Source organism: Bos grunniens, chromosome 13, assembly GCF_055505025.1.
Source record: "Bos grunniens cultivar Pamir isolate PY7600 chromosome 13, Bosgru_T2T1.0, whole genome shotgun sequence".
NCBI lineage: Eukaryota > Metazoa > Chordata > Mammalia > Artiodactyla > Bovidae > Bos > Bos grunniens.
In genome coordinates, this window is record NC_141177.1 from 57,118,282 (window position 1) to 57,693,314 (window position 575,033).

Here is a 575,033-nt window from a genome sequence, read left to right on the forward strand (position 1 = left end):
ACATTGCCAGATGTCCCCTGGGGGAGTGGTGGTGGTAGTATAAAATCCCCCTGGTTGGAACTCACAGTCTTAAACTCACACTGCATTTGACTTAACCTGATGCAGGTCATTAAAGAATTGAAAACACAGTTTCCTGTAGGAATAAAGGTAAAATGAAGAATGAGGCTTGGAATGATCCATTCTTATTGATTTTGCACTCAGGACATTCTTTTAGTCAAGATATTTTCCTAAAAGGGAGACAAATCCACCCACCATTTCCACAGAAGCACTTACAGCGCCTTTCTGCTTGACAGGTCAAGCCAGGCTTCACAGAGAGCTCCTGACTACTACAATTTATTTCAGAATCCAATACACTGATTTCCTCCTCGAATCTTGACCTATTGCTCTCATCTTACTATCTCATAGCAGCATCCACCTCCCACCTCTTCACAGAGATGGTCTTCTTCCAGACACTATAAAGTTAAGGGCTCAAGATTAAACAATTAAATGGTCCATTTTAAAAATTTTGCAAAGTTCTGCAGATTCATTTAAATAGTGACTCATCACATTATCCTTTTCGAAAGCAAAACCCACTCTCCATTCCCCCGTTTATTGCTTTCCTACATAGTGTGCTTGAGGTTTCAAATCTTTGGGGCCTGATTGAAAAAAAAATCAACATACTTTTCAAGTAGGTTAGCCTGAAGTTCAAGGGGTCATGAAGACACCAGGACTTATACCAGATCTTTGATCTTTGATTGTGAACATATTGACTTGGGCTTCCCTGGTGTCTCAGTCAGTAAAGAATCTGCCTGCAATGCAGGAGACTGGGGTTCAATCCCTGGGTTGGGAAGATCCCCTGAAGAAGGAAATGGCAACCCACTGCAATATTCTTGCCTGGAGAATCCCATGGACAGAGGAGCCTGGTGGACTACATAGCACATGGGGTCGCAAGAGTCAGACACGACCGAGTAACTAAACCACCACATGTTGACTTACTTTGCTTTCCAAATAAAGTTTGCATTTCCTCTTTTTATTATCCTGATAAAAAAAAGAACCTTTGGGTTCTTTACTACTAGCATGATATGGGAAGCCCAATAACCCTTAGCACTATGCAACAAATTGTCACCTCTACTGGGAGAAAGTCCCTGTTAAAATAGTGAGTGACTAAAACACAATTTTTCGTATTATAAGGACACAGACTTGACCCCATAAGATGCTTATTGGGATATTGGGATGAATTGGTCTGTTTTTCTTGTCTCTTCTCGTCCCAGCCTTTGATGTCTTCTCTCAAACTAGGACCAAGATTTGGATTAGGTGAGATTTGGGGTTTATTTGTTGTGAAGTGATAAGATGCTGACAACAGCTGTTCTCAGATCAAGAGTTTGATGACTGTTTCTGACTCTGCTGGGGAACAGGGAAAAGTCAGGCAAGCAGGAGTTTTGAGTTTCATTCTCCCTGCCTGTCCCACAGGATAAAGATGAGGCCAGTCTCTCCAACAACCTGACTGCGTCTGAAAGGGCCACAGTGCAGCATGTAAGCTACGCAGTCCCACCTTTCCAGGTCTTGCTCAAACATCCCCTCTTCAGGCAACTTCCCATGTTCCACCACTTAAAGTAACCAAACACGGTCCTAGGCCCCTTCTATGGGTGTCTCTCTTAGGGTTCTTACCCTTTTACAACTGTTTTGTGGTTACTTAGACCTCATATTAGACTGAGATCCTTGAGAACAGGCTCTATGTGATTGACTTCAGGAACTCGTGCTCAGAACTTCAGCCTCTGTTCTCCCTGAACAAAGAGTCGGGGAGACCTATGTCTGACCATTCAGCACAGCTTTCACTTCAGGGCATCCATCAAGTCTAAGTCCTCCCAACCCCAGCCCTATGCAGACACACCGTGGCCCACGCTGGCTTTCCTTTGTAAACATTATTCAACCTACAGTAGAAATTATACTTCCTAACCCAGAAAAAGTAGATCTACCAAGAGATTTCTCCCTCTTTTCTTCCCTTCCACCCTCCCTCCCTTCTTCCCTTCTGTCCTTCTTCTTTCCTTTTATCATTAAACATTTTAATGTCTACTCTGCACCAGCTACTTTTCCAGGCACTAGGATTCAGTGGTGAGAGTTGTATTTCTCATTAATCTTGCAGCTTAGCATAAATCTCAGAACTATCTTGAATCTCAAAAGTGACTTGACCACCTTCTTCCTGCCAAGTGGGAGCAGAGCCAGTCATCACAATCCCTTGGCATGTCCAGTGGGCTGGAGCGCCTCCAGTGCTGCCCTCAAACCTTCTACTGGGCCAGCATCCTTTGTTCCTCTTGAGTCTCGGGCTGGGGACAAGGGAACAGCATCTTACAGAAAGTTGGAGCCACCTGGGAGAGCTTGCTTTGCTTTACAAAGCAGTTTCTTGCATTTCTTTTCATCAGCTTGGTAACCCCTAGCACTACGTATCGAATGGCCACCCCTATTGGGATGAAGTCCCGATTGATCTGATGAGTGACTAAAACAGAATCTTTCAGATCATAAGGACACAACAGACTTGATCCCACAAGATACTGGCTAATTTGTCATCTGATACACCCCTTTACTCTTGTTATTAAAAACATTCCCTTTAAGAAAAGATGTCTAAGGATATTAGGTATATCCAGCATACGAATGAGGGCCCATGGATCCTTGCACGATGAGTGACATTGTTTTGAAAAAAACAAAACAAAACAAAATTTATATTTCCCAATATAAATTTATAGTCTATCTATAGAAATGTAAATTGTTGCACATGAACAATTGTCTCATATTGGGACTTTGCACCAGGAGTGAAATTATTTCTATTTTTGTGAGTTGCAGAAATAATAAACATTTAAATCCTGGCCTCTTGGAAACCTGCGGAAGAGAAACTTGGCAAAATAAAGGCACAATGATTATATGTCATTAAAAGGAACGAAAATGTGTTCTGTAAATTCTCCTAAGTAAGAGGATATTTTTTGAGATATTTGGAAGTGTGTTTGAATGGGACACATTTTTCCTTCCTAGTGATGGCATGTGCTTTATAATGATGTTATATGATAAGGTTCTGGTGAAGGAATTGGTTTTCTGTGTCCCATTTGAACTTATTTGATCAGGCATTTATAAGGAACCAGGATTATAAAGCAAGGCAATAAACACAATCATGTCACATCATGTTTTCTTAATGTTTTTTCATTCTATTGTCCCTGCTTCCTTAATGGAGAAATTATTTACTCTATGTTGGTATATATTTCTTTTTGTTTTGTGTTCCAGAAGAACATTTCTAAGGTCACAAATAGGGAGAAACTTACTCCCATGAACTAAATGAAGTTGCTTTTCAAATCTGCTGTTTTTGTTGTACTATTAAATCAGAGCATTTAACCTTCCAGTTTCCATCAACTCTGTCTATTGCCTGGTGGAGGCGACCAGATTCCAGGCATCCCTTTCCTTGGCATCAGTCTGATTCCAGACAAGAAGAGACATCAGGTCACATTCTCAAAGGGGGAGACTACATTAGATCATTTACAAAATTGGAGCCAACAAGACAAGAATTTACACTTAATTTACCACACTGGAGCACTGCCTATGGCCGTCAGCATTGTGTTTCTCAAACCACCTAAAGAATCATTAAAAGAACAAAATTCTAATCCATCAAAAGATAATACTTTTATAGAATAGAGGTAATCATGAAGTATTATAAAAGTAATTTTAAAAATAAAAAACATATACAACAACATCAAAACTCAAAACAACTTTTTGTTATTAGATTCAATAGAGATAAAATTGCATTATAGCTTTTAAATGCTTACATTCAGTTTCTGATCTTACCTCATGGGGGTGCTGTACCCAAAATGACATTGTGTCAGCAAGCACCCGACTATAGGTAAGGTTAGAGCAAGGTTGCTGCTGCTGCTAAGTCACTTCAGTCGTGTCCGACTCTGTGTGACCCCATAGAAGGCAGCCCACCAGGCTTCCCCGTCCCTGGGATTCTCCAGGCAAGAACACTGGAGTGGGTTGCCATTTCCTTCTCCAATGCATGAAAGTGAAAAGTCAAAGTGAAGTCGCTCAGTCGTGCCCGACTCTTAGTGACCCCATGGACTGCAGCCCACCAGGCTCCTCCATCCATGGGATTTTCCAGGCAAGAGTACTGTAGTGGGGTGCTATTGCCTTCTCCGTAGAGCAAGGTTAGACCAGCACAAATCAATGAGAAGAGGTGTAGGGGACTTCCCTGGTGGTCCAGTGGTTAGGAATCTTCCTTCCAATGCAGGGGATGTGGGTTTGATCTCTGGTCAGGGAACTAAGATCCCACATGCCGTGGAGCAACTAAGCCTGAGGGCCACAACTACTGAGCCCACACACTGCAACTAGAGAGCCTGTGCACCGAATCAAAAGGTCCTGAATGATTCAACAAAGACCCCACATGACACATCTAAGACCTGACACAGCCAAATAAATAAATAAAGGAAATGTAGCAAGCCTTGAGTGCTCTGCCCTACTCAACTGAAAGAAATACTATCAATAGAACAGCCTTCGTGGGATCTGCCCTAGGTAGCTGATAAGGAAGAAAGTTGTTTATTGTGGGACAGTTCAAGAACCCAACATTTGATCATTTAGCTATTGCTGTGTGTATTTATATTCATATTTTAATTTATCTACTTATTTATACTTTCCTTTAGCACAGTGGGATGGATCTGAAATCAAACCCTGAAGTTGGTCTGTTGGAGAGATGCCCAGGTTTCTGGATAGGAGCCAGAAATGCAAAGTGACATCACTCATGAAATATCACTCAAGTTATCAGGCCATGAGCACCTCTGATAGAAAGTGTTCCAAAGGAAAAAATATATCCATCCAATATGCCTTAGTTGTATGCTACATATAGCAGTGATTCTCTGACGGAAGAGAAACTTTTTGATCATACATTATAACAGAGACTGACTGCACTCACAGAAAGATGAGATGAGCGCCAGTTGCTAAGCTGAGATTTGGCCAATAAAACCGTAAGCCAGGATGGGGGTGAAATAGGGTGAAGAATATTTGTTAGAAAGAGAAAAGCAAGTGAATTTAGGGATAAACAAAAATGCAACTGGGAAGATGAAGATTTACATACAGCCAGGAGATGAATGGCCAATAACTCTTCCTTGAATAAGCCAGTGTTACTCAAGGTTTTGTACATTATGAAATATGAGGAATGCACATACTATTTTCTTATAAGAAAAGCCAAAGGCAAGCTCAGGTGGATGATTCATCACTGATAGAGAAAAAAAGACAAGGCTTGTTTGAAGGCTCCAAGTAATGAATCTGAGGATTTTTATCACAAAAGCCTCAATAGATTGTAAATATGAGGCTGAATAAGAACTTGTGAGTCACTGGGGTCTGCCTGAGAAAATCTGAACACTGTGCCTCAGTGCTGCTTCTAGGGCACATGGATTCAGGACTCAGGAAAAGAATATCAAGAGAAACAGAGTTTGTTCCTTTGCCAAGTTCAGAATGACCTGAATTAATTCAGAAGGTCAGAGTTCCGAGGTTTCAACAAACCATTAAGATGGATGATTGGACTTTTCCAGTGACTTTTTCCTACAGTGGGACTGTAGCCTTAAAAACCATATAACCTGAAGTAAAAAAAAAAAAAAAAAAACAATTTGATGCGGGGAAAGGGTACTGGCCTTGGTTCTAGGAGACCCAGTTGTAGACTCACGTCCTGTCCACCTGACCTCAAGCAAGTCATCAAATCTCTTTTTAATCTCAATCTTGATATCTAAACTATGGGATAGGAACCCAAATAATCCTGCAGGGTGACTCATCATACCATTGTAAGGATGAAATCAGAACACATATGAGGGGTGAGAAAGGACAAAATGATTGAGGCATGTAAAATCTGAGAAATGCCATGATGTCCTTAACTATAGCTTAACTTGACCTTGATTCATAAGAGATGAAGGAGCAAGTAAATTTAAAGCATTTATTTATATCTTACATGATTCCAGAGCATTTCTAAGGTAACTGTGAGCGCTCTATTTATTCAGATCTGTTAATTACTTAGGGGATAGAATTTTCCTTCTCACAGGGTAAAACTGAAGAACTGAAAATGAAAATATGGCAGATTTTCATTTTTATGGTTGTTTTTACTGTTGATGCTCTTAGTACCTTATATTCTTCATCATCATCAAATATTTCTTAATGGAAGTGGATTACAATCAAGCAACCAATGGACTTGAATTCTTTTTCACATGATGTGTGTGGTGTTCTCAAATTGGTCCCCCGTAGTTCAGGCACTAAGCCAGTCCCAGTCTCTCTCCTGCTTTGTGTGTACCTGGAGATTTTGATGGGGGAGAGACAGAGGGTTGGCATCAGACCATGGGGGGTGGAACTCTAGTTATCCTTGCAGAACTCTGCCAACTCAGGGACACTCCAGGGAGCTGTAAGTCCAGACACTTGGGGTCCTGCCTCTGGCTCCAGTCTGCTGGCTAGTAGCCAATCTCATTTCTCCAAGGCCTGACTTATATGTAAATACACAGGAGCAGCTGCTAACCTCAAAGTGCCCTAATTATTGGCTCCCTATTCCCATTGATACGCTTTCCTTTGTCCCTATCACTTCATTAATGGCATACAAATTAGCACCATTTATTACATGGCAAATCCTATTATGGTGCCCAGTGCATTTTAGCACTGAGGATCTCCCATGATACCATTGTCCACTTTCTAGAAAGAGGAATTATAGCCTCTAGGGAGGGTTTCTCATTTCCCTAAAAAACATTTGATCTGACTTAAAATGGATTGATATTGCTTTTCAATATTTAAAAGGAGGTGGAGGGGTACAATTTAAGTATCTGAATTCTAAGCAGTTTCTGGTGAAAAGGCTAAATTCTAAACTTTGATGTTAATCTCTACATTTTTATTATAGGTGATCAGCTTCATTGATACTTAAAAGTATCAGTTGAGCTCAATCTCTGGTCTTGGACGATACGTTGCCAAGGAGGGCTGAACCCCATTGACATTCTTTCTTGAAGCCCCTGAACTTGATGTGTGGGAGGAGAGGTGTGAGGGTCCTTAACATAGAAAGGAAATGGAAACTAGGTACATTGCACACATAGGTTTTTTAATTCAAAGACCCTAATGTTGAAAGATTGAAGGCAGGAGGAGAAGGGGGCAACAGAGGACATAGGATGAGATGGTTAGATGGCATCACTGACTCAATGGACATGAGTTTGAGTAAACTCTGGGAGTTGGTGATGGACAGGGAGGCCTGGCATGCTGCCGTTCATGGGGTCACAAAGAGTCAGACACGACTGAACTGATTACCTAGAGACCATTGTTTTTGTTTTAAGGTCAGCATTTCCATCATTCCATTGCTTTTACTGTTAGGTATGAGACTCAATACAAGTAAATGCTTAGCTTGAAAGTATAAGTTAACAGAAATTTCAGAAATGCGACAGTTGAAAGAGATTCACATATAGCACATGAACATTAAAGTATAGTAATTCAATGAAAAGTACCAAAGGGATGCAGGATATTATAATTAAAGATAAATTGAGTTGGATCACTAATAGGAAAGAGAATATAGAAAACTTCAGAAAAATATTAAGTACAATAGGTTGGTAATGTTGAGAGTCAGCATGCTGCTCTGCTGCTTCCAAACTGTGGGGCTCTGCGTCGTAGACAGAACTTAAGCTCTTCGGGCCTCAGTAAAATGGTGGTAACAACAATACACACTTTGCAGGGTTGCTAAGGATCCAATGGGGGTGATACATTAAGGGTTTTCAACAGTGTCTGCCCAGTGGAAGTTTAATATTACTATTGCTGCTACTGTTACTACCTCTCTTACTACTGTTATTATAAAATTTGTACAATTTTATAACTATACAAACTATAACTTGTATAATTTCCCCTCCAAATTATACATATATTCCTAGGTCTTCACTCTGAAAATTACTATTGCAAATCTCTGAAGATAAAATTTCTGGTGATAGGTGCATGGATTTGATGGTGACTGTTCACAAAAGTGAAATTTGGAGAAAGTTGGTGGCACTTCTGATATTCTTCATTCCTCCTGTGTGGTAGTTTTGAAGAGGCATTTAAAATTAAGGGGTAATGGGGGTTAACATATTGATACAGTGTATAGACTACATAACTAGTGAGAACCTACTGTGTAGCCCAGGGAACTTTATCTACTCAGTACTCTAAGGTGACCTAAATGGGAAGGAAATCCAAAAAAGAGGGGACCTATGCATACCTATCGCTGATTCATTTCATTCTACAGTAGAAACTAACACAACATTTGTAAAACAACTATACTCCAATAAAAATTAATTAAAAATTGTAAAACTTTGAATAATAATTTTTTTAAAAACAAAATTAAAGGGTAACAAAATTCAACCCCCAGTTGGAGTGGGAGTAAGGGAAATACATAATGAACATAAAATGCTGGGTAATACCCAAATGGTTGTTCATGAACTGCAAAGTTTGCCCCAGCCTATCCTAGAAGAAAGAAATTTTCTAACCAAAATTTTTACTCAGTTTTTGTTAGTGTTGTTTGAAAAATCAGTTTCTTCAATTTCCCCCATATTCTTGTTTCCTCATACACTGGATATAAGCGCCTTAACTAAAAAATGTAATTAGCTCAAAAGTTACTATCTATGGCCAACATCACAGCATCTTTCCTAAGCTAAGTCTACAAGTGGGGCTGATGGTTTTCATTTGGATCGCTTATCAGCTTTACTTAGAGTGAATGAAAAGTGACTGTTGCCCATTATTAAAACATTTCTTTCTTTGACTACTTTTATATTTTCTACTGAGAAGCAGGCCCATGAGGAATATCCACAGACAATTTAAAGAATTCTAGTATACACTTCATGGACACAATTAATAAGATGAAAATGGCATAATCATAGATACACTTATAATTGAATAAATTGACTTCTCATTCCAGATCACAATCTGCACAGATTAAGCTCTTTGACTTCAGTCCATGTATGTATATCTGTGTGAAAGTTGCTCACTTATGTCCGACTCTGTGACCCCATGGTCTACACAGTCCATGGAATTCTCCAGGCCAGAATACTGGAGTGGGTAGCCTTTCCTTCTGCAGGAGACCTTCCCAACCCAGGGATTGAACCCACGTCTCCTGCATTGCAGGCAGATTCTTTACCAGTGAGCCAGAAGGGAAGCCCAAGAATACTGTAGTAGGTAGCCTTATCCCTTCTCCACAGGGTCTTAACAACCCAGGAATCGAACCAGGTTCTCCTCCATTGTAGGTGGATTCTTTACCAACGGAGCTATGAGTTCAGTTTAGTTCATTTGCTCAGTCGGATCCAACTCTTTGCAACCCTATGGACTGCAGCATGCCAGGCATCCCTGTCCATCAACAACTCCTGGATCTTGCTCAAACTCATGTCCATAGAGTCGGTGATGCCATCCAACCATTTCATCCTTTGTCATTCCCTTCTCCTCGCACCTTCAATCTTTCCCAGCATCAAGGTCTTTTCCAATGAGTCAGTTCTTCCCATCAGGATGCCAAAGTATTGGAGTTTCAGCATCAGTCCTTCCAGTGAATATTCAGGACTGATTTCCTTCAGGATTGACTGGTTGGATCTCTTTGCAGTCCAAGGGACTCTCAAGAGTCTTCTCCAACACCATAGTTCAAAATTTTTCAGCCCTCAGCTTTCCTTATGGTCCAACTCTCACATCTGTATATGACTACTGGAAAAACCACAGCTCTGACTAGATGGACCTTTGTTGGCCAAGTAATATCTCTGCTTTTTAATATGCTGTCTAGGGTGGTCATAACTTTCCTCCCAAGGAGAAAGCATCTTTTAATTTCATGACAGCAGTCACCATCTGCAGAGATTTTGGAGCTCCCAAAAATAAAGTCAGCCACAGTTTCCACTGTTTCCCCATCTATTTGCCATGGATGATCTTAGTATTCTGAATGTTGAGCTTTAAGCCAACTTTTTCACTCTCCTCTTTCACTTTCACCAAGAGGCTGTTTAGTTCCTCTTCACTTTCTGCCATAAGGGTGGTGTCATCTGTGTATCTAAGGTTATTGATGTTTCTCCCAGCAATCTTAATTCTAGCTTGTGCTTCATCTAGCCCAGCATTTAGCATGATGTACACTACATGTAAGTTAATTAAGCAGGGTTAATTATACAGTCTTGATGTACTCTTTTTCCAATTTGGAACCAGTCTGTTGTTCCATGTCCAGTTTTAACTATTGCTTCTTGACCTGCATACAGATTTCTCAGGAGGCACGTCAGGTGGTCTGGTATTCCCATCTCTTTTAGAATTTTTCACAGTTTGTTGTGATCCACACAGTCAAAGGCTTTGGCATAGTCAATAAAACAGAAATAGATGTTTTTCTGGAACTCTCTTGCTTTCTCAATGATCCAGCCCATGTTGGCAATTTGATCTCTCCTTTTCAAAGTCCAGTTCAAACATCTGGAACTTCATGGTTCACATACTGTTGAAGTCTGGCTTGGAGAACTTTGAGCATTACTTTGCTAGTGTATGAGATAAGTGCAATTGTGCGGTAGTTTGAACATTCTTTGGCATTTCCTTTCTTTGGGATTAGAATGAAAACTGACCTTTTCCAACCCTATGGCCACTGCTGAGTTTTCCAAATTTGCTGACACATAGAGTGCAGCACTTTCACAGCATCATCTTTTAGGATTTGAAATAGCTCAATTGGAATTCTATCACCTCCACTAGCTTTGTTCGTAGTGATGCTTCCTAAGGCCCACTTGACTTCACATTCGAGGATGTCTGGCTCTAGGTGAGTGATCACACCATCCTGATTATCTGGATCATGAAGATATTTTTTGTACAGTTCTTCTGTGTATTGTTAATATCCTCTTCTTAATATCTTATGCTTCTGTCAGGTCCATACCATTTCTGTCCTTTATCGAGCTCATCTTTGTGTGAACTGTTCCCTTGGTATCTCTGATTTTCTTGAAGAGGTCTCTAGTCTTTCTCATTCTAATGTTTTCCTCTCTTTCTTTGCACTGATCACTGAGGAAGTTCTCTCCTTGCTATTGTTTGGAACTCTGAGTTCAAATGGGTATATCTTTCCTTTCCTGCTTTGCCTTTTGCTTCTCTTTTTTCTCAGCTATTTGTAAGGACTCCTCAGACAACTATTTTGCCTTTTTGCATTTCTTTTTCTTGGGGATGCCTCCTGTACAATGTCATGAACCTCCATCCATAGTTCTTCAGGCACTCTGAAGAACTAATCTACTCTCAGATACAATCCTTTGAATCTATTTGCCACTTCCACCGTACAATTGTAAGGGATTTGATTTAGATCATACCTGAATGGTCTAGTGGTTTTCCCTACTTTCTTCAAGTCTGAATTTTGCAATAAGGAGTTCATGATCTGAGCCACAGTCAGCTCCCAGTCTTATTTTTGCTGACTTTATAGAGCTTCTCCATCATTGATTGCAAAGAATATAATCAATCTGATTTTGGTATTGACCATCTGGTGATATCCATGTGTAGAGTCTTTACTTGTGTTGAGTCTTCTTTTTTTAGAGTTTCCAGAAAGAGTGAAGAGATGGAGCCAAAGCAAAAACACCACCCAGTTGTACATGTGACTGATGATGGAAGTAAAGTCCAATGCTATAAAGAACAATATTGCATAGGAATCTGGAATGTTACGTCCATGAATCAAGGTAAATTGAAAGTGGTCAGACTGGAGATGGCAAGAGTGAACATCGACATTTTAGGAATCAGCGAACTAAAATGGATTGGAATGGGTGAGTTTAACTCAGATGACCATTATATCTACTACCGTGGGCAACAAGCCCTTAGAAGAAATGGTAGTATATCTACTACCATAGGAAAGAACCCCTTAGAAGAAACCAAGCCATCATAGTAACAAAAGATTCTGAAATGCAGTACTTGGATGCAATCTCAAAAATGACAGAATGATCTCTGTTCGTTTCCAAGGCAAACCATTCAATATCACAGTAATCCAAATCTATGCCCCAACCAGTAATGCTGAAGAAGCTGAAGTTGAACTGTTCTATGAAGACCTACAAGAACTTCTAGAACAACACCCAAAAAAGATGTCCTTTTCTTTATAAGGGACTGGAATGCAAAAGTAGGAAGTCAAGAGATATCTGGAGTAACATGCAAATTTGACCTTGGAGTACAAAATGAAGCAGGGCAAAGGCTAACAGAGTTTTGCCAAGAGCTACCAGGGAAGCCCACGTATATACAAAAATGTTCTCAAAATTAATTGCTAACTTAGCACTCTCAGTGATGATAGAAACATACTGGACCATTTTAAAAATGCCTGTTACACCTCCCAGTGGGGAAGCACCCGATCAAACTCACTCCTGTACCTGTGGGGGGGCAGGTAATGGTCAACAGAGCAACTTGGCTGTAGCCTCAAGCTTGAGAAGCTTCACACTTTGGCCATTCTTCTGATGCCTAGTTGTGACAAGGGAGCAAAAGAAACTTCATCATTACTTTTCATTTATTAAAAAAAAATACTTGCTTTTATTTATTTCTTTATTTGACTGTGCCAGGTCTTAGTTGTGGCACACGGGATCTTCCGTCTCTGTTGCAACATGCAGGATCTTTAGGTGTGGCTTGTGGGATCTAGTTCCCTGACCAGGGTCCCCTGCATTAGGAATGTGGAATCTTAGTCACAGGACCACCAAGGAAGTCCCTGGACTCTTGACTGAAATTGAAATATGTGAATCCCTGGCACTAGCTCAATCTAAGAATGAGAGGTGAACATGAGGTTTTGGACTACCTGCTCTCCCTCTGTGCTCTTCAAAATTCAGGACAATTATAAAAGGATGAAATATGTGAGTCTAGAAACAAAAATCATGAATGTGAATAGTGATTTAGGAGCCAAGACCTTTGCTCCCAATTTACACTGTTATCTCTTATTTTATCAGTGATTACATATAAGTGAACAGAAGTTGTGAATTAGAATAGCTAAATGGAAACTATTGTCCCAATAATTTACTGCATTTGCACAAATCTTAACTTGAAAGATTTGATATTGTCATCAAATATCATGTCCTCATGTCCTTGATTCTAGACTGAGCTCTGTGGAGATAGATAAATTGTCAGATATGATCCTTGGGCTTTAGTAACTGGTAGTTGGTAACTGACACAACCATCTATAACAAATCAAAACATAGTTTTTCATGCAAAGACAATAGTCTGCCTTTATGATTATGTGATTCCAGGCAAATCAGTAGGATGATCATTTGAACTGTTTCCTTCTTCACTCATCTAAAATCTCACCTTCAACCATTCCCATTATTTGCTATCTATTCAGTTAAAATATTGCCTGGAAAATCCCACAGACGGAGGAGCCTGGTAGGCTGAAGTCCACTGGGTCGCAAAGAGTTGGACATGACTGAGCGACTTCCCTTTCACTTTTCACTTTCATGCATTGGAGAAGGAAATGGCAACCCACTCCAGTGTTCTTGCCTGGAGAATCCCAGGGACGGGGGAGCCTGGTGGGCTGCCGTCTATGGGGTCACACAGAGTCGGACACGAATGAAGTGACTTAGCAGCAGCAGCAGTTAAAATAACTGTTTTCCAGGACAAAGCTCAGAAAAAGATGAAGCTAAGTAGAGACTTTCAACCTTAAATTTGTTGGTCAAATACTTAGTGTGATGTATACCCACATAATCAGAGGCTGTATAAATTAATGTTCAAAACTCAGTCCAAATGGCTCTCTTCTTGGAACTATATTAACGAGTGCCTCCCCTACCCCAGCACTTTCTGCTCTGAGTGGAGAGGGCTGACATTCTGGGTGAAGCAGTGTCTTTCTTTTTTTTCATCTGTTGTGTAATCAAATCATTAAACTATCATCTTTCTTCCAATCTATGCTATAATCAGCCATTGTTTAGAAGTCTTCCTTTCAGATATTTTACTTGTGGACTGCTACTGCTGCTAAGTTGCTCCAGTTGTGTCAGACTCTGTGCGACCCCATAGACGGCATCCCACCAGGCTCCCTTGTCCCTGGGATTCTCCAGGCAAGAACACTGGAGTGGGTTGCCATTTCCTTCTCCAATGCATGAAAGTGAAAAGTGAAAGGGAAGTCGCTCAATCATGTCCCACTCCTAGCAACCCCATGGACTGCAGTCTACCAGGCTCCTACATCCATGGGATTTTCTAGGCAAGAGTACTGGAGTGGGGTGCCATTGCCTTCTCTGTTACTTGGAGAGGAAGGAATTAAACTATTTGAAGGTCAAACACAAACCTCATACTTTCTGCCAAACTTTGTCCTAATTGGTCCTTGTCTCATTGATGTTCCTGGTCACTCATTACATCATCTGTTTTTTACACTTCCTTCTTCCACCCTCAGTGAATTTCCAGATTCTTCAGACTCAGTCTGTGGGGTGTTTCTTGTCCATTATCATATTTTCATTATTGCTGGTTTAACCAAACATTCTATGCGTGGTGGTGGTGGTTTAGTTGCTAAGTCATGTCCTACTCTTGCAATCCCATGTACTGTAGCCTGCCAGGCTCCCCTGTTTGTGGGATTCTCCAGGCAAGAATACTGGAGTGTGTTGCCATTTCCTTCTCCATGCATAGATAATTGCATAAATATCTCTGCATAGATAATTTGTATCTATGCAAACATTCATTGCATAGATAATTTCCTTTTCCGGATTGTGACGTCTTTGGACGCATGGAGTTTTCAAGGCAAGAATACTGAAGTGGTTTGCCATTCCCTTCTCCAGCAGACCACATTTTGTCAGAACTCTCCACCATGGACCACCTTTACCTGCCTCCTGAGAAATCTGTATGGTGGTCAAGAAGCAACAGTTAGGACTGGACATGGAACAATAGACTGGTTCCAAATTGGGAAAGGAGTATATCAAGGCTGTATATTGTCAACCTGCTTATTTAACCTATATGCAGAGTACATCATGTGAAATGCCAGACTGGATGAAGTACAAGCTGGAATCAAGATTGCTTGGAGAAATATCAATAACCTCAGATATGCAGATGACACCACCCTTATGGCAGAAAGCAAAGAGGAACTAAAGAGCCTCTTGATGAAAGTGAAAGAGAAGAGTGAAAAAGCTGGCTGAAAACTCAACATTCAAAACTAAGATCATGGCATCCAGTCCCATCACTTCATGACAAATAGATGGGGAAACAATGGAAACAGTGGGAGACTTTATTTTTTGGGGCTCCAAAATCACTGCAGATGGTGACTGAAGCCATGAAATTTAAAAATGTTTGCTCCTTGGAAGAAAAGCTATGACCAACCTAGGTAGCATATTAAAAAGCAGAGACATTACTTTGTCAACAAAGGTCTGTCTAGTCAAAGCTATGGTTTTTCCAGTAGTCATGTACAGATGTGAGAGTTGGACTACGAAGAAAGCTGAATGCCGAAAAATGGATGCCTTTGAACTGTAATGTTGGAGAAGACTCTTGCGAGTCCCTTGGACTGCAAGGAGATACAACCAGTCCAACTAAAGGAAATCAGTCCTGAGTATTCATTGGAAGGACTGATGCTAAAGCTGAAACTCCAATACTTTGGCCAATTGATGTGAAGAATTGACTCGTTGGAAAAAACCCTAATGCTGGGAAAGATTAATGACGATGGAGAAGGGGATGACAGAGGATGAGATGATTTGATGTCATTACCGACTCTATGGACATGAGTTTCAGCAAGCTCCAGGAGTTGGTCATGGACAGGGGAGCCTGGAGTGCTGCAGTCCATGGGGTCACAAAAAGTCAGACAGGACTGAGTGACTGAACTGGACTGGAAGCATAGCATAGATAATGTTTTGTGTCTTTTGATATCTCCTAGTATGTAGAGTGGTGTCCACTCATAGAGGATCTGTAAAATGTTCATTAGAGGGTTTTGATTTTGCATCATCAAACAGCTGCACAAGAATGGCTTGACTCTCCCTCAAATGCAAATGTCCTTCTATGTCTTTTAAACTATTCATTTACAAATTCCTGAATTTTGTTTTTCAATTTGCTAGAGGTTAGATATGTACAGATCAAAAAAAAAAAGTTTATGATTCAGTTCAGTTCAGTTACTCAATCATATCCAACTCCTGATTGGTAACTAATATTATAATGTACATCCTCAAATACTAAGACACATTTTAGAAAACCAGGAGCTGTCATTTTTAAGCCAGCGAAACCGAGTGGCCCATTTTGGTCTTGGTTAATAATGTCCCCAAATTTATTCCTCAGCTGTTCATATGCCACAAGCTAGCACCAGTCAAGCATAACAGTGCCAGATGTATGTACCTTTCAATCCGAAACGAGGGCATAAATGACTCACATAAGCCCTTTGGCTGGCTGACGTGGCATATCTGTGGGGAAGCCAGCGTCCCAGATTCATGCGTGAGCAAGCTCCTTTTGTGTATTTCTGGAGAAGTCACGGCTGACCAGCTACCAGGAAGGACCACTTTTTCTTTCAGGGTATTCCCTTTATTTCGTATCCTCTTCAAACATGTCAAAAGCATCAGATTAAATATTTTACACACTTACACTGCTCCCATAAATCAAATCATAGTCTGCACTAGTATGGACATTTTGGATGGTTGTCAGCCAGGAATGCTTTGCCAGAAACAAGGAAACAGATTGCACACAATAGAAATCCCTAACCTTAAAACTTACAGAAATAAGAGAAGACAAATTGACCTTCAATCTCTCTTCTTCTATCTGTCTTGACATTAGTTTTCAGAGGCTAATGTGATTCTTTTTCATATACGTGTAAAATTTTCATTTAAGATAGACATCATACACACACACACACACACACACACACAGATGTTCCACAAGCCTTCAGGCTTAGCTTTTAATGAGATAATCAGAATCTATTGAAAGATGTCCAAAGGTAAATAACCGTATAATGATTTCTGCTGCATGGTGAATGATATTCTACAGGGGACAGGAGAAGGAGTGTTGGACAATGATCACAAACATGGTAACACCTAAATGTTTTCTAAAGCTTTGGCTGATTTTAAGTACTCAATGTGAAGTAAATCGGGAGAATAAAATCCCTCTCCTATTTCATTACATTTCTAGAAGTAAGACTTGTTAAGTTTACCAAATCTCTTAGGAAATACTTTTGAATAAAATTAAATTTGTTTTATTCATATCATTCTTGAAATTTGATTTAGAATTCTATTTAGACATGCGTGGAGTCTTAATCACTAACCAATGGGCCACCAGGAAGTCCCTCTAGTACCTTTATCTTTAAAGCTGGTGATTCTTGCTTTTGTGGGTGGGTGTGGCTATGATCTGATAACCAGCAGTTCATTAACCCGTTTTTGGAATGTTTATTCTTTATTCTTCTTACTTTGTACACTATCACTTCTCTTTAAAAAAAATTTTTTTAAAATATGGACAATTTGAAAAATCTTTGTTGAATTTGTTACAATATTGTTTCTATTTATTTTTCGGTATTTTGGCTGTGAGGTGTATGAAATCTTAGTCCCCAGTCAGGGATCAAACCCACACCCCTGGCATTGGAAGCAAAGTCTTAACCACTGGACCAACAGGGGAGTCACAGTTGTCACTTTCCTTGAACTTACATGCACATGGAAATCCCTAGGACATCTGTGAAAGTTAAGTGCACTTGTTAGGAGAATTACATCCAACAAATGGATTTAATACCATTAGGATCTACCACACTGTGTGAGATGGTCCTGATCAGATCGAAGGTAACGGTTCTAAGAACACTGTTTAAGCAGTGAGATGTAATATTTCTGATTCTTCAAGGCTGGAGAATATCAGTCTGCTTATGAGACTGAGAATATCAGCTTAACGCCAGGAGGGTACAAAACAATCCAGCTAACTTGCTTGGTGTGATTTAATATTCTGTTGTTAAACCAATTACTTTTGTGATGAAAATTTGGTAAGCTATAGTGACATGGATCTTGCTGAATTTCTCAGAGTAGCCGTAACTGGCATAGTACCTGCTGAAGGACTTAATTCCATTGATGTCATGGAATACATTTCCCTTAATTTAAAAATTGAAAATATGATATATTTTATAAACATAAAAGATACATGGATCTTTTAAGTCAAAAAGATTAAAAATAAATGAGCAACATATGACCTCCACCTGGCTAAACAAATAGACCGTAACTAAGACCTTGGAAATCCTCCATCTCTTTTCCTCTTCCTCCTCCAGAATCTTTATGAATTTTGTCTTCATGACGCTCCTCTGTCCATGGGATTTTCCAGGCAATAGTGCTGGAGTGGGGTGTCATTGCCTTCTCCATCAATTCACTATAGTTTTACCATTATGTATAAATGCTGAAGTATGTTTTATTTGAATATTTTAAGTTTAAAATACTGAATATATTCTTCTGTCACATCTTGGCTCAAAATATTTGTATTTCTGAGGTTCACACATGTTGATGTATATAATTTTACATCATTCGTGTCCATGCTGTAGTTATTACTTCCATTTTCCTATCAATGGGCATTTTCATTGTTTCCACTTGTATGCTGGTTATTGCACACAATAATCTCATAGATAGCACATGTATAAGAGTTTCTCTTTGGTATATACTAAATAATGCCAGGTGGCTTTGCAAAATACATTTACTGATTTACTCTCCCCCTAGGAGTATATTAACAGTCTTTGTTCTACCTCCTCTCTGATATTTTTATTGTCTAATTTTTTCCTCTTAATGGATTTCTCATTGTGGTATTACTTTGCATTGTTCTGAGTTGATAATTTGGGAATATTTTTAACATGTTGATTGGCCCACCTTATTTTATATTTGGGAATTGTGTTTTATCCATTTTTTTCTATTTGTCATCATTTTTATTGAGCCATAGGAGGTTTTTAAATATTCTGAATATGAATGAGTCCTTTATGTGATATATATGTTTAAACTTCTCCCAGTTTGTGGTTTATCTTTTCACATTCTTGAAGTTTCATTTGATGAGCAGACGTTTTTAATTTTAATGTACTCTTATTTATCATTTTTTCTTTTATGGTATGTGCTTTTCTGTTTCATATAGGAACAGTCTATGGGATTGCAAAAAGTCAGACATGACTCAGTGACTAACACTATCTTACCTACACTATCTCCCTATCCAAATTTTATACATGATCCCTCAGATTCCCGCAGTGATTTCCACAAGGCTCTTCCTTACACAAGCATCCTTTAAGAGGTCAACTTTCCATTGCTTTTCTGCCTAACCATATGGACAAGCCACTGACCACTGCCTGCAAGTTGGTAAAATCCCAAACACAGGAGAAAACATCATGAATTCAGTCCTCTGAGCTGACTTATATTTACTTCCATCGATCAGAGTGGCAGCCTACCAAACAGGATGCTGTCTGATCACCTTGGAACAGCCATCCATAAACCAAGCAGCTCTTTGTTTGATCAATCAAGGACCATTTATGGGTCACTGTCCCAGTGGTAATAAAATCCAGCATCATCAGTCTTAGGGTCCTAGGGGGAAAGATTCTACCTGCTTATAATGTCAAATAAGAATACAACTGTGTGCTTCTGCACAAATCATTTCTGTTCTATTATAGCACTGTTCTCGGCTCTGCCCTCACCCCTGGGGCATTGCCTGACATCACTCAAGACATGAGTATTTAATGTTTTAAGATTATTCTATGTCTTCCAGTCAGATGGTTGGTGCCAACTATTGTCTGATAGCAACCTAGTAATCACCAGCCTCCTCCACACACAAGCCTCCACCCCTTCTCTTTGATTTTTCACTTCCCACCTCGCATTACTGTCTGACATAATAAATCTTTCACTCACTTGTCCTGTATTTGTTAATCTCTTCCCAATCTGTGCCAAAATGTAAGCTCCACAGGGAAGGGATTTGTGTGTGTGTGTTATTACTGCTTTATTTCCGTTGCCTAAAAAGGAATGTCTGGCACCTAGCAGACCTTCAGAAATATCTGTTAAATGAATGAATTTACAAGGGGACAGATTAACATAATACTTAGCCCAGAAAGAAGTCTCAGAATATAAATAATAGTATGTGATTCAGGTGTTTTCATGAATCAATGAAGAAAGAGTCAAATATGCAGTTGAAACAATTAATAAGTCATTTAGTCAATAAATTAGATTAGATACTCTCTTTTCATCTTATAGTAAAAAAAGTCCAGATGCATTCAGGGAAAAAATATAAATGAAATAATAAGACTCAAACTCCGTTAAAAATTAATGTGTGAAAGTACTTTCTAAGCATAAAAGCGATTAGAGGAGCCAGAAAGGGCAAAATTTTTAAGACCACTGATCCAAAATAGATGATCATTTACATCAATATTCTTAAAAATTAAAAGCTTAATGTCAAATAAGAACAAAATAGTTGCAATAGTTATGACAAACTAAAGATTATCCTTATCAGTCAGTCAGTCAATTCAGTCACTCAGTCATGTCTGACTCTTTGGGACCCCATGGACGGCAGCACGCCAGGCCTCCCTGTCCATCACCAACTCCTGGAGTTTACTCAACTCACGTCCACTGAGTCGGTGATGCCATCCAACCGTCTCATCCTTTGTTGTCCCATTCTTCTTGCACCTTCAATCTTTCCCAGCATCAGGGTCTTTTCAAATGAGTCAGTTCTTCCCATTAGGATGCCAAAGTATTGGAGTTTCAGCTTCAGCATCAGTCCTTCCAGTGAATATTCAGGACTGATTTCCTTCAGGATTGACTGGTTGGATCTCCTTGCAGTCCAAGGGACTCTCAAGAGTCTTTTCCAACACCTTAGTTCAAAAGCATCCATTTTTCGGCGCTCAGCCTTCTTTACAGTCTAACTTTCACATCCATACGTGACCACTGAAAAAACCAGAAGTCTAGCTTTGCCTAGATGGACCTTTGTTGGCAAAGTAATGTCTCTGCTTTTTACTATGCTATCTAGTTTGGTCATAGCTTTTCTTCCAAGGAGCAAGTGTCTTTTAATTTCATGGCTGCAGTCACCATCTGCAGTGATTTTGGAGCCCAAGAAAATAAAGTCTCCCACTGTTTCTATTGTTTCTCCATCTATTTGCCATGGAGTGATGGGACCAGATGTCATGATCTTAGTTTTCTGAACGTTGAGCTTTAAGCCAACTTTTTCACTCTCCTCTTTCACTTTCACCAAGAGGCTCTTTAGTTCCTCTTCACTTTCTGCCATAAGGGTGGTGTCATCTGCATATTTGAGGTTATTGATATTTCTCCCAGCAATCTTGATTCCAGCTTGTGCTTCATCTAGTCCGGTATTTCACATGACATACTCTGCATATAAATTAAATAAGGAGGGTGACAATATACAGCCTTGGCATACTCCTTTCCCAATTTGGAACCAGTCTGTTGTTTCATATCCAGTTCAAACTGTTGCTTCCTGGCCTGCATACAGATTTCTCAAGAGGCAGGTTAGGCAATCTGGTATTCTCATCTCTTTAAGAATTTTCCAGTTTGTTGTGATCCACACAGTCAAAGGCTTTGGCATAGTCAATAAAGCAGAAGTAGATGTTTTTCTGAAACTCTCTTGCTTTTTTGATGATCCAGTAGATTTTGGCAATTTGATCTCTGGTTCCTCTGCCTTTTCTAAATCTAGCTTGAACATCTGGAAGTTTACGGTTCACGTACTGTTGAAGCCTGGCTTGGAGAATTATCCTTATAGCTCATTGTATTACTATATACACAATCATATATATAGTTCAATGTATTTTTGTGTTTACTTGGCTATACACATGCGTGTGAGCACATAAAATTTTAAAACAATATTCCGTATGTTAATAGTAGTAATTACTGAATAGCGGCTGTATGTAACTTTCAATGTTCATTTGAAAACTTTTCTGTATTTTCTAAATATTCCGTAAAAACTAGGTATTCTTTTTATAAGCAGACAAACAAGTACAATGAGAACTGCCTCACAGATGTTGCAAAAATATTCTGAGCAGAAGTGTGAACAACATTTGAGAAAAAGCTACTTGAGTGTGTAGCGTTTTCGAGGGGTATGCATTGGGAGAGAATGTATGTCATCTGACTACTGTCACAGAAAGAACTCTTCAATTTGTAGCTCACAAGTGAACTTGAGCTTATGGTGGTACGTGCCGTGTGTTCTCATCAAAAGTGCTAACAAGGGTGCAAACCACAGCATGAGTAGACTGCATGTTCTACAAAAGACCTCTACACCCTCGGGGGAAATCTCAGTGGGAAGAGGTGTGGGACTTTAGTGCTCAGAGGAAGCCAGCCACTGTGAATGGAAACTCAATTCTGCAAAACCTGATGGATTCTTAGCCTACCTGATGAGCCAAGAGGGGGGACATCCCATTTTCCCATATAAATCAGGGATACACACCATAGTGCCAAACCCCAAAAAAGCAGTGATGTTGGCTTAGGAATGTGATGGTAACAACTAAAGCCAAAGGCAACTTCTAATATGAACAGATGAACATAATTCCCTAAGTAATAAAATTTTCCATTATCTGTATTTTGCTTTTATTTTCAAATAAAAGAAGTTAAGGGAATTCACAGTAAGTCCACATTGTCTTTTGAAACTATTAAGTCCACTTTTTTTTGTACATCTGATGACACATGTTAAGTCTCCAAGTTTCTTTTCACATAGTCAAGGAACACAGCCCCTTTGTAGAGAGCTGGATCTATCTGAAAATGGGCCTGTTTTCAAACGTGAACTAATATCATATAAACATACCCTTTCAAAGCAGAACAGTGGGGAGTGATAGGACTTGCTTATATGGGACCAAAGAACTCTGGCCTTGACTGCCTTGACTGTTCCTTCAAACAGGAAATTGACTGAACTTTACATTTACAATGAGGCAACTTTTCCATCTCACTCAAGGATGCTTGTCTTCTACACGCAAAAGCAAAGTTCCTCAAAACAGAAGCCTTACCTTACTCTTTGTAAATTCCTCCCCCCATCCTCTCTGACGATGCAACCCATGAGTCTTGAATTACTTCCGAGGAGACCGCTGTCCCTGTGGCTTTCACATGCTGTTCCCACCGTCTGTATGAAAATGGCCAACCAGCAATTGAATGAGTGTGACATACTTCAGTTCAGTTCCGTTCAGTCACTCAGTCATGTCCGACTCTGAAACCCCATGAATTGCAGCACGCCACACCTCCCCGTCCATCACCAACTCCCGGAGTTCACCCAAACTCACGTCCGTCGAGTTGGTGATGCCATCCACCCATCTCATCCTCTGTCGTCCCCTTCTCCTGCCCCCAATCCCTCCCAGCATCAGAGTCTTTTCCAGTGAGTCAACTCTTCGCATGAGGTAGCCAAAGTACTTATATTATACCAAATCAACCCTTGGGACTAGAATGGAAAGTAGGAGTCACTTCTTGAATATTTAGTATTCTGAATGATTTCTTGAGCCTGTTTAATGGTTTTACTTGTGATGGTTTTATTTCTTTGTTACTTTCACAGGATTCTTTCCCACATTGTGTGTGTGTGTGTGTGTGTGTGTGTGTGTGTGTGGTCAACTATATGAAGTAGTGGTTTTTCTTTTAGTAATATCCAATAAACAAACTGTAAAAAGTGGAGGAGTGACTAACTTTAGGGGGAGTAATAATAAGCCCAAACTATGGCTTCTCAATGTCCAGACACTCTGTTGAGGTAGTAAGAAAAACCCCAATATTCTTTGTGGGTGGGGGTAGTTTTTACCTCATATCCTTCTGGATGAACATCCTAATTAATAAATAAATAAAGTTCTAGGAAGATCATTTGGGGAAATAGATTTTCTGGTACTTCTTAAAAGGCTAGCCTAAATTGGAAAATTATTTCAATTTTCCCCCAAATTTCCTTTTCTGCTTTTCATTTAGAATAAGAACATGTCTTTCTTTTATAGTCAAAGAAAATAGCTGTCAGCAGTGACATTGTACAAGAAATGCCAAGCTTTTTCTTCTTCCTTGTGTTCTCTGAAGAGAAAATAATTACACTGTAGCTTGCCATTGATTAACTAAAATCATCCAACTATAGAGAATGTAGCACAGAAACCATAGCAACCTCTATGAAAATGATTCCCATAATGACACACTCTCAGAGTGTCCAGGCTCCCAGGTGGTAATTGCCCAACCTTTTTGCGTATGTTGCTGGGTCAAGCACAGTGGAGTTGGTTGGGACTCACTTTCGAGGGCTGTTCTGATGATAAAGAGGGAACTTATACTGGTTACTGAGATGTGGCAACAGAAAAATTGGCTTTTGATGTACTGAATTTGATGTATTGATCAAGATGCAAATATCTAGACTCCCATTACTGCATTAGGAAACTACATGCATCTTGTCTTAGTCTGATTAGGCTGCGGTAACAAAATATCTTAGAATGGATGACCTAAATAACAGACATTCATTCCTCACAGTTCTGGAGGCTGGAAAGTCAAAGATCAAGGCACTGAAAGATTTGGTGTCTGGTGAGGACCTCCTTCTTGCTATGTCCTTTCATGGAAGAAGGAGCAAGGGAGCTTGTCAGGGTCTCTTTTATGAAAACACCAATCCTATCCATGAGGGCTCCACCCTCATGACCTAGTCACCTCCAAAAGTCATCACCTCCAGATACCATCGTGTCGGGGATTAGATTTCAACATTTGAATTTGAGAGTAAACAAACACTCAATGTACTACATATCTGCAAGCATTAATTGATTTTTAAAACAATTTGTATTTATTAAGTTATGGCTATGCTGGGTCTTTGTTGCTATGCAGGCTTTCTCTAGTTGCAGTGAGCAGGGCTACCCTTTAGCTGTCGTGCCCAGGCTTCTCACTGTGGTCGCTTCTCTTGGTGCAGAGCACAGGCTCTAGGGCACACGGGTGTCCATAGCTGTGGCCTGTGGGCTCAGCAGCTGCAGCTCCCTGGGCTCTAGAGCACAGGCTCAGTAGTTGCGGCACACAGGGTTAGCTGCTCTACAGCATGTGAGAGCTTCCCAGACCAGGGATCAAACCCATGTCTCTTGCATGGCAGGTGGATTCTTTACCACTGAACCACCAGGGAAGCCCCATTAACTGATTTTTTTAATTTCACTTAGTCAACTAGAATTTGCTTTCCTTTCTGAAGAGTTATTCCCATTTTGTGGATCACAGATAGCTCACTCATCAGGGACTGCTCTTCAAGCATAGTTAAGAGTAAGAGTATTGAAATTTGCCAATGTTGTTTCAACCACTTATTTTATAAAGACATCTGTTTCACTGCCAACCATAAACTTGAAAGATGAGAGACTAAAACTCTAGAAATAGTATCACCTGGAGACCAGGAGGAAAGACTAGAAATAATAAATCTTCTTTCCTTAAATCTGAGGATATTTTCCCCACCATTTGGAATAATCATTCTTACTAGATTTTCAAAAGAAATGAATCCCCATACTTATACATACAAAGCCAAAAGAATACAGAGTCTTTCAACATCCTTGCTCTAATATTTAAGAATTTGTTGATGTATGGTGCAGTCATTGGAAATATAGATCATTTTAAATGCAAGTTCTTGCATTTAGAAGAATCAAAAGACATCTTATTCAAACTTTTATTATGTATTTAATCTTACATTTTAACATTGTTCTAAAGGAGACACTTATTTATTCACTCATTTTTTAAAATCAAGCAAGCAGATAATATTGTATGTCTCAGTTCAGTTCAGTTCAGTTCAGTTGCTCAGTCGTGTCCGACTCTTTGTGACCCCATGAATCGCAGCATGCCAAGCCTCCCTGTCCATCACCAACTCCCGAAGTTCACTCAGACTCACATCCATCGAGTCAGTGATGCCATCCAGCTATCTCATCCTCTGTCGTCCCCTTCTTCTCCTGCCCCCAATCCCTCCCAGCATCAGTCTTTTCCAATGAGTCTAGCATGTGCTAAAGACTTTGCTGAGCAGGGGGACAGCCAAGGTAAAAATTACCTTTCTTAAAGAAGCCTATAGTCTAAAAATCCTCAAATTGCTACTGATTAAGAAATCAATGGATGGGACTTCCTTGTGGTCCAGTGGTTAAGACTCTGCCTTCTAATGCAGGGGATGCAGGTTTGAACCCTGGCTGGGGAGCTGAGATGCCACATGCCTCACAGCCAAAAAACCAAAACATAAAACAGAAGCAATATTGTAACAAATTCAACAAAGACTTTTTAAGAAAGAAATCAATGAATATCTAAAGAGTATAAGATATTTGCAGAATGAAGTTGGCTACCAGTTAAAATGGTCCCAGACCCATCAATAAATCTGAAGCTCTTCTTTTCTATACGCTGCTTAAGGCTTGTGTGCTAATCTTTAATTAAAACTACTCTCAAAACAAAGGATTATCATCTCCCTTGTTTTGAGAGTAGTTGTAATCTCCCATTTGATAAAGTTATAATCTCCCATTTGATAAAGAAAAACATGCCTCTGTCTAAGGTTTCTGTAGGCTGTGGTTAAACTGGAAAGAGCTAGCTTGGGCCACAATTAAATGAGAAGACAGAGTCAAGAAGTAACAGAAAGATTGTAGAAGCACATCATACCGTTTAGAAGTCATGAATTTTGAGTCATTTCTAAACAATTTTTTTATTCATCTGTAACTGTTTCCATATGTCTAAGTCTTCTTCCTCAGTAAGACTTTACTTTCTGGGTAGACAAAGTGTCATACACTCCTATTTTCAATTCACAGTAGATAAGGAAGGTTAATAGATATTTATTGACTTGACTTCCATAATTTAAATTTTGATTTAAATGAATGGAACAATAGGAAACATAATGAGTGCAACCTATGAGTTCAGAAATTTACAACACATTCTTTTGAGGTTTCATATCAGCTTCAAACTTGAAGCTGGGTTTTGGTTCAGTCAAATCCACTTTGGAGTTATGTAAGACTGTTTCTTGAAGCTAAATATGATGAACACATAAGTTTGCTTTTCACATTCTCCTTTTAAAGAACTAATTTAGCTTATCTCTCAGAAACAGGTTTGATTAATTTAAAATATGCCCTTGGATATTGACTTTTCAGAATGAAAGTCTGCTGTAGCTCATAAGCTGTGTACTGATCAGGGAAAATCAGAAACAAACCATGGAGTCAGCAGAATTCCTGCCACTTTCCAAGGGCTTGACCTCCAGCATCCTATAGTTAATGCCCAATTCTTTATCATCATTAATTATTGTTTTTAAAATGATCAGTTAATATGCAGGATGGTCAAATGGATATATAAATTGTTACATGAAAGATTTTTATGCAAAACAAATATATTTTGAGGCAAGAATTCATGTAGGGAGTCTCTTAGCTAATCTTTTCCTTTGAGGTAAGCAGTATTTGTGGGGGACGGAGGGATAAACTGTTTATTTAATACTCACTAGCTGGCAGATTATTACAGTTGAAGTCATCTTAGAGATGATTTTGCTTACATAAGTAAAAATTGTATTTATCTGTACTACTAGAGGCAAAGAGGCATGGAAAATGAAAAAATTACTGTCCACTGATATTGAAATGCAACTTGATAGATAGGATTCTGAAAGAGATGACGAGTCAGAAATTTTTTAAAAGGCCTTTTGCCTTTCATGATGATGAAAAAACATCTTTTTCTGGGGACTTCCCTGGTGGCCCAGTGGTTAGGATTTCACCTTCCAATGCAGGGGATTCAGGTTCAATCCCTGCTTGGGGAACTAGGATTTCAGGTGCCTCACAGCCAAAAAATAAAATGAAAATAAAACAAGGCAGAAGCAATATTGTAACAAACCCAATAGAGTTTAAAAATGGTCCTTGTCATTAAAAAAAAAAAAAATTTCTGTATCTACCCTGTCTATAATGTGCAAAGAACAGATTTGTTAGTTGGTTTTTCTTGGACTTTGTGGGCATTACAGAGTCTGACTAGTAATTGCAAATTATTTAGTTCATGTACCTACCATTTATGTTTATTGGACTAGACATTTCATCAACTGGGCATTCGTTGTTCTGCAGGGAGCAAGCATGGGAGTCAGATGGATGGATGAGAGGCCACTCAATCTGGTTTTTAATCCTGGTTCTACCAGCTACTTGCTTCATGTCATTATACAAGTTACTTAATCTCTACAAAGTCAAGAATAAGCACTTAGAAAATGGTAATCATTGCACGATTTTATTAACATGATGGAATGTTGAAGTTTTAGTGTGGTCTGGAGTCACTGAGAGATGGAGTGGTGGTGAGGGGAAGAAGAGAGTGTTTGATCCCTGGTTTTGCTCTAGGTAAGTGGAATTGTGTTTTAGTGTAAGGGTCCTTCAATAGCAGTACCTGTTTCCATTACACCAGAGACACTCAGAGATTATTTTTGACGTAGATTTCCTGTGCCTTCACTCTGTCTGCAGAACTGCTTTCTCTTCTCCCCAGCTTACAAATGAGCAAAACAGTAGTCTAGCTCCAACCCTATGTCAGTTTTCAGCAGTAGTTTTCATGACTATTTAATCACTTGGGATAAAACAAAATGAAATGCTTGCCTACATAATTCCAGGGTCAAAACAAATCTCAGCGTAATTGTGGGATATTAAGAAAGTGACAAACATATTGCAAATTAAGCCCATACCATGAAGCTAAAGCTGTACTCAGAGACAGGCTTAACGCTAAGTCATTTGCATTATCAATAAGAAATAACTTTTTACATGAGGCATTTAAATAAAAAAGCTAGAGATATTATACCACAGAAATATAAAAAAACCTGAACAAATGAGATAAAGTGAGTTATTAAACAGAAAAACAAGCAAAAAATAAATTAAAGAATTTTTTGTTTTAGTTGGGATGGAGGTGACAGATGTGTGTGCCATTAAGGGAAGGCAGGATACAAGTACAGTGAATGTGGAACCAAAGTAATGAAACATCAGCTGTTGCTGCTGCTAAGTCGCTTCGGTCGTGTCCGACTCTGTGCACATCAGACGGAATGGTAATTACGATTATAACAAAATATTATATAGAAAGTCATTCTGTATAATCAATTGAAAATATCAGGATTGAAAATTTCCTTTAAAAAATAAAAAGTGCAAGCATTACCAACCAACGGTAAAGGAGGAAATTCAAAATACTGTCCAAAAAAAAAATGATCTGCTGTATAGTAAAAACTAACACAGCACTGTAAAGCAACTATACTCCAACAAGGATTAATTTTTTAAAAAAACCTTGAAAGCTTCCCATTATTCCTAAAATGTTCTAGAGCATTTTACATGTCAGAAGAGCATCTTTTTGTTGAATAAACATAAGGTTTCCCAGAGTCACTCCTCATGTTAATATCCTTAGAGGTGTTTCCATGAACATGATTCATGTTCTGAAGGGGAAGAATGGGTGCCCTGGTACGATCACGCATCACCCCCTTTCCGGGAACCATGCTGGTAGAAGGTGAAATTGATCAGACCATCTGACAGGAGGGCAGAGGACTCAGAATCATGTGTTCCCTATGTGGTCTCCTGACTCTGTGGGCTGCCTATGATCAACCACACTGCCCACTGGTGACCATCTCCTGCTAAAGTCACTTCTCTGGAGATCAGGGGAGGGGTTCTATCAGAGGAGGGGTTCTGTCAGGGTGCAGGCACGATCAGACCCAATTTAGAAGGAGGTTGTAGCTAACTCAACCGCTGTTCATGACTCCAGGTGCTGCTAATCAGAGGCCTAATTGTGAGATGCCGTCTCTCCAGCAACTCTGCTTTACATGCAAAATGATGTCCATTCCAGGAAGGTTCCTCCTGAGAAATGATCCACAGATCATGCAGAAAAGGTTCTCCAAGGGGCCAAAGTGTTGCCCCCCAAAACTGGTTCCTTGGACACATTTCTCACTGAATGATGGCAAGAGGCATAGAAGGGTACAACCAGTCATATTGTTTTAATCCCAGAGAACTTACTACTCACCTATTTTACAGACGAGGAAACTGAGGTCCACAAAGTTGAAATCACTTTCTTAAGGTTTCTCTGTTATCAGTGACTCAGTGAAGTTTCGAAACCAGGTTTTTTGGTTTTCTCCCTTCTCCCTTCACAACTCTCTTGGTCCACCAGTAAGTAGAATTGAATGTTCTAGACAAGGACCCTTGCATTTGGCTGTACAGTTCCAGGGATGGCCTTCATACAGACTAATATACAAAGAAAGCATGGTGCTGCTTCCTATCTATGGCCCTTGATTTGCACGATGCCAGGGACTCTCTCGGTGAAGGTGGGCATATACCTCTTCCCTGATTTTTGCTCTGATGTGAATTATTTTGTGAACACAGTTCCCTCTGCATAGTTACTCAAGAGAGACTGAGTTGAAAGATGTTCATGGACTGAAAGAAAAGTCACCCATTTTTTATGAAAGGACTGATGCTGAAGCTGAAACTCCAATACTTTGGCCACCTGATGCGAAGAACTGACTCATTAGAAAAGACTCTGATATTGGGAAAGATTGAAGGCAAGAGGAGAAGGGGACGACAGAAGATGAGATGGTTGGATGGCATCACTGACTCCATGGACATGAGTTTGAGTAAGTTCCGGGAGTTGGTGATGGACAGAGAAGTCTGGTGTGCTACAGTCCCTGGGGTCACAAAGAGTTGGACATGAATGAGTGACTGAACTGACTGACTGACATTCTTTTTAAAATTATTATTGGAGTATATCTGATTTGCAATATTGTGTGAGTTTCAGGTGTACAGAATAGTCTTTCAGTCAGTTTTTTCTGATTGTATTCCATTAGAGGTTATTACAAGATACTGAAGATCATTCCCTGTACTATATAGTAAATAGACATAACATGTTCTTCCTAGTCCCATTACAGGAACTAACTCATGCCTCCTTAGGGTGAGTTATTTTGAAAAATTTTTTGTTCTTTGTGCAAAAAAATCTTTGGCTGGTTCATGCTTTTAGCCCATCAGTCAGGTATGTCTGCAAGTCAGCAGTGAATATAACTCAAGCTCAAGCTGAGAGTAGCCTCAGCATGATTATAAAGTAGATTTTCTAAAAGAATAGAACCTGCCAGACGAGACTTCTTATGAGTCAGTGGGTAAAAAAAATTGAACAAAGGGTTCAGGAACTCTGGGTTCTTATCTGACTCCAGCATGCACAGCCTGGGTGGTTGGGAAAGTTATTTCACCTCTCCAGACCTCATTTTCCCAACTCTGGATCAATACGATCTGGTTCATCGTTCCTTTCCTACAGTAAATATGTGATTCCCATGTCATTTTTTTCTGTGGTGTCTCATTCTCCAGCAACATTCCCATCAACCAGAGGTGAGAGCCCCCGCCAGACACCTAACTTTCCTATCACTCTGAATCAACAACCTTTGCAGCGGGCATGTCAGCTGCTGGTCCTCAAGCTTGTGGACTGTCGTTGCCCAGGGTCAATGTGAGCAGATCAGATAGGTAACTGGTGCAGCTTAGAAGGATGGTGGGAACTCACCTGAAAGTCTGTTTGTGGCTCCAGCTGTGGGACATGGGGCTGACAGGCCCCTGCAGTGACTGGAGAGGGACAATAAAACCTCTTCACCTGTCACTTCCCCTCTCCCATCCTGTCATGATCCAGGAGAGACTGGGCCTTGAAAAGGGATTCAGTCAGCAGGAATGCCCTGAGGACGGGTGGGGTGAGGCCCCATGTGACACCTCTGATAGCGACAGTGTTAGTCGCTCAGTCATGTCTGACTTTTTGGACCCCATGAGTTGTAGCCTGCCAGGCTCCTCTGTCCATGGAATTCTCCAGACAAGAATACTGGAGTGGGCTGCCATTCCCTTCTCCAGGGGATCTTCCCAATCCAGGATGGAACCCAGGTCTCCCACATTGCAGGCAGAGTCTTTACCATCTGAGCCACCTGGGAAGCCCATGACACCTTTAAGACCTGTATTTAACATTGAGTCCAGTTCCAATGCCATCAGGGCTCCACTCGGGCATAAGCTGAGCCGCCACTGAAGGGACTGGGGCTCCCGAAATGAGAAAGCTCCAAACCCCAGCCTCACCCACACTTTCCAATCCACCCCCCAGAACTGTAAAGTTTTTCAGATGTCACTGATGGAACAGGCAGTGAAGTGAAAGTGAAAGCGTTAGTGGCTCAGTTGTGTCTGACTCTTGGTGACCCTGTGGAATGTAGTCCACCAGTCTCCTCCATCCATGGGATTCTCCAGGCCAGAATACTGGAGTGGGTAGCCATTCCTTTCTCCAGGGCATCTTCTCCACGCAGGGATGTAACCTGGGTCTCCTGCCTTGCTGGCAGATTCTTTACCATCTGAGCCAGCTCCAAACTGCAGCCTCACCCACACTTTCCAATCCCCTGATAACTGGGAAGGCTCTCAGATGCCACTGACTAAACAGGCAGAGTTGGCCTCAATTACCTCCTCTCATAGAAAAAAGCTCCCCTACCATCTGCACATATTAATTACAAATTTCAGGTTCGCTTGGCAATCTGAATAGTCGGGTCCCTCCTCCCATCACACGCCAGGCAGCAGCTGAAGGCACTTACTGCTCCATTCTATGCCAGAGTCTGAGCAACGCAGGCGGTGTGACTTCTGTTTCTATATGATTTCTGCCCGCTCTGCTGCCCTGAGCTTATCAGGAATCAGAACATTCCAGAGGTTATTGTACAGATAATGCCAGCTCATCCTCATTTTCAGTTTCAGTGTTCATTGCTGTAATATCAAGAGTCTTTTCTTCCTTTTTCTCTTCCTCATCATGCCTTAAATGGCCACTTCCAACAAATTAGGTGAAGGATGAAAGATAAGATAGGTACGGGCAAATATATCCATGTGAAAGAAAAAAAAAAATCCATGGACTAAAAAGTCAGTGCTTTGTGGCTACACATAATTTTCTTCTCTCACCAGCCATCCACAAAGAAGTAAGAGAAGGCAACATGAAAGCTTTATAATTTCACTATAATGTGTCAAACCTGGAGAGCAAAAGGAATATGTGTTCTTCAGAGTTATTTCCTCCTCTATTACTCATAATGCTAAAGATGAGTTTATCTGACAGCTTCTTCCTCCTAAAAACCACACCCTGAAATTGGAAAAGCCCAGTAAGATCCAATTAGAGTTTCTGACATCGTTGTCTTCCCTGAAGATAAGCCCTCATGAGGATGATAGGAAAAGGATAAAATAAACACAAGAAACTGTTCAGCTCAGAGTCTGCTTTTGCATTCCCGAGGGGACAGATTGTGCTGCCTTGAGCCAGAGGTTTCTGTGGAGTAGATTCTTGAGAGGAATGTGAGTCAGAGGCTGGAGGTAAGACAAGAGCTATGAATTCAAAAGGATAGGAAATGAGGGTTGGTGCTTACATTTAGCTGTTTCCACAACATTTTTCCCTAGTGTTAAAATCAGGCTCACTAATGAACCTTACTTTGCCAACAAAGGTCCGTCTAGTCAAGGCTATGGTTTTTCCAGTGGTCATGTATGGATGTGAGAGTTGGACTGTGAAGAAAGCTCAGTGCTGAAGAATTGATGCTTTTGAACTGTGGTGTTGGAGAAGACTCTTGAGAATCCCTTGGACTGCAAGGAGATCCAACCAGTCCATTCTAAAGGAGATCAGTCCTGGGTGTTCTTTGGAAGGGCTGATGCTGAAGCTGAAACTCCAGTACTTCGGCCACCTCATGTGAAGAGTTGACTCATTGGAAAAGACTCTGATGCTGGGAGGGATAGGAAGCAGAAGGAGAAGGGGACAACAGAAGATGAGATGGCTGGATGGCATCACCAACTCAATGGATGTGAGTTTGAGTGAACTCTGGGAGTTGGTGATGGATAGGGAGGCCTGGCATGCTGCAATTCATGGGGTAGCAAAAAGTCGGACACAACTGAGCAACTGAACTGAACTGAATGAACATTTCGATGGAAATTTTATCCATTGAATAATGTCAGATTAAGAGCTGTCAAGGATAAGCACAGGCATTCTTCACTCACTAGCTCTACTCTTCATACTAAGACTTAAAAATTTTTTGTTTGATAGAAGTTTCCTTGTCCTTCAAAGAGTTGAAAGTGAAAGTCGCTCAGTCATGTCTGACTCTTTGTGACCCCACGGACTGTAGCCCGCCAGGTTCTTCTGTCCATGGAATTCTCTAGGCCAGAATACTGGAGTGGGTAGCCATTCCCTTCCCCTAGGGATCTTCACAACCCAGGGATCAAACTCAGGTCTCCTTCAGTGAAGGGGAATTCTTTACCATCTGAGTCACCAGGGAAGCTCAAAGAGCTAGACTGAGACGTTGAACAGTCATAACTGAGCCACCAGGATATTATGGAGTAGCTTAAAAAATGTGGAATGAATATTTTCCTTCTTCTGGGATAGTTGGATTTAGTTTTATCTACCCATTGACAGTGGAATACTGGAAACAGGATTAGAATGACTATGGGCTTGGGTCTGTCCTCCATCCTCCCCTACGAGGTCTAGGTAGTAGGTGCTTGACTAGAAGTCATGAGTCTAGAGCCCTGACATTTTACAGGGCTGCCCATGGGTCCTATCTCTGGAAACCAGTAGGCATCTCATTCATTCATTTAAAAACCGATGTACCAGGACTTCTCTGGTGATCCAGTGGTTAAGATTCTGCACTCCCAGTGCAGAGAACCCAGATTCAATTCCTGGCTAGGAAACTAGAGCCTGCATGTCACAACCAAGATCACACATGCTGAAACAAAGATCCAATGTGCTGCAACTAAGCCCCGGTATAGCCAAATAAAAACAAACAAGCAAACCTAGTGTTCTGAATGGCTGCTCTGTACCAGGTACTTTCCAGACAAAACGCATCGGTGGAGTAAAGACGCTTGTCTTCGTGGAGCATATGTTGTAGTGAGGAGACAAGCAACATACAACAAACGGTAACTAGTGTGTGGGAAACTGAGAAATGCTTTGAGAAAATGAATGAGCAAAAGGGGTGGGAAATGCATGGACACACGTGAGCGTGGGTTTCATGTTCTTAGTAGGGTAATTGGGGAGCTCTCATTAGAAAGGTATCAGTTGAATAAAAGACTGGACAGATGTGAGGACCTCAGCCATGTGGATATCTGGGGCAGAGCCTTCCAGGAGGAGAGAATCACTGATGTAAGGCTACAACAGAGAATAAGGAGGTAAGTTGGCTGAAGCAGAGACAGCCAGGCAGAGAGCAGGAGAGATGACATCAGACACAGACATAAAGCAAAGAGGGTGTAACTCTCCTAAGCCACTGTGGGAAGCTGGGCTTTTATTCTGAGTGAGTTGGAGATACTGTGGGTTGTGGACCCCATTATATATTAAATAGAGACTTTCATACATCAGCTGGGAGAGGAGCATTTTAGGTGATCATTGTGCAGGCCAACAGTTTGGTTTCAGCAATGTTGCTATTTGTGCAGAACGCTGGTGTAGTTATGCATTAATTTTATTACATTTTTATTTCAAAATTAAATTCTGGCCCTAAAACAATTGAAATAAAATAGGAAATCGTATCTGTTGTTTTCAATTCTTACAGTGAATTAAAATGCCCTGAAGGGTTTTTACAGCTAATAAAGCCAGCACCCACCCCCAGAGATGCTGATTTAAGTGACCTGGGAAAGAGTCCAGGAATCAGCACTTAACACGCATGCACACAAACCAAAACAAGGAAACAGACTCTCCAGGTGATTCTAATGTGCTACCGGCATTGAACAATTTTACCTTATCTGTTTTGAAGGCAAAGATCTTTAGCTCATCGGCTCTAAACCAGCAGACTATGTGTTTATTAAGATTTTTAAAAAACCGAGTCTCAAGAATATGTTTAAAATCCTCAAAGGTATCATCAGATATTCTGTTAAAAGGAATGATGCAATTAGAATCTTTATAATACTTTCCTCCTATGTAAAGGAAAACTCTACTTATGACATGGAGGGCTGTGGGAATTCCCTGCATTTTATTCTACTTAACAGTTTCTCACTAGTTTTTAAGAGTGAGGATTTGGGATCTCTGAAAATGTGCTTCTCTTTGATGATGACAGCTAGGGACTTAATTGTGTCCCCCTCATGAAATTTTGCTCTAGAAGCCCTGAACCCTAGTGTGATGGTTTATGGAGATATATGAAACGTTTTGGAAGTAATTGAGATTAAGGAGGTTGCAAGGATTGGCCCCAATCCAATAGACTAATGGCCCCATGGAAAGAGGAGCAGAGTATCTGTGTACCAGGAAGGGCCATGTGAGGACCCAGTGAGAACGTGGGCATCGACAAGCCCCACAGAGAGCTCTCAGCAGAAACCAAATGAGCTAGAACCTTGGGCTCCTAGTCTCCAAGAACTGTGAGAATACAAGTTTCTGTTGTTTAGCCCTCTCGCCCTGTGGTATTTTGCTGTGGCTGCCCTAGCACACTAATGCAGTGACGGAGCCTGCAGAGGATGTGGGCAGGCCAGGCCTAAGTACACAGTGGACCCCTCGCTGGCCCCTCTCCTCAACAGCAGGCCCACTGCCCAGGCTTCAGCAGCAAGGCAGCCACTCTTCTTAGCAAGCATTTCAATTAATTAATTAGCATGTTAAAATAAAAACAAAACATCCATGTGTAAGGACAAAGCAAAATAGTTGATAAAGAGCGTGAAGGGTAATTATTAGAATTTCCATGCAGCTCTTTGCCTCCCTGTATCTTAGGACAAGCAAGTAGGAGGAGTCTGTCTAGTATCCTCAGACACGGCATCATAGTAAAAGCACCTTTGCTTACTTCAAAGTGGATATGGCATTTTAAAAATCATCATCAGGGCTTCCTGGGGGTCCAGGGGTCAGGACTTTGCCTTCTAACACAGGAGATGGCATTCAATCCCTGGTTGGGGAGCTAAATTCCACATGCCTCGGGACCAAAAACCCAAAACATAAAACAGAAGCAATATTGTAACAAATTTAAAAAAGACTTTAAAAACGGTCCACATTAAAAACATATTTTAAAAAACCATCATCATCATAGCTATATATTCATTATCTTATGTCATTCTCATGACAGTCTTAAAAACAAGTTATTCTACCTCCTTCTTATATATGAGGAAACCACATTTTAGAAAATTTTTCATTGGAGCAGCTAGTACAGAGAAGTAACTGACTCTGAGCCCCATACTCAGCCTCTCTCTCCTGTCCTACATCACCTCACTACAAATAAAAGCTGGGTTCTACACCCAACACAGTTCCTGTAAATTCCTAATAAATAGAAAATAGGCTGTGGTTGGTTTTGCTCAGTATTTTCTAAAGCTAAAATAGTCTCGGAATTCACATGTCAACTACTCACTGTAAAAATGGACAGAGTCCCTCCTGTTTTCCTCTTAGCACTAAATGACATGGGTGGCACCAGACACAGGTCTCTGACATCACAGGTAAAATGAACTATTTTGTGACTAACACTAGGTAAATTTCATCTTGTCCCTTCTGTCTGCTCATTTTGCCTTGATATGATCACTGCCCTCAAAATACAGCAGCCAAACTCCTATAGCATTCGGGTGGGGGAAAGTCTATTCTGGAGACAGGAGATCACCCAGATGGAACAGAGAAATCTGTTCCCGACCTCCAAATATCAACAGCGCATAATTAGCAGCTGCTAAAATAATAGAAGTCAATTGAACAAAAATATGGTAGGCTTAGCATTGATTTATTAAATACCTTATGTTTCCAAACACTGCTTTCCACAGTAGCTGAAAAGCCTTTGCAGAGCATGACGGCATGTCAACCTGGGCACCAAACACAGAACAGACAGAGTTTTTGGAGGGGTTTTTGTATTTTTTTTTTAATAAATTTTTAAAATGAGCTATTACTACATCCCACAGACAAGCACAGACATGGCTGTTTTACATCTGCCTGATGAAAAAATACATTTGTTAAAAGCAGCCTTTAAGAGGGCTGCTGTTCTCAAAGATATCAGCCGCTGGTCTCCCTGGGAGACAGCAAAACCCCGCATTTATCTAAATTATCTTAGTAATATGACAGAGTGATTGCTCACTAATGGTCAGTAACAGTTTTCTTTGTCATTTTCCTAGTCATTACCTCCTCAGAATGAACTCCAGAATAAACTGCTTGCCATCGTGACTTGAATGCTAATTTCCCCCTTGTATCCGTGGATGGTTTTCTAAAAACATCTGTACTTGGCTATGACATTTTGACATTCCCATTTTGTGGAAAAAAAGAATACCTGCCTTAGAAAGCCTGATGAACACACAGATACTTTACATGCAAACAAGCAAAAAATACATACACTGTTTTTGTATTCCTGGGTTGTGAATTCTGTCTTTCATCTGCTAAAGCCTGTAGGGGCCGCCTATTCAGAGAGGGCTGCTGGAGGAATTTGCAGGGGTGGGCTTCACTCCTGTGGTTTTACCCAGCTATGCCTCAGATTTCCTTATTTCAAGCCATCCTCTGTTGAAGATATGGATGATACAGTAAAACCAAAGGCCCTTGAGAGCAGATTGCATGAATATTTTGCTGTAGCCACGTGAGTACATGAATCCCTGGTCCTTTTGGAGGTGGGGGGCGGGCAGGGTGGTGACCAGCTGTTTGTTGTTATGTGTTTTTCTATCCAATAAAAGCTAGATCAGACTTTAGAAAATTCAAAGGTCAAGCCACAGGGAGAATGGTCAGAAAGCAGAACTTTTTTTCTTCCAATAAATAGAACTGAAGACTTTTTTGGAATTTTTATTTTGTATTGGGGTAATTAACAATGTTGTGATTGTTTAAGGCGAGCAGTGAAGGGACTCAGCCACGCATGCACATGTATCCGTGCCTACATGCATGCTAAGTCACTTAAGTCATGTCCAACTCGACCCTAAGGGCTCTAGCCCTCCAGGTTCCTCTGTCCATGGGATTTCCCAGGCAACAATACTGGAGTGGGTTGCCATGCCCTCCTCCAGAGGATCTTCCTGACCCAGAGATCGAATCAACGTCTCTTACATCTCCTGCATTGGCAAGCAGGTTCTTTACCACTAGCGCTACATGGGAAGCCCGCATACATGTATCCATTCTCCCCTAAACTCCTCTCCCACGCAGGCTGCCACATAGCATTGAGCAGAGTTCCCTGTGCTCTACAGGAATTCCTTGTTGCTTATCCACTCTAAATAAAGCAGTGTGTACATGTCCATCCCAAACTCCCTAACTATTCCTCCCCGTCCTCCCCCTACCCACAACCCCTCAACTTCCCACCACTGGCAGCCACAAGTTTGCTCTCTAAGTCCTTGAGTCTCTTTCAGTTTTGTAAATAAGTTACAAATGATACATTTCTTTTTAGATTCCACATACAAGGGATGTCCTATGATATTTCTCCTTCTCCGTCTGACTTCACTCAGTATGACAATCTCTAGGTCCATCCATGTTGCTGCAAATGGCATCATTTCATTCTTTTTAAAGCTGAGTAATAGTCCATTCAGAGAAGGCAATGGCACCCCACTCCAGTACTCTTGCCTGGAAAATCCCATGGACGGAGGAGCCTGGTAGGCTGTAGTCCATGGGGTCGAGAAGAGTTGAAGAGTCGTACACGACTGCAAGACTTCACTTTCACTTTTCACTTTCATGCATTGGAGAAGGAAATGGCAACCCACTCCAGTGTTCTTGCCTGGAGAATCCCAGGGACGGGGGAGCCTGGTGGGCTGCCGTCTATGGGGTCGCACAGAGTCGGACACGACTGAGCGACTTAGCAGCTGCAGCAGCAGTAGTCCATTGTATATATGCACCACATCTTCTGTATTCCTGAGGGTTTTTTTTAAGTGAAGATTTTTAAATGTCAAAGAACTGGGCAAAGTAGGTCATTGTAGTTCCAGTGGCCCCTTCACTGGGCAATTCAGTGATAAGAGCCAAAACAATTAGCCAGGACTCAGAAAGGGGGCAGCTGTAGCCTCTACAGGCAGGACAGGCTGTCTCTGCTGTCCCCCTTCCTAGGCAGAACTGCTAGCTCATGAAAGATGAAGTGAAGTGAAGTAAGACTTTGTAGAAATAAATATCTGGAAATATTACAACCAGTGTATTTATGTGCAAAGGATGTGGTGAGCAATTCAACAGACTGCTTGGCAACCCAGCTTCACTGCCTCTTTCATTGTTTTGACCACTTGTTTACTCACTTAGAAAGCAACTGTATGACCAATATTTTCTGCGACAGTCTTGACTTGAAAAAAATCCCTAATACTTGGATATACTTGGACATATTATTGTTGTTGTTTAGTTGTTAAGTTGTGTCTGACTGTTTTGCAACCCCATGGTTGCAAAACCCTATAGCTCACCAGGTTCCTCTGTCCGTGGGATTCTCCAGGCAAGAATACTGAAGAAAGTTGCCATTTCCTTCTCTAGGGGATCTTCCTGACCCAGAGATTGAACCCGTGTCTCCTGCATTGGCAGGTGGATTCTCTACCACTAAGCCCTCTGGGAAGCCCACTTGGACATACTCTTGTCAGAAAAAGTATCCCACTTTGGGCTGGGGAAACTACGGTTACTAAACCTGCACTGTTTTCAAACCTGTGTTCAAACTCAGACACATGCCCTGTCCCCTCGCCTTTACCTCCTTCTGTCCCATCTGGTCATGTGACCAGTCACTCAGCCTCACTCCCTAGAGCACACATATTCCCAACCACCAGTTATAACTGGCAGCCGCATGCCCCATGGGCATCCCGAAGATAGTTTATCCAGAACAATAAACTCAGTGTGTGTTATAGTCTATTAAGTCTCACAAGTCAGCGAACCAGTAGTCTTTCTAGAATCCATCTCCTCTTTCCCTTCCAATCAAACCCCAGGCAATTCGGCCTCACTCTCTGGAATAACTTCTCATCTCTCTGCATGGCTAATGACACTGTACATTAGTCCTCTCCAGCCCTTGTGTAAACTATTCCAGAAACTCTTAACTGGTCTCTCTATTACCAATTTATCAAATTCTTGACTGCTTTCAACACTGCGTTCTTTCTCTCTCTTTTTTTTTTTTTTAGTTAAAAAAACTAAAAATTACCTTGGCATTCTCCTAATTTAAGATACATAATACCCTCTCCCCAGTTTTCCAAATGACCTTTCATGGCATTTGATTTGAGCCCAGTTCAGTCTCTGCCATTCAGTCGCTAAGTGTGTTAGTGGTTCAGTCGTGTCCGACTTTTTGTGACCCCACGGACTGTAGCCCTCCAGACTCCTCTGTCCATGGGATTCTCCAGGCCAGAATACTGGAGTGGGTTGCCATTCCCTTCTCCAGAGGATCTTTCAATCTCTAAACTCCACTCTAAAGATCTTAGGCTCTCATTACACTTGTGTAGATTTCACTTTTCCTTCTGCTAATCACTTTTGTCAAAATTATCTTTCCCTATTCCCTCCATTTTAGTGCATCTTTTAAAAACAACTTTTGGGACTTCCCTGGCAGTCTAGTGGTTAGGACTTTACTTTGCCATGGAGGGAGGGTAGTCTTGATTCCTGATCGGGGAGTTAAGACCCCACATGACTCATGACCAAAAAACCAAAACATACAACAAATGCAAGATTTTAACAAATTCAATAAAGACATTTAAAAAATGGTCCTTAAAAAATTAAAAACAACCTTAAATCCTATCTTCTTTGTTTAAACTCCATTCCATCCCTTAAGTTAACCATACTTAACACTTTTTCCATTTGATTTTTTCTCTCCTTGCTTTCCTAGCTCAATCTCCATGCCTGTTACAGCACTCAGCACACTAGATTGTAGCTGTTGGCTTATGTCTTTGCTTCCTTCTAGTCTGTCAGCCCCTCAAGGGCAAAACTACTGTAACTCATCTGTGTATCTCAATACCTGGCATATCACAGAGCCACAATGCATGTTAAATTGAATGAGTACAGATGGTTATATTCGATATTTTGACTTGAGCTTATATTTTTCACTTAAAACAAGGCATTAATCCATTTTTTAAAAAAAGATACTACTTTTCTCATATGTTAGTTTTTCAACTCCGATGGTATTTTCTAACTTAATGATAATAACCTATCTTTTGTTTAGTGGTCAGGTCCCTCAGCAAGAATCCCGAATAAGAGTCTCTGAAGAGCAGAATCATGAATAAGGAAATGGACTAGACACACGGTTTGTGGAGCTGTGCAGAAAGCCAGTGGCCCCTGACCAGTGTGAGCTCAGACCTTATGCTGCCCTTTCAAAACTTTTTTCCCTAATCTGATATTTTTGCTTGAACCGGGAGTCCCTTGTTAGTGGAAAGTGATGTAAAATTGGGGGAAATTTGCTAAGGGCTCTTCATATTATTCCTCTCCTGATTAGAAGGGCTCTTGGCCATGCCAAAACCCGTGAACTTTGCTCTGAGAAGAGGCACATGGTGACCTCATTTCAGAGGAATGGGCTGAGAACATCATATATTAAATTAAGCTGAATCATACACTAGAGATCCCAATAGAAAGCCAACAAAAGCTGAACTCTTGAAGAGAATAAGCCCTGATTATAACAGAAACAGCCTTACCAACTCAGTGGGCCCAGAGAGCATGGCTGTATTATCACCAGTACCAGGACTGATGTCCACAATGTTAACAGTGAGCCGTCGATGAAAGGTTAAATTATGTTCTGTCCATCTATTAAAGAAACCAGATGAGGAATTACTCTCAACATGGTATCATTCTGAGAATTTTATGGGTAAAGGAGGGAACTGCTGTTGCTTAGTAATTTACTTTGGGTCTGTTAGCTCTTTCTCTATTCATTCAAAATAAACTGAGGTCTTTATCATATCAATATACTAGCTGCAAGCTGGAAACAATCTTGAGATTCATTTTTAGGTGTAAATGGTTCTGAAGATTATTTATCCTTGTGAGAAATCCATCTATGGACCACCATCTATGTGGAAAAATGAACTCTGAAAAAATGCAAAGCATTTAAGCTAATTCCACAAGTCAGCTTTCAGTTTTGCCTTATTATAAATTATGGACTCTGTTTATGTCTTTGCCTTCCTGTCAAACTAGAAGAAAAGCTATTTGAAGCTGGACTCTGTGTAACTCTTCGTGTCTTGAGCAGCACTTGAAGGACATGGCTGACACTATTAACATTCTCAACATTCCTAGCAATAAGGGACCACTAACAGGGAACTCTACCCTCTTCATCACACCAGCTCCTAAATTTAAGAACAAGGTTTATCTCTTATCTGGAGCACCCAGTGCCATAAGATGCATCCTTAATGCTTCATGAAATAGAGGAGGAGGAAGTGAATTATGGTTAAAACATGACCAAATACTTGCAGAGTCTAAGCTTATGTTAAAATAGAATGTAAGTGATAGCCACTTTTGGTACCACAATTAACTGTAATCTAAACCTCTGAATATCTTGAAATAACATCAACTAGAGAAGTTTTCTGGAGAAGGCAATGGCAACCCACTCCAGTACTCTTGCCTGGAAAATCCCATGGACGGAGGGGCCTGGTAGGCTGCAGTCCATGGGGTCGCTAGGAGTCGGACACGACTGAGCGACTTCACTTTCACTTTTCACTTTCATGCATTGGAGAAGGAAATGACAACCCACTCCAGTGTTCTTGCCTGGAGAATCCCAGGGACGGAGAGCCTGGTGGGCTGCCATCTATGGGGTCACACAGAGTCGGATATGACTGAAGCGACTTAGCAGCTGCAGCAGAGAAGTTTTCCTTCTCTCACTAGTGCATATAAAGAGGATTGACTGAGATGATGAGGGCGTGAAACCAAGCCCTAGGGGAAAGTTTATTTAGCAAAAAGAAAGTAAATCCAGATGCCACTATATTTGAAGAACCATCACGCAAAAGAAAGAGAGAAAAATTGCTTCTCTTTTTTATTGAAGCTGGTGAAAGTAGAATCAATAAGCGAGTGACATTACAGACTAGCAGAGAAATGCATGTGTGAGTGTGTGTGTGTGTGTGTGTGTGAGAGAGAAACAGAGATGGGGAAAAGAGAGACAAAGAAAGCAGCTGAGGAGACAGGAAGATAGAAAGAGATGAGAGAGAGAAAGATAGTCCTATTTTCAGGTTTTCTGGGAGGGAATTTATAAAAGCGATTCTTCCCATTAGTAAAAGATCACACTAGCCGACATTTAATGTCCTTTCCAACTCCCAGTTCCATGATTCCTTGTCTGGATGCTAATTTGGCTCAGAAGGGAATGAATGATTGGCAGAAATAAAGACTCAGCTCCAAATGGAATCTTAACAGCTATTTTTTGTTGTCACAGCTATTCAACCCCCAACTTCTTAAAAAAAAAAAAAAATCCAGTAGCAGCACCCAGACAATAGGTCTCCTTGGATGTCCTTCCATCAAACAGCAGCAGGCTTCTGGGCTATACCACAGACACAAGTCTGCTGTTTGTTTACAGCAGTCACTGCAGAAGATCCTGGCAGGCTGCTCTACACACTCACACAAACTCATTTAAACCCAGGGGACACAATCGGTCCTCAAACTGATGGATTCACATCCCCCTCTGTGCTGCCCGCCTGTGCTTCCGGATTCCGCTGCACTGCTGTCTGCATCTGTTATGAGACAAGCAGCTTGGTTTAAAAATCTGTTTACTGTGCAGAGAAACATTCTCAAGGAGTTGAACTCAAGAGTGATTTCACCAGCTTGGAGAATGGGGGTGCAGCACATGTGATGGGTTGCTCCTGGACCATAAACCATGGTTTGGGAATTAGTGACGCAATCAGTTTGGTATGGGCTAGGAGTCTCCCTTAAGAGATGGTCCTGAAGTTCCAGGGGCATCGAACCTCTGGAGAAAATGACGACCCATTTCCATGCAGAGGCACTGGGTCTATCGTGGGAATATAGCTATATATCTTGTGATATAACCATCATCTGTCCCCAGACTGCCTGTCCCCAGACTGCTTGTTCCCAGCCCATAGGCTTCTATGAAACAAGGACATTCTTTTCCTGTTCGTTTAAAGATTCGGAGGTCAGAAGCCATTAGCTGGTAAATAAACCTCATGAATCTAGACATTCAGAAATTATCTATTTACTGTTCTTCAGAGCGGAAGAACAGGCAGTTTGTAGGAAGACTGCCACTCCGTTATCATGGAATGGTCTACAGTTGACATGGAATGTGGAAATCAACAACACATTAGCACTCCCAGATCTGTCAGAGCCAGCAGGCCTGCCTGCCGTTCTCCCATGAACCAAGTTTTTGTCTTTCTAGAATAGGCCAGAGACACCACTTTAATCGTCCGTCATCCACTGTGCCTGTCTCCCCAGGTTCATTTTTCTCTAGGGGTGTGTGTTTTAATGGATAAGGCAAGACTCCCTAACCGTAACCCTTTGAGCAGGGTGACAGAGCACATTTACTTGCTCAAATGCCCTCGATACCAACTGTCAGCTCACAATGGCCCTGGAGGCCCTGGCACAGACTCCTCATTAAAATAATCCCCCCAAAACAAAATTGATAAATATATTACTTTCCTTTTCAGCTTTATTAAAAACCTTTACTTTTTGGCTTTGGAATATGATATTCTAATGAAAGCTCTTTGCTTCCAAAAACAAACACAAAACAGAAAAGGGTAGAACGAAATACAATAAGTATGTCTCAAGGAAATGAAGTCGGGCTTCATGGAAACAGTACTTAAAATCTGGGAAGTTAGGATCCAAGTTCTGTCTGTCTGTCTCTCCCCAACTCCCTCCCTCTTCTGTATGCGTGGGTCTCTCTGGCCACATGGCCTCACCCCTCCCCACAGTTTGATCTCTGCATGTTAACTTGACCCGTTTCCTCTTAAATGACTCCCTTTTCCTGGGGTAGTTGTAGCTTGTTCGGTGACCTTTCATTTCTAATGACCACTTCTGGCCTCTGAGTTCAAATAGTTAGAGATAGTAAGACAGTCACTGGCTGTTCAAATGACTTGGCATTTTTTGAGCTCAGTCACCCATCCCTGGCTTAACTGGTTAAAACATAAGATAAACTATGGGCCCTTTTGCCTGGGCTGGGGCTGGAGTGTGGGGGCAGAGAACGTGGCATGGCTGATCCCTTCCAGCTCTGCTGACCACATACAACAATGACCACAAGTCTTAGAAGTCATGTGCCTCAGAAAAGAAAACTGTGTACTGAGTTCAGCCTTCCTCCTAACTTTTGTCCTGTCATATTTATTGATCTTCATTATATTTACAGAAGATCTGCTCTGAGGTGGACACTGTACTGTGGGGTAAAATTTTTATCTTCCTCATCCCTCAATCAGATAGTATTTTGATTCTGACATATGAAGTCATCTTTTAATGCCAAATGAAAGAAACCAAAGAAAATAATTACGTTTTTGAAATGCACTTTTTCAACCTAAGTATGCTTCTTTGTCATTAGGCATGATCTAAACTGTATTAGAAGACACTTGGAATTTAAGGAATTCAGACCTTGACCCCAGCTAAACCCTTCATGAATTAAACATGTAGATGCAGGCAAGTCGATTAAATACACTTCGGTTTGCTCATCTCAAATGGGGACAAACAATATCTATTGTGCACACCTCACAGAGGGTCCATGTAAGAGGGTAAAAATGTAGATATTCCATATATGCAATGGTATGAGACTTTATCATTGCCCACAAAGTTTCTGAGTGAAACAGTTTTGGATTTGAGGGGGATTCCAACTGTGCCCCACCTCATTCCACTCCCATCACAGTGCTGTTAAAACACAGTTGGAGATCACTGTTTCACTTTTTTTAGTCGCCTCATTTTAAAGCTCCTAATGTCCAACACAGTGAAATCATAAATATATGCACTAGTTGATTCTTTTAATCCCTGAAGAAGAAAAAAGTGCAAGGATTACCTCAAGATAAAATTAGCCCAACTTTCCAGTTATTCCCCAAAGCGTGTAGGTTAATATAAACTTCCAGTAATCTCAAGTGTCTGTCCGGCACTTCTGCATGGCTACACTGAGCCCTTCCCCAAATCACAGAAGCACACAGCTCATTCTCAGAGAAAACTCCATTATTTTCAAGGCCAGACCAAAGGAAATAAATTTCAATTGAGGCCAAGACATTTTAAGTGAGACCTCAGAGAGACTCTCTAGTGGTGCTTGTATCTGTCTAATGCTGAAGGTCCTTAAAAACTTCTTGCTGAGGTCGATGGATTAGTCTAACTCTAATTTAGAAAGACGTATCAGGATGTTCTATCTCCCTGCTCTCGTTCTGTCTGTCTGGAATGTTCTCTGCTCAGCCTCTCTGCCCCTCTGGCTCTCAGACTTCTGATGCCCCATCTGTCAGCATCAGCCCCCACCTTTTAAAGCAGCCCAGACATCATTTCCTTCAGCAACCCAGTTAATCCTTTAATTCAAAATCTCGGGCAGACCTGGGGAATTCGTCTTTTCTGAAAGCCTGCCAGGTGCTTTTAGAGAATGTCACCAGGGTTACACAGGAGCCACAAGGAAGAAACAGGGAGAGGCATTCTCAGAACTCAGGCACTGTTGAGTACAAGCCTCCCCTCCTAGTAGACGAGTGAGGTTTGTTTTGCTGGGTTGTTTGGGTCAACTTTGCAAGTAGCCACTTCTTCGCCAGAGTGAGAGAACTGGTTGGTGTCAGAGGAGTAGTGAGAAGGCCAGCCAAGTCCATCGTCTCCAGTCTCCCAGGTATAATGTGCTTAGTTGCTCAGTCGTGTCCAACTCTTTGCGACCCTGTGGACTGTAGCCTGCCAGGCTCCTCTGTCCATGGGGATTCTCCAAGCAAGAGAACTGGAGTGGTTTGCCATGCCCTCCTCCAGGGGATCTTCCTAACCCAGGGATGGAACCCAGGCCTCCCATGTTGCAGGTGAATTCTTTACTGTCTGAGCTACCAGGGAAGCCCAAGAATACTGGAGTAGGTAGAAGGTGGTCATTAATTAGGAGGAAAGATGTGGGCTGGAAAAAATGGTTTTGTGAAGCAACGGAAGTGAAGCAAGTAAATCTCTTTCTCCCTTATTTCTGTTGTCTTGAGTCTGAGGCCTCTGTTGTTGCTGTTTAGCCGCTCAGTCATGTTCGACTCTTTGTGACCCCACGGATGGTAGCCTACCAGGCTCCTCTGTCCGTGGGATTTCCTAGGTGAGAATATTGGAGCATATTGCTATTCCCTTCTCCAGGAGATCTCCCTGACCTAGTGATGGAACCTGAGTCTCCTGCATTGGCAGGCAGATTCTTTACCAATGAGCCATCAGGGAAGTCCCAGTGAAGCCTCTGCCTTAGTATAACTGAATTATACAAGGAGGAATTTTTCTTTTCTTAAAATGTAGGCTATAGGACTTCCCTGGTGGTCGAGTGATTAAGAACCTGCCAGCCAATGCAGAAGACACATGGATTTGATCCCTGGTCGGGGAAGATTCCATGTGCCTCGGGGCAGCTACTTCTGTGTGCCACAGTCTGTGCGCCACAGCTACCGAAGCCTGTGCACCCTAGAGCCTGTGCCCTGCAACAAGAGAAGCCACCACAATGAGAAGCCTGCTCACCCCAACTAAAAAGTAGCCCCCGCTTGCTGCAACTAGAGAAAGCCCTTGAGCAGCAATGAAGACCCAGCACAGCCAAAAATAAATAAGGTAGTAAAATAAATTTTTAAAAAATTTATGTAAAGTATGTTTCTAGGATACCACACAGAAGTTTCAGCTTTATTGGTGTTTCTCAGAGGAAGTGTGGGGACTGCTCGCATCCAGGCCACCAGCTACTGCATGAAATGCAGCTGCCAGAGCTCCAGCCCAGGTCAATGAACTAGAATCACCAGGATCGTGTTGGAGAATCTACATTTTCATTAGATTTTACTTATTCGTGTGTTCTTAGTGTGTTTTTGAAAGACATCTCCCCTCTCAATAAATTGGGTTTGCTTTTTTTTTTTTTAATAAGCAATACAGGAGGCATGAGAAGATAGTCTTTTTTTTTTTTTTTTTTAGGCCACACCTTATGGCATGTGGGATCTTAGCTTGTGGACCAGGGATGGATCCTGAACCTCCTGCACTGGGAGCATGGACCACCAGGGAAGTCCCAGTCTGTCTTCTTTAAAGAAGAATGCATGTAAATGACATAGCTCCTGGCTCCTTGAGGACTGTGGTGGCCCAGACGGCTGACTCATGGCAAGAGATACCAGGAAAGAGGCTCCTCCTGCTCCCATCATTTGCTGTTTTAATAGCCAACAATCTCCTGTTCCAGAGAGTGCCACTGTTTCACAGAGGAGTGAGAGTCTGCTTTTCATGGCTTAGTATCATCTTGGACCAAAGGATTTTGTTTGGTTGAGGGTGCCTTGAGGGCGTTCTCCAGGAAAGCTTAAGAAATTAGTTCAGTCAAAAGATAGGTTGAGGTAATATTGCTTTAAGAAGGCCAACTTGGGACTTCCCTGGTCCCTAGTCCTTGGCTAGGACTCCGAGCTCCCATTGCAGGGTGGCCTGGGTTCAGTCCCTGGTGGGAGAACTAGATCCCACATGCTGCAACTGCAACCCAGTGTAGCCAACTAAATACATAAATATTAAAAGAAAAATAAATAAAAGAGGAAGGCCAACTTGATAGAGAAGCGGTAGACCATGGCCCAGGGAAGTAATTCAAGACCACAAAGTTAGTCCCCTTAGTCAGGCAGAAAGGCTTCCCAGGTGGTAAAAAATCTGCCTGTCACTGCAGGAGACATTAAGAGATGCAGATTTGATTCCTGGGTTGGGAAGATGCCCTGGAGGAGGGCATGGAACCCCACTCCAATATTTTTGTCTGGAGAATCCCATGGACAGAAGAGCCTGGTGGACCACAGTCCACAGGCTCACAAAAAATTGGAAACAACAGAAGTGACTTCACACACACAGCCAGACAGAGATCACACTCTGAACTGCAGACTCCCCCTCTCACTAAGGAAAACCCCCAATGTCTCAGGAGCTGGCCCTTAGCTTAAGAAACACCTAGAAGAAGCAGAAGCAAAGAGAAGGGTCAGAATCCACTGCCAGCCACTCCCTAGTAGAGCTCCAAGGAGGAAAGGAACCATGCTTGTCTTTCTTTAAAAAAAAAAAATGCAAAGAGGTATTTTTGATCCTACAAACCACACGTGAATTCATATGGTTCAGGTTTATAGGATTTTAGAGTTTAATTCACAGATTGAGAAATAAAGCTCATTCACAGAGCTCCTTAACAGGGAGCAAAAGGACTGGGAACAAGAACATTTCATGTTCGGCCACTGGTCACCGGAGGCCACCTCCCGAGGCTGGAATGACCGGCAACTTGGCAACCCCACTGGCCATGAAAACGACACAGAATCCTAAGCCAATTTATTATTTTTTTTATTAGAGTATAATTGCTTTACCATGTTGTGTTATTTTCTGCTCTACAACAAAGTGAATCAGCTATATAAATACAGATGTCCCCTCCCTCTTGAGCCTCCTTCCCACACCACCGGCCCACCACTCTAGGTAAGGATCACATTTTAAATGCCCCAATTTCAAGCTGTCAGTAGACACTTAGTGAATACTTGTGGATGTGATGTGTATAGCAATTGGCGGTGAGACAGAGCTCCTTTCCCAGCCAAGGCAGCTGCTGTCTATTTTTCATGGACTGTTTGTCTGGATTTGCTCCGTAATAGACACAGCCTCACAATATCTGGCACCAAGACTTGATCTGAAACCAAATGGAAAAGAACCGAACAGGTGGGAAATATCCAGGTGTTTCTGGAGTTACACTGATATCGCCCTTGTCATCATCAGAGAGAAGGAGACTTGAGATTAAACAGTAAGTAGCTCACAAAAAGTCAGAGGCTGAAACAGAAAGCAGGAGGAGCAGTTTGTTAAAATTAAGCCAATCCGAGTAGCTTAAATAGACTTTAAAAACCACGCACAGGAGCTCTGCAGAGCTTATAGGGATATACTAGTGTAACTTTTATGGATAGTTTAAACTGTTTCATTAGTATAAATCTTCCTTTAAGATGAAATGCATCAAAGGATAAACAGATGGCTGTCGAGTAAGCGCGTTCTATAAACAGGCTTACTACTCTTTAATGTGAGCCATGCAAATAGAATGCCTGCTTGATTCATTAATCCAATTGTTTTTATCCATTGTATCATAAATGACAGTGGTGCTGAAAACATCCCATTCACACCCAGCTGCTGGCCTTTCATGCCATTGATGTTGATTGTTAATCCATATTCTCTCACAGGCAAATGTAATCATCCCTTATTATGCAGATATTAAGTGCACAGCCCCACAGAATCAGAAATGGTTTCCTTCAAACTACAACATTAGGAGTGCATACACATAACCACGAATAGAACATTACAAAACAACAAATCTGTCATAAGACAAAGCATTCTATATGAGCAGTTGACTAAAATGAAACTGTGAAAACAGCATAAGCGCTGAGGTTTGCGACTCCTCTTGCATCAGGCCAGTCACCCAATCTCCAGTTCACGCCTCCCTTTCTTGCCTAGGAATTGTCAGTTAAAGCAGCAGGCTTCAGGAACATTAGAAGGAAGGAAGTACATTTAGGGAGTGAAGGGAGCAGGTGACCTGAACAGAGAATGGGAATAACCAAAATAGGAAAGGAAGAGATGTCTAATCATAATAATAATTAAGATGGATCATGGAACTTGGAATGATGACATATAGCAGAGCAAAAATACACAGGTTAATGAGTAAGGGGAGATTTTCTTATGACACGAATCTTCCAGATATTCAGAATATGAATTACTCTTTAACCAAACGATTAACTCCAACAAGTACTGCTCCCAATTAGACCAACTGAAAGCAGCTCTTGATGAAAAGCGGCCCGAATCATCGAACATAAATGCATAATCTTTCACCAAGATAATGCAAGAGCACATGTTTCTTAGATGACCAAGCAAAAACGGTCACAGCTTGACTGGGAAGTTCTGAGTCATCTATCATATTCACCAGACATTGCACCTTTGATGTCCATTTATTTGAGTCTTTTCAAAATTCTCTTAATGGAAAAAAATTTCAACCCCCTGGAAGACTGTAAAAGACACTTGGAAGAGTGCTTTGTTCATTCAGAAAGATAAAAAGTTTGGGGAAGACAGAATTATGAAGTAGATTGAAAAATGGCAGAAGATAGTGGAACAAAATGGTGAATACATAGTTCAGCAAAGTTTTTGGTGAAAACAAGAAAACAAAATAAAAATAAAAGTGGAAAGACTACATGAGACTCAGACTCACAGGGTATTGTCATCTTATAAGGAGGAGTGACTAGTGGACAATGATGTCTTCCTTGCTTTTGAGTGTGAAGTGAAGTGAAGTCGCTCAGTCGTGTCTGACTCTTTGCGACCCCATGGACAGTAGCCCACCAGGCTCCGCCATCCATGGGATTTTCCAGGCAAGAATACTGGAGTGGGCTGCCATTTCCTTCTCCAGGGGATCTTCCCAACCCAGGGATCAAACCTGGGTCTCCTGCATTGCAGACAGACGCTTTTACCGTCTGAGCCACCAGGGAAGCCAAAGAAAGTGAAATTTGCTCAGTCATGTCCAACTCTTTGCGACACCATGGACTAATTCTCCAGGCCAGAATACTGGAGTGGGTAGCCTTTCCCTTCTCCAGGGGATCTTCCCAACCCAGGGATCAAACCCAGATCTCCCGCATTGCAGGTGGATTCTTTACCAGCTGAGCCACAAGGGAGGCCCTGTAACTTAGCCTAAATAAGTAACAATAAGATAAGGCAATAAAAATAGAGTGAAATAAAGTGTCTTGATAAGCATAGTAAATAAGTAAAAAGAAAAAAGTGGAAGACAATTCAGGAGAAATGGCAATATTAATTTCATATAAGTGGGTATTATGTTTAAAGGCAACCCACTCCCATATTCTTGCCTGAAAAATTCCATGCACAGAGGAGCTTGGTGAGCACTATAGTACATAGGGTCGCATAGAGTCAGACACACTGGCTGGCAACATGTTTAAGGGAATTAAAATAGTGTCTAGGTAGAGGATCCTCTTCAGGGGCAGCAGAGAAATGTCCTAAGAGCTCCTCCCCATGGAGCTCACAGAAGGAAATTCTCTACATCAGACAGGAGCAGAGTGCAGGCAAGAACAGCCAGTACTTTGGCAACTTGTGTGGAGCTGGTTGGGAAGTTTGCTTCTTGGATCCTTGAAACTTTATCAGAAGTTGATGTTATTTAGAGATGTAAATAAAGAAATAAGGAGTGAATGTGTATCACAGAATGATAATGCTTCATTATATCTGAAAAATTGAAATCTGTGGCACCAGAAAACTAGAGTCCTCTCTTTTGTATGATCTACATGTTGCAGAACCAGGAGGTGGTTCAAAAAATCAATTTGAATTATGCAAAAACAAAATATTCATTCATCTTCTACTTGCTTATCCTAATTCATCAGGTCTTGATTTCATGACGCTGTCCAAGAAGGCACCACAGAGTGTTTTTGCTTACACAAGGTAAGTCAACTAGAGAAAGAAAGTGAGAGATGAAAATAAACCCCAAGTACATCATCAGATCATCAAAGATCAGTTTGTCTTCCCTTCCTGGTTTCATTAAATCTAGGTATCTCAAAAGCTGATGATGCTAAATAGGTATAAACTATAGACTCTAGGACTTCATAGACTGTCTTACCCAATCACCATCTTTCACAAATGAAGAAATAGGTCCCTGGAAAGGTGAAGAGATTTGTACAAGATCACACAACAATTTAACAGCAATCAACACAAGAACTCTGGTCTTCTGGCTCCTGGACACCCTCATTCCACTACCACACACTGTTTTTCAGTGAGAAATGTCTCATTTCATTGGTTTCATTTATGTATCTACTCATGGAATGTCCCCACTGACCATAGCAAATGAGATTGGGTGCCAATTGCAATAAATAACATGTTCTCTAAACATGTCATCTTTCTGTACAAGGCATCTTTATCCACTCTGACAGGTCACTTTCACTTTATGCATTATAAAACATCTCTTAGAATTAATTCTAAAAAAAGAAAAAAAAAATCTTTACAAGTTACCGTTTTCCAGCAAGACCTGTGTCCCCAAAATCCTGATCCATATATTTAAAGTAATATCTTATAGAAGGGTAATGATTTTTCCAGCTGAAAGTCTTTTCACAGGTATGAAATCCCAAAAATGGGATTTTTACAGCCTGGCATGAGAGGTCAGACACATCTAGGTTGTAAAAGCTAAGACACAGCCAGGTAGTAAATCAACCATATCTCAAAAAAATCTACGAATATTTTTAAGGCAGATATAAGCATAAACTATATAGAAGAATTATTATATATAAGAATGTTTATTGAGCTTACACCCTAATGTTTATTGAGTTTATACCAAAATAGATCACAGACCTAAATGTAAAATTCAAAATATACAATTCAAAAAAGATACCATAGGAGAAAATGTAGATGACCTTGGGTATGACAATGACCTTTTAGATACAATACCAAAAGTACAATCCATGAAAGAAATAATTGATAAGCTAGATTTCATTAACATTCAAAACTTCTGCTCTTGTAAAGGTAACATCAAGAGGATGAGAAGACAAGTCACACACTGACTTGCAAAAGATACATCTGATAAAGTACTGTTATCCAAAATATACAAAGAACTCTCAAGACAACAACAAGAAAACAACCTAATTAAAAAATGGACTAAAAGTCTTAACAGATGTCTCATGAAAGAAGATACACAGATGGCAAATGAGCATATGAAAAGATGCCTCAAATCATATGTCATTGAGGAAATGCAAATTAAAACAATGAGATACCAAAACACACATTTAGGGTGGCCAAAATCCAAAACACTGACAATACCAAAAGCTGGCGAAGATATGGAGCAACAGGAACGCTCATTCATTGATGCTGGCAATGCAAAACGGTGCAGTCACTTTGGAAGACAGTTTTGTGTTTTCTTACAGAACTGAACATTCTCTTATAGAATCCAACCATCGTGGGTTTTAGTATTTCCCCACAGGATTTGAAGACTTACATCCACACAAAATCCTGCAAACAAATGTTTATAGCAATCTTGTTCACAACTGCTAAAATTCGGAAGCAGTGAAGATGCTCTTCATTAGGTGAAAGGATAAACAAACTGTAATACATCCAGACAACGGAATATTGCTGTTATTCAGTTGCCCAGTTGCATCTAAATCTTTGTGATCCCAGGGACTGAAGCACACCAGGCTTCCCTGTCCCTCACCATCTCCCGGAGCTTGCCCAAATTCTTGTCCATTGCATCAGTGATGCTGTTCAGCCATCTCATCCTCTGAGACCATCTTTTCCTTCTGCCCTTGATCTTTCCCAGCATCAGGGACTTTTTCAATGAGTTGTCTGTTTGCATCAGATGGCCAAAATATTGGAGCTTCAGCTTCAGCATCAGTCCTTCCAGTGAATATTCAGGGTTGATCTCCCTTAAGATTGACTGGTTTGACCTCCTTGCTGTCCAAGAATGGAATATTATTCAGTGCTAAAAAGAAATAGCCACCAAACTATGAAAAGACATGGAGGAAACTTAAGCTCATTTTACTAAGTGAAATAAGCCAATCTGAAAAGGTTACATACTGCATGATTCATACATACTGTATGACATCCTGGAAAAGGCAAAACAATGGAAACAATAAAAGATTAGCTGTTTCAGGGGTGATATGTGGGTGACGAATGAATAGGCAGAGAACAGAGGGTTTTTAGGGATGTAAAAATACTACGTATGATACCATAATGATGGATGCATGTCATTATACATTTGTCCAAAGACAAATACACCAAGAGTGAACCCAAGAGATTTCCGGAGCTGTCCAATGGTTAAGGCTTTGCCTTCCAATGTAGGGAGTGAGGGTTCCATTCTTGGTCAGCAAACTAAAATCCCTTATGTCTTTGGTTCAGAAAAACCAAAACATAAAACAGAAGCAATATTGTAACAAAGTCAATAAAGGCTTTTTTAAAAAGAGTAAACCCTAACATAAACTGTTTTTTGGTTGGTAAAGAATCCACCGGCAATGCAGGAGACCCTAGTTCAATTCCTGGGTCGGGAAGACCCCCTGAAGAAGGGATAGGCTACCCACTCCAGTATTCTTTGGCTTCCCTTGTGGCTTAGCTGGTAAAGAATCCACCTGCAATGCAGAAGACCTGGGGGGTTTGATTCTGGGTTGGGAAGATCCCCTGGAGAAGGGAAAGGCTACCCACTCCAGTATTCTGGCCTGGAGAATTCCATGGACTAAGGCAATGGCAGCCCACTCCAGTACTCTTGCCTGGAAAATCCCATGGACGGAGGAGCCTGGTGGGCTGCAGTCCATGGGGTCGCTAGGAGTCGGACACAACTGAGCGACTTCACTTTCACTTTTCACTTTCATGCATTGGAGAAGGAAATGGCAACCCACTCCAGTGTTCTGGCCTGGAGAATCCCAGGGACGGAGGAGCCTGGTGGGCTGCCATCTATGGGGTCGCATAGAGTTGGACACGACTGAAGCGACTAAGCAGCAGCAGCAGCATACAGTCCATAGCGTTGTAAAGAGTTGGACACGACTGAGCAACTTGCATTTTCACTTTAACATAAACTGTAACCTTTGAGTTATTATGACGTGTCAATGTAGGCTCATCAACTGTAGCATTTGTTGATAATGGGGATTATGCATGTGTGGGAGCAGGTGAAACGTGGAAAATCACTGTAACTTCTCTTAATTTTGCTGTGAATCTAAAACTGCTCTTAAAAATTGTCTTTTAAAGAACAGGTTAAGCACAATACTTTGCAGTCTTTGATGTCTTGATGATTAGATATGTGGGCTGTAGGTCAAGTGACAAAGTATATTCAATAAGTAAGTGCTCAATGAAGTGAAGTGATTGTCACTCGGTCACATCCCATTGTTTGCGACCCCATGGTCTATAGCCCACCAGGTTTCTCTGTCCCTGGAATTCTCCAGGCAAGAATACTGAAGTAGGTTGCCATGTCCTTCTCCAAGGGATCTTCTAGACCCAGGGATTGAACTGGGGTCTCCTGCATTATAGGCAGATTCTTTACCATCTGAGCCACTAGGGGAGCCTGAGTGCTCAATAAATGGTGGCGATTATTTTATCATTATTTTTATTTATGCAACTATTTATATTCCAGCTGCTAGATTTTAAGTTCCTTGAGGAAAGGCACTATATTTTATTTCCAACGTGTGCTGGAAGTTGACATGTGATAAATGATAAAAAGTTTGCTGCAATAATTCAGTTTTTAAAAATACATTTATTTATTTGGCTGTGTTGGGCCTTAGTTGCACCCCGAGGGATTCTCTCTAGTTGTGCCCATGGTTCCAGAGCACCCAGGCTTAGTAGTTGTCCCTAGGAATGGGATCTTAGTTCCCTGACCAGGGATCAAACTCAAGTCCCCTGCTTTTCAGAGTGGACTCTTAACCACTGGACCACCAGGGATGTCCCAGAACAATTCATTCTTAATCAGATTTGTTCTTATTGTTTAGTCACTCAGTTGGGTGTGACTCTTTTGCGACCCCAGGCTCCTCTGTCCATGGAGTTTTCCAGGCAAGAAATGGGCTGCCATTTCCTACTCCAGGGAATCTTCCCAACCCAGGATCAAACCCTTGTCTCCTGCACTGGTAGGCGGATTCTTTCCCCCTGAGCCACCAGGGAAGACCAAATTGCCCCTAAATGTCTATTTGCAGAAAATTAAAAAAAAGAAAACTGGTTGTTTCAATTCAGATACAGAATATACACTGCTTTCTGTGCCAGAATAAAAGATGCTTTGGTTTAAAACTAAAATGAAGCATGACATTGACAAATAAGAACTGTGCTTAAATCTGCAATTAAGTAAAGGTAGCCCTCACTCCTACATCCTAATTACTGAAACTATTGATGCTTCCTCTTGATGACCCTGGTAATAATGACCTCTTCTTTCACTGGAGAAGTTTTCAAAGAAGAGGCTGTGTTAGGTAATGTAGCAAATAATTCTCTTAGGGATTCCTTTTCTTCCATGTCTCTTTATTTCCTTATTCCAGATATTTTGTCTAAAAGCCGTTTCTAAATACTGCAGGAAATTGATTTATCGAGTCATACAATTTAAGAGCTGCATGGGATCTTAGCAGTCATGCTTCATTTTGCAGGTCACTGAGATCAAAAAAGATGAAGGACTAAAGGTCACACCGTGAGAGATGATTTTTGCAATGGAATCAAAACTAATTTTTCTGTTGTTAAGACAACAGGCACCAAAGGAAGCCACTGGTGCTAAGCCCCAAGCCAACACACTGAAACTTACTACCTTACTTGGTTTCAGCCTCTCCCAGGAATAGAATCTTAAACCTGGAAAGGACCCAGTAAGCACTAATGAGCTAGTATGTGTGATGAACCCTTACTGTCCTAAAGGAAGTTGACCTTGACGCAAACAGGTTTCTGCTGGTATAACTTCCTGGCGCTCTTTGATCCTCCACTCCTTCTGCTTTTAAAAGTCTTCCATTTGCACGGCACCTTAAATTGCCTTTTTAGCTGCTGGCGGGGATGCTGCTGGATTTGTGAATCAAAGCCAATAAGATCTTTAAAATGTATTCAGTTGAATGTTTTTTAACGTTATTTGAGAAAGAAAAAAAAGACTATTTCGGGAAACAAGAAAATGTGCGTTATAAAAACAGTCCCATGCAACCATTACAGAAAATAAAACAAAGCCAAAAATGTCTCTGCTGATTTGGAAATCGTAGAAGCAGCAAAACAAGAAGAAAAAAAAAAAAATGAAAAACGGGGACAATGAATAAGTTTAAACGTATATTTCCATAGCAAAGCATAAACATACAAAAGGAAATTTTATGTGTGGATTCCACCCCACGCCCCGCTTCGGAACGCCTGTGAACGACCCAATGTAAATCAATGGGCATTTCGCTCCAAGTCGCCTTCCCCTCCCTCCCCCCACCCCTCCCCCTTCAGTTCTAATCCTGCGTCTTTCTTGTATTTGAAAACCAAATCAGGCGCTGAACAAATCACTCGAATCTGCTGACGTGGATCAGGAGCCCCCGCAGAACACGGCTTCCTCTTTCCCTGGCTTAACCTTCTCTTTCTTAATCCTTTCCGATGACCTGAGTCCACCGATTTTTTTTTTTTTTTTCAATTTCTAAGCAATTAATTTTTTGGCCTGGGCGCGCGATCCACAGGTGTGGAGGCTGGCAGCGCGCTGATGGGTTCCATCTGTCGGCGCTGATAACGGCTTCCTGGGGGCTCCTGGGTGGGGTCTCCACCCTGAGAGAATCAGGCAGCTTCCCCATCTATCTGCAGGCGGGCGGCAAAAGCCTGGCAGCTCACGCATCTATTCAACAGGAACAACTGGTCACAGACTGCACGTTTAGGGGGACAGTGGGGAGCCGCGCGGGTCAGGGAGGGGGCAGTGGTCCCACACAGAGCCACAGAGCGAGTGATGCTTCCTCCAAAGTCCATGGTGTTTTTTCCTCTTTGGGGGTGGGGGGAGTGGGGGGAAGACTGGATGGAGAAACAGGAATTTTGTGACAGTTCTAGGTGGAGAACTTGAATTCCTGACTCTCCTTGGCTTCACACTTTAAAAGAGAAAGATGAGGGAAGTGGGTAGTTATAATAATTACAATTATAATAATTGTAATATAACAACAATTATTCGTTGTGATGGGCTTCCCAGGTGACACAGCGGTAAAGAATCTGCCTGCCAAGCAGGAGACCTGGGTTTGATCCCTGGATCGGGAAGATGCCTTGGAGAAGAAAATGGCAACCACTCCAGTATTCTTGCCTGGAGAATTCCATGGACAGAAGAGCCTGGCAGGCTACAGTCCATGGGTTTCAAATGAGAGTTAGCAACTAAAATTAGTCGCTAACTTAGTTAGCAACTAAGTCTAATTTGCTAATTAGACTTAGCAACTAAACAACAAAATACACAAACACAGATTGGTAAGGCTGGCATCAGAGCCTCTGGAGAGATTTGCCTGGACTGGTGAGTTTTTCTTGCAACATAAATAGCCACATTAGATGTTCTTTGAGGGGTACCCAAATGCGGGTGACACCCCACTTCTGCAGGAAGGTGAGTTAGGCATGCATTTAGGGTGGGGGGCTGGAGGAAAAAATGAAAACCTTTAATTTACTTTAACTATGAAACAGATATTTCATAGGCTATGGAGGATTGAGAGCAAAGATTTTCAAATAAGAAACATTTTAAACTTTTTCTTAAATTATTTATAATTAGCAAATATCTCAGATTTAGGCAAACGATATTTGCCTTAAGTAGTATTTGAAGACTTAAGAAGCAAAAGTTTTGTGCCTTTCTTATCTTGGTTTGTTCCCTACGGTTTCCCTGATAGCTCAATTGGTAAAGAATCCACCTGCGATGCAAGAGACCCTGGTTACATTCCTGGGTCAGGAAGATCCGCTGGAGAAGGGATAGGCTACCCACCCCAGTAGTCTTGGGCTTCCCTCGTGGCTCAGCTGGTAAAGAGTCGGACACAACTGAGTGACTTTGACTTTCAATTTTGTTTCCTGGACAATTTAGCCTCATCTGAATGTACCATCCCACCCTTGCCAAAAGAAGCAATGATGTAAAGCTCATCTACTTTGATGTATGAAGTTGATGTTTTAAAGAGAAGCAGTGTTAAATGTGTTGAGTAGGATTTTCCCCCCTTTATGTATTTTCTTCCTGCTCCACCTCCCTTCTAAAATGTTCTTCTAAGATTCAAGTACATCTGGGACCTTTTTGAATACAAGATTCTGAATGTCAGTCTGTCCTCATGGTCACACACCTCAGACCCTCTATTGGACCCACTGACATGCATCCTAATTCCTCCCTTGGTGCTTTGTCTACTTCAGAAGACAATCTATATGGAGATTTGAGAATCCCTAATGGGTAGGGAATTTGAGTTAGCATATTTGCTAATAATCATATAAAATTACTCCATAACCCCTTTCACAGCTGATGATTAGAAGCTGAATATATTTCAATAAGCCTTTCTTTTCTACTCCTTGACTTAGAAAGAACTCGCATCATCTCCTGGAAAGAATCTCAGGTGAAGCAAATGTAATGGACCATTTGTCTAAACAGTGCTACGCTTGTGGACTTCAAGTGTGAAAACAGATCCAAGACGCAATCATCCACCTCCAACAGATTCAGGACGCAATCAGCTACCTCCATACTAGGGAGCAGGATGGTGAGGGGACAGGTATTTTGGGTGATATGACAACTAATTGTAATTAATGTAATTAATTACATGTAATTGTAAATGTAAATTTACATTTACAATGGATTGTTTGCAGGGTAGGTATACATTTTCATGGTCCTGATAATTGACAAGACTCAGGTGTCTGTAAATACTGCTTATTAAAAAATCTCTATGATTCACATTGATTTTTGCTTCTGTGTCCAGTTCTGTTCTTGGCAAAAAAATATAATCTGGTCACTTCTTTCTGGGTTGTTTTTCTATTCAGCTTCTCTGTCAACACATCTCTACACCTTATTTTGTTTTCTATCCTACATTCCAATCCCAAGTTTGACGTCCACAATTCTCAAACACAGTCAAATGAAAGTTCTGCCCTTTCCCTACCTTTTCCTGGAGGGTAGATCAAGGGAGGCATCAGGGTTCAGGGGAAATGAATGTATCCGTGCATAGGGGTGGTCCATAGTCACAAGTCTTTCACGATAGATGGTTATTTCTCTGGCTGAGACTCTGCCCCAACCTCAGCTCTAAGGCCAGGGGAAACTCAGGGTTACAAGGGGCACAGCACCATCCCCTAACTCCCTCATCACCTTCTCTGTGAGAGGCCACCCACTGGAGAGGCAACTGAACAGACGCTAAGGTTCTCACTAGCTTTCTCAATGTGTACAGTAAGTTTCCCTCCCATCTCTTGTCCCCACAAGAATTTGAAGGGGTTGACTGGAAGAGAAATGTTCTTCTACCATAAAATCTCCCCCTCTTGCTTCAGGCTTTATTGTCTCATTCCCAAAGTGTCACCTTACAAAGCTAAAGAGTATGGAACAGCCTCTACAATATCATGGGTGTTCTTTAGTTTAGCTGCCAGTTGGGGTTGGGGTAGGTGTGCACCTAATCCAGACAAGCAGGAAGAAGAACACTTTCCCATGTTATATCACAATATGAAGCTGTTTGTATGAAGTTGTTAATATATGCTGTTAAGGATTAAAAGTCTGAGGTCTCACATGAGAATAAAATATTGGGTTGGCCAAAAAGTTCAGGAAAACCCAAGCTTTTTGGCCAATCCAAGATATTAGTATTTGAAACAATTTGTGCAGTTTATAATCTAAATTCCAAAAATCAAATTAAAACTACAGACAGTAAAGAAACCAGGCTGACCTGGGATATATATAGTTTAAAGGTAGATTTTTATAAACGTATAATAAAAAGAAAACATATGAGTCATTACATAGCTCTGAAGGCAGTGCACTTATAATTTGCTCATATTTGGGAAAGCAGCCTGTTTAGGATTACTACCATACATGATACTGGGAACACACAAAAACCCCGTGAAGCAGGGAGCCTAGCCTGGCACTCTGTGTTGACCTAGAGGGGTGGAATTCCAGGGAGGAAGGAGGCTCAAGAGGAAGGGGGTGTATATATATGTGTGTGTGTGTGTGTGTGTGTATAGTTATGACTAATTTGCATTGATATATGGCAGAAATCACCACAACACTGTAAAGCAATTATCCTCTAATTAAAAAAAAAAACAAAAAAACTGTTAAATAGGAAAGGTCCTGAAAGTTCAGGCATGATGCAATCCCCAGGTAGATGACTCTGTAACACTGTAAAAAAAAACAAAAAAACTTACCCCAAGCAGGTGGGAACCTGGGAGGAGTCAGGAAAGGAAACAAATGAAGGTTTTTGTTTTTGTTTTCTGGTTCAGGAGAGGATGCTACTGTATGTGCTGGAAACACACCAGTTGGGAGCACGCTGGTTCTTTCTGTGGCTTTGCACTCGCTGGCTGTGACCTTGGTCATATCTTTTAACATCTCTGGGCTTCACTTTTCTCATCTGTTAAGTGAGATCCATGCTCCCTGAAGGGCTCTCCAGGTGGCTCGGTGGTAAAGAATCCACGTGCCAAGCAGGAGAGGCAAGGGATTGCAAGTTTGATCCCTGGGTCAGGAAGATTTCCCTGGAGTAAGAAATGGCCACCCACTCCAGTATTCTTGCTTGGAAAATCCCTTGAACAGAGGAGCCTGGTGGGCTACAGTCCATGGGGTCACGAAGAATCATACATGATTGAACATGCATGCATGCTCTCTGAAATTACACGCTGAGGAATAATTTCAAATCGCTACAAAAAGAATCATAGATTCCAAGCCTAAAAATATGCTGAATGATTATAATTATTTATAGGTGTGTGTGTGCGTGTGCATGCGTGTGTGTGTATGTTTATTTCTCCCCAAACTGTAAACTTTTTTAAAAATACAGATAATGTGTCTTTCATCTATATAGTCCCCATTTAGTCCCAGTACTGGACACGTATTGGGTGTTCAGTGAACGTTGAATGAATAAATGAAGAAGAAATACCTCTATGATAAGTCAGGGAACAGGTATAACATAAATGAGGCTGTGGATCTATGGAGAAACTGGACAGTCCTCTTGTACTTTTCCATTTAGTTTTCATGGAGACTTTATTGGTATAAAAAAATGTAAACTGTTTCCTCAGATTCTGCAGAAAGGTGCTGAGCAAAGATATTTTTCTAAGAGCTTTATTTATGCCTTTTGTCAAATCTTTAAAAACAGTTCTGAAGTGTCTGAGTTTACTTTTTTTTTTTTTCAAACAATTAGCATGTTGGTTTTGACCTTGTAATACCTAGAGATGGACACTCTGAACATAAATAAGCAAAACCGTGATGTGGGAGAATCAGTTAGAATCTGCACTGGGTGTAGAGCATTTTAGGAAGTTCCTTGGCCAGTGAAACGACTGCTATTCACTTTTTTACAACCCTTACCTTTGTTCTCTTTCATGTGGCAGGACCAAGATCTGGCTAATGGAGCATTTTATTTCAGTGTTTCACTGAACGGATTTAATTGATTCCAATTACATAAGTCATATTTAACCCGAGCCATAGATGTGCCTTTTCACATCATCAACTCCTGCTGAATTTGTCTTCCTTTGTGATGAGGCTCATACATTTGCTCCATTCTGCTGGGTGAGCAAACAGTTAAGCATCTTGCAGTTTGCTTTGCCACCCAGGGTTAGAAAGAAAACAAGTCATTTATCCTCAAAAGCCCCCATGAGGCCTGAAAGAGGGTGTGCTACTTTTAAATAGATTTCTGTAGCAAAGTGCGCAGTCATTTTCAAGCTCGTGATGTATTTTGAGAGTTATTCATTTCCTATCTGTCAGCCCTACCTTTCAGTTTAATCTTTCCTTCTGGTGCCCAACAGTTAAGGCCAAGTTGACTCACTGCTGCCCCCAAGTGGCATTTCAGAACATGGGCCCAGAAAGGAAAAAGCAAACAAAGAACATAAAAATGAAACACATTATCAGAATTCATGGTGTATCTTGAATTAGTTGTCCTGTTCCTATTTAAAGAGAATATCTTATGCAATGAAATAAACTGCAAACATCTTTGCAGAAGCTTCTCTCTGCAAAGCCCTGGGCTCTGTGTAGTGGATACAAAGAAACAGAAGACAATTCAAGCTTTTAAAAGCTTTTAAACAAATTAAAGAGACAAGAATGGATAAAAAGATCAATGAAAATGACTAATAGATGTCACCAGATCTATTACACAAACTTAAAAACAATGCAGAACGATCTAACCAGTGTAGCTGATTTTTAAAAATATACAATGCCATTTTCCTACGCACTGTGCTAAGTATTTTGCATTCATTATCTCTTTGAATCCACACAGTAACCCTGTGATGATGGTAATAGTGTACCTTTTAATTTTTTTTTTCCTGAATTAAACAGAGGCTTATAGCAAGGTCACCCAGTGATGACATGGCAGAGCTGAGACAATAATAGGTTTGGCTGGACCAAAAGCCTTTGCTCTTTCCTGAGATGCTGTGAGGGTCTCAGATGCTAGAGGAGGGTGGCGTCACTCAAGCAGAGGTGGCCCCATGGTGTTTCCCATGGGCATGGAATTTCCTCGGCTCTTTAAGCTCCCATAAAACTTGGAAAGCTTTGAAAAAATGAAGTGAATCAGGGAGGCACCAGCTTTTAAAATGAAGCAGCAGCACTGTGTGGTTGTTCAAAGGAACAAGACGTTTTTAATCAAGCAGACCTATGAGCCTCGGTTTGAATCCCAGCTCAGACTCTTAATTTGTGACTTGGGCAAACTTCATCAGCCCAGCTTCCTTTCCTGTCCCATAAGGATACAGTAATCCCTATCCCTGGGATTTCCAAGTTGTCCAGTGGTTAAGACTATGTTTCCAATGCAGGGGGCATGGGTTCGATCCCTGGTCAGGGAAATAAGTTGGTGAGGCAAAGAAAATAAATTTTAAAAGAATAAAATAATCCTTATGTTTCAAACATGTGTGATGTGAGTTTGATTCATTGGCAGCACCTCCTAATTTAAGTTCCCTTCTTCTTGCTCAGAGAAAACAAGTCTTGGAACCAATGGCTCAAGGCCACCAGGGCCAAAGATGTGAATTCGGAATATGTTCTCTTTCTAGGGATTTTTTTTTTTTTTTTTGGCCCGATCCTCGCAGCATGCAGGATCCTACTTCTCCAACCAGGGATTGAATCCATGCCTCTTACAGTGAAAGCGCAGAGTCTTAACCACTGGATCACCAGGGAAGTCCCTCTAGGGGAATTTTTATAACACATTCAGGCTACTGGAGATATCACAGTTTTATAGATTATGCTTTTACAAGTTTATACTTTCAAACCACAGCCTAGAATGTATTGATTTCTTTCCATAAATGTCTCTGGTCTAATTCCTACAAACTCCTGGGGATGTAGCTGAGAAAAACACACACGATAACTATAAAAGATGGAAAGAAAAATCATGAAGGTCTTTCTAAATCAGATTCACACCTTTTATTTATGAGTCTCTCTAAGCCATTCATTACCATATGTAAAATTAGATCATATCCAGGGAAATTCAGATTATTATATCACTTTGCAGAGCTCAAATATTTTGCTAAGATGTTACAGACATAACACAGTGTGGCGGGCCCCTGGGTGTTGTTCTGCAACGCAGTGAAGTCCTTCTCTTGGAAAGTATATTGTCAGTGCTCGACAACTTTAGCACTTTCAAAATTGCTTTTGCTAGCTGTGTGATCTCCCTGCTGACTTGAAATAGTTAATGTGCTTTTTTAAGTACCTAATTTGGGCTTGAGCTCTGACTCAGGCTGTGCCTGCGTGCGGAGCTGAAAATGATCTTAGCTGTTTGGTCATTTGCTCTTGACTTCATGGGGCTCTTTCTGCCTGAGTGAAACTTCCCTTTTGCTGAAAACTACAGTAAACGAATAGGCCCCACATCATTTCAGTGAGATTTGCTTGAATTTAGAGTTCCTCTTTTAAAATAATTTTTTAATTTGAAAATAATCCAATCAACAGTTTTACACAACCTAGCAGAGAGAGTCAGTGTTTATGTCTGTTTACTAGGGGTGTTCAGTTCATAGGATTCCTGCTTTTTTATTGGTGAATAATTTGTTTAGCTTATATGAACTTTCTAGACGAGAAGGAGGAGGGGGGTGGAGGAATTCTCTGACTTTGTACTTTGATTCCAAAGGAAGGTGGAATTTTGGTCCCTATTGCATTTGAATTCCTTGCATAATCTGGGAAATTCCCATAGGAGATTCCTAATCCACTCACTTTATTCTTCCAGTTTTTAATCTCCCTTCCGGGCTCATTTCTCTTCCTCACCATGATTCCATGGCCCATTATTAGAACTCTCTTGCATACATTACCAAATCCTCCTGCTTCCTTTTCCCTTCAACCTACTTACCTGGCCAAATCCATCCACCACTATATGGATTCAACCCACTTCTCTGCGTATTTCACTCTTGTATCCAAGGAGCTGAATACAGATGGAGAAAAACACAACCAAGCTGGCTGTGTGGCTGTGAATTTATGAACCCAAACTTCCAGGAGCTCTCAGCATTGTCCACTATTTCCTGGATTCCCTCAGCTACTCTCCCAGAGGGCTATTCACACCTCTTATCTAGCAAATCTTTTCCTTGTCACTCTCAGCTGATTATTTCCTGTTGAAATGATCAGGAAAGAACTTTCCATCTTTGCTGGTGGTCCAGCTGTTAATAGTCCGCCTGCCAATGCAGGACACAAAGATTTGATCCCTGGTTCAGGAAGAGCCCATGTGCCACAACTGTTCTATTGAGCCTGAGCTCTAGAGTCTGTGCTCTACAACCAGAGAAAGCCCTCATGCATCAACAAAGACCAAATGCAGCCAAAAATAAATAAAAATTTTTTAAAAATGAAAAAAAATCTTTCACTTCTTCCTGTCTTCAACTTTACTCACTATGTACATCTCTGCCCATAATCCTCTCTTCCCTCTCATGAGATGGATAAACTGCCAGTAGCTTTGTCTGAGGTCAGCCCCTCCACTCTGCATTGACTCCCAGCTCCTTTCTCCTCCTCAAGGATGATGCCCTACAATGAAATTAAAGTTTCCTTTTTCATCTCTTTGTCAAGCTACTGTTGCGTTTCTTTGTTTCTTTTATAGTGAAATTCCCTAGAAGGTTTGTCTCTGCTTGCTCTTAATATTTTTCTTCCCAGCTGCTGCTGCTAAGTCGTTTCAGTTGTGTCTGATTCTGTGTGATCCCATAGACGGTAGCCCACCAGGTTCCCCTGTCCCTGGGATTCTCCAGGCAAGAACACTGGAGTGGGTTGCCATTTCCTTCTCCGATGAATGAAAGTGAAAAGTCAAAGTGAAGTCACTCAGTCATGTCCAACTCTTAGTGACCCCATGGACTGTAGCCCACCAGGCTCCTCCGTCCATGGGATTTTCCAGGCAAGAGTACTGGAGTGGGGTGCCATTGCCTTCTCCGATTTTTCTTCCCATGTTCCCTTAAATACACTCTGACCATCTTCAACCCCATCTCACAAACAAATAATTCTCATCTGGGTCTCAAGGACTCCTGAGGCATGGAGCCAATACTGAGTTCTTGGCCCTGACCTTCCTTGGCTTTGGCACAATGCATAAACAAGGAGACTCCCCAGATCTCATGCATGAATGACTTGGCAAGCACTGGGAATGCATCCTTTCGCTCTATCAATACAAAGCTCCTCTACTGAGATGTTCTGTAGCATTCCATCTATAGTCATTATTTTGATCTATAGCCTCCTTCGATGGCTTTGAAGATGGTCTTTGTCTATCAACCATGTATCAAACTCTCATTTAGAGATCTTAAGCTTACCAGTTCAAGATTTGGGTTTAAGAGTATTCTAATGAGGGACTTCCCTGGTGACCCAGTGGTTTAGACTCCACGCTGCCATTGCAAGAGGCAGGTGTTTGATCCCTGGTCGGGAAGCTAAGATCTCACATGCTGTGGAGTAGTGCCAAAAAAAAGAGTATTTTACTCACTGAGTATTACTTACTAACCTTAGTAGTGTCAAAAGTTCAGAAATAGCCAAAGCAAAACCAGTGAATCAGGACAGTAGTAGCTAGTTGGAAGGTTATTGTGCAGACACCAAAACCCAGTTTGCAAACCAGGAGCATTTAAACCCAAACATGAAACATTATAAAGTAGCTTATATAAAGGAAAGGCAGTGACACAGTGATTGGTTATAGTATTAGTTTCCTTTAAAGATAAGGAACTGATCAGTGCTTATCTCCTATAGATTTGAGGAAACAATTTAAGCTTTGCTTATGATTTCCAGAGGCAAAAGCAAGAAGCAACCAGGTCAAATTAGTCTTGCAAAAGAAACAGCATCAAGGTTTGCTTGTATGATGAAGCTGGTTTTGTCTGCTCAGGGGATTTTCAAGGCTAATCTTTTTTTTTTAACATTAGTAATCAAATTTCATGTAATTGCCCATTTTGTTGTAGGAAACACCTAAAGTTTTGCTCACTCTAGAGAACCTGACTATTCTGTTATACACATTTTTCTCTCTTTTTTTTTGAATTTTAAGAAACGTTAATTTTATATCACAATGTTGTTAATCAACTGTACTCCAATATAAAATTTTTAAAAGAAATGTTAGTTTTAAGAAACTGTTTTGTGTATTGCCATCTTCATTGCTATTAATTGTGATTTTCTTTATTAATTAAAAATGATAATTTTAAAGAAGGAAATTGAAGTATCAAGATCCCTAGCATCTCTAGACTGATGACTATTCAGTAAATAGTCATCAGTAAAATGGAAATTCAGTAAAAATAAATCATTTGTGAACAGCTCCCAAATACAGAAGCATCCAATTCGGGCGGCAAGAAGCACCTGCCCCTTGGTTTGCCAATATCTCCCTCAGCATTTCCCTCAGAAACCTGAGAAGAGCATCTCACTGCCCAGGCCTCCTTTTTTTTCCCTTCTCCAGATTCAGGTTCAGGAAGGAGGTGGGTTCTCATGATTTGAGTCACTCCATCATTTCTAATCACAGAATGCCAGCTCACAACATGGCCAGAATGCAGAAGAGCTGACCTGTTTTGACTCTGTGAGTCACTAAGAGAAAAATCCAAGTAAAAACAAGGGAAACAATTATCTCTGAAGGAGTTCCCTGTGGAAAGCTATATGTAGGTAATGCAACCCTCACCTTACTCTAGAAATGTGTGCCTAGGGTCACATATAAATGGATTTCCTGGAATTCAAAGACTTTTCCCCCAAAATGTCCTGTTATTTATGGTCCTAGGTGAGGGAATAGCCATTTATTTCACCCATAATAACATCGGTTGAGTTGATTGGTTGCACTGACCTCAGAGCACAAAGGCTGAAGTTGAAAAGAGAAGAGAGAGAAAGGAAGAGGAGAGAGTGGTGAGGAGAAGAAGGAATTTCATATTTTCCTGGGTCCAAGACCAGCCTAAATTAAAAAAAAAAAACAAAAAACACAAAACACGTGGCACTTGGCGATGGTTTTCCCCACCTCCTTTTCTGAACCCTTCTCCGTGCTGTCCTGAGCACTTCATTGTTGCTCTCTTTCTTCCAAAGGGATTCTGTTGCTGCTCAGTCACTCAGTCATGTCTGACTCTTTGCAACCCCATAGATTGTAGCCAGACAGGCTCCTCTGTCCATGGGATTTCCCATTCAAGAATATTTGGAGTGGGTTGCCATTTCCTTCTCTAGGGGATGTTCCTAATCCAGAGATCAAACCTGTGTCTCCTGCATTGTAGGCAGGATTCTTTACCACTGAGCCACCAGGGAAGCCCCCCAAAAGGGACTCAGGCTCCAAAATTATTTCTTACACCCTCCCCTCCCATACTTATCCAAATGATCATTCCCTGAGCACATTTGGTCTCCATTAAGGCATCAGGAGCCTTGCAAATTGATTCAACTAATTAACTTTACAGTAATAGCTCTTTCAACATCCCAGAAATAGCCCCATTTTTTCTAAATGCATTTCTAAATGTGTGGAACATCAGATTTTCTCCAAGCAAAATGAGAAAAGAAGTCTTGGAGGTCTGTATTGCGTGTGCTATTTCTGTCTGTTTTAGTCCCATTCTCTCCTTTCCTTCTGAAATATGTAAACATTTGGTCATCATCACAACTCAGCAGCAGTCAAGTGGGGATAAGAGGTGGGAAGGGCCCATAGCAGCATCTTCTCTGAGGGAATGAGTTCCAAGTTAGGTTCTGCTTTGATCAACCCCTCCAACTCTGAATGTCTCCCTGTATTGACATAACTTTCTAACCTAAGATGCTAAATGTTTAGGTTTCTCCTCAAATCCTTTCTACATCTTCGTTAGATAACGACAGTCAGAGGGAGTGAAGGGAACACAGGGAAAAACGAGCTCCCTTAATGATTAATTGGAACAGTCCATATTTAATCGAAGCCCTCAACTCAGACTTTATAATTTAAGCTCCACTAATAGTCTCCTTGATTTGTCAGCCACTTCTCCAGGCTGTCTGTGAACTAAGAGCCTAGATTATCTTTGGAATTAAGCAGGCAGCCTTAGCCTCCAGTCTTCAATTTGGTGTGAGTCACTCAGTGGCTAAATCAAACAATGTGTCAGGAAGCAAATTGGCTTCCCTGGACCTCAGTCACTGATAATAAACCAGACAATTCTTCTTTAACACCTTTGGGCTAATTCCCCAGTTCCTTGACATGCTGATTTCCATAAATACATTTGAGGTCTCAAGTACACAAGTCATTTTTGGTATTACTATAGAAGAAGGTGCTTGACATCCAATACACTTTTGGGAAATAAACACGGAACCAAAAAGTAATAATTTAGATGACCTTCCTCACATTACATGTTTTTGGCGACTATGCTACCACCTGTTGGCTAGGAGAACACATCTTCCTTATCTGTGATCTTCAGCGGAGTGGGAATGTGAAATTTATGTTAAGAAGACAGTTTATCTTAAAGATCTGCCTTAAACTCTTTGTGAATAAGGTTACTCAGCTTTAAGAAGTTGTATTTGCTTAAATATTATGGAAAGGCAAGTCATCAAATTCTGATAGACTCCTTAGAGAAATGTAAATAGCATTTACTTATTGAGACAGTTCAAATCAAATTCAGATGGAAAGAATGTACTTATAGTTCTGAAACAGGATTTTAGTACAGAATCCTAATGCTCATAAAATATAAATCCTATACGATCTGAAGTAGCAGGAATGATTTGAAATTAAGTCACTTTTCATAATTCAATATCATGCTCATCCATATAAATAAGGATGTTTGAATTTTCATGACTTCATCAATTTGACTTTAACATCGTCATCTCAATTCTATGTGGGGATTAACTGAAAAACAGAAAAACTCTAGGCTGAATGCTATAAAATAACTAAAATATCAATTTATGGTACCTGAGGGGTGGGGAGGAAGAAAATTAAACATTTGTTTCTAATATGGTGGCTTGCATAATGGAAACACTTTGAATGATTTCCATGGTGATAAAAATAATTAAATCAGCTATCACACCATTTTCAACTATGCAAAAGTTATTAACATTTAAATAGAAGAATTTAAGTTGTTCCTAAGGAGAAACATCAATGGCACCCCACTCCAGTACTCTTGCCTGGAAAATCCCATGGACGGAGGAGGCTGGTAGGCTGCAGTCCATGGGGTCGCTAAGAGTCGGACACAACTGAGCGACTTCACTTTGACTTCTCACTTTCATGCATTGGAGAAGGAAATGGCAACCCACTCCAGTGTTCTTGCCTGGAGAATCCCAGGGACAAGGGAGCCTGGTGGGCTGCCGTCTCTGGGGTTGCACAGAGTCGGACACGACTGAAGTGACTTCGCATAGCATAGCGTAAGGAGAAACTTCAGGAAGAAAGTAGCGTCTGGGATTTGGCTTGGAAATTAAACACTGGGCAGTACCTCGTGAAATGAGTGGAGGTCACAGAACACACAAACTAAACAAACCAGAGGCTTCATATGGACACGTTTATTCAAAATGTCTCACCTTGGAAGATTTTTCTCCTGCCTTTGATGTTCTCCTTCCTGGCAGAACAATGAAAATCCTACTGTGAGAACGTACACACTCACCGAACAGCAAAGTTTTCACTCTAGAAATGTATGGAAATCACTGTGGGGGAGAGCTGAAGGAATGTTGCCTATGACCTTCTTTTTACAGATTTGTTCTTCCTGAAAACAAGGTTCGTGATAAATCACCAGTTGTTCAAGAGTTTTGAGATGATTCTCTTTTATCATTCTCCAACCTGAAACTTTTATTAATTTTCACCTCATGATACCAATTGCATCTCAATGGCTATGAAGAGTTAGCTGCATATTATAAATCTGCCTTTTATGAACTCCAAAAAGCCATGAAATCATCAGCTTCCCCACAATTTCACATTTCAATCAAATCAATTGTGTGGAAAATCAACCAGTCTGGCAACATTGCTAAAGGGTATGGTCCAAGTTCCATGTGCTTTTTCTTTTTTAATAAACTTTCTATTTCAGAATAGTTTTAGATTTATAGAAAAACTGTGAAGATGGTACAGAGTTCCCTTATACCTACCGCACTCAGCTTTGCCTATTATTAACGTCTTACATCACTACAGTATATTTACCAGAGTTAAGGAACCAATACTGGTGCATTTGTGCTGTATTGTTCGGTCACTAAGTCGTGTCTGACTTTTTGTGATCCCATGGACTGCAGCATGCCAGGCTGCCCTGTCCTGCACTCTCTCCCAGAGTTTGCTCAAACTCATGCCCATTGAGTTGGTGGCGCTGTCTAACCATCTCATCCTCTGTCATCCCCTTCTCCTGCCTTCAATCTCTCCCAGAATCAGGGTCTTTTCCAATGAGTCAGTTCTTCGCATCAGGTGGCCAAAGTATTGGAGCTTCAGCTTCAGCTTCAGCATCAATCCTTCCAATGAATATTCAGAGTTGATTTCCTTTAGGATTGACTGGTTTGATCTCTTTGTGGTCCAAGGGATTCCTGAGAGTCTTCTCCAGCACCACAGTTCAAAAGGATCCTCTCACATCCACATATGACTACTGGAAAAACCACAGCTTTGACTATGCGGACTTTTGTTGGCAAAGTGATGTCTCTGTTCTTTAATATGCTGTCTAGTTTGCCACGGGTTTCTTTCCAAGGAGCAAGCGTCTTTTAATTTCATCGCTGTAGTCACCGTCCTCAGTAATTTTGGAGCCCAAGGAAATAAAATCTGTCCTTGTTTCCACTTTATCCTTTTCTATTTGCCCTGAAATGATGTGACTGGATGCCATTACTGTCTACCTAACGTCCTTCTCTGTTCTAGGATTCCATCCAGGACAAAACATTACATTTAGTTCTCTGTCTCCTTAGACTCCTCTGGACTGTGATGGGTTTTTTAGACTTCCCTGGTATCTCAGTTGGTAAAGAATTTGACTGCAATGTGGGAGACCCTGGTTCAATTCCTGGGTGAGGAAAATCTGCTGGAGAAGGGATAGGCTACCCACTCCAGGATTCTGGCCTGGAGAATTCCATGGACTATATAGTCCATGGGGGTCACAAAGAATCAGACACAGCTGAGCGACTTTCATTTTCTTTCACTTTAATTTTTAATGACATTAGCAATTTTGAGGAATGTGTTATGGCTGGGTGTTTGTAGACTGTCCTTCAATCTGAGTTTGTCTGATGTTATTTTTGTGGTTAAATGAGTTATGTATGGGTTTTCTGGGGGAAGATTTTGGAGATAAAGTGCCCTTCTGTCAACGTGACTTATGCTTGATGTTTACCTTGACCACGTGCCTGAATTTGTCAGGTTTCTCCACTATAAAGATGCCCTTTCCCCCTCTTACCATTAATAAGGAAGTCACTGTATGCCGTTCACATATATGGGATAGAGAGTCATCTCCCACTTCCTTCAGAATTAAACTTTCTCACATTAAAAAAGTTCTATTTAAGAGAGCATCCAAAAAAATAAAATGCCTGAAATTATAAAACTCTGAGAATAAAGATAAGAGAAAATCCTCATGACATTAAATATGGCAGTGATTCTTTAATGTAATAACATCAAAAGCTTAGGCAACAACAGAAAAAGTGATAAATTGGACATCATCAAAATTTAAAAATTTGTGAATCAAAGGATACTATTGAGAGAGTGAAAGACAACCAATAGAATGTGAGAAGATATTTGCAAATCGTATATTTGATGACGGATTAATATTCACTGTATATGAAGAAGTCCAACAACTCAACAACGACAAAAACCAAACAGCCCAATTCAAAGCTGTGCAAAGGACCTGAACAGACATTCTTCCAAAAAAGATGTCCAGTACGTACATAAAACGATGCTCAACATCACTCATCACTAGGAAAATGCAAGTGCAAATTAAAACCACAATGACATACCACTTCACTATTAGTGTAATATATATATATATATCGATATAGAATACTAGGAGAAATTGGAACCCTTGTGTATTGCTGGTGAAAGTGTAAAAGTGGTACAGCCCCTGTGGAAAACAATCCAACAGTTTGGAAAAGAGTCAAATGTAGGGACTTCCCTTGGTGGTCCAGTGATTAAGAATCTGCCTTGCAATGCAGGGGATGCAGGTTCAATCCCTGGTCGGGGAACCAAGATTCCACATGCCACCAAGCAATTAATCCTGTGTGCCTCAATGACAGAAACCCCCGTGCTCCAGAGCCCATGCAACACAACTGTGGAGTCTCTGAGCCACAGGAAAGATCCCACATGATACACCTAAGATCCAATGCGCCAAATAAGTAAATGAAATATTTTTTTAAGTTTAAAAAAAAAGTAAAATGTATAATTAACATATGATCCCACAATCTTACTCCTAGTTATATATACAACAGAATTGAAAGCAGGACTCAAGTGGATATCATACACCAATATTCATAGCAGCATCCTTTATAATAGCCAAAGTTAGAAAAGCCTCAAATAACCATCAACTGATGAACAGATAAACAAAATGTGGTATACACACACAATGGAATATTATTTTAAGGGAAAAAAAGTCTGGTACATGCCACAACTGAGATGAACCTTGGAAATATTGTGCTAAGTGAAACAAAGGTCATATATTGTATGAGTCCACTTGCATGAGGTACCTAGAATTGACAAATTCATAGAGACAGAAAGCAGAATAGAGGTTACCAGGGGCTGGGAGAGAGGAATTATTGTTTAATGGGTATAGACTTACTAGCAGGATAATGAAAAAATTCTGGAAATGAATAGTGATGACGGTTGTAACAACATTGTGAATGTACTTAACACCACTGAGCTGTACACTTCAGTTCAATTCAGCTGCTCAGTTGTCTCTGACTCTTTGCAGCCCCGTGGACTGCAGCACACCAGGCTTCTCTGTCCATCTCTTTTCCAGTGAGTCAGTTCTTCCTATCAGGTGGCCAAAGTATTGGAGCTTCAGCTTCAGCATCAGTCCTTTAAAATGAATATTCAGGGCTGATTTACTTTAGGATTGACTTGCTTGATCTCCTTGCAGTCCAAGGGACTCTCAAGAGTCTTCTCCAACACCACACTTCAGAAGCATCAGTTCTTCAACGCTCAGCTTTCTTTATGGCCTAACTCTCACATGCATACATGACTACTGGAAAAACCATAGCTTCAACAAGGCGGAACTTTGTCAGCAAAGTAACGTCTCTGCTTTTTAATATGCTGTCTAGGTTGGTCATAGCTTTTCTTCCAAGGAGTAATCATCTTTTAATTTCATGGCTTCAGTCACCATCTGCAGTGATTTTGGAGTCCAAGAAAATAAAGTCTGTCACTGTTTCCATTGTTTCCCCATCTATTTGCCATGGAGTGATGGGACCAGATGCCATGATCTTAGTTTTTTGGATGTTGAGATTTAAGCCAGATTTTTCACTCTCCTCTTTCACTTTCGTCAAGAGGCTCTTTAGTTCTTCTTCACTTTCTGCCGTAAGTGTGGTGTCATGTTCGTATCTGAGGTTATTGATATTTCTCCCAGAAATCTTGACTCCAGCTTGTGCTTCATCCAGCTCAGCATTTTGCATGATGTACTCTGCATGTAAGTTAAATAAGCAGGGTGACAATACACAGCCTTGATGTACCCCTTTCCCAGCTTGGAACTGTACACTCAAACACAGTTAAAATGGTAAACTGGTCACTACATGTGTTTTGTCACAATAAAAAAAAATCCATTGACAGTATTTATGTAGGTTTATTTTTGGAATCTCTTTTCTGTTCACTGATCTATGTGCTTGTTTTTTCATAAATATCACACTGTCCTGGTGACAGTAGCTTTAAAGTATGTCTTGAAACCAGAAAGAATGAGTCCGGCCATTCTGTTCTTCTTCAATCTTGTACCCCAAGTTCTTCTCAGTCATTAATTTCCTTTTGCTTTGATAAGATGATAGGAACAGAGCGTTCTGCTCCCTGCAGGCTACCCAACCAGCCTGCAAAAGAAACATGCATGCTTTATGATTCTGTTTGTATGAAGTTCAGCAATAGGCAAAACCAACCTATGAGAGAACAAGATGAGAACGGTGGTTGCCTCCAATGGTATAAGGTGCAGATTGACTGGAGGTTGAATGGTAGAAGGGAAGTCTGTGACAGAATCTTTCCTTTCCCCAATTCTACATCCTAAACTGAGAGAGAGAAGTCATATATCAATGGAAAATGGAAGCAGTAACAGGAATGTGGCAAGAAACCTAAAGGAATGTGGCTTCATAAAGTCAAGACAAGAAATTGCTTTGAAAGTGGGTGGCCCATGGACAATCCTGAGGGATGGGGTGGGCAGGGAGGTGGGAGGGGAGGTTCAGGATGGAGGGACGCACGTGCACCCTGGCTGATTCATGTTGATGTATGGCAAAAGACCACCACAATATTGTAAAGTAATTATCCTCCAATTAAAATAAATGAATTAAAAAAAAAGAAAGTGGGTAGTTCATGGTGTCCAGACCTGTTTTGTGAGTTCAGAACTGAGCAACTCTCCACTCTCCTCAGGTTTAGCAATAAGGTCATTGTAAACCTTGTGTAAACAGTTTAAATGCCCTCGGGGTTCAGGAACAAAGCAGCATGTCTTATGCAAATGTAAACCTGTGATTTCTGAAAATCTGACAAGAAAGCCTGAAGCAATGAAAGTAATTATCAGAAATAATACAGTGTGACTGCTGAGAATAGTAGTTTCGATTTCTGAACATAGTTCCTTCTGTTGAAAACAACCCAATCCTGTTTCCTGTTCTATTCAGATATTTCCACAACATACCAGAAATCTCTTATAAGAATACAGAGTGTTTAAGAAGCCTAATGTATAATCACAGTTCATGACAAAGTATGGTGTCACGTCCTTGAAACATATTAAGTTTACCTGTCTTCTTATTCTGGAAATGGAAACATAAGGCCAGTTTCAGGACCAGACTAGGTTTCATTTTCAGTAACTCCCCCTGCAGGAAAGAACAGCCATTTTTCTCTACATGTGAAAGATGTTATTCTAGGACAAAAAAAGAGAAACTCTTCAAATTTTAAGACAGTGACGTGCCATCTGGAAGCAGGGTGGTTGCTGTACTTCAGACACTAAGTCTAAGTCACGTCTGACTCTTTGCGACCCCGTGGACTCCATTGTCCTCTGTCCTCCATTGTCTCCCTGAGCCTGTTTGACCACGTCCCATTTGCCTTGATTCACGGGCCTCACATTCCAGGTTCCTATGCAATATTGTTCTTTACAGCATCGGACTCTATGTTCACCACCAGACACAACCACAGCTGAGCACTGTTTCTGCTTTAGCCCAATCCCTTCACGGGTCACAGCCTTGTCATGGCAAAGGGTTTTGCATAACTCAGTGAGGCTATGAGCCATCCTGTGCAGGGCCACCCAAGATGGACAGGTCACAGTGAAGAGTTCTGGCAAAACGTGGTCCACTGGAGAGGAAATGGCAACCCACTCCAATATTCTCGCCTGGAGAACCCTTAGAGTAATATGAAAAAGCCAAAAGATATGACACTGGAAAAGGAGCCCCTCAGGTTACAGGATGTCCAATATGCTACTGGGAAAGAGCAGAGGGCAATTACTGACAGCTCTAGAAGAAATGAAATGGCCGGAAGCAGGATAGCAGTGTCCTTATCATTGTCACTCTATGCTTTGCCCTGGTAAGCAGGCCTTTTGAACCATGGGCTCTGGGGCCTTCCCTGGTGGTCTAATGGTAAGACTCCACCTTCCAATTCAGGGGGTTTGGATTGGATTCCTAGTCGGGGAGCTAAGATTCGGCATGCCTCACGGCCAAAAAAACCAAAACACAAAACAGAAGCAATATTGTATCTTCCCAACCCAGGGATCGAACCCAGGTCTCCTTCATCACAGGCGGATTCTTTACAGTTTGAGCCACCAGAAAAGCCCAATAAAGACTTTGAAAGTGAAAGTGAAAGTCACTCAGTCATGTCCGACTCTTTGCAACCCCATACAGTCCATGGAATTCTCCAGGCCAGAATACTGGAGTGGACAGCCTTTCCCTTCTCCAGGGGATCTTCCCACCCAGGGATCCAACCCAGGTCTCCCACATTGCAGGCAGATTCTTTACCAGTGGAGCCACAAGGGAAGCCCAGGAATACTGGGGTGGGTAGCTTATCCCTTCTCTAGCGGATCTTCCCAACCCAGGAATCGAACCAGGGTCTCCTGCATTGCAGGCAGATTCTTTACCAACTGAGCTATGAGGGAAGCCAATAAAGATTTTAGTCCACATTAAAAAAAAAAAAGCATATTAAAAAGCAGAGACATTACTTTGCCAACAAAGCTCCGTCTAGTCAAGGCTATGGTTTCTCCAGTGGTCATGTATGGATGTGCGAGTTGGACTATAAAGAAAGCTGAGTGCCGAAGAATTGATGCTTTTGAACTGTGGTGTTGGAGAAGACTCTTGAGAGCCCCTTGGACTGCAAGGAGATCCAACCAGTCCATCCTCAAGGAGATCAGTCCTGGTTGTTCATTGGAGGGACTGATGTTGAAGCTGAAACTCCAATACTTTGACCACCTGATGAGAAGAGCTGACTCATTTGAAAGGACTCTGATGCTGGGAAAGATTTAGGGCAGGAGGAGAAGGGGATGACAGAGGATGAGATGGCTGGATGGCATCACCAACTCAATGGGCATGGTTTTGGGTGGATTCCAGGAGTTGGTGATGGACAGGGAGGCCTGGTGTGCTGCGGTTCATGGGGTCGGAAAGAGGGACACGACTGAGTGACTGAACTGAACTGAAAAAAAAAAAAAAATCTTACAGAAAGACTCTGGTCCTCAGTCCAAAGAGATCTTAAGACAAAGCCTGAAGATAAAGAGCTTTAAGTCATTCCATCTGCTATTTGCTAGTCTCAGCTTTCTTTTAACAGTTATACCAGGCTGTGTTAATAATCGTAGTCATTAGGATTAGCAATGCTAACATTTATTGACCACATACTATGTCTCAGGTGTAGTTCTAAGTGCTTTAATCAATTACTACTCACAAAAATCAGATGAAGTGGGTAAAAGGATTATCTTTCCTTTAAGGATAAAGAGACTGGGTCTCAGAGAGGTTAGGTAACCTGCTTATGAGCCTGGAGCCAGTGGGTGATGCTGAAAAAGATGGGACTGGAGCACTCAATCTAGATTTCCGTCTGCCTGAACCACACCCGGCCCCTGACCTCCTTGTGTGTAAGTGACTCAGGATTACTGTTTCAGCTGCTGGACAACATCAAGGACCACGTGGTCCAGGTACAAGAGGAGCCTTCCGGTTCTGCAGGCGCTGTCAGGCTCAGCCCGAGAGGACCGCTAGAGTGGCCGGAACCGAAGCGGCACTCAGTGCGGTTTCCCCCCGGGTGCAGGCCTCGAGTTTCTCTCACTCGCCACACTCTGGAAACAGAATCCCACAGCACCAAGGAAATGAAGAAACAAGGTACGAAGTGCTGAGTAAAGGAGAGGATAAAAAGGAAGAAAGAGAGAGATGGAGAGGGAGAGGCGAGAGACAGAAAGGGAGCGAGATAGAAACAAAGAGGAAGGAAGGGAGGACCTTTCACTGAACTCATGGCTGGCAGAACCCTTTTCCTGTCCGACCCTGTAAAATATTTCTGCTGTAACAAATGTTCCCTTTGTTTAAAATAATAAATGTTTCGTCCAAGTATTTAGGCACTCAGGGTTACTAACTTTTGTTCTTCACAAACCCGAAAAGAGGAAATCTCAACACACATAGGTTGGAAGGCAGAGAAGAGGTCAAATACTCATGTAATTACTTAGCATTGTGGAAGGAAAAAAAAATGCAAAGCCAGTGTTTTTCCATAGACTGCCACCTAGTGGCCAGGAGTGGATGAGCTTGTATATTAAAATCAATCACCTTGGAATTAAGAGTAAAAACTGGCCAGACAAAAAGTACTGAACAGAGAGGCCTTGGCAGTTTCCATCTCAGTTTCCTCTTGATCCGTTTTGAGGGACATCTACAACTGTAGTTGTACAACTTATCATTCAAAATGAAAATTATTTTTTTCCAAAGGGCCAAATTTAGAAATTATTGTTGCTGTTGTTCAGTTGCTAAGTCATGTCCAACTCTTTGCTACCCCATGGACTACAGCACACCAGGTTTCCCTGTCCTTCACTATCTTCCAGAGTTTGCTCAGATTCACGTCCATTGAGTCACTGATAGAGGTAAATTTAATGACATTATCTGCTGTCTCAGATCACACGTATAATGGTAAAGGCAGTAACAAATAATTTTTAAAAATAGATATAGTAGTAAAACTATTTTAATACACCCAACTTATACTTGCTTTATTTCAAATACAATTAGATAATGATAAATTTTAACTGTTAATAAAATCCTAATTCTAAAGAGGTAATCTAACAATTTTTCAGGAAAGCATGAAAATAGCAGCATGATTGAAGCTAAAAAACTTGCAAAAAGACTAAATGTTCAAAGTGTCCAATAGATTTTATAAATTATGATACCATTATTGCATACAAAACTGAGCAACTCTTAAGAATAACGTGGTGCAACATTTATTCACGTGGAATTTTTCACAATGTACTCAGTTCGTTAAAGCTAAGTTTTAGAACCGTATCTCAATATATTTTATTATATATTTGTGTATATGTTAATTTGTGCACAGGCTAACGTACTTGTGTGTCTCTGCATTTATTTCACATTTTTTCCCGTCACATTTGTTCTAAGATCAATCCTTTTGACTGAACACTCTGTGGTAGTATAACTGGGTCCAGGTACTCCAATCCCATGATCAGACCTCAGACTCTCTTCGTGTCTTGCCTTGGTTTCCTCTGGGCTCCTGCACTCCCAGCTGTACCCGCCCCACATCGTGGCTGTCGGTTACCAGAAGCTCCAGGCTGACGAGCCACCAGCAGAAAGAGACGGGATCCTTCTCCTTGATCAAACAAAAGTGTAGAAGTGAACTCCCTTGATTTTTTACCTTGTTTGGATCCTGTGCTCCTAATAGAATATTTGGAACGGAGGGCCCTGGAGCTAGAGGGATTGACATGCCGTCCTAGCCCAACACATGGACAATGAGTGAGGTTGGGGTGATCCCAAATCAACACTGAGCTAAGAGACTGACAGATGCCGGATAAATGGAGGCCAGGCAAAAAACCACAGACATCTATTACAGTCATACTTAAAATGTTTTTCAAGATGACCTGGACTTCTTGTATGTAAATAAGTAATATCGAAATCTTCAATCTCTTTCTATTCTGGTAGATTTTTCAAAACACAATTTATGTTTCATTCATCCTTTGACTCCCAGCATAGAGCACAATTACTGACACTGTAACAGTTCACTGTATTAGAATCAAAGTATCTTATCAAAAATAAAACATCTCCCCCCAAAATAAAAAAATAAAATAAAAAATCCTTAATAAAATCGGCCACAAGATGTCCCTACTGCTCTAGAAGATCTATTCTATGCGTCTCTAGGCAGGCTTTTTCATTTCAATTGATTTACCTGGAGAATGTTAGCCAGGTGCTATTTAATGAGTTTTGTTCTAAATCTCATTTTAAAATGTTATACCCCTAAGAAATCAGGCATTAAATGTTTTGACTGGTAGACATTTCAAACCAGAGTTAAAAGAATATTCCCAAATGGCAGTCATACATTTATCTCTAAAAGGTCCATGTTAAACTGTAGTTTTTCTTAAATTGTGATAGCCCTTTGTGGCCATTTTGAATTCTTAAATTATCAGAAAATGTTATTACTGTAATATGGAATTTACAGCAATATTACTGTCTGTAAAAATAATAAAAAGTAAAGAATTAAGATATGTCCTATTAATGTTTTCTTGTAAGATACAAAAGAAATACAAATGTTGCATTTGTTTTATTTATAAATATGAGCTCTGAGGAATACTGAGCCTGCACAGAAAATAGGGAGACTTGGCTTAGTTTTACCAACCAAGTCTAAATCGTGGTTATTCCAGCCTATAAGCTAGGATCTATTCTCTTCCTTACAGGCCACTTACAAACCCCTGGATCAAAACAGGTGGTTAATGAATATTTTGTTGCTTCCAGAATTCCTGAAGTGGAGTGTTCTGAAAAATAACTTCTAAACCTAATGCATACATGAATTGGAGGAGAAAAATATATTTACTAAAAGGATTGGGAAAATTGAGGCAAATTTTGTCTAGAGGCAAATAGACTTTATGCACCCCTGAAGTAGGATCCCTTTTAAAATCTAGATTATCTTTTTAGTCGACTTATGAGTTTTTTCTTAATTGTGTTTGAGTAGATTATGGATTAAAAGTATCATTACAGAAATCTAGGCACATGTTGATTAAGCCTGAGTTTCTCTTTTGAAATGGAAGAAGTGGAAGGTTTCAATACTTTTTAACCCACTCATGAGCAGGGTCATGGGTTGAATTATGTCTCCCCGAAAACGCATATGTTAAAGCCCTAACTCCCAGTATCCCAGAAGTTGATCTTATTTGGAAATAGGCTGGTGACAAATGTAATTAGTTAAGATGAAGTTATATTGGAGTTGTTATAGTTGTTCAGTCTCTAAGTTGTGTCTGACTCTTTGTGATCACATGGACTGCAACTTGCCAGGCTTCCCTGTCCTTCAGTATCTCCCGGAGTCTCCTCAAACTCATGTCCATTCAGTTGGTGATGTTATATATTGGAGTAAGGTGGGTTATAATGGAGTAGGGTGGGTTATATTGGAGTAGGGTGGGCCCCTACTCCAATATGACTGGTGTTCTTATAAAAGGGGGAAATTTGGACAGACAGGCATGTAGGGAGAATGCCAGGTGAAAACTGGAGGGATGCTGCCACAAGTCAAGGAGCTATCAGAAACTGGAGAGAGACCTGGAACAGAATCTGTCCTCGGAAAGAGTCAGTCCTGATGACACTCGATCTCAGACTTCCAGGCTCCAGAACTGTAAGGCAACAAATTTCTCTTCTTTAAATGGCCCAGTTGGCATCCCTTTGTTATGGCCCTCCTGGCAAGCTAATACAGGTAGTAACTGCCACAAGGAAGTGATCAGTGTTAATAAAACTATACACAAAATACCAACCAATTATTCTGCTAATTGTTTTTCTATTTATTGGTATTAATCCTCATTCAATATTTAGCCATTATGTAGTCATGATTTGAATTTAAATATTTCCTTGGGAAATATACATTATATAATTTTCTCTAGAGTCATAAGTAGATTTGAGTCCAACGCCACTAAATAATACAATTTTAGAATCATCGTATCTTTCCTTATTACACATGAGGAAATTAAGGTAGAAAGGTTGCTGACAAAGCTAAACTATGGAAGTACTTTCTGTCCCCAAAGAGGTAAAGTGGGAGAACCTGCAGATCTCTTCCGTTTTAACTGACTGCCTCATAGCACAAAGGCAGACTTTTCCAGGCATGAAGGCTCACAAGTGTATTCTGGATACTCTTGAAATGCGGGTGTACTGTTAGTGCTATGGCAAGCAGAACGTAGATCAAAGAGGACCTGAAAACCTTGAAACTGAGCTTTTTTTAGTGAACCCTCCAGAGGCATCTGGGAGCTCCTTACTACCTTGGCTCCCTGTAGCTGGTGTTTCTCCCTCTAATTAAAGGCAAGTTAAACTCTCTTTCACCCAAGTTACACCTCATCTCTTGAGCCTTTCCCTACACTGATATATGCATTCTCTCCTCCACCTCCATTGATTCCTTCTCTTTGCTTGGCTAAGTCCTACATTTCTGTTATGGGCTAAATTTGTCCCTCCAAAATTCTCGTGTTGAAGTCTTAACCCCTAGGATGTCAGAATATGACTATCTGGAGACAGGGTGTTTAAAGAAGTTACTTAAATGAAGTCATTAGGGTGGGCCCCAACCTGATAAGGCTGTGTCCTTGTAACAGGAGGTGGTCAGGACACAGATATCACTCAGGAGAACAGCAGGTGTGGACACAGGGAGAAGGGGGTCACCCTCGAGCCAAGGAGGGTGGCCTCAGAAAACATCTTGATTTTAGACATCCAGCCTCCCTTTCCAAACCACGAAGAAACACATTTATGTTATTTAAGACCCCATCTGTGATCCTTTGTATGGCAGCCCCGGCAAACTAATACAACTTCCTTGAAGACTCAGACAGCTTTTAACTACCACATCATTTCTACTCACTTAGGGCAGGGCATATATTAAATTGTTTTTCTCCTTAGCCTTATAGAGTTTCTCCCCAGTTCCAAACATAGAACCTACTAAGTGCCATGTTGTCAGAAGAAGTAAATCATGAAAGAAATATTCAATACGAGATTATGCACAAGTATACCTCTAAGGATCTCAGCATAGCTGAGTCTGTTATTGCACTCTTTCCATAACATATTTTAAGCAGAAGTAACTTTTAAAAAATTTTCTTTCTTTTTGGCTGCTCTGGGTACTCACCACTGTACCTGGGCCCTCCCTGGTGGCGGCAGGCAGGGTCATTCCCTGGCTGCGGTGCACAGCTTCTCATTGTGGTGGCCTCTGTCATTGCAGAGCATGGACCCCAGAGCCAGGGCTCAGTCGTTGTGGCCCACATGTCCAGTTGTTGCCCCATGACGTGTGGAATCTTCCTGGACCAGGGATTGAACCTGTGTTTACTGAATTAGCTGGCAGACTCCCAGTCGCTGGGCCACCAGGGAATTCCTATGCAGAAGTAATTGATGTAAATTTAATTCTTTTTTTTGTCTTTTCCAGAGTCTGGGCCTGGGCTTAGAGTCCCAAGTTCTGAATATTATTAGCTGAATTCCTTCCAACGTGTATTAATTATCGTGTGTGTGTGTGTGTGTGTGTGCACAGTCATGTCTGACTCTATGTGATCTCATGGACTATAGACCCCCAGGCTCCTCTGTCCATGGGATTTTCCAGGCAAGAATACTGGAAATGGTGGCCATTTCCTATTCCAGGGGATCTTCCTGACCCAGAGACAGAACTGCATTGGCAGGTGGATTTTTTATCACTGGGCCACCTAATTATAGCACTTCTTAATCATAGGGAGTTTGATAAACCAACCCATCATCTTTGATGATGGGTGATGGATGTTACAGAAACATGCTATTCATCCTCCCACATTATATTTTTCTAGGGAGCAGGAGTTTTCCGGAAACCAAGCCTTAATGCAGAAGAATTACTTTAATCTCAAGAACTTCGGGTGCTATGGCAGAATCAGGGGTGTATAGTTTTATCCCATAAGGCTCTTCAGTATCTCTAATCATGGAGTTGTCTGTAAGGGACCAATGTGTCATCCTGACTTCCCAAAATCTGGTAGTAGCCTTAGTTGTTGTGGGAAGCATAGTAACGACCCCTCAAAGATGCTAATCCTAGAACTTATGACGTGGCAAAAGGGACATGGCAGACAGGATTAAGTTAAGAATCTTGAGATGGAGAGCTTATCCTGGATTATCTATGTTCACCCAGAGTAGTCTCAAGGGTTCTTATACATGAAAGAGAGAGGCAGGAGGGTCATGTGACTGATGACATCAGAATGATGAGGTCATGAGTCAAAGAGAGCAGGTGGTTCGTGGGAGCTGGAAAAGGCGAGGAGAGATTCTTCCTCGATCTTTCAGAAAAAGCACCATCCTGCCAACTCTTTGATTTTATTCCCAAGAGACCCATTTCAGACTCTGACCTCCAGAATCGCAAGGTCATGAATTTGTGTTGTTTTAGGCTACTTAAGGTTGTGGCCATTTGTTCCAGCAGCAACAGGAAGCTCGCAGCCATCTGGTAACCTGGTCACGCAGCCTGGTGTCTGAAATTGCAGTGCTCCTAAAAAAGCTGAGTTCAGACAGCCCTGGGGACCTCACAAGTCCTTTGCACCAACCCCAACCCCAGACACACTCTGCAGGCAGGACCTGGGGCCCTGGGAAGACCTCTCATTTCCTGACTGTGACAGCTTCAAAATAGCAACTTGAGTGATCTGATCTAATCAGATGACATTTCTAGTCACCTAATTTAATCAGGTCTGATCCAACTGGCTTATTATCTGCTTGATCTGATTTTTCAGCTAAATTGATTGATTAATTTACCAAATTAATTCATAAAGACATATTCATGTCTGTTAATGCCTAAATAAATTACTGCATTTAGATTTTGTTTCAGGTTTGTTGGTTTTTTTTTTTTTTTTTTTCCTTAAAGGATAAAGTGTCAGGCACCAGACTGGCAGAGGACTTTGTGGTTGTTTTCTCTGAGAGGATGAGGGTTGGGGGAGAGCCATACGTCACAGCAGGCTCTGCTGGAAACAGGCTCAGTGTTGGGGAGGGGTGAAAGGAAGACCAGGTCCCCAACTCATCATAAGGACCAGTCCATGGGGGAGGGACATTCTGAGACCCAGAGCGATAAGCCCGAAGAGCCTGGATTTCCTCTGTTGCCATAAAGTTTTAAAACCCCAATCTGGAGATTTCCCTGGTGGTCCAGTAGCTAGGACTCCTCACTCTCAATGCAGAGGACCTGGGTTCGATCCCTAAGCAGAGAACTAGATCCCACATGCTGCAACTAAGACCCAGGGCAGCCAAAGAAATAAATAAATATTCAAAAAATAAAAGAAAGCCTCACTCTGGGTAGAGATGCATTTGAGCTAGGTGTGTATGGTGGACATACTGCAGATATCAAGTTAGCCTTCTATTCAGCCTACCCCAATACAGGAGCAAAATGTGTGTGTGTGTGTGTATTTGTGTGTGTGTGTGTGTGTGTGTGAAGTGATGAAGAGGAGAGGAGGGCTGGCTTTAATACAAGAGGTACCTCACAACAGCAGAACAGATAGTATCTTTCAATGCCTGTACATCCTGCCAGGTGCCCAAACCTTGAGCTAGGAGGGGAAGCCTCCTGTGGAAGGGTATACAGCCCCTCGCCTCCAGTCTGTGATCTCTGAGCATGTGTTTAGAGATAACATGTGCAAGTCTCATTATGCAGAGCCGGTCACACAGAAGAGACAGTCAGTTAATGACCGAGATGCAGATGATGGTGAGGGTTGTTAACGGCAACAGTGCTGGCGAGGTAAAGTGCTTACCCTCCCATTACTATTTCCTTCTTTCTCTCTTATTTATCCATCTTTTCATAACTTTCTTATTTTTCTTCAAGCAACCCAATGTCTTTCAAAGAATTTCAGGTTTAAAAATCTCCAGAGCACCCACAGACTTCTGGAGAAAAAAATCAAAACTGAAAAGTCTTTCAACTCCTACTCCTTTTCACTTCTAATCCACCCAAGGTATTAATTAGCCTCGTTTCAAAAATTATGGACTATTCATGAAATCTCAGCCTGATATTCACAGGTCTTCCTGGCCATCTAGCTCTTGCCCCTTCTCCAGCCAGAGGCAGTGACGCTTAGATCTTCTGAATGAGGCTGTAGAACAGAATTCAGAGTTTCAGGGCTGCTGGCTCATGATGCCTTTGCATGCCATGTATTGGGTTAGCCAAAAAGTTCATTCTGTTTGTTCTGCACCAGGGTATAGAAAAACCCAAACAAACTTTTTGGCCAACCCAATAGTTACAGCTGCAGTTTCATAAGAGACCCTCAATGCTCTAAAATTGCTAATTTAAAAAATTATATTTTGGAGGAAATCAGCACTGAAGACAAAGTTGGGAAAAAAATAGTTATATTAGAAATGTCAGTAACGATAATAGTTTATTAAGCATTTCTGTGAGCTGGGTACATTCTAAGTCCTTTATAGATATTAAGCCATTTTGCAGATAATAAAACTGAAGCCTAGTGAGGTCAAGGAAACTTCCCAAGATTATCCAGCTGTAAGTGGTGACACCTGGGATAAAACTCTAAGGGCATATCCAGTTGACCCTTGAACAACAAGGGTTTGAACTGAGTAGGTCCACTTATAGGTGGATTTTCTTCACTAAAGATAATCTACAGTATTACACGATCCACAGCTGCGTGGGTTCAGGGATGCAGAACTGTGGATTCGGAGGATCGACTACAAAGTTATACACTGGTTTTTGACTGCTCAGAGGGTCAGCACCCCTAACCCCTGCGTTGTTCAAGAGTCAACTGTATCATAATCACAGTTCCAACCATGGAAGCAAGAGAGCAAACGAATGGCTGTATTTGTTATCAATAGCTGTGTAATAAAATCCCTCCCTAACGTCACTGCTGGGAACAAGAGACATTCATTGTCTCACAGTTTCTGTGGGGCAGGGCTCTGGGGGGCTTATCTGGGTCCTCTTCTCGATGCCTCTCATGAGGTTGCAGTGAAGCTGGGCTGCTATACCTCCAGTCTCCACTGTGTCTAGCATATCCACTGTTATGGCCTCTGGCAGACCGCAGTTCCTTGCCATGCGGCATCTCCGTACACTGCCCATGTGTCCTGATGATGGGCAGTTAGCGACCCCAGCCACAGAGCACCTAAGCAGAACCCACAGCTTCTTATCCTCATCTCAGAAGTGCAGACCATCATTTACCACATTCCAATCATGAGAGGCAAATCAACAAGGCTGGCCACACAGATGGCAGGGGGTGGCCGGAGTACCAGAAGGCAAGGCTGACCAGGAACACCTGCCACAAAAGCCTCTGGAAGTCGGGCAGGTCAATACGAGCAGAGCAGGTAAACGTGAAGCTCAATGGCCAGAGATGTTTCCCCCATATTTTTCATTACAGTTTCCAATACAGGGGAATACCGTTTTGTTTTGTTTTCCTCTTTCAGGAAGGAAGATTTAGTTCTTATTTTTCTTCTATACTTCTGCCTTTTCTGAAATGTCTCCACTCTTTGCGAGACTTGTGCCTGGAATGATTGAGTTCATCACTGTCTCTTTGGAAGATGAGGCAATAAATAAAGCAGGATGACATTTTTGCCTCCATCTGGTACCAGATGAATACTTTATGCATCCCTCTGGTACCAACTATCTCTTCCTTTCAGTAACACCTCACGTCCCTGCCATTTCATTGTGAGGCATTAAAACTAGGTCAACCTGCTCTTTCATTAAATTTCCCTCAAATATAGCACTGTCAATTTCAGAATGGTTTTCTGGGCCTGGTCAGTCAATGAGAAAGCCTGAGGAGCCTTGGGGGTTGCCATGGCAACCGCCAGAGAAGAAGGGAGATGACACACAGGTTAAATTAGCTGTCTCCTGTCACCCGGAGCGGCTCGGGGCTGGGGCGGGAAGGCGGAGGGCTGTTCCTGCAGCCGGGAGCCAGACTGAGATGCTGGATGCATACAGAGCAGCAGGGAAGGATCAGAAAGGCAGGCCGCAGAGGCAGGTTGGCCAGAGGGGATACTCAGCCGGCGGAGCCCAGCCCTTCCTGGCACGGAGAATCGGGGGCACTCTTCCTTACCACCCCAGCCTCCATCTCCCTTTCTCAGAAACCCCCAGTCTGCATGTGCTGTGAATCTAACATCTCCGGTAAACAACTTCTCCTGAACAATGAATAAGAAGCATGGGCTAGAAAGAGGGGCAGGGGCTCAGGAATCAAGGTGGGTGGGACTGGAACCCCGCCCAGGTCCTGCGATGAGTGTGCTTCCCTGTCCTGCAAGACAGGCGCAACTTTGTGCTGTCTGCTTCCGCGCATGTCCTGTTTTTTTCTCTCCCTTCTCTTTATTTTTAACACAACCTAAATAATGTCTTTTCCTTGCAAGATGTTCGTTGCCATCTGCTGACCAGACTCAGTCACTGCAAATAAAACTGCAAACCTGATACCCAGACAAGAGGTGACTGCAGGTCCCTGTGTCCCTGTGTCCCAGCGCTTCGGAATTAATGAAACGAAGGCTGATGTCCCTGTTTAGACAGGGTCATGGTGGTTTGAGGACCAAGAAGCAACGGTATTCCAGGTTGGCTTGATAGGAGATTGAAGAGAGAGGAACGAAGAACTTAGATGCCAAATCAGCGAGTTCATGACAAAATGACATCACCATTTAGCTCTTCAGATATGTAAACAAAGGGCAAGCATCCTGATATTTCTTTATGAAAGTTAGTTGATAATATCACCATGTCATGTTTTCAGGAGGAAATGATAAATGCAGACATGATATAAAATAAAGGGGAAGTGAATAAACATGAGTTGTTAGGATTGATCCTCTCAGGGGCCAGGCTGGGGGGTCAGTGACTAAGGACAGAGGCAGGGACAAGACCAGGCTGCCCCCACTTGTACAGACGCAGATCTGCATGTGTCCAATATTTAAAATGATAAACCCAGCTATAATCTGTTATAGAAAATATATCCTATTCTCCTCCCTTGAAGAGGGCTTCCCTCATAGCTCAGTTGGTAAAGAATTCCCCTGCAGTGCAGGAGACCTTGGTTTGATCCCTGGCTTGGGAAGATCCCCTGGAGAAAGGAAAGGCTGCCCACTCCAGTATTCAGGCCTGGAGAATTCCATGGACTGCATAGGCCAAGGGGTCACAAAGAGTCAGACTCGACTGAGCGACTTTCACTTTTCCCTTGAGGAATATGGCTTCATAATGACATGGAGAGTTGAATTAGAATTCAGCCCTCAGAATTCTTCGATCTGAAGTGCCAGAATGACAACCTGAAAAGACATCCAGCCTCCATGCCCCTGGGTTTGGACTCAGAGGCCTTCTGTCCTCACCCCTGGGTCCCTCCCGCGGGATACGGCGGCTGTGATGTGTGGTAATCCCAGCATCACATCCAATGTCACGCGGCCTCAGGTACACACGCTGGAATCCCGTTGGTCCTCCAGAGGACTTTCTGGGGGAAGAGAAAGATGGAGATGCTGAGTTGATGTAGGGTAGATAATTCTAGCGTCCCGGGTCCCTGTGTGCATGATCCCAAAGGCGAACATGGCCCCTTGGCCCCTTGGGCTCTTGCCAGGTGGGGAGGAGCCTGGCTGGGGAGAGGAAGAGCAGTCCTTCTAAAGTTCGGCGCTGGGGCTGGGAGTCTTCTTGGCCCCATTTCCAGGCACTGCTGATGTGACAGGAGGTAAGACGTAGGAAGGCCTGGCCAGGAGCAGAGACTGGGAAAGTCCACTGCCGCTCGTTCCCCCACATCACCTGCACGGATCCCTTTCCTGACTCTCCTCAAATTACACCCATTATTGAAAGTTATTTGTGTCAAAACCTCTTTGCAATCTCCTGGCATGATAGCATCAAACTTCTCTGCTGGTTGCACCCTTCTTTAAGGTGCTCGATCTCCTGGGCTCCCGTCCATCCTTTCTCTCCCTGCCTCGTGTACTTTTGGAGAAAGCCTGGAGACTTTCCCATCACCTGCCCCACAAACCCTTTGTCTGATCACCTCTAGCTCCCCCCTCCCTTTTTTTTTTACTGCGTCCCAGTGGCATGTGGGATGTTAGTTCCCAGACCAGGGATCAAACCTGGACTCCCAGCACTGGAAGCACAGAGTCTTAACCACAGGACTGCCAGACAAGTCCCCATCCACCCAGCTCCTGAGAACCACCATTCAGCTGTCTCTATGGAAGGATGCTGACTTCCTCTGGCCGGTTTGGGTTGGGGAGGGTCTTGGGGTAAGGTGGGTGCCGTGACACAAATCTTCGCAGCCCCAGGGCTGTGGGTGAGGGGGCAGTTACCCTTGAGGGAGGAGCAAGTGTGTGAGCATTCCAAGCCTTGATCTGTGAACATGCCTATTTCCCTCCACACTCAGCGGAAGACTCTCTTCTCCCAGGAACCTCCCTGTCCGATTTAGATGACCTCTTTCCTTTTGTGACCTCAACACATTCTTCTATGATAACATTAATGACCTTGATCTATTATTTCCAATAGATGTTTAGTCACCTGGGTAGAGGAACCACATCCCATTTTGCTTTGTCTAATGCCTAGCACAGCACGAGTAGGTAATTCATAAATGCATGAAGTTGAGTGCACCAAAATGCCCAGGAGACTGGGAAAGTCAGTGAATGCTTAATGCATGAATTACAGCTTGAGCTGGGCTCATGCATGAATTACAGCTTGAGCTGAGCTCATGCATGAATTACAGCTTGAGCAGGGAGTACGTTTTCTCTAATTGCCTTGGACTTTTTCAAGATTAGAAGTGATTCTTCCCCATTAATTGTGGTCAAGTGGATCCTGACCTCATGGCAAGGTGAACACACTCTTCCTGACCCTTTCTTGAAGCTCTTTGCTGCATCAGCACCATCTCCAACCACCCCTCCCCCCAACCTCAACCCTAACCCCACATTTACACTCCAAAACCTCCCCAGGGCTTGGGACCTATCCAAATTCTATCCAGCAGTCTAGGGCCTTTAAAGCCAAGGGCAAAATAAAATATCAAGACAGGATCAAAGAATTCTTGATGGCAGGATGGTAAACTGAGTCAGAAAGGAGATGGAGGTGGTCAGAGCATTTGCCACTGTGATGGTGGAGGGTGGTTCAGTGCAGGGCATGATGGAGAGAGAGGAGGTTCCCACGATGTGACCCAGTGCTCAGGTCATGCAGAGAGCACCGGCCCTGCCTGCAGTCTGGGGGGCTGCTGGTGGGAGGGGCTGCTGAGGAGACCCGGGGCCTTCTGGGCAGCACAGACAGGCCTTGTTCTTCCCTGACCGCTTGTCATTTGTGTGACAGGCTGCTATTTTAAAAGATTCTTTTCGGCTTCCTCCATGCTCTCCTTGTTGGTCATCCTCGCTGCTCTGTTACAGAGGTGTTGGGGCAACATTTTTTTTTTTTTTAAACTTTCTCTCCCTCTGTCTTTTATTCTTTAAAAGGAGCATGTCCAATTTTTTTCAAAACAATAAAGGAGTTTATGAGAAGAAGAAAAAAGAAAAGTGAGGCCAAAAAAAAGGAAAAGCAAATAGGGATTCTGAGACCCATTTCTGTTCAGATTTCATAGCCCACTGAGCACCGATCGGCCCAACAGAGCCAGCCTCAGTTAGAAGAGCCTACTAGAGGCTGTGTCTCTGTCTGCTCCTGGTGCTTGTCTGTAGCTGCCATATGGTGAACTCAGAATCTGCCCCACTCAGCAGGAAGCCTGGAGACTTTCCTGGTGATCCAGTGGTTAAGACTTCACTTTCCAAAGCAGGGGATGCAGGTTTGGTACTTGGTCAGGGAGATAAGATCCCACATGCCTTGTGATCAAAAAACAAACAAACAAACAAACAAACAAAACCTACGAAAACAGAAGCAATACTATAACAAATTTAATAAAGACTTCCAAAAATGGTCCACATAAAAAAAAAAAAAACTCAACCAAAAAGAAAAAAAAAGAGGAAGCCAGGCATGGAGTTGAAGGGGTTTCAATGTTATTTTTTGGCTTAAAAAAAAAATCCACCGTGATCTTTTAAATTGCTTTCGATGTTATGAATCCTCACTCAGTGACCTTTGCTGTGTGTTTTCCAGACTCTTGGTTTCCCTTATATTACATTTTCCTTCCTTGACTTATTTCTGAGAAGGAGACCGGAATGTTCTGTGGCTTTTCTGAGCAGCAGGAACTTACCATCAGCTCCTTGGCGTGAATCCGCACTTTCCTCCCAGCAGACTTAGTGATCCTTTTTAACAAACACCTCCGGCACATCAATCTTCTGCTCAAAGCTTCCCATGGCTTCCCAGCTTCCTCAGAAGAAACCTGAGGAAGTCCTCCCTGTTGTCTATGAGGTCCATCAGGATCTGTCCCGGACACCCCTCCGCGTCTATGGGCATTGCCTTCCTGTCTGTTTTATGGGGCTCCAGCCCCATTAGCCCCACCTCGAGGTCCGTCATCCCTTGAAGGACACATCCACTTCTGGCCACGACACTTATTCTTACCACTGCCTGGGTCACGCTCCCTTCACAAAGCTCTGGGGCTTTACACCCTCGTCCCTTCAGATCTCTCCTCAGATGCCCACTTCCTGAAAGATCTTCCAACTGCCCTGCATAAACCTTCCAACTGTCATGCTCTATCATCTTTATTTTTCTTTGAAGAACTCATCTCCAACTGTCATAATATCTTTTTCCATTTATCATCAATTATCTATCTACCTATCCGTCTTTCTGTTTTGTGTCAAGCCACTAGAATATAAGCTTCAGGAGATCAGAGACTTTCTTTTTTTTAACCACTGTATCTTTACTATACGGTATCAGTCCATGGGGTCACAAAGAGTGGGACAGGACTGAGCGACTGAACTGAATAAATGCTCAATAAATCTTTCAGTTCAGTTCAGTCATTCAGTCGTGTCCGACTCTTTGCGACCCCATGAATCGCAGCACGCCAGGCCTCCCTGTCCATCACCAACTCCCGGTGTTCACTCAGACTCACGTCCAGAGAGTCAGTGATGCCATCCAGCCATCTCATCCTCTGTCATCCCCTTCTCCTCCTGCATCAGCGTCTTTTCCAATGAGTCAACTCTTCGCATGAGGTGGCCAAAGTACTGGAGTTTCAGCTTTAGCATCATTCCCTCCAAAGAAATCCCAGGGCTGATCTCCTTCAGAATGGACTGGTTGGATCTCCTTGCAGTCCAAGGGACTCTCAAGAGTCTTCTCCAACACCACAGTTCAAAAGCATCAATTCTTCGGCGATCAGCCTTCTTCACAGTCCAACTCTCATATCCATACATGACCACAGGAAAAACCATAGCCTTGACTAGACGAACCTTTGTTGGCAAAGTAATGTCTCTGCTTTTGAATATGCTATCTAGGTTGGTCATAACTTTCCTTCCAAGGAGTAAGCGTCTTTTACTTTCACGGCTGCAGTCACCTTAGTGAATTAATTAATACATGGATGACAGTCAGACTTAATGATATTCCAGTTATTAATAAAAGTGTCCTCTCTATTCCTATGTGTCTATAGAGAACAGGGTTTCTAAACATGAGGACCAGAGGATGGCTGTTTTAGAGGGACTGTTTAAAATGCACATTTCTGGGCAGAGCGGCTGAGTCTGAAAGCTTGGGTAGGGGCAGGGTGAGCTCTAACATCTGTGTTCATAGCAAAGTCCTCAAGTGATTCTCTCACCAAAGCTTGAAATCCTTGGGGCTATCCCACTGTATGAAAGAACAAACAAGAGAGAGAATGGGGACAATGCAGACAACCGAGTTCCTTCTCAATGAAAGGCAGCCAATTGCCTTTTTTTGAAGGAGTTGTTCAGTCGCTAAGTTGTGTCTGACTGTGCAACTGTCATAATATTTTTTCCATCTATCAATTATCTATCTATCTACCTATCCATCCTTTCTTTCTTGTGTCTATCCACAAGTGTCTAAGCTCCAGCAGATCAGAGACTTTCTTTTCTTTAATGACTGTATCTTTCTACACAGTATAATGTGTAGACCCCATGGACTGCAGCACTCCAGCCTTCCCTGTCCTTCACTATCTCCCTGAGTTTGCTCAAACTGCTGACCAATGAGTCTGTGATGCCACCCAGACATCTCATCCTCTGTCATCCCCTTCTCCTCCTGCCCTCAATCAATCTTTCCTTATCCTCAATCGGCTCTTCACATCAGGTGGCCAAAGTATTGGAACTTCAGCTTCAGCATCAGTCCTCCCAAAGAATATTGAAAGAATAATGTTTAAAAAAAAGGTAGAAGCAAACAATATCAAGCAAACTAAATGCATCAGAGATGACTGGATACAATGATTACAGTTGGCTCTTATTTAAAAAGAATTTTAAGAGATTCTAATTCTCCTGGGTCTATACAGCCCATATTATAATTCAGTAATAAGGTTCCTTGTCATTTCCCAGATTCCCAAATTTAGATAATTTAAGGAATATCCATGACATCAGAGACCACCATAATTCTGAGCCACCAGTAGTAATATGACTAATGGCAACTTCTTTTCCTTCTGAGAAGAACGTAGTATCTTTCAGTTCAGTTCAGTTCAGTCGCTCAGTCGTGTCCGACTCTTTGCGACCCCATGAATCGAAGCACGCCAGGCCTCCCTGTCCATCACCATCTCCCGGAGTTCACTCAGACTCGCATCCAGCGAGTCAGTGATGCCATCCAGCCATCTCATCCTCTGTCATCCCCTTCTCCTCTTGCCCCCAATCCCTCCCAGCATCAGAGTCTTTTCCAATGAGTCAACTCTTCGCATGAGGTGGCCAAAGGACTGGAGTTTCAGCTTTAGCATCATTCCTTCCAAAGAAATCCCAGGGCTGATCTCCTTCAGAATGGACTGGTTGGATCTCCTTGCAGTCCAAGGGACTCTCAAGAGTCTTCTCCAACACCACAGTTCAAAAGCATCAATTCTTCGGCCCTCAGCCTTCATCATAGTCCAACTCTCACATCCATACATGACCATAGGAAAAACCATAGCCTTGACTAGACAGACCTTTGTTGGCAAAGTAATGTCTCTGTTTTCCAATATGCTATCTAGGTTGGTCATAACTTTCCTTCCAAGGAGTAAGTGTCTTTTAATTTCATGGCTGCAGTCACCATCTGCAGTGATCTTGGAGCCCAGAAAAATAAAGTCTGGCACTGTTTCCACTGTTTCCCCATCTATTTCCCATGAAGTGATGGGACTGGATGCCATGATCTTCGTTTTCTGAGTGTTGAGCTTTAAGCCAACTTTTTCACTCTCCACTTTCACTTTCATCAAGAGGCTTTTGAGTTCCTCTTCACTTTCTGCCATAAGGGTGGTGTCATCTGCATATCTGAGGTTATTGATATTTCTCCCGGCAATCTTGATTCCAGCTTGTGTTTCTTCCAGTCCAGCATTTCTGATGATGTACTCTGCATAGAAGTTAAATAATCAGGGTGACAATATACAGCCTTGACGTACTCCTTTTCCTCTTTGGAACCAGTCTGTTGTTCCATGTCCAGTTCTAACTGTTGCTTCCTGACCTGCATACAGATTTCTCAAGAGGCAGGTCAGGTGATCTGGTATTCCCATCTCTTTCAGAATTTTCCACAGTTTGTTGTGATCCACACAGTCAAAGGCTTTGGCATAGTCAAGAAAGCAGAAATAGATGTTTTTCTGGAACTCTCTTGCTTTTTCCATGACCCAGCAGATGTTGGCAATTTGATCTCTGGTTCCTCTGCCTTTTCTAAAACCAGCTTGAGTATCAGGAAGTTCACGGTTCACGTATTGCTGAAGCCTGGCTTGGAGAATTTTGAGCATTACTTTACTAACATGTGAGATGAATGCAATTGTGTGGTAGTTTGAGCATTCTTTGGCATTGCCTTTCTTTGGGATTGGAATGAAAACTGACCTTTTTCAGCCCTGTGGCCACTGCTGAGTTTTCCAAATTTGCTGGCATATTGAGTGCAGCACTTTCACAGCATCATCTTCCAGGATTTGAAATAGCTCAACTGGAATTCCATCACCTCCACTAGCTTTGTTCATAGTGATGCTTTCTAAGACCCACTTGACTTCACATTCCAGGATGTCTGGCTCTAGGTCAGTGATTACATCATTGTGATTATCTGGGTCATGAAGATCTTTTTTGTACAGTTCTTCTGTGTATTCTTGCCACCTCTTCTTAATATCTTCTGCTTCTGTTAGGTCCATACAATTTCTGTCCTTTATCGAGCCCATCTTTGCATGAAATATTCCCTTGGTATCTCTAATTTTCTTGAAGAGATCTCTAGTCTTTCCCATTCTGTTGTTTTCCTCTATTTCTTTGCACTGATCACTGAGGAAGGCTTTCTTATCTCTTCTTGCTATTCTTTGGAACTCCGCATTCAGATGCTTATATCTTTCCTTTTCTCCTTTGCTTTTCACTTCTCTTCTTTTCACAGCTATTTGTAAGGCCTCCCCAGACAGCCATTTTGCTTTTTTGCATTTCTTTTCCATGGGGATGGTCTTGATCCCTGTCTCCTGTACAATGTCACAAACCTCATTCCATAGTTCATCAGGCACTCTATCTATCAGATCTAGGCCCTTAAATCTATTTCTCACTTCCACTGTATAATCATAAGGGATTTGATTTAGGTCATACCTGAATGGTCTAGTGGTTTTCCCTACTTTCTTCAATTTAAGTCTGAATTTGGCAATAAGGAGTTCATGGTCTGAGCCACAGTATCTTTAGGCCTCTCCTATTCAACTTTATCTATGGTTTTATCTAACGGCATGGAACACTTTGGAGGTCATTACACAGACCAAACAAGACACAGTCCAGATTCTGCAGATGAGCCTGGTGATGGCAGAACAATTCTTAGAGGAGTCTGCGATGTAGGACTAACTGCACTTTCAAGTCACCCATGATTCTGGGTAATAATAATAATTTGTGCTACTTACTCATTCCAAAATATTTATGAGACTATATAAAGATATTAGGATAGCAATGAACATTATCATCATAATTGCTAATTCTGTGAACATTTAGTATGTATCTGGTTCTAGGACCTCATATAGGTGAGCTCATTTAATCATCATGGTGACCCATGAGCTAGATACTGATATGTTTTCTCCAGTAGATGAAGAAAATAAAGCACAGAATGGTAGGTGTTGAGGTAATACATAAAATTATGTCAAGGCACTTACATAACAGAAAATAACAAATTTTATAGAAGATCATTTCAACCTATTACAGATCTAAGGGTTTTTTTTTTTTTTTTAATGTCTGTGCAAAGGAATCATGGTGGTATGAACATTTGTATTGGATAGTACATTTCTTAAAGGAATTATAGACTCAGGGATGGGGTGTGAAGAAGAATGGGAAGAGGGGCAGGACGCGAAGTCATCCCAGGCAGAAGAATCCTCAATGTTTAAGTCATGCCTAGCTTGGCATCTGGGCGCCTATGTTGGAAGGGCCCATGCCCAGCCAGGTTGAGGATTTCTAGGGATGTCGCATATTGCTGGACTTGAGGCCTCACCTTGACCTCTGACTCCGTCTCTTCAAGTCAGCTCACCTGGCTCACTGCAAATTGCCAGGAGGAAGACCACAAAGTATGGGAGTGAGATCTTTGTCAAAGAGTATTTTTTTTTTTTTCTTTTGGCATGCAACAGATTATGAAAATCAAGACCTAGAATGAGCCCCACGGTGACTTATAAATCTTGAATATGGAGCACTTTCACTGTCTGCTCCTGGACAGCACCAGGGGGCGCTCTCACATATTCGGTGATTTCCTTAGCCCCAAGGCCATCACAGTGAGGCAGGAGAGTAGGGAGACTCACCCTGCTTTTGTGTAAAGCTTGCTCACAGGCCTCTGCCTTTCTTGTGGTGAACCTAGCAGTGGGGTCTGTGTCTCAGCTCCTGGCTCCGAGCACAGAGCTTGTAGCTGCATGTCGTGGGCCAGGCCTCCGGTCCCTCTGAAGCCTCGCTGCTGCTCAGCAGGGCTGCAGCCTGAAAGGCCGTCCTCTTCTGGCATTATTTCCATCATCCGTCTTAAGACTAAGAACTTCCTGTTGCTCACCACGCTGGTTCCTGTCTTCACCTCATCTTCCATCTGAAGCAAAACACGGTAGGTTTTTTGTTTTTTGTTTTTGTTTTTTTAATGTGGACCATTTTTAGAGTCTGTATTGAATTTACTACAATATTGTTTCTATTTTAGTTTTTTTTTTTTTAATCTGGGTCACAAGGTATGTGAGATCTTAGCTCCCTGACTAGGGATTGAACCCAGACCCCTTGCACTGGAAGGCCAAGCTTTAACCACTGGAATGCCACATAGGCCTGCGGTGGATTTTATGACAAGCAGCTCAAGTTGCTGCTCTGTCCTCTGTGTCCAGAAAGCTGGATACAAATTCACTGATGGCTGATTTCAATATCTTCCACATTAGGCCCGCTTGGAAGAGTATTAGAAATATCTGGGTTGAGAAAGATTTCTGTCCTTTTATCAGAAACATCAGCTTGTTCACTTTAAATTTGTTAGGGAAAAAAAATCTCTCTGCAACTAAATCAACCTGTAATTTCGATTCCCTGTAATCGAAATCAACCTCAAGTAAGGAGCTGAAGCAGAGATGGAATAGGGGTTGGTTTACCAGGTAGAAAAATCTGTGCATTAGGAAAAGGGGGGGTGGGGGGTTGGCTGTAGTTGTGGTGCAATCTACTCTTCTATGATTACATATTTATTTGTATATACGAAGCTCTTTTCTAAAAAAGGAAGCTTGAATAATGAGTTTAAGATCTTTAGAGTGTTAACAATAATGATGATTGTGTTTGTATGTTGAGTCATGTAACGTGAGCACAAAATAATCACATTAATATATTTTCCTAAATAACCTTCACTTCGTAAGACTCTTATTTGAGTGGAGAGTAATACAATCAATTGAGTTTTTCTTTTTCTCCACAGAAGTTCCAAATTCATATTTAATTCCCTCCGCTTTCTCCTGTGCATCTGGTACAAACCTGAAGCCCGGGTGGGGCCGCACTGGATTATAAACTGTAAACAGGGGGTGGATAGAGAAGCACAGAAGGAAGAAGCTACTCTGAGCTTCCCTAATGAGAGAAGACATTTTTTGCTGCAGGTTTGAAATGTGGCCTCAGGGACCACTATTTGCTCGCTCATCTCAAGAATCATCAGCGGCAGGCAGCTCCCTTTCTCCTGCAGTTCTGAGATTCACCACTAAGAGGCGCTGCTGTCTCGAGTTCCACCGCAGAGATACCAAACTGAAAGTTGGGGGGAAAAAAATCAATGAGGGTGAGATCATTTCCTCCGTGCGTCTTTCCACTTCGGGGAATGTTTTTCAATTAAAACGCCAGACACATACAATCATCATTCATGGCCTGCCTCTTTCAGAGCTCGGTTGGAGGAAAGGGCCGGCAGGACCAAGCCTCTTTATTTTAAGGAGCTGCCTGCGCCATGGAAAGAGATGCCACAAATAGACCTGAGAAAAATAAGAGAATGGGGACTTAGCAGATGCTCAGAGCCGTTTTTCTTTATAAATATCTCCGGCCACTTCCCACTCCCTTCCATGTCACTGCAGGCCATTAGCACTCTATTTTTGTTGCCAACAAGGTCTGGGCTGGGGGCCTACCGTGCTTCTCCTCCCAGCAGATAATCTCACGGGGGCAGCACTCCTGGGCCCAGGGTTTGACATCTTGTTATTTTTATGCCAGTAGACTGCAGTATCATAACAGCATATACCTTGTGCCAAAGAATGGCTTCCAAGCTGACAAAGTTTGGGAGGGATTATCTTGAAGGTAAACTCCGGGATCTCAAAATGCTCTCTGGGCACTTTATTTAAACCCACTGCAAAACAGGTGACAAAAATATATACATCTCGAGGGTGACCTAGAACATAGTATCATATCTTCTCCAGGTGCATAATCACCCGAAGAAGGCCTGCCTGAGTCTAGAGAACATAGATGGCCCGCTGGTTGTGATTACAATTGGGGTCCAAGAAAGGGGTCCACGTCACCCTTGCTGCTGTTGTTCAGTCGCTCAGTCGTGTCCTTTTCTTTGTGACCCCATGGACTGCAGCACGCCAGGCTTCCCTGTCCTTCACTATCTCCCAGAGTTTGCTCAAACTCATGTCCATTGAGTCGATGATGCCATCCAATCATCTCATTCTCTGTCGTCCCCTTCTCTTCCTGCCTTCAATCTTTCCCAGCATCAGGGTCTTTTCCAATGAGTCGACTCTTCACATCAAGTGGCCAAAGTATTGAAGCTTCAACATCAGTCCTTCCGGTGAATATTCAGGGTTAGTTTCCTTTAGGATGGACAGTATACAGATTATAGATTTAAGGTTTGATCTCCTTGCTGTCCAAGAGACCCTCAAGAGTCTTCTCCAGCCCTGCAGTTCGAAAGCATCAATATTTTGGCGCTCAGCCTTCTTTATGGTCCACCTCTCACCCTAGATGTATCCAAAGGCATCCTCTGTTTCCCTACTCGAATTGCAATTCTACTGTGAATCCCTTTGCGATAAATTGCGATCTGAGGGTAGAAGGTGGATACTGCCTGAAGCTGCAGTCAGACCGAAGTGTGATTTCTACGTGGAGAATGATGGATTTGGATTCAGAGAAGGAAACAGAGTCCAAGGGCCATGCTAAATAGAGGATACAGAAAGAGGTCCTCCAGCCACCAGGCACATGGAGGCTGTGGGTATAAGAGGAGGATGCCTGGAGCCCCAAGAGGCACTGAAAACAGGACCTGAGGCAGCAAAACTCAGCCTGATGTTGGACCATGTGAAATGGCTCTTTTTTTTGTTGTTGGGGGGCAGAATCAGATGGCTCTGGAGCCAAGCGATCCTGAATACACACGGGGTCTGGCAATGCTGGTGGGCAGCCCTGCTCCAATCTGGGGCTGCTGGCTCCTGAACTCTTAGAATATGGAGCCTACATTGATCACACCTCCCAGGACCCCTTGCATCACTGCACTTTCCCTAAACTCGTTGGATTTTGATGTCGACTGTCCTGAACCTTTCTTCTCTAACACATCCAACGAGTGGCATCTCCATGGAAGACACTCCGTCAGTTAGCTTGGAACAGTGCCGCTCGCTATACAATTAAACCAGAGGATGGTTTAGGCCCATTTCATGTCCTACTAATTCTTGTTCTGCCTTTCTTGTTTCCATTCATCAGATGACCCTGTGGCCTGGAAGGAGGCATTTGAGGGCCTGCTGGTCTATAAGATGGGGAACAAAGGAGAATCTACAGGAACAAGGTTTTCACAGGTGTATTTGTTTATCAGCATCTCTACTGCAGATCAGCAAAAACTGCCGTAAAAAGTCTGACATGCTTGGGCTTCATTAGGGGGTCTCTGGAAAATTCCATCATGATAAAAAAAAAAAAAAAGGAGCTCCTGTCCAGGACTCTGTACTCCCTAGACCAAATGCCGGCTTCATGGGAAGCATCTGGGGGCCGTGACAACCAGAGCTACAGTGGATGGGAGGCTGCGGGCTGAACTGGGTGCTGCAACTTCCAGAAAGGAAAGAAAAAAAGAAGGGTCCACCTTCTAGTTCTCAGCTCTGGCTCCTGTTTGTCAGAAAGCTGGGTGAAGTATGCAGATAGTGAGGAGGGGTACCTCTGGGGCTAGGAAAACATCCCAGAAACCCAAAAAGTTCCTGTAAGTGATCTGACAGATTCAAAGGCACTTTCATCCTTCCAGGTTTACATTTTGGAGAATTTCCCTATAGAGGAAATTTAAAGAATCTCTTAGAAAATAGTACAGAACAGACAGCATATACCAAAATCCAATCACATTCATGTTGAGTTTTTTCATGCTTATCTTCTTTCCATTCACGAGCAAATAACAGTCACAGTTGTCCTGCTCAACTCATCTGTACACACTCCACGATCCAGTCCCGAGTTGTTCAGCTCCAGAACAAACCCCAGCTCCAGCTTCAGCTCCTTTAAACTATGATAGGTGGTCATACCTCTCAGCGGATTCATCACTATTAAAATATTCTGAGCCTGTGCTGTCTGTTGTACTGGTCTATCATTCAAGAGCCTCAAGGTAAACAGATTTTCGAGACATGACTGTCAGATGAGGGGGACGTTTTTTATAAACACCTTCTCAGGGTAACACCAACAGTAGTGCCGGCTATATTTTAAAGAATAACCTCATTTGGGAATGAGTGCATAGGCTCCTACAAAGACTATCTTGAAGGGAAAAACAAGCATTGGTCAAGCTGTGCACTTTATGCATTCATATGTCAATTTCATTCCTCAAAATTGACTCATATCTGGACCTTGATAGGCATAGATCACTTTTGGAAAGTGAATGTATTCCATTTGAAAGACTTCAGATAGTCAGCAGTCGACTTTTCTTTGCAGAGGTTTCCCAAGTAACTACCTTCAGCCCAGCAGATTCCTAGCCCAGGGTTTTAGAGAGATGACATTGACAAGGGTGTTAAATGCAGGTAAAACACTCAAGAGTTAAGAGGCTGACTCTGGGGCCAGGCAGCCCTGGGTGAGAGCCAAGTCACATACCAATGCTGGCAGGCCCCCCTGAATTCAGAATTCCTTGGCTCCAGAGCTGATTTTTTACCCTTTCTAGTTTCCAAAAATGGCCATTTCATTTGATTCCATTCAGTTGTAAGCTCTGCTGCCTTAGACTTGGACCTGTAATCAGAAACACAAACCAGATTTAATTTCCATGGGTGGGTAACTGTAGTTATGGTAGTACTATAGAACAAAAGTTAGGTAACAGTTTATATGGAGAAGGAAATGACAACCCACTCCAGTACTGTTGCCTGGAAAATCCCATGGACAGAGGAGTCTGGCAGGCTAGAGTTCACGGGGTCGCAAAGAGTCAGACATGACTGAGTGACTGAGCACAGCCATTTATGAGTGCAGACGTATAGCCATGCTTTTGGGTTTTAAATAAGTATCATAAAATACAAACACCAAAGTTTGGATCTAAAGTAGCCTACCTGCTCCCACAGGGTCCAAGCATCTTGGGTACCCAATACTTTTTCGACCGCACAAAGCCTAAAAAGAGTTATTCGCTCTGACTATTCTGCAACGCAGTTGTAGACTGAGAGCTGATGATGAATTGACAGTGAGCTTCTATTAGGTACAAAGCAGAAGGGTGACTCTTTGATATAATTACAGAGTTACACACAGAATGGTAAATGCCTTTCAAAACCATTTGGTCTGCAAAAATTCAATTCAGCCTGCACTGAGCCACCAGTCACACCGGTGTTTACCCGTTATTTATTTTATCTTCTGTACCCCACACAATTTCTTTTGTCAGGTCATCTCCTAAGGCTAAACGGAAGCTAACTTCTACCCACAGAAAATATTGCAGTTGACCAAAAAATTTCGTTTGTGTTTTTTCCGTAAGATGTTATGGGAAAACCTGAACGAACTTTTTCAGACAACCCGATATATTCAGATCGCTCGTTAAGCAGCTTTATTTAAAAAGCGTTACAAGGACAAACGAGAGGGAGAAGCCAGTTGTCACTGGACTCAGACTGAGTAGTTGAATTTTTCATCTTATTTTATGCTCCAAGGAAACAGCTGAATCTAAAAAACAGAGACTCTTTTAGAATGCATGCTGCACTTCTACACTGGTCTTCTAGTGCCATGATCAGTTTTTCCACAACTTAAAAAGACAGCTTTGTACTTTTGCTGTTGAACTCCATACATGTGAAATTACCCACAGACAAAAAGACTCTCTTATCTTAAAATGTATTCTCATGATCTCCAAACTTTTAAAATACAATGGTAACATTCTCTAATAAATCAAGGCCTACTATATACTTGGGGGTGAAATCATCAGTAATGAGAAGAGAAGTAAGTTATATTTCAAGTAGTCATTTTGATAAATGCACCTTCAGGAGCCTCTTTTTTTGTGAAATGGATGGTATGGAGATTACTTTTATTGGAGATTTGGTTGGCAGAGGGATTTGGGTAAAAACTAAGGTGAATAAAGACTGCCATTTTCTTGCTGTTCATCTTTGCTAAAATGGTTAGCATTATCATTGATGTATAACTTCTCAGAAAAATTCTTTTAAAGTCAGTTGTTTCTTTTATAAGGATACATCTATTTTATTTTATTTTTATTATTATTTTTTTGGATGTGCAGCCTGGCATGTGGGAACTTAGCCCCCCAACTAGGGATCAACCCAGCTCCCCCTGCAGTGGAAGCTCAAGCCTTGACCACTGGACTTCCAAGGAAGTCCCAGGATATATCTATTTTAAAATTAAGAAACATCATCTAAAAAAAAAAAAAGAAACATCATCTAGGAAGTTACTCCATCCAATGTGAACCTAAATTGCAATGCATCACAAGACACTGAAATCAAACCGTCACTGAGGACACACCATTCCTCATGATAAGAGGCTCCTCCTGCCCCCCGTGTGGCATCTAAACCGTATAAGACCAATGCGGGCCTTGGTCTTAACTGGTATTTTAAATAGTATTCAAAAGAATTTATTTTTACAGAAGGCCAGTGGAAACAGAATACAAAGATTTCCTCCTAAACCCCAACGAACCACCTTATGTACTTGCTCACTCACCCATCTTAAGACCATTGGTTTAAGATTGCTATCTCTTTACATGTACCCCAGTGTTCATCGCAGCACTGTTTATAATAGCCAGGACATGGAAGCAATCTAGATGTCCATCAGCAGACGAATGGTACATATACACAATGGAATATTACTCAGCCATTAAAAATAATACATTTGAATCAGTTCTAATGAGGTGGATGAAACTGGAGCCTATTATACAGAGTGAAGTAAGCCAGAAAGAAAAATATCAATACAGTATACTAATGCATATATATGGAATTTGGAAAGGTGGTAACGATAACCCTGTATGTGAGACAGCAAAAGGGACACAGATGTATAGAACAGTCTTTGGGACTCTGTGGGAGAGGATGAGGGTGGGATGATTTGGGAGAATGGCATTGAAACATGTATATTATCATATGTGAAATGAATCCTCAGTCCAGGTTTGATGCATGATACAAGGTGCTCGGGGCTGATGCACTGGGATGACCCAGAGGGATGGGATGGGGAGGGAGGTGGGAGAGGGGTTCAGGATGGGGAACACGTGTATACCTGTGATAGATTCATGTCAATGTATGGCAAAACCAATACAATATTGCAAAGTAAAAAAATAAATAATTTTAAAATAAATTTTTTTTAAAAAGATTGCTATCTCTTAAACTGTGAGTCACTGGCACCAGAATTGTGAGAAATAATTATTTAAAATGGAGATTTCCAAAGTCTATTTTGGATGAAATGTTTCATGCTTTTGAAAGTACAGTCTGGTAGTCTTTATTTGAGTAATAATAAATATTGTATACATGTTGTTAGATACTTCTCCAAAACTTTATATGTGTATTAAACAATTTAATCCTTAGACCAACACTATGGAGTATATATTCTTCTTATGCCCATTTTACAAGTGGAGAAGTTGAGGCACAGATAGGTTAAACAACTTTCCCAAGGATCCATGCTAGTAATTGGCAGAATCTGGATTCAAAACCAGAATTGGAATTAAAAATACTCTTAAGCACTGTGATGTTACTTCTCTAGATGATTCTAGTACACATGTGGTTTAGAATTTCTGATTTACATGATTTTCTGAACACTTGAAATTGGATGTATATGAAGATCATACTTAGCTGTTTCTGTGTCAAGTTATTTGTAAGATCAACAGGAGTTAATTTTAGGAGTTAATTTTTATTGATAAACATTAACCTCGTTAGATTAGTAAATAATACGTCCCAAGAAAATGGAAAGTTAAATATGCCAAAAAGTACACAGTATTTGATAACTTCCTTAATTAATTTACAAATAATGACTAAAATTGCAAGTTTTTTTTTTTCTCTCATTTAGTGTTTTAACAAGACGAAAGAGGTCACACTGCTGTCTGAACCCACGTGTCACTTCTTAGCAGGAGTAACTGAGAACAAATGTTTTTAGAGCAGTGTCCCTGGCATCAGAATAAAAGAAGCAGCTCCATTTGGATGTTCTGTGCAGGTGGGGTCTATTTTTAGTCTCTCCAGCTATATCTGTGAAGTGGAGGATAGCAGATGATCCAGTCTCTTGACCAGTGCTCAAAGACAAAGACCCCATTAAAACAGCGGCCGCACCGAAGGCACAGAGCTGTTGCTCTTGGGGTCTCAACACAGCCAGGATCTCTGACTAGGTTTCACTTTAAGGTGTTGGGTGTACGAGTGATCTACGTCACTCATGTAACTGCTAAGGTCAGAAGCCACGGTAAAGTGCTGCAACATCACCAAGGGAACGTGTTAAAAATACAAACCCGGGACTTCTCTGGCAATCCAGTGGTTAAGACTTCACCTTCCAATGCAGCCGGTGTGGGTTAGATCCCTGGTCAGGGAGCTAAGTTTCCACACGACCCCTTGACCATAAAACCAAAACATAAACTACAGAAACAAAGTGTAACCAATTCAATAAAGACTTAAAAAATGGCCCACAGCAAAAATAATAATAATAATACTTACAATATATCTTAAAAAAAAATACAAACCCTTGGGACTCACTTTTAGAGGTTCTGTCCAGTGAGGTCTCCAGGACTCACATTTTATGAGAGATCCCAGGTGAGTTCAGTGAAGGTGGTTTGATTACCACACTGAGAAAAAATAATGAAGAAAAGAGTCGCCACTAGAATGGATATAAGTGGGACAGAAGATAACACTTTGAATAATGAAAACTATCAATCACACAGAGCAGCACAGAGACGGACCTCAAAATTTTGTTTTTTCCTCTTTGCACCTCAAAAGACCATGGAAAATGATGAATGCAGGAGGCAAGGAAAGAAATGACGCTAATTCTCAGAGGTCCTTCCTCGGCTGCCCCTTTCTTTGGCTGAGAACAAGGACAAAAGAGCCGTTGTATATCACCCCTGGTCTGCACGACGTCTGATGGCCAAAGAAGGTGGCCATTTGGGGGCCATCTTTTGATCACCACACAGAGGTTGCGCTGGGAATCAACAGGATCAACCAGGAGCCAAGGGTGGTCTATTCTGGTGTCATCTGGTTCCTACAGGAGGACGTGATTGGATTGTTTGACTAATGGGTTGGCAGGAAACTAGCACCCGCTGCTCATGGACTGTCCTGGTCCTCTTGATAAGCAGAACTGTTTGGCGAGTGGGTCTTATCCACTAGAGCAACGCAGAGAAAGAAACTGTCACTAGGCCATTTGAGTCTCTCCCAGCTTCAAAGGTCAAGGTGGCACATAATATTTGTAATATTGTGATTAGGGCTTCTTTGACAGCTCAGTTGGTAAAGAAATGTGGGCCTGGTCTTCATTCTGTTCCTGGCACAGAGCTTCTGAAATCCTTGGAACTTCCTAAGCACTGAGAACAATAAAGGTGTCTTTTGTTATGTTAATGAAGTGACTTTTGGAAAGCCTCTCCAGTGACTGAGAATGGAGCCTTCGGTTGCCAGGGGAACCAGCCAGGCGATTAGAGGTGGGGCCTTCCAGTCCCAACCCTAGACCTCCAGGGAGGAAAGAGGGGCTGGAGATTGAGTTCAGTCGATGGCCAATGATTTAATCAATCGTGCCTATGTGTGAAGCCTCTATAAAAATTCTGAAGGACTGGGTTTGGAGCACTTCCAGGTTGGTGAACATGTGGAGATTCAGAGAGACTGGTGAGCCCAGAGGGCATGGAAGCTTCACATCCCCCCCCACCACCACACACATCACTTGGTCTGTGCATCCCTTCCATCTGGATGTCCCTGAGCCTTTTATGATATCCTTTTATGATAAATCAATAATCTAGTAAGCCAAATGTTTCTCTAAGTTTGTGAGCTGCTCTAGCAAATTAATCCAACCCAAACAAAGCGGTTTGTGGGAACGTCTAATCTATAGCCAAGTGGTCACCTGGGCTTCTGATTGATGTCTTAAGGGGAGGAGGGCAGCCTTGTGGGACTAAGCCTTTATCAGTGGACTTTGATGCTGTCTCCAGGTAGATAGTGTCAGAGTTGGGTTGGATACTAGGACCCCTAGCTGTGTCAGAGCTGCTGGGTGGTATGAAAAGAGAAACCACATGCACACATTGAAACTGGCATCAGGGAGGTTTCCTTCTCTTATCATTTGCTCCCTACCTGAAAACGTCAGGCTGTGAAGGAAAATCTAGGCTCTGCCAGTATATTAAAGTTACCTGTGGTGCAACACTGCTCATGTTTGCTGTGTTTCCCTACCTGTTGACTTCTTTCATTCACACACAGTTTTCACCACTCAGTGTTTAAATGGCTGCTCCATTATTTTAATCTTTGGCTCAGAGGTGACCATGAGTAAGAGCCCCCGTCCTTAGGTACTAGAAGTAAATATATTTCACAGACAAGAAGACACTGTGCATATTTCTTCACCATGGAAATGTGCAGCATTGTTCAACAGAAGGGCTTAAGGGTAAATGTCAAGCTCTAGTGTTACAGCAGAAAAGCAGAGTTGTCCCCTTGTTAATATGTGGTGTTCCACACCCACCGCATGCACCCTCCTGAGACTCAACTTTGAGTTGAAGGTTCTTGATCAGGAGGCTCTCCGGATGATGGCTTACTGAATGTACATGGGGCAAGAGCACCCTTTCTCCTTGGGGGGTTTATTCAGTGGTAACATCAAACACACACAGACACAGTTTGGGAGGTGTGAAGGGAGAGCCATGTGAATTTTGAGATGTTGAAGATCTTACACACTGATTCCTGCATCAGTTCAGTTCAGTTCAGTCGCTCAGTCATGTCCGACTCTTTGTGACCCCATGAATCACAGCACGCCAGGCCTCCCTGTCGATCACCAACTCCCAGAGTTCACTCAGACTCACGTCCATCGAGTCAGTGATGCCATCCAGCTATCTCATCCTCTGTCCTCCCCTTCTCCTCCTGCCCCCAATCCCTCCCAGCATCAGAGTCTTTTCCAATGAGTCAACTCTTCGCATGAGGTGGCCAAAGTACTGGAGTTTCAGCTTTACCATCATTCCCTCCAAAGAAATCCCAGGGCTGATCTCCTTCAGAATAGACTGGTTGGATCTCCTTGCAGTCCAAGGGACTCTCAAAAGTCTTCTCCAACACCACAGTTCAAAAGCATCAATTCTTGGGCGCTCAGCTTTCTTCACAGTTCAACTCTCACATCCATACATGACCACTGGAAAAACCATAGCCTTGACTAGAAAACCTTTGTTGACAAAGTAATGTCTCTGCTTTTGAATATGCTATCTAGGTTGGTCATAACTTTCCTTCCAAGGAGTAAGCGTCTTTTAATTTCATGACTGCAATCACCATCTGCAGTGATCTTGGAGCCCAAAAAAATAAAGTCTGACACTGTTTCCACTGTTTCCCCATCTATTTCCCATGAAGTGATGGGACCGGATGGTGGCTCTCAAAGAACACATTCACTTGGGTGTTCATGCCAACACATGTTCATCCATCATCATGACTCTGGGGATGGATCAGAAATATTGAAATTAAGGGACTTCCCTGGTGGTCCCAGGGATGAAGAATTGCCTCCCAAAGCAGGAGACTTAGGTTCGATTCCTAAATGGGAAACTAAGGCCCCAAATGCTGTAGAATAACTAAGCCTTCACGCCACAACTAGAGAAGCCTACATGCCTCAACAAAAGACCCAGCCCAGCCCCGCTCCTTCCAAAAAAAGAAATACTGAACAATTAAGTAAATGAGTTACTTTAGAGCCAGAGCCCCATGTTAGCTCTGTCTCTATTTTATGCTTTGGATTCTGACTGAATGACAACTCCAGCTTGTTGCCTGTTTTCTGTTGTTTTCCTTATTGCTGCTGCTCTGGGGTTTAAACCAATCTGGGTTTGCACGAGCTGGGTTTACAATAATGAAAACCAAAACCTTGTAGCTTAGAAATAAGAATTTAAAGATAGTAAGTAGATTCATAATGGAGATAAAGAAGGCAAACTCAAAGATCAGATAACTAGATAACACGGAGAAGGCAATGGCAACCCACTCCAGTACTCTTGCCAGGAAAATCCCATGGATGGAGGAGCCTGGTGGGCTGCAGTCCATGGGGTCGCTAAGAGTTGGATGCGACTGAGTGACTTCACTTTCACTTTTCACTTTCCTGCATTGGAGAAGGAAATGGCAACCCACTCCAGTGTTCTTGCCTGGAGAATCCCGGGGACGGGGGAGCCTGGTGGGCTACCGTCTATGGGGTCGCACAGAGTCAGACATGATTGAAGCGACTTAGCAGCAGCTGACGAGGATGAAACAAGGGAAGGAGGTGAAGCCCGTTCTGGTACATGGAAATATGGGCGTGAAATAAATGAAAGCACAGCAGGCTGTCTCTGCCGAGCATGAACTGAGCTTCAGTTTGCCCTTTGTAAAACAAGTGGGCTTCCTGATGGCTCAAATGGTAATCTGCCTGCAATGCAGGAGACTCGGGTTTGATCCCTGGGTTGGGAAGATCCCCTAGAGAAGGAAATGGCTACCCACTCCAGTATTCTTGCCTGGAGAGTTCCATAGACTAAAGGAGCCTGGCGAGCTACAGTCCATGAGGTCGCAAAGAGTTGGACACGACTAAGCAACTAAGCACACACACAAAACGAGTGAATTCGGAGCAAAGTTAGCACTGTGGAGGACCTGCTGCAAGCTTCTATGGTGAAATGTTCACTAAATTGCACCTGAAAATAAAACCGAGGGCTATAACTCAGAAATGAGTGACAATGCCAAGAAAGTCAGTGGACAGCAAGGATTTCCAAAATGGACCACAGCATTGGAAAATGCTTGAAAACACCAACTCACAGGGGGAAACAGCAAACCTGGGCTTGGGGAAGATGTTTTAAAACATGAGCCTTGGGATTTCCCCTGGTGGTCCAGTGCTTAAGAATCTGCCTTGCAATGCAAGGAACTTGGGTTTGATTCCTGGTCAGGGAGTTAAGCTCACACATGGCGTGGGGATACTAAGCCTGCAGACCATGACTACTGAGCCCATGTGCTAGAACTAGAGAGTCCGTGTGCCGGGACTCAGACCTGATGCAGTCATTAAAGAAATAGATTTTTTTTTTTAATAAAAAAAGAAATCTTGGACCCTTCCCAGGGGGAAAGGAGTCTAATAAAGGAGACAGATGATGGGCAAGTAAACAATGAGATGCAGTAAAGAACAGATGTAAGGGGTTCCACCCTAGGAGGCTGGGGAGATGACACATGGATGCATTCTGTTAGGGGAAATTCCCCAATCATGGACTGATCTTCCACGAAATTTTTTCTTGCCTTCAAGTGTCCTGACTCATGAGTGTAAGAGAAACAGATCTTTTCGAATATGTCATTTTAGACTTTGTATGTCTTCAAAAGCGCTAAAAGGCATGGTGGAGCTGCCCGTGTATTGTCTTATTCAAAAAAAGCGCTTTCATTGTGGTGTTTTCCAGGCAACCATCTTCTGTTTTCATCTTTCCTTGACTCAGATTCATGAAGTCATTGCATTTTAGAGCTTTATGTAACCTGAAAGAGAATCTTGTCTGACCTATCCATTTGATGAAGAGTGAAAAATTTTTTTGAGTAAAGCAGATTTGGGTTAAAACCACCGCTCCATTACTGAGGAACCTTAGACAATTTACTTAAATTCTTTTAGCCTTGATGGCATAACTGAAATGAATTAATATCAAAATGAATGTACAGTGCTTGGTGCAGTAATCTCTCATAAGTAATTCATGATTATTATTTTTTTTCAGTCCCAGGTAGACTAAATGACTTGTTCAAGGCCATTCAGCAAGGTGAGGAAGAATTTAGATTCATAAGGAGTTTTCTAGGCAAGTGCTCTTACTACTGTATGACATTAATTTGTGGGTCCCTCCCAAACAATATTTACTTTTCAAGTTTGATATTGAAACTCAAACTAAAAATCATAATTTATCTACTTAAAAAGTAATTGTAATATTTAGTGGGACCATATGTAACCTTGTTCTGTATTTTCCAAGTCTCCTGTAAATCTGTTATCATACTTTCATAATTAAAAAAAATTTTTTTAATTTACTCCTCAAAAACAAAGAAACTTATCAAAAGTGCAACTTAGGGCTTCCCTGGTGGTCCAGTAGTTAAGAATTCTCCTTGCAATGCAAGGGACACCAGTTCGATCCCTTGCCCAGGGAAGATCCCATATGCAGGGGGCACTGAGCCAGTGAGCTGAAAGTACTGAGCCCACTCACATGGAGCCTGTGCTCCTCAACAAGAGAAGCCACCACAGTGAGAGGCCTGCACACCACAGTAGAGACCCTCCTCTCTGCAACTACAGAGAGCCCATGTGCAGCAATGCAGACCCAACATGGCCAAAAAATAAACAAATAAGGAAAGAAAGAAAGAAATATATATATATATATATATATTTAAGTGTATTTATTGCAGTCCAACTCTATGCTCAAGTACTCTGTTAAGTATTTACAAATGATATCTCATTTCATTGTCCATAATCTGAAACACAGGTATTGTTCTACTCTAAAAAACTGACGCTAAGAGAAATAATTCACCCAAAGTCAGGTCCGTCTGTCCCCCAAACCTATCTATGCATGAATAGCATTGCATGCCTGTATTGTCCAAATGGAAACTGGGCTGGAGGAAATCTCCTCAGTAGACAAAGAACATGCAATTTCGCATAAAGGAGTGATGAAAACCACCAAACAAGAGTCAGAATTACTAACCTTTATTTGACTAAAAACCTTGTTAAATAGACCCTCCTACTTTGAACGTCTGCTCTGACTCATCTGATTCACAGTGATGCTGCTCTGATAGGTCTGAAATGAAGAATGAAATGAGATGACTGCTAAATGTCTACCAAATGACACCCTCCCCTTCTTATATGTTAATATACTTCTGCCTCAGCTCTCCAGCTAGACTGTGCATTTTAACCCATGTGTTTTAGGTGTGGCCATGAGACTAAGTTCTCATCAATGATGTGTGAGTTTTGGATGTAAGCCATATGGATGTGCTCTCTTCCACCATCTGCTGTCCCCTACAACTCACTGTTCTGGGACAGAAAGTGGCAGAAATCCAGCTCTGACCATAGAGAGTAGGCCTCTATGTGGGTGACTGATAGCATCGTAACTGGAGAGGTACCCTGGAAGGATCTGCTTTGCTTACCTTGAAACTGGCAGGTGAGAGAGAAACCTCCATATCCTTCAAGGCACTGTGTCCCAAGGTCTCTTTTCTGGCAGCTGTTTAGTTTTATCATAACTTAAATAGGGATGAAATAACTGGGGAAAGACTCCCTGGAGAAACGGACTTGAGAGGTACCTCAAAATATTTATTAAAGATTAATCAAATGCAAAGAGAAAAGGCAAAAACAGAGAAGAAAGACTGACATTTATCATTGTATGTTAGTGATCAGACACTCCTTTGTCCATTATAAAAGAAAGCAATCAAATCTATTCTTAGTGAGAATTTCACATTTTGACAGAATAGAATTGCTTAATAATGTAAAAAGCATACTCTAAATGCAAATTTCCAATAGATGAAATACCTTTAATTTTCATTAAAGTATCTGGACCTAGCTTCTCTCTCCACAGTTCAGGGAATTTTTAATGGAAAAAGAGGATTTATTGTGGTTCTATTTGTGGTTACAGAAAATTGTAGGATAAAACCAACTCTAATTCTATGGCATAACTGGAAAAGGCACAAGCAGTTACAATTTGACTGTATTTGCTGTATCCTTAGTTAAGCAACCCTAAAACTTATCTTTTTATTTAAAAAAAAATTTTTATTGGAGTATAGTTGCTTTACAATGTTGTGTTAGTTTCTACTGTACAGCAAGGTGAGTCAGTTATACGTGTACATATGTCTCCTCTCTTTTGGATTTCCTTCCCATTTCGGTCACCACCGAGCATTGTATCTTTTTAAAAGGGACGTTTCACTCGAGACGTGCTAGAAATAACCAGCACCAGGCTTGCTGTCATAAACTAGAAAACCACTCTGAGTCCTTGGATGAAAATCAATATAGGAATAATAAGCTAGTGAAAAGAAAAACAAAGCAGTGAGCTCTACAAGTCACTCTGGTTTTCTGCCTGGAGGCATTTTGGGGGGCAGCATTCAGGCAGGAGAAACTTGAGAAGATCATAGGCTCACTGAATTGAAGAAGCAGAGATCAGAGTCTGTCGGGATTGAGTTGAGTGGTATTTATAGCACAAAGTTCCAAAAGGCAGAAAGGTACTTACACAGAAAAAGAGTCCCAGAGACACGAATGAGATTACCTTAGTATTGTGGAGTACTAAATGGGTCATGCAAGAGGGTAAAAGTCTCCAAGGCTGAGAAAAAGAAAGATTGAAGGCAGGAGAAGAAGGGGACAACAGAGGACGAGATGGTTGGATGGCATCACTGACTTGATGGACATGAGTTTGAGCAAGCTCCGGGAGATGGTGAAGGACAGGGAAGCCTGCAGGCTGCAGTCCATGGGGTCGCAAAGAGTCGGACATGACTGAGCGACTGAACAACAACACCAACAATGGACTTTGTGTGCTAAAAACGCCCACCGTTCAGCCAGGGCGTACAGTGAACACGCTGCAATGAACACAGAAGTGCACGTCTCTTTTCGAATTATGAGTTTCTCCAGACACGCGCCCAGGAGTGGGATATATGCCCCCACCTGGTCACCTCCTTTCTTTTTTTTAGAGCATTTTACTCCAACAACGAGAGATGAGGGGCCAGCTCATCATAGCCCACCTTAAATATACAAAGAGACTAATTCACCTGCAGAGTCTATGTTTTCTGTCCAACAGGAAATCCCGTTCACGATAACTATAAAAATAACAGAATTATCAATCCCAGCTTAAAAGGTTAATAACTACCCATTGTGTCACAATGAACATGATGCTAAAAACTGAATTATTTGCTATAGAGTGGGAATAGACAGATAAAAAAACAAGGGGTAATGAAAGATAGAGTATGAAAAAGATGAGCAAAACTTTTAAGGGTGAGAAAAAGGCTCATTAACTTGACTGTAGTGATGGTTTCCTGGGAGTTTATTATATCAAAATTCATCAGATAATAGACTTTAAATAGGGACAATTTATTTACATCAATTATACCTCAATAAAGTCATAAAGCAAAACAAACCAACAGTTTTATATATATATATATTTATATATGTCTTAGGAATAACCAGCCAGGCTATCCTTACACGTAGACCACATGGCCATAGCCTACACGTAGTTTACATGGAATCGCAACCCTGTCATTAACCAGTTGCAGTTTTCTTACATTAAAATTCCATTATACCTTAAGAAATTAAGGTGTGAGTACACACTGAATGAACATTATATGGTTCTTGGATCAGCATAAAAGTTGCATAATATCTTCTGCTTATGCTCAGTTCTGCAATTATGATTGTTTTAAGTCCACTGTTCCCAGTATTTTGAATGGCACTGAGATTCTATCCATCCCAAGCCCCAGAAGTCTCTGGGTATGATATGATAACATATTCCTATGTTATCACAGATCATCCACATTCTATATGCTAGACTCAATACTCCTTTAATAGTCCGTGATCATGATTTGTTCTGTTTATGGCACATTATGGACTTCTGTTCAGCAAACCAATTGTTTGAAAATAGTAGAAAATGTCTAAAATGTGGATATGTTTGTTTTTTTTATACAGCCTTGTTGAAGTATAATCTTTAGGAAAAAAACTGCTTGCATTTAGTGTGTGCAGTTTGATAAGTTTGGACACAGGTAAGAACCTGTAATACCATCATCACAATCAAGATAATAGACATATCTACACCTCTCACAGTTTCCTTGTGTTCCTTTGTGTTTTTTGGTTTGTTTGCTTTCTCATAGCTATTTTTAGAACACTTAACATGAGATCTTAAAACATCTTCTGAGCAACTATAAAAAAATAAATGTTAGTGATAATAGCCACTTCTCTATGTTTGCCCTGGAAGCCAGGCAAGGGTGTGGGGGGTGACTGTGAGTCAAAGATAGAGCTCAGTTTCTTGGGCTGCTAGAAATGCATTGTGGTTTCTATGCTCACCCTTTGCAGTAACTTACTTTCTTCTTTTCCAAATTACTTTTTTTAAAATTCTGATGCATTCATATCTTTCCTTCTTTATTCAGCTGTGTTATAACAAGCTTCCACCACTCCTTTTCCAACAAGGTTGGGTGTGAAAAAAGGAATAACACACTCCCTTTAGATGTGAGAAATGTGAAACTTTTTAAGTGTTATTTTCAAGGACCTTGAGGCAACTCCCAGATAACAAGATAGAGATATATTGTGAGTCTAGCCAAAATCAGATTGATTATATTCTTTGCAGCCAAAGATGGAGAAGCTCTATACAGTTAACAAAAACAAGACCAGGAGCTGACTGTGGCTCAGATCATGAACTCCTTATTACCAAATTCAGACTTAAATTGAAGAAAGTAGGGAAAACCACTATGACCTAAATCAAATCCCTTATGATTATACAGTGGAAGTGAGAAATAGATTTAAGGGCCTAGATCTGATAGATAGAGTGCCTGATGAACTATGGAATGAGGTTCGTGACATTGTACAGGAGACAGGGATCAAGACCATCCCCATGGAAAAGAAATGCAAAAAAGCAAAATGGCTGTCTGGGGAGGCCTTACAAATAGCTGTGAAAAGAAGAGAAGTGAAAAGCAAAGGAGAAAAGGAAAGATATAAGCATCTGCCGGGAGCCAGCACGGGAGTCCCCACCCATAACAAGGCCATGTGGGAGAGTTCTGGTGGGCAAGGCGAGCCAGAACTCGAGGGGTGCCCCTCTGGGCCTGCCTGAGTGTCTACCCCAAAACCAGAATGTGTTTTACTATTTTACGACTATCACCAACTCTTCTGATATTCAGTTCAGTTCAGTTCAGTCGCTCAGTCGTGTCTGACTCCTTATGACCCCATGAATTGCAGCATGCCAGGCCTCCTGGTCCATCACCAACTCCCGGAGTTCACCCAGACTCACGTCCGTCGAGTCAGTGATGCCATCCAGCCATCTCATCCTCTGTCGTCCCCTTCTCCTCCTGCCCCCAATCCCTCCCAACATCAGAGTCTTCTCCAATGAGTCAGCTCTTCGCATGAGGTGGCCAAAGTACTGGAGTTTCAGCTTTAGCATCATTCCTTCCAAAGAAATCCCAGGGCTGATCTCCTTCAGAATGGACTGGTTGGATCTCCTTGCAGTCCAAGGGACTCTCAAGAGTCTTCTCCAACACTACAGTTCAAAAGCATCAATTCTTTGGCGCTCAGCCTTCTTCACAGTCCAACTCTCACATCCATACAGGAACACAGGAAAAACCATAGCCTTGACTAGGTGGACCTTTGTTGGCAATGTAATGTCTCTGTTTTTGAATATGCTGTCTAGGTTGGACATAACTTTCCTTCCAAGGAGTAAGCGTCTTTTAATTTCATGGCTGCAGTCACCATCTGTAGTGATTTTGGAGCCCAGAATAAGAAAGTCTGACACTGTTTCCACTGTTTCCCCATCTATTTCCCATGAAGTGGTGGGACCAGATGCCATGATCTTCGTTTTCTGAATGTTGAGCTTTAAGCCAACTTTTTCACTCTCCACTTTCACTTTCATCAAGAGGCTTTTGAGTTCCTCTTCGCTTTCTGCCATAAGGGTGGTGTCATCTGCATATCTGAGGTTATTGATATTTCTCCTGGCAATCTTGATTCCAGCTTGTGTTTCTTCCAGTCCAGTGTTTCTCATGATGTACTCTGCATAGAAGTTAAATAAGCAGGGTGACAATATACAGCTTTGATGTACTCCTTTTCCTATTTGGAACCAGTCTGTTGTTCCATGTCCAGTTCTAACTGTTGCTTCCTGACCTGCATACAGATTTCTCAAGAGGCAGGTCAGGTGGTCTGGTATTCCCATCTCTTTCAGAATTTTCCGCAGTTTCTCGTGATCCACACAGTCAAAGGCTTTGGCATAGTCAAGAATGCAGAAATAGATGTTTTTCTGGAACCCTCTTGCTTTTTCGATGGTCCAGCAGGGGTTGGCAATTTGATCTCTGGTCCCTCTGCCCTTTCTAAAACCAGCTTGAACATCAGGAATTTCATGGTTCACGTATTGGTGAAGCCTGGCTTGGAGAATTTTGAGCATTACTTTACTAGCATGTGAGATGAGTGCAATTGTGTGGTAGTTTGAGCATTCTTTGGCATTTCCTTTCTTTGGGATTGGAATGAAAACTGACCTTTTTCAGCCCTGTGGCCACTGCCGAGTTTTCCAAATTTGCTGGCATATTGAGTGCGGCACTTTCACAGCATCATCTTTCAGGATTTGAAATAGCTCAATTGGAATTCCATCACCTCCACTAACTTTGTTCATAGTGATGCTTTCTAAGACCCACTTGACTTCACATTCCAGGATGTCTGGCTCTAGGTCAGTGATCACACCATCGTGATTATCTGGGTCATGAAAATCTTCTTTGTACAGTTTTTCTGTGTATTCTTGCCACCTCTTCTTAATATCTTCTGCTTCTGTTAGGTCCATACCATTTCTTTCCTTATCGAGCGCATCTTTGCATGAAATATTCCCTTGGTATCTCTAATTTTCTTGAAGAGATCTCTAGTCTTTCCCATTCTGTTGTTTCCCTCTATTTCTTTGCACTGATCACTGAGGAAGGCTTTCTTATCTCTTCTTGCTATTCTTTGGAACTCTGCATTCAGATGCTTACTGGGGTCCAGCCCCGGTTGGATCCAGGGATTCCCTCGGGAGGACGGCGTTGGCAAAAAGGATAGAAATAGAGAAAGAGATAAGGAAAGAATTTTGTAGTTAAGAATATAGAGGAGAGAAAAGAGGCTGATATTCCTTGGTTTATACAGAAAGCCAATAAAGCCCCAGCACAGGACTTGCTCTGTTCATGTAGGCCACAGGCGTCCTCTAGAATCACGGAAGGTGCCCCACCCTGGGCACCTTCTCCAGTGGGTCTTAGAAGCCCAGGCAGGAAAGTGAATGCAGAGAGCCCCTGTGCTCCATGGAATCAGCCTGAATAGGAAAAGGAAAGAGAAAGAACGACATGGGGAGACCAAGCTTCGGTTAGCAAGGCCTGCACTTTATTTTCCAAAGTAGTTTTTATGCCTTAAGTTGTGCATAGAGGATAATGGGGGAAGGGGTAGAGTCATGCAAGGTCAGCAGTCGATCCTTATCGAAACCAGGCTTTCTTTCTGCAAACTTACCATATGCAAAAGCTTTAGGTGATTTACATCATCTTCTGGCCAGGAGGCCTGTTAACATTTTATGACCCTTTCTTCAGAAAACTTATTTTTCTCGAAAGGTGATTATTTTAAAGTCAGGCGCCACCCTCCAAAAGCATTAGATAAAGTTGCATTCCTATAGGGCGAAAGTGTGGTGGGCTATAATAAGAAAAGAATTAACTCAAGGGTCCAAGGTTACAAACATTAAAGCTACTACTTACATTTCTATACACCAACTATATTAATCAATACACTCCCAGGGACACAGTAGGTAAGGGATATGGAAACTTGGCAGCAAGCATTAGCTCAGCAAAGAAATCCTCTACTAGTTCTGTTCTAACAATTTTAACTGAGAAGCTCTACATTGTTAGAATATCTTAAGCTTCTTGTGCCTTTCGTGGTTGGGAGGCTGTGAATCTTGAACAAACCTGTCAGGCAAGCTAGAAAGTCATCAGAGGGGTTTGAATTGAAACACTCCTATTATGTCCAGGAGACTTATTAACTAGAGTTTTAAGTTGATTTTCTTACAGAGAAAGGTGGTCAGGGATAGCCCCCTGTGGCATCTGGTCCCATCACTTCATGGGAAATAGATGGGGAAACAGTGGAAACACTGTCAGACTTTATATTTTGGGGCTCCAAGATCACTGCAGATGGTAACTGTGGCCATGAAATTAAAAGACGCTTACTCCTTGGAAGGAAAGTTATGACCAACCTAGATAGCATATTCAAAAGCAGAGACATTACTTTGCCAACAAAGGTCCGCCTAGTCAAGGCTATGGTTTTTCCTGTGGTCATGTATGGATGTGAGAGTTGGACTGTGAAGAAGGCTGAGCGCCGAAGAATTGATGCTTTTGAACTGTGATGTTGGAGAAGACTCTTGAGAGACCCTTGGACTGCAAGGAGATCCAACCAGTCCACTCTGAAGGAGATCAGCCCTGGGATTTCTTTGGAAGGAATGATGCTAAAGCTGAAACTCCAGCACTTGGGCCACCTCATGTGAAGAGTTGACTCATTGGAAAAGACGCTGATGCTGGGAGGGATTGGAGGCAGGAGGAGAAGGGGACGACAGAGGATGAGATGGCTGGATGGCATCACTGACTTGCTGGACGTGAGTCTGGGTGAACTCTGGGAGTTGGTGATGGACAGGGAGGCCTGGCGTGTTGCGATTCATGGGGTCACGAAGAGTCGGACACGACTGAGGGACTGAATTGAACTGAACTGAACTGAAGGTGAGCCCCAGGTTGACTTTTACTTATAAATCATGTTTACTTGTCAGAAGGCTTGAGAAACACAAGCCCAGGAGTCAAGAGGTTTAGGACTAAATCTTGCCTCTCCAGACAATGGCTTATTTGCAGCAGAATATTCTATTTGCTTCCCAAGTGGTTCAGTGCTAAAGAATCTACCTGTTTACACAGCAGACACAGGTTAGATCTCTGGGTGGGGAAGATCCCCTGGAAGGAAATGGCAACCCATTCCAGTATTCTTGCCTGGGAAACTCCATGGACAGAGGAGCCTGGCAAACTACAGTCCACGGGGTCACAAAAGAGCTGGGCATGACTCAGTGACTGAGCATGCACACACATCCTATTAAGAGTCTTGGGGGACATAGATACACTGGGGAGGGTAGTGGAAGGGGAGGAATTCCATTTTAGAGGGAAATGGTTACAGGATTACCTTCACTACCTAATAGAGCAAGAGGTCATTATTATTAACTGGTGAACTTGGCAGAGAAAAAAATTAGTCATATGGAATCATATATTAGCCCACAAAGGACTGCTTATTAACATGTTCAAGTGGACATGAAGGCATTATAGACACTTGATCTTGGCTTTTTTGGTTTCTATTTCTAGGTATTTGCACACAGTTGTAAATTAGAGGCATGGGTACAGTAGTAGGTACCCCTTGATGGTCAACACTTAGCCTTGGCTGACTTCACAATGTGTCACCCCAGCTTTCTGAATATTGCAAAACAGGAAATAGATACCCACATACCCTCAGTCCATAATTTAATCATTTCTCTATTGTTAGAAATATAGGTTTCTTCCTAGTTTTTACTATTATGAATGATCTGAAATACTTCTTTAAGCATGTGACTCCCCTCCCACCCCCACATTTTGGAATATTTTATTAGGCTATAATTTCACTAGTTGAGGAGAAAAGTGTGTAAAAGGTATACATTTTTTATTGTTTTTGATTCATATTGCTTAACTGCTTTCAAAAAGGACTAGAATTGTTTCTAATGCTGTCAGCAATTGATAATATTCTTACTAACTTAGAGTAATATCATTTAAAATAGTCTCTTTTTATTTAACAGAAAAAAATGTACCAGTGCAATTTCAAAGGGACTCCTCATGGCCCATTTATATTGGTATCTATTTCCTGTTTTGCAATATCTAGAAAGCATATACTGATCTCAAGTGGATCGGAAATATTCTAGAGACACTTTCCCAGAAACACAGCTGTTGATTTCTGATTTCTGAGTTCAGCCTGTGCAAAATGTAAGGATCCAACCATATACTTTCTCCTCAAACTGAGATTCTTGTTTGGATCACTTTGTGACTGGAGCAATTAAGAGACTCATCAGTGGAGATTGTGTGGAGGCAATGGAATCACGGTGCAATTAATGTTCTTATCTTTTTAATTTTAGGTAATAGCACTTCTCTTATTCAGAAATAACATCTTCAGGGAAAGCATATTGAATTCAATCTGTTGTGTGAATATTTTCAGCTAGAGAAGGTACAGTATGTATGTATAAATGAACGTACAGGGCGCTGATGGTTTATTTTTGTTCTATAGCAGTATTGGAAATAGAACCGAGTTTTATATAGCATCTTCCAGAATCAGGGTAGCCCTAAGCTCTCTATGGAACAGTGATTTTAGTTATGTCTAAATAAAGCTCATCCTTAGAGTCAAAGGCAAAAAAAAAAAAAATCCAGCTGATAAATTACTTCATCTTTCTATATAATATCATGTAGATGGTTTGATTTGGGGCTGCCATAATTGCCTGGTATTTTGGCTTTATGGATGTATCTTTTGCAACCACTCCCAGGGCCTTGCAGAAGGAAGAAGACTGTCAAGGATGTCCTAGATGACTCCCTGAGTAGGAATGGGAAGGTTGCTCTTGGAAACCAGTCATGGAACGAGTCATGGGAGCAGCATGGCACTGGGAATTTCAAGATGCTCCCAGATCTACAAGGACAGATCTGTTTCAAAAGGAGCCATTCTGGCCTGTCCATGGCAGACAGGGTTGGGGGATTTACAGTGGGTAGTAACTGAAACAGTAATTATTGTCCATGATATTCTGGCCTGTCTACTGAAGCGTCTGGTGGGTAAATGTATATATAGGACTCTTTCCTTGTTATGTTCAGGAAAAAATTTAGCAAGCATGTTTATCAAGAGTAGCATTTTATAGGCTGAACCACACATTTTGGCCTGTGATGTTGTAGGGATAGCCCTGTCTTGCATTTGTACACAAATATTCAGACTTTTTAAAAACCCACTTTGGCGTCCTTGGATTACCCACACAATAACGTGCTGCGGGTCTTGTCAGTTCTCCTACCTAACTACATCTCAGTTTTTCACTTTCCCCCTTCTGCCCTTCTAGCTGAAATTGTATCTTGCTCTCACAACTTGAGTTGCCACCAAGTTGGTCTTCCTACCCTCCTGAGGCTATTGGCAACCTACACTCCATAGAACAGCTTGAGGAAGCTTTAGACATCATAACTCATGACATGTCTCTATGCTGCTTAAACACCTTTATTGTTTTCAGAGTGTTGATAAAGATCCGAAGTACCTGACTATGGCACAGAGGCCCTGTGTGATCCAGTTCCTTCCAGCCTCCACAGCTCTCCTGCCCTCTGTCTCTTCCAGCCCCTCCAGCTCCTCTAAGTTCCTCAAGTACAAGCCCAAACTGCCTCCTCCAACCCCCCGAACACTGACACCAGCTGATACATCTGCCTGAAAACCTCTTCCTATGGCTGAATTCTTCTCATCTTTGGGGGTTTTAGCTCAAATACCCCCTTCTCTAAGAATCCTTCTCCCCAAAGTGGGGACTCATAGAGAATGTGAGACTCAGATGAAGACCCAAAGTGATGGAAGAAGCATGAAAACTGGAAGGAATCTCATTCTCCTGGTTCCTCATACAGCACTCTTGCCGTAACTGACGCCAACCTGTGACTTAGGGGCATTTCTCTGCCACTCACTGGGGAGACCCTAGATTATAGCTATGCTGTCTTCGAGTTTTGTTTTCTTAAATAAATTTTTACTGGAGGATAGTTGTTTTACGATATTATGTTAGTTCCTGCTGTACAGCAAAATGAATCAGCTATATGATTACACATATCCCCTCCTTTTTGGATTTCTTTCCCGTTTAAGTTACCACAGAGCATTGAGTAGAGTTCCCTCTGCTATATAGTACATGCTTGTTAGTTATCTACTTTATATATAGTATCAATAATTGTCTTTCTGGTTTTGTTTTGTTCTCATTCTTGTGACTACTGTGTTTAGGAAAATGGGGAAGATGTTGCTGATGTGAAGTAATTCCCTAACAGTTGAGACTGATTCTGGCAGGAAGGACTTTGTTTGAGAACTAACAAAGATGCATGCTCATCAGCCCCCATGGACCTAGGCACCCTTGGGCTCTCTTTAAAAAGGGAGAGAGTTCCCTTTTATAGGGAGAGAGCTCCTCTTGCTACATAGCTGTTTGAAAGCACCCTGATGACTTCCATTTGAAAAATGATGAGAAAACATCTCATTATGAGTTCTCTGATTTAAAATGGAACTGTATTTTAGGAACAGTTTCTACTCTGAAGTAATATTTCCTCTAAACTAGGGTGTCATAGAATACACCAATCTCTTCCTCTGGGATATTTTTCTCATCCAAATGTTGTCTTGCAAATATAATTTTTTACATCCATTTGTGACTCACTCTCACCTTTTTAACCTAGAGACTCCCTGGTGTTGGCTGGCCTCCTCTGAGTTATTCATCCAGGTCTGGAGCATATTGAACACATTTGGCCCGTGTCACCTTGAACAGGTGAAACAAAGAGTGGGTCATAAAAAAGAAACAAACATCACTTTTCCTAACCAATAATAAGTGGAATGCATTTGCATCTCAGATAGTTTAATGTAACTTTAGTTTAGAATAATTCAATCACAAAATAGAAGTCTAAAAGACTATTTGGCTGCATAGCCTCATAGATGCATAGAAGCTCCTGGGATGTGTCTCCACTAGACTTCATCCAACCTCTATTTACCACCTTCAGCAGTGGCTATTGACTATCTCCTGGGGCTGCACCATGTTTTCATGGATTTAATTGATAGGAAGTTAAGTTGAGCCTAAATTTTTCGCTACTGATTTGGTCAACAAGGAATAAATGCTTTCATCCAGAACATCAGTTAAACAATACAGAGCCAAGAACAGAACAGTGGTCAGCTTCTAGGGAACTCTAGAACATTCATCAACACCAACTCTGCCCTAAGATTTGGTCACAATACTTAATGAGGAGACCATCACGATGGTATGATCACTGACCTAGAACCAGACTTCCTGGAATGTGAAGTCAAGTGGGCCTTAGAAAGCATCACTACGAACAAAGCTAGTGGAGGTGAGAGAATTCCAGTTGAGTTATTCCAAATCCTGAAAGATGATGCTGTGAAAGTGCTGCACTCAATATGCCAGCACATTTGGAAAACTCAGCAGTGCCCACAGGACTGGAAAAGGTCAGTTTTCATTCCAATCCCAAAGAAAGGCAATGCCAAAGAATGCTCAAACTACCACACAATTGCACTCATCTCACATGCTAGTAAAGTAATGCTCAAAATTCTCCAAGCCAGGCTTCACCAATACGTGAACCATGAACTTCCTGATGTTCAAGCTGGTTTTAGAAAAGGCAGAGGAACCAGAGATCAAATTGCCAACATCCGCTGGATCATGGAAAAAACAAGAGAGTTCCAGAAAAACATCTATTTCTGCTTTCTTGACTATGCCAAAGCCTTTGACTGTGTGGATCACGAGAAACTGTGGAAAATTCTGAAAGAGATGGGAATACCAGACCACCTGACCTGCCTCTTGAGAATTTGTATGCAGGTCAGGAAGCAACAGTTAGAACTGGACATGGAACAATAGACTGGTTCCAAATAGGAAAAGGAGTACGTCAAGGCTGTATATTGTCACCCTGCTTATTTAACTTCTGTGCAGAGTACATCAAGAGAAACGCTGGACTGGAAGAAACACAAGCTGGAATCAAGATTGCCGGGGTAAATATCAATAACCTCAGATATGCAGATGACACCACCCTTATGGCAGAAAGTGAAGAGGAACTCAAAAGCCTCTTGATGAAAGTGAAAGTGGAGAGTGAAAAAGTTGGCTTGAAGCTCAACATTCAGAAAACGAAGATCATGGCATCCGGTCCCACCAATTCATGGGAAATAGATGGGGAAGCAGTGGAAACAGTGTCAGACTCTCTTATTCTGGGCTCCGAAATCACTGTAGATGGTGACTGCAGCCATGAAATTAAAAGACGCTTACTCCTTGGAAGGAAAGTTATGACCAACCTAGATAGCATATTCAAAAGCAGAGACATTATATTGCCAACAAAGGTTTGTCTAGTCAAGGTTATAGTTTTTCCTGTGGTCATGTATGGATGTGAGAGTTGAACTGTGAAGAAGGCTGAGGGCCGAAGAATTGATGCTTTTGAACTGTGGTGTTGGAGAAGACTCTTGAGAGTCCCTTGGACTGCAAGGAGATCCAACCAGTCCATTCTGAAGGAGATCAGCCCTGGGATTTCTTTGGAAGGAATGATGCTAAAGCTGAAACTCCAGTACTTTGGCCACCTCATGCGAAGAGTTGACTCATTGGAAAAGACTCTGATGTTGGGAGGGATTGGGGGCAGGAGGAGAAGGGGACGACAGAGGATGAGATGGCTGGATGGCATCACTGACTCGATGGATGTGAGTCTGGGTGAACTCCTGGAGTTGGTGATGGACAGGGAGGCCTGGTGTACTGCGATTCATGGGGTCGCAAAGAGTCTGACACGACTGAGCAACTGATCTGATCTGATCTGATCTGATGGAAGTCTTGGGCAATCAAGGTTCTATATATTCTACTAACATTTCTGGGTTATCTTCCTTAATCTAGAAAATTTTGGTGACCTCAGGTTTCCCTCTGACATCCAGGTGATGGGCAATGTTATTAAGTAAGTTAAGTCCAGGGCAAAAATTTGACAAAGATTTATATAGTTTAAAACCCCTTCTCCCTTCACAAATTTTTAAAAATCCTCTCAAAGTTCATCTATAACTCCTCTATATTAATACACACTATGATCATCCATGGGAAAGTCTGATACTTTGATTTCATTACAAACTAAGAGTGTTCATCTCTGCATGTATCACTTGGTAATGATATCTTCCCTCCTTTCCTGGGGCTCTTGGCATTTAAGAATGCATGGTATTTACTCAATAGCACTAGGAAAATCGAGTGAATCCAAAATTCCCTATGTTTTCCTTGACTCAGGATATGATATTTATGAGCCTTCTCCTCAATACTTAGTATTCACAAGCAAAACAAATTCTGCAAATATGTAAGTCCTATATTTTTGATTTGGAGAAGGTTAAAGAATCCAAGCCACAAAAAGTTGCTAAGAGAAAGAATATTTGGGGGAGAATGGATACATGAATATGTATGACCCAATCCCTTTGCTGTCCAACTGAAACTATGACAACATTGTTAATCACCTGACCTCCAATATAAAAAGTTAAAAATTAAAATAAAAAATTAAAAAGAAAAGAATATAGATTCTCACTGGCTCCAGTCTTAGGTAGGGAAATGGAGAATTATGGAGTTTTGAAAACAGCATGGGCCAGGGAAACAAGGAGAGGGAAAATATAGACCAAGATAGGTTAGCTACGATCATCTTGTTCAGTCGCTCAGTTGTGTCTGACTCTTTGCAACCCCATGGACTGTAGCATGTCCGGCTTCCATGTTCTTCACTATCTCCCAGAGTTTTCTCAAACTCATGTCCATTGAGTCGATGAAGGCATCCAACCATCCCATTCTCTGTCATCTGCTTCTCCTCCTGCCCTCAGTACTTCCCAGCATCAGTGAAAAGTGAAAGTTGCTGAGTTGTGTCCGACTCTTTGCGACCCCATGGACTATACAGTCCATGGAATTCTCCAGGCCAGAATACTGGAGTGGGTAGCCTTTCCTTTCTCCAGGGGATCTTCCCAACTCATTGATAGAACCCAGGTCTCCCACATTGCAGGCAGATTCTTTACCAGCTAAGCCACAAGGGAAGCCCAAGAATACTGGAGTGGGCAGGGTTTCCTCAATTCTGTTAGAGTATCTCCCCCACCAAATACCACCCCCGTGCCTCTCCCCACCCCCATTTTGCCTACTTCAAAAATGTGTACATTTGTATCAAGAAGGAAATGAGGTTAGCCTGGGATGACTGACTTGTTCTAACTGAACTCATGCTGGCTGCTAATGATTGCTTTCTTTTTTAAATGCTCCCCAGCCATCTGTTTAATAATCTATTCTAGAATTTTGCCTGAGAAGAATCTCAATGCTAATGAAGTGGAAAGATCCCCAGGCAAAGATCAGAAGATGCAGGTTCTAGCCCAAGCTCTGTTGTCAGCTGGCTGAACGTCGCTGGGACAGCATCTTTACTGTCTAGTTCCTTTTCATCTCTAAAAATGACAGGGTCAGGATAGATGATTTCAGCGACTGCTTCCAGCTATAAATCTAGGATTCTTCCATTATCTTCTTGGAACCTGTTCTTTCTCTTGTTGAAAATCAAGACTTTAACCATTATAGTCTTTGAGTATTTGTGCTCTGTTACTGACTTATTACTTGACTGAGGAAAGTTATTGTAATTCCTTGGGTCTCAATTACTGCGGAGTGGAGGGAGTCAGGTGAATTGGGAGATAGTGATTGATGTATATACCCTACCATGTGTAAACCAGATAGCCAGTGGGAAGATGCTGTATAACACAGGGAGCTCAGCTTGGTGCTCCATTTTGACCTAGAGAGGTGGGAGTGGGGTGGGGTGGGGTGGGAGGGAGCTCTAGAGGGAGGGGATATATGCATACATATAGCTGATTCACACTGTTTACTGTACACCAGAAACTAACAAAACATTGTAAAGCCAGTATGCCAATTTTAAAAAAAGAAAATTGAGAAAAAATGAAGGGCATTAAATCAGATGACATCTACATTTCTGAGTGCTAGTCATACCTAGATGATACTGAATATTGTTTTTGTGTTCACATTCTGTGCATTCTCAGAGTAACCCTACCATGTGTTTGGCCCTGGGAAATGAAATGGATGAAATGAAAACAGACTTGTCAATTCAGGTTGAGCAGAGAACTTAGACATTATCGTTCACACAACTGATTGAATAACATTTAGAGTGGTTGGCTCTTTAGCCCTTGCTTTGGATTTAAATAATCTTTCATTTCTAATTTGGCTGATTTTTTTAAAGCCCCCTTCCCCCTCTTTTGCCATCGAAGAGCCAGCTCAGCTGCTGGGTTCGTTGGCACTGAATGACTAAGGGCAAATGCTTATTTTGGTAAATGCCCTCAAAGTCTAAGCTTAAGGAGAGTAGACTCTCAAAAACTACTTCTGTTTCTTGATTTCAGGTAGTGAATGCTTTGGCTTATAGAGCTATTTTATTCCAGTCTCATGGTGTTGGCATGACTCAGTGCAGATGATTCCCACAGGAAGGTCTGGTTTTTTTATTCTTTGACTAAAAACTAAAAATAGAGCCTTCAACTTGTCCTGGACTCTCAGCTGTCATCTGCTGTCGAAACCTGGGCTCTTGGCTTGCTTGCTTGCTTCTTTGGAAGTATTACTGCCTTCTTTGGGTTAAAATAAGAAACAAACAAATATACATACATGTATGAGCCTGGAATGTTGTTTTGCTTCCTATTGTCTTTATTCGGGGTGAATTATACAGCGGAAGGTGGTTTTTCTTTCCAATTTATTTAAGTGCAATTCTTTTCAAAGGTGACTATAGGAGGTATGGCCAAGAAAAAAGTATTCTGACTCATCACATCTTGTTAACTATACCTTCTGAATAATAATAAATGCTGATGGGATTGACTGTTTACAGTCTCCTTTTGTGTGGACAAAGCATGTTATCATGCTCACTTCGAGAATAGGACAGGTTAAGGTTTAATGAGTCCTTTGCCTCACATCACAGAAATAATGAGTCAAAGAAGTAGAATTGGACCCCAGGATTTAAATAATCAGCCACTTCAAGTCTTTCTTCTGCTGGAACCCACTTTACCACCAAAGGAAATACATCAAAACATTATAGGCAGGGACTTCCCTGGTGGTCCAGTGGTTAAGACTCTCAGTGCAGGGGGCCCGGGTTTGATCCCTGGTCGGGGAACTAGATTCCACATTGCCACAGCTAAAGATCCCACATGCCACAACTAAGACGTGGCACAGCCAAAAAACCAGGCAAAGCCTATGTGGCTTCTTCGTGAGTCCTGCCCACGGGCAGTCACACACACGGGTTGTCTTGTGTCTGAATATCTCTTGTCTTTATTGTTGGTAACACAAAGCTGAGCCCCCTTCTCTAGTTCTTTGTGGCTTTCTCATAGTTCTATATCCTGGCTGGGTGGTTTCTTCTATAAACACCCTTCTCAACTCTGGGCACAGAGCTGGGTTCACAGCAGGCTAATTAGTTTAGTTCAGGAAAAAAAGCTTAAAGGCCAGAAAAGGAGACTCTCCCAGACCTGGAGCTAACAGATGGCACGCCTCCAGGGTGTTAGCCCACTGCAAGCTTTGTTCTGGTCCTGCGGGTGGACCGCCGTGTGCATCTCCAATTATTCACAGGCTCCATGTTTCAGCAGCAGAAAGAGAAAGAGGAGTCATTTATACCTAAATTAAGTCCTTTGAGACTGTGGTTGATAAAATTCCCTTAAACATTTCACTGGGAAAGATTTTCTGTGTCTCTCAACAAATCTGTTACATGGTTGTATGCTTAAGACATCCAATCAAATGGCTGTAAGAACTGGTTTGACTCTGAGTTGGTGAATTCCGTCATATAATTCATAGTAAGGGTTAATTAAATTTTAAAATATTCAAACTGAGTGTATTAAAATATGCTCCTGTAGCGAATGTCGACTCCAAATCTCCCTTTGTTTCGTTCCAGCTTATGCTCTGGGAAGTTACTAGTTATGACAGAAAGCCCTAACACAGAGTATGCTGTAGACATCTCATTAGGACTCAGGCCAGCCTGCCAAGAGGAATAGGGAGCTGGTGTATTTCAGTTCTTTTCAACACTGACTGGGGGAGGAGAGCCTTAGAGAATGTGCAGTTACATATTTAGGAGCAGATCAATTCAAGAGCCATGATATCCACAGTCCCCTGCTAGTTAGTCTCCATACTCCCTCATCAGAGGTCATGAGTGTGACATCAAAAATGACCCTGATGGACTCAGGACATTTCTCCAAACCTGTGTCTTCATTTTCCCTATGCTGCGTGCATGCCTGCATGCTAAGTTCTTTCAGGCATGTCTCACTCTTTGCAACGCTGTGGACTGTAGCCCACCAGGCTCCTCTGTTCATGGGGATTCTCCAGGCAAGAATACTGGAGTGGGTTGCCATGCCCTCCTCCAGGGGATCTTCCCAAATCAGGGGTCAAACCCACATCTCTTATGTCTTCGGTATCAGCAGCCAGGTTCTTTACCACTAGTGCCACCTGGGAAGTCTGATTCCCAGTGTCTCTACTGGAGAAGAGTGGAGAAATAACTCCAGACAGAATGAAGAATGGAGCCAAAGAGACAACAATGCCCAGTTGTGGATGTGACTGATGATGGAAGTGAAGTCTGATGCTGTAAAGAACAATATTGCATAGGAACCTGGAATGTAAGGTCCATGAATCAAGGTAAATTAGACGTGGTCGAACAGGAGATGGCAAGAGTGAACATCGACATTTTAGGAATCAGGGAACTAAAATGGATTGGAATGAGTGAATTTAATTCAGATGACCATTATATCTACTATTGTGGGCAAGAATCCCTTAGAAGAAATGGAGTAGCCCTCATAGTCAACAAAAGAGTCTGAAATGCAGTATTTGGATGCAATCTCAAAAATGACAGAAAAACCTCTGTTCGTTTCCAAGCCAAACCATTCAATCACAGTAATCCATGTCTATGCCCCAACCAGTAATGCAGAAGAAGTTGAAGTTGAATGGTTCTATGAAGACCTACAAGACCTTCTAGAACTAACACCCCCAAAAGATGTCCTTTTCATTATAGGGGACTGGAACGCAAAAGTAGGATGACAAGAGATACCTGGAATAACATGCAAATTTGGCTTTGGAGTACAAAATGAAGCAGGGCAAAGGCTAACAGAGTTTTGCCAAGAGAACACACTGGTCATAGCAAACTCCCTCTTCCAACAACAAAAGAGAAGACTCTACACATGGACATCACCAGATGGTCAATACCAAAATCTGACTGATTATATTCTTTGCAGCCAAAGATGGAGAAGCTCTATACAGTCAGCTCTATACAGTCTATGCTGCTGCTACTGCTAAGTCGCTTCAGTCGTGTCCGACTCTGTGCGACCCCATAGACGGCAGCCCACTAAGCTCCTCTGTCCCTGGGATTCTCCAGGCAAGAACACTGTAGTGGGTTGCCATTTCCTTCTCCAATGCATGAAAGTGAAAAGTGAAAGGGAAGTCGCACAGTTGTGCCCGACTCTTAGCAACTCCATGGGCTGCAGCCTACCAGGCTCCTCCATCCATGGTATTTTCCAGGCAAGAGTACTGGAGTGGGCTGCCATTGCCTTCTCCATACAGTCTATACAGTCAGCAAAAACAAGACTGGGTGCTGACTGTGGCTCAGATCATGAACTCCTTATTGCCAAATTCAGACTTAAATTGAAGAAAGTAGGGAAAACCACTAGACCATTCAGGTATGACCTAAATCAAATCCCTAACGATTATACAGTGGAAGTGACAAATAGATTCAAGGGATTATATCTGATAGACAGTGCCTGAAGAACTATGGATGGAGGCTCATGACATTGTACAGGAGGCAGGGATCAAGACCATCCCCAAGAAAAAGAAATGCAAAAAGGCAAAATGTTTGTCTGAGAGGCCTTACAAATAGCTGAGAAAAGAAGAGAAGTGAAAGACAAAGGAGAAAGGAAAGGTATACCCATTTGAATTTAGAGTTTCAAAGAATAGCAAGGAGAGATAAGAAAGCCTTCCTCAGTGATCATTGCAAAGAAATAGAGGCAAATAATAGAATGGAAAAGACTAGAGATCTCTTCAAGAAAATTAGAGATACCAAGGGAACATTTCGTGTAAAGATGGGCACAATAAAGGACAGAAATCGTATGGACCTAACAGAAGCAGAAGATATTAAGAGAAGGTGGCAAGAATACACAGAAAAACTATACAAAAAAGATCTTCATGACCCAGATAACCATGATGGTGTGATCACTCACCTAGAGCCTGACATCCTGGAATGTGAAGTCAAATGTGCCTTAGGAAGCATCTCTATGAACAAAGCTAGTGGAGGTGATGGAATTCCAGTTGAGCTATGTCAAATCCTAAAAGATGATGCTGTGAAAGTGCTGCACTCAATATGCAGCAAATTTGGAAAACTCAGCAGTGGCCACAGGACTGGAAAAGGTCAATTTTCATTTCAATCCCAAAGAAGGGCAAGGCCAAAGAATGTTCAAACTACCACACAATTGCACTCATCTCACATAGTAGCAAAGTAATGCTCAAAATTCTCCAAGCCAGGCTTCTGTGAACTTCCAGATGTTCAAGCTGGATTTAGAAAGGCACAGGAACCAGAGATCAAATTACCAAGATCCGTAGGATCATCAAAAAAGCAAGAGAATTCCAGAAAAACATCTACTTCTGCTTTATTGATTACACCAAAGCCTTTTACTGTATAGATCACAACAGACTGTGGAAAATTCTTCAAGAGATGGGAATACCAGACCACCTTACTTGCCTCTTGAGAAGCATATCAAAAAGCAACAGTTTAACCAGACATGGAACAACAAACTGGTTCCAAATTGGGAAGGAAATACATGAAGGCTGTATATTGTCACCCTCCTTATTTAACTTATATGCAGAGTACATCATGCGAAATGCCGGAGTGGATGAAGCACAAGCTGGAATCAAGATTGCTGGGAGAAATATCAATAAGCTCAGATACGCAGATGACACCACTCTTATTGCAGAAAGTGAAGAGGAACTAAAGAGCCTCTTGACGAAAGTGAAAGAGGAGAGTGAAATGTTGACTTAAATTTCAACATTCAAAAAACTAGGAACTAAGATCATGGCATCCAGTCTCATCACTCCATGGCAAATAGATGGAGAAACAATGGAAACAGTGACAGACTTTATTTTCTTGGGCTCCAAAATCACTGCAGATGGTGACTGTAGCCATGAAATTAGAAGACGCTTGCTCCTTGGAAAAAAAGCTATGACCAACCTAGACGGCATATTAAAAAGCAGTGACATTACGTTGCCAACAAAGGTCTGTCTAGTCAAAGCTATAGTTTTTCAAGTAGTCATGTATAGACGTGAGAGTTGGATTATAAAGAGAGCTGAGCACTGAAGAATTGATGCTTTTGAACTGTGGTGTTGGAGAAGCCTCTTGAGAATCCCTTGGACTGCAAGGAGATCCAACCTGTCAATCCTAAAGGAAATCAGTCCTGAACATTCATTGGTAGAACTGATGCTGAGGCTGAAACTCCAATAGTTTGGCCACCTGATGCGAAGAACTGACTCATTTGAAAAGACCCTGATGCTGGGAAAGATTGAAGGCGGGAGGAAAAGGGGACGACAGAGGATGAGATGGTGAGATGGCATGATCAACTCGATGGACATGAGTTTGAACATACTCCAGGAGTTGGTGATGGACAGGGAAGCCTGGCATGCTGCAGTCCATGGGATCTCAAAGAGTCGCACATGACTGAGTGACTGAACCGAATTGAAGTTGTCAGTTCCCCCTTCTTTGCCCTGCTTTGTGCTCTTGGAGGTGGACCCTGGAATACGTCTCCTTTGTTAGTTGGTACAATGTTAGTTTGATATTCGAGCATGCAGGGTAGACAATGCGAGAGGAAGAGGCTTCCCTTGTTCTTTCTGGTCCTGTATTTTTCTTGCTGTCATGGCATGGCAGGTGGCTTTTCTGCAAGGTGGTATAGGAGAGCTGAAGGTGCACTTTCCATTGCTTCCCAGGGAATTCCATGAGCAGATTCCTGGCAGCCAGCCTTGCCCTGTGTCATCTTGGGAAATTCTCCATCCAGTGGGTTACATATGCACAGGCACATCCTCTCTAAGGGGGGGAGGGGTCTCAGCCATGGCAGGGGGGAATTTCCACATTTGTTCCTTCTATGGGCCCCCTCCTCTCTCAGCCCTAAAGGTGTGGGCTGCACTCTGGATTGGCTATGTTTGCATTATGAAGAATTCTCCTTCTCCCTCTTGGAAGTCAACTCCTTGTTACTGGTTAATAATTTTATGTTAAAATTTCCCAAATAACCAGTTTGGTTTCTGTTTTCTGACTGGACCCTATTACCGAATAGACTCCTTCCAGAATAGATCATCCTAAAGAAAAAAAAAGAACAGATCATCCTTTAGCTTCGAATCCATGTGGCTTCAACTGTCGATCCCTTCCGTGGTCTCATCCTGTATAAGACCGGCTTTGAAACTTGCTTCTTGGTACTGACAGCAAGACTTCATTCATGTTACATTGTGCCTACAACTTCTGCCGGGTGCCATGAACCAAGTTGAGTGGTTCTCCCCGACCCTCCTCATCCCTCACCTCTGCTTGTCCAGGAAGAATGATGAATCATGTTCCAAAAGCCCAAATAATGTGATCTGCCTGCAAGATGGTGTGACCTGCAGAAGCAGAAAGTATCAATTGATTCTTCACTGCTGTTTGAAGAGAAGAAATTGAAATTGGAACCACCCTGTTGCTGCTTTGGCAAATACCAGCTAAATGAGCTAAAGAACTCCTAGAGGTATGTATGAGGTAATATAACAGTAATCGCCACCACTGCTATCAACATTGATTGGCTGAAGGCTTACTGTGTGCCAGCAACATATTAAGTTACTAAAACATATTAATTCTTAAAAAAATTTTTTTTGATGTGGACCATTTTTAAAGTCTTTATTGAATTTGTTACAATATTACCTCTGTTTTATGGTTTAGTTTTTTGGCCCTGAGGTATGTGGGGTCTTAGGTCCCTGACCCAGGATGGAACCCACACCCCCCTGCATTGGAAGCAAGGAGTCTTAATCACTGGATCACCAGAGAAGTCCCTATTTTATTTAATCATTATAGTAAGTCAATAATGTAAGAGCTATTAGTTCCTCATTTATATGAGTCAGGGCTCTCTAGAAAATCAGAACTAAATATATATATATATATATATATACATATATAAAATGCATGCATATATATACATAGACACACACACACAAACAGAAAGAAGGAGAGAGGGGATGGGGAAAGAGAATAACTTATTTTAAGGAATTGGCTCACATCATTGTGGAGGCTGGCAAGTGTGAAATGTAGGACAGGCCAGCACACTGGAAACTCAGGCAAGATCTATGCTACAGTCTTGAGAATGGAAACCTTAGTTTTTGCTCTAAAGTCCTTTAACCCACTAGATAAGTCCAAGCCATATTAATGAGAATAATCTTTACTGAAAGTCAACTGACTGTTAAAGTTAACTAACTTTGCTGTTAACTAATCTAACAGCAAAACCTAGATTAGTGTTTGACCAAGCAGTTGGTGACCATGGTCAGTGTAATCAACCTGTCACCAGGTTGATGCCTCTGGGGAACAATGGAATATTGAGGATTTAAGTGTTGGTCTCAAAGAGGGCACACAGCAGTGGCTTTAGCCACCTAGGCCTTGGTGGATAGAAGTCTACATTGTTGAGCCCAGGCCTCACCCCCATACCTGAAACAATAGCCACTTTGTTCATAAGCCCACTGGGCAATAACAGGGGTGCATGGGATACCAAGAGACTGGATACCAAGAGACTGACTGGTACCCGGAACAGATCATCTTACCTGCTTGAGTATTAAAATCCTTCTCTGCTGAGGTTACCCTTTGTAAGCACTGGGATCCAAACTCATTTTCCTTTGTCCATTCAGGGCATTCTCTCCATAGACCTCTTCCCCAGACCCTTTTGTCACCAATATTCCAATCATGTTACTTCCAAGCCCTTGTTGTTGTTTTTTAGTCACTAAGTGTCTGACTCTTTGCAACTCCTTGGACTATAGCCCACCAGGCTCCTCTGTTCGTGGAATTTTTACTGGAGTGGGTTGCCATTTCCTTCTCCAGGGAATCCTTCCAACCCAGGGATCAAACCCGGGTTTCCTGCATTGTAGGCAGATTCTTTACCACTGAGTCCCTGAGGAAGCCCTCCAAGTCCTGACCATCCAGCTAAACAACACCCATTTCTTAATAGATTGCTTAGGTCATACCATAGCTTAGTGGACCTTGGTTGAGTGTTCAGTCTCTAGTAAGGCCCAGTAGCAAGTCAAAAGCTGTTTCTCAAAGGACAGTAGCTATCTGCAGAGGATAGTAGATTTTGCTCCAAAACCCCAAGAGTTGCAGCTGTGATTCACCAATCAGGCCTGTCTGCCCCAAACAGTATCTCTATCAGCCACTGACAATGGAAGCACCACTGGGTCTGCTGGACCTATTGGTCCAAGGGCAGCTGGCAAGCAGTATGGACCTGCCAGAGAGCCTTCTCTTGTTCTGGGTTCCACTCAATATTAGCAGCTTTTCTAGTCACTCAGTACATGGAACGTAAGGGAGTAATACTGGGTTGGCCAAAAAGTTCATAAGCTCTTACGGGAAAACCCAAAAGAGCTTTTTGGCCAACCCAAATATGTTCCTTCCCAATTCCTGAAACCCACTAAATTGCTGTGCTTGTTTTTCGCTTACAGTTGGGGCCAGATATAACAGCTTGTCCTTCATCTTTTAGAAGGGATATCTCAACATGCCCTACATTACTGGACCCCCAGACATCTCTTGAGGTGGAAGATCCCTGAATTATAGTTCAGATTCATTTCTCACCCTGTGACATGTCATCATCCGTTCCCAATGGTCTAGAGTAGTTGCTGCTTCTTGCTCAGATGTTCCAATTAGCCTATCATCAAGGTGAAGGACCCATGTGATGTCTTGTGGAAAAGAGGTCTTGTGCAGTCAAGGTCCTTGCAGACTAAATTATGACATTGGGCTGGAGAATTTATGGGTCCCTGAAGTAGGGTGGTGAGAGTATATTTCTAATCTTGCCAGCTAAAAGCAAACTGCTTCCATTGGTCTTTACAAACAGGTAGGGGCTTCCTAGGTGGCACTAGTGGTAAAGAAACCTTCTGCCAATGCAGGAGACACAAGGGCTGCAGGTTTGATCCTTGTGTCAGGAAGATCCTCTGGAGTAGGAAATGGCAACCCACTGCAGTATTCTTGCCTGGAAAATTCCATGGACAGAGGAACCTGATAGGCTACAGTCCAAGGGGTTGCAAAGAGTTGGACATGACTGAGCGATTGAGCGCACACACACACACAAACACACGGAGCAAAAAGCTTTTTCTGAATCAATAGCTCAGCTACACAGCAGGTACCAGGGGATGTGTTGATTTACTCAAGCAAGAAAACACATTTGGAACAGCAGATGTGAATGGAGTCACCACCTGGTTACATTTATGATAATCCACTGTCGTTCTCTAAGAACTACCTGTTTTCTCTGCAAGTCAAACAAGTCAGTTGTATCGGGTTGTGGTGGAAACCAGCCCTGTCCCCCCACATCCTTCAAGTCCTTCATGATGCCACTAATCTCTGTCATACTTCCAGGAATTCACACTGATTTCATTAATAGTTTACTTTACTATTACTTAGGCAGCTCTAGTGGCTTCCACTTGGCCTTTTCTGCCATGCTCCATAGATCAGGGAAACCACATGGAAATTCTGCTGGTTGCTTAGTATTTCTAATTATGCATTTGAAACTGAGGAGAAAACCACAGGATGGGTATGAGATAAACTTGAGCTAAGACTCCACTGATCACCTGACCTCCATGAGCCTCAACTGTGTTGACCTGAAATGTCAGGTCAAAACTAAAGTCCAGTCATCCCTGAAAAGTCTGATTTTTACCTTTCCCTCAATGCAGAGTCACCCTTGTAAAAGACAGTAGGCATCTCTGGAGAAGGCTGGGAGGAGGATTAATAGCATAAGTCTGGGCAGTGTGATGAGGTCCTTCTTCAGGGGACTCAGTTTCCTCTTCATTCAAGGGGTTCTGGGTCTGTAAATTGGCTCTAGAGTGGGAACTGACTCAAGGGCCATGACTTTCAGTTTTGGTGCTTCAAGTCAGACTTCTGTCATTTGACCTAGAACTCTGCCACATATGCAAATCAAGCCAGAAATTAGGAGACTGTCCAGCTATTAACATTTCTCTTTTAGGGAAACAGTTCAATTGACCAATGACATAGGTCTCTGTGAGTCAGACTATTCTGATAGCTGCCTTAAAGCTGCTATCCATTACAGTAACCATTCCTGCCTTGTTCTTGGTAATTAAGTGCCACAAATGGGCTTTGCCACCTTGGGATCCAATTATCCCCATGACATTGAAGGATCACAGTTCAGTAGCAGTTGTTCTCACTATGATTTCTGACCCACAGAGAAGAGTGACCACAGAGTTCTTCAAGGATACTGAGGCATTTCAGCTTCATTTAGTGTAGGCCATCTTGATCTGTTTCAAGTGACCAAAACCAAAACCAAACAAAAACACCAAAAAAGAAACAAAACAAACAAACAAACAAAAAAAACCCACACAGAACTTTTCTAACTCTTCAAGTTACAACAGTGAAGCCAGAATCTTTGTTTGGTAGGCCCAATAAATACAGCCTGATCCAACTTTACATTCATTCCACCGTCATCATGCACCACTTAATTCCCATAAATATCACCCATATTTCTGTCTGGATATACTGGAAAAATTATTTGGTCTTTAAGGGTGTGACACATCTCCTTGAATGTCACTCTTTGTACCTCATCTTCTGGGGCTCCCTGGAACTAGTTATGGGTCTAGAACCAAAGAGGAGTGATGGGGATATGTCTTGAGGAGAATCAGCTATGTTTTTCAAGGCATGTAAATTTCTTCAGCGGAGGCCATTACAGTGGAGGCCATTACAACTTTATCCAGCAAAGCAGGGTTACTCTCCCCAGGTGGAGCTGTAAGGGCTGGTTGTACTGGTGAAGAAGACCCAATGTTCCCAGCTTCACCAGGATCCAGCCACACACCCCATTTGAATTTTCAGGACTCCATTCCTTCCCAATTAATACCTTGACTTCAACACGCTGTAAAGTTGGAAATTTAATTTGCATTGCAACTCAGCAGCTAACTGCAGAGATTCTGTATCTGGTTTACTCTGTGTCTGCAGGAGGTAAGGATCTCTTTTAAGATAGACATAGAAACTTTTGGGTGATTTATGTGGTGCTACAGGTGGGAATTTGAATCCCTGAACTCATCCTTTTCTTTCCCCATATTGCCCAGAGCAGTTAGGAGCAAGAAGTCAACCTCTTAATACTCGTTAGTTTGATAAAAAACATTCTAAGGTAACAAATAAAAGGTCACCCAGCACTCTGCTGTACTACAAAACAAAAATAAAAACAAGATGATTAAACCAAAATATCCACCAGAGGAAGCTTAAAAGAAGAATTAAAAAAAAATTTTTGTAGCTGCTAAATGATAATAGATATGGAATAACTTATTTCTATTGAATTTATGTTTGGGATACAAATGAAGCAACTTGATTACTAGGATTGTGTTATGTTAAGTGTATCTGGAAATAAGCATATAAGTACTCTCATAATAAACTAAAAAAAAAGGGAGGGGGCAATACATAAGATTAGGTGTTAGAAAGGGATGTGCCTTTAGGAGGAATGAGTAAGATGCTACTGAGAATTCCCAGAACAATGAGCTCTTTGAGCTGCAGAGAGAGGTTCTGTAAATGTAAATGTCAGGTTATTTTTATATCTTTGATACTTAAGATGCTCCAAAAAGGTCAAGCATTGGCCAAAGGGAACAATGTTTTCAGCTTTTAATGGACCAGACCCATTCATTTGGAGGAAGCTTACCAGGAGGTTCACAGAAAAGGTGGATAAACAAGGTCACAAATTTTTACCAAAGTATTAATACCTTAACCAGGTTTTTTTTTAACACTTAAACACTCATCTTGAGAGGATCTGAGTCAATCCACAATTTTTCTGTTCACATATGGAAACTTTAGAGTTATACGCATGCAAATCATGACTACATCTATGTAACTTAAAATACATGGATAAGAAATTCTTAAGTCAGTAAAACATCCAGTTTGTTCAAACAATCTCATGTCTTAGAAACATCTGAAAGCCTAGCAGCAGTATTTATTTTTATGCGGATATTTTATATAGACCTCACCAAGTTTTATTTTCCAGAAAGAGTTCAAATAACTAAAAGCAAAGTTCTTATAGCCAAATTAAATATTTCTGACTTTTTATGCCATATGGAAGTGTTTTTATAGCTCTAACAAACTGGGCCATGTCCCAAACCTTAGGTTTTTCCCTCCTTATGGTGACAAATCAATTCCAAGAGCCCCTTGGACTGTAAGGTGATCAAACTAGTCAATCCCAAAGGAAATCAACACTGAGTATTCATTGGAAGGACTGATGCTAAAGCCAAAGCTCCAATACTTTAGCCACATGATGCAAAGAGGTGACTCATTGGAAAAGACCCCGATACTGGGAAAGATTGAGGGCAAGAGGGGAAGGGCTGACAGAGGATGAGATGGTTGGATGGCATCAGCAATTCAAGGGGCATGAGTTTTAGCAAACTCCAGCAGATACTGAAGGACGGGGAAGCCTGGTGTGCTGAAGTCCAAGGGGGCACAAAGAGTCGGACATGACTTAGTGACTGAACAATAATGCTAGAGAGTTAATGGGGTTCAGCCATAATGTGAACCTTTTAAACACTGCCAGGAGGTGGAAAACTGGATAGTATTCAACACTTTAGAAATTCTGCAGCAAGACTTCAGTCAACTCCTGAGTTTCTGTTTCTCTTCAAGTGTATTTTAGAAGATGATTAGGAATCAAACATTTCAATGTGGCCAATATTTATTGAACTCAGAGCAAAGCACACTGTTAGAAACTGGGGACAGAGAGGGAAACAAAAAAATTCCTTGCCCTCATGGGGCTCTTATTTCAGTAGATGATTCAGAGCAGTATGCAACTAAATAAACCATGAGTCAGTGCAGTCACAGACTTAAGTAAATTCCTAAAGCCAGAGTTAAGAGAAAGTCATTCTGATTCCTGGCATCAGGAAATGCTTCATGGAGTGAGAATGGAAGAGTACTGTTCCTCCCTGGTAGCTCCGATGGTAAAGAATCTGCCTACAATGCAGGAGACCCAGGTTCAATTCCTGGGTCAGGGAGAACCTCTAGAGAAGGGAGTGGCTACTCACTCCAGTATTCTTGCCTGGAGAACCCCATGAACAGAGGAGCATGGTGTCCAAAGCATGGAGGAGCATGGATCCATGGGGTGCCGAAGAGTCAGATGGGACCAACACTTTTTTGAACAGGCTAAACAAACCAACATCCTAGGTTGCTTGGGATTTACAAAACTTGTAAACAGTTTACAGTGTTTTCCAAACGTAATTATTATTTTTTTAATTAAACTTTTTATTTTATATTGGAATATAGCTGAATGGCAGTCCACTCCAGTATTCTTGCCTGGAGAATTTCATGGACAGAGGAACCTGGTAGGCTGCAGTTGACAAGAGTCAGACACAACTAAGTAACTAACACTACTACTACTACAGCTGATTAACAATGTTATGACAGTCTCAGGTGGGCAGCAAAGGGACTCGTACATATACATGTATGAATTCTCCCCCAAACTCCCCCATGAAACTAAGCCATGCCCGTGGGGCCACCCAAGATGGGTGGGTCATGGTGGAGAGGTCTGACAGAATGTGGTCCACTGGAGAAGAGAATGGCAAACCACTTCAGTATTCTTGCCTTGAGAACCCCATGAACAGTATGAAATGACAAAATGATAGGATACTGACAGAAGAACTCCCCAGGTCAGTAGGTGCAAGCTGGTTTTAGAAAAGGCAGAGGAACCAGAGACCAAATTGCCAACATTCGCTGGATCATAGAAAAAGCAAGAGAGTTCCAGAAAAACATCTATTTCTGCTTTACTGACTATGCCAAAGCCTTTGACCGTGTGGATCACAATAAACTGTGGAAAATTCTGAAAGAGATGAGAATACCAGAACACCTGACCTACCTCTTGAGAAATTTGTATGCAGGTCAGGAAGCAACAGAACAGGACATGGAACAGCAGACTGGTTCCAAATAGGAAAAGGAGTACATCAAGGCTGTATATTGTCACCCTGCTTATTTAACTTATATGCAGAGTACATCATCAGAAATGCTGGACTGGAAGAAGCACAGGCTGTAATCAAGATTGCTGGGAGAAATATCAATAACCTCAGATATGCAGATGACACCACCCTTATGGCAGAAAGTGAAGAGGAACTAAAAAGCCTCTTGATGAAGGTGAAAGAGAAGAGTGAAAAAGTTGGCTTAAAGATCAACATTCAGAAAATGAAGATCATGGCATCTGGTCCTATCACATCATGGGAAATAGATGGGGAAACAGTGGAAACAGTGTCAGACTTTATTTTGGGGGGCTCCAAAATACTACATATAGTGACTGCAGCCATGAAATTAAAAGACGCTTACTCCTTAGAAGAAAAGTTATGACCAACCTAGATAGCATATTCAAAAGCAGAGACATTACTTCGCCAACAAAGGTCCGTCTAGTCAAGGCTATGGTTTTTCCTGTGGTCACGTATGGATGTGAGAGTTGGACTGTGAAGAAGGCTGAGCGCTGAAGAATTGATGCTTTTGAACTGTGGTGTTGGAGAAGACTCTTGAGAGTCCCTTGGACTGCAAGGAGGTCCAACCAGTCCATTCTGAAGGAGATCAGCCCTGGGATTTCTTTGGAAGGAATGATGCTAAAGCTGAAACTCCAGTCCTTTGGCCACCTCATGCGAAGAGTTGACTCATTGGAAAAGACTCTGATGCTGGGAGAGATTGGGGGCAGGAGGAGAAGGGGACGGCAGAGGATGAGATGGCTGGATGGCATCACTGACTCGCTGGACGTGAGTCTGAGTGAACTCTGGGAGTTTGTGATGGACAGGGAGGCCTGGTGTGCTGCGATTCATGGGGTCGCAAAGAGTCGAACACGACTGACTGAACTGAACTGAACTGAACTGAGCATGGCTGTGTCCATCAGAACAGGACCCAGTTTCCCCCTCAGTCACTCTCTCCCCATCAGGAAACTTCCATAAGCTTATCCATCAGAGTGCAGACAGAATGAAAACCACAATCACAGAAAAGTAATCAAACTGATCACATGGACCACAGCCTGTCTAACTCAATGAAACCATGAGCCCAATATGCTACTGGACAAGAGTGGAGAAATAACTCCAGAAAGAATGAAGAGACAGAACCAAAGCAAAAACAACAACCAGTCATGGACGCAACTGGTGGCGGAAGTAAAGTCTGATGCTGTGAAGAACAATATTGCATAGGAACCTGGAATGTTAGGTTCATGGATCAAAGTAAATTGGAAGTAGTTAAACAGGAAATGACAAGAGTGAATATCAACATTTTAGGTATCAGGGAACTAAAATGGACCAGAATGGGTGAATTTAACTAAGATGACTATGATATCTATTACTGTGGACAAGAATGCCTTAGAAGAAATGGAGTAGCCCTCATAGTCAACAAAAGAGTCTGAAATGCAGTACTTGGATGCAATCTCAAAAACGACAGAAAAATCTCTTTTGTGTCCAAGCCAAACCATTCAATATCACAGTAATCCAAGTCTACATCCCAATCAGTAATGCAGAAGCTGAAGTTGAATGGTTCTATGAAGACATACAAGACCTTCTAGAACTAACACCCCCAAAAGATGTCCTTTTCATTATAGAGGATGGAAATGCAAAAGTAGGATGACAAGAGATACCTGGCGTAACAGGCAAATTTGGCTTGGAGTACAAAGTGAATCAGAGCAAAGGCTAACAGAGTTTTGCCAAGAGAACACACTGGTCATAGCAAACTCCCTCTTCCAACAACACAAGAGAAGACTCTACACATGGACATCACCAGATGGTCAATACCAAAATCAGATTTATTATATTCTTTGCAGCCAAAGATGGAGAAGCTCTATACAGTCAGCAAAAACAATACTGAGTGCCGACTGTGGCTCAGATCATGAACTCCTTATTGCCAAATTCAGACTTAGAATGAAGAAAGTAGGGAAAATCACTAGACCATTCAGGTATGACCTAAATCAAGTCCCTAACAATTATACAGTAGAAGTGACAAATAGATTCAAGGGATTAGATCTGATAGACAGAGTGCCTGAAGAACTATGGATGGAGGGTCATGACTTTGTACAGGTGGCAGTGATCAAGACCATTCCCAGGAAAAAGAAATGCAAAAAGGCAAAATGGTTGTCTGAGGAGGCCTTACAAATAGCTGAGAAAAGAAGAGAAGTGAAAAGCAAAGGAGAAAAGGAAAGGTATACCCATTTGAATGCAGAGTTCCAAAGAATAGCAAGAAGAGATAAGAAAGCCTTCCTCAGTGATCATTGCAAAGAAATAGAGGCAAATAATAGAATGGGAAAGACTAGAGATCTCTTCAAGAAAATTAGAGCTACCAAGGGAACATTTCATGCAAAGATGGGCACAATAAAGGACAGAAATGGTATGGACCTAACAGAAGCAGAAGATATTAAGAAGAGGTGGCAAGAATACGCAGAAGAGCTATACAAAAAAGATCTTCATGACCCAGATAACCACAATGGTGTGATTACTCACCTAGAGCCTGACTTCCTGGAATACAAAGTCAAGTGTGCCTTAGAAAGCATCACTACGAACAAAGCTAGTTGAGATGATGGAATTCCAGTTGAGCTATGCCAAATCCTAAAAGATGATGCTGTGAAAGTGCTGCACTCAATATGCCAGCAAATTTGGAAAACCAAACAGTGGCCACAGGACTGGAAAAGGTCAGTTTTCATTCAAATCCCAAAGAAGGGCAAGGCCAAAGAATGTTCAAACTACCGCACAATTGCACTCATCTCACATGCTAGCAAAGTAATGCTCAAAATTCTTGAAGACAGGCTTCACCAATACATCAACCATGAACTTTCAGATGTTCAAGCTGGATTTAGAAAAGCAGAGGAACCAGAGATCAAATTGCCAACATCCGTTGGATCACTGAAAAAGCAAGAGAGTTTCAGAAAAACATCTATTTCTGCTTTATTGATTACTTTGACTCTGTGGATCACAACAAAATCATGTCCAAAATTCTTAAAGAGATAAGAATACCAGACCACCTTACCTGTCTCCTGAGAAATCTGTGTGCAGGTCAAGAAGCAACAGTTAGAACCAGACATGGAACAATAGACTGGTTCCAAATTGGGAAAGGAATACATCAAAGCTGTATATTGCCACCCTGCTTATTTAACATATATACAGAGTACATCATGTGAAATGCCGGAGTGGATGAAGCACAAGCTGGAATCAAGATTGCCGGGAGAAATATCAATAACCTCAGATATGCAGATGACACCACCCTTATGGCAGAACGTAGAAGAACTAAAGAGCCTCTTACTGAAAGTCAATGAGGAAAGTGAAAATTTTGGCTTCAAACTAAATATTCAGAAAACTAAGACCATGGAATCCAGTCCCATCACTTCATGGAAAATAGATAGGGAAACAATGGAAACAGTGAGGCAGTTTATTTTTGGGGTTTCCAAAAATCACTGCAGATGGTGACTGAAGCCATGAAATTAAAATATGCTTGCTTCTTGGAAGAAAAGCTATGACCAACCTAGACAGCATATTAAAAAGCAGAGACATTACTTTGCCAACAAAATCCATCTAGTCAAAGCTATGGTTTTTTTTCTGGTAGTAATATATGGATGTAAGAGTTGAACCATAAAGAAAGCTGAGAGCTGAAGATTGATGCTTTTGAACTGTGGTGTTGGAGAAGACTCTTGAGAATCCCTTGGACTGCAAGGAGATCCAACCAGTCAATCCTAAAGGAAATCAGTCCTGAATATGCATTGGAAGGACTGATGCTGAAGTTGAAACTCCAATCCTTTGGCCACCTGATGTGAAGAACTGACTCATTGGAAAAGACCCTGATGCTGGGAAAAATTGAGGGAGGGAGGAGAAGGGGATGCCAGAGGATGAGCTGGATGCCATCACCAACTCAATGGACATGAGTTTGAGCAAGCTCCAGGGGTTGGTGATGGACAGGGAAGCCTGTAGTGTTGTAGTCCATGGGGTCGCAAAGAATAGGACACAACTGGGCAACTGAACTGAACTGAACTGAATTGGAACAGAAAGACTAAAAAGGCATGAAGGAATAAAATGCCATGGTATACTAGGGGCAAAACTGGGCTTACAATCCTGCTCTTAAAGAGGATATTTTCCCCCTTTTCTATTGTTGTTTGGGTGGAAATGTAAGTATGTTCTATAAAATCTGTCATGAACTTGCTATTTTCATATTTAACTTATTTTTCTTTCTAGGAATACTATGGTTGTGTAACACAGACTATTCCTATATTTACCCCTCCTTTTCCATTTTCATTCAATCACAGAGTTTTATTTCTGGCAAAGTATTATATTTACATTGCAGAGAAAGAAAGAGAAACTGAAAACCAATTCAGATTCTCCATTATCTGCCTTTTGACCAGTTAATACTGGATTAAAACATACAATGCATTCCAACTGTTCCCTTGTATTTTCCAAGAAACAAATGTTTAAAGAGAAAATAAACAAAATTAGAAAGACATTATTTCTGTCCTGATAACTATTCAAGGGGGAAAGGATGGATTATGCTATAATAATAAAGAAAATCTTAACTAATTTGCATTGCTTTAGAACAAGAGTTTGACATGATTCCCCTTTGGTGACAAAGTTAGTCTGTGTTAGGAATAGTCCTCTTGGATAAGTTTTTTAAACAAAAAGTTTCTAAATTTAGAACACAAGAAAGTCAAGACTATCATGGTGTATAAGAAAAATAATACAGCCATCAACTAAGCCCTCCCAATAAACACTGCAAAGGCTCTTCCTTATCACATAATTAGACTTGATATCCATGACTTGTTAATCACTGATGGCTTTTGTCTTAAGCTCTTTAGAATCATCCAAAGGCCTGAAACCTGGACTTCCCTGGTGGGCCAGTGGTTAAGAACCCACCTACTAAAGCAGAGGACATGGATTTGATTCCTGGTCTGGGAAGATTTCACTTGCTGTGGGGCAACTAAGCCCAAGAACAACTACTGAGGCTATGCTCTAGAGCCTGCGAGCCACAGCTATTGAAACCTGAGCACCCTAGAGCCCGTGTTCTCAACAAGAGAAACCACCTCAATGAGAAGCCCACACACCGCAACTAGAGAGTAGCCCATGATTGCTGCAAGTAGAGAAAGCCCACATACAGCAACGAAAACCCAGCACAGCCAACATATGTATATAGTATATAATATATAATATATACTGTACAATATATAACATATGAAGACCTGAAACCACTGATTCTACATTTAACTACCCAGAATAGACAGAATACACACAATGGTGTATGGAGATAGAAAAGGCCACACAGGAGCCATTTAAAGGAAAGGTGATCCAGGCAAAGTGTGGATCCAGCTCCCTTTCCTGACTGCCTGCCACATCTGCTTCTTTCTGGAGCTGCTTCAGAGCCTGAAATGTCCAGGCAGGAATTTGTCTCCATCTAGGCAAGCCCTGACAGAATGTGGTCCACTGGAGAATGGAATGGCAAACCACTTCAGTATTCTTGCCTTGAGAACCCCATGAACAGTATGAAAAGGCAAAATGATAGGATACTGAAAGAGGAACTCCCCAGGTCAGTAGGTGCCCAATATGCTACTGGAGATCAGTGGAGAAATAACTACAGAAAGAATGAAGGGATGGACCAAAGCAAAAGAATACCCAGCTGTGGATGTGACTGGTTATAGAAGCAAGGTCCAATGCTGTAAAGAGCAATATTGCATAGGAACCTGGAATGTCAGGTCCATGAATCAAGGCAAATTGGAAGTGGTCAAACAAGAGATGGTAGATTCTAGGAATCAGTGAACTAAAATGGACTGGAATGGGTGAATTTAACTCAGATGATGATTGATCTACTACTGCGGGCAGGAATCCCTCAGAAGAAATGGAGTAGCCATCATGGTCAACAAAAGAGTCCGAAATGCAGTACTTGCATGCAATCTCAAAAATGACAGAATGATCTCTGTTCGTTTCCAAAGCAAACCATTCAATATCACAGTAATCCAAGTCTATGCCCCAACCAGTAACACTGAAGAAGCTGAAGTTGAACGGTTCTATGAAGACCTACAAGACCTTTTAGAACTAACACCCAAAAAAGATGTCCTTTTCATTATAGGGGACTGGAATGCAAAAGTAGGAAGTCAAGAAACACCTGGACTAACAGGAAAATTTGGCCTTGGAATACAGAATGAAGCAGGGCAAAGACTAATAGAGTTTTGCCAAGAAAATGCACTGGTCATAGCAAACACCCTCTTCCAACAACACAAGAGAAGACTCTACACATGGACATCACCAGATGGTCAACACCAAAATCAGATTGATTATGTTCTTTGCAGCCAAAGATGGAGAAGCTCTATACAGTCAACAAAAACAAGACCGGGAACTGACTGCGGCTCAGATCATGAACTCCTTATTACCAAATTCAGACTGAAATTGAAGAAGTGGGGAAAATCACTAGACCATTCAGGTATGACCTAAATCAAATTCCTTATGATTATACAGTGGAAGTGAGAAATCGATGTAAGGGCCTAAATCTGATAGATAGAGTGCCTGATGAACTATGGAATGAGGTTCATGACATTGTACAGGAGACAGGGATCAAGACCATCCAAATGGAAAAGAAATGCAGAAAAGCAAAATGGCTGTCTGAGGCGGCCTTACAAATAGCTGTGAAAAGAAGAGAAGCAAAAAGCAAAGGAGAAAAGGAAAAATATAAGCATGTGAATGCAGAGTTCCAAAGAATAGCAAGAAGAGATAAGAAAGCCTTCCTTAGTGATCAATGCAAAGAAATAGAGGAAAACAACAGAATGGGAAAGACTAGAGATCTCTTCAAGAAAATTAGAGATACCGAGGGAATATTTCATGCAAAGATGGGCTTGATAAAGGACAGAAATGGTATGGACCTAACAGAAGCAGAAGATATTAAGAAGAGGTGGCAAGAATACGCAGAAGAACTGTACAAAAAAGATCTTCATGACCCAGATAATCACAGTGGTGTGATCACTCACCTAGAGTCAGACATTCTGGAATGTGAAGTCAAGTGGGCCTTAGAAAGCATCACTATGAACAAAGCTAGTGGAGGTGATGGAATTCTAGTTGAGCTATTCCAAATCCTGAAAGATGATGCTGTGAAAGTGCTGCACTTAATATGCCAGCAAATTTGGAAAACTCAGCAGTGGCCACAGGACTGGAAAAGGTCAGTTTTCATTCCAATCCCAAAGAAAGGAAATGCCAAAGAATGCTCAAACTACCACACAATTGCACTCATCTCACATGCTAGTAAAGTAATGCTCAAAATTCTCCAAGCCAGGCTTCAGCAATATATGAACCATGAACTTCCTGATGTTCAAGCTGGTTTTAGAAAAGGCAGATGAACCAGAGATCAAATTGCCAACATCCACTGGATCATGGAAAAAGCAAGAGAGTTCCAGAAAAACATCTATTTCTGCTTTCTTGACTATGCCAAAGCCTTTGACTGTGTGGATCACGAGAAACTGTGGAAAATTCTGAAAGAGATGGGAATACCAGACCACCTGACCGGCCTCTTGAGAAATCTGTATGCGGGTCAAGAAGCAACAGTTAGAACTGGACATGGAACAACAGAATGGTTCCAAATAGGAAAAGGAGTACGTCAAGGCTGCATATTGTCACCCTGCTTATTTAACTTCTATGCAGAGTACATCATGAGAAACACTGGACTGGAAGAAACACAAGCTGGAATCAAGATTGCCAGGAGAAATATCAATAACCTCAGATATGCAGATGACACCACGCTTATGGCAGAAAGTGAAGAGGAACTCAAAAGCCTCTTGATGAAAGTGAAAGGGGAGAGTGAAAAAGTTGGCTTAAAGCTCAACATTCAGAAAACTAAGATCATGGCATCCGGTCCCATCACTTCATGGCAAATAGATGGGGAAACAGTGGAAACAGTGTCAGACTTTATTTTTCTGGGCTCCAAAATCACTGTAGATGGTGACTGCAATCATGAAATTAAAAGACGTTTACTCCTTGGAAGGAAAGTTATGACCAACCTAGACAGCATATTGAAAAGCAGAGACATTACTTTGCCAACAAAGGTCCGTCTAGTCAAGGCTATGGTTTTTCCTGTGGTCATGTATGGATGTGAGAGTTGGACTGTGAAGAAGGCTGAGCGCCCAAGAATTGATGCTTTTGAACTGTGGTGTTGGAGAAGACTCTTGAGAGTCCCTTGGACTGCAAGGAGATCCAACCAGTCCGTTCTGAAGGAGATCAGCCCTGGGATTTCTTTGGAGGGAATGATGCTGAAGCTGAAACTCCAGTCCTTTGGCCACCTCATGCGAAGAGTTGACTCATTGGAAAAGACTCTGATGCTGGGAGGGATTGGGGGCAGGAGGAGAAGGGGATGGCAGAGGATGAGATGGCTGGATGGCATCACTGACTCGATGGACTCAGTTTGAGTGAACTCCGAGAGTTGGTGATGGACAGGGAGGCCTGTCGTGCTGCGATTCATGGGGTCGCAAAGAGTCGGACACGACTGAGCGACTGAACTGAACTGAACTGAGGCATGCCCTTTACTCCTTTCCCAGCCCAGTTCAGTATCAAGGTTTCCTGTAGCATTGAGAGGGTAACAGGCAGGAAGGCCAGGGGTCTCCAAACGGAGGAAATAGCCTGCAAGTGTCAGACATTTTTATCTTTTAAGCGGATGGAGGAAACAAACTAGGGATATTTTTTTCCTTCTCTATACAAATTTAAAAGGAAGTTTCTCTTAAAATACTGTGCTGCCTTAATGACACCTGGTTTTACCTGAAGTTAACCAGTGCCTTTTTCTTATGGAAATGTTTGTCTTAAGCTGTGTAATGTACTATGCATTTACCCCAAACTCTGTCTTCAAGTCGGTTCCGCCTCTTGGCTCAGAACCTATTTGACAAACCAGTATGTTATACTCAGATATTGTTCCTCTAATCTATGTAAACAAAACTATTTGTATGGTGGTCTGCCCTTCTTCAAGATTCAAGTTAATCATTTTATGGCCCAGGATGAACCATTTGGTGCCAAGATTATCCCAAAATGCATCTTATGGGTGAGGGGCCTGGTGCCATTCTGAGTTTTAAGATACTCCTTTCTTTCATTAACAGACTGCTAGTGACTATATAACATCCAGCTGAAGACTAGCAAGAGGGTACTCTTTCTGCCTCCTTCTGATGCCTATGTCAGAAGCTTTCTCTATCTCCTTTATACTTTAATAAAACTTTATTACACAAAAGCTCTGAGCCATCAAGCTTTGTCTCTGGCCCCGGATTGAATTCTCCTCCTCCAGGGGCCAAGAGTCCCAGGGTCTTTGCATGATTCAACAACAACCTTTCAGCATGAACCTGGCATCTAGATTTTCTCATGAGCAGAGGATACTGAGGTTCACTGATCTTCAGAAAGGGCTTTGAAGACATTTGAAATTATCCAAAATGTCAACAAACTTAGAAGGAACATTTATATTTGACATATTTAATTACTCTAATATTTTGAGCTTCATATAACATAACCGTAAACCCATTGGAATGGCTTCCCTGGTAGCTCAGTTGGTAAAGAATCTACCTGCAATGCAGGAAATTCAGGTTTGATTCCGGATGAGGAAGATCCCCTGGAGAACGAAATGGCAACCCACTCCAGTGTTCTTGCCTGGAAAATCCCATGGACAGAGAAGCCTGACAGACTACAGTCCATGAGGTCACAGTCAGACACAACTTAATGACTAAACCACCACCACCACACCCACTGGAAGATGCTATTTTAATGAAATAACCAATTTTTTTTTCCTCTCCTCCTTAGGCCCTCAACTTTCATAACAGTCTAACTGATCCATCTGCCTCTAGTCTCGTCCCACTTTAGGACATTACTGGGCTGCTCCATCATTTCTTTCTTTTAAATTTTTTATATTTTTTAAATATAAATTTATTTATTTTAATTGGAGGCTAATTACTTTACAATATTGTATTGGTTTTGCCATACATCAACATGAATCCACCATGGGTTCACACGTGTTCCCCATCCTGAATCCTCCTCCCACCTCCCTCCCCATATCATCCCTCTGGGTCATCCCAGTGCATCAGCCCCGAGCATCCTGTATCATGCATTGAACCTGGACTGGCAATTCATTTCACATATGATATTATACATGTTTCAATGCCATTCTCCCAAATCATCCAACCCTCTCCCTCTCCCACAGAGTCCAAAAGACTGTTCTATACATCTGTGTCTCTTTTGCTGTCTTGCATACAGGGTTATCGTTACCATCTTTCTAAATTCCATATATATGCATTGCTGCTGCTGCTAAGTTGCTTCAGTCATGTCCAACTCTGTGCAACCCATAGATGGCAGCCCACCAGGCTCCACCATCCCTGGGATTCTGCAGGCAAGAATACTGGAGTGGGCTGCCATTTCCTTCTCCAATGCATGAAAGTGAAAAGTGTGAGGAGGAGCCAAGATGGCAGAGGAGTAGGACGGGGAGAACACTTTCTCCCCCACAAATTCATCAAAAGAGCATTTAAACGTTGAGTAAATTCCACAAAACAACTTCTGAATGCCGGCAGAGGACATCAGGCACCCAGAAAAGCAATCCAACTCTTCGAAAGGAGGTAGGAAAAAATATAAAAGACAAAAAAAGAGACAAAAGAGGGAGGGACGGAGTTCCGTCCCTGGAAGGGAATCTTAAAAAGAGAGAAGTTTCCAAACACCAGGAAACCTTCTCACTACCGAATCTGTGCCGAGCTTTGGAAGCACAGAGGGCAACATAACAGGAAGAAAAAATAAATAAACAATTAAAACTCGAAGATTGCGAGTCCTACGGTAACTCCCCCAGCAGAGAAGCAGCACAGATGCCTGCATGCGCCATTAGCAAGCGGGGGCTGGGCAGGGAGGCGCAGCGCGGGCTGCATCGCTGAGAGTAAGAATCTGGCCTGAATACCCTGAGCGCTATCTGAGCGAAATAATCTGGGCTAGCAAACCAGACTGTGGGATATCTACCACGCGAAAAGCCAGCCCCAACCTAAGACACTGCCAGGCCCGCGCACGGAACAAAGGACTGAACAGAGATAGCCGGCTGCAGACATTCCCCCTCCGGTGACACGCAGCCAGAGCCGGAAGGGGGCAATCGCAGCCCCAGAGAGACATTATCTATAAAACTGTAAGCAGGCTTCTTTGCTAACTAAAACTTTTTGGGGGTCTGGACGGTTAACATCTGCCTGAGAAGGTGCGCCGGTTTTACACCCAGATAACCGAGTGGCGGGGAGGCGATAAGTCGCAGCATTGGCGCTCGCCAAACACCTCATCACTTGAGCTGCTCAGACCTGGGAAGAGCACAAAACTCAGGCCCAACTGAGTCTGCGCCTCTGAGGACTACCCGAGTGCCTGAACCTGAGCGGCTTGGACCTGGGAGGTACATGCAACCCAGGGCCAGCCTCGGATTGTTCCTGGCGGAACAACCTAGAACCCGAGCAGTGTGGGCAGGGAGGCTACACGCGCCGTGAGCGGGGGCAGACCCAGTGTGGCTGAGGCACTGCGAGCGCACGCCAGTGTTATTTGTTTGCAGCATCCCTCCCTCCCTCCCCACAGCGCGACTGAACAAAGAGAAGAAATACAGCTCCACCCATCAGAACACCGACACAAGCTTCCCTAACCAGGAAACCTTGACAAGCCACCTGTACAAACCCACACACAGCGAGGAAAAGCCACAATAAAGAGAACTCCACAAACTGCCAGAATACAGAAAGGACACCCCAAACTCAGCAATTTAAACAAGATGAAGAGACAGAGGAATACCCAGCAGATAAAGGAACAGGATAAATGCCCACCAAACCAAACAAAAGAGGAAGAGATAGGGAATCTACCTGATAAAGAATTCCAAATAATGATAGTGAAATTGATCCAAAATCTTGAAATTAAAATGGAATCACAGATAAATAACTTGGGGACAAGGATTGAGAAGATGCAAGAAAGGTTTAACAAGGACCTAGAAGAAATAAAAAAGAGTCAATATATAATGAATAATGCAATAAATGAAATTAAAAACACTCTGGAGGCAACAAATAGTAGAATAACAGAGGCAGAAGATAGGATTAGTGAATTAGAAGATAGAATAGTAGAGATAAATGAATCAGAGAGAATAAAAGAAAAACGAATTAAAAGAAATGAAGACAATCTCAGAGGCCTCCAGGACAATATTAAACGCTACAACATTCGAATCATAGGGGTTCCAGAAGAAGAAGACAAAAAGAAAGACCATGAGAAAATACTTGAGGAGATAATAGTTGAAAACTTCCCTAAACTGGGGAAGGAAATAATCACCCAAGTCCAAGAAACCCAGAGAATCCCAAACAAGATAAACCCAAGGCGAAACACCCCAAGACACATATTAATCAAATTAACAAAGATCAAACACAAAGAACAAATATTAAAAGCAGCAAGGGAAAAACAACAAATAACACACAAGGGAATACCCATAAGGATAACAGCTGATCTTTCAATAGAAACTCTTCAAGCCAGGAGGGAATGGCAAGACATACTTAAAATGATGAAAGAAAATAACCTACAGCCCAGATTATTGTACCCAGCAAGGATTTCATTCAAGTATGAAGGAGAAATCAAAAGCTTCTCAGACAAGCAAAAGCTGAGAGAATTCTGCACCACCAAACCAGCTCTACAACAAATACTAAAGGATATTCTCTAGACAGGAAACACAAAAATGGTGTATAAATTCGAACCCCAAACAATAAAGTAAATGGCAACGGGATCATACTTATCAGTAATTACCTTAAACGTAAATGGGTTGAATGCCCCAACCAAAAGACAAAGACTGGCTGAATGGATACAAAAACAAGACCCCTACATATGTTGTCTACAGGAGACCCACCTCAAAACAGGGGACACATACAGACTGAAAGTGAAGGGCTGGAAAAAGATTTCCCATGTAAATAGGGACCAAAAGAAAGCAGGAGTAGCAATACTCATATCAGATAAAATAGACTTTAAAACAAAGGCTGTGAAAAGAGACAAAGAAGGTCACTACATAATGATCAAAGGATCAATCCAAGAAGAAGATATAACAATTATAAATATATATGCACCCAACACGGGAGCACCGCAGTATGTAAGACAAATGCTAACAAGTATGAAAGGAGAAATTAACAATAACACAATAATAGTGGGAGACTTTAATACCCCACTCACACCTATGGATAGATCAACTAAACAGAAAATTAACAAGGAAACACAAACTTTAAACAATACAATAGACCAGTTAGACCTAATTGATATCTATAGGACATTTCATCCCAAAACAATGAACTTCACCCTTTTCTCAAGCGCACATGGAACCTTCTCCAGGATAGATCACATCCTGGGCCATAAAGCTAGCCTTGGTAAATTCAAAAAAATAGAAATCATTCCAAGCATCTTTTCTGACCACAATGCAGTAAGATTAGATCTCAATTACAGGAGAAAAACTATTAAAAATTCCAACATATGGAGGATGAACAACACCCTGCTGAATAACCAACAAATCACAGAAGAAATCAAAAAAGAAATCAAAATTTGCATAGAAACGAATGAAAATGAAAACACAACAACCCAAAATCTGTGGGACACAGTAAAAGCAGTCCTAAGGGGAAAGTTCATAGCAACACAGGCACATCTCAAGAAACAAGAAAAAAGTCAAATAAATAACCTAACGCTACACCTAAAGCAACTTGAAAAGGAAGAAATGAAGAACCCCAGGGTTAGTAGAAGGAAAGAAATCTTAAAAATTAGAGCAGAAATAAATGCAAAAGAAACAAAAGAGACCATAGCAAAAATCAACAAAGCCAAAAGCTGGTTCTTTGAAAGGATAAATAAAATTGACAAACCATTAGCCAGACTCATTAAGAAACAAAGGGAGAAAAATCAAATCAATAAAATTAGAAACGAAAATGGAGAGATCACAACAGACAACACAGAAATACAAAGGATCATAAGAGACTATTATCAACAATTATATGCCAATAAAATGGACAACGAGGAAGAAATGGACAAATTCTTAGAAAAGTACAACTTTCCAAAACTGGACCAGGAAGAAATAGAAAACCTTAACAGACCCATCACAAGCACGGAAATTGAAACTGTAATCGGAAATCTTCCAGCAAACAAAAGCCCAGGTCCAGACGGCTTCACAGCTGAATTCTACCAAAAATTTAGAGAAGAGCTAACACCTATCCTGCTCAAACTCTTCCAGAAAATTGCAGAGGAAGGTAAACTTCCAAACTCATTCTATGAGGCCACCATCACCCTAATACCAAAACCTGACACAGATGCCACAAAAAAAGAAAACTACAGGCCAATATCACTGATGAATATAGATGCAAAAATCCTAAACAAAATTCTAGCAATCAGAATCCAACAACACATTAAAAAGATCATACACCATGACCAAGTGGGCTTTATCCCAGGGATGCAAGGATTCTTCAATATCCGCAAATCAATCAATGTAATACACCACATTAACAAATTGAAAAACAAAAACCATATGATTATCTCAATAGATGTAGAGAAAGCCTTTGACAAAATTCAACACCCATTTATGATAAAAACTCTCCAGAAAGCAGGAATAGAAGGAACATACCTCAACATAATAAAAGCTATATATGACAAACCGACAGCAAACATTATCCTCAATGGTGAAAAATTGAAAGCATTTCCTCTAAAGTCAGGAACAAGACAAGGGTGCCCACTTTCACCATTACTATTCAACATAGTTTTGGAAGTTTTGGCCACAGCAATCAGAGCAGAAAAAGAAATAAAAGGAATCCAAATTGGAAAAGAAGAAGTAAAACTCTCACTATTTGCAGATGACATGATCCTCTACATAGAAAACCCTAAAGACTCCACCAGAAAATTACTAGAACTAATCAATGATTATAGTAAAGTTGCAGGATATAAAATCAACACACAGAAATCCCTTGCATTCCTATACACTAATAATGAGAAAACAGAAAGAGAAATTAAGGAAACAATTCCAGTCACCATTGCAATGAAAAGAATAAAATACTTAGGAATATATCTACCTAAAGAAACTAAAGACCTATATATAGAAAACTATAAAACACTGGTGAAAGAAATCAAAGAGGACACTAATAGATGGAGAAATATACCATGTTCATGGATTGGAAGAATCAATATAGTGAAAATGAGTATACTACCCAAAGCAATTTATAGATTCAATGCAATCCCTATCAAGCTACCAACAGTATTCTTCACAGAGCTAGAACAAATAATTTCACAATTTGTATGGAAATACAAAAAACCTCGAATAGCCAAAGCGATCTTGAGAAAGAAAAATGGAACTGGAGGAATCAACCTACCTGACTTCAGGCTCTACTACAAAGCCACAGTTATCAAGACAGTATGGTACTGGCACAAAGACAGAAATATAGATCAATGGAACAAAATAGAAAGCCCAGAGATAAATCCATGCACATATGGACACCTTATCTTTGACAAAGGAGGCAAGAATATACAATGGATTAAAGACAATCTCTTTAACAAGTGGTGCTGGGAAATCTGGTCAACCACTTGTAAAAGAATGAAACTAGAACACTTTCTAACACCATATACAAAAATAAACTCGAAATGAATTAAAGATCTCAATGTAAGACCAGAAACTATAAAACTCCTAGAGGAGAACATAGGCAAAACACTCTCTGACATACATCACAGCAGGATCCTCTATGACCCACCTCCCAGAATATTGGAAATAAAAGCAAAAATAAACAAATGGGACCTAATTAAACTTAAAAGCTTCTGCACATCAAAGGAAACTATTAGCAAGGTGAAAAGACAGCCTTCAGAATGGGAGAAAATAATAGCAAATGAAGCAACCGACAAACAACTAATCTCAAAAATATACAAGCAACTCCTACAGCTCAACTCTAGAAAAATAGATGACCCAATCAAAAAATGGGCCAAAGATCTAAATAGACATTTCTCCAAAGAAGACATACAGATGGCTAACAAACACATGAAAAGATGCTCAACATCACTCATTATCAGAGAAACACAAATCAAAACCACTATGAGATACCATTTCACACCAGTCAGAATGGCTGCGATCCAAAAGTCTACAAATAATAAATGCTGGAGAGGGTGTGGAGAAAAGGGAACCCTCTTACACTATTGGTGGGAATGCAAACTAGTACAGCCACTATGGAGAACAGTGTGGAGATTCCTTAAAAAACTGGAAATAGAACTGCCTTATGATCCAGCAATCCCACTGCTGGGCATACACACTGAGGAAACCAGAAGGGAAAGAGACACGTGTACTCCAATGTTCATCGCAGCACTGTTTATAATAGCCAGGACATGGAAACAACCTAGATGTCCATCAGCAGATGAATGGATAAGAAAGCTGTGGTACATATACACAATGGAGTATTACTCAGCCATTAAAAAGAATACATTTGAATCAGTTCTAATGAGGTGGATGAAACTGGAGCCTATTATACAGAGTGAAGTAAGCCAGAAGGACAAACACCAATACAGTATACTAACGCATATATATGGAATTTAGAAAGATGGTAACGATAACCCTGTATACGAGACACCAAAAGAGACACTGATGTATAGAACAGGCTTATGGACTCTGTGGGAGAGGGAGAGGGTGGGAAGATTTGGGAGAATGGCATTGAAACATGTGAAATGTCATGTATGAAACGAGATGCCAGTCCTGGTTCAGTGCACGATGCTGGATGCTTGGGGCTGGTGCACTGGGACGACCCAGAGGGATGGTGTGGGGAGGGAGGAGGGAGAAGGGTTCAGGATGGGGAACACATGTATAATTTTTTTTAATTAAAATTGAATAAAAAAAAAAAAAGAAAGTGAAAAGTGAAAGTGAAGTCGTTCAGTTGTGTCCGACTCTTAGTGACCCCATGGACTGCAGCCTACCAGGCTCCTCCATCCATGGGATTTTCCAGGCAAGAGTACTGGAATGGGGTGCCATTTCCTTCTCTGATATATGGGTTAGTATACTGTATTGGTGTTTTTCTTTTTGGCTTACTTCACTCTGTATAATAGGCTCCAGTTTCAGCCACCTCATTAGAACTGATTCAAATGTATTCTTTTTAATGGCTGAGTAATATTCCATTGTGTATATGTACCACAGCTTTCTTATCCATTCGTCTGCTGATGGACACCTAGGTTGCTTCCATGTCCTGGCTATTATAAACAGTGCTGCGATGAACATTGGGGTACACGAGTCTCTTTCAATTCTGGTTTTCATGGTGTGTATGCCCAGCAGTGGGATTGCTGGATCATAAGGCAGTTCTATTTCCAGTTTTTTAAGGAATCTCCACACTGTTCTCCATAGTGGCTGTACTAGTTTGCATTCCCACCCACAATGTAAGAGGGTTCCCTTTTCTCCACACCTTCTCCAGCATTTATTGCTTGTAGACTTTTGGATAGCAGCCATTCTGACTGGCATGAAATGGTACCTCATTGTGGTTTTGATTTGCATTTCTCTGATAATGAGTGATGTTGAGCATATTTTCATGTGTTTATTAGCCATCTGTATGTCTTCTTTGGAGAAATGTCTGTTTACTTCTTTGGCCCATGTTTTGAGAGGATAGTTTATTTTTCTGGAATTGAGCTGCAGGTGTTGCTTGTATGTTTTTGAGATTAGTTGTTTGTCAGTTGCTTCATTTGCTGTTATTTTCTCCCATTCTGAAGGCTGTCTTTTCACCTTGCTTATAGTTTCCTTTGCTGTGCAGAAGCTTTTAAGTTTAATTAGGTCCCGTTTGTTTATTTTTGTTTTTCCAATATTCTGGGAGGTGGGTCATAGAGGATCCTGCTGTGATTTATGTCAGAGAGTGTTTTGCCTATGTTCTCCTCTAGGAGTTTTATAGTTTCTGGTCTTATGTTTAGATCTTTAATCCATTTTGAGTTGATTTTTGTGTATGGTGTTAGAAAGTGTTCTAGTTTCATTCTTTTACAAGTGGTTGACCAGTTTTCCCAGCACCACTTGCAAAAGAGATTGTCTTTTCTCCATTGTATATTCTTGCCTCCTTTGTCAAAGATAAGGTGTCCATATGTGTGTGGATTTATCTCTGGGCTTTCTATTTTGTTCCATTGATCTATATTTCTGTCTTTGTGCCAGTACCATACTGTCTTGATGACTGTGGCTTTGTAGTAGAGCCTGAAGTCAGGCAGGTTGATTCCTCCTGCCTGAATCTTTCTCAAGCATATCTTTCTCAAGATTGCTTTGGCTATTCGAGGTTTTTTTTGTATTTCCATACAAATTGTGAAATTATTTGTTCTAGCTCTGTGAGAAATACCGTTGGTAGCTTGATATGGATTGCAATGAATCTATAAATTGCTTTGGGTAGTATACTCATTTTCACTATATTGATTCTTTCAGTCCATGATCATGGTATATTTCTCTATCTATTAATATCTTCTTTGATTTCTTTCACCAATGTTTTATAGTTTTCTATGTGTAGGTCTTTTGTTTCTTTAGGTATATATATTCCTAAGTATTTTATTCTTTTCATTGCAATGGTGACTGGAATTGTTTCCTTAATTTCTCTTTCTATTTTCTCATTATTAGTGTATAGGAATGCAAGGGATTTCTGTGTGTTGATTTTATATCCTGCAACTTTACTATAGTCATTGATTCAGATCAGATCAGATCAGTTGCTCAGTCGTGTCCGACTCTTTGCGACCCCATGAATCGCAGCACACCAGGCCTCCCTGTCCATCACCAACTCCCAGAGTTCACTCAGACTCATGTCCAGCGAGTCAGTGATGCCATCCAGCCATCTCATCCTCTGTCGTCCCCTTCTCCTCCTGTCCCCAATCCCTCCCAGCATCAGAGTCTTTTCCAATGAGTCAACTCTTTGCATGAGGTGGCCAAAGTACTGGAGTTTCAGCTTTACCATCATTCCTTCCAAAGAAATCCCAGGGCTGATCTCCTTCAGAATAGACTGGTTGGATCTCCTTGCAGTCCAAGGGACTCTCAAGAGTCTTCTCCAACACCACAGTTCAAAAGCATCAATTGATTAGCTCTAGTAATTTTCTGGTGGAGTCTTTAGGGTTTTCTATGTAGAGGATCATGTCATCTGCAAACAGTGAGAGTTTTACTTCTTTTCCAATTTGGATTCCTTTTTATTTCTTTTTCTGCTCTGATTGCTGTGGCCAAAACTTCCAAAACTATGTTGAATAGTAGTGGTGAAAGTGGGCACCCTTATCTTGCTCCTGACTTTAGGGGAAATGCTTTCAATTTTTCACCATTGAGGGTAATATTTGCTGTGGGTTTGTCATATATAGCTTTTATTATGTTGAGGTATGTTCCTTCTATTCCTACTTTCTGGAGAGTTTTTTTTTTTTTTTTAAATCATAAATGGATGTTGAATTTTGTCAAAGGTTTTCTCTGCATCTATTGAGATAATCATATGGCTTTTATTTTTCAATTTGTTAATGTGGTGTATTGATTGATTTGCAGATATTGAAGAATTCTTGGATCCCTGGGATAAAGCCCACTTGGACATGGTGTATGATCTTTTTAATGTGTTGTTGGATTCTGATTGCTAGAATTTTGTTAAGGGTTTTTGCATCTATGTTCATCAGTGATATTGGCCTGTAGTTTTCTTTTTTTGTGGCATCTGTGTCAGGTTTTGGTATTAGGGTGATGGTGGCCTCATAGAATGAGTTTGGAAGTTTACCTTCCTCTGCAATTTTCTGGAAGAGTTTGAGCAGGATAGGTGTTAGCTCTTCTCTAAATTTTTGGTAGAATTCAGCTGTGAAGCCGTCTGGACCTGGGCTTTTGTTTGCTGGAAGATTTCCGATTACAGTTTCAATTTCTGTGCTTGTGATGGGTCTGTTAAGATTTTCTATTTCTTCCTGGTTCAGTTTTGGAAAGTTGTACTTTTCTAAGAATTTGTTCATTTCTTCCACATTGTCCATTTTATTGGCATATAATTGCTGATAGTAGTCTCCTATGATCCTTTGTATTTCTGTGTTGTCAGTTGTGAACTCTCCATTTTCATTTCTAATTTTGTTGATTTGATCCTTTTCCCTTTGTTTCTTGATGAGTCTGGCTAATGGTTTGTCAATTTTATTTATCTTCTCAAAGAACCAGCTTTTGGCTTTGTTGATTTTTGCTATGGTCTCTTTTGTTTCTTTTGGATTTATTTCTTTCCTAATTTTTAAGATTTCTTTCCTTCTACCAACCCTGGGGTTCATAATTTTTTCCTTTTCAAGTTGCTTTAGGTGTAGAGTTAGGTTATTTATTTGACTCTTTTCTTGTTTCTTGAGGTATGCCTATATTGCTATGAGCCTTCCCCTTAGCACTGCTTTTACAATGTCTCACAGGTTTTTTGGTTGTTGTTTTTCATTTTCACTCGTTTCTATGCATATTTTGATTTCTTTTTTGATTTCATCTGTGATTTGTTGGTTATTCAGGAGCGTGTTGTTCATCCTCCATATGTTGGAATTTTTAATAGTTTTTCTCCTGTAATTGAGATCTAATCTTACTACATTGTGGTCAGAAAAGATGCTTGGAATGATTTCAATTTTTTTGAATTTACCAATGCTAGATTTATGGCCCAGGATGTGATTTATCCTGGAGAAGGTTCCATGTGCACTTGAGAAAAAGGTGAAATTCATTGTTTTAGGGTGACATGTCCTATAGTTATCAATTAGGTCTAACTGGTCTATTGTATCATTTAAAGTTTGTGTTTCCTTGTTAAATTTCTGTTTAGTTGATCTATCCATAGGTGTGAGTGGGGTATAAAATTCTCCCACTATTATTGTGTTATTGTTAATTCCCCCTTTCATACTTGTTATCATTTGTCTTACATATTGTGGTGCTCCTATGTTGGGTGCATATATATTTATAATTGCTATATCTTCTTCTTGGATTGACCCTTTGATCATTGTGAGTGTCCTTCTTTGTCTCTTTTCACAGCCTTTGTTTTAAAGTCTATTTTATCTGATATAAGTATTGCTACTCCTGCTTTCTTTTGGTCTGTATTTGCATGGAATATCTTTTTCCAGCTCTTCACTTTCAGTCTGTATGTGTCCCCTGTTTTGAGGTGGGTCTCTTGTAGCCAACATATATAGGGGTCTTGTTTTTGTATCCATTCAGCCAATCTTTGTCTTTTGGTTGGGGCATTCAACCCATTTACATTTAAGGTAATTATTGATTAGTATGATCCCCTTGCCATTTACTTTATTGTTTTGGGTTTGAGTTTATACACCCTCTTTGTGTTTCCTGCCTAGAGAAGATCCTTTAGCATTTGTTGGAGAGCTAGTTTGGTGGTGCTGAATTCTCTCAACTTTTGCTTGTCTGTAAAGCTTTTGATTTCTCATTCATATTTGAATGAGATCCTTGCTGGGTACAGTAATCTGGCTGTAGGTTATTTTCTTTCATCACTTTAAGTATGTCCTGCCATTCCCTCCTGGCCTAAAGAGTTTCTATTGAAAGATCAGCTGTTATCCTTATGGGAATCCCCTTGTGTGTTATTTGTTGTTTTTCCCTTGCTGCTTTTAATATTTGTTCTTTGTGTTTGATCTTTGTTAATTGGATTAATATGTGTCTTGGGGTGTTTTGCCTTGGGTTTATCCTGTTTGGGACTCTCTGGGTTTCTTGGACTTGGGTGATTATTTCTTTCCCCATTTTAGGGAAGTTTTCAACTATTATCTCCTCAAGTATTTTCTCATGGTCTTTCTTTTTGTCTTCTTCTTCTGGGACTTCTATGATTCGAATATTGGGGGGTTTAACATTGTCCCAGAGAAGGCAATGGCACCGCACTCCAGTACTCTTGCCTGGAAAATCCCATGGGCGGAGGAGCCTGGTGGGCTGCAGTCCATGGGCTCGCGAAGAGTCAGACATGACTGAGCGACTTCACTTTCACTTTTCACTTTCATGCATTGGAGAAAGAAATGGCAACCCACTCCAACGTTCTTGCCTGGAGTATCCCAGGGATGGGGGAGCCTGTTGGGCTGCCGTCTCTGGGGTCGCATAGAGTCGGACACGACTGAAGCGACTTAGCAGCACTAGAGGTCTCTGAGATTGTCCTCATTTCTTTTAATTTGTTTTTCTTTTTTCCTCTCTGATTCATTTATTTCTACCATTCTATCTCTTACCTCACTAATCCTATCTTCTGCTTCCATTATTCTACTATTTGTTCCCTCCAGAGTGTTTTTTATCTCATTTATTGCATTATTCATTATATATTGACTCTTTTTTATTTCTTCTAGGTCCTTGTTAAACCTTTCTTGCATCTTCTCAATCCTTGTCTCCAGGCTATTTATCTGTGATTCCATTTTGTTTTCAAGATTTTGGATCATTTTCACTATCATTATTTGGAATTCTTTTTTTTTTTAATTTAATATAATTTTATTTTATTTTTTAACTTTACAATATTGTATTTGTTTTGCCATATATCAAAATGAATCCGCCACAGGTATACATGTGTTCCCCATCCTGAGCCCTCCTCCCTCCTCCCTCCCCATACCATCCCTCTGGGTCGTCCCAGTGCACCAGCCCCAAGCATCCTGTATCCTGCATCGAACCTGGACTGGTGACTCGTTTCATATATGATATTATACATGTTTCAATGCCATTCTCCCAAATCATCCCACCCTCTCCCTCTCCCACAGAGTCCAAAAGACTGTTCTATACATCAGTGTCTCTTTTGCTGTCTCGTATACAGGGTTATTGTTACCATCTTTCTAAATTCCATATATATGCATTAGTATACTGTATTGGTATTTTTCTTTCTGGCTTACTTCACTCTGTATAATAGGTTCCAGTTTCATCCACCTCATTAGAACTGATTCAAATGTATTCTTTTTAATGGCTGAGTAATACTCCATTGTGTATATGTACCATAGCTTTCTTATCCATTCATCTGCTGATGGACATCTAGGTTGCTTCCTTGTCCTGGCTATTATAAACAGTGCTGCAATGAACATTGGGGTACACGTGTCTCTTTCAATTCTGGTTCCCTCAATGTGTATGCCCAGCAGTGGGATTGCTGGATCATAAGGCAGTTCTATTTCCAGTTTTTTAAGGAATCTCCACACTGTTCTCCATAGTGGCTGTACTAGTTTGCATTCCCACCAACAGTGTAAGAGGGTTCCCTTTTCTCCACACCTCTCCAGCATTTATTGCTTATAGACTTTTGGACCGCAGCCATTCTGACTGGCGTGAAATGATACCTCATTGTGGTTTTGATTTGCATTTCTCTGATAATGAGTGATTTTGAGCATCTTTTCATGTGTTTGTTAGCCATCTGTATGTATTCTTAATGAGAAAATAGAAAGAGAAATTAAGGAAACAATTCCATTCACCATTGCAACGAAAAGAATAAAGTATTTAGGAATATATCTACCCAAAGAAACTAAAGACCTATATATAGAAAACTGTAAAACACTGGTGAAAGAAATCAAAGAGGACACTAATAGATGGAGAACTATACCATGCTCATGGATTGGAAGAATCAATATAGTGAAAATGAGTATACTACCCAAAGCAATTTATAGATTCATTGCAATCCCTATCAAGCTACCAACGGTATTCTTCACAGAGCTAGAACAAATAATTTCACAGTTCATATGGAAATACAAAAAACCTCGAATAGCCAAAGCCATCTTGAGAAAGAAAAATGGAACAGGAGGAATCAACCTGCCTGACTTTAGGCTCTACTACAAAGCCACAGTCATCAAGACAGTATGGTACTGGCACAAAGACAGAAATATAGATCAATGGAACAAAATAGAAAGCCCAGAGATAAATCCACACACATATGGACACCTTATCTTTGACAAAGGTGGCAAGAATATACAATGGATTAAAGACAATCTCTTTAACAAGTGGTGCTGGGGAAACTGGTCAACCACTTGTAAAAGAATGAAACTAGAACACTTTCTAACATCATACACAAAAATCAACTCAAAATGGATTAAAGATCTAAATGTAAGACCAAAAACTATGAAACTCCTAGAGGAGAACATAGGCAAAACACTCTCCGACATACATCACAGCAGGATCCTCTATGACCCACCTCCCAGAATATTGGAAATAAAAGCAAAAATAAACAAATGGGACCTAATTAAACTTAAAAGCTTCTGCACATCAAAGGAAACTATAAGCAAGGTGAAAAGACAGCCTTCAGAATGGGAGAAAATAATAGCAAATGAAGCAACTGACAAAGAACTAATCTCAAAAATATACAAGCAACTCCTACAGCTCAATTCCAGAAAAATAAATGATCCAATCAAAAAATGGGCCAAAGAACTAAATAAACATTATTTGAAATTCTTTATCAGGTAGATTCCCTATCTCTTCCTCTTTTGTTTGGTTTGGTGGGCATTTATCCTGTTCCTTTCCCTGCTGGGTATTCCTCTGTATCTTCATCTTGTTTATATTGCTGTGTTTGGGTCTTTCCGTATTCTGGTAGTTTGTGGAGTTCTCTTTATTGTGGAGTTTCCTCACTGTGGGTGGGGTTGTATGGGTGGCTTGTCAAGGTTTCCTGGTTAGGGAAGCTTGTGTTGGTGTTCTGGTGGGTGGGGCTGGATTTCTTCTCTCTAGAGTGCAGTGAAGTGTCCAATAATGAGTTATGAGATGTCAGTGGGTTTGGAGTGACTTTGGGCAGGCTGTATATTGAAGCTCAGGTCTGTGTTCCTGTGTTGCTGAAGAATTCGAGTGATATGTCTTGCTCTGGAACTTGTTGGCCATTGGGTGGTGCTTGGTTTCAGTGTAGGTATGGAGGAGTTTTCCAAATTTGCTGGCATATGGAGTGCAGCACTTTCACAGCATCATCTTTCAGGATTTGAAATAGCTCAACTGAATTCCATCACCTCCACTAGCTTTGTTCATAGTGATGCTTTCTAAGGTGTACTTGACTTCACATTCCAGGATGTCTGGCTCTAGGTCAGTGATCACACCATCGTGATTATCTGGGTCATGAAGATCTTTTTTGTACAGTTCTTCTGTGTATTCTTGCCACCTCTTCTTAATATCTTCTGCTTCTGTTAGGTCCATACCATTTCTGTCCTTTATCGAGCCCATCTTTGCATGAAATATTCCCTCGGTATCTCTAATTTTCTTGAAGAGATCTCTAGTCTTTCCCATTCTGTTGTTTTCCTCTATTTCTTTGCATTGATCACTAAGGAAGGCTTTCTTATCTCTTCTTGCTATTCTTTGGAACTCTGCATTCAGATATTTATATCTTTACTTTTCCCCTTTGCTTTTGCTTCTCTTCTTTTCACAGCTATTTGTAAGGCCTCCCCAGACAGCCATTTTGCTTTTTTGCATTTCTTTTCCATGGGAATGGTCTTGATCCCTGTCTCCTGTACAATGTCACGAATCTCATTCCATAGTTCATCAGGCACTCTATCTATCAGATCTAGGCCCTTACATCGATTTCTCACTTCCACTGTATAATCATAAGGAATTTGATTTAGGTCATACCTGAATGGTCTAGTGGTCTTCCCTACTTTCTTCAATTTCAGTCTGAATTTGGCAATAAGGAGTTCATGATCTGAGCCACAGTCAGCTCCTGGTCTTGTTTTTGTTGACTGTATAGAGCTTCTCCATCTTTGGCTGCAAAGAACATAATCAATCTGATTTTGGTGTTGACCATCTGGTGATGTCCATGTGTAGAGTCTTCTCTTGTGTTGTTGGAAGAGGGTGTTTGCTATGACCAGTGCATTTTCTTGGCAAAACTCTATTAGTCTTTGCCCTGCTTCATTCTGTATTCCAAGGCCAAATTTTCCTGTTAGTCCAGGTGTTTCTTGACTTCCTACTTTTGCATTCCAGTCCCCTATAATGAAAAGGACATCTTTTTTGGGTGTTAGTTCTAAAAGGTCTTGTAGGTCTTCATAGAACCGTTCAACTTCAGCTTCTTCAGTGTTACTGGTTGGGGCATAGACTTGGATTACTGTGATATTGAATGGTTTGCCTTGGAAACGAACAGAGATCGTTCTGTCGTTTTTGAGATTGCATCCAAGTACTGCATTTCAGACACTTTTGTTGACCATGATGGCTACTCCATTTCTTCCGAGGGATTCCTGCCCACAGTAGTAGATATAATGGTCATCTGAGTTAAATTCACCCATTCCAGTCCAATTTAGTTCGCTGATTCCTAGAATATTGACAATCACTCTTGCCATCTCTTGGTTGACCACTTCCAACTTGCCTTGATTCATGGACCTGACATTCCAGGTTCCTATGTAATATTGCTCTTTACAGCATTGGACCTTGCTTCTATAACCAGTCACATCCACAGCTGGGTATTCTTTTTGCTTTGGCTCAATCCCTTCATTCTTTCTGGAGTTATTTCTCCATTGATCTCCAGTAGCATATTGGGTACCTACTGACCTGGGGAGTTCCTCTTTCAGTATCCTATCATTTTGCCTTTTCATACTGTTCATGGGGTTCTCAAGGCAAGAATACTGAATTGTTTTGCCATTCCCTTCTCCAATGGACCACATTCTGTCAGATCTCTCCACCATAACCCGCTCATCTTGGGTTGCCCCACAGGCATGGCTTAGTTCCACTGAGTTAAACAAGGCTGTGGTCCTAGTGTGATTAGATTGACTAGTTTTCTGTGAGTATGGTTTCAGTGTGTCTGCCCTCTGATGCCCTCTTGCAACACCTACAATCTTACTTGGGTTTCTCTTTTCAAATCCTGAAAGATGATGCTGTGAAAGTGCTGCACTCAATATGCCAGCACATTTGGAAAACTCAGCAGTGCCCACAGGACTGGAAAAGGTCAGTTTTCATTCCAATCCCAAAGAAAGGAAATGCCAAAGAATGCTCAAACTACCACACAATTGCACTCATCTCACATGCTAGTAAAGAAATGCTCAAAATTCTCCAAGCCAGGCTTCAGCAATATGTGAACCGTGAACTTCCTGATGTTCAAGCTGGTTTTAGAAAAGGCAGAGGAACCAGAGATCAAATTGCCAACATCTGCTGGATCATGGAAAAAGCAAGAGAGTTCCAGAAAAACATCTATTTCTGCTTTCTTGACTATGCCAAAGCCTTTGACTGTGTGGATCACAATAAACTGTGGAAAATTCTGAAAGAGATTGGAATACCAGACCACCTGACCGGCCTCTTGAGAAATCTGTATGCAGGTCAGGAAGCAACAGTTAGAACTGGACATGGAACAACAGACTGGTTCCAAAGAGGAAAAGGAGTACGTCAAGGCTGTATATTGTCACCCTGAGTATTTAACTTCTATGCAGAGTACATCATGAAAAACGCTGGACTGGAAGAAACACAAGCTGGAATCAAGATTGCAGGGAGAAGTATCAATAACCTCAGATATGCAGATGACACCACCCTTATGGCAGAAAGTGAAGAGGAACTAAAAAGCCTCTTGATGAAAGTGAAAGTGGAGAGTGAAAAAGTTGGCTTAAAGATCGACATTCAGAGAACAAAGATCATGGCATCCGGTCCCATCACTTCATGGCAAATAGATGGGGAAACAGTGGAAACAGTGTCAGACTTTATTTTTCTGGGCTCCAGAATCACTGCAGATGGTGACTGCAGCCATGAAATTAAAAGACACTTACTCCTTGGAAGGAAAGTTATGTCCAACCTAGATAGCATATTCAAGAGCTGAGACATTACTTTGCCAACAAAGGTCCGTCTAGTCAAGGCTATGGTTTTTCCTGTGGTCATGTATGGATATGAGAGTTGGACTGTGAAGAAGGCTGAGGGCCGAAGAATTGATGCTTTTGAACTGTGGTGTTGGAGAAGACTCTTGAGAGTCCCTTGGACTGCAAGGAGGTCCAACCAGTCCATTCTGAAGGAGATCAGCCCTGGGATTTCTTTGGAAGGAATGATGCTAAAGCTGAAACTCCAGTCCTTTGGCCACCTCATGCGAAGAGTTGACTCATTGGAAAAGACTCTGATGCTGGGAGGGATTGGGGGCAGGAGGAGAAGGGGACGACAGAGGATGAGATGGCTGGATGGCATCACTGACTCGCTGGACGTGAGTCTGAGTGAACTTCGGGAGTTGGTGATGGACAGGGAGGCCTGGTGTCTTGTGATTCATGGGTCGCAAAGAGTTGGACATGACTGAGCGACTGAACTAACGAACTAACTATGGAGGATTTGATTAAGTCCTTTTGATTAATGTTCCCTGGAGTCAGTTCTCTGGTGTTCTCAGGATTTGGACTTAAGCCTCCTGCTTCTGGTTTTCAGTCTTCTTTTTACAGTAACCTCAAGACTTCTCCATCTATACAGCACTATTGATTAAACATCTAGGTTAAAGATGAAAGGTTTCTTCACAGTGAGGGATACCCAGAGAGGTTCACAGAATTACGTGGAGAAGAGAAGAGGGAGTAGGGAGATAGAGGTGACCTGAATGAGATGAAGTGGAATCAAAAGAGGAGAGAGCAAGCTAGCCAGTAATCAATTCCTTATGTGCACTCCACAGTCTGGATCACTCAGAGATGTTCACAGAGTTATACAGAGAAGAGAAGAGGGAGGAAGGAGACAGATGTGGCCAGGAGGATAAAGGGGGGAATCAAAAGGAGAGAGACAGATCCGGCCAGTAATCAGTTCCCTAAGTGTTCTCCACAGTCCGGAACACACAAAGAGATTTACAGATTCAGGTAGATAAGAGAAGGGGGAGGGAGGAGATATAGGCAACCTGGTGGAGAAAAAGGAGAGTCCAAAGGGAGAGAGAGCAGTCAAGCCAGTAATCTCACTCCCAAGTAAAAATGGGTACTGAAGATTGGGTTCTTAAAGGTACAAAACTGATAACAAATAACAAAAAGCAAAGACTAAAAATCTAGAGTAGAGGTTGGATTTTCAAAAATACAATATTAAAATAAAAAAATCATAAAATTATAATATATATATATATGAAGTTTCCTTTAAGAAATAGGGTCTCTCTCTCTCTCTCTTTTTTTTTTTTGCAAAGTAATAGTAGGTTATAATTAAAGGAGTTATAAAGGACTTAATTTTTTTTTTAAAAATTAAAAAATAAATAAAGAACAATAGTAAAAATATTAAAAATATATCTAGGACTTTCTCTGGTGTTGTTGTCGGCAGTGTGGGGTCAGTTCTTTTTCTGATAGTTCCTTGATCCGGCTTATATTTCTCAAGATCTGTAGGCCCCTTCCTATGTTGCTGTTGCTGCTGCCAAGTCGCTTCAGTCGTGTCCGACTCTGTGCGACCCCATAGATGGCAGCCCACCAGGCTCCCCTGTCCCTGGGATTCTCCAGGCAAGAACATTGGAGTGGGTTGCCATTTCCTTCTCCAATGCATGAAAGTGAAAAGTGAAAGTGAAGTCGCTCAGTCGTGTCCAACTCAGCGACCCCATGGACTGCAGCCCACCAGGCTCCTCCATCCATGGCATTTTCCAGGCAAGAGTACTGGAGTGGGGTGCTGTTGCCTTCTCCAGACCTTCCTATGTAGTCGGTACTAACTACAGGGTTTTAATCTATTGCACCTGTCACTTCCAAGGAGGTTCCCTCTGTTTTAGCTTCTTCTGTTTGCTGGTCTCTTCAGTGTCTAATTTTTGCCCTGACACTACGGGGTGGTGGTGGACACTTTTTTGGGCTTACTTGTTCAGTCGCACTGTGGGGAGGGAGGGATGCTGCAAACAACACTGGCATGTGTTCGCAGTGTCTCGGCCACACTGGGTTTGCCCCTGCTCATGGCACGTGTGCTTTCCTTGTCAACACTGCTTAGGCTCTAGGTTGTTCTGCCGGGAACAGTCTGAGGCTGGCCCTGGGCTGCATGCACCTCCCAGGTCTAAGCCACTCAGGTTCAGGCACTCGGGTAGTCTTCAGAGGTGCAACTCCATTGGGCCTGCGTTTTGTGCCTTTCCCAGGTCCGAGCAGCTCAGGTGACCAGGTGTTTGGCGAGCACAGTTGCTGCGACTTATCACCTCCCCCGTCCCTGCAGCTCGGTTTTCTGGGTGTACAAACCGGTGCACCTTCTCAAGTGGATGTTGACCGTCCAGAATCCCAAGAAGTCTTAGCAACGAAGCCTGCTTGCAGTTTGGTAGATAATGACTCTCTGGGGCTGCAATTGCCCCCTTCCAGCTCTGGCTGCCCTCACCTGCCTGTCCCCAGCAGGGGCGGCAGGGTGGGTGGGCGGATTGGCCGGCCTGCAGCCGGTTAGCTTTGCTCAGTCCTTTGTTCTGTGAGTGGGCCTGATGGTGTCTTAGGTTAGGGCTTTTCGAGTAGCTCTAGTCAGTCCTTTGTTCTGTGAGCGGGCCTGGCGGTGTCTGAGGGCTTTTTGCATAGTAGTTATCGCACAGTCTGGTTTGCTAGCCCAAGTTAGTTCCCTCAGATTGCCCTCGGGGCATTCAGGCCCGGTCCTTTCTCTAAGCAATGCAGCCGGCGCCTCCCTGCCCAGCCCCCGCTTGCTAGTGGCTGATGCAGGCGTCTGCTCTGCTTCTCCGCTGGGGGAGTTACCGTTGGGCACGTAATCTGTGGGTTTTAATTATTTATTTATTTTTCCTCCTAGTTATATTGCTCTCTGTGGTTCCAAGGCTCACCACAGACTCGACAGTGAGAGTGTTTCCTGGTGTTTGGAAACTTCTTTTTTAAGACTCCCTTCCCGGGACGGAGCTCCATCCCTACCTCTTTTGTCTCTCTTTTTGTCTTTTATATTTTTTCCTACCTCCTTTCAAAGACAATGGGCTACTTTTCTGGGTGCCTGATGTCCTCTGCCGGCATTCAGAAGTTGTTTTGTGGAATTCACTCAGCGTTCAAATGTTCTTTTGATGAATTTGTGGGGAAGAAAGTGGTCTTTCTGCCCTATTCCTCTGCCATCTTAGGACCGCCTCCTCTTTTAAATTTTTAAAAAACATTTTGTATTCGAATATAGCCAATTAACAATGTTGTGACAGTTTCAGGTGAACAGGGAAGGGACTCAAACATACATATACACGCATTCTCCCCTAAATTCCCCTCCCATCCAGGCTGCCACATAACATTGAGCAGAGTTCCCTGTACTATACAGTAGGTCCTTGTCGATTATCCACTTTAAATATAGCAGTGTGTCCATGTCAATCCCAGACTCCCTAACTATCCCTTCTAATATGTGACTTGATTACACCCCATTTAAAGCTTTTTGAGAGTTCCCAGTACTAAAGGATACAATGGTAGTTAATCTGAAGCAAGGTGAGCAAGGTTGTGCACCATTACTTTTCTAGCCTTAATTCTTTCCTTTTATACCTGATGACTTTGAAGAATTTCAGCCTGGTGAATATTGCCTCCCTATTAAACCAGTCTTGGCTCCAAGACTTAGACACACTCTCCTGTGTATTACCATAGCAGGGACTGGGATATTATTATGGATCTGAGTGTTATTAGAGCTCTTGTTCATTTGAAGATCATCATCATTACTTAGCAGATGGCCTGGTACGTTTGTTGAATAAATTTAAAAAGGTAGCTGAACAGGGAAATATATTCAGTATCCTGCAATAAACCACAGTGGAAAAGAATATGAAAAATAATATTATAATATGCATATTATCTATCTATTTCTGTACCACACAATTGCACTCATCTCACATGCTAGCAAAGTAATGCTCAAAATTCCCTAAGCCAGGCTTCAGCAGTACATAAACTGTGAACTTCCAGATGTTCAAGCTGGATTTAGAAAAGGCAGAGGAACCAGAGATCAAATTGCCAACATACACTGGATCATCTAAAAAGTGAGAGAGTTCCAGAAAAACATCTACTTTTGCTTTATTGACTATGCCGAAGCCTTTGACTGTGTGGATCACAACAAACTGTGGAAAATTCTTAAAGAGATAGGAATACCAGACCACCTGAACTGCCTCCTGAGAAATCTGTATTCAGGTCAAGAAGCAACAGTTAGAATAGGACAGGGAACAACAGGGAACAACTCCTTTCCAAATCGGGAAAAGAGTACGTCAGGGCTATATATTATCACACTGATTATTTAACACATATGCAGAGTACATCATGTGAAATGCTGGAGTGGATGAACCACAAGTTGGAATCAAGATTGCTGGAAGAAATATCAATAAGCTCAGATACACAGATGACACCACCCTTATGGCAGAAAGAGAAGAACTAAAGAGCTTCGTGATGAAAGTGAAAGAGGAGAGTGAAAAAGTTGGCTTAAACCTCAACATTCAGAAAACTAAGATCATGGCATCCAGTCTCATCACTTCATGGCAAATAGATGGGGAAACAATGGAAACAGTGAGAGTATTTTGGGAGGCTCCAAAATCACTGCAGATGGTGACTGAAACCATGAAATTAAAAGATACTTGCTCCTTGGAAGAAAAGTTATGACCAACCTAGACAGCATGTTAAAAAGCAGAGACATTACTTTGCCAACAAAGGTCCGTCTAGTCAAAGTTATGGTTTTTTCCAGTAGTAATATGTGGATGTGGGAGTTGGACCATAAAGAAAGCTGAGGGCTGAAGATTGATGCTTTTGCACTGTGGTGTTGGAGAAGACTCTTGAGAGTCCCTTGGACTGTAAGGAGATCCAACCAGTCAATCCTAAAGGAGATCAGTCCTGAATATTCATTGGAAGGACTGATGCTGAAGCTGAAACTCCAATCCTTTGGTCACTTGATGTGAAGAACTGACTCACTGGAAAAGACACTGAGGCTGGGAAAGATTGAGGGGGGCGGCGGGGAGGGGGACAACAGAGGATGAGATGGTTGGATGGCATCACTGACATGATGGATGTGAGTTTGAGTAGGCTCTGGCAATTGGTGATGGAAAGGGAAGCCTGGTGTGCTGCAGTCCATGGGATTGCAAAGAGTCGGACACGACTGAGTGACTGAACTGAACTGATCTATTTCTGGCTCTGTGCACGTGCTCAGTCATGTCTGACTCTTGCGACCCCATGGACTGTAGCTCGCCAGGCTCCTCTCTCCATGGGATTCTCCAGGAAAGAATACTGGAGTGGGTTACCATTCCCTTCTGCAGGGGATCTTCCTGACCCAGGGATTGAACCCAGGACTCCTGTGTCTCCTGCATTATAGGCAGATTCTTTATCACTGAGCCACCAGGGAAGCCCATATATAGCTATATGTAGATATATATATATATATATAGATATATCACTTTGCCGTATACCAGAAACTAACACAACATTATGAATCAACTATACCTCAATTTTAAAAAAGGCAGCTGAGGGACTTTTGGTGGTCCTGTGGTTAAAACTCTGTACTTCCACTGCAGGGGGTGCAGGTTCGATCCCTGGCTGGGGAGCCAAGATGCTACATGTGAGGCGTTAAGATCCCACCTGCCTTGTGGCCAAAAAATCAAAACATAAAAATGGAAGCAATATTAAATATAACAAATTCAATAAAAACTTTAAAAGTGGGCCACATCAAAAAAAATCTTTAAAAACATTTTTAAAAGTTATCTGAATTAGTTTCCATTTGGCAAGAGTGTTCTTAAATCAAAACCATTAGTCCTAACAGGTATAATTGGCTCCAGATGATTACCCACAGGTCTGAGGCCACATTTGGCTAATCACATATTCCTACAGGTAGGTAAGGTGGGGATATGTGTGCATAAGTGTACCAAAGCCCAAGATATACAAAATTCCTCCTAAAGTCAGTGAGGTGAAATACATTCGACTTTTGATAGATGAACACACAAATCATCCCAAATTGCTTTCATATAAATATGTTTTATTGCAGAGAAGTTATAAGTATTTACATGCTGTAACACATCACAACATAAATTTACCAAATATTTTATGATGAGATGCTGCAGGTTTCAGATAATAGTTTCAGAAGAACCACAGATTAAGTGAAGAGACTGACAGCTTTATTGACTCTACAACTCTGGGTTGCTAAATGCTAGAAGTCAAAAGGCAGTGTTTTTTCAGTCCTACCTGTCATCACTTGCATGCAGAAACCTAGGAAGCAAATACAAGAGAACTGTCAAGTGTCAAATCCATATGGCCACCAAAGTTTACAATGGGCTGGGTTATAATTCAAGTCGTAAAGCGTTGAACTCTTGCATAAAATATACAGTTCTATTAAGATTGTTATAAATCTACTTATTTATAAACCCTGGCTTAAAAACAAGGACAGGATGCAGCCTGAACATGCACTGAGAAGGACAACCTAGCAAATGTTTGTGAACTTCATAGAGTTTCTTCACTTGCTTACTGTTATCAGTCTGGGAAAATAACCTTAAGGGTTGCAGGTTTAAGCTTCTCTTGGTCATAAGTGATAGCAATGAAAGGCTAGGGGAATGCCCCAGGTGCTCTCGTTGATTGATGCTGGTGGAGGAGAATCTATGGGCTGTACTAAGGTAGAACCTGGCAAGTCTTCTTTAGGCCACATCTCTAGCAGGGTCATCCTGAAGTGCAATGAAAAGTCACTGATGCCTGACTGCTTATTTCTGAAAAAGTCAATAAAGTGCTAACAGATCTTGGACATAAATGAAAAAAGTAGGTGGGTCTGGATGCTCCGAACCAAATTCACAACTTGGTACCTTGAAGTCATATTCCAAGGTCACCCAGTAGATAGGCTTTGATTGAAAAGGGAGGGGAGAAGGAAATGCATGAAGAAAGCACGAACAAATAGAATTTCTATATCTCTTCAAACCTACCCCACCATCCTGAGTAATGCACGAAGCAAGCAAATGGGTGAGGAAGATCTATGCACAGCTTTGCAAAATGGGGAAATGCCTGTTAACCCTGAAGACAAATCAACTGAGAAAATTCTGATGGTGAATAAGAATTTCTGGTTTTCTTCTTCCACTGAGTGTAGTACTCCTAAGAACAGCCCTGTATCCACTTTTGGATTCCCTTTTCTCATCTTCTATCCCCCTAGCATGTTTCTCCTTGCTGCTCAGAAAAATGAAAAAAACAGTTACTTAGGCTGTGAATGTCCTAGCCGAACAAGCCATGGTACTTTGGTGTTTAGTGTGAGAGAAAGGAAGTCAGGATTCTATTTTCAAGTGATTCATCTTAAAAGAAAATGAGACTGAGCTTTGTGATAGAACCTCTTTGCATGATCACACCAGTAGGGCTAAATCAGCAGCTTTGGATTTCCATGCCACGTGATCAGTGTGGAATGCAATGCATTTTATAAAGTACGCTTTAGGGGGTGGGGGCTGTTTCACCTTGCAAATAAACCTGACATATGAAATGTTGAGCCTGGTAGCTCACCTAGGACATTTGCAGGACTTGGAAGTTTTCCAGGGCTTGGAAGAATGAAGAACCTACACTGCCTCATAGGCTTTGAGTAGCTCTGGTTATAAACTTCTTTGGGATTCAAGCCAGCAAGTTCTACCCCTGCCTGAAGTAATGAATAAGAGTTTTATGAGAATAAGTAGTTTAAGGTAATTTAAAATATTATATATTTAGTATGCATAATAAAAATATATCCATATTATGATCTTGATGCTATAATAATTTTCTCTCTTTAAAAATATAATCCCTTGAAAGTGCTAACGGGAGCTCCCTTTCTTTCTTTGTTTTCAAGGCAAATTCCCTGGCTCTGCAGTCCAGGAATTCTCTTGTCATTCCTAGAGGCTTCCCTTTCCATTGGTAATAATAATGCACAGTATATTTTTCTCTCTCTTAGCTTTTTCCTTCCTTACAAAATGCTGCTAAGTATGAAATACTGTTAAGAGGGACAATTAATTGGAATGAAGGCATTATCTATCTCTGACTTTGAACAAACAATAGATAAGTTGTCCTTAACTTATTGAGACGTGTGACTAAGAAGGACCACTTGATCTCCAATATTAATAAAGCTTCTGCGTCCTCACAGGAAAAGTGCAAAACAACTCACTCAACTTGTATTTAAAAAAAGACCCTGATGAAGACAGTATAACAAACCATGATGTGAAATCATAGAGTCAAATCCAAATTCACAATATATAAATCACAGCCCAAACTAAAAGGTTTTTTATCATGACAATTATGGCTTCCCAAGCCAAAGAAAGCTTACTGTACTTCAAGAATCAACTAAAGTTGATAGATAGCGGGTATTTCTGTAAGTTGCAATAACAATTGAGTAGCGGCTGATTGCATAAATGTGTTGTGTCACATAATATCAAAGTTATTTGCAAAAATTATACAATCTGGAATGCTTGAATATGAGACACAACAAGGTACTGAAACAGACATTGATAAGAAAATGAGAGCCATCATTAATATAAAAGGGATTTTTGGATGCATTAAGTTAGCAGTGCTATCAAGGTTAAATAGGTAAAGTAAGTTCTTTTTAGTCAGCTACTTAGAATTTGGGGCATAGACATTGATACCTTCTTCTTTGAAAATCTTGTACCTCTTCTGTGTCTTCTGGTTTGCCTTGCTTGGGATCTTCCAAGTCCCAAGGATACGTATTGATCAGGGGCAGACACTGAGGTCTACTTCCCCCGAACACGCTAAAGTATAAGGATTTTCCCAGCGTGCCCTGGGGAAAGACCTTCCTGGCCAGTCTAACTTCTTCACTGAAGCCAGTCTCCCTACACCCTCTTCCATCCCTGTCTTTCCCATTTCCCCCGACTGACCAATACTCCATGGGTAGTTCTGATCCTTGTATCTTCTATCTTATATCAAATTCAGCATTTCTTCCTTCTCCTTTTCTTTCTGGGGATGCTACACTTTAAAAGGACCCCAGATCTCTTACTTTCGAGGCCCTGCTATCTTATTTGCACTTAAAGCAGAAGAGGCAGGGAAAGCTACACTTCTTTCAGCATTTGGTTTATCTGGGGTCTCAAACTCCCAGGGACACACCTCAGCTCGTGACATTAAAGGTGGCTGAAAGTTATTACTTGAGTTATGGGAGTCAGGCACGTTTCGCTCAGAGGAAGATGTCTTTTTCTCCTGCTCTCCTAGTTGGTTGAGGTTTTCATTCTCCACTTTTGATGCTACAGCTTTGGGAGGCAGTTCTTCACACTGCCCAGCACACACACCGGTTGCACAATGCTGGCCACTGTTCTCCCCTTGAGCTCTTCCCAGGGGAACCTGAGTCTTGGACATCAAATACTTCTCCTCTTCAAAGAGGGACTGACCTTGGCTCTCCCAGGGACACACCTCGGCCTTGTCTACGCTCTTCGGATTGGACTGCTGACACAGGTCAGCCGCCTTAGGCTTGGGATGAGATTTCTCCTTTAAGGAAAAAGTTGGGTTTCTCTCCATTTCAGAAGCTGCAATCGATACATGCTTTTGAACTTTTGATTCCAAAGGCCCAGGCCCAGGGGCTAGGTCATAGATCTCCCAGGGGCACACTTCCCCAATGTCAAAGTTGTCCTTCATGTGGGTGGCGCCTGGGCTCAGGTCTGAATTGGCAGTGGTGGGGTTGGCCCTTTGTTGCTTCATAATCCCCAATTTCTGGGGTTTTCTTGGCTCCTCAGAATGACTGGAGTTTGGGGGGGCAGAGTCTTGAGTCTCTGCGTTATCTGAATTGGAGTATTTTCTATTTGTCTCTCTCTCTCTGGGCAGAGATTTCTGGGCTTTGGCCCGCTCCTCCACGCAGGCTGCCTGGGTTTTCCCGGCCAGTCCAAGCGTTTTCTCCTTGGCACTGGCAATGACGCTGAGCGACTTCTGTAATACTGACGTGCGGGTGGGCCCGGGCTTCTTCTCCGAGCTGAGGTTGTGGGCGCTGGCCGACTTACACACTAGAGGCACGGACTCAGTGGACACGGCCTGGCTGTCCTCTTGCAGGGGTCGGGGTCGGTCCGCTCCCACCGGAGACCCCAGCACAGAGTTGTCTGTAGCCTCCTCCTCCTCCCGGCTCTGGGCGGGCGGGCTGCCGGGGCCGCCTGGTTGCTCCCGCACATGCTCATAGGTGCTGTGCGATTTCTTGAGCGAGAAGACCCGGTTCCGCAGGGACTCCTCCTTGGGCTTCCCAGAGCCACCCGCAGTCTCCTGGGGGTTCTTCCTGCCCGCGCTGGACCCCTTAGCCGAGCCGTGCTCCCCACCATCCTTGTCCTCCTTGGAGCACTGCCGGCTGACCGTCTCTGGGATCTCGGTGATTCGCCTCATGATGGAACGGCCTAAGCCCTTCTTGGAGCACCGCTTTTTCTGAAGGTGGGGATTATTTGTGATCATCTTCTTCCTCTTATAGATTTCCAACTGGGCGTAGAGTTTCTTCAGCTCATCCTGCCAGAATAAGAGCAGATTCAAAGTGATGGGGGATGTAGCATTTCAGCCAGCTAATAACCCCTAGTGTAATGTGAAGTCCGTACAAGGAGCTCTTCCTAACATTTCTGCTCCTCAACTTTCTCCTGACTCTTCTGTATCTTGTTTCACAGAGTGTCTGAACTTTAGGACCTGAACTCATGCATTCTGCACTTGCTTCATGGAATGGGCATTTTGAACTTGTGAACTGCATGGACCATGCTGAGCCTGGACCATGACAAAACACAGCCTATTATCTACTGATAAAACTGGAAGCATCAAAAATTTTATTTTTGATAAAATTACATCTAATGTTAGATTAGGTTTTTACTGTACAACTGACCATCAGATACTAAAAGCATCTTCTTCCTCAAAATGCTGACATATTGTCACAGATTATTTTAAATAATCCACAGTCTCTGCTCACAGGTCTATTTACCTTCCCATCAGCAAGATCTCATAAACCATTATCATGGGACATAAAACCAGTTTATCATCATGGCGGCTTAAGTCAGTTAAGATGATCAAGACTGGCCTGTGTGGTCTAACTTATACTGTGATTCTATGTTTCAGAATTGGATAAACTCTGCATGTGATGCCTTCAGTCCTTACATAATCACACAAGTTCTATAACACAAAGAACACATGAACACCTGCCCACACACGTATGATGTACAAATGGGCCTAATCTAAAATAGAAAAGTAGAAATGCTGGTGTTACCCGAATGTCTTCTGGATCCAAGCTGTGCTCACTCCAGGCTGAATTGATACTGCTGTTCAGGTAGGATCCAGATCGGCCCATGTCTAGCTCATCTTCATATGCTTCCGTTGCAATGTCATCTCGTGGGTTATTGCTTGAATGTGAAAACTGCAACAGAGATTCAATATGAGCTGTAGACATTAATCCACTGGAGGACATGGCATAATAATTTTTCTAAAAGTTCTAATGTTACCTCATTTCCTCAGCTAAGATGAATTCATTCACTGAACTCTTTACGAAAGATTTGCTGCCATATTTTGTTCTGTTGTCCTTGTCACACAATAGAGTTCTTAGAATGAGGTATTAATAATACTTGGTTCACTCTTTGACTTCTATTTTTGTTCTTGTATTTTTTTCAGGTTCCCAGGGTTAACTCACATTATTTCTCTTCAATGGTATTTGCATTTTAAAAATGAAAATAAGCAGAAGAACCCAAAGAAAGGTTCTCTGAGGGTACTCTGAGTTCACTGTACTCTCAAAGCAGTGATCTGGACCTACTGGTGACTGAGCAGAAATATTTTTTTTCCAGCAGTGGGGTCTATCTGGTGTCATCTCACTTCACACAGAGGGGGCTGTATTTCATCTATGGGCGGAGACTGGAATGATCACAGGACAGTGACTTTCAGTCCATCACACAGAGTTTCAAACAAACTACTTTCAAAACGAGGGGACAGGGGCTCTGGATTCCAGCCCTGACTGTGTTGTCAGTGAGGTCTTAAGTGGGCCATGGAACCTCTGGTGAGCATGGTGATCCTTTTAGCTTACCCGGCTTGGGCTGGATGGTATCTAAGTTTAAAAGTGCAAAGAATCACTGAAATAACAGATTTTTTTTTCCCCTCTAGCTCATCAGTATTCTCAAGTTCCTCCTTCATCACCTTTTGGTATATTTTAACTATCTTCATGGAGTCTTTGGACATTTTTCAGTTTCATGTAGTCTTGCTGTCTCTATTCTTCTTCAAGTGCAGAAGTAAGAAAGAGGGAATCGGGTAAATGATGGAAACAGAGAGAATCTAAAGCATCCAGCCACACTTTACACAATGAATAAACCAAGTGACTGTCCTGTGAAAATTGGACATGGGTTCTTTTTTCTCAGCTGGCCATCAGGTGAAATATTCCTTTAAAAAAATGGATAGACCACCCTTTGACACAGAAACACAGAGATGTTTTAATGTCAGCTGTTGTTCAAATATTCAGCTAGGCAGGTGAACATAAATTGGAGATAATAGGTAAAATGGCAATTCTTTAAGTAATAATGACTATTTTGTATGTGGGACTGGCTGAGAAACCACAGAAACTGATGAACTTTTCCACTCATTCTTCTATGTATGTTTGTGGGAACCACATGTGCCATAAACTTGAGGCCACAAAGATGAAGAAAATAGACCCCAGACCTCCAAAATCTCACACGCTATTAGTTAAACCAGCTGGAGATTACTTATAAGAGTGGAATTACTTTTCTCAAGCAAAGTCTTAGTAGAGATTATCATGAGCTTAAAAAACAGTAATTTGTCAGGTACTGTCCATTTCCTGCTTTCTGATTTTTCCTTAACGTGTATCTCTATCTAAAATACTATTTTAAACATTTATTTTGTATGTCTTTTCCATTTCCTTCTCTCCTCCTCCAGAATACAAGTACCATGAGAGCACAGACTTAGGTCTGTTCATTACTCTTATTCTAGGATATTGAACAAAGCTCCTCAATACTGTTTTAAATTACTTATTTATTGAGATATAACGCATATATCATAACATTCTCAATTTTAAACTATACAAACCTGTATTTTTTAGTATATTCTTGAGGTTGTACAATCATCACCACCATCTAATTCCAGAATGTTTTCATCACCCCCAAAAGAAATCTTTTTAAACCAATTAAGCAGTCACTCCAAGCCCCTCTTTTCTCCAGCCCATGGCACTACTCCTCTACTTTCTGTCTCTTTAGAGCTGTATATTTCATTTCACATAAATGGAATCATATAACATGTGGCCTCTTTTATCTGGCTTCCTTCACTTGGCATAATGTTTTAAAGGTTTGTACAAATTATAGCATGTATCAGCGCTTTATTTCTTTTAACTGATAAATAATATTTCATTGTGTGAGTATTTGACATTTTGTTTGCACATTATCAGTTGATGGACATTTGGGTTCTTTCCACTTTTGGGCTACTGTGGATAATGCTGCTATGAACATTCATGTAAAAATTAAAGAAAAAAATTTAAACCAGCTTTATTGAGATATAATTCATATGCAGAGAACTGCACATATTAAATGTCTACAATTTGATGAGTCTGGACATATGCAAACACCCATGATGCCTCACTACAATCAAGGTAAGAGACAGCATAAACAAATTTCTATATGAACATGTTCTTTCAATTCTTTCTGGAGCTCAACAAAAATTTATTGAATCAATCAATAAATAGTCTGAGTATACATTCATCTAATAAAAATATAATCATATTATACAAAGTATAAAAATGATTAGGATAAGCTGAAGTTAACAGACTAATCCACAAAAATTATGACTATTTGGTGTCATTCAAGTAAGGAAGAAATTAGGCATGCCTCTCTGTTTAAAATTGTTTGGCCTTTTCAATCAGGTTGCATTTCAGTGTTTTGGTTAATTGTGAGAGCTGAGGTAGAGAAAGAAATCACAATTCTGATTTTGGCTAATGTCAAAAACAAGACCGGGAGCTGACTGTGGCTCAGATCATGAACTCCTAATAGAAGAAAGTAGGGAAAACCACTAGACCATTCAGGTATGACCTAAATCAAATCCCTTATGATTATACAGTGGAAGTGAGAAATAGATTTAAGGGACTAGATCTGATAAGACAGAGTGCCTGATGAACTGTGGATGAAAGTTCATGACATTGTACAGGAGACAGGGATCAAGACCATACCCATGGAAAAGAAATGCAAAAAAGCAAAATGGCTGTCTGAAGAGGCCTTACCAATAGCTGTGAAAAGAGGAGAAGCGAAAAGCAAAGGAGAAAAGGAAAGACATAAGCATCTGAATGCAGAGTTCCAAAGAATAGCAAGGAGACATAAGAAAGCCTTCCTCAGCGATCAATGCAAAGAAATAGAGGGAAACAATAGAATGGGAAAGACTAGAGATCTCTTCAAGAAAATTAGAGATACCAAGGGAATATTTCATGCAAAGATGGGCTCGATAAAGGACAGAAATGGTATGGACCTAACAGAAGCAGAAGATATTAAGAAGAGGTGGCAAGAATACACAGAAGAACTGTACAAAAAAGATCTTCATGACCCAGATAACCACGATGGTGTGATCACTCACCTAGAGCCAGACATCCTGGAATGTGAAGTCAAGTGGGCCTTAGAAAGCATCACTATGAACAAAGCTAGTGGAGGTGATGGAATTCCAGTTGAGCTATTTCAAATCCTGGAAGATGATGCTGTGAAAGTGCTGCACTTAATATGCCAGCAAATTTGGAAAACTCAGCAGTGGCCACAGGACTGGAAAAGGTCAGTTTTCATTCCAATCCCAAAGAAAGGCAATGCCAAAGAATGCTCAAAGTACCACACAATTGCACTCATCTCACATGCTAGTAAAGTAATGCTCAAAATTCTCCAAGCCAGGCTTCAGCAATATGTGAACCGTGAACTTCCTGATGTTCAAGCTGGTTTTAGAAAAGACAGAGGAACCAGAGACCAAATTGCCAACATGTGCTGGACCATCGAAAAAGCAAGAGAGTTCCAGAAAAACATCTATTTCTGCTTTCTTGACTATGCCAAAGCCTTTGACTGTGTGAATCACAAGAAACTGTGGAAAATTCTGAAAGAGATGGGAATACCAGACCTCCTGACTGGCCTCTTGAGAAACCTGTATGCAGGTCAGGAAGCAACAGTCAGAACTGGACATAGAACAACAGACTGGTTCCAAAGAGGAAAAGGAGTACGTCAAGGCTGTATATTGTCACCCTGCTTATTAACTTCTATGCAGAGTACATCATGAGAAACGCTGGACTGGAAGAAACACAAGCTGGAATCAAGATTGCCGGGAGAAATACCAATAATCTCAGATATGCAAATGATACCATCCTTATGGCAGAAAGTGAAGAGGAACTCAAAAGCCTCTTGATGAAAGTGAACGTGGAGAGTGAAAAAGTTGGCTTAAAGCTCAACACTCAGAAAACGAAGATCATGGCATCCGGTCCCATCACTTCATGGGAAATAGATGAGGAAACAGTGGAAACAGTGTCAGACTTTATTTTTCTGGGCTCCAAAATCACTGCAGATGGTGACTGCAGCCATGAAATTAAAAGACGCTTACTCCTTGGAAGGAAAGTTATGACCAACCTAGGTAGCATATTCAAAAGCAGAGACATTACTTTGCCAACAAAGGTCCATCTAGTCAAGGCTATGGTTTTTCCTGTGGTCATGTATGGATGTGAGAGTTGGACTGTGAAGAAAGCTGAGTGCCGAAGAATTGATGCTTTTGAACTGTGGTGTTGGAGAAGACTCTTGAGAGTCCCTTGGACTACAAGGAGATCCAACCAGTCCATTCTAAAGGAGATCAGCCCTGGGTGTTCTTTGGAAGGAATGATGTTAAAGCTAAAACCTCAATACTTTGGCCACCTCAGGTGAAGAGTTGACTCATTGGAAAAGACCCTGATGCTGGGAGGGATTGGGGGCAGGAGGAGAAGGGGATGACAGAGGATGAGATGGCTGGAAGGCACCACCGATTCAAGAGACAGGAGTTTGCATAAACTCCGGGAGTTGGTGATGGACAGGGAGGCCTGGCGTGCTGCGATTCATGGGGTCGCAAAGAGTCGGACACGACTGAGCTACTGAACTGAAATGAACTGATATTATAGGACACTGATAAAGCTATATAATATTGTAATATTTTGTTTTTCTACATGTAAAGAAGGAAAATGATGATAATATGTATGTTTTACTCCAAGGTCTGATATCATTTTTATTCCAAGCAGACTTATTGCTATCATGTCATAGATGAGGAAACTGAAACTCAGAGAGATGAAAAGTCTTGGTTGACGCTATGTTACAGAGTCAGCTTGGGGTCGGCATGAGTTCAGAATCCCTGTATTCTGAGTCCTGGCCCACTTTCCTCCACTTCAGAATGCTGCCTAGAAAGTCTTTGTCAGAATCTCTCAGTGTTAAGGAAGATCCTTTTTATACAACGTTATAATTATTTCTATTTACATAAAAATTCTCTGAATGATTAAAACACAACTTTCTTGAATATGAATCCAAATAAGAGTTTCGTAGAAAAAGATAATTCTGTTTAAAAATGATATTGAGGTTACAGGTACAATGAAAGGCCACCTTGCACCCCTAATAATTAAAACATAAATCGATAGCAGAATGTTTGGAAAAGGACTGAATTGGATGATGATGGTTTTGTACAGACTAAGGTAGTTAAATATTATGTGCGATGTTTAATGAATCTCCAAAGAAAAGAGATGCCTATTAATAGTTTCCTGAGTTTTAAAAATACGGTAGCGTGTTACACAAATCTTTACACCACCCTTTGCCTATATTGCCAGATATTTTTCAAAGAAGAACCAATTTCATTATCATTTAAAATAACTGTCTTGCAAGAGAAAAGGAATGTTGGAGAAATACCTTTGGAATCAAAAGCAACCCAATGGTGACTGTCACAGTCAAATGAGTATGTGCAAAATACAGCATCAACATCCAATCAGACTGAAGTCTTGAGGCAAGAACAAATCTGAAATGAGAATTCACCATATTAGCAACCCAACAAGATTTCTACTTAAAACACTAGGATACTTGCTTTTCCTCAATGTATCAGTAAATGCAAGGAAGTCAGAAATCATACTGCTATTTCTACAACATATATTGCATTGGTCAAAAAGTTCCTTCAGGTTTTTCTGTAAGATCTTATGGAAAAACTAAAATGCAAATGAACTTTTTGGTCAACCCAGTATTTTCATCACAGAAGAATAAGGGTCTAAGGAACCCTAACTAGATGCATAAGACACAAACTCTTTATTTCCTTAAATTATCAACAGTAAGAAAGATAGCATATACTTATATAATGTGCTAAACATTTTCTTGATTATTTTGTAGGTAAGTTGAACGTGCAAAGCATAAGCAGTGAACACATGTGAATTCTTCAAAAGAAGAGTAGGGTAAAAATTTATTGTTTCAGGGAAATTTAGATTATAAGGCACAGTCAAATAACTCTTGATCATAACAGTTTTCATTTAAAAACATTAGTCAGAACTAAGGAAAAAATGGGTAAATATGTGTCTTGGTGAATGACCGCAGAGACTGATACGGTAAACAATGTAATGGGAAAAATGAATGTACTAATGGGTATTAAAGTACATCGTTTTTAAACTATTTTTAAACACTGAAATACAGTGGATGTATAAAGCACATCTTTTAAAATACAAATTTTAGTTTTTATAGAGCATCAAATTATTTTAAAATATTTTAAAATGTCATATTTAAAATCTTATAGAGGAATTTATAATGCTCTTTTCCAGGACAGCCCTGCAAGTAAGGTGTAGGAAAAATTCATTATTGATATCTGTCTTTGCAATTTTGGAATATTTTGACAAATCAGTAGGTACATGTACAAACTAAAACTCATGTTTTAAGGATTCATCTTTAAGCAAAAACCAGGTATTGCTTTTATTAAGGTCATTTTGCACTCATATTCTTTTAATGTTTCCCATCTATTGTTTATTCATGAAAGCTAACTATGAGATTTTGGAATTAGAGAATTAGCATTTTGTTTCAATGATATACATCATCAAATTTGAAAAGCTAAATCCTAAGAGAATGCTTAATCGTGAAATAAACATGTGTGCATGTGTGCTAAGTCACTTCAGCCATGTCTGACTCTTTGCAGTGTTATGGACTGTAGCCTGCCAGGCTCCTCTGTCCTCTGTCCATGAGATTCTCCAGACAAGAATACAAGAGTGGGTTGCCACTTCCTATTCCAGGGGATCTTCCTGACCCAGGGACTGAACTCGGGTCTCCTGCATTGCAGGCGGGTTCTTTACCCTGGGATCGGAAGACCCCCTGGAGAAGAAAATGCCAATCCACCCGTATTCTTGCCTGGGAAATCCTATGCAGAGAGGAGCCTGGCGGGCTACAGTGCATGCGGTCACAGAGAGTTGGACAGGACTGAAGGACTAACACACTACTTTCTTTACCACTAGCACAACCTGGGAAGCCTGAAATAAACATATATGAATCTAAAAATAGAGGAGACTAATTTTATTTCTGCATTATACCATATTCAAGACAAATTTCCTAAATACATATTATTAACATCTAAGATAAAATTTCCATCAAGGCTATTTCTTCCTCATTTTTACCCCCATCACCCTACTCCTCCAAAGTCAAGGTCAAACGGAAGCTCAGGGGTTATCAAAATGCAGACAGAGTCTTTTCCCTGTGTCTGGAGACATAAGCAACACAGACTTAGACAGAAGTGCAAAACAACTGTGGTCCTTCACAGACAACTAAAACAGAGTCTCTGGATTAACATCTTTCTGAATTCCTTTGTGAGAAGGGTAGCTTCATACCTGCTTTGAACATGACTGAATATTCACTGTGTTCAGGAATGGAATACTTTGGAATCCCATCTGTGCCAGGTCAGGTAAGATTTCTTTTTAAGAGCTAATATAGGATTATCTTACTCAATAAAAAGTTACAGTCTTTGAGACAAGAGTATTGAAGCACTGAAGCAATATAAAATGTACCCCTGAAAATAATGCCAATCTTCTGGGGCCATAGCCAGTCCTGGAGTAGACAGGTACATCAGAGGAGATGGATTTACAGTCTAAAAGCATCCTATGTACAGGGAATTCCTATCTCAAATGCCAACAGAAGTTGAAACTAGCCTGACAATACCTAGAGAAAAGAATGGGTACGTATGTTTTGAATTAAACCAGTGACTCTTCCAAAAAATAATTTTGAAATATACTAACATCAGTTGTCTTTAATCCGCTTTTAATTACTGACAGACTTTTTTTTAGGTTGTACTTCTGATTAGAAATATCTTAAGAACAACTGGATTTTGCAGTAGTATTAAAGATTCATTTTAAAAAATAGTATTTCAACTAAACAGGTCTAAAAGTCAGGTGCATAGAAATATTTGAAAATTGAGGTTAAGAATAAAGGCAGACTTTTTAAAAGTTTTGCACTTTCCCAAAAGTTAGATTTATGCTCAGTACTAAAAATAAGTAAAGAATTAGAACTGACTGAGCAAAATGCTTTCTCATTATTCATCCTTCTAGACTTAACCCTTTTAGGTTATTTTAGGTTCTTTTTGTTCAGTCTGATAGTTTGGTAAGAAAGATAGCAAATCTGTACATAATCTATAGTAATAGTTTTTAATTTATATATATGCATGTACAAATACATACATATATGTATACATAATTTCATATTTTAAGCAGATAAGAGGAACATATATATCCTACTGATATAAAATATTTTTGCTGATGTTGGATGCCTTATTTAATATTATTTCACTCCAGGAAAAATTTGCCAAGACAGATCCAGCTGATTTCAATTGTTATTGCTTCTTATCCTTGAATAGAGCTTGTGTCTACATATAAGCTCATGGTTTTTATGATTCTTCTGGTCGAACTGGTGGGCTGTTTGCAACTCTGTAGGAAAGGTCTAAGCAAAATAGGAAAGTTATTTTTAACAAGTATTTAACATGTTTCTTGTCACTTTAGCTCTGTTAAAACAGTGTTTTCTGAAGTGTGGCTGTGCATTCAGATATCAACTGAATGCAAGACATCATTTTATGATTACTGACTACAGTGAGAGATGATAAACAACCTGTAAAACTTCCACAGATCATCACTTTTTCATCCTTTCATTAATCTCTATCTTTCCACTGAGGGCCAAGACTAATACTCAAAATTTCTAATTACTTAAAGTGTGTCTTAACTTTTAATGTATATCAAGTAATTGAATGGCATCTCTTTGTTGTTTTTCAAACTAATGGATTCCTTTTATTTTCTTGCTGAGATTTATTTTCAATTATGAATCAGGTGAAAATTCTCAAAAGATAAGTCATGCATCTTTCATTTTTCTTCATTTTTCATAAGCCATTTTCTTTCTTCTTTGTACTCTTTGGCTATGGAACCATATGGAATAACAAGAAACGGAGGGCTAGGCCACATATTCTTACCATAGAAAGAGTGTGAGGATGAAAAAAATCCAACTGCACACAAAAATCCAACCATCAACTTGGAATGGATTTTGCTTTTGAATTCAACCTATTTCACATATGTAAGTTATCTGAGTGTTAGGATTTTGAAAGTATAAACTAACATAATAAACACGAGTGAAATCATAGATGATTTATCTGTATCTATTTTATAATGTATGTATGCATTGCTTCATGGCTCCAGAACAAAAAGTATGACATACAATAAACAATACCCAATGACAACCCCAGAAGTGGTTTAACATAATACAATAACAGTGAATTCCCTTTCAAATAAATGAAGGCAATAAACAGCTCATCAGAAGGAACTAAGAGCAGCAGAGTTAAAAAAAAAAACTATTCATTTGTCATTTCTGTGACAAAGAAATTAGTCAATGAACAAAACACTATCCTTCCTAAATCTTTCCATTATGTATCTTACCCAGTTTTGCTGTTTAAATTAAACTGCAACACATCAGAAAAATAAAACAGTTATTTTGCAACTCTACAGATCACTTGCCTAATTGTATGGAATATAGCAGAGATAATGAGCTCATTATGAACTGCAACGGCCATATAGCGCGGCTCATGAAATGCTGAAGGGACCGTCCGCACTGCATAGCAGAGATAAACACCCCACAGGAGGAATAAAAATTCAGCTGTGAGAAGAACAGAAAACACACAATTCGCTGTTAGTTTTATAGGTGAAGGAAGAAGTAAAATTTAAGCACTTTGGCAGGCATTTTGTGTCTATGATAGAAACACACAGAAATAGATGCATACAAAAATGTCATTCACATATGAATACATAGGCCATGTTTATTTTTAATTTTTATTCAGTGTATAGAGGATTTTTCATAGGTATATTTTATTTTTTTAATTAAACATTTTTTAAACAGTGTTTGATATCTCAGATTTTTTTTTTTTTTTTGAGAATCAATAGCTATTTCCTAAAATGTGCAAAATAATTTTCTACATCCCGAACGTAAGTTTAAGCTGTTCACAGAGCCTCTGAATCACAATAAAGTCATCAAGGTAGCAAAAGGCTTATAATGTATTTACATGCAGCTTCGAGATATTTAAGTTCTTAATGCACTGAGTCTGGTTCAAAGACCTCCATTGCCCGAACTGTGAGAAAATTGGTTGCTAAACATGCAGTGGCATATTTTATCAGTGAACCTTCATGGTTTTCACACCTGACAGACATCTAATCTTTGGTGAGTACATGCCAAAGTTTTAGTGAAATTCCCCATCACCTTGTTTGCTTGCTCAAGCCAGAAGAGACAATATAGTGTGGCAGTTAAGGATAGGGCTTCAGAATCATGCTAGACCTGATGGGGAATTCTGGCTGGATCCCCAATTAACTTTGCATTATCTGACTCGAGTTAACCTTCTGGTCACAGTTTCCTTCCCTGGAAAATGAGGATAATAAAAGTACATATTTCATGGGGCTATTCGCTGCTGCTGCTGCTGCTAAGTCGCTTCAGTTGTGACCGACTCTGTGCGACCCAATGGACGGCAGCCCACCAGGCTTCCCCGTCCCTGGGATTCTCCAGGCAAGAACACTGGAGTGGGTTGCCATTTCCTTCTCCAATGCATGAAAGTGAAAAGTGAAAGTTAAGTCGCTCAGTTCTGTCCGACTCTTCGGGACCCCATGGACTGTAGCCTACCAGGCTCCTCTGTCCATGGATTTTCCAGGCAAGAGTACTGGAGTGGGGTGCCATTGCCTTCTCCAGGCTATTTGCTAATGAAATCAAGTAATGGACAGAAAGCACTTAACAGTTTCTGATAGGGATGATGTCAGATAAATAAATAAAAGCAAATGTTAAATAATTAGTTCTTTTTGTTAAACATCTCCTTTGACTTTCTGAAATTAAAAACATTTTTTTTGGCTGTGCTGGGTCTTTGTTGCTATGCTCAGACTGTCTCTAATTGTGGTGAGCAGGGGCTATTCTTCATTGTGATGCATGGACTTCTCATTTGGTAGCTTCTCTAGTTGTGGAGCACGGGCTCCAGGGTGTGTGGGCTTCAGTAGTTGTGATGCGTGGGATCTAGAGCACAGGTTCAGTAGCTGTGGCTCAGGAGCTTAGCTGCTCCACGGCATGTGGGATCTTCCCAGACCAGGGATTGAACCCATGTCTCTAGCACTGCCAGGCAAGGGCAAGACTCTTCACCACTGATCCATCAGGGAAGTCCCTCTTTTGACTATTTTTTTAAAACTGAACATTGTTACTTTACCCTATTCTGACCAAGTAACTGTTATCATGCATTTTCTCTGTCTTAGTGACGTGACCTCATGGGACAATAATACCCAATTAACAAAAAGAAAGTTCTGGTTAGCAAAATCATTTCACAAAATGCGTTACCTAGAGGTAATCTACTTGCATACTGAAATACTGATTTCCAGTTCCATATGCCCAGGTGTTTTACCTGCTAAAGTTTCAGCATATTTCTACCAGTATTTAAACAATAAGCCCTAAGTAAACACACCTTTCAAGAGTTACTCAAAAACTCTGATATGGTCAAAAGCCAAAGAGAAAATAAACCTCACTCAAAGATCTCCATGATATGAGAGTGGAGGTCTTGATTATTCTGTATGTTGGCCACTGGCCATGTCTGTGAATGTTCTTCCTAGCCAAGCTTACTGGATTCGGAAAAGGTCTTCATGGAAAGCTTTCTTCCCTAAGGCTTGTACTTCTGTCCATGGTATTACTATTGCCTCTTCACTCAGGTTTGAAATCTCAGAGCCACCTTTCACTGATACATTTTCTACCTAGACTTATTTTTCATATGTATCACTTCTCTCAATGTCCACAATTACAATTGTTGCTTAAGTTCCTATAAGTTTACTCCTTATTTATCAACTGTCCATCTAAACCTGGATTCACCCTATATTAATCATTCTCTATAACAGCGACAAGTTCATTTTTCTAAAACTCCACTTTGATCCAGATCTCCATTTGGGTTCACTGATTCATATTAATATTTCCCTTAGAAGATCCATTCATACCTACTTAGGACCCTGGAATTAATTTCTGTTCCCAAAGGAAGACTACAGGGGTTCCTGCCAGGGCAGACATGTTTCAAGACTTTGATAACTTTCTTGTCAGAAAGTTTCAAGACTTTCTTACCCCCTAAGGGCTTCCTGTTGGCTGCCCCATTGCTTGGCCTTATTCATTTGTGCTCATGTAGTTCTTAGACCTTGATTTCCTGTCTATTCTCTGACCCTCATGTGAGCTCTTATGAGGAACTGCTTGTATCTTCATTTAGAAATCTTCAGCAGTTCACTATTATTTTATAAGATTGGCCCTCTATGACCTCATGTCATACAACCAACATGAACTCCCAGAGTTCACCAACATGAACTCTGAGCTGGCCCAGGAAGACTCACTGTCCTCTGAACACTCCAAAGATTCTTGCTTCTGCGTCTTTGTTTATGCTATTACTAACACACAAAATCTCCTCTCATCCACACTTCCAAATATTAACCAATCTTTCGATGTTCAATTCAGGTCCCACCTCCATCCCTAGGTCCCCAGCCATGATTCTAACTTACACTGAAGTTTCCTTCCTCTAATCTCTTATAGTTTTTAACTATCTATACCACACAATGTAGAGAATAATTTGCCACACAATATATAACTGGGAGAAAACTGTTCATGGAGTCTTGAGCCCTGACTGTGATGATATTTATCAGGATAAGAACTAAGTCTTTCAATTATTTTTTCTACCTTTGCCCACAAAGATGATAGCAAGGATACTGATCACACATGAATAAGATTTAATAAATATTTGTTGAAATGAATGAATATAAATGATACCAGTTTCATGTATTTAAGAGATACAGGCTTTCTGTTACCTTGCCACTCCACTTAACACTGATGGATGTCTAGACCCATCAAACATCTATATACACAATTTAAAGATAATACTGGCATTATGATTAATAATGGCAATAAATATAGGCAATATGATTATGATTATGAATATGAATAGGCAATATGAATAAAGGCAAATGATACTTATTGATGGGCCACTAAGTGTGTGGTAATTGACACTCAAGAATGATGAATACAAAATATTATTAAATAACACTAGCACAAAAATGTGCTGTAGTTGAAGGATCCACATAAAGCTGAATTATGAAAACATTATCTCCTGGCCACTTATAGCAGTGCTTTTATATAATTTTATACTGAACACTTTTTTTTTTAAAGGAAAGTAGTTATCAAGTTAATTAGTATGCTACAATAGAGAATTACATTTAAAAATATAAGACAAAATAAGAGTCCTCCAAACAGCTAAGCTGAACATTAAAATCATTTCATTAGCAATATCAAACAATATGCCCCAGCAGAAAAACAATTTATTATTCAAAGTACCAATTAAACTAAATGTGATTTATAAAAGTTGTGCTGAGGAAAAAAAAGTCAGTTTCATATAATTAACTTCAGACTAACACTGCAATCAGTAAAGAAAATATGCAGATGTTACCAAATTTTGCAATGCTGTTTCATGGGGGTTGAAATATATGTTGTGCTTCTGCTTTAGAAAATAATTTTTGGTGGCAAACGATTGATGGGAGGCATGGATATACTTAAAAAGGGAACTGTATTTATATTTAAAGATTCAAATAGGGCTTTCAGAAAACTGAGGTATTCCATTTTTAATCTATAAGGAATAACATTTCATTTAAAAGTTAACTACCATAGCCTTTAAAAAATTAATACACCATAATGAAAGTAATTTCAAGTTATCTTTCCAAAGGCCTGGGTCAAGCAAAGGAGTGAGAAATAATATTAGTTTTTTGACACTGAAGATGTCCCAGGTTGGTGATCTTAGAACACCCACAAGGGCTGGAGAAAAGCAATCTCAAAGTACAAACGACTCTCAAGCTGTGATCCTCTGCTTTGCCATGCTGCAAAGGCGTTTTGTATTAATAATGTTTTATGCTTCTTGTGTGCTTCTTCACTCAGTTGTGTCTGACTCTTTGTGACCCCAGGATTGTAGCCCACCAGGTTCCTCTGTCCATGGGGATTCTCCAGGCAAGAATATTGAAATGGGTTGCCATGCTCTTCTCTAGCAGATATCCCCAACCTTGAACCCAGGATTGAACCTGGATTGAACCCAGGTCTTCCACACTGCAGATGGATTCTTTACCCTCTGAGCCACCAGGGGAGCCCTTATGCTTCTTAGCACATTTAAAAATTATTTTTACAGATCAGATCAGATCAGATCAGTCGCTCAGTCGTGTCTGACTCTTTGCGACTCCATGAACTGCAGCACGCCAGGCCTCCCTGTCCATCACCAACTCCCGGAGTTCACCCAGACTCCTGTCCATCGAGTCAGTGATGCCATCCAGCCATCTCATCATCTGTCGTCCCCTTGTCCTCCTGCCCCCAATCCCTCCCAGCATCAGAGTCTTTTCCAATGAGTCACAACTAAATATATAAATGAAACATTTAGCTTTCCTTTTCCAAGTGTTTCTTTTAATGTCGTCTTCTGTTTTTCTCTAAATCCTATCCACTTAGAAAATTTACAAATTTTCTTACAAAATTACTTACTCCATTTTATTCTAATAATATGGTGGACTGCACAGAAGTTATCATTAGGTCAAACAACTAAATAATGCTTGAGAACAGCTCAAATTCCAGCATTCCAGGGTTTGGCTGCAGACAGAAACTTTATATTCTGGAGGCTTATTTGTCTTTTCTTTGATTTAAATAAAGATAGGTGTGAGATTTACAGTGGTGAAAACAATGAAAAGGATACTTCTCGTAGAATTTTAAAGGGAGGATTGACTTTGTGATATCACGTGGCCTTGGGGGTACATTTTTGAGAGTGTGGATGTGGCTGTGAAGTGGGTGATTGGTGAGTTCCAGGAGTTCTGTTTGTCATAAAATCAGTGTATTCATCTAAGAAGCATGGAGAAGATGGATGTTGCTGGGAGTTCACAACTAGGACTCTGCCGGCCAGGAATGCCCCTTCTCAGCTCCTGGGAGCAGTAAGGAAGAGATGGGCAGAGCTGAGCCGTAGGACACACCCATGGACACGCCCACTGAGAACCTGGCTCCACCCCTGCTGACTCACCATGAACAGAGTCTGCATCCCAGGTCTCCTGGTTCTCTTGACCAGTGTTCTCTAAATTATATCCTTCGATGGAGACTTTCTTTTGCTTTATTACTAGAGGCATAGACATTGGTTTTGACTACTGTGGGGAATGGGTCTCAGTGAGCTCAAACAGGAAAACTCACAAGCCTTCCTATTCCTCCATACTTAAACCTCAGAAGAAGGCTCTGTTCGCTACAGTTACTGCAGACATCGGAGTGGAATGGGGGTAAAACAGGCTGGAATTTGCAGTCCATATGGGTTAGCAGCTTGTTTTTAAACTATGATAGTCATCTTAGTACGAGTAAAAGAGCTGCCAAAATCTTTTGACAACAGAGTTAATCTATAGGCTATCTACTGAAGCAACAAAACCTTTTTTCCCCATCTTAATTATTCACCCTTTAGAATCCAACGGTTCCACGGGGGAGCTGAAGCTCCTTAGAAGCTATGATCGCTACAGATATCTTAATTACTCCTGCTCCATGTCTTTTAGGCACTGCCCCAAGACCCCATCCCAAAATTTCTTCACTTCTAAAAAGAAAAATGGCGTTGTAAGGATAAAATGATGGAGAGGGCAATGGCACCCCACTTCAGTACTCTTGCCTGGAAGGAGCCTGGTAGGCTGCAGTCCATGGGGTCGCTAAGAGTCGGACACAACTGAGCGACTTCACTTTGACTTCTCACTTTCATGCATTGGAGAAGGAAATGGCAACCCACTCCAGTGTTCTTGCCTGGAGAATCCCAGGGACGGGGGAGCCTGGTGGGCTGCCGTCTCTGGGGTCACACAGAGTCGGACATGACTGAAGCGACTTAGCAGTAGCAGCAGCAAAGATAAAATGAAGGAATAAAATTAATTTATCCTTTCTCTCAGCCCTTCAGCATCACAACTACTCTTCAAAGAAATAAAACATTGTTCAGAAGAGGTAATATGTAGATAAACAAGGAAAATAATATCTACGTCACTCATTCAAGAAACTATGAAAAAGACCTTCAAAAAGTATGTCTGTATCATATATAGAATCTAAACACAACGCAACAAAACAAAACCACATCGAACACATAGAAACAGTACAATGATGACTGACAGGGGCTAAAGTTGTGGGGATAAGGAGAGATTGGTCAAAGGCTACAGATGTTGTTAAAAGATGGATACATTTTGAGGATCTAATGTAAGTAACTATACTTGAAATTTGCTAAGAGAATGGATTTTAAGCATTCTTACACATACACACACACCTCCCCCAGGAAACTATGTGAGTTGATGAATATGTTAATTAACTTGACTGGGGGAATCATTTCACAATGTATCATATATCAAGTCATTATGTTTAAATATATTACAAGTTCACAGATTATGATTCAATAAAATGCAGTATAAAATTAAAAAACTTAAAATAAATAAATAAAACAACATAAAAAACAAACAACCCTCCCCCCACCCCCAAAAAAAGTATGTGTGAAGTTTCTCATGACATAGCCTGTCAATGCAGTCAAGCTTTCATTTCTTTGATTGAAAATTAAAAATACATTTAAAAAATTGTAACAAACGATGCAGCAGGATTAAGGCATATGGTACATTAGAATAAAAAAAGATGCATGTAAATGAACCTAAATCATGAACATTAATCTAAGTCAGATGGAAAGGAAGTCTAATCTATTTTCCTCAGTACTCATTAAAGGGTGCTTGTACCATATTTCACCTGTCACAATATAGCCTAATCTTCTAGGAGAATTAAGTATTTAAATCCTGAGAAACAATAGCTATTCTAGAATTTCCCTATATAACTCAGTAGGTGTTACTGTATTCTTCTCAGTCTCTTCTAAACACTGGCGTACAACTAATTGAATTACTGAACACATTGTCTGCTTTGTGTTTAAAATATACAAGCCAAGAGAAGAATCAGGTTTCTTCCCAGTAGTTTTCTATACCTGATTCCTCCTCTGAAACACCTGTGGTAGGAAAATCACCTACATGGGCAGTTCTGGAGTGAGCAAGAAGTAGGAAGGACCCATTCCTTAAATTTATGACTCATATTTCTAACTAGAGTTCTACTTCAGTGGAAAAACTAGAATCACACTCAAATGATTCTTTAATTTGTATTAAAAAAAAAAAAAACGGATAGTTTCAGACAGGTAAAACTGATCCATGTTTATCAATATATTAACACCACTTTTTTTTTTTTTAAATTGACTCCTGACACTAATATAAATATACACAGCTTCTTGACACAGATTTCTCACAACAGCTTCAAGGCAAAGCCTATCTCCATCCTTTCCCTGCACAGAATTATTTCTGCTTAGGAAATGGGGAATAATTTAGCTTTCAGTACATGCTTCTTTCTGGCAGAATGAAGATACATTAATTTATTCTTGAATAACAGCTTGGATATAAAAAATCTAATGGTAAACATGCTATTTATAGAAATATATAAAGAGAACTGCAAAGAGGCACACATTAGCAAACATTAAGAGGGGTTAAATACAGAATATCTAATGCTACATGCCAAAAGAGAAATAAATGCAACCACTGTAGGGTAGTGTGGAAAAAGAATTTTACAGCAACCACATGTCTCTTGAGTTTTCAAGATAGTCTTAGTTTAAAATATTTGTTCCTGTTGTTAAATCACGTGTCTTTTCTTCAGAGAACTGTGTCACTGCAAGAAAAGTGTAATTTTGAAACTAAGGTGTTTCAGTAGTTTATGAGTAGTTCAGTAAATTATTCAGTAGGACAAAAATAATCACTAAAAGGTAAAAATATTATCACCAAACATTTAACTTCCTCTTACTTCTTGATCTCTATACCTTATCATTAGTCTTTTACTTTAAAGTATTTTGCACCCTAAAGAAGGTCACATTTGTGATCTCTATGTAGAAATAAATATGAATACAGAACTGACAGTAACCTGTAGTTCATTTTACATAAACTTTCTTTATATATAAGAATTTTCTATAATAAACAAGATCCACTAAATACCTATAATGTCTCTAGTACTGAAGACCTTATGGTACATACAAAATATATAAGAGACTTATTCCTCTCATCAGGTAGTTTACTATTGGGTTATAAAGATAAGTGAGAATCGAAAGCAAAATTAGGTGGTAAAGTCTCTTGGTGCAGTGGTAGTTCAATGAAGGAAGACAACCATTTGGACTAGAACCTAGGAGAATCTTTATAAAAGAGAAGTTCTTTGAGGCATGGGTAATATTTAGAATATTACAAAGAGGTAGAAAGAACATTTCCTTTGATAGGGAGAGTGGTGGAGGTGGGTAGGAACTGTGTGAAACAGGAAGGAAATGCCTAACTGGAAAAGAGGGTAATGTTAAAATACATTGTAAATAATGCTGGATTAACAATGCTGCTTAAGTTTACTGTGAGTCTTGAAAATCTGTTAAAGGAATTTGGAGAATCAGAAAGTGATGTGATGAATCAGTAAATTCAATCTAGGTTGCTTTTAGAAGACACACACCCACACCCGCCCCACACAGACAACCCAAATTCAGGGATTTTGGAGTTGGCATCATTAGAATCGAGAAGGACATACAGCAGTACTTCTCAAAGTGTGGTCTCACACCCAAAAGCAGAAGCATCACCTGGGAACCTGATACAGAGCAAATTCTTGGGCTTCATTCTGCTTCTTCATTGCCAACCTAATGACGCCTCATTATGTATTTTGAATATCGTATTCTTTGTAAAACATAAAAGAAATGTAATGTGCTTTTCTTCATAGTAATATTGGGAAATGATTTTTCTTAGTTTGGTCAACTTGAAGAATGTAAATTAATGTTACAGGTTTCTATTAAGTAGAAATTTTATATCTACACAATTTGTTTAATTTTCACATTCAGATGAAAGTCAGAATCAGAACTGCTTCCTACCCATGCTTTATCTTCTAATACTGATATTGATATCTACTGATATGGAACTACAGATATTTTCATTGCTATTGATCAAAATAATGATGACTAACTTTATATATTATTATAGTGCTATAACCATTCCCTTTATGTACCCACATTGCTTTATTACTACAGATACCAGGCTTATATGAGTCCTAAAATACCCTCTCAGAAAAATATTATTCCATTCAAATTGTAAACAATGTACACATTTTATGAGCTTCCAGCAAAATACTAAATGTGAACATTCCACAAACAACTGCCAATATGCGGGAGATAGATAATGGGAATTAAATTCATGTTTTTATTTTTGACATCTGCCAAAGAAAGTTAAGATTTGTCCCTGGTTGACTGAGGGGAATGACAACAAAATAATAAAATGTTTTTGTATCTTTGCAGGCTTAGTTTAAAAATAGCCCAATATTAACAACAGAAAAATTCCGATGGAATTTTCTCTTTCTCATTTTCCAAAAAACTGAGGTACCAGAAAAATAATCTGTGCTTTTGGCCCAACTCATCATGGGCTTCTTCTAAGTTCTCCAGTTTCTCAGTCACATAACTTACTCCCCACAAGTAGCAAGGTTCTGTGTTTGTATAATACCAGAACTCCAGAGAATTCCCAATAAATTATCTTTAGAGGAAAGATAAATTAGAAATTTTGTTCAGAGCACTCTATAGAGACCAACTCTGATATATCACAGGACTCAAACAATATTAAAAATACCAGCACATTTCCTTTTTTCTCCCAAAATAAATAAGTCAAAACAATCGATACTGTTAGCCAAATGGGGACACACTGATAGGATGGAAAACAGAAAGTCTGTGTATAAAGAAGCTGCCTTTACTTACTGTGTTTCTCCTTCTTGCACAAAGAAGGGCATTTTCTGAACAAAGCTGCACACCTCTGAAAAATAACGGGAACTCCCAGAAAAAGTTTGCGTTCCACATATCATTATTGTCCGTTTCATAATATTGTTTTACCAAAACCAAATGGGTAAAATTCCTCTAGAGTTTGTGAAAGGGTTTGGCAAGGCTTCTGAGGAAGTCCGTTGTCATGCTAGTGGGCAAACAGAAGACAACCGCACAAACCGAGTGACCACGTACCGGCTGCTGTCATGTAATCCCAGCGCTCGACGAGGCACATACTGAAGATGAGGTGATCTGACGTTCGCCCTTGGCCAATGAGTGAAATGTGCCTCTCCAAATTCTGGCAAACAGATGATGTCCAGCCAACGAGAAACCAGAACACTACCAGGAGTATTACCGCCAGCATCCTCATGACCCGTCCACCAGTCATGTATGGAATCCTCTGGGCTGTTCGTGAAAGAAACACCTTCAAAACCCTGGGAGAGCAAGACATCAAAATGTGAAGGCAAACCTAACATCCAGGAAGTAAAACTCTAAAATATCTGGTCTTTCTTGGTGAAATCTAAATCTACCCAAACTTACTTGGGCAGAATTTTAACACTAAAAAAAAAAAAAAAAAAAAAGTGTCACTTGTTATCATTACTGAATTTCTTTCTATTTTATCTTCCAATAGCAGAACAAATATCCTGTGTTAGAGGTCAGTGAGTCAATAGATTTGTGTAGGATGGAATTCTTTTGAGGATGTCTTAATATTTCAAGGAAAATTCTCAGGACCTTAGAAACATCCATAGGGAAACACTGCTCAAACTGGGTTTCTAAGGGATCAAAAGATAGTCCTGAAAGTTGGTAGTTGGATTTTACATTATACTAAGTCAAAAATTTCCTTAAATGAGTTATTCTTTATAGTAGAATGTTATAAAAGGTATTTTTTGAAAATAATTTTTTGTAGCCTCCCTTTGTCATCATTGTATCACATAATGAAAAATAATTATGAGTACAAAAACAAAAGCAATAAGAGGACTATTTAAATACCCATCAATAAGACTATTGCATTAAAGAAGAAGATTGGGATATGACCTACAAGAACTACATTCATTTTTTTGGTGTATATATGACTCAAATGCATAGCCAGCGTTGAGAACTACTGGATTACATGGTATCTAAGAACTGTTTCATCTCTGAAAATGATGTGAAGACAAAATTCAACCTTACTATAGGGATCTTTCCAGCTATCCTTTCTTTAATATCATCTCCAGAATATTCCTAGCTGATTTTAACTCCCTACTCTCATTCTGATATTTTAGGTCACAAAGTTGTGACTTGACATAAACTACCATAATGGTTTATGGTACTATAAGGGTATCCATAATCAATTTCTAAATAAATTCATCTTTTCAGCTTTTCTGCTTCCTCTTCCATCTCATTCTTTCAACATATTAAATGTTCCTATGAATTATTCATAAAAATCATTATAAATCCAGAAATGAAACTTACACACCTGAAATAATCTAGATGTTTTTTACTATCTTTTCTCTCAATGCAGGGCTTTGATAGCTCTTCCCCCTTATATCCAGTAAAGAAAGTTATTTTCTAGCATGTTCATATTTATCCTCCCCCTATCCATATTTCTGGGTTTTCTGGTGGCTCAGACAGTAAAGAGTCTGTCTGCAATGCAGAAGACCTGGGTTTGATCCCTGGGTCATTGGGAAGATCCCCTGGAGAAGGAAATGGCAACCCACTCCAGTATTCTTGCCTGGGGAATTCATGGACAGAGGAGCCTGGTGGGCTATAGCACAGGGGGTCACAAAGAATCGGACATGACTGAGCAACTTTCACTTTAACCCATATCTTTAACTCCATTGTCCTTCAGCTAACACACAGTGTGAATTAATTCTGAATAAAATACTTATCCTCAATTTTAATGTGGAACAACATCAGAAAGGTTTTAGTATAAAATAAGAATACAAAAGATCACTTTACTCATTGTTTAACTACAGACAGTCCCCAATTTTAAACACTTCGACTTAGTGATATTTTGATTTTATGATGGCACAAATTGATAAGCATTCAGTAGAAACTGTACTTTGAACCTGAATTTCGATCTTTAACTGGGCTAATGGTACGTGGTACAATACTCTCTCCTGATGCCTCTGCTCCCAGACAGCCACGGGATCACAAGGTTAAACAACTGATCCACTTACAACCATTCTGTACTCATTCAATCATTATGCTTTTCACTTTCAGTACAGTATTCAATAAATGATATGAGATATTCAACATTTTATTATAAAACAGACCTTGCGTTAGATGATGTTGCCGAAGTGGAGGCTACTGTAAGTGTTCTGAGCACAGTTAAGGTAGACTGGGTTAAACCATGATGTTAGGTATGTTAGATGCGCTCACAACTTAACGATACTCTCAATCTACAATGGATTTATCTGGATATAATTCTACTGTAAATCAAGGAAGAGCTGTAGTTCACCAGATTAGCAGGTATTCTCCATTCCCTGGGTGAAACACACGAGCACTGGTAGCGAACGCATTGCCTCCCTCTACAGGCCTCAAACACTTCTGCTCCAGGGAGTTGAAGTGCTGCCTGTTAAGAATCACTTGTACTTGTTCCCAAATTAAACCCACTGTTAATCCTTTTTTTTGAAGTATAGTTGATTTGTGATATTAGTCTCAGGTATAAAACTAACAATTTCACAGTGATTCAGTATTTTATAGATTCTACTACATTTAAAGTTAGATAAAGAGGGGAGGTGGTAGTTGGTCTGGGCCTTGACGGATATCAATTGACAGAAATGGAGGAAAGTAGAAAAGATATAAGAGGATATTCTAACTGAAGGGAAAAACATAACAAAGTCTTTGAGGAATGTTGTCTTTGAGGGACAGTGGGTGGAAAGGTTTGGCAAGAGTAGAAGTTTTCCTTAACCCAGAGGAACTCCTAGGGATTTTTCAAGTTACTTTGAGGGGTTTTCACTGGGTTGAGAACCACTGCTTCAGAGAAAAAGAGTTATGATTTATACTTTCTTTCTATGGCCGAGATGTGGAAAGTCATTAATTTTTCTGTTACTTGAAGATTTTCACATATTTGCTCAAAGAGAGCAAAGAGCGAATTTTTAAAATAACTATCTTTAAAATATACTACTTCTTAACCAGATGAGCTTGTTTTTTGCAGAGGAAGTCTATATGATCCCAGTAGAGTAATCTTTTAGTCAAGAAACCAGCTTCCAAATTATCAGACATTTTCATGTTTTCCATGGGTATTTATCATAGAGTCTGAGAATTCAAGATTGTCAGGTCCCCAAATCTCATTTCCAGAGAGGGAAAAACCAAAGCCCAGCCCTCATGAGCCTCCTGTTATCGATTTTACTGACTTTCAAACACTAGAAAATACAGTAACATAACTCTGCACTGCAGTCTAAGCATTTCAGGATATTGGTTTTTGTAAAATGGAATAAGACGCATTTTTCTAGGATTGCCTTAAAATAAAATGAGAAAATTCTGCTACATCTTTAAAAAAAATTAGCTCTTGTTAGTCTACATGGGTTCACTGCCTAGAAACCAAGTTCTAAAAGTGAAATCCTTAGACATGCACTTATATGAAATACAGCTGTAGAAAAAGTGCAACCATTAAACTTACACAGATTACTTTTCCGACTATTTTTTCATAGATTAATCTTTAAGCTATCATCTGTTGAGAAGGTTTCACTATTCTCAATGAACACAGTAATATATATAAGGACTACAAAAAAATCTCCAAAATTTAATACAAAATGGCATATTTAAAGTATATATTCAGTTCTCATTAATAGTAAATAAATTCATAAATAAGAATTTATGTACATCATAAATAAAGAAATCATGTTGAAATGATAAAAAACTATGGAAATCCAGGAATTGGCTGTCACTATATGTCTACCTCTTGGAGAAGGCAATGGCACCCCACTCCTGTACTCTTGCCTGGAAAATCCCATGGACGGAGGAGCCTGGAAGGCTGCAGTCCATGGGGTCGCTGAGGGTCGGACACGACTGAGCGACTTCACTTTGACTTTTCACTTTCATGCACTGGAGAAGGAAATGGCAACCCACTCCAGTGTTCTTGCCTGGAGAATCCCAGGGACGGGGGAGCCTGGTGGGCTGCCATCTATGGGGTTGCACAGAGTTGACACGACTGAAATGACTTAGCAGCAGCAGCAGCAGCAGCATATATCTACCTCTACTTTTTCACTTTCCACACACTTCTTGTCTGAGCTTATAAAATTACTATAAGGGCTTATATTTAGGTTATATGCTTATCTTCTTCAAACGCTGGACTGGAAGAAACATAAACTGGAATCAAGATTGCCAGGAGAAATATCAATAACCTCAGATATGCAGATGACACCACCCTTATGGCAGAAAGTGAAGAGGAACTCAAAAGCCTCTTGATGAAAGTGAAAGTGGAGAGTGAAAAAGTTGGCTTAAAGCTCAACATTCAGAGAAGAAAGATCATGGCATCCGGTCCCACCACTTCATGGGAAATAGATGGGGAAACAGTGGAAACAGTGTCAGACTTTATTTTTCTGGGCTCCAGAATCACTGCAGATGGTGACTGCAGCCATGAAATTTAAAAGACGCTTACTCCTTGGAAGGAAAGTTATGACCAACCTAGATAGCATATTCAAAAGCAGAGACATTACTTTGCCAACAAAGGTTCGTCTAGTCAAGGCTATGGTTTTTCCTGTGGTCATGTATGGATGTGAGAGTTGGACTGTGAAGAAGGCTGAGCGCCAAAGAATTGATGCTTTTGAACTGTGGTGTTGGAGAAGACTCTTGAGAGTCCCTTGGACTGCAAGGAGATCCAACCAGTCCATTCTGAAGGAGATCAGCCCTGGGATTTCTTTGGAAGGAATGATGGTAAAGCTGAAACTCCAGTACTTTGGCCACCTCATGCGAAGAGTTGACTCATTGGAAAAGACTCTGATGCTGGGAGGGATTGGGGGCAGGAGGAGAAGGGGACGACAGAGGATGAGATGGCTGGATGGCATCACTGACTTGATGGACGTGAGTCTGAGTGAACTCTGGGAGTTGGTGATGGACAGGGAGGCCTGGTGTGCTGCGTTTCATGGGGTCGCAAAGAGCCGGACACACTGAGCGACTGATCTGATCTGATCTAATTGCTAGTTTGTTCTTTTCTTTAGTTTTTTTTTAGGTGGATACTTTTTGGAGTCTTTATTGAATTTGTTACAATATTGCCTCTATGTTTTTGTTTTTGTTTTTTGGCAGCAAGGTACAGGGAATCTTAGCTCCCCCACCAGGGATTGAACCCTTACTCCCTGCATTGGAAGGTGGAGTCTTAACCACTGGACCATGAAGGAAGCCCCTCTAATTGATTGCTTCCATTATGTCATATTCTCTTGGTTTTCATCCTACTCCTCTGTCTGCAATATTTTAGTTTCCAGGACAGAGTCCTCTGCCTCAGTCTTCCTTTTAAATAAGACTTCTCCTCAAGGATCTCCTAAATGTTGTCATCTTGTTTTTGTTCTACATGTTATACCTGGGAAATTCCAACCATGACTCTGCTTCAGTTATGTACCTGTTGGTGAGTCTCAAATCTGTAACTTTGGTTTATTGAGATCACTCTCCTGAGCTCAAGATCTGTAGACTCAGTTACCCATTGGATATCAACAGGTCCCAAAATAAAATCATCACTCTCTCAATTCCTGTCTCCTCTAACCCACTGTTCATGTGTTACCTGTCTGAATGACCAGTACCAGTTAAGTATTCAAAGCAGAAACCTAGGGAGGAACTTTGATACTTCTCCCTCATCTATGTTCCAAATAGCAAATGCATAATTAAGAATATCTGGGTACTTCCCTAGAGGTCCAGTGATTAAGAATCCACCAGGCAATGCAAGAGACTTGGGTTCGACCTCTGGCCAGGCAACTAAACCCGCATGCCTCAACTACTGAACCAGGGCACCACAACTACAGAGAAGCCTAGTTGTGCACAACTAGTGCCCATCGAGTCAGTGATGCCATCCAGCCATCTCATCCTCTGTTGTCCCCTTCTCCTCCTGCCCCCAATCCCTCCCAGCATCAGAGTCTATGGCAGAAAGTGAAGAAGAACTAAAAAGCCTCTTGATGAAAGTGAAAGAGGAGAGTGAAAAGTTGGTTTAAAGCTCAACATTCAGAAAACTAAGATCATGGCATCTGGTCCCATCACTTCACGGCAAATAGATGGGGAAACAGTGTCAGACTTCATTTTTTGGGGTTCCAAGATCACTGCAGATGGTGATTGCAGCCATGAAATTAAAAGACGCTTACTCCTTGGAAGGAAAGTTATGACCAACCTAGATAACATATTAAAAAGCAGAGACATTACTTTGCCAACAAAGGTCCATCTAGTCAAGGCTATGGTTTTTCCAGTGGTCATGTATGGATGTGAGAGTTGGATTGTGAAGAAAGCTGAGCGCCGCAGAATTGATGCTTTTGAACTGTGGTGTTGGAGAAGACTCTTGAGAGTCCCTTGGATTGCAAGGAGATCCAACCAGTCCATTCTGAAGGAGATCAGTCCTGGGTGTTCATTGGAAGGACTGATGCTAAAGCTGAAACTCCAATACTTTGGCCACCTCATGCAAAGAGTTGACTCACTGGAAAAGCCTCTGATGCTGGGAGGGATTGGGGGTAGGAGGAGAAGGGGACGACAGAGGATGAGATGGCTGGATCGCATCACCGACTCGATGGACATGAGTTTGAGTGAACTCCAGGTGTTGGTGATGGACAGGCAGGCCTGGTGTGCTGCTATTCATGGGGTCACAGAGTTGGACACGACTGAGCGACTGAACTGAACTGAACTGAGTGCACAGCAATGAAGAGTCCACGTGCCACAACTAAGAACTGCCACAGCCATAAAAAAATATTTTTTAAAATAATTTAATTTTTACCTCTTAAACACTTAGAATATCTTTCAAATCTTTCTATTTTTCTCCATTTTCACTGCCACTGTACAGCTCCTGGTCATCAACCTATTTCCTCTAGTAGCTTCCTAACCAGTATCCTTACTGTTCTCTTCCACCATCAGGCCACACTGTACGTTAAAGCCACAACGACGTTCCTAACTGCACTTCTGATCCTGTTTCTCTCCTGTTTACAGTCCTGTGCTTCTCCACCCAAATCCAGCTACCTTAGGATGCTAAAAGGCCTTTAAAAATTGGTCCCTCCTTGCTTCAGCAGGCTCATCGCTCACCATTCTTGCCTTCCTCCAGGTCTCTGAACAACATATGGTGTCCTCTATCTGAACCTTTGCCCTCCTTTTCCTGTACTTCCCCTCCCTCTGCCCTCATCAATACAAACCCCTAATTTAGCCAATTTGTACATATTCCTTCAAGGTTCAATTGAGATGCCACTTGCTCTAGGCCAGTGGTTCCCAAACCAGTAGCATTAACATCATCCCAAAACTTGTTAAAAATGCAAATTCTTGGGTCCCCTCCAGATCTACTATGTCAGAAACACTGGGGGTTATGGCCCAGAAACCTGTATTTTAACAAGCCCTTTAAATAAATTCTGATGAAGGCTATAGTTTGAGAGCTACTGCTCTAAATAATATTTTCCCCAGAGGCTTAAGTCTGGTGCACCTGTCTTTCCAATGGGCTGACTGCTCTAACCTGTCAGATACAATTTTGAGTTTTTGTTACACTAACAACAAAATTTTAAACCTCTAGTATCAGAAAGTTTTCCATTTTCAGAATATTTGCATCTCTGATTCAACCACAACTTTTTTGTTTACTACAAGGAAATGAATATGTACATAATCAAGCCATACAAGCTTCTACTAACTTAATTGGAATAATCCTAAAGTCTTAAAGTTCTCCATTAGATTTGAATTTCTATTAATTTTACTGCTTTATTAGAAATTCTGGAAAATAAATGCTTCTGATGAAAGATAGGAGGTGATTATTTTCTTTTATAAATATAAAGCCACTCAATTCTTGGCAAAAGAGCCTTGATACTAAATAACACAAAAAAGGCTGAAGTCCTACTTCTCAGTTTGCTTTAAGTGGTCATAAGCCCTCATGCTTATCAAGCTTTTCATCTATTTCTCAAAATTTCATTTTCAGAAGTAACATACGCTACTTTTTAATCACTGGATATATTTAAAAGGATCAGTATCACCTAGGCAAAAATAGACTTTAACATTTATGAGACATGAAGTTCAGTAAGACTGTGGTGACTATTTTAAGTTACTGCTATTATAAGAAGGAAACCCACAACTCAGCTTCCCCAATATAGGTAATTTTATCAATTCCAATTACTTGCTTTAGCTCTCGTATCTCATAGTAACCTTCCTTTCTTTTGACCTGATTGTAAGTAGATAGGATAAGGGAGAAGAAAGAGTTATAAGACTATTACAAGTCAAATATTTGATAGAGCTAGAAGGAATCTGCAGATTATTTCTTCTGCTGTCAGGAAAAAGGCAAAAATGTCTGTTTTCACCACTTCTATTCATCATTGTACCAGAAGTTCTAGTATGAGTAATTTGTCAAGAAAAAAAGAAATAAAATGAATCCATATTGGGATGGGAGAAGTAAAGCTGTATCTATTAGTAGATGACACAATCTCATATATAGAAAACTCTAAAGAACACACACACACACATAATCTGAACTAAACACCAAATTCAGCAAAGTTGTAAGATGTAAGTTCAACATTTAAAAATCAGTTTTATTTTTATATATAAGCAATGAGCAACTTGAAAATAAAACTGACTAAAGAGTTTCACTTACTATAGCATCAAAAAACACCTAGGAGTAAATTTAACCAAGAAGGTAAAAGATGTAATCTATACAACATCATTGAAAGAAATTTTAAAAGATCTAAAGAGATGGAAAGTGTGTTCATGGGCTGGAAGATCTAATACTGCTAAGATGGCAATATTCCCTAAATTGATCTACAGGTTTAAGTCAATTTAACAAAACAGTGTGATACAAGCATAATGACAGATATACAGAACAACAGAATAAAACTGATCATCCAGAAATAAATCTCTACATCTTCAGTCAACTGGTTTTTTGACAACAGTGCCAATATTATTCAATAAAGAAAAAAATAATCTTTAAAAACAAAAATATAAAAAAGGGAGCTCCCTGGCTGTCCAGGGGTTAGGACTTGGTGTTTTTACTGCCATGATCCTGGGTTCAATCCCTGGATTGAACTAGACCCCACAAGCTGCTCAGCGCTACCAAAAAAAAAAAAAAGAAATTTTTTTAACAAATGGTCCTAAGGACAATTATATATCCAAGTGCAAAAGAATTAATTTAGACCTCTATCTCACATAATATACAAAAATTAATTCCAAATGAATCAAAGACTCAAATGTAAGAACTAAAACTATAAAATGCTTAGAAGGAACCAGAGGTATAGATCTTTCTGACCTGAGATTAGGCAATGGTTTCTTAAATATCATACCAAGGCATATGTACAAAAGAAAAAACAGATAAACTGAGCTTCATAGAAAAAAAAAAAAAAAATACGTGCACCAAAGCACACTATCAAGAAAGTAAAAAAAGAAAATCCATAGATTTGGAGAAAATATTTTCAAATAATTTATCTGATTAAGAGCCTCAGATCTAGAATTTATAAAAACTCATACAACACCAAAATGCAAAAGCCCAATTAAAAAATGGACGTATTTCCAAAGAGATAAATAAATGACCAATAAACACCCAAAAATAAACTCAACATCATCAGTCACTGGGGAAATGTATAAAAAGATTTTCTTCCTTTTGCGCTTTAAAAAATTTAAAGTTTCCTTGTAAGAATACCTGAAATGAATAAACATAAATATCTTCCAGCCACTTTTCAAAATTTACTAGGGGAAGGGACGGAGTGGGAGGTTGGGGTTGGCAGACATAAGCTATATATATGGAATGGATAAAACAACAAGGTCCCACTGTATAGCACAGAGAACTATATTCAACATCCTGTGATAAACCATAATGGAGAAGAATATAAAAAAGAATGCATAGATGTATAACTGAATCACTTTCTTGTACAGCAGAAATGAAAACAACACTCTAAATTAACTACACTTTAGTAAAAATGTTTAATAGGAAACAAAAGTCGCTATCTATCTATCCTTTCCCACAAAGCGTACATATTTGGTGCTAATGAGCATAGTAGAGAAAACTGCTATGAATTGCACTGATCCAGAATGGGTAGTCCTGAATAATGCATGAAATGAAAATCTCCATGTCAGAGCCAGAAGAAGGTTTTCTTGCAGCTTGCTTAAATGTTCGTTTTATATATACTACAAACAAAAAAAGTTTTGTTTTTTTCTTGATTAGCCTTAGAAAAAGGAAAAGGCAATTTGTTTTCAGAAACCATATTGTAGGGAATAGGAAAATGTTCTTCTGGCATTGAGTTTCTTAATCTCTCTCCATTCCCTTTCATTTAAAATAGTTCCTCATTGTTCCTCTTGAAAATATACTTGGCTTTCCTGAGCCTAGAGATATTGCCTTTCTAGGTTTCTTAAAACTAACCAACCAGCAAACCTAGCTTAGCAGGTATTCTGTGAGAGGTTTCTTTTAGATCTGTCCTACATCATTAATGTCCTAAGTCAAACAAATCTATGGATACTGAAGGAAACTCCTTTTCATAAACGAACCTTCTCATTTTTCTCTACTTCAGCTCTGTGTTTCCTTATGATCCCTACTGAGCCAAATAAAATCTGTCCCTTTCTCCTTTCTTTTTCTGAAGAGAAACAGTTTCAGGTTCAAATAAAGTGCATTGCATGAACAGCCTGACAGTGAGGTGGGGTTGTGGGAATGTCTGTCCTGGGCGCAGGTAACAATTTCTTTATAGACTTTTAGGCAATAATAATAAGTCAAAGTTGTTCTGCTTTTTATCACCACCTTATGGTGGTGATTCTAAACAATGTCAGTGATAAAACACCTCCTCCCTTCTAAACAATGTCAGTGATAAAACACCTCCTTCCTTCTAAACAATGTCAGTGATAAAACAACTCCTCCCTGAGGAGTGGACCACTTTCACCTCTCTCCTCTAACTTGTTCCACTTCTATACTGCACTGTTAAGAAATACAAGACTTGTGACTTTCCTTTGCATTGGCATGGTAGTCTTTGTCTGTATGGCTCTCAAATGTGGGGAGAGACCCCTAAAGCAAAAGGTGGGAAATTTAAGTGATAAGATCCTTAAGTTCCAGGATAATAGTGTCATTTCTAGTGACAGATGAGATCCTATTCCTTTTTCATATTTTCTTCAAGTTTTCAGAGCTACTGGAATTCTATTAACACTACCATTGATCAGTGAGAGATCAGGATAAAGAAAAAGAAATGTTCAACAATTTTACTAAGCCCTGAGGGAAATGGCTGAAATAAAACAAGAACTCGGGTATTTCCTGTTTATCCTATTCTCAAGAGACTACAATAATCATTTTATTTATCAGTACTGATAATTGCCTTGGAATTTTAAGCCTTAGAGAGGTGAGATTTACTTTTCAAAAATTTGAAATAAAAAATGAAGTTCTTATGAAAATGAGAATATGGCGTTCAAGGGATGTTATCCCTTAGCTCAGGCTACCTTGATCCCTCAAGCCACCTTGGGTCAGGTCTGCCCAAACCTGGATCCTCAGCTTTCTCTTCAGTCTGTGGCCTTCCCCATATCATTACAATGAATTCCTTTTTTGCCTAATTTAGCTATCGTCAGTGTCTGTGGTTTGCAACCAAAACCCCCTACATGACATATTTACATATATTTCTATCATGTTTAAGATGTACAACAACTCTACAGGCGGGGTGAGAAGTAATTCTCAGACGTTAAAGTCATTTACTCTTGGCTGTATAAATAATTAATGGAAGAACTGAAATTCAAATTTGGATTTGTAAAGATTTATGTCTTTGCTCTCGATCATGTTACTATTAATATAAAATCTTTGAAGCCCTTTCTTGAGGACCATGTGTTGCTTGCCTATAAGAGATATGTAGCAGAGACATCCCTGCAGCTCCATTCATTATAACCATCCGCCCATTCATTCACTTAACAAATGTGTGAATGCATATAACATGGGCAAGATGCAGCGCTAAGGATGGGGGACAGAAAGCTGGCTCGGTCAGTCACTTCCCTCGGGTTGCTCTCATTCCTCTGGGATGCTGATTCTTCAGTTTACAGCCTTAAATGATATTGGAATCAGTTCCATTTAAACAATATGGAAAAAAGAATATAATATAAACCCATATGGTTCAGACAGGATAAGAATAATTCAGTTCATTAAATTAGAAATAGTTTCCACTCGATTTAAGCCTTCAGTAGGTAATCCTTCACTGCAATGCCTTCTAGAGACACAGAGAGAAAACAGTTTGAATTATAGTCTTTAAAATAAACAAAAGGATGAAGTGATCTAGTTTACCAAATCCCAATCATTTGCATACCACTCTCAAGATTCCTGCCTGTATCTGTGTACCAGCTAATATTTTCTTTAAATTTCTTCTATTTAAAATATTTTAAAGAAAATTTTACATTGCCACTTTAAAGGAAGAACTGATAGATAATTCACACATAGAATGTAATGATGAAAATGAATACAGTGAAATAAAGAGAATAGATTTCATCTAGGTCGTATTGCAATGGGAGGCTCTAAGCCTGAAGTTTGATCTGCTCTTTGTTGTAAAGGAAAATTAGCAACTGCTGGGCAGGTGTTAAAGACCTATTATTTCCAAACTAATTTTTCTCCTGGAAATAATCAGAAGGATAGAAAGAGAACCTGAATGGAAGGAATTTTCTTGCTTTATGGTTCTGTGTTATTTATTGGATTGGCAAAAAGTTCCGTAATGTCATATGGAAAAACTAGAATGAACTTTTTGGCCAACCCAATAATGTTGTGTTTTTGTCCCACGATCAGCCTCTTCCAGACCATGGTGTCATATGTTTCAGACACTTGAGGACATGCAACAAGTCAGGGGAATAGGAATGTGTTAGGTGTGGAGGGAACTGTGGGAAGCTGCTTCTAATTCTGCAGCTGACATTTTCATTCATTCATTTATCAATTACTAAGCATTAAGCACCCACCATGTGTCAGTCATTGTGCTAAGAGCTGGGGATTCAATGTAAGACCCTCACTTCAAGGAGAAGATAATTAGTTAAAAATCAAAAACATAATTACATAAGCAAACTGTAGCATATAAAAGAGGACCCTAAGACTCACAGGGAGAGAGGCCATTCTCAAGTCTCAAGAGGCCATCTATTCTTTTGGGAATTCCAGAAGTCTTACTGTCCACGATAGGCTATCAATGTCAATAGACTGTCAATTTCCTTTAGTGAGCACTGGTTGAAAAACAGTTATCATATAAGGAGTAGAGATTGAAACGGATATGAGAGCAAAGTGAGCTGTGATATGGAAATAATAAAGTCAGCATCAGAGACATCTTGGTAGTGGTTTAGTCGCTAAGTCATGTCTGACTCTTGCACCCCCGTGGACTGTAGCCTGCCAGGCTCCTCAGTCCATGGGATTCTCCAGGCGAGAATACTGGAGTGGGTTGCCACTTCCTTCTCCAAGAGACTCATCTAATCCTTTCTTTTGTAGGAAATACAGGACTATAATTTCCTAGATGCTAAACTGAGATTTAAACTGGACCTCCTGAAGTTACTATACGACATACATAAGAAAGGAATCTTGAGAGAGTTAAGGATATCTACATTTGTTCCAAAAAGATAATCGGGAGTATTCCTAGTTATTAAAGTAAGTACAAAAAATAATAAGAGAAATGGAGCGGAATGAATTGGCAGAGTGGCACTGACATGAATTCACTACTAGTGAGAAGCTACAGTATAGCACAGGGAACTCAGCTCAGTGCTCTGTGATGACCTTAGAGGGGTGGGATGGTGGAGGGGAGGTGGGAGGGAGGCTCAAGAGTGAGGGGAGGATATATGTATACCTATAGCTGATTCACGCTGATGTACAGTAGAAACTAACACAACATTGTAAAGCAATTATACTCCAATTTTAAGTGGGATTCTTGCATAATAGAGAGTATGCAATGATCACATTTTAATAAATGTTGAAGGGGTGGCATTTAAAGACAAATATTTAAAGACGTATTTATGTCATCTAAGATAAACTTACATGCATGGGCCATATCAAGATACATTTATTGAGAAATACTTACGGTCAAATTAGCATGAACATATGAATGGCCTACTGTGATTATTAAAGCAGCTTTAAACCTGATCAACATAAAGGATTTTTTCTACTGAACTACAGTATTATCCTGCAGGAGAAATTTCTATTTTACCTCCTATGTTCTTTGGCACCACTACCATTTGGGAAGTGGAGGCAAGGGAAAGCCCTGGATAATCATTTCCAGCTACCCCCACTCTTTGTGGACTGGTAATTTATTTTATCGCCTCTTTCTTCCTAATATTTATCATATACACCGAAAAGATTTTTTTTGATTTTTTTTACATGGACCATTCTTAACATCTTTATTGAATTTGTTACAATATTGCTTCTGTTTTATGTCTTGGTTTTTTGGCCATAATGAACGTGGGATCTTAGCTCCTCAATCAGGGATCAAACCTGTATCCCCTCTGCATTGGAAGGCCAAGTTTTAACCACCAGATGGCCAGGGAAGTCCCTACATTTTTAAAAGTAGGTGATTTTGAAACTAAAATATAAGGGAATTTACTGTGTTCTCCAATTTATAAGGCTGATAAGCACTGGAGAACATTGGGTAAGGAAGGAAACCAAGAACACAATTTTTTGGAAATTCACCCAAGGAATAAAAGCAGGATTCCCCTGGGGCGTGGAACTTGGGAATGGACGACAGCAGCTTTTTGTTTGGTAAGCATATTGCTGAATTCTACTATATAGGATTCTTTGGTAGCTCTGGGCTTGATAATTTCAGCTGTATTGTCTTTCTTCCTGTTCTTAGTGAGTAAATACTATTTCACATTCATTGTAAACTTATTTTTTTGTTCAGAATTAACCTTTCCACAACCAATGGCACATTCTACTAGAGCATGTTGCTCAAATTCAATTGTATTAAAGGTTTTCCTAGAGAATCTTAAAGATATTGCCTTGAAAATGAAAAACATATATTATTTTACTACCTAAATTCCTGAAATTTAACCATTAAAGTGGCTGACTGAGCTTGCAATTATATGCTAAGCGAAACACTTTGATCCTCCCATGGGAATGAGAACTAATAAAATATACCTGTGAAGCTTGAGAGTGACAGTTCCATAAACAGTAGCAAAACCGAGAAGGCGGACCCATCTTAGGAGAATACAGCGAAATGTGCTTGGCTCAAAGTACAAAATAACAACCTGTGGGATGAGAAGAGAGAGAAAGAGATCTTCAGGATCAGCTGACGACGCACAGACTAAAATCAGTATTTCATAACCTGATGTTTAATACATGTGTATTTTGACATGAGCACATATTCATATGAGTAAAACACTAAAATATGATTTTGATCATTCACTGTCCAAATCAAAAAGTCTCCTTATGGCTTTCAAATCAGATTTAAAGTATTTAATTCTAACTTTCAGGCGTTTCTAGCAATTGTCTCTAAATTTCTATTATGTCCAAGCTTCAGTTCAGTTCAATTCAGTCGCTCAGTCATGTCCGATCCCATGAATTGCAGCACACCAGGCCTCCCTGTCCATCACCAACTCCTGGAGTTCACTCAAACTCACGTCCATCGAGTCGCTGATGCCATCCAGCCATCTCATCCTCTGTCGTCCCCTTCTCCTCCTGCTCCCAATCCCTCCCAGCATCAGTGTCTTTTCCAATGAGTCAACTCTTCACATGAGGTGGCCAAAGTATTGGAGTTTCAGCTTTAGCATCATTCCTTCCAAAGAACACCGAGGACTGATCTCATTTAGAATGGACTGGTTGGATCTCCTTGCAGTCCAAGGGACTCTCAAGAGTCTTCTCCAACACCACAGTTCAAAAGCATCAATTCTTTGGCACTCAGCTTTCTTCACAGTCCAACTCTCACATCCATACATGACTACTGGAAAAATCATAGCCTTGACTAGATGGACCTTTGTTGGCAAAGTAATGTCTCTGCTTTTCAATATGCTATCTAGGTTGGTCATAACTTTCCTTCCAAGGAGTAAGCGTCTTTTAATTTCATGGCTGCGGTCACCATCTGCAGTGATTTTGGAGCCCCAAAAAATAAAGTCTGGCACTGTTTCCACTGTTTCCCCATCTATTTCCCATGAAGTGATGGGACCGGATGCCATGATCTTCGTTTTCTGAATGTTGAGCTTTAAGCCAACTTTTTCACTCTCCTCTTTCACTTTCATCAAGAGGCTTTTGAGTTCCTCTTCACTTTCTTCCATAAAGGTGGTGTCATCTGCATATCTGAGGTGATTGATATTTCTCCCGGCAATCTTGATTCTAGCTTGTGCTTCTTCCAGCCCAGCATCTCTCATGATGTACTCTGCATATAAGTTAAATAAGCAGGGTGACAATATACAGCCTTGACGTACTCCTTTTCCTATTTGGAACCAGTCTGTTGTCCAAGCTTAAATGTCTTTATTTCCCCAGATGGGACAGCCAGATATGCTTTCACTGCCTGCCTTTCTCACCTGGAGCCTTGCCTTTTCCTGTATCCACACTTTTGGTAGTATCTTCCGCCCCCATGTGAAATACCCCTGAGAGGATTATCTGTACTGCATCCCAACCCCCCATAAATCTACCAAAAATAGGAAACCCATAAAAAATCTAGCTACTAGAAGAACTACCTAAGGCATATTTTCAAGAACTCTTCCCATTTTTCTTTCCAATACTAGCAGCTACCACTAGATATAAAGATATTTTATTTGAAGTGTGTGAAGCAGGATAGAAGTGAGCCGCTTTTGGCACTAAGTAACCTAAGACCAAAGAACACGTACAACTGCTGAGTGCATGAGCACAAGATATAAACTGCTCGCAGAGGTGTAGGAGGGCGGGGTGAGAGAGAGAGAGACACATTTAGGGCCAGCAAGAGAGAAAGTGTGTCACCCCCGAACCACCAATTTCCTTTTACCTTTAATATTGCCTCTCGGGAACTCACTATGCTTTGCCTAGAGGTTTGTTTCCCCCAATTTTGTTGAGAGGAAGCCTTCTGTGTTAAGGTCTAAGCCGGGGTGTACCCCATGGGCATTTTAAGGAACTGGTTCTTCAACACTGCAAGTTTCTTCCTTTAAAAAAAAAATCTATTCATTTATTTGGCTGCACTGGGTCTTAGTTGTGGCATGAGAACTCTTTTAGTTGTGGTATGTGGGATCTAGTTCCCTGACCAAGGATCCAACCTGGACCCCCTGCACTGGGAGTGTGGAATCTAAGCCACCAGACCACCAGTGAAGTCCCTGGAGGTTTCTTCAGAGGCTTACAAAAATCAATCAACTGATTAAAGTGGCGGGATGTGCTAGGTATTATAATAAACTTCAGAGCAGTCCCCCCATTTTCAAACAAATTTGCACAGATTATCCACCCATTTGATCAAACATGATTTTTTTTTTTAGCTAGCTTTAAAGTCAGCTTGATTGCTTATACTATTTGGATACAGAACACAACAAATTCAGGAAGAAAAGAGAAGCACAGAGAAAGGAATATACATTTTAAAAATATGTACAAAGTAGAAGAATCCTTTAAAATTATTTTATTTTGCAAATATAGAGACAACACCAAAGATAGAAAATTGACCTCTGCTGTGTTTGTTCAGTGGGTACAAGGCTGGGTGCTTCTCTGGAAGAATAATGCTTAAAAGATAGACCAGTCAGTGGCCAGCACAGTCCAGAGCTCTGTCCAAAGCTCTGACACTGAAAGGCATGCCGCTCCTGTTTCACACCTGATATTTTAAGGATTTGAGCAAGTTTCCTAGTAGTGTCAGACACAGCAATTCTACTTTCCTAATTGACTCGTCAAGCATTACTTGTTCCAGATCGGTGAAATTGGCTGTGAATTAAACCACTTTTATAGGTGAAGAAGGTGTTACATTGGGGTTTCTGTTAGTAGGTGTGTGTAAGCAGTTTCATTTATTAAAAAAGAAGAATGACAGATGCTGGTGGTGAGACCTGTATTGATGAAGCTGCCATTTAATAAGGACCTGAAGGACTTCTGAGGCTTTAAGGACTTTCTCTAAACATCTATTGTGGTGTGCCTGTGTGCTCAGTCCTGTCCCACTCTATGCGGTCCCATGGACTGTAGCCTGCCAGGCTCTCTCTCTGGGATTTCCCAGGCAAGAATACTGGAGTGAGTTGCCGTTTTCTTCTCCAGAGAATCTTCCCAACCCAGGGACTGAACCTGAATCTCTTGTGTCTCCTGCATTGGCAGGCAGATTCTTCACCACTGTGCCATCTGTCTGGCCAAAAAGTTCATTTGGGTTTTCCATAACATTTTATGGAAAAACCTGAAGAAACCTTTTGGCCAACCCAATACAATTTACCTCTGCTTCATACAAGGGAAAGTCTTGCTAGTCAAATATTTTTCCAGGCCCACTCATCCCTCTCAAGTTTACTGTGCTCCCAACAATCATTATTGAACAAGCAAAAAATGACACATATCTTATCCTAATGGAGACCAGTCCACGAAAGTCACACTTGGAAACATCTAGTGCTAAAACCTAGTACTTACTCTATCCAGGTTTGCTATATTTTGAACTAGGAGGATGGAAATGTATCATTTAGGCATGACTATATATATAAAAACACTTTTATACATGATTTGCTTTAAAAATAAGTAGATTCAAAGTCCTTGAATGTGTTGTAAATTATTTTTTCTATATTTGGCAAGACATATGGTTCCATACACAGGAAATATTTAGGGTGAAGATGCATGTTCTGTAAATATTTAATTATCTAAAGTTGGATTTAAACTACAAAAAATAAAAAATACTTAATAAAATTACTACATACATGAAGGGATCTATGGGTGTGATTATGTCCTTATATAACCATGGTCTAAAACTTATCACCTTGGCTCCTACTATTCCAAAACAAAAAAAGGGATAATAGATGAAAAACATAAAATATATAACTTAAAAATTTTATAATATATACAAGTAACATTTCGGGGTTATTATAACAGTAGATGGGATATGCCACAACCCCTCTAAAATTTCCAATGTAATACTCCCAAAGAAATAACAAGAAATGAAAGGGTGACAGCTCTAAAAACTAAAGACAAAGATGACAAGATTCCACAATCTCAGCTATGATTCTACTCACTGCGTAGTAGAACTAACAAGCATCTTTTAAATAAAATACCACTTGCCTCATTCTCTAAACAACAGTAAGATCTGAAGACCCAAAGATAACAGAGAAAGCTTTTCATTCACACTCCTTGTCAAGGTCTAACACTGAGACCCATAGGCTTCTACTAAACAAAACAAACAGATTCTAAAATTTTTGGTCATGCCCTAACTGTGCAGGAACTCTTTCTACATCAGTTGGTCCTGGAGCCTTCCAGCCCATCAACACCCCTCGTCCATCAGCTCCTCTTATCTCCATCCATTCACAGGTTAGACCTCCCAGGATGCAGCATTCAGAAAAATGATGCTTAGCTCCCCAGGAAATGCATGGCAAGGTGGAGAGAAGAGCACAGAGAGGTTGTGCCTAGAAAGCACAAGGGAGCATCCCTAGTGTGTCTTCCCTACATGCCACAAGAAAAGGCACTTTCCATAAATATCCCATCTTAACAAATGTAATAAAAACAAATGACTATTTTTGTTTTAAACTTTTATACCCTCAGTTTAACAGAAACATCTACTTCTGCTTTATTGCCTACACCAAAGCCTTTGGCTGTGTGGATCACAACAAACTGTGGAAAATTCTTAAAGAGAAGGGAATACCAGACCACTTTACCTGCCTTCTGAGAAATCTGTATGCAGGTCAAGAAGCAACAGTCAGAACTAGACATGAAACAACAGACTGGTTCCAAATCGGGAAAGGAGTACATCAAGGGTGCATATTGTCACCCTGCTTATTTATCTTATATGCAGAGGACATCATGTGATGTACCAGGCTGGATGAAGAATAAGCTGGAATCAAGATTGCTGGGAGAAATATCAATAACCTCAGATATGCAGATGACACCACCCTTATGGCAGAAAGTGAAGAACTAAAGAGCCTCTTGATGAAAGTGAAAGAGGAGAGTGAAAAAGTTGGCTTAAACCTCAACATTCAGAAAACTAAGATCATGGCATCTGTTCCTATCACTTCATGGTAAATAGATGGGGAAACAATGGAAACAGTGACAGACTTTATTTTTTTTGGACTCCAAAATCACTGCAGATGGTGACTGCAGCCATGAAATTAAGACGCTTGCTCCTTGGAAGAAAAGTTATGACCAACCTAGACAGCATTTTAAAAAGCAGAGACATTACTTTGCCAACAAACATTCATCTATTCAATGCTATGGTTTTTCCAGTAGTCATGTATGGATGTGAGAGTTCGACTATAAAGAAAGCTGAGTGCCAAAGAATTGATGCTTTTGAACTGTGGTGTTGGAGAAGACTCTTGAGAGTCCCTTAACTGGAAGGAGATCCAACCCAATCCATCCTAAAGGAAATCAGTCCAGAATATTCAATTGGAAGGACTGATGTTGAAGCTGAAGGCCCGATGTTGAAGCCAGCACTTTGGCCACCTGATGCAAAGAACTGACTCATTTGAAATGACCCTGATGCTGGGGAAGACTGAAGGCAGGAGGAAAAGGGGACAACAGAGGATGAGATGGTTGGATGGCATTGCCAACTCAACGGGCATGAGTTTGAGTAAACTCCGGGAGTTGGTGATGGACAGGGAGGCCTGGCATTGCAAAGAGTCGGACACGACTAAGGGACTAAACTGAACTGAACTGAACCGCCCTAAGTGGCAGTCTGGGCTCCACCACTAATTGGACATTTGACCTGGGACATGTGACACAGAGCTTAAGGACACAAATTCCTTAAGTTCTGTGGACGTGTTTCCTCAGAAGCTTAATGAAAATAATGAAAACTCCTATAGTATTAATAGAAGCACTGAATAAACCACAGATAAATGAAGAAACATCAGTTTTATCCTTATCCTTCCAGGGAGGGTGAAGAAAGTTTCTAAGACCTAATAAAATGCACTAAGAATTCTACTTTTAGAAAAATGTTCCACATATACGTGCATACAAAATAAGCAAAGATGCATATCCAGGAATAATCACTAAAGCATCCTGTGCAATAGAAAAACAATGAAAATATTCTCCCACTCAGAGGGGATGCCTTAAACCTATAATTCATGTTATAGCCATACAAAATGCAAAGCCATGAATTTCAAAATAATAAATGGATCTGACTCTGTTGCTGTAGAAACATCTTTAAGAGAAATTGTAAATGAAAATAAAGTTGCATAAGAGCATTAAGATATGATTCTGTTTCTACATATGTAAAAAAGAAATGTCTGGCTGCTCACTCAATGGACAATTAAGACTATTTACCTCTGGGGTGGATGGCTTGGGGATTGAGGGGGTGGGGAAGGGAGAAGGATTTTTACTTTTTAACTTGTACCTTTTGGTACTAGCTGGTTTTTTAATAATGAGAATGTATTACTTTGTAATAAACAAAAAAAATTATGTAATAATTATAAATACCTAACTCTTAATGGGGTCTGGAGAGTTGTTTCTTTTTTTAACTTTTTTTTTTTTTTTTGGAAGTGGACCCTTTTTAAAGCTTTTATTATATTTTATTACAATATTGCTTCTGTTGTTTATGTTCTGTTTTTGACTGAGGGGCATGTGGGTTCTTAATTCCCTAACCAGGGACCAAAGTCCCACTCCTTGCTTTGGAAGGCAAAGTCTTAACTACTGGATCACCAGAGAAGTTGCTGGAGAGTTGTTTCTAAGTACTAGGGATCTGAGAGTGAAATGGAAAAGGTACCATATATGATATCTATGAACTGACATATGGAGGCAGCAAGATACAGAAAAATGACCTCAGAGAAACTGGAGGATATTCAGAACCTCAGACCTCAGTAAAGAAATAAAAGGTGCCACAGAAATCACAGAAAGAGAGTAGAAGTATAGCATTTTGAGAAGAAAGGATAAAAAATGACAAAGATTCACATTACCTAAAAGATGATTAAAAGCAAAAGCTTTTTTTCTTTTTTTTTACTGCCCAGAAGAGAATACACAAGATGCTCGTTCACCGAGCCATTTCCTGGTCTCAGGCGGCCCCTGGCCCTCGGCCATCTGTTTACCTGAGCTTTGTGGGTCATCCTTTCCCACTGAGACTCTTGCATCCACCATTCACTCAGAAAAATCATCTCTCTGTTCAGAGTCTGAAGACTTGCCAATTTGTTGAAGAAAGTGTGCAGAACCCAGAAAACAACAGGTTCTATAAACAACGCTAAAAGTCTAAAAAAGGAATGATTCACGCTACAGTCACAAGTCCTTCCACCCTCCGTGGGGAAGCAGGCAGTGCCAAGACCCACCCTCAATGCCCTGAGCAGAAAGAAGCCTGGATTCCTTGAGAAGCCGAGGAATACAGGGAAAGACTTCAGTATTTGGAGACATAAGGGACTTCTCTGCCACTTACTAACTGCATGACCTTGAGCAGCTCATTCTATCTCCTCCTTCATTTGGGAAGCTGAGTTAATAACCTCTCCCCTCCCTGGCCCCCAGGATGGGGAAGAAATGTATGTGAAAGCACTGATCAGCTAGAGTGGTGTAATTATTTCTCCTACACTTATTCCTTCAGGACTGATGCAAAACCCTTTTTTCTTTTGTTTAAAATAAGCATTAGGTGATTCTACCTGATCTTTATAAATGCTCTCTAGATGGCAAATTAACATAAACATCAAATTGCCGTGATGAGGGAACTGTTCTGGCAGCCTGGTTCAGTCTGAGTCATTCACTGCCTCTCTCCTTCGGGAGAGGACACATTCTTATTACTCAGTTCCAAATAAAAGGCTGAAAATAAAGATCTAAGTTTAACTGTGGGTTACCATAAAAGCTCTTGAAGAATGTGTCAGTAAGCATTAACAAATGGATTTCTCAATATATTTTTAATCCTCCTCCTATTCACTTTCCTGTTCTGTAGTGCTCTGCTTAACATGTAATCACTGCTGATAATAAAAATCAGTCTCTACATGGAACTGTTACTGTTTATTGCATACCCGATTATCTAGTTCCTTGAACGGAGATACTCAGAAGGTTCAGTGACTTGCCCAAGATGATGTAGTTGAAACATGCTGAAGGTGGAATTATTCTAAACTGTCAACATTTTCATGTTTCTTTTTAATGAAAAGCTGTTTGGTATCCAAAGGTCACATTTTCTTATTGGTAAAAAAGCAAGTTATTAATTGCTCTCCAATGGAAGTAGTTCGAAGTCAATGTTCTTCAGATAATTATTTTTCCTCATGTAGACAGGACCCTACTCCTTTTGAAATTCTTGCGATTTCCTGTGCCCCTCCACCCTCATCTCTACAAGAACTGAACTCAAAGGTCTTTCCCATGCACAGAACCTTCTTTTGTCACATCCTGCTATTCAATATGTTCTGCACATCCACACACTCTAACTTCACAATTCCTTGGCCTCCTCTACTCCTCTGTCTTTCTCAGATGAGGGGAAATCTACATGGCCCACGAGGAAGGTGGGTATCACCTGGAAAAGCTGTCTTGGACCATACACCACAGGCTCAAGGCCATGGGAATAAAGCTGTTTCGAGGAATACTACTTGCTTGCTACCTTAAGGACATCTTTATCTTGGTGAACAGAAGTTATATGATGTATTTTGCCACAGGTTTTCCAGCCAAAATACAAATTTGATAAAATCTTACCCTTGCCTAGAAACCACTCTTGGCTTCCTGTTTTACATTTAAGTAAAGTTTACATTGCTCAAAATGGTTTACAAAGTCCCTTCTTCTGTGTCCCCATCATCCTTTATTGGTTCTCTCTTGCAATACCACCTCTTCTCTGTGCTCAGAGTCCTTTTTTCCTTTATTGTGGAACATATTACACGGCATTGCAATACCATTTGTACACTAGATCTCTGCTCCACTGGGCAATATGTTCAATTTATGCCAATGGAATGAATAAATGGAAGCGGTTTTCATCTAGGAATCATCAGCTCCAAATTCAGAAGGTTTAACAAACTAAATGCACTAAGATAAATTGAGAAGCATGATAACATGTCCAAGTCACAGAGAAAGGAGGAGCTCTTGGAATAGCCTTTGGTAAGGGTCATGGAATAAGATGTGCCACTATATCCTCATAAGACAAGTACAACTAGGAAGCGTCATAAATAGTTCAATTTTTTCTTTAAACTTTTGGCTGCACCAAGTGGAATGTGGGATCTTAGTTCCGTGACCAGGAATCAAACCTGTGCCCCCTGCAGTGGAAGTGCAGAGTCCTAACCACTGGACTATCAGAAGTCACCATAGTTCAATTTTAAAGGCACTTAATAAAAGGGTAATTTTAAAATATTTTTCTTCCTGGTTGTCACAGTGCCTATTAGAATCATCTTTTTTATCTATAAACAATTCCTAATGAAATTTATCTGAAAGGATTAGAGTGATGACAACTAACTGAAAGCACTTAAGATAGAATAAGTTCTAGAAAGCAGAGGTATAGGATAAGGAAGTTTTGATGGGCAGTAGACCCCAGTTCGATTCCTGGGTCGGGAAGATCTGCTGGAGAAGGGATAGGCTACCCACTCCAGTATTCTAGGGCTTCCCTTGTGGCTCAGCTGATAAAGAATCTGCCTGCAATGCAGGAGACCTGGGTTCGATCCTAGGGTTGGGAAGATCTCCTGGAGAAAGGAAAGGCTAGCCACTCCAGTATACTGGCCTGGAGAATTCCATGGACTATATATCCATGGGGTCGCAAAGAGTTGGACATGACTGAGCAACTTTCACTTTCAGAAGGAAAGAGGGCTTTCCTGGTGGCTCAGTGTTAGGGAATCCACCTGTCAATGCAGGAGACACAGGTTTTATCCCTGGGTTGGGAAGATTCCCTGGAGAAGGAAATGGCAACCCACTCCAGTATTCTTGCCTGGGAAATCCCATGGACAGAGGAAGCCTGGTCCATGGAGTTGAGTAAGAGTTGGGCATAACTAAGTGACTAAACAGCAACAAGAAGAAGGAAAGAAACTCTTCAGGACACGGCCTACAGAGTGGGGGAGCCCAGTGAGGCAGGCTCAAGATGTTAGAAGACAGCCGGTACCCAGTTTGGACAGTGTTTGGTACTGATGCAAGAAGAGGTGCTGAGGGACTGACTTCCTTGCAGTCCAGTGGTTAAGACCCCACACTTCCAATGCAGGGGTTGTGGGTTTGATCCCTGCTCAGGGATCTAAGATCCCACATGCCATGTGGCAAGGCCAAAAAGTTCTTTAGAAGAAGAAGAGATGCTGAAAGGAGAGGAGCAGACCCCAGGTCTGTTTCCTGCTGCTTCCTATAAAGATGTTTTCTCGCTCAAAGAGTTTTGTCACATCAGAATCCCTTAATTTATGCAAGACCTCAAACAGACCTTTCGTCTGCGTCTATTTTCTCGCGTATGTGCTTATTTGTCTGGGTAGCTGAGGAGCACTGTTCACTGGATATATTTTTAACCTTTCCTGCCTGATGCTGACTCACTGGCAGTAGCTGCTCTGGCTGCACCCTCTTGCCTGTGGTGGTGGGGTGGGAGTGGGGCAAGGGCACACAGCTGCAAAGGCTTCAGAGGCTGTCAGGTGGGCCTCCTGCCCATCAGTGGTGTCTGCTGCTGCTGCTAAGTCACTTTAGTCGTGTCCAACTCTGTGTGACCCCATAGACTCCAGCCCACCAGGCTCCCCCATCCCTGGGATTCTCCAGGCAAGAACACTGGAGTGGGTTGCCATTGCCTTCCCCAGCAGCGGTGTCTAGACAGGTCCTAAGTTCTGTGGATTCTCATCTGCAAGAACATTTCATGATCACAAGTCAGTTTGGGCTGTTCTTAAACTTCACAGAAATGGAATCACTGAGTGTGTATTCTGCTGTGAGACTGAATGACTATCACATGCTTGATGCAGAAGCCAGCTTTGAGTTGGCATGAGAGGGTTTTTAGCCTTTGACAAAATTTGTGAGAAAAAAAAAATAAAGGAAAGGCCCTTTCTCATGTATGGTATGCCTGTTGCTTATGACTGTTAAAATTTGTCTTAGGCACATGTCTTCCCTGTTTTGAGCCTACCTTTTGTCTTTTTTGGAGGACACAGTTCAATTTCTTACACCATGGACATACCATCGCCAACCCCGCACCGGTCCCACGGTGGGGGCCTGTGCACCAGAATGAACTGGTATTTTTTTCTTAACTTAATAAGCACCCCTCCGATTCTGTTTTTGCTTTTTTGCTGTGCCAGGTGGCATGCAGGGTCTTAATTCCCTGACCAGGGATAGAATCTGTGCCCCTACATTGCAAGTGCAGAGTCTTAACTACTGGACCACCAGGCAAGTCTGGCAGTGTTAGTGGAGGTGTTAGCACCTCCACTTTGATTTATAGGAACTCAAAATCAAGGGACAAGGTTAACTGTTTGCTCTTTGAAATAAAATATGGATTAAATTAGAACTCTAAAATATATTTTATATAAAATAGAGAAATTGCCCAAGTACTGGGAAAGCCTTTTGAATTTTCAAAAAATTTTCACATTCTGTCATTTCAGAAGCTACATGGCTACAGTTCCACTTTGGCTCAGGAGAGGGAGACCCCGCCTCAGAAGCACAAGCGGGATGTGCACACAGACCTCTCGTTGTCATCCACCCTCCTGACTCTCCCCCCAGTGACCTAAATATATGAAGCGTTGAGGAGAAAAAGATACTATTCTGTGGGAATGGAATGAAACTATAATTTGTTTGTGGTGTCATACTAAAGCAGTTAGGTCAGAAGGGCCAGTGGGGTTTTTGTTTGTTTAACTCAAACTGATGAGAAAGTAAGACTATATGCAAACTACTGCTGCTGGCTTGCCAAGGAAGAGCAAAAAAAAAAAAAAAAGCCAATCGGTGGAACAGGGCAGATATGGATGTAGGATCAAGGTCTCTAACACAGTAGATCAGGTCTCCCTGTACCTCCACTGGCAGGCATGAAGGATTTTTCTTTTTAATTCTTTTTTTTTTTGTAATATATTTTTAATTGGAGTATAACTGCTTTACAGTGTTTTGTTAGTTTCTGCTGTGCAATGTGAATCAGCTACAGGTAAACGTGCATCCCCTCCCTCTTGAGCCTCTCCCCTCAGCCCCATCCCACCCCTCTAGGTCATCACAGAGCAACAATCTCAGCTCCCTGTGCCGTACGGCAGCTTCCCACTAGCTACTGACTTGACGCATGCTGGTGTATACATGCCGATCCTACTCTCTCAACTCGTCCCACCCTCTCCTTCCCTCACTGTGTCCTCAAGTCCACTCGGTACGTCTGTGTCTCTACTCCTGCCCTGCAAATAGGTTCATCCATACCATATTTCTGAAGAATGTTTTAACAGTGGCTCTTCATTGGTGCAGTCACCAGGCCAACTGATAAGATTCTTATATTTCCTTTAACCCCATCTCGACCTTCACAACACAGCTATTGAGGTGTTAATGTGTTTCATGACAATTTCTTGGCATCATCTTGTGTTAGTAACCTTCCTTTATACTTTTCCTTTATTCTTTTCCTTTCTACTAATGGGAGCTAGTATAATAACATATTATAAGTGAAGGCAATGCTTGAGTAACCATGGCAACCTCCTCCAGTGCAGCCAGCTACGTTCCCCTCCCTGAAACCCAAGGCTTCTCAAAGATGTCTTTTGATGAGCAAAACTTTTTAACTCTAATGAATTCCAAAGCACCCACTTTTTCTTTCATTTTCAGTGATTTGTGTGGCTTTTCCTGGTCCTTCTCCCCATTGCCCTCGACATATTTATCCAGTTGTTTTGCAACATTTGTTGAAAAGACTTAACTTTCCATGTTAATTACCTTGATGCCTTTGTAAAAAAATCAATTGACCTTCTATGAGTGGATAGAACTCTGGCTACTTCATTTTGTCTGATGGATCTATTCACCTGTCCTCGGTCCAATTAACACTGTGTTGTGTCACTGTATTGTGTTCAGAGCCTTACAGTAACTCTTGAAATCTGACAGTGTTAGATTTCAGCTTTGCTCTTCCTACATATTGGTTTGGTTAGTCTAGATCCTTTGCTTATCTATATAAAATTTAGAGTCACCTTGGTAATTTTGACAACAAAAGCCTGTTGGAGTTTTGCTTATAATTGCAATGTTTCTACAGACCAAATGGAAGAAAGTCAACATTATTTAATTCCTGAACATTATATGTCCCTCCATTTATTAAGTTTTATTTTTACTAACATTTTGTGGCTTTTCAGTGTAGATATGTATCTTTCTAGATGGTTAGTGCTTTTAGATACTACAGTAAGTATAATTAAAAATTTTTTCATTTTTAAGTTGTTTCCTACTATTGATAAGAAAATTGATTTTTGTATGTTGACTTCGGATCCTACAACTTTGTCAAATTCACTTATTCATTATACTTCTGTACATTTCTTCAGATTGTCTATTGTAAATAAGTATGTTGTTGATGAATTAAAACATATTGCTGCTTCCTTTTCAGTTTGTACCCTTTTCCTTTCTTTTTCTTGCCTCACCACACTAGCCAGGACTTGCAGTATGAGGTTGAATGGTATTAGCTTGAACAAATATCTATGTGCTGTTTCTGATCTTAAGGAAAAAGCATGTATTTCACTACTAAGTACAGTTTTAGACAGATGTATTTTATTATACTGAGAAAGGGCTCTTCTGTTTTCCTTCTGAGACTTTTTATTATACCTAGGTATTGAATATTGTCAGATATTTTTCTACATCATTTGGGAAGATATATCAATTTTCTCCTTTATCCTATTAGTGTGGTGAATTATAGTATTTTATATTTTTAAAACACATTAACCCAACCTTGAATTTTTGAGATAAACACCATTTGGCCACAAAGTATTATTACTTTTACCTATCTGATTTGTTAATATTTTGTTAGGGAATTTTTGGATATACATTCATGAAAGTTGTTTTTATACATACTTATTATTATAAACCTAGTCAGGTTTTGGCATCAAAGTGTTCCTTGTTCTTTTATTATCTTGGGAAGTGTTCCCTCTTCTTTTATCATCTGAAACAGTTTCTCCATGGGAGAAAATGCCACTGAGCAGAAGCCAGCATTTCCTCTGGGTTAGCCCCTTGCTAATCCAACCAGTCCATTCTGAAGGAGATCAGCCCTGGGATTTCTTTGGAAGGAATGATGCTAAAGCTGAAACTCCAGTACTTTGGCCACCTCATGCGAAGAGTTGACTCATTGGAAAAGACTCTGATGCTGGGAGGGATTGGGGGCAGGAGGGAAAAGGGACAACAGAGGATGAGATGGCTGGATGGCATCACCGACTCGATGGATGTGAGTTTGAGTGAACTCCAGGAGATGGTGATGGACAGGGAGGCCTGGCGTGCAGCGATTCATGGGGTCACAAGAGTCAGACACGACTGAGCGACTGAACTGAACTGAACTGAACACTACTGCAGTTAAGTGACTAAAGGCTTGACTGTTACTTTCATTTTTGGCTTCTTACCTTAATCAGTTATTCTGACACCTGGTAGCTCAGCTCTCTCCAGCTCAGCTCAGCTCTTGACAGCATTATTTAATACAATTTTATCTTTTAATCATGTGAATAGTTTTTAAAAATACAGAAAGTGACAATAATAAAATACCTTGGCATTTGCACACTACACAAATTAATAATAACCATGTATAGTTTTGCTACTAATTGCCTTGGGACTTTAAATAACTTAAGACTTTACCCATATCAAGTGGAAGCTTCTTAATTCCACTCCACAATCCCACTGTCTCCTACCTTCTCCAGAGGCAAGCACTAAAGTGAAGTTGATGTATATACACCCAGGACATGTTTTTCTACTTCTGTTCCATTTATGTGCATCCATCATAATATATAACTTTATTTTGTAAGTTTTCAAATTTGTATATAAATGGTAAATTGTGTATTAGCCTTTTGAAATTTATAGGCCTGTCTTTGTAGAATTAAACTGATTCGATTTCCATCAAGACAAAGCTAAAGCCAGATCTCTTTTCTAATCATTCATTTCCCTCCAACTCCTATATCTCATTACTAAAGCCAAGGAGAATTAGATGAGAGTTAACCTTATCTTCATAGGGTTTCAGAAATTAGGATGTTGGGCTGCTGTCTATGGGGTCGCACAGAGTCGAACACAACTAAAGCGACTTAGCAGCAGCAGCAGCAGCATCTCTGTTGGGACATCTCTCTTTATGAAAAAGTAAGCATATAACTTCCTGAAAACAGAACCCTGCTAGGTTTTCAGAGGTTCTCTGGTGGCTCAGACAGTAAAGAATCTACCTGCAGTGCAGGAGACATGGGTTTGAGCCCTGTGTCAGGAAGATCCTCTGGAGAAGGAAATGGCAACCCACTCCAGTATTCTTTTCCCTGGAGAATCCCCATGGACAGAGGAGCCTGGTGGGCTACCATCCATGGGGTCACAAAGAGTTGGACACGACTGAATGACTTTCACTTAAAAGCAGGGTATCTGTTAACATGTCATAGTCATGCCAAGCTCTGGCCTCCCAGTTGGGGAGTAACAATATTAACAGAATCTAGTTGAAAATGCTCAGTTGGGTGTTTTTCAGATATTTCCCTAAAGCTGACGATGAATTACAGGAGTGAGAAGGGCTTCTGAGATCACTTATGCTGCCTTACTTTATGAAATTGCCTTAAAGTATGAAACTCTTAAGTATCTGAAATAAGGCTCTGATCAGAGCCCTAAACACTCAGTTTTGTGCATTTTGTACATTGGCTGGGGCCTTACAGATCTTGCTGAATTGCATTTTAGCTGTCATGCTCTTAGCCTTAATTGATGACTGTTTCAGAAATACCTCTAAGAAATTTGTTATTGCATTTGTCAGTGGAATATAAAAGAACGATAGCAGTCTTCAAGAGAATCTTTGGGACTCACTATATGATCAGTTTGCCTTCTTATCTCAGAGAAACTCCTAATTGTATAACTGTGTTTCCTACTTTGTGTTAGCTGTTAGCAAGCTCCAAGTCAAATTTTAGATCCATTTCTAGTCAGTTCATGAAACTACAAAACCAAATGGGATATATCTACAGAACTAATGAGTTACCCTTTTTTTCCCTACCAAATTTTCTTTTTCTCTTGATTCCTATAATAAATTGCTACATTTTAATTTCTGAACAATTTTCATTATTTTGTTATTCTGTACATAGCTCTATAAAATTTTATTGTTTTTAAATTTTATTTATTAATTCTTGGCTGTGATGGGTCTTTGTTGCTGCGTGCAGGCTTTTCTCTGGTTGTGGCAAGCAGGGGTTTCTCTCTGGTTGTGGTGCACAGGCTTCTCATTGCTGTGGCTTCTCTTGTTGCAGGGCATGGGGTCTAGGGCACGTAGGCTCCAGTAGTTGCTCTGTGGCACGTGGCGTCTTCCCAGACCAGGGATTGAACCCACGTCCCCTGCACTGGCAGGTGAGTTCTTAACCACTGGACCATCAGGGAAGTCCTGCATGTTGTACTAAATTTTGCACGTTAGTCCTCCAACATTGGAAGACTGCCAACAGAAAGGGAGATCATTGCCTCCTGGGGGCAGGGAAACAAGCCAGCTTATGTTCAGTGTTTGGAGAACTACCAGGCTGCCAAGTGGTCCCATCCTAACCCTCAGTCACAAGACTAGTACCAGGGCAACTTTATAAATGTGGTTCTAAATGAGAGAGTTGAACCCACACTTACCCTGGTTCAACGTATATGGGACAATCTATTAAGACATAGCTTGTCTGACCCATGGTAGGTGCTTGATACATGGTAGCGTTCTCCCCTGCCTAGAGTCCTGGGTAGGGTAGTTTACTGTGGAAACACATTGGCTATATAAACTTGAATCTGTTCTGAAATTAGTTTTGAAAATCATGACTGTTCTGAGGTTATATAAGCCTACCTCTGTCTTAGGGGGAGCTGAAAATACTCTTAGACTCAGGCATTCCCTCTCTGGGACTCTCCCTGGGTTATACTGTCTCACTGCAAGAAGCAGTAATCAGAGCTGGAAACCTTCCAGGGCAAAGGGTGTGTGATACAGCAGCTCCCGGTGGGGTGCAATGTCAGCAAATTAGTTACAGTGGCTGAAGCTTTCCAGAACTTAGGGACGGGTTCCTGGTACTTAGTGCAGGGAAGACAATAGCTTGCAGCTGTTGGGAGAGCCCAGTACATGGAGGGCAGGGTCAGAAGATAAGATGGAAGGAAACACAGCACCTGGTCTTACCATTTAGACCCTGGATCTGCTCCATATGTGCCAGGCAGGTTGGACAGCTCCTTTTACAGTGGGTCCTGTTCTCTCAACACTGAAATGAAAACTGAGATTTCCTCAGTCTCAGTCACAGAATATTAGGATGATCTATGTCAGGCATCCTCTCCAACCTGACCTCCCACAGGTTTAAGCCCACTTGAGTGTGGAATGTTCATCTCTCTATAAGACAGGAGCTACATCCGAGTCCACAGCCATTTCTGGATGGTTTTCCTCCAGGCTCTATAGATTCATTCAACAAACGTCTTCCCACCTACTGTCTGCCAGGCAGACTTAAGTGCTGAGTGCACTGCTGGGGATATACTGACAAAAGAGGATTCGGCCCTCCTGCAAATTGTGGTTAATTTAGAGAGGGAGAGAGACCATATACACAGCACAGATAAATAGACAAATGATTTTAAATGATTGTGAAGGAAAACAAACTAGGGTCAGTGATAGAAAATAATGGAAGGAGAGGGTTTTGGTAAGATGGTCAGGAAAGGTAGCTTGAAGAGAGACATCTGAGCAGAGATTCAGAGGATGAGCAGGAATGATGCTGTGCGCCCCCTTGTGGAATCAGGTGGCTGCGCAGGCTCACTGCTAGGAACCCCAGTACTGCCTGGTTTTAACCTCTCCTCAAACCTGTCAATCCTACAGGAAATCAACCCTGAATATTCACTGGAAGGACCGATGCTGAAGCTCCAATACTCTGGTGACCTGATACAAAGAACTGACTCCTTAGAAAAGGCCCTGATGCTGGGAAACATTGAGGGCAGGAGGAAAAGGGGGTGACAGAGGATGCGGCAGTTGGATAGCATCACTGACTTAATGTATATGAATTTGAGCAAATTCCGGGTGATGGTGGAGGACAGAGGAGCCTGGCGTGCTGCAGTCCTCGGCGTCGCTAAGAATCAGATATGACTCTGTGACAACAATAACCTTCTCTCTCCTCGGTTATCCTCTCCCCAAAGCAACCCCGACTTTCTCTGTCCTGAGCTGTGACAAGGGGAATTTTTGCTGCCCAGTTTGCCTAGGGCAAGTCTGGGTTCCCGCTCTTCCCTCTGCCCCTTTCAGCCTTGCTGCTTGTTACCAGAAGTGATTTCCGTAAAGCATCCATCTATCTCTGTGCATGACAGACTGAAACCCCTGTGTGCTGGATAACGTCAAGTCTTAAAGCACGTTTTCCTTCAATGTGAATGTGAACTCATGCCAGACACAGCTGGAGATCTCCAAGCAAACTGTTTTCAGAGGAATAAAATGTCCAAATGATTCCAGAATTAATTTGATCTCACACAGCAACCTCGTTTTTTCTTCCATTCTCCTACCTTGCAGCAGTTTAATTTATATGCCAATAAGCTGCCATGTGCAATAACTTTGCAGTTGTAAGGTCTGTTCATTTATCAGTCACTTCACACAGTTTATACTGCTTCAAGATTTAAAGGCATGCATCTGCTTCAATGTGAGCCTAACCAGTTCTGTGTGTTGACAAAGGAAACATCCAGAAAAAAAATCCACCAGCATTTATGCTTTAAAACCGAATAAATAAGTATCTGATCACTTAGTTAAGACTGATCATCTCATATAAATAATTGTGTAAAGGTTATTATGTGTGCATTCTACAGTAACTTTATAATGGTCCTATCTGATTTTCAGTAAAAGAGATAGGAATCTAATCTATGCTTTCACTTCCTCGTTTTTTTTTTTTTTTTGCCAAAAGGCATGGTGTTTTGAAACCCAGGTGTTTTGAAAAAGTCAAAGCAGATCATCAAATTAAGAGCAAATAGCATCGAAAACCTGAAGAAGGTCCCACACCAGTATTTCCTTCCATATTTATTTGCAGTACATAGGGAACACAATTTTATCAAATACAGGTTTTCAAAGAAATATCCAGTAAATCAGATGCAATTAAAGTAATGATTCCTGCAGACCACAAGCTCAATCATTCCCCCAGGTAAAGGGCAAGAATCCAGCCACATGTCTCTCGCACATCTTCCTTTGAGAAAATAGTACTAATCCTTCTGAGATTAATATGGAGCTAAAAGAAAATTCAGATGTCTAATCTCAGAAAAAATGGATTCATTCTGCTTTAAAAAAATTTTGGGTAATTGGAGGCTCAAATCAAATCAAGTGCAGGCAACCAGCCTACTGGATTTGAAGGCTTCCCACTGAACTAGGAAATAGCTCAGTCTCCTGCCAGCAAGGCCCTGCATAACTCAGCCCCTGCTGCCTCCTGAGCTCATCTCCTGAGCTCTGCCCCTACTTCCTGTGTCCAGGCCACTCTGGGCTTCTTTTTGATCCTCAAACATGTCAAAGCCTGTTCCTGCTCCAGGTCCTCTTATTCCCTGGGGTGCTGTGGCTGTTCACTAAAAGGATCTCTTCTCTTCATCTGAGTCTCACCTCACATGCCACCTCCCAGAGTGATCGTCTCATGTTCTCTATTTCATACTCTCCACAGCACCCATCATTCCCCCAAATCCTCATTTATTTATTAGTCAATCTTATTTCCTGCCTCCTGAACTAGATAATAAGCTCCTTGAGAACAGGGTCCAGTCTCTTGTTAATTGCCACATCTTCAAACGCAGAGAAAGAACTAATTCACACCAAAGGAAATACACAAGAGGAAGAAACAAACAACATGTGACCTTCAGAGAACAGGTGGCAACTTCCCAGGCTCTTGAATGGCTGAGGTTTGACATTCAACCTTTTTTTTAAAAGGTGGACAATTTTACAAAAATCTTTATTGAATTTGTTTCAGTATTGCTTCTGTTTTATATCTTGCTTTGGCCATGAGGCATGTGAGATCTTAGCTCCCGGAGCAGGGATCAAACCCATACCTCTGTATGGGAAGGCGAAGTCTCAACCACTGGACCACCAGGGAAGTCCTGATAGATCACCCTCTAAAGGGTGGGGCAAGCATTCATTAAAGGAGACTGTGCAAGATGGACTGGAGTTTCTGGGTGCAGAAGGGCAGATCCCACTGCATTTCATGGCAGGTTATGACCAACCTAGATAGCATACTGAAAAGCAGAGACATTACTTTGTCAACGAAGGTCTGTCTAGTCAAGGCTATGGTTTTTCCTGTGGTCATGTATGGATGTGAGAGTTGGACTGTGAAGAAAGCTGAGCACCAAAGAATTGATGCTTTTGAAGTGTGGTGTTGGAGAAGACTCTTGAGAGTCCCTTGGACTGCAAGGAGATCCAACCAGTCCATTCTGAAGGAGATCAGCCCTGGGATTTCTTTGGAAGGAATGATGTTAAAGCTGAAACTCCAGTACTTTGGCCACCTCATGCAAAGAGTTGACTCATTGGAAAAGACTCTGATGCTGGGAGGGATTGGGGGCAGGAGGAGAAGGGGACGGCAGAGGGTGAGATGGCTGGATGGCATCACTGACTCGATGGACGTGAGTCTGAGTGAACTCCAGGAGTTGGTGATGGACAGGGAGGCCTGGCGTGCTGTGATTCATGGGGTTGCAAAGGCAATGGCACTCCACTCCAGTACTCTTGCCTGGAGACTGCAATGGACAGAGGAGCCTGGTAGGCTGCAGTCCATGGGGTCGCGAAGAGTCGGACACAACTGAGTGATTTCACTTTCACTTTTCACTTTCATGCATTGGAGAAGGAAACGGCAACCCACTCCAGTGTTCCTGCCTGGAGAATCCCAGGGACAGGGGAGCCTGGTGGGCTGCCGTCTATGGGGTCGCACAGAGTCGGACACGACTGAAGTGACTTAGCAACAAAGAGTCAGACACGACTGAGCAAATGAACTGAAGTGAAACAGTCCTTTCACTGAATCATAAATGAACCTCTTTCAGACTCTTGAATTGCAAGTTCTCATTTGTAAAATAAAAGTCTTCCACAATTTTAATAACATCAAAAAACTTTCAGGAAAAGATGAAGGAAAAGAAATGAAACCTAGTCAGTTTTATCAGCTTGCTGCTGAGTCCATTTTCAGGCTACAATGAAAATAATTCCATAGAATTCAGATGCTTCTGCACTTCCCACTTACCCAAATTCCTGAGAGTTCAATTCTGTGTTCCTCCAAATCTGAAATATCTCAGCCACCCCTGAGGGCTTCCTTAGGCCCCAAAAGGAAGGTCATCCCCAGACCCTGAAGGCTTCCGGGGTCCCTAAAGCTCTGGAGCAAATGTTTGGCTGCTCTCCAGTCTGCATGCCAGGAGGTAATGCCTTTTGACACAAATCTGACAGTTCTGCAATCCGGTGCCTGGTGACATTCCAACATCTTATAACTACTGACTGTACTAAAGCAAGGCGACCCTATTTACCTCCCACGCAACCCTAAATTCAAAAATGGTTCGCTGCCCAGGTGACAGATCGTGGGAGGGTTATTAGTCACATGTAATAAAATACTTCTTCTGCTAAACTGCAACCTAAAATCTCGACACAGAGAGTCCAGGTTTACAAATACTAGTCAGATCGCTGGGCTTCAAGCTGGTGCCAATATTGCGTAAACATCTGTAGTTTTACTGTCAATACATGACACGTAAATTCTCATTTCGCAGATTCTCAACCTCTGGTGCACCATAGAATCATCTGGAGAGTTTTTAAAATGCTGCTGCTCAGGCCCAACCTTATGCCACAACTAAAGATCCTGCAGGCTGCAACTAAGAGGGCAGTCAAATAAATGTTATTTTTTTTAATTACTCACATCTAGATTCCACCTAAAGAGATACTTAATGGAACTGGCAATACTGGCACTAGGTTGAATCCCAACAGTTTGACTAATATTTCTAATCTGTCTACAAACTAATACTGAAATACTTCTCTGATAATATCACCTCGTATTTCAGAAACATGGTCCTACTGACTGTTAATAGTTTTTGCTATGTTTATGTTAATAAAAACTTTTGTTTTTATTCTTCATACCTTACTCTGTGATCAAATGCATCTGTAAATGCGGACTTAAGCCTTTAAATACCAATATGCATTTAAAGTCACTAGGAAGGCAGTGACATTCAGCACGCAACACTTTCCAATTTTATTTCACCATGCAACACTTATTCAAAGGGCATTCCTTTGAATATAAAATAAACAAGTAACTACAAAATCATTCCATATACTTTTTTGTAAATGAAGAAAGCAGTCAAAAGTCATCTATATCATTAACTCTGACTAAACAATCTCAAGCTGCCCAAACTGTCACAAAAATATGTTTTCACAGCCTTGAGATTCAAATTATTGGTTAGATTACAGACGATTACTTCACTAGCCTAAATGGTTATCGCTGCTTAAATAATTTCCCAATTCAGATGCTGAAAAGTCTGTGACAGAAAGGTTTCTTAAAGCCAGCTGCCTGCATTAGACAGCGCAGGAGCCTCTGTCAGTGGAGGAGCAGTTCTTCGGCTCCAGGTTTATCCATCCAACAAGTCTAGTCAGTTTCCTGAGACCTGCTCTGTCTTCAAATGGCCTCCTGAGAGGTTAAAAAACAATAGCCCCCTACCCAAACTACCCTTCGGAGTGCATTCAGTCAGTAAACTCTTTAAAAAAAACAAAAGAACAATTCTTTCAGAAAACACCTTAAGACAATCTTCTTGTAGGAGTGACATTTACAAACAGCAGCAAGGGGCTTATCTGAGCAAGAAGAAAAACTTGAATAGAAAGGCACTGGCTTATAGAAAAGGAAGAGGAATTGAGTGAGTAATGCTGAAGTCAGACCCCAGGGGACATAGGCAGAGACCTGCCATTGTATTCAAGTAGGCCCCACACTAGGGGACCTCTCAAAGTCCAGCTCTTCAGTGAGGCCTCAACAAAGGCACCTCTGATTCAACAATGAACACACCCCAAACTTCTCTCTTTGTAAAAGGGTTGTAAATCAGTAAGTTTTTTCAAAAATATACTAGGAATATGGTTTTCTCTTCAGTTACAATTCTGTATGTGATGATTTTTGTAGTTATTGTAATTTCACTCTTGGTAAATGCTAATTTTTACTCAAATCTAAAAAATCACTTTCAAATATTTTTTAAAAAACAAAGAGAAATTAAGAAACACAAATCTTCTAAAGACAAATTTACTATATTAGGTAATGAATATTTAGTATCAAAACAGAAAAAGCTAATATTTTAATTGATTGGATAGGTCATTTATCATGTTATAAGGTCATTAAGAGAAGTACATTATGATGAATTTCATTTTCATCCTTTCATGTGAAATGTCTCAGTCTGTTGCCTTTATCTCTTCTTTGTACTAAAAGTTCAAAGACCCTCGGCCATATGCAGATAAAGTGAAAATGAAAGTCGCTCAGTCATGTCTGACTCTTTGCGACCCCATGGACTATATACATATACAGTCCATGAAGTTCTCTAGACCAGAATATTGGAGTGAGTAGCCTTTCCCTTCTCCAGGGGATCTTCCCATCCCAGGGATCAAATCCAGGTCTCCCACATTGCAGGCAGCTTCTTTACCAGCTGAGCCATGAAGGAAGCTCAAGAATACTGGAGTGGGTAGCCTATCCCTTCTCCAGTGGATCTTCCTGACCCAGGAATTGAACTGGGGTCTCCTGCACTGCAGGCAGATTCTTTACCAACTGAGCTATCAGATAAAGCCCAGTCCAAAAGTCTGTAGTGTTCTGGGTTAGGGCAGCAGTCCCCAGTCTTTTTGGCACCAGGGACCAGTACTGCGGAAGACAATTTCTCCGTGAACCAGGGGGTGGAGGATGGCTTTCCAGATTATTCAAGCACACTACACTTACTGTGAACTTTATTTCTATTATTATTATTATATCAGCTCCACTTCAGATCATCAGGTATTAATTAGATCCTGGAGATTCTGGATCCCTGGATTTGAGCACTGAGAAAGAACTTAAAGAGTCCCCCAGTGTTCATCGCAGCACTGTTTATAATAGCCAGGACATGGAAGCAACCTAGAGGTCCATCAGCAGATGAATGGATAAGAAAGCTGTGGTACATATACACAATGGAGTATTACTCAGCCATTAAAAAGAATACATTTGAATCAGTTCTAATGAGGTGGATGAAACTGGAGCCTATTATACAGAGTGAAGTAAGCCAGAAAGAAAAACACCAATTCAGTATATTAACGCATATATATGGAATTTAGAAAGATGGTAACAATAACCCTGTATAAGAGACAGCAAAAGAGACACTGATATATAGAACAGTCTTTTGGACTCTGTGGGAGAGGGAGAGGGAGGGATGATTTGGGAGAATGGCCTTGAAATATGTATAATATCATATATGAAACGAGTCACCAGTCCAGGTTTGATGCACGATACTGGATGCTTGGGGCTGGTGCACTGGGATGACCCAGAGGGATGGTATGGGGAGGGAGGAGGGAGGAGGGTTCAGGATGGGGAACACATGTATACCTGTGGCGGATTCATTTTGATATATGGCAAAACCAATAAAATATTGTAAAGTTAAAAAATAAAATTAAAAATAAAACAAACTCAAAAAAAAAAAAGAGTCCAAATATGAAACCATTTTTCTTTTCAAGGTAGTATTTAATCTGAGACCAAAGGATGAAAAAGGAGTGGGCTAGAAAGAGTAACTCTTTTGTTACTTATAATACACTCTTGGGAGACAATAAGCAATGCGTTTTAATAGTTATATGTCCTAAACCACTTGTGACAGAATAAACAGGGCCACTGAAGAAGCTAGAGGTGGTGGAGGGAAGTCTGTAAGCAAGGGACAGTATTTTATGCAAGAAATTCACCACCCTCTCTTCTTTTTTTTTTGAATTTAAATTTATTTATTTTAATTGGAGGCTAATTACTTTACAATATTGTATTGGTTTTTCCATACATCAAATGTTTTGATTCAACGATGCTTTTCATAGCACTAATTGTGAGGATAAATATAGGAAACCACACACATGTCTAAAGTATAGGGATCTGTCAAATGCATTTTGGTCCCTTCACATAACGGAAATCTAGTTGTCAAATAGAAATTTTTTAAGTCATAGAAAGAACAAAGATACATTCAGGAAGACATGATAATAATGAAACTATCAACATCCTATTCTTATTGTAGAATTATGGGTAACTTTTATTATCTTTATACTTTGATTCCTAAGTTTTTGAAAAAAAAAAAAAACCCACTTTTATAATAAAAGCATTCGAATTACATTTAAAATTTACAGAATAAACCTGAGTACTTTTAAGAATGTAGGGAGAATCTAGGTGGGTTATGTGAGCTGTGTTTAGTTGCTTCAGTTGTGTCTAACTCTTTGTGACCCCATGGACTGCCAGGCTCTTCTGTCCATAGAGTTTCCCAGACAAGAATACTGGACTGGGTTGCCATTTCCTCCTCCAGGGGATCTTCCTGACCCAGGGATCAAACCCAGGTCTACTTCATTGCAGGCGGATTCTTTACCATCTGAGCCACTAGGGAAGGTGGGTTATAGTGAGTGATAAATGACAATTTATCTCAATTTTTGAAACATTTTTTCCTTTAAAAAAGTTTTATGATTATTATTTTTAATTGGAGGATAATTGCTTTAAAATGTTGTGCTGGTTTCCGCCATACAACATCACACATCTGTCATCACTATATATATGTGTATGTTCCCTCCCTCTTGGGCCTCCATCCCATCCCACCACCCATCCTGCTCTTTTAGGTCATCACCAAGTGCCAGGCGGGGCTGTGAAATGTATATTTATTCAGAGAGAGATATTAGTCAATGTTCAACAAGGCTAAGCTGCAGAAAGAAATGAATTCAGAAACTCCAGTTACTTAAAAGAATCTATTCTCACTCTTACAAAATCCAGTTTGTCTCAGGCAGTCCTCCTCTGTCCTGCAGCCACTCCATGGGGAAAACATGTCCTCAAAGTATCACAGCAGAGAAAGAGAAAGACAAAGGAGACACACTGGCTCAATCAATTTTACAAATCACTGTGACTTTTTACAACTTCATTGTCCAGTCTACTCATGTGACTCTCACACTTACTGCAAAGGAGAATGGGAAGTGTGAAGAAACACATGGATATTTGGTGAATGATCAAGTCTCTGTTACACGAGTATATGAGGTCTTCCCTGTGGCTCAGTCAGTCAAGAGTCTGCCTGTAATGCAGGAGACCCTGGGTTCAATCCCTGGGTCGGGAAGATCCCCTGGAGAAGGAAACGGCAACCCACTCCAGTATTCTTATCATGGAAAATAAGTCCAGGGGTTCACAAAGAATCAGACACGACTGAGTGGACTAAGGCACACACAAGGGTATATAGAGAAATAAAATACAAATGGTTGTCATGATCATTTTCACACACACACAACACACGGCATATATCATACATCCATGTGTGAGTGCTAAGTCACTTCAGTTGTGCCAAACTCTTTGCAACCCCATAGACTGTAGCCCACCAGGCTCCTCTGTCCATGGAATGCTCCAGGCAAGAATACTGGAGTGGGTTGCCATGCCCTCCTCCAGGGATCTTCCCGACCCAGGGATTGAACCTGCATCTCTTACATCTCCCAAATTGGCAGGCAGGCTGTTTACCACTAATGCCACTTGGGAAGCCCCAACATACATATCCACATTGAAAACATACCACGAAGCTCAATTCTCCTTGCTTTTCTTTGGTTTCCAAAGTTTCTAAAACGAACATGTATCTATTTTATTTTCCAAATTGGTGACCATTATAGTGTACCCCCTGACCGATTTTTCACTAGACACATCCTTAAGCAAGTCTACTTATAAGCAAGTATCTTTCTCTAAAGTATATATTTAGAAAGGGTATTTGGGGCTTGTACCTCATATACGGGCTTCCCAGGTGGCCCTAGTGGTAAAGAACCTGCCAATACAGGAGACATACGAGACTCAGGTTTGATCCCTAATCGGGAAGATCCCCTGGTGCAGGGCACGGCAACCCACTCCAGTATTCTTGCCCGGCTACAGTCCATGCGGTTGCAAAGAATTGGACACGACTGAAGCAACTTAGCATGCACGCGTGCACATCATATATAATTTACATGTACATATGCAAAAATGTGTATATTTTAAAAATTTGTATAAATGCATTCTAAAGTGGCTGTGTATACAAATACAGCAAGTGAGAAGTTCGGTGTGGTTTCCACATATCCCCACAGCGGATGGATGTGACATGGTATCTCCACCTGTATTTGCATTTCCTGAATTGTCCTTGAGGTTAGACATCGCTTTACATGTATATTGCCCAACTGGGTTTCCTCATCTATAAATTTTCTTTGGATTTACTTTATCTTGTCTCAATGTATTTCTTCACACAGAAGTTCTGAATTTTGATGATAAAAAGGTCTGCTTTAATGGTTTTCCTTTTTGTGTATTAGTCAAGAAATCTTTTCAAGGTCACAAAGATAGTCTTCTATATTTTCTCTTACCAGCCTAATTTTAAAATTTTTCATATTTTTATCTCTAATTTACCTGGATATTGTATATGTGTGTGTGCGTGTGTGTGTGTGTCTGTGATGTGAGGTAAGGATCTGATCTCATTTTCTCCACATAGAAGTCCTTGTCTCAACAGCATGTACTGAAGACGCCTCTCTCCACTATATTTAAATGCTGCTTGATTGCATACAGAATTCAGGTCGGGGGAGGTGAAGAAAGAGAAGGTGACTGAAGAAAGCAGTTCAAAGAAGTCTCCCCCTGGGAACTGAAGTCTAAGTTGAGGACAGGCGGAAGGATAATGAAAACTTAAACAGGTGAAGAGAAGAGGGGGCAGGTAGAGGTGAGAAGTAGGGAGTTACCAGGGATGGGTCATTATTCGAAGTAGCATTGCAGCCTATAACTGTTAAAAATGCAAGACCTCATCAGTGTTCCACAGTATCTATGAATTGTCTGCAAATAGCTTCTCAAAATATGTCCTCTTCATATTTTTGAAATTCCTACCATCACCCTACACAGTATGGAACCTTATCACTGCCAACTACTTAGTGACTGAAGAAAAATTAGAAGTGTGGAATGTGAACAGAAATACAGGCTAAGGCTCAATGTATACTATGATAACCACCAGTTGCTAAAAGTCAGTCCTACCCCTAATCCAGATAAAATTTCCAGTTTAAAATGAGAAGCTTCCTTAAACAAACTTCTTGAGCAACTCTCCCAGTTTGAGATAACTCTAATCCCAAGACAGGCACAAATTTCAGTAGGTATTCATACCATTTTGAAAAAAATCACTTGGAAGAAAAAATTTTCTTTGTTTCATCATAGCTAGGATATCAGGCCAATAAAAGTTCCTGTCTTCTTTTCTCCTCTGACTTCAAAGAAATTTTAAGCACTTTGTTATACATAGAAATTAGCGATTTGTGGCAACATTATCTACCCCCCCCCAAAAAAAACAACTCATAGCAAAGGGAACAAAGCTTAGAGTAAAACTACAGTTTTTTCCCTCCCAGATTTAGCACACTATACTTACTGTGCCTACACTATAGCTTAAAATAACTTCCAAAGGTTTCTGAGCCATTGAAATGAGTGCACCCTAAAAGGAATTGAGCTATCAACAGAAAAGTCTTATTAGAAAATCCATCTTAGGTGAGTCCCTGTTTGTTGTTTAGTTCACTAAGTTGTATCCAACTCTTTTGTGATCCCATGGACAGTAGAGCCAGGCTCCTTTGTCCATGGGACTTCCCAGGCAAGAACACTGGAGTGGGTTACCATTTCCTTCTCTAGGGGATCTTCCCAACTTCGGGATTGAATCTCCTGCCTTGGCATGTGGATTCTTTACCCCTGAGCCACCAGGGAAGCCCAAATCCCTCTTTTAGTTATCTAATAGCCTCATGGATTAAATAAGGACTTTTTTCCCTATCTGAATCACATCTCTTACATAATTACTTTCTTTCCAGGCAAGTGAAAGAAACAAGAAGAAGAGCTATATAAAGATTACAATTAATAGTGACAGGCAGTTTTTCACCAGGTGAAGTCCGCATCGTGAGTTACATAATCGGTACCTCAGCAACCTTAGTTCTCTCTCCAAAAGTCATGGTTAGGCAGAGTCAGAGATAAAAGTGCTTTCACTTATTTTTATAAAGATAATATATATATATGCATTAAAATGCAGAAAATATGAATCAGCAACTAAAAGAAGATAAAAAACACATGCATGGCAGAGATAAGATCTCACAATGGGCAGATTTCCTTCTCCTAGTTCTTCAGTTGAGCACATGACTGCTTAGATGGAAGACTATTTCCCAGACTTCTTTGAAGCTAAGGGTGACCGCTGTCAGCTACAAATTGGCACTTGCCATCTACCTCCACAAGGAATCAGTCATGTGCTTCTGTACATGAATAGAACCTAAAAGAAGTTCAGGGTGGAGAGCAGAAGTGAGGCACTCTGTGCTCAGGCAAAAACTGGCAGAACAGGTCTTTAGATAGTTAGACATTTTCAGGAGCCGATTTTATGAGCCCAATTCTTGTATCGCCTCATATCTAGAAAAGCACTAAAACCCTTCATAGTGACAACTGTTCTTGTGACCAGCAGAAACCTTCTGCAAAAATATGTGCTTGATTGCATGTACTCCCCTTCATGGAAATCACACATATACTGACCTTCCCCCTCTATTCTTTGCAACAGTTTCTCAGAGCTATCTGAGGTGCTATCTCCTGGGCTATCAACCTCATTTTGCCCCAAATAAAATCTGACCCACAACTCTCACGGACATTTTTTTTTAAAGTCAACACCATGTCATTAAATTCTGATGAACTACATTAAATGGAAGAGAGGTATAGTATTCCCTTCTCTGTCTGTTCCCATTCTTCTTGCCTGCTTCCTTGGAAAAGATGTAATGGTTGGAAGGAATAGAGGGAATAAATCAACCAGGATCCCTGTAATTGTGAAATGCTATTTAGCTTTGAATGACTCACTTCCATACTTCTCCTTATGGGAGAAAGGAATTAGAGCTTTCTAAAGGCTCTACTCTTACATATGTTCCTTGGGTACTTGCAGCTAGACCTGACTCTGGCACCTGTCTAATCCTAATAGCACCATGTTTTCTTATACCTACCTTGTGAGTTTTCACATATTCACAGTTATGTACTACCTCTTTAAATTTTTATTTTTAGTTTAGTTTATTTTACATTGAGAATTCATGTGGCATATGGGAAGCTTCCTTATTTTAATTAATTTAAATACAGTTTTATTCTTTTGAACTGGAGTTTTAAGTAGGTGTCAGAAGAAGTCTGTTTTTCCTTTTTGTCAAAACTTTCAGCAAAATCAAACACTGTACTGAAAGCCAAGCAGTAACTTATCCTGTATGAGTAAAATGGATCGGGTGAGACTGTGCAAAATGAGAAAACAGGCACTTTCCTAGTTGGGATCCACTGTACAAGTCCAACAGATGGTGGGTGTTGAGGGAGTAAGAGCCCAGTGTTTACAATCAAGGAGGTAAACGGTCTTTTAATAAGAATTTTGCTAATTTTCAAATGATGTTGGAAAGAAATTATGGAAAAATAAATTAACCCCTATGCAGAAAGCAAACATATGTGTCACTCAGTCATGTCAGACTCTTTGTGACCCCATGGACTGTAGCCCTACAGGCTCCTCTATCCGTGGAATTTTCAAGGGAAGAATACTGGAGTGGGTTGCCATTCCCTTCTCCAAGGGATCTTCCCGACCCAGGAATTGAACCTGGGTTTCCCGCATTGCAGGCGGATTCTTTACCATCTAAGCTACCAGGGAAGCCCCAGTCTCCATTTAAAATAGGGTAAAAGAAAGGACTGCTAAAATACCAGAAGGCACTAGCCTAACATGAAACATTAATGTACACATATTCACTTCACTTACTATGAAATTTCTCCCTTTTTGAAAGTAGGTATGAACAAAAAGTTCACATTTATCTGAAAACAAAATCAACTGGGAAACTGAAATATCTTTTTTTTTTTAATTTCACTTTCCTAGAAATTCATATTTATTGTATTTTACCAAGAATTTGTTTACCACAGATTAGAATAAACAAAAGGAACAAGTACAAGCGAATCTATTCCTTCACCATATACAGTTTGAAAAACCCTCCTCTAAGCCAAATGGTTTCAAAATGTGGCTCAAGGACCAGGAATCAGCAGCATCAGCTCCCTTCGTAACTTATCTGCAATGCAAATTCCCCTATCCAACCCCAGATTTAGGGAATCAGAAACTCAAAATGGGGGATTTAAGGCCTCTGAGGTGATTCTGATGTTTGTGAGGTTGGAGAACCACTGTTTTAGGATATGTTACACTGTTAACTGGAGCTTCCCAAGTGGCTGAATAGTAAAGAATCTGCCTGCCAATGTAGGAGACACAGGAGACACGGGTTCGATCCTTAGGTTGGGAAGATTCCCTGTCAGAGGAAAAGGCAACCCACTCCAGTATTCTTGCCTGGAAAAATCCCATGAATGTAGAAGCTTGGCAGGCTACAGTCCATACGGTTGAACAGGACTGAGCACGCACGGACTGTGTCAACTAACACATATCTTATAATATGTGTCAGGCACTATTCTAAGTATTCTGCATGGATAAAAGCATCCGAATATACTTTCATTATCCTTGTTTTACAGATGAGGCAATGGAGGTCCAGAGAGTTTACATTGATCACCTAAGGTCACACAATGAATAACAAGGAGAGATAAGAAAGCCTTCCTCAGTGATCAATGCAAATAAATAGAGGCAAATAATAGAATGGGAAAGACTAGAGATCTCTTTAAGAAAATGAGAGATACCAAGGGAACATTTCATGCAAAGATGGGCTCAATAAAGGACAGAAATGGTATGGACCTAACAGAAGCAGAAGATATTAAGAAGAGGTGGCAAGAATACACAGAAGAACAAAAAAGATCTTCATGACCTAGATAATCATGATGGTGTGATCCCTCACCTAGAGCCAGACATCCTGGAATGTGAAGTCAAGTGGGCCTTAGAAAGCATCACTACGAACAAAGCTAGTGGAGGTGATGGAATTCCAGTTGAGCTATTTCAAATCCTAAAAGATGATGCTGTGAAAGTGCTGCACTCAATATGCCAGCAAATTTGGAAAACTCAGCAGTGGCCACAGGACTGGAAAAGGTCAGTTTTCATTCCAATCCCAAAGAAGGGCAAGGCCAAAGAATGTTCAAACTACCACACAATTGCACTTATCTCACACACTAGCAAAGTAATGCTCAAAATTTTCCAAGCAAGGCTTCAACAGTTTATGAACCGTGAACTTCCAGATGGTCAAGTTGGTTTTAGAAAAGGCAGAGGAACCAGAGATCAAATTGCCAACACCTGCTGGGTCATCAAAAAAGCAAGAGGGTTCCAAAAAACATCTACTTTTGCTTTATTGACTATGCCAAAGCCTTTGACTGTGTAGATCACAACAAACTGTGGAAACTTCTTCAAGAGATAGGAATACCAGACCACCTGAACTGCCGCCTGAGAAATCTATATGTGGGTCAAGAAGCAACAGTTAGAACTGGACATGGAACAACAGACTGTTTCCAAATCGGGAAAGGAGTACTTGAAGGCTGTATATAGTCACCCTGCTTATTTAACTTACATGCAGAGTACACCATGAGAAATGCTGGACTGGATGAAGTACAAGCTGGAATCAAGATTGCCAGGAGAAATATCAATAATCTCAGATACGCAGATGATACCACCCTTATAGCAGAAAGCGAAGAACAAAAGAGCCTCTTGATGAAAGTGAAAAAGGAGAGTGAAAGAGTTGGCTTAAAACTCAACATTCAGAAATCTAAGATCATGGCATCTGTTCCCATCACTTCATGGCAAATAGATGTGGAAACAATCTAAACAGTGACAGACTTTATTTTTTGGGGCTCAGAATCACTGAAGACAGTGACTGCAGCCATGAAATTAAAAGATGATCGCTCCTTGGAACAAAAGTTATGACCAACCTAGACAGCATATTAAAAAGCAGAGACATTACTTTGCCAACAAAAAGTCCATCTAGTTTTTGTTTTTCCAGGAGTCATATATGGATGTGAGAGTTGGACTATAAAGAAAGTTGAGCACCAAAGAATTGATGCTTTTGAACTGTGGTCTTGGAGAAGACTCTTGAGAGTCCCTTGGACAGCAAGGACACCAAACCAGTCCATCCCAAAGGAAATCAGTCCTGAATATTCATTGGAAGGACTGATGTTGAAGCTGTAACTTCAATACTTTGGCCACCTGATGCAAAGAACTGACACATTTGAAAAGACCTTGATGCTGGGAAAGATTGAAGGCAGGAGGAGAAAGGGACGACAGAGGATTAGATGGTTGAATGGCATCACTGACTCATTGGACATGAGTTTGAGTAAGCTCCAGGAGTTGGTGATGGACAGGGAAGCCTGGCGTGCTGCAGTCCATGGGGTCACAAAGAGTCAGATATGACTGAGCAACTGAACTGAACTGAAGGTCATAGGGCCAATGTGTCAGTTTCAATAGCTACACAGTGCGTGGCAGATAATAAGAATCCAATAAATATTTTCCCAGTTGCCTGTAAACAAGGAATTAAATGAGCCAACAGTGCAGAGCCATTTTACAATAAAGCCTAAAACTGATCACATTTCACAATAAAGCCTAAAACTGATCACATAAGTAAATTCTAAGAATTAAGATGTTCACTAGCTGGTGTATTAAACTTTGCAGGAAACAACGGCTTTAACACAATCCGATCATGTGTCTCCAGAAAGTTAAGGAACAATTCTAATTTTATGAGCATGTCACCCACAGACACATATTTGGTAAGATGGTCTGTCAGAGCCTTTCATATCATATTGTAGGGTAGGAATCTTTTTGTCATGCCAAAGCTCTGCACTGTTGGCTCATTTAATTCCTTGTTTACAGGCAACTGGAAAAATATTTATTGGATTCTTATTATCTGCCAGGCACTATGTTACACTTTGGAGTGTGTGAAGACATACACACATAAAAAGATTTAGGATATATGATATGGGAGAGTAGATCACACAATAAATGTTAGCTCTCATTATCATTAAACTGATGCTTCCACTGTTGCTTATAATAGTGAAACACAGGAACTCAGCTATAAACTCAAACAGAACACAGCAATACTTAAGGAGAAATGAGAGTCATAATACTTAGTTATTCTGTGATACTAATTGTTGCTATCATTGTTTAGTTGCTCAGTTGTGTCTGACTCTTTAGCGACCCCATGGACTGTAGGCTGCCAAGCTCCTCTTTGTCCATGAGATTTCCCGGTCAAACACACTGGAGTGGGTTGCCATTTCCTTCTCCAGGAGATCTTCCCAACCCAGGTATTGAACCCATGTCTCCTGCATTGGCAAGGGGATTCCTTACTGCTGAGCCACCAGGGAAGCCCAGATACTAATACACTAATACTTTTATGCTAAATGCATTAATAGTATTAAAGTATAAGAGAGATAATCTCCTTCCTCCCTCCTTTTTCCCTTTTCTCTTCCCTGACATTCAGTGCTCTGAATGCAGGACTCCATTTCTTAACCTTTGTAGCATGTCATCATCATGAGGCTTTTTCTAGAACTGAATCATGAATTCAATTTTCTCAAATACAAAGGGGCAGAAATAATTATATTTTCCTAAGGAAAACTGAGAAGACACCTAATGGTAAATAAATATGCCATTTCATAAAAGCTAGGATTTCCAAGGTAAAAATAATGCCATTTAAACATTACCTAAAACTTGCATAATTTGCCCATGTTCCACATTCAACTTTAATCTTCAATATTCTATTAAAGCAAGACAGAAAAAGGTGGAATAAAATGGCAAGAGGTTGACCAAGTGAAGGGGAAAAAATTTCAGCACTACTCAATGTTTTTAAGAGCTGGCCAAAATCCTGGGTTATTAAGTGTTTAATCCATTTTTGCAGCTTAAAATCTTTAATTAAAATTCTATCTGAGTTCATGTGACAGATAATTCAGTTTTAGTCCTGAAGATCTGTACTACCTGTCCACAAACATTAGAATAACTAGACAATGGTCAAATTCTCAATTCGCTTTGTGATAGCAGAAATAGCCTAAGTAACTGAATAGCTGATATGGCAACCCCAAAGAGTACATGGATCCAAACACAACTGAACTGAATAGGACTTGACAGGCAGTACCTTCATCTGGAGTCACTGTTCTATCAAAGACAGTCATTTTGCTATGGTATGTACAACTGGGGCTTCCCAGGTGGTGAGTGGTAAAGAACCCACCTCCCAGTGTAGGAGATATAAGAGACAGGGGTTCGATCCCTGGATTGGGAAGATCCACGCCAGTATTCTTCAGCTTCCCAGGTGGCTCAGATGGTAAAGAATCTGCCTGCAATGCAGGAGACCCAGGTTTGATCCCTGTGTCAGGAAGAAGCCTGGGAGGAGGGCATGGCTACCCATTCCAGTATTCTTGCCTGAAGAATCCTGTGGACAGAGGAGCCTGGCGGGCTACAGTCCACAGGGTTGCAAAGTCAGACATGACTGACATGACAGCATGCATGCACACACAACTGTCTGGAGGGCAGACATGATGCCAGACCACTGTAACCATGGAATAGTTATCACAAAGTCTTGGAAGTCACTACCAATTATTTAGAATGTTGTAGTTTAGGGACTTCTCTAGCAGTCCAGCAGTTAACACTGGCACCGCAGGGGACACAGGTTCAATCCCTGGTCACGGAACTAAGATCCCATATGCCACTTGGTGAGGCTAAAAGGTAAAATAAATACATAGAATATTACATATCACGGCTCCAGACTTCAACTGCCTTGAAATATTCCCTGAGTCTAGTGTGAAGTCCTGAATGATAGGAAAATGAGAGAAGTAGCTAAAAATTGCACATTATCAGAAATGTCCCAAGTTCTTATTTTTGCCCTGACCCCTGACTTCCATCTGATATTTATGGAAGAGAAGGCTTGGTACCTCCTTCCTTCCTATCACAATGAACGAAATGGATGTGTTTTGACCTAAGTTCAACCCCTCCACTTACTGAAGCCCATATGCTTTTGTCTACTTAAGGGCTTCCTTAATGACAATATTCACTTTACTTCTGCAACATCATTTTCCATCTCTACGGGGCCATCCATAGCCATGAAAACATGTACTATTTCTCATTCTGATATATACATCAGTTCAGTTCAGTCTCTCAGTCATGTCCGACTCCTTGCAACCCCATGAATCACAGCATGCCAGGCCTCCCTGTATCACCAACTCCCGGAGTTCGCTGAGACTCACGTCCATCGAGTCAGTGATGCCATCCAACCATCTCATCCTCTGTCGTCCCCTTCTCCTCCTTCCCCCAATCCCTCCCAGCATCAGAGTCTTTTCCAATGAATCAACTCTTCGCATGAGGTGGCCAAAGTACTGGAGTTTCAGCTTTAGCATCATTCCTTCCAAAGAAATGGACTTCAGAATGGACTGGTTGGATCTCCTTGCAGTCCAAGGGACTCTCAAGAGTCTTCTCCAACACCACAGTTCAAAAGCATCAATTCTTCAGTGCTCAGCTTTCTTCACAGTCCAACTCTCACATCCATACATGACCACAGGAAAAACCATAGCTTTGACTAGATGGACCTTTCTTGGCAAAGTAATGTCTCTGCTTTTGAATGTGCTATCTAGGCTGGTCATAACTTTTCTTCCAAGAAGTAAGCGTCTTTTAATTTCATGGCTGCGGTCACCATCTGCAGTGATTTTGGAGCCCAGAAAAATAAAGTCTGACACTGTTTCCACTATTTCCCCATCTATTTCCCATGAAGTGATGGGAGCAGATGCCATGATCTTCGTTTTCTGAATGTTGAGTTTTAAGCCAACTTTTTCACTCTCCTCTTTCACCTTCATCAAGAGGCTTTTTAGTTCCTCTTCACTTTCTGCCATAAGGGTGGTGTCATCTGCATATCTGAGGTTATTGATATTTCTCCCGGCAATCTTGATTCCAGCTTGTGCTTCTTCCAGCCCAGCATTTCTCATGATGTACTCTACATACATATATATATATATAATTTCATATATATATAAATACAATAAATACCCATACATCCACCCACTCAGTTTAAGAAAAAGAAGATTACTATTACCTTAAAATTCCCTTTATTCTCCTCTTCCTCTGTGATCATGGCCTCTTTACTTTGCTATCCAAGGTCACCAGCATCCTTGTTTGTCATTCTGCTTTCTTACAGTTTATCTCATATGCTCATGTCTCACAGACACACACACAAACACACAATTTCACTCCATATAAATGGAATAATACTTTTGCAATGTTATAGGATTTTTATTATGTATGCCTTATGGCAAATATTATGGAACTTGCATTATTAATTACAAATATTTTAATAGGTGTTATACAGAAAAGAGTATAGTAAAATCAAGCAAGTTGGGAAACACTCAGTTTTAAATGCATTCTTTTACTGTAGACCTCAAAGCCTTTAATAAGTAATCTTCACTGTGACTTCCCAGGTAGAAGTACTTCCCAGAAGTACTGGCTGTGTATACTTAACCTCTTCTTTTATAGAGCGTCTTTTATTTCAGAACATCTGATGAGATGCTATGCTTTACATCAGAAGGTGAAATGTGCAATTGTTTTGAGAAAATCCGTACCAGGAGCAAGGCCTCTTATCCCTCCTCACAGAGAACAAGAGCACTTGTATGGGGGCTGTGGTGAAGTCACATCCAGACCCCAACCGCACGACTGACTATGTGAAGTGGACAAGACCACAGAGCAGAACAAGTAATTTTTTTCTCACATTTCTGTAAGGATGATGAAAAGTAGATGCTGGTTACAGAAATGAAAGTTGAAGAACGAAAAAAGTCAAAGTGGAACGGAAAGTAATGTTTGGATTAGGATGTCATCTGAACATGTCTTTATTTGAATTAATCATATTATCTCCAAAGCCTAGAGAAGACATTCAAAATAAATCTCAATGTGGAAAACTTAAGGATAAACAAATCGTGGCGACCACAGACCTCTAATCATCAATGACATCTCCCGTAGATAATGTACATTCAGTATTTATGAAGATACACCTATAGTGATTAAATTCTCAGAACATATGGTCTATTTTCCTCATATTATAGAAATTATAACATGAAGAGATAGTCATTTACCATAATCACAGCTTTTAGATAATGTATAACTAAAATAAATATGTAAGTTGACATACTTCTCTGATAGATTCTAGGAAAGTAATTTTTCTCCTAAAAGTTCATATTGATCTCTCTAAACAACAGGTCCAAATTCTTCTTTCAATCACACTTATACTAGGATCTGGATATTTTGATATTGAGTTTTTATTACTATAATTCCATGGTAGCATTATTTCTTTATATTTTTCCTCTTTTGCTGGTTTAAGTAATATATCTATTAACACTTCATTGAATTGTGACTCTTTAGTGACATTGTGTAGTCCCTGGCATTCAAGGTGTGTTTTGCTTTGTCAAAATGTCATCTTCTTGTCATTTTTAAAAGAATACTTTGCTAGCATTTTATAGTGTTTTTAAGTCTTCTACACTTTGAAGAACAACTTTGAAGAGGAAACTATTTTTCAGGACATGTTGCTAATTCTAACATTAACAAGTTTTATTATGTTTGTAGCTTTTTTCTTAATTATCTCTCAAACCTGTCTAAGTGTCTTCATTGTTTCTTATGTCAACTGCTCAAGAATAAGATCTCAGAGTAGTGGTAATCTGCTGATATATGTGTCTGACAAATCTGAGAATGTTTCTCACAGACTTAAATTCTCTAAAACCACATGTTCACATACATTACTTAAAACCTCAAGTGTAAATCTGTTAGCCTTTTTACTAACTGAAACTTACCAAACTTCAGAAATAGCTAATTACTTACATGTCTTGAGCCTGCAAAGGAAAATTCAAGTGCATTTCTGTATGGAAAAGAAAGTGAAAGTGAAGTCGCTCAGTCGTGTCCAACTCTTTGCGACCCCATGGACTGTAGCCTACCAGGCTCCTCTGTCCATGGGATTTTCCAGGCAATTGTACTGGAGTGGATTGCCATTTCCTTCTCCAGGGGATCTTCCCGACCCAGGGATCGAACCCGGGTCTCCCGCATTGTAGACAGACGCTTTACCGTCTGAGCCACCAGGGTAGTTCTCTGTATGGAAAAACTGTAACAATTGAAAAAGAGAGGGACTATCCTTGGTGGTCTAGTGGTTAAAAGTCTGCCTTGCAACGTAGGGGATGTGGGTTCGATCCCTGGTTGGGGAACAAAGATCCCATATGCCGCAGAGCAACTAATTCCATGTACCGTGTATTGCAACTTAAGATTCTGCATGATACAACAAAGATTCTGCATGCCACAACTAAGACCCAGCACAGCCAAATAAATAAATATTTAAAGAAAGGGGAAAAAAAAGAGTTTCTGCCATGTTTTTCCCATAGGGTGGAGACATCAATCCACAAATTCCAGCAAGGGAATTAGAAATGAACAGATATGTCATTGTTTCCATACATTTTTTCACTAGAAAGCTAAAACATGCTTTAGTTATGACATTGCTGCCGAGGTACAATTTCTTCTCTTTTGACTCAAACCCCATCTGACTGACAAATTCTCTATCACTGCTGGACCCGGCATCTCCTCATTTGTTGCTATGAAGGCATTCTCAGGATCATTCATTATGTCCCTAGTCTACGATTAAATTGTGACATTTCTGCCTCTACATCATTGTTGAGTTGGTCTTCTTTTGGTCCCATTAGAAATTCTCTGCCACTGGGGTGGTTTATTCTCACTGTAATGTCATAATTTTTTATTTAATCTCTTCCTGTTTATTCCAAAATAATGAGTTATTTAAGTCCTTTTCATGGAAGAATTGACATTTGAGCAAAGATTTAGAGATGATGAGGGAGTTCACCAGAGAGGTAATGGGGGTTAAGAGTGCTCCAGGAAGAAGAAACAACCAATGCCAAGGCTGTAGCGTGGGTGAGTGACAGGCTCACTCAAGGAAGAGCAAGGACGCCAGGATTGCTGTGGCAGGGAGAGAGGCAGAGAGGAGTGCAGTATGAGGTTAAAGAGGTAAAGAAGAGCTGGGTCATGTAAGACTTTGTGGGCATGAAGTAAAGATTCTTTGTTATTGGTCCACATTCCTTTCCACATCCCCATAGTGAAATCAGAGATAAAGACAGTGGTCTAGAAACAAAGAGACACAAAGACAAAGGCAGAAGTATACAGCTATACATTCATATATGTATATATGCATATGTGTAGCAGTTTTAGTTGGAATTATATTGAAATTCCATGAATTCTTCATGTGCTGTGTTGGAAATCAACATAACAGACATGGTCCTGATTTTGAGATTTATAATTAAAATTATGATTATAAATAAAAATGTAAAACATAACTTTTAAAAGGTATGCAAATCCATCATTAATAATACAAGGCAAGGGCTGCACTGTATATGTTAATCAATGAAGAATGTCTGAAAAATATTCATTCAAAATATATTTGTTGAGCCAGGCACTATTCCAGGTGCTGAAATACAGGGGCGGACTTAAATCCCAGTGGAGGGAGATAGAAAATTTAAATATACATATATATGTATAAGAAATAATATTAATAAAATTCATATATAAACTGATAAATTCCATGCAAAAGAAATTACCAGGGTGAGAGTGATCAAAAGTACCATGAAGAGTAGCATTGCCTGCAATTTAAAGTAGGGGCAACAGGGTGAACTTCACCTTAAAGATACTTCAGCAAAGTTGTGAAGGAAGTGAGGAAGCTGTCACATAGATAATAGAAAGAAGTGAGTTCCAGGCAAAGAGAGTTTCAGTTCTTTGGGTATAGGAGCACTTTTGATTATTTAATTGCAAGACTAAACAGAATGACTTATTGGCACTGAGGCAAAAATACCAAGTCACCCATGGGAAAAATCAGGTTATCTTAAGATCTGGAAATAGAAAACAGACACAAATTCTGAGCAATAGAAAGTGGGTCTTGATTTTTTTATACCCAGGGAAGTTACTCTTCATGTATAAGGACAATGGGCAGAGATTCTCAAACATGTACGAACCCAAGAACTATAGAACTCACAACTTCTACATGAAAAACTGTTTATGAAAACCAAGCAACAATAAAAATAAATGAGTATTGAAGAAATTGGGTCACAAAGATTAGTGGAAGATGTTAAATACAGACCTAAGGCTGAATGACTATGTGAATTGTAGCTTCAAAATTGCATATTATAAACATTAACAACCCAAAAATTATTAACTAAGAAAATTCAGAGAGTGGGAGGAAGGGGCAAAAGAAATGTATTTGAGTTCAATTTTTTAGCTGTCAGCTGAATTCTAGTGATACTACCTAAAGATGAAACATAGCTAAGAAAAAAATAATTAACCCAACTTTAAAATATTTTATATTTTTTAACTTTAGATCTTTTAGAACTAATAATGTTTATTATGAAGATTCATTTATCTAAAAATTGGTAATAGTTTGTTCCACTTCAGTGTTTTGATTAAAATAATAATGATTACAATTAACTTCTGTTTAAAAAGTTATCTGTATCTCAATTTCCACCATTCATCCATTTTCTATTTCAATTTATATATGTGCATATACAGATGTCTCAAATGATCAAATGTATACAATGATTATCTCTGGATAATACCAACTTTTGTTGATCTTTTCCTTGTATTTTTCCATTTTACCTAGTCTGTAAATAACAAATTATTATATTTCATAAAAGCAACAAAGTATTTTTGAGACATATAGTCTAATTGGTATTTATTTGCTTAAAGATGAAAACTGCTCCAAACTAGGAGTCCAGTTCTTAACTGTTTAAAAGTGAAAATGAAAGTGAAATCGCTTAGTCATGTCCAACTCTTTGCAACCCCATGGACTTTAGCCTACCAGGCTCCTCTGTCCATGGGATTTTCCAGGCGATAGTACTGGAGTGGATTGCCATAACTCTTTAAGGCTTGGTTTATTAAAACTCTTTCAGCTGAAGGAAGATTATTAATAAATTCCTGACACATTGCTGACCCAAGGCTCTTTACCAAATACCCTGGAATAGACACAGTGGATAACCTCCATGCCTTTGCTTAGAAACTATTGTTCCCCCTACTCATCAGATCAGACTTCTGTCTGAAGGCTGCTAGGGAAGAGGAGCTCAGGAAGGAGGGGACAAATGGAACTGCACAGAACCCCAGGGTATTCATAAACATTTCTTTTTTAAAAAATGTTTTTGGCTGCACTGAGTCTTACTTGTGGTATGTGGGATCTAGTTCCCTGACCAGGCATTGAATCTGGGCACCCTGCATTGGGAGCACGGAGTCTTAGCCACTGGACCACAAGGAAGTCCCACAACCATTTCTTCTATTCCTCTAACCTACCCTAGAGAAGAGAACAAAGTGACCTGGCATCCCACAAGTCAAACTCCCTTGAAGAGGTGGTCTAGTTCTCTGATGTCTTTTGATTTTAATATTTAAGCCACTATTCTTGAAATCCTCTAGATGTTTGGGGGTTGTTGCTACTGAGTTGTGTTTGGTCACTCAGTCATGTCTGACTCTCTTGTGACCCTATGGACTGTAGCTTGCCAGACTCCTCTATCCATGGGATTCTCCCGGCAAGAATACTGGAGTGGATTGCCATTTCCTTCTCCAGGGGATCGTCCTGACCCAGGAATCAAAACTGTGTCTCCTGCATTGGCAAGCAGATTCTTTAGCACGGAGCCCCTGGGGAAGCTCTGTAATTCCGGTACCCTCAGAGCTATGTCAGCATGAAACTGCATCCCCACATTATTTTTTTCTCCATAGTGCTGCTGTGCTCCTGGGTAGTAACTTTCCTTTCTATTTCCTTTCTCTCTTTTGCTTTGGTATCAAGCCAAATGGATCTAAATGACACCAAGTAAGATGTAGTCTTAGATCAGTTTAAGAACTATCTTAAGGATAGAATCTTAGGGTTGAGGAGAAATCTCCTTACATAAATGTCCTAGATAACTGAGGTTTGAGAAACAGTGGCCAAGTTGTAAAACTGGGAACTTTCTGCCCTGCTTTTGTCACAACGGAAGTGACTCTGTCCCAGAATCGAATTACTACCATTTCCCCCTAAAAAGCACCAGAGCTCCTTGGAGAAGAAAGAGGTTGAGTCTAAGGCTGGGGCATGGAAAGAACTTTCTGTTGCCCTAGAAGGTAGGGAGGTGTTCAAAGAATGGTGAAGTCACATATCAAAAGAAGGCAAGAGGGAACTTGAAGGGTCTCCCACTGGCAATTCTGCATTAATTTGAGCATCAAAATAAATAATAATAATAATAATAGATTAAAACCTTAGCTGCTTCAACTGTATTCTCATGGTCTCATTCTCACCCTTTCTCCCCACTTTCACCTCTCTCTCCTTTATATCCTGCCCTTTGAACTCTATACAAGGAAGCAACATGCTCCTGGTTTTTCTCCTCTTCTGGAGATACATGTGCTCTAACAGGAGTAGAAGTCTAAGTTTTAGTTTTAGGCTTTGGGGTGGTCACAGAGAAAGCAGTCTGTTAACTGATTTAGTTTCTCTGCCACTGAAACCAACCTGGCATGGTCTAATCAGTTCAGTTCAGTCGCTCAGTCGTGTCTGACTCTCTGCGACCCCATAGATGGCAGCCCACTAGGCTCCTCTGTCTCTGGGATTCTCCAGGCAAGAATACTGGAGTGGGTTGCCATTTCCTTCTCCAGGCATGGTCTAATAGGATGACTGATTAGGCTTGAAAGATGACATTTCTGCTTTTGTAGGTATAACAGTTGAATATCAGAAACTCCATGTGGTTCAATAATACAGTCCATCCAAGCTCATGGGAGTTTTACATCAAACTCCTTAGTGCCAAACCTCAAGCTATTTTAAATTGGTTCCCCGTTTTATTCTCTGAGCCTTTTATTGCCTTGGAGGCCTGAAGAGGAAAGGTGACTGATCCACAGGCAGAACACGGGTCTCCCTGATGACACTGCGTAACACCACCTGTATCTCACATCCATCCCCTCGATCACAAACAGTGTCACAGACTGAAGGCAGCGCTGGGCCAGGGGACCAGAGACTAGTCTTTTCCTGGCTTTCTCATCACCTAACGGAGGAAAGCTGGAGGAGCTGCAACTTCTCTCAGCCTCTCTTCTTTCACTGCAAAACAGAGGCTGAATCAAGACTAAGTTGTGTCTGATATCCCTTCCGGTTCTAATATTTTACAGCTCTTTTCTTAATAGGACTTGGGGGGTGTGAGTCTAGGGGAACAACCTGTGAGTACCATATTTATACATGTATTGGTGTCCTTTATAGAAAGGCACATCCACCAATCAAATAGATCACCAAGGTTAGAGGGAAAAAATGCACTTTATTAGCTGAAACTGGTGGTTGAGCTAAGCCAAAAACAAACCTCTAGACTCCATATTATTTAATATGCTTTACTAATCCATAATATGTCATTTTACATGATTTAGCAAGAAAAACATACTTTAGCTGATTTTTAAAGTTTTTTTCTTTCTTTTATAAATTGCAAGTTTTATTTGGGTGATTATGAAGACTAATCATTTGTTCATAAATCTATGGGCTTCAAATCATGAGTCTCTTTTGAGAGTCTGTAAGAAAATGTTTTAAATGCTTCAGCTCTCTGCTACCCAATTATAACAATGCTAAATTTAGTCAGATTTTGGTTTGTCCTTATCTACAGAATGATGACAATCTCTAATTTGGACTTTCCAATATAAGCATTGTTATGAAATCGTCTGTAGTCTAAGATTGCTTAGAAAAGGCAAAAATAACCTTAATTCTTGCAAATCTGTACAACAATATGCAGCATAAAAAGAAGAAAAGGCTCATTGCATAACAACTCACTAGAACAGTGAATATCCTCAAAGCGTCCTTCCAAGGAGTTACCTAGCTCGAAAAACAATTCTAATTTACTCAAGAACACTTAAAAAAAAAAAAAAAACAACTGTAACCCCCAGTAAAAATTTTATGAGTAATTCTGGTACAGGCCACACAAGGAACAGAGAAAGTAGTAAGCTATTTAACAGATACGTAGAGGTCACATTTACACCGTCAAATAATTATTAGATCCTTTGGCTCTATTTACTCAATCACCTTTTTCACTTATTACAGAGGTCCTCCTTATAGGAAAAACTCAAGCTCAAAGTCATAAACTTCATTTCTGCAAAACCTAAGAAAGCCAATGAGCTTTGAGCTAATGACCAACTTACTCTTGTCAAAAATCTCTATGCATGTACACCCACGTACGTAAACATTCCCTAGGTAGCCAGAGGTTTTAATCAACTTATCAAAAATCTCAGAAATTTATCAATTTCTGAGACATCATCCCCATTCTCTCACCTAAAACAAAATTACTTTCTTTTCCATATTCAATCGGTAGTATATTTATGTCTTTTCTCCTTCTGTATTTTATGCTATATCCAAGTCTTCATTAAATAATTTGGCCCTTTCTGCCACCAGAGCATGAATACTATTTACTAACTTATTTAAAACCAAGGTACACAGCATGAACTGGAGAGCTACCCATTAATATTTCAAGAAGTTGAAGAAAGAATTTATGTTATGAAAAATGAAACAGACAGTTAGTTAAAGATGAAGTCAACACAGTGAGGTATCCTAAGGTTCCTGCTGGACAGGATTGATTTGGTAAGTCTTCTCTTCCCTTTTTCCTCCTAGGCATAACAGAACTGTCAAGTAGAATCAGTGTTATCTTTTGTGCTCCTTAAGTTTCCATTTCTTTCCCCTCTTTTTCTCTGTAGTTGATGTCACAGGTATAGGTCCATTAGATGGTTTTCAAAACTGGATTCCAGTCAATGAAAGGGTCTCTAATGACTGCTTTGAATATTTAGCAGCCTAATATTTACTATTCTTTCCAACATCCTTCTTTTCTAGACTACTTCTTCTGTTTAAAAGGCTTTAAAATTCTTCTGTAGATTTTAGACCCATATCCTTTATTATGGCCACTGGATTTGAATAAGTATGAATCTTATAAGTAAAAAATGAACCCAAATTTACTAACACCTAAAAATAATGTTAAGAAGCGTTTTAATGCCTAGCTAAAAACTAGTAGGCACTAACTAAAGAATAAGGACTATCATTCTTGGTCTTCTACAATCAAGCAGATTCTTTGCAGGCTATTTCAACAGGACAACAGTCACTACTTTAGAGTATATTTCTTAAACGCATGCACGTGTAACCTCGTCCATTCACTCACTGCATATTTACTGTGCTTCCACTACGGAGACAGGCACTAGGTCTGTGCTGCACACACAACAGTGAGCCACAGGGAGACAGGCCATCACTCTCACAGAACTCAGGTTTGTGCAGGAGAAATGACACTAACCAAAGAACTGCTGGACAGAAGTTGGTTGAATAGAATCAGTAGCATCAATACTGTTTTCTGGTTACAGATAAATAACTAGTGTGATAGGAAGGTCTAGATTATGATTATCTACACCACTAGTACCCCACACATTTACTCTGTTTATTTTTCTACATAACCACTTGGAAATTATCAGCATTAACTACTTGGTGTGTCTCCTGGTTCTGATTCAAGTAGGGAGGAAGAAGAAGGAAACCAGTATTTATATGTATATACCAAGCATGCCTTTCATGTGAGTTCACTTAAGCACTTCACTGCTTCTTACAAATTTGGGAAGAAAAGTATTATTAGCACCATTGTGCAGGAGGAACCAAGGTTAGTTTAGAAATGCTAACCAACTTGTCTAAGGTCACCCAATAGGTAAGAGCCAGGATTCGAATATCTGTAAAGCCATTTACATCTACATTTATACAGTAAACAAGATAATTACAGATATACAAATTTGTACACAGATATAAACAATATAGTATATACAAGCAAATATACATATACAGCAAAATAAAATGGTTATTTTAAAAATGCAATTAAAAATACGTTACTCACTGGAAAGTATAGAAGCAGAGACCCAAAAAGGATTGTTTCCAACAGGATAAGGCCCGATGCCCTGATGCTCTGAAAAAAATAACAAAAATAAAACTGTCAATATTAACTGACATTTCTAGGCATGGAACAATATATGCTCTTGTGACAATGCCTCAAGCAGAACAGCATTCTTGACAACGTCTCAAGCAGGGGTGGATAATTAGAAATTGGCTTGTATTTCAGACAGTCAAACTTAACTGAAACATGCAGTAAGATTGACTGTAAAGGTGGGGGTAGACTTAATGATATTGCCAGGGGCTTCATGGAATTTTGTCCTCTAAAATTTGAATCACTATTTAGAAGATCCTGCCAAAATAAGAAATGCCCAGACACAGAAAATCTTGCCTGTGTTTCTGAAACATTGGCGACAAATGCATTTCTGAATGCTATTACTAAACCATTTCACAAATCCTCAGCAGTGGTTCCAGTGGATAAAGCAAACATAGGCACAACTTTTGGTGTCTCAATGGTACATCTCCCACCATGTCACAACACAGTCCCCAAAACTCAGTAACAACTTCACTATTTAAATAACATAAATCACATTGAAAACCAGAGGTATCTCACCTTGTGAAATAGTTAAATTATTCACTCAAAATTCAAAAGAATAAGTTGATTTTTCAAATATACTTCCTGATTATTTAAAGTTTGCTAAGCATGGTAGTGGTGGTTTGGTGGTTTAGCCGCTGTGTCCAACTCTTGTGATCCCACGTACTGTAGCCCACCAGGCCCCTCTGTCCATGGGATTTTCCAGGCAAGAATACTGGAGTAGGTTGTCATTTCGTTCTCCATTGCTAAGCATAAATATACTCAATAATCTTGAGATATTTTGTTAGACTCAAAACAGCATTATCTTTGCAAAGCAAAATGCTTAGAATTGTGACAAGAAATACAAGACCAAAAAAAACAATCCCATTTAGAATAATACATTTTGTTTTGATGAGTTCAAATACCAATGCAGAGTAAAGATACCAGTTAAGAATACAAAAACAGGTCATTCTAGAGCACTTGTGTTTTCACTGTGCTGCTGCTGCTGCTAAGTCACTTCAGTCGTGTCCGACTCTGTGCAACCCCATAGATGGCAGCCCACCAGGCTCCGCCGTCCCTGGGATTCTCCAGGCAGCAACACTGGAGTGGGTTGCCATTTCCTTCTCCAATGCATGAAAGTGAAAAGTCAAAATGAAGTCGCTCAGTCGTGCCCGACTCTTCGTGACCCCATGGACCACAGCCTACCAGGCTCCTCCGTCCATGGGATTTTCCAGGCAAGAGTATTGGAGTGGGGTGCCATTGCCTTCTCCGGTGTTTTCGCTCAGTGCAACGTAAAATATATAGACACATTGCTGCTGCTGCTAAGTCGCTTCAGTCGTGTCCGACTGTGCGACCCCATAGACGGCAGCCTACCAGGCTCCCCGGTCCCTGGGATTCTCCAGGCAAGAACACTGGAGTGGGTTGCCATTTCCACTAGGTGTAAATATGATATTTTAACAGGGAAATACTTTTAAGTAGTTAAATTAATTTTGCAACAACAAAAACAAGGTGAAATGCTAAACTACAAGTCCATTACATTAAAAAAAAAAAGTGTCAGGAGAGAGCAGCATGGAAACACATACACTACCATAGGTAAAATGGACAGCCGCTGGGAATTTGCTGTATGGCTCAGGGAACTTAAACCAGGGCTCTGTGACAACCTAGAGGAGTGGGATCGGGTAGGAGAGAGGTTTGAGAGGGAGGAGACATATATGTACCTGCGCCTGATTCATGCTGATGTATGGCAGAAGCCAGCACAATACTGTAAAGCAATTATTCTTTAATCAAAAATAAATAAGTTTTAAAAAAGTGTCAGATAACTGGACAGGGCAGAGAAATAAAATTCTAATTCCTCTTCAAAACACTGGGAAGACATTACTAGGCATAGAAGAATTCTTTATGTAATCCCTCAAAACAACTCAGGGTCTTCATTAATCTAAGAATTTGGGAACAGAGAAATCAGTTTAGTCAGTGAACAGACTTGATTATTTGAGTGGCTTCTCTCTCTTGGTCATTATTTTAGCTAGCAGATGCTCTTAGTGAAAAGAAAACTTCTATCAGCAAGACTTTAAATGGGTTTTGGCTGACAGAATTTTCAACACAACAAATTACATTCATACCTAATTATGAATACTCCATAGTTTAGTTTTTAAACTTGCTCCAAAATGACACTAATTTAGAGTGAGAGTCCAAAACACAATGCAAGACTGCTTATAAAAAAAAATCTACACAATATTGTTTGAAAATGAAGGATATAAAAAGAAGCTGTAAAGCTTAGTGGAAAAAACAGACACTGCAGTTAACATTAACTCAGTTTGAATTATGAAACAACCACTTAAGTTAAGTGATCTTGAACTTCAAAGGCCTCCCGTGTAAAATGGGTATCCTAATCTTTGCCATATTAAATCTGACATCTTTAATAAAATATGAAGTACACAAAAATGGCTAGCATCATGACTGACATATAATAAGTAGGTATGCATTCCTCAAGGTAGAAAACATCAGCAGGATTGTGAATTTGAAAACCAGAGTTATATGTAAGTAGCCATAAAAACTGTTCTAAGGCTTGGGATCCAAAATGACCCCAAAAGAGCCAAAAGCCTGATGGTAGAAAACATAAAAGTTCTTTTTTTTGGGCCAGTGGGTTGTTAGCTCTATCGCAACCATCATTATCTCATAACAGTTGTAGTGGTGCACACTTTTACATATTCTAAGAGCAAATAATCTGTCTCCTTTATATGTGGATGTATTAAACAATCTTAATACTTCATTACCTTCCTTCTGGTTGGGTAGAGGAGCCTGTGATTTCAAATTATAAACTGGAACTCAACAAACAAATGGGACCTAATTAAACTTAAAAGCTTCTGCACAACAAAGGAAACTATAAGCAAGGTGAAAAGACAGCCTTCAGAATGGGAGAAAATAATAGCAAATGAAGCAACTGACAAACAACTAATCTCAAAAATATACAAGCAACTCCTATAGCTCAATTCCAGAAAAATAAATGACCTAATCAAAAAATGGGCCAAAGAACTAAATAGACATTTCTCCAAAGAAGACATACAGATGGCTAACAAACACATGAAAAGATGCTCAACATCACTCATTATCAGAGAAATGCAAATCAAAACCACTATGAGGTACCATTTCACGCCAGTCAGAATGGCTGCGATCCAAAAGTCTACAAGCAATAAATGCTGGAGAGGGTGTGGAGAAAAGGGAACCCTCTTACACTGTTGGTGGGAATGCAAACTAGTACAGCCACTATGGAGAACAGTGTGGAGATTCCTTTAAAAACTGGCAATAGAACTGCCTTATGATCCAGCAATCCCACTGCTGGGCATACACACTGAGAAAACCAGAATTGAAAGAGACACGTGTACCTCAATGTTCATCACAGCACTGTTTATAATAGCCAGGGCATGGAAGCAACCTAGAGGTCCATCAGCAGATGAATGGATAAGAAAGCTGTGGTACATATACACAGTGGAGTATTACTCAGCCATTAAAAAGAATACATTTGAATCAGTTCTAATGAGGTGGATGAAACTGGAGCCTATTACACAGACTGAAGTAAGCCAGAAAGAAAAACACCAATTCAGTATATTAACACATATATATGAAATTTAGAAAGATGGTAACAATAACCCTGTATACAAGACAGCAAAAGAGACACTGATGTATAGAACAGTCTTTTGGACTCTGTGGGAGAGGGAGAGGGTGGGATGATTTGGGAGAATGGCATTGAAATATCTATAATATCATATATGAAACGAGTCACCAGTCCAGGTTTGATGCAGGATACAGGATGCTTGGGGCTGGTGCACTGGGACGACCCAGAGGGATGGTATGGGGAGGGAGGAGGGAGGAGGGTTCAGGATGGGGAACACGTGTATACCTGTGGCGGATTCATTTTGATACATGGCAAAACCAATACCATATTGTAAAGTTTAAAAATAAAATAAAATTAAAAACAAACAAATGGTTCCATAATCAGATGTAAGGCCTGTACAAAATCTGTGCTTTGGTTTTTTTTTCCCCTAACACTTGGGCAAAGTTGGTTTTATGGCCTCACTGAAAGAGTGGGTACACAATAGGTGGAACTTCAGGGACAAAGAAGCAATCTCATGCTCCCTGAAACCTTTCCACATTGACTTACTGGTAACTGGAAGCTCTTTTAACTGGAACAAAGTACTTTATTTTGTATTTGGTGCTAAAGATTAATACACATGTTGTAAGTAATACAGTGACTTAAGTTCAAAGTCAAGGGCAGGAATCTTTTCCTTAGTGTCTCAGTGATAGGATAAGGAAGGAGAGAGGATGGATTGAAAAACAAGAATGGATAAAAAAGATAATGAACAAAATAACAGAGGCCAAGAAAAAATTTCATCTCTTTCACAGTTTTGCCTGAGATAGAAATGGTGGTACGGGGGACTCCCCTGGTGGCGCAGTGGTTAAGACTTCACCTTCCAATGCAGGGGGTGTGGGTTTAATCCCTGGTGGGGAACTTAGATCCTGCACACCTTACTGCCAAAAAATCAAAACATGAAACAGAAGCAATATTGTAACAAATTCAATGAAGACTTTTTGATAAAATGGTTCATGTTAAAAAATTTTAAAGAAAAAAGAAATGGTGGTATGGAGCTCTTTTTAACCAGAGTTGCTAAGTGGAAAACTCTGAAAAATTTTCTTGAAAAATGATAAACAATATACAGTATGTTGAATAGTATAATACAGTACTGATTTATATAAATATTATTACAAATATATGTATATTTATACAGTATAATATTTGTATTAAACATTTATATAAAACTGTATGTTTTCTATATGTATATACATATATATAATATATAAATATATCAAATTCAGGTCTGAAGGGATACATGCCAAACTGACAAGAATGTACTTTCTTCCCCTGGAGAAGTATATTTGAGGACAGATCAATTTATCTGGAAATATTTTACTTTCTTTGGAGACACAGTCATGTATTGCTATATGTATTTTAATAATTAGATAAATAAAATGAAAAAAAACATGTAAAATGTGTCAACACAACTAGTAGAAAATTCTACCACTGGGCATTGCAATATGCAAAGAATTCTAAACAAAGCCCTTCCTAATAATATCTACTTAATACATTTTATTCAGTACTGACAACATGCATAAAATGACCAAGCAATATGATACTTATAGGTAAATATAAACCTAGGGAGCTAAGTGAGCCTAACTCTGGCTTAGACTTCAGACAGCTTAATAAATATCATTCCAGGATTTACAACAGATGAGGGCAGATTCTACCTCACTCCACTCCATTCCACTTTCCCCATTTCTTAAACGTTTAGAAATGACCTATGAAGGTTTACAGCAGTCAGATATCAGATCTGTAGACAAAAGAGAAAGGCTAATCTTACCACACTAATTTTATAAAATTATGTCAAAGTCAATTTCTCAATTCCATAATCTCCAGATACAAAAGTACAGAGGCATAAGATGAAGCATAGCTTGTCACAGGATTTGCTGAGGATGTAAGCACCGAAAGGAAGCTGAGTTACTGGAAGTAATAAGATGATAAGAATGCTCAAGTCAGAACTTTTAAAAATAACTAAAATAGCTCGAAATTATTTTCTTGATCCTATAGGGGCTAACTCCTTCATTTATAATTGTTCAACCACTGGGACAATTAATGTATATCTTGCTAAAACAGTGCAGCTATTTTTGATCACAGCTGATACCTTCAGCCTTGCAGCAATTAAAGTCTCTTTCCATTACAAAAGGAACCTCTGAGCATGAAGACATTTTTTATACAGCTGGACTTCAGGATGTAGGATGAAAATACAAGAAAGCAAGAGAATTCAATTCTGCAAAGAACAAACTAGCACAGCTCTGGGTGATAAACCAAAACTCTATAATTGTATATCATTTACAGAAAGAAATTAGCCATTCTGACAGCAGAATAGTCTCACAAGCTGCACTTTTTCTTTTGATTTGTCTATTTCTATAGAGAAAAGCATAGACAGAGAGATCACAAACGAAACCCAACAACTACCTGATGAAATAAGTAGACCACAATAAATTGGAGACAAGATGTGAAAGGTGAACCTAAAAAGAATCCTCACTCTGAGAGGTATGAGAATGCTATTTTCAATAATTTTATTTACAGTTATATCAATGGATGAGAACAGACACATCCAGTTTGACAGACTATGTACAATTAGTTTGTCTTAAGAAGATCTGTGATGAAACACTGAAAAACCAATCAGATTTAGAAAACTGTGTCAAGGAAGAACTGCTCAAAATGTGGTTAGTTAAAAATCAATAGTAGTTTTTCAGAAGAATTCACAACAGTAGAAAAAAAAAAAGGTTTAGAAAAGGAGAAAAAAATGGTCAGGATAGTGATTTCCAAAACTGAAATATAAGTAACTCAGATGATTATAAATCTGTGAAATAAAACACATGGGCTTATATCCAGATGGTTTGAAATCTCAGCATCTGCTGCTCATTTGCTATGTGACCATGGGCAAGTTGCTTGAGCCTCATCTTCTTCATTTATGAAAGGATATGGTGATGCCCACCTTGAAGGACTGCTGTGAAGATTTGTAATCATGCTGCCCAACACAGAGCAGGTTCTCAGTCAATGGAAGCTCATCAGTCTTTCATGGACAGATGTAAGAGGTGGGGTCAACACACCTAAGCCCACTCTAGCTGATGAGTGACAGACAGCACATGGTCCCATCATCCAGAGCTGCTGGTCCCACGTCAGGGTGATTTCCTCTGTGTATCCAATCTGATCCTCTCACCCAAAGGAACAGGACTGTATGTTATAGTATACTAACAAAAATATGCAGCACTATTAGAATATTTAAACATGAGCTACAATTAAGGAATTTGGTTGATATTATTTTTATTGTTTTTTTTTTTGGCCCCACCCCTGATATTATTTTTAAAGGAGGCTAGTTGATGTAAAATTTCTGACAGTTTTATGAAAACATTAAAACAAACTATGACATGGCTTTAGTTAAGAATTATTTTAATTTCTAAGATTCACAAGAAAGTCCATTTTTGTATGTTATGGTAATATGCAGTGGTGCTGTTTAAGACCTTTTAGAAAAATAAGTTTACCCAAAATAAAATTCAGAGTAATGAATATATAGTTTCATACTGTTTAAAATAGTATAGCACACTAAATAAAGAAAAAGTCAATGATATTTTATAAATGTGAAAAAAGAAATAACCAGTAGTTCCTTATTAGTTATGGTTCACCATTTATTGAGGGGCACAAACATCTCTGGTTGCTCTTGCAGGATTTGAAACAGTTACCGATTCTCTTTGCTTTGATTCACATAATGCAGACAGTTAGAAGTGTCCCCCGAGTGTCTCATCTTTAGGGAGTTCAGTGCCGGATTTTCACTTAAAGTTGTTGACACTCAACTGCTATTGCAGAGATGCAGAATAAGTTAGACACATAAGAAGGAAAATTCTGGATCACTTCTACTCAGTCAAGCTCATCCTTCTGTGCTTATGTCCAAAGCACTTCCTACCAGACTTCATCATCCCCCAAGTCAGCCCCTCCCCCGACAAGAGGCCACTGGAACGCAATCCCAAACTGTGGACCATCATGTCCTGATTTGTCCTCATTTTTCCCATAGCTTCTTTGCAAAAATAGCAGCTACTTCTCTGTAATTGATTTGCAACCTCCAATTTCCTTTCTTCAATACTAATAAATAGAATAACTCATATACCACAAGATGGAGATGAATTCTCTAAGTGTCAAAAAAGCACACGGAAGTGAGTGGTGCAGACTGAAATATTACAAAGACTCTTGCCTTGAAAAAGATTGCTTCAGTGGCAATAAATTAATAAAGCAAAATATGTCATCTGCTCAGCTTTCCATTATTGATTAAAAGCTATTGAGATTAATGGATATATTTTCAAATAAAAAGTAGATCGTTGAAAGAAATTCCTCCTCATGAAAGTGGAATGGAATGATAATTAAAACATAAAATAATAAGTGCTTTAAAATTTCACAGAAACGAGACAAAATACTTTTTCAAATATCAATCTTTGTTACACTGAGGTTAACTCAAGTATCATCTAGTGTGACATAAGTCATTTTTTTAAACTTAAGAATATTTTATACTCAGAGAAATTCAAGAGACTTGACAAATTATTGCTCGGTTTCACTTGATTGCTAAGTATCAACAGACCTAAGCAATCTTTCTTTATCATTTAAAACTTCTAATCTCAGATTTCTATTTTAATTTTGTATTTTGAACACTGTGATCTGTAAGGTGACTACTTTAAAATACTACTGCTCACACATAGGCAATAGAGTTCATCAGATATTAGCTGGACAACATCAGCTCTTCCCGGGCTTTTTAAACAGGAAAGAAGTTGTGAGAATGGGAACAGAATTGCTTAGAACTGTTAAGCTTGTCTTTAACACACTATCTTCCAAAGCATGTTTGGAAATGCACAGAATAACTAGACAGAGTGTAAAACAAAGAAATATTTCATACTGTATCTAATATTTGGAAATAGTCTAAACATTCTAAAACTTGTTTATGTTCCTTATTTTATACTCTACACTGACCCAAAAAGTTTCCATCTGACAAGACATTTACAAATATACAAAGAAAAATGATGAACATTTCAGTGAATAAACCAATAGATGACTTAACACAGTTGCAAGAGATGCTCCCTATTTGTAAGAAGAGTAAGCAGTTCAGAAGTTTAAAATAGCAGTATGAGGGACTTCCTGGCAGTCCAGTGGTTACGACTTCACCTTCCAATGCAGGGGGTATGGGTTTGATCCCTGGTCAGGGAGCTAAGATACTACATGCCTCTTGGCCAAAAATCTAAAACATAAAACAGAAGCAATATTGTAACAAATGTAATAAAAACCTTAAAAATGGTCCAAATTAAAAAAAAACTAAAAATAAAAAAAATAGCAGTATTATATCTGACAGGCAAAAACAGAGGCAGGTTATAAAAGTGTCGTGGAAAACAAGTGCTATTTAGATGTAAAGGTGATGTAGAAAAGAATTAAAAACTCAATCGCTAAAATAGTATAAATATTTGAAGTGTAGACGAAGTAAATTGGATCTGATTTTCACCAAATTTGGGAGCGCTAAGAAGAACGAAAAAATGGGTATTATGAAATTCAGTCCACATACAGTGTATCACCCAAAGCTGTTTAGCAACAGACAAAGTGAAAGGAAATGGGAGTCTTATTAATTAACTAACATCCTGCTTACATTCTGATTGACAATTCTAACCATTTGTTTCACTAAAATCTGCTGTTTCAGTTAGTCATAATGTTTATTAGCAAATCATAACATGTATAATAACTACCTTGATATTTTAGAGTTTTCTATTTTTGAATGTGGTTCATGAAAGATTTTCAATAATAAGTTCATAAGTTTTAATTAGAAATAAATGCTAACCCTTCAATACAGAATTCAAAAAGGTCACACTAACTGAGGTTTCCTTTCATTAATCTTCTCTCTTCTCTCTGTTGGATCCCATTAGTTATTCTTTGCTCTAAAATGTATTATACAAATGCATTAGGATTAGATTATCAACTGAAAAAGATACAAGAGAAATAATTAAGAACAAGCAGAAACTTGACAGTGGATAATTACTGAAAAATTAAAACAATGTTATAAAACCAAAAATTAGAAAAAGTTTTACAACATAATAGATTTTTTAAAAAGCAATTGTGTTTAACTTCATTGAAGGTTAAACTATTACTAAAGCAGTTTTCTATAAGCAATTGATATTTGAAGCTTTTAAAAGTAATGACTGCAAATCTTCAGCCTAAACCTCTTTTTGGAGCTCTAGCCCCCTATTTTCAGTTGGCTGTAAAACAGCCAACTGAATGACTTCAAGATTTCAAAAACTAAATTCTTCCATTCTCCAATCTGTTTTTCTCTTCATGTTTCCCATCCTGGTTAATGGTAACTGATTAATCTCTTTTGTAGTCAAACCATATAAAATATACAAGGTAGAAATAGAAGTGGTTTTTATGAAATATTGGTTTTGTGAAGTCACTCAGATATGTCCAACTCTTTGTGACCCCATGGACTGTAACCTGCCAGGCTCCTCCATCCATGGGATTTTCCAGGCAAGAATACTGGAGTGGGTTGCCATTTCCTTCTCCAGAGGATCTTCCTGACCCAGCGTTCAAACCCAGGTCTCCTGCATTGCAGACTCTATCATTTGAGGTACCAGGCTTTTACATTTGGTATTTTCCAGAATCCCCTCCAAATTCTGTTGACCAACCATCTCACTAAGTAATGAACAAGAAGTATGCTGTGTGTGCTAAATCACTCAGTCTGTCCCGACTCTTTGTGACCCCATGGACTGTAGCCCACCAGGCTCCTCTGTCCATCAGGATTCTCCAGGTAAGAATACTAGAGTGAGTTGCCATGCCCTCCTACATGGGATCTTCCTCACCCAGGGATCGAACCCAGGTCTCCCACATTGCAGCCAGATTCTTTATTTTTTTATTGTTGGCTATTCCCTTAGCCAACCAGAGAAGCCCAAGAATACTGGAGTGGGTGGCCTATTCCTACTCCAGGGGATCTTCCCAACCCAGGAAGGGAACCAAGGTCTCCTGCATTGCAGACGGATTCTTTACCAGTTGAGCTGCAGGTAACTAAATAAATGGTTAATCTGAAAAGCAACATGCAGGTTGATCCTCTTTCAAGTGGAGAGGAAATTTTTTCACTTTTAATCCACAGTCTCCTCTGTAACGCAGAGAAATTATTATAAACCGTGAAAATCTTAATAAGAGGAGGTAGGAGGAAGAAAAAATGAGAGAGGAGAGAAGTAGAAGAAACCATCTCTTTACGTTTAGTTCAACGTTCTACCAATTCTAGGTCCAGGGTAAAATGGGTGGGGCTGATGGGATGGATGGAGATAGGAGTAGGTGAGGTCACTATGCTCTGCGCTTTCTCAAAGCTGCCTTCCTCTGTATTCACTCTTGCCTTCATCTCATTGCATCAGACAACAAACACCTTCATGTCACCTTTTCCGTCATCTCTCCAGGCCTGCCCTCTTCAAGGCAGGCATATATTTCAAAGGAATTCCCTTATTCCTCCTAATCCCCAACTGGTAATATCTTCCATGCCTTAAATCTTGCCCATTCTTAGGGATATCATAACTACCAATCAGAGTGCTAGAGTAATAATTTAATGGTTGCTCCTCCAAATAGGACTTGGAAGACCAAGTATATGGTCAACACCTAATGCCTGAAGGCAAAGATCTTGAACTCTGTAAGTTAAGAGTGAAGCTGTCTGCACACTGGGCCTCACTGGTGGCTCCAAACCTCACTGGCAGTGACTGTTTGCTCTGAGACTGTTCTGATAAGGAAGCAGACCAAGGTACCTACATTCATTCAATCAGAAACTGGAATGCAGAGGTTCCTTTCAGGAGTAAAAGGGACCCATCACCTTTATCTTCTGTTAAAGATTTTTTAAAGAAGTAGTTAAGCCTTTTCTTTCCAGTTGTGCATGTAAATTCCATCAGGAGTCAGTCTAAATAACCATAACTTCCACATATCTGTGCCTCAGAAAATCCCCTAAGCCTTTGCTGAGGGCAGGCTAAACGAAGAGGTTTGCCTCCCTTTCTTCTTTCTGTCTTTGAAGCAGAAGCTGGATAAGGCGGCAGGTGCCTCTGAAACCCAGCTTTCATCATGTGACAGGATTCACAGCACAGTGTGCGCGTGCAACTTCAGGGTCCTGAACAGCAGCTCCCTTCCGCCCCCATAAATATGTCCCGATTACTATAGTTTCTTCTTTGTTTCTTTTTGGACCACGTTTTTAAAATCATGAAAGAGATATAAATGCATAAATTCTGGGAATGAAAATACCAACTGAGGAGAATGGGGAATAAATCAAGAACTGGGTAGCACAGGGACCCGAAAGTGTATCCAGCAGTGCTAAGTCGCTCCTTCCGTGGCATTTTCCCCAAAGGCACATCTCACGTTCACAAACATTGATAATAAAAGTGGGAGTAACAACAGTGACAACAATAACAATGATGTCAGTTGAATTTGTGTGCCAGCTGTTATTCTAGGCACTTCATATAATATTAATTAACCCTCACAAAAATACTGAACCCTCATGACAAATAGTAGGTACTATTTGTAGTAGGTACTATTGCTATTCCCACTTTATAAATGAGGCAGCTGAGGTTTAATGGGGCTGAAGAACTTGTCCATGAAACTGACATTACATAATGATATCGCTCAACCTTGCCCCTATCATTTTCAAAATCCAACTTTTAAAGCTATCATTTAAAATAGCATTGGATAGCAGCTCCTGAAGCAACCTTTACTAACCTCCCACTGAAATGTAAAGACGCATGTGAAATAGAAAATCACAACCCTGCTGTGAATAGGAAATTCAAAGCAGAAATACAAACAGAAATAAAAATGAGAAAAAGTACTTACTCTCACAAGTAATTGGGAAATAGAAATTTAAAATATCTCATTTTTAATCTGTTAGGCTGAAAAAGTGAAAAAGACTGATAATATCAGTTACTGGTTAGAATTCTAGGAATGGGCACTTTCATGCTCATAGAAACAGAAATAGATAAAGCCCTTGATAATGCAGTTTTGAAATATCAACATTTTAAGTGTCTGTACTTGATTATACCAGCCACTCTACACAAAGGGGTTTGTCTTTAAGGATTACTTGCATGTTTGCACAAAAATATATGCACAAGAAAGTTTACCAAAGCACTAATGGTATAATGTCTAGTAAATAAGTTGAAACAAATGAAATATCAATAACAGAGAATATACCAGTAGTTTTACTGGTTCAGCCATATGACATGATATAATGAAGCTCTTTAAAATATGAGAAAAATACATATATACAGGCAGAAAAAAAAGCTTCAAAGATTTTTAGAAATAATTTTTAAATAAAAAATCTTTACTAGTGAAAGTCATAGTATGAGTGTGTGTGCATGGATCAAACCCTTGATGCTACAAATTTTCTGGGAAGAGAAGTAGAAGCGAGAGGAAATGGAGGGCCTTTTATTACTGCTTTTATATTTTTCTTTATGTGTTAATTTTGTACAACATTGTATTCACTTATTATTCAAGTAAAGATCAACTGAAAATCCTTATGCCAAAAGAGGAAGGAAAGAAGAAAGAAGAAAAAGGATGAAAGGAGAGAGATGGGCAGATACTCAGAGTAGGTCAAAAGTGATAAAATACAACCAAAATAAAGTCTGCTTACAAGGTACTTAACCACAAGTTTCAAGAGGAGAAGTATTCAAAAATCACCTCAAGGGTCTAACCTTTTGTACACATTTATATTTATGGGGTAAAAAAGTGAAGATAGAAAAAAAATGTAAATAGTAAAGCCCAGAGAAGAAGGCAATAAACAAAAATTTTTCATGTAAAAGAAAATTCACAATTCCAATATCTACCAGAGTGAAATTTAAGGTGAAAAAGCATGGGGAAAAAAAAAAAAGGAGGAAAAGGACATTTAATATCAGTCACTGTTATCACATTCTAGCAAAGTGCAACAGTCAAAAACGAACCAAGTGAGAGGCCTGGACCTCAGAGCCCTGCTTCCCCCTCAGCCCTGTCCAGCACCCTGTCCCATAAGATTACTATGCTCCAGCCAACCTGGCCACTCTTCATTCCACAGATGCAGCTGCTCCTGCCTTATGGCTGTCAGAGCACATCCTCTTCCCTCACTCTTGCTTGTTTCTACCAGGCTCCCTAACCCTCACCTGGCTCACATCAACTCATTCCTCAGATGTTAGTTTCACTGACTTCTCACACAATATAGGGCTTCCCTGGTGGCTCAGATGGTAAAGAATCTGCCTGCAATGCAGGAGATCCAGGTTCCATCCCTGGGTTGGGAAGATCCCCTGGAGAAAGGAATGGCAACCCACCCCAGTACTCCTGCCTGGAAAATTCCATGGACACAGGAGCCTGGCAGGCTACAGTCCATGGGCTCGCAAAGAGTTAAACATGACTGAGCGACGAACACTTTCACTTTTCACTCACTGTAACACACAAGGCAGTGACACAGGAGTTTCAGAGAACTAATCAGACTGTGTAAGTTTCAACATTTTACACTAACTGCACAGAGTACCTCCCTGAATGGCACACTTATCACAACTAAAATTAATGAGGAAAGCAACTTCCAGAAGCATTACTTTCTAAAATAAAGAACATCCACCATAAATACACTGCCCAAATCTTAGTGGTGAGGCAGGAATTATCAGCCACACAATAAGGACATGTGATAGCAGCAGTGGGATTTTATATTATTCTGGGATTTCTATTAATGACAATGAGGTATAAAGACTGGAAACAGGACAATGAGGCAACATTGTGATCTGGCAGGAAGTTGTCTCAAAGAAGTAATCGGCATCATACACAAGATTTAGTTATAAGAATGTTCCACACACAGCATTATTCATGTCGGGACAAAATTAGGGGTAATCCAAATCCCAGAAAGTTGAAAAATGGTAAAATAAATCATGATATACTCTATGATATACTGAATTTTATTATGTCATAAAATTCAAAGTTTGAGGGCACACTTTATGATGTAAGAGTTTAAGACTATAATTTATGTATATGAAATTAAATGTTTAAAAAACTAAATCGTGGACTTACAGGAAATTTTTACATTATTACTTAAAATTTTCAGTCTTTTTCAAACTATAAAATACACTGATTTTACAATACAGAACAGTTTAAAACTCTAGTCTCTGCTTGCCCAAGAACGTTTCTGATTTTTTTAAAAAAAACTAAAAGAAATTAAACTCTAATCTTACAAAAAGATTGAAAAGATTAAAGCTATAAAAAGATACCTTCTAAAACTGCTAAAATTAAAGAGACTGACAATACCAAATGTGGAGTGGATTTGGAACAAGGGGAATTTCCATATATTGCTGACGGGAATATGAAATGAGAATTTAAAACCGTACAACCACTTTGGAAAATGGTTTGGCCACATCTTATAAAAGTTAAAAATACATCTGCTGTGTGACCAAGCAATTCTACTCACAGGTAAAAGAAAAATATTTGATTGCAAATATATATATATATATATATATTTATAAATATATATAAGAATATTCACAGCAACTTTATTATAATAATCAAAAAGCAGAATAACCCAAATATCCATCCAACAGGAAAATGAATATATAAATTATAACAATAGTCTTACAATGAAATACCACTAAAATAGAAGGGGGAAAGTGTTGATTCACACAGACAAGATCAGCCTCAAAGACTATACAGTATTTATTAAAGAAGTCAGATGCAAAAAAGAACACACTGCATGACTCCATTTATATGGAATTCCAGAACAGGTAGAACTAAACTACAGTGATAGAAATCTGAGAGGAAGGAGTAGGGATTGACTGGGAGAGGGCAAGAGAGAACTCTTTGGGGCGAATGGAAACTTCTACATCTTGATAAAGGTGTAGATGACATGGGTGTATGCATTTGTCCAACTCACTGCCCTGTAGAATTAATGCATTTCACTCCATGTAAATTGTAACTGAATTTGAGCAAACTCCGGGAGACAGTAGAGGACACAGGAGCCCGGCATGCTACAGTCCATGGAGTCCCAAAGAATTGGACACAACTTAGAGACTGAAACACAGCAACAACAAAATCGTACCTTCCTAAAAATAAATAAATAACAAAGGATTTGAAACCTGCACTAAGGTGTTAAAGATAAAAATCAATAGACCTTTTATTACACCTCAGGTCTCATGAAATTGGTGCCACCAATTTGCAAGACCTATCACCTAAGGGGTAAACCTGCAAAGAAAGCAATAGCACATAACTTTCTGGTATTTCTACCATTTGTAGCTTCAATTTGTATATTGTATTAATTTACATTTAAGCCAAGGAAACAGTGTCAGACTTTATTTTTAGGGGCTCCAAAATCACTGCAGATGGTGACTGCAGCCATGAAATTAAAAGACGCTTACTCCTTGGAAGGAAAGTTATGACCAACCTAGATAGCATATTCAAAAGCAGAGACATTACTTTGCCAAGAAAGGTCCGTCTAGTCAAGGCTACGGTCTTTCCAGTGGTCATGTATGGATGTGAGAGTTGGACTGTGAAGAAGGCTGAGCACCGAAGAATTGATGCTTTTGAACTGTGGTGTTGGAGAAGACTCTTGAGAGTCCCTTGGACTGCAAGGAGATCCAACCAGTCCATTCTGAAGGAGATCAGCCCTGGGATTTCTTTGGAAGGAATGATGCTAAAGCTGAAACTCCAGTACTTTGGCCACCTCATTCGAAGAGTTGACTCATTGGAAAAGACTCTGATGCTGGGAGGGATTGGGGGCAGGAGGAGAAGGGGACGACAGAGGATGAGATGGCTGGATGGCATCACCGACTCCATGGATATGAATTTAAGTGAACTCTGGGAGTTGGTGATGGACAGGGAGGCCTGGTGTGCTGCGATTCATGGGGTCACAAAGAGTCAGACACGACTAAGCAACTGAAATTAACTGAACTGAACTGAAGCCAAGGACATTTCCATACTTTCCATTCATTTACTTCTGATTACTTTGCAAAGATGAAGAGAGCCCTAGAAGAAAGGGAGCAAGAAATTGACAGGAAGAAGCTCAGAGTTCTCTATTCACACTTCAAGAAAGAGGAACATCACACACAATGTGCTAATTAAATATGGAAGCTCTTAAAGAAAATGTGGTACATATATACAATGGAATATGACTCAGTCATAAAAAATGAATAATCCCATTTACAGCAACACGGATGGATCTAGAGATTATCATACTAAGTGAGGTTAGGTAGAGAAAGACAAATACCATATGATATCACGTATATGTGGAATCTAGTCAAGGCTATGGTTTTTCCTGTGGTCATGTATGGATGTGAGAGTTGGACTGTGAAGAAGGCTGAGTGGAGAAGAATTGATGCTTTTGAACTGTGGTGTTGGAGAAGACTCTTGAGAGTCCCTTGGACTGCAAGGAGATCCAACCAGTCCATTCTGAAGGAGATCAGCCCTGGGATTTCTTTGGAGGGAATGATGCTAAAGCTGAAACTCCAGTACTTTGGCCACCTCATGTGAAGAGTTGAGTCATTGGAAAAGACTCTGATGCTGGGAGGGATTGGGGGCAGGAGGAGAAGGGGACAACAGAGGATGAGATGGCTGGATGGCATCACTGACTCGATGGATGTGAGTCTCAGTGAACTCTGGGAGTTGGTGATGGACAGGGAGGCCTGGCGTGCTGCGATTCATGGGGTCACAAAGAGTCGGACACTACTGAGCGACTGATCTGATCTGATATGTGGAATCTAAAAAATGATACAAATGAAGGTACTTACAAAACAGAAACAGACTTACAACATACAAAACAGACATAGTTACACAGGGGAAAGATAGGGGAGGGATAAATTAGGTTGTGGTTAACACAAACAGACTACTACATATAAAATGGATAATCAACAAGGACCTACTGTATAGCACAGGGAACTATATTTAGTACTCTTTAATAACCTATATTGGAAAAGAATCTGAAAAAGGATAGATGTATGTATAACTAAATCACTTTGCTGTATACCTGATACTAATACAACATTGTAAATCAACTGTACTCCAATATAAAATAAAAATTTTTTAAATATGTAAGCTCTGTAGTCTTTATGATCTGAGTTTTGCTTACTGGCTCTGTGCCTTTGGGTAAACTTTACTAGTATTGTGCTGGGCTTAGTTGCTCAGTCATGTCTGACTCTTTGCAACCCCATGGACTATATGTAGCCCGCCAGGCTCCTCTGTCTATGGGGATTCTCTAGGCAAGCATACTGGAGTGGGTTGCCATGCCCTCCTTCAGGGAATCTTCCAGCCCAGGGATTGAACCCAGGTCTCCCGCACTGCAGGTGGTTCTTTACTGTCTGAGCCAACAGGGAAGCCCATGAATACTGGAGGGGATACTCTATCCCTTCTCCAGGGGAATTTACTGACCCAGGAATTGAACCGGGGTCTCCTGCATTGCAGGTGGATTATTTTAATAGCTGAGCTATTAGTTTATCCTAAAATCTATTAAAATTTAAAGTTAAATCCAATTCTTTAAGAATATGCTATTTACAGGAAAATGTATCATTACTGTATAAAACATACATGCCTGGTCATTTCTCAGTACACTCAAAAATTATTTTGAAAATAGTGTCTAGAGATCTATTGCTAAATTATGATTCTGTTCTTAGGTATAAACAATTTTGTCATTCATTAAGTTTGTGAATTCAATTCTGATATGAGTGAGTTTTTGCTAGTATATTCCAATTATATTTAAATTTGAAATAACATTTTGTATGGCCTTTCAATTGGTAAATCACTTTTTTTTCTGGCCTTGGAAAATGCCTTTTTCTAAAAGGGCATCATGAAACAAATAGAGCAATAAAAATCTCATTTGCTATTATTAAAACTGACAGAAGATTTTGTTGTATTATCATCCCTATTGTATCTGCCAATTTAAAATATCACTACAGATACAAAAAAAGTTGCTTCTTTGTCTTATAGGAAAAAATGAATCTATTTGCTGATAAACATTCAGATCAATTCATATGAGAATCTGTTCACATTACCTGGTTGTTTACAACTGGTTTTGGCAGACAGATTTTAATAGAAGCCCAATATAGGAAGAAAATATAGAATATAGATGACAACATTGTAGAATATAGAATACAGATGACAACATTGTACTACAACCATCAAATCTGCCAAATGACTAGAACTTAATTATTCTAACCAGTTAAAAAAAGATAATTCATTAATGTAACAGAGGTGCTAATTAATCACTACAATGGCAATCACTAAAATATACAAATGTATTAAATTAATATGCACACCTTAAATTTATATGTTATATGTCAAATGTATTTCAATTAAAAAACAGACTAGAACTTAATTTGAGCTCATCAATTATGAAATAACTACATGCAGCGCTACTGGGTTATGTCATTAAAATGGCCACATTCACACCTCCCATGAGAAACGGAGTATTTCCTGCCGTATCAGTAAATAAGGATGTCACAGTCGTCAGCGACTGCAGCCCGCCAGCGTGGGGCCAGTGAGTCCTGAGGAAACTCAGGATGTGAAAACACAGGATACTGGCCCCAAACAGCTGAGGTACATATCAAAGGAATGACTTCAGTGAGCCCAGACTCTTGCATCTTCTCACTGACAGAAAAGCGCTCAATCCCTTAACTTGGGATATCTGGCTTTCCTTAATTTACAATAATCTTTTGATGTTCAAACTACCTGCCCTTTGCTGCAAAACTCCTATTTAACCTAGCTCCCTCCTCGCCTCCGCCTCCTTGGAGCAGTTCTCTCAGGGCTACTTGAGATGCTGCCTCTTGGGCTTGAAGTCCTAAAATTTCTTGCTGAATAAAACATAACTCTCAACTTATAGGCTGTGAATATTTTTAAACCTCACACTCATCATTAATATGAGAAGACCATATGCCAGATAAAATATTAAAAGCTCTATAATAGATATATATGGAAATCCATAGACAAAGTATGCCATCAAGAAAATAAAATGTAGTCATTAAAACAGAATTGACCCATTACTGCCAAACCAGTTCAAAAACTATCTGAACTATAACCAAACCTTTCTATTTCTTAGTCTCTGCTTTGGAAGGCAGGCACTCTCACCATATGCCTGTGGTCTGAAAGTGCATCTCATGAAGGCTTTTCTCAAAGACTTGCAAAATTTACAAAGATTTTGTGACTTCCAGGCTCACAGAGAGCTGTAAATAGAAATTATTTTAAGGCATCTCAAACATTAGTTCTCTTGATACCAGCAGAATAAATAAATCAGAGCAAATGGACATAAAAATAATTTGATTACATTGCCTTCCTGAATCTTAAAATATAAATCTTTCAGGTGATTCAAGTTTTGGATAAAGACAGAACCAGGGCTTTCTTATCGAAAACTCTTCTTCAGTGATACACAATAAGCCTGCCCCTGTTCTTCTCACCCTTTCTCTGGGATTCCTGTTCATTCTCACAGCATCAGTGACAACCCCATCATGACAATGCAAATCTCTCTCTAGTTCTGACCTCTCTTCTGAGGACCAGACCTGGCTCCTCTATAACCAGAGTTCACGAATGACTTAATCTCAGCATGTCCAAAACCAAACTCATCTCTGTCCATTCAAACCCATTCCTTTGAAATCCCCTTTGTTAATGGCTTCATGATGCATGCAGGAAATCACACTGATGTGTGAATCTTGAGGAACATTCTAGACTTTTCTTTTTCACCACTGTCAACATCATGTCATTTCCACTTCCTCATTGTCTTCGGAAGTCATTCCCTTTCTCCCACCTATCGTGTCACTGTCTTAAGTCATGTTGGTTTTCATTTCTCCTGGAAATTAGTACAACAGATCCCTAATTGGTCTCCAGCAGGAGGCAATGGCAACCCACTCCAGGATTCTTGCCTGGGAAATCCCACGGACAGAGGCACCTGGCGGGCTACAGTCCATGGGGTCAAAGGGAGTCAGACCCGACTTAGCACAGGATCACAAAGAGTCAGACACGACTTAGCAACTAAACAACAACAACAATTGGTCTCTAAACCTGGACTCTCACACATTCCAGGGTGTCTTCTACCTTCTGCCAAAGAGATTTCTATAAAATACAAATGCAACCGTATCATTTCCTTTTTTAAATCCTTGGGATAGTTTGCTATAAATAAATCCAAACTCCTTATCTCAGCATTTAAAGCTCCTCGTGTCCTAGCCTCTTCCAACCTTTCCAGCTTCATCTCAGACATTCTACAGACCACATGCTGTGTCCCACTGTGCTCTTTTTAATCCCAAGAACTTTGCAGGTTTTGTTCTTTTATTGAGAAAATGCCTACTCATCTTTGACAGCAGTTCAAATGTCACCTTTTCTGGAAAGGCATTCCTGATGTTTCCTTCCATTTAGAATCAAGTGTTACTTGCTCTGTATACCCACTCCTATCTACTTTTCCACTTATTACTAGTGTGTTTATATCTACTTTTTCCATCAGCTATTTGTATCTGCTAGAAAACCTCACAGAAGGCAGAGAGTACATTCCTCCATATACATTCCTCTAGTAAGAAAGACTTTGTATTCCATTTTGAGCTTAAATTTTAGCTATGTTGTAAGTATAGTTTTCTCCCAAGTGGTTAATAATACCAAGTTGCCACACAGCTACGTGAAGAATGAGTACGACTTTGAGGATGCTTATTTAGATTTAGAGAAGTTGAGTCTCTTCCTCAAGAGCCTGATGATTTGGAGGTTTCCAACAACAGAGCAGAAGTATATACACCATATATACTAGAGAACTAATGTTCTAGGCAGTGGCACCCCACTCCAATATTCTTGCCTGGAAAATCCCATGGATGGAGGAGCCTGGTAGGTTGTAGTCCATGGGGTTGCTAAGAGTCGGACACGACTGAGCGACTTCCCTTTCACTTTTCATTTTCATGCATTGGAGAAGGAAATGGCAACCCACTCCAGTGTTCTTGCCTCGAGAATCCCAGGGACGGGGGAGCCTGGTGGGCTTCCGTCTGTGGGGTCGCACAGAGTCGGACACGACTGAAGCAACTTAGCAGAAGCAGCAGCAGTGAACTCTACCTCAAGACTACACTGATCTGAAATTCAATAATACTATGGATGGAGTTCTCAAGTTTCCTTCTGGACAAAAACCAAAGAATGAACTTTGGAGATTAGAATCAAATAGTGACATTAATCCCGTATGGTGTTTTGGGCTTTTCCCCCCATTCTTTGATTCAACACACACAGACACACACACACACAAACACACACCCGTGCACGCACACATAAACCATAGACTTCCTGCTCTCATGGAGTATTCAATTTTTTAGGAAAAACAGACATCACAGACTGAAGTAGAAGTGATTGCTCTAAAGCTGTGGTTCTCAAAGGGAATAACTTGTCCCCCCAGGAAGTATTGATTATGTCTGGAGACCTTTTTAATTGTTACAACTTACATCCAGCGGGTGGAGGTCAGCAATGCTACTTACAATGCACCGGACAGCTTTCCACAATATAGGGTTGTCTAGTCCAGAACATGAACAGTGCCAAGGCTGGGAAACACTGTGCTATAGAAAGACTAAGAAATCTGACCAGGAATGACAGCTTGGGAGAGGCTTTCCTGAGTGATAGATGCTTGCGATATGAGAGATTGGAAGGAGAAAAAGGAGCTGAATAGGTAGGTGGTGATGGTGAAGATGATGGTGTTCTAAGCAGTGCAGCTCAGATGCTAAGTTCCTGGGCTGTGCGTCTCATCGACAGAAGGGTATGGCTGAAGTGTCAAAAGAAGGGCAGAGACATTAAGTGTTAAGTTGTAAAGACAGCCAATGTCAATCATGCCAGTACTTCTAAGTATGGTTTAGAATTTTGTTCTCTATCCTATAGCTAAAAGGTCATCAAAGGATTTCCAAGCAAAGAGGTTCTAAGGTTTCTAAGGTTATACAATGATTAAACTGAATTTAGAAAAGCTCTCTCTGGCTGCAGGGTAAAGAAGATATTGGAAAAGTTGGATAAATGCAGGAGGGCAGTGTAACAATCTGGGGAAGAGATGATGGTACCCTGGACCAAGATGGAGGCAGCAGAGATGGACACGAGTGAGTGCACTGGAGGCTCAGCTTGACAAGGATCTGTGATGGGCGGGCTCTGGAGGATGAAGGAGAGTGAGGTGTCAGGGATGATGCTGTGGTCCTAATACACCCTCTGTCTTTGACGGATGGTGGTGACAGGAAGAGGGGGAGAGGGTTAGCTTTGGCAGAGGAAGACGCAGAGTTGGTTTTAAACATACTGATGCAGAGAGACACAGGCAGAAATATCAATCAGGCAGTTGGGACTCTGGGTCCGGAGTGCAGAGGAAATGTTTGAGCTTGTTTAGGAAGAGTTAATAGGAAAACAGCAGGTCATGGGTTCAGCTGAACTCCAGCTGCCTGTATTATTTATATGTGATGCTCCTCGGCTGTCTGTTTCTGTTACATCTGCCTCACGCAGTCATGTCTTTCAGCTTATTTCCCATATTTATCTCACTGGTGAGCCACCAGTGTTTGCATTCTGCATTGTTGCTTCATTTGCTGTTGTGCCTAACTGCTCATTTACTTTCAGGCGAGCATTTCTCTGTTTGCTTATTTGTGTCAAAGAAAAAAAACCCCTAAACCTCCATTTTAGTTTGTATAGCTTTTATTGTCTCTTTTACTCCCTTCATGCTGCTAATACCCAGAGTAGATGAATCAAGGGCATTCCTCCATGTTTGATTTCTTTTAGAATCATCTTTCATAGACATTTAAAAATAAACTTTCTTTTTAGCTATTTCATGATCTGGGGTAAACAGCTCAAGAATTTCCTTTCTGTGAGTGAATCTACAATAGTTATGAATGGCTCATTCATTCTCCACCAGGCTCCACTGTTTCTGAAAGTTACTGCCTCAAGGAATACATCTCTCCTTGGTTTTATTTCCCCCCGACCCATGAAAGCCAAAAAGATAGATTAACTAAGGTTTCTAAAAGTTTTACTGTCTTGTGATTGTGAAAAATACTAGATTAATAAGGAAAAGTCTCATTTCTGCTTCACCAGATGAGAAGAATTATTTTTAGCTTTTACCTCCAGCCATAGAAGAGAATATGAAACATAATTTTCAAGGTTATGTCATGTTTCCCAACCCTAGAGGTGTACTAGAAACAACTATGACAATTTAAAAAATGATGTGTGTGTGGAGGCCCCATTCCAAGAAACGTATTCCTAAGACTGGAGAAGCGGTATGCTCATCCAAAGTTTAAAACACTGTACAGGGGATTTTGAAACTGATAGTCTAACAGATTGAAGGGACACCCCACTCCACCCCACCCATGCACACGAGACTTCATCGGAAATAGCAATCACCCACCAGCAGTAAGCATCTAGTAATAAGTGTCTGAATAAACTAGCCAGGAGGTAGCAGTCAGGAAAAGGAGATTCATGGAACAAATTCCACAGCAGAAAGTGAAAGTAAGTGTTAGTTGCTCAGTCATGTCTGAAACTTTGCAATCCCATGGCCTGGGGCCCACCAGGCTCATCTGTCCATGGAATTCTCTAGTTAAGGATAGTGAAGTGGGTTGCCATTTCCTTTTCTGGGGGATCTTCCTGACCCAGGGATCAAACCCGGGTCTCCCGCATTGCAGGAAGATTCTTTACTATTTGAACCACCAGGAAGTACACAGCAGAAAGGGCAAAGTTCAAGTCATCAGAGCCTGGAGTAGGAAAACCGGTTATGATGGCATCACCAGAACACGGTTTTCTAAACACTGATTGAATCAGGTACACAGACACCTTTAGATAGAATCGTGTTGACAGGGCCAAGCAGTAGCACCATGGCTTTAGTAAGCATCTGTGTGAGCTGAGTGGAGTGGGTAGAGTTGAGAAAGAATAAAAAATTCTAGAAATAAAGGTGTGCAGAAGCTCAAAGAAAGAAGCTGGGTAAATAGTAAATATACATGATAAGAGCGCCCATAATAATTATGTATTAAATTTATACTGCCAGAGGCCAATAAAATTATGGCCTTTTTATTTGTTTTAAGCTTCTCAGCTATTATTATTCACCTTGCATCCCTATCCTTCCTAGTTTTCATAAGGAAAATGAGGCCAAATGTTTTAGAAATGAGACCAGGAGTCCTACCTCTAATCTATTTTAAATTTGTATCCTAGAGCTAAAAATTGACTGCATTACTGAAATGTCAAAAATGATCCTATCTGAATATTATATTCTGAAACAGAAAATAATATATACCCTTAAGAGCCCTCGGATGAAAGTGAAAGTGGAGAGTGAAAAAGTTGGCTTAAAGCTCAACATTCAGAAAACGAAGAGCGTGGCATCTGCTCCCTTCACTTCATGGGAAATAGATGGGGAAACAGTGGAAACAGTGTCAGATTTTATTTTTTTGGGCTCCAAAATCACTGCAGATGGTGACTGCAGCCATGAAATTAAAAGATGCTTACTCCTTGGAAGAAAAGTTATGACCAACCTAGATAGCATATTGAAAAGCAGAGACACTACTTCGCCAACAAAGGTCCGTCTAGTCAAGGCTATGGTTTTTCCTGTGGTCATGTATGGATGTGAGAGTTGGACTGTGAAGGAGGCTGAGTGCTGAAGAATTGATGCTTTTGAACTGTGGTGTTGGAGAAGACTCTTGAGAGTCCCTTGGACTGCAAGGAGATCCAACCAGTCCATTCTGAAGGAGATCAGCCCTGGGATTTCTTTGGAAGGAATGATGCTAAAGCTGAAACTTCAATACTTTGGCCACCTCATGCGAAGTGTTGACTCATTGGAAAAGACTCTGATGCTGGGAGGGATTGGGGGCAAGAGGAGAAGGGGACGACAGAGGATGAGATGGCTGGATGGCATCACTGACTCGATGGATGTGAGTCTCAGTGAACTCCGGGAGTTGGTGATGGACAGGGAGGCCTTGCGTGCTGCGATTCATGGGGTCACAAAGAGTTGGACACGATTGAGCGACTGAACTGAACTGAGTAATATTTTATAGAGCAATAATAAAATAAACTGGCAAGTCATTAGAATGGGTTAATGAGCTTCAGAGAACATTTTATTTCTCAAAAATCCTGCACATTTCTAGGGTCTGTGATAAGCAGGAAATTGTCACTTTGCTAATTAGCATTATAAAGATAATTTAAGTCTCACAGTTTGCAAACCAAGAGAAGAAAGAGAAAAATGGTCCATGAGAAGCCCACTTCTCCTCAACTTGAACTTTTTCTCATGTCAATTCGGCTTTCTTCCAAATGAAACAAATGTCTCCCGTCAGATGTATTTCCTAGGCATGGTTGGGAGGGTACTGTTATGGATAATTAAATGGGAAAATGGAAACCTATGCTTTTCTTCTACAAACATCAACTAGTGAAGTGAAAGTCACTTCAGTTGTGTCGGACTCTTTGTGACCCCATGAACTGTTGCCTGCTCAGGCTCCTCTGGCCACAGAATTCTCCAGGCAAGAATACTGGAGTGGATTGCTATTTCCTTCTTCAGGGGATCTTTCTGATCCAGGGATCGAACCCGAGTCTAACAAGTCATTAACAAAGGTGTTGCTTGAGAAGCCCTGCTTTCTCTCTTTCTGGCTGTGGCAAAGGAACCCTGCTCAAGGCACAGTCCAGAGTGTCTTTTCTTAAAATAGCCTTACCCTGCTTCTCAGGGTTATACAGAGATGGGCCCAGCCTGAAGGTGGTGGCCAAGGCTCAGCTCAGCAGGAGGTGCTCAGATCCAATGCTGAAGGGAAGCCTCAGAGAAATTCATCAATACTGCAATATTGCAGACAGGAAACCCTACCAAGAACAGGTGCACCTTCTGCCCCCATGGAAGCCAGGTTACATATTTACCGGTGCATAAAGAAGAGTATGATCTTTAGGGATGTGGAAAAGGAAAACAGGTGAGAACCTTGGTTTCATGAGAGCTCATCTCTAAAAATCTCTGATGAAAAGAAGAAATACATTCATCCTGGTTGCCCGCCCTGCCCCTGAGAGCCCTCTGATTCTATCTGGGTGAACAGAGAAAATCAAACAACAGAAGGTACTCAAGACAGAAATATGAGGAAGAGGGGCAAATGAGCTCTGAAGCCCCTCAAAGGATGGCTCAGGACCTCAAGCTTGAGGAACACAGATACGGGAGATAATAGTTTCCAAATGTTCAGTAGACACACATGGAACTCCAGCTGAGCAAGATCTGCCTCCAAATGCACTAACAAAGCTAAATTGAATATGAATTAGCAGTGGCCCAAGAGCTCATCCTGGAGGAAGGCATGGCAACCCACTCCAGTATTCTTGCCTAGAGAATCCCACAGAGGAGCCTGGAGGGCTACAGTCCACAGGGTCATTACACAGAGTCAAATCAACTTGGCACACATGCACAAGAGCTCATGGCCCAAATGAAATTCTGTTTCAGTAAAATAAAAACACATAAAATTGAACATTATGATCCAAGGCAGCCAAGCCATACTTGTCAGGCCCGCAGAACTTAGAACCAGGCAATGGACTTGAGCTCCTTGTAACTATGTGTGAAATACAGATTGAAGCCTAGCTGTTCTGCCTCCCTGCTCAACCATTGTTTCAAAATGGGAAGTTCAGGATCTAAAAGGCCCTGGTACATTACAAAGAGAACAATGGTCAAGAAACTAGCAAATGCTCCAAATTAGAGTCGTGTTTGTAGCTGCCAGAAGTGACTGGATGGTGAAATTAAAGGATGCCAAGGGGACCTTTTAGCCAAAATGTATCCAGGCTCCTGACCTGTACCTGCAATTCTAGCTGTACATTCACTCATTTTTAGTGTTTAAGAGTTCCTTACAAAAAGACAAACACCCTGGAATGCAAGATGCAAGGCACTGAGAGATGGGAGAGGTGGGGATGGAAACTGGACCAGGCAGGTGCTGCATTTTAAGTGACAGCCAACTTTTTCAGTAAAGGGCCAGAGAGCAACTATTTTAGGCTTTCCAGCCTGAACCATGTCCATCACAGCTACTCAACTCTGTCACCACAGTGCGAGATCAGCCAGAGGCAACATGTAGATAAGCAAGTGTGGCCTATTGCAATAAAACTTGATTTTGGGACACTGAAATGTGAATTTCAAGTGATTTCCACATGTCAGGAAACATTTTTCTTCTGATTCGTTTTCCCCCAAAGAGTCAGCAGGTCATACTTTGCTGATCTCTGTTGTATTAGGAAATAAAACTCACAAAATAAATTTCCATGACTTCTAACTGGGATATATCAATTACAACTTGATACTGTGCTCTTGAGACAGCAATGGCTCAAGACACCATGTGACTACAACACTCCCACTAATGTCTTATAAAATGTGCTCTTTCATTGAATTTGGAAGACGCTGCTCATTTAATTATGGGTAAATAGTGGTTTGCATTATGACCTTGGGAGTATCTTTGGAATTATTTTCTCCATTTGTGACTGAAGATGCTGATTACTGCTATTTCTCTCCCTCCTGGGGATTTCTCTAAAATTAATTAATGGTCACACATATTAATGCTGTAAATGTACTAAGAAACTTGGAGAGTGAACATTTTGTAAATCTATTTAAAGAAAATCAAGCGGACATAAAGCAAGATGACACTTGCAAAGTATGTGTAGTTCCTTGAATGGTAACCCTTCATGTAACATAACAACCTATGCTACTATTTTCTGTCTTTTCAATTTTCTGTATTTTCCTCCTTCCATCAGAACTTAAGGGAAATGTCTGTGCTGTCCTCTTTGAGCTGGGCTCTCAGCAGTCTTTTCGTGTGTGCACTTGGATGGCCCCTGTCCTTCCCCAGTGGTGGCTATTGCCAAACTAGCATAGTCTTCTCAGCTCTCTATCCTGCTCTATTTGAGAACACTCAGTAAATGACCTTATTCCAAACCTCAGACAGAAAGTTCAAGCTAGAATTTCTTCAATTTTGTTACCTCAACCCCAAATTATTGACGTCTGCGTCATCAGCATCACCACCCTGCTAGTCTGAGATACAATGAAGATCTTCTATCCAAAGTCAGTATTTCCACCTGTGCTCAGGATGAGCCTCCCTTCCGTTCTCATGGGACCCTGTTTTTTCAACCTGCACCTCTCTCCTTTCTCCAGCAGTTTATAAATACATTGCCATCATCTCAGACAAAACTCCCTCAATCCTGAGTCTCCTCTTTGTCCGTTTAGTCATAGCCTCTTTCTACTTACCTTACAGCTAAGCTTCTTGGAAGAAAGTGGTATATTTATATTCTCTACTTTGCTATGTCCAATCCATCTCTGAGTCCACCATAATCTGACTTCTCAGAAACTGCCTTGGGAAAAGTTTTCAGTAACTTCATAATAACCAAACCCATAGGGGTGTATTCATCTCAGATTTATTGCAAATGCTCTTAGAACATGACCTAGTACTGTCTTTTTCTATGTGACTAGACAATTATTCTCATACTATTAAATGCAAGCTCAAAATCCCAACAGGATTTTGCATTGAGTTTGATGAGCTTTCTCTCAATGTTAAATATGGAAAATAGAGACTAAAAATATCCAAAAGATTTTAAAAATTAAGACTACCAGGGGACTTCCCTGGTGGTCCAGTGGCCAAGACTCCATGTTACCAATGTAGGGGACCCAGGTTCGATCCCTGGTCAGGGAACAAGATCCCACATGCCATAATGAAGACTGAAGATTCCATGTGCTGTAATTAAGACCTGGTGCCACCAAATTAATTGTAAAAAAAAAAAAAAAAAACAGCAGCTACCACTTAAGTCCCAGTAAAACTATAATAATTAAAACAGCATGACATGGGTATAGCTGTAAACTATTCTAGGCTTTAGGCTTCATTTTTCTTCATGGCTCTGTATTGTCTGCTGCTGTTAACAACTCACTCTCTTTCAGTCCCTCTCTCTTTGTTTCTGTAAAATTTCTCTACTGGCATTGGCTCAAACCTCTCATTCCTCTGTTCCCTTTACCCCTCCCTTTTCTCTATCTATCCCAAAGATGCTGGCTCTAATGTCTTCCTTACTTACTGTAAACATTCTCCTGGGAAAGCTCAGAACTTGTCATGCTTTTTAACTATCACTATCTAGTCAACACTACTTCTCTGCTCCCCTCCCAAAAAAGGTTGTTGGAAGTTTCAGTTATACATGATTTCTCTACTTCCTCAATCATCACAAAAAGCATACCACCAAGGTTGCCAATGACTCCTGTGTTGCCAAATTCAATGCGTCCTTTTTCCACTCATATTATTCCATCTCACTGTAGTCTCCCCCCTAGCTGGTCACTCCTTTTAACTACTGTCCTCTTTTGGATTCTATAATATGACTCTTACCTGGCATCCTCTACTCTCTTTGGCCACTCCTCAATTTTTTAGAAAAGGTTCCTGCATTTTAATTTTCTTCAAAATGTTGAAGGGTTCGGGTATGAACCTTCTCTTCTTTTTCTTCTTTGTACATTTCCTAAGCAGGTAATCTCAGTGTCACGGCTTTAAATTCCTATGTCTCATTGCTTATAACTCCTGAACTCTAGCCCAAACTCCTGCACACAGCTTCAAACTCATATACCTAATTGCCTACCTGACATCTCCTCCACTTTGACTTCTCACAGGTGGCTCATCAGGGCTGCCAGAAAAATAATGCATGGAAGCAAACAAGAATGTTTTAGTATTACTATGCAATATTTATCACAGACTTATACTAAAACATTATTCATTGCTGATGAACCTATTTCCAGGGCAGGAATAGAGATGCAGATATAGAGAACTGACACGTGGACAAGGGTGAAAGGGAAGGTGGGACGAACTGGGAGATTAAGATTGACATATATACTCTACCACGTATATACCACGGATATACACTACACATATATACACCATACACTACCTATATATACTTAGGGAGCTGCAGTATAGAGAAGGGAGCTCAGCTCCGTGCTTTGTGATGACCTAGCGGGGTGGGATGGGGTTGAGGTGGGAGGGAGGCTCTAGGGGGAGAGAATATATGTATACTTAGAGCTGATTCACTTCACTGTAGAGCAGAAACTAACAACATGGTAAAGCAATTGCATCCCATTAAAATAATAAAACAAAACAACAAAGCTATTTTAAAACATTTGCAAAAAATAAATAAAATTCCAATTTAATTGGGCATCCTGTTCTTTATGTGCTAAACTGGCAACCATAGTTGAACTCTGGTCTGAGGTGGAACTCTCGATTTTTCCTTCCCCCACCCTTCAAACCGCCAGTGTTCCACATTTTCTTAATTTTAGTAGACAGCACCCCTCTTCACCCAGTTCCTCAAGATACAAAGCTGAGGGGACTGAATTTAATTTGTCTTTTTTCTTCACCTCTCACCTCAAATTCATCAGGAGGGCCCATGGATTCTACCTCTAAATGTATCTCAAATGCAACCACTAGTCTTCATCCTGAAGCCACTGCTGTCTTTTACCGACTAACTCAACAGATCTCTTATCACTTCCCCCACTTTTACATTGTTCCTTACTGATCTACTCTGCAGAGCAGCTAGAGAAATTCGTTTCATACCTAAATGAGGTAATTTATCCCTCTGCTTCAAATCCTTCAGGGGCTTCTGATTGCATTCCAAAAAAAAAAAAAATATATATATATATAAACAAAACTCTTCACTCTGGTCTACAGAACTCTGAGTGGCTGGCACCCAGCTCTCCCTAAAGTCTCCCTGAGTTCACCTCTCTCCACTATGCTACAACTCGCTCGCTATGCCGGCCTCAGCTAGAACACTCCAAGCTTCTTCACACATTGCTACCTTAAAGATGTGATATTCTCTTCCCGGAATACCCACCTGTTCTCTGCTTTCTGGTTATCCTTGAGACCTCAGATCAAATGACACTGCCTCAGGGAAGTTGTCTTAAACATACAGTCTCCCCAACCCCATTATCTTTCTTCATTTTACTGTTACTTTCCTTCATAGCACTTACCAGCATTTAGTAACATATTTACTCACTGATCTTTACCCCACAAGATTCTGAACTCCGATCATAGGATCACAGACCATCCTGCTTCGTTCACTATCCATAAACAATGCCTGGGAACTTAGTGCATCCTCAAAAAATCCTGAATACACGAGTGAGTAACTTACAAGTTTGCTTCCATAGTGCCAGAACCATATGTCTAACATCCTTTCCCAGCTCAGCAATTTATCTCAAGTGCCTATAGGATAAAGTCCAAAATGCTCAGTCAGGCTTTTCAGGATTCATACTGAAATATTTCAATTTTCCCAAATGTGTCATGGGCTCTGTAATATCTTCGCACATATGTTTGTCTGCCTGCCAGCTTGTCCCTCTCACTTCCGATGCCTCTGACCAGTGAAATTCATTTTTCAAGATTCTTCTCATGTATCACTTCTTCTCTGATGTCTTCTCAGACCAGCCTTCTTAGACCATCCTTTGTGTGTGTGTGTGTGTGTGTGAGTTGCTCAGTTGTGTCCAACTCTTTGTGACCCCATGGACAGTAGCCTGCCAGGCTCCTCTGTCCATGGAGTTTTCCAGGCAAGAATACTGGAGTGGGTTGCCATTCCCTTCTCCAGTAGGGTCTTCCCCACCCAGGCAATGAACCTGAGTCTCCTGCACTGCAGGCAGATTCTTTACTATCTAAGCCATCAGGGAAGCTCCAGACCACCCTTACCCACTCTTATTTTATACTGTCACTTTCTGTACATATCCATATTAATAGCTAACATTTATTGAGCATTTTCCAGGGATCATTAATTATAATAAGTTTATAAGCACTGCACACACTGTAATCTTTACCACAATCTTATAAGATTTATTATTATGTGACTCATTATTCTGAGATTTATTATTATTATCCCCATTTTGCAGAAAAGAAAACTGAGACAAAGAGAGCTGGAAGCTGAACCTAAGGTTTAGGAGCTCTTTAGTGTGAGGCCAGGAGAGGCACCTACATAAATGGACTCTAGAGCCTGTGATCGTAATCACTATTTCCTGCCTTGCCAAGCACTCAACAAACTGCAGGACATGTTTTCATATACTTTCTATTTCCTTATATTCATTTACTCATTAGATTGGGAGCCTGTCATGGGCAAGGCAGTATCAAAATCATCTTTTAAAATCTAGCTAAGTATTCATGAATAAGTAGTTAATGAAGGCATTAATTTATAATTGTGCAAAGCACTTTGCTTCCATGGATCTAAATTCCCTGGATCTTCCAGGATCTAAATTCCCTGGATCTTAAAAATGAAGAGCCAGGGAATTTAGAAAAGATAGATTGGTCTCTCAGAATATGTTTCAACTGGCAAAGAATTTAGTATATGAGTACACTAATTTTTTAAAGTTATTTTTAGCATACTTAATATGTAACTGGCTTTACCACTCAAATAAGCATAAATAAATGTAAGTGTCTCAAAAGAGGAATGGTGCTGTGGTATTCATTAAGCATTTTATGTCTCTTAAGGCATACACAAATATGTTATAATCTCTCTAGCTGTTCATCATAACTCATAATTAGTTATGCTGCCACCAGATGGAGTAGGAGGCTATTTAAATGACACTTCTTAAGAAGCACAGAAAAGAAGACTTCTCTTCAGCTGAACTATTTTTCTTCCCATACGTACCCTGACCACCACTCTGACATTTACATTTATACATTTACATGCACACACATACCCCTAAACCATTACACACAAGTTGCTCCTTGAGTCAAGGCACTAAGGAACGCTGTTAAAATGCAAAACCATGTAGTGATACAAATGAGCAGAGATGAAGAAGGCATAAATCCATTTAAATGGTACCACATGAGGACTTCCCTGGTGGTCCAGTGGTTAAGACTCTGGTACTTCCATTGCAGGGGGCCAAGGTTTGATCCCTGGTTGTGAAACTAAGATCCCACATGCATAGTGTGCAGGTTATCATGCAATAACTTAGTTTATTCAGTTAACTAGTAGGCACTAAGCAATAATGATGTATAGGACGTGTAGAGTTGTGATGAGGCACAAAGAAATGAGAGAAAATGAAGAATGCATGCTAACCTAGAACTTGGATTACTACTCTTGGGACCAGAGTTGGTGACATCTACTTTTTAAAATTTAAGAAAAAAACAAACAAACTGTATTGTAACCATATGACAGATAGGCTTAGTTGCTTAGTCGTGTCCGACTCTGTGACAGTACAGCACAAAAGTTAAGAGTTAAAATGAGTTACAAAGTCAAACAGATCTGAATTGTTGATCTTAGGTTCCCCAAATAACAGTGAATGGGTTTCTTAAATTCTCTATGCTTTTGTTTATTCAAATATAAAATGAGGATAATACCAACATACATGTTGGCTATAAGAATTTTACAACTCTAAGGTCATAGCCTATCATGTCATATTACTTCATTTTGATCACAACACTTATTAGCCACATGATACAATCTTCTTTTTCTTTTATTGTCTATCTCCACCAGCCCCACATTGGAATATATAATCCTTAAGGGCACAGATGATATTTGTGTTGTTCATCACTGCATTCTCAGTCTGGTTCAAGCACTCAACAGATGCTCAGCAGGTGGATGATGAATGGAAAGAAGGAATGGAGGGAGGTAGGCAGAGAGGGAGGGAATGAGAAAACAAGGTGAAAGGAAGAGGTGAAAAAATGAAGAGGGCTAAAATAAAACTTTAAAAATGGCGGAAATGTGCTAGTGAATGTTGATTAAACAATGACATTAAAGTTTCTCCCATCATTTAGCATACTCTACATGATCACTTTCCTGGGCCCCATATTTAAATGCATGGATGGCCTAACCCAATTTTGAACATGTAATTGTCCCCAGTTTGTCTATACTATAAACAGTGCTATGAAACACACATATACACCCTGACTATATTTTTAAGTCCCCATGCACCTATATGACCAGTGTGTTCTCTTGGCAAAAACTCTATTAGCCTTTGTCCTGCTTCATTCCATACTCCAAGGCCAAATTTGCCTGTTACTCCAGGTGTTTCCTGACTTTCTACTTTTGCATTCCAGTCCCCTATAATGAAAAGGACATCTTTTTTGGGTGGTAGCTCTAAAAGGTCTTGTAGGTCTTCACAGAACTGCTCAACTCCAGCTTCTTCAGCATTACTGGTTGGGGCATAGGCTTGGATTACCGTGATATTGAATGGTTTGTCTTGGAAATGAACAGAGATCATTCTGTCATTTTTGAGATTGCATGCAAGTACTGTATTTCAGACTCTTTTGTTGACCATGATGGCTACTCCATTTCTTCTAAGGGATTCCTGCCCACAGTAGTAGATATAATAGTCATCTGAGTTAAATTCACCCATTTCAGTCAATTTTAGTTTGCTGATTACTAGAATGTAGACGTTCACTCTTGCCATCTCCTGTTTGACCACTTCCAATTTGCCTTGATTCATGGACCTGACATTCCAGGTTCCTATGCAATATTGCTCTTTACAGCATTGGACCTTGCTTCTATCATGATGGTGTGATCACTCACCTAGAGCCAGACATCCTGGAATGTGAAGTCAAGTGCACCTTAGAAAGCATCATTACAAACAAAGCTAGTGGAGGTGATGGAATTCCAGTTGAGCTATTTCAAATCCTGAAAGATGATACTGTGAAAGTGCTACACTCAATATGCCAGCAAATTTGGAAAACTCAACAGTGGCCACAGGACTGGAAAGAGTTTTCATTCCAATCCCAAAGAAAGGCAATGCCAAAGAATGCTCAAACTACCGCACAATTGCACTCATCTCACACGCTAGTAAAGTAATGTTCAAAATTCTCCAAGCCAGGCTTCAGCAGTATGTGAACCGTGAACTTCCAGATGTTCAAGCTGGTTTTATAAAAGGCAGAGGAACCAGAGACCAAATTGCCAACATCTGCTGGATCATGGAAAAAGCAAGAGAGTTCCAGAAAAACATCTATTTCTGCTTTATTGACTATGCCAAAGCCTTCGACTGTGTGGATCACAAGAAACTGTGGAAAATTCTGAAAGAGATAGGAATACCAGACCACCTGACCTGCCTCTTGAGAAACCTATATATAGGTCAGGAAGCAACAGTTCGAACTGGACATGGAACAACAGACTGGTTCCAAATAGGAAAAGGAGTACATCAAGACTGTATATTGTCATCCTGCTTATTTAACTTATATGCAGAGTACCTCATGAGAAACGCTGGGCTGGAAGAAGCACAAGCTGGAATCAAGATTGCCGGGAGAAATATCAATAACCTCAGATATGCAGATGACACCACCCTTATGGCAGAAAGTGAAGAGGAACTAAAAAGCCTCTTGAGGAAAGTGAAAGTGCAGAGTGAAAAAGTTGGCTTAAAGCTCAACATTCAGAAAATGAAGAGCACGGCATCTGGTCCCATCACTTCATGGAAAATAGACGGGGAAACAGTGGAAGACTTTATTTTGGGGGCTTCAAAATCACTGCAGATGGTGACTGCAGCCATGAAATGAAAACACGCTTACTCCTTGGAAGAAAGTTATGACCAACCTAGATAGCATATTCAAAAGCAGAGATATGACTTTGCCAACAAAGGTGCATCTAGTCAAGGCTACGGTTTTTCCAGTGGTCATGTATGGATGTAAGAGTTGGACTGTGAAGAAAGCTGAGTGCCAAAGAATTGATGCTTTTGAACTGTGGTGTTGGAGAAGACTCTTGAGAGTCCCTTGGACTGCAAGGAGATCCAACCAGTCCATCCTAAAGGAGATCAGTCCTGGATGTTCACTGGAAGGACTGATGCTGAAGCTGAAACCTCAATACTTTGGCCACCTCATGCGAAGAGTTGACTCACTGGAAAAGACTCTGATGCTGGGAGGGATTGGGGGCAGGAGGAGAAGGGGACGACAGAGGATGAGATGGCTGGATGGCATCACCGACTCAATGGATATGAATTTAAGTGAACTCTGGGAGTTGGTGATGGACAGGGAGGCCTGGCGTGCTGTGATTCATGGGGTTGCAAAGAGTTAGACACAACTGAGAGACTTAGCTGAACTGAACTGATGCATCTATATGATTTCTTCAGTACAGAGTTCTCGAATTGAAACTTGTGCATTTTATGTTTATTAAACAACACCCCAAATCTCATCCAAAAGTTTCTACCAATTTACACAACCATCAACAATGTACTGGAACACTTAATTTCTAACATTTTACCAACATAGGGACTTATTGTTATATATGTATATGTCATTGTTTGAATTTGTATTTCCTTATTACTCACGGTTATAGACAATATATTTTTATGTTGTTTTATAAATTGCTGATGGATATTTTTTGCCAATTTTTCTATTGGATATTTTTCTATTTCATATTGATTCTTTAGAGAGTTTTATCTGTTCTTAGAGTGAGAACATTAATCCTTTGTGCCATCATATCATACCAAAACACTTTTCTCCAATTTGTTCTTTAATTTTGTTTTAATTATTTAATGTTATACTTAGTCCTAAAGTTCACCCTTTACAATTCAAAATCCTAGTGACCAGGAAAACTAGACATTCTTTACTGCTAACAAAAGTAGCTTTAAGGAAAGGTAATCTATAAGTGAGTTAAATAATTTCCATAGTAACAAGAGGAAGAAAAGATTTGAATCTCTAAACTCAAGCAGGGAGACTCAGCTCTACTCAGAGCTCATAAAACATTTTCTTGTTAACAGGTACACTAGGGGATGCATGCTGTATGCTGAGATGAAGGCCATAATTTTTTAAGATCAAATTTCTTCTGGCACTTTTATTAATATACACCACACATACCTGTCAGAAGAAAAGTAAAAATGAATAAGAGTTGAAAGTATTATATTTTATTTGAAACGCACTTGCCTTTAAATATTTAGGGAAAAGAATCTGTCAAAATACATTTTAGACTGTGCCAAGTTCAAACTACTGGAGGACTGGCTAGTAAATTATGGAATGGGATAACTCTTAGTAAACTCATTATATCTTGGATAGATAGAACAGTTCATCATCTGTAGAAATCCTGAACTTTGATAGAATTCTTTAAGAAGTGAGACAAAATCCTTAGACAAATCCTTAGACAAAACAGTTTTATAGCCATGCTTCCCGCAAAGGCCCTCCAGCATCAGTAGGTTTTTTTCCTTCACTTGTCCCCTGAGCCTGAAACTCCTAGTCAAGGAGAGAAGATATGTGCTACTTATGTCATTAGTTTCCCTGATAATACCTATGGCTGCTAAAGTTAGCCAATAAAGCAATCAGTTTGCAGAATAAATCCATTTGCTGCCTCCGAACCCTTTTTAACAGTTCTCCAATAAACTGCTGGAAGGTGGCAATCGTGTTTTAGCTCAAGTCCCACTCATCATTAGAACGATGACTAATCCTACTTTAACAGTATCTGTATTTTAAATAGGAAGGCTTCGAAGCTTCCTGGAAAGCTGGAAAGTTTTCAAGACTAAAACACGTGAAGCACCAGCACTTTGGGCACAGTGGCTCTGATGTTTGGAATAGGGCGGCTTAGGGCAGGCTTCCTCGGTCACACTCTGCCCTGCACCTGATTATAAGCCTGGGGCTGGGCCTTCAGGCTTCTTATGTCCTAAGGAAGATCATTTGAAAGTTAATTCAGAAATCATTTTTAGGGATTTCCTGGCATTCCAATGCTTAAGACTTCACTTTCCAATGCAAGGGGTGTGGGTTTGACCCCTGGTTGGGGAGTTAAGGTCCTGCATACCTTGGTGGCCAAAAATCCAAAACATAAAACAGAAGCAGTATTGTAACAAATTCAATAAAGGCTTTAAAAATGGTCCCCATCAAAAAGGAAAGAAAGCAAGCATGATTATACATCTCTAATTTTCAAGCCTAGCGCTTCAAGTTTCTTCATATATATACTTAAATATACTCATGGAAAGAAAAAAATATGTAAATAATATCAGGCATCATATTATAAAATCAAACATTTCAGTACAAATGATTACTTCTTGTATTCTCACCTTCTATAAGAACAAAACTGTGAAATTAAACGTTGTGATACTTTTGCCTTTTGGTAACTCTTGGAATGGCTGAGAAATTCTTTCAATGAATGGGTCCTTATATACAAGTAAGACATAAAAAAATTCACCTCACAGGAGCTAGTGTGATAAGGTTCCTATTTGTAGATTCAGTACCCCCCCTCCAAATGGCTTACTACATGAATCATGCTAGATTTTAGAGTATATACATTATTGCTGTTGTTTTCCAAACTCTTGAGTGTCCCCATTTTACATGAGATAAAAGCCATTTAGAGAGAATGATTGCTGGTTAGGTACATAACATGTAACCTTAGGGTTACACAACTAGAAAACGAAAGCCCTAGGATTTTAACTCAAACTTTTTGACCCAAAACCTTTGCAATATAAAAAGGGAAATAAAACACAAGGAACAACTTTACAGAGATTAAAACCAGTTGCTGGATTTTAGAATATCATGAAGGTAAGGACAGCAGCTTTGACAGTGCTGAAATCTGAAAGAGTGAAGCAGAAGACAAACTTAGAAGCTTCTTAAAACACAAGGAAATATTTAAAAGATAATACAGTGAGAATATGAAAAAAACAAAAAAAGCCTGGAGACCCAACCTATACTTAACAGGAAGTCCTAAAAGAGAAGCCTAGAAGAACTAGAGCAGCAGAGATAATATAAGAATTAACACAGAAGAGATTTCCCAATATCAGAAGAAAGCTCAGTATGAAATCTAAGAGTAAGGATCATATTTTTTGCAAACTCAATGAAGAAGAACCATATTATGATGATAAAAGTAAAGAAAGAAGTCAATAAGCATTCAGATGGGAGATTTTGTTCCATAAAAGACAAAAAGTGGGCAATCCTGGAAACTGTCAAAAATGTTCAGTTCTAAAAGATATACGAAGCAATGGAAGCAATAATAGAACTCTGAAAAATATATAATCCCCAAGTTCTTCCCTAACAAAGGTGTTGTCATGTAAAAGCCATAGTTGGTGGGTGGGTCAGATAAAACATAGGTACAAAGTTACCCTTTTCTGAATAAACTTGAAGATACAGATATTTAATAATGATAAAAGATGAGTCAAAGTTAGAACTCAAAGGCAAAAAAATCACATTTTGAAAGGTCTTATGATGAGCTACTAAACCAAATAAACATTTGGAAGAAGTCCAAATCATAAATCTAAATGCAGTGAGAGCCAAACTATATTAAAGAACTGCTTTCCCTTTGAAACTAATGACGGCTTTTATTGAAAATTGACTGAAATGAATTATAGATTAAATGTAGTAAAATGGGATGGGGGAAATGAGGAAAAATAAAAGTGCCAAATTTCTCATTTACATTCAGAAAAGTGGAGTGAAAAATAAAAGAACCAAATTTCTCATTTATAGTCAATAAAGGAGAGTGAAAATAAACGTGATATTGTGTGATATTTTAAGAGTTCAATAGAATTAAAATGTCTGGTAAGAGTCAAGCTCAACATTGTAGACCTCAGGAAAACGGAAACGGAGGGAAATATTATCTATCATAAACCGATGAAAATACATAACATCATCTTATGTTCAGTGTAAAAGTTGGCCAGTATTAGAACAAAGTTTCAGAAGAAAATTTTGTAAATTTTTGTAAATTTTTCTTGGAAAAATTTATAGAAGTTTTCAGAAAACTGTGGAACTTCTATAAAACCCCTATAGCCAGCTGCACTGAAGATACTGGTTCTTAACATCGAACCATTCTATTCTTTTTCATGTATTATGCTACACCTCCCTTCCATAGATGTCAGAGAAAATGAAATACACAAAAGAGCTAAGCATAAAAGGAAAACCACAGACTTGTTATTAATTCAGATTATAAAAGATAATATATGAGAGTATCCATATAATTGAGACAATACGAATCATAAAATCAATTTGTAAAAAGTGACATATAAGGGAGACAAAAGTTTGAAAATTACAAAACACTGCTGAAAGAAATGAAGGAATACATGAATAAATATAAAGACATCCTGTGCTCACAGATTGAAAGACTTAATACAGTTAAGAGGACAATCTAGCCAAAGGAATTTACAGATTCAATGCACTCCCTACTAAAAAATTCCAGTAACGTTTTGACAGAAAAACATATCCTAAAATTCAGATGGAATCTCATGAGACTCAAAAATGACCTTGAAAAGAACAAATTTGGAGGCTTTACACATCCTAATTTCAAAACTTACTACAAAGTTACAGTAATCAAAATAGTATAGTCCTTACATAAAGGCATAGATCAAATGGAACAGACTTGAGAGTCCAGAAATAAACTCACATGTGTGTGGTCAAGTGATCTTTCATCAAAGTGCCAGGACCACAAATGGGGAAAAGATATTCTCTTCAACAAACAGTGCTGAGAAAATTAGGTATTCAAATGCAAAAGAAGGAAGTTGGGCCCTTAACTTACAACAAATACAAAAATTAACTAAATCTGGATTGAAATCTAAATGTAAGGCCTAAAATGATAAAATCCCTACAAGAAAACACAGCAGGAAAGCTTCATGACACTGGCTTTGGGAATGATTTCTCAGATATGACACCAAAAGTACAGGCAATCAAAGAAAACATAGGTAATTAGAGTCCATTAGAACTTAAAACTTTTAGGCATCAAAGGAGAGGTAAAAGATAACCCATGGGATGGAAGAAAATGTTTGCAAGGCATCTATGTGATAAGTGTAATATTCAGAATACATGAAGAACTCCTACAACTCAGCAATGAACAACCAACCAATTCAAAAGTGAGCAGAAGACTCAAATAGACATTTCTGCAAAGAAGATATACCAAAAAGCACATGAAAAAATGCTAGACTGCCACTAACCTGTAGGAAAATGCAAATCAAAACTACAATGAGAATTCACTTCAGATTGATTAGGATGGTTATTATAAAACAAGCAAACAATAGAAAAAAAAATAGTAAGTGCTGGTGAGGATGCAAAGGAATTGGAACCCTCATGAATTGTTGGTGAAAATATCAAGTTGTCTGGCCTCTGTGGAAAATAGTTGCAACCCCATGGACTGTAACACACCAGGCTCCTCTGTCCTCCACTATCTACTGGAGTTTGCTCAAATTCATGTCCATTGAGTCAATGATGCTATCTAACCATCTCATGCTCTGCTGCCCCCTTCTTTTGCCCTCAATCTTTCCCAGCATCAGGGTCTTTTCCAATATTATTCATCAATGAAAAAAAAAAGCACTAGGTGGCTCAGACAATAAAGAATCTGCCTGCAATGCAGGAGACATGGGTTCAATCCCTGGGTCAGGGAAGATTCCCTGGAGAAAGAAATGGCAACTCACTCCAGTATTCTTGACTGGAAAATGCCATGGACAGAGGAGCCTGATGGGCTACAGTCCATGGGGTGGCAAGAGTTGGACATGACTTAGCAAATAAACCACCAAAAGAAATGAAGTTCTGATACACACTACAACATAGATAAATATGCTAGGTGAAATGAGCCAAACACGAAAAGACAAATAGTATAAAAGTCCACTTATCCGAGGTACTCTGAAAAGACACATTTATAGAGACAGAAAGTAGAATAAAGGTTACCAGGGATTAGGAGAACAGGGAGTTGTTTAATGGTTACAGAGTTTGGTTTGGGATGATGCAGAGGTTCTGGAAATGAACAGTGGTGATGACTGCACAGTGATGTGAATGTATTTAATGCCACTTAATTGTACAGTTAAAGATGGTAAATTTTATGTTATGTGTATTTTACAATAAAAAAATAATACATTGCTCCTTTTCTTACCAAAATAGGCATTAGAACATCATAATTAGCCTAGTAGAATTTCAGCCACATTCTACATTAAAACATCTAATTTTCCAAACCAAAAATGAGCACTTATAAAATCACTTGTCAATTAATTTCTAATTTAAAAAAAGACATTATTACAGGACTGGAAGGGAAAATATAAACTGTACTATGTTCCCTTTAAAAAATGACTATCACTATTTTTTCCAAACCACTGAGCTCAAACAAAACATGTTAAAATAGTACTAAGAATAAATCAAGCAAAAGATTATTTTCAGAAGTGGAATAAGCTGTTGTACCTTCCGGTATACCTTTTTTCTTAGAAATTTTCACTCAAAAATAAATTGTACTAACACTTCACATTATTAAGCTGTAAGAAGCTATGCTCTCTCTTCAGAATAGCTAATAGGAAAAGATGGGACTTGTCATAATATTTGGTAAAAAAAAACCGATAATTTCTAAATATTTAATATTCAGGATATTTAAAATACTATTTTAAAAATTGCCACTGCTTTAGAAGAACTTGCTGAGCTCAAAATCACTCACAGTTTATTGACAGATTTATTCTTTAACCCAGGACAAATACATATAATTATTTCCTTAAATGTTTGTCCCCAGAAATTTAATTTACTCTGTGGTGTTGTATTATCAGCCTCGACCAAAAACATAGTAGAATCTAGTTTGTGTTTAAAATGATACAATGTTAAATAACCTTTGACCAATGATTGCTGGTACCTACCAACTAGAGTTGATACGTTAGGCAGGAGCAAACCTCATTGAACTTAAGATACTCATAACGAGACTAAATAATCTGGTTTTAGAGCCTGCACACTTATCCGTGAAAAGCAATACATATCATAAAGCTTTCTACACATGAAAAAAATTAATGCTATGTTGGGAACTGGCTAAAGAAATTCTTCAAGAAGCCAAAGAGATGATATAAAAGAATCTTTTGAGGTTTTTGAGCTTCAGGCTAAACAGGGAGAAACATTCTGCAGAAGAAATTGTCATAATAAAGTTTCATATTTTTCAATTCCTGTTTCTCCTGAGAAGCTAAGGAATATAACTTTCATACTCTAGTCGTATTATAGAAAGACTTTGGCTTAATAGAGAAGCGATTAGGATTTGGAACAATTCTATTTGCCTAAGAAGAGGTCAGTTCATAATAAAAAGGAAGATCATAACCAGGGTACCTGGGTTTACCTTGGCTTTGCGAAAGCGGTAGACCACCAGCATGCTCACGAAGTCCAGCAGCATACACAGGGCTTGAAAGGAGATGATAGCCAGTCGCAAGTACTTGTCTTCCTGGACAAAGCAGGGGCTGTCGTCAGCACAGTAGGGGCAGCCCTCGCTGCACGGCAGGCAGACGTGGACTTCTTCTGACACATCCTTGGCACTTTCTACAAAATGGTGATCCGGACCCCTTCCTGAAAATTCCAAATAAAACCAGTGTCACTGCACCTTGGAAGCAGGTGAGACAGAATCAAAACACATCCTCCCTTCTTCATTCCTTTTCCCTCTAACTAAAAACCTTTTTTCAACCTTCTTGCTCAGAGAGTTACTTTGCCTTTAGACTCAAACAAAATTCTTTTCATCCTTTTGATTTAAAAAAAAATGTCATTTGGAGCAATTGAGGAAAATTAGCAAAAATGGAACTAAATCTCCTCAGAGGCAGGGAACAGTTTTCTGTCTTTATTTCACTATCTTCCACTCCCTAATGGAAACTCCCTATGGTCACAAATCATATTCTATAAGTATTTGCTAAAGAATTAACCAGAAAAAAAAAAAAAGGATGAGAAAGTTGTATCATTCCTGTACCAAGTAAATATACACAACACTTTTGGAACCTCTTGACCTAGATGGCACAGAATCTGAAATGAGGCTTTGACTGCTCTTTAATCCAGCAGGGATTTCATCCACCAAGTTCATTAGGTCTAAATTGGATAAAATGGCACTTAATCGACAGTTGTTCAGTGTGCAATTGCCTAATGATGCTGCATCCTCTGCCCAGAGGACAGTCCATACTTACAGGCTATCGTGTAATTTCCCACTCTGCACACCCATAGGACATTTCCACACTATTAACTAACTGCTGTTACTGATCTACCTTTAGTTTTGGATTCTTATGTCTTGGTTATCAAACTTAACTTAGCCCTGAAGCCCAAGAAGTAAGAATTCTCTCTAAATGTTGAGTTGGCAATGCTCCGTCACTTCAGTCATGGCCAACTCTTTGTGACCCCATAGACTATAGTCTTCCAGGTTCCTCTGTCCATGGGATTCTCCAGGCAAGAATACTGAAGTGGATTGCCATGCCCTCCTCCAGGGGCCTTCCCAACTCAGGGAATGAAACCATGTCTCAGGTCTCCTGTGCTGCAGGTGGATTCTTTACCCACTGAGCCACCATTTAGTGCTGACAAATATGCAGTTAATAATATACACTTAAAAATCCTCAAACCTATTTCCAATCCTGACGTCAACATGAAAGACGTGAATATGTATTCAGTTTAGTATATAACATAAACACAACTTTGACTGACTGAGGAATTTGAAAATTTGTTCTGGTTAACAGAATTTTAAAAACACAAAGTTTAACAGAAAATCTTTATTACTTTCAACTCCTGTTCAGTTCAGATCAATCATTCAGTTGTGTCTCTTTGCGACCCCATGGACTGAAGCACACCAGGCTTCCCTGTCCCTCACCAACTCCTGGAGCATGCTCAAACTCATGTCCATCAAGTCAGTGATGCCATCCAACCATCTCATCCTCTGTTGTCCCCTTCTCCTGCCTTCAATCTTTCCCAGCATCAGGGTCTTTTCAAATGAATCAGTTCTTCACATCAGATGGCCAAAGTATTAGAGCTTTAGCATCAGTCCTTCCAATGAATAGTCAGGACTGATTTCCTTTAGGATGGACTGGTTTGTTCTCCTTGTAGTCCAAGGGACTCTCAAGAGTCTTCTCCAACACCACAGTTCAAAAGGATCAATTTTTCGGTGCTTAGCTTTCTTTATGGTCCAACTCTCACATCCATACATGACCAGTGGACTCCTGCTGAAGGTTCACAATCTTTATAAAATATATTTTTGTCTTCATTTCTTCACAATAGCAGACGTAATTGAATATTTTTTTGTTGGTGCAGGATATACTACTGCTTAAAACTCTTCACTCTGTTACACAGTGAAAAGTGTATGAATTTCAGCATCCAGCAGATAAGGCTCCCGTTTCTAGACAGCTCTGAGACATTAGGCAACTCACCTGACCACTTTGGGTCTTAGCTTATTTCTGTATGAAATATGAATTGCTGTGGTATTAAATGCAATAATGTATGTAAATCACAATGCCTGGCTTTCTCTTCTTCTCCAAATCTGGGAGATGCAAAGAGAAATTAGGAATCCATTGATGTTTTAAAGAAAGGCATTACTGCTCAAAAACAAGCAGGTTACAAGAAAGAACTGAGATACAGAGGCAGTCAGTGGGAATAAGCTCCATTGCAGACAGGTTAAATTTGATGTCCAACTCCTTGTTCAGGAGAAATATACAACAAGAAGTGAGAAATAATGCAAGACTAGAGTCTGGGAGAAGAATCAATGTCAGTGAAAGAACCCACAGAGAGCTCTGGGGGTAGACAAACTATTTATTAAGGATTTCAAAGAGGGAGAATCTAAACAGACATAAGTTTTCACAATGTCATAGGAGAAAATGGATTTACTGGAACATGCTGGAATGTGATCAGAGAGGACACCTGAAGGAAGACTATGAAGTTTAATGATTACTGGATCCTTCATTGACCTTTAAGACAGTAGTTTCCAGACAGTGGCAGAGACTGAAATTAGGTTGTCAGAGCCGAAAGAATAAATATATGATAAAAATAGAATATAGTTTCAATAAATGTTCCATTGAATAAAAAAAAAATTGGTCTTGCAGAGCAAACAGACACAAGCAATCAACAAAACAAGTAAGTAATTTAGTCTGTTAAAACTGAGCGGTGCCAATAGAGCCAATATTTTATAATAACTATAAACAGAACATAATCTTAAAAAATTGCAAATCACTATTTTATACACCTGTAATATGTAATATTAGACAGCATCTATACTTCCATTTAAATAAATAAATAAAGTTTGAATAATATTAAAACACATACACCCACATCAAGTGAGAAGTGCAGAAAGGAAAAATGAGTGGAACAAGGTCAGGGCAATCAGACATGCCAGAGTGAGAATTACAATTTTAAATTAAGTGGTTAGGATAGACCTCATTCTATAGGTGATATCTGAGCAAAGACTTGAAAGAGGTAAGGGAGTTAGCTACTCTGACCTGTAGCCAGTACAAAGATCCTGAGGGGGGTGCATACCTGGCACATAGAAGGAAGTACAAAGAGTCTGGTGTCACTGGAGCGGATTGAGTGTGGGGCAGTGTGGTGGAAGGCAAAGTCAGAGAAGTAACAGGTCCAGATCATACATGGCACCCTGGGCCACTGTAAAGGCCTGGATTCTTCCCTCAGTAAAACAGAGAGCCACGGCAGGGTTCTGAGAGGGTAAGTGACATGATACGCCTTACGTTGTTAAAGGATTACTTTGATTATGAAGAATATACTGCAGCAGGTAAGGGTAGAAGTGGGGAGATTTATAAGAAGCTGATGAGAATAATCCCAGAGAAGGAAATGGCAACCCACTCCAGTACTCTTGCCGGGAAAATCCCATGGGCAGAGGAGCCTCATAGGCTGCAGTCCATGGGGTCGCTAAGAGTCAGACACGACTGAGCAACTTCACTTTCACTTTTCACTTTCATGCATCAGAGAATGAAATGGCAACCCACTCCAGTGTTCTTGCCTGGAGAATCCCAGGGACGGGGAAGCCTGCTGGGCTGCCATCTATGGGGTCGCACAGAGTCAGACACAACTGAAGTGACTTAGCAGCAGCTGTTGAGAATAATCCAGGTGAAACTTGACAGCTGCTGGGGCCACAGTGCAACAGTGAAAGCTAGCTGGATTCAAATGAATTTTGAAGGTGGAATCAACAAAATTTTCTGATGAGCTGGCTATGGAATGAAAGAGAAAGAAAAGAATCTGGAGTGATTCCCAGGTGTCTGGTATGAACTAGTGGATGGAGGAAGTTGCTACCAACCAACATGGAGAAGAATGGTTGTGGGCCAGTCTTTGGAGAAGACGGCAAGTTCAAACTTGACATTTCAGTGTGAAAATATCTACTAGAGACCCAGGTGATAATGTTAAGTACATATCTTGCTATATTGGGTTTGGAATTTGGAAGAAAGGTCTAGAAGGAAGATAAAGATACAAAGGTTACGGGAATTTAGACAGTGTTTAGAGCCAAGAGAAGGAATGCAGACAGGGAAGTCTCCCAGGACATGCCAGTGTTATTGCCACACAAAATCTTTAATCACAGAAAACTTTCCTTGGCTGTGACTCATATTTTTAAAGGGCACTGTATTATTTCTTTCCACAACTGCAAACATAAAAAGCTTCAACAGAAAAGCAAGCAACCAACCAACCAATAAATATTTTCTCTGGATTTAAATATGACCTCCCACCAAAAGAGCTACAGCTGCGGTCCTGGTTTGGGTCTTCCAAAAGCAGAGCCTGAGACAATGACCTGGATACAGATAACTTATTTGGGAGGTGATTTACCATATGACCCTGCAATCCCACTCCTGGGCATATACCCTGAGGAAAACATGGTCCAAAAGGATACATGCACCCCGATGTTCATAGCAGCACTGTTTACAATAGCCAAGACATGGAAGCAACCTAAATGTCCATTAACAAATAAAGATGTGGTACATATATACAATAGAATGTTACTCAGCCATTAAAAATAATGAAATAATGCCATTTGCAGCAAAATAGATGGATCCAGATATTGTCATACTGAGTGAAGTGAGTCAGACAGAGAAATACAAATATTGTATGATATCACTCATAAGCAGAATCTAAACAATGATACAAATGAACTTATTTACAAGACAGAAAACAGACTCACAGACTTAGAAAACAAACTTATGGCTCCTGGGAGGGAAAGGGGGAGGAAAGCATAGTTAGAGAATTTGGGACTGACTACCATGGGTAACCAACAAGGACCAACGGTAGAGTACAGGGAACTCTGCTCAGTACATTGTAATAACCTAAAAGGGGAAATAATTTGAAAAAGAACAGATACATGGATATGTATAACGGAATCACTTTGCTGTATGCATCAAACTAGACACTGTTAATCACCTATACTCCAACAAAAAATAAAAAGTTCTTTAAAATTGATTTTTTTAAAAAGTCATTATTAAGTTGGATGTCACTGTAGGTAATGGGGGCTCCATCTTTGCAGGAGTGCTCTAAAAAGTGCATATAATGCTCCTCAGATTTGTCTCTGCAAAGGACAGAGGTGGGAGCTTAGGCAGCAACTACCAATCCCAGTCCCACTGGTTGACAGCTGTTCCCAGAGGACTTCAGTATGCGCACACTCTTAGACAAGTGCTGGGCAAGCTTAGAGGGCTTCAGCAGAAGCCCTGAGGCAGAAAAGAAATTCTGGACACACTTGGCAGTGAGATCCTGGCAGCACGCTCCCTAACTATCATAGTAGCTAACACCTGAGGTACATCAAGGGTATGTGATGCAGGGTATGAGGGTGTGTACACGTGTCTGCATGCACGCACACACAAATGCTTCTAAGTTACAAACTCAAATAGAATACAATTTGAATGGTGTCCCCTGGGTTTGAAGACCATGCTGACCATAAGCTGGACTGAGAGAGAAAAGCAAGCCTAGGACTGGTAGGCCTCACAGACAACTCTAATTACATTGCTAAACACGTTCCATGTTTACAAAGTGAATTTGCAGAAGCAGTTTATTCTTGCCTGTGGTCTTTTCCTTTATAATACTGCGTCTCAATCCATTTATTAAAGATTATACAATGAATTCCTCCCAGTTTAAACTACCACATTTAAAGAGTAGAACCCTCTCCAGTTCGCATTTGATTATACAAACTGAAGCCGAATCGCACTATGGCGAGACACTCTAATAATCTGGGTTGATCAAACTACCCAAATCGGAGGCTCAATGAGCTTAAATCATCACCAAAGGAAAAAACCTTAATTTCATGTTCAGTTCAGTTCAGATCAGTTCAGTTGCTCAGTCGTGTCTGACTCTTTGCGACCCCATGAATTGCAGTACGCGAGGCCTCCCTGTCCATCACCAACTCCCGGAGTTCACTCAGACTCACGTCCATTGAGTCAGTGATGCCATCCAGCCATCTCATCCTCTGTCGACCCCTTTTCCTCCTGCCCCCAACCCCTCCCAGCATCAGAGTCTTTTCCAATGAGTCAACTCTTCCCATCAGGTGGCCAAAGTACTGGAGTTTCAGCTTCAGCATCATTCCTTCCAAAGAACACCCAGGGCTGATCTCCTTCAGAATGGACTGGTTGGATCTCCTTGCAGTTCAAGGGACTCTCAAGAGTCTTCGCCAACACCACAGTTCAAAAGCATCAATTCTTCGGCACTCAGCTTTCTTCACAGTCCAACTCTCACATCCATACATGATTACTGGAAAAACCATAGCCTCAACTAGATGGACCTTTGTTGGCAAAGTAATGTCTCTGCTTTTGAATATGCTATCTAGGTTGGTCATAACTTTCCTTCCAAGGAGTAAGCGTCTTTTAATTTCATGGCTGCAATCACCATCTGCAGTGACTTTGGAGCCCCAAAAAATAAAGTCACACTGTTTCCACTGTTTCCCCATCTATTTCCCATGAAGTGATGAGAGCGGATGCCATGATCTTCGTTTTCTGAATGTTGAGCTTTAAGCCAACTTTTTCACTCTCCACTTTCACTTTCATCAAGAGGCTTTTCAGTTCCTCTTCACTTTCTGCCATAAGGGTGGTGTCATCTGCATATCTGAGGTTATTGATATTTCTCCCAGCAACCTTGATTCCAGCTTGTGCTTCTTCCAGCCCAGCATTTCTCATGATGTACTCTGCATAGAAGTTAAATAAGCAGGGTGACTATATACAGCCTTTTTTTTTATATATATATACAGCCTTGACGTACTCCTTTTCCTATTTGGAACCAGTCTGTTGTTCCATGTCCAGTTCGAACTGTTGCCTCCTGACCTGCCTATAGGTTTCTCAAGAGGCAGGTCAGGTGGTCTGGTATTCCCATCTCTTTCAGAATTTTCCAGTTTATTGTGATCCACACAGTCAAAGGCTTTGGCATGTCAATAAAGCAGAAATAGATGTTTTTCTGGAACTCTCTTGCTTTTTCCATGATCCAGCGGATGTTGGCAATTTCGTGTTAAGGAAAAATAAAAGGCAGAAGAGTTTTTCTTTTCACATTTTCCTAAATTCAACGACTGATATTTTTAGCATATTGTCAAAAGACACATAAGGCATTCTGCAATACTCTAAACTTTTGGGTTTAAATCAGTTATTTGTTTCCTTTTGGTAAAACATACCCAAGGACTAAGACAAAAAAACAAAAAAATGTTTCTCCTGCAATTAAAAATGGAGTATATTCTCTGTGAAATTTATTTTTGTGTGTATTAAATGCCAGGATTCCCTGGTAGCTCAGCTGGTGAAGAATCCACCTGCAATGCAGGAGACCCTGGTTCAATTCCTGAGTCGGGAAGATCCCCTGGAGAAGGGATAGGCTACCCACTCCAGTACTCTTGGGCTTCCCTGGTGGTTCAGACCATAAAGAATCCACATGCAATGAGGGAGACCTGGGTTCAATCCCCAGGTTGGGAAGATCCCCTGGAGAAGGGAAAGGCTACCCACTCCAGTATTCTGGCCTGGAGAATTCCATGGACAGAGGAGCCTGGCAGGCTACAGCCCATGGGATCACAAAGAGTTGGACACAACTGAGCAACTTCACTTTTATTAGATGCCATGACCAACTCAACGGACATAAGTTTGAGCAAGCTCCAGGAGATGGTGAACAACAGGGAAGCCTGGCATGCTGCAGTCCATGCGGTCGCAGAGTCGAAGATGACTGAGAAACTGAACCACCACAACAAAAATGCACATAATTAAATTACATTATATATATGTATATAAAGTAGGTTTTCTTCTTTCATTCTTTCTTTTACTAGAAAATTTTGTTTCTAAATCAGACTTACATACCATCTGCATATGAGAGAAAGACAGACATCTCTTTCACTAACCCAATTTTGTTGCATATCTTTTTCCTAATCATGGTCCCCTTTACATTCATCTATTTTGTTGTTCATAAATCAAGGTTCTTTCACAGTGATCACAATGTCCCCCACTCCTAGTTTACCAGAGAGACTGTGACTACTTGTTTAGATTTACCCTGTTGAAACAGAGAATGTGAGGGAGAATTCAGGAAAACAAGAATTTCAGATGGTCCTATCGCAAAGTCCATTTCTGGTGTCCAAATGTCAATTACTCTGCCCCATTATTGTCTTTACCAACCTATTACCTCGAGACCCATAGGAACACAGACCCACTCTGTCTCTGTTCACGTCTCTCCCTCATGCCCCAAGCCCTTATGACTGTCTTTAATTGCCTGTGTTCCTCTGCTGTGTTTACTGCTAGAGCTTTGGAGACCCATATGCTGAACCCAAATAAACTGAAAACTCTGTAAAATAAGACTATGGTTTTATATTCTTATTTTCAAGCCTAGATTAAAATGACAAAACACCCAGTGTATACTGGGCTATGAAATATCATCATGAGTACAGGACATATCACAGAGAAACCATACAGTCCATTAAGTAGGATTCTTTCCTCAAGTAGGACTAAAATAATGAAAGTCAAAGTTAAGTTACTCAGTTGTGTCCGATTCTTTGTGATCCCATGGACTGTAGCCTGCCCAGCTCCTCTGTCCATGGGATTCTGCAGGCCAGAATACTGGAGTAGGTTGCCATTTCCTTCTCCAGGGATCTTCCCTACCCACAAATCAAATCAGATACAGACACTCCTGCATTGCAGGCAGATTCTTTACCAACTGAACCACTAGGAAAGCCAAGTAGGACTAAAATAATAGCTAGCAGGTATTATGCCTACTGAAATAATAGCAGCTAGATACAGGGTTGGAAACTGACATAACTCCAAATAATTCTATATTTCCTAATATAAAGTAATACTACATTGGTTAAATGAGTGTTTCAGTATTCGTGGAGAAAAAGACATTTCTTAGAAGATAAATTATGATATCATTTTATTATTTGTGCTCAAAATAATCACAAGATCAATTCACAAATGTCAAATAGTGAAGTGCTGTCATGAGAAACTTCTCTTTAAAAACTGCCTTCACTTTACTTATGGACTATGAAATCATGAGATGCTATAAGGGGCACAAAGTGTTAAAATGGAGAGAAAGCAAAATTGAAAGTAAGATAATTGATTTCTGAAGCTCAAAAAAAACTAAAATTAAGAATACAGCTTTTTACCTTTAAGTGTTTCTTGTAGGATGCAAAGCATGATTAAGTAACCTGGTTCCAAAAATATTTCATTAATTTATGTTGAAGTTCTCTATTTAGGACAAGAGAATATATGCAGCTAGTAGAAATCATACAACTATAGATAATAATAATGGGCTTATTGTTCATCTACTGAATGGCACCTTAAGTTTATGACGGTTTAAAATGTTAAGTTCCTAGAGAACAGGAACATGAATTATATACCTCTTATATACTCAGCACCAAACACAGTAATTTACACATACTGGATAGTTAGGAAATAAATGGCAATGATCAAAGTGATTTCTCAAAAGAATAAATTAACTGATCTGTAATACAAATGTATAGATGAAACTGCATTCAGCTCAATAAATCTTCATGTTCTTAACTCATTTATGCATAAAAATCTATTCAAAATTATATTTTTCAAGATGCTAGACATAAACTAGAAAGATATGTTAAGAATATAAGCTATTACTTATTGAATTTTAGAAATCCGCTTGGATGATAACTTGATTCTGAGCAACTTGAAATATTCTCCATGCATAGAATCTCAATGATGACGTCAGTCACTCAGTCCTGTCTGACATTTATGACCCTGCAGACTGCAGTACGCCAGGCTTCCCTGTCCATTACCAACTCCTGGAGTTTACTCACACTCATGTCCATTGAGTTGGTGATGCCATCCAACCATCTTATCCTCTGTCATCCCCTTCTCCTCCTGCCTTCCATCTTTCCCAGCATCAGGGTCTTTTTCAATGAGTCAGTTCTTCGCATCAGGTGGCCAAAGGATTGGAGTTTCAGCTTCAGCATCAGTCCTTCCAACACATATTCAGGACTGATTTCCTTTAGGATCAGTTTGATCTCCTTGCTGTCCAAGGAACTCTCAAGAGTCTTCTCCAACACCACAGTTCATACGCATCAATTCTTCAGCACTCAGCTTTCTTTATAGTGCAACTCTTACATCCATACATAACCACTGGAAAAACCATAGCTTTGACTAGATGGACCTTTGTTGGCAAAGTAATGTCTCTGCTTTTTAATATGTTGTCTAGGTTGATCATAACTTTTCTTCCAAGAAGCAAGCGTCTTTTAATTTCATGGCTGCAGTCACCATCTGCAGTAATTTTGAAGCCCAGAAAAAGTCTGACACTGTTTCCCCTGTTTCCCCATCTATTTCCCATGAAGTGATGGGAGCAGATGCCATGATCTTCGTTTTCTGAATGTTGAGTTTTAAGCCACCTTCTTCTACTCTCTTCTTTCACTTTCATTAAGAGGCTCTTTAGTTCTTCTTCGCTTTCTGTTATAAGGGTGGTATCATCTGCATATCTGAGGTTATTGATATTTCCCCCAGCAATCTTTATTTCAGCTTGTGCTTCATCCAGCCCAGTGTTTCTCATGATGTACTCTGCATATAAGTTAAATAAGCATGGTGACTATATACAGCCTTTATGTATTCCTTTCCTGATTTGGAACCAGTCTGTTGTTCCATGTCCAGTTCGAACTGTTGCTTCTTGACCTGCATACAGGTTTCTCAGGAGGCAGGTCAGGTAGTCTGGTATTCCTATCTCTTTAAGAATTTTCCACAGTTTGATGTGATCCACACAGTCAAAGGCTTTGGCATAGTCAATAAAGCAGAAATAGATGTTTTTCTGGAACTCTCTTGCTTTCTCAATGATCCTGCAGATATTGGCAATTTGATCTCTGGTTCTTCTGCCTTTTCTAAAACCAGCTTGAACATCTGGAAGTTCATGGTTCACGTACTGTTGAAGCCTGGCTTGGAGAATTTTGAGCATTACTTTACTAGCGTGTGAGATGAGTGCAATTGTGCGATAGTTTGAGCATTCTTTGGCATTGCCTTTCTTTGGGATTGGAATGAAAACTGACCTTTTCCAGTCCTGTGGCCACTGTTGAGTTTTCCAAATTTGCTGGCATATTGAGTGAGGCACTTTCATGCGTCATCTTTTAGGATTTGAAATAGCTCAACTGGAATTCCATCACCTCCACCAGCTTTGTTCATAGAGATGCTTCCTAAGGCCCACTTGACTTCACATTCCAGGATGTCTGCTCTAGGTGAGTGATCACACCATTGTGGTTATCTGCGTCATGAAGACCTTTTTTGTACAGTTCTTCTGTGTACTCTTGCCACCTCTTCTTAATATCTTCTGCTTCTGTTAGGTCCGTACCATTTCCGTTCTTTATTGAGCCCATCTTTGCATGAAATGTTCCTTTGGTATCTCTAATTTTCTTGAAGAGATCTTTAGTCTTTCCCATTCTATTGTTTTTTTTTTTTAATTTTTAAACTTTACATAATTGTATTAGTTTTGCCAAATATCAAAATGAATCCACCACAAGTATACATGTGTTCCTCTGTTTCTTTGCACTGGTCGCTAAGGAAGCCTTTCTTACCTCTCCTTGCTAAACTTTGGAACTCTTCATTCAAATGGGTATATCTTTCCTTTTTTCCTTTGCCTTTCGCTTCTCTTCTTTTCACAGATATTTGTAAGGCCTCCTCAGACAACCATTTTGCCTTTTTGCATTTCTTTTTCTTGCGGATGTCTTCGGGAGAGCAGAATCCCAATCTGCTTTGCTAAAGCTTAAAAACAAAGATGATACTCAGAACTTTCAGATGAAACAAATACTGCTGCTGCCGCTGCTGCTACGTCGCTTCAGTCGTGTCCGACTCTGTGTGACCCCATAGACGGCAGCCCACCAGGCTCCCCTGTCCCTGGGATTCTCTAGGCAAGAACACTGGAGTGGGTTGCCATTTCCTTCTCCAGTGCATGAAAGTGAAAAGTGAAAGTAAAGTCGCTCAGTCGTGTCTGACTCTTAGTGACCCCCTGGACTGCAGCCTACCAGGCTCCTCCATCCATGGGATTTTCCAGGCAAGAGTACTGGAGTGGGGTGCCATTGCCTTCTCCGAAACAAATACTAACTGAAGACAAACAGCAATTATGAAGAGCTATTAGCTTTGGCAATAGCGGCTTTTCAATTCATTAGATGGGTGATCAAATAGGCTGCCTTGAGCAAAAGTACAGAGGATACTAGGAGAAGGTTACAGTAGCACCAAGGAACGCTGGTGAGTCTAAAATATTCACCTGTAAACGTGGGCCCATTTAGAGAAATTGTGACAATTGGTAAACACTGTGTTAACCTATCTGCTTCCTTAATTCTTTTACACTGACATCAGAACAACACAAAACTGTGGACATTTTTGTTTATATCAGTAAAATTTTATATTTACATAAACTAGTAAAAATATAAACTTCAGATGGCTAAGTAATCCACAGTACATTTACTCAATGGAATTCTATGTAACAAAACTGTGTTCAAGAAAACTGTATATATTATTTCAAATGAATATAATATACCAAGTTTTAAAAAGATCATATATAGAGAGACACTTGTATAAAAACTATAAACAAAGAATAAACAATAGATTTTCAAACAACTTTTTAAATTCTACTTTTCTATACATTCCAAAGTTTCTTTTTACTGTGTGTGCAATACTGATAATAAAACATAAATATTTAAAACGAGGACCCTCTGGATAGCAATGAGCAACAAAGAGGATTTTTGCTCCAAATCCCAAAGAACTAATTAGCCCGCCAATGCTACAATTACTGAAAACTTTTAGACTTTTGAAATTCTGAAGGTATTCTATTTTTGTAGCTTTTAATTTTGATATATTTCAAAATGTACCCCAGGGCTTCCCTTTTAGTTAAGACAGTAAAGCATCTGCCTGCAATGCAGGAGATCTGACTTTGATCCCTGGGTTGGGAAGATCCCCTTGAGAAGGCAACTGCTACCCGCTCCAGTATTTTTGCCCAGAGAATTCCATGGATAGAGGAACCAGGCAGGCTACAGTCTATGGGGTCACAAAGAGTCAGACAGGACTGAGCGACTAACACACACACAAAATGTACCCCAGAAAGTTTTCTTCCTATGTTTTATGGAAGAAAAACACTTAGTTTCTGATTTAGAAAAGAATGAGGCATGAGTTCAAGGGGGAAGGGTAGATTGAAGCAGCAGTTAAAAAGTTCAGGTCTTCACAGTATAAACACTAAATAGAAACATCACTAAGGTTTTGCTGATTAGGACTCTTACATGCCAGTAGTATAAAACTGTGTTTCCTCAAGAGCAAAAACACAACTTTTGGACATTTGAATATCTGGATAGAAATCACGCCTACCCATGAAGTCCTGTTAAACCTTAAAGCTCTTACCTTTGACCTTAGTTTACCAATACTGGGGAGCTCCCCTGGGTTGGGAAGATCCCCTCAGGGAAGGGAATGGCTACCCACTCCAGTATTCTTGCCTGAGAATTCCATGGATAGAGGAGCTTGGCGGGCTTCAGTCCATGGGGTCGCAAAGAGTTGGACACGACTGAGCAACTAACACTTTGAATTGTTCCTCTAATATGGATAGTGAGTGTATGCTACTCAAGATGGCCCTCATTTGTTGCTTGTGGGTACTGCAATATGTTCTGGGAAGATGTGGGTCTATCCTAAAAACTTAGATACCTCACTTTTTTACTCATTTCTTCTTTTGTCCAGTTCTAAACAATATCTGGCACAGGGTCAGTGTCCAGTAATATTTTTTGACAGATGGATTTTCAGGCTCTTAAATCAATCAACAAATGAGGTGATCAGAGGTCACTTCTTGGAGGTGCTGTGGTCCTCAGTGCTAGGAACTGGTCATAGCAGAAGATTATAGTTGGGACCTTTGCAAGACCAGCTACACGTGCTGTATGTCACAGACCCCTTCTTCTTTCCATTCCACAGGCATGAGTTAAAAAGATGAGTCACAGATAATGAACAGAACCCAGCTGGTAGTAACAAAGAATCAAGCCAGACATTAAGGGTTTCAGCATTAGCTCTCCTACAAATAATGCTCATCTGAAATCATTATTAGGGTGAACATCTTCCTTTCCATACACATATTTGATTTTTCATTAGAACTGGAGGGAACATATTCATCAATCAATGTTTGGAGTTAACATGCTGCCATGAGCTCACATGGGAAGATATATTTGTTGTTCGTTATTTCGTATGTTTAGGATGATGAAGTAATCTGCCTCTAGTCTCCAGCTTGATAAAATCACATCCAAAAATTAAGTGGAAATAGGTACATGCACATGAGTAGATCCAGCAAATTCAGAAGTTGTCTGTGTATATTTGGTTCAATATTTATAACATTCACAAGGAGAGAACAGTTATCCAACCGTGGTGATGCTTACACTGCTATCCATAAAGACTGCTACTGTTGGGACATGAATACATATTTGCATATCCTAAAATCAGGATTAGCTACTATATATTCATGTATTTATATCAAGAATGGCTAGCTGTAACAATAAGCTTAAAATGAAGCCCAGTGCAAAAATTTAATTTATATTTCCTCACTATGAATATAGTCAATCTTTCCCTATAAGGTTACATATATATCTTATATTCACTTTTCTGTTGTCTTCTGGATTTTTATTTCTTATAAGTGACTTTAGTGATCTTTTTTTTTGGATAAAAACACCACCTTAGATAGATCTTGGAATAATTCTGATCTGAATTATAAAATTATTAAACATGAGTAGATTCTTTTGCCTCCAGACAATTTATTCATTCAATCCCCAGAACACCTAATACATAATAAAAAGATTAAATTCTCCATATTCATTTTAATATAATAATCACTATAATCAGAGGATATCATGTTATCTCAATTATTCCTCATAACTGCCAAGAATAGACTTCACTATTCCTGATATATGTATGAATAAAAGGAGAATCTCAGAATATATGAGAAACTTCCCAAGTCTCCTCTGAGTAAATAGAGATAAAAGTCAAATCCATCTGACTGACTCAAAGGGCATCCTCATACAAAGATCCCACTAGATTATGAATTGCCTAAATTGGCAATTATTTGGGATTGTGAACAGTTTCCTCTAGAAAAAACACCATGGGATACCATGAATACTGGAATGAATGCTGAATGGGAAACTCACAAAGTGTGCATGCATGCTCAGTCACTCAGTCATGTCTGACTCTTTGTGACTGCATGGAGTGGAGCCCATCAGGCTCCTCTGTCCATGGAATTTTCCAGGCAAGAATACTGGAGTGGGTTGCCACTTCCTACACCAGGGAATCTTCCCAACCCAGGGATTGAACCTGTGTCTCCTGAATTGGCAGGCGGATTCTTTACCACCGAGGCACTTGAGAAACCTGTTTACTAAATGTACTAGCTTTCTATAACTGCTATAACAAATTACCAAAAACTTGGTATCTTAAAACAACAAATTTACATTGCCTCTCATATGAAATATACAGTTGACCCTTGAACAACACAGGTTTGAACTGTGGAAAAATGTGGATTTTTCCACACGGAAACTCTGGAAAATGCCCTATAGTACTGCATGATCAATAGTTGGCTAAATCCATGTGTGAGAAGGAGGGCTGACTGTAAAATTATATATGGATTTTTCAGCTTCACAGGGGCCAGCGCCCCTAACTCTTTGTGGTTAAAGAGTCACCTATAGTTATATTATTTCTTTTATTTCTATAGCTTGGAAGTCTGATATGGATCTCACAGGGATATATAAACGATGTGTGAGCAGGGCTACGTTTTCTTCTGGAGGGTCCAGGAGACATTCCATTTCCTTGCTTCTTCCAGCTTCTTGAAGCCACCTCCATTCCTTGGCTTGCAGACCCCTTTCCTCCATCGTCAAAGACGGCAGTATATCGTTTCTCTGCCACTTCCTGTGTCCTCACATCTGTCTCTGACCACAGCTGGGAATGGTTCTCTGCTTTTCAGGACTCGTGTGATTAGACTGAATCTACCTGGATAATCTCCCCATCTCAATATCTGCAATTTAATCACATCTGAAAAGTCCCTTTTTGCCATGTGAAGTGGCATTTTCACAAGTTGTGAAAACTTGAACATGCACATCTTTGGGGGTTTGGGGGGCGATATTCTACTCACAACAATGAGCTAATGTATGAATGACTGACAGTCAAATTTCCCTGCCAGCAGGTTGTTTTGTTTCTTTTTTTAATTTGAGGGTAGCTGATTGTTAACATAAGTGAATTTCCATTAGCAGTCTAAAAATGTAAAATCATATAAACAAAAATAGTAAAATAAATTAAGAAATCTAATAAAATTTTAGCTAGGAGGGGAGAAGGAAGTTTTCTGGAGGACTGAGTATTCCATCTCTTAGCAAGGCCCATTTTAAGGATAAAAACTGAAAAATACCTGGGATATGAAAATATGTTACTCTGCTGGGAAGTAAAGCAGATACCAGTTGGAAGGGATGAAAATGGGCAAAATGTGTGAGGAAAGGGGTAAGCAGAATAAACCCAAGCTTTCAAATAATAATCATAAACAGAACAATATTTTGAGCATTTAATATGTGTCAACTGCTATCATCAGAATTTTACATTCATTACATCATTTAATTCCTTATGTATTCTATAAAGCAGATAGTACTATCACAAGTTTATATACGGCATAAGTGAAGTTTAGGCTAGTTAAATAATTAAGCACAGTACAAATAAGTAATAGAACCAGGATTCACACCTAAATTAGACTTATCCCAAAGACCAAGCTCTTAATTACTGTATTAAACTATGGTAGAAATTCAGCTCTGAATTAGCAATGAGGGAAATCCATCATGGTATGTTCCAATAATTGAGAAGAATCAGTCAAAGACAAACAAGGTAAATGTGACAGTTAATAGTCTAAGAAGATTGGTGGCACTGGAACTCTCCCACTAACAAATAACCCTATCTGCCAGACATTTAGTGACTAGATTTCAATCCCTATAAAGAGGATTGATTCATGATATTAAAAAGATATTATTAACATCTTTTTATATATTATTAGAAGATATTAAAAACTGAAAATTCACCAAATGACTGACAAAAGCATAAGCCAAGGCAGTTAGAGAATTTTGCTACTACAACTGGAGTAAAGTGATTAGAACCAGATCACAAGGCTTAACTAAGACCAACAGCAAAAGTAACGATGCTGATTATGAGAATACGACGTTCAGGTTCTTTTCACCTGTTCCAAGTTTGGGACTGGACTAGAGACTGCTGCTGGACTCAGTCTGCAAAAAGCCAAACATCTCTAGCTTCCCCAGTCATGAAACAGAAGACAGACAGGGAATGTGAGACCCAAGTGCAGCAAAAAGATTCACACCCCACAGACAGCTTAGCCTTGCTTAGCAGTTTTCTGGGAGCTCAGCATCTCTATATGTACCTGCTTTCAAAGAGTTTCCCGTGTTTTTTATTCTGAGACTACGTATTTTTTAAATCTCTGATTTTGGGGAGTCAACAGCCATCAGCCACCAGCATCTGCAAAGAAGGGGCTGTCACTTTCAGATGTGGGTCATTTGTAAGTTGGGTTTATGTGGAAATGTATATGAGCTGAAGTCAATCCAAAAGGCAAGAGAAGATAAAACTGAGAGGCTGGTAATGTGTCCACAAGAAAGAGAGATGAGATTGTACTGAAGACAGTTCATACTGTGACAGATGGATTTGAGGAAGATGAGCTTGTCAAAAGCTTGTATTTCATCAACCTGGAAGTGGACAGCCTGGATCTGAAGAGACAGTTACACATCAGTACTTGTCAATTCTGAAATCCTGCTACTATCCAGATGTCAGACCATGTTAGCTCTCCTATGACCACCAATCTAAAGAGAGATGCTAGGAACACAGTCTCTGGGCTGTCAGCACAGTTTTAAATCAAGTCGTCTGAACATATCTTTGTTGGTCTTTACAAGCCCTTTGTTTACTGTGGGCCTACGTCTAAACGAAGATTTTTAACTCACTTCATATTTTAACAGGATTTTTAACAGCCGCACTGACATTTTCTCTAACAGATCAAAACCCCATCTTAGTTCCTCTCTCTAAATGGGGTACAAGACTATAGGTGGGAATTTCAGATCTTTTGCCTAGCTTCACAGCTATAAATTAAATAAATTTTATCTTTCAGGGGCATCTCTGTTTCCTACATCCCATTTCCCCTATCAAGCAACTGATTTCCTCCTGTTACCTTAATTTCTATATCTCCTTCCTACTGCCCTTCTCAATGGAGCACTGGTTGTTACAGATTTTTGCTGTGCCATCTTCCTTCTGATCCATGTAGAATTCACTTTCCAAGAATTCTAGATTTAAAAATTGGTTAACCAAATATAAAGAGACAAAGTACTAAATGCCAAGGATACTTTAGGATTCTCTATTTACATGGACCACTGATGTGTGTTTATATATATGTGTATATTTGTTTGTTTGCTTGATCTGATGAACATCTAAAATTCCATGGACAGAGGAGCCTGGTGGACTACAGTCCATGGGGTTGCAAAAAGTCAGACAAGACTGAACAACTGAGCATGCACGCTTACTATATGCCAAGTACTTATTAAGAACACTTTGTCATGTACTGTGCTAGCTGTTTTACATACATTATCTCATTTTGGGGGTTTTCAATATCTTCTTTACCTTTGGTCCAAGGGATTCATCTGGTCATTCCTTACTTCATTGTAACCTCCTTAAGACTATATGAAAGCTGACCATATGAACTGCTTGGATATTACAATTAAAAACTTAACATATTAAAATGAAGAAATGTAGTAAAATTATGATAAAAAACCAAAAATATTTTTTAAAAGTTTGGATAGTCCTTGGTAGATACCTTAGTGAGTTATAACTTGTATTCCTTGGGCCAAGGGATTAATAATGTTAGATTTTCATGCAACTTGATGGCAAGGCCATCAGGAAAGACATTTTTGGTCAAAGAGCACTTTACTGACCTCAAATTATAACTTGTAGATATCTTTCTGTTCTGTCATTGAGGCAGGCCAGTTCTAGTTAAATATGTGCTGAGGTCAAAGCTGAATCACAGCTATACCCAAATATAGCTCATCTTTCTGAAAACTGTGGCCTCTTTTCCTGGCTGTTGTGTGTACAACATTGGAGTTATTTAGGCTTGTGAAGAGAAGCAGCCTCCTCTTAGAGTAGGTCAGTGAAAAACACTGGCTTTTAAAATAAGGAAGAAAGTAGGAGTGTGCAAATTAAATAAAGATAAGTTGTTAAAGGTTAACTAGTTTCTCCTGGTGGTGTTATAAGCAAATGGCACAGTCATTCTCTAGTTCTACAATATTTAGATGTTTTATTTCAGTTACATAGTGGGAGCTGAGAACAAATGTGGGTAAACCAGATACAAAATACCTTCACAGAACATAAGCTAAAACCTATTCCCTTAATCCTTCAGTGTTGAATCATATGTTCTGTCTGGACCATAAATGTGAAGAATGCCAAAGTATCTGGGCTATTGCCATGGTCTTGTGCACGCACACACACGCACACGCGCACACACACACACACACACAAGGAAAAGCACATCCATGATGAAAATACATTATCATCACTGTTATTGTATTAGTTTTCTATTGTTGTGTAATGACTTACTGGAAATCTACAGCTGAGAACACCTATTCAATCACTTACCAGTTTCTGTTGATCAGAAGTCTGACCCAGTGAAGCTGGGCTCTCTGCTTGGGGTCTCACTACACTGAAAACAAGGTTTGCGCCTGGCTATATTCTCATGTGGAGCTCCAGGTCCTCTTTTCAAAAGTATCCAGGCTGTTGGAAGAATTTACAGATCCTTGCATTTATAGAACTGAGGTCCTTGTAGTCTTGCTGGCTGCCTGAGCTCTTAGCAGTCACCCTAGGGTGCTAGCCACATGGTCCTCTCACAAGCCAGTTTACTTCTTCAAAGCTGGCACTAGAATCTCTCTCTAGTCTGCTCCTATGGGAAGGAGTCTTATTTAATGCAATGTAGACACTTGAGTCGGAGAAGGCAATGGCACCCCACTCCAGTACTCTTGCCTGGAAAATTCCATGGGTGGAGGAGCCTGGTGGGCTGCATTCCATGGGGTCGCTAAGAGTCGGACACAACTGAGAAACTTCACTTTCACTTTTCACTTTTCACTTTCATGCATTGGAGAAGGAAATGGCAACCCACTCCAGTGTTTTGCCTGGAGAATCCCAGGGACGGTGGAGCCTGATGGGCTGCTGTCTATGGGGTCGCACAGAGTTGGACACGACTGCAGCGACTTAGCAGCGGCAGACACTTCAGCAACTGTACCATGACTTTTACTATATAACAATGTCTGGCAAGGAGGTGAGTCCATTTTATATTCGCAGGTGCCACCCACACTTAAGGGGAGGGGATTGTACAACATGTGTGGGAACAGAATTTTGGAGGCCATCTTAGAATTATGCCTACAACAACCATTACTCAGAACACAGGCTGAACCCTGTGAATCCTATGACTTAGGAGAGAGCAAAATGTTACTCACTTCCAGAACCTAGAAGTTTAGTGGAAGCTGTCTCAAGATGAAGAACAATACTTTCCAAGAGAAAAACCGAGAAAAAAAAAAAATCTATAAACGTCTGCCAAGTTTCAGAGAGGAAGACACTCAGGTTTGAATCTCATGTATCCTTTGAACTATGCCCAGTAGAGATACAGATTCCTATTCAGACCAATAATGAGGCTGACAAAGATTTATGGATGACTATCTAAACTATTCCTGTACCTTGGTTCTATAGCTCCAAACCCTAACTTCCCATAATACCACCTCATTGTTCCATACATACATTCTTTGTTAATTATTATACCCAATAGATGGCTATATGCCGATGTAAAAAAAAATCAATATTCAAATAGCAACTTTGACATCTTCTAGAGTAAGATGAAAACAACCAGGTAAGCAAATTTTGATTCTAAAGTACCTGCATACCTCAAAGATATTATGAGTTTGGTTCTAGACCACTTCAACACAGTAAAATCACAACAAAGTGGGTCGCACCAATTTTTTTGGTTTCCCAGTACATATAAAAGTCATGTTTAGACCATTTTTCAGTCTATTAAGTGTACAGTAGCATTATGCCTAAAAGTACACCCTTTAATTAAAAAATGCTTTATTGCTTAAAAAGTGCTAACCATTATCTGACAGCACAGGGTTGCCACAAATCTTAATTGGTTTAAAAAAAAATAAGCTCAGTATCCTAGATGTGTGATACAGAAAAGCACAATAAAATGAGGTCTGCCTGTATATGCCCTGTATCATCACCTCCCCTTGAATGCGGGTGGACCTGTAAATATGATGGGATAGTCTTTCCTTTGATTTGGTTTACATTACATGGTAGAGAGACAGGATAACACTCCCAGGACTTATAAAATGATTACACTGTTCATACAGACTCCATATGAACAGGACTAGGAACTGGGGAGGTTTTCTTGGTAGTTTTGAAAAGTAAGGGCCACATGACTTGACCTTGAGGAGGCTTCTAGAAGCTGAGAACAAGCCCAGACTGGCATTTAGCAATGAAATAGGGACCTCATACACACAGGTGCTAGGAACCGAATTCTGCCAGTGAACTGAATGAACCTGGAAGAAGTCTCTGAGCCTCAGATCAGATCACATTACAGGTGACACCTTGATTTTGGCTCAGTGATTCCCTGGGCAGAGGAACCACTTAATCCCTGAATGAAAAGCTACCCAATTAAAACTGTGTGATAATAAGATTGTGTTGCCATAAGTTATTAATTCTATGGTAATTCTTCATGTAGCACAGAGACCTAACATATAAACAAATTGATATATAAATAAATTAAGCAAACTAGCAAAATTAGTTTTAGGAACTTTCTGCAGCAACAGCTCACAATAACTGAATTCTAACTGGTCTCACCAAGCAGCAACAGTATTTTCAGGCATTTAAAATGTATTGAAAATGAAAATATACCTAAAACAAACACATTTTTGGTGATATGCCAGAGGATTAGAGATGACAAACTAAAGCAAAAACTCCTTAAGTGATGAAAGAAGGCCAAACAAGTAGGGATTTAATCATCTAACTTCAACAAGGTTAAAAGAAAATCTGAAAAATTAATTATGACAGATATTATGTGTATGTACATATACGAACAGGACCAAAGGGCACTTACTCTGAAAGTTGTTGAATGAGAAGTCTCGAGGATGATAGAATCCTGCTTTGCAAATACACTGATAAGCTCCAAGCACGAATCCTAGGCCTTTAATCGGCATACACTATGAAGAAGAAAAGACAGCAGTACCGTTGATCATAGGTTATTTAACTGTATAAAGACCCACAGATATCCATCATTGCAAATGGTAACAGAATGATCACATTTTCCTGAAATAAAATCTCACTTTTGAACTTTTATTTTAGGTTTGTTTGCCAACAGGCATTTTTTTAGAAGTAGCAAACTGAGTTTTCTTTCTAAATATATGCCATTACAGCTGCAGTTGCCATATATCTTTAACTCATTCAGTTGCCAGAGGAAGTAATTATACACATAGTTTTTTTTAATACCTCACATATCATCTTATTGCTGTAAGAGATATTTCCTAAGCCTGTAAGAATATTTTTAAGCGATTCCATGCCATATATTTCCACCAACGCAAAGGTAGGTAGATGGACAGACAGATATACAGAATTTAAGATGTGGAAGCTGCCTTTATGAATTAAATATTCATCAAACTTTTTCCTTGGGAAAAAAAATACAAATTGATGGACTAACAAAACAATAAACTTTAAAGTGCAATTTAGAAGAGGAAAAAAAGATAATAATCGGAAGCACTCTTTACCTAAAATCTATTTCACAGACAAATGTTCAACATGTACTACATGTGACAAAAAACAATGATTGGCTTTCCAAATATGTCACACCAAGGGACATAATGGATGTCTCCCAAAAGCTTAATATTGGCTTCTTCCAAAGATATCACTGAACCCTACCAAAATTCAGTTTAATACATTTCACTTATGCTACATTCAAGTACATAAGGAGGGAATAGCTTCTATTAAAATACAATTTACCAGTAAAACAGGCATTTCTAGAATTTTATCAACACTGAAATTTCTTCTCTGCTATCTCTCCACCTATATCCTAACCCTTTGCCTTTCTGCCAATTATAATCTATTAGAGGAGCTCAGAATTTAGTAAATTTTAAAATAATAAAGTGTCCCTCTAATACAGAGACCCTTGAGATAAAATTTCAAATTATCAAAATAATAATCCCTCGGTCTAAGCTCTAAAAATTAGTAACAAAATCAATATTGCATATCTTGAAAACTCTTAACGAACAGTCAGTAAGGTGGCAAGAGCTAATATATGCTCTAAATTCACAGGTTATAGCAAGCAAAATCTTTGGGAAAACAGCCTTCTAAAATAACTTGACTGTTCTATTTCATTATTACCCTTTCTTTTTCACCCAACACACACTTAGATCCAATTATAGCTTATAACTGAAAACACAGTTCTTAACCCAGAGCAAAATACAAGGACAGGTAAGCACCAGTCAATTCAACTGCATTGGCAAGTATTTATGAAAGTACTATCCTGTGTTTAGAGAATTCCTCCAGGACCTAAGTGAAATAACACATCTTACTTATAAAGATCCAGTGATAGAGCAGATCAGACCCTAGTTTTGAGTTTTATTGTAACATTTACTTAGGAGAAGCACAGTAGAAGAAGAGAATCTATTATTTGTGGTCAGCCAGAAAATATATATTTGAATTCTGACTTACTAGTTACGTGAATTTGGAGCTGTTCTCTTAATTTCTCTGAGTCTTATTTTTTTAACTTGTAAGAACAATCATTGAGTCAAATTCAGGTACAGTTTTAAGAAGGCACAACTACCAAGATGTTTTAATAGCTGAAATATGGGGAAAGAGGAAGAGAATAATGAATGACTCCGAAGTTTTTGTCTTGAGCAACCTTAAGAATGGAGCTGTCATCAAGGAGCTAGGAAAGGCTACAGGTAGAATCAATATGGAGAAGAGAGCACAAAGCTCACTTTTGCAAATGTCAAGTGTGAAATGTCTACTTGAAATAGAATTCTCTATATCAAATAAGCAGTCTGAAGTAGTATGGAGTTTAAGAGAGATGTCTGGGCTGTATAATTTATGATCATTTGCATAAAGACGATAGACAAAGCCATGAGGTCCAATAAAGCTAGATCAGTAAGGGAGTGCCTATGGGCAGTGAAGGAAATAGATTCAAAGTAATGAGACTCAGGACATTCCAAGGCTACAGTGTTAGGCAGAAAGGAAAAAGCAAAGGACACCAAGAAAACCAATTCAGTGAGGTGTCATTATTTAGCTAAGTAGATTGTGAAACTAGGTGTGTAACTAACATGGAATTTGTGAGTTACGTTTACTAAACATTCATCCAGCCAAGACATATCAGGTAAACAAAGCCTTAGATACCAAGAATATAGTAGTGTGTATATATATATATATATATATATATATATATATATATATATATTCTTTGCCAACAAAGATCTGTATAGTCAAAGCTATGGTTTTTCCAGTATTCATGTATGGATGTGAGAGTTGGACCATAAAGAAGGCTGAGTGCTGAAAAATTGATGCTTTTGAACTGTGGTTTTGGAGAAGACTTTTGAGAGTCCCCTGGACTGCAAGGAGGTCAAACCCGTCAATCCTAAAGGAAATCAATCTTGAATATTCATTGAAAGGACTGATGCTGAAGCTGAAGCTCCAATACTTTGGCCACCTGACACGAAGAGCCAACTCATTGGAAAAGACCCTGATGCTGGGAAAGACTGAGGGCAGGAGGAGAAGCGGGCAACAGAGGACAAGATGATTGGATGGCATCATCAACTCAGTGGACCTGAGTTTGAGCAAACTCCAGGAGCTGGTGAAAGACAGGGAAGCCTGGCGTGCTATAGTCCATGGGGTCACAAAGAGTGAGAAACAACTGAGCAACTGAACAACAAAATAACCAAATATATTTAGTGTACTTTAAATGCACTTTAAATAACCAAGGAGGTAAAAAATTTATAAACTGAAAAATACTGCTGAAAGAAATGGAAAAAGACAGAAAAAAAAGGAAATGATATCCAACGGAAAGGGGGTCTAAGATGGTGGCACAGACTGACAACCAGCAAGGACACTTAATCAGTAATCAAAAACCTCCCTACAAGCAAAAGTATAGGACAAGACAGCTTCACTGGTGAATTCTACCAAAGTTTTTAAAGAAGATCTAATAATCTATGCAAAAAACTGGAGAGAAAGGAACACTCCCAAACTCATTTTATGAGGCCAGAATTACACTGATACCAAAACCAGACAAGGATAATACAACAGAAGAAAATATAGGCCAATATTTCTCATGAACGCATAACCAAAAATTCTCAAAAAAAATTAGCAAACGAAATTCAATAATACATTAAAAGGACCACACACCATGATCAGTGGAATTGATTCCACAAGTGCAAGAGTGATTCAACATCTGCAAATCAATCAGCAGGATTCACATTAACAAAAAAAATAAAATCATATGATCACCTCAATAAATGCAGAAAATGCATTTGACAAAATTCAAAATCCACTTATGATAAAAAAAAAGACTCAACAAAATAGGTGTAGAAGGAATATACCTCAACATAATAAAGGTCACATATGACAAACAATAAATACACAGCTAATATCACACTCAGTGGTGAACAGGAAAAACTTTTCCTTTCAGATCATGAACAAGGCAGGATACTCACTCTCCCCATTTTAATCAACATAGTATTGGAATTTCCAGCCACAGCAATTAGCTGAGAAAAATAAATAAAATGCATCAAAATTGTAAGGGAAATTATAAAACTATCTGCAGATAACATGATACTATATCACAAAATTATAGTAGTCAAAATAGTATGGTATTGACATAAAAACAGATACAAAAATCAATGAAACAGTAGAAAGCACAGACATAAACCCACACATATTTTGGTCAACTAATTTATGACAAAGAAATCAGAAGATACAATGAGTAAAGGATAGTCTCTTCAATAAATGGTGTCAGGAAAGCTAGACTGCTACCACACAAAAGAATGAAACTAGACCACTATGCTATACCACTTACAGTGGTTTAAAGAATTGAATGTAATATCTGAAATCAGAAACTCCTAAAACAAAACACACGTGGCAATCTCCTGGAAATCTATAACATTTTTGTGGATCTGACTCCAAAAGCAAGGAAAACAAAAGTAAAAATAAACAAATGAATCTACATCAAATTAAAATGTTTCTGTACAGAATAGGAAACCGTCATCAAAATTAAAAGGCAACCTACTAACTGGGAGATGATATCTATAAATCATATATCCAATGAGGGACTGATATAGAGAACTCAATAACCAAAAAAAAAAAAAATTGCCATATGACTCAATAATCCCACTTCTGGGTATATATCTAAAAGACTGAAAGCAGAGTCTATTCAAACACCCGTGTTCACTGGAGCATTATTCACAGCTGTCAAGAGGTAGAAGCAACTCAAATGCTCATTAACTGCTAAGTAAATAAAGTGTGGATATACAGGCAATGGAATTACTATTTAGTCTTTAAAATAAAGAAAATCCTGTCACATGCGAAAACATGAATGAAACCTGAGTACTTTATTCTCACTGAAACAAGCCAGTCACAGAAAACACAAATACTGTATGCTCCTATGTGGTATCTAAAGTAATTAAATTAACAGAAAAATAAAGTCGGATAGTGGTTTCCAGGGACTACAGGAAAATAAAAATGAGAAGCTGTTTAATGGGCATTGCAGTGGATTCTTTACCATCTGGGCCTCCAGGGAAGCCCAGGAATACTGGAGTGGGTAGCCCATCCCTTCTCTAGGAGATCTGCCAGATCCAGGAATCAAACTGGGGTCTCCTGCACTGCAGGCAGATTCTTTACCAGCTGAGCTACCAGGGAAGCCCCTATGTATTTTTACCACAATTTAAAAAAAAGTTTTTAAGAGTTTAGAGCAAAACAGTCTTTTCTCCCTCAACAAAAATTATGTAAAGACTGCAGGGCATACTACAACACATAATTGCCATGACATGTAATCCATCTATGGAGAAAGAAATGGCAACCCACTCCAGTATTCTTGCCCGGAGAATCTCATGGACAGAGAAGCCTTGCAGGCTTCAGTCCACAGTGTTTCAAAAGAGCTGGATACAACTTAGCGACCAAACAATATAATTCACCTAAACACCTGGTTAAACATAATTGCAGAGCAAAACCTGGCCAGCTTGACAGTCATGAAGATTTTGTATGGAGGTACCAACCAGCAGGGAAATGGCTAAAATGAAGGCTAAAATTAGATATGTACAGGGGAAGTATTGTTTGGCATTTAATGCAAACAATGCTTATGCCTAAGGATCACATTTACATATCATTCTGAAGATTAATTTGGACTGAAAGGAGGCAAAAATGCAAATACAATAAAATTTATATAATTCAAAATCCTCTAGAAATCTTTAAATACCTTTTAATTTGTTTTACTTTGTTTTAGAATCTTCCTAAAATGTGAAACACTTTCTGGCTTCTCTGAACTGAACGTCATGAACAGAATTTAACATTTCCTTCACGAGTCAGAATCATTACTTTGAACAATAGGTACTGAACTATGCTGAAATACATGAATGCCCTCTGGAGCTATTAAAGGTTTATGGCTATTTTCTCATATACTAAATAGCCCAGACTGCTGTATTATTTGAGCTCTTTTGCTTAGTTTTTATATTTCCTTTTTCTTTCTTAATTTTGTTATATTTTAATTGTAAAATATAGAGATACTTCTGGAAGTGTCTTTTCCCTCCTATATTATGTTTTAATTGCCTGTATACCTGGAAACTAGGTCATCAAACATAGCATGCCAAGAGTACAGGAGATAACACATAACAAAGTGAGAGTAAATAATAGTAAATACTTTATATTTACTCCAGGTCCTGTTCTAAGCAATGTGTAAGTATTAACACATTAAACCTTACATCATTATCTCCATTTTAACGATGAGAAAATTAAGGCAACAACTGCTAAGGTAATGCCCAAAGCTTTACCTGCCACAGTCAGGATTCAACCCCAGGAGCCTGGCTCCAAAGAGAATAATAACTACTCTCCCATGAACAGGAACGGAGGCTACTGTCCAGTCACTTTGGAATTTACTTCAAGAACTTTATTTTTCCATTCTTCTCGGTTTCAAGCAATATTCAAAATGGATCAGTTTGCTGAATCATTAAGTTTCAAGTCTGTGAAAATTATTAATTTTTAAATGCATATACTAAATGTATCTTAAGAAATGTGGTTAATTCCTACACCTGTTACAAACAAAAAAAAAAATAAGCCTTTCCCTTCCCAAAGCAGAGTCCCCAAAGCTCAGATCTTAGAAAACAAATCTTCACCTCAGGGCATATAAGTAGAGTAACTCTTCTCTACTTGAATTCCTGAAAATAGGTCTGGGTCTAAGGAGAATCATCAGATCAGTTCACAGGTGCTTAGTCCCAAACTAAACCCAGCAAGCCAAGCAATGGAAGCCAGGGAGTTCACAGAAGTCCAGATTGTCACTTCTTCCTCTTTAGTGATAAAAACATGGTTCTACTCTGCTTTGACAGAAGACATCTAATTCCAAAAAGGGTTCCTGCTATAATGAATTCACTGTACTCAGTTATGTCCAACTCTCTGCAGCCCGATGGATTGTAGCCTTCCATGCTCCATGTGCATAGGATTTTCGAGGCAAGAATACTGGAGTGGGTTGCATTTCCTACTTCAGTGGCTCTTTCCAACCCAGGGATCAAACCTATATCTCTTGGACTGGCAGGCAGATTCTTTACCACTAGCCCCACCTGAGTCTTAATGAAAAAATAGAGGGCAAGACCAGAGAAGCATAAAGATGAAAGGTTTGACCCTGGCAAGGTGATATAGTAACTGGGTTTTCTATGTATGTGTGCTAAGTTGCTTCAGTGGTGTCTGACTCTGTGCGACCCTGTGGACTATAGTCCCCCAGGCTCCTCTGTCCGTGGTGATTCTCCAGGCAAGAATACCAGAGTGGGTTGCCATGCCCTCCTCCAGGGGATCTTCCCAACCCAGGGATAGAACCTGAATCTCTTATGTCTCCTTCATTGGCAGGTGGGTTCTTTACCACTAGCGCCACCTGGGTTTTCTAGATTATTTCAAAAAGCCAGCAACATTTATTTGTATTTCACTCCTTCTATGAAACTTGTGAAGAAATACTGTAAAATGTTGAATCTGGTCATTTGTGAGTGGGATTGAGGGGATTTGGTATTAAAACACGCTAATTATCCTAACATCCAGTGATTCTTCTCTACAACTATCAGCAGTTTATTAAAACAAAAGGAAAACACTCAAACAGGGGAAATCTAAAAGGCCTCCAGGCGATGACAGAGTACATCACCCACCTATTTCATCAAACAATCTTCCAGGAAATCAAGAACTCATGAATAACAAATAATGCAGTATTCCACCAGGGAGGAAAAGAACTACATTGTGTCTCTATTATTCATTAGCTGCCAGAGAACCTGGTTTAAAAAGCTTGATGGACTGGAGGGGGGGGGGTTGGGGTGAGCGGCGGAGGGATGTTTTCTTTTATGATACAGTTAAAATTTTAAAATAAACTATTTTCTATTACTAATTTTTGAAACCTTCTTGTTATAGTCAGTGGAGCCCACTCTCAGAACACGGCGCTAAAGGTTTCCAATGCAGCGTCTGGAGCAGACACCTTAAAAGTCTACAGACTTCACACTGACACATGGCAAGATGCTTTGGTGGGGGTTGTGGGGGTTGAAACTGTCTCAGAAAAATGTTAGGATTTTATCTCACTGAGTAAGTAAGCCAATTTTTTAAAGATCTTTTTATAGAAAAAAGGCCCAAAGGCTTGATAAATATAAGCTTCACTAAACCACAAACTCACTACTACTTTTGACACTAGGTGCTTCCTGTGGTCACAGATCATAAGCAGTGGCAACTTTCTTCTCATTGTTGACTTTATTTACCTCTTGCTTACTGAGCCCCATTGTATACACTTTGCTACAACAACAAAGAGGAACAAAATCATGGTCTAGTTCACAGAGAACATACAATCCACAAGCAGAAAAGCAAACTCAAAGTTGCTCTCTGGTGCTATGGACAGAGGTTTGTAACGTTGTACAGAAGGTGGTGATCAAAACCAACCCCAAGAAAAAGAATTGCAACAAGGCAAAATGGTTGTCTGAGGAGACCTTACAAATAGCTGAGGAAAGAAGAGAAGTAAAAGACAAAGGATAAAATGAAAGATATACCCATCTGAATGCAGAGTTCCAAAGAATAGGAAAGAGAGGTAAAAAAGCCTTCTTAAGTGAACAATGCAAAAAAATAGAGGAAAACAATAGAATGGGAAAGACTAGAGATCTCTTCAAGAAAATTAGAGATACCAAGGGAATATATCATGCAAAGATGAGCACAATAAAGGACAGAAACAGTATAGACCTAACAGAAGTAGAAGAGATTAAGAAGAGGTGACAAGAATAAACAGCAGAATTGTACACAAAAGGTCTTAATGAACTGGATAACCACGATGGTGTGATCAGTCACCTAGAGCTGGACATCCTGCAGAGTGAAGTCAAGTGGGCCTTAGGAAGCATTACTACGGACAAAGCTAGTGGAGATGATGGAATTCCAGCTGAGCTATTTCAAATCTTAAAAGATGATGTTAAAGTGCTGCCCTCAGTATGCCAGCAAATTTGGGAAACTCAGCAATGGCCATAGGACTGGAAAAGGTCAGTTTTCATTTCAATATGAAAGAAAGGCAATGCCAAAGAATGTTCAGACAATTATTAATAGAAATAATAAGAGTTCAAATACCAAATATAAAAATACTTTTATACCTCAATAATAAAACGATAAGCATTCCAGTTTAAAACTGAGCAAAGGTATGAAAAGAATGTCACAGTAGTTAATAAATATAAGGAAAGTTTCCAACTTTATTAGTTACCAGAGAAAAGCAAATTTAAGATAATAAATACATACCTATCAAGATGGCTAAAATTTTAACAACTGACAATTTTAGTGTTAGTGAGGATATGGAATGAGTAGAATCCTTACATAGTGCTGACAGACACACAAATTAATACATCTCTTTGTAAATGAACTTGGCACTACCTACTAAACTTGAACATATTATATCCTGTTATCTAGACATTTCAATCCTAGGTGTATACTCAATTGAAAGATATGCAAACATGCTCTAATAGACAAGCAAAAACAGCTGAACTGTTTGCACTAATCCCAAACTGTTAAGAAGCCAAATGTTTATCTAAAGTAGAAAGGGGAAATAAACTGTATTTATCTAATATTATTCTCCAGGCAATTCTATTGGCATGGGTAGCCATTCTGTTCTCCAGGGGATCTTCCCAAACCAGGGATAGAACCCAGGTCCCCCGCATTGCAGGTGAATTCTTTACCATCTGAGCCACCAGGGAAGCTCATACAACAGAATCCTGTACCAATAAATAAACAAATAAATAAATAATAAATAAATAAACCAAATAAAATAAACCAATGCTATATACAACAACTGGAGAAGGAAATGGCAACCCACTCCAGTATTCTTGCCCGGAGAATCCCATGGACAGAGCAGCCTGGCAGGCTTACAGTCCATGGGGTCACACAAGTGGGACACAGCTTAGTGACTGAACCACCATATATACAACAACATGGATGAATTTCTCAATCTCTCAAACAATATTGAAAAAATAAGTCATGTGTGCTGCATTATTCTACTTATATAATGTTTACAATAAGAAAGTGAAATATGAAGTGTTAGAAATCAGGGTATGTGTTAGTTTAGGGGAATAGTTGGGAGAAGGTGATGCGTTGGGGCATGCGAAGACCTTCTGGAGTCTGGTGATTCTTATTTTCTTGACTTGAGTGGTACTTATACAGGTACTTATACAGGTGTGTTCCCTTTGTGATGATTTGTTGTGCTGTATACTTATGATTCTGTACCTCTATGCAATGTTTTTCATTTCAATAAAAATTATACAATTAATATTATCCTATATTCCCCTCCATCTTTTATGTCCCCTTCTCATTCACCTATCATATAAATTCTGTATTTCATTATTCTGATTTATTTGAAAGAATCATAACATTTTATCCATTCCATTTTTGCTGATAGAGAAAGGATCTATGTACTGATATTGAAGGAGGAAGTTTCTGGATATTAAAAGTAATTATATAAAAAATTATGTAAAACTCAGAATGTGTTTGCATGCACTCAGTTCTTGGCTGCCTCTCAAGTATTTAGAATCTGAATGTACATCTGCATTTCCCCAGTGAAATTTTAGAGGGTTTTTCAATAGTAATTAGCAAATCAGCTAAAGAATAAAGGGCACAGGGCTAAACCAAAAGCCAGGAACTATGCCGCCTATTAAACGCTAAATCAAAACTAAATGTTATATTCTCAAATGGCACTGAGCTTTTCTTTTATTATGGAGAAAAATAAAATATTATTTATCATTCACAAAGAAAATCATTTTAATTGGTATAATTGCTATCATTCTCAGCTGAAAAACATGCAAAATATTTTAAACAATGTATCTAATTCTAGAAAAAAAATTCAAGATGCATAAATGTCCTTAGTTCATCACTGAACCACAAAAAAGTTTTTTAAAAATTGGACACATTTTAAGTAAATATTTAACATCAAAAATGTTTCCAAGTATTTTAGGAATGTACATTTTTAAATAAATAGTAAAAATACTGGTTATAAACTTTATCATCAAAACAACCCCCTCTAAATAATCTCTATGCCATAACATTAAAAAACCTGCACACACTCTTTCTAGTCATAGAAGTTTAGTATGCTTTGCCTTACCTGAGACTCTAATCTGACCAACAAAAAATTGGGATGAAAATATAAAGTAGCTATGTAATTTCAGCATTCCTGATACCTATGAGTAGGAATGTCATCTAAAACTGACATGCATCCTAGACTTTAGGAAAACAGATTTTTTTAAAACAGAAGAAAAATTTTTCCAAGAAAACATACATAAAAGTTCAGAAAAGAAACATATTCAAGAAAGTGACTGAACCGAACTGAACTGAACTGAATAAGCATTTGCACTAAGCTTAAAAGTTTTAAATACACTCATTTCCTTTTTGAGGATGTCTGCAATGCCAATAAAATACATGTACATATGAGGCATATACACAGACTTCATCAAAGCATTTCTCATGACTTTTTCTTAAAGTTTCTTATTCTCATGGAGAAATGGATAAAAGATTTGAAAACATTATTGAATAATCATAAAAGGGCTCTAATTAATAGAGGGAAATTTGTGGCAGTGAATTCCAAGGCATCTGCTCTTGATGCTCCTTAATGTGTTTAATGATAGCTTCACTGAAGCATTGAGAGGATGATATTTAAGAGTAAGTGGTCAAGAACATGGACTTTGGAGTGTGACACACTTTAGTTCAAGTTCCAGATTAACTGCTTAATAGCAATGGAAACTTGCAATGGAAGATGGCAAATTACTCAATCTCATGAAATCCTATCTTCCTCACCTATGAGAGTAACAATACTTCTTATGTCATAGAGTTGATAATTTTATTTTACAAGTGCTTGTATAGTATTTACTATATGCTAGTCAATGTTTTTAAAACACTTTAATACATTTAATCCTCATAGCAACTCAGTGAGCTAGATATGATTGATTATCATCATCCCAATTTTATAGATGAAGAGACTAAGCAACCTCTCTCAGGTCACACATCTAACAAGTGACAAGTGGAGTTTACATCAGGTAAACAGGATGCCCAGTCATACTCACTAAACGTTAGCACTTATCCCAATCATTGTCACTGGTATGACATTGAACATACAAGCTGATAAAAGCAGAAACTGAAAGGACAATAGGTTAACTGGAACAAAATAAAATGTAATAAAAAAATACAGGGTACTGTGATCGAATTCACAAAAATCAGCCACATAAACTGCCAAATTATGACATGACTGCCCCCAAAACACTAAAACAGTCTTTGCATTAATGGCAATAAAGTAATCTACAATAAACAACCATTCACAGATAGATTATTAATTTCAACATTTAGAACCTCAGTTTAAAGAGACTATAATAAAATTGAAGAGATCTAAACAGGAATGGTCCTCTCCCTACAAAAAACCCATGACTCACTATCTGTGGTATACCAGAGGCACACTCTATATTCAAACACAAATAGACTGAAAGCAAAAGCACAGAAAAAAAGTATACCACGAAATCAGCAAGGAAAGAGAACTGGTATGACTGTACTAATATCAGATACCACACAATTTAAAACAAAAGTTGATACTAGAGACAAAGAAGGACAATCTTTAAGGATAAACAGGTCAATTCATCAAGAAGACATAACAATTGTCAATATGTATGTACCTAAAAGGGCTTCCCAGGTGGCACTAGGGGTAAAACAAAACAAACCTGCCTGCCAATGCAGTAGATCTAAGAGACGCAGGTTCGATCCCGACTGGAGGAGGGCACGGCAACCCACTCCAGTATTCCTGCCTGGAGAATCCCCAGGGACAGAGGAACCTGGCAGGCTATAGAACAGTCAGACATGACTGAGTGACTCAGGAGTAGCAGCAGCATGCATCTAAAAACAGATCCCTAAAACACATGAAACAAAAAACTGACAAAATTGAAGGAAGAAATAGAAATTTCAACAATAGGACACTTCAATACCCTACTTTCAGTAAAGAATAGAACAACTAGGTAGAAAATCAACAGGAAAGTAAAGGACTTGAACATTATAAATCAACCAGATTTAACAGACATCTATCAGCAAACATTCAATCCAACAATAGCAGAATATACACTCTTTTCAAGTACACATGGAACATTGTCCAGCATAACCATGCTGCTGCTGCTAAGTCACTCCAGTCGTGTCCGGCTCTGTGCAACCCCATAGACAGCAGCCCACCAGGCTCCCTTGTCCCTGGGATTCTCCAGGCAAGAACACTGGAGTGGGCTGCCATTTCCTACTCCAATGCATGAAAGTGAAAAGTGACAGTGAAGTCATTCAGTCGTATCCGACCCTCAGCGACCCCATGGACTGCAGCCTTTCAGGCTCCTCCGTCCATGGGATATTCCAGGCAAGAGTACTGGAGTGGGGTGCCATTGCCTTCTCCAAGCATAACCGTATGTTAGACCAAAAACAAGTCTCAATAAATTTAAAAGGACTTATATTATACAAAACATGTTCTTTGACCAAAATGGAATGAAATTTAAAAATCAATAATACAAGGTAATTTGGAAATTCACAAATATGTGGAAATAACAATGCAGTTCACTAATGAGTCAAAGAAAGTATGACAGATAGATACTTTTAGATGCATAAAAGTGAAAACACAGCACACCAAAATAAGTGGATATATCTAGAGCAGTGTAATAAAGGAACATTTATAGTTGTAAATGCCCATGTTAAAAATGAAGATTTTAAGTTAACCTAGACTTCTAACTTAAGAAACTAGAAATGAGGAAATCCTATGAAAAACAAACAAAATGGATGAAATAAATATCAGACTGAAAAATACATAAAACAAAATGGTTTTTAATTTTTAAAAATTAAAACTAAAAAGTTCATTCTTTTGGAAGATCAACAAAGTTGACAAATTATTAGCTAGACAGACCAAGACAAAGAAAAGAGAAGAAACTAGACAAGCTAATCCCCAAATTCACAGGGAAATGCAAGGGACTCAGAATAGCCAAAACAATTTTTAAAAAGAACAAAGCTGGAAGACTCACACTACCTGATTTCAAACTTACTACAAAGCTAAAGTAATCAAGATAGTGTGGTACTTTCTTGTGGTACAAGATGTAGACAGACAAATAGAACAATGGAATAGCACTGAAAGAGTCAAAAAATAAAGCATTACGTTTACAGTCAACTGATTTTTTTTTTTTAATATGGGCTTCCCTGGTAGCTCAGAAGGTAAAGCATCTGCCCGCAATGTGGGAGACCCGGGTTCAATCCCTACGTGGGAAGATCCCCTGGAGAAGGAAATGGCAACCCACTCCAGTATTCTTGCCTGGAAAATTCCATGGACAGAGGAGCCTGGTGGGCTACAATCCATGGGATCGCAGTCTGACACGACTGAGCGACTTCACTTTCTTTTTCTCTCTTTCTTTGATTTTTTATTAGGCTGTCAATATAATTTAATGGTGGAAAAAATAAATGGCTTGGTGATAACTGGATGCTGACACGCAAAAGAATGAAGTTATACCTTACCTGGACATATAAGGCCTCTCTCCAATTCCCTGCTCTCCCAGGAGTTCTCTTGACTTCTTTCCCTTTTATTTTTTTAAAAAATTTTTAAATTTTATTTGTAAACTTTACAATATTGTATTAGTTTGCCAAACATCGAAATGAATACGCCACAGGTATACCCGTGCTCCCCATCCTGAACCCTCCTCCCTCCTCCCTCCCCATACCCTACCTCTGGGTCGTCCCAGTGCACCAGCCCCAAGCACCCAGTATCGTGCATCGAACCTGGACTGGCGACTCGTTTCATACATGATATTATACATGTTTCAATGCCATTCTCCCAAATCTCCCCACCCTCTCCCTCTCCCACAGAGTCCATAAGACTGATCTATACATCAGTGTCTCTATTTCTGTCTCGTACACAGGGTTATTGTTACCATCTTTCTAAATTCCATATATATGCGTTAGTATACTGTATTGGTGTTTTTCTTTCTGGCTTACTTCACTCTGTATAATAGGTTCCACTTTCATCCACCTCATTAGAACTGATTCAAATGTATTCTTTTTAATGGCTGAGTAGTCCTCCATTGTGTATATGTACCACAGCTTTCTTATCCATTCATCTGCTGATGGACCTCTAGGTTGCTTCCATGCCCTGGCTATTATAAACAGTGCTGTGATGAACATTGAGGTACACGTGTCTCTTTCCCTTCTGGTTTCCTTAGTGTGTATGCCCAGCAGTGGGACTGCTGGATCATAAGGCAGTTCTATTTCCAGTTTTTTAAGGAATCTCCACACTGTTCTCCATAATGGCTGAACTAGTTTGCATTCCCACCAACAGTGTAAGAGGGTTCCCTTTTCTCCACACCCTCTCCAACATTTATTATTTGTATACTTTTGGATCGCAGCCATTCTGACTGGCGTGAAATGGTACCTCATTGTGGTTTTGATTTGCATTTCTCTGATAATGAGTGATGCTGAGCATCTTTTCATGTGTTTGTTAGCCATCTGTATGTCTTTGGAGAAATGTCTATTTATTTCTTTGGCCCATTTTTTGATTGGATCATTTATTTTTCTGGAATTGAGCTGTAGGAGTTGCTTGTATATTTTTGAGATTAGTTGTTTGTCAGTTGCTTCATTTGCTATTATTTTCTCCCATTCTGAAGGCTGCCTTTTCACCTTGCTAATAGTTTCCTTTGATGTGCAGAAGCTTTTAAGTTTAATTAGGTCCCATTTGTTTATTTTTGCTTTTATTTCCAATATTCTGGGAGGTGGGTCATAGAGGATCCTGCTGTGATGTATGTCGGAGAGTGTTTTGCTTATGTTCTCCTCTAGGAGTTTTATAGTTTCTGGTCTTACGTTGAGATCTTTAATCCATTTTGAGTTTATTTTTGTGTATGGTGTTAGAAAGTGGTCTAGTTTCATTCTTTTACAAGTGGTTGACCAGATTTCCCAGCACCACTTGTTAAAGAGATTGTCTTTAATCCATTGTATATTCTTGCCTCCTTTGTCAAAGATAAGGTGTCCATATGTGCATGGATTTATCTCTGGGCTTTCTATTTTGTTCCATTGATCAATATTTCTGTCTTTGTGCCAGTACCATACTGTCTTGATAACTGTGGCGTTGTAATAGAGCCTGAAGTCAGGTAGGTTGATTCCTCCAGTTCCATTCTTCTTTCTCAAGATAGCTTTGGCTATTCGAGGTTTTTTATATTTCCATACAAATTGTGAAATTATTTGTTCTAGCTCTGTGAAGAATACTGTTGGTAGCTTGATGGGGATTGCATTGAATCTATAAATTGCTTTGGGTAGTATACTCATTTTCACTATATTGATTCTTCCAATCCATGAACATGGTATATTTCTCCATCTATTAGTGTCCTCTTTGATTTCTTTCACCAGTGTTTTATAGTTTTCTATATATAGGTCTTTAGTTTCTTTAGGTAGATATATTCCTAACACAGAAATACAAAGGATCATAAGAGACTACTATCAACAATTATATGCCAATAAAATGGACAATGAGGAAGAAATGGACAAAATCTTAGAAAAGTACAACTTTCCAAAACTGGACCAGGAAGAAATAGAAAATCTTAACAGACCCATCACAAGCACGGAAATTGAAACTGTAATCAAAAATCTTTCAGCAAACAAAAGCCCAGGTCCAGACGGCTTCACAGCTGAATTCTACCAAAAATTTAGAGAAGAGCTAACACCTATCCTGCTCAAACTCTTCCAGAAAATTGCAGAGGAAGGTAAACTTCCAAACTCATTCTATGAGGCCACCATCACCCTAATACCAAAACCTGACAAAGATCCCACAAAAAAAGAAAACTACAGGCCAATATCACTGATGAACATAGATGCAAAAATTCTTAACAAAATTCTAGCAATCAGAATCCAACAACACATTAAAAAGATCACACACCATGACCAAGTGGGCTTTATCCCAGGGATGCAAGGATTCTTCAATATCCGCAAATCAATCAATGTAATACACCACATTAACAAGTTGAAAAATAAAAACCATATGATTATCTCAATAGATGCAGAGAAAGCCTTTGACAAAATTCAACACCCATTTATGATAAAAACTCTCCAGAAAGCAGGAATAGAAGAAACATACCTCAACATAATAAAAGCTATATATGACAAACCGACAGCAAACATTATCCTCAATGGTGAAAAATTGAAAGCATTTCCTCTAAAGTCAGGAACAAGACAAGGGTGCCCACTTTCACCATTACTATTCAACATAGTTTTGGAAGTTTTGGCCACAGCAATCAGAGCAGAAAAAGAAATAAAAGGAATCCAAATTGGAAAAGAAGAAGTAAAACTCTCACTATTTGCAGATGACATGATCCTCTACATAGAAAACCCTAAAGACTCCACCAGAAAATTACTAGAACTAATCAATGATTATAGTAAAGTTGCAGGATATAAAATCAACACACAGAAATCCCTTGCATTCCTATATACTAATAATGAGAAAACAGAAAGAGAAATTAAGGAAACAATTCCATTCACCATTGCAACGGAAAGAATAAAATACTTAGGAATATTTCTTTCCCTTTTAAAAAGAGGACTCTGTCCCAGACTCTGAGATGTCTGCCACATGGAACTTCCCCTCTCAGGTAACTGTTCAAGATTCACCCTAAAAAGTCATTCTGTGTTCCTGTCACATCACATCATGTTTTCTTCTTTGATTTGTCCCCAAATCCTTCAACTCACCACAAAGGGGTTTTTTCTCTTGATTAAAACCATATTTTGGCTCAATTTTTTAAAAAGCTAATAGTAAAAGATGGTCAGATACAAATATGCGGTCAGTTCTCTGTCCCTTAGAAATACACTTTGGAGGGTAAGAATTTACCAAAGACTCTTTAAAAAAAAAAAACAAACAGAAACTAGATAAATGGTTTGGAACGTTGGTATAGAACATTCCAAACATTGGAAACGTTCCAAATGTGCATAGAACACTGGTATAGCCTCAATCTGATTTGCAAATTGTAGAAAATAATTCATGACCAAAATATTTTATGAGTATGGATTGGTTATTTCCCTAATACATTCAAGCAATTCAATTTAACTGTAGTCAACATTTTGTTTTCTTATTGGAAAATGAGGAAAATTTAATATCTGAAAAATAACAAGGATTTCCTGATTCTTATCCCAGAAAAAAATGTATAATTCATCATTTTCTATTACAAGTTGCTATAAATAATGCTAAATTTCAAGAAGAAAATGTATTGGTAATTTCTAACAATATATTAACACAAAACTGGTATTGGGGTTTCAGTGATAAAAGGTAAGAATTACATTTGGTAAGAGTAAATAAGTTCTGTGAACCTATTAAATAAATGATCAGTCACAAATGCTAGTTAAATCATTTTTTTCATAGATAAGAACATTTCTGATTAGGTTTAGGAATAGGAAGCAAAGCTGATCATTATTATCACTTTTTAATAAAATAATTAAGTATTCTCTATATATTTTAAGATGGGGATAGCAAGATGAATAAAACAGCTATTTACATGAAAACATATACCGCATTTCCTAGACAGAGCCTAAGTCACCATGGTAATTGAAGCAAGATATTCAAGGATTTCACAAATGAGACCACTTCATTATTGAATTGAAATCTATCTCATAGACTTGAAAAGATTGCCTCAACACTGGTAAATCACCACTTTAATACTTTCAACCCTTCCTGCATAAGAAAAGTCTGTGATTTGGTAGTGAGGGGAAGATCCACTTCCAATCTCACAATAAGATACAGCAAGTATAAATCTGCCCAAGGAGGCAGGCATTCAAAGCTCTAAATTTTGCTTCATTTTTTAGGCTATGGGCCCAACTTTTATTATTAAAAAATCAGTAATGGAAACCTTCAATGATTTCAAGCATAAAACTTGGCTTCAGTTTCATGCTAGATTCAACAGCTCTAATTAGGCAGAATCTACCTTAGACAAGTGAGGAATAGGTAATAATTAATCACAGTAAAGCACTTTTTAAACAGCAAGCGCTACGAAAGTGTTAAATAATAAATTTAAGTACTATAAAAATTAACTGTTAAATTAAAAAATATATATTTTCCTGAAGAACGATGTAATCAACAGTAGATTTGGTTTCCCCTAAGTAGTCTATTTCCCCTAAGTTGCAGATAGTTGTAGTCATTACTGCTCTTGCAGAACTTTAACAAGGCTGTTTAACTGAAGATGTAATAGATTCTATCACAGCAATATTGTAATACTCAGGACAGGAAGAAATATGAACGAAGCTGCAGAGTATCAGCTTAGAAACGACTAGCCCAAATTTCTTTCTAGCGTGGTATATGTCATCTGGTTTATATTTTCATCTATTTCTTTGAGCATATATTGAATTCTCTTACATTCTTATCTGAGGCAGGAGGTAGACAGGCCCTTCCAGAGTGAAGTGATAGGAGCTTCATTTCTTATGGACAGACCTCCAAAACAAGAATAGTAGGACAATTAACAGAGGAGGCTGGGCCTAGCCCAAACCGTGTATTTCTCATTCTTGAAGTCTGGAGACCTCCCCTAAAACATATGTACAGAAAGGTTCCCTGGAAGTCATATGAGAGTGATGCTAACTTAAAGCCAGACTACCAATAGGTCTTTGTGGTAGTATCCATCTTGGCTGAGAGATGCATGTACACAAATGGGAGAATTCTGAGATATTACACCAAATATGGACTTTGAACCAGGCAAATCAAAATGATTGGCCAAAGGAAAACTGAAAGAATTGACCCATAAAAGTAATTCAAATTGCCGTGAGGGTGTGATTCAGTCTCTCTCTCTCTCTCTCTGAGCCTACCCGAGAGAGTCTATCCACTCGCTCCATTTTCCTTTTCCTCCTAATAAATACTTTACTTGTTTCACTACTTTTCATCTTCATGGGAATTTTCTTCTGCAGAGCCGAAGGGCCAGGGCCTTGTCACTGACCACTGGGCGAGTGGCTAGGATTTGGTGCTCTCACCACCAGGTCCCAATCTCATCTCTGGCTGGGGAACCGAAGCCCTGCCTCAAGTTGCACAGGACGAAGCCATCTGAGATCACTACAACAGCCATGTTCAAAACTAAGCAACTTCAGGAAAAATTAGGAAAGTAACATACAAAACAGCCATTCAATGCATATTCTGTTTCCTTAGATATCTAAAACATGTGTCAGATACATCAGATACCATTAAACAAAATTCAGTGGCTTGTAACACAGTGTGAAATCATCTCATTAGGCAGCTTTATTCTTTTAGAAATGAAAGCAATCTCTAGAACCAGTGCCATTAACCTGGGACAAGCATTTTTTATTTCTCTAAAGGTGGGAAGGATTATAAGGATGTATCATCTGAGGTTTTGATATTCAGGTAGGCTCTGAAGGTTGGAAAGGCAGAAGCAACCACTCAGCAAAGCCATATTTATCTTTTATTTCTTAATACTATATGCTTCTTAAAATTATATATAAATTATATATAAAATTATATTAGCTATTGGCTTCCCTGATAGCTCAGTTAGTAAGGAATCTGCCTGCAATGCAGAAGATCCTGGTTCAATTCCTGGGCCGAGAAGATGCGCTGGAAAAGGGATAGGCTACCAACTCCAGTATTCTTGGGCTTCCCTTATGGCTCAGCTGGTAAAGAATCTGCCTGCAATGTGGGAGACCTGGGTTCGATCTCTGGGTTGGGAAGATCCCCTGGAGAAGGGAAAGGCTATCCACTCCAGTATTCTGGCCTGGAGAATTTCACGGACTGTATAGTCCACGGGGTTGCAAAGAGTCAGACACGACTGAGTGACTTTCACTTATTCGCTTAACTCTTTGCGATCCCATGGACTACCACGTTCCTCCATCCACAGGATTTTCTAGGCGAGAATACTGGAGTGGGTTGCCATTTCATGCTCCAAGAGATCTTCCTGACCCAGGGATTGAACCCGGGTCTCCTGCATTGTAGGCACATGCTTTACCATCTGAGCCACATATTAACATAAAGATAATAAAAAAGCTTACATACTTTAGAAAGGTTCTAGAAATTGAGATACCATTTTTAAAGCAAAAATGAATGCCAAGAAACATTCTAAAATTTTGCAGGAATTTCTATTTAATTTTAATTGCTATCTCTAATATTCTTTTTTTTTTTTTAAATCAGACTCAATTCAAGGACTACCATACACAGTTGTAGGATACCGGCTGAGCTCTTTGTAAAGCTGGCAATGTTCATTTTTCATTTACTAAACCAACAGCCTTAACTTTATCACTGTGGGTTTCCCTGTGCAGATATGCAAAATATTTAATGACAGGATGGCAGGGATACCAAACGATCAGAACAGTTGCTGGCCATGGGACTAGAGCATGGCTCTGGAGGTCCCCACAGATTCAGGGGTTCTCTTTTAGTTAGAGATGTCCAGAGGTTTCAGACCAGGGAGCCAGGACTGGGCGTGAGGTGAAGTAGGTATTTGCATGGTTTGGAGAAGCAGCTATTTACCCACTATTTAAAAGCAACAATGACAACCAAAGCAAAGAAACAAAAACACTACTGCTATGTCAGCTTTGCTCTCTCAGGCCAGGGTGTCAGCCTAAACTGAAGCAAGTCCCCACCTGATTCAAAAGAAAAATGGAAATTCAAATAAAAGGAGCAGTAGCTACCTTTACTCCTGTGTCCCATGTCCTTTTCATTATCTGACACCATTTAATCCAATTCTAGAAGTCTGAACCTACCCCAACTCTTGCCTCTCCCAAATCTTCATAATCCTGTATTGTCTGACATTGAGGTTTTACCATTTGTCCCAGGCCAGTCAGGATTTTCAGGCAGTGCTAGTAGTAAAGAATCCACCTACCAATGCAGAAGACTCAAGAGATATGGGTTTGACCCCTGGGTTGGGAAGATGCCCTGGAGAAGGAAATGGCAACCCACTCCAGTATTCTTGCCTGGGAAATCCCATGGACAGAAGAGCCTGGGAGACTATATTTCATGCGGTCTCAAAAAGTCAGACATGACTGAAGAACTGATCACCCACCATGACAGTTATTGATACTCTGGAGCCCCGGGATAGTTTAACCTGAAAATAAAGTTGTTTACTTGCTAGCACTGCCACCCACTGCCTTCTGCTGAAGCTGCACACAGACTGGATTAACCCTCCTTTCCTCACTCAGTCCCAGGGGGAGACTTTTTAAAGGGGTCACATTTTAATTTCAAATGATACCATACTTGCAACAAAGAAAAGAAGGCTTTAAACAGAATGCCAAGAATACCTTCTTGTCACAGAAATATCGCTTGCCTAGGAGAGATTAAGAGTCAGAACACAGGCAGGATGCCTGCTTTCTCTGTAAGCAAACACCTGCTCAGGCTCCTAGACTCTTCTGTGAAAGAGTGCCCATCTCATCAAGGGGTGATCATTTTCTCTTAGTATTTTGATTGCATTTCTATTATAAATCTTATAACGTTGTTTAGTCGCTAAATTGTGTCCAACTCTTTGTGACCCCATAGACTGTAGCCTGTCAGACTCCTCTATCCATGGGATTTCCCAGGTAAGAATACTGGAGTGGTTTGCCATTTCCTTCTCCAGGGAATCTTCCCATTCCAGGGCTTGAACCCACGTCTCCTGCATTGGCAGGCGGATTCTTTACCACTGAGCCACCAGGGAAGCCCAGTCCATAGAACACTGCTCTTTAAAGTTGATTGAAGATGACTTATGGCTTCCTAGTCAATTTTTGTAAATCTCATAATACTCATTTTAAATCATTTATCTATAGTCTTCTGGCTGGGAGTACCTGGAAATCAAATATCTGTTGTGTGAATTAGTGAATGAATGAACAAATGAATAAATAAAAGAAACTGAAGTTCAGGAAACAAAAATACTATGATGAGCACGTGTATATAAAAACATTTATACTTATTTTGTATAGGAGGACAAGGAAAGAAAGGCAGATGAGTCCTAGAAAAGGTGATGCAAAGGACACTTTTCTAGGAATCATATCACGTGCCTTCCCCCTACACATACCTCCATACTAAGATCTTGCTGCCAAATGCCTTAGCACTGCCAAAATGAATTTTAATACCCAATACCTCATCCGAGGGCTTTCTGGGATACCATGAGTTACTCAGGCTATCTCTGCTTTGATTTCCCTATGCATAGAGTAAGAAAAGCTTCTCCTCGTAGCACTGACATATATACACTATCATGTGTAAAACAACTAGTCAGTGGAAAGCTGCTGTATAACACCAGGAACTTAGCTCAATGCTCTGTGATGACCCAGAGGGGTGGGACTGGGCGGGGGCAGGGGGAGGAGGAGGGAGGCTCAAGAGGGAGGTATGATATATGCATACTTAGAGCTGATTCACTTCATTGTGCAGCAGAATCTAACGGAACATTGTAAAGCAATTATATTCCAATTAAAATAATTAAAAAAAATTTTAAAGCCTCTAAAGACACTTTACGTAATTGAAATACAAACTATGGTGAAAAAACCAACATGAGCCAACCAATTTCAACTTTCACAAGAGGAATTTAGATAATGTGAATAACCTCAAAAAAGAAGAAAAAAAAGCAGGCTTGTATCATTATTGTATATCTGACTAATGGCCATAAATTATAAGGGTTATGAAAATAGAGTTGATATCTCTCCAGGTTTAATAGACAAATCTTTTACTTCCTTTGTAATATTTAAATCTGGCTTATGTTTAAATGATTTATTTATAAAAATACACATTGCTACACTGCAGGATTATTAGAAATAAGGAAGGATATTTTCCAGACAAATCACATGAGGTACTCCTGTTGCCTGATTTCAGAAGAGATCAAAGTACTACAAAGATGTATTTAACTTTTGTTCTGTGACAGAAGTCAGAAATCTTGTCAAGAGCCTTGCCACACAGTAAAATGGGCAAGAGAAAGACCTTCATCTGAAAGAAGCTTAGTGGAACACCCACTGGTCAGCCAGCAGGAGGGTCCTTTTTACTCTGTCTGCAAAATATTACCTGATGGGACCACTGAGAGACAGGTTAGATGTCATGCTCTGGCAACACAGGACAAATGAGGTCTATCCTCAGTTACTTGTCACATGGGTACTAGTTTCTGTCTCAAGACAAGGTCAAGCATAGCAAATGGCATTCATTTCAGAGAAACCAGCTACATTACTCAAATATAATAACTATGCATAAAACCAGCATTCCTGTGCTTAATCATGGTATATATTCTTCATGTTTAGACATTTAATTTTTTAATATAAAGCATTTGGAATGTTTTATCCATGAATGAATCAAACCATAAAGCAGGGTGGAGTCTGAGATTCTGCAACTCTTCTCTAAAAAAAAATCAAGATAATTAATCTTAATTTGATCTCCAGTCCCAAACAAAGTAACACAAAAAATACCACCAGTGAATTCTCCATATCTTTATATTTTGAGATCTATTTTGAACATAATGCTGCACAATATAAAGAGTGCTTCTGGCTGGTTGAACCTTTAAAGCAGAGAATCTTGATGAATGTCTCTTCTGAGAAGAATGTCAAGCACAAAGCAATAACAGAATTTCAGATACCAATGATAACAAAGGTGACCCAGTACCTTCAGATCAGTGTAGGATTTCTGAGTTATACTCTAGCCTCTATTACTAATTATCTTTGATATGCATAATGATCTTAAGTAAATATCTAATTTAATAGTTACTCCCTCTTGTGAAATGATGGCATTGTTTTTGCTTCTTGGAAATGTACTGACAGTTTTCAATAACCCAGGATCCACAGTGTGTATCATCAAGATAAATAACTACCTGCTAGGAGTCACGTAAGGAGAAGCCGATGGCACCCCACTACAGTACTCTCGCCTGGAAAATCCCATGGATGGAGCAGCCTGGTGGGCTGCCGTCTATGGGGTCACACAGAGTCGGACATGACTGAAGTGACTTAGCAGCTGCAGTAGCAGGAGTCAAGTAAGTTATAAAAAAAATGGTTTTCAAAAAATGGTCTATGGACCACCAGCCTCATAATTGTCAGGAGTGCTTGTCAAAATTTCTGAGACCTACTTAGATCTAGATGGGTGGGATGGGGGAGGCAGTGGAAGGGAGGTCCAAGAAGGAGGGGGTATATGTATACATATAGCTGATTCATTCTTTGTACAGTAGAAACTAACACAACATTGTAAAGCAATTATACTCCAATAAAACACAATCTATTTGTTCAAAATATTTTGTGAACTAAATCCAGGAATGTAAACTATTCAAAAGCACCACAGATGATCTTTATGTATTCTAAAGTTTAGAAACTACAGAAAAAGATTTTGCTAAATCAAGGATGACTTGTAAACATTCCAACTCTAGGATTTTATGACCAAACTAGACATAGAGCCATACACTAAATGAGTCATGTCATGTGAAATTAGTAATATTATCTCTGTAAGCAGAATAAGTGGCTTATGCTAGTAGATTCAGGCAATTTAATATCTTCATAAGAACATATAGATAGTAACAGATAAACTTAAAAAACAGGTTTCTTATATTCAATTTTAAGAGGGTTGAGCAAAATTATATGAATCAAGAACCTTATCAGGTTTTATTCATCTGCTTACTCTTTTCTCCTCCAATTAAGTCAAAATTTAGAAACAGGAGTCATGATTTCTTTTACCTCTTAAAATGCCTAAACATCAAATTTCAGAAACTAGATATTCAGTGATTGCTTAAAGAGGCAAGCAACATTCATTTCTAATACCTGAGCAGATTAAAGGGGCTACTCAGTTCAGTTCAATTCAGTTCAGTCACTCAGTCGTGTCCGACTCTTTGTGACCCCATGAATCACAGCACGCCAGGCCTCCCTGTCTATCACCAACTCCCGGAGTTCACTCAGATTCATGTCCATCGAGTCAGTGATGCCATCCAGCCATCTCATCCTCTGTCATCCCCTTCTCCTCATGCCCCCAATCCCTCCCAGCATCAGAGTCTCTTCCAATGAGTCAGCTCTTTGCATGAGGTGGCCAAAGTACTGGAGTTTCAGCTTTAGCATCATTCCTTCCAAAGAAATCCCAGGGCTGATCTCCTTCAGAATGGACTGGTTGGACCTCCTTGCAGTCCAAGGGACTCTCAAGAGTCTTCTCCAACACCACAGTTCAAAAGCATCAGTTCTTTGGCACTCAGCTTTCTTCACAGTCCAACTCTCACATCCATACATTACTACTGGAAAAACCACAGCCTTGACTAGATGGACCTTTGTTGGCAAAGTAATATCTCTGCTTTTGAATATGCTATCTAGGTTGGTCATAACTTTCCTTCCAAGGAGTAAGCGTCTTTTAATTTCATGGCTGCAGTCACCATCTGCAGTGATTTTGGAGCCAAAAAAAATAATGTCTGACACTGTTTCCACTGTTTCCCCATCTATTTCCCATGAAGTGATGGGACCGGATGCCATGATCTTCGTTTTCTGAACGTTGAGCTTTAAGCCAACTTTTTCACTCTCCTCTTTCACTTTCATCATGAGGCTTTATAATTCCTCTTCACTTTCTGCCATAAGGGTGGTGTCATCTGCATATCTGAGGTTATTGATATTTCTCCTGGCAAGCTTGATTCCAGCTTGTGCTTCTTCCAGCCCATACTAGGGCATTTTAAACTTACCTCCACAAGACCAAGACCTAAATCTCATTCTCCCAGAAAACAGGAAGTTTGCTAGTTGTCTGAACAAATTTCAATTTGCTCAGAGACTTCCAATGATGCTTTAATTGACTTGGTGAGTATTTTATCTACCTAGCAGCAGACCTGACAAGATGTAATTCCTTCCTTAGGTGAAGAAAGCTAGAGACTCTCCTATTCCATGAGGTTGAGGCTGGCAATAGAAACTTAACTAGAGACATTGAGTTTCTGTGATCACATTAATACAAGTATGAAAAATCATGAGCCCTGTGGAAGATAATATGTTATTTGAGAAAATTAAGAGTGCAGACCTCATTCTTACACTACAATTTATATACAACAAATCTCAGTAGGGGGAAAGGGTATTAATCTCTATCTTTCCTGGTGGCTCAGATGATAAAGAATCTATCTGCAATGCAGGAGACGGAGGTTCAGTCCCTGGGTCTGGAAGATTCCCCTGGAGAAGGGAATGGCTACCCACTCTAGTATTCTTGTCTAGAGAATTCATGGGCAAAAGAGCAGGGTGGGCTACAGTCTATGGGGTTGCAAAGAGTTGGACACAACTGAGAGACTATCATGAACAACCACCAGCAAAAAAAAAAAGGATAGATTTCAGAGACAGATTAACTGTCTGAAAAACAGAAAGCATTACACTCTTCCTTGAAGAAGAGATATCCAGATTTTAATAGAGATTCACTTAGGATGGTAAGATTCAGACACTTTTTATTTTCTTTGTTGCAATTTCCTAGGCCTTCCAAAATTTTACAACAAAGTTAAATTACTTACAAAAAATAGTTGTAAAATGTAAAACTTGCAAAGATAGTTATTTAGAAAAAGAATACCAGGTAAGTATTAGGATCCAGAGAAGGCCAGAGACTATAGAGCTGAAGAAACAACAATAAAAAACAGGAGTGACAAGGGACTTCCCTGGCGGTCCAGTGGTTAAGACTTTGCCTTCCAAATGAAGGGGTGCAGGTTTGATCCCTGCAAGGGAAGCTAAGATCCCACAGGCCTCATCAAAAAACCAAAACATAAAACAGAAGCAATATTGTAACTAATTCAATAAAGACTTTAAAAATGGTCCACATTTTTAAAAAATCTTTTAAAAAAGGAAAAAGAAACAGGAAAGACTAATAACAAACACGGAGAGTCATTGCAGACTTCTATATTTTTAAGTGCTTCTTTAAAAAAATACTCTTAAAGTACTCTTAAAGGACCAGAGACGGTACATACCTCAAGGCTTAACAAAGAAAATAAAGTGGAAGAAACACGAACTTCATAAGTAATTTAGCACACTATTTTAGCAGGCTATTATTACCCAAGAAATAAAATAAATTATACTTGGACAGATAGGTATGCTATATTTTATCAATTTTCAATAAGACATGGAGGTATCATATATTTTTATCATCAAAGATGTGAGGAGAGAAATACTTCAAGGACAACTAAGTATTAGGAACTTTGTTAATATAATTACACCTGGTTATGGAGAGAGAAGTGGAGGCATCTAAGAGGAAGGGGGATCTGAAAGTGGGTCCTTCATATGTTTAGGTTTTACTTTGTGTGGGATTTTTTTCTTTTTCTTTTTTTTTTTTTCAGAATATATATTTCATTGGCTGAAAAGTTTGTTCAGGTTTTCTAGCATATCATGAAAAAACTCAAATGAACTTTTTGGTCAACCCAATATTAAGTATGGACTGAACTTTAGATAAAAGCTGCAAAAGATAGGCACAGAGCCTTTTAAAACATACTGTGGAAATCCTACTTCTAGCCATTAAGTTGCAACTTGTTTCAAAAGAACCCTCTTGCTCAGGCCAACTCTAAGACCTATATAAAAACAAACAAACAAAAATCCTGTCTTAAGGCTGTGGAGAGTAACCAAAGCAAGTAGGACTTGAGGGGCCAAGATTCTGCTTAAAGAAACTTCACTGAACTGAATGCTCTAATCACATTTTTTTTTCTTTTCAAGACACTTATAAATCTGTATCGAGTTTAAAAAAAAAAAAATACGCGACCCACAGGCTACACTGGTCTTACTAAACCTAGGGTGACAAAAACTGGAGTTCCGAGTTCCATGCCACTAAAGCAGGCAGAACTTAAGGACCTAAGACACAGGAGTAGAAGAAGTAAAATGAAGTAAGATCACACTTTTCCCAAAGGCACTTCTGATTTTTAAGCTGTACATGTGTGAAGCAAATAGAACACTGAGTTTATTCTAGAGATACAAGATCAGTTCATATTAAGAGCCATTCAGGATAGTTCACTGTGTTAACAGAAGATACTATAAAACACATATGATAATTCCAGTAGTGCACCAAATCCAGAAAAGTATTTGATAGAATTCAACTACTTCCTGAAAAAAAGCTTAGCAAATGAGAAGAAAACTTCCTTAACATGATAAATTTATCTGCACAAAACCTTGAGCATATGTAATATTTAAAGATGAAATATTGAAGGCTCTCCCACTAAAATGAGAACAAGAATGTCTGCTACCCTTAAATGATTACTTTTATTCAGTATTGTACTTGAGCTCCTAACCAGTGTAGTGAGGAAGAAAAACAAATTGAAGGGGTGAGGATCAGAAAGGAAGAAATAAACATATTATTCAGAGATCACAAAACTGTGTACATAGGAACTCGAAAGAATCAAAGGAACTCTAAAAGACTGAGGCACTCAACCTCACTATTTATCAGGAAAATGGTAATTAAAATGAAAATTAAAACATGAGATAGCATGATACAACACCAGACAAGCTAAATTAAAATTTACAATATAATATGCTGGCAAGCATGTGGAGCAAATTTTACATTCATATAAGGCTGGTAGAAGTGCATGTTGATATAATCACTTTAGAAAATGCCTTTGACGATACCTACTAAAGAAGGACATTTGCCTATCCTATGACTCAGCAAACCCACCCCTAATTACACATACAATAGAAATGTATGAATATACATGCAATGAAAAACATGTATTAGAGTATTCATTGCTTCATCATTCGTAGTAGCCAAAAAACCACCGTATATCATAATACAAAATGGATAGATTATGGTATATTCATGCAACAGGATACTAAGTAGAAACTAAATGTATAGAACAGTCTTTTGGACTCTGTGGGAGAGGGAGAGGGTGGGATGATTTGGGAGAATGGCATTGAAACATGTACAATTATCATATATGAAATGAGTCGCCAGTCCAGGTTCAATGCATGATACTGGATGCTTGGGGCTGGTGCACTGGGACGACCCAGAGGGATGGTATAGGGAGGGAGGAGGGAGGAGGGTTCAGGATGGGGAATACATGTATACCTATGGTGGACTCCTTTTGATATATGGCAAAAGCAATACAATATTGTAAAGTTAAAAAATAAAATAAACCGCAAAAAAAATAAATTAAATAAACTGCTATTGTTGTGCATAATGTAAATAAATCTCATTCCAAATTGTTAGGCAAAAAAAGTCAGGGTTCATATTATATGACAAATATAACACTCAAAACAGGCAAATTTTTTCTATGGTGTTAGAAAAGTGGAATGAGGGTCAATGCTGACTTAGGAGAGCACAGGGAAGATTTCTGGGGAGCCAGTAACAGTCTATATCTTGATATGGGTGATGGTTTACAAGGGTATGTTCACTTTACAAAAACATTAAAAAAAACTTCATAAAAACTGAGTGTCAACTAAGATTTATGCAGTTCACTGTACATATGGAATATATATATAGTAAAAGAACCTTTAAAGTTAAAAAATAAATTTTGGGGTTTCCCTGGTGGCTCAGTGGAAAAGAAATCTGCTTGCCAATGCAGGAGATAGGGGTTTGATCCCTGGTCTAAGAGGATCCCACAGATCCTCCACAGAGCACCTGGACCCGTGTGCCACAATTACTGAGCCTGTGCTCTAGCGCCTGGGAGCTGCAACTACTGAGCCCACGAGCCGCCGCTACTGAAGTCCGTGTATGCTAGAGCCCGTGCTCTGCAGCCAGAGAAGCCATCTCAATGAGAAGCCCACACCTGGCAACTAGAGAAAGCCCATACTCAGCAACGAAAACCTAGAACAGCCAAAAACAAATAAATAAAAATTTTAAAAACTAAGAAAATAAAATTTCAAAGTTAAAAAATTTAACATAAATTTTTAAGTTAAAAAGTATTGTCAAGCATTGTTACTGATAAGCACTATAGGAAGTGTTTCTACTTAAATTTGAGAAAGATGTCATATGCTGCTATATTTTCAGAAAATATTCTGTATGAGAATTTTAGCATCCACAGAATTCCACATAGTTATAAATTGCTTATATTTTCCATTTACATAATTTTTACATGGCATTACAAGAAAATAAAAATATACAATGAGTAATATTATTTAGGAAGCTTTTAGCTAATGTTATTTAGGATGCTTTTATTATTTAGGATGCTTTTAGCTTTTATCGGAAAACCCTGAGTCAACTAAATGACACCAAGAGGGAATTTATTACCTTACAAAAGAACTCAAGAGGTTGGCAATTCCAGTGTTGGTTAATTCAATACTTTAAAATCATCTTCAAGGACCCAAGTTTAGCTTCATCTTACTGCTTTGCCATCTTCACGTATCAATTCTGTCTTGAAGCTTATGACCTCATGATCACAGGATGCCTACGACAGTTCCAAGAATCACAGTGTCCAGAAACAGGAAAGGAGAGCTTTCTCCTTTTAGAGCAAATAAAACATTTCTCAGAATCCCTCCAGCAGACTTTTTCTCCCTTTCATTAGTTACGGCTTTACAACGTGCTGTTGCTTAAATCAATTACAGCAAAGGGGACTAGGAGGGTACACTAAATTGGATAAGTTCTATCAGTATCTAACTCTGAGTCACTGAGAGACAAGCAGATACCTGAACAGCATTAGAACTGTGCTAACAAGGAAGAGGAAGAGGGGAAGATGGATGGTTGTTGGGGTGGCAACCAAAATCATCTACTATAATAGCTGACTGAGTCACAATTAAGGAAGAACAACATAAATGGTTCTTTGGCATCATTTGAAGTGTTTGCAGTGCTACTAAATTTAAAATGTTCTCTCTGATTCTATTATCTATGCATTTTTTTGTCTTACAAAACAAAGTATACAGAATTATAGAGTTCAAATATAAAAATTCAAGTACAGACTGGCTTATCCACATTTTGAATCTTATTTTTATGAGATGGGTAAACACGATAAATACAATGATTCACTTTTTAAAACATATGCCCATTCAATATTTGAGGAAATACAAATATAGCTCCAATATCCATATCTTTTATAACAGTACCATGATAATAACTGATCTTCACATATGATAATAATAACAATGACAGCTAATTTTTATCAAGTGCTTAATCTGTGCTGTGCTCAGCACTTAAATGTAAGGAACGCTTATTAAAACTTTCCAACAAATCTTTTAGGTAGTACTGTTACTTCCTTTTTTCTTTTTTTTTTTTTTTTTACCAACAATGGAATAGAATCACAGAAAAGTTCTTTAAACTTCCCAAGGTCACATAACCAGTAAATGGTGGAGTCATTTAGCCTTATTTGTGACTGGAAATTTTAAAATATTAAAGGCACTCAATATAGTAAATTAATTCTTGATGCATATCAAATTTTTTAAATACTACAATGACTTAGTCTCAGAGAAGCACACTTGATACAATCAAGGTACTGAATTATCATTAGACTATAAAGAAAATGATAATATGGTTCTAGAAGCTTCAAGAGAAGAGCTTAATAGAATAGCCTTTCTTCAGACTCTGCAACTCCCGAGACAGGGAGGCAAAGAATTATCTAGAGAGAAGGTCTTAGCTACTGGACAAAACACCATAACCAGGCTATACTTCTGTGTTTAGAAACACACTCCTGTGTTTAGAAAAATTCCACAGGGCCATAAAACAGTATTAGTGGAACATTTAATGTAATATATAGGCTAGGAAATAGTTTAGTTACCATGTTGGGACGCTTCAGGTCAGATTCATGAATAAAATTTAAAAGTTAAGCTATTTATAAAAACAATATTCCATCATTTATAACATTAACAAAAGGAACTGTTATTACATCATTTCATAACACTGCTGCTGCTGCTAAGTCGCTTCAGTCGTGTCCAACTCTGTGTGACCCCATAGACGGCAGCCCACCAGGCTCCCCCGTCCCTGGGATTCTCCAGGCAAGAATACTGGAGTGGGTCGCCATTTCCTTCTCCAATGCATGAAAGTGAAAAGTGAAAGTGAAGTCGCTCAGTCATGTCCAACTCTTAGCGACCCCATGGACTGCAGCCTACCAGGCTCCTCTGTCCATGGATCTCCCAGGCAAGAGTATTGGAGTGGGGTTCCATTGCCTTCTCCTAACACTAGGAACTGCTATTTCTATGCAAAAAACCTATTAGTGACTAATGAAATATTAATAATAAGAATGTAGTTCCTCCTGTGGCATCTAACCAAGTTTCAGCCATTAGTAAATCGTGTATTTGTGCCAAAAAAAATCCAAGTATAGCACTAGCTTCTTCTCTCTGTTCGGTACTAACTCAAAAGTGTATGTTGGATTATTCTAGAAACAAAACATTGCCAAAATCTGCAGACTGCACTTATATCCTGAATAAGCAAATTACCTGTACTACTTGAACAAATTTCCAAGTATTTCTAGATATTTGTCCAGAATTTCCTCTAAAAATAATATGAAGAAAGATTATTTTAAAAATAAAAGATTTGCCTTTTCTATCTAGCCAGCTGTTCACCACGGGACAGCTCCTCCAAGGCTGGCCTTCCCTCCACTTCACACCAATTCCTGCCCATTCCCCGACTTGCATATCTGGGAAGAAGATACATATGACAGGATTTTAACTTTTTAAAATTTTGGGGAAAAAAAAAAAGATGCTGAGGATGGAAAATTCAAATACATAAAAGCAGTGAGTCAAAAATGTCATTTCATATTACTCTTGTACTTTTCATTTTGCATCCAGTGTCACATGTTATCCTCACAAGAACTTTTTTTTTCTGCTTGAATTTATTTTTTTTTAATTTTAAATTAATGTTGCACTGGGGTTTTTTTGCTTCAGGTGGGCTTTCTCTAGTTGTGGCAAGTGGGGGCTACTCTTCATTTCAGTGCACTGGTTTCTCATTTCAGTGGCTTCTCTTGATGCTGTTGGAGCATGGGATCTAGGTGTGCAGGCTCAGCGGTTGTGATGCAGGGGCTCAGCTGCTCTGCAGCATGTGGGATCTTGCTGGGATCAATACCGTGTCTCCTGCAATGGCAGGCGGATTCTTAACCACTGGACCACCAGGAAAGCCCCCTTGAATTTATTTTTTTACTTTTTATTGGAGTATAGCTGCTTTACAATATTGTGTTTCTACTGTATAGCAAAGTGACTCAGCTCTGTGTGTGTATGTGTGTGTCCCCTCTTTTCTGGATTTCTTTCGCATTTAGATCACCACAGTGCACTGAGTAGAGTTCTACTGTATAGCACAGGGAACTCACAAGAGCTTTATGTGGCAGTAAAGAAGGTAATATTCACATCACTTTGTTTTGTTTTTTTTTTTTAATTTATTTTAATTGGAGGCTAATTACTTTACAATATTGTATTGGTTCTGCCACACATCAACATGAATCCACCACAGGTGTACAGGTGTTCCCCATCCTGAACCCCTCTCCCACCTCCCTCCCCGTACCATCCCTCTGGGTCATCCCAGTGCGCCAGCCCCAAGGATCCTGTATCCTGTATTGAACCTGGACTGTTGATTCGTTTCTTATATGATGTTATACATGTTTCCATGCCATTCCCCCAAATCATCCCACCCTCTCCCTCTCCCACAGAATCCAAAGACTGTTCTATACATGTGTCTCTTTTGCTGTCTCGCATACAGGGTTATCGTTACCATCTTTCTAAATTCCATATATATATGCATTAGTATACTGTATTGGTGTTTTTCTTTCTGGCTTACTTCACTCTGTATAATAGGCTCCAGTTTCATCCACCTCATTAGAACTGATTCAAATGTATTCTTTTTAATGGCTGAGTAATACTCCACTGTGTATATGTACCACAGCTTTCTTATCCATTCATCTGCTGATTATCCATTCATCATCTAGGTTGCTTCCATGTCCTGGCTATTATAAACAGTACTGTGATGAACATTGGGGTACACGTGTCTCTTTCAATTCTGGTTTCCTCGGTGAATATATCTACCTAAAGAAACTAAAGACCTATATATATAAAACTATAAAACACTGGTGAAAGAAATCAAAAAGGACACTAATAGATGGAGAAATATACCATTTTCATGGATTGGAAGAATCAATATAGTGAAAATGAGTATACTACCCAAAGCAATCTATCGATTCAATGCAATCCCTATTAAGCTACCAACAGTATTCTTCACAGAGCTAGAACAAATAATTTCACAATTTGTATGGAAATACAAAAAACCTCGAATAGCCAAAGCAATCTTGAGAAAGAAGAATGGAACTGGAGGAATCAACCTGCCTGACTTCAGGCTCTACTACAAAGCCACAGTCATCAAGACAGTGTGGTACTGGCACAAGGACAGAAATATCGATCAATGGAACAAAATAGAAAGCCCAGAGATAAATCCACACACCTATGGACACCTGATCTTTGACAAAGGAGGCAAGAATATATAATGGAGAAAAGACAATCTCTTTAACAAGTGGTGCTGGGAAAACTGGTCAGCCACTTGTAAAAGAATGAAGCTAGAACACTTTCTAACACCATACACAAAAATAAACTCAAAATGGATTAAAGATCTAAATGTAAGACCAGAAACTATAAAACTCCTAGAGGAGAACGTAGGCAAAACACTTTCTGACATAAATCACAGCAGGATCCTCTATGACCCACCTCCCAGAATATTGGAAATAAAAGCTGGGGAACACATGTATACCTGTGGCAGATTCACTTTGATATATGGCAAAACCAATACAATATTATAAAGTTAAATAAAATAAAATTTTAAAAAAAGAAAAATAAATAAAAAATAAATACTAACAAAAAAAATAATGATTACAAAGCAGCATGAAAAAAAAAGCAAAAATAAACAAATGGGACCTAATTAAAATTAAAAGCTTCTGCACAACAAAGGAAACTATAAGCAAGGTGAAAAGACAGCAAATGAAACAACTGACAAACAACTAATCTCAAAAATATACAAGCAACTCCTGCAGCTCAATTCCAGAAAAATAAACGACCCAATCAAAAAAATGTGCCAAACAACTAAATAGACATTTCTCCAAAGAAGACATACAGAGGGCTAACAAACACATGAAAAGATGCTCAACATCACTCATTATCAGAGAAATGCAAATCAAAACCACAATGAGGTACCATTTCATGCCAGTCAGAATGACTGCGATCCAAAAGTCTACAAGCAATAAACGCTGGAGAGGGTGTAGAGAAAAGGGAACCCTCTTACACTGTTGGTGGGAACACAAACCAGTACAGCCACTATGGAGAACAGTGTGGAGATTCCTTAAAAAACTGGAAATAGAACTGCCTTATGACCCAGCAATCCCACTGCTGGGCATACACAGCGAGGAAACCAGAATTGAAAGAGTCACATCACTTTGTAAGAAGAACTGGTCTCATAGAAGCCAAAGGCCTGAAGTAACCCAGATCTACAGAACTGGAACCCAGGCCTGACTCAGGGCTCAAGTTCTTCTCATGCAGATCTTGCTTCTTTCAGATACTATACATTCTGGCTCTGGTTACACAGTACAAAAGACACCGCACTGTTTATCTAAAACTGAAACTGACCTGTTATGGCAGTTTTTGCATATCCAGCTGCCAATTCTTTTGTCAGATGCACTGAAGCTTCACCATGATAGGAACAGAACAAAGTAGAAGAGGCTGTGTTTCTAGTAGGTGAAAATTGATCATTATAGATTTGGGGTAAATGGCAATAACAGAACAAGTTCACAGTGAATTTAATTTTTGGTTCTTATTCTAATACGTCTTCCAAATTCTACTCATAATATACTCTGTTTAAATTCATAGAAACATTTAGCTAGCCACAAAGTGACTAGTTCAATACCTAAACTTCAGATCAGATCAGATCAGTCGCTCAGTCGAGTCCGACTCTTTGCGACCCCATGAATCGCAGCACGCCAGGCCTCCCTGTCCATCACCAACTCCCCGAGTTCACTCAGACTCATGTCCAGCGAGTCAGTGATGCCATCCAGCCCTCTCATCCTCTGTCGTCCCCTTCTCCTCCTTCCCCCAATCCCTCCCAGCATCAGTCTTTTCCAATGAGTCAACTCTGAGCATGAAGTGGCCAAAGTACTGGAGTTTCAGCTTTAGCATCATTCCTTCCAAAGAAATCCCAGGGCTGATCTCCTTCAGAATGGACTGGTTGGATCTCCTTGCAGTCCAAGGGACTCTCAATAGTCTTATCCAACACCATAGTTCAAAAGCATCCATTCTTCAGTGCTCAGCCTTCTTCAAAGTCCAATTCTCACATCCATACACGACCACAGGAAAAACCATAGCCTTGACTAGATGGACCTTTGTTGGCAAAGTAATGTTTCTGCTTTTGAATATGCTATCTAGGTTGGTCATAACTTTCCTTCCAAGGAGTAAGCGTCTTTTAATTTCATGGCTGCAGTCACCATCTGCAGTGATTTTGGAGTTTTTATTTGCCAAAACTTGACATAAATCCACTGTCACTTCTAGTCATCATTTTATACAAGTTGCCTACTGTCCTTTCAGTAATTTCCATTTTAGCTTTTTAGAGGTAAAATACTCCCTTGGATTTCTAGTAGGAAATCACTCTCTTGAAATGTTTTTATAAGTGAAACTAACACATTTCCTCCATAGGAATCATATTATATTATATTTGAACTGCAATGTACAGGTTTAAAAAGTAAAGCAACACCTGAGCAACACTGTCAGGCATACAGGGAGGAGGCTGTGTATGGGCTGTCTACACTTGGATCAAGGTAACACTAAACCCAAATGATGTCAACTAAGAAGCTCTGTCCAGTCATTTTCTTTCTGTCAAAGTTCCAGGAAATTGCCCTACAATTAGATGGTTAGCACTACCCTCTCTTAGCAAAAGAGAACCACCACCATGTCCTTTGAGAGCAAAATATATAACTTCTGCTTCTGTGCTTAGTTAATATGTCTTTGGCCTCTTTTCATTTTGGAGGGAATTTAGAAACTAGGAAGTAATTATCCTTTTCTTCTTGAAGGACTATTCATTTTCAGTTTCTCTCCTTTCCCCACTGTATCATGCCCAATCACTTAATTATAGTGTTATTGTTTAATTGGTAAGCCGCGTCCAACTCTTTTGTGACTCCACGGACTGCAGCCCTCCAAGGTCCTTCTACCTGTAGGATTTCCCAGACAAGAATACTGGAGTGGGTTGCCATTTTATTCTCCAGGTGAGCCTCCCAACATAGGGGTCGAACCCACATCTCCTACATTGGCAGGTGGGTTCTTTAATACTGAGCCACCTGGGAAGCCCTAGTTATAATGAGACAGGTATTTTTCTATAGCACTCACATCTTATAGAGAGCTTGGGGTATAATGACCTGTAGTCAAAATGTTACATAATTAAAATTAAGAAAACTCTTTAAATCTGCCTTAAATACATTATATAGGTATGTATATATTACTTTGTATAATAATTCTTTTACATATTAAACTTGAGAACCACTGATACACCTGAAAAAACCAACCTAGAGAAAGTCTATATGCACAAGTGTGAGATTCAAACCATTCTGCATTAAGACAATGACTAATAAGCAAAGGTAAAAAGACAAACCATTCTGCATTAAGACAATCCTTAATAAGCAAAGGTAAAAATTCTAATGTGTTCCTGCTTGTCCACACTGTTTACTCATTAAAAAAAAATAAACTGAATAACAATAATTTTGGTCTATAAAGTGAAGAGACTGGACAAGAGATATCTAAGTAAGATTTCAGCTCTAATGTTCTATGAATTCTCACTAGATCTCATTCCAAAGAAACCAACACCAGAGGCTGTCAACTCTGAAAAAGTGCTGTGTCAACTTCACCAATGTTACCATTTTCTATATTTTTTTTTATATCTTCATCAAAATCTGTTTTTTTCCAAATGATTTTCATGGCATAATGAGTTCATGAAACTCATGGCACAATCTAGCCAGTTAACAATGGCAGTGGTTCCCAAACATGTCAGCAGATCAGAATCCCCAGAAAGTTGTTTCCCTTCCCAGGTCTATTGAATCAGAATCTCTAGAGAGGAGCCCCAGATGATTCTGATAAAGGCATTCTATGAATCTCTTTAAGTTTAAAACCACAAAACTATTTGTGTTAATACATACTTCTTACCCTTGGACACCATATGATAACAAAGGACTTTTTCGGGGAGTTCCCTGGTGATCCAGTGGTTAGGACTTGGCACTTTCACTACCAAGTGCCTGGGGTTAATCCCTGGTCAGGAAACTAAGATCCCACAAGCCAAGTGACATGGCCAAAAAAGACAAACAAACAAAAACTTTTTCCTTTTTTTATAATTTTTTAGATTCTATTTTTTGTCTTTATATTATTTTAACTTTTTAATAGAGAGTATTTCAAACATACACCTCTATGTAACTTTCAAAATTCAATTTATTGCCAGTCACTTTTTCTATTCTGCCACTTCCACACATTATCTTGAGCCAAGTCCCAGAGACAGCAAAGGATCTTTTTTAAACCTTGATAAAAATGGGTTCTTCTCAAAATCATGTCACATTCTAAACTATGGAGAACACGCAGCCTATATGACCCAAGTCTCTAACGTGGAGTGCAGAGCCTGAAATGAAACAGGCCAGAAATACTAACAAAAACCATGGACAGTGATGGCAATTTCTCTTCAATCACTGCTTTTAGTCTTTCTTAAGGTTCATGTTGCTTCCTTGGTGGCTTAGTGGTAAAGAATCCACCTGCCAGTGCAGGAGATGAAGGTTCATTCCCTGGGTCAGGAAGATCCCCTGGAGAAAGAAACGGCAGCTCACTCCAATAGTTTTGCCTAGGAAATCCCCATGGACAGAGGAACCTGATAGGCTATAGTCCATAGGGTCTCAAGAGAGTGGGACACAACTGAGCAACTAATCAACAACAGGGCTCATGCTATTTCCTACATGTTTTAATGTGCTATCACACCTCTTGTAGTACTGTTTAAATCAGTCTGCTTTTCTGCAATGGGTTCATAAATGGAATTCTCTTGTTCATCTTCACCTGTAATTAAGATACAAGCCAGTAGATCACACCAAACAACACTAGATGGTAGAAAAGTGTGATATTTGTCTAACTTGAATACAAGAAATACGTCAGTAAAGAAAAAAAGTTGCTGAAAATATAGCTAAATGTGTCATGCTAAACCCTAAGAAAAGAGGGTCTTGTTTTCTGTGGCAGATCTGAAAGCAGTCTTTACCCAGTAAAGAGAAGGTACTGTTGTAAAAAATTTTTTTAAACAGTTATTATTATATTACTATTTATCCTAATTTGGGCATTCAATAAAGGACCAAACATGGAATGTGACTGTATGATGTCCTTCCAATATGATGTAGACTGCTGGACACCATTCTCTCTGCTTGATTATCTTTGGTAATTAAAAGAATGGTGTTTTCCCAAAAGCTAGGTTAAGGTCTTAACTATTCAGACATCAATTAGTCAAACTGAACAACTTAGCATTGAGTCAACTCTGGCTTCATCTATGAAGGAAAGAAGGATATCAGAAAGTAAAACTCAACCCCAACAGCACAGGCCTTTAACTGTTTTCTAAACATTCCCAGGACCTAATTTCTAAGCATCATCTTATCAGAGATACAGTAGGATCAATCTCACTAGACTAAAAATCCTGTATGGTATCCCTCAGGCAGGCTGGTGCTCTTTGCTTTTGATCCATCTCTTTTATATAGTTATCAGTACTGTCCAAGGAGCAGAAAGAAACATTGAGATGCCTCCCCAAACATGAGTTGTCTTACGCTAAATTCCAGGATACATAGCTTTGCTTCTGTGCTTTTTCAGCAACCATAAAAATTCTAGTTTTAATAAATGTGAGTCATTACTATAGGGGACAACTATAAAAATAGGGGAAGTGTCCGGAATAGAAATGAGAAGTGAAAGAATAGCTCAGCAAGAAGAGAAAGGTTTTAAAAGTTAAAGGGAATAAACACAGATGCTAGACCATTCTGTATCTGTAAGAAAAGAGCAGGCTGGATGATGCCCATCCTCTAGGGCTGTACTTTAGAAGAGAAACACAGTGAGAGACACAGGGGATCCAGGAGCTGGATTAACAAGTTCAAATCTTAAAGTTTGAAAACCACTGAATATCTGCACAGCAGGCTGAGTAAAGGAAATAGAATGCACTTTAGTAGCCATATTATTAAAACAAAGCAAAACTAATTCATAAGCATTTCCACCCAAGTACAAGGTAGAATGATCCTAACATTTCCAGTGAGCGAGGGAATGGCAAAGAGAAAGAAGTCATGTATGCAATTTATTACTAAATTAAGATGAATAAAATATCATTTATATTTTTCTTTAGTATGCTACATTAATTGCTTCATTTCTGAAAAAAATATAATAGCTTTCATTGGTTTACTGGACATACTAGCTTATAAATCATTAAAGATTATGTAATGTTATCAATATATTTGTCAAGGTTTCCAGAGACTAAGGAAATATTCCAATAAACATTAGGTGGCAAATATTTACAAAGTGGAACATATATTTAATAAGGTACTATTATTGATGTATCCCAACAATTTCCTACTAAAATAAATAAAGATTATCAACAGGCCCTAGTCTCTCTAAATCTGAGATTAGAACCATAGTTCCAAACATTGCCACAGGTTGGTTTTAGAATAAAAATTGTGAAGATTCCCTGGTATTCAACACCTGTCTGCATGTATTTCTCTTCCTTTATTATCAAGACAAGAACCAGTGCCTTCTCATTTAGGAACATTTCAAGTGAATCAACTCTCAGACCCAATATCCTAACCAAATTATAAGGAAAAATTATATACACTTTAGCATTACTGATACGACACACTACCAACACTGTCATTTTTTAAATCTTTGGTTCAAGAAATTCTGAAAATGCATTCTGAGTTTCAATCTCTTTTCTTCACCCTTTTCTTTTATTCTCTTCTAGCCTTAGTGTAGTTTTGTCAACTTTTCAGTTTCCAGTTAAGCCCAATAGTTAAAAATGAAATACCCAGGCAATTAACTCCCCAGTCAATAGTAACAGTTCTAAAAGTCAGTGTGGTGATTTACATTCAGCTAGTGCCTCCCTGCTCCTGTCTTCCATGCCTAAGAATCATAAATCCCCAAATGCCTTCAGAATGCAAGTCTAGCACAGATGGAAAGAGTTTTTTTCTCGCTTGGGAATGGAGACGGTGAAGTCATTCCAAAATGAGAGAGAACCAAGCCAGTCCAGTGTGTACCATTTAATTCAACAGTTCCCTCGTGAGGCACTTCATTTGCTGCTGCACTGCTGACAGCAGAAATGCTGCTTAGCACACCAATATATTAGCTGTTTGTGCGGCATTATGCTAGCAAATACTTAAGGCCATAGAAAAACTGAAGAAGTCAATAAAATCAGGTTATCTGGGTGACTCTGAATCAAGGCTTCAGGATACCGGGCTTTTGGAGGGGGTGGTTCTTAAGATCTTTTTTCATATTGGGGTACAGCTTCATTCTTCTATACAACGAAGTGAATCAGCTCTACGGATACATATAGACCCTCTTTTTTGGATTTCCTTCCCATTTAGGTCACCACAGAACATTAAGAGTTCCCTGTGCTGTACAGCAGGTTCTCATTAGTTACCTCTTTTATACATATTGTGTGTATATATGGTATGCATCCACAGACATAAAGTAGAATGGTTCTGCTTGTACTTCAGTCAAGGTTTTCTTCTTTCCACACCTTTGAATGAATAATACACGCTGAATTCCAATCATAGGTTTTATTCCCTAATTCTTTCTCCTTTTCCCTATTCCCCTTTCTTTTTGCTTTTTTCCTCTATTGTATGAGCTTATCTATGGAAACTGTAGAGAAGAGTGGAAGAAAATATATAAAAAGTATATAGAAATTAGCCCTATTTTGGTGAAGGAAGAATGACTTTGAGGGCAGGGCCACAGATGCAGAGGCCTGGAGTCAAAGGTAGACCCAAGAGAATAAAACCACTACACGGATGGGTCCAGAACAAGCCTACCATTCCAGCCATCCCAGAGGACAGGGAATCCAGTCACATGTAATTATTCTATGGCCCTGAAACTCAACTTGCCCTACTGAGTTATCATCTTGCTTGGAACCTGCTATTCTTTTATTCTTTCTAATTGCCCCCTTTTTGGAATAGAAATGTTTATCTTACGGATGCTCTACCACTGCATTCTAGAAGCAGAAAACTCATTTTCCATAAAAAGGAATTCATATTCTGAGTCTCTTCATAACTGATTCAGATGATTTAGGTGATAATATTTTGGACTCTTTGCACTGATGATACTTAAGATGACATTTTGGACTTCAAGTTAATGCTAGAATGAGGGGGACAGTGTGATTAGGTGAACATATTATGCATATAGAAAGTATATGAATTTAGGGTGGCCATTAGGGGTTGAACTGTGTCTCCAAGAAAGATATATGGAAATCCTCATCATCAGTTCTTATGAATATATCCCTATTTGGAAAAAGGGTCTTTGTGGTATTATCAAGTTAAGATGAGGTAATACAGAGTCAAGGTAGAACTTATCCAATATAACTGGTATCCTTGTAAGAGGAGGAGAAGAAAGAGACACAAGAAAGAAGAACAGTATGTGAAGACAGAGGCAGAGATTGAAGTGTGGTAGCCACAAGCCAAGAAACACCAAAGACTGCTATAAAACCATAAGAAACTAGGAAGAGGCAAGGAAGGAGTCATCACTATAGATTTCAGAAGGATCACTGCCTTTCCATCACCTTGATTATGAACTTTCAGCTTCCAGAACTGTGACAGAATAAATTTGTGTTGTTTTAAGCCATGCAGTTTATGACACTTTGTTATAATAGCACTAAGAAATACACACAAATCCTTTATCTCAAGATTATGTGAAATAATCACAAGCTTACCATATATGAGTCATACTGAAAGCTTGAGTACATTTCATAAAATAGAAGTATTAAAAAAATGTTTTCATTTTCCAGGAAAAACAGTAAAATAGACATTAATAATAAAATATAAAAAGCCCTACCTTCTGAACATTAAGGAGAAAAAAAAAAAAACCTTTACTAAATAACTCTTGGATGGAAGAGAAAAAAATAGCAATTTGAGAATTTCTAAAGATAATGTTAATAAAAATACTATGCATTATCAAATACACTTAAAACAGTGAGTGGAAAACTTACAGTTTCAAGCACTTTTGTTAATGAGAACAAAAGAATACAAATAAATGTGCTAGAAAAGCCAGAAAACAAACAACTAAACCAGAAGAAGCAAAGTGAGGGAAATAATAAAGATAAGCACAAAAATCAATGAGGTGGAAAAAAGAAAAACATTGATCTTAATAATAAATCAAAACACTGGTTCCTTGAATAAGTGAAAAAAATACTTTTAAAAAGTGGGAGGAGAAGGCAAACATAAAACAAAACGAAGAAGAAAACAGCATTCAAAATTGAAAAATAAAACACATAGATGCAAATTTTTATTATGATAAATTTGAAAGCTTATATGAAATGAATAATTTCCAAAGAAAACACAGTTCAGAAGTTTTATCCAATTAGTACTACAATGTTTTAAAAGACAGTTACAACTTATAAAGAAAATTTTAAGAAAATTCCCAACTAAATATCTCCAGGCCCTGATGGTTTCATTGGAGAATTCTACCAAACTTTAAAAGACCAGATCATCCCCATGCCACATAAGTTATTCCAAAGCACAAAATATGAAATGATCTTTCAAATTCTTTGTGTAAAGTAAGTATAACATTACAACCTAAATCTATAAATACAAGTACAAAAAATTACAGATATCACATCAGTATCATTATAAAAATAAAATACTAACAAACTAAATCCAACAATCTAATACTACATTAAGATATTACACATCATGACCGAGGGAGATTTATTCCAAGAAATATATTAATGAATTAAGGAGTCCATTAATATAATACTACATAATAAAGCATCTGAGGAGAAAATTACTGACTTATTGCTTTAGATTACAAAAGAAAAAATAAAATATTTTAGCAAAATTTAATGTCTGGTTCTGATTTTTAAAACACCCAGGAAAACAGGAATTGATACGTATTTTTCAACATAATAAAATATGTAAATCTTGGTCTTAAAACCAGTATCTTAACAGAAAAACACAAAAGATATTTCTCTTAAGATTAGGAGCAAGATACAGGCACTCACTTTCTCCACTACTATTTAATACTATAGTGGGACCAATAGTAAAAGCAATTAGAAAAGAAAAATCCATTAGATCAGTGGTTCTTACAGTGTGGTCTAAAAACCGCAGGTGATTCCCAGGACTCTTTGAAGGGGGTTGGCAATGTCAAAGCTTTTCCTCCAATAATCCTAAGACGTTATTAGCTTTTTCTACTGTATTAATACTGGAACTGATGGTGCAAAAGCACAGATGTTAAAACTGCTGGCATCTTAGCATGAATCAAGGCAAAGGCACCAAACTTTACTACTAGTTACTGTTTTCTTTACTGTCAGGCACGAGAAGAAAAAAAATTTCAATTTCACTTAAGAATGTCCTTAATCAAGTGATAAGAAATATTAATGTTATTAAGTCTCAATCCTTGAGTACACTTCTTTTTAATATTCAGTGTGATGAGGAAGTACTTATGCTGCACACCAAATTACAATGTTTGTCTCAAGTAAAATCACTTGGACAATTGTTTCAGTTGTCAGCTGACCTAGCACTTATTTCATGGAACACCATTTCCCTTGAAAGAAAAACTGACAGATAAATTATAGTTATTCAGATTGGATATCTGGCAGACATTGTTTAGAAAGTGCATACAGTGAACTTCAAGGAAAACAACTGGCAAGATTTGCTGCCGATGACAAAATTCAAGTTTTAGAAATCTTATATTTACCACCATGAGTTTGACAGCTTCCCAATAATTAAAGCCTTTTCTGATGAGATCGTTGGTAATTTTAACAAATGTGATACTTTAATACTTTCTAATGAAGAGTATTAACATTTAGAATATTTGCATAAATGAAACAATATCTCAGTCATGTCCGACTCTTTGCGACCCCATGGACTATAGCCTACCAGGCTCCTCCATCCATGGGATTTTCCAGGCAAGAGTACTAGAGTGGGCAGCCATTTCCTTCTCCAGGGGATCTTCCCAACCCAGGGATCAAACCCAGGTCTCCCACATTGTAGGCCGATGCTTTACCATGTGAGCCACCAGGGAAGTTTGCATGGCTCTAAGATTCATTCAAACTGCAAGATACAGTAATGGGTTTTTAATGTAATATATCATAAAAGTACACTGAAATGGTTTTAGACTCCATGTTAGAAATAGCATTAAGCAGTTACCACAATCATGTTTTGCAGTATAAAAGAGACTATCTACAATTCTCTGAAAATGTTACTAAGATTTTCTTTGTTTTCCAACTATATACCTGTATGAGGTCAGATAATCTTCACACAGCTCAACCAGAAAAAATAGTGCAACAGACTGAACACAGAAACATATAAATATTCACTCTAACTTCTTCAGTTCTCATATTATAGACAAGTGTCCTTTTTGTGGCTTATGAAGTGCCATGTTTTTCACATTTTTGAGCTTTTTGTTGGTGATTTTGTGTCCCAAGCATAGTGCTGAAGTGGCTTCTAGCGTTCCTAAGCTTAAGAAGGTTATGATGTAATGTGCCTTATGCAGAAAATGTGTGTGTCAGATAACCTTAGTTCAGGCATGAGGCATAGAGCTGTTCGCCATGAGTTCAATGTTAGTTAGTTACTACAAATATGCTAAATAAAGTGTCTTTAAACAGAAACACACATCAAACAAGATTAGGTATTGAATGGTTAATGAAAATTTTGTGAAAAAGGATGTGGATTTAAGGAAATAAAGATAAAAAGGAGAGTTTTATGTTTGACTGGGTCTGAAGGATGAAGAAGAAAAAGTCAAGGATGGCTCAGTATTCAGGCCTGCATAACCCATGACCAGATGGTAAAGGTAGTTCAGGAGAAGCTCCAGTGTTAACACAGGTGTGGAAAATAAAGAGCTAAATTTTAACCTTAGAGGGATAGAGATATTCAGCACCTCCTGTTAAAAGGAACAGACACACAGGAAGAATCAGGAGTCTCTAAAGTTTCAAGGCAGAACAACAATGCCAGATACCTTAACATAAGACCTGAACCACATCCACTGGAATTGGCAATGATTTTTCGATTTTAACCCTTATTGAGTAAATTAGAAAGGGTAACAGAGGAAGAGTGCAAACTACTCTTTTAAGTTGCCTGGATGGGGGTAGGGACTGGGGACAAATAGGAAGACAGAAAAGAACTTGTAGGCAGGCAATGATGTTTGGTTGGTTTTAGGACTGGGCATATTTCTAGACTAAGTAGAAGTAGCAGTGGAGAAGCACAAGCTGAAGAGAGGTGATATCCAAAAGAGCACGGGCTGGCCAGAGATGGGCAGATTTATCCTTTCAGTTCAGTTGCTCAGTCGTGTCTGACTACTTGCAACCCCTTGGACTGCAGCACCCCAGGTTTCCCTGTCCATCACCAACTCCCAGAGCCTACTCAAACTCATGTCCATCACACAGGTGATGCCATCCAACCATCTCATCCTCTGTCATCCCCTTCTCCTCCTGCCTTCAATCTTTCCCAGCATCAGGGACTTTTCCCATGAGTCGGTTCTTCACATCAGGTGGCCTAAGTATTGGAGTTTCAGCTTCAGCACCAGTCCTTCCAATGAATATTCAGGACTGATTTCCTTTAGCATGGACTGATTTGATCTCCTTGCTGTCCAAGGGACTCTTAAGAGTCTTCTCCAACACCACAGTTCAAAAGCATCAATTCTTCGGAGCTCAGCTTTCTTCACAGTCCAAGTCTCACATCCATACATGACCACTGGAAAAAACATAGCCTTGACTAGATGGACCTTTGTTGACAAAGTAATGTCTCTGTTTTTCAATATGCTGTCTAGGTTGGTCATAACTTTCCTTCCAAGGAGTAAGCGTCTTTTAATTTCATGGCTGCAATCACCATCTGCAGTGATTTTGGAGCCCAAAAAATAAAGTCTGACACTGTTTCTACTGTTTGCCCATCTATTTGCCATGAAGTGATGGGACGGATGCCATGATCTTAGTTTTATGAATGTTGAGCCTTAAGCCAACTTTTTCATTCTCCTCTTTCACTCGCTTCAAGACACTTTATAGTTCTTCTTCACTTTCTGCCATAACGGTGGTGTCATCTGCATATCTGAGGTTATTGATATTTCTCCCGGCAAGCTTGATTCCAGCTTGTGCTTCCTCCAGCCCAGCGTTTGTCATGATGTACTCTGCATATAAGTTAAATAAGCAGGGTGACAATATACAAATATACTCCTTTCCCTATTTGGAACCAGTCTGTTGTTCCATGTCCAGTTCTAACTGTTGCTTCTTGACCTGCATACAGATTTATCAGGAAGTAGGTCAGGTGATCGGGTATTACCATCTCTTGAAGAATTTTCCACAGTTTGTTGTGATCCACACACTCAAAGGCTTTGGCGTAGTCAATAAAGCAAAAGTAGATTTATCCTTTACTAAGCAAAATATCTGATGCTGTGCAACTTCCTGTGGAAAGATGACAAGCATTCATATCTATGTAAATGGCTTACATTTGAAAACATGGATAGAAGATAAAATCACCCTCTGAGAGTGAGGATAGTGGAGGTTGGGTTAATGGTTGGAGAAGAGAGGGAAAAGTTTGAAATGGATGTTTGAGACTTCAGAGATACCATTAATGGACATTTCTACTATTAGATTAGTTGCCCTAGCAGCATGAAACTTCCAATGTGTGGAGGCTGAAGTACTTCTGTGATGGGTGTAAGGAAGTTCTGTGGGTTCACTCAAAGGTCCACAGGGTAAGAAACATGAGGGTACTCGTGAAAACAAAGTTCGTATCTGTTCTGTAGATCGATCAGTCTGTGTAGGGCAGTAAGAGCATAGGAAAGTTAAATAATACTAGGAGAAGACAGAAGTTTCCAGAAAACGGATCCAGGAACTAAGGCCAAGAGGAACCTAGATAGAAAGTAGTGATGACCTAGACAGAAAAGTAGTGAGTAGGATAACATAAGCCTGCAAGAGGGTGGCGGAGGGAATGAAAGAGGGAAGGAGGGAAGGAAGATGTTTACATATATTTCAGACATACACTGGTTGCTCATTTCCACTGGAAGACGAAAAATAGCTAACCACCACTTTAAATGCCATGGGTTTCATCCTAAATGCCACTTCAAGAAAAACAATGCTCCAACTTCCTATTGCTTCCTCTGACATCGGCCACCCTGGATTAGATATACATTCTTCACATTATTTTTTTTTTCAAATACTGTCTTCTTCAAATGACAAAATGCCTTCCTGTGGTTTCAAAGTGAAACTGTCAAAAAGAATATAAATCCTTTTTGTTCAACTTCAACTGGTACCATTCCAAAATACATAATTGAAACCTTTCCCAAGTAGGCAGTGATAAAAATTTTATATAACGTGCCTGCATGTTACTTTCATAAATAAAAGATGGTCCAGAGTACTTCTAACTTGCCCATCGTTATCAGAGGTGGTTGTGTTCATGGAGCACTGCTATTTAAGAGTCAATTTAAAGTCTTAAATTTCAGCTTTTTGGAAAGTATTGATAAGTCTAAATCCCTACTGAACAGTTTTTCAAAATTGGATTTTGCAGACCAATGCAGTACCTTCAACTCAACATGAACTTAACTATGGATGCACAATTTAGTATAGTTCTAAAAGACTTATAGCATATGTACAAATTCAGGAAAAGAAGAAAATAATTCTGGGTGTTAACAGATACAGCAAACAGTAAAGATAGGATATAAAAACAAAAGTGTGCGTGTGTGTATGTGTGTGAACGTGCATGCATGCATACTTACTGCAAAAAAGTAGGAAAAGACTAATTTATGTTTTCGTATTTTTAAATTTCTATCAATATTTGTCTTTTCCTCTGGACTCTCTGCATCATGACAACAGATACCACATCTCTTGCTTTCAGTTGTATCCATGTGGCCTCAACAAGCATTTAGGGAACAATGAATGACAATATAATAATAAGAATAATAGTAACAGCCAGTCTGACTACAGCTGAAACTCAATGAGCAATATGTAGTACCAAGCAAAAAATAAGCTTGGAGGAGTCCAACAGAACCAAATTATGGAGGCTCTTAAAAGCCAACTAAGAAATCAAATGAAAGTAATATGTGGAGTGGACAATAGGATTCATTATACATCCTTGATCAGGGAAATGACCTCCTGAAAATGTCATTTTAGGGAAATGGTAGGGATATTACAGACTAACAAGAAGAAAAACAGAGAATGAGAAAATCTGGAAGGCAAAACTGTAGTTCAAGTGTCACGTGATCAATCCAATTTCATGTCCAATTCACTGTTATAATAATAGGAACAGGGAACAAGTTCCAGTGAACAGGTTCTCCCTTCCAGCTTCCACAAAGGCGTTGGAACCTAGATTTTAGCCCACTGAGACCCCTGTCAGACTTCTAATCTACAAAAGTGTAAAATAATATATTTATGTTATTATTTTTAAGCCAATGAATGTGGTACACTGTTACAGAAGTTTTCTATTGAAAACTGATACAAAATGCTTATAACATGTCATGCCTGGAAAATCCCATGGACGGAGGAGCCTGGTACGCTACAGTCCATGGACTCGCTAAGAGTCAGACACGACTGAGCGACTTCACTTTCACTTTTCACTTTCATGCATTGGAGAAGGAAATGGCAACCCACTCCAGTGTTCTTGCCTGGAGAATCCCAGGGACGGGGGAGCCTGGTGGGCTGCCGTCTATGGGGTCACACAGAGTCGGACATGACTGAAGTGACTTAGCGTAGCGTAGCGTAATATGAATTAAAGTCTTCATTCAAAATTTGCACTGAAAACATGTTCAAACTATTCCCAAGTGAAGGATATAGCTCTTTTACAAAATAAATCTGAAAGAAACCATTTTAATTATGCTAACCACAATCTCAAATCATTGCTGACTGAACAGTTTAGAAAACAAACAAATACTCTATATACATCAAGTTACATTTAGCTCCAGCTAAAGAAACTAAGTTGAAAAATGAAACGTAAAGGTAAAGAGAAAAGTTTCTTCTTCTTCTGATTTGAATAAATAAATAAACATGGAGATTTTATCTTCCTGGCAACCTTACTAACCTCTCTAAAAGCAGAGCAATGGAAACAAACTAAAACATTTTTTAAATTAGCTCAAAAGTCTAGGCAGGGAAAAATAGAAGACTTATTACTAAGAAAGAAAAAAAATTTTTTTTCTTTATTTTTTCCTTTTAAAAAACTTTTTTTAAGAAAAAATAAACAGAAGCAAAACTGCTGTGAAATACACAGGCCAGGATGTTTGAGATTATGATTCATTCAAAGATTTCAAAAACCCACCTTTTAAGTCAAAGCCAAGATTCTGGCTAAGCTGATAAAGGAAAAAGTAAAAAATTAATGAGAAAGATAAAAATGCACCTTAAACTGCTTAAAATTGAGAACAAACTTGTATTGCACCCTTAAGAGAATTAGAAGGTCCATTGTTAAACTTAAAATACATATTGATATGTTAATTTGCAATTATTCTCTTTTAATGAAACATTTAAAAACAGCTTTTTATTAATTTAATGGCAAAATCCATTGTTTATAGAATAATGATACCAATTCAAAGACTTTTAACAAAGAATTACCTGTTTCAAAAACATGCTGAGAATTATTTATTTTGTTGGGTAACACTTTATAAGGTCAAAAGTTTGCTAAGTTAAACAAATATTTATAATAAAACATGATAGGAAAATTAGAATTAAAGCAGCTAAACTCTATTATGTGGAACCCTGGAGTTAGCCTTACTATATCAGATCAGATCACATCAGTCGCTCAGTCATGTCCGACTCTTTGTGACCTCATGAAGCGTAGCATGCCAGGCCTCCCTGTCCATCACCAACTCCCGGAGTTCACTCAGACTCACGTCCATCGAAGTCGGTGATGCCATCCAGCCATCTCATCCTCTGTCGTCCCCTTCTCCTCCTGCCCCCAATCCCTCCCAGCATCAGAGTCTTTTCCAATGAGTCAACTCTTCGCATGAAGTGGCCAAAGTACTGGAGTTTCAGCTTTAGCATCATTCCTTCCCAAGAAATCCCAGGGCTGATCTCCTTTACAATGGACTGGTTGGATCTCCTTGCAGTCCAAGGGACTCTCAAGAGTCTTCTCCAACACCACGGTTCAAAAGCATCAATTCTTCAGTGCACAGCCTTCTTCACGGTCCAACTCTCACATCCATACACGACCACAGGAAAAACCATAGCCTTGACTAGACGGACCTTTGTTGGCAAAGTAATGTCTCTGCTTTTGAATATGCTATCTAGGTTGGTCATAACTTTCCTTCCAAGGAGTAAGCATCTTTTAATTTCATGGCTGCAGTCACCATCTGCAGTGATTTTGGAGCCCAGAAAAATAAAGTCTGACACTGTTTCCACTGTTTCCCCATCTATTTCCCATGAAGTGGTGGGACCGGATGCCATGATCTTAGTTTTCTGAATGTTGAGCTTTAAGCCAACTTTTTCACTCTCCACTTTCACCTTCATCAAGAGGCTTTTTAGCTCCTCTTCACTTTCTGCCATAAGGGTGGTGTCATCTGCATCTCTGAGGTTATTGATATTTCTCCCAGTAATCTTGATTCCAGCTTATGTTTCTTCCAGTCCAGCGTTTCTCATGATGTACTCTGCATATAAGTTAAATAAACAGGGTGACAGTATACAGCCTTGACGCACTCTTTTTCCTATTTGAAACCAGTCTGTTGTTTCATGTCCAGTTCTAACTGTTGCTTCCTGACCTGCATACAAATTTCTCAAGAGGCAGATCAGGTGGTCTGGTATTCCCATCTCTTTCAGAATTTTCCACAGTTTATTGTGATCCACACAGTCAAAGGCTTTGGCATAGTCAATAAAGCAGAAATAGATGTTTTTCTGGAACTCTCTTGCTTTTTCCATGATCCAGCGGATGTTGGCAATTTGATCTCTGGTTCCTCTGCCTTTTCTAAAACCAGCTACTATAGAGCATAGCCAAAGTATAAGAACAGTGTACAAGAAGAAGGAACCTATTAATATTACAGAACATAATCTAAATAATGTGTCGTAGTTCATGGGGTCGCAAAGAATCAGACATGACTAAGTGACTGAACTGAACTGAATCTAAATAATAATTGTCCAGTCGTTCAGTCGTGTCTGACTCTTTGCAACCCACGCACTGTAGCATTCCAGGCCTCCCTGTCCTTCACTATCTTCTGGAGTTTGCTCACTCATGTCCATCGAGTCAGTGATGCTTTACAACCATCTCATCCTCTGTTGTCCTCTTTTCCTCTTGCCCTCAGTCCTTCCCAGTATCAGTGTATTTTCCAATGAGTTGGCTCTTCTCATCAAATGGCCAAGTATTGGAGTTTCAGCTTTAGCATCAGTCCTTCCAGTGAACACTGAATATTCAGGGTTGATTTCCTTTAGGAATGACTGGTTTGATCTCCTTGATGTTCAAGGGACTCTCAAGAGTCTTCTCCAGCAACACAGTTCGAAAGCATCAATTCTTTGGCACTCAACCTTCTTTATAATAATAATAAAAATAAAGTTTTCATAACAATGATAATTAAAGCTTGAATTTATGGAGTATCCATGAATCTCAACAGGCAACTCTGCTAGCCATAATCCTTATCATATCCCCTCATGTACTCATTTTCTACAGATGGAACCTGAGATTCAGGAATGGCCAAGATGCTTGGCTATTAAGGGACAGATTTGGAATTTTAACCTCACAAGACTGGTTCCCATGTCTATGGATGCTCTTCCCAATGTACAACACAGCAAATATTATATTAAAACCTCAGATTTCTTTGTTCTTACAGTTCACATTTCAGCTCAACAGGAAGGGTCACAAGTACACAGCTACTGACAGAAACAGAAATTTAAATCTATGTCTCTTGCCCCTGAATCTAGTTTTCTAGCTAAGATTATGGTCTATATGCCACCGATACCTATGTTGTCTGGTCATGATACTGACAGACGCTCAGAATTTTGTACCTTCCTTTGAGCTTTGGTAATATTAATCTGAAGGAAGGTGGGAGTTAAGAGGTAAAACAATATATTTCCTGTTTTCTGAAATGATGACACCCAGGTGATACGACTGAAATAGGCAGCATGTGCTAAGGAGAACAGATGAGAAATGCTTGTGCTTCTGGTGAAGTCCATATCTTCCTATGCCTTCTGGCCTAATCAGTTAAAACAACACAAAACAATTCTCTGGAATCTCAAATGATGCTTACATGTTCATTTACTCACCTACTTATTCATTCAAACAACACCCACTGAAGACCAATATCAAGCTTTACTATGCCTCAAATAAATGGATTTATCTGGCAAAAACATATCACTTTGATATTTTGATGATCAATGCACTGGATTTCTCTTTTCTCCCTGGTATTGTTAAAGGGGCAAAGTTAAGAGTTGGAGAGGACTCATTTTCAGTTTGTTGTATCTGAAATGCCAACACAGACTCCAATAAAAATTTTAGAAATTAAAAAAAAAAAAGTATCACTTTACAAACAGAAACAGGCCACAGAGACTGACAAAACTGCCCTGATTCACAAAGATAGCAATGTCAGATCTAGAAGTAGAATCCCATTCTTAAACTTCTGGCAAAGTTCTTACGCTATGGAGCAAGTCGAGTCACAAAGAGTTAATTAAAACGCAGGCCATAAGCAATGGGTAGAGTGGGTCGAGTGCCAGCCTTTTGCTATCTGAGTCTGTGCTCAGGTAGAAAGATAGAAACTACCTAGAAAATTCTTGATGACTTGAACTCAACTGTTTTAATACTCAACAAATATTTATAGAAAGTAGACAGCATGGAGTCGAATCCTAAACGCAGCACTTCCTAAATATGTAACTGTGAGCAAGTTACTCTGTCTCTGTGTCACCTTCCTCACCTGTAAAATGGAGATAGTAATAGTAAACTTCTTACAAGATTGTTATGATAATTAAATTAATACCTAGCGTGCTGTAAGTACTCAATACATGTTCATCATGATGATTTTATTTGATATTTCTAACGCACTGGGTGGGCTTCCCTGGTGGCTCAGTGGTAAAGAATCTGCCTGCCAAGAAGTAGACATGGGTTCAATCTCTGGTTCAGGAAGATTCTCTGGAGGAGGAAATGGCAACCCACTCCAGTATCCTTGCCTGGGAAATCCCATGGACAGAGGAGTCTGGTGGGCTACAATCCACAGGGTCCAAAAGAGTCGGACACAACTTAGTGACTAAACAACAACAATGAACTGAGTACTTATTTGGGTGCTAGAAATACAGCAGTAAGACAAAATCCCTTTCCTCATGAACCTTTCATTTTAATTCTTAGAAGAAAAAAAAGGTTGATAGCAGACACACACACACATACTTAGCTAATATAAAAGAGTTCAGTTCAGTTCAGTCGCTCAGTCCAACTCTGAGAGACCCCATGAATCGCAGCACGCCAGGCATCCCTGTCCATCACCAACTCCCAGAGTTCACTCAGACTCATGTCCATCAAGTCAGTGATGCCATCCAGCCATCTCATCCTCTGTCGTCCCCTTCACCTCCTCCCCCAATCCCTCCCAGCATCAGAGTCTTTTCCAATGAGTCAACTCTTCCCATGAGGTGGCCAAAGTACTGGAGTTTCAGCTTTAGCATCATTCCTTCCCAAGAAATCCCAGGGCTGATCTCCTTCAGAATGGACTGGTTGGATCTCCTTGCAGTCCAAGGGACTCTCAAGAGTCTTCTCCAACACCACAGTTCAAAAGCATCAATTCTTCGGCGCTCAGTTTTCTTCACAGTCCAACTCTCACATCCATACATGACCACTGGAAAAACCATAGCCTTGATTAGACGGACCTTTGTTGGCAAAGTAATGTCTCTGCTTTTAAAAGTTAAGCAGGGTACATAATTGGGGAGGTTACCTGGAGGGCATGCTGTTGGTGACTCATTCAGATCCCCTCTCAGCAGGGAATGTACCCATCCTCAGCTTCAGTCGGTTCTGGCTGCTAAGGGTTCATGGCTTCCTCCTTTCCTGGACAACTGCCCTCCACTGAATGGGAGTTGCCTCATCCAGGCAGCAGCATCCCATCACCATCATGCCAGGAGCAGCCAATGACTGACTGACAAGTTTGACAACTGGCCAGTCTCTTTGCCTCCAGCTGGGACTGAGGCTTTGATAAGATTTGTGCTCTAATACTCCCAATGCAACCAAACTAAAGCAAATCCCCATCATGTTTGTTTAGCTTTTTCCCTGCCCTATAATATTCCTCTCATTCCCTCTCTCCTGAGGGCACTCTGTCAACAAATTACTTTCTCAAGAATCCCTATTAAGGCTCTGCTTCTAACATCACTGATCTTAAAGAATATGTTATTCTTTAAAACAGGGTCAGGGAAGGCTCTTCTGATATTGGAGCAGAGACCAAAAGAGCAGAGCTTTGTAAAGAGTATAGTACAAAGAAGATGAGTTTGCTTGGAAAAGCAAGCACCTCAGTCTGGAAGGAACCAAGCAGGGTCAGGCTCATGGGTCCAGTAAGATCGTGAAAAGTGTTTCCAGGTTTTATCTGAAGGCTGAACGGTAAAGGGAAAGAAGGCAAAACCATTGGGAGATTTTAAGCTGAAAGACAAGAGCTGGTTTGTTTTTTAAATTGATTATTGCTGCTGGGTGAATAGACTTTAGAGAGGGCAAGAGTGTAAGTAGGTCCATCAGTCAAGAAACCACTAGAGAAGACCCACATTATACATATATCACGAGGTTTGGACTATGGACTTAACAGTGAAAATAATGAAAAGTGCACAGATTCAGGATGTATTTTGAAGACAGAGAAGTTGATAAAAGAACTGATGAAGGTAATCAGAAATAAGAGTTGAGCATGATTCTTAGGATTTTGACTACAGGTGGCTGACTTGGGGAGGTACTGACATGGGGAAGACAGGTAAGGAATAGATTGAAAAAGGGATAGTAAAAAAGAAAAATTTCCAAATGAAATACTGACAAAGCAGTCAAAGTCTATACCCTCTTTTTAAAGTATTAAATCAACAGAGGTTAGAATTTTATCAGAAGTTAATGTCTTCTAATTTTTACTTTCAACTTCTATGCATTTTATACATCTAGATGCTCACCTGACAAGGCTAGACATTCTATGACTCTCAGATAGGGCATCTTGCCCCAGTGCAAACTTATGTTTTAAAAAGGCAGGGACTGCATCTTTTTCAGGTAATTACCTATTTCCTCTTCATTTATTTGGTTTTATGCGATTTCACTTTGCTCCTGCAATGACCTGAATGGGATGGAAGCCTAAAAAAGGAGGGGATATATGTATATGTATGACTGATTCATTTTGCTGTACAGTGGAAACTAACAACAATGTAGATCAACTCTACTCCAAGAAAAATTAATTTGAAAAAATACATTAAAATCAAAAGGCAGGAAGAATGCTGTTGCCTATGGAAAATTTTGCTTCCATGTTCCTAGTTAGGATGCAAAGAGGAAAATTCTTGGCCATATTAGATAACCTGCTAGGTTAGACTCTCTTTTAATACACAAATCACTGGTCCTTTAGCTGATAGATGAGATTATACCCAAATCACAGGGGCTGGCTTTTCTTTCCATATTCCTCTTGTTATCTCCTCTGTCACCTGTGATGGGGCACCTTCTCAACTCATTGCAAACCAAAGATAAAGCAATGATAGTCAGGTAGCCTTATTCCAGAAAATCTGAAATGACTCACCATCCTCAAAGCTAGCCCAGTGACTCACAAGCACAACTCAGAAAATTCAGCAAGAACATTAACTGAGATTATCTTGCTGAGCAAACTAAGTTGCTTGAAAGAGGGATTTCCACTCCTGTTTTTAATTATGAGAGTATTAAGATTAAAACATGATTTTAATATTGATTGAAAATTTTGTTAAAGTATAATGACTCACAAAGTTTCTCCCACAGTCCTCCCACTAAAGATGTTTTGTTTGCTTACTTATGTCAGCTATCCTTCCCTTGGTTCATATAACTAGAATTCCATTCATTTTTCACGAGCTGATTGATCACACAACAGCAATATAAACGTAGTTGATGCAAAGAAGACAGGATAAAAGAAAACTAATTGATCTGTTAGTAAACCTACATACTTAAAATATGAGAAGTTATAAGTTTAAAGAAAAATTTTAATCCCAAACCAGAACCAAGGAAACCAGATGATCAATAGAAGCAAAAAGAAATTATATTGTGAAGAAATCTTGTCTAATATTCTCCCTCTAAACCTAAACACTTATCTAGAGAAGCATGGTGCCTACAGGGACCTTGCAGGAAATGTGGTCACTATAGTTGCCCATTTGCATCAAAAATATTACACCAGTGGCAATAATAATATGGCTACCAACTTTTTGAGAGACTAGTATTTACTAGTTACTGTGCTGGGTATACAGTGTCTTCTTGTGTCTTCTAAACAAGCACTAAGACATCCTGAAGATTATCCCCCTTCATTTAAAATTTACCCTCCAATAAAAAAGTAAAAATAAATTTACTCATCCTTGGAAGATTATACATACTACTTAAAGTGGGAGGCTCAGTTTCATGGTCAGATATCTTCCCTGACTTCATACAGCAGCCCATGTTATAATACAGATTTTTCTTCATTAAAAAAAAAGATAAAACTAGAGAATGAATAACTGAGCAAAGCCTTGGTTCTCTATTAGAAAAAGAACACTCATGAAGCTGTAGTGTATGAAGGATGCATCTTTCATAGTTGATCCACAAAGGAAAACTGCAAAATCTCAATGGGTCATTTAGAAATCATTGAGCTCATATTCTTGGTCAGAAATGGTAAAAGACATTATTTTCCACTAATAGCAAAAGATAACTTTTGCATACTGTCTTTGGAATTTATCATATGTCTCAAACATTTCCTAATGAGAAGATCACATACAACTCACTGTGACTGATTTCTCCTTAAAACTCTTTTGTTATTTTTTATCATTCATCATTGTTTACTTTCTTAATGAACCACATAATTCTAGACAGAGAAGTGTCTTATATAGCAAAAGACAGTAATTTTTGGAGAAAATAAATCAGTATAACGAGGAAAATACTGAATTTTGTACAGAAAATAAATTTCTTTTCCTTTCCATATATATGTGTGTTTGTATATGCATGCATGTATGTATAGACAGAGGGAGAAAAACAACTCTGTAAAATTTGGCTCAAATTTGTATATGTTAGGTTAACATCTTGCAAATCCATTATTTCATTTACTGGCCTCAAATTTTGTTCTCATTTTTATAGGTCATTGTATTGAACTCACTCTATTTCTCATTGTTGAATCTTTTACTCCCTCATTCAATGGTGCTGTTACATAGTGCTAATAAACTAGCCATGAAAAGGAAATGTAGGACGGTTACATTGAAAAGCATAACTAGATCATAAGTCAAGAAAATGCTTTAAATTGTCTGCCTATCATGGGAGAGATTACCCAAAAGAAAAGAAAAGAAAATGTCCATTCAAAGTAACCTTGAAAGATTTTTTAAGACAAAAGCAATAACCAGGTTATTCCAAACAGACTTTCTAAATTCTTAAAGCAAACTGAATCATTAATTTAAATGGCTCCTTAAAATGCCTTATTGTATGTTAACTTTGGTTCTATAGTATTTACTAACTCTAAAATGTATTATTATAAAAAGCCCTGTGCAACAGATGAGTTGCATATTTGATACTAGAGTAATACTGAAGTCACTGTATCATCTTTATGACAAACAAAAAAATTTCTATATGGCTTCAGGATTAAGAATACATCTTACTTCTCCTAAACAACCTGTTTTTTTAAATCTTCAGGTCACTCAGTTCAGTTCAGTTCAGTCGCTCAGTCGTGTCCAATTCTTTGAGACTCATGAATCGCAGCATGCCAGGCCTCCCTGTCCATCACCAACTCCCAGAGTTTACTCAAACTCATGTCCATCAAGTCAGTGATGCCATCCAGCCATCTCATCCTTTGTCGTCCCCTTCTCCTCCTGCCTCCAATCCCTCCCAGCATCAGGGTCTTTTCCAATGAGTCAACTCTTCACATGAGGTGGCCAGAGTATTAGAGTTTCAGCTTTAGCATCAGTCCTTCCAGTGAACACCCAGGACTGATCTCTTTTAGGATGGACTGGTTGGATCTCCTTGCAGTTCAAGGGACTCTCAAGAGTCTTCTTCAACACCACAGTTTCAAAGCATCAATTCTTCGGCACTCAGCTTTCTTCATAGTCAAACTCTCAATCCATACATGACCACTGGAAAAAACACAGCCTTGACTAGACGGACCTTTGTTGGCAAAGTAATGTCTCTGCTTTTGAATATGCTATCTACGTTGGTCATAACTTGCCTTCCAAGGAGTAAGTGTCTTTTAATTTCATGGCTGCAATCACCATCTGCAGTGATTTTGGAGCCCAGAAAAATAAAGTCTGACACTGTTTCCCCATTTATTTCCCATGAAGTGATGGGACCAGATGCCATGATCTTCGTTTTCTGAACGTTGAGCCTTAAGCCAACGTCTTCACTCTCCTCTTTCACTTTCATCAAGAGGCTTTTGAGTTCCTCTTCACTTTCTGCCATAAGGGTGGTGTCATCTGCATATCTGAGATTATTGATATTTCTCCTGGCAATCTTGATTCCAGCTTGTGCTTCTTCCAGCCCAGTGTTTCTCATGATGTACTCCGCATAGAAGTTAAATAAGCAGAGTGACAATATACAGCCTTGATGTACTCCTTTTCCTATTTGGAACCAGTCTGTTGTTCCATGTCCAGTTCTAACTGTTGCTTCCTGACCTGCATACAGGTTTCTCAAGAGACAGGTCAGTCAGGTGGTCTGGTATTCCCATCTCTTTCAGAATTTTCCACAGTTTATTGTGATCCACACAGTCAAAGGCTTTGGAATAGTCAATAAAGCAGACATAGATGTTTTTCTGGAACTCTCTTGCTTTTTTGATGATCCATCGGATGTTGGCAATTTGATCTCTGGTTCCTCTGCCTTTTCTAAAACCAGCTTGAACATCTGGAAGTTCCCTCTTGGCCACTCCTGTGCCGTCGCAGCCTGGCCTTCAGTTCACTATAAATCAGGAATTGACCCCACTTCCCTCTCTGTGTTAGAGAGGCTGCTCAAAGATAAATTTGTGGCCTAAACTTAGAATCTAATGGCATATGTTTTGTACACTACTTCACACATTTCTTATTTCTCCCACCCTTCTCTGTATTTCTCCTGAATTTTCCTTTGCCTACTGTTTTTTATGTAATGTTACCTTGTTCTGCTGTGCATATCTTCGTAAGCTAACCTGAACTTTTTTTACACAAAGTGGAGAGAGGTGGCAATTCACAATACAAAAATTATAATATAATGATACATATTATGACTGCAATTATATTAAAGACATGGCCACATGGAGAAGACAATGCACAAATAGTGAGATAACTGTGTGATGGTGTTAGTATTAAAAGCATTTTTATTTTTTCTAATTATGACATAGTCTGTTAAATTTTCACATATTTTGGTTAAATTTTTATTACAGTAGAATTTTATCTTTAATATGGAGTACTTTTGTGCCCCTAAAGAACCAAAGAAATGTAGTCTTTTTGTTCAATTAATATTGGGCTTTAATTAAACATTTCAAAAGGAAATTTTATTTGTATAATAGTGATATCGAGGAACTAAATAAAAATTATCCTACTTAGGTTCAAAGTGAGAGACATACATAGTAAGACAAATAGAAGAAAATACTCCATGAATCGCCTTGCCTTATACAAATGAACACCTCTCTGCTACGAAGTCATTGCCAGTTGATTATCTAGCATATTTCTGTTGCTATAGACAAAAAAAAATTTTCTATCATTTTATCTATTGATCTGTTTCTCCCTTGAATGCTTTCTACTGTCTTTCCCTTTTCTTTTTAAATCACATTTTCTTTTTCCCTGCACTGACAATTTAAGGTTTTATCATCATATGAATTATCTTCTTTTGCTTTTAAGCTTTACCAATGGATTTTGTAGACTGTTACCAAATCTTTAAAAAGTGGACTACAAACGTTATTAACTATCTTGCCTTGTACTTTTCTTCTTAAATTCTAACCTTTGAAGACAAAATTTGCCCAGATTATGGCAAATTATATTATTCAAGAGGACAGTAGTAATAGGAATTCAGTTATGTTATAAAATCTGATAGGTAGTATATGGAATTATTCTCTAGAAGTCAATGTTATAAAATGTCTTTGACATATTGGATAAAAAGAGCCATACTGCATCTGAGTCAGGTTTTCTATTTCTCGCTCTTTTCTGCGTTGTGTGGGTTTTGACCTTAATGCCAGCCAATCCCAAAATGCAGTTACTTAACCTTGACATTCTAAGAATGTACCTTGTGTTTGCTATGTTTTATGAGCTCACAGGGTCACTAGTTGTGTGATTATTTCATTGTCAGGGTAATTAATGAAATGTTAATTAACATGGCTTATAATAATGAAGACTTAGAGGATCCAATTTCTTATAACTAATTACAGTCTTGATTTGTCATTTCATTTCCATATTCTATTCATGAATCTAAACCTAGCTTTTCTCTAAGCTTACTATCAACACCATAAAAGGATGGTTTTCAAAATTCAAATTACAATTTTCATAATCCTTCGATATATAGTTCTTTATTATAATGACATTTGTGGGCCTGTACCTTTGCCTGATGCACACTGAGAAAACATTTAGAGCTTCCCTGGTGGCTTGGTGGCAAAGGATCCACCTGCCAACGCAGGAGACACAGGTTTGATCCCTGGGTGGGGAAGATTCCACATGGTGCAGAGCAACCAACCCCATGCGCCACAACTACTGAGCCTGTGCTCTAGAGCCTGGGAGTCGCAACTGCTGCGCCCACACGCCACAGCTACTGAAGGCTGCGCGCCCTGGAACCTGTGCTCCACACAAGGGAGAAACCCACACACCGCAACTAGACAAGAGCCCCCACTTGCTGCAACGGGAGAAAATCCACACAAGTGAGAAACCCACACACCGCAACTAGACAAGAGCCCCCACTTGCTGCAACTGGAGAAAATCCACACAAGTGAGAAACCCACACACCGCAACAAGAGAAGAGCCCCCACTTGCTCCAACTAGAGAAACAGCCCATGCAGCAAGAGACCCAGTACAACCAAAAATAAATAAATAAATCATAACTTAAAAAAAAAAAAGAAACACTTAATTGTTCTTCCCTTTGCCTGGAACGCCCTCTCCTCATCTGGTTGGTGGACTTTTATTCACATTTTAAATTCAGCCCCTGTGAATCTTCTGACTTTCATACATGACTTTTCTATATTAAACTCATATATTTGGTTTCATGTCATAATTATTTACATGTCAATTGCCAGATTAGAACATAAACTCACTAGGGAGCAACAGCTATGTCCTAAAGACTTTGTGGCCCCAGGGCCCATCACTGTGTCTTGCATAACAAAAGTTCACTAAGCGCTTATGGGTGAATAAACACAGGTGTCTAATTGATCCTCATGTACCATGAGGTGAAGGTGAGAAAACAGAAGCTCAAAAATACTAAGATTCATTCACTCAGAAGACTAATAAGAGTTAGTTACTATGAAAAAAGCCTGAGTGGAATAAATGGCTTCTATGCATCAAATATATTAGTTAACAAACATCGAGAGGAAAAGAACTTTTGACAGAAGACTCCCATCTATGCGTATTTTCTTTTTCCTGTCTGAACAAGATGGCTATTTTAACTTCATACGTGTTCTGTTCTTGGCACATATAAGTGGATGTGATATAATTAAAAGGCAATCTGAAAATTACCTTCACCTCCATATTTTGAACTGAACCTATAAATAAATTTGAGTCTAAATGAAAAATAACTAAAAAAATCAATCTATAAGTCTAGAAAATCTAGAAGGGTTAAGTTTCTATATTTGAGTACCTTTTCTCCCAGCAAAATAAAAGAAAATCAAATGACTACACTTCTTCCCAATAAAATAAATTGAAAGGAAATCAAATTGGTATATTTAAATAAGTTCCAGGAACACTGGAACTGTATTGCCATTTGTATTTAAATGTTATTAAATAAAAATAGGATGAGAAATGGAAGATCCTGACTCTATATTAAATCAGCCACAAACTGTGTGTCTAGCCCTTGATAAGTCCTTTAATTCATCTGTTTATGATTTCATTTGTAAAATGAAAGAGCAGGACTAAATGCTCTTCAAAATTCTAAATTACCCTGATTTGTCATCCATAATTTTATACTTTTTTCTTGAGAAGCAATAGAGCTTAATGATTGAAAACATAGGTACAAACACCAAATTTACTACTAAGAACGCATGCTATCTTAAGCAAGTAACTTAATTTCACTGTGCCTCAATTTATCAGCAAAATAAAAGCTGTTGTGAAGATTAAGTAAATAAATATGTGGAACATGATTAAAATAGTGTTTGGCATATAGTATGCACTATGTATGTATTTCACCAATATGTGAACCATAACTTCCAGATGTTCAAGCTGGTTTTAGAAAAGGCAGAGGAACCAGAGATCAAATTGCCAACATCCGATGGATCATCGAAAAAGCAAGAGAGTTCCAGAAAAACATCTATTTCTGCTTTATTGACTATGCCAAAGCCTTTGATCATGTGGATCACAATAAACTGTGGAAAATTCTGAAAGAGATGGGAATATCACACCACCTGATCTGCCTCTTGAGAAACCCATATGCAGGTCAGAAAGCAACAGTTAGAACTGGACATAGAGCAGCAGACTGGTTCCAAATAGGAAAAGGAGTACAGCAAGGCTGTATATTATCACCCTGCTTATTTAACTTATATGCAGAGTACCTCATGAGAAACGCTGGGCTGGAAGAAGCACAAGCTGGAATCAAGATTGCCAGAAGAAATATCAATAACCTCAGATATGCAGATGACACCACCCTTATGGCAGAAAGTGAAGAGGAACTCAAAAGCCTCTTGATGAAAGTGAAAGTGGAGAGTGAAAAAGTTGGCTTAAGGCTCAACATTCAGAAAATGAAGATCATGGCATCCGGTCCATCACGTCTTGGCAAATAGATGTGGAAACAGTAGAAACAGTGTCAGACTTTATTTTTCTGGGCTCCAAAATCACTGCAGATGGTGATTGCAGCCATGAAATTAAAAGACGCTTACTCCTTGGAAGGAAAGTTATGACCAACCTAGACAGCATATTCAAAAGCAGAGACATTACTTTGTCAACAAAGGTCCATCTAGTCAAGGCTGTGGTATTTCCAGTGGTCATGTATGGATGTGAGAGTTGGACTATAAAGAAAGCTGACTGCCGAAGAATTGATGCTTTTGAACTGTGGTGTTGGAGAAGACTCTTGAGAGTCCCTTGGACTGCAAGGAGATCCAACCAGTCCATCCTAAAGGAGATCAGTCCTGGGTGTTCATTGGTAGGACTGATGTTGAAGCTGAAACTCCAATACTTTGGCCACCTGATGTGAAGAACTGACTCATTTGAAAAGACCCTGAAGCTGGAAAGATTGAGGGCAGGAGGAAAAGGGGACAACAGAGGATGAGATGGTTGGATGGCATCACCGGCTCAATGGACATGGGTTTGGGTGGACTCTGGGAGTTGGTGATGGACAAGGAGGCCTGGCATGCTGAGGTTCATTGAGTCACAAAGAGTCGAACATGACTGAGCGACTGAAATGAACTGAACTGATGTATATTTTAGCTATTATTATCATGCCAACTTTTATCAATGGTGAAAAGGTAAATATAAGACTGCACAAAGTATGTTATAATGGGATTTAAACTTGCTCTATCTAAACACAAGGCCTTGGTAATTTGTGAATATATTCCATGAATATATATCAATAAACTCCATATTTTCTCATTAAAACATAATGGAATGGTACTGCCAGCTTTTGAGACATAAAGTGTTGGAAAGAATATTGTTCCCACCTTAACACAATAAAAATAACCAAGAAAACTCCGGATAATTTGAAAACTCTCAACTTTTCATCAACTCATTAGAAAGCTGAAGTGGCAGGGCAGCAGACTCTAACCTAAAACCTAGGGGAAAACAGGTACCTGCAAGAAGAAACAGGAATGTGAGCACTTGCTTAGTTGGCACACACATTATCAAAGCCAAGTAAGAATTTAGTCAAAATTTCTAATAAATTGGTAAATGTTCAACATGGACTAGCACATAAGTAAAGGTCTTAGGGAAACATACACATAAGAGGAAGCCAGAGAATTTCAGGCTCTTCTCCACTGCCCTGACCTACTGCTTATTTAAAAGATGATTAGCGAGAGTCTTGAGAAAGCATTCTTCATAATGTAGGCATGGAGGAAGGTAACAACAGCCACTTCAAAAAAAAAGAACACACAAGCGCCCACCCAGATCTCTCTTTACCTTTCCCTCCTATGTAACAAATGCCTTCCAATATGGGGAGAAGGCACTAATCAAAATCCACTAAAACGAGGGGGAAGCAAGAGGGGACTGCTTAGACAAGAGACACAAACCATTCAAGAAGAAAGAAATAACCTGAAGAATGCTGCATCTACTAAAGAAATTCAATTTTAGATAAATCTTCCAAAAGAAAACCACTCTTCAACAAATGGTGTTGGAAAAGCTAGATAAGCACATGCACAACAATGGAATGGGCCCCCGATCTGACATGCCTTACAAAAATTAACTCTAAATAGATGAACCCTTAAAACTAAGCCCCAATACTATAAAAGTCCCAGCAGACAGCTTAACGAAGAGCTCCTCAACACTGCTCTTAGCAATGATATTCTAGATATAATACCAAACGCACAAGCAAGAAAAGCCAAAACTCAATAAATAGAACCAAACCAAACTTAAAGGCTTCCACACAGCAAAAGAAACAATCATCAAAGTGAAAAGGAAACCCACAGAATGGGAAAAAAATTTACAAACCATGTACTGGATAAGGGATTAACATCTAAAGTATATAAAACTCATACAACTCAATAACAAGAAAACAATCAGATTTTTAAATGGGCAGACAAACTGAATAGACATTTTTTCCAAAGAAAACACCCAAAAGACCAGCATATACATGAAAAGATACCCAATATCACTAATCATCAGAGAAATGCAAATCAAAAGCACAATGAGATATCACCTCACACTTATTACAACAGCTATCATCAAGAATACAAGATACCAAAAACAAGTGTCAGTGAGAATGTGGAGAAAAGGGAACTCTTACATATTGTTGGTGAAATTTTAAATTGGTACAACCACTATGGAAAATAATATGGAGGTTCCTTCAGAAATTAAAGAATAAAAATATATAAATGTATCAAGGTAACACACTGCACACTTTAAATATGCATGATGTCATACATTAAATATATATTAATTTTTAACAAAAATCATTGCAAAGAAAGAGAGGAAGTTAGGGAGAGAGGCAGACTTTAGATACAGATGCCTTTACTGGTGAATTCTATGAAACATTTAAGGAAGAAAACAATATCAACTCTACAGTAACTCTCCCAGAAAACACAAGAGAATGAAATACTTCCCAGATCATACTAAGAAGCCAGTACTGCTCTGATGCTAAAACCAAACATAACAGCAAAACTAGAGATGGATACCTCTTGTTATCATGGACAGAAAAATTCTCAACAGAGTATTAGAAAATAAAATTTTGCAATATAAAAGGATAATACATCACAAACAAGGATATCCAGAATATATAATATTAAGAACTCTGAAAATTCAAATGAAGAAAATAAACCACCCAATTAGAAAATGAGCCAACAAAAAATAATCAGAAACTTCATCAAGAAGACATATGTTAATAGATGGTAAATAAGCACATAACAGTATGTTCAACATCATTAGTCATTCAGTTCAGTTCAGTTCAGTCGTTCAGTTGTGTTTGACTCTTTGCAACCCCATGAATTGCAGCACGCCAGGCCTCCCTGTCCATCACCATCTCCCAGAGTTCACTCAAATCCATGTCCATTGAGTTGGTGATGCCTTCCAGCCATCTCATCCTCTGTCGTCCCCTTCTCCTCCTCCCCCAATCCCTCCCAGCATCAGAGTCTTTTCCAATGAGTCAACTCTTCACATGAGGTAGCCAAAGTATTGGAGTTTCAGCTTTAGCATCAGTCCTTCCAAAGAAATCCCAGGGCTGATCTCCTTCAGAATGGACTGGTTGGATCTCCTTGCAGTCCAAGGGACTCTCAAGAGTCTCCTCCAACACCACAGTTCAAAAGAATCAGCTTCGGCGCTCAGCTTTCTTCACAGTCCAACTCTCACATCCATACATGACCACTGGAAAAACCATAGCCTTGACTAGATGGACCTTTGTTGGCAAAGTAATGTCTCTGCTTTTTTTTTTTTTTTTTGTCTCTGCTTTTGAATATGCTATCTAGGTTGGTCATAACTTTCCTTCCAAGTAGGGAAATGCAAATTAAAACCACAAGTATACACCAATATATACCTATTAGACTGCCGAACGTTTTTTAAAAAACTGAAAATTGCAAGTGCTGGTGAAGAGGCAAAACAAATGGAATCCTCAGATATTCCTGGTGTGAAAGCAAAATGATAGAGCTACTTTAGAAAACAATATGTCTTTTTTTAAAAATAAGGCTTGAAATGCATTTACCATATGCCAATCTCACTCCTAGGACTTACCAAGAGAAGTAAAAATTTCTGTTCATAAAAAAACCTGTACATGAATATTTATAGCAGCTTTATATATAATTGTTAAGAACTGGAAACTTCTCAAACGTTTTTCAACTAGTGAATGGGTTGAAAACTAAAGCATTCAACTAAGAATGCACAAACTGTGGTATAATCATACGAGGGAACATTCCTTAACAACAATAAAAAACTACTGACACGTATGAACATTTATCAAATATGTTAAATGAAAGAAACCAAACACAAAAGGTTAGATATGGCACAATTCCATTTACATGGCTTTCTGGCAGAGACAAAATTTTAGGGACAGGTATCACAATCACCTAAAGGAAATCAATCCTAAAGGAAATCAACTCTGAATATTCATTGGAAGGACTGATGCTGAAGCTGGAGCTCCAATACTTTGGCCACCTGATGTAGACAGCCGACTCACTGGAAAAGACCCTGATGCTGGGAAAGACTGAGGGCAGGAGGAGAAGGGGGCGACAGAGGATGAGATGGTTGGATGGCATCACTGACTCAATGGACATGAATTTGAGCAAACTCTGGGAGATAATGAAAGACAAGGAAGCCTGGCATTTTGCAGTCCATAGGGTTACAGAGTTGAACACGACTTAGCAACTGAACAACAACAGAATCACCAATTGCCAGAAGTTTTGGGTGACTGAGTGAGTATTTGTCAAAAAAGACACAACAGAAAGAAATTTGGGGAGAGTGATCTGTTCTATAACTTGATTATGATAGTAGATATTGTATAAATTTATCAAAACTCATATATACTAAAAATAAGTGTAATTTATGTAAATTTAAAAATAAAGTTTAAATTTGTAGAAGAAAAAAATTAAAGTTGTTCTTATCTGGACTGTATTTCTATATCTACACTGTTATCCTTGTGATGGGTCTCTTCACATTTTATATTTAGTTGAGAAATGTCACCAGAAATTTGGCAATTTTATTCCTTTAACTTTTGGGCTTTCCTGATAGCTCAGTTGGTAAAGAATCTGCCTGCAACGCAGGAGTTCAGTTCAGTTCAGTCACTCTGTCGTGTCCAACTCTTTGCAACCCCATGAATCGCAGCATGCCAGGCCTCCCTGTCCATCACCAACTCCCGGAGTTCACCCAAACTCATGTCCATCGAGTCGGTGATGCCATCCAGCCATCTCATCCTCTGTCGTCCCCTTCTCCTCCTGCCCCCAATCCCTCCCAGCAGCAGGGTCTTTTCAAACCAGTCAGCTCTTCGCATCAGGTGGCCAAAGTACTGGAGTTTCAACCCCAGCATCAGTCCTTCCAACGAACACCCAGGACTGAAATCCTTTAGGATGGACTGGTTCAATCTCCTTGCAGTCCAAGGGACTCTCAAGAGTCTTCTCCAACACCACAGTTCAAAAGCATCAATTCTTCGGCACTCAGCTTTCTTCATAGTCAAACTCTCACATCCATACATGACCACAGGAAAAACCACAGCCTTGACTAGACGAACCTTTGGCAAAGTAATGTCTCTGCTTTTGAATATGCTGTCTAGGTTGGTCATAACTTTCCTTCCAAGGAGTAAGCGTCTTTTAATTTCATGGCTGCAGTCACCATCTGCAGTGATTTTGGAGCCCAGAAAAATAAAGTCTGACACTGTTTCCACTGTTTCCCCATCTATTTCCCATGAAGTGATGGGACTGGATGCCATGATCTTCGTTTTCTGAATGTTGAGCTTTAAGCCAACTTTTTCACTCTCCTCTTTCACCTTCATCAAGAGGTTTTTTAGTTCCTCTTCACTTTCTGCCATAAGGGTGGTGTCATCTGCATATGTGAGGTTATTGATATTTCTCCCAGCAATCTTGATTCCAGCTCGTGCTTCTTCCAGCCCAGCGTTTCTCATGATGTACTCTGCATATGTTAAATAAGCAGGGTGACAATATACAGCCTTGATGTACTCCTTTTTCTACTTGGAACCAGTCTGTTGTTCCATGTCCAGTTCTAACTGTTGCTTCCTGACCTGCATATAGGTTTCTCAATAGGCAGGTCAAGTGGTCTGGTATTTCCATCTCTTTCAGAATTTTCCACAGTTTATTGTGATCCACACAGTCAAAGGCTTTGGCATAGTCAAGAAAGCAGAAATAGACGTTTTTCTGGAACTCTCTTGCTTTTTCGATGATCGAGTGGATGTTGGCAATTTGATCTCTGGTTCCTCTGCCTTTTCTAAAATCAGCTTGAACATCTGGAAGTTCACGGTTTACGTACTGCTGAAGCCTGGCTTGGAGAATTTTGAGCATTACTTTACTAGCGTGTGAGATGAGTGCAATTGTGCAGTAGTTTGAGCATTCTTTGGCAATGCAGGGGACCCCGGTTCAATTCCTGGGTCAGGAAGATCCTCTGGAGAAGGGATAGACTACCCACTAAAGTATTCTTTGGCTTCCCTTGTGGCTCAGCTTGCAACGAATCTGCCTGCAATGCAGGAGACCTGGGTTCAATCTCTAGGTTTGGAAGATCCCCTGGAGAAGGGAAAGGCTACCCACTCCGGGTCCCAGAGAGTTGGACAGACTGAGTGACTTTCACGTCCATTCATTTAACTTTAGGTAGTACTGATCCTCTATATTGCCTTCCATTTCATTAATTTATGCTCTTTATTTTCTTCCTTCTACTTTCTTTGAGTTTATTATTCTTTTTCCTAACTTCTTGTGGTAGACACTTACCTCATTAATATTGTCTCTTTTTTTCTTCTACAAGCACTTAAGACTATACAGTCATTTCCAAGCGCCACTTTTACTTAATCCCCCAATTTTGATATATATTATTTTCGCTATTGTTCAATTTTAAGTATTTTTTTTAATTTTCATTTTAATTTCTTCTTTTATCCATGAGTTATTTTAAACAATTTAAATAAAAAGACAGAGAGGGGATTGGCTTTATTTTTTAACTGATGACTAATTTTACCATATGGCAATGCATGTGATATGGTCAGTATAATACTGCTCTTTAAAGTTGGTGAAGGCGACTTATGGCTTCCTAGTCAATTTTTGTAAATGTTTTCTTTTTGTAAATGACTGAGAAAAATAATATAGTCCTTAGTTTGGAAGTTAAAAGTCTGGTGTATGTGCATTAAATGAAAGTTTCTGACTGTGTGGTTAACCTTCTATTTCCTTACTAACTGCTTCACCCAGAAGTTTCTGATATCTCCCACCCTTACAGTAGCTTTGTCGATTTCTCCAAGCAGTTCTATCAGTTTTTAATACAATTTAAAACTATTTTATTATGGGCATGTAATTTTAAAATGTTATTTATCTCTTTCTTGGTGTGGTGAATCTTTGCTTACTATATAGTGACTATCTTTACAACCAAGTGTTTTTTGCTTTCAAGTCTATTTTATCCGACATTAAGACAGCTAGCTCAGCTTTCTTTCAGTTAGTATTTGTCTGGCATATCTTTTTTCATCCTTATTCTGTCAAACTATCTGCATCCTTGTGTTCTGACTGTGTTTTGTCTAAACAGAATATAGCTGGATTTTCTATTTTTAATTCCATCTCAACCTCCTTTAGTAAGAAACTTCTGTGTACATTTATGTATTACTGAAATCTTTTGATTTGATTATACCATCTTACTTTGTGCTTTTTATCTGGCCTGATTTTTCCAAGCTTATGTGGAATTGCTAAAATTTTCCCCACTTACTCCATTTTTGTTCTCTAATGCATAAGTAGCTGTACACTATTTTTTATTTTAGTGGCTTACCTTTAAATTGCTACCATGCATAAAAGTTTCAAATTAATCAGCAGTAGGAAAACCTGCTAGTTAGGACCATGGACTGAAGTCAGATCATCTGGATTTCAAATCCTGTCTCACTTCTGTGGCTTCAGGTTGTCAATTTTATCATCCATAAAATGCAAATAATAATCACTAACCTCATAGGGTTATTGTGCACCCTGCTGCTGCTGCTGCTAAGTTGCTTCAGTCGTGTCCGACTCTGTGCGACCTCATAGACGGCAGCCCACCAGGCTCCCCTGTCCCTGGGATTCTCCAGGCAAGAACACTGGAGTGGGTTGCCATTTCCTCCTCCAATGCATGAAAGTGAAAAGTGAAAGTGAAGTCACTCAGTCATGTCCGACTCTTAGTGACCCCATGGACTGCAGCCTACCAGGCTCCTCCATCCATGGGATTTTCCAGGCAAGAGTACTGGAGTGGGGTGCCATTGCCTTCTCCGATTGTGCACCCTAAGATGGGTAAATATACATACAGCAATCAGAACATGACTGGTATATCACAAGCCCTAAATTCATAGAAGCTAGTAGGGGTATTACTATTATCAATCACCCTCTTCCAAAACACAATGAGCTTAGACATAACTCCCTCATAGCTTACATCTTTGTGTTCAGCATTTTAATTGTATAATACTTTCTAATATCGTACATTATTATTTTCAACAAAAAGTTTATTTCCCACATATGTACTATTTTGTTTGCTTACCATTCTTCTTTTCTTAATCTTTCTGGGATTTTTTTTCCTTAAGTACATACTTTAGACATTCCTTTGGCCTGCTAATGGTAAGTGCTCTCAGCTTGTTATTCAGTTAATCCTCATTCTTGAAATACAGACTTGGTGGGCATTCAGTTCTACATAGACTGTTTTTTCTTTAACATTTTGAAGATATTAAGTTTCTATAATTCCTTTGTACTAGCTACTTTTCACTAATACTTTTAGTATTTTCTTTTGAAATTATTTTACAGTTCTACTATGGTATGTCTCAATATGGCTTTCCTTTTTATTTATTGTGGCTGAGAGATACTGGGCTTTTCCAAATCTAAGAATTTTTATCTTTCATCTGTTCTGGAAACTTCTAAGGCATTATTTCTTCCTTATTCTACTTCTCTAAATCTATTCATCTGGGTAGTACTCATTTAATTCTCCATTTGTCTCAAACTTTCATATTTTCCACCTATTTCTCTACGTTTTGCTTTCTGGCTAATTTTATATCAAACTTTCAGTTCACCAATTCTCTCTTCACCTGAGTCTAATATGTTTACTTTATTAATTTCAAAGTTATTAATCATATTTTTATTTCTAGAAGGATGTCTTTAAATCTGTATGCCACATTTGATACTCTCTAGTGTACTGCTCTTTTTTTGGTATCTTTCTATTTTATGTGTTAAATATAATATATTATTTTGTTGATAATGCCAATATCTCAAGTATTTAGAAATCTAAATCTGTGGTCTGTCATTTTCATTAAAATTTTCATGGTTTCCTAATGTGGCTATCCTTTTTTAATTACATAAGATTTGGCTAAATGCCATGTCTGGTAATTCTGAGTCTACGGTGGCAAGTGGATCTTCAGGGAAGCTTTGTATTTGCTTCTGTTGGGTAGCACTGGAAGGATTCCAAGCAAGGATTACTTTAAAATAATGTTTTGGCTAGGATTTATCCTACTATGTATATAACTTAAATTCAAGCTTCAGATCCAGATGAGGGTAGGCTTGAGATCTATAGTTGCAAATTCTCAGGAAAGCACCTCCACATCTCCAAACCAGAGTCATCAAGATATGAGATCATTTTGTTCAATGTGCCAGCCAAATAGGCTTTTTGTAGGCCCCTTTCTCTGAAGACTGCTATCCCTTTGAGGGCCCAGGTTTAGCCACTTTTTGAAGGCCTCAAGTCAGGTTTCCATACAAGTCTCCACCAGAAGCTATTAATCCCCAAGACAAGTTTCTTCATACCAGCATTTGTTTCCTCTGCAACCGAAGCTCCCAAATTTGTTTATCTGTCTGGTTTCAACTCCATAATTGCTTGAGGTTTGAGTTTTATTTTGATTTTGCTTCTAAAATTTCATTTTTGGCATTTGGAGATTTCCCCTTACTTTTTTACTAAGTTAGATATTCAGTTAAAATTACATTTACTTTATTTTATCCAGATTTTTAAAATATTGTATTTATCACTCTGTCAGAAGCAGAAGGCTTTTATTGACTTTTCTCTCTGTCAGAGCTGACAGTACAATCCTACTTATTATAACTCTGCTCAAAAACCACTGTTACTTTTTAGTTTTCTTTGAGAAGCTTCAATTAAAATCAAATTAATAGGTGGATGCTTTTAATACTCTGGGTGTGGGGGCAAAGGATATATACTTTGACGCTTTTACTGCTTCTGTTCCCTAATCACTCAACTTGCCTTCACTTTTCTTGATTCAAAATCTGAAATTAATTCAGGTGAGTTTCTTGCTTAGGTTTGTAATACAAAAAAACATTTTTCTTGACTCAAAATGGCCTCTGGGCTCAGCAGATTCTATTCCTCAGAACTCCATTTTTCGTGCAAAAAAATGCTACTGTTCTCTCATTCAAGTGTCTTGCCTTATCTTTTACAGACAAGGTCCAATTATAAGAATTCCTACTGATAGGTTTGGACTAATGTTCTGTTTCTTAGCTCTTTGTCTAGATTTTTAGAGCAGAATAATCTTATCAGTATAATAAGTTATCAAAATGCCCTATATCCAAATTTAAATAATTACCCAATTGAGTTGTCACATAACCAGCAAGGGCAAAAGACCTCATTACTGTGTCCCTGCCAACTAGATACTTTGAATATATCCAACAACCATCAATTAAATGATGAAACAGAAGCTATTTTATTTTTTGATTTCTTGTGTGTTTGGGTTTTGTTTTGTTTTTTCTAAATTAAAACAGAGCAAGAGAGAGAAGAGTCCAGTGAATATAACAGCATGTGGGTGGATTCCGCTCAAAGTACTGTAATACAACCATCCAGATTTTAATCAACAGAATTCACACTGATCAGTGTTATTACAGTGAATGCTAATTAAACGTACCATGCCTTGACACCTAAAATAAAGTGTTACCAAATTCAACCTCAAGCAAAAGGGATCTAATTCCTCTGAAAGCCACAATTTGCACCAAAGCTCACTCAGTAAGAAATGTGTTTTTAGCTGTTTTCCCACAACATACAATAAATAGAAACAGACCTGGGGAAGCAGTGAGACTATTAAAAAAAAGTAAAAAAAAAAAAAAACAGTAAGTAATGATGTTCTAGCCACAAAACAAGCTCCTCTTCAAGTAAACAAGGGCAATATACAATATTATTTTAAACTTAAAAAAATACAATATTTATTTGGTTGCACTGGGTCTTGGTTGCAGCACATGGGATCTAGTTCCCTGACCAGGGATCAAACACAGGCCCCCCGCATTAGCAGCAAGAAGTCTTAACCACTGGACCACCACGGAAGTCCCTACAATATTTTTATAAAAACATGCCCTAAAAAGATCAATGGTCTGGGAGTCAGGATACCTGGATCTCTATGCTAGTTCTGCCAACAATTAGGAGTATGACCTTGAAAAAAAAAATCACACAACTTCTCTAGATATCATTTTCTTCACCTATAAAATAACAGAACTGAGCAAAATGATCTAAGTTTCCTTCTGGATGCAATTCATATGAATTTTTTAATGTGTACCTTCTTTTTCACAAGAAGAAGGGCTATATAAATGAAGGTCACTGTCATGACAGTACTTCGGTAGGAAGTCTGAACTGGGGCAATAAAAGATGGATAAAGAGGCCTGGAAGCATTTAAGTATCAAGCATCAACTTCTTAGTTTTCCCTTTGAAAACTGCCCTAGTTTCTCTCTTTCTGGAAACATGTGAAGGAAGGGTGTTAAACAGTATTATTGGAATGAAAGTCATTTATCTCTTCTGATATTGTTTTAGTTGTTACTGAGGGACTAAGGTAGAGGACCAGAGACGTTTCAAGAGTTCAGGGTGGTGACTTCCCTAGTAATCCAGTGGTTAAAACTCCACTTTCAATGCAGGGGATGCAGGTTCGATCCCTTGGTGAGGACCTAAGAGATCCTACATGCAGAGTAGCGTGGCCAAAAAGAAAAAAGAGAGAGAGGGAGTTCAGGGTGAAGAGGTCTATAAAAGGCTTACTACTTAATAAAGTGATGGTTCTCAATGGTTAATGTATAATAAAATCATGTGGGATTCTTAAGTCAGGAATGTGGTGAGCTTGAGAAGGGCCTCAAAAATCTGTGTTTCTGATAGGCAGCCCTGATGATTCCAATGAAGACAGTCTTGGGCTATATTTTAAAAACACATCTCTCAACAAAGCTCAAATTGTAAAATTTGTTACAGAACTGTGAAACAGTGCCTACAGAGCTTAACTTTATGGAAACTTTTTAAGATGATTTAAACAAAATCCAAATACATAATCCTTTAATACCAAGAGGCTATATGCAGGATTCTAGAAAAACACTGTGATTAAATTAGCATAATCTAATATAATTTTTCCTAAACAAATGGTTCCCAACCACTTTTTCAAACAAGAATAAATTTCTATAATTCCAGCAATATTGTTTTCCTGATAATTTAATTCCTTTTTCTTTGTCAGCATAACTCTGTTTTTATAAAGTTTCACTTAGCATACACAAACATCAGAATTTAGGAAACAGAAAATGAAGAATCTATATTTACAATGAGGAATTTACTTAATTGATTATACTACACTGAAAAACATAATAAAGGTAATTTATTTTCATTTCTATAACACCTGGTAGAATTAAAAATACTTCATATTCTCTCTGCAGTGCCTATCTAAATGGTTATATGGCTTTGATGGTTTGGTAGCATTGAGCAAAATTAATTTTTAAAACATCTGCATTAATGGGCTTTTAGATATATCAGAAGAGTGGGTTACATTCTGACCCCAGAAATATATATTCATCTAGCTTGGAATTTGATAATTTGCTTTTCAGCTGTCACCAATTTCCTTATGCTGGTCTATATGCAGTGAACACTGAGGAGTAAGTTGTTTTACAAAGTCAGACACAATCACTGGTGTTGTTAACTGGTGCATACCTATTGTGGGATGCATATATGTTAATCTTCACATAAAATTATCTCCTTGATAAAGCTTTTTTATGCTCCCTTTATATCATTATTATTTGAAGACACAGTGAACAGCTTATTTTAGAAGCAAGACTATTTCATCATCCACAAATTATATATGACGTGGTATGACCACAGGCTTCCCAGGTGCCTCAGTGGTAAAGAATCCACCTGCCAATGCAGCAGACGCAGGAGATGTGGGTTCAATCCCTCATCAAGAAGATCCCCTGGAGGCGGAAATGGCAACCAGTATGCTGGGATAAAGTTATGACCAACCTAGACAGCATATTGAAAAGCAGAGACATTACTTTGCCAACAAAGGTCCGTCTAGTCAAGGCTATGATTTTTCCAGTGGTCATGTATGGATGTGAGAGTTGGACTGTGAAGAAAGCTGAGTGCCGAAGAATTGATGTTTTTGAACTGTGGTGTTGGAGAAAACTCTTGAGAGTCCCTTGGACTGCAAGGAGATTGAACCAGTCCATCCTAAAGGATTTCAGTCCTGGGTGTTCGTTGGAAGGACTGATGCTGGGGCTGAAACTCCAATAGTTTGGCCACTTCACGTGAAGAGTTGACTTATGGGAAAAGACCCTGATGCTGGGAGGGATTGGTGGCAGGAGGAGAAGGGGACGGCAGAGGATGAGATGGCTGGATGGCATCACTGACTCGATGGACATGAGTTTGAGTGAACTCTACAAGTTGGTGATGGACAGGGAAGCCTGGCGTGCTGTGATTCATAGGGTCGCAGAGAGTTGGATATGACTGAGTGACTGAACTGAACTGAACTGATGCTGGGATAAACCCATGGAGAGAGGAGACTGGCAGGCTACAGTCCATGAGGTTGCAAAAGAGTTGGACACAACTGAGCGACTGAGCATACACGCATGCACGTGACCACATGAAGTGTGTACATGTACATATGTTTTTTTGAAGACAGAAGGAAAATAAGTATCTCCTAAAGAAAAAAGGTTTAGAAATAGTTCAATAATGAAATCAAAACAATCTTGAATGTTGTGTAAATAACTTTCATAAAAATGTTGACTTCAAAGGCAGAATAATAAATGGGCTAAGTGGAGAGAAAAATATGCCAACTATAAAAGGCCACTCACAGAGGAAGTGGTGCACTACCAACTTGCGTCTTTTTCTAAACCATGTAAACCAGAGAAGAATCATGTTGAGGAAAAAACCACTTTCTCCGACACGTAAAGATGGTACAGAAGAGAGAATGAATTTGGAAGCAAAGAAATGCTTTCCCTCTAATTAGCTAAAGCCCATGCTAGACTGCTTCCCTTGTGGCTCAGCTGGTAAAGAATCCGCCTGCAATGTGGGAGACCTGGGTTCGATCCCTGGGTTGGGAAGATCCCCTGGAGAAGGGAAAAGCTATCCACTCCAGTATTCTGGTCTGGAGAATTCCATGGACTGTATAGTCCATGGGGCCACAAAGAGTCAGACATGACTAAACAACTTTCACTTTCATGCTAGACTTGCCGAGCTAGACTTCTTCAAGTACTTTAGTCATAGTAAGAATGAATAACTCATCTTTTTATCTCCAAAATATGTTTCAAGCAAAGGGAGTGCTATTTTCTACACATAATGGAAATCTTTATGTTAGTACCATAATAGTTAAGATTCCCTTAAGAAAGTCCTTGAATATGAAACTGGGTCATTTGCAGAGATGTGGATGGACCTAGAGACTATCACACAGAGTGAAAGAGAAAAACAAATATCATATACTAACATATATGTGGAATCTAGAAAAACAGTATAGATGAACTTATTTGAAAAACAGAAACAGAGACACAGATGTAGAGAACAAATGTATGGACACCAAGATGGGTGGGATGGACTTGGAGCTTAGGATTGACACATATACAACATAATGTATAAAGTAGATAACTAATAAGGACCTACTGTTAGTACAAGGAACTCTACTTAATACTCTGTAATAGCCTATATGGGAAAACAATATAAAAAAGAGTGGATATATGTGTATGTATAACAGATTCACTTTGCTGTACAGCTGAAACTAATACAACCTTGTAAATCAATTATACCCCAATAAAAAATTTTTTAAATAGACCTTGAATATTCGTAGAACAGATTCTCAACAGTAGCCCATTTGTCAAACTACTTCTCTCGTGTGAAAGGGAGGATTCTCTAGCTGGACTGCATTATCTACTACGTCACTTCCCTTGAAGTTAAGAGATACTGCTATTAATCTTGAGAAAGAAGAATGGAACTGGAGGAATCAACCTGCCTGACTTCAGGCTCCACTACAAAGCCACAGTCATCAAGACAGTATAGTACTGGCACAAAGACAGAAATACAGATCAATGGAACAAAATAGAAAGCCCAGAGATAAATCCACACACCTATGGACACCTTATCTTTGGCAAAGGAGGAAAGAATATACAATGGAGAAAAGACAATCTCTTTAACAAGTGGTGCTGGGAAAACTGGTCAACTACTTGTAAAAGAAAGAAACTAGAACACTTCCTAATACCATACACAAAAATTAACTCAAAATGGATTAAAGATCTAAACGTAAGACCAGAAACTATAAAATTCTTAGAGGAGAACGTAGGCAAAACACTCTCCGACATACATCACAGCAGGATCCTCTATGACCCACCTCCCAGAATATTGGAAATAAAAGCAAAAATAAACAAATGGGACCATTAAACTTAAAAGCTTCTGTACAACAAAGGAAACTATAAGCAAGGTGAAAAGACAGCCTTCAGAATGGGAGAAAATAATAGCAAATGAAGCAACTGGCAAACAACTAATCTCAAAAATATACAAGCAACTCCTACAGCTCAACTCCAGAAAAATAAATGACCCAATCAAAAAATGGGCCAAAGAACTAAATAGACATTTCTCCAAAGAAGACATACAGATGGCTAACAACACATGAAAAGATGCTCAACATCACTTATTATCAGAGAAATGCAAATCAAAACCACAATGAGGTACCATTTCACGCCAGTCAGAATGGCTGTGATCCAAAAGTCTACAAGCAATAAATGCTGGAGAGGGTGTGGAGAAAAGGGAACACTCCTACACTGTTGGTGGGAATGCAAACTAGTACAGCCACTATGGAGAACAGTGTGGAGATTCCTTAAAAAACTGGAAATAGAACTGCCTTATGACCCAGCAATCCCACTGCTGGGCATACACAGTGAGGAAACCAGGACTGAAAGAGACACGTGTACCCCAATGTTCATCACAGCACTGTTTATAATAGCCAGGACATGGAAGCAACCTAGATGTCCATCAGCAGATGAATGGATAAGAAAGCTGTGGTACATATACACAATGGAGTATTACTCAGCCATTAAAAAGAATACATTTGAATCAGTTCTAACAAGGTGGATGAAACTGGAGCCGATTATACAGAGTGAAGTAAGCCAGAAAGAAAAACACCAATACAGTATACTAATGCATATATATGGAATTTAGAAAGATGGTAACAATAACCCTGTAGCAAGACAGCAAAAGAGACAGAGATGTATAGAACAGTCTTTTGGACTCTGTGGGAGAGGGAGAGGGTGGGATGATTTGGGAGAATGGCATTGAAACATGTGTAATATCATATAAGAAATGAATCGCCAGTCCAGGTTCAATGCAGGATACAGGATACTTGAGGCTGGTGCACTGGGATGACCCAGAGGGATGGTACAGGGAGGGAGGTAGGAGGGGGGCTCAGGATGGGGAACACGTGTACACCCGTGGCGGATTCATGTTGATGTATGGCAAAACCAATACAATATGGTAAAGTAATTAGCCTCCAATTAAAATAAATAAATTTAAATTAAAAAAAAGAGAGAGATACTGCTATTGACAACATCCTGCCAGTGTAGGAAGTGTGTTTGAAATGGTGCCTGATGATCACATCACACAAAGCAAACCAGAGAGGATACAGAAGAAGCCAGGTGATGTAACCTGGAAATCAGAATATGTGAATCTCAGTCCCAATTATGACCTATTGTGTGACTTTGGCTAAGACACACCTTTCTTGTCTTACAGAGTCCTCTAGCTTTTCTGTCCTAGAATCCTATGAAATTATGATATTGACATATGCATTGATCTTACCCATAATTCTAGGAGCTCAGCTTTGGTTCAAAACAGTCCTGGATAAAATTTTTAGTCTAGTACATCCCTGGATAACCTTCCTCTCTTGCTGCAATTTGAAGGAACATTTGCTGTTCTATTTCTCGGCCTCACAAGCAGCCAACATTTTTCCTCCAAATGAGGCTTCCCCTCCTCATCCTATCTCTGATTGCTGTGTTTATCCTAGTATATTTTGACTGTTTCTATTTTCCACTCCATTTTGTACAGGAGGACCAACTTAGGTCTTGATGAATGAATCTCCTGAGGGAAGCAATCCATTTTTATAAACATTCTGGGAAGGTGATTTCCTCTCAAGACAGAAAGCTGACATTTGTACATATTTCTGTCTGTATTTATGGACTGATGTGAGTATGAAAACACGTAAATAAGAGATTGGGTCTTGAAACAGGATAAAGAAAAAAGGGTTAGAGAGAGGAGAGTGAAGGAGGAAAGGAAAGCAAAAGAAAGGAAGTAGAAAGTTGGGAAATAAATCACCTGCCACAGCAGTGACACATTAATGCCATCTGTATTATCTGAGTAAGCACCAATTCAAAATTTTCCTGTTAAGAAAATGTGACAAGAGAATCAAAAAAGCAAATAATATTAATATATTAGTAAAAACACTACTTCAGAAGTTTAGAAAGAATTTAGAAAAGTCAAGCATATTTAATGAATTGTTTAGCAATATCACTAAATTACATCAGTATCATTGAACTAAGTGGCTGTACTCTTCTGTAGTTCAGAAATGCTTCTTTTGCCCTCTGAGATCTGAGTTTGGAGTCTGTCCTTTTTTTCTTTTTAGATTACACATAGAAGTGAAATCATAAGGTATCTATCTTTCTGTCTGACTTATTGCATTTGGCAGTGAAGCACTCAAGGTCCATCCATGTTGCCTCCAATAGCAGGACAGCCTCATTTTTAAGGCTGAATAACATTCCGTTGTGTATGCACACACACAAACTCATACACAGAAAGACACATATACACACCACATATTCTTGATCCATTCATCTGTTGATGGACACACAGGTTGTTTCCATGTCTTGGCTATTGTAAATAATGCTGCTATGAATAAGAGGGGCACAGATCTCTCTTCAACACAGTGTTTTCATTTCCTTTGGATATATACCCAGGAGTGAAATCTGGATCATACGGTAGTTCTATTTTTAATTTTTTGAGGATTCTCCACACTGCTTTTCACAGTAGTTGTATCAATTTACAATCCCACCAACACATATGGTTCCCTTTCTTTCACGTCTTCACCAGCATTTGTCATCACTTGCCTTTTTGATGATGGTCATTAAGACAGGTATGAGGTGATATCTCTTGGGGTTTTAATTTGCATTCCCTAATGATCAGTGATGTTGAACAACTTTTCATGTACCTGCTGGCTATTCATATTCTTCTTTGAAAAAGTGTCTGTTCAGATCATTTGCCCATTTCTAATTCGGATTATTTCTCTTTTTTTTTTTTTGGCTATTGCAGTTGCAATCGATGACAGCTGGTCCTATAGTCATATGAAGGCTGGTCTGGACACCTAAAATGCTTCTACAGTCACATATCTGGCATTTCAAATAGGATGGATACAATAGCTGTGGAATGGCCAAATGTGTGCATATATATATATGATATATAAAATATATATCATATATATATAAAATATATATATATTTATATTATATATATAATATATAAATATAATATATATATATTTTATATATATATGATATATATATATAAAATATATATCATATATATATATAATATGTAAACAAGTACATACACACACGTATATATATATTTCCACATGACCTTTTCAAATGCTTCACTTGAGTAACCTTGTAGCATGAAAATCTCAAAGTTAATTGCAATTCTTCCATGGCAGCTGGCTTCCCCTATAGCATGCATTCCAGGAAATCCAGGTGGAAGCTACAGGGCTTTCTGTGACTTGTCTTTGGAATACATGCAGCATCAATTTGGTTACAAAGAGCTAGCTCAGTTTCAGTGTGTGAACGACAAAGACATGGACACAAGAGGTGTTTCCTGGGGGTCAGGGAACTCTGGAAACTAGCTGCCACAATACTGGCTTGAGAAATAAGAGCTAGAGTCAAAAATACCTAACAGGTGACACTTAGGAATGACTTTCTTTTTTATATATACTAATTTATTTATTTTAATTAGAAGCTAATTACATTATAATATTGTGGTGGTTTTTGCCATACATTGACATCAATCAGCCACAGGTGTCCATGTGTCCCCCATCCCAAACCCCCCTCTCACCTCCCTCCCCATCCCATCCCTCTAGGTGGTCCCAGTGCACTGGCTTTGGATGCCCTGTTTCATGCATCAAACTCAGACTGGTCATCTATTTCACATATGGTAGTATACATGTTTCAGTGCTATTCTCTCAAATCATCCCACCCTTGCCTTCTTCCACAGAGTCCAAAAGTCTGATCTTTATATCTGTGTCTCTTGCTGTCTTGCATATAGGGTCATTATTTCCATCTTTCTAAATTCCATATATATATGGGGGCTTCCCTGATAGCTCAGTTGGTAAAGAATCTGCCTGCAATGCAGGAGACCCCGGTTCAATTCCTGGGTCAGGAAGACCCCCTGAAGAAGGAACAGGCTACCCACTCCAGTATTCTTGGTCTTCCCTTGTGGTTCAGCTGGTAAAGAATCCACTTGCAATGTGGGAGACCTGGGTTCGATCCCTAGGTTGGGAAGATCCCCTGGAAAAGGGAACAGCTATCCACTCCAGTATTCTGACCCTATACAGTCTATGGGGTCTCAAAGAGTCAGACACCACTGAGCAACTTTCACTTTCATACTGTATTGATGTTTTTCTTTCTGACTTACTTCACTCTGTATAATAGGCTCCAGTTTCATCCACCTCATTAGAATTGATTCCAATGTGTTCTTTTTAATAGCTAAATAATATTCCACTTCTTGAAAACAAACCTGTGACATATCCAATAAGGACGGGGAAGCCTGGTGGGCTGCCATCTATGGGGTTGCACAGAGTCGGACATGACTGAAGTGACTTAGCAATACTAAAAGATGGCATTAACTAACAGAATGCATTGTATAAAATTTCTTGTGTATTGGATCTTACAGCCACTTCTAGGCACATACGAATATCACACAGCACCAGAATCTTTAAAAACAGTAATAAGCATCTTTAAACATGAAATAAAGGAGTTCCCTGGTGGCCTAGTGATTAGGATTCCAGGCTTTCAATGCCATGGCCCAGGTTCAATCCCTGGTGAGGGAACTGAGATCCCACAAGTTGCATGCCCCTCCCCACCCGAAAAAGCTGTAGACATGAAACAAAATGATAACAGCTTTTTCGAAAAGGAATTTAAACTATTAACATAGTAAAATGTCAGAAAAAGTATTTCACAATCTAGAAATAAAACCTTACTTCCAGGTTTTCTTTGTTCATGCTCATTTTCTCCTGATACTCAAATGCAAAATACTTTAAAAGTTACTCAGAATGTCTTCCAAAGTGCATTGCAATCATTAATTAGTTATTCCACACAATGTTCCCCCGAGGAAAATAATGATAATTATCCAGTATTATGGAAAGCAATAGCAGGCTTCGAAAGACCAACTTGCCCAAGTGCATATCCAAAGAATGTGATTTTTCTCTAAAGCTTTCCAGACCTCAGCTCTCACCATTAAATCATAAGAAGTCTGCCATTCCTGGTGAAGCCATCTGTTCACTTGGGAAGATATCTTTTATCTTGCAGATGCTAAAATTAATGTGCTAAACTAATCATTTGCTAATACTGTTGCTGAATCTCTATTTACTCTACTTGGTCCCAAGCCCTAACTCTAAAGATATGTAAATAAAGCTATATAAGAAAGCTCCAACTTGCTTGCCTTGCAATAAATGTCATTATTACTTCTCCAGAAGAAATAATTATAAACTTATACCTGTATCACATTTTTACATGTCCTAGTATTATATTAAAGACAGCCATAAGACACAGCATTTTAATAACAAGCTTTGGTCAATTAACATACTTTGACCTAGAACAAAGTATGGTGACAACCCAACTTCTCTGGCTACATCTGGCCTTGCTATTTCTGTCATTTATCTTCTCCTTTTTTCTTATTAGCTCCAAAGGGAAAAGGACTATGGCAGTCAAAATGGTTAAAAGCATGGATCATTTTGCACATAAAGCAGAGTGCTTTTCTGAACAAATCTGCATTATTAAAAAAGATAACTGAGTCTGTCTTGTTAATTGACTCTAATTTATTCCATTGAAATTACATCATTTTCTGTGCTAAGCTATTCATAATCCAAGCATATCACACACTGATTTGCTGAGGCTGTGAAACTAGTCTATCAGAATTAATTAGCAAATTAAGAGACTTTGCACTAAAAATTTCTCAGCAGAGGAAAACAAAATGGCATCAGCATCTTGTGAAAGAGGTTAAAAAAAAATAGAATGTTGTAAAGAAAAATAAAACAAGCTGAACATCTTCCTATTCAGTTGACCACAGGTAGAGTAGATTTAGTTATACCAAAAGCATATGGGTTTGACGAGGTGAGTGTTAGAAAGCTGGTGTTTTATGTGAATGTGGTCACCTGGCCTCCAAAGTAAACTATTTGCCTGAGGAAAGGGAAAAGGCAGGTGAAGAGGAAGAGACATGAATCAAAATGAGCAGCTAGATTTTCAAGAGCTGTTCTTAACCTTGACTACACCATGGAACCCTGTGGGAGATTTAAAAGTCACTAATGTCTCAGGTATACTAATGTAATTTATCTGGAGTGTGGCCTGATCATCAGGATTTTTACAAACTTCTCAATGTGCAGCATTGAGACTGGAGGACCACTGATTTAGATGTCAGTCATGGTCAGATGGGATATGGTTCAGGACAGGAGGCTGCCATCATAGGTCAGGGCTAAGGGCAAATACTGGCTTTGGCAATATAGCATAAGACATTTTCACAGAACCCTCTCATGGTATAGCACAACTAAAATGCTATATAAAATGTTTTAAGACATTTTTTCTAATGTATTGTCCACCTGACAAGAAATTAAGAGAAATTCTCAAAGGCCAGAATGAAAAGAAGGCATAAATCCTCACAAATCAGTAGGATAGGGACCGGCAGCTGTTTTGGAGACTATGGCAATTCTTGTTAATCAAGATCCTGAGATTTAATAAGCTATATGTGGATAACAGAAGACCAAGCCAAGGAACCTTTTAGAGTGGTCCAATTACAAATGCTCCCTTAAACCTGATGCCTTTGAAGGGTGACATCCTCAGAACATGAAGGATGGGGGACAAAGCCAAAAACACCAATCCCACCAAAATAATAATACAAGTGATTCTTAGCCTTAACTCTAGATTCTTCAGAAGAAAAGGAAGAAGTCTGCCCTGCATAGGAATTCATGTTAACTGTGTGGCCTAAAAAGTCACAGGCCAAAAATTTAGTTAAATAGGTCCTGGGATAGTGGTGGCCACACTAGCAGAAACAGACTTCATGTCTGTCTGGAAGAACACACTTCAATCCTGGCCTGAAAAATGTCTTCACATGATGTCCTGAGAAATAAGGCCTTGCAATATATGAAAATATAAGTCCCTCTGAGAGCATTAAGGAAGGAAAAAAAGGTCAAGAATCAAATCCAAAACTGTAATTATCAGGTATAAAGGGGAAAATAAAGCAAATTCCTTCATCTAATAAAATATGTCTTGCAAATAAACAAAAATTCTATCACAGGGACTTCCCTGGTGGTAAAGAATCTGGCTGCCAATGCAGGAGACATGAGTTCCGACCCTGGTCTCGGAAGAGCCCACAGGCCTCAGGGCCACTAAGCCTGTCTGCTACAACTACTGAGCCTGTGCTGTAGAGTCTGGGAGCTACAACTACTGAACCCATGTGCTGCAACTACAGAAGCCCTTGAGTCCTAGAGCCCATGCTCCACAACAGAAGCCACTGCAATGAGAAGCCTGTGCCTCACAACTAGAGAAAAGCCCACATGGCAATGAAGACCTAGCATAGTCAAAAATTAATTAAATTTTTAAAAATCTGTCAGAAGGTATCAATATGCAGTTAAATAATTCTTAACAAGCATGGAAAACACAAGGATTCTTACTCTCATTACTTCTATTCAACATTTTACTAGAGGTTACAGTGAGTGGAATAAAACAAGATAAAAAATATGAGCAGTAGAAAAGGGGGGGGACTATTATTGTATATAGACAATAAACCCCAAAGAAAATACTAAAATTATTAAGAAAGTTTAGCCAGGTAGATGTATGTAAGATCAGCATATAACTTTTTACTTAAATTCTAAAAATCAACAATAAGGAATTGGAAAATGCAATTTTTAGAGAGAGGCCATTTACCACAGTAACACAAAAACAAGGAAGCTAGGAATAAATCTAAAAAGTCTATGCAAGGAAGGTTTAGAGAATATTACAAAATTTACTTTAAGACATTAAAGGTGACTCAAATAAAAAGAGAGACATAATGTGCTCAAAAACAGGCATACAATATTCTAATCTCAGTTCTCCCCAAATGGATGTAATATGATTCAATCAAATTCTAAATGAAGATTTTGTGGAACTTGACAAGTTGATTTTTAAGATTTACGGAGAAGAGGGAAAGCCAAGAAAGGCCAAAGCACGTCTAGAAAAGAATCAGGAGAGATTTCTCCTACCAGATTCTAAACCTTACAATAAAGCTGTAGTAATTAGGAAATGGGATATAAGCACAGGGATGGACTAGTAAAATGATTTTTTTAAGTACTTTTTCTATTTTTTAAAAATGGGAAGCCCAGAAACAGACTCACATATATATGGAATCATGATACAACAGAGAAGACACTGGACATCAGTGGAAAAAGGAAGACAAAAAATTTTCTGAGACAATTAGTTATCCATATCAGGGGCTGGCAACTACAGTTCACAGGCCAAATCCAACAAGCCTCCTGCATTTTGTAAATAAAATTCTGTGGGGACACAAGCATGCTCATCCATTTACAACTTGTCTTTGGCTGCTTCTGTGATACAATGACAAAATTATGTATTACAATAGGGACCATACAGATGGAAAAGCCTAAAATATCTACTCTTCTGTCCTTTACAGGAAAGTGTGCTGATTAGTGATTGCTAGTATTAAAAAATTAGAATGAATTCCTACCTTCTAACAAACAGAAATCAAGTCCAACCACAAAAAGAATGTAAATGGGAAAGAAAAAACTTTAAGATTCATAGTAAAAATTATAGAAAAATATTTCTATGATTAAGGGATAAGGGAAGATTTTAAAATATATGAAAAGCACAAATTTAAAAGGATTTTTTTAAGTAATAAATTAAAATTAACTTTGGTTTCTCAAAGAGGCAACAAAAACCCACAACCAGAGATAAGATACTGAATCACATTAAGTCACAAAAGAATTAATATATACAATACATAGTCAAATCCTACAATTCTGTAATATTAGCAATGTAAAAGTCAGATAGAAATATTAAGAAAACAAAAGAGTCATTTCACCAGGTAGTTGAAACATGAAGGACTGATTAACATAATCTATTAATATAATCAGGCTTCCCTAGTAGCTCAGATGGTAAAGAATCTCCCTGCAATGCAGAAGACCCAGGTTTGATCCCTGGGTTGGGAAGATCCCCTGGAGAAGGAAATGGCAACCCACTTCATTATTCTTGCCTAGAGAATTCCATGGACAGAGGAGTCTGGCAGGCTACAGTCCATGAGGTTGCAAACAGTTGGACACAATTGAGAGACTGACACATACACACACATTAATATAATTAACATAACAAAATAAAAAGTTTACTTCAACAGTAGGCAGAGAAATGAAAACTGAACCCACAATGAAATGTCATGTCAAATCCTCCAGATAAACCAAAATTAAAGAATCAGACAATACCAAGGGCCAGGGATCTGGCAGAACAATGGAACTCTCCAGTGATACTGATGGAATACAAACCAGCAACAGGCACTTCAGGAAACAATGCAGCATTACAGATAAGGTGCAATTATATACATGGTCACATGTCTGTGACCCAGCAATTCCATTCCTTAGAGGAATTCTTGGATGCATGCACCAGGAGATGTGACTAAGAATGCTAACTTAAGCACTGTTCTATTAGAAAAAGAAACAACTGAAAAGATAAATGTTCACAGAACCACAGAATGGATAAATAAAGTATGGTATATTCATACAGTAGCAATAGTACAAAATATTAAAACTGAATGAAGGAGCAGAGCTACACACATCTGTAGATAATAATATCAAAAACTTTTTATTGGAACTTCCCTGGTGCTCCCGTGGTTAAGACTGTGCTTCCAATGCAGGGAGTGTGGGTTCAATCCCTGGTTGGGGAAGTAAGATCCCACATGCTGTGCAGTAGGGCAAAAAAAGACCATACAACAAGAAAAAAGTTTATATGATGCAAAATAAGGATAAATTGCATTCATAAATTATTTCAAATATCAAAAATAAAAGTGTTACTGTGGAATATTCTCTAGAATAGACCATATCTTGGGTCACAAATCAAACCTCAGTAAATTTAAGAAAATTGAAATTGCATCAGACATTGTTTTCGACCACAATACTATGAGATAAGATATCAATTACAAGGAAAAAACTGTAAGAAACACAAACACATGGAGACTAAACAATATGGTTCTAAATAACCAACAGGTTACTGAAGAACTCAAAAGGGAAATCAAAAAGTTTCTAGAAAAAAATGACAATGAACACACAACAACTCAAAACCTATGGGATGCGGCAAAGGCAGTTCTAAGAGGGAAGTTTATAGCAATACAATCCTACCTCAAGAAAAAAGAAAAACATCGAATAGACAACCTAACTTCACACCTAAAACAACTGGAAAAAGAACAACAATAACAAAAAATTAGTAGAAGGGAAGAAATCATAAAGATCCAAGCAGAAATGAAAAAGAAATGAAAGAATAGTAAAGATTAATCAAACTAAAAGCTAGTTCTTTGAGAAGATAAACAAAATTGACAAACCTTTAGCCAGACTCATCAGGGAAAAAAGAGAAGAATCAAATCAACAGAATCAGAAATGAAAAAGGACAGGTTACAACAGACAATACAGAAATACAAAGGATTATAAGAGACTATTATGAACAACTCTAAGGCAATAAACTGGATAACCTAGAAGAAATGGACAGATTCTTAGAAAAGTTCAATCTTCCAAGATTGAACCAGGAAGAAGTAGAAATTATGAACAACCCAATTACAAGCACTGAAATTGAAGCTGTGATCAAAAATCTCCCAAAAAACAAAAGCCCAGGACCAGATGGCTTCACAGGAGAATTCTATCAAACATTTAGAGAGGAGCTAATGCCTATCTTCCTAAAACTCTTTCAAAAAATTGCAGAGGAAGGAACACTTCCAAACTCATTCTACGAGGCCCCCATCACCCTGATATCAAAACCAGACAAAGGCAACACAAAAAGACAAAACTACAGGCCAATCAGTATCACTGATGAACATAGTTGGAAAAGTCCTCAACAAAACTTTAGCAAACAGAATTCAGCAACATATCAAAAAGCACATATTCCAGGGATGCAAGGATTCTTCAATATATGCAAATCAATCAATGTCATACACCATAGTAACAAAATGAAAGATAAAAAACATATAATCATCTCAATAGATGCAAAAAAAAAAGTCTTTGACAAAATTCAGCACCCATTTATGATTAAAACTTTTCAAAAAATGGGCATAGAAGGAACCTACCTCAACATAGTAAAGGCCATGTATGATAAGCCTACAGCAAACATTATTCTCAATGGTGAAAAACTGAAAGCATTCCCCCTAAGATTAGGAACAAGACAAGGGTGTCCACTTTGACCACTATTATTCAACATAGTTCTGGAAGTCCTAGCTACAGCAATCAGAGAAGAAGAAGAAATAAAAGGAATTCAGATTGAAAAAGAAGTTAAGCTCTCACTGTTTGTAGATGTGTGCACATGTACATGATACATGTACAGTACATGATACTGTACACAGAAAACCCTAAAGGTAGTATCAGAAAATTACTAGAGCTAAGCAGTGAATTTAGCAAAGTTTCAGGATACAAATCAATACAAAGAAATCACTTGCATTTCTATAATCAGAAAGAGAAATTAAGGAATCAATCCCATTCACCATCACAACAAAAATAATTAAATACCTAGGAATAAACTTACCTAAGCAACTGAACTGAACTGAAGAGGACAAAAGAACTGTACACAGAAAATTATAAGGCACTAATTAAAGAAATCAAAGATAACATAAACAGATGGAAGAGATATTCCATGTTCCTGGGTAGGAAGAATCAATATTATGAAAATGACTATACTACCAAATGCAATCTACAGATTCAATGCGATCCCTATCAAATCACCTTTTTGATAGGGATCACATTTTTCACGGAACTAGGACAAAAAAGTTCCCAATTCATATGGAAACACAAAAGACCCCAAATTAGCCAAAGCAGTCTTGAGAAAGAAGAATGGAGCTGGAGGAATCAACCTTCCTGACTTCAGATTATACTACAAGGCTACAATCATCAAGACAGTATGGTACTGGCACAAAAACAGAAATATAGACCAATGGAACAAGATAGAAAGCCCAGAAATAAACCCATGCACCTATGAGTACCTTATTTTTGACAAAAGAGGCAAGAATACACAGTGGGGCAAAGACAGCCTCTTCAAAAAATGGTGCTGGGAAAACTGGACAGCTACATGGAAAAGAATGAAATTGGAAAACTTCCTAACACCATGCACAAACTGGGTTAAACTCAAAATGGATTAAAGACCTAAATGTAAGACCAGAAATTGTAAAAATCCTTGGAGGAAAACATAGGCAGAACACTCCATGACATTAATCAAAGCAGGATCCTCTATGACCCACCTCCTAGAGTAATGGAAATAAAAACAAAAGTAAACAAGTGGGACCTGATTAAACTTAAAAAGCTTTTGCACAGCAAAGGAAACTATAAGCAAGGTGAAAAGATAACCCTTAGAATGGGAGAAAATAATAGCAAATGAAACAACTGACGAAAGATTAATTTCTAAAATATACAAGAGGCTCATAAAACTCAATACCAGAAAAACAAACAACCCAATCGAAAAGTGGGAAAAAGACCTAAGCAGACATTTCTCTAAAGAAGACATACAGATGGCTAACAAACACATGAAAAGATGCTCAACATCACTCATTATTAGAGAAAAGCAAATCAAAACTACAATGAGATATCACCTCACACTGGTCAGAAGGGCCCTCATCAAAAGGTCTACAAACTATAAATGCTGGAAAGGGTATAGAGGAAAAGGAACGCTCTTGCACTGTTGGTGGGAATGTAAATTGATACAGCCACTATGGAAGACAGTATGGAGATTCCCTAAAAAACTAGGAAAAAACCACCATATGACCCAGCAATCCCACTCCTAGGCATATACTCTGAGGAAACCAAAAGTGAAAGAGATACATGTATCCCATTGTTCACTGCAGCACTATTTACAACAGCTAGAACATGGAAGCAACCTAGATGTCCACTAACAGATGAATGGATGAAGAAGTTGTGGTACATATACACAATGGAATATTACTCAGCCATAAAAAGGAATGCCTTTGAGTCAGTTCTGATGAGGTGGATGAACCTAGAACCTATTATACAGAGTGAAGTGAGTCAGAAAGAGAAAGATAAAATATCATATTTTAACACATATATACGGAATTTAGAAAAATGGTACTGAAGAATTTTACTTACAAGGCAGCAATGGATAAACAGTTATACAGAACAGACTTATGGACATGGGGAGAGGGAAGGAGAGGGTGAGATGCACGGAAAGACGGGAATTTGCTGTATGGCTCAGGAAACTCAAACAGGGGCTGTATCAACCTGGAGGAGTGATGCAGAGGGAGGTGGCAGGGAAGTTCAGAAGGGAGGGGCTGTGTGTGTACCTATGGCTGATTCATGTTGAGGTTTGACAGAAAACAACAGAATTCTGTAAATCCTTCAATAAAAAATAAATTTTTAAAAAGTAAAAAATAAAAATGTTACTGTTTGGAGATACATATGTAGAAAGTAAAACTATGAAAAATAGCAAAGAAAGGATATTTTTAAAAAATTTTAAACTCTCTAAAAAGAAAAGAGTTCTTTCATTGGTAGATAGCAGCAGGAAGATGCATTTGGAGAGAAACTCCCAGGAGGCTTCCAACATTTATTTTAGAAACTGAATGGTATTTACATGAATCCTATTATAATCACTACTGTTATTAACAACCCTATCAATATGCATTATATACATGGTATTGCTGTTGTTTAGTCATGAAGTCATGTCCAACTCATGAGAGTCATCATCCGACTTTGAGATCCCATGGACTGTAGTCTGTCAGGCTCCTCTGTCCATGGGATTTTGCAGGCAAAAACACTGGAGTTGGTTGCCACTTCTTTCTCCAAGGGATATCTTCCCATTGAGCCATCAGGGAAGCCTTGTACGCCTGGTATATTTCATAATAAAACAAGAAGAAAGGCAAGAAAGGAGAGAAAGAGAGGGAGGCAGGGAAGAAGTCAGCCAGTCTAGCAGCCATTTTTAAAGGCTAAAAGAAGCCTCTGGTTCAATGGACACTGACTCTACTAAAGCATTTTAAAGATAGAAAAATTAAGATACAGGAATTATTACAGTACCCATAATGCAATTAAGTCTATTTTGAATGCATAAAGGAATAAAATGAATGAGCACATGTATGCATGTCTACTTTATGTGAAAGTATGAGTCACTCAGTCGTGTCTGACTCTTTGCAACCCCATGGACTATAGCCCACCAGGCTCCTCTGTCCATGGAATTCTCCAGGCAAGAATACTAGAGTGGGTTGCCACTGTCTTCTCCAGGGGATCTTCCCGACCCAGGGATCTAACCCAGGTCTCCTGCATTGTAAGCAGACTCTTTACTGTCTGAGACACCAGGAAAGCCCGCTTTATGCAGGGGTGATCTAGAACCCTGAATGAGCAGTTTCTTACACCTAGTTTAAAAATCTACTTGAAGTCTTTTATCTTAAATGCCTTAGAACATTTAAGCTAGGCATTTGGCTCTAGGCACCAGGTGAAATTCTCTAGTAGTTAAAAATATCTCACAGAAACACTTTCCAAGGACTATTTTTATTTCTTAATAATACATAGCCTTGGAATCAGCTGGTAAAGCTACATTTTATTCTTATTTTGTAGAAGAAAGGCATTCACATACCAAAGAATAAGAACGGAGATGATGCTTGATCCAAGGACAAGAAACTTGTAGAACAAGCTTAACTGTGTAAGAAGATATATTCTTGTGAAAGTGGACCTAGATAACTTCCATATTTTGCCAAAAATCAAAGGTCATTCAAAAATAACTGTTAATACAAAGGATTCAATATGAATACAAAGTAATTTATATTTAATAAACAGAATAAACAAAATGAGAATATACAAATAGGTGTTAAAATGTTTTTAAACTGAGAGAAATTATTTTGGATAAATAAACAGGAAAAAAGAAGGCAGAAGATGTAGTTTACTTACTCTGTTGACAGGAAGATAGAGCACTATTACTACCTCCCTTATTTCTAAATAGAATTAGCTTTCTCTGGCAGCCATATATTACTATTGGCTCACATGGAATGCCAATGTTAACCAAAATCCACAAGTCTTTTTCACACTTATTAAGAAGTAGGCTAAGCCATCTATTCACCACCATACCTGAGACAATGTTTTTTTATTTAGAGAAAACAGCAATACAGGGCTTTATATTTATCTCTTTCAAAATGTATCTTGCTAGTTTCAGCCAATTGTTTTTATTCTGTTAGAATATTTTTGGATCTCAATTCTGTAACTGTAAGACATTTACTAATGCTATTAGCTTTGTTTCATCTGCAGATTTGCTGAGCATATCTCTATGTTTAACTAGGGCATGAAATAGGACAACCGAGGATGACAATTAAAGCACACTACTTTTAAAGATCAGATTCTTCATGTGGAACGCATAAGGTACACTGAATTCCAACAGATTCTTGAATGTCATCTCTAAATAAAAACCCATCTTCTTCTTCAAAACAACTTCGTAATATTTTCAGGTTACAATAGTAATTAAAGAAGGTATTTAACATTTACTTAGCTGCTAAAACTAGGGTGTTGAAAAAAAAAAAAAAAAACCTAAGGTACTCATTGGGATCCCATGAAGGCTCAGCAGTAAAGAATCCACCTGCAATGCAGGAGACACAGGAGACACAGATTTGATCCCTAGGTTAGGAAGATCCCCTGGAGGAGGGCAGGCTAATCCAAGAGGAGCCTGGTGGCCTACAGTCTACAGGGCTGAAAACAGTCAGAGATGACTGAAGTGACTGAGCACACACACGAGGTACTCAAAGTAAGGGCTACTGGTAATGAATGCAGATGGTAAACACAAGGCTATTGCAGCTGTGGACCGATAAGGCCTTTAGTCACAGCACTTACTGATATCCTAAGACCTCAGCATGCTTTGATCCTGAACCAATGGCATATGCAGTAGTCATTGTACTAAGATGGTCCCCAAAATTCCCATTCCCTTTTGCACACATTCTTTATAATCCACTGCCCTTGAGAATGGATAGGTCTGTAAATATGTCCGATTTTATTTCTATAATTAAGTTACTTTACATGACAGAAACAAAAGAATTTTGCTGACACAATTCTGAGAGAGTCAAAAGGGAGACTATCCTGGATGGGCCTGACTTAATCAGACAAGAGTTACCAAAAGGGACTGAGATTTGAAGTAAAAGAGATTATCCTGCTGGGTTTGGAGAAGTAAGCCTTTGTGTTATGAGAGAGCCACTTAGCTCCTCTAAGAGCTGAGCGTGACCTCCGGCTTACAGCCAACAAGAAAAGAGGAATATCAGTCCTACAACACATGCAAGTAAATTTTGCTAACTTGAGTGAGCTTAGAAGATCCCATGCTCCCAATAAGAGCAGCCCAGATGACACCTAGAGACCTGGTGAAACCCTAAGCAGAGGACCCAGGAAGACTGTACCTAGAGTTTTAACCTACAAAATTTGTGAGATAACAAATTTTTGTTGTTAACTTTGTAGTAATCTGTTATACAGAAATACAAAATTAATACAGATATAGGAAATAAGATAGTCATTCTAGTACTGCCATCAAGCAAGGTACCTGGTGACTTGATGCATAAAGCTGAATTGAAATATATTGAAAGCTGTAATGAACTCTGAGAGAAAAACAAAACTCAACTATCATTGCTAAAATTATCTACTTGGAGCAGTACTGAGTTAGTTTTGCTCTCAATAAAAGAGCCATTTGCAGAGAGAGACAGAAACAGAGAGAAAGACACTGAGGGAGGGACAGAGAGAGACTGGAGGGCAGGGGACAGAATGAATACAAATAATTTATATAACTAGACAAGCTGATGAATACAGTATCCAGGAAGAGCAGGGATTCCAAATCCATCGAACACTTGATGTCATTAAAAAGCAAGAATTTCCAGGAAGTATCAGATGCAGCAGTCTTCCCAGGTGGCTCAGTGGTAAAAATCCCACTACAATGCGGGAGATGCAGGTTCAATTCCCAGGTCAAGGAGATCCCCTGGAGAAGAAAATGGCAACCCACTCCAGTATTCTCACCTGGGAAATCCCATGGACAGGGGAGCCTAGAAGGCTATAATCCACGGGGTCACAAAAGAGTTGGACATGACTTAGCCACTAAACAACAACCACCCAGTCAAACCCAGCCTTCCATCTTGACCCCTCTCTCTCTTGCTCCCTCCTGTCAAAGTCCTATTGCATCTACCTTCCAGGTCCCACTGCCACTCCCTGAGCTCAGGTCAGTGGCATCGTGGTGATGAATCACAGACCAGGCTTCCTAACTAGTGTCCCAGGCTCCCTGCCTACCCGCTTCCAGCTCCGACCTGCCTCCAAAGCAGAGGGATCCTACTGAAATAGAAAGCTGATCACTGCATTCCCTGATCTAAAACAGTTTTCTGGCTTCCCACTGCCTTTGGAAGAAGGCTCAGACTCCTGAGAACAGTCTTTAGAGGACTTCTGGCCCACCTTCTCCTACTCATCTGTGATCTCTCTGTACTTCCTATGCTGAATGATTTCCAATTCCCTCCAAGGCTGGTGGTTTAGTGGTAAAGAACCTGCCTGGCAATGCAGGAGATGTGGGTTTGATTCCTGGATAAGGAAGATCCCCTGGAGAAGGGAATAGGAACTCACTCCAGTATTCTTGCCTGGAAAATCCCATAGACAGAGGAGCCTGGCTGGCTATAGTCCATAGGGTCACAAACGAGTCAGACACAACTGAGCAACTAAACAACAACAATCAGATGCAACAGGACTAGACCTGTTCCTTCTATGTTGATTTCAAGGCCAAGTATTCAAGTAGCTGAGTGTCCAGATTAGCCAGCTCTCTTGAAAAAGTTGTTTTCAATGTATCCAGTAGATGGATATTTTTAAAAGAGGAGAAAGTTAATTTGCCAACAGCTTTAGAAACAACCAGTAAATGAACACATTATACCAATAACCTTTCAAATCCATTTTTAGTCCCCAAACAATCACATACTCAACTTTGCTCTAACAAGAATACCAAGGTATTCTGAAACAGAATCTTTAAAATCTGTTTCCCTTTCTATAACCATTCTTTACATTCTTTGTTTTCTCGTATATAATTCAACATGATGATATCAATGCAGTAAGAGTACTGGAAGCAGAATTTATTTTTTCACTTCTGATTTATTTATTATTTTATAATTTAGTGAACTCCTTCTTTTATGAGCTTTTCATAACTTCCTGATTCAGTGACTTTGCTAAAAAATTTAAAGAAAATCTTAACAAGCCATTTTTTAAATAGGCAAACCAGAATTCTTCAATAACAATACAATTTTAAACTAAAGCAGTTAAGAAGCTTATCTTCAGGATCTGCTACATCATACAGTGTTTTATTATAAATCCATTTTTAGAAGCCATATAGGCTCAGATGGTTTTGTAAATCAATTTGTCTTGTTTTACCATGAAGAAAAACACATTTTTCAAGGCATCTCTGTGGACGGTTCTATGGAAAAAAGGAAAAAAAAATGGATAGGCAGCTTTGCTTTCATTAAATATTTTATAAATACTACAAACAAAAAGCCCAAAGGACAGTGGGTAATATAAACTTTTCAAGAAACCTTTGTTCCTCAGTTCTTAGCCACTAAAGTTCTTTATAATGATCTGTAAGTGAATGACACGATAGCCAAAGCTTTTAAATTCAGGCATACATTATCTTTCCATTGGAAAAGCAAGGGAAAGGGAAGTCGCTCAGTCGTGTCCAACCCTTAGCGACCCCATGGACTACAGCCTACTAGGCTTCTGCGTCCATGGGATTTTCCAGGCAAGAGTACTGGAGTGGGGTGCCATTGCCTTCTCCTGGAAAAGCAAACTAACTGCTAATTAAGTTAGCTTGAGACAACTATTTGGAAATATCAAGAATGGAATCTTTACGCTTTCTACAATCTTATCACTCAAATGTATGGTTTTATAATTACTAAACTCAACAGTTTTCTTGGGCTTCCCTGGTGGCTCAGACAGTAAAGAACCTGCCAGGAGGAAGAAGTGACAGCCCACTCCAGTATTCTTGCCTGGAAAAACCCACAGACAGAAGAGCCTGGCGGGCTGCAGTCCAAACAGTAGCAAAGAGCTGGACACGACGGAGGATGCACCTAGAACTAAACTCCACTTTCCTCTCTTGCTGTTTTTCTTATAAACTGATGGGTTTTTGTATTGATATGCTTTAATTCTTCTTTATCATTTGTTTATCTGTTTTAGACCTTTACTTTGTGATTACCATGAGACTTTGTATCATCTTACAGAAGCTATAATAGTCTGTTTTAGGCTTATAACAAGTTAAATTCAATTGCATAAAAAACGTTGTAGTTACCTGATTCCACATTTTTTATTGTTGATGTTTCAATTTACTTCATACTGTGTACTGGTTAACAAAATATTATAGCTATAGTTATTTTTAAAACTCTTTTGTCTTCTAATTTATGCTAGAATTTAAAGTGATTTATACATCACCATTAGAGTATTTTGAATCTGACTATTTACCTTTACTAGTAACTTTTCTACTTTCATGTTTTCATGTTACTAATGAGTACCCCTTCATTTAAGCTTGAAAAATCCCTCTGGCATCTCTTGTGGAGAAGGCAATGGCACCCCACTCCAGTACTCTTGCATGAAAAATCCCATGGACGGAGGAGCCTGGTAGGCTGCAGTCCATGGGGTCGCTAAGAGTCGGACATGACTGAGCGACTTCACTTTCACTTTTCACTTTTATGCATTGGAGAAGGAAATGGCAACCCACTCCAGTGTTCTTGCCTAGAGAATCCCAGGGACCGGGGAGCCTGGTGGGCTGCCGTCTATGGGGTCGCACAGAGTCGGACACGACTGAAATGACTTAGCATAGCATAGCATCTCTTGTAAGGCAAGTCTAGTGGTAATAAATTTCCTTAGCTTTTGTTTGTTTGGAAAAATCTTTCTCTCTGAGGGACAACTTTTCTGGGTTAAGTATTCTTGTTTGGCAGGTTGGTTTTTTTCTCTGACCATTTTGAATATATCATCCCACTCTCTCCTGGCCTACAAGGTTTCTGCTGAGAAATCTGCTGAGTTCCCTTTTATGTGATGGCTCATTTTTCTCTTGCTGCTTTCAAAATTCTGTCTTTAGTTTTGAAGAGTTGGATTATTATGTGTCTCAGTGAAGATATCCTTGGATCGAAACTGTTTGGACATATGTGAGCTTCATATCCTTGGACAGCCATCCTCCCCAGATTTGGGATGTTTTCAGCCACTGTTTCATTAAATAACTTTTCAATCCCTTCCTCTCTCTTCTTTCTGGGATATCAATAATGCAAATGTTGCTTTGCTTTATGGTATCCCACAATTAACAGAGGTTTTCTTCATGCCTTTTCTTCCTTTTCCTTTTTTTCCAGTCAGATTTGTCTTCAAGTTCTTGTCTTCAAGTTCACAGCTTCTTTGTTCTGCATGATTGAGCCTAATGTTGAAGCTCTCTATTGCATTTTTCTTTAATTTGTTGTATTTATCAGCTCCAGAACTTCTGTTTAGTTCTTTTATTATGATTTCTACCCCTCTGATGAACTTCTCACTTTGTTCACACATTGTTTTCCTGAGCTCATCAAATTATCTGTGTTCCCTTGAATCTCACTGAACTTCCTTAAAATAATTATTTTGAATTCTTTTCCAAGTAACTTGTAGCTCTCCATTTCTTTGGAGTTTCTCACTGAAAATGACTGTGTTTCTTTAGTGTCATCATGTTTCTTCGGTTTTTGTGTTTCTGGCGACCTTGCATGGATATCTACACATTTGAGGGAGCAAGTCCCTCCAGCTGCCTGTAGTACAATCAAAACTCACAGGAGAACACACATGTGACACTGGGTACCTTGCATTCCACTGGCTGCAGCTCACCATGAGAGCAGGGAAAAAGCATCTGGAACCAGAAAGAAAAATCCCTTCTTCACAGTGTCTCTCCAGTACCAACTACTGAAAAGCTTAATATTGTCCCAGATGGCAAAAGGGACATGGTTAGAGGGCTCAGATTCAGTATCACGAAAGTGGGGCAAAAAAGGATGGATTTGGAGTGAGAAAATAAATTGATAACTGGTACAAAGAATATATAAAACATTTAAATCTCCTGACTTCCACCTCTGACAGAAAAGATTCAACTTGGGGGGTTTACCAATAAAAAACACAAGTCTCTCTTAGCTTCAGATAAAAGGACAATGAAAATATGACTAATGAACAGAAGCACAACTCAGTTCATACTTTACTAGTGAAATGTCACATTTTTAACTCTTTTTCCAGATTAATTTTTAGTCTTATAGCATAATCGGGAAATATTCAGAAAATATTTATTATGACCCAACTCCCCAGATATGATATATATATAATATATATGAAATATACATATGTTGTAATATTTTCATTATATTCTCATAATTGCTTCTTTACTTGTATATACACACACATACATTTAACCTTATTAGTTATTAAGGAAATATAAATGAAGCAACAATAAGTACATACTTTTTACTTAATAAATTGACAAAAAACTATTGTCTAATAATGGAAAGGGTATGTAAAAGGGTGAAATTCGAAGCTGGTGAAAGGAGGAAATATAGGAGGTAATTGTTTTCTTTTTTTGAGCCTTTGTATTGTTTGCATGATTATAACAAATAGGTATTTTGTTTTATAATTTTGGAAGAATTTTATAAAAATAAAATGTTCAGTTATGCAATCAAGTGTGGCAATACTATTAATAGGCTGATTTTCAAATCAAAGTACTATAGAACCTGCAACTCATACCTCTGTGGAGTCATAAAGTCATCTCAAGAGGCTCAAAAACTCAAGAGACCATACCAAGTAGTAATTCTAATTTAAATTAAAAATATATTTTAACCATCTGTATCTTATTTTTCAAATGTATACAAGGCTGTTTTAATAAGTGATTAGAATATCTTGTTTATGTTTATCTGAATTGTTTGTGTTTTTCTCAACTAACAGACGCTAAAAGTATGAGCATATTTTAAAAGATATGTGGTCACTGCTCTAGGAATGCTTCAGACAAAGTTGTGCTATTTCTTAGCCCAACGTTTATTGGAAATTAAAACTTCTAGCTTTCATTTCTCTTTCTAGGAATTAAGGTGTTTTTTTTTTTTTAAAGAAAAAGAAAAACAAGATATAGGAAAGGGGGAAAGGAGGAGAGTATAGGACAGGAAAAAGGAAAGCACAGAAGAGATCAAGAAAATAAAGAAAGACAGGCAAATGAAAGACAGAAATGGTGGGAGAGATAAGAAAGAAGGCTAAAATTTGACAAAGTTCCAATTATACATTTACACAGACTGAAAAACCTACCAAGAAAACAATCTAACTTTTATTGTGAAGGAGGATTTACGTGGATTTAGCTGAATAGTATTTGTAGAGCTCTCTATTTTTATGTCAAAAAGAAAGCGATGTAGTTTTTAAAAGCATCATGTATTCATTCATTCTGTCAAATCTAGATAAGCTACAAAAATACTTGACAATGGTGAACTGAGAATAATCACTAGTCAATTTGTTGAACCACCTACTCTGAATTCTTTATACCCTTTTTATAAAGTGCATCTATCGTAAGTGAAAAACAATAGAAACTAAAGCACATAACTAAGTCATTGTGGCATGTACAGAGTCCTTGATTCTAAAAATCATAGTAGCTGATTATAGTATTTGTGAAAATAGAACTTCTCTATTAAGAATTAAAACCATCCATTTTAATTGAACCCTTATTCATTTTTAATTAGAACTGCCTGCAATGAGTAAATGAAATAAATGAAGTAAAATGTAAAACAAATTAAAGTTAGACCTACAATCTGAATACCCAAAAAGGTTTTCAGATACTAGGAAGAATATCCTGAGTAATCAGGCTGTACCTAGAATCTTCTGTTCCTAAAGAAGATGGACTACCTGCCAAGTCATGATAGAATTAATCTAAATCTTTCTTATGGGTGTAACACAGTGATGAAAATAGTTACCGTAAGAGATATTCTAAAAAAATAAATATCCCTGGTGGCTCAAATGGTAAAGAATATTATACATGAACTTAAACTACAGGAGCAGCCATACCAATAAGATGTATGAGAAGGCCACAGCCGTTGTCTCAAAGGCTCATAAATTTCATCAGCAACTGATTAGTTCAAATTCTTAATTAAGATGTAATCTATATTGTTTTTTAAGTAGCTAAGTCTCAGTTTCCTCATCTGTAAAACTGAAATAATAATAGGTATTTTCTAAGACTGTTTTGAGGATTACATTCACCTTTATATATACATATATATGTATATACACATATATACAGGACACAATAATAGGACAGGCATCTGATAAAAGCAGCAATTATAATTCAAGAGTAATCAAGTCATTTTAACACAGCATTGTAGGTATTAAAACAAAAATATGTACAATGTACTATCAATGTTAGTTGCTCAATCATGACTGATTGCTTGTGACCCCATGGTGAACCCATAGCCAGTAACCTGCCAGGCCTCTCAGTCCACGGAATCCTCCAGACAGGAATACGGGAGTGGGTTGCCATTCCCTTCTTCAGGGAATCTTCCCAACTCAGGGATCAAACTAAGATCTCCCACATTGCAGGCAGATTCTTTACTATCTGAGCCACCAGGGAAGCCTTATAGTGATATATGGAAGACAACTTGCTCTGCCTGAAGTGGGAACAACTTCCCGAGGGGGTTACAAAGGAGCAAAACCTAGGACTCCAAAGATATGCAGAAATTGTCAGGTGGCCAAAGTGAGAAATAGTTGGTAGAATCATCGAAGGAAGGAAGAGAAAGCATAGAAACCAGAAGCAGAGTCAAGGTCAGAATCATGCAGGAGCTTAAAAATGTGCTAAATTAGATCCCTCAAACTTTTTGATCTTGGGACCCCTTTCACTCCTGAAAATTGTTGAGAATATCAAAGAGCTTTTATTTATGCTGGTTATATCAACTGATATTTACCATCTTGAATACTGAATGAAGAAAATTTAAAAATATTTATAAATTCATTTTTAAAATAATTTCATTAACATGCTAACATAATGTGTTTATGAAAAATAACAATGTCTTCCAAAAATAAAAAAAAAGCAAGAAGAGTATCATTGTTTTACATTTCTGCAAATCTCCTTAAAAGTCTCCTTAAAAGGCTTATTAGAAGACAACTAGATTGTCATATTTCTGCATTTAATCTGTTTCTATATCATATCTTATGAATCCTCTGTACACCCATAAGACAAATAAGAGTTCAAAAGGCAAATCATGTTATTATTAAAATTATTATGTGAAGGTTTAACTTCACAGACTTCCTTAACAGCGTCTTGAGGATCCCAACAGCTCCCCACTTTGAGGGGTTCCAGAACCACACTTTGAAAATGATGATATTACACAAATGTATTTTAAAGGGTGGCAAATGAAGGTGATTTGCAGACGACCATAAAAACAAAGTCCATAAACCAAGTGGTTTAGCTTCTAAGTCTATGAAATCTAGGCTTCAATAGAATTTGAATTAGAATGGGCTTCCCTGGTGGCTCAGAGAGTAAAGAATCTGCCTGCAATGAAGGAGACCTGGGGTTCTAACCCTGGGTGGGGAAAATCCCCTGGAGAAAGGAATGGCTACCCACTTCAGTATTCTCGCCTGGAAAATTTCATGGATAGAGGAATCTGGTGGGCTACAGTCAATGGGGTTGCAAAGAGTCAGATATGACTGAGCAACTAGCACTTTAACTTTCAAGACTTTTAAGACAATTAACCAATATCCTATTATTGAATGTAAATACAGAATCAACTCTATAGACTTTCCTCCAGGTAATCATGGAACTGTAAGGATGGAAAAAAGTGCCTCTGCAAGTATAAAACAGATTATACAGACAAGTCAATAGTAAAATCTACTGAATAGTTACATAATTGAGATTAGGACACAGCTCTACTTCATTACAATAATTACGGTAAGATGTTAGAAAGTATTCCTAAGGGTCAGCTCTCTTTCCTGAAGAGCTATAAAAATAAAGTGGATATCTACATATTTAGAACAGTATAAAAAATATTCCTTTCTAGACTTAAGAGTCCTTGAGTGTTTTTATCCCATTGAAATGGTCTCTGACACATCTGACATTTCCCCCTTTTTAATCTGTTTCTACTTCATGAACACTTTTCTACTTCATGAACAAATAACTGATGTAAACCTCTCCATTGACAGTTCCTCTTTGTTTTTTCCTTAATCCTTCTGTTTTCAGTGTTTTGGTTCCAAATCCAGCCCCCACACTTATTGCTTCATCAGTTTCATTCACTGTTCCCTGTACTTTTCCATACACTTTAAGTCAGTTTACATTTTGAAATTCAAAAATATAATTAAATGTTGTACATTCTTGTGCATTATAAAGATAACTGCAATTCAAACTATGAATAAACTGAAAAAGAAGGGAAACACAATAGTTTCAAATGACCAAAAAAAAAAAAAAGTTGAAATAGACATTTGCCCATTACTTTGCCGGCAAAAGCATTTAAGCTATTTCAATACTTTATATTCTGCTTGTATCATCAACACCCACTTGTTCTCTTGCAATCTATAAACCCTGGGTTTGGGAAAACAATGCTAAATCAAAACTTGTCCTGGGTGAATAAATATAAGTGACTTGGTAAAGATACCCCAAATAAAAAGGTGATAAAGAAGGTTTTTTCTTTTAGAAAAAAAAAAATCAAGGAAGAGAGTTTAACTCTTGTATAATAATATAGTCAGTTGAAGCTTTCTAAATCAACCAAGGACTGTAGCTAAGCAACATGATTCTTCACTGTGCTCAAAAAAGGGGGCTGCCAAGCATCAGTAGCCTCATTTCTCACTGAAAGCTTTGACAAGTTTCCACCATATTTTATATAATTGTAGCACAGGGAGTGCCAGATTAGATCTGATTTGCTGTCATGATGGGATTTTTTTCCTCATAAGCTAATGATGCAAAGCTATATTTAACCCCTAAAAAGTCACCCCCCCTCCCAGGCACTCACTGTATATTCTGATTGCCTCTCATATCTAGAATTGGACAAGTAGCAATTTTTCTGCTACTGGAAATGACAAAAGCAAAGGTTTAATAGGTTGAGATATTTTCTTCTCTGATTGACTCATTATAAATTTAGCTACATACTCCAAATCTGTTCAGTACTTCATATTTCATCAGATGTTCTCTCACCACATTGAAAAGATCAAGAAATCTAGTCCTTTGAGCTCATATCTATTGCTGTATGTAAGACAATCTCCTTGCCCCAGCCTATTCTAGCCAAGTTGCATATGCTGCATATATATGTGCCTATCTTTAAGCTCAGTCCCACTCTAATCTCTGATCAAGAGAACTCTGGGAGTATTTTAAGTGTTTATCTTCAGCAATAGAGTTTACTTATATATAATGATCTCCTTGGCATCCCAGTACCCAGTGAGTTGCAATCCTTCATATTCACACTTGTTTCATTTCTACATTCTGATTGGTATTCTGATTCCCTGCTAGGAAGAAGAGGGTCCCTTTCCTTCACATCTGCTCTCTTAATTGATGTCCAGACAATGAGTATAGTCTTTACCAACTTATATCTAAGGAAAGAAGAAAGTGAAGTCACTCAGTCATGTCCAACTCTTTGCAACCCCATGGACTGTAGCTTGCCAGGCTCCTCTGTCCATGGAATTTTCCAGGTTAGAATACTGGAGTGGGTTGCCATTTCCTTTTCCAGGGAATTTCCCAACCCAGGGATCGAACCCAGGTCTTAGGCTGACTCTTTATCGTCTGAGCCACCAGGGAAACCCTTTATATCTGTATCTATGGAGATGGATCTTATCCCTTGAGTTCAATTTCAAACTGGACATTCCTACCACCACAAGTCACTGCCATACATTGAAACAAGAATACACCACTAGAAAGAAACTTAGGCTGCTGCCATTCACACACCTAAATGATGGAAGGCCTTGTGTATGGATCCCAATCCGAATTTCCATGTGAGCTTTCCATACCCTCTCAGAAATCTGTTTTGGCCACCTGAGAGCTAGATCACTTCTTCTTGATTGGTATACTTCTAACCAATTAGTTATGCAAACTCTACTATGCCCCTTAGCTGAACCCCCATGGGTAATACCACAAGACTAACAGTATCAGCCCATGGGCCATTACCACTCAGTGATTCTTTCCAAACAATCATATGTCACCCATAGTACCTTCCTAGAGTTTAACTTTCTAAAATAACACTTACTAGTTTTATGACCCTAGTCAAGTTACTTAAACCACTCTAAGTCTTAATTTTCTCATCTAGAAAACAGGAATAACAGTAATAGGCAATTCAGAATAAGTAAGTATGAAACGGATGTCTTATTTTTTATTTTTAAATAATTATTTTCTTACACAGAGATCGAAAAACAAACTTGTATCAAAGGGATGTTTCACTTCTGGTGTCTAATAGACTCTTCAGACTTGGGCTGACTAAAATTTAATTACTAGCAAATATTATGAAAAGTGCCTTTACCTACACTACTCATAAAAGATCTTATGAATAAGATCTTGTTAACAGTTGTTTTTTTTTAATTTCAGGTAGTCCATAAAGTTGATAAAGTAGAAAGCTATAGATCAAGATTTAATGTTTTTATAGCTCAAGCAGACAGATAAAGAGATAGATTGAGAGAAAGAGTCTGTTCACCTTAAACAGACAGGATGTGCTCCCTCTTTGTAAATTCCAAAGCAGATACTTCAAAGGTGCCAATATTAGATCAACAAGTTCAAAAAGGCTGGTAATGCAATCCAACGACATGGAATATATACAAAAGAGTGTTATTCAGAAGCAGATACCGAATATTATGACCTTATCATAGTGGAAAAATGGATTTATCTTCTACTCTATGGTACCTGGTATCTGATTCCTTCATAAGAAAAAGAAGCAATTTAAAGGAAAAAATAATACTCCTCTTATGCCTCCTTTCTGGCTCACATTATTCCAGACTCACAATCTAAAGTCAACTAAACATGATTTGACTTTTCCGTCTCACTTCAATCGGAATGTATTAGTCCTGCATAACCATTACTAAAGTGCTTAATGAGTAAGTAGAAATCAAATCCCATAAGCTAGCTTGAATGAAGGTGACAATAATGAACAACCATTTGCTTTATTATTTTCACAGAGCAAAATAAGAAAATCTGGAGTTTGGCAGGCACGATCACATGTGGTATGAGAATTCAAGGTATTTCCAATACAAGGGTAGGCAGAGCTTTGCTTTTGGATGGAAATACCTTTTAGTGGTTTCCTTTACAGTATACTAGACATATAAAATCTTAGGGCTGCAAAGATACTTAAGAGGCACCTACTTCAACTATACAGCTAATGGTGCATGAAATTTTTATAAGCCCTGCAAAATTCCTCCCTCCTTCCCTCTCTCCACCCCCACTTTCCCCTAGCCACAAGATGGCAACAGCCACTGGTGACCCCTTGCTCTGTTGTTGGAAACACCTTTCTCTGAACAAGAGAGCAAGCTCTGAACAAGAATTTGAAAAAGGATAGATACATGTATATGTATAACTGAATCACTTTGCTGTACACCTGAAACTAAAACACTATTGTTAATCAACTATACTCCAAGATAAAGTAAAAAGTTAAAAAATAAAATAAAATAAGAGAGACCTAGTTTCCCTTTAACTGACTTGTTAAGCATCTCAGTACAGTGATTTTGAAATAATATTTTCTAGCCCTAGTTTTGGAACAATACAGAATATCTAGTCCAAATAACTCTCAGGAGCATAGTGAAAACTCTGAAAATATAATCAGTTTTCTATTAATTTTAGAAAGGACTATATAACAAAATCAAACAAGTTAGGTCTTCAAACAACTTCAAAAAGAAATGGGGAGTTATACGGTAGTAGTATGGCCTCTTTTGATTAAACCTAGTAAAACAGCCATACTTGCCTGAATCAGAAGACAACTAGCCTAAAAGAAAGACTTAGAAGCATACTGACAGCAGTCTTCAAATATCTGTGTGTTTGTTACGAAGAAAAAAAAAGTTTAACTTTATTTTGAGCAATTCCATGGGGAGAAACCAAAAGCAGTAACTCTATATTATAAGCAGGCCATCTACGCACAGAGTGGGCAGCCTCTATTAATTCAATAAATGTGCCAGGCACTGTGCTGGGCACCACTGAACATCTGATCACTACCCTACATCCAAGGAGAAGAGTGGGATTTCACATCATCACATTTTGTATTGGTAATCAGAGAAAACAGAATCAGTACTACAAACACAATGGAAATGTAAATATCTAGAAGATTATCAGCATTTACTTTTTTCCATTTACTGGAAGACTTTTTACAGTTTTCAGTGTAAAATAATGGCATTCAAAAGTTGGCTGATTTCTCATTATTAATTTTCAATTAAGTTAATACAGCAGATTATACGGATGATTACATTAGCCAAAATTCATTTCAAATGGTCCTTAAATGCCCCTTAGTGAATTTAAGGAAAATGATTCACCCACATAAGGAAATTCCGGGATTTGAAAGGCTTCAATAACTCGTGTGGCTTGACTGCACTGTAAGCTAGGCCATATTCAAAAGCCTGGCGTGTCCACTACACTGTCCAGTGTCCAGTAGTTGCATGTGGCTATTTTATTTTTCAAATCAGGATAATGAGGCCAAGGACCTGAATTCTTACTTTTATTTAGTGATTTCCAATATAGGCATATGAAGCTTGTGGCTATCATACTGAACAGGACAGTTCTAGAGACAGGTGAATGATAATACTCATAACGCAGAACTTTTCTAAAGTATTACCTTTTGTATTTGACCATCCAAGGGGATTTACAGAGTATATTATTTTAAATTGCAAAATATTTACAATTCTTCATAATATCAGTAAGATGGTGTGTGACCTGGAAAAACTTTTCCCACACAAAGATTTTCTGATTATCTCAAAGTGAACTACTTATTTCTGAACTCGAAGATTATTCATCACTCTTTACAAAAAAAGGCAAGTGTTCTAAATTCGCTGTCCTGCTCAATGATGACAAGTGGATGTCAGCAGTGTGTATGCAGCAGGTACTTTTTAAAACATATAAGCTCTTCCTTCAAAGTAAATGTGACATTTTAATAATCCGTGAGAAAGCCTTTTGAAGTGAGCATTTTGAAAATGGATTTGGAAATGTTTTCAGTGTTATGTGGTTTTTGTTGTCAAAAACTATAAATACTCACATAGCCATACAGCTTAAACTTGGAAATAAAATTTCCTTATCTATTTGAAAATATTCCCCATGAAAGTCTGAGTGGGTTCTTAACCTATTCTTTTAAAATATTAAAATGCCCAGCTTTCCAATTAGTTTTCAGGGACCAATTGACATCAGGTAAAATGAAAAACTTCTAGCTATATTTCTGGGGAAAAAAAAAAAAACCTTTGCAAAATTGGAAACTGAAAAATGAACACTGTTATTTAGCAAATACAGTCAACAATTTACTTCTTCAATGTGGACTGACATATCCTTCTGAGGCATATTTTCAACTATGACAGACATTAAAATTAAGTATAAAAATAAACTGAACTGAGAGACCTCTGAATCACTGCACTGCTAAGTATTAAACTAAGACTTTTTAAAATTTTAAATGGTGAAGCATAATAAATCACAATACTATCACTGAAAATTTTTCAAAAATTGTAACCAAATATATTTGGAGAAGGAAATGGCAACCCACTCCAGTCTTCTTGCCCAGAGAATCCCCATGGACAGAGAAGCCTGGTGGCCTACAGTCCATGGGGTCACAAAGAGTTGGACACAACTGAGTGACTAACAACAATATTTATTATTATAAAATATAATCTACATTAAAACAATGTTTCATTTTTATCTCAACCCAATTAAGTTTTCTTATAACATACAAAATATATTACAAAAGATGCATATACTTTACAGATTAAAAAACATACAAATACTATTTGTGAATGCTTAAAGCATTTTTACTAATAGAATATAATCAAAAAGTTTCAAGGTCACTGTTCCATACTTCACATAGTGACTTTAAAAAATCCTCTGAAGGAAACAAGCAAAAGAAAACCTTTAAAACAAAAATAACAATTTATGTCAATGTTTTTAATAAACTATTTTGTAGGAGAGGATTCTGTGTACCCAAATGAAACAATGATATGAAATAGGTCAAGAATTATTTGAATGGCCACAGAAAACATGATTGAGTCCAGGTAACAGTGATCTGGATCAGTTATAAAAATGGCCAAAATAATCCTGGAATCTGGTTCAACTCACGGTGTCAACTGAGATCTCATTTTACTATGCTCTTCAAAAAGCACTTATTGGCCTCCTAAATTCGGTAACAACCCAAACTTGTTGAGAATTCATTTTCCTCACAAACCATCCCATGCCTTCCTAAAATGCTCTTGAAGCTTCTGTCACTGGTTACATACTACTTATTTGTTTCCAATACCAGACTCTGTATTTAGTTTAAGATACCTCAGAGGCTGAAAAGTCAACACACTGGGAAAAAAAAATTTTTTTTTAAGTGAAAAGCTTGCCTCAATTACAACTTAGAAATTTGTTACTCCCTGTGGTATTTACAAGAGAAGAATGTTAAACATTGGTAAAAAATAAAACCCACAGTAAACATGATGCAAGTTTCTGTTTCTAATGATGTGGATTTTCATAGACAGGCCCCTGTTTTGTTGTTTAATCATTAAAGTCATGTCCAACTCTTTGTGACCCCATGGACTGTAGCCCACCAGGCTCCTCTGTCCATGGGATTTTCCAGGCAAAAATACTAGAATGGGTTACCATTTCCTTCTGCAGGGGATCCTCCTGACCCAGGAATCAAAACCACATCTCTTATGTCTCCTGCACTAGCAGCTAAGTTCTTTACCACTGAGTCACCTGGGCAGCCCAGACCGACCCATACCTCTTACAAATACCAATCATGTTAAATACATCCCAAAACAAGTCAGTTTACACAATGATCCTTGGGTCTGTAACAGATTTGTGACAAGCAACGAAAGAGAGCCAGTGCAGATGAAAAACACCCTGAACACGAGCTTTGTTTCGGTTTTACCAAGCAGTAAAAACATCAGTAGAAGCCAGTAGAACCCTAGTCTCCAATTCACATCACTACAGAGAAGGAACTGAAAGGCTATCGTTACTCCTGAGTCTGAGAATGTGGTGTAGACCAGCAGCAGTGCCTACAGTGACCAGCACCAACTCCAGAACCTGACAGAAGCCCCACAGAAAGATGTGATGAGTTCCAGTCCAGCCCTGTGTCCATCAGACTATGCACCAGAGGCTGCCAATCTAGGACACCAAGATCTCCTACTCCCAACACTAGGACCTCAGCAAGTGAGGGGGTCCAGGGATCCAGAGTTTAAGTCAAACAGGCACTTTGTAGATTTACTGTTTGTTGATGTTATTTTTTGATCACTGAACCTTTGTACAACATTGTCAAATGAGATTCACTGAACTGTTTGTTCATTGTCTTACAGGGTGAGTTTTTTCATTTTTTTCCTATAGGAATTGAATAAATACAATGCTGCTATATATAAAGCCAAAAGTTACACATTTCACCCCAATCTCTGTTTACCAGAACAAAGGATAATATTTTATCTTGAAATAATTTAGTTTATTTGACAGCTTTAAAAAGACACAACCCACAGAAAATTGATAAGCCTGATGTAATGAAAATAAATCAATCTTCTAAAAAGCCATCCAATAAGACCACCTAGTCAAATAAACAGATGTGCTATAAGGAAAAAGAAAACTACATCAAGATTATTAGAGGCAAGCAACAACTGTAACAGACTGATAAGCAAATATCTCCTTGTTTCTGGACAGACTGCTGATTGAACCACCCAGGAACACCACTGAAACAAGGCTATACAGAAATAAGCACACACAGATCAATATCCATGATCTGACACTCATGCAGAAAAAAATTCCAACCTGGCTAAAAGACAAAGCTATGAAGCGCTATGCCACTGGCATGGACACAATAATCAGGTTAAAGATATTTACCAAATCACTGAAATTCATATGTTTAGAAATGCCAGAACCATCCAAAGGGAAGTGGGAACTTGGAAAAGTTCAAATCCATAAGAAAAATATCAAGCAGAGGTGAAAAGGGCATCTTGACCTCTGTGACTTGACAAGACAGAAATACTTCATTTACATAATAAGGTCCCAACTGGGAAGAAGGAAATGATGGCGATCAAGGTGGGGTGGAGGGTGGGCTATGTGGAAGTATATCAAGATGTGGGAGTCAGGGTGTGTGGGTTACTGAGTAAGTGGGGGTCGTGGGAACATGCTGGGACTATGTGATGGGCTTAGAGAGATATAGGGGACTATGCGGGTTCCTAGGGAGATTAGGGGGTGAGAGGGTTGAGGGATATTGTGGTGGGAAGAACAGAGGGCAGGTGAAGGTGTGTGTGGAATGTAGGGGGGATGTGTGGAACTGTGGAAGATTATTTGGGTCATGGTGGGCTACAGGGAAATGTGGCAAAAATTCAAACTGAAGATGCAGATTACTACATTTACAGGAATATCCCCTATTGTAAATAAATCATGCTGACTTTCCTCATAAATTCATGGACTCAAAGTAGAGACAGCTGAAGTATTTAAGGTCAGGAGTTTTAGTGTACCCTTGTTTTAGAGCATGTGGGGACTTGAGAAATAAGATTACTAAAAATGAAATGAGGATGTCATCACATGCCACCTCTGAAATTATAGAATATCAGTTGATACTAACTAAAAAGGACACAAGCACCCAAATACCCATAGCAGCATTATTTACAATAGCCAAGATATGGAAACAACCTAAGTGTCCATCCGCAAATGAATGGACAAAGAAGGCGTGGCATATATTACATATATGTATATACAGGCTTCCTCAATGGCTCAAGCAGTAAAGAATCCCCTGGAGGAGGGCACAGCAACCCAATCCAGTATTCCTGCCTGGAGAATCCCATGGACAGAGGAGCCTGGTGGGCTAGAGTCCACAGGGTTGCAGAGAGTAAGATATGACTGAAGTGACTGAGCACACCCAAAGTCACAACGGGATACTACTCAGCCATAAAAAGAACGAAACGTTGCCATCTGCAGCAACATGGACGGACTTGGAGGGCATTATGCTAAGTGTAATTGGTCAGAGAAAGACGAATACTCTATATTACTTAAATGTAGAATCTAAAAAATGCAACAAACTAGTGATTATATTAAAAAAAAAAAAAAAGGAAGCAAACTCACAGATTCAGAGAACAAACTAGTGATTATCAGTGAGGAGAGGGAATGAGGGGAGGGGCAATATGGGGGTAGAGGAAAAAAGGGTTATTATGGGATTATATGAAATCATCTGTGTTAAACTTGACAATTGTAAAGCACCACAAAATTTAAAGACTCTTTCATTCAATTAAAAAAATTTTTTTTTAAAGAAGACAAGTGACAGTCTTATTTCCAGACAAATGATTTCTCCGCCTCTTCCTTGCCAACTGGAATTCCATGAAATTAAGTACGGACAGGAATTGAACACTGCAGAACACACACCAAATACACACATCTCCTTTCCAGTTTCCTGCAAACAGTTTTCTCCTTCTTCTCAGTATCTCCTGGCTATACTTTCTCTACTGCTTTTCTGACAGATGGCAGGGTGTCTGAACGAATAGCATCACTGTTTCAAAAAACATCATATTCCATAAAATGTGCATAATTTGGTTGACCCCTATTGGGATGGTTTCTCACTTCATGGCTATTTTAATTTCCAGCTCATTTTGAACAATAGGGTCAGACTTTGACTAAAGCCAAACTTCAGACATAATTTTAGTTTCAGCCTTCTCTTAGTCCCTAAATGAATAGTTATTCTGCACAAATTTCATTTTCTACTCCTCTTTCAGTTCATTTGGCAACAGTCAGGCGTGCATAACAGATTTTTCCCCCCAGTAAGATACTTCTTGTTCACTTACACACACAAATACAAGCTACTCAGAAGTAATATATTTCTGAGCTTCTGATTTCAGAGAATTTTATCTCCGTTTTCTTACCTCTGAATTATTAAGGTGACATTTGTGAGTTCCTGAAAACCAGCCATCACTTGAACATTGGTCAATGTCCACCTTCTGAAGATTTATGTCTACTTTCATGACACCCCTTAAAACAGAGAAAGACAAAAAGAACAAATTAATCTGAGCCTTTACAATTTCTAATTCCGTGTTCTAACCTAAAAATCAGACAAATCAGCACAAGAATGCACTAAAATTCTCCAAATTGCCCACTCATACTCATCTAAAGTGTGCCAGTGTAGGTAGAGACAAAAGAACAGAAACAGCAAGTTATTAGTTTTGTGTAAGCACCAAAGGCGGGCTCTGCACTGTTCCTGTTTCAGCTCCCTGTATAATGCCTGGCACACACCAGCTGTTCAATAAGTATTTGTTGATTGGCTAACCTCCAGACAGAATCACTCTGGACATGGTAGCAAAGTTGACTCGGAAATAATACTTGCTCCCAATACCTCTTTTGTCAAAATAAATTTTTTTTAAAGCCCTCATCTCATTTCTTTCTACTTCTACTCCCCAATGCAGGGCCAGGGATGGGAAGTTTGGGGCAAGGGAGGAGGAGGGAATGAGTTAAGAGGGGGAGATAAGATCGGAAAAAAAAAGCATCTCTTTCCTCAAATTCCTTGTATTATAGTTTTTCTAGCTACAAAACATACACATAAAATAACAAAACAAATGTAAAAGCTATACAGCCAACAATTTTTAAATTTAAAATATTATTTAAAAAAATCAGTGATTACATTGTGCCAAACTAAATCACCTCTCAGAAAAGGAATACGGTACAACAGCTAATTCAGGAAGCCTAATACCATATGTTACGACTCATTTTTCTCATCTGTTTTCTCCTTTTAAACTACTGTGAAATTTTCTCACAGAGTTGCTTAATGTCTTTTGGGCTTCATCTAGAGTGAATAAATCATTTACTTTTTAAGGCTGTTTCCATTCTTTTCATATTAACCTGTAAAGTATGTACTACACTACCTAGTACTACCATGCTTAAAAACAGAGGCACAGCAAAACCTGATATCAGTTTTTAGTTATCCAGACAACCCAGAGTATGTGTAAGTTCATTTTTCAGAGGATCACTCAAAGGATGATGCAAAAATTTATCATAAAAACATTAAGAGAAATAGCCCCAGTTTGCAAAATACTACCGCTGTGGACTATAATCCCATAAAACAAATACTATTCATGCAATAAAGAGCTAAATTTCCAAGTAGTAAAAGTGAGTCGCTCAGTCATGTCCAACTCTTTGCAACCCCATGGACTGTACAGTCCATGGAATTCTCCAGGCCAGAATACTGGAATGGTAGACTTTCTCTTCTCCTAACGCCTTAAAACCATTTGCTCTTTCAACACATATTTATTGTCTGGTATATCACAATAAACTATGGAAAAATTCTGAAAGAGATGGGAATACCAGACCACCTGATCTGCCTCTTGAGAAATTTGTATGCAGGTCAGGAAGCAACAGTTAGAACTGGACATGGAACAACAGACTGGTTCCAAATAGGAAAAGGAGTTCGTCAAGGCTGTATATTGTCACCCTGTTTATTTAACTTATATGCAGAGTACATCATGAGAAATGCTGGACTGGAAGAAACACAAACTGGAATCAAGATTGCCAGGAGAAATATCAATAACCTCAGATATGCAGATGACACCACCCTTATGGCAGAAAGTGAAGAGGAACTCAAAAGCCTCTTAATGAAAGTGAAAGTGGAGAGTGAAAAAGTTGGCTTAAAGCTCAACATTCAGAAAACGAAGATCATGGCATCCGGTCCCACCACTTCATGGGAAATAGATGGGGAAACAGTGGAAACAGTGTCAGACTTTATTTTTCTGGGCTCCAAAATCACTGCAGATGGTGACTGCAGCCATGAAATTAAAAGACGCTTACTCCTTGGAAGGAAAGTTATGACCAACCTAGATAGCATGTTCAAAAGCAGAGACATTACTTTGCCAACAAAGGTTCATCTAGTCAAGGCTATGGTTTTTCCTGTGGTCATGTATGGATGTGAGAGTTGGACTGTGAAGAAGGCTGAGCGCCAAAGAATTGATGCTTTTGAACTGTAGTGTTGGAGAAGACTCTTGAGAGTCCCTTGGACTGCAAGGAGATCCAACCAGTCCATTCTGAAGGAGATCAGCCCTGGCATTTCTTTGGAAGGCATGATGCTAAAGCTGAAACTCCAGTACTTTGGCCACCTCATGCGAAGAGCTGACTCACTGGAAAAGACTCTGATGCTGGGAAGGATTGGGGGCAGGAGGAGAAGGGGACGACAGAGGATGAGATGGCTGGATGGCATCACGGACTCAATGGACGTGAGTCTCAGTGAACTCCGGGAGTTGGTGATGGACAGGGAGGCCTGGCGTGCTGCGATTCATGGGGTCGCAAAGAGTCGGACTCGACTGAGCGACTGATCTGATCTGATCTGATACATGCATATCAAGATAAGAGATGCCACGGTCTCTCCCAAGAAACCTCAAAGGTTTAAAATGTCTTTAAAAGTATCAGAATATTTCATAGAGAATGGATGCTAAATTCTGGGGAATGTGGAAAGTTAACACCTGGGGTACAACAGGCATTCTATAAACACTGGTTGACTTGCTGTCTTCATCAATCAGGACTTCACATAAAATTGTGTTCCACATATTCATGCCAATCAGGCAAGCCCACCCCAGGCTCCACTTAGATCTTTTGAAAACAATATATTCAGCTTTTCATTCTTTTAATATATTACTTTTCAAGCATCTACTATGGGCCAAAATTATTCTTGGCCTCTGACATTACTAAGCTGAAAAAAAAAAAATTCCTGCCTTCACGAAGTTTAACTCTAGTCAGATAAATAATAAACCACGGCTATAATAAATAAGTATTCTTCCTCAGAAAATTTCATGAATAGAGGAGCCGGATGCTGAGCACATACATAATAAATAAGTAAATTACACTTAGTAATACAAACTAAAAAGTGAGATGGAGGGAAAAAACTACCTTCAAGTAGGTAAGGGGGATGGACGGGAGTACAGAGAAGGTTAAGATTTTTTCAAAGGGTGATCAGCATAGGCCTCACTGAAGTAAGATTTCTAACTCACTGGTTCAAGGTACAATTACGGGCACTTCTGTATCCACACACTAAGTTACCAGTCATCTTCTTCTATGACATAAAATTTCCCACTGAACTATGCCCGCTACATTTTTTTTTTTTTTTGACTTTTGCCTTGAATTTTATTTGCACTTGCCTGTTTTAATTTGCCTATAAAGTTACTTCTGCTATTTATTTATTTTTTTTTTGGTTTTTAAATTTTATTTAATTTTTAAACTTTACATAATTGTATTAGTTTTGCCAAATATCAAAATGAATCCACCACAGGTATACATGTGTTCCCCATCCTGAACCCTCCTCCCTCCTCCCTCCCCATACCATCCCTCTGGGTCGTCCCAGTGCACTAGCCCCAAGCACAGCTTAGGAATGTAAGTAGCAAATCAATAAAAACATACATTTCTATTCCACAAGTTTTTTTCCACTAACCGCTACACTTTAGTCGCAAGATAGTGAAGATCTCAAAACCCTCCAGAGCTGGCTTAGGAACAAGGGCTAATTAGGGATTCCAGAAGGATGCAATTACCTCTGGTCCCTTCCCTGAGAAATCTGGTTTAAGAAACTGGTATCTTAAGGGCTAGAGTTTTCCGCCTTTTTTTTTTTTTTTTTTTAATTCCACATTCCTACACGAGAACCAAAAAGTCTCCGTAGACTTGAAACCCAGTTCACAATGCTCCGAGGGCTCAGTGCAAAACCACCAAAGGTAATGAGCCATGTGCTTACCAGCTGGGAAATCAATGCTGACTCATCTTCATTAGTACCTGGGCCTTGGCGCCTGGGGAGCTACAAAGCCCTCGGGAAGGCACCAACACTTCCTGCAGGGGAAGTGGAAGTCTGCGAGACTAAGTTGGAAGAGAAAGCTCTCCGAGTGGCGAAAATCATGCAGCCAAGTGCAAGCTGCTGCTGCTGCTAAGTCACTTCAGTTGTGCCCGACTCTGTGTGACCCCATAGACGGCAGCCCACTAGGCTCCAGTGCAAGGCAGACGCTCAAAAACTAAAAGCCTCACGCATGCGCGCTGGCAGGGCTTGGGCCTGGGAAGACCCACGCCAAGCCTGGGCGCTGTTCCCCTGAGCACTCTCTCCTGAGGCTGAAGTGCCGCTACCACATCCGGTGAGCCGGCACCACTGGGAAGCGCTGAGGGCCCGGAAGTGGCTGATGTTTTGTGGGTTGAAGACTGGAAGACAAGGGCCAAAAAGAGACTGGTAAGTGGTCTCCAGAGAATGGAAAATATAGCAGATAACGTTCCCCAAATCTTTGGGTGCTTAGCTGACCTGCAGACTAGCATTTTTCTCTCCTTGTTTCTTTGACTTCTACAAGGCCTCAAAGCCAAAACAAGATTCATCCGCCAACCAAGTTTGGAATTTCCTTAACGTTCTCTGTGTATGGGCTTCCGTCCTTACAGTTACCTGGTAGATAACTTGTTATGAAACTCATCCCCCAAATCAAAACAACTTGTCAAGTTCCTTAAATTCTACTCCCTCCAGGTACCTTGACTCTTCCCCTCCATTTCTGCTAATCCTGCCTTGTTCAGGCCTTCTTCATCTCTCATGGAGCTAAAAAATTTCTGTAATAGTTTACTTATTTGGCCCTGTCTGGCATTGCTCCAATGAAGGTCTCGATTTGTAGGCCCTTCTTTAAGAAAGGTTTAGCGTCCTTCTTTAAGAAACAAGTACAAAATCATTAATATTTATTTTTATCACAATATGACCCTTTGGCCTTACGTGTTTGTGTTATTACTGCTGAATGGGTAGTAATTTCATTACTAGAAGGCTTTTCTATACCAGGATGGCTAGCGATAACTGAGACGTGACTACAAACTAATTTAGTATGTATTGTTAAATAATTCAGAACTTCTGCTTAACCAATTTCCAAAAATGCCCACAGCCCAGGGAAAATGTAATGGAGGGAAAATTGTAGTAGAAAGAGACCATTTAGTTATATCTTCCTTTTGCAAATTTTACAAAAAAATAACAGTTGACCACAAAACTCATTGTTAGTGCTTGATCCAGGACCTTAGAAATTTCCCCATGCAAGCACGGGGCCCTAAAGCTTAAGCATCAAATGCTGCTAAATCAATATTTCCCACTCTCCTGAAGAATGAAATCCAGGTTCCTTGGTATAACATTATATCCAGGCCCCTCTTGTTTCTGACTTCTCCATTCACTCACTCACATACATTCTTTGTTCTAGACAATTCAGAATTACTCAGAGGTCCTAAATAATTCATGTTATCTCAGAAAATCATTCTTTTATAGATACCTTTATACCTGAAGTCCTTTTGCCTAAGCTGTGCTCTCCTTATTGTAGCCTCTATCTGGCTCTTTTCTAAAACCATATATATAAACTACAAGTCTCATTTAGAAACTACTTCTCTATTCTCCACATGATATACTATGCTTACCTTCTTCATACCATTAGTACTCTCTGTTATAATATTTGGTTTTTAATGATTGTTTTTCCCATGGGCAAAATTTCCATTGTCTGTGTCTTTTTAATATTTTCCCTCAGCTCCTAAATCAGCCACCCCAAAAAGTAACCGTGGAAAATGGCAGATGCTAGAGAGATGCAAATAGTAGCTTAAAAAACCATGACCAAAAAGGGAGAGAGAGAGTGAAAACCTGAGCAAACAGAAAACTATCATGGACTGCTATGGGCTAATGAATGGAAAGGAAAACTGGATAGGTTGACAGAAAGTTTTGAAATTCTGCTTTTGTTTCTTCACCATCTCACCTTGGGCAATGTTTTTCCTTTTCCATCAATACAAAAATTGACAGTAACATCCCATTAGTCAACATTGAAGGGGAATCAGGGCAGAAGTTCAGTCAAAATTGAAGAGTTGATAAAAACCAGATGCTGGTAGACCAGCTGCGCTCAGTGGTTTACTCCGAACAATAGATGATCAGAATAAGGTCTGGTGCCTAACAGGGGTTACTTACATAACAAAAACCTAAAACTTATGGCTCTGGCTTTGGGTCCAGGCAGAGGCAGAAGCTGGAAAGGCCTTAAAAGAAATGGTTAAAGCCAGAACATGGTGAGTCTTAAAGGACAATGTAGGAATGATACTGGAGACAAAAAAAAAAAAGCAACCTTTGTTGTATAATAGTTGGAAGTTTGGCAAAGCTGTTACCTGCAAGCAAATGAACTTGTGGATATGGCCAAGGAACGTTATAAGTAAAATGCAGAGAGTACTCTCTGGCTTTTTCCAGCTGACTGTGATGGAATGCAAGGAGAAAAGCATGAACTAAAGAAGAGCTGCTTGTTTTTTGTTTTCGTTTTTTTGCTTTTTAATTTTTTTTAATTATGAAATAAATATAATAAAACATACTGTCGTAACCATGTTTAAGTGTAGGTTAGTAGTGAAACTGTCAGTCGCTCAGTCATGTCCAATTCGTTGTGACCCCATGGACTGCAGCCTACCAGGCTCCTCTGTTCGTGGAATTCTCCTGGCAAGAATACTGGACTGGGTAACTATTCCCTCCTCCAGAGGATCTTCCCAAACCAGGAATCAAACCAAGGCCTCCCACATTGTAGACAGATTCTTTACCAGTAAAGATTCATTTGCCGCAGATTCTGAGCCACCAGGGAAGCCCACAGTTTAGTAGTATTAAGTATGTCATATTGTTCTGCAAACGATCTCCAGAACTCTTTTCATCTTGCAGAACTGCAATTCTGAATCTATTAAACACCTCCCCTTGAGTGTGAGCTTAACTTAGTGATTCATTTAGAATAAAGTATGGAAAATGAAAAATAGTAACTTTAGAATGGACAAACCTGAGAAACACCACACTATCTAACTGACCAAGGTTAACATCACCAGTAAAAAGACATATCGATACTATGTACTCTGTGGTATAATGCAGTGAGAAGGGCATTTTCCCTCTGTTGTTTTCTTAGACAAGTTTGTTGTCTAAGAAACTTTTTGTTTCATTAGACAAGTTCAAATTAAGGGATAGTCAACAAAATACTTTACCAGCACACTTCAGAAGTGTCAATTGTAAGAGAATATGGTTTAAAGGCAAGAAATGACTGAGAAACTTACAGATTGGAGAAGACTAAGGAAATATGAAAAGCAAGGAACTATGAGAAAAATATTGAGGAAATATGAAAAGCAAGTGATATATTAGTTTGCAAGGGCTGCCATAACAAAGTACCCAGACTGGATGGCTTAAAAAACAGAAATTTATTTTCTTATAATTCTGGAATCTAAAAGTCCAGGAGCAAGGTGTCAGTTGGTTTCTTTTGAGGCCTCTCTCCTTGACTTGTAGATGGCTGTCATCTCTCTGTGTCTTCATATGATCCTTGTGTGTTCTTGTGTCCTAATTTCTTCTTAGGAAGACACAAACATCTTGGATTAGGGCCCATCCTAACAAGATCATTTTAACCTAATTATCTCTTTTAAGATGTTGTCTCAAAATACAGTCACATTCAGAGGTGCTGAGGGTTAGGATTTCCATGTGTGAATTTTGGGGAAACATAATTCAGTTTATAAGATATGATAACCTATTTGGATCCTGGAAGAGAAATAGAACATTAATGGAAAAACTGAGGAAATAAGAATAAAATCTGTAACTTAAGTAATAGTGTTGTACTAATATGAATTTCTTAATTTTGATCATTTCATGGAAGATGTTAATGTTATAGGAAGTTTGGTGAAGCGTTTGCACCTAGGTAAGGTAATGGAAACTTTATTATCTTTGCTAATCTTCTGAAAGTCTAAAAATATTTCAAAATAGTAACAATTTTTAGTTATAAAAAAACTAAATTTGAGAAAATAAATGGAGACTCAAGAATTAAAGAGAAAATATGCAAACAGGAAATATGCAAATAAATGCAGAATGAATAGATACAAAGGAATTAAAAAAAAAAAAAAACTATGTTAAAGACTTTATGTGGATCACAACAAACTGAGGAAAATTCTTTAAGAGATGGAAATACCAAACCACCTTACTTGACTCCTGAGAAAGCTGTATGCAGGTCAAGAAGCGACAGTTAGAACTGGACATGGAACAATGGACTGGTTCAAAATTGGGAAAGGAGTACATCAAAGCTGTACATTGTCACCCTGCTTATTTAACTTATATGCAGAGAACATCATGCGAAAGCCAGCCTGGATGAAATACAAGCTGGAATCAAGATTGCCGGGAGAAATATCAATAACCTCAGATATGCAGATGAAACTACCCTTATGGCCGAAAGCGAAGAGGAACTAATGAGCCTCTTGATAAAGGTGAAAGAGGAGAGTAGAAAAGCCGGCTTAAAACTCAACATTCAAAAAACAAAGATCATAGCATCTGGTCCCATCACTCCATGGCAAATAGATGGGAAAACAATGGAAATACTGACAGACTTTTGCGGAGGGGGCTCCAAAATCACTGCAGATGGTGACTGCAGCCATGAAATTAAAAGACGCTTGCTCCTTGGAAGAAAAGCTATGACAAACGTAGCCAACACATTGAAAAGCAAAGACATTCCTTTGCCAACAAAGGTCCATCTAGTCAAAACTATGTTTTTTCCAGTAGTAACATATGGATGTGAGAGTTGGATCATAAAGAAGTGCTGAAGAACTGATGCTTTCAAACTGTGGTGTTGGAGAAGACTCTTGCCTCCCTTGCATTGCAAGAAGATCAAACCAGTCAATCCTAAAGAAAATCAACTTAGAATATTCACTGGACGGACTGATGCTGAAGCTGAAGTTCCAGTACTTTGGCCATCTGATTCGAAAAGCCTACTCATTGGAAAAGACCCTGATGCTGAGAAAGAATGAAGGCAGGAGAAGGGGACAACAGAGAATGAGATATTTGGATGGCATCACCAACTCAGTAGACATAAGTTTGAGCAAACTCCAGGAGATGGTGAAGGACAGGGAAACCTGGTGTGCTGCAGTCCATGGGGTTGCAAAGAGTAGGACACAACTGAGTGACTAAACAACAACACCACTAATTATTTTCTAAAAGTTACCTGAAAGATGACAGTTAAAAGTTCTAACACCTGATATTTTTTAGTGGTATACTAGAAATTGAAGGAAATGCTTAAGTTAGTAAAATTTGCCTCTATCAACTCTATACTTTGAAGGAAAAACATTTTCTTTTAAGATGTTCTCTTGAAATCAAAAATGTTTGTTATCCCTGATGCTGTTTAACATAGTTACTGAAAGTCACAACCAATTCAAGAATTCTAGGGAAAAAATGATATGTAAAGATCTGAAGAGAAAAGAGTAACAATGGAGTATTACTCAGCCATTAAAAAGAATACATTTGAATCAGTTCTAATGAGGTGGATGAAACTGGAGCCTATTATACAGAGTGAAGTAAGCCAGAAGGAAAAACATAAATACAGTATACTAACGCATATATATGGAATTTAGAAAGATGGTAACAATAACCCGGTGTACGAGACAGCAAAAGAGACACTGATGTATAGAACAGTCTTATGGACTCTGTGGGAGAGGGAGAGGGTGGGAAGATTTGGGAGAACGGCAATGAAACATGTAAAATATCATGTAGGAAACGAGTTGCCAGTCCAGGTTCGATGCACGATGCTGGATGCTTGGGGCTGGTGCACTGGGACGGCCCAGAGGGATGGTATGGGGAGGGAGGAGGGAGGAGGGTTCGGGATGGGGAACACATGTATACCTGTGGTGGATTCATTTTGATTTTTGGCAAAACTAATACAATTATGTGAAGTTTAAAAATAAAATAAAATTGGAAGAATAAAAAAAAAAAAAAGAGTAAACTGTCATTATTTGTAGATGATATGATCCTTTATTTAGCAGTAAAATCAACAGACAAATATGAGAACAATAAGAAAGTTCAGTAAAGTTGGTAGATACCAGATCAGTGTTCAAAAATCTCTATATACACCAACAATTTCCAACAAAAAGTTATAACTAAAAATATTCCATTTAAAATAGGACAGAACCCATTATGTTAGTAGGTAACTTAATCAAGAATACACAAAACTTTTATGGAGAAAATTTGAAACTCTAATGAAGGATGAAATAGATGATCTGAATAATGGAAAGACATCAAATTCTCTCAGGGAATAATTTACTGTATTAAAAATGTCAATTCTCATCAAATAGAGCTATAAATTTTATGCAGAACCAATCAAAATTCTATATAGTTTTTTTTTTTTTAGAAACTTGACAGCTTTCTTTAAGTAGAAAAATAGAAGCTGTGAAAAGGGGAAAGAGGGAGGCTTTAGGCTTTGCCAAAGCAAATATTGAGACGTACTATCCAACCATGGAAATAAAACATAATAGTACAGACTTCCCTGGTGGCTCAGATGGTAAAGCATCTGTCTACAATGCGGGAGACCTGGGTTCGATCCCTGGGTCAGGAAGATCTCCTGGAGAAGGAAATGGCAATCCACTCCAGTACTATTGCCTGGAAAATCCCATGGACAGAGGAGCCTGGTAGGCTACAGTCCATGGGGTCGCAAAGAGTCAGACATGACTGAGTGACTTCACTTTCACTTTCTTTCACAGTACTGACTGACTAGGGATGGACAACACACAGGGGAAGCAGTGAAACAAAATAGAGAACTCAGAGACATACATATGCACATAAGACACTTGTATGTATGATAAAGGCTGACAGGAGTAGAAACCTGGCTCAATAAATAGATAAAAATAACTGGATCCCTACCAAATACCATGTGCAAAGGTGAACTCCCAGTAAAGATCCAGTTGTAAAAGGTAAAACTTTAATTAGTTGATTATAAGAGAATAATTTTGAGGCAAGACATTGAAAGACCTCATAAATAAAACCAAGAAGCATAAACTGTAAGGTAAAATTTTGATTGAGTAAATAACATCAAAAATGTTTAAAAATTCCACTCAAGGGGAAATCTTATGGTCAAAGTTACCTGAAAGATAACAGACTGGGCAATATTGCACTGTCTAAAGTTGACAAGGAAATAATATCTAGAATCTCTTGAAATATAACAAAAATATAGAAATCACAATAGGAAATAGGCAAAGGCTATAAGCAAGCAGTTCAATAAAGAGCAAGCCCAACAAGTTTACAAGCACATGAAATGATACTTAAGCTAATCAGTAATTAGAGAAATGCAAACTAAAACAATAGTGAGATGTCACTTTACATTCATTAAACTAAAACTTAGAAAGCGGTATAATGCCAAATATTGGCAGGAATATGAGGCTATAGGAGCCCTTATGCCTTGCTAGTGGGTATGTAGACTGATGCAGCTTGTCTAGTGAGAGCAATCTTGCAATATTTTGTAAAATTACATTTACCCCTCCTTGTGACCCAAAAATCCTGCAGGAAATCCTTCAGTGCAGGAAATTCTCACACAGGTCCCTAATGGGGTATATAAGCTTACCACAATGTCATTGTAATGGCAAGGAACCGAAGACAATCTGTCCATCCCTGGAACCGGACAATTTCTACATACTATGTAGCAATAGAGCACTAGGCAGCGGTAGGGAAATAGACTGGTTGTATACATAGCAGCAGAAAGAGATTTTTAAAACAGAATTGTATAAATAAAAAGTAAGCAAAATAATGAGAAATATAGAAATCATTTAACTAAAATGACTTGTGCATAAATAGTACATGAACAGAAGAGCACACGTCACAGGTTCATTGCTAATGGGGTAGGATCAAGGAAAAGAGACTTTTAAAGGGGACAAAGATGAAAGGGATTAAGCAGTACAAACTTCCAGTTATAAAATATGTCACAGGGATGTCATATACAGCATGGAGAAAATAGTCAATAATATTGTAATAACTTGTGACAGATAATAACTAAGACTTATCATGATGATCATTTCATAAGGTACAAAAATATTGAATCACTAAGTTTTGGAAACTAATGCTGCATTGTATGTCAGTTATAATCAAATAAAACACAGTAAAGGAAATGTTTTGGGGGAAAAAAAGGGGACAAAGAGCAATTTCGAAGACTTTAGATTCATCTTTCAGTCATCTTTGGGTTACTTCCTCATTTGGGGCTTCTCATCCTCAGAAATGCCCACACAATGATCTCTAATCATTTAGCTCAAACCCATCACTACAAGAAGTACAGGAGAATCAAGAACACAGTCTGATCGCCTCTAGAGTATCTTGAAGAACTTGACGACAGTCTGTCTCAAAGCAAGAAAATGTTCTCCTCCCCCACACTACTTTGCAGCTGACATGTCCAGAGAAGCTTGCCAAAACTTTATATAGTGACAAATGTCTTCCATCTGTCTGGCTTCTTGTTCTTGGAAGGCTTTTTGGTAATCAGGTCACACCTTCCTTGGGAAGATCTGTATATTTTTTGTGAAGAAAATAAGTTTTGTTTTAAAAAAAGAGAAAGAACCAATAAATATAAAATGAAGTAAGGTCAATCAGAATGTCAGTCTTCACCCACTATTTTGGGACTCTTGAAGATGATCCTTTTTCAAAGTTAAGTCCAGCACACATCCTAAAAGTACTAGGGTTTAAGAGTTTGATAATAGATGATTGTCCTCCTGAAAAATATATTTTGAGTTTGCTGCTTTCCCAAAAGTAGCTGACTAATGTCTTATTTTACAGTTTTCCTTTACTGGAATAATTTTGAGATACATTCTGTTTCAATTTTAAATGACAAGAGGACAGTTTATTTTTCAAACACATCGAGTCTTCTTTATATGACCTCTTTGAATATGACCATTTCTAAATGGGGTGGAAACTCCCTTGTCAAGAAAACCAGTACAAAGAGATCACCTGTATTGACCCATTTTATTCAAATAACTATTCTATAAAAGAGCAAATATTTTTATTCATTTATAGATGAGGAAAATAGAGTTCATAAAAGTTATATAATATGTCCAAAGATACTTTTTTTAATTGCCAGGGAAGAAAAATTAAGAACAAAGTGTATTCTGTCAGAGAAAAATATCTAATGTGAACACTAGTCCATCTTAAAATATATAATAACAATGTTATACCTTGAGTTTCCTGGGGACTTCATTAAACAAGTCATTTATGTTAGTGCTTGGCTACACTATCTAAGTGAAAATGTTCTTTTTTGTTAGTAATTTTTTAGGTCATTAAATTTCTTTTTTCTGTTGGTTCTTACTCATATTTTCTTACCAACTTTTTTCTGTTGGTTCTTACTCATAGCTCTTCAAGTCAAATTTTCCATCTGATAATGTGGAGTTTTTTATTCTAAATGACTTTTTTCAAGATCCTACTATTTTATAAAAATATTTTATAATGTTATACAAAAGGTACAAGCCAGCCATTCGTAGTAAGTTTTCAGAGAAAGATAGCATGTGCCAATTCTTTTGATTTAGAAATAATAACTAAGTAAGTCTATAAAGTACATTTAAAATATTCCCATTGGAATTTAAATAAAGTACTTTGGTGGTTAGATAGCCAACTATGAACTAAATATAGGGCTTACTTGTATGCTTTGAGTCATGTGTTTTTAGTTATTATTTATTGGGTGCTTATTGTGCATTAGATATTATCTATACACACTTAAAACATCCTCATTGAACTTGTTATATGACTGATACTATTCTCTCTAATTTATATTACAACTATATATGGTCATTATCATTCTCCCTAAATAATGGTTGAGAAATTTGGGACACAAAGAGGTGAAATAGTATACCTAAGACACAAACCAAATAAGCAAAAGAACTGAATATGATGTCCATATCTTTAGGTATAAAGGGAATAAAACCAATCAGAAGACCTAAGTTGGAGTTCTTATTCAAGTTGGTGAATTGAGCATGTTTCTCTACCTCATCCCTCCACATCCAACTGTAATGGCAGTACATAAATACAAGATGGAATGAGAAGAAGTAGTAGACCAAAGATTTGACATAATTCTCTGGAATCCTACTGATGATCAGCTGGAGTGTTGGCAGCCAAGCCCAGGACATGCTCAGGAGAAGGCTGGAACAGAAACGGAAACTGCTGTTTAAGCAGAATTTCCAGAAAGGTTTTAAGCTCAAAGTCAATAGGTTTCAAGAGTGAAAGTAGAAAATGAAGCAGATATCAAGGTAATAAAGGATTTCAAGTTGGCACATCCTCTCCTTGTGTGCGGTAATGGCACTTATTCTCAAGCCAAAAACAAAGATCTGTTCTATAAAGAGCTTGAAAGAAATGTCTAGAAAGAACTAAAACTTCTAAGTGGTTATCAGTTCTCTGAGAGTAAAGATCTGCAGTGACCCAGAGACTATGCACTTCCTTCTCAGGCATCCAAAAGTAAATGCTGAAAGACTGACAGTCAAGGGGAGGTATACTGAGGAACTCAGCCTATACACCTGCCACAGGAATCCATGCTATCTACCTATGTATGTTAACCTAGTCCCTTGGTCATAAAACTATGACTGACAAGGATCATATTTGAGATGGATTGGTAGTATAAAGGAAAAGAATTGGTATGAACAAACAAAATAACTGAACCTATAACAAATAGCAATAGTTCATAGAACAGAATATAATCAATAGATATTTTAATTAATAGTCTCAAAGAGAGTTAAGAAAATAAACATACAATTATGAAAAAATAAACAATCAGAGCAAGAAAGAGTTCATGGAAAGTAAGAGACTGCCAAATTAAAACTAATTTTTCCAAAAGGTTAAAAAAAAATACTCTAGAATGTAAAGTTAAAAAGAGATGGAAGATGAGAGAAAAGTAAAGAAATATAGGGCTCAATCCAGAAAGGTGAATGAAAGTGAAAGTAAAAGAAAGATTAATACCTTACTATAGAAGTTCCAGAAAGAGAAAATGGATAGCAAAAAGTAGTTTTAAGCCATTATAAAAGAAAATTACTGAGTGGAAAAGTCTAGAAGGGCCAACTAAATGGTGAGGTTGATGAATAAAAAGAATCACATCTAAATACATCATCATGAATATTCAGAACCCCAAGGAAAAAGAGAAGATCTTAAAAGTTTCCATGAAGAGAAAAAAAGATTACTTACAAAGATATAATAAATCAGGTTAACATCAAGTTTTTCACCAGCAACAACGAATGCTAAAAATATATAACCATATCTTTAAAATTCTGAGAGCAAAATGACTTTGAACCTATAATTCTGTATTCAGACTATCAATCATGCGTGAAGACAAAGACACTTTCAGACATGGAAAGACTTAGAAATTTTATCTTACACAGATTCTTTCTGAAAAAGTATTTGAAATTGGGCATTAAGGGGTGGGAAGAAAAGAATTCTTGAACTAAGACTAGCATCCAACACATAGTTGAATCCAAAATTTCAATAATTTGAAAATATTTCCATGATAGTTATTCTGTAGAAGGCCTATTGGTACAAATTATGGGACTTCAACATTGTAACAAAAGCAATGTAAATTTTCTTTAACAAACAACGATTGATTAAGAAGTTGGATGATCTTGAAAGTAAGAAAGCATAGGACTCCTTTTTGTTTCTTTAACATGAAAAGGAGAGCATTGGCAGCTGCATGGAAAGAAAATAGGTGAAAAGTTTCCATGCATATGTGCCCAAACTAAAGATAACATGATTTTGCACAACTGATCTAAAAAAGGGAGAAAGAATCCATTGGTCCTTGAAATTGGAACATTCTAAAAATGGCATAGATTCGTATATTCACATTTCAACTCTTAGAAGCAGTTAATGGACAAAGCATGTTTTGTTTTTTTGTTTGTTTTTACTGCTGTGACAGACTGAAAATGTAATCATCTTGAATTATCCAAAAATGTTGCAATAGGATCAAGAGGGTAAAAAAAATAGAAAATACTATTTTACATTTATGGATAGAAAAATCAAAATAACCAAGAGAAAACTTTTAAATATAATTAATAAAACAATAGAGTACAGTAAGAAGAAAATGCAATACAAAGAAGCTGAATCCCACATTTGTCATATCAGAAAAGCTAATGATGATTTTATTTCCCAAAATCCATAATCCCAGTTTTCCACTGATAGTGCTCTTCATTAGAGATGCACTTCTACCTGTACGTCCTTTCCTATGATGCAAAGTCTTCCGCCTTCAAATTTGTGTCCAAATGTTTATGCTGTCTCCTCTGGCTTTTCCAATCCTACTTCTGTACGTTGTGCCTCTCCCTGGCAGTTTCTGAGGCAGCCCCTGACCTGACATCTTAACCTTCACCATGAAAGGCAATACTGACATATAAGACAATATTGTCACCCTGCTTTTTTAACTTATATGCAGAGTGCATCATGTGAAATGCCAGGCTTGATGAATCACAAGCTGGAATCAAGATTGCCAGGAGAAGTATCAACAACCTCAGATATACAAATGATACCACTCAAATGGCAGAAAGTGCAGAGGAACTAAAGAGCCTCTTGATGATGGTGAAAGAAGAGTGAAAAAACTGGCTTAAAAACTCAACATTAAAAAAAATGAAGGTCATGGCATCTGGTCCCATCACTTCATGGCAAATAGAAGGGGAAAAGTGGAAGAAGTGACAAATTTTATTTTCCTGGGCTCCAAAGTCACTGTGGATGGTAAGCTCCATTACTTTGGCCACCTGATGCAAAGAGCCAGCTCACTGGGAAAGACCCTGATGCTGGAAAAGATTGAAGGCAAAAGGAGAAGGCGGCGGCAGAGGGTGAAATGGTTGGATAGCAACACCAACTCAATGTACATGAATCCGAGCAAACTCCAGGAGATAATGAAGGACAGAAGAGCCTGACATGCTGCAGTCCATGGGGTCACAAGGAGTTGGACACAACTTAGGGACTAAACACAATAACAAAAATAAAAGATAACAAAGTAAGTCAGGAAACAACAAATGACAAGACCTGCCAGCCACAAGCTTGAGAGAGGCGAGGACCCACAGGATGTCTTCCCAGGCATGCTGGTGAAGGAAAAAAAAAAAAAATGCTTTGCCCCTGAGTTCTTCTGCTGTCTGTGTTTAGAGAGGGTCTCACTGTACAATTTTAAGCCAGGGAACAAGAAAAGCACTCAGCTGGTTTTTACAAGAAGTTCTAGATTTTCATTCTTCAGCCTCCATTACTGGTCAATTATTTCAGTTTATTCATTCACAGCCAAGAATGGAACAACTATAGATAGCTTATTCTTTGGTTGAAATCCTATCAGAGAAGTTGGAAAGCCCAGCTATTCCATACTTCCTGAAATATGCAAGGCACTTTCAAATGGTAGTGAATATGGGAAGTTATGAATTATGGTCCTTACATTTGAAAGACTAGTAGAACTGTTTGAGGAAATAGAAAGTTGACATAAAGAAACCAATTACAAGAGGCAGCTGCTCTCATGATAGTCCCTGTTTTAAAGGTGAGAAAACAAAGAATAACTCACAATAAAGTGACAGAGAACCAGGATACAGCCTAGTGCTCAGTACCTATGATCTCCCTGCCTTCATGACCTGCTAGTCATCCTACCCCTGCCAGGAGGGTCATTCACAATATTGGAAAGCTTCAGGTACCCAGCATAGCCAGCAGCCAGGTTTTGTGAATCACTAAAACTAAAGTTGCTAAGCATTTACAACTTTCAGTTCTTATTCTTAAAATCTTATAAAAGGAATTACATGCTTCAACCTTATCAAATTCTGTTTACATTTTCCCAAGTTTGTGTTTAAGTACCATCTGATTCTGAATTATGAAGATTTTGTTTTTGATATAGATTTATCTCCTGCACAGGATTTGGGGAGGGCCTGGGAAGGTATTATCAGGCTTTTTAAGTGATCACGATACCCAGCCAAGTTTGGAATCAGTGAATAATGGATGGAAGTTAGCATTTACTTGAGGACTCAGGATCTTTTTGTCTGTGCCTTTTAACTAAACTACAAGTTCACTGCAGCCACTGCTAACACAAGTGATTGTCACCACTTTCTTTGATTTCAGTATCCTCATGTGTAAAAGTAAAAATAAGTCAGATTACGTGATCTCTAAAATCCTTTTGGGGACTTTTCAGATGGCTCAGTGGTAAAGAATCTGCCTTCAATGCAGGAGACACAGGTTCCATCCCTGTGTCTCCAAGGAAGATACCTTGGAGAAGGGAATGGCAACCCACTCCGGTATTCTTGCCTGGGAAATCCCATGGACAGAAGAGCTGGTGGGCTCCAGTCCATAGGCTCGCAAAAGAGTTAGACACGACTTAGCAACTAAACAACAAAATCCTTTTTACTTCTACAAGTCTAATTATTCAAAAAGGAGCTTTCCCAAGATATTTACTAAAACATCGTTCCTTTAAAGAATGCTCCAGTTGTTATTTGCCTCTTTCTCAAAAAAGTGGAAAGACAGATTTCTAAATAATTTTCAGAGGGCTGTATTATGAGAGCCTTCCCACAAAACTAATTAAGTCAGTACCTGAAACAGCTTTCTCAAAAGTTTGCCTTATCCAAAAAAATAATAATGTTCATCTTTCTTTTCATGAGCCTTGGACTCATCTCTTTACATTCACATCATTCATTGTCATTTCTCTGTAATCAGCATGATATACAGCTGCCATCTGCTCATTCCTTGCCACTGCAGCTCACATGTATTACATGTTTATTGATAGCACAGGAGGAAGTAGTCATGCATCAGTTTGTGCTACAGTACTTTGCACAGTGAAGCCTAAACATTATTTTCTATCATGTGGTCATTGTTATTTTTTAAGGTCTCTTTTGATAAGATTCTAGGTGGTGGTGGTTTTCAGTCGCTAAGTTGTATCCAATTCTTTGTGACCCCATGGACTGCAGCAGGTCAGACTTCCCCGTCCTTCACTATCTCTCAGAGTTTGCTCAAACACATGTCCTTTGAATCATGGATGTGATGTCATCCACACTTCATCTTCTGTCACCCTTTCTCCTGCCCTCAGTGTTTCCCAGCATCAGGTCTAGACATTAATAATGTTAAAAACTGCATCTTTAAACATGTTACCATCTTATATAATGTCTATATGTCACTTATTATTCTAGGAAATTTCATTTATAAAAATTTCAAATTCAACTCTAGTTGAATCAATAAAGTTAAAGCAGAAAAGAGCATTTTAGGGAATTCCTTGGTGATCCAGTTTTAGGGCTCCAGGCTTCCACTGAAGAGTGCCTGGGTTCACTCCCTGATCAGAGCACTAAGATTCTGCCAACCATGCAATGCAGCCAAAAACCAAACAAAAAAATCATTAAAAAAGAAAAAACAGAGCATTTAAAATATATATATTGTAAGCTATTAATATTCCTTTAATGGGATAAGCTCTGCATCAGCCCGATTATAGCTTTGACTTCTTGAGATAAAGCTCTAAAATGCAATCACAATCAACCTTTCTTTATAATGATTAAATCTTCTGGCATTTGATTTCTCACTACTTTCTAGAAAAGAATAATTCAGTTTTATCAGAACTGTGAAAGTGCTCCGTCATAAACAGAGCTTCATGATAAAGTAAAACACTGTTCCACACCATAATAGATTGTTAATTGTTTTTCATCATTTCTTTCATCCCCATTTGTTCCATGTCCCCACTCCTCTCCATCCCCTACTTTTTCTGTCTCTCTTCTCTTGGTCCCCCCAGATTCATACACATACACACACACACATATTTTCTTTTCAAAATGCATCCTTTAATGAGAAATCTCAAACATAAGTCATTTAACTATATAAGTAGCAAAACCATGTTTAGAAACAAAATCTGCAGATAATTTGGCCAGATGTTCTTTTTGAGCCTTAATGACATTTAAATATAAATTAATATTCCATTGATTCATCAAAATTTTCTATTTCTTAGTCATACCATTTTCTATATATGCAATGATCTTATGTTCCAAACAAATAGAAATGTGATCTGACAAACTCATACATGCACAGACACACACAAATACATATAGAACTCCTGAAATAAGGATAGCCACAAAATAGCATTTTTTATGTATTCTCTCTACACCAGCAACTTTCAGCCAGAGGCATTTTTACCCCTTAACGTAATACTTGGCAATGTTAGTAGACATTTTTGATTGTCACACTGGGCAGGGAGGTTGCTACTGGCATCTTGTGGGTAGAGTTGGGATACTGCTGAACCAGATAGCCCCTACAATGAATGATTATCTGGCCCCAGGTGTCAATAGTTCTGAGGCTGAGAAACCCTGGTCTACAGAGTGGTCTAATGCTTCAAAGAAGGGGAAAGCCAAATTCTTCATTCCATTTTATGCAACTGATAAAAGCAGGAAGAGAAAAAACACACACCTCCATAATTCCATTTAAATCTCTTTAACCAAACTGGTTATATGGCTACACCACAAAGTTTTTCTTTCCACCTTGAAACCTCTAAGCACTTTAGAATAGACAGATCTATTCTCAGTTTATAAGTGGCTTTTTATTCTTGCCGTACTAGGCATTTCCCCACAGTATGAGTGAAATACTTTGCCAGATGGTGGGGGAAAGATTTTGATAATCCTTACCATACCTATTCTGAAAATAAAAGTTTCTGCAGCTTCTGGCCCCTTGTTTTGTATATTTCACATATACCACATGTTTTAGTATAGCTTGTCTTGTTTAACAAAATTATTATGAAGACAAATAGCAATCTAATTGATATGCAGAAGTAAGGTTTAGGGTTTTTTTGTTTCTTCATGCCATATTTTGCTGCATCTTGATAACTTATAGATGATAATAGAACTTTGTAGTTGGAGAGACCATGGAGTTTAATTTCCCATTTTCTATTATCCCAGTTCATCAAATATAAGATGCCATTAATCATAAGATGCATTATTACATTCTGTACCCCACTAAAAGAAAGTTTCTGTCAATGGAAAATGACATGCCCATGCCCTCAATCATAAGACAGATCTCAATTTGAGTGACATCAGAATGTAGAAAAGGTACATCTTAGACTTGACGAAAATACATTATGTTACAGTACCTTTTCCTCTTTCTGAGAGAAAAGCCATGTGTTGTGTTAGCTTAAGAAACTTTCCACAATAATGCAATAAGGCATATACACAATGAATAAAACACATAAATGTTGAGAAAACTAGGGCAAGAAAGTAAACTAAAATCTTACATAATTCTAAGTTCCCTTTTAGGTTATAAGCAAACTGGGAACTTTGCCAATTGAACAAGATTTCTAGATATAAATGGGGTAAAGTTATAACAGATTTTACAATAAAAGTTAACTGGATGTCAGTTAATTATAAGTATCAGTTAACTGTAATAGAGACTGCCTTCTTTAATTAAAAGGAAATAGGGATTTGGGGAAAAAATTATCTTGGGGTCAGATCACATTTAAGCTAATCTCTGTTATTCTACCTATAATGAAGGTGATAAAACTAAATGAACCCTGTGATTGCTTGGAGGCAATGTAACATCCTTTGGTCAGTCATGGTTCCTATATTAAGTTTAGTGTTGTAGAAAATGGGATGAGCTGGGCAAGGGGGTACCTGAGAAAGACTTTTGGTCAAGGACATTAATTTTCCCTAAACTAAGAAGTATTTTATAGAACAGCCTATCCACCTAAATCTTTTCATAGGTCAAGTGTTAGGAAGAAAGACTGACCAGATGAGTAACTGCCCAGTCAAAGTAGAAATTATACCTAGAAAAGGATTCTTGCTAAAAGCTGAAAAATAAGATTTAAGGCTAAAAGACCAGCAAAACAAGCCAATGTATATGCCATAGCCATGCTGGGCAAGGGCCTAATGATGCTATTAGCTGCACAGTCTCCCAAGAATAGCCCCAAGACCAGTGAACTGCCTGTTTGCATGTAGTGGCCATCAAGCTGCCAAAGCTACCAAAATTCCAATGTATTATTTTAGTAATTGCGATTACTTAAGATGGCAGAGGAATAGGACCATAGCCTTGTCTAGCTCAGTGAAACTATGAGCCATGCCGTGTAGGGCCGCCGAAGATGGATGGGTCATGGCGCAGAGTTCTGACAAAATGTGGTCCACTGGAGAAGGGAATGGCAAACCACTTCAGTAATCTTGCCTTGAGAACCCCATGAACAGTATAAAAAGGCAAAAAAGTATGACACTGAAAGATGAACTCCCCAGGTCAGTAGGTACCCAATATGCTACTGGAGATCAGTGGAGAAATAACTCCAGAAAGAATGAAGAGACAGAGCCAAAGTAAAACCAACATCCAGTTGTGGATGTGACAGGTGATGGAAGTAAAGTCCAATGCTGTAAAGAGCAATATTGCATAAGAACCTGGAATGTTAGGTCCATGAATCAAGGCAAATTGGAAGTGGTCAAACAGGAGATAGCAAGAGTGAACATCGATATTTTAGGAATCAGTGAACTAAAATGGACTACAATAGGTGAATTTAACTCAGATGACCATTATTTCTACTACTGTGGGCAAGAATCCCTTAGAAGAAGTGGAATAGCTATCATAATTAACAAAAGAATCCGAAATGCAGTACTTGGATGCAATCTCAAAAACAACAGAATGATCTCTGTTCATTTCCAAGGCAAACCATTCAATATCACAGTAATCCAAGTCTATGTCCTGATCAGTAATGCTGAAGAAGCTGAAGTTGAATAATTCTATGAAGACCTACAAGACCTTCTAGAACTAACACCCAAAAGATGCTCTCTTCATTATAAGGGACTGGAATGCAAAAGTAGGAAGGAAGACAAGACATACCTGGAGTAACAGGCAAATTTGGCCTTGGAGTACAAAACAAAGCAGGTCAAAGGCTAACAGTTTTGACAAGACAGTGCACTGGTCATAGCAAACACCCTTTTCCTAAAGCACAAGAGAAGACTCTACACAGGGACATCACCAGATGGTCAATACTGAAATCAGATTGATTACATTCTTTGCAGCCAAAGATGGAGAAGCACTATACAGTCAGAAAAAACAAGACCAGGAGCTGACTGTGGCTCAGATCATGAACTCCTTATTGCCAAATTCAGACTTAAAATGAAGAAAGTAGGGAAAACCACTAGACCATTCAGGTATGACCTAAATCAAATCCCTAACAATTATACAGTGGAAGCGACAAATAGATTCAAGGGATTAGATCTGATAGAGTGCCTGAAGAACTATGGATGGAGGTTCATGACATCATACGGGTGGCAGTGATCAAGACCATCCCCAAGAAAAAGAAATACAAAAAGGCAAAATGGTTGTTTGACGAGGCTTTACATATAGCTGAGAAAAGGAGAGAAGCAAAAGGCAAAGGAGAAAAGGAAAGATATACCTCTTTGAATGCAGAGTTCCAAAGAACACAAGGAGAGATAAGAAAACCTTTGTCAGTGATCAGTGCAAAGAAATAGAGGAAAACAATAGAATGGGAAAGACTAGAGCCCTCTTCCAGAAAATTAGAGATACAAAGGGAACACTTCATACAAAGATGAGCACAATAAAGGACAGAAATGGTATGGACCTAACAGAAGCAGAAGATGTTATGATGAGATGGCAAGAATACACAGAAGAACTATACAAAAAAGATCTTCATGACCCATGATTGTGTGATCTGGGTGTCTGGCTCACCTAGAGCCATACATCCTGGAATGCAAAGTCATATGGGCCTTAGGAAGCATCACTACAAACAAAGCTAGTGGAGGTAATGGAATTCCAGTTGAGCTATTTCAAATCCTAAAAGATGATGCTGTGAAAGTGCTGAACTCAGTATGTCAGCAAATCTGGAAAACTCAGCAGTGGCCACAGGACTGGAAAAGGTCAGTTTTCATTCCAATCTCAAAAAAAGGCAATGCCAAACAATGTTCAAACTACCACACAATTGCACTCATCTCACACACTAGCAAAGTAATGCTCAAAATTCTCCAAGCCAGGCTTCAACAGTACGTGATCCATGAACTTCCAGATGTTCAAGCTGGATTTAGAAAAGGCAGAGGAACCAGAGATCAAATTTCCAACATCTCCTGGATCATTGAAAAAGCAAGAGAGTTCCAGAAAAACATCTACTTTTGCTTTATGGACTACACCAAAGCCTTTGACTGTGTGGATCACAACAAATTGTGGAAAATTCTTTAAGAGATGGGAATACCAGGTCACCTGACCTGCCATCTGAGAAATCTGTATGCCAATCAAGAAGCAACAGTTAGAACTGGACATGGAACAACAGACTGGTTCCAAATCAGGAAAGGAGTACATCAAGGCTGTATATTGTCACCTTGCTTATTTAACTTATATGCAGAGTACATCATGTAAAATGCCAGGCTGGATGAAGCACAAGCTGGAATCAAGATTGTCATGAGAAATATTAATAAATTCAGATACGTAGATGACACCACCCTTACGGCAGAAAGCGAAGAACTAAAGAGCCTCTTGATGAAAGTGAAAGAGGAGAGTGAAAAAGTTGGCTTAAAACTCAACATTCAGAAAACTAAGATCATGGCATCTGGTCCCATCACTTCATAGTAGATAAATGGGGAAACAATGGAAACAGTGAAAGACTTTGTTTTGGGGGGCTCCAAAATCACTGCAGATGATGACTACAGCCATGAAATTAAAAGACGCTTGCTCCTTGGAAGAAAAGCTGTGACCAACCTAGACAGCATATTAAAAAACAGAGACATCACTTTGCCAACAAAGGTTCATCTAGTCAAAGCTATGGTTTTTCCAGTAGTCACGTATGGATGTGAGAGTTGGACTATAAAGAAAGCTGAGCGCAGAAGAATTGATGCTTTTGAACTGTGATGTTGAAGAAGACTCTTGGGAGTCCCTTGGTCTGCAAGGAGATCCAACCAGTCAATCCTAAAGGAAATCAGTCCTGAATATTCATTAGAAGGACTGATGCTGAAGCAGAAACTCCAGTACTTTGGAGTTTCTCCAATACTACCTGATGCGAAGAACTGACTCATTGGAAACGGCCCTGGTGCTGGGAAAGATTGAAGGCGGGAGGAGTAGGGGACGACAGAGGATGAGATGGTTGGATGGCATCACCGACACTATGGACATGAGTTTGAGCAAGCTCTGGGAGTTGGTGATGGACAGAGAAGCCTGGCGTGCTGCAGTCCATGGGGTCGCAAAGAGTCAGACACAACTGAGCAACTGTACTGAACTGAACTGATTTTAGTAATTGTGTTTAAATAACGCTGAACATCAATCCAGAACTGAAGAGAGAAAACAAACAAAGCCCTAATGCTTCTGTACCAACCAAGTACAAAATAACACCAACAATATACTTTTTTACATTCCAGGGTATTACAGTATAATCATAAAACAGTGAGTGTTAGAAAAGGGTAGCCTTAAAACCCTGAATGGTGATCAACAAACTGATGCTTTCATGAAGTTGAAAGTAAAATTTTACCTATCTAGCATTTGAGGCTGTAAAATCAGTCTTGTGAGAGCATTAGTTCTCTCCCCAGAAGGTAGGCCTAAACTCTTGTCATTTATTCAAGTCTTGGAAATCCCATTTCTGCTTCCAAATGTGTATGCTAAAAAGTGGCACAATAATGCTGAACGACACTAAATAGCCTTCTTTGAAGTTTTAACACCAACTACAAAGGGAAAATCAAAGACAGGTTGTTTTTAAAAGTAAGTAAGGAGCTTTAGGATGCCTCAACATTGATTACTTGGAGAGAAATTACCCATGTATACTGAGGCCCTTGGTTTAGAAATCTGTGCAACAGCTTCTTGTTGACTTTTAAGTAAATTTCAGGGGATCTTTCAACATCTAGAAACTCAGATCATATTTATTCTTATTTTGAATGGAATTCTCATTTCCTTTAACATACATATATATTTAATTCAGTGTACAATGAGAGGGCTTTCTTTAAATATCCTATTAGCAAATCACCATGATAAAGTCAAACACTGAACATGCTGCTGCTGCTGCTAAGTCGCTTCAGTCATGTCCGACTCTGTGCAATCCCATAGACGGCAGCCGGCCAGGCTCCCCCATCCCTGGGATCATCCAGGCAAGAACACTGGAGTGGGTTGCCATTTCCTTCTCCAATGCATGAAAGTGAAAGGTGAAAGTGAAGTTGCTCAGTCCTGTCCAACTCTTAGCGACCCCATGGATTGCAGCCTACCAGGCTCCTCCATCCATGGGATTTTCCAAGCAAGAGTACTGCATTTAAATGAGCATACAGTAATTGGTTTCAGTATTACAATCAAAACTTCAAGAGTTAAAGTGACATCTTTAATTTATATACAACGTTGTAGATCTCTAGATTATAAGGAACCCAACAAGTCACCTAGTACAGCCCCATTTAATTTACAGAAGAATCATCAATTAGAAAGGCAACTGCTGATAACTAATAAGGACCTACAGTATAGCACAGGGAGCTCACTCAGTACTCAGTAATGGTATATATGGGAAAAGAATCGAAGAGAGACTGGATGTATGTATATGTATAACTGGTTCACTTTGCTGCACACCTGAAACTAACACAACATTGTAAATCAACTACAATAAAAATTTAAAAAAGAAAAGACAACTGCTGCCCATGGTAATACAATAGTCAAGGATGTGGTCCTTTCCTGGGTCCAATATCTCCTGTCTCCAAGGTCCGTATTTCCACCATGATCCACTGTAATTACAAGCCTTCACAATAATTAGGAATGAAACTAAACCATTATATGATTATAAATTACTGTAAATCATGTGAGTTTAATATACCTAAAATAAGAAAGTGTTCAGCTGAGGACAGTATTTAGGAAGACAGAAGCCATGATACAAAATGTTTACTGAACCTCCTGTGGGATGACAGTTCTTCATTTAGTCTTTACAGAATCCCAAAGGAGATACACTTCACTATTCACAGTTTAAAGATTGAAACTCAAAAGCCTCAATAACAGAAGTCCATCTAAAAACTCTTTGATCTACTACTGAGGTAGACAGCTCTGTGCTGTTCCTGTAGGTAACCCTTTTCACCACTACCAGGACCCACAAGAGAGACAGGACATGTGTGGCCTAGAGCAAAATGGTCATTTCTCTTGCCCTCTTTTGTTCCAAGCAGAGATCTGTAACAAAATCTCTGATGGAGTTGTGTGGGCATATGTTTGTGAAGGAGAGAAAGTAAAGTAACCCCTCAGGAGTCAGTGACAACAATGTTCAAATAGCATTTCCACACTATGGTGGAAAATTCAGATCTAACATTCACTTGGTGTCCTCTTCTTCTGCATGCTACTCCCCCATCAGTCATCATTTCCACAGGGTACTGCATTCGTGTGTATGAACCCTGTTTCCAAAGCCTCCTTATTACCCATTGGATAGGTAGTTTCAAAATTCACAGGACAAGGAGTTACAAAGGTATATGGATGTCATCAAGTCTGTTTCCGCATTTAGTTGTACAGAAACTGATTTCCAGACAGGTAATACAGCCAGAGACAAAGCTGGGACTTGAGGCAAAGTTCTCCCTCAAGTCTAATACTCTTCTCCCTATGCAACACACTTGATTATACAATTGGCCAAAAAGAACAAGTGTCTATCATGTCTTTGACCAAATATATTAACTATTTCAAGCCAATATCATGTTTTTAACAGCAAGTTGAAAGCAAAATTGGCGATCAAGAGCCTAGGGTAGTAGAAAGACAATACAAGCCTGATAGCTAGATAGATCCAAGTTTGATTTAACCTCTTTAATTTACTAACTGGCTGCCTTGGGTAAGTTGCTCAGCTTTTCTGAAGTTGTAACTACAAGAATATTGTTGTTTAGTCACTAAGTTATGTCCAACTCTTTGTAACTCCATGGACTGTAGCCCAATAGGGTGGCTCTCTCCATGGGATTTCCCAGGCAAGAACACCATTTCCTTCTCCAGGGGACCTTCCCGAGCCAAAGATTGAACCTGCATCTCCTGCAGTGGTAGGTGGACTCTTTACCTCTGAGCCATCAGGGAAGCCTACCTGAGAATATTAAGAATTAAATGCAGTAGGATATTTATAAAGCATCTGATCCATAGTAGATGCTCGATATATTGGTTCCCAGTGATTCTAACTCACCCTAAAAAAGCTGTACCACTCTTAACAAATTCCTTTAGCCCTTTGGGTCTCAGTTTCCTCCATTGTACAATGAGAAGAGGGGAAAAAAAGCAAATGAATTCTAAAATCCCTTACAACTCATCAAGTATGAATTAATTCCCAAAGCTTCCTTTACCTTAATTTAAATTCAGCCAACACTAGGTACCTTATATTCATCCTTAGCAATCTTTCTGTGATCTCAAAGATTTCGGATCCAACTCCATATAGTACTTTTAAGTTCCACATAGAAAAATTACTACACAAAACCAAAGGACTTAACTTTAAAGAAAACTCTACAAGGACATCACAAACCTATGTGATAAATAAATACAATTTAGGATGTATCTTAAGTTGTTCCTCTTTTTTTTTTTTTTTTGCTGGGATAGAAGATGAGAACTTAAGTGTTGATACTATAAGCCTATAACGATAGACTCAGGACGCATTTAGGTAAAGCAACTAATGTCATTTTGGGGGTAAGAGAAAAGGAAGAGCAATAAACTTCTCTTCCCATGTGAGTCTTATGCTAGACCTTAAAATTTAAGAAATTTGTGTCATTCTGAAGCAGAGGGGAATAAAATTTATTCTGAGAGGTGTTTTACAGTGATAGGCATTGATATAAGAAGATAGTTGACCATGTTCTCCACAGTGCTTTTGAATGTCATGTTTCAGATTTACACTCTCTATAAATAATGTATAATTTAAATGCTTGAGTCTTAAAAGCAAGACCTGGGGAAATATTAACTGAAATTAAATGAAAACCTTAACTGCAAAGTTTCTCCTCCTCTTCTCTTCCATGAGAAAAGCGTTATCAGTAGATCTTTTTGTTGTTGTTGTTATAGAGAAGGCATTTGACACATATTTGGCTGGCCAAAAATTTTGTTAACATTGTATGGAAAATCCCAAACCAACAGTTTGGCCAACCCAATAACACTCTATAGGTTCAAAATATATTTAAAATAATGATTAGAGCTCCCAGTCATGGTTTCCCAAAAATTCATTTGGTGTTTATCCTGTTACCATACCTGTACAATATTATTCACTTATAAAATTTTAGAATACACATCTTAGATGATAAAACATCAATAGCATCAAAAACTTTTGCCTTTTATTAGTATGAAGAGACAGAAAAGGCCCATTGAAATTTTCTGAAATGTGTGAAATACTGCCATTTTTTAAAATCAAGAGCTGTGTTATATGGGCTACATTTCTGGTTCTAAAAGGTGACAGAGAATAAACTATGTTCCTCAATATAAGTTGTGTGTGAAGTCCAGAGAGGTCAATATACTTTAGGCATGCTGCTGCTGCTAAGTCACTTCAGTCGTGTCCGACTCTGTGCGACCCCATAGATGGCAGCCCACCAGGCTCCCCCGTCCCTGGGATTCTCCAGGCAAGAACACTGGAGTGGCTTGTATGTTAGGCATACATATACATATATAGCAAGCATAGTGTGAACCAGAGGCAAGAAGGCCTAGACCCTGTTTCTGCTGTTGTTAAAAACTTGATGTGTGATTTTTGGACAAGTTACTTCACCTTTCTTATCTGTTTCTTTATGAAACAGGAGGGACCATCTGATCTCTCCAAGATTGCTTCCAGTTTCTATAAGTTGTGTGAATCCTCGATATGGTACCTGAGTGGCACAGGACATGGGGCAAAAGTACTCAAAGGAGAGCACTTACTCTGCTCTTCATGCATGCTGCTAGAAGGAGCCAGATTCTGTAGAGAGCCGGACACTAAATGGCCTGGCTTTGTGCCTTGGCTGAAGAACACCATCAGTGACTATGAAGGCACTTAAAGGGACTCAGCCGGAGGAAACAAACTATTTTCTGAACATAGTCCAAAAACTCGGTAGGGTCATGTGAACCCTCATGACCTCAGACCCCTTGTGTCCTCAGCCTTTTATCTTGACTGGCAGAAAGGCCTGAGTTCATTTAGACAATGTATGCTTTCTGAGCCTTATGAGAAACAGTTCTAAGAATAAATGGACTCATCCCCAGTCCCACATCTGATCCTTGAAAATACATATATTTTTATGCATCAGCTACAATATACGTAGCACTCCTAGGACACCTTTATGAGACAGAGTTTAGCATAGTCATTAAAAGTATGAAATGAGCTCAAATCCTGCCTCTGCTGCTATTTAACTGCTGCATGATCTTGGGAAAGAAGCTTCAGGTTCTGTTTTTGTAAAATTGGGAAACTAATAAAACCTAACTCTTAGGGTTGTTGTGAGGATTAATCAAGATAATACATGCAAAGCAGAGCACAGAGCCTAGTATAAAGTATATATTAGTAAGATGGGTGGATAGATGGATAATATAGATACATGGATACATAGATGGATCTTTCAATCCTGGAAGCTGGGACTCCCTGAAAAGGCTTATGTGAAGGCCGAAAGCAATTTTTTGGCAGTGAATGGCATCTGCTGATCTGCTGATCTTTCCTCTTCTGAGCAAGCAATATGGCAAATGCTCAAACCTGGGATCAGCTCTGACTAATAGGATCCTGCAGAAATTAGGAGGAAATAAGATTATCTTTAACGTAGGAAAGAGTTATGCTGGTTTAAGATAAGATCCTTGAAAGAGAGAAACACAAAAAACATTTAATGTGGTCATCCAATGTCAGAGAAAAGGGGTTATTTTTCATTCATGTCATCTCAAGTGTTGCCAGCATTAACAGCTACAGAATTTTATAACTGGATGTCTCCCTAGAGACTGTCTATTGCTAGTTTACCTCCCTTACTTGATAAATAAGTAGCTGAGGGCCAGAGAGATTAAGCAGATTTCTTGAGGTCATTCAGCAGTAAATGACAATGCCAAGACAAATAAGTGTTCTGACTCCTCCCATTAACCCACCCAGCACTTCCCCTGGTATCTTTCACCAGGTTATCATTCTTTTATGTGCCAGCAGGGCATTAAAACACATACAGGTGCCTCACTTTTGCCCAGGTTCCCAAAAAGTACAGAAGCAGCCTTTACCCCCCAAACCTTCTTCCCACTGGGAATGGGGAAAGGGTCCCAGTTAATCTATGGCCCTCTCCTAGACCCTCTTTGGAGTTTCTATCTTTCTGTTCCTCACGTTCACTCTTAAGGGCTACTTCTAAAAGTTCTTCACCCCAAAGATCAGGCACATCCCAGGGCACAAATTACCCCCTGCTAATTTGCACATTCTCATTTTCCCACAAATGCAGAACTACAGAATTGTTAAGTCTCCTCTGAGTCCCCTGACTGAATTCAATGAGAACTGATCCCTCCCTTCCTAGGCTAATTCAATCAGGTTCATTTATAAAGGGTGAGCACCTGAAGAGCCAGAGAACCCTTGCTGCTGCTGCTGCTAAGTCGCTTAGGTGTGCCTAAAAAGAGGAAGAGCGGACCAGGAAATGGGAGGACTCGGGGAAGGAGGGAGATGAGAAGGAGCACACAGAGCAAATTGCAAAGTCTGGATCTGGGAGACAGCTATGCTGCTGAAACTGACTCACTGCTGAGGGTACAGAACTGCCGGCGGGATTGACTGTTTTCATCATGCGCTCTGGTAACTAACAACAGACTGACGCCCCAAACTGCACACGTAGGAGGAAGCAGGCGGAGGCTATCCCGAAGTTGCAGGAAAAAACGAACTCTCTTCCTGCTCCCTTCTCTAGTCTCATTAGATGTTCACCAGTCTGCGCCTGGCTAGCATGCCCTGAGCTCGCCAGGTTTCTGTGCATCACCCCTAACAGGGAACTCCCCTCCCTACTCTCCCGAGGGTTAGAGAGAAACGGCATCTCTCCTTGCAGGGAAACTGATTTGAGAGAAAAGCTTTCGCTGAGCGTCTGAAGCTGACAAACGCGGGGCGCTTCTTGTCCCTAAGCATTTGCGGCTGCGTGGGGTGTCCCTCAGCCCAGGTCTGGGCTTTGAGGGTGGGAGGCGTAAGGGTCACAGCCAAGTGTTCCTTCTCCACACTCACAGCCACCCGCGAAACCGGAAGGAAGGTTTTGCCTTTTATCTTTTTACCCCTCCCTACCTGAATTCCGGGACCAGGTTAGGCTGCAACCCGTAGAAAGCAGCGGAGAGAGTGACCAACCACCCAGGCTTGTAACTGCCATTCTCGCACTCCAGATAAGGCGGAGACCACTTGACATGGCTCTTGTCCCCGCTCAGCCCGTCCCTGCGCCGCCAGCTATGGCCCAGGCCCCGTGGCCCCTGATTGGAGCCGCGACGGTGTAAGTGAGTCCTCCACTTGCGCCGGAGGCCGTGGAACCACTCGGTCTCCAGCGTGGCGTTGGCCAGGTGGTGTGCTGAGGAGGACAGGTCCTGGAGCAGGATGCGACTCTCCTCACGCGTGGCCTGGAGGAAGACCTGCGGGGCGGGTGCGGACAGCGACTCGGTGCTGAAGGTGATGGCCGCCCGGGAGATGCTGGGTTCACCCTCCAGGAGGCTCCGCACCAGCGCTTGGTACCACTCCAAGTCGTCCTGCAAGTTCTGCTCCCGCGACTTATTGCTCTGCAGCATCATGTTGAGGAAGTTGGTGGCGTGTGTCAGCGTGTCCAGCGCCCCGTGCAATGAGGGATGGGAGCTGGCTAGGGCAGGCGACTTCCCCGGCAGGCCCGCCAACTCGTAGCGGCTGGAGCAGTTGGCTCGCTTCAGCTTGTGGGAGTCCCCGGTGTAGAGGTAAGAGGCCACGTCCATGGGCACCTCCTCGGCGAGTTTCTGCGCCAAGATGGTGCCGTCGGTGGAGCGGCTCCAGGGAGCAGAGGGGTCTGAGGCAGAGGCTCGAGCCGGCTGCTGGGCGTGTTGCTTCGCCCTCAGGGTCCTCTCTCGAGGGGAATCCGGCCGACTTGGAGCTTCGCGGCTGGCGCCAATAGCTCCCAATCCGAAATGAACAAGCAGAAGGCAGAAGAGGAAGGGGCAAGCCATGACTCCCATCTGCCTCGCAGAGCGGAGAGGAGCTAACGGGAGGAGTCACTTTTTAAATTGTAGTCGTCAGTCTGTCAGCAGTAAGACTTTTGCTAGGGGTCTTCCCCCTTCTCCAGCAGGCATCCAGTCCAAAAGGACTTTAAAATAGGGATGTTCCGAAATATGCCCGGCTGACTAAGCTACCGTCACAGGAAATCAAATCACCTGTGGCAACGCCGGCTGCTCCCGCTCCACAATGGGTCGGCTCAGGATTACGCACCTCGCAGCCTTGAACCGAACAGGTTACATCCCTTTTGCAGCCGGCAGCTATAGTTAGCCTGCTTACGTCTTTCCTTCCACCGCCGCTCTCATTGAGGTGTGTTCAAGAGCTGCTGCTGCTGCCGCCGCGGCCACCGAAGACGCTGCTCCATCATCTCACCCGTGGCAGGTCGTTCCCGCCTCCTGGCTCTGGCTCCTCCTCGTTCGCTTCGCCCGGAGACGCGGAGCGCGCGCGCACAGACCGGCACAGCGAGCGCAGGGGCGAGTCCCAGAGAGCGAGGGTTTCTTTTAAGATGTTTGCCTCTCCGGAGCCAAGAGGGTTAGGCAGCTGGTTAATTGGAGTCTTTAGGTTTGGCCACAAACCACACTCCTGCCTCTCCCTACTCTCGGGAGGAAAGCCAGTTTAAAGAGGCAGCTTGGCCGCAACCAGCCCTTGTAGGGCGGCTTCAATTCGTCTTGTTCTCTGTTTGGTCGGCTCCTCTGTCAATCAGCCGAGTACCATTTGTTCGGCTGGGGCGGGAGCTGTCCAGTGCTGAACCCGAGGCGGCACGGAGGAGGCAGCGGCGCGGGATGCAGCAGTCCTTTCACCCACTCGAGTTCCCTGATGACTCGAGAGCGTGAAGGGTTGGGGGTGGGTGGCCTGGAGTAAAGGTAGAAGCAGAGCTTGGGTGGCTCAGAGAGAAGGAAACTTGGATGTACTGAGGAGGAGGGTGTTGGCGTCTTGCATGCTTCGTTAAATCGGTCTTTTCTTTTGCCTGGAAAAGAGAGGAAAAGTAGTTTTCATTTGTGACATATATCGGAGGGAGGGATGTAGGATGAAGACGTGTCCTCCCAAGCATCTGCTCATTTTAGGCAAATGATCAAATCCTCCTCCTTGTTGTCGGTTAAAGAAATTATTAAACCCTACTTGCCAAGGTCTTGGCTGTAAGGGAGTAATGGAGACATCTACTGGCTGAACTTTAAGGGGAAAAATGCCATCTAAAGAACGCTTGCTTGAAAGGGATGAAGGGGAACCTGTGGAAATGTAAACAGAGAATGTGCCAAAGGGCGAGGATAGGGGCAGGACGCAGACTGTGAGAGAATGAGGATGAGTCAGTCTTTGGTGAGTGGGAAGGAGAGCCATTCTGACTGGGAGTTCCTGAAATTAATGAAGGCAAGAACTAAGACATCTGATTCACCATAGATTGGGATGTCCCAGCTAAAGAAAGAAGAGCAGAATAACTATGCTAGGACTCCAAAAAAAAAAAAAATGATTGGAAATTCCCTTAACACAGTCCAATTGTTTTATTTGAAGTTTTAACCGGGTCTTCTGACACTTTCATTCAAAAATACTATTTAGTACTGGATACGTAGTGTCTTCTGCACCTCCATCTTCTATATACACCTCCATTTTCAAATTTCCCAAGAAAGACACAAGATAGAAAGTCTCAAAATCATTTCAATTCCCAACTTTTAAAAAAGCCACCTATGGCATTCTAAGATAGCATGGCTTAGACTTGCTTTATCATTTCATTCTCCTTATTGAGAAAATATTGAAGGATGAAAATTTAAGCTCCAAAGAGCAAAAGTTTGCCTTCATTGGTCACTGTAGTATCTTGACCACCTAGAATGCCTGGTGCTAATTGGTAAACTAGTGAATGAACCATAAGATCATGATGAGGAAGCTAATTATTTTTATTTTATTATTATTATTTTTTATGTTTTCTTTTCTTTTCTTTTTTATTTTTAAACTTTACATAATTGTATTAGTTTTGCCAAATATCAAAATGAATCCGCCACAGGTATACATGTGTTCCCCATCCTGAACCCTCCTCCCTCCTCCCTCCCCATACCATCCCTCTGGGTCGTGCCAGTGCACTAGCCCCAAGCATCCAGTATCGTGTATCGAACCTGGACTGGCAACTCGTTTCTTACATGATATTTTACATGTTTCAATGTTATTCTCCCAAATCTTCCCACCCTCTCCCTCTCCCACAGAGTCCATAAGACTGTTAATTATTTTAAAATCTGTCTCCTCTAAGAAGAGATGTGTGCCTGATGTGTCAGTGGTGATGGCTTTTGGAATAAGATATAGCAACCAGTTTTTGAAACTGCAGTGTTGGGTCTCCAAGAGAGCTTTTATAGCTTTGCAGAGAATGGCTATTAGATTTGTGTTTATTCACAAGTAGAGTTCATGTTCCTATCTGACTTGTTTTGATATGAAGTATACTCCTTTGCTAAATAAAGGTCATCCAGCTTAATCCTCTGATATAGGGCGTATGGCAATAATAATGTGATTTTCTGTTTGTTTAATTTATTAGAATATACAATATGATTTTCTATTTGAAGACTGAAGTGTCATTTCCTCATTAATTGATTTTTTATAAAACCTATATAATTTATTAACAGCTCTTTAAAATTTGCTAGTATTACATTTGAAAAGGAAGGTATAATTTTATTAATAGGTCCCTCTATAAGTAATTCAGTGACTCGGTGTAATTGAAAGACCTGGGTTCTGATCCCAGTATTATTTTAAGCAATATATATATGGCAAGTAGCAAAGTTTCTGTGTCTTGGAACATAAGTTGTATGTGAGCCTCATGCTTGGACATTAAGAGAGTACCAAAATTCCACCTGAGCCCCTCTCCAGAAGTGCTAGTCCTTCTCTTAGTGTATGTCTAACAAGATTGGAGCAAGCTATGAGAGGTGCCTGCAATTTTGTCATAACCTTTAGGGGATCACTTTCCATCTACATTGCCAAACAACAGAGGTGAACTAGTTAGGTTTAGAATAGCACTGTCCAATAGAAATATAATGCTTGTCAAAGATCAACATATATCATCTTAAATGTTCCTATAGCACATTTTAAAAGAAAAAGGTGAAATAAAATGTAATAATATATTTTGTTTAGTCCAGTATATCCAAATTTCATTTCAATAAGTAAACAATATAGCAGTTATTAATGAGGTAGTCTATATTTTTGTACTAAATCCTCAGAATACAATGTATATTTTACACTCTCAGCATATGGCACTTCATACTAGCTACATTTCAAGTGCTCAATAACCACGTGTGGCCAGAGGCTACCACAGAATACAGGCTCTGGAAGATAGCACATCACGGTGTAGAATGATGTAGAAAACCTAGGTTCACTCACAATAAGGTGCTATGGTCCAAATGGTCTAGGAGGTCTGGTCCGACTAGGTAGACAGCACTGTGTCTGTGTTATTATCCATCACGGAAGGAGATCAGCCAAAAGAAGTTTTTTATAAGGACCAAGATACAACACAAGCTCATAGCCCTAAGCAGACTATGGAATGCCACACCAACTCACAGACATACACATTCAACAAATGTTGATTGAGTCTCTACTATGTATCAGACATTGTGCTTAGTACTGGGGAAAACATTTGCATGGTAGACACATGGACCTCACAGTCAAGTGTGTTTAAAGAGAGATAATAAGCAAAATTTTAAATTACATATTGTTGTAAGTGCCATGAAGAAATAAATACTGTAAATTTATAAAGAGTGAAGGATATGGGGTCAAGGATATTCTTATATAAAGAGATAAAGAAAAAAAAGACTTCTATGAGGAGGTAACAATTGAGCTGAGATATAACAAATGAGGAGTAATTAAGTAGGTAGTAGATAGTAGTGAACCAGCTGAGGGTATGATGAAAAGAAACTTAGCAGAAAAGAGAAATGGGAAAAGATGACTGCATTAAGATGAAGTTCATATATAATATAAAAAATTCAAACAATGGAGACAGAAAGTTGTTTTGTAAGTTAATCAAGTGATCCTGGCATGAATAGCACTTCTGTCCTACCACCAACTACATGAACATGACTTGTAGGGGAGATAAATATCCATGCATGGCCTCAAATTAAGACCTAAGTTATCTAAACGCATGTTAATACTGTGTGGGAACTTGACTGTAAACAGAGAATGTATGCATGACCTGTATGCCCTGTGTGGAAAAGCCAAAACCACTTCATCACAGTTTGAAAAGTCAATCTAATTGCTTTAGAACAGTCCATTTCGAACTGATGAAAAAGCAATATACAATGGAGCTTTGAGTTGTCAGGATATTATCAATTTATCACTGTTATTAAAAGGAAGATGTGATATTAGCATATGTTTAAATGAAATAAAAGTAAAAAAAAAACCTGCTGAGACCATATTTTATGGGAGCAGTATAAAATTGTCTTAAAATTTTAAGTGCTGCTTTAAATCATTTAAATCAGCAATAACTAGGACAGTGTGATTTGGTGAGAGGACACTGGATTGGCAGTTGGCTGTACTTTCCACTTTGCTGGTATCTGGTCATGTGATTTTTGACAATTTTTCTCAACCTCTTTGAGCCCTTTTGCTTCATCTGTAACACAAGAGTGATGTATTAGATACAGCCACAACTGAAAGTTTTAGCTGAGTCATGGATAATAGTCCAGGTATATTTTCCAGGAACTCATCATCCTTGATAGTTCTAGCTTTATAAGGTAAGTGTTATTTTTAGGTTCAATAATGCTAGGTCTCAGTAAACAAAATGACACAACCGAAATAAAATTCTTAATAAAGCAAATAAAGCCACAAAGAAGCAGCATAATCTGTCAATATAACACAAAGTCAGAAATCCAGTTCTTCTTCCTAGTTCTTATTTCCCTGAGCATATGCTACCCCTGTTCCTCCTGTGCCCATTTGCAAAATGAAGATGATAGTCTTTGTTATCCAAGAGCAGTGGTTTTGAAATTTCTGGATGCAGAATTGTCACTAGAGAATTCTGATCATCACTCTAAGTTTGGGGAGAAGTTAAAAATCTGCATTTTAATAAGCACCACAGGTGATCTTGATGCAAATGGTCCATGGAGCACATGCTGAGAAATACTGCCTTGAGCCATGGAAAATAACTCTAATATATTAGAAGAGATCTCCTGGTAAACACAAAGCCATGGTATAAATTGTGAAACATAGCCTGTGGGTGGAAAAAATGAAAATAACACCTATAAAGAGGATCATCATCGTCGTCATGATCAATTAAATGTTTACACAGCACTTACAGTGGCCAAGCATTATTCTAAGGTTTTAGCTCCTGTAGTCTTCATTACCACACTGTGAGTTTGGTACAGCTACCATTCTACAGATGGGAAACAAGCAAATGAATTGCCCTAAGAAATACAGCCATCTGGCTCCAGATGTCATACCCTTAATCACTACACCAGTGGTTCTCAAATGTTGATACCCACTAGGTTTACCTGGAGAGCTTTCACCAAAGCACAAATTAGTGTCCTAAGCCCCCAAACTGCTGACTCAGTAGGTCTAGAATAGGACCTGAGAAAATATGCCCAGGTGATACTGATACTGCTGGTTCAAGTGATCCCAGGTAGCCTTGGCCTACAGTGGCTTGAAGCAGGACTTCAGCTCGCAGCCAGAGATTGAGGTCAGATCACGGCAGTGAGAGCACCAAATTCTAGCCACTTGACGAGTGGTCAATGACAAGGCCCTGGCTCTTCAGTTTTGCAAAAAATGAATTCCACAAAGATGGAAAGCGATGAAACTAGTAAAGTATTAGGAGGAAAAAAGAGAACAGTACCTGGTGATAGACACAAAGGCAGACTCAGAGAGTCACACCCTTGTGGTAGTTTCAGTTGCCTTTATGTGTTTCTTCAGGTTTCCTTTGGCCAATCATTTTGATTTGCCTGGTTCAGAGTCTATATTTGGTATATCCCAGTGTTCTTGCCAGGAGAATCCCAGGGATGGGGGAGCCTAGTGGGCTGCCGTCTATGGGGTCGAATAGAGTCGGACACAACTGAAGCGACTTAGCAGCAGCAGCAGCAGGATCCTTCCACACATGTCTTGGTCAAGATGAATTCTACCAAAGATGCCTATGAGTATTTACTGTCACTTAGCATCACTCCCAGAGAAGGCAATGGCAACCCACTCCAGTACTCTTGCCTGGAAAATCCCGTGGCCGGAGGAGCCTGGTAGGCTGCAGTCCATGGGGTCACTAAGAGTCAGTCGCAACTGAGCAATTTCACTTTTCACTTTCATGCATTGGAGAAGGAAATGGCAACCCACTCCAGTGTTCCTGCCTGGAGAATCCCAAGGATGGTGGAGCCTGGTGAGCTGCCATCTATGGGGTCGCACAGAGTCCGACACGACTGAAGCAACTTAGCAGCAGCAGCATCACTCCCCTTTTGATCTCCAAGGAGTCTTTCTGTGCATGTGTAGTCAGCAAAGTCTCCTGACTTCGAGAATGAATAATATGTGGTCTCTTTTCATTTATCTGGGCAGGGCTTAGCCTCCTCTCTTTCAATTGTCCTGCTATTTTCGTCTTGGAGTATCGGTCCACAGAGAACAAACTCTGACTGTTTGTGCTGGGGGCTCATCTATCTCCTGCCTCACAAGGATCATACTTTGAGAACCACTGCTCTGAGCAGTGCTTCTCACCATTATAATCTTGCTTTTTGGTAACTCTTTTGGTAACACTTTCCCATCCATTTTATATGGAAAAAGGAGAAAGTCAACATTAAGGGATGAAAAGATGCCTGAAATCTACTCAGAAAAAAAAAAAAAAAACTCAGCAGTTTTCTATTTCTAACTTAGAAAGCTTACTCAAGATGTTTATGTGTTTTACTTAGCAGTTTATTCTCATCTGCCTCCGGTTTACCCTTAAAACTCTAACTGCCTGTCAGCATCACTTCTAACACTCCTTCCCTTTCCAGAGTCATCTCTGTTTTTCACTGAGAAGTCATGACTTGGACTGTTCTTGCATTCCCAGTGAAGTGCATTTTTAATACCACTAAGCATAGTACCATCTAGAGTCACTAGGGCTTTGATCCACGTTGCTAGTTTCCCTTAATCCTCCTGCCCCTATGCACACAAAATGGTTCTGCAAACTAAACACACCTGATGAACTTCCTGACCACAAGGGAAGAGAGCACCAGGAAACGGCATTTATGGAGGAAAATCCTAAGTGTGCTGAGGCCAAGTATTTCCCTCAAACAACTTCCCATGATGCTGACCCTATATGCAGCAGTGCAGGAAAGGATTAATATATTACCTTCACCAAAAAAAAAAAAAAATCATCCAAATTATTCAAAGTCCAACTCCACTCAACACAAAGATCAGCACTCTTTCTTATTAAGGAATAAGAACAAAAACTTGAAGCCAAGTTTACTGATAAATGGACTTTGTGGATAGCAAAAGATGGGAAATGGATTATTTTGTCTTTGCTTAACTTTGCTTCCCTTGCTGGAAGGAAGCCCCTCACACCATATATACCTGTATGTTGTTATAATTCATGATGTAGCCTTCATCAACATATTACTTTGCACATAACAGGGGTTTACTTTATGATCAGTTTAGAACTTGACTCTCAGTCTGAATGCTGCTGCTGCTGTTGCTAAGTCACTTCAGTCGTGTCCGACTCTGTGCAACCCCATAGATGGCAGCCCACCAGGCTGTGCCATCCCTGGGATTCTCCAGGCAAGAACACTGGAGTGGGTTGCCATTTCCTTCTCCAATACATGAGAGTGAAAAGTGAAAGTGAAGTCACTCAGTCGTGTCTGACTCTTCGAGACACCATGGACTGCAGTCTGAATGCAGGAGATTTTAAAAGCGGGGATCTTCAAGTGCCCAGCATCACATACAAATAGGAGACACTAATTAATGACAATTTATCATTGATAAAGAGCAGATGTTGTAAATCCAAAGAAACTTATAAATAACAAGTTTAGAGTAGTAAACTGCTGGTAAAATTTTTGCTGCAGCTTTTAAAAACTTGAGGGAAATCAATCCAGTAACATTGTTGAAATTTCAGACATCATCTTAATGCCGGGATTATATGGAAAGGAAAACAAAGAAACATAGCATGGAAATATATGCCAGCAAAATGTAGGAAAAGAATACAGTCACTGCTGTGTTTCAGAAATGCCTTCAGGCTGAGAAAATGACAAATCTGAGTCCAGATACAAAACAGTTTTACAAAGCTGCGGTTTTATTTTAGCAGTCATTTATATATGCCTCGTTAAAAAAAAAAAAAATGTTTTCTCCAGACCTCTGCTATCCTTAAAGGGGGGGAAAAATGAAGGCAAAGAAATTTAAGAGTTCCTATATAATTTCTGGTCAATTGGTCTCTCCTCCCCTTCCTCTTCTTTCTCCTCCCTTTACAGACATCAAGTGCTCGATGAAAAAGTAACTGAAAGTCTGGATTGTCCCAGGATAAGGGAAGAAGGAACGTCCATACCTTATTGAGGTTTACTTAGAAGCGTCTTCTTTTGATTATGTTCGGTGCTAGCATTAAGCAGGTCTAAGGCAGAAGCCCGAGACCTGTGCCATATATAAATCATTTCAATTTGTCCTTTGGAGGGACTCTTGGGAATCAATAGTTTCAGGGAAATTTTTGCCCGGTCTTTACCAACAGCTCCCTATACAGACACAGAAGAATTCTGAGAAGTTTTGGCACAAGAAAATTTCAGTTCCTTTCGTTCACTGTGTTAGTGAATGTTCTTGGGTGATGGGGCTGACTTCCAGTCTATATGACCATCATTTATCATAGCATCCAGGGAGGAATGGGCTCTTGGTGAGCATAGAAAAAGTAGACTAGGGAACAGAGGCTAAAAAGAGAAACAGTTTTCAAGGCTCTGCAGTATCCTGAGTGATGAAAAAGTAGCTATCTCAACTGTTCATTTTTGTATCTCAAATCAGATATTTTAGAATAAAAACTTAAAATATAGTTAAAAGTCAAGAAAGAAATAAGAAAGCGTTTCTGAATGTCAAGGTTGTTTTTCATTAAAATGAATCAACCAAAAGCAGAAGCAAATATCTTTTCTTGAAGAATAATTAGTGATCTTCAGTAGAAATTGTATCCATGTATTAGAAATGAGTTCTGTTTCATTCTGCCTAGGGAGACAAAGAATGCTCAGTCTCCTAGTCATGTCCGATTGTTTGTGACCCCCATGGACTGTAGCACCCCAGGCTCCTCTGTCCATGGGATTCTCCAGGCAAGAATACTGGAGTATGTTGCTATTCACTTCTCCAGGGGATCTTCCCAACCCAGGGATCAAACCCAGGTCTCTCCTGCATTGCAGGCAGATTCTTTACCATCTGAGCTACCAGGGAAGCCTACCCACTAGGGCTATAATACATAAGACAGACAATAGCATATGTTGGTGAGGATGTAGAAATCTAGGAGCCTTTGTATACTTCTGGTGAGAGTGTAAAGTGCACAGTCACTTTGGAAAACAGATTAGCAGTTTCTCAGATGAGTCCAGTATAAACTGTCATGTGACCCAGCAATTCTACTCCTAGGCATTTGCCCAAGAAAAATGAAAGCATTATGTTCATACAAAGACATGCACATTGTTCACAGAAGCATTACTCACAATAGCCAAAGTCCAGAAAGCTCTGAAAGATCCACCAACTGGAGAAAGGATAGACACAGTGTGGCACAGCCAGGGAGTAGAATCCTGTTCAGCCAAAACAATAAACAAATTGCCAACACTTGTGATACGTCACAGATAAAACATTACACTAAGTAGAAGAAGCTGGACACAGAGACCACATATTGTATTTAGATGAAATGTCCAGAGAAGGTAAATGTATGGAGACAAAAGGGAGATTAGTGGTTGCCTGGGGCTGGAAACGGGAATAAGAATCAGCTTTAAAAAGGCTTGAGGGATCTTACTGAAAGGGGATGAGAATGTTCAAAAGCTGATGATGGTAGCTGTACCACTCAGTAAGTAATTTAAAATCATTGAATTTTGCACTAGAAATGGGTGCTATGTAAAATGTACTTCAATAAAGTTTTTTAAATTAAAAAAAAAAAACTACCAACTCTAGGCATTCTCCACAATTGACTTGATTTTCTAGAATTAGCCTTTGACTTTATCTAGGGGCTTCTCTGGTGGCTCAGATGGTGAAGAATCTGCCTGCAATGCAGGAGGCCTGGGTTTGATCCCTGGGTCCAGAAGATCCCCTGGAGAAGGGAATGGGAACCCATTCCAGTATTCTTGCCTGGAGAATTCCATGGACAGAGGAGCCTGGCAGGCTACAGTCCATGAGGTCGCAAAGAGTCGGACACAACTGAGCAACTAATGCTTTCACTTTTTCACAACTTTCAGAGCCATCCTAGATTCCGTTCTACATGGTATGATTTACATATGCTGATTTAATGCTATCTGTGAACTTCTAGGTAGACAATTGAAGAAGTTTTGGGTTGCGTTCTCATATATATTGTCTATTACCTTATTTAACAAATACCTATGGGGGTCCACTATTTGCAAGACACTGTTCTAGATAAAAGTGATACAGCAGTAAACAAGTCAAGTTTCTGCCATCATGGCACTTACATTCAGTTGTAATAAGTACTGTGAGGAAAAATAAAGTGGGACAAGATACACAGAAGGACTTCCCTGGTGGTCCAGTGGGTAATACTCCATGCTCCCAAGGCACGGGCCTGAGTTCAACACCTAGTCAGGGAACTAGATCCCACATGCCACAACCAAAGTTCTCATGCTGCAACAAAGATGGAAGATTGCATGTGTCACGACTAAGACTTGGCACAGCCAAAGAAGTAAATAGTGAGAAGAAAAAAACAAGATACACAGAGATTGGAGGTCATGGAAAGCACCTCCAGTTAAGTGGCATTGAGTAGACAAGTAAATGGTGTGAAAGAGGGATACATGGGAAGACACAGGAGACAGCTTTCCCCACAGAAAATAATGATCATAAAACCCCTGAAAGAGAATCAGACTTGGTCTGTCCCAGAAACAGCAAACATTTCTATGTGAACAGGGGTCAAGGAATGATGGAGGGAGAGAGAAGGTAACAATCAAATCACATAGAGTTTTTTGCTCTGCGGCAATGAGTTTTGCTTTTACTACAAGGGCAATTGAAAGTCATGGGAGGCTTTGGACAGGAGTAACAAAATCATGTCAGCTGCTGTGTAGATGGACAGAGGAGAGCGAGAGTAGAAGCAGAGACTAGTTAGAAAGCAGTTGCATTAGTCAAAGTGAGAGATGAGGGTGGTTTGGACTCCAAGTGGATGGGGAAACCAGGATGATGATGGTTGAGATGGTTGAAAATTGTTGAATTCAAGACTGTCATTTTCCAAAGATTGGAAATGTGGCTGCCTATATATACCCACTGAATTGCAGGTGCAAATAAGATTTTCCTAGAGTAAGAATAATTTTAATATATAAAATAATGTATGCCAACTCCATTTGGGAGTAGAATCCTAAGTTTAGAATAAAATTATTTTTAGTCTTTAGAAAAATCACTGTTCCTATGTATCAGTTTAAAGTACTTACATCCCAATTGAAAAATGAGCAGAAGATAAGAGCAGAAATTTCAAAACAGAAGATATATACATGGCCAGTAAATACAAAAATGTTCAACCTCATTAGTGAGTGTGGAAATGCAAATTAAAACAAGAGACAAACAAACTAAATCTATATGATTAGCAAAAATTAAAAAGTCTAATAATGCCAAGTTTTTGGCACTGGATGGGGAAAGGACAGAGAAGATGTGGATTTACAAAATCTCTTGTGCTCTGCTGGTAGAAATGTAAATTAGTATGATCATTTCAGAAAATAATTTTGGATTATGTAGTAATGTCCAACATTCACCTACCCTCTGATCTAGGACTTTCACTCTTGACAGATGCACTCTTGACAGGGCACATGTATACCCCATGATATGTGTAAGAATGTGAATCATATCAACTGTTTAAAAAGCACAAACCTGGAAAAATCTGAATGCCTATCCACAGGAGAACAGATGAATGAACTGTGTTTATTCTCACACAGAAGAAAATGAAAGCAAGGAAATTTTGAACACAAGATTCAGGGAGGTGGCTGACCTTCATGGGTGGGGGAGGTGTGAAAAGGGGATAGGGTATCCCCACATTTTGCAATTCACTGGGCTGACAAATTTGGCAAAGAAAGGATATAACTGTTCCAGTAGGTGCCAACATAATACTTTTCCTGGGTAACAGTCAGCTTTTCCAACTGACTTAGCCCAACGGCCAGCAGTCTACCTGTGGAAAGTTCAGTGCTTAGACAACCCTCCTGGAGAGGCATTAGAGATCAGGAAGGGTTTTCAGTGCCTGTCTTCAACTAGATCTTTGTGGGAATAACACTGCGCTGAGCCTCCGTCTTTGACGAAATCCACTTGAGGAGAAATTTTATTTCACTTCCTCAGAGTCCAGCCCTTTCTTCTCTTCCCTATCAGCCTCTCTCCTCTTGGAGTCTGTATCCAGAGCACTATTTCAAGGCCTCCAATGAGTCTCCTCAAAGACTGGCTGACCCACTTTCCAGATGGAGCCAACATTATCCTCTATCTGATCCATAAATCATGAACAGAAGGCTGAGGAAATGAGAAGCTGCACTCCTACTGGGAGGGGAGCGAAGCTTCCAGCATGGGGTGCACAGCACGATCACACAGAGGCACAACATAATTCTCCAGAAAGCCAATTCTGATCAATGACAGAACAGCCTGGTTCCAGATGAAACTCCTGGGTTTTTTAATACAAGCAGTAACATCGAAGTAAGATTTACCACCAATTTAATTGGACATATTTGATGATGCATATTATGATCGTTATGGCATCTAAAACACCAGATATAAATAGCAAGCCGTTCGTGTATTTTACCATCAGAGCTATATCTGAGATTCCCTCAGACAAAAGATGGGAAAGAGAAAAGATAAAGTGCATGAGCTTCTCTCCTGCCAGCAAGGCACAGGCTCCAGTCCTCCTCCTCTGAAAAGGTTTGAGGGTGTCCCACAGTACCTCAAAGAAGAAAACAGCAAGATATCCCCAAAGAGGCCAATTTCAGTGTTCATTTAGAAGTCAAAGGTATCAGGTCAGATCTCTCTCTGATAACGGCAGAGAGAAGCCCTACCTGGGAAGGCAGGTGGAGAGGGTGGGGCTTTTTTCAAACATCAAGAAGTTAGAAACAAGCTGCTGTTTAGTGAAAGTTGCTGGAAAGGGCAGCTAGATATATAAGCAAGCTAGAAGAATAGTCATATTTTTCAGTGAAACATAACAACCTTCACTCCAGGTATTTTCATACAGCTACACTTTTTACTATTTAACTCATTCCAAGCACATTAGGAATGGAGATGAGAAAGGTCAGGATACCTCTTAAATACAGGCAGAGGATTTTTAGACTTCATACTCAGTTCCTTGATCATCAATAAATTTGTCTCTAAAATTGACCTGGACATTATGGAAAGAGTAGATCTCAAAAAACAAAACAAACCCCAGATATAGGTCTTTATGCTGCTAAATGAGTTTAGAATTGGTGAATTCCTAAAAACCGGGACAGAGCTTCCTGCAAATTACGATGAAGTGGTTTCGCCTCCAGTTTACTGGCTTTGTGTTATACAGTCTATCGAGGAAAGTGGGTTTGCCCCACCCTCGCACCACTCCTTCCTAAAATGGGGGCAGATTTGGGACAAGGACCAGGAGAAAACTGAGCCAAAGTGCTAATGGGTAGATATTTGAGGCATAAAGAGTGAATTGGATATTAAAAAAATCTCGTCTGCATAATATATCACCCAAATTCCTCTTTTGGATTCTTTAGCTTTATTTAAACCCACTCCAGTACTCTTGCCTGGAAAATCCCATGGATGAAGGAGCCTGGTGGGCTGCAGTCCATGGGGTCGCAGAGTCGGACATGACTGAAGCAACTTAGCAGCAGCAGCAGCAGCAGCAGCAGCAGCAGCTTTATTTAAACTTGTCATGTGAGCAGCTGAAGTGAAAATATGGGCCCAGAATCCCCTGAGTGAAAGAAGCACCTCCTCTCCCCACACATCCTCGCCAGAAGAAATCAATGAAAATAGCCTCCAGTCAAAGGTCAAGAGGAAATCAGAGGGGAGGTGGAAAGTAGCAGTGAGCAGGCAGATGAGCGTGGCCACGCAAGAACTTTCTCAGACCTCTACATTACTTCTCATATGCTATCTTTTCCTAGTTATGTTTGACTTCTATGTTTTGTTTTCCTTTTGTTTTTTTTTTCTTACCATGGAAGTGGCAAAGTATTAAAATCTAGGGAGTGAGCCAGGAGAAAAAGGGCCAAGAAAAACAGCCTGGCTGCCTTCAGACTGGGCTTCTAAGTCATGAGGACAAAAGGACTCTTCACAATAGCTCAGGTTCAGCTGAACTCACCAGGATCAGAAGAGCCCCATGCAAGTTGGAGCCAAAGTTCTGTAGTACTAAACAATACTCATGACCTGGGGGTGGTTCTCCCTCCACATAGAGCTCCTTGAGGAATCTCATTCATTTGGGCTGAGTTTGCAGATCCTGGTCATGGTCACATTCTCTGTGACCAACACTGACTAATACCTCCACCACCATCATGCAGCTCTGCAGTGATGAGTGGAAGCACTGCCTATGACTAAGAAAGGTGAGCCAGACGCAGGCCCTGCAGCCCGAGCTGGATGGACCTCTGCCTCGTACCCTATACTCTGCAATTCAGAGGCAGCTCAGGGAAAACAGAGGCACCATATGAGGACATATTCAGATGCAGGAATAGGCAGCAGTCACCATGACTCACCTGGAATCCTTTACTCCACTCCTGACCTACTCAAAGCCTTTTCTTGATCTCTGACCATTGGGAAACAAGGGTCAAGATGCTAATCACCCAGATTCTGAAACTCCAGATTTCTCTGTTCCTTGTTTTTGTATCATCCCAAAGAAAGATTCATGGTTTACAGACTCAGGTGTGCATGGAACATGGCTTTTTAATATTCTGGGCAACAAATTAATTGTCACTTGAATATTTCATCTCAGTAAGCAAAATCAGAAAGAAATTCAGCATCAAAAACTGGAAAGATCTACCTCTCCCATACCAGACTGGACTCTGGGTCCCAAGATTTCATACAGTGACAAGAGGCGGGGGCCGGGTCCTCAGTTATCTGTTTAATCACCACTTAATACCAAGACGGCCTCTGTCCCTGGTTGTATAGACCCAGACTTGGCCGCCCTCCGATGCACTCCAGACCACACATGGACCTCAGAAATCTCTGTGCCAAGCGTAGCTGAGCTCTGAAGTGCCTGTAATCTGGGGCTGCCAGATCCACAGGAAGAAACATATAAACAACAAAAAAAGAGGACGTCCAGTTAAATTTGAATTTCAGGTAAACAACAAATTAATCCTTAGTGTAAGCATGTTCCATGCAATATTTGGAACATATTTATTAAAAAAAAATTATTTGCTGTCTATGTGAATTTCAAGTTTAACTGGAGGTCTTATATTTTATCTGAGAATTCTACTGTGATCCCCTCACCAGTATTCTTCTCTGAGATCTTCCCACCTCCCTGAAGCATCTTCTATAAACAGGGCCCGAGTTGCTATGTCTCTGGGATTATGAACCTCCTCTAATACTAGACCAGGGGGGACTATTTCTCTGGGGAATTATTGTTCTCAATGGGATTAAACTTTTTGAAACAAAGCTGGGAACATCCTCCAGATGGTTCTGCTTTCCACCTGCCACATACCTGCCCTAAGGCAGTGAATTAGTGTGCTACCTTGAAGCAGAAGGCTGGGGGCAAGGCAGGAATTAAGGTCTCACATTGTTTATCTCTTTGTTCTTTCTCTTTCTCTTCTTCTCTCTGCTTTCTTTTTGCAATATCAAATGAAAATGTTGGGAAAATGCATTTTTATTTAGATCAAGGGATCAGGCAGTTCTTACAGTCTGAAAGAGATTTATGAACATACATTAAGACTATGAAGCCCAGGAAGTCAGAGGACCTTAGAACACAGATACAAAAGAGTAGGTATGCTCACATCTCACAAAAATCCTTATTCTAAATTTACATTTCAAGACCCTAGACTGTTTTCTGGAAAAGTGTGATCCCATTGTAACTCAAAACAGATGCTACTAAGAAAATGCATGGTTGTCTGATAACCACATACACTTGTTTTAAAAGTATTTAAAATATATTTATATATATTAGACTATTCCAAGAAATCCAGAATACATTCTAAGGAATGAATGAGACAACTGCACAAAAATGTGTGTCAAAAGATGCTCATTACAGCATTATTTATGAGAAAGAGGACTGATTTAACTGTCCTTCAATCAAATATTGATTAAGTAAGTCATGCTATAATTATCTGCTATGACTATTAAACCTGATATTCTAATCCTCGTTAAATCAGAGTCCCTAAGAAAGAGAAGTTAAAAGGTGTAAGTTGTGGAAAAGAAGATATAAAACTGTCATTTTCCAATGACAACATAATTATGCATTATAAAATCCAAGATCATCTACAAATTATTTGAATTAGTAAATAAATTTAACAAAATTGCCAGATACAAGGGAATATAAAAGAATCTGTTCTACTTTTTATACCAAAATGAATAGTTTTTAAATGAAAAGAATTTTTTAATTTATAGCAGCATCAAAAAAAAAGGAAGGGAAAATATTTTCAAGGACTCTAGGTGTTGGAGAAGACTCTTGAGAGTCTTCCTTGACTGCAAGGAAATCAAATCAGTCAATCCTAAAGGAAATCAGTAAGACTGATGCTGAAGCTCTAATACTTTGGCCACCCAATGTGAAGAACTGACTCATTTGAAAAGAGCCTGATGCTGGGAAAGATTAAAGGCAGGAGGAGAAGGGGCGACAGAGGATGAGATGGTTGGATGGCATCACCCACTCAGTGGACATGAGTTTGAGTAAGCTCTGGGAGTTAGTGATGGACACGGAAGCCTGGCGTGCTGCAGTCCATGGGGTCGCAAAAAGTCAGACACGACTGAGCAACTGAACTGAACTACACAGAAAATTATAAAATACTTAATGAAATTAAAGACCAAAATAAGGAAAGAGGTAGATTACATTAGTGAATTACAAGAATCAGTATTTTTTAAATGCCAATTCTTCTGTTGAACCTAGTAGATTCAGTGTAAACCAAATCAAAAACCCAGCAGACATTTTGTATGTGTGATAATTGAACTATTTTGAGGGCTTCAATATAAAAGCAAAGGACCAAGAATAGCCAAGAGAGGCAAAATATCCTAGGTATCAAACTTAAGATAAAGCTGCAGTAATTAAAAGTGTTGTATATATTGCCTCAAGAATTGTCAAAGAGACCAGTAGAACAGAATAGATTTCAAAACCAGACCCACACACTTGGTCACTTGATCTATGACAAAGGTGGCACTGCAGAACAGTGGGTATAGGGAGACCTTTGCAATAAATGGTCCTGTATCATCTGGCTTACTCAGATGCACCTTTAGGATAGAGGCACTCATTCTCCCAGTTGCTGGGAAAGTTAGGTGGCTACTCACTATTCAGAGCTGCATCTCTCTGAAAAGTTCCCTTAGCCAAAGAAAGCTGCTTCACCCAATATTTCTCTCTCCCTGAGGGTACATAAATCACTACAGATGGTGACTGCAGCCATGAAATTAAAAGACGCTTACTCCTTGGAAGGAAAGTTATGACCAACCTAGATAGCATATTCAAAAGCAGAGACATTACTTTGCCAACAAAGGTTTGTCTAGTCAAGGCTATGGTTTTTCCTGTGGTCATGTATGGATGTGAGAGTTGGACTGTGAAGAAGGCTGAGCGCCGAAGAATTGATGCTTTTGAACTGTGGTGTTGGAGAAGACTCTTTAGAGTCCCTTGGACTGCAAGGAGATCCAACCAGTCCATTCTGAAGGAGATCAGCCCTGGGATTTCTTTGGAAGGAATGATGCTAAAGCTGAAACTCCAGTACTTTGGCCACCTCACGTGAAGAGTTGACTCACTGGAAAAGACTCTGATGCTGGGAGGGATTGGGGGCAAGAGGAGAAGGGGACGACAGAGGAGGAGATGGTTGGATGGCATCACTGACTCGATGGATGTGAGTGCCAGTGAACTCTGGGAGTTGGTGATGGACAGGGAGGCCTGGCGTGCTGCGATTCATGGGGTGGCAAAGAGTCAGACATGACTGAGCGACTGATCTGATCTGATCTGATCTGAGGGTACACACACCCAATGACTGGTTGATATAAGGATGCAAAGTCCTGGTGCTTGCTTAGAGTGATCTCTGAAGGATCACTGCAGTTGGAGAGCATCCCAGATGTCCCCAACCTCTGGGTTATGGACCAGTGCCTCCTGTCAGATCAGCAGTGGCAGTAGATAAAAAGTACACAGTAAATGTAATGCACTTGAATCCCAAAACCACCTCCCCCCACCCACCATCAAAGGGAAACTCATCTCCATGAAACCAGTCCCTAGTGCCAAAAGTTGGGAACCACCAGCTTAGGTCACTAACGCAACTGTATTCCCACAGCTTAAGTCTCCCTCCACCCAATCCTGCTTCTTCTGCTTCCTCTCAGGTTGTACTTGATAGGTTTACCCCAATAAAATTCTTGCACAGAAATCTCAATGTCCCAGATTCTGTTTCCCAGGGAACTCAACTTGGAGCACATTGGAAAAAAATTATCCTTGACACATACCTTACATACAATTAATTCCAGTTGATAGTATATATCTAAACATGAAAAGTAAAGCATAAAGTTTTTTTGAGTTTCTAACGTAACAGACCCTACACTACTTTGGAGTTAAGATTTCTTAAATAGGACACACAAGCACTAACCATGAAGAAAAAGACTGATAAACTGGACCATATTAAAATTAAGACCTCTGTTTATCAAAGGAGTAAAAAAGACAAGCCATAGCATAGGAGAAGATATACACAATACGTATAAGCTACAAAGGGCTTATACACAAAATATATGAATAAAGACCAAAAAATCAATAAGAAGTTGTACAACCCAATAGAAAACAGGCAAGAGATTTGAATAGGTACTCCCCTTCTCCTCCACAAAATATCAAAATGGTCAGCAAACATATGGAAAGGAATTCAAACTAATTAGTGCTCAGGAAAATGCAAAATAAAACCACTGTAAAATAGTCATCTCAAACTTATCAGAGTGAGAATGATACTACCAAATGTTGATGAAAATGTGGAGCACCTGGAATTCTCAGACACAGCCTAAGGAGACTTACATTACATAGTCTAATAAAATTGAGCATGTGCATGTATGTCACTTGGGAATGTCCCCAACAGAAATGAGTGGAAATGCATATCAAAACACTTATACATAAATGTTCATAGTAATATCATTCATAATAACAAAAAAATTAGAATAGTCCAAACACGTTAATTTTTATAGACAATAAAGAGATAAATAAGGGAAGGAAAATAGGGTCAAAACAGATGCAGAGTAATCAAGAAGTGCCTGAAAAGCAATCAAATTATACTGAAGCAGAGGATCTAGAAATTAGGACAGCCTTGAGTAAGAGAATGGTAGGGGAGATAAATTTAACATTTTAGATATGGTGTCTCAAACTGTTAAGGAATTATTTTTACTTGATTTATTTGTGGAAATTTATAAATTCACTCCTTTCCTCTAAGTATAATATTATACACATATAGCTGATGAATGGAAATTAGTTGAACACAAGTAAAGTAGGGTAGACCTTTAGTGAGGAGCTCCCTGTCAGATCTCTGCTTTTCTGACTTATCAATGCTCAGTAGCAGTATACCATACCATTGGCACCCCTACCACCATTTAGTCTTCTTTATCAGCTTGGCTAAGCCATGGAGTCCAGATATTTGGTCAAATATTGTTCTGGAGGTTCCTGTGAGGATGTTTTTTGAAGATTAGTATTTAATCTAATCTAATCTGATGGGCCTTGAGCAAAGCAGATTGCTCTCCACAATGTGGGCGGGCCTCATCTAATCAGTTAAAGGTCTCAGTAGAACCACGACAGACACCCCCACCACCACCCCATGTCTCCCTCCCTCAGCAAGAAGGAATTCTGTCAGGATACTGCCTTTAGACTAGAACTGCAACTCTTCCCTGAGTCTCCAGCCTGCCAACCTACTCCATCAGATTTTGGCCTCATAAAGCCCTTTACAATCATGTGAACCAGTACCTTAAAATCTCTTCCTCTGTCTCTCTTCTCCCCCCTGAACCTCCCCAATCCCCATCCCCAACACTCCTTTTTATTTTCTGAAATAGTCTGACTAATACAAGGTCTAATATCTGGGAGAAGTTGGTTCCCCCACCTGGATGAGCCTAGCATGAATGTCGCTGGCTTCACTGCACTCCTGGTCCTAAGTGAAGCCTGCCATGTAAGTTTCTCTATTCTTTCTGAAACTCACAATCTTAAACTTCTGGTTCTCTGAGCAGGGTTGTCTCATCTTGAGTGTCCCTTGATACTCCAGTCTCTTTAGGATCCTTTTCGTTCTTTGAGTTTTTATTTAACAGATTGAAACTGTCTATAAACTCAACCCTCGTCTTTAATGTCAAAAGCATCACAGATTTCAATTTTTTTCTTTAATAGAACCACATTCCCCAAGGTAAGGCTTACTCAGCTCTGCTACTGAACAAGACTGATATTCTAAGGTTACAGTTTCTTCCCTTTGGCTAGCTCCAAGAAATCCTTTCCTGCCCTAAGGTTGACTCACTACCTGATCATTCTGCAGCTTAGAATCACCCCAGGGCTTATAAAAAGCATAGCCCTCTAGGCGCCACTCCCAGAGTTTTTGACTCAGCAGGTTTGGGGTGGGACCTGGGAGTGTGCATTTCTAACAGGTTCTCAGATAAGGTTGTGGATCCAGGGACCACACTTTGAGAACCACTGCTCTGGCTCTGGTCCCTTGATGGCTACCTCCTCTTCCTGTTCTTCTACTGACTCCCTTTAGTCCCTACATATCTTATAGATTTTATCTCTGCTGGTCCAGGATAAAACTCGGAAGGCACGTGGTGGGGTACGGAATGGGAGTGCTCACTCAAGCTTCCACAGTGGGGACTGGCCAAAAATAGTAGGGATAAAGTTCAACATCACAGCCATTTTTTTGAATGGCTGGGGTGTTATAAAGCTCTGGTGGGGAGGAGCTAAAGAGGGAAATAAGTTTCTGTTCTCAAGAAACTTAATATCTAATAAAGGGAAAATCCAACATAGTACTAACAATACTATAAGGGAAAATGTGTGTGTGTGTGTGTGTGCACGCTTAGTCACTCAGTCATGTCCAACTCTTTGGCGACCCCATGGACTGGAACCCACCAGGCTCCTCTGTCCATGGAATTCGCCAGGCAAGCATACTGGAGTGGGTAGCCATTCCCTTCTCTAGGAGATCTTCCTGACCCAGGGATCAAACCTGGGTCTCCTGCATTGCAGGCAGATTCTTTACTGTCTGAGCTACCAGGGAGGCCCATATTATATAATAATAAATGTTAAAGGGCTCTGGGACTACCCGACACTGTTGGTGTCCTAAGCATGTTCACTTAGGCCAACCCCAGAGGTCACAGCCAGGACTTGTTCTCAGGGTCATGAAAGTGCAGGGTCAGCAAGTCCACCATCCTTGCTAAGGAGTGAGCATCTTCTTAAATTTTGCACCCTACGGTTCTCATGGGGTGTCCTCCTCCTAGCCTTGGCCCTACCAGACATCACAAGTGTTCAGTGTTCTTGATGGATTCAGCCTTTCTCTCCATACAGGTATTCTCTAACCAGAAGAGTTAGCCAGGCAGGTCTGAACCACACACACAGCTGGAGATGGAGTCAAGGCTCATGAAATTACAATGCAGAGCATTTAGAGCAAGAAGAGCAGAGGGCCTCAGGCTGATATTTGAGGAATGCCAGTATTCAGTGGATGAGATTCAGAAAGGTAAGCAGAATGAAAATCAGTACAGTTTGAGATCTGCTTTGATGCCTAAATAGAGTGTGTTAGACACGGGACTTGCCTTTGGGAAGTTTCCAGCCTAAGAGTGAAAACAAGATCCATGCTTGAAGAGAGAAATATCCTGGCACCCAGCACCAAATCAGTGTTCAGGAAAGAGTGTAATGAAGAGGGATACGCTAAGGTTTGCCTTAACCTGAGCAATATGACCCTCAGTTTTTCCACTTATAAATGGTGACAGTGATATTAGTTGCATAGTGTTTTATGAAAATTGTGTAAAATAGTCTAAACTCCTAAGCACAGTTGCTGGCTTATGGTAACCACTCAGTAAAGTGTTGTTATTGTAATGTCTGTTGTGATTTTGTTGCTGATAATGAATGAAGTTTAGAAGAGAGAAAGGGAGTTGTGGGTTGTGCTGGAGATGATGGATGATAGACATTGAGCAGCTGGAAGGGTCAAAATATAGAGCAGGATTCACCTTCATCCTGGGGCAGGACACAGGTACAAGGAGCAAGGTCGGCGATTGTTAAAGTGTGGAAGTGAGTCAGAAGATCAGTTTGTTCAGAGTGTATACAGCTTCAGGGGGAGGCATTAAGAGTGAACACTAAAAAAAAAAAATGTTTTTCATAACCAGGTATGATGAAAGAAAAGATACTAACTAGACTTATCGTGACAATCGTTTCATAATGTATACACATATTAAGTCATTATGTTGTATACTTGAAACCAATATAATGTTATATGTCAATTATATCTAAATTTTTTTTAAAAGAGTAAATAGTGGCCACACTGTGAATCTTGGGATAGAAAGTTTGGGTTTTGCTCAGTGTTATCCAGAATCTCTGAAGATTTGTGACAAAAAAAATAACATAAATGGAAACAATCTTTTAGTAAGATTAATTTACAAATTGAGAGCAGTAGTAGGAAAAATGATGCTGGGTAGCCCGTACCTCAGATATGAGATGACGCAAGGTTAATAGTGGAAATTGAAAGGAAGGAGAACATTTAGGAAATATTCAAAAGGGAAGAATCAATTCAAAAAAGAGGAAAAGGGTGTTAGGTTAAGATATAAAGTCGTGGATGGAAGTAGGCATCTCTTTTCTTCATATCTGGATCTCAAGGTCAAGTTTCTTAGAGAATGTCTCTATTAGTCTGCTTGGGCTTCCATAACGGAAAACCAGGTAATTCATGGCAGCCCAGTGGTTAAGACTCTCTGCTCCCACTGCAGCGGGGCATGGGTTCAATCCCTGGTCAGGGAAGTCAGCTCCTGCAAGCCAAACTGCCTGGACAAACGAACAGAAAGAAAACCAGACTGGTTGGCTTAAGCAACAGACACTTATTTTCTCACAGTTCTGCAATCCAAAAATTCATAATCCAGGTGGCAACCCAGGTGGTTTATGGTGAGGGCTTTGTCCCTGGCTGACAGGCAGCTGCCTTCTCACTGAGTCCTCGCATGGTCCTTCAGTTGTGCATGTGCTGAGAGAGATATTTTCCTCTTCTTACAAGGCCACCAGGCCTATTGGATTAGGGTCACACACTATGATCTCATTTAACCGTCATTATCTCCCTACGGGTTCTGTCTTCAAATACAGTCCCATGGGGGCAGGAGGTTTAGAGCTTCATCAGGTGAACCAGAGGCACAGGGTGGGGAGGAGACGCACTTCAGTCCATAACAATGGTGTTATGCGCTGCTGTGAGACAAAGGAACTATGACGTTTGAGCTAGTGGAGAGGAAAATAATTTTGGCTTTAGGCATGATGGTTGGTAAATCTATAGTACCATCCAACAGTGATAAAAATGTTCTCTATCAGCATTGTCCATTATGGTAGCCACTAGTCACATGTGACAACTGAGCATTTAAAGCAGCTAGTGAGATCAGGGAATTGGATTTTATGTATATATTCTAAGTTTAACTATATTGGACAGTACGAGTTATAGGAATGCTATGCAGAAGCAGAGTAAAGAGGTTTTGTCAGCAATTAGATAGTTAAGGCTTCTCCTACCCTTAAAGTCTTCTACTATAAGTATTCACTTCAAACTGCCTCTTGTCAGCCATGGAAAATCTGAAGCTCTGAAAATATATAAGACTGTTTTAGGTTAATGCAGCTAGTTAGTTACAGATCCTCAATCAGGGCTTAAATATTTATATGGCAACAGTCACGCAATTAGAAAGGTTAGCAGACAGCTGCAGATACACAACTGTTTGTCAAAGACTGAGATCAATGCTTTGGTGTCATCCCGTGGATGTGACATGAAAGCAGATATAAGCTAGAAAGGAAAGAGTATGGGACTCCGTGCCAAGCCTTGATAATACTCATACCTGAATAGAAGGAAAAGAAAAATGATAAAAGGGAATAGATTTTTATCTGCCAAATGTATACCATCAATAGCCCCAGATCACCACCACCTAACGTACTCCAAGTTTATCTCATAGAGGTGATCACAGTTTTAGAGAGAGAGCTCTTGCACCCGCATCTCTGCTACACGTTAGCTGGCTGTCCACAGCAAGCCTCTCAACCTCTGGTGTGCCTTCTTTCCCTCCTTTGCATGGGATTAATGGGGGCTTCCCTGGTGGCTCAACGGTAAAGAATCTATCTGCAATACAGTAGCCGTAGGAGATTCGGGTTTGATCCCTGGGTCCGAAAGATCCCCTGAAGGAGGGCATGGCAACCCACTCCAGTATTCCTTCCTGGAGAATCCCATGGACAGAGGAGCCTGGCAGGATACAGTCCTCAGGATCACAAAAAGTCAGACTTGACCGAAGCGACTTAGCACACACGCACGTAGGGAAATAATGCTAAGACTTTCTTCTGAAGGCTATTGAGAAGATTAAGCAAGATGGCATGTAACATACCTGCAAAGCCCTGGTACATAATATATTTTCTTTTGCTGTTGATGGTTTGTTTTTTGTTTTGTTTTGTTTTGTTTTGTTTGCTTTATCTATTTTTTAATTATCCTTTTTATACTAATTTGTTGAAGTCATTTATGTAATTTGGGGTGCAACTTTTGTTGGTTATATGTGTTGCAAATACCTTTGCCTACTCCATCCATAGCTTGCTTTTTCACTCTCTCTTTTTTTATTTTGGTCTTTGGGTATGTGGCACGGATGTGGGATCTTAGTTCCCTGACCAGGGATCAAACCCGCACCATAGGCAGTGAAAGCACAGTCCTACCCACTGGACCTCCAGGGAGTTCCCCATGTTCTTTATACATTAGATTAAAAAAATGAACCTTGTTTTGTCCCCAACCTTGTTCCTCTTCCTGCATCCCTGATCTGGGCTAATATAGCCTGGCCCTTCATCTAGTAGGTCTTTCTGGAAACCTGAGTCATCTTTGACTCCTTCTTCTTTGCCATTCCACACATCCAATAACTCACCAAGTGCTACTGATTCTTGGCTCCAGAGGCTCTCAAAAACCTCCTCTCTGTGTGCCCGCCTTTCCTGCTCTCATTCACACCCACACGCCCGTCAAAAGCGTCTCTTCTCTGATGCGTGTACTGTACCCATCCATTCTCTACACCAGGGTGGGACTTGTAAACCCTCTGTCATTTTGCTCCCTTCCCCTAATAGTTCCTTTTTTGCAGACAGGGTTGAGATTCCTCAGCTCAGCATTCAAGGCCCTTCACAGCTTGCCCCCAACCTACCTCTGTTTTCATATTTCACCTTTTACTTTGAACCAAGAATACATTAAATAAGAATCAGTGCATTTTAAAAATTCAAATGAATATTTGTCTTGTGACTCTGTGTGGACCTGGGAGGAGGAAGCAGGTTTGGGTTTATTGTGCTGTTTTTTTTTTTTTTTTTGACTTCTGGGGAAAATGCAAAAATCCCTATTAAAACTTGCAAAGAGATTCCTCACCAGTACTTCCTGTAATTAGAGGGATTGTGTGTCCTCATTTGCCCAGGATAATCTTGTTTACAACCATTGATTCTGTATAATCTTTAGGAGAAACCTCCCCCCATTTCACCCACAAAAGCGTTCTTTGTTTAGTCCCTAAGTCATGTTCAACTCTTTGCAACCCCATGGACTGTAGCCCGCCAGGGTCCTCTGTCCATGGGATTTCCCAGGAAAGAATACTGGTGTGGGTTGCCATTTCCTCCTCCAGGGATCTTCCTGACCCGAGGAGCAAACCCACATCTCTTGTGTCTCCTGAATTGGCAGGGGGATTCTTTACCACTGAGCCACCTGGGAAGCCCCCAGTGTGTCCTAGTTTGGGCAATAGGTTATGTGGTCACCTAGAACCTACCTTGCCAAAAGAAGTCAGTCTGAAGAAATGAAGGTCAGCCATGAAATGATTGTCCCCACACATGCATCTTCTTTGGCCTTTGGCTTTGGCATCTCTCTTCACTTCTGTCAGCACCTCCTATTTCCTTCTGGAACCACCTCGGGACTGCTCAGTCCTTTGCTAAAGCATCTCTTCCCAGGTACTGCTTCATACCTCCCAAACCTCTTTATTAAAGATCACCGTATGGCCCCATTCTCTGAACCTACTCGATGAGAAAACTAATAACTAAAAGGTGGCTAAATGTGCCACTTTTCCAGAGAGCATTTATGAATTTCGAAAGGGCCTTAAGAACTCCGACCAAAGGAACGACTAATGGGAGAATTTTAGAGCTGTGTGGCTGCCAGCAGTGTCCTTAAAGCGTCAGAGGCCACGATGGCATGAGGGACTGGAGGGAGCAGGGAGGGCGTGAGCCACTGCTCACACCCCTGACCGACAGAATGAGGAGAAAGAGACGGGCAGGGATGGATGGCGGGGGAGGCGTACATGGGAAGCACATAGTAATGAACGATCCTGGAAACGAAAAGAAACGTCACAATTAAAGAAGGAAACGACTCAGGGAACTCACTGCTGGGGACTCCCTGAGCATGTATTTGGAGATTGAACATGAGAAAAAAGATTGTCAGAAGTAGAGGACACACAAGCTATTACAAAGAACCAGCAGGGTTCCAGCCAAATCAAGTCAGGCAGCCATGCAGGATGCATAGGATGATCCTGTTTTCTGGCGCATCTCCCTCCCCAACCCCCAACCCCACCCCACCTCCCTGCAAGCTTTTTTTTGCTTAACACTGAAAGAAGAGAAGCGAAAAGCAAAGGAGAAAAGGAAAGATATAAACATCTGAATGCAGAGTTCCAAAGAATAGCAAGAAGAGAAGAAAGCCTTCCTCAGTGATCAGTGCAAAGAAATAGAGGAAAACAACAGAATGGGAAAGACTAGGGATCTCTTCAAGAAAATCAGAGATACCAAAGGAACATTTCATGCAAAGATGGGCTCGATAAAAGACAGAAATGGTGTGGACCTAACAGAAGCAGAAGAGATGAAGAAGAGGTGGCAAGAATACACAGAAGAACTGTACAAAAAAGATCTTCATGATCCAGATAATCACGATGGTGTGATCACTCACCTAGAGCCAGACATCCTGGAATGTGAAGTCAAGTGGGCCTTAGGAAGCATCACTACGAACAAAGCTAGTTGGAGGTGATAGAATTCCAGTTGAGCTATTCCAAATCCTGAAATATGATGCTGTGAAAGTTCTGCACTCAATATGCCAGCAAATTTGGAAAACTCAACAGTGGCCACAGGACTGGAAAAGGTCAGTTTTCATTCCAATCCCAAAGAAAGGCAACGCCAAAGAATGCTCAAACTACCACACAATTGCACTCATGTCACACGCTAGTAAAGTAATGCTCAAAATTCTCCAAGCCAGGCTTCAGCAATATGTGAACCGTGAACTTCCTGATATTCAAGCTGGTTTTAGAAAAGGCAGAGGAACCAGAGATCAAATTGCCAACATCTGCTGGATTATCAAAAAAGCAAGAGAGTTCCAGAAAAGCATCTATTTCTGCTTTATTAACTATGCCAAAGCCTTTGACTGTGTGGATCACAATAAACTGGAAAATTCTGAAAGAGATGGGAATACCAGACCACCTGATCTGCCTCTTGAGAAATTTGTATGCAGGTCAGGAAGCAACAGTTAGAACTGGACATGGAACAACAGACTGGTTCCAAATAGGAAAAGGAGTTCATCAAGGCTGTATATTGTCACCCTGTTTATTTAACTTATATGCAGAGTACATCATGAGAAACGCTGGGCTGGAAGAAACACAAGCTGGAATCAAGATTGCCAGGAGAAATATCAATAACCTCAGATATGCAGATGACACCACCCTTATGGCAGAAAGTGAAGAGGAACTCAAAAGCCTCTTGATGAAAGTGAAAGTGGAGAGTGAAAAAGTTGGCTTAAAGCTCAACATTCAGAAAACGAAGAGCATGGCATCCGGTCCCATCACTTCATGGCAAATAGATGGGGAAACAGTGGAAACAGTGCCAGACTTTATTTTTCTGGGCTCCAAAATCACTACAGATGGTGACTGTAGCCATGAAAGTAAAAGACACTTACTCCTTGGAAGGAAAGTTATGACCAACCTAGATAGCATATTCAAAAGCAGAGACATTACTTTGCCAACAAAGGTTCGTCTAGTCAAGGCTATGGTTTTTCCTGTGGTCATGTATGGATGTGAGAGTTGGACTGTGAAGAAGGCTGAGCGCCGAACTGTGGTGTTGGAGAAGACTCTTGAGAGTCCCTTGGAATGCAAGGAGATCCAACCAGTCCATTCTAAAGGAGATCAGCCCTGGGATTTCTTTGGAGGGAATGATGCTAAAGCTGAAACTCCAGTACTTTGGCCACCTCATGCGAAGAGTTGACTCATTGGAAAAGACTCTGATGCTGGGAGGGATTGGGGGCAAGAGGAGAAGGGGATGACAGAGGATGAGATGGCTGGATGGCATCACTGACTCAATGGACGTGAGTCTGAGTGAACTCCGGGAGTTGGTGATGGACAGGAAGGCCTGGCGTGCTGCGATTCATGGGGTTGCAAAGAGTAGGACACAACTGAGCGACTGATCTGATCTGATCTGATCTGAGGGTTGCTCCAGCATGAGCTTCCTGAACAATGCGGTTCAGGAAAAACAGATGAGAAGAAACTTTCTCAAGTGGAAAACTAAAGAGCTGACTTTAGGCAAGAGAGTATTTAAAAGGTGTCAGAAAGGGAAATGGAAAGAGAGAATAGATCCTGTGTGAGGAACACTTTACAAAGTTAAGGCAAGAGAAAGGCATTTTGGAGTCTAGGCTAAGAAGGATAACCCTAAATGAGGCAATGAGACTGTGTCTAGGAAGGAATTACATAGAATGGGAGCCCTTCTATCAAAAGGGCAGGAGAAATAGACACTGGAGGCAAACAGGGTTGTATTTTCAGCAATTTGTTTCTTTCTTTCTTTGCTCACTGCTTTCCTTCCTCCTTCCCCATGTCCTTCCCCATCTCCTACCCCACCTCCTTCACTTCCCTTACTGTCTTCAGCTTAGATGTGGACTTTTGACTGGGGTCCCTGACTCTGCCAACCCACATGGGACTCACCATACTCGAGGCAGTGACCTTTAGCAAGGTCAAACTGCCTCAGGACAAGGGAGAGAGATGATGGAGGAAATTGTTACAAGCAGAAGCTCAGTACCAAATATGGCCATATTCCTCTTTTAATAGAAAAGTTTTGATTATTATATCTTTTCAGGGTCATATAAAAATTGGTCAAAACCTGATTCATCATCTGTATAGAAAGCCCTGGGAGGTTGGGCTTTGTCAGCCTGGAAAGACTATTCTCAAAATATTGAAATGCTAATTCACACACGACTGATAATTCTGTGGAATAAAAACTCAATCTCATTTGTAATCAAGAGAGAAAAAACCAACAAAAATACATGCCTTTTAAAAAAAATTTGTATTAGTGAAAACTTAAAATCAAAAAGAGAAAAATACCAAGATTTGTGATGATGGAGTAAAATAGATAATCATATACTATTTATGGAATTATAAATTGGTATAACCATTTTTGGGAGACTGGACAATGTGTATCCAAAGCCCACAAAAGTTTACATAAAGAAAAAAATCACAAATATACCAAAGTAATTTTATACAAAGGTATTTATTCAGTGTTTTTTAATAGTGAAAAAATAGAAAAAATATGCAACATTAAAAATTTAATTTTTATCTAGGATTTTATTTATTTATTATAGAAGTATATTTGGCATATAACATTGTATAAATTTAAAGTGTAAACATGTTCATTTGATCCATTTCTACATTGCAATATGACTGCCACCGTATCAATAATTAAGACAAAACCACTGTGAGATGTCCCCTCTCACCTGTTAGAATAACTAGCATCAAGAAGACAGAAGATAACAAGTGTTGACAAGCATGTGGAGAAGAGGGGGCCCTTGTTTTCTGTTGGTGGATGTGTCAATTGCCTTCAGCCAGTATGGAAAACACTATGGAGGTACCTCAAAGAATTAAAAATAGATTTGTCATATGATCTAGCAATTCCACTGTTGGTTATATACCTAAAGGGTATTTTCAATAAATTATGGGGCCAATAAATTACACTTCCCTGGCAGCTCAGACGGTAAAGCATCTGCCTGCAATGCGGGAGACCCAGGTTCAATTCCTGGGTTGGGAAGATCCCCTGGAGAAGGAAATGGCAACCCATTCCAGTACTCTTGCCTGGAAAATTCCACAGACTGAAGAGCCTGGTAGGCTACAGTCCATGGGGTCATAAAGAGTGGGACACGACTGAGTGACTTCACTTGCTATGGGGCCAATTAAAAATCATAAAAAATATATACATGAAGAATGTTCACATTCTAACTTAAATTTATAAAGCACTTTATAGAACAGTATTACATGTGATTCCAACTCTTGTCATATTATATATGCATATTAAAAAGTTGTTGTTTAGTCGCTAAGTCATGTCTGATTCTTTTGTGACCCCATGGACTATAGCCCACCAGGCTCCTCTGTCCGTGGGATTCTCCAGGCAAGAATATTGGAGTGGGTAGCCATTTCCTTCTCCAGGGGATCTTTCCGACACAGGGCTCGAACTCACATCTCCTACACTGGCAGGTGAATTCTTTATCACTGAGCCACCTGAGAAGCCCATATTCAAAAGTAAGATGGTTTATATACATGTAGATTTACAGTTAATGTTAAAGAGTGAACTCACTCACTTTGGCCGGGGTTACTGTACAGGTCCTGATGTGACAATATGTCTCTTGGCTCAGAACTCCCAGCCCTCGTGCTGCTTTCTCTGACTAGCTACCTAGAATGCTTTCCTCACCCGTTCTGTCTTCCTCTCCCTCTAATCATTCTTCAGAAGACAACTGTCTTCTGCCACTAAAAGATGACTTCTTTTCTAGAAGCCTTGCCTGATACCTGGCCCCGGTCTGGTTCCTCTGTTGTGTGCAGTCTTCATATCTTCTTCTTTCAGAGATACTCCCAATTTGTAACAATTCATGTATCTGTTAGTATAACCATCTTGTCACCATCATTCCCACTTGAAGGTAAGCTATACCAGCACCAAGACAACATTTCTTTTTATTCACTATCATATTCCTCTACCTAGCCAGTGCCTGGCCCATATTTTGTGTTCAATAAATACCCACTGAATAAATGGATGACTACCTGAATATTCATATTTCAATGAATGAATGAATAAGCATCAAGGTTCATCCTAACTTGATCTCCTAAAATCTTCCAGATTAAATAATGCTCAAAATGGGTAAGAAACTCAGAGGAATCCTCTAAGTTTGTTGTGATCTCAAGTCAAATAGCATTCATCACTCAAGAGCATAGGTACCAAATTCCCAACATACATTTATTCATCTATTATACAGTATAGACGTTAAGATCACAGGTTCTAGGGTCCAATGGCCTAGTCAAATGCTTGCTGTATGAACCCCGGAAAGTTATTGAGTAGTTCTGTGCCTTAGCTAATTCATCATATAACAGGAATTTTAATAGTACATATCTCAAGAACTTGTTGGGAGAAATAAATTTAATAGAAATAACTCATACACTATGGCACATGACCACAGTGTATGGGATCAATAAATGTTAAGTATTGTTAGCATTACTATTAATTTTTGTATCCAAAAACCCTTGCAGTATGAGCTGTGGAGGATGCAATGATAAATTAGGCAAGAATTGCCCTACGAGAGCTAGCAGTTAAGCAGACAAGATGAAGAATGTAATCGTGGAATGCACAGATGAAAGAGGAGAGCTCAGAGAATTCAGAGGAGGGAGCAAGATGCATCCAAGGTAGATTCTTTTCTGGGCATCAGATCAAAGACAAACTCTGATGTTGTTTAAATAGCAAGATATATCTTGTTTACATTTTAGTGAATTCAGATAGATACTCTTAACCAAATTAGACAAACTCTGCCCCAACCTGGTTAGCCACTCTAGCTTATTGGGGATGTAGTCCCAGCAAGGGGCAGCCACAGCTTTGTGCATGTTTTGAAAGGATTCACACAAAGACATCTCCGTGCCCAATCTCCTGAAGACAAGCTGGCCAGTGCACGTCAACATCAGACTCAGAACGCTCCCAGCTGGCCAGTCATGGTGCACTTTTTTACAGATAATTCTCTTCTTGTTTTTGAAAAAAGTTTGAAGAATCCCATGGACAGAGCAGCCTGGCAGGCTACAATGTTTGCAAAGAGTTGAACACGACTGAAGCGACTTAGCACGCTCGTACACTTGGGTAAGGAACCTTCCCTGAAACCTTGTTATTCTGCTATTCAGCCTGGTGAAGATGAGAAACCACTCTTCTTCTTGCTTAGCTATGGCAGTTCTCTGCCAAGATTATACCAGAGAAGAGGATTATTACTTCATAAAACAGCTTGCCCAACTCACTATTAATCATGACAGTTATTTTATGAACTTCTTAGAGAAGTATCACCTCCTACAGCCCACTAGGCATTTCCTGTATACATTTTCCCTTTCTGCATAACAATCAACAATCAATCAAGGGCATTTCTGTGGAATATTGCTTGCAAGCAGATAGCCCCACCAAACTCCCCGCTATCCCCATCACCATCACCGCTACTTCTCACACATCCTTCCTTCCTTCAAGAAAGGCTTATTTATCAACACCCCCATAAAGAATCCACCTGCAGTGCGGGAGATCTGGGTTTGATCCCTGGATTGGGAAGATCCCCTGGAGAAGGAAAAGGCTACCCACTGCAGTATTCTGGCCTGGAGAATTCCATGGCCTGTATGAGGGCTCCCTTGATAGCTCAGTTGGTAAAGGATCCATCTGCAATTCTGGAGATCCAAGTTCAATTCCTGGATAGGGAAGATCCCCTGGAGAAGGGATAGGTTACCCACTCCAGTATTCTGGCCTACAGAATTCCATGGACTATATATAGTCCATGGGGTCACAAAGAGTCGGACACAACTGAATAACTTTCACTTTCACTTTCCATAAATGTATTACACTTGGTCTTTGGAGTGAAATGACAGAGTAACACAGCTGGTGGACAGAAAGCAAGGTCAGTCAAATCCAAACACAAACCAATCTGGACTTTAAAGAGACCTAATTCATGACATCTCGAAATAGTTCAAAACCGTTAAGTGACCACACAAGTTTTGTGGTTACAAAGTCAAAGTGGATTTATTCAACAAATATTTGACTACCTCCTCTGGGTCATACCCTGTGCTAGTTGCTGCTGATTTAACAGGAAGGAGTCTGGCCAAGGGAGTTTACTTTATATCCCAAAACTTGATGGTATTGTGGGGAATGTCCTTTACCCCCAAACTTCCAGAAGATGTACCAATGGCAGTGATAGGAGCTGAATTTGCTTGTGTTCAGCTCTCATTTTCTAAGCACCTACATGGTGCAAAATATTTTTTCAATATGGCAGGATTACATTCAGGTCATATAATACATTGGCCCTGTCCTCACAGATACTACAGACTACCTAGGAAAGACCAATATTTGGACAGGTCAAAATACATGACCCACAGCTTGAGGCCTTGAGCACCAGGTTAAACTGAACCAAAACTATTGGGATAAAATCCACTGATGGATGCTCGTTGAGCTACTCCTTCAACTTCCTCTTGGCAAGAGTTTTATTTCCCATCTGAAATTGCTCTTCCCCGAGAAGGTCCAGATTAAGACTGCATAGAAGAGGAGCCCATGTAGAAAAAGCAGCCTCCACAGAAGCATGACAAGTGGCATGTGTTTGGTTGCAAGAAACAAAAAACCCAACTCAAACTGTATAGGAAATGAAGAAATAAATTGCATGTGCAGTTGAAAACTTCAAAGATAGAGTGAAATTCAGAGGCTGTTTGATCAGGACTCCAGCACAGCCTTGGTAGTGGTCTCCACTCTATCTTCCTCTGTGTGTTATCTTCAATCTTAGGCTAGACTCCTTTAAGACAGGATGGATCAACGGATACATCAGTCCCAGGCCTCCAGTTTCCACATGGCACCACTTTGCAGGAAAAGGGAGCTTTTATTTCTCCAGCCACCAAAGTCTTCCTCTCTACTGGATCCATCTTAGTTCTTATACCCCTTGGAACTAATCACTAAGAATAGAGCAGTGTCAGGGGCTGACTGGCATAGGTTTAGAAATAAAGTAATCTCTAGGCAACCATGGCAACAGGGATGAGAATATGTTGACTGGTTCAGGTTAGTCAGGATCTTCCTGCCTTGGTTGAGGGTTGAGGTGGCCAAGAGTCAGTCCTACCTACCCCCTAACGATGTGTTAGGAAGCAGGAATGGGGACATTTTGCCAGAAAGGAAAGTGTCAGCTTACACAACAGGTAGACCCTCCAAAACTGGAAAGATTCAGACTCATTCACTATAAGAAGGCAGTAATATGGTAAGTGATATCTGGGGAAATGGATCAGTCCCTGTAAAGCATTTAGTAAGAATGAGCCACTAAACAAGAAGAGTGTAATCACGGGGCTGCTCTGTACACAGTAACTCTGCAGACTGCCTGAGCTCAGGATGACTTTACTGCTGTTACTCTGGCAGCAAGCCCTTCTTGTCAGGATGGTTATTATGGGACCAGCTGAGCTATAGAAGCCTGGAGGGTACTTTAGTGCCTCCTTCATCTCAGCGACGTTTATTACCTACATCATAACATAGCCCCCTCAACATCAAAAGAAAAAAAAAAAAAAACAAACGACTGGGGGAAGATCAGTGGCAGTGGAACAAATATACCTCCTTCTGGCCCCTTCTCAACACAAATCTAAACACCTTACCAGGCAAGGAAGCAGGGCCCTTCATGGTTCAGAATCTCATGTGGCTCTCTTCTCTGAAGGGAGCAAGCAGGGCCCTTCATGGTTCAGTATCTCACGTGGCTGTCTTCTCTGAAGGGAGCAAGTCAGTTTCAGCTGCCACCTGCATGGGGGAGACACCACAGTGGCCACACGACATGGATAAAAGCCCTGGTTTGGGAGTCTTCGAAGCTGGGGTCAGGGCCTGGCCACAGTGTGATGTCTTTTGTGGGACCTCAGTCCTTTTATCTTTCTGGGTCTCAGCTCCTCCTGTAAAATTAACTAACGTTGCCCTATCACGTTGTAAGAGCCTAGGTTTTTATGATCAACTTCCCTGGTAGAAGAGTCTCCATCCTAGTTCAAGATTGAAAAAGGTGTTCTACTGTGGTTCTAGCGCCCCGATATACAGACATCTGAGTAGGGATTTTGTGGGGACCTCTTGCAAGATCAACACTCCTGAGGGGAGACAAGAAGTAGGATTGGGAATGGACAGATTGAACTGGGATGCAGTCTTTTTTTAGTCATTTTTTTTTTGGCTGCATCGCAGGGCATATGGGATCTTAGTTCCTCAACCAGGGATTGAACCCAGGCCTTTGTCAGTTAAAGCGCTGAGTCCTTATCACTGGACTACCAGGGAAGGCCCTGCTTCACAGAGTTGATACAGGCCTTACTGTCATCAAGCAGGGAACAATGGAGCTGGATGGACCTCCAGGGCCTATGCTGAGGTGGGGAGGGTCTGGGTTTTAGCAACAAGGCACCAGGTGCAGCTTCCCTCAGAAAGAGGGCCTGACCTAGGTAAGGCAGTGCTCTCAAGCTGTTGGCAGTTGCCTGATAAGGACACAGCACTCAACTTCCAAACAGCCAACACCCCTGGAAACCGGGGACAGAATGCCTCAGTCCTGAAGCGGGATTCAGGGGTCTGAGTGGCAGCAGCGATACCCACTGCATGTCCTGTACCCACATCCTCTAAGGATGGGGACCAGGGCAGCGAGTCTTTCCCTGCCAGAGAAAGGGAACACCTTTCCCTTCCCCGTCTCTGGCCCTGTAGGATGGCCGGAGGCACCCTACTTTCCCTCTTGTGATTTCCTGAAGGGAAACTAATGCTAGAGTCCACCTTGCCTAGCTTTCATGGAGGGTACGACTGAGCGTAACTCAGTTATGCAAGCAGCCCTCAGAGGCAATCAGGCTCCTTAAGCGTACAGAGGATATTACTCTAACCCTGTGAGCACTGCCTTTTAAAGGGCATTTTAATTTATCCCCCCCCAAAAAAAGAATTTGACGTGTTCAGTGTTACCTTTGAGATAAGCTCTACCCTTGTACATTCTTGTGACAGTCCCCTTGTGTGATATTATTAACATTTCCTTAATTTATACCTAGGGGAACCAGAAGCCCACAGCCTTTTTCTAGAGGGACCCTATGTCTGAGGAACTCTTACTTACCTTTGGCTGACAGTAAAAGAAAAAAAGCCTTCCTTACAAACTGAAGCAATGTAGCTAATTTTAACATTCATTTTTTTCCCTTTACTCCACTGTTTTTCTCTCATTTAACTGTTTTAGAGTATACTTTTCTTCTATTTCTGTCCTTTGGTTTTGAGTGAAAGACACATCTTAAAAATATCTAATCAATAAAGAAGATGCAATTCCATTATGCATCACTTCCTTTAATAGGTCCTATTTTAAACCTGGACTTCCTGGAACTAAGATAGCCAGTGGTTTATCAGAAATAATTAGACAATTTGAATAAAGTATATTTGCAGGTCCACAACTTCCTCTTGGGATATAAATTTATACAAAGCCATCAGAAGAATGCTGGTAAAATCACTCGACTTGAAATGACATTCTCACTTAAATAGAATTATCCTATCGAGATTGTTCAGGGGAAAGGATGTAGAGACAGAACCTCAAAATGGTCTAGAATCAGTCAGAAGTTTAAGTGAATTCAGCTTTCCAAAGGTTAACTCCAGTGTGTGAGAAGACATATTCTTGGCTGAGGAAATTCTCGCTGTTATAAATCAATTACACTTTTGTTTAAAAATAGGAAATTTATTTATTTATTTGGCTGTGTAGGGTCTTAGTTGCAGCACATGGAATCCTCATTAATCTTCGTTGTGTTACGCGAGATCTTTTGTTGCAGAGCACAGACTGTTTAGTTGTGGCACACGGGCCTAGGAACTCAGCCTGTGGGATCTTAGTTCCCCAACCAGAGGTTGAACGCACATCCCCTGCATGGCAAAGTGAACTCTTTACCACGTGACCACTAGGGAAGTCCCTAATTGCTCTTTTTTTTTTTCCACTGAAAGTCTGCATTATGCTCCACACTATTGGTCAGAGAAGAGTGTATCAAGAAGTGTTTTTAAAAATGTCCTGCCCTCAAGAAATTATAATCTCATTGGGGAGAACAGACTAGCATATGAGATCGTTACAGCACAATGGAATCTAAAATACCCTGAGTTGAGTGGTAGTTCAGGGAGCGGAGAACCCAGTCACCGCAGGCTGATGTAGCTATGAAAGCTTTCACGAAGGGGTTAGGAGTGAAGCGTTTGAAAGCCCCAGTCGAACTACAGAAACTACTTTCTGGGAGGGGCAGTGTTTTAAGTGTTCATTACTTTTTAATGTCTTATCCGTAAATTATTGATTAGACCACTGAACACTGAGTTGTATTAATACTTGAGAGGACTAGTCGACAGTGAGTCAGGTGAGCTTGGAGGGAGGAAGGACCTAGAGAAGGTTTGCAAGCTGGAGGCGCCACGTGAGGAAGGTCAGAGTGCATGAGAGTCCCCGGGGGATCAGCATGAGGGTGTTGACTGTTGAGCCACGTGGACAGAAAGCCTCAAAGAACAGAAGACAGGCAACCGAGGAGAAGTTCTCCCAAAGCGGTCTGCCTGCAACATGATTCAGGGCCAAATTTGCTGCCCCTCCACTGAATAGAAAGGGCATTGAGGAGTTTTATAGCTTCTCTTGTTATTTCAAAACTCCCTGGTCCTGGCATCGTCTGCCGGTGGAACTTAACAGCCCCACCCTTCTTTGCCAGTTCTCAGTTTTTCCAAGTGCTGGAGAGCATCACAAGCAGACCTGAGTCACAGCAGCATGACTCAGTACTTCCAAGGAGAAGCCTAGAAGAGTGCGGAGTCGCAATCGATAAGAGTAATTATGAACTGAGCAGGTATCCTGCCTGGCACTGCTGAACACAGTTACTAGTCAGTACTTCAGTTAATCTTCAAAAATCATAATTTGAGACTGTGGTTATCCCATTGTACAGATGAAGACAGTAACCCTCCTGGAGGTTACATAATCTGCCTGAAAGAAGGTATTAGAATGTGCTCCCTAATCCATTCATTGAATGAATAATTGATTGAGCAATCAATCAAGAATGCTCCATAACCCCAGAGGTGGAGAACACTGCCCAAAAGGCTCACTGCATTCCCATTTCACTGAGAATGACAAGCATGGCTGATGGCTGGCAGGATGATACTGGAAAGTCATGAGGACTCACACCAGCCAGGGCTTAGAAATCCAACAAAAGGCTGCAGACCCTACAAATTGCTCTCAGACTCCATCAGGAGGCTTGCACACCAGCAGCTTGCAGTACTATGCCTGCAGACACTTCCAACTTGCCCATGGACATCCAAGTGCTCCAGACACCTCAACCCCTACCGTAGGTCTGGCTCCCCACAGGTCCCAATGATGAGCACAAGCCTCCGTAGGTGACCAAAAAAGAATGCTCCATGAGAACAGATATGAAGATTTGTAAAGTGCCTGAGTATGGACAAAGTACTTATATACATAGGTGACCTCTCCTGTTTCTTACCACAATTCTCCAAGTAAGACATTTTGCTTTCTCCTTCAGCAGATAAGAAAATGGACAACCAGAAAGGGTATATGACTCACCTGTGACTTCTCAACTGGTCAGAATCGATTGAAACAAGATCCCTACCCAAATGTTTGGGCACCAAAGCTATTTTTGTTCCCACCAAGGGTTCCAAGACTAAGAGAAGGAAGACAGTCTGCTGAGAGAAAAGCTGCCCTCACCTGGATGAACACAGTTACAACTAACAAAATTGGTTCAGCTTTCCCATGACTTATTTTTGTGATTTCCTCTATCCCCATTATCTTGCGTACAAAACTACCTTTTTTCAAAAGATTTGTGTGTGTGTGTGTGTGTGTGTGTGTGTGATCCTGATGTACAGCAGAGAAAGTAACAGTACGCAAAGATTGCAGCCTACCTTGAAACTAGTCTTGGGCAGAAGAAAGGCATAATCATAGTGATCTCAAGAATCCAGAGAGGAGAAGCCAGCAGAATCCTTGGAGGGGAGAGGGCATATGAAAACGAGAAAACAGAGCAGAAAAGAGCAAGAACAGATCTGAAAGGTGGCATCAGGGCTCACTGGTGACAGACCTGCCCAGTCCCTGCCACTAGGGATGTAACCGTGGCATCAAGGTCCCTGGGAATAGGCCTCTTCAGCCAAACTTCCTGCCCATCATCCCCCAGGATCCAACCCACAAAGCCAACCCCTCTCTTGGAAAGGCTTCGTGGAAACCATTAAGATAATGCAGTTCCTTCCTTGCTGACTTTGCCACTGGGAGCACCAGGCAGATCCCTTGAGCCAGACTATCTTTGAATGGAAGACGTAGAGGAGTTGCTGCCATGGCAACACAGTTCCCCTGCCCATTTAGACCAACCCTGAGCTGGGGGAGATCCCTGGAGGAAGGGGTTCCCCACCTACTTCACCAAGGCAGGGAGATCACCAAGGACACACAGATGGAGAGGAGCCTTAGGGAATGTTCCCTCCAGCCTGAAATGGATGCTGGTTAGTTGCTGTGGCAACCGGATTCCTTGCCCACCAAACCATGAAGGAGGGAGAGTGGCAAAGCTAGAGGGCTGCAGAGGAGCCTGCTCTTGCCAGTGCAGCTCTGGGCTCCTCTCGGGCTGTGTGGGTAGCATCTGTCTTAGTTCAGAGGCATCCTTGGGAGCCCAGCCCTTTCCAGAGCATCTGTAAGGATGAGCTGGGTACTGGCTCTTTTCCATGACAGGACAGTACTGATGAAGCAGAAGGGCCAAAAGGAACAGCTAAAGAAAACAGGTGGACGGTCGCTCTCCATCTCAGCAGTGACTTTGTTATTGAGAAGCATCTGCAATTCAGAGAAGCATCTGAATTTCAGTTTGAATTGGATTTCCTTATTTTGGTCTCAGTGCTTGAGTTTCCTTGGGTATACCCATCAACTACTTAAAACCTAATATTCAAATAGGGTGGGGTTTGCTTCTTGGGAACTGGGAGTTGTTGTAGGATAGAACAGATCCTGGAAAAGACCCTGATGCTAGGAAAGGTTGAGAGCAGGAGGAGAAGGGGCAACAGAGGATGAGATGGCTGGAGAGCATCACTGACTCAATGGACATGAGTTTGAGCAAATTCCAGGAGATAGTGAAAGACAGGGAAGCCTGGTGTACTGCAAGGAGGTCACAAGGAGTCAGACACTACTTAGCAACTGAACAACAAGAACAGGTTCTAGTAGGTTCACGTATTAAATTCAATTTACATGTGTGTGTGATTTACATGATTTAAATTCACCAAAACTATGAAAGAAATGAAGAATGAATAGAAATAACAAAACTGTTTTAGGAGCCAAAATGCTATTGATAACAAGAAGTATGTGACCCAATTAAAGCATGACCTTTGTTGAAGTCAGAGAGGTGAGGGTCTGCATGCCTGTTTATTATCATAACTACTAGTCAAATCCAGAGACTAAAGAGTGAAAGGTGAATAAATCACACCAGTGTATAACTGATTGGCCTTTTTTAAGATAGCTGTATTGAGGTATAATTGACATACAATTTAAAGTGTATCATTTGATAAGTTCTGACATGTGTATACCCTCTTGAAACCATCAGTGCAATTAAATCAATATGTTCAAGTCTCCTCATACCTCTTTGTAATTTCTTCTTCCTATCTTTTCCTGTCCCCCCACCCCATTCCACACCGAAGCAATCCCTGATTTAGCATTTGTCAGTATAGATTCATCTGGATTTTCTTTTTTTTTTTTTTCATCTGGATTTTCTAAAGTTTTATATAAATGGAATCAGACAGTATACTTTTTTCAGTCCAATTTACTTTGTTCGGTATAATGATATTGACATTCATCCATGTTGTTTTGTGTACCAAATACTTCATTCCATTTTAATGCTGAGTGTATTCTATTGTGTGGATATACTGAAATTTGTTTATCCACACATCTATTGGTAGACATTTACATTGTTCCCTAGTGGCTCAGACAGTAAAGAATCTGCCTGCAATATGGGAGACTCAGGTTCAACCCCTCTCCCCCAGGTTGGAATGATCCCATGGAGAAGGAATGGCTACCCACTCCAGTGTTCTTATCTGAAGAGTTCCATGGATAGAGGAGTCTGGCAGGCTACAGTCCATGGGATTGTAAAGAGTTGGACATAACTGAGCAACTAACACTTTCACACTTTTTTTCAGTGTCTAGTTTGGGATTCTTACTCATAGAGCTGCCAAACATTTGTGTACAAGTCTTTGTGTGAACATATATTTCCTTTCTTTGGGGGGAGGAGGTAACCCTACGGTACATGTGTGTTTAACTTTTTCAGAAATTGCTTCCCAAAATGATTATACCATCAAGAGTATATGTGAGTTCCTAACAATGAAAAATCAGAAAGAGCAATTAAGGAATCAATCTCATTCACCATTGCAACAGAAAGAATCAAATATCTAAGAATAAACTTACTTAAGGAGACAAGAGAACTGTACACAGAAGATTATAAGACACTAATGAAAGAAATCAAAGATAACATAAATAGATGGAGAGATATTCCATGTTCCTGATTAGGAAGAATCAATATTGTGAAAATGACTACACTACTAAATGCAATCTACAGATTTAACACCATCCCTATCAAATTACCAATGGCATTTTTCACAGAACTAGAACAAAAAATTTCACAATTCATATGGAAATAAAAAAGACCCTGAAAGCCAAAGCAGTCTTGAGAAAGAAAAATGGAGCTGGAGGAATCAAGCTTCCTGACTTCAGGTTATACTACAAAGCTACAGTCATCAAGACAGTAGGGTGCTGGCACAAAAACAGAAATATAGACCAATGGAACAAGATAGAAAGCCCAGAAATAAACCCATGCACCTATGGGAACCTTATTTTTGACAAAGGAGGCAAGACTATACAATGGGGCAAAGACAGCCTCTTCAAAAATGGTGCTGGGAAAACTGGACAGCTACATGGAAAAGAATGAAACTAGAACACTTCCTAACACCATACACAAAGATAAACTCAATGGATTAAAGACCTAAACGTAAGAACAGAAACTATAAAACTTATAGAGGAAAACATAGGCAGAACACTTGATGACATAAATCAAAGCAAGATCCTCTGTGACCCACCTCCTAGAGTAATGGAAATAAAAACAAAAGTACACAAGTGGAACCTGATTAAACTTAAAAGTTTTTGCACAGCAAAGGAAACTATAAGCAAGGTGAAAAGACAACCTTTAGAGTGGGAGAAAATAATAGCAAATGAAACAACAGACGAAGGATTCTTTCCAAAATATACAAGCAGCTCATACAATTCAATACCAGAAAAACAAACAACCCAATCAAAAAGTAGGAAAAAGACCAAAGCAGACATTTCTCCAAAGAAGACATGCAGATAGCTAATAAACACACGAAAAGATGCTTAACATCACTCATTACTAGAGAAATGCAAATCAAAACTACAATGAGATATCACCTCACACTGGTCAGAATGGCCCTCATCAAGAGGTCTACAAACAATAAATGCTGGAAAAGCTGTAGATAAAAAGTAACACTCTTGCACTGTTGGTGGGAATGTAAACTGATACAGCCACTATGGAAGACAGTATGGAGATTTTTTTTTAAAGTAGGAATAAAACCACCATATGATCCAGCAATCCCACTCCTAGGCATATATCCTGAGTAAACCAAAAGTGAAACAGAGATGGGTATCCCATTGTTCACTGCAACACTGTTTACAATAGCTAGAACGTGAAAGCAATCTAGATGTCTATCAACAGATGAATGGATAAAGAAGTTGTGGTATACATACACAATGGAATATTCAGTTCAGTTCAGTTCAGTCGCTCAGTCGTGTCCGACTCTTTGCGACCCCATGAATCGCAGCACGCCAGGCCTCCCTGTCCATCACAAACTCCCGGAGTTCACTCAAACTCACGTCCATTGAGTCGGTGATGCCATCCAACCATCTCATCCTCTGTTGTCCCCTTTTTCTCCTGCCCCCAATCCCTCCCAGCATCAGAGTCTTTTCCAATGAGTCAACCCTTTGCGTGAAGTGGCCAAAGTACCGGAGTTTCAGCTTTAGCATCATTCCTTCCAATGAACACCCAGGGCTGATCTCCTTTAGGATGGACTGGTTGGATCTCCTTGCAGTCCAAGGGACTCTCAAGAGTCTTCTCCAACACCACAGTTCAAAAGCAGCAATTCTTTGGCACTCAGCTTTCTTCACAGTCCAACTCTCACATCCATACATGACCACTGGAAAAACCATAGCCTTGACTAGACGGACCTTTATTGGCAAAGTAATGTCTCTGCTTTTGAATATGCTATCTAGGTTGGTCATAACTTTCCTTCCAAGGAGTAAGCGTCTTTTAATTTCATGGCTGCAATCACCATCTGCAGTGATTTTGGAGCCCAAAAAATAAAGTCTGACACTGTTTCCACTGTTTCCCCATCTATTTCCCATCAAGTGATGGGACCAGATGCCATGATCTTCATTTTCTGAATGTTGAGCTTTAAGCCAACTTTTTCACTCTCCTCTTTCACTTTCATCAAGAGGCTTTTTAGTTTCTCTTCACTTTCTGCCATAAGGGTGGTGTCATTACTCAGCCATAAAAATGAATGCATTTGATTCAGTTCTAATGAGATGGATGAACCTAGAACCTATTATACAAAGTGAAGTGAGTCAGAAAGAGAAAGTTAAATACCATATTCTAATGCATATATACGGAATCTAGAAAACTGGTACTGAAGAATTTATTTACAGGGCAACAATGGAGAAACAGACATAGAGAATAAACTTATGGACATGGGGAGAGGGGAGGAGAGCGTGAGATGTATGGAAAATGTAACATGCACACTTACATTACCATATGTAAAATAGGTAGCCAATGAGAATTTTCTGTATGGCTCAGGAAACTCCAACAGGGGCTCTGAATCAACCTAGAGGGGTGGGTTGGGAAGGGATGTGGGAGGGAGTTATATGTATACCTATGGCTGATTCATGTTGAACTTTGACAGAAAACAGCAAAATTCTGTAAAGCAATTATCCTTCAATAAAAAATAAATTAATTTTTTAAAAAAGAGTATATGTGAGTTCCATTTTTTCCACATCCTTCCCAACAGTTGGTACTTTTTAGATTTTAGCCATTCTAATAGGTGTGTACTGGTATCTTTCTGGGTGATTGATTTTTATTGCATTTCCTCTCATTGGATCATTTTCATTGCCTTCTGGTTTCAGAAAAGCAACATCACATGAAACATGATGGTGGCGGGTGGTGAATCAAACCAGTTAATAGGCCACATACCTAAATTTGCATTAATGAGAAGAAATTAGACTTATTTCACCATAATTTTACTGTCAAATAATTACATATACTGTGCAATGACCTTAGTACAAGATGTTGGGGGCAGATGACATTTCATGCTCATCAGTGATCACAGTGACAGCTACTATTTATCAGGTTCTTATTACGTATCAGACCCTATGCTAAGGGCTGACATAAATTCTTTTATCTCCCCAACAACATAGTAAAGTAGGCATTATTGTGCCCATTTAGCTGTTGATGGAATTGAGGCAAAGAGCAGTTGGGTATCTTGGGAATAAGTAGAAAATACCTGGCCCAAAGCCAACCCTGATGCAAAGCTGATCCCTTTAATTACTCTTCTCTGAGCTGCCCAGGTGGTTATGAATATAGAAGCGATCTGCCTCATGACGGCACCTGGATTCTTTGGGACAGGATAATAAAAATAAAATTGAGGAAATAATTATTAATTTTCTTCTCACATTTGAATTTAGTATCAAGTCTTTGAACAATTTCATTATTTCCTCATCAGTTTTAGGCCCTCCCTCCCATGCCACTGTGTGCTTTGCTTGTATGGCCTGATTAGTTCCTAAATACCACAATAATTCTGTGGTTTCCATTTCATCACAACATACATGTAGAGTACCCACTCCTGAATGGGCAAAGCGAGTTTTGTGTTTCTATCTGCTGTTATAAAGAGGAACCTAAAGACAAATTATATATATATATATGACTTCCCTGGTGGCTCAGATGGTAAACCATCTGTCTACAATGTGGGAGACCTGGGTTTGATCCCTGGGTTAGGAAGTTCCCTGGAGAAGGAAATGGCAACCCATACAAATCTTATTTTAACATCCTTACAAATCTGCTAGGAAAATGAATATAATTCAGGTTCATGGCTGATCATTTAATGTATGTAAATATCAAAATAAAAGTACTCAACCTTACTAGTTTAAAAATATGCAAATTAAGGGACTTCCCTGGATGTTCAGTGATTAGGACTCTGAGGTTTCACTGCAGGAGGCACAGGTTTGATCCTGGTCAGGGAACCAAGATCCTACATGCTCTGTGGCCCAAAATTAAATAAATAAATAATATAAAATTTGAAAAAAATAAAATGATAGGGGATAATGTTTTTAAAATGTAAGTTAAAGTCAGGCACTATCAGTTATATGTCAGCTATATCTCAATAAAGCCAAGTTTAAAATTCTGTTAATTTCAAAAACAGACCATATCTTACTATCTATATCATTTTATGTATTTGCAGAGATATGTTTACACACAGACACACAGACATACACACACACACAAAGTAATAATGCTAATGAAGTTGTGATGGCCCTGGACCTTTCATGCACAGCCAGGGGGATTTTTAAATCGCAACTGCTGTTCTCAAAGGAAACTGGGCAGGATTATAGTGGATTGGCCGAAAAAGTCCGTTTAGCGTTTTGGCATCATCTTATGGAAAACCTAAATGCGCTTTTTGGCCTACCCAGTATGTATATCCAAAAGCGTTCCTACCACTTGACCTGGGAATTATCCTTCCAAAAATCTACCCCAAGGAATGAGGTTCATTACCTAAGATTTACCTAAAGGCTATTTATCATTACTTTGTCATAGTAGAAATGATAAAACCACTAACTTGTTGACCATAGGAGAGCAGTTAAATAACCTTGGTCCAGTCATATATGGTGGACTACTGTACATCTACTAAAAATTACATCACTGAGGCATATTTAAAGACAGCAGCCTCTGCCACCTTGTAATGCCAAGTGAAAAGAAGCAGGATACAAAATTATATGTAGAATATGATTCCAATCTTGTAATAGAAATCACATATATACATACAGTGAAACTTCATCAAGTATTTATATTTTTGGTTTTCAGAAAATAAGCTATAGATGGAAAAGTACCAAAATGTAATAACAGTGATATTTTGTAGGGGTTTTAATTTTATTCTTTATGTTTTCCTTGTATTTTCTACAGTCAGAATGACTACTTTTACAGCCAGAAAAAAGATAATAATATTTAGTTTTTTTTTTTAAAAAAAGCAAAATGATAAATCAACCAGGCTATGACAGTTCATTGCCCAACTTCCTCCCTTGCCTCTTCCATATAAAACAGGGTTGACAAGCCTTGGGAGAGCCACCCAGATTGGAAGTGGCAGCATTGTTGTGTGAAATGAGACGACTTTTCTACTCGTCCTCTAGAATCTGTAAAAGGAAGACTGACCCCTGGTGACTTGTATGGAAGCACTAAGACCTAATAAAAGCGTCTTGAATAAGGTCATCACCCCCACAAAGGAGGAGGAAGGCTGTGTCATAGCCTGATGTGCCTATTTCTAGCACTCGCCTTTGTGTGACAACAGCATGACTGGATTATCAGCAAAAGAATCCTAGGAAAAGGCCCTACCAATAAGGAGTCAAAGTCATGTGAAAGGGTCAGAGGAAGAAAGACCAAGGACACAGGGTGGGAGGGACTTCACAGACATATTCTACTGCAGACAGAAAATAGACAGCCATACATCAGCTGCATTCCCAACCGTCATGGGGAGTCACTCACATCCGGTGACATTGCTTTCTGTCCTTGATTATCTCAAATACAAGAAAATATTATCAATCAGCCTCTCTGAAAAATACCAACTAATGAGCCACATTTCCTTTTCCTTCATTTGTCTGTGTTAGCAGTGTCGATGCAGACCTTCCTGAAATAGAAGCCAGCACATTTCTTAAAACATTTTTTTTGATGAGTGGCACTCCCCACTTTCCCTTTCCTATTATTTCTCATGCTTCTCACAAGGAAAAGAATTCAAAAAATTTTTCCGATTGATTATGCTTTGGTTACTGGAAATTTTTTTAAAGCTGCCTTTCCCAATTTCAGTTATTTCCATAACAAACTAAAAAGAACTCTATTGCCGATATTAATAAGAACTAAGAACATGGGTATAAATATGTTCAATCCATTTCAATAAGCTGATCACAGGCATAAAGAAACATTCAGAGAAGTTATTCATTGTCATGAGAAGATCAGAAAAACTATCACTTTCAGATGCAGTATTTATGAAATACTCCCAGGCATTGAATCAGCCCTCCAGCCTTTGCGTTGGCCAGATTCAGTTTAATCAATGGCAACATTTGTGGAGCAGCGCAAACAATGCCTTTAAGAGGCAGAGACAGGGTCGGCTGTAGGAGCCAGTCTTGTGTGACACGCCAGCACAGGCCTGCTGATGAAAAGCCTGTGAAAGGACAGCATGGGAAATTCCTAGGTCCTGAAATCCTAGCACGGGAGAAAGGGAAGTTGCAGAGGCTACAGTGTGTGTGCACAAGAAAGGCTACGGAAACACAGCACAGAGACTTTCAGGTCCCACGTCCCCAGAATGAGGCCTGGAGAAGGTTAATTTGCAGAGCTGCGGGATTGAGCCCTTTCACTGTAGGAGCTTCTTAAAAGGTAGATTAACTTTCAGGGTCCCTTTTGGGGAGACTGTTGCCCTGGGCAGGCTGCTGATCATCGTCACCTGAGCACAGTCATACACAGAAGGATGACACGAGGAAGCCTAGGTCCTTGCCTTTGGAAAGAAAAGCATCGTACTCAGAGACTCTGGAGGACTTTTAGGAAGCAACAGATTCACAGGTATCAATACAAATATAGAAGCCAAACTTCATTTAAGTTCTGTAACTATAGGAAAGCTTATATATGACTTCTAGATCCTCACAAATCCATCTATTTCAGCAAAGACTCTAAAGATATTCCAGTTCTTTGGAAGAGGTCTGAAAAACCCTTAATTAAATTTTGGGATTTAGATGATGAAGGGATATAGAATAAAGGAAGACTCAGTGATCTTTGAGGTTGATTAGATATGGTCACATCAGATTCAGGAATTTTCTTTTGAAAGTGTTAGAAACCTGTTGGCAGAGAGGTCTGAAGACAGGGAGGCTGTCCATAGCAGGCAAGGGCTGGAATGGCCACAGGCAGCAGGTGAGTTCACTTCATCCACAGATCTGCTAAGGCTCAGATCTGCTCAGAATCAACCTTGGGATTGAGGTCCCCGTCTTCTCCAGGTCAGCCTACTCTTCTGAGTACCACTGATTCTCCTTTTTGTAAACAGGATCTGCCCCATTACAGGGTCTCTCAAAGATAAGGTTGTTCAGGAGATAGCCTTCTGAGGATGCCTGGGATTAGAGAATTTGGTCAATGTGTCTCAACCTTTAAATTCATATTTGGGTGTGTATTAAGTTTGTGAAAAAGGTGGAGACCAGAAATTGAGAAACAAAATGAATGAGCTTCAACATTCATAGGAAAAAATGGGAAAAAATGAAGGATATGGCAGAGGAAAGCATCTGAAATGATAGATAAGATAGGTTGAGCTAAAATAATAGGGTTTAAATTGAAAGCAAGCAGTTAGCAATAGAGGGTAGATTTTCTAGTCCTTTCTACTCATATACATTCAAAAGATGTAGAGTAATTGAGAAAGCATGATGTTCTGTGTCACAGTTATCATAGAGAACCAAACCCCCAACACACATTAAATCTAAATAGAGAAAAAAAACTCATGGTTCTGTGCTATCAGCGACAGGCAGGACAGGTGTATCTGCCAGTCCCAGAGGGGCACCTTTACCATGGCCCAGGATTCAAGGTGGTTAATATACACTCAGTTCAGTTCAGTCGCTCAGTTGTGTCCAACTCTTTGCAACCCCATGAATCACAGCACGCCAGGCCTCCCTGTCCATCACCATCTCCCGGAGTTCACTCAAACTCACGTCCATCGAGTCGGTGATACCATCCAACCATTTCATCCTCTGTCGTCCCCTTCTCCTCTTGCCCCCAATCCCTCCCAGCATCAGAGTCTTTTCCAATGAGTCAACTCTTTGCATGAGGTGGCCAAAGTACTGGAGTTTCAGCTTTAGCATCATTCCTTCCAAAGAACACCCAGGGCTGATCTCCTTCAGAATGGACTGGTTGGATCTCCTTGCAGTCCAAGGGACTCTCAAGAGTCTTCTCCAACACCACAGTTCAAAAGCAGCAATTCTTCGGTGTTCAGCTTTCTTCACAGTCCAACTCTCACATCCATATATGACCACTGGAAAAACCGTAGCCTTGACTAGACGGACCTTTATTGGCAAAGTAATGTCTCTGCTTTTGAATATGCTATCTAGGTTGGTCATAACTTTCCTTCCAAGGAGTAAGCGTCTTTTAATTTCATGGCTGCAATCACCATCTGCAGTGATTTTGGAGCCCAAAAAATAAAGTCTGACACTGTTTCCCCTGTTTCCCCATCTATTTGCCATGAAGTGGTGGGACCAGATGCCATGATCTTCGTTTTCTGAATGTTGAGCTTTAAGCCACCTTTTTCACTCTCCTCTTTCACTTTCATCAAGAGGCTTTTTAGTTCCTCTTAATTTTCTGCCATAAGGGTGATGTCATCTGCATATCTGAGGTTATTGATATTTCTCCCGGCAATCTTGATTCCAGCTTGTGCTTCTTCCAGCCCACTACAGGGATTTAATTGCAATGGGCCAACATTTAGTGAGCACCTATTAAGCCCAAGGACTGGAGACTATGGAAACACAAAGATAAGTAAAAAGATTCTTCCTTTCTCGTGTTCACAGCCATCTATTGGGAACCAGATGAGAATAGGAGTAAGAAAGATATAAATGAATTCAGTCTTCAGAGTTGTAATAAACCACCATCAAAGAAGCCAAACTTTTTGTTCAGAAAAACAGAAATCTGTTCAAACGTTAAGCCAAAGGCAGTAGGTCTCAGGCTTGGCCAGTCTGCCAAGGAGACATCACTTGTGATTTTAGGGGTTCCCAGTCTAAAATGGCAAACTACAATCCCTCCTCCTTTGAACCCCTGGGAAATTCAAAATCCAGCATTTTGCATCTTTGAAGGTTTTTAGTATCTGGAGCAAGGTATAATGTCTGAGTACAGGCTCTGGGGTAAAGATTCTCTGGATTCAAAATATGGCTCCACCATCATCTACTGTGAAGAAGTGAAGTTGCTCAGTCGTGTGCGACTCTTTGTGGTCTGATGGACTGCAACCTACCAGGATCCTCTGTCCATAGAATTTTCCAGGCAAGAGTCCTGGAGTAGGTTGCCATTTCCTTCTAAAGTGGATCTTCTCAACCCAGGGATCTAACCCAGGTCTCCCGCATTGCAGGCAGACACTTTACCCTCTGAGCCACCAGGGAAGCCCTGTGTCATCTACTGAGTCTTTGAGTAAATATCTTCCCCTCTCTGTGCTTCACTTAGTTTATCTGTAAAATGGACACCTCATCACAATATTGTTGAGCGAATTAAGTGACCCAACATCTGTAAAGCATTTAGAAGCATTTCTGGGACACAGAAAGCACTGAATAAACATTAGCAACTTTTCTTGTAGAGTCCCATGACTGGGAAGTTCTCACTAATCCTTATCAACCAACACCCAAATCAGAGCAGGAAGAGCGGTAGGTTTAGGAGGCTGGGGGCGAGAAGAATAGCAGAAAACAAAGAGCTGGCTGGTTTTCTGTGCGGCTGGGTATCTCCCACAGTGGCAGTTCTGGGCCGGGGCTAGGAAGGCAAGAGAGTTGCTGGGGCATAAAACGAAAGGAGGCATTTGCTCTCAGTCTCAGGCAAGCAAAGGGCTGCCTGGGTGCCTCGCTTGCCTCACCATAGTTCCAGCCCTGCCAAACGTTCCTGCTGGTTTCCTCCTAAGGCTGGCTCCTTGGGTTTACTGTCATCGTTTTTGCAGGAACAGGAAAGGACATGGCCAAATAGGTGAGAGAAATAAAAAAGTTAGCTAGTCAACTAATTAGTCACCGAACATCTGTAAAGCCACCTGCAGTGAGTGATCCAAGTGTGAAGCCCTAACATGGCTGCCCCCAGGGGCGGTCCAGTCAACAGCGCAAGGGGTGGTGTCAGGACCCCCAGCCCCACCCACCCCACTCTTGCTTAGAGAGCAGACCCTGTAAAGGGGAGTCTGTGATTGTGGGTTGGGAGGGACGGCTGGATCGGCAGCAGGGAGAGAGTATGAGGTGGCTCCCAGAGTTGCTGAGTCTCTTGGAATGACTCAGGCTGACCTCATTTAATCCTACAGAAGCATTTTCCCCATGCTTATGCTTAGCATAGCTACAGCCATAACGTCTAGTTCATAACCAGGAATCCATTCTGTCAGAGAGTCTGCTCATGTCCTGAAAGGGCCCCTTGCCGGGGCGCTCTCTGAGATGTCTAGGCGCCCCCTAGTGGTAAAGGTTTGTGCCATGAGCTGCAGAGAGCCCTCGCCACCTGGAAAGCAAAGTCCTGAAAGGTGATAGGAAGACTGTAGAAAAAAGTGCCTTCTCCCTTCCCCAGTGCGAATGGGAGCACCAAACTGGCTGGACCAGAGGCCACGTGCCTCACCTCTGCCAGACAATATGGGGGAAGGATGGGATGCTTGCCAGGCAGAGGCCACACTGAATTTTCAAGAAAAGTCACTATCCATTGTCAAACGTTCTCCCTAATTAGTTTTCGGAGTAGAGTAACAGGCACAACTTGCATGGACACTGAGCATTGGGTTTCTTGCTTGTTTCCAGAGGAAACACACTGGAACCTCTCTGAAAACGGAATGAGGTTTTCTTCCCATCTCCTGGTCCACAGGCTGGTAAGGGGACTGGAGGTCAAGCTGCAGAGCTGGCTCAGACCCTAGGGCTGACCCTGTGGATTGACTCACTGGCCCTCAGTTTCCGGGCCAAGACTGAGTCAGAGTTGTTACTCATTATTTATAGTTAACATATAATGATCACTTAAAGAAATATAGTTGTTAGGACACATGGGCTCAGGTGCCAGACAGCACAGAATCAAATCCCACCCTCATCCACTACCAGATCTGGGACCTTTGGAAAATGACTTCACCTCTCTGTGCTTTTGTTTTCTAATTTGTAAATCAGGGATAATATATAGTAACTACCAAATAGCGTGACCCAGAGGACTGAATGAGTTAACATGTATAAAGCCCTTTAAATAGAACCAGACACATCATAAGTGCTGGGTTGTTATTATTGTTCTTGCTGTTGTAATTGTGTGCTAGGCACATAAATTATTGTGATTATTTGTCTGCTCTCTTTTACGATAATTTATAAAAACCTTGATGTGGACCAGTAGTTTTTCATTCCTTTTTGGACTACACTGGCCCTAAGGATAGATAACGTGGTCCATTTAGAGGATCATAGTAGGGTCTAAAACCATGTGTAGTGCTTGTCACATAGTAGGTACTCAACCAAAGCCGGCAGTAACAGTAATCATCACTAAGAAACAAAGAGAGATGAAAATTCAAGACGGGTAGCAGCCTAGGCACAGGTACCAACTAGATATGAGAATTGCAGCCTCTCGGGCAAATTGCTTAAACCCTCTGGGTCCAGTTCCCTCATACTAAAAAGTTTAGAGCTGGCTGTTCTTTGAGGTAACTGTCAGCTCTAACATTCTATTGTGTTCAGAGAATAGCAACTGGCCGGGTAAGATGGAACTCTCATAGGAGCTTAGCAAACACAGTCGTTTGGTGACTGATGAAAAGAAAGAATGGGAAGAAAGGGGAGCAGGTAGCATTGCGAGGCGTGGTGGAGCTGAGTCAGCCCTTCCTGGGCCTCATTGGAAACCGTCTACATCCCTCCTCCAGCTCCTATGGCTGACTCCATTTCTGGGTTCCCAGTTCATATGGTCTGATTAGACTTTACTAGTGAGGGGATATGCAGATGACACCATGCTTATGGCAGAAAGCAAAGAAGAACTAAAGAGCCTCCTGATGAAGTTGAAAGAGGAGAGTGAAAAACTGGCTTAAAACTCACCATTCAAAAAACTGGTAAGATCAAGGTATCCAATCCCATCACTTCATGGCAAATAGAAGGAGAAGCGGGAACAGTGACAGATTTTCTTTTCTTGGGCTCCAAAATCATTGCAGACAGTAACTGCAACCATGAAATTAAAAGACTCTTGCTCCTTGGAAGAAAAGCTATGACAAACCTAAACAATGTATTAAAAAGCAAAGACATCACTTTGCTGACAAAGGTCCATATAGTCAAGGCTATGGTCTTTCCAGTAGTCACATACAGATGTGAAAAAAGAAGGCTGGGTGCTGAAGAATTGATGCTTGAATTTTGGTGCTGGAGAGGGTTCTTGAGAACCCCCTGGACAACAAGGAGATCAAACCAGTCAATCCTGAGGGAAATCAACCCAGAATATTCATTGGAAGGACCGGTGCTGAAGCTGAAGCTCCAATTCTTTGGCTACCTGATGCAAAAAGCCAACTCATTGGAAAAGACCATGATGCTGGGAAAGATGGAGTGCAGGAGGAGAAGAGAGCAGCGGAGGATAAGATGGTTGGATGGCATCACTGACTCAATGAACAAGAATTTGATCAAACTCCGGGAGATGCTGAAGGACAGGGAAGCCTGGAGTGCTGCAGTCCAAGGGGCTGGACGTGACTTTGCAACTGAACAACAATGAATACGGGGATTCTAAAAAGTGCATTAACCTGAAATCAGAGAAGCAGCTTCTTCCTGTTGCTCCAACTGGGTAGAAGTCACAACTTTCTTGCACCCCAAATCCATTCCCTCTTCAAAATAGGGAGGACACTGTCTCCCTTCAGCAAACCTCCCAGCAATCTTGAAGGTAAATGATTTCAACTTACTAAAATGAACTTTAGGAACTGTGGACTGTTTGAGGAAAAGAAAATGGAGATGCTCTGAGCCAATTTGGGGCAGGCTTTTAAAGACCAGAAATGTATATTATACTGTTTTGATGAGCTCTTCATTAAAAAGAAAAAAAAGACCAATGCATACTAGAGGTGACAGTGGGAATGTCAATCAATAGAACTGAAAGTACATGTGGATAACTTAAAAAATTTTTAATTACAGGTAAGCATCCTGCCCAGTCCCTCAGAGAACTTCAGAGTCCATCGTTGCAAGGCTCTCAGCTTCCCTCCTATACTGTCCATCCCGGGTACTCTCAGGGAATATATTACTGTAAATTTGCATATATTAGCATTATCAAGAACATGAAATGGTCCTATTATTATGTAAGCAGCCTCAGTTTTTACAGGCTGTCAGTCAACTGCCTCCAGGCTTGGCAGCATCTAGGCTGTTGGCAGATAGAACATTCCAACCTGCTTTTTCCTGTCATGTTTTTGACAAACATTATCATGAGCCAGGTGCCTTTTTCGAACCGTCACCTCATCTCAGGCAGCTGCCTTATCTATCAAGAGGAGCACCCATTAAGAATTGGGGACATTATTTCATCAGGTAATTAACCAAGCTAAATGAGCATATAAATTCATTTCCAATTCAACTTTCCATTTCTTTTCCTGGCTGCTAATAGAGGGAGCGGAGTCAGTAATGTGTTATGAATGAATGATGTGTGAGGTTTGTCTTAATAAAGAACACATGTCCGTGCACATTTTTACAGCCAACAATTATGAGAACTCTGACAATTTCAAAACATCCACAACACATTGAAAAAAGCACTATCTTGTGTTTCATGATCGATTATAAATATGAAAAGTTGTGTTTTTTAAAAGGAGATTTTAAAATGCATTTGCAATCAGAGCCGAATACACTCAAAAGTCACCATAGGCCTCCCCTACAGCCCCTGCAAATCTCTGCACCTGCCCATGACCTCACCTCCCTTAAATGCCACAAACCAGGACATTCTCCAGGAGGATGAACTGAGTGTCCCATGTGAACCCTCCTCGACAGGCTTTATTTCAAAAGGAATGGGACTGAGGACAAGGTCTTTAAGTTTGGACTTCTTTGATTTTTTTAAGAGAAGAGGAACATTAGGTTTGCAATCTACCCAGTCACCACCTTCTCCCTTCATGTAACCCAGACTTCAATCACGTGAACTACATTCAGCATTATGCCCAAGACAATGAGTTTTCCCTTAGAGCAAAACAGATCTGTGCAATTGGAAAGCCCAACTCGCCAAAAGGATGAGAAGGAGGACTCCAGTTATTCAGACTGGTCTGAGGTTAGGCCCCAACATCTACTCCATGACAAGGACAAGACAACTTTCTGTAAATGCAGACTCCAGTGACTTTGGGGTCAGGAGGTTTCTTGGAACAGAAATCAACAGAAATGGAGTTTCTCTTAAATGATTAGTGGTTAACACTTCCCCTCACCCACCCATAGCAGGGGGCGAAGGTGACAGGACCCAGCTTCAAAAGATAACCCCTTCCCCATATGACAAGCTTAGTCCTGAGTGCAAATTGGTCCTGAACTTTGGGAAGGGTCGAGAGTAAATTCAGTGATGGGGAAAGAATAGTAAAGGTGAAGAGATTCCCGTCAAAGCAGAAACCAAGAGTCCCTTCGTTGGCAGCCAGGCTGAATGGCAGGCCCTCACACGTGGACCGTCACGCCAAGGAGCCACAGGATGCAGTTTGGCTGTATTCAGAGTGCTCTGATCAGGCAGGTCCCTGCCAACTTCTGTGCTGAGGAAGAATTGTGTTGATTAATAGGAAATGTGCATGAAGAAAACAAACATCACAGCAAATGCCTCTCGGCTCTAAAGCCAGAGGATTTTGATCTTCTCCAGGATTGGGTGGGGGACATGGCATTAGGAATAAAGCCCAGAAGCACATCCCTCTCTGTGCTGACTTCCTTGCCATCTTCATTAGCCAGGTGACTCTGAGTGATCATTCATTCACTGTGGCCACTTACACAATTTGTAGAATATCTCAAATGTTCCATGTTTCACATCTCAGGCCTGGTTGTAGGCATTGGGACTGCACATAAGACTCTCAGATGGGGTTTTTGGCTTCAGAAATTTATCAGTGACAGCTTAGTCAAAGAGGAGACTCTTCTGCCTGTGGGTAAATATGAAGATGAGACCAACCCTGATCTTGCTTCTTGGAGAAAAAAGGCCCTGTCAACACTCCCTTCTCTGGAAACTAGCTGCTCCCCACAGGCCCTGGTGAAGGGACAGGGTGTCCTCTGACCACAGCTGATGGGATCAGACCTAAATACAGGACCCAAGATGAGCTAAGAGATGTTTTGCCCTGAGAATTAGAATTGTAACCCAAAGACTATCATCCCAGACAGTGTGGCTGAGAGACGAAGAGACCTGGTTTCCAACCAGGTGCACCTCGACAAACAGAGAATGTCTGGCTATGGGAAAAGGGCAGAAGAAATCAGATACCAAGAGGGAAGCAGAAATAAGAGATTGCCCAAGTGTCGTGCAGAGACGAGAGGACCACTTCAGGTCCTGATTTATTCAGCCCCAGTGGAACCTGGCTGTACTTCCCACCACAGGGTCCTTTGATTTGGACTGGACTGAGTGTCCTTTGATACGGACCAGGGCCCTTTAAGGGGCCAGTGCAGACACTGCTATAGGGGTGGAAGCTGATCCTGTGAGCAGGCCTGTAGGGCCAGGAGGTTGGCACTGAACTGGCAACCTTTGCCGTTTCATTCCATTCATAGAGGAGTAGGTCCTGACATGTTCCCCTACCCTCTCTTACCCTGCCTTGGGCCCAACAGAGGGCCCACTGTGTGGCTGAGGAACATTTTTTAAATCCTTGTTAGAAGATATGGCTTCCATGACCTTGAGCTCATTTGTTTAGTTTCCAGCTTCTGCTTCTTCTGTTTTCCCCCAAAGAGCTCTGCTAACGTTACCTGGTGGCTGCTTCCTGAGCCGTGAATCAGCGCGCTGTAATCAGTCCCTCTGTGAGTTCTGAGAGAGCCTGTTCCTCTGAACGCTCAGCTGGCACTCGATGCTTCCGACGAGTGCTTGGAAGCTGCATTGCCGTCTGGACCGATTTTCCATTTGTCAAAGGAACATGTCTTGTTTTCACAGTTAGAACTCCTAGAGAGCCAGGGCTATGTATTGTTCTTTTTAAAGCCCCAATATGTGATCACCTCTGTGTAAGAGGAAGACGTCTGCTAGCAAAATGACAATCAAGTCATTTCCCCGGCTCCCGAGTGCAGTGCTTCTCTGCTCATCAGAACTCGAGGAGGTGAGATGGCTCTGGACTTGAGCTACAAGCCCACAAGCCCCTTCTGCCCTCCATCCACCCTGGGGCAGAACCCTTAGGGATCCAAAAGACCAACCCATATTTCAGAGGAGGAAACCAAGGCCAAGAAAAATGTTACCCTCTCCACATCACCCACCTCATCCCTCTCCACTGGCCTCTATCAAATAGGCGGCTCCGTTTTGGTTTATGACGGTGAGGAGGAGGGGGCAGGTCCGAGAGTCTTTCTCTGCTTCTTGTCCAGACTCTGGAAGTTGTGGGGAGCCTGGCTTTTGACGAGTCCCCCACCCCTGCTTCCAGATACTAGTGAGCCTGGCCCACTCCCTCCTGGCCACCTTTCTGGTCACAGAGTCCAGCGCAGCACTGACCTTGAATGACTGGTCGCAGAACTTCTCTAGGCTTTTCTGATTTAAACCGTTTCCTCTGCATCACCCCCAAACACCCCCCAAAGGATTCATAAAACCAGGATTCATAAAACCGGGCAGGCTAGCCTCCCTCCAGCTCCAGGCTTCCCCCCACCCCACAGGAATTTGCTCAGGCTCCCTCCTGGGGAAGGGCGTCCCAGAATGCATTTCTCTACCAATGACATCCAGCCTCAGACAAGGCACATTTTATGCAAAGCAGGCACAAGATGGGCAGTTTGGCAGGAGTTCAGTTACCTCAGTTCATGGCAACTCTCGCCAGCTGTCTCTGCAGAGGAAGTAGTGTGTTAATTAATGGGAAATTCGTGTGAAGGAGGTTCATGCCACTTATCAGAGCAAAGCACCCCTCAGGAAGCCCAAGTCTCTCGAGAGTCATGGTGTTGAGCAGGTTGGGGGTGTTTGTGAAGGAAGAAGTGGCCCTGCCTTTCCTCCAGAGCCTCGTACAATCTCTCTGTCCCTCCTCCCCACACTAATGAGACACTTTCCTCCCCGTTGTCTCCCCCGGCAGCGGAAATGAGTCTTTTCAGAACAGTCAGCGCCTGCAGAACCCAGCTCTGCAGGGAGGCCCAGCCGACAGTCACAGTGCCTCTGGCTGCAAACGTGGGCTCTTAAGGATGCTGCTAGGCAGCCTCAACTCCTCGCCTCCCTGGGGGTGTTTCTCATCTACTAACACCCGCTTCCATTAGCCCCTCGCAAAGCTGTGGCTTCTCTGTGCAGAGCCTAGCAGACACCCAGCCCTGATCATGCTGCATGTCAATTATAGCTCCAGGCATCTGTCTCTCCCACAAGGCCCTGCACGCCCTGAGGACACAGCCCCACCACAGTCATTGGTCCATACTGTGGGATGATTAAACATGTTGAATAAATGAATGATTGACTAAACTCCCAGGACTGGCTCTGGTAAACCCAAATTAAAGTGAAAATTACACGAATACATGAGTACTATATCAAGCAGTACTACTCCAGAATATTTGCATTCTGAAACCTAGCATTTCACCAACCTAGCGAAAGGAATTGGAGAATTTTAAGCACCAGGTCAATGGGAGCGAGGAGAGTTTGAGGAAAACTCAATGACCCGTTAGGGAACCCTTCAAGCCCAGGGTGCAGGCAATAAGGTAGTGGGTGTGTGTGTGTGTGTGTGTGTGTGTTAGTTGCTGAGTCATGTCCAAATCTCTTGCGACCCCATGAACTGTAGTCCACCAGGCTCCTCTGTCCTTGGAGATCTCCAGGCAAGAATACTGGAGTGGAGTGGGTAGCCATCCCTTCTCCAGGGGATCTTCCCAACCCAGGGATTGAATCCAAGTCTCCCACATTGCTGGCAGATTCTTTACCATCTGAGCCACCAGAGAAGCCTAATAAGGTGGTAGAGAATTTAAAAGCAATAAGAAATTTGACCAAAATTGGTTTACTTTTTATTACCACTTTCTCCAGCAAGTTTAAACAATGCCATTGATAAAATACCTCTCCCACTCTCCCCAAAATCTTTACCTGGTCTAAGCTGTAAGCAGTCGTTGCAGTTTATTGTTGAGTATTGGTAAAAGTGTTCTTGCCTGGAGAATCCCAGGGACGGGGGAGCCTGGTGGGCTGTCGTCTCTGGGGTGGCACAGAGTCAGACACGACTGAAGCAACTTAGCAGCAGCAGCAGCAGCAGCAGCATTGGTAACAAGAAAAGAGAAATTCTACCAGATTTCTTTTCTGGGTGCTATTCTTCTTTTAATTTTACAATTATTACTGAAAATAGTTTTGTTGTATAGAAGAGGTGGTTGTTAAAATAGGATCCACTTCAGATGTCAAGCCAATAATGCTATTGGGAAAATCCAGGCCACTAAAATCATATTACAGAAGTGATGCACCCACTGCAGACCAGCTGTGTCCCTACCATTCACTCACTAGTCCTTCTCTGCTCATTTGTCTTGTTTTCCTTTCTTCATAGCATTTTGCACCATCTGAAATCCTCCCTTCCCCCCTTCCTCCCCATCCCCTTCTCTTTCTCTCTCAGGCCTCCAACTAGAATATGTTCTCAGGAGAACCGACGCGGTATTTGTCTTTGTACTGTGTATGCTGCTGCTGCTAAGTCGCTTCAGTCGTGTCCGACTCTGTGCGACCCCGTAGACGGCAGCCCACCAGGCTCGGCCGTCCCTGGGATTCTCCAGGCAATGACACTGGAGTGGGTTGCCATTTCCTTCTCCAATGCATAAAAGTGAAAAGTATATAGAAGGTGCTTAAAGAACATTCATTGGATTAATCAATTAATTAGATAACCTACACTTAAGGCCAATTTCTATTCCGGTCTTAAAATGCTGACCTCTGGATGGGCCTTGATGCCAGAGTGGGTGGACCTTTGGCTGTAGGTCCATATCCTTTAATTAAGTCACTCTTTTTGCTCAGTAATGCTATGATAGCTCAAGTCACGTTGCTAAGGGCAACATACCTTTGCTTTTCCATCTTCATCCACTCCCCTCAAAAAAGGTACAAAAAAAGATCTTTTAGAAGTTCAGGTGTGAAAAGTCCCCAAAGGAAGAAAAATGTCCCCAAACTATATTCTTATGTAGTCTAATCATAATTATAAAGTCTCAGTTCATCAACTTGAACAATTTTTTTTAGCTGCTACATTAGCAGGTTTTAAAGGTATTTGCTTCTTATTTATTTTTACATTTTGTTTGGGGTTTTTTGGAGAAAGAGAAACTTTAAGACATGAAGATGCAAAAACATAAGTTTCCAGGCACCATAGTTTGTAGTCTAAGTTATATGGGGCAGGAGGAAGGAACATGGGTAGCTAGCTCCTCACAGCACTGAGGCTGTGATGAGGGCTAAGGCTGACAGTGGGACCCTTGGTCTGACCAGCACTGATTCCTCCCTCTCCCACAACCCCCACGTGCAGTCTCCGGTTCTTCTAGACTTTAACTCCAAACTGTTTCTCAAATCAAACCCTTACTATCCATTTATTAATAACTGCCTTCTCGTTTCTCCATCATCAAATCCCCCATCCATTCTACCCAAGGCCAACAATCAAATCATGCCTCTCACTGTATAAAATGCTCCAGTAGCTTCTTTTTGCCTAGAAAGAAAGGTTCAAGCTCCTTAACAAGCCATACATAGGATCTCCATGTTGGCACATGTATTTCTTGTTCTTCATCTTGCTCTTACTGATCTAAGAAACCCAGCTCTTGTAGTTCTTTGAACCCCTTCTGAAGCTACTCACCTGTGTCTGTGTATAGGTTGACCTTATGCCCCTAATCCTCTACCCAACCTTATATTGTCTGGTTGATTCCTACTCATCTTTAAAGACTCAATCTGTTTCACCTCCCCTAGGAAGCCTCCTTGAAAACACTTCACCCAGTCAGAAGTAGATCCATCCCTTCTATATTCCCAAAGATTTTTTTTTTAATCATTCCTTGTATGTTCTCAAATAATAACATGCCTGTGGATCCATTAACCTTTTAGACGGGAATTCCTGAGGTCAGAGACTGGATCTTATTCATTAGTGCTTAGAACAGTATCTGGCACATAGTTAATTAGCCCTTAGTGAGTGTTTGCTGAGTGAATTAAGTATCTGAATGACAGAGTAGATTTTTTTTTTAAGTCATCCTTTTTTGAATTGAATTATTTGAATATATTTCCACTGAATTTTTATTTTATTTATGACTATGACACAGGGCATGCAGGATCTCAGTTCTCCCACCAGGGATCAAACCCATGCCCCCTGTAGTAGAAGCAGAGTCCCAACCATTGGACGACCAGGAAAGTCCCAGAAAGAAGTTGTTATGACTTAAGTATATATTCTTAGAAATGTCAAAAAGTAAAATTACATATCATCCATTTACGGACATACCCACATCCAAAGAAGAACTGCTTCTTTGTAAAAACAAAATCATATGAACATGTGATCACCCTGGTCATCCTGGGAAAAGTTTGCCCAAGAGCCAGTCTACCTGCTCCTAGCCTTGCTTTCTCAAATCCCAGGAAGGTACGCATTGCCCCATTTTGTGCATGGAGGATTTTATTCTCCAGAGTTGCTTAGTTAGCACTTTTTACAGGCTCTAAAATAACTTACTTATTACTGGGTCTAGTTTCACCTCAGTTCAAAGCAGAAGTAGAAACACAAGGAGCTGCAGACAGGACCCGATCGCTAGGGAGTTTGCTGAAAACAGAGTCTTGATCTGCAAGCTTCTAGGGATAGCAGTTAATTCCATGATGATACATCTCTGTTTCTGGGAAGAGCTTTTTCAGCCTACCCAAAACCTACAGATATTCTGATAAAGCTTCCCAGTTTCTCTAATATGTGCTCAGCTTCACCCTGCTAAACACAACCCACCTGGACAGCTGATCAGACTGTCCCCTATACTCATGAAGTACGAGGGTCAGAGCATGACAGCAAGTGTTTTCTGGGACTGGACACTCCACTTTTCCTCTTACCACAGCTCAGCCTCTGTATTTCTGTCATGTTTCCCTGAGTGGTCTTTAAGAATTAGGAAGACGCAGCATTGCGGGTCATTGGAAAGCACGTAATCAGGTACTGCAAGAAAATGTAAATTGGAGGATTCTGAGGACATGAGTACAGGCTGGTCTTCCGAGATTGCACAATCCCAAATAGGGCTTTTCCTGGCAGGACCATGCCAAGAAGATGCCCTTGTAGTCATCAAGCCCAGGCCATGTGGTAAGGGCACACAGTAAACCCTCAGTGAATGTCCCCAAAGACAGGGGGCAGAAAGTAGCAAAGAATAATACCAGTAACTGCCAGATGACGTGCTTTCATCAGGTTGGGACTAGAAGATTGTGCAAACTCCATGATAGAACAAGGTTCTTGTCCTCATTACACTCCCAGTGCCTCTAAATGTCCAGAAACCCAGGTAGCAAGATGTTCCAGAAATTTCCCAGATCTCCTATAAATAACAAACAAAACAAAACCAGAGAAAAATGTGGAATCTGGCCCCAAGGCCACAGGTGCAAGGCCTGGCATCAAGGCCACAGAAGTGGAGCCCAGAACCAAGATCACCTCTGAAACTGACTGAACCCTTTTGTAACTGTTGCCAAAAGTCCCCCTGATCATCACCAGCAGGCTTCCTGACTCCCAATTAGGCAAATAGCTTAGTTGGTAAAGAATCTACCTGCAATGCAGGAGACCCCGGTACGATTCCTGGGTCCAGAAGATCCCCTGGAGAATGGATAGGCTACCCACTCCAGTATTCCGGCCTGGAGAATTCCATGGACTCTATAGTCCATGGGGTCGCAAAGAGCTGGACACCACTGAGCAACTTTCACTTTCGCCCACCCAGTAGTCCCTATAGTGCCCTAAGCAATCACCTAATTCCATCCTTCCAGCAGGAATTTTCTTTGTCTGGAGGCCATAAAAAATTGGCTTCTAACCCACGAAAAGTGTCAGCTCTCCCTGGCCTGTCAGGAGGTCAACCCACTACGCTCGCAGTGCCCATGTTATCTCTGCTTTTCATTCTTAGTAAACTCACTCCCTTCTGAAATGCTCTGTGTCTAGAAATTCTTTTCCAACCCGAGTTCAGACTTCATCAGCAAAGAAACACTTCTGTCAGCCATTCATTTATTTGACAAATATTTATTGACATCCCTCCATATGCCAAGCACTTGACTGGATCATGAACTAAAAGACTGTGTCCTTTTTGTTCACTGCTGTACTCCCAATACATGGTATAGTACGTGGCACACAGTAGGTCCTCAATAGAATGCCCAAATAAATTTAAAAAAAAATTTTTTTGATGGGAAAATTAATTCAGTCTATGAAATGAAACATTTTTCCCTTTTCTTTTTTTAGTGTTGGACATTTTCTTCATTCAAACTGATACAAAGCCCAAGGTTGCCAGACTAATATACAAAGAGTGCTGTTTTGACTAAAAATATGAGTATGACTTCAACTACACTTCCGCTATATGTGAAATCTAACAGTGAGCTAATTATTTTATCACTCGTAAATCTGACTCAAAAACAGTCTCAAAAACGTGCTCCAAAAGATTTAAAATACGAAACGTCCAAATAAATTTTAACAAAGATCAGTTTCTAACATGACAGCATGAGGGGCTCTGCAGACTTGTTTCCCAGTGAAATTGGTGAAAACTATTTTTCAAAACACCCATTTAAAACCCCTAAAAATGGTTTGAAGGGCATACAGTAAAGGAGGGGGGGAAATATATTCAAGAAAATCTAGGGACTTCCCTGGGGTCCAGTGGTTAAGACTGTGCTTCCATTGCAGCGGGGCTCAGGTTTGAGGACCTGCTCAGGGAACTAAGATCCCACATGTAGTGCAGCCAAAAGACAGAGAAAGAAGATCTATGAAAATTCAGTAAAAAAAAAGGAATGACTGGTATTTGAGCCATTCGCTTCCTGGCCTTCTGGGTTCCCTGAGGCAGAGACTCCCCTTTAGGCTGGTGGAGCCAAGATCACAGCGCCTCCTCCTTCCAACCCACCACCCCAACCCCCAGCTCCCGTTAGAGGACTGTCTTCCCAGGAGGAGTGGGACATCAGCATTTTCATCCAGCCTCAGCCCCCCATTGCTGGGGTTAAGTTGTGGGCAAGTGTCTTGGAGAGGTGGGGGGTTCCCTTAAGGCCCCACTGATGGAAGGTAGGCTTTACCCTGGGTGCAGTACTGATGAAAATCCTGGGGCCCCCATCACTACTGGTCCAGCTTGGCAGGCAGTGCCACTGTTAGAAGTGGCAAAGAGCCAACTCCTAGGATGGGGAGTCACGCAGAGGAAGGGGTGCCATTGCCACTGCTCCTAGCTCTCCTGCCTCAGAAATTGTGCCTGGAGGGAGCAAAAGATCCTGCAACTGATAGATCCTCAACTCTTTCCAGAGGAATTGGCTTCTTTTTGCAACAAATTTGTAGAGAAGTTCAAGCCTAGGAGCTCTCATGGACAGTAAATATTGCAGTGGTGGTGGGGTGGGGTGGAATAGGGAAGAGGCTGGCTACTTTTCAGAAGAGCTCAGGTCAGAGGTGGCCTGAGTGGACCCCCTCCTAAGGTCAGAACAAATACCAGTGATCAGGAAATTTTTCCTTCAAGAAAACCTGAATGTGATTGGATTTGTCTTCAGAGCAATTTATGCCTCTGGGGTATTTCAGAAAATAATAGAGCGATTAATCAGCCAGCAATAGTGGAGCCTAACAGCTGGCTGTGGTCAGGAAAAGAGAAGACTATAAAGCTCTATCCAACCCACTTCTTCCCAGTGTGACTGTCCCCCACCCAAAGCTGTAGGTCCCTAAGGAGCCAAATCTGAGGTTCAACACTGCGTGTGTGGGGCGGGAGAGGGGGCAGGAAACTTCATTAAAACAATCTCGCCAATCACTAAAAAACTAAATTGGCAAATAACAAGCCCTGGGAAGTGGGAGTGAGGAAAGTACCAGAGTTGTGACAATATGTCCAGTTTCCAACAAAAAATTCCAAGACATGCAAAGACACAGGAAAGTATGACCCAGATCCTGGGCAGGCAACAGTGACAGCCTGTGAGAGCAAGCAGATGGTAGAATTAACAGAAAAAGACTTCAAAGTAGCCGTTATAAATCCTTCAGTGAAGGAAAGGAAACTATGACTAAAGAAGTTAAGAAAGGTATGATGATAACTGTCACATCAAAGAACATCAATAGAGTTATTAAACGAGTTCATATATAAATGAATCAGTGAACAGGTGAATGAAAGAACAGACTTTTAGCAGCAGGATTACCCCTGGCATTTGCACAGTCTAGGATAAGAGTGAAAAATGGAGCCCTATCTACCATATATCTAAATATTTAAAAGTTACAAATCAAACTGACCATTAAATAAAGTATATGTTATCCTCATACTTCGAAAAATGTACTTTCATAATCACTTTAGACACTTGGAATAAGACTGTGAACAACCCAACCCACAGAATTCAAGCTCTGTCTCCCAGCCTTCCTCCAAAATCTGCTTTTGGCCATTGGAGCCACATCTGTCCTCAAAACCCCTCTGCAGGCTCTGGAGGGGGCCCAGAGCCATCTGATTGGGGAATCTCTGGGTATGAGATTGCAGAGTCGGTCTAGATTAGAACAGGCAGAATCACCAAGAGGGCTGTTAAAAGGTGGGACTGACTGCTAGTCCCATACTTCAGAGTTTCTGATGGAGTGGCTCTGATTAGAATCTGAAAATCTGCATTTCTAACAAATTCCTAGATGATGTGATGCTGCCATTTTGGAGACTGAGATCTGAGAGCCACAGATCTAGAAGGAAGATGGGCCGTGGGCCCTGGGTGGATGTAGCTTCTTTGACCTTTAGGGAGGGCCCTTTGGAAGAGAGCCAGAGCAGGGTCTTCTTAAGCACGGGGCCCAGGACAGGGCTGTCTTGTCCGGTGCTGCTTGGCAGCAGCAGAAGGTATACCAGGCAGCCTGGGAGATGCCGGGGATAATGTATAATGGGGCGCCTGCAACTCTGAATGCAGCCATTTTTCTTTCAGCACTGGAGTCCAGTCATTTGACCAGAAAACACATACTCCCTAGCAACTGACCAACCACTTTACTTCAACCAAGTCCAAGTGCCAAGGGGTATAAGGATGCTCTCATTCCTTCTCTCACTAGTCATGGGATGACACAGCAGCAGGGTCAACCGAGGTTCCAGTGAGAACAGGGACTGCTTTGTTCACTCTTGAGAAATGCTAACTCAATTCATTTGAGCACAAACCCTTTTTCTGGAGTCTCCTCTATTAACGTCACGTGCAAGTATTTTGGGAATCGCAGTACTGCCCTGTTCTAACAGGAGATTCAACTGCCTCCTCCATCGCTTTTAAAAAGATAACCAAGTAATTAAAAAAAAAAAAAAGATTTATTTTCTTACTTTCTCTGACCAAGATGTAAGAGATGTCAAATGACAAGCTATGGTCACAGAAGAAAAGACTGAAAACAAAATGACATGGTGAAATCACAGTGTCCATTATCTATGAAAAGACCCTGATGCTGGGAAAGACTGAAGGCAGGAGAAGGGGATGACAGAGGATGAGATGGCTGGATGGCATCACCGACTCAATGGACATGAGTTTGAGTAAACTCCAGGAGTTGGTGATGGACAGGGAGGCCTGGCGTGCTGCAGTCCATGGGGTGGCAAAGAGTCAGACACAACTGAGCGACTGAACTAAACTGAACTGAAAGAGGCAGAGGAGTGATCTGCAAGATTCAAGTTAATGCTACCCTGTTGGGCAATCTTTTGTTCAACAGATTGATTTTATAAAATCTGCATCTATAATCTTACTTTACTTTGGGCACACCAAAGCAGTAGTAGGTAGGCTACTTTATTATTTTTTTTTAAGTTCATGCATTCTTTCAACAGAGTCGGACATGACTGAAGCGACTTAGCAGCAGCAGCAGCAGCAGCAGCCATGACTAAAGTTTGGAAACATCAAGTCACGAAGGAGCCAAATAACCAAATCACCATTCCCAGGACCTACCTTCCCCTCAGCAGACATGTGCATCTTGAAGTTCTCTTCCTTCCCTGTGGTCAAGAGGTCACCGTCAGCCCTCCAGCACACTGAGGAAGTGACTTTCTCAAGGCCGCCGACCACTCATCCCTCCCAGACACTGGGGAGCAGCGTGGAGGTCATGTGCACCAGGAGATGAAGGGTTAATATGCAGCTTAGCCTCGTGAAATAAAACCCCCAGAATTCGCTCAAGGACATCCTTTAAATTCTTTTCCTCCAGCACTTTGTTTGCAAGCCCATAAATAGCTCCTCTTCAAACACAAACTGAAAGCCCAATCTAATAAAAGAGGTAAAACTGTTTCGGGGCTGAAGTGTTTATTGTATTTGCACAGGTCAGGGCTGTAGTGTTTGTTCTGATCTCAGTTTAAATAAGAGGGAAAGAATTCGAGTACAGCATCGAGGAAGGCTTTCTTCACCCACCACAACTGCACATGGTGTCCTAGAGGCTGCCTGCTCATCAATGGACGCAGACCGAGATGCTCAGAACAGCTACGGGCTCAAGTGTCAAGGGGACACTTGAGCCGGGAATTAGACAAAGGAAATAGCTCCTGCTTTGTTGTTGGAACTCGCCTTAGATCATCAGCCAACAATAATGGTGGTGGACAGAGGGAAAAAACCTTCTCGTACATTGCTCTCTAAGAAGAGGCTAAGTGCTGGTGTTTCATGCTGGTTATAACTGGAAGAGCTGCTGACGTCTCATCTAATTCCATCCTCTAATTTTGCATATACGAAAATCTAGATCCAGAGCTCTCAGGCAGCTTGCTGAAAGGTAGGCAGGCAGAAAGGAAGGAAGGCAGTATAGGTAGCAAGCAAGGAGGGAGGCGATGAGTAGGTAGGTGGGCTTTTACCAGGCACCAGTCCACCTCCTCTGGCCATAGCTGGACTTCTTTATAAGCTCGTGAAGAGATCAATAAGGGATTTAGACAATTTATGTGTGAAAGCTTCTCAATTCACTCTTAAAATAGCAGCATGCCCATCTGAGGTGACTGGCTAAACTCTGAAAAAGAACATCACAGAGTCTTCGGACATAACCCTCATAAAAATAAGTGATTTGCCAGTAGCTCTTGTAATATTCTCTTCTGTTTTTCTCGATGTTCCTAAATTTTTATGTTTACAAGAAGACAAAAGGAAGTGCTTTTATGACATTTTTCCAGTAGTTTATCTGAATATTGTCAGGTTCCCGGCTGCTTTATTCTGGGCTCTGTTCATATTAGCAACACCTCTAGTACATGGCACAGCATAAAGTGAATCTGGATGTAATAACTGGTGAGAAAGAAGCACAACCCAGTAGACTGCTGAATTAATTAAAAGAAAAAAAGAGGCCAGGATACCGTCCTGAAGGAAAAAAAAAAAAAAAACAAACCTCCCCTGATGTCTTGTCTTGTGGCAGCAGTAGACACAGATGGCCTGTTAAAGACAAAAGTTTCCATGCAGTGGGAAGAGTCTCCTTCAGAAACACAGCTTCCATTATCTCAGGAGGGCGTTTAAGGACACCAGTTCTTGGCTTCTGGACCCGGCGGGAAAGAATCAGCTCGTTTGCCTAGTGCTGACATCCGCTAGGGGGAGGCAGCAGCCTTCTGTGGATTTCTTCAGGGAGGAACTCCCCAAAAGGCAGTCCCCTGAAATACAAACAGAATGATGGAAGCTGGGAAAGGAGGAAGGTGTCTCTTTCGCCGTGGACACACCTCAGTTTGAAGAAAGCTCAATTCAAGGATTTAGCTCTTCTTTCAACAAACAGTCATTGAGGGGCTATATGATACGTGTCTAAAGTAGGCAGTGGGAACAGTGGACATCACCACACATGGAAGTACCAGCCTCTCTTCCATTTTGGAATCATGTATTGGGCTTTCCTAGTTTCTCAGATGATAAAGAATCTGCCTGCAGATAAAGAATCTGCAACAGGGGATGCATGTTCGATCCTTGGGTCAAGAAAATCCCCCGAAGGAGGAAATGGCAACCCACTCCAGTATTCTTGCCTGTAAAATTCCATAAACAGAGGAGCCTGGAAGGCTACGGCCCATGGGGTTGCAAAGATTCGGGACACGATTGATCAACTAGCTAACTAACATGGAAAGCAGAAGCTGGGAAGCCTGTGATCTCAGTTTACTAATTGAAAACCAGTCAACTTTCACCCCACTTTCATCCTTCCTAAGTGATAACCAAAGGGTGTGTAAGGAGTCAATAGCAGTTGCTTCATCTCTCTCTGACGTCAGCCACATGCAAAGATAGTTAATCCTTTTAGCAAAAAAATTAAACAAAAGCTCCCTTTTTCCTTCAAAATGATAACTCCTTCCTCTAACCTATTTCTGTAGTTTTACGTTAAAGACACATCTCTTGAAGTCTTCAGACTTCCCTGGTGGCTCAGACGGTAAAGTGTCTGCCTGCAATAAGGGAGACCTGGGTTTGATCCCTGGGTCAGAAAGATCCCCTGGAGAAGGAAATGGCAACCCACTCCAGTACTCTTGTCTGGAAAACTTCCATGGTTGAAGGAGCCTGGTAGGCTACAGTCCATGGGATCGCAGAGTCGGACACGACTGAGCAACTTCACTGATTCACTTGGAGTCTTCAGGAATCCCCTATTAAAACATCACTGACATGTGCAGGGAGAGTATGTTATAGTATTATTTATTAAAAACAGTAGCAAATCTGGGGACTTCCCTGGAGGTCCAGGTTCGATCCCTGGTCAGGGAACTAGATCCTACGTTGCTGCATGGCACAGCCAAAAAAAAAAAAGCAAAATGGGAAAGAGACTAGATGCTCTATACCAGGGGACAGTATTTATAGAATAAACTATGATGAAGCTCAGGATGTAATATGAAGACAACTTTAAAATCATGCATATAATTTTAATATGAGAAATGATCACCAAATAGTGTTAGTTGAAAAACAGCATGCTGGAGGTCTAATATAAAAAATTATCTCTTTTTTTTAATTAAAAAAAAAACCAAAGATACCAAAATCCTGAGACCAATATCTCTAAAAGGTAGAATTACAAATGGACTTACATTTTGTTTTATTTTTATATTTTCCCACCAAACCTGTAAAAATGAATATTAATTTTATAATCAGAAAGAATTTTTTGTATGCTATTATTCCTGAGAAATGTGATAGCTAAATTTTTGTCAAAAGAAAAAGGGAGATTTAACAGCTAACAAGAGCTAAGGATAATTGACAGGATTACACCTGTGGGGAGGTGGTGGGGAGTGGGTAAAGGGCAGGAAGGAAAGATTGAGAAACAATTTTTTTTCCGACTACCACCTTGTGTCAATAAGACCTCATTTCACCTGCCTCTGTAATAGGAGAGCAGCACTGGGCCCAGCTAATCACTGTTATCAGAGTCAAAAATCAGCAAAACAGAAAGACATTGTTGAAAACGTTGCCTAAGGAAAACAAACCCTCTCAATAGCAGACAGATTAATACATAGACTTTGAGATCTTTATTTTGGTGGCATTGCAAGGCAGAGAGAACAGAAAAATCAGTTACCATTTAAAGTTTTATTTTTGCTCTGCTCAGCTCAGTTCACATTGATTATGAATGGCCCAAATAATATTTAATAAGCTCTAAATGACGTTCTGTCCTTCGTGGAATTCATTTGGTCATTTGCAGGTGTCTATGATTCAGTTCGGAGAAGGCAATGGCAACCCACTCCAGTTCTCTTGCCTGGAAAATCCCATGGGCGGAGGAGCCTGGTAGGCTGCAGTCCATGGGGTCACAAAGAGTCGGACATGACTGAAGCAACTTAGCAGCAGCAGCAGCATGATTCAGTTCAGTTCAGTTCAGTTGCTCAGTTGTGTCCGACTCTTTTCGATCCCCCATGGACTGCAGCATGCTACACCTCCCTGTCTAACACCAACTCACATAGTTTACTCAAAGTCATGTCAATTGAGTCAGTGATGCCATCCAACCATCTCATCCTCTGTCGTCCCCTTCTCCTCCTGCCTTCAGTCGTTCCCAGCATCAGGGTCTTTTCAAATGAGTGAGTCCTTCGCAGCAGGTGGCCAAAGTAATGGAGTTTCAGCTTCAACATCCGTCCTTCCAATGAATATTCAGGACTGATTTCCTTCAGGATGGACTGGTTGGATCTCCTTGCAGTCCAAGGGACTCTCAAGAGTCTTCTTCAACACCACAGCTCAAAAGAATCAATTCTTTGGCACTCAGCTTTCCTTATAGCCAAACTCTCACATCCATACATGACCACTGGAAAAACCATAGCTTTGATTTGGACCTTTGTTGGCAAAGTAATGTCTCTGTTTTTTAATATGCTGTCTAGGTTGGTCATAGCTTTTCTTCCAAGGAGCAAGTATCTTTTAATTTCATGGCTGTAGTCACCATCTGCAGTGATTTTGGAGCCCCCCAAAATAGTCTGTCACTGTTTTCATTGTTTCCCCATCTATTTGCCATGAAGTGATGGGGCCAGATGCCATGATCTTAGTTTTCTGAATGTTGAGTTTTAAGCCAACTTTTTCACTCTCCTCTTTCACTTTCATCAAGAGGCTCTTTAGTTCTTCTTCACTTTCTCCCATAAGGGTGGCGTCATCTTCATAGCTGAGGTTATTAATATTTCTCCTGGTAATCTTGATTCCAGCTTGTGCTTCATCCAGCCCATCATTTCTCATGATGTACTCTGCATACATCAGACTCTGGGCTTCTACTGCCAATGGCCTGAGTTCCGTCCCTAATTGGGGAACTAAGATCCCACACACTTTGTGGGGCAGCCAATAAATAAAAATAAAGGCTTTACCAATGGAAAGACTTGTGAAGTTTAACAGGCTAAGTAATCAAAGATTGTAAGTAATTAATGAAAAAAAAACACAGAGAAAGTTAAAGCAGACAGAGTTCTGTCCTAACTGTCAGAAGGCCGGGACGCGTAGTGAGAACTTGGTGCCATCCACTGATGAGCCTGAAATCGTCTTCCTGTGGTCCTCATCCTGCCTTCAGCCCATCGCCCACATTGGGCAGGGAGGGGAAATGGAACCATGAAATTGATCACACTGGCCACATAGACTACCCTGTAGACTTTGAACTTGTAGTAAATGGTCCTCTGCTGTTCTTCAGCTTTCATATCTCTTTGCGGTGGATCTCATTGGTCTGCCTAGTCTTATCATTGCCAATGGTTAACTGGTAGAAATGTCTAATCCTTTTGGCAGTTTTCCCAAATACTTTCCCTCTGCAGTCAATACTATGCCTGTTTATCAGAAAAGCTTTTCCTTCTCCTTATAAGATTGGTCCCTCTGGAAAGTGCATTTTTATCGTATTTACTTGTTTCTTCAGCTCAAAGAAGTGCTGTGCCATTGTTTCAGGGAAACACATAAGAGCCTAGTCATCATGTCTCAGCGCAGTCACCATAGTCTCCTTCGGAGTCTGACTGAGGAACCAGCACGCAGTGAAGGCAGAGAGATAGCCATGAGAAGAAAAAGACATTTCAGACACCATGAGAGAGAAAAAGACAACTGTCCTTTGCAGGTCTGGCAACCCCAGGGCCTTGGTTCTATAGTGGTCACATGCACCAAATAGGCACTGTCTGATAGGTTGTCTGAGAAGGGATCTCAACAATCTTGTAAACATATGACAAGAATCAGGGGCCGGAATAAATGGTATTAAGTGATTTCCTATGTCAGTAATTAGATCTCAGAAACAGCTACTCCCCAGGGACCCCTTCATCTCAATCGTTCATGATGTCACACCCTCACTGTAAGATGGTCCACTCCCTCATCCGCCCAGATGAAAATGAAGAAACCAGGATTAGTTCCAAACAACAATAATAATAACCTCAATAAGCTCAGGGAGAAATGTATTTAATTGAAGGCTTTAAAAGTATGGAATTCTGTGACTTAGAAGAAAGGAATATAGCTTAGAAAAAACTCAACAGTGCCCAACTGTCTTAGCTAACATTTCATATAAACAGAGCCTAAAATGGGGACTTTTTGCTCCAGTGACTTCTTGGTTTATGCTCTCAGGACAGAGGGGATAAGGGGAAAGAGTGGGCCTGGGAGTGGAGGGGGAAGCTAAGCAAGAAGCTAGTCTTAGCTGGAGACCAGCTTCAGCGCTTCTGCCCTGGCTGGTAATGAGGGCATGGATGGGGTACCCACAGCATCCACTATACCAAGTGAGCATCAGAGCTGGACCTCAGCTGGACAGAGCAGTGGTTGAATGTGATAGGAAGCTCTATGGACATTCATTCACATCCATTCCCACCTCACCAGAATGAAAGTCCCTCCTTTTTGGAAGTTCAGGAGATAAATCAATAGTAGACTTCTCGTGTCATGAATCAGACAAATATGGACCAGATGCCTACTAACACTTTCAAGCATGGAGCAGATTATTCATTTTGTCTAAACCTCAGTTTTCTCATTTATAAATTAATAATAAATATAAATACATTAGCTATTAGAGATAATAATACTACCTTAGTGGTGGGGTAATTATTAAACAAGATCTTGTATTTTAATACCCAGTAACAGTCATGAAATTAAGAGACACTTGCTTATTGGAAGAAAAGCTATGACCAACCTAGACAGCATATTAAAAAAGTAGAGACATTACTTTACTGATAAAGGTCTGTCTAGTTAAAGCTACGGTTTTTCCAGTAGTCGTGTATGGATGTGAGAGTTGGACCATAAAGAAAGCTGAGCGCCAAAAAATTGATGCTTTTGAACTGTGGTGTTGGAGAAGACTCTTGAGAGTCCCTTGGACTGCAAGGAGATCCAACCAGTCCATCCTAAAGGAAATCAGTCCTGAATATTCATTGGAAGGACTGATGCTGAGCTGAAGTTCCAATACTTTGGCCACCTGCTGTGAAGCCCTGATTCATTTGAAAAGACCCTGATGTTGGCAAAGATTGAAGACAGGAGGAGAAGGGGATGACAGAGGATGAGATGGTTGGACGGCATCACTGACTTGATGGACATGAGTATGAACAAGGTCTGCAGTCCATGGGGTCGCAAAGAGTCGGACACGATGGAGCAAGTGAACTGAACTGAACTGAACCTGGCTAAGCTCATTAAAATACACAGTAAAGGCTTGATAATTGGGGATTATTTAATTTGGAAGATAATTTTTCAACAATATGTATCTGATGAGAATTGTAAAATGATGCCCTATCCATGGGAAATCCAGTAATTGTACCAACACCTAACATAGCATGTCTCTTGGACTTATCAAGAGCATTCATAGATGGGGTCTCATTGACCCTGTTTTATAGGATGAGAAACAAAGACTCAACTCAAGAGAGCACACCAGGAAAAGGCCCTGGACACCTTTCCACAAGCTGCAGGTCCCCTGTAGATCTCACTTTGTGTTAACAAAGTTTTACAAACCCTCCAAGGGCAGATGTGTCAGCTTTTCCCAGGGACTGGGTGACATTCAAATTTCATGTTGGAAAGTACATTTCTATCCATCCTGGAATGAAAGAATCATTGAATCAATGAGGGAACATTATGGCTTCCCAGAGGCCAAATTTTTATTTACCTGCATTGTTGGCAGAGCCAGCCATATTGCTGATCCTTGCTCGAAAAAGCTTAGCGCACACAGACCGGAGAGAATCGTACCTTTAATCTGAGCACCAGGATCCGTAAGCCAAAAGCAGTGAGAGGCAACAGGAGGCTCAACCCAAATAACCTCTACTTAGTCTTTCAACTCAGAAATTGGTCAACCAAAGTGCAAAGACCTAAAATGTGAACACACACTGCTCTGTAGTGTGCCGCTGATATCACTCACAGCACAGTCATTTGGAAAAAGTGAGATGGGTCCTGGTTTTCTCTTCAGTGACAAGTTCAAAAGAAAACAATTCTATATTTTCTCTTTTTAAGACTATATGATAAAAAACCACAACTTAGCTGACTTTTTTTCCCCTAGTGAATGTTTTTAAGTATCATATAGTCACTCCTGTAGTCAAAACACAAATTAGTCCATAGAGGTGAATGATTTTTTTTTTTCTATTTTTTGTACTGAAGAAAAGGCAACTCTTCTAGGAAGCTACTCTTCTAAGAGCCATGTAATTGGTCTCTGGCCCAGGTTTCAAAAGAAATTAGTTCAGAGGGAAATTCAGCAGAGAGCAAGTGTTATTTAGATCTAGAATAACAGGATTCTCCAACATCATGGTTGGAAGAAATCTTAGAGGTCATCTCCATGCATAAATTCTTCTTTCAGAGTCCTTGTAAAGTAACCATTCAATCAGCTTCAGACAGCCTGACTTGGTAGAAAGTTTGTTCATATTTTGAGCTAAAATATTTTCCACTATGATGACGTCTACTCATTGGTTCTCACTCTGCCCTTAACATCCCTATGTCCTTGAAGGGGTGTCAAATCTTTCTGTCATGGGACAGACATTTCCTATTTAACACATCCATCTGGTCCCTTCTGTACTCTCCTCACCATCCTTCAGTTTAGTTCAGTCGCTCAGTCGTTTCTGACTCTTTCCAACCCCATGGACTGCAGCATGCCAGGCTTCCTTGTCCATCACCAACTCCTGACCTTACTCAAACTCGTGTCCATCAAGTTGCAATGGCATCCAACTATCCATCCCCTCTCCCACCTTCAATCTTTCCCAGTATCAGGGTCTTTTCAAATGAGTCAGGGCTTCACAGCAGGGGGCCCAAGTATTGGAGTTTCAGTTTCAGCATCAGTCCTTCCAATGAATATTCAGGACTGATTTCCTTTAGGATGGACTGGTTGGATCTCCTTGCAGTCCAAGGGACTCTCAACAGTCTTCTCCAACACCACAGTTTCTATTGTTTCCCCATCTATTTGCCATGAAGTGATGGGACTGGATACCATGATCTTTGTTTTTATGAATGTTGAGTTTAAAGCCAACTTTTTCACTCTCCTCTTTCACTTTCATCAAGAGGCTCTTTATTCACTTTCTGTCATAAGGGTGGTGTCATCTGCATATCTGAGGTTATCAATATTTCTCCCAGCAATCTTGATTCCAGTTTGTGCTTCATCCAGCCCAGCATTTCTCATGACGTACTCTGCATATAAGTTAAATAAGCATGGTGACAATATACAGCATTGATGTATTCTTTTCCTGATTTGGAACCAATCTGTTGTTCCATGTACAGTTCTAACTGTTGCTTCTTGACCTGCATACAGATTTCTCAGGAGGCAGGTTAGGTGGTCTAGTATTCCCATCTCTTGAAGAATTTTCCACAGTTTGTTGTGATCCACACAGTCAAAAGCTTTGGCCTAGTCAATAAAGCAGAAATAGATGTTTTTCTGGAATTCGCTTGCTCTTTTGATGATCCAACAGATGTTGGCAATTTGATCTCTGGTTCCTCTGCCTTTTCTAAATCCATCTTGAACCTCTGGAAGTTCACAGTTCACATATTGTTGAAGCCTTGCTTGGAGAATTTTGAGCATTACTTTGCCAGCGTGTGAGATGAGTACAATTGTGCGGTAGTTTGAATATTCTTTGGCATCACCTTTCTTTGGGATTGGAATGAAAACTGACCTTTTCCAGTCCTGTGGCCACTGCTGAGTTTTCCAGATTTGCTGGCATGTTGAGTGCAGCACTTTCACAGCATCATCTTTCAGGATTTGAAAGAGCTCAACTGGAATTCCATCACCTCCACTAGCTTTGTTCATAGTGATGCTTCCTAAGGCCCATATGACTTTGCATTCCAGGATGTCTGGCTCTAGGTGAGTGATCACACCATTGTGATTATCTGGGTCATGAAGATCTTTTTTAGTAGAGTTCTTCTGTGTATTCTTGCCACCTCTTCTTAATATCGTCTGCTTCTGTTAGGTCCATACCATTTCTGTCCTTTATTGAGCCCATCTTTGCATGAAATGTTCCTTTGGTATCTCTAATTTTCTTGAAGAGATCTCTGGCCTTCCCATTCTGTTGTTTTCCTCTATTTCTTTGCATTGATCACTGAGGCAGGCTTTCTTATCTTTTCTTGCTATTCTTTGGAACTCTGCATTCAAATGGGTGTATCTTTCTTTTTCTCCTTTGCCTTTCGCTTCTCTTCTTTTCTTAGCTATTTGTAAGGCCTCCTGAGACAACCATTTTGCCTTTTTGTATTTCTTTTTCTTGGGGATGGTCTTGATCACTGCCTCCTGTACAATGTCATGAACCTCTGTCCATACTTCTTCAGGCACTCTATCAGATCTAATCCCTTGAATCTATTTGTCACTTCCACTGTATAATCGTAAGGGATTTGATTTAGGTCATACCATCTTTCAGATCTTCATTTTTCTGCCAAAGGAAATACCTCCATTTCTTTCATTAAAATGAAAAAAATTACCTTGCACTTAATCACTGTGGGTACCATTGTAAGAAAGCATTTTAAAAAATCTGAGCCTAAAGGGATTTCCCCCCATATTCTTTTGCTTTCTTATCCAGAAAAACTGAAAAGTCACTCAGTTATTTGGGGTCAAAAAATACAATAAAATGCACTGAATATTGCCATTCTAAGCTAACTTTCTAGGCCTTGTGTCTTGTATGAAACAGTAGCTTGCTTGGGTGTACCCAGAGGTCTCAGAGTCAGTGGAAGTTGCCATGCCGTTTTCAAAGATTCCCCATTCCAACCTTCTTTTTCCCAACTCTATTTAAAGCATAAAGCCATGCAAGAAATGTAAGAGGCCATTATGGTTTTCTTCAACTACAGAGACATGTTAACTTGTACTTTCCTTAGCTTGACAAATGTTTCTAGTTTTAGGGAGGAAATGATTCCATGGAAAGAAATTAATGAGATTTCTACTTTAAATATTATGACAGTACCTTAAGATAAATAAATATATTTGAGAAAGAATGAAAAGTAAAGGGACTATAGACATGGTACATGCTTGCATGCTAAGTCCCTTCAGTCATGTCTGACTCTTTGCAACCCTATGGACTGTAGCCTGCCAGGCTCCTCTGTCCATGAGGTTCTCCAGAGAAGAATAACGCAGTGGGTTGCCATGCTCGCCTTCAGGGGATCTTCCCAACCCAGGGATTGAACCCAGGTTCTTTACCACTAGAGCTACCTGGGAAGCCCATGGACATGGCAGTAGAAGACAGAGAAATATCACAGAGGCTTCTCAGCACTAGGGTGAGGTTCCAGGATTCAACTGAAGGTATTTTTGAGGAGCAGTAAATAATTGGGGGTAGGACCTAGAGGGCATATGTAATGACTCTCAGAGTGTCCTGAATGGGCAGAGTATTTAAATCATACCTTATAGAATGATGCCCAGAGCTGATTCATTTTGCATATGTCTCTGCTTATAGATACACTGATATATTTTTTCCCCCCAATGTTGCATTATATAGAACTACTACTGAACCAGACTCATTTGTTAGATGCACAGCAAGCCAGACACGAAAATACTGAGGTTTGCAGCAGAGAAGGAGTTTATTCACAAGGCAACCAAGGATATGGGAGAACAAGTCTCAGATCTGCCTCCCTGAAGGTGAAGGGCTGGAGGTGTATGGGATAAAGAAGCAGGGTGGTCTTGGGTGTGGAGATAGGTCCTTGGAGGTAGGGAAAAGGTGAGGTCATCAGTGTTCCATGCAGGTGTACTTGGGTTACATGCTTCTTCACGGTATGCATATTCAAAAATGGAAGCCCTTAATGTGACCTGAGAGTGCAGTTTTTGGCCTTTTGATGTCAGAAGGTCATTTATTGACATGTCCTGTTTTAAAGTTGGTGGTTCTAACCAGTCTTAGCCAGCCTGCACTGGATAAGAGCTGAATCCAGGTTACTAAAAAACAATGTAAGCTCTTGTTACCATAGAAACCCATATGTTAGAGGTATTACCTATAGGGGTGGTTAAGTAGTCTTGGGACGCATTAGGTAGACTGTGTGAAGCTTGGAGGATATGCAAGTAAAGGGGGGGGAGAGAAAGAACTAAAGCAAGCTTAATCAGTGAAGGGAGTTTACGAGTAGAAGGGTTTTTAACAAGCTGTTCCTTTATCTGTTGTTCTGTAAAACAGGCTCAAGTATTTCTGCTAGTCATCAGCCTCTGTTAATCCTATGGGGCACGGTTTCTGAATATCTTCTTTAAGCTCAAGGCTATTTTGATTTCAGTGTTTAGGGGACATGGTAAGTAATTGAGAGACTTGACTTTCTCACAGCTGCCTGTATTTTAGAATTCTCCCAAGATTGCTTAATCTAAGAAAATTCTAGCCTCTTAAACATTACCTCCAGGGAAGTTGTTATAAATTCAGAAACAAAACATTATGACTCATATAGAATTATAGGATTTTAAGGTTAATTTTCAGCCAGACTTTGACTGTTGGCAATTCTCCTCCTCCTCCTGCTTTATAAGCATGGAATCTTTTAAACAAGCAATGAAATTCTAAGTGTTTCCAATGCCAAAAAGGAGAGAATTGATACAAAAAAATACAGTGGGAATTTTCTGAAGTCCGTACTGTTTCCTTGATTAAAAACATTGTGACCCTGACAATCCCTTGAGATTCCTTAAAATTATTCTATGAAACAATCAGAATGACATATAGTTGTGAGTGAGGCACCCTTATAAGATTAATTTCACCATCCAGCGGTTGAGATGTTTGCTATCATTTTCTTCACTTTATTCTTGAAATGGCATATTAGAAAATAAAAATAAAATGAAATCTCAGTATAATGAGATTGAGACTGTTATTAACTTGCCAGCTTTATACAACATGAAATCTTTTAAGAAATACAGTGAACTAAGCAGTGTATGGTGCATATTCGCAAATAATGAAATACCTGCAGAAAACTTGTAATGACTTATTTTTGTCTGTGGCTGTGATGCCGCTTAGTAATTCATGGACTTTTGCCAGGAAGTTTAGTCTTCCTAAAAGGCATGACCAATTGCCACATTCATCAAAGGAACGATAGCATATTTGCATTTTGTTTTTGTTTTCAGTGAGTTGTTTTTGTTTTTTTGGCTGCACCATGCATTTGGGATCTTAGTTCCCCAGCCAGGGGTCAAACCCACACCCCCTACATAGGAAGTCTTAACCACTGGACCACCAGGGAAGTCCATAGCATACTTTCATTTTGCTGAAACCAAAGAAAATTCTTTAGAATAAACGTAAATAAACCCCATCAACATGACCACAAGTAGAGTCAATATATAACCAATGTTCTGTTCATCTGACCGAAATAGGGAGCCAAATAATTCTCAAATGTATTCAAACCTATTTTACAGGAAGCATCACATTTTAGCTGCTTGCTGTGGTCTTTATTCTACTTGGTGGTGAAAAGAACCATCTTAGTCTTAAAGGCATAGCTTTTATCCTATTCTAGACACTTGCCCAATGGATGCAGAGGAAAATGTATAAAGTAATGAAGAAAAAAGGCTTCTAAGATACAAATGGGTTTCCAGGTGGCTCAGTGGTAAAGAATCCACCTGCCAATGCAAGAGATGCAGGAGACACAGGTTCAATCTCTGGGTTGGGAAGATTCCCTGGAGAAGGAAATGGCAATCCACTCCAATATTCTTACCTGGGAAATCCCAACAGCAGAAGAGCCTGGAGGGCTACAGTCCATAGGGCTCCAAAAGACTCGGACACAACTGAGTGACTGAGCACAATCACAAAACATAAATAGTTGAAGTAATCTGGTTCTTTCATAAAGTGATATGAGTGTCTTTGCTTTTCCAAAAAAGCCCAGAAAAAATTGACAAATATTTAGCCCCAGTGTCATGCAAGTGTGTGTCCCTCGGTTCTTTGTCTCATCACAACAAAGATTTGGAGTGACGGACATTACATGTCCGTCGGCATGTCACAGCTCTCATGTCTCAGATAGACCATGTTATAGCTCTCAGGTCTCAAATGGACCACATTATAGCTCTTAGACAAATCAGTGTTACAGCTCAGTGTTATAGCTCTATTTTATTTAGAAGATACCAGGAAAATCCATCTTCGAGGCGTGAGGTCACGTCGATCCAAAGACACGAGGAGAAGAGCGCCCCAGCGCCCTGGAAAGCGAGCTAGCTGGCTTTGGCTCCTCTATTTATATGTTTATCTCTCCCTGGGCCTGTCCTATGTAAATTGGGCCAGCCAGGAGTGTTGTTTGTTTTACCTGAGGTCCTCACTCCGGTCCTCGGACCTTCTTTTGTTCTATTTTCGTGGGCTTTTCCCTTCCTTGTCTTTTAGCCACCACCATTTTGGACTCCTTTTCCCTATTCTACCTACCTAACACCAGTGTTGCCAATAAAAAAGACAAGCTCATTCTAGATGGCTAGATTAGATCTATTTTTTTTTTTTAACCTACTCACAAAGTGTCTACTTAGTGGATACCTTCTAAAGAAAGACCTGCTCCAGAGGCAATATGGGAATTTCCTGGTTACATGAAGTTTGTACACAAGCTATAGCTTGAGAATATTCCCCATTTAAGGATTGATTGATTACTGCAAATTGCATAAAGTAGCTCAGGCTTTGGATTTATTTGAAGTTTGATTATTTTCTAGAAACTAAAAAAATTTTGACATTTAATAATACTGTGAATTTAGAGGTTTAGTTCAACTCAAGATTTACTTGATTTTTGGCTTTAAAGCCCTTGTTGGGTTAAAGTCATTCTGATTTTAAAAGCCAAAATGGCCTCTTTCAGCCACTCCTGTGCTTTCAGTAAGTGGACCTAAAACCCAACAATTTTACAATTCTACCTGGTTTTCCTCCAAATCGAGCAAAAGTCTCACAGAATATATCATCCTATCAATAAGACTGGCTTTGATATTAGCTATATATAGGATAAGTACATGTATAAGAATATATTCTATAATAATGTGCTGCTGTGCTAAGTCTCTTCAGTCATGTCCGACTCTTTGTGACCCTATAGACTGTAGCCCACCAGGCTCCTCTGTCCATGGGATTCTCCAGGCAAGAATACTGGAGTTGGTTGCCATGTCTCCCTACAGGGGATCTTCATCATCCCAGGGACTGAACCCACATTTATTAAAATAAGATTAAACTCTTATGTCTCCTCATTGGCAAGTGGGTTCTTTACCACTAGTGCCACCTGGGAAGTCTATAATAATCGAACTGATCAAGCAGAGATACAAATCATTGAAAACTAAAAAGTCTACTTAGGAGAAAAGTTAGGGATATTAAGATATAGGATCAGTATGCAATAAAGCCTAAATATTCATTTGGGAATGTTTCACAAAATAAAAATAAAATGTTTTATTTCTCACATGGAATTGTCATATAATGTCAGATAAATTTTAGGCAGCACCTTATAGGCAAATCTTTATCCTGTAGGTAAATTCAGTTTGCCTTATTATTAGCCTCTGTTGAAATCACTTTTGAAAAGAACTACCACTAAGGCAGCTCCTTCCATTTTTTCAAGTCACAGGAGTACTTCCATATATTGAGCTGAATTCTACTACAGTGTCCAAGTCAAGCTTGGTTCACTCCTCTTCCTTCCACATGACTCCCGTTCCACCACTGAATGCTAATCCTCAGAGCTCCCTCCCAGATGTCTCTACAGAGAGTCACACATCTCTAATTAGCTCACGCCCTTGTTCATTTATTGATTGAATATTTATTGAATATCTATTAGATACCAGGTACTGGAGACATAAAAAAAAGCTCTAACAGAGCTAATGGTTTTTAGGTAGAGATAGACACATACAAGAAATTTACTGTAAAGTATGGTGTGTACAGGAGAAGGCAATGGCACCCCACTCCAGTACTCTTGCCTGGAAAATCCCATGGACGGAGGAGCCTGGTAGGCTGCAGTCCATGGGGTCGCTAAGAGTCGGACACGACTGAGTGACTTCACTTTCACTTTTCACTTTCATGCATTGGAGAAGGAAATGGCAACCCACTCCAGTGTTTTTGCCTGGAGAATCCCAGGGACAAGGGAGCCTGGTGGGCTGCCGTCTTTGGGGTCACACAGAGTCGGACAGGACTGAAGTGACTTAGCAGTAGCAGCAGCAGCATGGTGTGTACACACACAGAGGTCAACCAGGCTTTGTGAAAGCCTAGAGCAGAGATATAGTATCTTAATTTTATGGATGGGTGACCAGAAAAACCCTTAGAAAAGAACTCACCTGAGATGAGTTTTCATCTGGTTGGAGTTAGCTAGGTAACTAATAAAAAACCATAGTGACCCCATTTTCCATATGCCAGGCACTGAACTGAACTTCTTATAGATGTAATCTCATCCTTAGTAATATTGTAGAGAGTGGTTTTTCTCCCCCATCTTATAGATGAGAAAGTGGAGGCTTAGAAATATAAGTGCCTTAAGCAAGTTTACACACCAAGTAGCAGAGAGCTTCCCACCAAGAAAACAGCATATGAGAAGGTCTTAAGAAGGGAAACAAGCTGCCCGTGTGAGCCTCGTAGGTGGGACTGTGTGTCTGAAGCTGCAGCCAAGCCATGCAGAGTTGCTGAATTAAATATTTTGGATTTAATCCCTTAGCTATGAAACCTCCTGAAGGATCCACACTGGACAGGGGGAAAAAGGGAGAATATTTACGTGTGGAGGCTTTAGTTTGTTTATTTTTATTTGAAACCGTGTACTGCCAGTTTGCATGACTTAAATACCATCCATTCCACCACTGAAAATTTTACTCCTAACATCCATTCTGCTCATGAACACACTCTGTGTGGTGTAGACGTCAGTAATAATATTTGATGCCAAGTCACTCCCCACACTCTGAAGTGTCAATCCCTAATTAGTACATTTCAGATGCTAACTAACCACCTTTGGAATGTGGATGCCTGATTAAGACACTTAAGCTATTTCCTCACTACTCTCAGGATGTAGATTACACCAGAATGTTTTTAAAATAATCAACATAGAGACAACATAACCCCTAGAGAGGGCTTGCTGCTAAAAACAGGAGAGAAAAGGGTCCCTTTGTGTGTGTGTGTGTGTGTGTGTGTGTGTGTATGTTGAGGACAAGCAGAGACATGCTCTGAGTGACGAGGCTCCCAGTCATTTCCTTTTCCTGATCAGGTGTGCAGATTATGACTTAGGAACGCATAAGCCTCTGTACCCCTTTGTCTGAAAATCCTCATGACGGCCTCCAGCTCTGCAAACGTGACCCATATTCCCCACGCCTTTTCCAGAACTGGGCCTTGCGGATGTGAAATCAAGACAGAGAGGCTGACACACCTGAGAACTGAGAGCATGAGCTGAAACGAAGGCTCCAATGGCATCGTGTCTCTGTGTGGCTGGCCATGAGGTAGCTGCATGGTCTCTGGGCTCTGGCACCCCTGCAACAAGCCAGCCAGGCTGGGATATCGGTGTGTGAGATCAGAGCAAGAGCCCGTCTGTCTTCCTTGGGTATACGACAAAATCAACTCAGCACTTCACAAATGGCACAGAGCCTTGTGGGACTCTTGGCCTGACAGAATCCCATAAAACCTCCGGCTCCCATTCCCAGAAAAACAGTAAAAGAGCATATAGACACATACTCCATGATTTTGTGTGTAATTTCAAGAGAAATATGGGCCTCCCCCTTTCCTAAAGCACTGTGTCTCTTTCAGTGCCGCCTAAGATAGACTTGTTTTGGAGGGCAAAAATATCACCATAAGTAAAGACCTTTTCTCTGATTTCATCTCATTTCAAATCAGATTCAAAATGAAGACAGAAATTGTCTGGTCTTTGGAGTGCCCGACAGTGACAACAAGCACCCTGATTTCCATATTCTTGGTAATGTTTGGCCACGGCTGGGTGCTTCCTGGCAAGGATGCTAAAGAGGGGATTCCTGTACCAGATGGGTGATCGGGCAAGATGCCCTACATATGGGCCTTTCAACCCTTAAGAGTCTGTGAGCTTCCATTTTGAAGCATCTGCTAGGGAGGAGGAAATTTCCCCCTCCACTCCTTGAGTGCTCGTGTCTGGGCTCATAGCAAAATTGACACAAGACAGGTTAACAAAGAAAAAGGAAGTCACTTTAATTCTTGTACATGGGAGTCTCTCGTAGAAGTGGGACCAAAGAAGTGACCAAAGCAGACAGGTTTTTTTTTTTTTTTTTTTAATTTTATTTTATTTAACTTTACAATATTGTATTGGTTTTGCCATATATCAAAATGAATCTGCCACAGGTACTTTTTAGACAAACAATAAATTTGTGAGGAATTCACAGGACAAAGAAAATAAATAAAGAGAAAGACACATCTCCCATGGGCCAGAGCCTATGAGGAGGTGGGAATTGCGAGCCTGTTTCTGGGAGAGACTGGGGTGGGGTGGAGGATGGGGGTGGTGGGGGCCTGGGGGATGAGGAGAGGGACGCCCTCCTTTCCCAGCCTGTCCTTCCACGTCGCTTCCCTGCAGCCCCAGTGACTGGGTCTCTCCCGCGTTGTGAGTCACTGCCTGTCGTCTCTGCCCACGCCTGAGAGCAGCCTGCTGGAGGTGAGCGCTGTTCCTAACGTGTGCCTCTGGACCAAGTGTCAACAGTTAGTAACAGATGAGGCCAGGCCCGCTGTGCCACCACCTGCCGGAGGTGCCGTCACCTCCCCGACCTTGCCTGCAGACAGATTCCTGCCTCCTAAAACAGGACAGTGCCCTTGGGGACGGGCATTGGGCAGGGGTGGGCGCCACGAAGAGGAAAAATAGGAGGAAAAAATAGAAAAGGAAATAGAAAACAAAAATGGAAGGAGAAAAATCTTCAGGAGACTCTGACCTGAGACTTCCCAGATGGGGAGCAGCCATGCAAAGCCCAAGGTTTTCCTCGAACGATTCCAGAACAGCTATTTAAAAAATTGGCTTAATTACCTCTCTTGTCCCTTCACCAAGGACCCTCACGGGAATGTGAGGAAAGAGGAAAAAGGCCGAAGGAGAGCTTGCCCAAAGCTTTTTCCTCTCCTGTGTGAAGCTGGAAACGTATGGGAAACACGAGACTAGCCTGACAGCGAGGAACAGGAGAAACAGGGCGCCTGCTCCTGCTAGGAGTGACCATGTTCCTTCTGCCGGAGTCCAGGTACAGAGAAGGCGCCGCCTGCGACAGGGAAGGCGGCTGGAGGATGAGGAGCCTTGACCTGGCTCTCAGTGCTGTGCCTGGGGTCAGGTTTATTTTCCTCAGCTGGGAGTGTCTGGCAGTGTCCACCACACAGTCACAAACAGGCTCAGGCACCCGTGAGCTTCCCAGGGCACCCAGTCACCACGGAGCAGGTGGCTGGAGGTGGCGCCCCAGGAAAGACGGACATTCTTGGGCTCAAAGATTTTGCATCTGGGCAGCCAAGCCCATCAGGAGACACAAGAGACCCCTTGTCTCATTGAAAGAAACACGGTGATGGTGGGGGGGTGGCGGGTGGGGGGCGTTTGACATAATCATTGCATTACATCCTCACACCCCGGGGGCGCTGTCTCCTGTGCCAACACGGTGAACTGCCTACCATTCAGTTCAGGTTCAGCCACCACCCAAGCTTTGTGACTTAGGACCACAAAAATTGGAGGAGCTCCTTCTGGGAAGATGGTCCCATGGTTTCAGTGTGGTGAGTCTGAGTTCATGGGGAGCAGATAGTTCTTCAGTCCCTTCAGTACTTAGAGGCTTTCAGTATAATGTCTCCTTGGTAGACCTTGTTGAAGATGAGCACTGTGTTTCTGCTGATGATCTGTTTGGAAATGAGAGCAGCCTGGGCCCATTTCTGGTGGAGGTTTACTCTGGCCTTTTGTTGGAGGGTGTGTGGAGAGTAGAGGCCAGCATTCCTCAACCCTAGTCTTTCCCAGTCCAGCCAGCTTACTTGGGAGCCTGGCACCCTGGCTGATTGCACAATACAATTTTAGACTCGGAGTCACCTTAAGTTCTCTTCTTGGTATCGCTTTGCATTCAACTCAGCAGCATTCTAGAACCTTGGTGTTTCCTTGGGCAGACAGGTAGGCGTTCCAGACGCCTAACCTTCTGAAACAGAGAGGCCTGGGCAGATGAAAGGGTTCTGTATATGAGATGCCCACTCCCGTGGGACAGCTAGATATTGGTACAGGGTCTGACACTTCCATCCCTACAAATAACTCACACCAGGCTGCCGTAGGCAAGACGGTGAAACACATCCAATTCATCCAAGACTTTTCCATCTCTCCTTATGTCAACACTGGCCAGCATATCTTTCCATTCCCACCAAACAGACCTTCATGCAGTAAATGTTCCTTGACATTTTTTTGGCCAAGCATTGTGTGCCAGGCTCTGGTCCAGACTGTGGAGGTGATACAGTGAAGATGATATTTGCTATATACATTTTCTTTTATATTTTCTACAGATACTAGGATTAAATGAACATCAATCAAGTGTCCTCTTAAATAGAAAAATAAGTTACAAAGGTGAAGCCAGCAATGGAAGCCTGGCTGTGGGGAGGGAGTGGGCAGGGGCTTCTCAGAGCAGTTGGGGTGAGATAAGCCTCAGTAGTCCCTGCCATGTGCCCCCGTCTCCCCCAACCTGCCAGACACAGCTTTCCTGCTGGCTGCCTTCGACGTCCTTAGTCGGCTCTCTTGTTTCTAATCATGGTAGGATTTGGTCAAAGGGGAGAACCAATCCCTGCCGTATTTAAAGTTGAATGATACAGGACAGACCAAGGGGCTAGCAGTAGCCACTTAATAATTATCAAATCCCAATGACACACTCTTACAACATTAGACTTACATTTGTAATGTTGTCTTCATGGGACTACTCTGTAGTGACACCTGATGGAGTTGTATCTTTTCAAGACGCTCCTCTAATCCCTCATTTCCCCCAAATGAGTTCATCTTTCCTTCAGTATGAGTAAATCTTCCTCTAGGCTCACACGACGTGTTGCTAGTCCTTCTTAATAGCAGTTCACTTGCTGGGTTTGCGCTGCGATTGTTTCCGTGTGAGTCTTTTTCCTTTCCATTGAACTGGAGACTCCTGGGCTAACAGGCAGGTGTTGTCACCTCTGCATAACTTAGAGTACATAGTACGTAAGTGACAGAAGCCCTCCATGAATGGACCATGTTTTTTTTTTTTTGGCTGTGCTGTGTGGCATGCGGGATCTTAGTTCCCTGACCAGGGATTGAACCCAAGACCCTGCACTGGAATCGCAGAGTCTTAACCAGTGGACTACTAGAGAAGTTCCACAAGCGAACCACTCTTTAAAGAGCTCAGACTTTGATTTCAGATAGACCTGCTTTCAAAATCTGATTCTGTCTCTTACTAACAAGGTGAACTCGGGCTACTTGATTAACCACCCTGAGCCTCAGTTTCCTCATCTGCAAAATGGAGACAACAGTTACCTCAAAGGAGTTCTAAAGATAGCACCAGGAATATGGTAGTTACCCTGTGCTGTCTGACCGTGTTATAATGCAATGGTGGGTGATGATGAAACATCTTCAGCTTCTGTGCATGAGCAATGTAATAAAACAGACACCACCAGAAAACAGTTAAGAATTTCCAAAGTCTTCCTCGCACCTCCCATGCTAGAGATGCTCTAGTTGGTGGCTGGAATCTCTCTAATAAAAAAGAAGGTTGGCAGTGCTGCAGGAAGAGACAGATGAATCATAATGTTTGCAGACATCCTCAGTGAAAGTAAAAAGAAGAGCAGCTGAAAAGATACATAAAAGAGCTTCACTGCGTCCTTTTGTTAACCACTCAAAAAGAATATAGTTCAGTCGGTAAAGATTCTGCCTGCAATGCAGGAGATCCAAGTTTGATTCCTGCGTCGGGAAGATTCCCTGGAGAAGGAAATGGCAACCCACTCCAGTATTCTTGCCTTGAGAATCCCAGGGACAGAGGAGCCTGGCAGTCTAGTCCATGAAGTTGCAAGGGTTGGACACAACTTAATGACTAAACCACCACACAGAAAAAAAAAAAAAGATAATGTTTTGATCATCAGTATTTCTGTGGAAACTTCTGACAAAATTAACATTCCAACTTAGGCCAAATCAAGAGTCATCTTAATGGAAATTGCCACCTCTCCCGCCCCTGACTTTTTTTGCCAATTTATTTGCTCCCAGAAGCTCATGTCCATGGAGACAGATTCTACCACACAGGAGCAGTTTAAGCACATTTTGGAAGTGTGGACCTTTCTGACAACATCAAGTTAAAGCCATGCCTCTACTCAGGATACAGGCCTTAGCTCGGAAGAAAGGTGAGTCAGAGCAGCAACAGCTGAAAACCATGGACCATTTCTTAAAGATGTCACCTCTAATTTGCTGCGTGACTCAAACCAGGGCTCTGTAACAACATAGAGGGGTGGGAAGCGGAAGAGGAAGAAGACTTACGAATGCCTATGGCTGATTCATGTTGATGTGTGGCAGAAGCCAACGCAATATTGTAAAGCAATTGTTCTTCAATTAAAAGTAATTTTTTAAAAAAAATGTGGCCTCTAAGGTAAATGACACTGTATTTCTTCTCCCCACTCAACTTTTACACACAGGCAAAATTGATTTAAAATAAAGATGCCAGCTGGCAATTAAATTGAAAAGAGGTCATGAGAAGGCAAGGAGACAGAAGGAGAAGGAAGGGCCAGCACTTACTTTTGGGGACTTCAGTGAGAGAGAATGGTGGTGACCCTAGGCTATTTCAACAGAAAAGCCACTGGACTCTGACTCCAAAGATCCAGATATGAGTCCTGATTCCTTCACTTGAGAGCTGGGAGATCTTGAGATACTGACTCATCTCTCAGGACCTCTGTTCCTCATCTCAAAAATGGAGATAAAAATACATCACTGACCTCACAGGGAAGTCAGAGAGTGAGATGGGAAGCAAAGTAAAAGTGAAAGTTTCTCAGTCGTGTCCGACTCTTTGCAACCCCATGGACTATACAGTCCACAGAATTCTCCAGGCCAGAATACTGAGTGGGTAGCCTTTCCCTTTTCCAGGGGATCTTCCCAACCCAGGGATCAAACCCAGGTCTCCAGCATTGCAGGCGGATTCTTTACCAGCTGAGTCACAAGGGAGGCCCATGGGAAACAAAAGCACCTTGTAAATGAAATAGCCACATCAATTTTATTTTATTTTTATTTATGCCACACTGAACGGCAAGTAGAATCTTAGTTCCCCGACCAGGAATTGAACCTGTACCCACTGTAGTAGAAGAGCAGTCTTAACCACTGGACCACCAGGGAAGCCCCATTCATTTTAAAGCAATTGTTTTGAATCCAGTTGACTTTGTGAAGTATGTAATCAGAGGAGGAAAATGGATCAAAATACTAACAATGGTATTTATAATGTTGTGTTTAGGGCAACAATTTTGCTTGAATTCTTTTTATACTTCTCTTTATACCTCATTATCTTGCCAACCTTTCCACAATGACAGTGTATTAAATTTGCAATCAGAGAAGGTTACATTAACTAGTTAATATATATGTGGCTTAGAGATACACACTATGTAGGGAAAGCATAAAGGAATATGGAAGAGTGCTACACACTGATGTCAAGACAAGGTTACATTGGGATAAGAAAGGAGACAGGGTGGAGAAGAACGCATGGAGGCTCCAACTATATTGGTAAAGTTCAAATTCTTAAGCAGAATCGTGGGTACACAGGTACTTTTAAAAATGATTTGTGCATTTTATATGTTTTAAATATTTCATTATAATTTTTAAAACAAAGTATCAGTGCTGGGTACAAAGGATTATGCACAAAGAAGCTTATTAAAGGGTTATTTGCAATAGTCAGAATATTTTAAACTATGGCACTTCTGCAGTAGTCCTGTGGCTAACACTTTGTGCTTCTACTACAGCGGGCCTGGGTGCAAACCTGGTCAGGGAACTAAGATCCCGCATGCTGCTCAGTGTGGCCAAACATGTATACTAAGTGTCCAACAAAAGAAAATGGGTTTAATAAATTATGGCACAGTAAAAAAGGGAGGATGATATTAATATTGTTGTGATCGTCCTATGAACGCTAAATCACCTCATTTCGCTGAATGAGCCACTGCCTTTACCATTGAGAGTGGAAGATGATAGAAAACTCGCACCTGATTGAAAATTTGATTCTTCTTCATTTTCTCCAGTACTGTATTAAGCCTATGATCAGTCTAAATGTATTTACTAGATGAGTATTCCTGAGGAGTTAGAAATGTTCAGTCAGTATTGCACATCATCCCATAACATGTAAGAATATTTAACACTTAAACAAAGAGAGATGAAGGAAAAATCTGAAAGGCCCAAGTGAGGTCACCACTATCAAGATCTACAAAACTTAGCCTTTCTTTAGCACACTTGTCTCTTTACTTTCCAGATGAGAAGGTTTGATTTGGGTTGACTTTCTGTTTCCTTCCTCTTATCAAGTTGTGAAAGTAAGAGGACAGTTTCTCACTTATTTCACTAGCCCATATGACTGACACTATAGTGTAATGGACCTTGCCAAGGATTTGATATTTCTGTTTACCTGCTTCTGCACATCTTATCTAAGAATCCTAAGGAATGTAACTTTCAAGTCAATGATTAAATACAACTGGCTTTTTTCTCTGTTCTCCGGTGGTTAAACCGTGATCTTGCAGCTCAAGGTAAGTTTATTCCGTTTTAAAGAATCAAAAATAATATTTTATAAATGTGTATGTTGCTGATGCAGACATGGCTTCCAGCCACTAGGTGTCGCAACGGTGAATTACAGACTCCTCTCAGAGGGACTTCCCTGGTGGCTCAGAATGTAAAGCGTCTGCCTACAATGCGGGAGACTGGGTTCAGTCCCTGGGTCGGGGAGATTCTCTGGAGAAGGAAATGGCAACCTGCTCCAGTACTCTTGCCTGGAAAATCCCATGGATGGAGGAGCCTGGTAGACTACACTCCGTGGGTCACAAAAAGCTGGACACGACTGAGCGACTTCATTTCACTCAGAGGGTTGCCAGGACAGATCTTTGGGCAGAAAAGTGAGCTGGGTTTGTTCTCAGCCCCTCAAGACCCCTGCTTCTTCTGCTCTGCTCATTAAACAGATTAGTGATCTCTCCCCAACTTTCAGGAAAGGGCCTCACAGAGTTTTGTGTGAATATGAAAACACAGATGGCTTCACCAGGACTATTTGCCATCCCTCTAACCCTGAGGCTGACATTTTTACCCTAGGGGTCTCCCCCCCCACCCCCACTTATCAGTGGAAAACACTTAATATATTCTTTCAATTCTTTGCTTTCTTCCCCTTGTTGCTAATATTTCCTTGGTTTACTTCCACCCTGTGACCCCTGGTTTCATAAGAGAACCAGATACAATTTAGGGAACACTTCCTAAGTTTTCCTGCAGAACCTCTGCAGAGTTGCTGGGGGAAGCCATTTGTGCTGACGCTAAGGTAGACATTTCTCTGTGGTGCAGAAGGCGGCTGAGGGAGGTACAGGGTCTTGACCTTGAGAAACAATTCAGAAATTGTGTGTAAGGGACCACAGTAATAAAAGGCATATCCAAAAAAACAGAAAAATGTGACCAGGAGAATATCCTATAAGAAATAAAATAAATTAAAATAAGATCTAATCAATTCTATTATACATGCTTCCCTTTTGTGCTATGCATGTATGTCAGGGAAGCTGCTGAGACCATCTGTTAAATGTTTATTTCCATTATTACTTCTGAGGTGCCAAAAATCCTGTAATGGAAAAAAGAAAATAGCCTTTAAGATTGTTGGAAAATGATCAAGAGAAAGCCAGAAGCCGAGTTCAGGCTCAAGTTCTGTCTTCTTTTTTTATACCAAAAAGTTCTAGAAACAGGCAAGTTCACCTTCTCAGGGAACGACTACCTAGATACATTGTTGATACCAGTTCTTTACGGCAGAAGGAAGGGGACTCTTGGGAGGAAGACAACTTGTCATTTGTCAATATTTCTTTGAAAGGGCAGAGGAAGTAGAGCGAAGACAGGAAACAAAGCTTCTACTTTCCTTCTTAGCTCTTTTGGAAAAAAAGTTTTGAGAAGAAGGATGAAGTCGACAGCCAAAATAAAGTACAAATGCTTGTCTGTACAATTTGATTATTCACGCTTTCCTTGCCCACAGTTAGTCTGGATAATCAAATACTGAGTGACCCAGAAAGGCTGAAAGACAGTGAGGCATTTTAGGGTGGCCTCACATGCTCCTGGGGTTTAATCCTGCTCACTGACATTCAAGAAGGGCCTCATCAGGGAAGAACTGAACACAAAAATAATTAACATCCCTGAACGAACCTTGAAAGTTTGTGTTCACATTGGATTAAGTTTATAAGGAGAAACTGGGTTTTTCTGTTCTCTGAACTGTAAGAATTTGGATAGATTAAAAACTTAAACTGCCAGCAGCTTCAGAGTCAATAACCCTGAATCTCGCTGCCAAAAACTAATTTTAGTTGGTGAAAAGGAAAGTGAGAGTCTACTGTTTTGGCCTAGACTTGCAAATGACAAATTGTCATTTTTCCCCCCACCTAAATAAAAGCTTCTACTTAAACATTGGAGAGATCCCTGGAGAAGGGAAAGGCTACTCACTCCAGTATTCTGGCCTGGAGAATTCCATGGACTGTATAGTCCATGGGGTTGCAAAGAGTCGGACACGACTGAGCAATTTTTCACTTTTGTAAGACTGTCGTGTATTGTTCTCACAACCCAACCAGGCAAGTATTTAATCCATATGTTCCAGATGAGAAGCCAAGGCACAGGAATATAGAGTAACTTTCCCAGGATCTTATAGCTGGCGTTGGAACCAGGGCCTGGATACAGGTGATCTAGTTCCAGAACTGCCTCTATAGAGCATATGGAAAGGTTTTCCATCTCTGGGATATTATAAAGATGGTAAGATGCAAGTAAACCTTTAAATTATGGAATTAGAGCTTACTAGCCACACAAGAAAATGGAGGTGATAGTTCTAATGATTGACATAATGCTCTCATCAAAAGCCTATGATTCTATTGATTGTGAATACCCTTTGTCAGCAAGGTTAATTTTGGACTTTATGCAACATACCTCGGCTTTTAATAGATCATTTTGGCTTTGCAAAGAAATAGCGAAATGTATCATTCTGATCGTACCACCAGGAGATCTCTCATTTCCCCAGTGAAGGAGAGAAGAGATGAATCAAATCATTATAATTAATAAATCCACCTCCATAGCATTGGTAAAGCGCTTCTCCACATCCTCTTGCAGGTGTTTTTTTTTTTTTTTTTCTTTCTTTCAGTTCTTTTACTCTTGACAAACAGGAAGCTGAGAAGATGCATTTTTTTCTGTTGCTCAATTGTGTCCAACTCTTTGCAACCCCCTGGACTCTAGCCCATCAGGCCCCTCTGTCCATGGGATTTTCCAGGCAAGAATACTAGAGTAAGTTGTCATTTCATTCTCCCTGGGATCTTCCCAACCCAGAGACTGAACCCATGTCTCCTGCATCTCCTGCATTGGCAGGTGGATTCTTTACCACTAAGCCACCTGGGAAGCCCATTTGAGATGTTCAATTCAGTTAAGTCACTCAGTCATGTCTGACTCTTTGCAACCCCATGGACTTCTGTACACCAGGCTTCCCTGTCCATCACCAACTCCCAGAGCTTGCTCAAACTCATGTCCATTGAGTGGATGATGCCCTCCAACCATCTTATCCTCTGCTGTCCCTTCTCCTCCTGCCTTCAATCTTTCCCAGCATCAGGGTCTTTTCCAATGAGTCAGCTCTTCACATCAGGTAGCCAAAGTATTAGAGCTTCAGCTTCAGTATCAGTCCTTCCAATGAATATTCAGGACTGATTTCCTTTAGGATAGACTGGTTTGATCTCCTTGCAGACCAAGGGACTCTCAAGAGTCTTCTCCAACACCACAGTTCAAAAGCATCAATTCTTTGGTGCTCAGCTTTTGTTATGGTCCAACTCTCACATCCAGACATGACTACTGGAAAAATGGTAGCTTTGACTAGATGGACCTTTGTCGGCAAAGTAACGTCTCTGCTTTTTAATATGCTGTCTAGGTTTGTCATAGCTTTTCTTCCAAGGAGCAAGCATCTTTTAAGTCTTTAATCAGTGCTAAATCAAACCAAAGATTGATTGAAACAATTTCTGGATATAATGTCCATGTCATTCCACATCACTGACATTATGAGACACATTTGGGACCAATAAATAAATAAATAAATAAAACATAGTTTGAAACAAAAGTGTGCATTAAGATCATCTTGTCCCATTCTGTTTCAGTGTCAAAAACTGGCATTCATTTCAGAAATCAACCTAAAAGGATTGCAGGGATTCTTCATGAATATATTAAATCATTCTCAGGAAAGAAAACTACTACTGAAAAAAAATCAGTATTTTCCTTAGTTATCTCAAAATTTAAGACAGTGTCAGTAATAGCACCCTAAGAGTTGTTTTTGGTTTTTTTAAGCACACCACACAGCTTCTGGGATCTTAGTTCTTGGACCGGGGATTGAAGCCAGGCCCATGGCAATGAAAGCTCAGAGTCCTAACCCTGTACCACCAGGGAAGTTCCTGTTTTTTGATGTCTTTTTTAAAAAAATGACACCCTAAGAATAATGTATACCTTAAAAAATCTTCTCACACACATCATTTTATTAGATCGCTGTAACAAATATATACCAATTTTAAGATTAAGAGATTAAGAAATAGATTAAAAAAGAGACGCCTGTACAGATGAGAAAAGTACTCACTGATACTCTAATAAGAGTATCTTTTAAATGTAAGCTTAAGTACCCTAAGAGTTAAACAAATGTCTAATGCCTAGTTCTCTTACTATTGGAAGTGGAGATCACGACATGTGGGCATAGGCAGCACTAAAACATGGGGAAGTGGGGACACAGCGCTGTTCCATATCCATTTAGAGTACAAATTTCATGGGAATCTTTCAGCCATCTATCAGATTTCTGTCATCTTTTGTGATAACCAAAGCACTAAGATAACTCCTTTTAAAGGGAAACCATTTCCTGTGGCACTCGACCCTAGAAAACAAACAAAAATTTTGTGAGTAGATATTAAACAAAAATGGTACCCGCAGGGACTTCCCTGGTGGTCCAGTGGTTAGGACTCAGCACTTCCAGTGCCAGGGCACGAGTTTGATCCCTGCTCTGGGAGCTAAGATCCTGCATGCCGCATGGCGCCACCAAAAATAATAATAATAAAATAAAATTAGAGATTTTTAAAAATGGTACCCACAAAGAAACTGAAATATCCTATAATACTATGCACCTTAGGAAATGACTACAAGACAAAATGTTATATTACATGAAAAAGGCTGCCCAACAAGCTTAGAATTCAATCATTTATTGTGGTATCTGTTTTATTGTCCATTATCAGAATGAGGTGAATGAAGTATATCAAGAATTCAATTAACAAAGACTTCATCCTTTAGACAGTAATGTACTGATACTTTGTCAGATATCAAAGAATTTAAAATTGTAAAGAAATTTATAGTTAAAATTTTAAATGATAA

The 575,033-nt window shown here is 40.0% G+C and overlaps 1 protein-coding gene, 2 long non-coding RNA genes and 1 other non-coding gene across 6 annotated transcripts; 3 read left to right on the forward strand and 1 right to left on the reverse strand.

Annotated features, from left to right (window-relative positions):
* Window positions 1-99,303: 99,303 nt before the first annotated feature.
* Window positions 99,304-100,539, forward strand: LOC147361043 (uncharacterized). The gene is made up of 2 exons (XR_015139654.1): window positions 99,304-99,634; window positions 100,463-100,539. It is a non-coding gene; the product is annotated as an uncharacterized LOC147361043 (long non-coding RNA).
* A 77,183-nt stretch (window positions 100,540-177,722) lies between these two features.
* Window positions 177,723-482,756, reverse strand: GPR158 (G protein-coupled receptor 158). Of its 3 annotated transcripts, none has more exons than XM_086334348.1 (11): window positions 449,420-449,557; window positions 445,584-445,689; window positions 330,836-330,938; window positions 308,610-308,833; window positions 265,103-265,171; window positions 218,241-218,350; window positions 203,264-203,502; window positions 192,675-192,813; window positions 188,575-188,680; window positions 182,922-183,068; window positions 177,723-182,182 (listed from the first exon to the last, which is right to left on the reverse strand). In XM_086334348.1, exons 2-11 carry the CDS (start codon window positions 445,680-445,682, stop codon window positions 180,704-180,706), a joined length of 2,715 nt encoding a protein of 904 aa, XP_086190474.1. In that variant the 5' UTR covers window positions 445,683-445,689; window positions 449,420-449,557; the 3' UTR covers window positions 177,723-180,703. The 3 variants fall into 3 exon arrangements, with proteins under 3 accessions (XP_086190474.1, XP_086190475.1, XP_086190473.1); XM_086334347.1 differs by lacking the exon at window positions 449,420-449,557 and adding an exon at window positions 477,510-482,756 and having other exon boundaries at window positions 177,861-182,182; XM_086334349.1 differs by lacking the exons at window positions 192,675-192,813; window positions 449,420-449,557.
* Window positions 294,277-294,349, forward strand: TRNAG-ACC (transfer RNA glycine (anticodon ACC)). Its single transcript has one exon. It is a non-coding gene; the product is annotated as a tRNA-Gly (tRNA).
* LOC147361046 (uncharacterized) lies at window positions 449,702-460,525 on the forward strand. The gene is made up of 2 exons (XR_015139655.1): window positions 449,702-449,899; window positions 459,357-460,525. It is a non-coding gene; the product is annotated as an uncharacterized LOC147361046 (long non-coding RNA).
* Window positions 482,757-575,033: the final 92,277 nt, after the last annotated feature.

Excerpts from the sequence above, each read along its gene's own strand:
- GPR158 (XM_086334347.1), bottom strand. The coding sequence starts at position 478,411 with ATGGGAGTCATGGCTTGCCCCTTCCTCTTCTGCCTTCTGCTTGTTCAT. Across the intron at positions 265,172-308,609 it reads ACCGCTTTCGCAAAGCCAAG|AGCATCAGGGCATCGGGCCT; the intron begins GTAAACCCAGGT and ends TATTTTTTTCAG. Across the intron at positions 203,503-218,240 it reads GTCACTCTCAAGCTTCACAG|GGTTTTGAAGGTGTTTCTTT; the intron begins GTATATTTTATT and ends TTGCTCTCCCAG.